At 39.3% G+C, this 576,716-nt stretch overlaps 3 protein-coding genes across 9 annotated transcripts; 2 read left to right on the top strand and 1 right to left on the bottom strand.

The window, feature by feature from the left end:
* The first annotated feature begins 167,450 nt into the window (after nt 1–167,450).
* Nucleotides 167,451–266,258, top strand: ACVR2A (activin A receptor type 2A). Its single transcript, XM_067549494.1, has 11 exons — nt 167,451–169,235; nt 215,715–215,922; nt 219,016–219,125; nt 222,634–222,788; nt 234,895–235,038; nt 238,662–238,805; nt 241,147–241,292; nt 250,134–250,248; nt 257,175–257,313; nt 260,297–260,427; nt 262,321–266,258. Exons 1-11 carry the CDS (start codon nt 169,181–169,183, stop codon nt 262,513–262,515), a joined length of 1,542 nt encoding a protein of 513 aa, XP_067405595.1. The 5' UTR covers nt 167,451–169,180; the 3' UTR covers nt 262,516–266,258.
* A 3,492-nt stretch (nt 266,259–269,750) lies between these two features.
* ORC4 (origin recognition complex subunit 4) lies at nt 269,751–315,824 on the bottom strand. Of its 3 annotated transcripts, none has more exons than XM_067549492.1 (14): nt 315,659–315,818; nt 307,465–307,536; nt 301,749–301,825; nt 299,806–299,896; nt 293,706–293,781; nt 293,245–293,330; nt 288,978–289,026; nt 288,002–288,153; nt 285,385–285,558; nt 280,383–280,469; nt 279,031–279,100; nt 272,545–272,640; nt 272,395–272,462; nt 269,751–270,162 (listed from the first exon to the last, which is right to left on the bottom strand). In XM_067549492.1, the coding sequence occupies exons 2-14, from the start codon at nt 307,534–307,536 to the stop codon at nt 269,974–269,976; spliced, it is 1,287 nt and encodes a 428-aa protein (XP_067405593.1). In that variant the 5' UTR covers nt 315,659–315,818; the 3' UTR covers nt 269,751–269,973. The 3 variants fall into 3 exon arrangements, with proteins under 3 accessions (XP_067405593.1, XP_067405592.1, XP_067405594.1); XM_067549491.1 differs by lacking the exon at nt 279,031–279,100 and adding an exon at nt 275,563–275,671; XM_067549493.1 differs by lacking the exons at nt 269,751–270,162; nt 279,031–279,100 and adding exons at nt 271,179–271,499; nt 275,563–275,671 and having other exon boundaries at nt 315,659–315,824.
* A 274-nt stretch (nt 315,825–316,098) lies between these two features.
* MBD5 (methyl-CpG binding domain protein 5) lies at nt 316,099–534,232 on the top strand. Of its 5 annotated transcripts, XM_067549486.1 has the most exons (16): nt 316,099–316,560; nt 382,608–382,704; nt 430,679–430,815; nt 434,737–434,929; nt 448,225–448,277; nt 469,769–470,025; nt 470,319–470,453; nt 474,883–474,985; nt 477,232–477,412; nt 481,841–483,976; nt 494,595–495,620; nt 497,334–497,545; nt 499,627–500,835; nt 508,244–508,317; nt 528,002–528,077; nt 530,522–534,232. In XM_067549486.1, the coding sequence occupies exons 7-16, from the start codon at nt 470,341–470,343 to the stop codon at nt 530,591–530,593; spliced, it is 5,202 nt and encodes a 1,733-aa protein (XP_067405587.1). In that variant the 5' UTR covers nt 316,099–316,560; nt 382,608–382,704; nt 430,679–430,815; nt 434,737–434,929; nt 448,225–448,277; nt 469,769–470,025; nt 470,319–470,340; the 3' UTR covers nt 530,594–534,232. The 5 variants fall into 5 exon arrangements, with proteins under 5 accessions (XP_067405587.1, XP_067405590.1, XP_067405588.1 ...); XM_067549489.1 differs by having other exon boundaries at nt 469,769–470,453; nt 494,595–494,921; XM_067549487.1 differs by lacking the exon at nt 434,737–434,929 and having other exon boundaries at nt 469,769–470,453.
* The last annotated feature ends 42,484 nt before the right edge of the window (nt 534,233–576,716 follow it).

Here is a 576,716-nt window from a genome sequence, read left to right as displayed (position 1 = left end):
TATGTATATCTGGTACTTTGATAGGGTCGATTTTCCATAGTTTAAAGCAATTGTTGGCATAACTAATTGGGAACATAAATTGAAAGGGGGAAATTTTGACAGAACTGGGAATTGTTCAAGGATATCCTACTGGATATCCAAAAGCCACAGACGTGAAAATAGTTACACTAAGCAAGAAGCCATTCTGGTTAAAAAGAGATGTGGAAACAAGGCTAAAACATAAAAGGGGATGTAAATGGCAAGAATATAAATTACAAGTTAAACAATATAGATGACTGATAAGGGAAGCTAATGGAATCAATAAAATATAAATGGCTGATAGAGTTAAAGGACATAAGAAGGCATTTAAAAACATATTAGGAACAAAGAAGCCATAAGACAAGTATAGGTCTGTTGCTGGATGCAGATGGTAAAACTGTCAATAGTGATGTAGAAAAGGCAGAAATATTCAACACATATTTGGAATGGAGCAGGAAAATATAACCATCCCATATGAAGGTGTGGAGGAAAAGAAATGTGACCATTTGTAACAATGGAGGAGATGAGGCAGCATCTTCTAAAATTTAAACATTTCAAATCAATAGGCCCAGATAACTTATATCCAAGAGTCCCAAAGGAACTAGCTGAGGAGCTCTCTGAACAACTGATGTTAATTTTAAATAAATCTTGGAATACAGGAGAAATGCCAATGATTGCAGCACCACCAATGTAGTTCCAATATTTAAAAGAAGTAAAATGGATGACTCAGGGAACTACAGACCCGTTAGTCTTATGTCAATCGTGGGTAAAGTAATGCAACAGTTAATTACAGACTATCAACAAAGAATTAGAGGCAAAAAATATAATTAATGCTAGTCAGAATGATTTTATAGAAAGCTGATGTTGTCTTTTTTGACGGAATTAGGGTCTAGTTGATAAGGCTGCTGTATTGGTATAGTGTACTTGGATTTCTCCAAGGCATTTTGACTTAGTACCTAATGACATTTTAAAAACTTGCATTATGTGGAATTAACAAGGCACACATTGAATGGATTAAAAACTGACTCACCGAAGGCCCCAAAATGTAATTGTTAATGGGGAGATATCAATGAGCGGGTCCGTTTCTAGTAACGTCCTGCGGGGATCAACTATTGGTCCGATGTTATTTAATTTTTTTCCCTAACCATTCAAATGATGATATAAAATCTTTGCTGGTAAAGTTTATAGATGACACAGACTGGGAGGGTTGTAAATAACGAGGGGGACAGATTACTGTTTCAAAGTGTTCTGAATCCCCTGGGTTAAATGGTCACAAACTAACAAAACATAAAACAGCCAAATGCAAGGTAATATATCTGGGAACAAGGAATGCAAGTTATACCTATAGGATGGCAGACTCTCTTACAATGCAGTGGCTCTGTGAAGGATTTAGGGGTTCTCAACATGAGTCCTCAGTGCAATGCTTTGGCAAAAAGGGCTAATGTGATCCTGAGATGTATACAAAGGGTAATACCAAGTAGAAGTGAGGAAGTGATTTTGCCTCTTTACACAGCATTACATAGGTATAACAAGATCTAATAGGTGGAAGTTGGACAAATTCAACTTTGAAATAAGTAGCAGTCAGGGTAATTAAATATTGAACCAGCTCACCGGGGGAGGTGGTGGACCCACCATCACTTGGGAGTCTTTAAAACGAGATTAGATACCTTTTAATCCAGCTTCGGGGAGAAGTTCTGTGGCCAGGGGTGGGGACTGAGCAGGATGGTCATAAGTGGTCCCTTCTGCCTTTGGAATCTGTGAACCAGAGTGTGCCTGTTATCCCCTTTCTTTATAGGGGAGAAAAGGATTGCCTGAATTGCCCTCAATGTGTTATAATATTCGCAGCTCTGCATTAAAACTATGACTATAATCAAATCTCATGCTCAGGGGCTTCAGCCAGTTGCCTGCAGGGGTCAGGAAGGAATTTTTTTTTTTCTCCACTACACAATTGACCAGATGTATTCTGATTCCCCCTCCCCCTTTTTTTTAAAAGAATCAGGGATAGGCCACATGGCTGGAGAATGGACACCAGATGGCGTGGACCAGAGCTCTGAGTGATACGGCCAATACTCTTTCTCAGACGCCTGGCTGGTTCTGGTTTATGTGCTCAGGGTCAAACAGATTGCCAGATTTGGGATCATGAAAGAATTTTCCCCCAGGTCAGACTGTCAGGGACCGTGGGTTTTTTACCTTCCTCTGCAGCATGGGGTGTGGGTTGCTTGCTAGGATCATCTGGTCATATCTCACCTAATCAGTTTCATGCCGTTGCAGGGGCCTTGATCACTGGTGCACCTCAGTCTCTTCTGTTCTCAGCATGTAGCATACAACATTTTAATCTCCTAACGACTGAATTGCTTTAGTCTAACTAAAGTAATTTGGCTCAATAGAAAGGTATCTGGGTGAAATATAATGGCTTGTGTTATACAAGAGGGTCAGATTATAAAATCCAATGGTCCCTTCTGGCCTTAAACTCCATGAAATCTATGAGTTACAGGATTACAGGATGGGCTTTATTTACACTTGTGTCCAGCTCTCAAAAACAATGGGGGCAAACATCATAGTTAGCTATAATTGTCATTCTTGTTGCTTTAAACAAACCACCAGTATGTGCAGTGGTGTCAGGGATTAGCTAGATAAACATTTTCATGTTTCTAAACCTGTATCAGGTGCATGGATATTAAGAAGTGGAGTTTTCTCACTAGTCACACTTTCAAAATCAGCCAAAGCTCTGATAACCAGGCCACAGTTTGTAGAGTTCTTTGTGAAACAAGATTTTACTTGTAGGACTATATCCTTCCTTGTGCTGCACTGATGGTTTTGGAGACAGAAGATGCAGTGAGCCCCTCCTCACTCTCATGCGGGCACTCTCTCTAGAAATCATGCAGTCTGAAAGGGGAGACCAGCTCCTATGTTGAATCATACATCAAACCTAGAATGAGACAGTCTTCCAGCTAGTGACACTGCTGCAGCCAGCTTGGGAACATTCTGATCCATTTTAGAGAAACAGCAAAGAGCACCTCACTGTCTGATGCCATGGCTTGCTTTAAGCCAGCCTGCCTGTAACCAGACATCTCGCTGGCACCATTCCAGGATCTCTAGGACTGAGACATTCTCTGCACTGCAACTCAGCCCCTGGGGACCTCTGGCACATCTCTCTTTCTGCATCCTGTCTGCTGTAAAACAAGACTCAAGAACCTCTGGCACCAAGACATAACTCTGCCCCCTTCACTACATTGCAGGTCTCAAAAATCTTTGGTACCAAGGCACAACTGTAACTTCCATCACAAGCACTTCTGCCCACACAGCTACTTTAGTTAAAAGGCATGAGCTTACCCATGTTATTTAAAGGAATGAAAACACTGAAATGTACTGCCTGCAGACAGGTTATCTGTAGGCATTCATGAGGATAGTGGTTCCCTCCTGCACTGACCTGAGGAGACCTCCAAATGTGGTAGGTTATTACTGAGTCTCTGTGCTAAATCTGCTGAGCAGAGTCTGCCAGCTATGCCTAACTGAAGTGAATAAAGTTCTCTGATATGAATTTTCTGCCATTTTTCTGTTTGCAAATGGCTTTGCTTCTGAATTGCCAAATTGAAAGAAACAAAAAAAATGATCTTAAGATGTCACAATTAAGAGACCCGCAGGACTCAGTCTAAACCTCCTTCAAATCCCTCCTCAAGACCCACTGCTGCTGTGACGCCCACAAAAAAAATCAGCCAACGAATGACGGTTAGGTCAGAGGCAAAAACAGAGACAGCCCTTTAAACTATTTAGAGCCATCAGGTTGTGCACGTTAGCCTACGTAGCTGCGATCAGATTAGCATTGCCTTCACCTTCTACTTCACTTCCCTCTTATTGTTTGTTATACTCACTCTTTGCAGCTTTTTTTAAGATTGGAATGTAATCTTTTAAGGGCAAGGGCTGTGTCTTCCTATGTCTTTGTCTAGCACCCAGCATAATCCCTGATACCAACTGGTGTATCTGGGCACCACTGAAATGCAAATAAAAAATAAAGCATTGGAGTTTGGAACCAGACTCTATAACACAATTTTGCTCTGCAATACACCCAACCTGGACATCACTCTGATGTAGCACAAGAGAGATTTAAATAACGGTAGACTATACATCACCACACATTTTGTAAGATCATTGTTTCCAAAGGCAGAGCCAAGGCCAAGGCCAGTCTTGTAGTTAGTGGATTTGGGACAAAACAACGAATCCACCCAACTCTACCAGCTCTTATAGAATTTCTGGAAACAAATTAGCTAAGCAATACTTCCTGCAAAATCACAGTGACACGCCTTCAACAGTAGTGATTGGTTTCCATTTTCCAAACTATTTTTTCAAAGAAAGGGCTAGAATCTTACTATTTAACTATTGGATGAAATTATCTTTTACATTTACAGATCCTGCCAAAATAAGAATTTTTGAGGCGTGGGCTTCACAGGCCCTGTATATTTAAGATTGAAAAAAGTTCTAGAGACACAGCACAGTACTTTATAAGTGCAAAGGGCCATAGACTTGGCAATTACTCAAGCAAAATTCCCATTGAAATAAAAACTGAGAAAGGGCTTCAGGATTTGGCCCAGTATTTTATTTTCATCATATTAAAATGAGCTGCCTTTTAGAAATATAGTACCTTCAGAGAGTCAAAAGAAAAAGACCTTTTTATACTTGTAACTAAATGCCTATGGTAAGATTAAACACTGTAATCACTTTTCATGCATTTTTAAAATGTTAATTTTTGTTTGAAATATTTAAATGATTTTCTTATATCTATTAATAAATAATCTCATACCTGTGTATATACTGTACAGTTGGCATACATAGCAAAAATGATTGCTATGAATTTTAATTCTTTGCTATGCCATCTAGGAGGTCACAGCTATCCATTAGGTGGAAGATTACGGGTAGAGATGGACTGGATCTCATTTCTAAGATATTAAACTGTTTCTGAAACAGGATCCCATCTAGATGACGGATGGCTGATGCCATCACATGTGTTTTATAGGCTGCTTTTAAGTGAAATTTTGTTTCTCGAGGGGGTTCTGGTTTAGGCTTATAAGAAAGTTACTGTCAGTTTTCACTTCTGAGACATTTGGAATGACTATAAAAAGCTTCTTAGTGCACAGCAGTCATTGTGAACCACAATAAAAGTAATATTTTGGGCAGTACAAAGATAGATAGGAAGTACATGACCGTGTTGCTCCATCAAAAGTTGTAGAGAAGACACAAGCCCTATGTATATTAATTCTATGCATTAAAGATTAGAGGTCTTGCAATTTCATTGAACTTATTCTGAAGGCTGCTGAAACCATCTTTGTAGAGCAGATTTAATTTTATATGATCTGTTCTAGAGGCCATCTGATGTTAGGGTTAACAACAGCCTCAATATGTGAGATGTTTTACTGTGATTTTCCAGCCAGGACTATAAAATCCATTGTTAAGTAAAGTCTTAATGGAAAATGTTACATTAAAATGATAGCATGTGTGTGTAATTTTTTTAATTAAACATAAAACGAGTGGCCCTGCAGTCTGTAGTGCATGTGCGTGTTAGATAAACTTACACACATTGTTTGAGAGACAGAGAAATTTCAGAAATGACCATTTCACTCACTAGTTCTTTAGATGCTGGCAAGGCATCCCTTTGCTGACATTTACTGACATATTATTTCAGCTGGGAAAGCAACTATATGATTTATTTTTCTTTGGCTATTCCTTGATACAAGGATGATGACTGCACAAAGGGTTCATTGGTGGATTTTTAGGTGGCTTAAGAGCCCAATTCATACCCTGCAGATTTTGCCATGGAGGTGACAGGTGTAACTTTGGAGGAGACTGTTACTGGCTAGAATGTTGTGTCCTTTCTTTCCTTCTGTGTCACTTCTCTGTCTCATGAGCACTTCTGTTCTTCTCCAAATGGACTGTAGATTGGTATATGGTATGGCACCCCTATGTTTTGTTCCGTGCCAAGTTTTCCCAGTTTGTTGGATTGATACCATCCTTTTTAAGGTGTACTTTCCGTATGACTTTGAATCGCTTCCACTGCCCTCTGCAGCCCTTCTTCCCTGATTATAATGAGAGAAGAGGACTTGCTTTGGGAGATAAATGTCAGGTATACGTATACAATGGCCAGCCCAGTGGAGTTGGTGTTTCATGACCTGCATTTCTACATTGCTGATGTTGGCTGCAGAGGAAATTCTGATGTTATTGTGTCAGTCTTCCCAACTGATCCTGAGGATCCTCCTAAGGCAGCACTGCTAGAACCACTCCAGCCACTTGAGATGTCATGTATAGGTCACCCAGGACTCATCCTGATAAAGGAGGGTGAGGATAACAACTGCCTTATAGACCAAGATCTTGGTGCCAGTATGCAGATCTCTGTCATTCAAGACTCATTTAAATAGTCTTCCAAAGGATGTGCTGGCACAGTGGATCCTGTGTTCAATTTCTGTGTCAATGCTGGATGTTTGGGAGAGGTGGCTGCCAAGGTATGGAAAATGGCCCACATTTTCCAGGTGTTCCGTGACAATGGTGATTTGTGTAGTTTGTGCAGGTGAGGGCTGGTAGAGTACCTTCATTTTTCCAATGTTGAGAGAGATACCCCGGCTGTGATAGGCATCTGCAAAAAAAGATTTAGGTTTCTTTGCAGGTCAGCTTCTGCTGTGCAGGGATGACGCAATCAACTGCATATTGAAGGTCAGTGATGCCAATTCTTGTGATCTTAGATTTTGTTTGGAGATGTCGGAGATTAAAGAGTTGGCCATCCATATAATACTCAATCCCGATTCCATCAGAAAGGTGGTCATGGATGAGAATCAGGATCACAGCAAGGTAAATGGATAAGAGTGTTGGAACAATGATACAGCCCTTCTTGACACCAGTGCAAATGATGAATGGTTTAGTTTCTGAGCAGTTGCACAGAATGGTGGCAGTCATCCCATCATAGAGTAGTCTAATGATGGAAATGAATTTTTGTGGGCAGCCAAGTCTACACAGCACCTTCCATAGGGCATAACAATTGATAAGAATCAAAGGCCTTGGTTAGGTTGCTGAATGTCATGAATAATTCCTGGTGTTGCTCTCTGCACTTCTCTTGAATCTGTCGTGCCATGTTCATTGTATCTGGAGATGGTCTGAAGCCAAACTGTGATTCAGGGAGACATTCCTTGGCAAGTGGGAGGAGGCGGTTTAGTAGGATCCAGGCAAGGATCTTCCCTGCGATGGAGAGGAGGGCAATACCTCTGTAGTTCCCGCACAAAGATTTTTCCCCTTTCTTGAATATTGTAACAATGTTGGCATTCTTAAGGTCATGTGGAATTTCTTCACGGATCCAGATTTTGTCAAGGAGTTGGTGGAGTTTGTGCTGGAGCATTGTTCCCCCAGCTTTAAAAACCTCAGCTGGTATGCTGTCTGGGCAGATGCCTTGTGATTTTTTGTCTGAGTGATGGCACGTCAGACTTCCTCAGAAGATCAGCATGGTGTTCCACTACTTAACCTTGTGGAATAAACTCGATGGTGTCTTCAGAGACCATGGTTTTGCAGTTTAGTAGGCTCTCAGAATGCTCCTTCCAGCATTGTTTAATGGTTGCATTGTTCTTAAGGAGGCTGGAGCCATCCTGGGAATGTAAGGAAGTTCAGTCTTTGGAAGTTGGCCCTTATATAGCTTTTGTTGCTTGAAAGAAGCTTCTCATGTCATCCTGGTCTATGAAACCCTGGATTTCAGAGGCCTTCTCTTGCTACCACTTGTTTTTGATGTTGCATAACCTCCTTTGCACTTCAGCTTTGAGCAGCTGGTAGGCCTCATGTTTTCATTGGTTAGAGGAGTCATTTTGCCAGAAAGCATTTATTTTCTATTGAAGTAATGCTAGGATTTTCTCATTGTATTCATTAAGCCAGTCTTGGTGCCAATTAGTTGAGTATCCTATGGTTTCAGCATATGACCCATGAATGGCATTTTAAAATTGATCTCAATGCTCTTGAATGTCAGTGATGTTATCAGGCAAGTTAAAGAGTTTCTCAGAAAGACATTGCCGGAAAGTCTTGCAACTGGCTTGGTCCTGAAGTGCTTTGACGTTGTACTGCTTTTGCTTAGTCTTTGGGTATTTGTGGTGCGGTGGAGCGAGCTGCAGGTACATGATTGGTCTTACTAATCAATACTCTGTCCAATAGTGATCTGTACCTCTCATGGCTTGTGTTATATGGACGTCAGTATGATCTCCGGCTCTGACTATTACATAGTCAAGGAGGTGCCAATGTTTGGACTGAGGATATTTCCAGGTACTCTTAAATTTGTTGCTCTGCCTGAAGATGGTATTTGTGATGACCATATCATGCTCCGCACATTTGCTGAGGAGCAGAATACCATTGGGGTTTACATTTACCACCCTTTCTTTGCCTATTATACCACTCCAGAGTTGGGAATCTCATGCAACTCTGGCACTGAAATCTCCCAGGAGGATGAGTTTATCTTCCTTGGGTGTGGCTGTGAGGACTGCATTGAGAGTGCTGTAAAATTGCTCCTTGTTGTCTTCCTCATTATTGAGTGTTGGGGCATATGCAATGATGACCGTAGCATATTGGCTGTTGCTGAGCTTGAGCCGAAGAATCATGAGAAGCTCACTGATCCCCACAGGAAACTAGAAAAGCTGACTGGAGATCTTATTTTTGATGGCAAAACTAATCCCATGGATGCGTCTCTCTTTAGGTGGTTTTCCTTTCCAAAAGAAGGTTTAGCCACCTCCATCCTCTTTTAATTGGCCCTCATTGGCCCAGCGGCTCTCACTAAGGGCTACAAAGTCAATGTTAAGTCTTGCCAGTGCTCTGGCAATTATGGCAGTTCTTCTTTTTGGGCAGTCACTGTTCTGAGAGTCCATAAGGGTGCGGACAATCCAGGTGGTGAAATTCATTGACTTTTAACTCTTATTTTGGCCGCAGAGTTGAGTGATCCCACTGGATGCAGCCATTGAGTCAGAGGAGTATGAGACAGCCTATGTTTGAGGCACCATTTCTAGCCTGCTCCCCATTTGGGGTGAGCAGATGGGATCCTAAAAAGACCTGCTCAGTTTGAAATGCACTTCTGTCTCATCCAAGCACAAGACAGCCATCACACAGTCATTTTTGACTGAAGAATCCCAGAGATCACTGTTCCTATCTTCACTGCCACTCATCTGTTGCTGCAGGACTTTATGTGGGTGACAGCCCTTTGTCAGAGGCCAGTGCATGAAATAACCACATGAAGATTGAGAGTAGGAAAACCCAGACCCAGTGGCAAGGAGATCCAAGACAACCAGGGGCCTCCCTCCTGCTGCAGCCCTCATTCACCTTCACAGTCGCAGAGTTCTAAAAGGTCCTGTGATGCATCCGATCCATCGTGGGAGTTTTGTGGGGTTTGGACCACATTTAGTCAGGAGCCTCACCTCAGATCTGCTTGCAAAGGGTGACCCTACCAGGAGCATGAAAGCTCCGGACAGTATAGCTCTGAGGGTCTTTAGCCCACGCAAGCCTCTCCACCATGACAGGGTTGTGGTCCATTCAGAGAGGACATGATTTATAGTGACGCTGGGTCTGATCCAAATCACACTGAAATGAATGGGGATCTTTCTATGTAGTTTAATGGGAGTTGGATCGAGCTCTTTGAGAATTGGAAATAAGCATAAAGCATACATCATTAAACTTTTTTAGCAGGAGTTCATGATTTTACACTGAGGTCCAGCATTTCCTTTCATATGGCTTTAAGCCTGTAATGGTATAATCCACTTTAAGGACAAATATCAGCTTCCCACCACCAAGAATATAAAGTACTATTTTCAGCCCAGGAAGTCAAGCCACTGGGGATTCCCACAAATAAAGAGTGTGTCACACTAATAACCCCCTCCCATCCAAAAAAAGCATTTTGATGGCCAAACTTCCCTCTTCTGTTCTTGTATTAATGCCACTGTAACCAAAAGATTGGCCTCCAAGTTCTCAAATTTCCTTCCCGTTTTTCTCTCCCATCTCTAATTCACAGTATTTCATGCTTATTTAATTTGTGGATCTGTAAATCTTGTTAAAGTTCTCTTCAGCACTGTTTATCAAAAATAGCAGAGTGCATCAGCAGTTAAGGAATAAGCCCATCCCTTCCAAACTCTCAACACTACCATGGGAACTCATTTATTTTACAGCGTGTGCAAATCCAGTGGCACATGGGAAAATGGGTGCCTAAGCAGAAGGTAAGCACAGAGTTAAGAAGTGAAATTTAGACATGCCCAAAGCACAAGTGTGTGAAAGTTGGGCACAAGTGATTGGGATAGGTCTCAAGTATGGCCAAAAACACAAGGACATACAACTGACTTAGACACACAGCACGTTATTTTTATATATGTACAGTGAAGGTAGGCTAAGTAGAGTTTGTTAGTGTGAGCTTCCTATATGCTGCCTGGTGAGCCACTGACATACATAGGTGGCAGCATCTGAGATGAGATGCATATGCTGTTTGAATTTGGTGGAAACCGAGAGTAGACAGAGATAGGGAATGGACAGAAGAGCTGGAGAGTATAGGACAAGAAGGTGAAGAACCTGAAGAGAAGGAGCAGAAAGTTAGCAGTGATTGCTACAAGCCAAAATGCTAACATTTATTTGTACTGATTCAGACGTGGGAAGGAAAAATGAGATGCTTGTACCCTGGGAACAAGGTTAACAGACCATGCTTCAGATACATGAACATATTAAAGAAGCTGGTATTCCGGAGGTACAGCCTGGATACTTACACATGATTCATCACTTCTGTGAGGAGCTAGCAGGGAACCAGTATAGACAGACCCAGATAAGGGGTTCTGCCTATAGTAGTCAAGGTCACCCCAGAAAAGGGGTTCCTGCCCACATGAGAATTCCAGGGACACATGAAGACATTGTTACAGTCAGCCATCTCCACATGTATAAACTAACTCCTAGGTGCACTGCTCAGGAGAAATAATTGCTATATTAGCTTTGCTAGCATGGGACATCATCAAGACTATTTATTTGTCAATCTATTCATCACAGAAATGTGGCTGCTTCTTATGATTTCCCTTACCTCCAGCCATACCACTCTCTCCTTCTTACTACTATAGGTCCAACAGCAGAAGTCACTTTGTCACTTTGCCAGTGTGGTCGGACTGCTGCAGCTTGACTTCCTCCTATACACATTGGATATATATTACCTAGTTATTAATAAGGCTGTGAATCTGTCACGGAGGTCATGGAAGTCACAGATTCCATGCCTTTCTGCAACCTCAGTGACTTCTGCAGCTGCACTGGCTGCTGGGGGAGCGGCCCACGGGCTACCCACACTGGCCACTGCTGGAGCGGCTGGAGCAGCCCTGTGGCCAGCTGCACTGGCCGGTGAGGCTGGCCCCAGGGACCATCCAAGAAGTGGTCCCAGGGGCTGCCCTGGGACTGCCAGGGCAGCAGTGGTCCCTGGGTCAGCCTGAACAAACACTGGAGCAGTGGCCCAAGGACATCCCCGGAGGCTGTCGGAGAGAGGTCCCTGGGGGCCTTGGAACAGCAGGTGGTTGGGGGCAGTCAGCCCCTGCTGCCAGAGTAGGGGCCAGCCATTGGGCCCCAGGGCCCCCCAGAGCAGCTGCACCCCCGGGCAGCTAAGATTTATAGTAAAAGTCATGGACAGGTCATGAGCCATGAATTTTTGTTTATTGCCCATGACCTGTCCATGACTTTTACTAAAAATACCCATGACTAAATCTTAGCCTTAGTTATTACCTTTTGATGATGAGTTATTATATGCTAACACACTGGACTACAAACCATCTTTTACCCTGTATTTGTACAGCACCTAGCACAAAGGAATCCAGATCCTGTGTGAGGCCTCTCACATTATTGTAACAAAAAATAAAAATAATAATAATGGAATTGCCACAAGCACCTGTGAACCTAAGATGATAGGCACTCAGGTGTGGAAAGTACCCATTAGACCTACTACAAGGCATGAACTTACCTATGTGTCCCCCTAACTGCCACACATGAGTTATAGCCAAGGGGATGTTTAGGTGCCTGCAAGCTGATTAATGCCTACATTGTACTAGGTGTCTGCAGAGTTTATGCTGTAAAACTGGGATGCAGCCAATGTTACAGCACAAGCCTTGCAAGCATCTAGTACAATGAATGCATCTAGCAATCAAGTGGAGCTAAGTCCTATGTTTACACACCCAAATGTAACACAAGACCTGCAAGCACCCAGCATAACATGACTGAGTATCAGGAATCAAGGCCTGCAGTAGGGCTAGTCTCCTGGCAGATGCATCAGTACAGCTGGTCTGCAGCAGGCTGCGTGACCAGCCACACCACCTGATTGCTAGAGGTGCCACCAGACCATCTCTTAAACCAGCAGCTTGCTGGCAGCTTAATACTTATGCCTACCAGTATGATTGCTCTAGTGTTACTGTGTTCCTGCCTTGCCCTCCTATCTTGAACCCCTCCTTGCCTGCTATCCAGCTCACTTCAGTTCCTGACCTCTGGCTTGGCCTATGGCTTTGGCTGCTGACAAATAACTCTGGCTTGATCCTTGGCTCTGGTATCCAGTTCCTGCCCTCTGGTCTGACCCTTTGCTCTGTCTTCCAACTACTGATTCCAGCTCTGACCCTAGTCCTTGCTTCCTGAGGCCTGCTCTGATCTCTAGGTTAAACTGCCCTCATCCCAGCTGGCTAACAGTGTGTAGCAATATGCAGACACCTTCTACTCTCCTGCATCTAAGTCCTGTGAAAAAATGCATATGTGCGTTTTTTAAAAGTATTTTCAGATTTTTACACATGAGGTCTTTGACATTAGTTTTCTCTTTGAGTGAACACATTAGTGTGCACTGAAGTATCCCAATGTGAACACACAACTGTTTCTTTGGGAATCTAGCCCACAATCAACATATTTATATAGTGAGCGATATATTGTTAACTCTACTGGGATCCTATATCTAAAGACCAATGCATGAGGTGAAATAAAATTATTACCAGTGGCCTAACTAGTGAGTACATCTGTTTTGACTGAAGAAATAATAGGCCACTGGGAATAAAATCCTAGTTCAAATAGAAGACTACTCAGCACTCTCAGCTATGTTTGGCTAAGAATGAGATCAATCCAGTGCACAGAAGGATTTTTCCTGAGTTGTCCAAACAGGGTTAACACCCCATTCCATGATGATTTCTGGTGAGGTCTGAGATCCACAGTCAGAATTCCTTACTTGGTCACATCTCCCTACTACTGACCTATTAAACAAAAACTTCCAGTGCCTTCCGCAATTCCACATAGCTTAAGTTTACAACTACTTACAGTATGTCTGCTACAAGTACACCATCTGGCTAGTATAACACCGAACACTCAGTATCCATTGCGTCAGGGCTGACCACAAAACCACCTCTGAAACTCATAAAGTTAGCAATTTCTCCACCTATTTCCCTTCTGATCCAATGTACAGCCTTATGAGTCATGCTTGCTACAACTCTGCTTCAGGCCCCCAAAAGATATTCAGCAATACACTGAAATTTGGATAACTTGCTAGCTTTGTTTACAATCTAACTTACACACTCTTAAAACCCTTCAAGTTCATCTAAAACACAAGTGTTTAAAGAAAGAAATCACTGCATGGTACACTGAACAGATATTTTTAGACACTACTCAGCCAGTTACAGACCAAACTAACAATCTTATGAAAGATTCTTTACGTGTGCATATGTTTTTCTTGATTCACATTACGTCTATCATTTTAGCCCCTGCCAAACTGTTTTCTCCATCCCAAGTGAACCAAAAGTGCATCCAACTCTGGCAAACACTTTCACACATACAGCCTAGTTGATACAAAGTGACATTACCTCATCATTTTCCATTCCCCCAGACAATATAGCTTGGCAGAAACTCCCAGTCGAACACCAGAATGGCAATTCATCAATCTAGAGAGTGTTCACATACCTATAATCTGCTCATGAACACAAAAAAGTATTAATGGCATACACACTTAGTATTTCTCCAGTGGCCTGTAAAACTCTAACTTCCTGGCTAAATTTGAATCTTCTAAACAATCACTTGACAATCTTCCTAAAGATTTTTTCCCCCCTCCAAACAAGTCCTGCTGAAGTACACACCAACATTATACAACAGAATGCACAGTATTCAACTTGATAAAGCCCTGTCTAGAGGTGTGTGAAATATTCAGAATGAAATTTAAAATACTTGAGCTTTAAAGAATTTGAACATTTCCTTGTGAATCCATGAATGGTGACATTTCCATGAAATATTTTTGCTAAAACAAGCCCAATTGTGAGTGAAATTGATTTCACTGAGTTGTTTTTAAGTGCAATTTGCATTTTTTCCACAGCCAAATTCTCTTTTTCTTGAAATATTATGGAGCAAAAACAGGCCAAGCAAAACTGCAGAAAACTTAAGAAGGTATTTCACCAAGGCCAATATTTTCAAGAATGGATATCTGAAATTATGCTCCTAAATTCATACTGAAGCATCAATTTTAAGCGTGTTTTCAGTGAAGTTAATATGAACTGTTCATGACTTTTGAAATCAAACCATTTACTCAAAAGCCTAGCTTTAGCCACCCATGTCTAAAAATTTTTCCCTAACGGGCTCTGTAGTTTCACACAACCTATTTCTACAGCTCATGTCTTCCAGGCCTTCTCCAAACTGGGAGCTAGACAAAGGCATATCATATATAAAATCATATACATATGATTCCCTTGTCTATTCATGAATTTGGGAGTGTGCATATATATCATTTTTGTCAAGCACTATCATATTGGTAGACAGACTAGATGTTGATCTAATAGAACTAGGCAACCTTTCAGGGATTTCAGTAAGGCATTTGATACAGTTCCACATGGGAAATTATTAGTTAGATTGTAGAACAGGCGGATTAATATGAGAATTGAAAGGTAGATAAGGAACTGGTTAAAGAGAAGACTACAACAAGTCATACTGAAAAGTGAACTGTCAGGCTGGAGGGAGTCTACTAGTGGAGTTCCTCAGGGATCGGTCTTGGGACCAATCTTATTTAACCATTTTATTAATGACGTTGACACAAAAAGTGAGAGTGTAATAAAAAAGTTTGTGGATGACACAAAGTTGGGAGGTATTGCCAATAGAGAGAAGGATTGAGATATCATACAAGAAGATCTGGATGACCTTTAAAACAGGAATAAAAGATATGGGATGAAATTTATTAGTGCAAAGTGAAAAGTCAATCATTTAGCGACTAACAACAAGAATATTTGCTATAAACGGGATTGGAAGAGACAGAGGAGGAGAAAGAACCGGGTGTATAGATTGATCACAGGATGACTATGAGCCACCAATGTGATACAACCGTGGAAAAGCTAACTACAGTCCTAGGGTGTAGCAGGGAAGGTTTGAGTAGAGTAGAGTAGTCCATCCAGTAGAGTTAGGGAAGTGTTAGTACTATTATACAAGGCAATGGTGATACCTCATCTGGAATACAATGTGAAATTCTGGTCTGCCATATTTCAGAAAGATGAATTCAAATTGCAACCGGTGCAGAGAAGGGCTACAAGGATGGTCAGAAGAATGGAAAGCCTGCCTTATGAGAAGAGACTCAAAGGGCTTGGCTTGTTTAGCCTAACAAAAAGAAGAGGGGAAATATGCTTGCTCTCTATAAATACATCAGAGGGATAAATACCAGGGTGAGGGAGAAGTTATGTAAATTAAGCACATGTGGACACAAGAACAAATGGATATAAACTGGTCATCAACAAGTTTAGGCTTGAAATTAGATGAAGGTTTCTAACCATCAGAGGAGTGAAGTTCTGGACCAGCCTTATAAGCACAAAAAACCTAACTGATTTCAATACTGAGCTTGATATGTTTATGGAGGGGAAGATGTGATGAGACTGCCTACAATGCCATGTAGCCAGGCTGTGACTGCTAGCAGCAAATATCTCCAACAGCCAGTGATGGGGAGGGATCTTAGTTACTACAGAGAAGTCTTTCCCAAGTGTCTGGCTGGTGGTCTTGCCCACATGCTCAGGGTCTAGCTGATCACCATATTTTGGGTCAGGAAGGAATTTCCCCCCGGGTCATATTGGCAGAAACCCTGAGGGTTTTTCACCTTCCTCTGCAGCATGGGTCATGGATCACTTGCAGGTTTAAACAAGTGTAAATGGTGGATTCTCTGTAACTTGAAGTCTTGGAATCATGATTTGAAGACTTCAGCAACTCAGCCAGCAGCTATGGGTCTATTACAGGGGTGGGTGGGTGAGGTTCTGTGGTCTGCAATATGCAGGATGTCAGACTAGATGATCATGATGATCCCTTCTGGCCTTAAAGCCTATGAGTCTAATCAGTCTTTTCCATTTATGTTAGTGTAAGCAATTACAACAGACTTAAAACTAGGCCCTTGACTTTGCAATGAACTCTGCATGAGTGTAAGGGGTCTGTCCATACAGTGTTCATTACAGGCTTGGGACTATGTGTGCTTCTCAGCGTAAGTTAACCCAAGACAAATATTTTATGTTCATTTTAGATTGACCAGTGCGTTCCTCACAACAACCCAGTGATATGACATCTTGAAATATCATACCTGCATGTTAACTAGTGCACTGATCAAGAGGTCAAAAAAAATTTAATTAATCGAAATACTGCCCACAAAGAGGAAAGACTAAATGCTACCTTTACAACATGAATTGATTAAAGGGACACCATCAATTTAAAAAATCCATGTCTGTCTTTTTTTAACCTATTATAATTATAAACAACAACTGTGATTACTATAATTGAAAGAGATTAGAGATATTCTTCTTTGTTTTTTCAATTTGGTAACTTTGTGCATTTGACAGCACTTTTTGCAGAGAATGATTGTACCATTTTCCTTGCAAAGTCAGTCACGGTCCAATTGTGCCATCTTCACTCTCACTGTGCAGTTCCTTACTCCTCAAGTAGTTCAGGTCACTTCAACGGCATTGCTTGAGGAGTTAAGATGCTACTCAAAGAGAGTAATGTAATGCTTCAGAGTTCAACACAGACCAGTAAAGGGGTTGTTCACTGCCTGCCCTGCCTTAAATGCTATGCTGCTGTAGCTCACAGCCCTGACATCAGCATACAAGCAAGCAAGTCACACCCAGGCTTCCAATGCCCAGTTACTTTTTGCAGGGTGACCCCGATACAACCCCCCCCCCCAAATTTCACTAGACCATCTCCCTCCAATGTCAAGCTGCTTCACTGAAAACTTACGGAAATTACATTAATTGCTCCTTTAAACTGCAGCTCACTAATTTAACGGGGATTTGACAAACACTTATTTCAGTCACAACACAGTATTCATTTATAGTGAGAATAAAACAAATTTATTTAACAAAAGGACAAAGGATATAGTGATACCAAGTATAAGGAATAAAGACAGAAGAGAAAGTTAGTCACCTTATGCAGTAACTGAGGTTCTTCAAGATGTGTGTCCCTGTGAGTGCTCCACTTTAGGTGTTTGTGCGCCTCTGCGTTTGTAATCAGAGATTTGTAGTAGCAGTGCACTGGTTGGGTCGCACATGTGCGGTCCTCATCTTGTGCCGCTTTAGGCAGTTATCTGGCACTGTGCAACCAACCTCCCCTCAGTTCCTTCTCTACTGCAAAGCTATTAGTGTGAAAACTCCAAAGTAGAGGGGAGGAGGGAGGGTAGTGGAGCACCCACAAGGACATACATCTCAAAGAACCTCAGTAATTGCACAAGATGAGTAACCTTCTCTACTTCTTCTTTGTGATATCCCTGTGGGTGTTGCACTTTAGGTGACTTCAGAGCAGTGCCTCCAGTGGACAGAGGGGGCTTCAGAGTTGAAGTTGTGGCAGATGATAATAGGGTAAGTCCAAATAGTGCATCAGAACTTGCATGTTGTTCTAGAGTGCATAGTGTTGTGCGAATGTATGGACTGAGGCCCAAGTTGCAGCTTTACAGATGTCCTCAGTGGGGATGCTGTTGAGAAATGCTATTGAGGTTGCTTCTGCCCTGGTGGAATGTGTACAAATCCTTTTAGGGGGTTGTAGGTCGTATTGATGATAGCACAATTTGATACAATCAGAAATCCATTTGGAAAGCCTCTGCTTAGACACAGCATCTCCTTTTGGGCATTCAGTGATTGATGTGAATAGTTTTGTAGATTGCGGAATGGTTTTGTTCAGTCTATATAAAATGCCAGAGCCCTGCAGAGGTCTAAGATATGAAGTTTCGATTCTCATCTGTTGTCATGGGGTTTAGAGTAGATGGATGGATTGGTTGTTGTGAAAGGAGGAGGCAATCTAAGTTGAAAATTTTCTTTAAAGAAGATTGTGTAGGGTGGGTCTGCCATGAGGGCTCCCATTTCTCCAAACCATCTGGCTGATATGATTGCAATGAGAAAGGCTACTTTTATTGAAAGGTGGAGGAGAGAGCAAGTCGAGAAAGGGTCAAACAGGGGTACAGTGATACCCTGAAGAACTAAGTTGAGGTCCCATGATGGAGTGGGTGTTCTTACCTCTGGATAAGTGTTGTTGAGGCCTGTAAGAAACCTTTTGGTAATTGGGTGTGCAAAACTGATAGGTTGTCCACATTGTGGTGAAATGCTGTAATCGCTGAAAGGTGTACCCTGATTGAGCTCATGGAGAAGCCTGAATTCTTAAGTTATAGAAAGTAGTCTAGTATCAGGGATAGGGAAGCAGAAGCTGGTGTGATCTGTTTGTTTTGGCACCAGTTATCAAATCGTCTCCATTTGTATAGCTATGTGTGTTGGGTAGTTGCTCTATGACTATTTAATAAGATGTTCTATACTTCCACTGAGCAGGCTATTTCAGGTCCTCATAACCATGGAGCAATCATGCCTTGAGATGAAGAGTTTTTAGGTTTGCATGAAGAATTTAACCTGCATCCTGGGAAAGGAGATTAGGGAGAAAAGGAAGGCTATATGGTCAGCACACTGACATTTTGAGAAGGTAAGAGAACACATTTGTCCAGGCCACGTGGGAGCGATCAGAATTACTGTGGCTTGTTCTAATCTGATTTTGTGAAACACTCGCACAAGGAGGGGAACGGGAGGGGAGCATTCCATTTGATAAGGAAGGCATCGCTCAGGGAATGATGGCCCAGTCCCACTCTGGAGCAAAATTGGGGACATTTGACATTGTGTGTAGTCACAAATAAGTCTATGGTTGGGAATCCCCATTGCTTGAATATTTTGTGTAGCACTTGTGTGTCCAATTCCCACTCTTGGTCTTGAGAAAAGTTCCTGCTTAGTGCATCCGCTGTGATGTTTTGACTTCCAGGTAGGTATGATGCTGTGATGTAGATGTTGTGTGCAATGCACCAGTTCCATAGTCATATTGATTTTGTGCACAGCTACTGTGAACATACACTTCCTTGCCAATTTATGTAGAACATGCATGCTTCATTGTCTGTGAGGATTTGTGTAGTCTTGTTCTTGATTATGGGGAGGAAGTGGGAGCACGCACTGTGAACAGCTCATAATTCTAGTAGATTTATGTGAAATAGGGATTCTGTTGGTGACCAGTGACCCTGAGTTCAGTATGTGTGCACGTGCTCCCCCAACATAGGAGACACGCATCTGTTGTGATGGTCATCGCTGGGGAGTCCCATATAAATGGCACCCCAAGGCAGACATTGTCTGGTTGTATCCACCAGAACAGTGAGTGTTTTATCTTGTCTGGCACTGTAAGGTGTTTGTTCATACTGTGCTTTTGTGGGCAGTAGGTCATGCTGAGCCAAGCTTGTAGGCTCCTCATATATAACCTTATGTATTTGACAATGAAGGTTGTTGTATCCATGTGGCCCAATAGTTGGAGACAAATCCAGGCAGTTATCTAAGGACTGTTTAGTGTTGTGGACATGAGGTTGTTCAGAGTGAGGAATCAATGTTGTGGTAGAGATGCCATGGCCTCAGGTGAGTTGAGATATATGCCGATGAATTCCAATTCTTGTACTGGTGTTTGTATCGATTTTTGTGCATTTATTTGAAGGCCTAATCATGCAAAGAGAGCTACTATTTCTTCGGTTGCGTTTAACGCTTCCTGTCAAGTTGATGTTTTCAGTAAGCAATCGCCCAAGTATGGGAATATCATAATTCCTTCACTGTGTAGGTTGGCAGTCACTATGGCTAGAACCTTCCAGAATACATGAGGGGCAGTGGATCAGCTGAACGGTAGGACCTTATATTGGAAATTATCTGAGCCTAGAGTAAACCTAAGGAACCTGCAATGTGACAGATTAATTGTTATATGAAAGTATGTGTCCTGTAGATCAAGGGCCGAGAACCAGTCCCCCCTTTCTAGTACTGAAATGATAGTGACTAGTGAGATCATCTTGAAGTACTGAGTTTTCACAAACTTGTTGACTCATCATAAATGTTTTTTTCTGTGTGAGGAAATAAGGTGAATAAAAACTCTTCTTTCTGTATTTTGCTGGTACTAGCTCTACTGCTCCTAAGTGTATGAGGTGGTTTACCTCTTGATGCAGTAGATGTTTGTGAGAGGGGTCCCGGAAGAGGGACGGGGAAGTAGGATATGTAAGGGGGGTGTAGAAGTAAAAGGGATGGAATATCCATTCTCGATTATCGCTAATATCCATCTGTCTGTTGTGATGGTTTGCCAGATTGGGTAAAAGGGAATCAGGCGATCTCCAAATGGTCAGGAGATGGTAGATGGTTCAGCATTAGAAGCTGTGGGATTCTTGGCCCCTCAACCAGTGTTTCAAATTTGCAGTCTGAATGTTGATTGTTGAGATATGGCGGTTAGAGGAGGAGATTGTCATCTCCTCGCAGGCCTCTGTTTGCGGTCTTGATGTTTGTATTGTTTATGCTGTGTGTAAGGAGTGCTGTGGAATATTTGTGGAATAATATTTTCCTGTCGTCTCTTGGTTCCAGGTGTATAGATTCTCAAGAATCTCAACGTTGCCCTACAGTCCTTCAGTGTGTGACGGGACTCATCTCTTGGTGGCAAAGAGCTTTGGACCTTCGAATTGAAGATCTTCCACCATTGATTGGACTTCTCTGAGAAATCCAGAAAGATAGAGCCAGGATGCTCTTCTCATGACTACTGCAATGGCTATGGATCTTGCAGCTATCTCTGCTGAGTCCAGGGTAGCCTGTAATGCAGTTCTGGATATAAGGTGCCTGTTTGAAATAAGGGACCTAAACTGTTCTTTTTTCTGTTTGGGAATAAATTACATAAACTCGGAGAGTTTTGTGTAGTTTATTGTGGTCATATTTCACCAGCAATACTTCCTAGTTGGTGATTCTGAGGTGTAAAGTTGACAAGGAATAGGCTTTATGACCAAAGAGGTTGAGCCTCTTCCAATCCTTGTCATGCAGCATATTTTTGGGGTGTTGTCTGCCCCATTCATGGACTGCACCCACCACCAAGGAATTTGATGCAGAATGCAATAATAGAAATTCCATTCTTTTCGCCAGCACATAGTATTTTTTGTCAGACCTCTTGCAAGTTGGTGGAATTGTGGCTGGGTCTGCCAAATTGTCTTGACATGCTCCATAATGGTGTTATTCATGGGCAAGTTGATCTTGGATGAAGTGGCTGTCTGTAAGATGTTCAGTAGTTCATGTTGTGTTTCCTGGACCTCTTTCAGGGATATATTCAGACAACTGGCAATTCCCCGATATAAGTCCTGAAATTGTTTAAAATCATCACCCATATTGGAAGGGGGTGGTATAATGGTGTCATGAGGGGAAGATGAGGAAAAAATGAACTGTTTAATCCATCTCCTGGTCAGAAGTCTGTTCTTCCTCTTCAGCCATGTCCTCAGTGGGTTCCAATGGTCCTGGTACCAAATGTGAGGGCGAGTGTTGTGTGCTCATCCTGGGTGGGCCTGGGGGTTGTAGTGTTGCAGTGGGTAATGTGTCCATGGATTCCAATAAGCCCATTGTTGTAGAAAGGGCATTGGTAGCATCTATGGCTACCCATACCAGTGTGCTTCTTCGGGTCCGGTATAATAAACCCTGGGTGATGGTGGATCAGGTCTGGTGGGTACGTGAATTAGAGAAGACTGGTGAGAGGAATATATTTCCTCCTCAGGCTCATCCTCATCATTGATCGAAAATGGTGGAGCACTCGGTACCATCTCCACCAGGATGACCTTGGTACCAAGGATGAGAGACTCGGGTGTCGAGGTGACTATTAAATCTTTATTGTGCAGGAATTCCTGAGGTGCCACTAAAGTTGGTACCATGGAATGGCTAGAGGTCAGTACGAAGGATGATGCAGCAGTTGTCAGTGCGTGCGCCATGGTAGAAGGCGGCAGCATGGTCTGTGGTGTTGCAGAGCTGCTGAGTGCTGAGTGTCTGGTCGACTCCATCGGTACAGAAGTATGGGATTTTTGTATTCCTTTAGTGCTGGTACTGGAGTTAGCCCGCTTGGGGTCTCTTGGTCTCGCGGTACTCACTGTAGCAATTTTGTCTGTAAAAGGAGCTGGAGTGGTCAGTACCGCTATGGTTTGCTGGTTTGGGGAACACCATTTCTTGGCAGAGTCCCGTACCAGTGGAGTTGTAGCCCACTTTTTTGAAGCTTTCTTGGCAGGTTGCTTCTTAGTCTAAGCTTAAGATGGACCTCTGTCAGAGGCTGTGGATGGAGATCCCTGTCCAGGAGAGGTTCTTGCCTTTGGCTCAGATACTAGTTTGAGAGATTTCTCCATGAGGAGGAGTTTACGTTGCAGGTCTCTCACTTTTCTAGCCCAGGGTTTTAGATTGTGGCAGTGCGAGCACTTCTGTGGTATGTTTGTCTTACCTAGGAAGCGGACACATTCTGAATGCCAATTTGAGACCAGTATTGAGAGTCTGCAGGTGAGGCAGTGTTTAAAACCCAGGGAACAGGGCATGCCCATAAGGTGAGTGTTTCCTTCCCCCCTCCCTTTGAAGGGGAAATAAAACTCTATTCTAACAGCTCCAAAAGAAACCTAAACTTCTATTGTTGAGGGAAAAAAAATTTTTTTCTTAACAAAAATTAATAGAGTTAAATGGAACTAATTATACCTACTACTAACTAAGTCTAACTAATGAAAACTACACTAATTATATCAGGCAAAGACATGCTGCTGGGGCTCCTACTCGAGCCAAAGGCAGTAGAGAGAAAGAACTGAGGGGAGGTTGGTTGCACAGTGCCAGATAACCATCTAAAGCGGCGTTAGATGGAGACCGCATATGCGCAATCCAACCAGTGCACTGCTACTACAAATTTCTGATTACGAGCACAGGGGTGCATGAACACCTAAAGTGGAGCACCCACAGGGACATCACATGAAGAAGAAAATAGACTCCTAAGACTAAAACTTAATTTTAGCCATCTTTGCTGAGCAGCTTTCTTACCTACACTCAGTTCCCAGAGACTTCAAACCCCTTTAGTTGAAGGATCCAATGTTCTGTGATTTCAGGAGCTCTGGCCCCTTTAATAACTGAAGGGATGGATATCAAAATGGGTTTCTATTTCTGCTTATATCTCTCAAAGTTCATTGACCCTGTTACAGGAGGCAGAAAGACCTCCTGTTGTTCTTCCCTTCCTGTTGACCTCTAAGCATAATGCTTAGTTTACATTGGAGACAGATAGCTAACCTCTTTCTCTCTCTGTTTGATCACAAAATTTAAACCATATTATCAGTGAGTATCCATAATTCCTCATACAGTGTTAATGCATACATTTCACAATGATATTAATGACTAGTGTGTCACAGGCTTTCATAAAAGACTTTACTCAATACACTTTTATAACACAGTATTTTATACAGTCAGTTGATTCAATTGCTTATCATTTGAGGTTCAGATCCCCGGCTTTTCTAGCCCAGTAAAACTCTGAAATTGACTATAGGAAAAGTAAGCCCAGATCAAGCTTCTCTCTCTTGCTGGGGTGTAAATGCTATACTGTCTTCCCAAAGTTCATTGAGTCTGCTTCAAAAGGCAGAAAGGCTCCCTGAGTATGCAGTCTTCATCCTCTGTTGGGATTAAGTATTCATCCTTCCCCACTTGCTCTCCAAATGGCTTTGTTTACCTTGCATGTAAATCTGCTTCTTTCTGCCTAACTTACATCAGAGACACATTCAAGCAGGTGGAACCACATTCCTTTGTCTAGGGTATGGTACCTTATGTCCTACCTGGCACACACTTTAATAATATAGTTCTAGCACATATATATCAATCTTTATATACAACTTGTACATACAACACATGATGATTTTTGGGACCAGCATGTTACCAATTTGTATATGATATCTTACATGACACCTTTTAGATACAGATTATGACACCAGTGCATTAGATGTAGTGAATATGTCAGGCCTGACAAAAGTTGCTAACATAGAGTAGTGAACCATCAATTGGCCTCTGTGTCACTAAAGTCTATCCCTCATTTAGCCAGTTCTGCCTAATTGTGTGTGTGTTCATCATTCAGCAATATGAGAGAAAAACAATTTTTAAAAAACAGGAAGTGTCACAATAAAACTACAAAAATTACTTTTAATCCCCTTAAGTTTCAAAACACACTGCAAGGTAGATCACTGTTATCTTCATTTTACAAATAGGTAAACTGAGACACCGAGAAGTTAAATAGCTTGCCCAAGTTCACACAGAGAGTCTTATTTCACATTCTATGCATGGACCACTACACTAGATTGTCTTCACATCCCTTTCCTTCATGTACTTGGGAAATGTACCTTTTGTTCTACATATTATAGAAGTATTATGAATGTTCACATGCAATATTATGTAAATATCTACTTCATCGGAATAGAGAAGAAATCACAAGTTGTATGTAAGTGGTGGGCTAATTTCTCAAAGGTAACTGCCCCTATTATTTAGCCTATTATCCCCGAATTGTAATGATACTATGATTTAGTTATTAAGAAAAAATGAAATTTGATAAACTCAGAATGCACTAACATTCATACTGCATTTTTAAATAATTGGTTACTAAATTTCCTCCAGCAACTAAGCAATAAATTTACATTGTGAAAATGTACACAGTACAGTAGCTCAAAGGAAACATTACCTTGGTTTAGGAGCTATGGAGGGTATCTCGAGGGAAAATAAATCAGACAAATCAGTGTCTTAAAACAAGAAAGAACTTATTCCACAACTAGATTGGAATGGAGGGGCTTTAAGTCCTTCATCTAAGTCCTTTCAAAACCACTAGAAAAGGCCAGGAGAGATGAAAAATACACATAATCTAATTGCTCACAAACAAGAGACTTTGGAAGAGGAATGAAGGTCCAAGTTACCACACCAACATGAGGCTCAAGAGACATTTCTATGACATGCATGTAGTACCAATGCTCAGCAGAATGAAATAATGCCCCTTAAAATTCTAGAGGAAAAAAGAAAGTGAATGAAAACAAAAAGGGTTTAAAATTACCACTGTTTCCTACCTTCCATAAAGAGTCCTTCCAGCAAATCCACAATGTGAGACATAGTATTTAAATAATTGAATTCCGGACCCCTGAGCAGAGCTCCAATGACAATGAAATATTCTCACTGAAGAAGACGCTGCTCAACATTGAAAGAGAAGAACTTGAGTAAAACTACTACATCTGGATAGAAAAGTAATCCTTTTTATGTGACATAATGGGTTTGAGTCTCTTCTCACTTACACTGAGGTAAACCAGGATTAACTACATTGAATTCAATGAAGTTAAATTTGCATAAATCACAGAAAAACCTGGCCCCGTGTCTTTTAAAAGCAGAGTAATTTCACTTTCGTGTATGGTGATCAAACATTCTGGCCTGTGTGGGGAAATGGTAGAATTAAAGACAATTTTTAGCAATTTTTTTAAAAAAGATATGCAGTGATACTGTTCTGATTCACTGTGCAGAGTTATATCCTGAAGAGGACAGAATATCCAAGCACAGATGGTCTTCCCTAACAGAACAAGGAATCTGAAAAATGGCCACCTTCTGCTATCCAGAATTGACTACTCACAAGGGGCCTTTTCCTTACCAGAAAAATCTGTTCTCCTTAATACAGTACCTCAGAGCTGTCAAAAGTGGAGCATATATCCATACGCCCTACAATGACTAACCCTGAATTCACAGGGTAAAGAAAAATCTCTGTTAGGTTTGAAAAGATAGAACATGTTGCCATGTCTTTATCAGATTGCAGAGAAAACCTGAACACAAAACTCATGCTTTAGCAATTTCCGTGAAAGTACTGCTCAAAACCTCCTAGCATTGAGAATAAACTCCAAGACAGCAAGGACAGCTGTGAGAATGATGCCATGTGGTAAAATACTTGAAACCTTCACAATTGACCAGGGTGCTGGAACAATTTGTATAGTGGGGGTGCTGAGAGCCACTGAACTAAACTGTAAACTCTGTATATGATGGGAACCAACTCTAGTTCCAGCACTTATGCAACTGACAACAGGAGTAGTCATCCAACAGAGCATCCTTTTACTTAAATACAGCATAGTTGAAAACAAGAATGTGGAGAGGGAAGGCCCTAATTTTGGGTCGGGGGGACAAAAAGTAAATAGGGTTTACCTATAAGGATATTTTGCAGGCAGCACTTTGGAAAAATAAAGAAGAAAGAGGAAATGACTAAAGTCCACACTCTGCTTACTCATTTCGCCCATATGTAGATATCTAGCTCACCACTGCAACATGGAAAACTATACAAAAACAAGAAAGTGACAAAGTGGTTTGAAAGAGTGTATAAATAAATGCAAGCTAGTCTTTCCCCTCTCCCCTGCTGAACCATATTGCACTCTGCTATTTTTCACAAGATTCAGTAAAAATGTTTGCATTATAATATACAGAACGGCCTCATTATGAATCCACCTAAGAACATATGCGAGATACTGAACTGTAACTGTCTGTTTTCTCTGCACCACCAGCAAAACTGAAAAGTATAGGTTTTAGCCTTGTTTTGAGAAGACTAAAAACAAATCACATTTTATCATTTGGTTTTGCATGTTCTTCTTTAGTGTAAGTGACTAAGAGTTTTCACCCATGAATACTGCTTCTTGCTGTCCAAAAATAGAAAATGCGCTTACATTTAGCAGATATTATGGAAAATTGTCATTGACACAACACTATTCAAATAGAAGTTGCTTCTGCAGGTGCTCATTCTTGGAATCACCATGATAGTCCCGGGAAATATAGCTGTGGAAGCTGTTTTTCTCTGCAGAAGAGAAGTTGTCCCTTGCTAACACTGTGAAACATCAGACCTGGCTTTTGCTGTCATCCAATGCTCCTTTCACAGGTCCTCACAGCCTGATTGTCATACATACAGCAGTCAAGCTAAAGGGTATGTCGGAGGACTCACTGAACATATTTTGTGCTTCAACTCAAGAGTAGATTCTTTTCTGGCTGAATAGCACTGTCCACTGGAGAAGAATTCCAAAGTCCCCACACACCCTAAAAAAGCAATCCAAGGACTCCTTCATGATGGAGGAAACTGTCTCTCCCCCAGGTGATATTCTAGACCTCTGCTCTGGGAACCAAACATCCTTTGAACTGTATTGCCTAAGCAAAGAGGGGAGAGAGAAGGGATTAGAATAGAGAGCTATGGAGAATGAGAGGCAAGGAGATCATTTCTTCCATTTGCTGTGGAGCCAATATCTGTGGTCTTTGTGGACTTAAAGGACCAATCTGAAGGCTAATTTGCAAAATGAAGATACCCCCCCATCCACCCTGATAGAACAGCACAATATTTTGTGACTGTCTCCATTTAACTGTCATAATGTGAACTGTGTTTGCACTGTCTCCTCTGAAATATTTTATTTCCTTTGCTCTCTTTTAGTTCACGCCATGAAACGGAAGAATGGTGGGTGAAGAAATGGTTGAAATGTGTTTGCTGTAGCACAATTTTCTTTTCTGTAGACACTTCCCGTTGGCTGTCAGAGTGCACTAAAATATCAGCTTCTTTTAAAGTACAGTACCTTATGGACTAATCCCCCATGAAACTCAGTTGAAAATATGGGCACAGCTTTTCTATGGACAGAAGGAGCATCCCCTTAGTATGGACTATGTAGATAAGAGTAACATTCTGAATTAATTTTTTCCCATTCACTTAAATGTTCTTATCATAATAGGGATCAAGCATGTAGCTCCATCACCAGGCACATAATTCATAGAATGAATTAAAATTATGGCCTGTTTCTCCATTCTATTGTCTTCACACAGTTCCTGCAGTATAAAGGGACCATGAAGCTGATGGAACTGGATCCCAAAGAATCACTTCAACATAAGGTAATTCCCCAGCTGGCACAGCACTGATGAAGTCATTCTGCAACACCTCCCCCATAGCTTCTGTTACAGAGAGCATGGTCAGAGGCGAGGATCTGGCCATAGTTCTGTTGCGTTCCAGCTATTCTCAGCTGCAGGAATAGGCCCCTGGGGTCACTGTAGCCAAGTGTAAACTAGAGCAGCACTGTGACCTCCCAAAATTCACTTGCATATTGGCTTGTATGTCTCTGAATCGGGTGTAACAATTGGAAGGGACACTGTTTGTACCATCCAAATGCTTTCTGTAAAATAAAAGGTTTTTAAAAAAAACCTGGATTTCTGTCATTCAAATATTAGTATAAAATATGATTTATAAAATTTCCTAGTTTGTAACGGTTAGCAAAATATTTCTACAGCATTAATAAAAGAAAGTAAACCTTAAAATCTACTGTAGTATCCCACCAGCTGCTCTCAGCTGTTTGATTTCATCAGTAAACCAGCTTCTTGCTGAAGGCTTTACAGTTGCTTCATATGACATTTTTTCCACTCTCACATGACATCTGAACTTCAATATTGCTTTACAAGCCTATACTTCACATTTTCTATATATTTTCCCAAAGTTCACTTAGAGGTATGTATCTTTGACTATCTTGAAGCAACTGCAGCTGAATTAATCAAAAAAGAAATACAGTTTCCTTTATACAATAATCCTGATACAAAAACCCACAGTATCTATGGAGTCCCTGAATTGATTCCCAAGTTTTAAATAAATATATATATATAACTATGCTACCATTAAAATTTCAAGAGAAATATCTAGAAAAATATTACTAAGTTGCTTCATAACTAGTACTGTCATACACAATACTAAAGTAAATGTATTTCTTCAAATTTCTAAAATTCCACAGGGGTCCATCCAGTTCTCTGGGCACCTATCTCATAAGTTAAAAATCACAAAGCAAACAAAGGGGTGGCCATAGATACACCCACCAAGCCAACTCTTTTCTCAGCAGCCTTTGAGAAAGGAGCTGTTTGCAGTGGTCCTATTGGGTATATAGCTAGAAGTAATGGGATGAAGCTGGGCAAAGAAAACATTTCCTAACAGTACACTGATGTGTGGAAGAATCTGAAGGGAACTGGTAGAAAGTCCCATTGTTTGTGTCATTTAAAATTAGATTGAACAATATGCTAGGGAATTATACCATATTGCAGGGAACAATTCTGCATTGGTAGGAGGATGGCCAAGATAATTTAATAGGTGTTTCCCAGGTTTATTTTCCATGATTCTATGAGGGGTTTATAGTAGTTACCTCTGGTGTTTATGCTTTTGAAATATTTGTAAGTAGGAGGCAGAGCTGTATTAAATGTAAAGAGAAAATCAGCCACTGAAAAGTGCTAAATAATGACATTATTTGAGCCACAACAGCAACACAAAACACTTTCTTTTTCACAAGTACATTTTTGAATGTAATAAAATAGAGTGTTAGTTAAACAAAGTCATTTGCACCAAAGAGGCTTTAAAATATTCAAAGTTAGTGTTGATAAAGGCTAAAAGATGGAGTGCACTTGATAGTAAGTTTTGTTTTATCTTAAATTGCAGATTCTTTAAACTACTAGATAATAAGGTGTAGGGTGGGTGTAGTTACCAGAACAGTGGACACACATGGGTGGATCCTGCAAGTATTATGTATGCAGAACTCCTATTGACTTCAATGAGTTCCACATGAATAGCACTTACATGATCAGGCCCATAACTTGTATGTATGTCTGCATTTGCTGCTGTACAATGTAATGCTGTAATTAAGGCTTTGTTACAAACTTTAAAAGCCAAAATTAAATATCCCACCTCTTCAAATCATATCAGGATATCACTTAGTATGTAAATTATCAGTCCAAATGTTTCCCCCCTCCTCCCCATATTGTTTGAATTCATTAAAACATGAGTCAAAGCAGTGACCATATCATTTTCACTTTGTAACTTCAGGCACATTTTATCAATCTTGGGACCAAAATACAGATGAGCATTTTCCAGATTCATTTTGTAGAATTAATTAATTCTTAATGTGGAGACACTTTTGTGCTTTGAAAAGAGGATTTTTTAAAATGGCCTGAGTTTCTGCTTGTGAAATAAACAGCATGCCTTATATTTACTCTTCACAAGTCTTTCTGATATAACAAATTACGTATCAATAAGAATATCCAGCACCTTAGAAAAGGTTCACATAAAGTAGGGCCTAGGTCTCAGAGCCTAGCAGGAGACAGAGTGGCTGTCGACTAGGGAAGCTCTGATTTCTAAGCAACAAACTCTCCTTTACACAATAATTTAAAGGTACTCAAACAATGACTATTTGACATTTTGACTTTGTGCTATGTCCAGGAAAGCACAATAATCTTCACTGTGCCTAAGAATAGACAAAAACGATTATATCTCTGTACCTAAGTAGTCTGCAGCCCTTTCTGAAGATATTGACAAGAAGAAGGAAGAAAGTGAGCCAACTATTGGAAGCATCCTGAAAGAAATCCTCTAGACAATGTAAACTACAAGCCTCTAAATCAGTGGTTTTCAACTTGCAGCCCATGGGCTGCTTGTGGCTCAATCAGCACACAGCTGCAGCCCATCTGACATCCTTGGGGCCATACAGGTAGTATTGGATGCAGCCCACAATGGTAAATAGGTTGAGAACCACTGCTTTAACACTCCTTGAGGACGAGTTGAGAGTATGATTGTTAGAATGAATAACGTCAAAAGAGAAAACTGAATGGAGGTAGAACAAACAGCAAACTAGACTGAAGTGAAGGCATGGAAAAACTCCAATGCACAGCGTTTACAGTGCAGGAGAGGATACAAACAGCTTGGCAAATGTCACGACTCATGGCAAGTTCACAACAAGCCTAGAACAACTCCATGTAGCTGATAGTCTACTTTAAGATTTTTAACGGGACTATTTCGATGTAAACTAATATAGACCCTGTTGTGACACTATTATGGAAGGATCAAATGATAACACTGACTTATTGTTTAATTTTTAGCCCAATCAGGCACCTAGTTGGAGGCAAGTGCCCCAGTCAGGGGCACCACTAACTCATGTAATGAGAGTCTCATTCTTTTGGTTGAGGGGGGCAGGGTGAAGAAGAGTCATTTTTGTTGTCCCCTATAACCCATTTGAAGTTTGAGAGCTGCAGTTCATCATAGTAGAAAACTACAAATGCGTAAGGTCATTCAGTGGGGTAGTGTCCGCACACCTAAAGATTTTCCATTCTCAAAGCATTATGCAAACTGAAGTTCAATATGAATAAATCTCCTATGAAACTATTAGAGATTAATGTACTATGAGAAGTGTGCTGCACCTCAGGTAATGTTTTCTTTGGAAAGTGTTAAGAAATATTTCCCCCCTAAATGATAATGCTGTAAAAGCTATTCATTAAAACCTCTAGGATAAATTAATTACAATGTGGAATTAAGATGGGACAACAATTTAAATGCAAATCTATAGAGATTCCCAGGAAAATGTAAATATCAGTCTGTTTCAACATGTGGTTAACTTTTGTTTTTACAAAATGGCACACAAATGCTATGTTCAAATAATATTAATGATTTGTTAGAAAGTGAAAAAAAACGTAGAAAATTCTGAGGTAACTGTCACAGTATTTTTAAACTTGCCTTTTAATCGTTAGGCTTTCCAGAATATAATAGGCTGGATCTCTGGCTCCAGGAAAGCTGTGCTTAGCACAGGATCCAACGGGGAGTAGCAAAAGTGGCTTATAGCCCCCTTTCTATGTGTCCCTTTACCTCCCCGTCCCCTTGCCAATCCAGGGGAGAGCTGGGGACCAATTCAGACCCAGAGTTGTTCTAACTCAGAATTTAGGGCTGCTTTAACTTATGCCAGCATTAATGAGCTCTTGTGGGTCATTCCACGGCCCCAGGATCACCAGAGAACTAGGTGCTCTGATCTTGCCCCCAATTTTCTCCCTCCTACTCCCCATACCCACTCTACAATGGTGATGAGTGAGTTATGTCAACTGACAAGGAGAATCCTCGGCTGCCCAATTAGGATAGCTTTCCATCTTCTTTGCCCCATGGAAGGAGCTAAGCAATTGGGCCTGGAAGTCAATTACACAGATAAAAAGGAGCAACCCCAGTGGCCAGATTCCACTCTCAGTTAACTCAGAGTAAATTCACAATAACCCTACTGAGTTCAGTGGAGTTACTCTGGATTTACATCAGGTTTAGGCTCATTCTCTTTAATGGAAACACACCAACATAAAAGACATGTCCTAATGTACACACAATTATCTGCTTTTCTGAAACATGGCGAAAGATGATCACATGCTATATGTGGTAGAACAATGCTTAATTCTAGATTCTATGACAGCTGTCCAATCAGAATTTCTTTGGGGGCTGAAGTCAGAAATGTAACTTGCAATTTTTAGACAGCTTTTGTATTAAGTTATGCCTTCATTTACACAACTGTCACCCCACTAGCTTCAAAAGGGTTGCATGAGTGTAAAGGAAGGCAGGAATTTATCTTTTTTTGATGTCAACATAAGTGACATACTTGAGGATGTCATTATTTTTATGCCATTTGTAAATCAACTTACTTTCAAGTTATTTTTACTATGTCTGCAGGTAGAAGAAAAGACTGTATTAGAATTTGTGGGTAATCCACAACTAGGTATAATAAGTTAATATACTACACTACAGAAAAGTTTGGATTTTATAAATATTCGACAAGATATATATTGATACAGATTAGTGAACCTATGAGCATAATCCCACTCATATGCAGAATGAAAAACAGGAAATATAAATGAGTCTTTCTGTTTTGCTACGTAAAATAATTCAAACTATTTTTTTGCCTGACTTCTAAATCAGTTAAATGTTCCAGTGTCCTTATGACCAATGGCTTCAGACTACATTAAGAAATAACTACAAGCTAAAACTTAATCTAAGTCAAATCACAGTAACTTTTGCTAGAGAGGCTTTTACAGCTCTTTGCTTTTTGACCAATTGCTTGTGGACAGCAAACTGTATGCCTGCAAAAGATTCCTGCTGCTGTGTCTGCATGCAACTTGATAAAAATATTTGAACAGCCTACACCTTTAAACAGCAAAGGCTCCAACTGTAGCTATGGGGGATTCATAATTTCTAGCAAATAGAATGCAGAACACTACATGCATGAAGTTCATAGATTTCATTTCTGCAAGGTAGAGTAAATAACTGTTAGGCATAGGGGCTCATAACTACTGGTTTCCTTCCCCTTATCTTTGAAAAATAACTTTAGGAGGAAGAGAAGATCTGTGCAGTGGATGTGAGTGTGTGTGTACATTGCCTGTTGTGCAATCAGATTTTTGCTACTCTAGAAACATAGCCAAAATGATGGATCTTAATTTTTCAGTGCTGGCAGCTATGATAGTAAGCACTGTTGGCAATGTACATTAACTGGGAAAATCTAACCATACCGACCTGCATCCAGTCCAGCTGTTGACAATCATTGCATTTATAGACCAAAAGGAACATTTTCCCAGGCCCATATTTGACACTGACATTCAATTATTTTCTTTCATGCCATGTCCAGTAAAGTGTTGAAATTTTCCTTTTAGTTTTAAACACAATACAAAATCCAGCTCTTACATGAACAGTATCTGTAGCACTTATCCACATATTTGTTTTATGAAACAAGCCCCAAATGGAAAAGTTACAATGTCACTTAACGTTTAGATGCCTGGGGACAATTTTGATAGTATACAGAAACATAATTGTGGGCTAGAGAGAAGTGAAAGATAAGCATTAGGAACAGCTATAACAAAACAAAAAATCTCTGTAAGAATCTGTCAGCAACAGCAGTAAAATATATAATGTAAAAGGACATGAACTTTATTTCTGTTTATCTATAATGAACTATATAACTATATAACAATACTAGAATCTACATTCCATTCACAAGCAAAACTCTTACATAACATTCAGTGAATATGTGGATTTCACCAACCATTCTCACTGGAGACTGAGACCACAATAAACAATTCCACCAATAATTCATAAGAGCAGACTTAAGTGATGCAGCGGACCAGGTACAGGCCCTCTTCACTCAAGGAGATTATCATACAAGGAAGGGGAAAGAAGATCGGAGAGGTAAGAAGATCACAAACCGGTTACCATCTCCCATGTCACCAGCTCAAATATAAATTATTTAGTTGCTTTCGTTAGTTCCTAAAAACCAGTTCAAACAGGGCTGGATTTCCAATTAGGCACTGTAGTCACATGACCAGGGGCGCCTAAACAGTGGTGGATTACTGCATGGGCCAACAGGGCCCATGCCCAGGGGTCCCAGCCAATTTGGGGGCTCCACACGAGCGCTGGAGCTTTAGCCCTGCCCCCTGCTCCTCCTCCTCTCTCCTAGGTCCCTGATGCCCTGCTCCTCTTTTTCCCCCTCAGGCCCCACCCCCTGGCCAGGCTGGAAGCCAGAACCCAGGGGTTAGCATATTCCCCCCACCCGGAGCTGGCCAAGCCGGTCACCCCAGCCCCTTCCCACCCCCCAAGCCCACACAGAGTTAACCAGGCCAGCCCCTCTCTCTCCTGTTGCCCCCCGTTCCCAGGTGGAAATCACAAAGGTCAGTTGTAGGCAGAGGGGGCACTGATGATCCTGTGCCTAGGAGCGTGTAAGGTGTAAATCCGGCTCTGAGCCCAAATCCCACCCCCTCTTGAGGATCTCTGACACAGAGGAACTAAAGAGGTTATGCTGCACAGCAGGGAAAGACACAAGGATGCCATGCAGCAGATACACAATGTTACATGCACGGGAGCACAATCCTACAGGGATTCGTAGTGTGGACTACTGCACAGGTCAGCTGGTTTTCTCAGTCACAGACAGTATGTGGGTGCTATGGCCTTGAAGCTTAGTGCAGACCTTGAAAATTACATTTGTTGTTATGAGCCAGTATTCAGCTGGCTCCTGTAAATATGCAAAATAACTAAATCATTTTATACTAAGCTAGTTCAATAAATGGATCAATGAATACAAAACTAGAGGAACATTATTGAAGCATACAGAGATGTAATTTGCTATAGCAAGAAACATTACAGTCTTCTGTAGCAACAAAAATATAATAGTCATAAATGAGCATTTATGTATATTTAACACATTTGTGCTATTGCTTTTTTGAAAGGCAGAGGACTATTGGAGCTAGTCAGGCATGGCATAACTTCCAACATGAAACTTGGCCCAAATATATAGAAACAATGTACACTGTAAAGCAAAAATATGCACATGCAAATCCAAACATACACAGACATGCACATATCCACACAAAGCATCATAGATCCATCATACAATACAATAATCCATCATACAACAATCCATCATACAATAGTCCATCACACAATAATTTCCACTGTAAACTGAACTGTATAAGCTTTATTTTAAAGCTTTTTGTTTGTGACACTATTGAAAATCCAACTTCCTGACAGTTTAACATGCAGCCCTTAATGGAGGGCCTGATAATTTTTGGCACTGATGAATCCTTGCAGCACCATTTGCGCTAATGAATCCTGCAATGCTCAGAACCAACAAGGCTAAGATGAATGGAATGCAAAAGACAAGTTTTTACATTTGATTTTAATAGAGGGAGAATAAGGATATTAATAAACTGTTCAGAAGTTCATCGTATGATGATTACTTATTCTAGACCTTCACTTTCACATGGGGACTTAGACTTCTGAAGACCAAAACAGAACTCTGTATGCTTTACACTGTAGGTAATTAAATTTCATCCATAGCTAGGTGCAACTGTGACAAACTAGTCATTTAAGGGTGCAGCTTTCCATGTAATTCTCTTTACATTGACTTTTAAAAGGGCTAAAGACTCTTTATACACCAAGACTTGGTGGCACTATATCCAAACAAAAGCTGACTCCTTTATTCTTGCATACTTTAATATGTCATGCCACACAGCTATGAGACTAATACAGACTAGGTTTTAAACCCCTGTATTTCAACATAGATCATTTAACAAATAATTTACCTTTTTGTATATTTACCTAATGTAAGGATGAGAGGGGTAATTAAAAGAGAAAAATGGGTAGCTTTGTGACTATTATTGCAAAACTCATATGAAGTAATCATATTTAATTCAGAGAGGACTGTGGTACCAACTTGCTACTAAAATACTAAGGGGTCTTTTCTTCCATAAATGCTATTAACATTAATTAGAGCTATGAGCATGCATTGAAAGCGGAATAGACACCTAAATGCAGTTTATTTATCATATGAGGATAAATTAATTCTATAAAGTATTAAAAATTAAGAATGACAATGAGGCTATGTCTATACTACCTCTTATGTCAGTATAATTTATGTCACCCAGCGGTGTAAATAAGCCACCCCACTGAGTGACATAAGTTACACCAACCTAAGTATCGGTGTGGACAGCTTCTCCTGCTAACATAGCTACTGCCAATCTTTGGGGGTGGATTAATTAAATCAACGGGAGAGCTCACTCTCAAGCTTACAGCTGTGCAGCTGCATCAGTTGCACCGCTGTAAGCTCTCTAGTGTAGCCATACTCTAAGTATATGTAATTCATATGCTGTCAGAAATTGCTTATTGTGGACTTTTATTTATGAAAATTGGGTGAGGGAGAATGAAAGTTATTTATTTTAAGAAATATATTTGCAAAGAAAAAACTAGATCTATATAGCAAATTGGAACAGCATACTCTATCCTGCAGTAATCCCTTTTCTGTTGAATGACATACCAAATACAGCTGTGAAACAGTAACCTCCATTCTGCTGCAGAATGACTAGTATGAACAGATATTCACCTATATTTTTTTAAAAGGACATTCAGTACAAAACTATTGTGATGATGGGCAAATGTATGGAAGGGCTAAGAAGTTATTACAGCATTGACCACTTTCTGATTTATTTGAAACACATATATTTTAAACTATGATAGGAAATCAAAGATAAGCAACCTAGTCAAAGTGGTTTATAACCGAGATTAGAAATCTTCCAATAGATGCCAAGATAATAACTAATTTTAGAAAAACTGCAAAAGAAATTGGATCAAGAATCACAGCAAAGAAAGAAAGAAAGAAAGAAAACATCTAAATGAGGGAAGTGGATTGCCTATACTGTTAAAATAGGAAGTGAAATTATTTTCTTGAAATACTTCAGGGTGACTCACAGCCAAGTATTCAGAATAAAACTCAGCATAAAATATTAATCTTTTAAATACCATGGTTTTTTTTTTAAATCTGCTTTTAACATTAAAGCATTGCACAGCTCTTTGTAAGATAAAACCACCTAATTCATGACCTGACATTGTCCACAGATTTCCTTCAATTTTGGAACTCTGATTGGAAAGGTTCATGTTTGCGTTTTTAAAGAAAGCTATAGTGTTGGCTAATTTTAAATAGGTATGAACAGTGTGAAAAAGAGATGAAATAGAACAGAAAAGGCATTTGTAGAGTAGTCCATTTAGATAGGTCTAGTCTAAACTCTGACTCTAATAGAGGTCCACTCTTGCATTCTTACATAAAAAGAAAAGTAGACTATTTGTGCTAGAATGTGGGAGAAAGCATTCCCTTCTGTGTGGCTTTGCTAATATTAGGACATATTCATCCTGATTCTAATGGAATTTTCATCAAGGACAGATTCTATCTATTGCATATACAATTAACACTATCAGCCAATATTGGTATAGATCGATGTGACAAAAGGCTAATCATGTGAAGAAATGAGGTAGTGACAGCATCAAAGGAAGCAGAAAGTGATTCTGTCAAAAAGACAAATTTATGTTCCATGTATATAACAGATAGACAATCGTAATGCGGATGACAGCATAGTTTTGAACAAACTACAGACGAAGAAGTAGTCATGGAAATTCTTTTGAGAATAACTTTCAATGGCAAATCAATTCAACAAAATTGTAAATAGCTCATGAATAATTCATAAGCAGAAAAGAAAGCTAAATTTGTCAAATAAAGGACTCACTATGAATTATTCCCTCATCTCTAATTTAATCTATAATTTAAAAGGACCATAAATATAAGAGTTGAATGAAAAGTAGAGCATCCTAAAAATCACAGGTTACCATATAATTAGATTTTAAGTTCTAGGGGAAGGGACTATATTTTCACATGTATTTGGCACCCAGCGCAAAGGAGATCTGATTTTAACTGGGAGCTCTGGGAACTACCACAATGCAAAAGGAAACATGATAATGATGAGTCCCCATAAAATCCTCATTGGCTGCAGGAAGATTGGTATGATGTGGTGCCATGAGAGAAGGGGTTGGGACTCTGGAAGGAAATCGTCACAGAACCATCTGTCCTATTTGAATGTAAAAAGGCATAATCTTGATTACAAACTAGCTGTCTACGTATTCTAAAAAGAGTGCTAAACCAAAGCTGTTTAAAGGATGCTTAATGGTTTCTAATTTCAGTAACTATTTTTTATTTTGAGATTCCTGTAGTAGAGACATTGGAGAAAACAGATTTGCTTCTATATTTCTTGCAAGTAAAACCTGATCCCAAGCTGAGACCTTGTAAGGTATGTTTCAAACCCAGAGCAGATTTTATAGCAGAGTTAAATTATAACCCCCTGACGGTTTATAAAGGAAATGCTGACAGACCCTAAAATATAGCGACTCTAGCGGGCACTGCTATAATAAAGTGGCATTAAGCCTTTTTTGCTAGGCTTTGATTTCTGAAAAGGTCACATTTGAATAAAACTCCACACTCTACATCAGTAAACGTCATTGAAGTATTATCTTTGCCAGAAAGGCGTTTTTTCCCCCTGTCTGCACTTCTGTTAAAGAACATGTGATTGTCTAAATCAAATCTTTTCTCATGTGTCAATATAGCCATTCTTGGAAAAGGCCTCTAAAGGTAAAAACAGAATGAACAACTTCACACCCAGTAAATCTGAGCGCCCTGCTGACAGAACAGCAGGCTGTGGCAAACAGCAGCTAGGGAAACACTCATGGCTGTTTCCCAAGATTCTTTTCTCTTTGGCTATCCCCACTGGGGATACAAATACAAATACAAAAACTTAAATACTATACAGAACTTTAAAGCAAAAGAAAGGAATCTTAAAGGTTCAACAACAAAAATCAGTATTAGGTTTTCAGAAAAAGAAACTATGCCCCAGGTCAAAGGTGCCTTTTATCATGTTTTAATTCAATTTATTTTTGATAGAACAGGCAAATCACAGCTGCAGCAAAAGTGCACCAAGAAACAACTTCTTAGATCTTACTTAACAAAAACTGAAATAGGAAAAGAAAACACAGCGATGTATATTTAGAAATATTTACTGATTAGAATATCATCCAAGGCTTAGGGAATTCTTGTGGCAATAATTTCACTTACTTTGCAGATTTATTTGCTTAAAATAATTTTGTGGGAAGGTTGTTGTTTGTTTCTAATTATAGGTGGATCTGGAGTAGTTAATTTGCCTAACACTTTGCATTATAAAATTCTGGGTAAAATTTTCACAGGTGACTAAGTGACTTAGGAGCCTAAGTTCCATTTTTCAAAAGTGACTTGAGAACTTAGGAGCCTAAACCTAATGGACCCTACTGACTCATTTTTTAAAATGGCACGTAGGCATCTCAGTCACTTAGGAGCTTTTAAAAATTTAACCCCGTTTTCAGTTACTTATAACTTTTTGTCAAACTTTAACTGTTCTGGCTGAAATTTCCCATGACAAGTGTCTGCCTGAGGTTGAAAAATATTTTAAATTTTCATATAATTTCTAAGAATTTCAGCCATTTCTAAGAACGTTAGTGGAAAATATGTTGTTTTGCCCATTTTAAAGAATTCTTATAAAAATTTTGATGAGAAGCTCTAACGGCTCCATGCTTTGGAGCAGGGATTTGAAATTTGAACACAGAAAGTGCTGTAAAAATGCTCTGAAAAATCAAGCCCTATTTGTCTCAAGATGGGCACTCCAAATCTCTGGACATGACAATCTTTGCCTTACACTCTCTATCCCACATCTGTGCAATGAGGATAATAATACCACCTAATCTCACAGGGGTGTTATGAAGCACTCAGATACAATGGTGAGACCACCACAGAAAAGCCTATGAGGAAATTAATATTTTTTCATTCAGTATAGGGTATGGATGGCAGGCAGTGAGTGACGCCAGCTGCCCCACAATGAATGATATGACTAAAACAAAATACTAAACACATGCCTCTCCAGTAAGCACCATCTCTCCTGCAGACTAATTGAGGCAAATGTTCTATGGAAAAAATAACATGTGACCATGTAATTAAATCCTTTATCATATAGCATACAGACAAGGGGGTCAAATTAATGTTATATGAACATAAAGGGGGGTTGTATATAATGTCCTCTGTTTTTAAAAAAGTAAACTGAGAAATCAGATATTCCATCAGATTGAAACATATTGACCTCCCACCCCCCACGTGCATTATCAGCAAGGTTGGGAACATCAAATCCTTGTCCCTGTTCTGAAGAGTTTACAATCTAATATCAATCAGGTGAAAATTTGGCAGTATATGTGCTCTCCTTTTGGCTGATGATGAACCATATGACCTCACATTAAAAAATGGATCAGAGAACAGTGAGGAAAACACATATTTTAATTTTACATTCCTATCTCCTCTGTATGAAGACAGAATTTTATCGGAAAACTATCACATACTATTTATTCAGTCAATCTGTGATACAGTTGTCTAATGCTATTTGAGGCTAAGGGTTACCTGTGCATTTACAGCGAGGGAGTGTACAAAAAACAGGTTTTCTTCCATGGCTTCTGCATGAATTATTTACCTAATATATTCAAACAATGTATTCTGATCAAAAGTGGCAACTTCACAATTGTGTAACAAAGGAATTCACAACTCTACAATTAGGGGAGTGGGGAATCAGGCGTGAAAGAAATGGCCTGTGCATGTGTGCAGCCTAATGATGCATCACATATATAGTAATTAAAAACTTGGGGAACCTGTCTAGTGGTAGCACAATTTGCTATCATAGAAGTTATATGAATCAGACTTGAACTTGGTCCTTTTCAACCAGGCTCATAATGCTGCAGAGGCAGGCTACGCAGACCTTGAAAAAAGAGAGTGCCTTTATGTCATTCTGCAGCCACTCTTCTGGGTAATTTAGGAGCTACAGATGGAGGGCACCTTTAGCCCTGTTAAGCAAGGCATGTTGCAAGCTGTGAGCACATGGGATAAAAGAGAAAAATGGAAAGAAACTTCAAGGCTTTAAGTCTGGATTGGAGGTCAGAAAGTTACAGAACGTTTTAAAAAAGAAATACACACAAGTTATTTTGCCCCAAGGCAGCAAGCATAGGCCCTGACAAGTTAGCAGATTTCATACACAATAGCTCTTTATTATATTCAATAAAAACAATAGCTATAGTCTGCAGGGCTACAGCAATGGCATAATACCTACCATAAAACTTTCTCTCTTATCTTTGACCCACTTCCATTTGCAAAACTGAGCGTCCCAACAAACTTCCTGCATGCCAGGAAAATTGTTTTGACCACATCAAGTTTATTTAATCAACATGACAGATCACCTGAGTTATGCAATGCAGAGTCCTTCCTCTTTTTTCTCATTCAGTGGCCATGAATAGTCAGGGTTGTGTGGACTCTGCTGGATCCAGTTTGTGTGGGTTACATGAAGAGGACAGGGTTCAGTTTATAAGAGATGTCCATAAAGCAAATACCTGCAGACTCGCATAGAGGCTCAGATTTGTGCAGAAAAATAACCAGTTATCTCTATCTCCATACACCACCTCCTTACTAAGAGATGTTATCAGCAGGCATTGGACCTGCCCGCTGTATGTACTGGTGTGGGTGTCTTCCTTCTGCCTAAGCACATTCAAGGGACACTGAATCACCACTTCCTTATATGTACTATAAACATTTATGGGGACCCTAGGAAAGGTCACTGTCTTCCCTTGTCCTGAAAAGGTCTTCTGGGACATCCACCCCTGCACAGGAGAGCAATCAGATATTAGGGAACATGAGGATTCTCTCTAACACAAAGTTGTTAAGGAACCCTCTCTTGGAATGGAACAGCTGAGATTTACTAGACTAGACATGGGGCAAAGACCTGGGTTCTGTTCCCAACACTGACTTGTTGTGTGACCTTAAGAAAATCACTTAAGCTATCTGTGTCTCCCCATCCCTAGTTGTAAAATAGGGATTATTATTATTACATAATTTTGAGATCTCTGGCTGTGAAGCACTACAAAAGCAAAACATTATTATAATTTTAGCACTTTTGTGAAAACTTGCTAGCATTCCTGAGCTCTGGTTATTTCCCTCTCAGCTGCATGTTTAGCAAGGAGGGTGGGGGAGCTAGATATTTTATTTTTTAATTTTATTTCTTAGTTTTTATTATACACCAGCTAAGCTTTTCATGTCAAACCAGTATTTATATCATTCTTGCAACAGAAAGAGAAATGGCCTACATCAACACACCTACATATAACTTAACTATAAATTCTTCAGATAAATAAGTTGCATTACTTGAACCATAAAGCCAAACTCAATAAAGAAGAGCACCTGAGTGCTATTAGCAATATATAACTTTGCTCCATTTAGAACAAGATTGACTGAAAACTTCAGGTTGGTGACAAATCAGTAGGGTTGTCTTGGGCTGTTTTGATTTTTTTTTTTTTAAATCATCCAAAATAAGAAAAGTTCTGTTATAATGAAAGCCATAGTGATCTAGAATAGTGTGGATTAGGGCAGACAATGAAGCAAACTTCTGATGATCTCTAATTTGGGGGTAGAAGAGGGCAGAGGAGTTAATTTTCAAATTATATTTCCTTTTGTTGAAACAAAGAGATGGTTTGATTTTTTTTTTAAGTCATAGGATTTTAAACTGCTGCCCATCACTGTAGCATCCAAGTGCAAGGAGAATTTAAAGAAGTTTGCTTATTGCTTTCTTTTCATTCAAAAAACTGAGAGTTTTACAGGTCCTCAGATTCTGAAGGCTTGATTTCAAAACTGCTAAGCACCTCCACATGGTTATATCTGAGCTTGCAGATAAAGCTTTACATAGAATAGAATAGACTATTATATATAGGATCTTATACCATCCTCATCACCGTAGGGTGTAAGTGCCTTCCAGTAGTACATTAAATGACATGTCAAGTGCAGTTTGTTCTCTTTGTCTCTTATCCAGGCTATGGACAGCCTTAAACTTGCATCAATATTCTGTGGGAAGACAATGTAAAGAGTGGAGCACAGGTCTGCTGTGCTTCCCTGTGCTGCTGAGATGTGTCGCACTGTTCTGTACTAACTGGAGTTTTCCAAAGGCTGACAGTTGCATGAATTCAGGCCTAGTCCCTTGAAAGAGATGAGAATTATTGCAACAGTACTCCTGAATTTTCATTTGGCTCTTGGTTTCCTTAATGATAGTACAAAAGTATGCACTGTGGGGCTGATCCAAAGTCCATACTAGTCAATGAGAAGAAAGAGTCAGAGTGGCTTAAACAGATTTTGGATCAGATCTTATCTGAGGCTAATCTATAAAGGTACCAAGCACATCTTATAAAGTGCTGTGTATCCTCAGTTCCAGCTGATTTGATTGAAAATTAAGATGCCCAGCACCTTGCTGGATACAATCATCATCTTCCAGGATGAGGCTCTCCATAGAGGGGTCCATCCTTTACATGCTAATTAAGTACATGGGGATTTAATGTCCCTAAAACATAAACAGATCATGACTCTGCTTGTCCTGTAGAACATCAAAATATCTAACATTTTTACACCAGACTTGTTTTTCTAAGTATTCTTTTCGGTGAGCTACAAGCAGACTGCCTTCCCTCATATTATTTTCAGCAGAAAGTACTCCACATTAGGGACTTCCACAGTATACCCTTCTGTAGTAGGGCATCACTGTGCACACCCTACTTCCACTTCTGCTGTACTCACAAAATCACTCAGAGACCCTGGAGTTCGGCAATCACTGGTGCAGTTTTATTTACAGGTTGTGCTCCCACCACCTTTTTACCATACACAGCTTGCATTTTAGCATCTGTACCCAGGAGAGAAGCACTATCAGCCTACATCTGTTTCTACTCCTTAGCTCCCTTTTCCCTTGGCTGCCTTCCTCTCAGCCCTTTACACAGCCCCAGGCTAATTAGGTGGGCAGCTGTCTTTCATTCTCTAATTGGGTGCAGGTTTTACCTCCCTAAATTAGGGTTTACCTCCCTAAATTAGAGCTAGGGTGACAAAAGAGCTGATTTAGCAGTTCTTGCCCAGTACTATTCCACCTTCTCACTCCAGTACATGGATTATGAGACTCTGCTAATGAACTTTGTAGTTTTGTGGTAGTGAGACTCCTTCAGTTTTGTTTTCTAGTGAGAAAAAGAGTCTAGCTAGGGTGCAGTCCTATTAGACACTGGAGAACCCACATACAGAATTTTCCTCCACTGTAGATGTGACTTAAGAGGGAGTTACTGAGACACAAGATGGTACCATCTAGTCAGCAGCAGGCCAAGGTTTGAAAAAATACTGTTTGTCAGTTTTATTTTTTGATTTAGGCATCCATGTTTATGTTTGACTGTTCCTAGCTCTGTCCCTTATCTGTATGGTATCTTGTAAGGAGTTTAAAAACAAACAACAAAAGCAACAGTGCTCCCAGAGCATATCTCCTCTGCTTCATGCCTAAAACATTCCCTTTGTATATCTTCCCTTTTTTATTGCTCATTAAAGAGCTTCTATTTTGCAGCCACATCCCTTGTTTGTGCCAAACCTTCTCGCTCCCTTTTTAAAATCAGCTTCATCTCTTAGCTAGCAAGCACTTCTTTACAAAGGCAGTGCAACTTCATTACGTTAATCAACTCTAGTTACAACCTTTCTTTCTCTTTCATGTCACTGCTCACTCTGATTAAACAGCGAACTCATTTTGGGATTATTATTTGCAGAAAGTCCCTGTCAAAACAACTTCTTGATTGTGATGTAGGATGGTTAAGAACTATTACATAAAGCTGCTCCCTTTTTTCTTTTGGTGTGATTGTACTTTGGACTGCACTTTCCATTTTTTGAGACAGTTCTTGGGCTTTCATAGATCAAGCTAATTGTACAGGAGAAGAAGGAAGAAGAGCATGGGAAAGAGGAGTGCCTCTTTTCCCTATCTGTTTACACTCCCTTCCCATAACACTACCAACCTTCTGCCCATAAAACCACTGACTTCCCCAAAGACAGAGAGTGGTGGGAATTGGGAGATGATGGAATGTAAAGTTTCATTCATCATGCGATCGCTGTCATATAAAGATAGGGCAGTCAAAATCTAGCCTGATGATACACAGGGCCAGATTTTCAAAGACACCTAAGGATGCAAATAGACACTTAATGGGGTTTTCAAAAGTGCCTAAGTGTCCTCATTGGGATTCTTAGGTGCCTAATGTGTTTAGCTACTTTTGAAAACTGCATTAGGTGCCTACCTGCTTCTTTAGGTGCATCAATGCCTTTGAAAATCTGGCCCACAGTGTCTCTGCTGCTTCTGAGGAAGCTTTCTATTTAAGCTATTTAATTTTTTATGAACAAGCACTACCACTAATAAGTTCAAAGTGGGAGGTAGGAGACAATTCACAACACTGGATTAGTTAGTAGTTTAAAATAGATTTTACATGTAATAGAATTTGCTTAATGTGAACTCAGCAAAAGTGAAATTCCTTTTACAGTGAAGTGAATCCTGAATCGTTTCAGTATAACCTACTTCTCTTCCAGAGAAACATCACTTGACTTATAGTAAAGTTTCATTCCATTATTATTGGTTTCACTGTGCTACTCTCATGGAATGCAATAGATACCAGCTACAGCCGTAGTTGCCAGACTGTGGTCTGTGGACTAATGATAGTCTGGGGAAAGCTAGCAGTTCAGTGCTCCACAGGGACTCCAAGTGCAGTAGTATGGAAGGGGATTTGGGGAGCAGAAGAGGTGGAGAAGTGTGTGTTGGATTTGTTGCAAAGAAAGAAAGTCTAGTTTTTCTCATGTGCTAGAGAAATGAGGTTGCGTGAGGGAGCCAATTACATACAGCTCCCTTATTCTCATTGTCATCTCAAACCCCCATTCTGATGCATTTTACAGCAGCTGCCACGCAGCTCTGAATTGTATGGAAAATGTAAGGGCCATTAAGACCGCTCCATTTCTTCTTAGCATATGTGCAAAGTGCCTCAGATGGCACTTGACCAGGATTCCCTGACACACCACTTCCCTCAGTGAACATGTCTCCTAAGCTGGGAGAGGATGGAGCCCCTGATAGTGAAGGGACGAGCTGTTACACAGATACGCCAGCAGGAAGTTCCTCTCTGACAGATTAGAGTCCCTTTAAACAAACAGGGGTCCCTAACTTTGTGTAGTAAATCTGGCCCACTGTCTGCATTATTATTTAGTGTATTGCAGTGACCTCATTGTGCTAGACACAGTACAAACACCTAACAAAAAACAATCTCTGCCACAAAGAGTTTACAACCTAGTATCTTCAACAGCTGATTCTCTTGAGGCTTCATTAAGTTTTGAAATACTGAAGAACAACTTCAGGCAATCAGTAGATGAAATTAAATAATTTCCATGATTTTCATTATTAGTGAAGTTCAACAATCCCATTAACAAGTATGCATCCTTGTAAACATTTGGGGTTTGCGATTGCAAGGGAGCTTTTCATGAAGCTATGTTTCAACTGCTGCGAATACTAATGAAAATAATCAATGCAGCACTTAACAATTTAATCACAAGACAGTTATTTTTAGCCTATTACCCTTAGCCATGTTGGGAAAAAAAGGTCTGTCATATTCTGTGCATCTCTCATGAATCTCTGGGAGGATAGATAGGGTTCCAGAAAGATGCAAATAAACAATTTACATTTTTTCCCCCTTGATTATTCCCCCTTGATTAATGACTACTATGATAGCTAGAACTTAAAAAAAAAATCACAAATAATGATAGTTTTGCTGCTGTCCTAGTGATTATTTAATATGGCAGGCAGCAGGCCAAGATATGTGTTTCTGCAATTCTAAAAACATCTGAAACATTATTTGGATCCTTCAACAGTGAGCTACCTGGAATGGGATTTTTAGGAAATATTCCACTAAAACTACTCCACGCATACACAGCTCCAGATATAGGTGATGTTTTACATTTATTATTTTCCTTACCTTTGTTATCATGTTTTACAGACTTTCTATGGAAGCAGCTTCATGCTGATCAGGATAAAGACACATAAGACCAAGAATACCATTATTTCCTAGAGACAAGCTGGGTGAGATAATAGCTTTTATTGGACCAACTTCTGTTGATGAAAGAGACAAACTTTTGAGCTCCGCAGAACTCTTCTTCAGGTTATTTCCCAAGGTTTTCTTGTTTATTTTTTTAAAGAGTTTCTTTAATTTGGGAGAGTTTAGTGTTCAGGTAAATGAATACTGAAGCTCCCTCTCATGGCTTCTGCAAATCCTATACTCCAGCATGTAAGTGTTAAACACAAAAGATGGCCCAGATCTAACAAAACACCTAAATGAATACATGCTTACCTGTAAACGTGCGTAATCCCATTGACATCAATGGAACTATGCACATTCTTATGTGCTGTGCAAGAACCCCACCAGAGTCCTCAGAATGTTGCCGTATCAAGTCCTAAAAGACCAGTGGCAGAATTTCAATTTTTAATCTTTATTGCAAATTCCATATTTTTTAATGTACCAGTGTAATTTCTAAAAAGCCATTACATTCTAAAAGACTTCTTTCCCCTTTCTATAACAGTTCTCATCTGTTTAAGCAGGGCTTGCTAGTTCAGCAGGTAATGCTCTTGGGGTTCTATGTGCAGGCCTTGGCTCAGGAGACAGAAAGTGAGCATGTTCCCCTTAGAGACACTTTGTGCAAATTCCCTTCTCTCACAAAAGCCAATCGGGCACAGCAGCAAGGAATAACCTCACCCCAAAGCTCCTTAAAGAAAAGGGAGAGTGTTGCGTGTTGTTCCCTGTTTTCCTCATGGCCCTTTAATAACAGTCCCTCCACAGAACATGGGATCTCTGAGTCTCCAGTTCTGCTGACAATGCTACAGAAAGGTTCCCAAGCACTTCCTCCCCACTCCATTGAATCCCTGCTATAACTGCTGGAGATATGCTTCTTTGTTATGCCAGCCATTCCCCTTTGGGCCTAGAGAGGAGGAGAGGAACCCCATCGCCTCCGTGACTCACTTTCCCTCTACTGGTATACAGCACAGAAGGAGAAGTTGGGTTCTGTGGCACACGGCCGGTGACACATCTCCTCTCACTCCTTCTCTAGAGTCTAGAGAGGAAGAGGCACTAGTGACATGCTGCAATCTGCACTGTGATTTTTGAGACAATGAAGGGGTGGTTTTGTGTTTCATATGCAAGGGGAAAGGACCAGTGCAGTATTTTTCTGCCTCATTGTTCCACTCCCTGCTGTGTTTTGAAATGCTGCTTGGAGGCAGGGCAAGGAGAGAAGAAAGTCAGCCCCACCCCCCCACCCCACCCCCAATCCACTATTGCCATCATCCTCACTCCCTCCCTATCCACCTATTCACATTTGTCTAGAAACAGGACATGTTTACTTTGCTTTCATAACTCCTCCCTGCCTTTGCTATAGACTATGGTGATTTCATGTGTACGTTAGTGTGAAATAAAAAACTAGATTAATTTTATAAAGATTTTGCAGTTTTTCATCTTTCTTTTCTCAAAATTGGCCCTATTTTTGAGGCAGGGAAAACCCTAAACATTTTTGAAATTTAAAAACTTTTTGTTGATTAAGATCAGTTTTTGTAGGAGTAGGTAGATGGAAATCAGCAGCTGTTGTCTAGTGTGCATAGCACTGCCCTATGAGTCAGGAAACCTGGAGTCTAATCTCGACTAACTTGCTGGGTGGCGCTGAGCAAGTCACTTGGCATCTCTGTGCTTTAGTTACTCCATGTATGAAATGGATATAATTATACTTACAACACTTTGTAAAGCAGTTTTGAAATTTATGGATGAAAAGCATTAAATTCTAAGTACAGCTGACTGAAAAGCCATTTTTCCAAATAAAAATTTTTGAATAAACATTTTCATTTTAAATTTTTCATGGGAAATTTTCAAAACAAAATAAAATTATTGTTTCAATTTGAATCAAAATATTTGTTTTGATTTTGGTTATTTTTCTCTTTCCATTTTTCCTTTTTTCTTTATTGTTACTGAATCCAATAGAATGAATGATGTCTAGTTTTATTTTTGTTTTCCCATTTTTCCACTCTGTAACTTTTCAAAGTTTCATTTTTCCTTTTGCCATTCTTTAATTTTTCCAAAATTTAGACATTTTGACCAGTTACCAAGTGCAAAAAGGAAGAAAGCAACTCTAGACATTGCTCATTCTATTACATTCAGTTGCAAAAAAGAAGAAGAAAAACACAAATCCCAAATTTTGTAATTTAAAAAAAAATTGATTCTCTAAAATCAGAATAAAAATTTCAGTTGAAAATTAAATAAAAAAATTGTTTTGAAAATTCCCCTTGAAATAAATTTTTAAAAGAAAAAGAAAATTTCCACACAAAAATGTTTTTGATAAACCCACATTTTCCCATGGGAACATTTTTCAGTCAGAAAATTTGAATCAGCTCTATTGCTAATTATTTTTATTTTCTGTCTCAAAACATGAAATGTTGGAATTTTTTTCAATGCTGTAGTATAAATGCCATTACTTCATGAAAACTTTAAAAAATTGTGACCTTGAATGATGACACTGAATTTTTTTTTTAATAATTTATATAATTTTGCAAACATTTGGAGTATTGTGTCCAGTTTTGGGACCCCCACTACAGGAAGGATGTGGACAAATTGGAGATAGTCCAGCAGAGGGCAACAAAAATGATTAGGGGGATGGAGCACATGACTTATGAGGAGAGGTTGAGGGAAGTAGGCTTGTTTAATCTGCGGAAGAGAAGAGTGTGGGAGGATTTGACAGTGGCTTTCAACTACATGAAGGGGTATTCTGGGGAGAATGGATCTAGGCTGTTCTCAGTGGTGGCAGATGACAGAACAAGGAGCAATCGTCTCAAGTTGCAGTAGGGGAGGTCTAGGTTGGATATTAAGAAAAACTTTTTCACTAGGAGGGTGGTGAAGCACTGGAATGGGTTATCTAGGAAGGTGGTGGAATCTCCATCTTTAGAGGTTTTTAAGGCCCAGTTTGACAAAGCCCTGGCTAAGATGGTTTAGTTGGGGTTGCTCCTGCTTCGAGTAGGGGGTTGGACTAGATGACGTCCTGAGGTCCCTTCCAGCCCTATGATTCTATGATACCTTTTTTGCCCAGATATTCTCAGAGAATTTCTCTCTCATTTTCTTTCTGCTCATGTAGAACCCGCCTGGTCTCTGTTCCTTCCCACAATTTTGCTGTTGCTTGTATAAGACTCTTATGCTTTGAAATCTATCAAGCTGCACCCACTTTCACAAGATCTTGAATATGGCCCAAAGTATGTTGAATCTTTTTGTTATGCACTAATACTATGCCCTTTAGAAGAGACTGTGTGCAATGGTTTAAACTCTTTGTCAAGAGATTCCTTTTATAGTGTAGGGAACTTTGTATGGAACTTAACATTTCTAGGCTAGATTATGTGGTCCTTAAGATCATGTTCCATATGTGGTGCAAAATGAAGTGGCATTAAAGAAGCCAGAGACAGCCAGTGAAGAATTCCTCCTGCACAGGGGAACTCTACTGGTGGAAAGTTGACAGTAGGCAACATCACCACCTCCTTTGCCAGCTGCCCCTTACCACCATCAGCATAAATGAAAAGATGAGGCATTTCAGGGTTCCTGAAGGTGGGGCTGAACTCCACTGCACTCGGTCCTCCACTATCATAAATTAGGGCTACTCCCGTGCAGCCCTAACATCCACCAGGGCCAGGCAGCCCTCAGTGAGGGAGTGACAATCAGTATTCTGCAGGTCCCTTTCCCAGAGCTCGGACAGATTGAAGAATCAAGGCCTCTATTTTTTCTGCAATTTATAACATATATTGTCTTCCACAAACTGTTTGGGGGCACAGTTTGTATGGAAAATACAGTAAACCTGTACTGTATTGATCACTAGACCTCAGCTTAATGCAGAGAAAAAAGCAAACACTACTGAAGTGTAATTCTTCAACCAACCAAGCTGTCCAATTTTTTAAGTGGGCATAATTATATCTACCTTATAAATCAGAGGACTAACAATCACCTGAGGAACTGGAAGTAGGAAAGTCACTAACATAACTATTTCCAGCTCTCTTTGCACTAGCTGACCTTGATGTGCTTTGCCCAATATTGTCCTCTGCTTGGGAAGAGATTCTTCTCTGTTCAAGCCTGGTACCTGTCACTGACTGATCTGTACTAACCCATAATGCTAATCTCATGCTAATAGTTAAGTATAGCAACAGTCTTATCAAAAATAAAATGCAAATAAACTTTTCAGCATTTGTATCTCAGTGCTTCGGAAAATAATGTTGATTACAAAGGTATTTTCCTTCATAATATATAGAATTTATGTACAATTGCATTTGATCTTTGATCAATTTTCAAATTCACTCCAAATTTAGGAATGCAGTTGTAGAAGGCAAACATCCCGAACAGTGCAAATTTATAAGCATGAGCTTTCTGCCATTCACCCGTTAAGTTTACTTTTTAATAGTTAAGCTGAATTCAAAAAGAAGACCTAGTCTAACTAATGAAATACAAAATTACAAAAATTGAGCGATAGACATTCAAATCAATCTGCTAAAGAGACCTGTTAGAGCTGCTGAACTATTCAGAATGGATTTATGCTTACCTGACCTATTCCAACAGTGGTGTGGGCCAGAATAAATGGAGCTCTCCTGCTCTTGTGCTAGAAGCTGCAAGGGCAAGAGGCACCACAGGACTATTACAGTGGCTCTATACCACTCTGCCCTGGGGATATACCTGGCCAGGGAGATATGGCTGCTTTTCAGTTCCTTCCTACCACAGGAGTGACAATAAGGGGCTAGCATGCAGGCCAGAACCAGAACCTGAATCCAGATATCCTTCTGAAAAGTGAGCTTGCCAATTAGACAGATGTTTCCAGACTTCACTCTAGACTTCTTATAATGATAGAGTTAATGTTACTATGCACCGATTGATAACCAAGACTTAACTATTGATGAGTCATACTATAAGGGAAGGAGGCCTAGGAATAGAAAACCTTCTAATTTATTATACTGATAGTGTTAAGGAATGTATTTAAGCACTGCTTTAAATTGTTTTCACTGTACCAGAAGACCCTATGGTTCTAGGTAACAGAAATCTTTCCAAACTCTCCAAACACACATACAAACACTCAGCCTCACTGTCTTGTGGCGTCAGGAGTCTGACTCTCAGCCTTTAAGTACATTGAAGTCAGTGGTCTAACTCACTAGTATGTTTAGCCACCACCTCAGATATTTTAATGCATCTATTGAAATTCCTTTTTATTAACCTTAGCTAAAACACACAGTAATAACACTGTATCAAATAAAACATCTTGTTCCATTCCTAGATTAATATATATTAATTATAATATATATAATCAAATGAAAGAATATATTTGCTTATTTTCTGTGCATTATGATTATCTAACCAAAAATAAAAACCCAGACACTTTAAGATCATGACATTCATACTAATTCTCATACTCTGCATTACAGGATGAAATTTACCACCAGGCAATTGCAGTCCATATTTTGCACCAGTTGGAGCATGATTAGTTCTAAAGTGTTCATCTTACTAACCTGCAAACTCTGTTCTGTACAATGAGTGATAGAAATTAATACTGATACTGGCTTCTCTTACAAAGTATCAGTATGTCTCATTCCACATGTACTGAAAATTCACACTGTTTGAGGGATGAATGGAATGTAGGATCCAGCCCATATTTTAAATACAGTATTAGACGTGGCAAAAAATCATGTTGGGAAATATTGGGTCAGCTAGCATGATTCCTTTTTTACTGCAGCTGTTTATATGTTGATTATTATAATAATTCTTCTAGTCTACAAGCACAAAGCAAACCTACATTACCTTACTATAAAATAATTAACTGGTGCACATTTTCTATGTGTTTAGTTACTGTAAAGCTCTCATAGGCCTAAAGCTTATCTAACTTTTACTCCCCAATGACTCTGAGAAAGACAAACTGTAATACAGCATGGTTACTAGCACAAGCCAGTTACTGAGCAGCAGAAACTATTTGTGCAGTTTCTCTCTGTTGAATTCGATTTTTTTTTTAACTGTTCCCTAGCCTCCATATAATGATAACCTCCAGGACCTTCTGGAAGGTTTTTACACATAGAAGTCACCATAATGTCCTAATTTCAAATAGATTAAGGTTTAAAAGCACAACTCATACTGTGGAAGGTCTACACTGCAATCTTTCCCAGTAGCATGTCTGGCTGAGTCAGCCATGTGGCCCTACCCATACCTCCACTTTTGGGGAGCATAATGCTGCTTATGGCTTAAGCCATTTGTGGTGCCCTCACTCTTGCAGCTATGTTGTGGTAGGCCTCCTATACAGAAGAGCAAAAAAGCGAGGAAAGGCTCTTTGTGCCCTTTCTTCCTCACGTGCACATGCATTAGGCTGGCTGTTGGATATTGGCTAAATGGATATTTTTCTCCATTTTTACTCTTCAGTGAAGGTGTCACCCAATCACATTTGATTTTTATGCTTGTGATGGTTGGCTAAAGCAAAATGTAGTTCACTGCTTGGAGACTGTCCAATACCTTACGAAAAAGTACATAGATTATGCAAAATTCATCCTCTCAAATTATTATGATTATCCATTGGGCAAGAAATTTACCTTGTATAAAGGTGAAAAATCACCCTCCCCATAAACCTCCTTTCAGAAATAAGTTTGGGGGGGGAGGGGAGAGAGAAGAAAGAAAAGGAAAACAAAAAGAGGATACTTTTTTTAGAGAGAGAGCATTGGAGTGCAATTTTCCTTCTGTAAATATGTGGCCATGTCTTGAAGTGTTGCCATTTTTATTTGACACTATTTAGCAGAGTAAAGATATGGCCTTTGTCACATCTGGATTTTTATTCTTATTCTTCTTTCTATTGCAATTGTTGCTGATGACAGAACATCCTTGAAAATTCAGTACATACTGTGCATAGCTTTATTTTTTTTAAAAAAAATCTGTTACTTGAACCAAACTGTGGTTTGTTATACCCTGAGGTAAGTTAGATTTCTACTCCACCCACTTCCTTTGTCAAGAGGCAATGTTCCATTTTCTGTAAACTGTCCCAGTGATTTCAGTATGAATTTCATAACATATTTCCAAACCATGACATGCATTGCTAGTGATATTTGGTAATATTTTACTTCTTAAAATTAAAATAACTTTAGCAAGCATTATAAATATTCTTCTCATTACTGACTTGTAAACTAAGACTGCACAACACAGGCACATGCAACAAATAAATCATGTTCTTACCACTAAATGGTATAAGAAAATAATCTTTCTGCTTGCTATGGACCAGACTGCAAACCCTTTATTGAGAAGGTTGACCAGTTCCAAGTAAAGTCAATGTTACCACTCCTAATTGAAGAACTGCTTGCCAATTACCCTATATTCTCTTCCTCCATAGAACTCAAAGTGCTTCACAAAGGAGGTAAATAGCTTTGTCATATTTTATAGGTGAGGAAACTGAGGGACAGAAAGGTGAAGCGACTTGCCCAATGTCATCCAGCAAGCCAGTGGCAGGGCTGGGTACAGAACCCACATCTCCTATACACTAGATCCCACTGCATCCCCTGCACACTCACACTCTCTCTCCCTCTCTCTGTATACATTAGGCAGAGAGAGAGGAACTTGCTAGGATTTCTTCTCTCCAGAGAAAGAGAATTTTATTCTCCACTTCAGGCACATATCTTTCATCTACTAAATCTGAAATTACTCATATGTGTTATTGTTTCTGAAAGTGGAGGGTTAGGGCTCTCTGTGTGGGCGGAGCTAAGGGCAATTAAAATGAGCTGTACCAGTTCAGAGTGAATTTAATTATCTTTTATGCAAATTCCATAGTTATGCCTTACTACAGCACCCAAAAACTCATCAGACCCCTCACTCTCTTGAAGAGAAAGGGAAAGGTTATTTAGCACTTTATCCTCTCCCCATGGGGACTCCATGGCTACTGGCATCAGACATTTTTCTGTTCCCTTTCTTGCAGAGGGAAGACTCATAGACTTTAAGGTCTGAAAGTATCATCATGATCATCTAGTCTGACCTTCTGCACATTGCAGGCCACTCCTACAATAGGCCCATACCCTCTGGTTGAGTTACTGACGTCCTCAAATCTTGATTTAAAAACTTGAGAGAACCCACCATTTACAACCAGCAAGTGACCTGTGCCCTATGCTGCAGAGGAAGGTGAAAAACCGGCAGGGTCTCTGCAAATCTGACCTGGGGGAAAAATCCTTCCCAATCCCAAAAATGGCAAACAGTTGGATCCCGAGTATGCAGGCAAGGGTTACCAGCCGGACACCTGGGAAAGAATTTTCTGTAGTAACTCAGAGTCCTTCCCATTTATTGTCCCATCTTCGGCCGCTGGAGATAATAGTTAATAGCAGTCATGGATGGGCCATATGCCACTGTACGCAATCTCATCATACCATCACCTCCATAAACTTATCAAGCTAAGTCTTAAAACAAGTTAGGTTATTTGCCCCCACTATATTCCCCGTGGAAGGCTGTTCCAGAACTTCACTCCTCAGATGGTTAGAAACTTTCATCTAATTTCAAGACTAATCCTATTGATGGCCAAGTTACATCCATTTGATCTTGTGCCAACAATGGCCCTTAATTTAAATAAACACCAGGGAAGGAGTGGCGTTATCCCTCTGATGTCTTTATAGACAGCAATCATATCTCCCCTCAGCCTTGGTTTTGTTACGCTAAAGAAGCCAAGCTCCTTGAGTTTCCTCTCATAATGTAGGTTCCCTGTTTCTCTGATCATCCTAGTAGACCTTCTCTGCAGTTTGAATTAATCTTTCTTCAACATGGGAGACAAGAAATGCACACAATATTCCAGATAAGGTCTCACCAGTGCCTTGTATAATGTTACTAACACTTCCCTATCTCTACTGGCAATACCTCGCCTGATTCATCCTAGGATTGCTTTAGCCTTTTTCATGGCCACATTGCATTGGCAGCTCATAGTCATCCTGTTCTCGACCAATAAACCCAAGTCTTTCTCATAATCTGTTGCTTTTAACTGATATATTCCCAGTTTATAGCAAAAAATCTTGTTAGTCCCAAAGTACATGACATTGCACTTTGCACTATTAAATTTCATCCTATTTCTATTACTCCAATTTTCAAGGTTGTCCAAAACTTCTTGTATGACATTCTGGTCCTCCTCCATATAAGCAGTATCTTCCAACTTTGTGTCAGCTGTAAATTTTAGTAGTGCACACCCACTTCTTGTGACATGGTCATTAAAGAAAAAGTTAAATAAGATTAGTCCCTACACCAATCCTTGAGGAATTCCACTAGTAACTTCCCTCCAGCCTAACAGTTCACCTTTCATTATGACCCATTGTACTCTCCCCTTTAACCAGTTCTTTATCTACCTTTCAATTCTCGTATTAATCCTCACCTTCTCCAATTTAACTAATAACTTCCCATGTGGAACTATATCAAATGCTTAATTGAAATCCAGATAGATTAGATCTATTGGATTTCCTTTGGCTAGAAAATTAGTTATCTTCTCAAAGAAAGAATCAGGTTGGTCTGGCATGATCAATCTTTAAACCATGTTGTATTTTTATTCCTATAACTATTTACCTCTATGTCCTTAACTACTCTCTCTTTCAAAATTTGTCTTAAGACCTTGCATACAACTGATGTCAAACACACAGGCCTGTAGTTTCTGGATCACTTTTTTTCCTTTCTTAAATGTAGGCACTATATTTGCAATTCTATACTCATATGGAATGACCCCCAAGTTTACAGATTAATTAAAAATCCTTGCTATTAGGCTTGCAATTTCATGTGCCAGTTCCTTTAATATTATTGAATGGAGATTATCCACGCCCCTGATTTGGTCCCATTGAGCTATTTGAGTTTAGCTTCCACCTCGGATGTTGTAATTTCTTCTTCCGTTTTCTTGTTCCCATTAGCCACCCTGCCACTGTCCCTAAGCTCCTTCTTTTAAAAAACTGAGGCAAAGTATTGGTTTAGATGGTTTAAGATGTTGGGCAATACCTAGATTATCTTTAATCGCCATCTTGACTACTTAGTGGACCCACTTTTTCTTTCCTTGCTCAGTTTTATTTATTTTTTGTAATGAGATAACCATTCCAAGTCCCTATTCAGACCCAATCTGATTGTGTCAAGTTTGCATATGAGTTCCAACTCTGCAGTTTCTCACTGAAGTCTGTTTTTGAAGTTTTTTTGTTGAAGTATGGCAACTTTCAAGTCAGCTACAGAGTGTCCTGTGAGATTGAAGTGCTCTCCTACTGGCTTATGGATGTTACCATTTTTTATGTCTGATTTGTGTCCATTTATTCTTGGACTTGGAATGGTTATTTCATTACAAGAAGTAATTGTCACTGTTCACACATTCTCCCTTCTAATCAACGGTTGTGAATAGGCCTCATCTACCCTAACTGAATTGACTTTGTTAGCACTTGCCCTCCCCATTGTTATGTTTCTTACCCTTACCTCCTATCTGTGATTTCCATTTCATGCATCTGACGAAGTGGGTTGCAGCCCACGAAAGCTTATGCCCACAGAAATTTGTTAGTCTTTAAGGTACTACAGGACTCTCGTTGTTTTTGCTGAATACAGACTAACACGGCTACCCCTTTTGAATATAAATACAACACACTTTAGAACAGGATGATGAAATGTACAAAAGTTTGTAAAATATTACCTAAGAAGAGTTTTAATCAGGTCTACACAGGGATTCAATATTCAGTAATCTACCACAAAAGCAATGCCTCTTCTCAACCAGTGAAAGAAAAACTGCTCCCAACAGTGCCTATTTAATCAGACAATAGATCATTGATAGGACAGTTTTTAAGAAGAATAGAATGGGGAGGAATCCCTTTAAACTCAGTACCTACAAGAGATACATGTTTTCTCTGCTGGACCAACCAAGACAGGGACCCAGTTTGTTTCCTTACATCTTCCTTTATGGGCCCTCTGCTAAGATCACTCCAACATAGTTTTAGATGAAAGATCAGAGAGATCCGACAAAACCTGCAACCAGAGTAATATTTAGCCCTGGGACAAAAGGGTTCCCATTCCCTAAATATCCAGTGCTGTTGAGAAAATATTAGGTGCAATCCCTGGTCTGCAGAAGTCAGTGGAAAAACTCCCATTCTTCAGTGGGAACAGGATTTCACCTATCGTACCTATGAAGCTAGATCCTTTAACAGCACGTGTCACACGCAGTCTTTATTTGCTGATGTGGCGGTTGTGTTTTGTTTAAATTATTCAAAATGTGTAGTTCAAATATGGCAGGAAAATAGAGTTTTCCTCAAAATATGTTTATAAAATACTGTTGAGAATGAAGAAACATCCAAATCACACTTTACTATGCAATATGGAACCTACAATGAGATCTAAGACATCTTAACAGTGATAGGGTGCCTACAATCTTTATTGAATGTTGCTAAGTCTAATGAGTCCAGTCATGATTTAAAACATGGGGGAGGAAGGAATCACAAACTATCATTTTCTGCTAAAATCTCTGGGGCAACCACTACAGTTTAATGACCAAGGCTGATTATGTATACAGATACTATGCTCATGGTCAAGATACTTAGCCTCTCTGTACCTCAGTTGCTGATCTGTAAAATGGGGATAACAAGTACTTTCCTAGCTCACAGAGTGCTGTGAGGATAAGTACAATAAAGATTATGAGGTGCTAAGATGCAATGGTAATGGGAGGCATATAAGCGCGAGACAGAGAGAGATAGAGAGAATAAACTTTATTCAATGGGAAACAAAATTCATGACCTTCTTGGAAAGAGATTTTAAAAAATATTTATAGTTTGTTTTTTTTAAAGAACTTATGAGTTCTGAGTTGATCTTTCACTAATTCTGTCATTTCTAGACAAATTCTGCCATCTGACTCAGTCCCTGATCCGGCACTGGGACATGCTGGCAGGGGTCTCTGGACTCATGAGCTGTGCCACTGAAGTGGGACTCTTCATAGGCACAAGGAGATGCACTGGAGAGTCTCAGTGCAGGACCGTGCTTTATTCATAATTTTGGGTGGTTATTTTTAAACAAAAAACTTTCTGACATCTTGAAATATCTGAACCAAAAGCAATGGTGATAAAGAGAAGCTATTTGTTTAATATCTCAATAAATTCGAAACAACTTCTATTCTTCAGTACTCTGATTTCCTCATCTTCTATAATAAACTGAGCTCTCTACACTGCCCCTCCTTTGCTGATAATTATCTCTTCATTTGCCAATCTAAATTAAGACATAGTTAGCCTCCTTTGTTACCCACTAGTTCAGATGTTCTCATTTTTCTGCACACACAGATAACATGCAGTTCTCCTCTAGCTCTTTGTTGTATTGCCACTCCCTATGCCCAATGCAAAGTGCCATCTTTGTTATAAAAGGCGGGAAATTGCTCAAAGCTTGCATTTCATTTAAGACACCACAGTTGCCCTTCTCAATTTATTACACACCATATTTGAAGTATCAGTCTCTTCTCTTTGTTAACATGGATTGATTTAATCTTCCAAAGGACAGTCACAGTTCTATCATAACAATCTGCTTGCTTTTCTCTCACCAGCAACCTATAAACTTAAGTTTTCATCCTTTGATATAGGAATATACACGCATTATCAGAGAATTCACATTATTAGAAACAGGAGTTTTTCAGACAATTCCCCCAACTCTCCCTGATGAAAAATTGCCCTATTTGTCTTTTTTCCAATTATAGTAGAAGATTTTACCTGCGTTGGAAAACAAAACTTTTTTGCATTACATTTCTCATCAGGGACTTTTCTTGCCTGGTTTTGCAAACCTAATGTATAAAGATTTTCTGTGGATTTCTTCCCTTTGCCTTCAGTTACTGGGCATGAAAGTTCTCCACCAGAACCTTTCAAATATCTTCACCAAAAAATAGAGTTTACAAAAAATGTCAAAGGATAGTTTATGACAAAAAATTGTGAAAGAACCATTTCAGGTTGGCTATGATTACTTTTGCAGTTCAAGTAAAACTTTTCATATGGGGTTAGTAGGAGCGACAACCAATGTGGCTTTTCACATACACACAGATATGCAACATTCTCTTCTAGTATCCACAGTGATACATTAGCATGTTGTACCAGACTGAATTCAAAAGACAGGGCCTGAATCTACTCTACATGGATGTATACTCATTGACTTCAGAAGATTTACTCATAATACACAATGGTGCAAAGCAGAGAATTATGGCCATCATGTTCAAAACAGGAGCACATAGAAGCTATATGCCAAATGATACTTCTCTATATTCATCACATAAGTTTTATATTACCTTTTCAGAACAGTTTGAAAGTGTTACACTGAACTTCTTTGAAGTGTTTCTTTAATTTGTATTTGACCCACAGGTTCTCCTGTAATAGATAACTAGCAATACCTGCCTCTCAGACATGTGAAAGCTCTATAACTGTAGCAATACTGTGTATCCCAATGTCTGACTAAATGGAACTCATTACTATCAGCAAACTGTGCTGTATTTGCTCGTTTTACAGTGTACACACATATGGTGCAAGACAGATGGACCTTTCCCCCCCAGCTTTCAGGAAACAGTTTCTCATCAGGGAAGGGATTAAAAAGATCCTAAAATCTTTAAACAAGGTTTCACAGTACTTGCAGTAGACACATCAGCCATCTATAAATGTTAGGATTATCAGACACAAAGAAATGTGTTTTGGGGAACTGTGGAAGACTTGCTGAATAGATATTTTAGCCGTATTTGGATGGCAGGACAAAAAAGGAAGTTCATGATAGCTTTCACCATCACCAACAGCCATGTGATTTTTGGTCTTCATATAAATGAAACACAATTTGTGCCTTATCTGTGTTCTTAACAAAAGTGAGATTTATCACTTCAAATGAAGTAGGCAGCACAAGTCCAACTTCCCAGGCTACCATGTAAAAGTGTGCACAACAGTAAAATGAATTGCAGATGAACTACATCTAAAAAGAATTAAATGTCTCAGATAACGCCAGAGGTTTGTGGATAAAATTAAGTTCACACCAGGGTATCTACAGATTGATCAGAGCATAAACTTTCCATTCTTATCCTTTGTAAGAAGAATTAATATTTCAATATTTGTAGAACAAAAATCAGTATCACTGTAGTCAACAGTCCCTTCCAGAATGCTTAATCCAGGCCAGGATTTAGGGAGACATCACACAGCACAGGATGCATTTAATAAGGTTAGTCAGGGAGCAGGAGAGACAGACACAACTACAGGGCCCTCTCTGTGCTCACAGATTTCAATAAACAATTATTTTATATTCATATTTGTTCTCTATCTTGATGGACAGTTTTATTTCAAGACGTTGCAGAAGATCCTGAGAACTCCACCAATGGTTTTCCTTGTCTCTTCCCACTCTCAAGATCTTTTGCTGTTCTGACCATCTTTAGCTAAGGAAAGCTGGACATGACCCCTAAAAACTCCATCACCAACGTAGTAAAGCTAACACAAGTCATAGCAAAGCAACACAGAGGTACTGTCTCTCTTTCCAGACAGTAACTTAGATTGCAAGATCTTTAGAACAGGGACTGTCTTTCTGTTCTGTGTTTATATCACACCTAGCACAATGTGATCCTGGTTCATGACTAAGGCACCTAGGTCCAAAGACAATTAATTATATTATTCTTAATAATAAATAACAATTAATGGGTAAGACAGCATTCCCAAGCCCTGTAGGTCAAGGAATGAGGGCCTGGCCAGTAGCTTCAGAATCTGATCCTCTGCATTTTTGGGTTTTTTTGCTATCAGTAGACTACTGAGCTTGCCCCCATAGAATTATACTGAGTAGTACCTAAAGGCTCCAATCATCATACTAGATGCTGCACAAACTCATATCTGTATATATGGACCCTGCCCCAAAGAGATTACAATGTTAAAAGGCAAAAAACAGATGAAGGATGGGGGGAGAGGGGCACAACATACAGGCAAAGCAATCAGGGAGATAATGGCATGTCACTTGTGTGTTCCATGTCTTATAAAATGATTAATTGGTTTGTATTTATGTTTATGCTAGATGTTGTGTTGTGCAAGATGGCAAGAATGGATGAGTAAACAGGTGCAAGAAAGTGAAAGGGAGGAAGAGAGAAAGGTGGGAAAGAAAAAGAAGCATGGAAGGCAATATATTAAACGTTTTTGCTACAATTAGTCAAAACTGACTATACTATAAATTGAGATGTTTCTCAAATTACTATATATGCGGCTTATGCGTTTCAATGAAAGCTATATGATGCTACAAAAGCCGATCATTTAGAGAAGAGGTTTTATAGCTTCCCCTTGTTTGTTTATTTCTTATAGCCTATAACCTTGTACACAAGAGTAATTATATCAAATGATCACGATGGTTGCATCGTGATGCCCATTTGTGCATAAAAGACTTTAGCTTTGTATTGAAGTTTTCTCATTGTCAAGGCTGATAATCCAGTGGTGTAAAATTGTTTCCCCCGCTCCTGCACATACAACCTTCTTTACTCTTTGTAATTTATACTGTCAGTCTGATTTGTAACATTGATATTTTAATTCACAACACTTGCTGCCAGCAAAATCTTCATGGAATCAAGTCTCAGTTTTCAACACAATAACTCATAGAACAGCGTGCCCTATGTAAAAGCTAAGCGATAAGCACTAACTAGCATCCTCATATGTTATGGATGAACACATACTCTAATGCTACTTAAAAGATTTAACGTCTGATATTCTCCTAATGCGATTAAGTGGACAAGGAATTAAAAACACGGGATGTTTACAATTAATAGCACTTGAAAGGAATGATGTAACACAGAAGAAGTTTTCCACCATAGATAAGCTTTCTTGTTTGGTAAACATATTTATCTGCTGTTTGCATCTTAGATAGCTCAAGTGCTGACAGAGTGAAGCAAGTGAGAATGGAAGTGAATAAAGACCACAAATGTACCTTCCACAATAAATGTAATGGCACATTAATGGCAATTAAAGATACCATACATTTAAGTTATAGAAAATAAAATAAATGTGTGGGCAGAGACAAACATAGACCATACTGTACATGTCATAGAGCAGGTGATATATTTTTCTTTGCTTTTGATACTGTTTAAACATATCCTCCTTGGTGTTAAATTTGACCTGAATTAATAACAAGATACTCCTTGGAAATTTGAAGTCAATAGCAAAATTCAGTAGGGCAGGGCTTCACCCTGTGTTTTCACTGTTAAAATGCTGTAGAACTCTGCCCCTTCTTACATCATTTTCCTTGTCTCCTTCTCCTTCCTCTCTCAAAAACTTAGGCTCTGCTAATTTTTCTTGTCCTACTGCTACCTTTGGGTCTGATCCAGAGCACATTGATTTCAATGGGCTTTGGGTCAGGTCCTTTGTATCCACTTCACACTAATGCCTGTGCCTTTCTGTCACGCCTGGAACAATCCTGCTATTTCAGTGTGGCCTGCATCCTCACCTTTCCTCTTTCAAATACCCCCTCAAAACACACTCCTGGTCTGCAGTCCTGCACCATCAATACCTGCTTGTTTGCCTGACCCTATTCTCCCAAAATTGAAAGGGATGAATGGGGTTGCGGAATAGAAAAAATTAAAGTGGGGGAGGGAGGATTAAAAATTCAGAACTAAGCAGGCAGATGTGCAACACACACACAATAATAAATGTTACCTTAACCTTTACCCTTTACCCTTATTTCTGCTCCCAGTTATTATCACTGACTGAGTTGTATTTTACTTAAGGCATATACTGCAAATACATATGTGAATAACTTTACTCACATTCATAGGCCCATTGACTTCACATGAGTAAACTGACTCATATATGCATTTGTAGGATTGGGCTCTTAGATTGTAAGCTCTTTGAGCAAACATCCTGTCTTTTTAGTTTTGTGAAGTGCTATGCACAACTGTAAATACATAACAGTAATTTTACGCTATTAACCTTCAATTGCTTGAAATGATTGTTGCAGATATGACTAGAACTCGAAATAATGATCCAGCTGGCTAGATCTCTCAAAATTAAACAAGCAACTTTGCTTCTATTAGGGCTGAAGGAAGGAATTTTAAAGCTTCTAATTAACTGACAGGATAATGCATTTTAGTTTAAAAAAAGCTATTTCTGAGCCTTGATCATGTAGTTCTTACTCTTGCAAAACTACAGTTGATATTAATCTTTTGAAACTATTAGCAAACCCGGGTAAGAAACTACCCAAAAGACATAACTCAAGTTGCTTGAAATACAGTCAGACACTGAGAAATGTCCATACATTATACCAATCAGCTTCTAAAAGAGGATATGTAATATAAAACATCCAAAAAAGAAATGCGGTTTGTCTTAAGGTATATTTTCCTTAAGATTATCTGTGCCATTTAGAAGCAGAATTAGTGAATATTATGCACTGGAATCAGTCATTTTTTAAAGGTTAGGAAGTCTCTTTCTATATCTTTCTTAATCTCTGATTTTTTACAGGTTTTGTGTTGGAGTAAATGCCAAAACTGCGATTTTTAGACACAAGTTCCCAGGTCAGATTACTAATGATACCCTGGGGAAAATCAGGTATTTCCAAACCTAGTCATTTCAAAAAATATAAAACAACATTTAACTAGAGATGTAAGAGACAGTTGACAATTACAAAAAAATAAAAAATAAAAGCACATTTCTCCAGTATAGTAATATCACAAAAACTAGACTCTTCTTTCTGAGGATAAAAGAATTTCTGTCTGTTTTTAACAAAGGAATCCTTGTATCTGACTTTTTAAGTGTTGTATGTTTTTCTAATCTTCAGTAAACTAATTATATAGAAATGAAACAGCTCACACACTGGCATTAGTCACCTTAGGTTCCTACATCTCTTCTTGCAATTAAAAAAAAAATTTTTAAAGAGAAACTTCTCAAGTGCAAATTTAAAATGTTAAAAAAGTAAAGTACATTTTTAATCTATGGGCCAAATTATCTGCTGGTATAAATTGGTCATGTTGCTAATTTACATCAACTGAGAATTTGGCCTTTTATACATAGCAGTAGCTATTATTCTGCAACAAAACACTGATTGCTATCTACAAAAAGTTGAAGTTAAGGTGTTTTTTATATTTAATCTTTTTCTTAATAGCAATCAACATTGGTAGAAGCAGGTAATGTTTGCCATTGTGCACATCTCTGGGCACAAGAGGAAAATAACAGCAATTTTCAGGGAGTAGGAATTGTTTGTTTTTGAACCAATTATGTATTGCTTTAACTAAAGTCACAGTTAAGCAACTTTAAATATATGTTCTACAACGTTCAGATGGAATTTCACTCTATCATTTATCTTGATCTTTCCATAACCCAGTGCCTTGAGTACTTCCCACTATGTTAATGTCTTCACCAGATAATTATTATAGGTGAAATCCCTTGTAAATAATGTATTTCCTCTCTCTTTCTTGGTACTGTGTGAACAGCATAGACTCTAAAAATGTCATTTGTAGGGGGCAAATGCTAATTCAAAAGAAGAGATAGAAATACATAGGCATCAGATCAGTTGTGTCCTTATAATAATTTATCTCTGAGATGTAATATGAAATGCCTGAGGTGTCTCTTAATGTGATATACACCTCTACCATACATATTCAAAAATTACTGATCTTTGAATTTTCTCTTGTGTGCGCACTATTTTTTCTGCTAAAGCTTTTACATATTTTGCCTCTTTTAAATGGTGACATCAATAAATGTTTCCCTTTTTCCTCCTCTTTCTATGATATTCAGCCTATCAGATTCAACATATTTAACTGTAATTTTTTTACTTCAGTGCCAGTCCATCAATCCAAGGGACTCAGAGGAGATGGGGTTGGGGCTTGTTTTTTCATTCCATATCTCAATTTCTGAGGCCCTGATTCAGGATCACATGCCTAACTTTAAGCACATGATCTTAAGTCAATAGGACTATCACAAATTTTCTAAATCAAAGCCTAATTTCCCAACAATTTCTTGCTATATATCTTTGCATCTTGTGGAAAAAAATATTGATCTACACGCTTACTGTACTTACTTTTTTTTTTCTCACAAAAAGCCAATGATGTTTTAATTAAGATGAGGCTCAAGCTGCCCAAAGCCGCTGAAGAAAAATACAGAAGTGTGGGGCTATATTCATTGAAATTGGGATCAATGCTTATTCTTCACTATCACTAATAAAGACAGAAGTTAGAAACTACCTTAGCAAATGTTTTACATGTGCTCATATCTCAAGGAAAAAGTAAAGGGGGAAAAATGCAAGTGTTACCCATTAACAAGCATTGGTGAACCCAAAACACTCAGATATTTAGATTACTCAAACTACACAGTTTCGCCACTTTTTCATTTCCAGCTCCTAAATCTGTGCAGGTCTGCTGGTTCCTCTCCTCTTCTGAAGATGTCATGACAACATTCATTCTGAGGCTGCTTCACATTGAAATCCAGTGGGTCTACTGGGAACATTCAATGCAATATAGAGATTCAGGAAGCAAATTCTGAAGGGGCCTTCAGCTGAAAAGTCTGCCCACTAGAGACAGAGAGACAGATCTTCTAATATGGATATAAACATACCTATACCCATTTACACCAACTGAGGATCTGGCCTAGAGTGTTCAAATAGTTTTAGCAAACATCACTTTCACTTGAAATAAACTGGTTATGAAAATGTATTGACTTTCAAAACTCAGAGCAATGTTTCATTCCAAACTGTTTATACCGTAACATATGTGCACTGGTTTTAAATAAAAGTCCATTTATTTCTATTCATTTCAATATAATTGCAATTTTAAGAAAAAAAGTGATGGCTGGAAGAAAAGAGTTGTTAAAGTTCATCTGATCTGCCTAACCTCAGGCCTTAAGAGTGAGACTTGGGCTCTTGTGGGATTTCGTGGGCCTGCGTCTAAAATCTCAAAACGTTTAGTTTTGCAGCTGTGCAAATAACATTGGCTAGAAGAGAGTAGCAAAAGAGAGCTGTAGCCTGTTTAGGCAGGATGCAAAGAAGACAGTTCTTGAGCTCTTGTAACCCACAGTTATGTAGAATCATTTAAAGTAAGAGAATACAGGGAGTAACCAAAATGAAAATCTCAAGTTTTTCAGCTGTCCTGCTATAAGCAGGTAAGGGTCTGATCTTACGCTCCTTATTCAGGCAAAACCGCATTGACGTCAAAGGGCAATATTAGGGCAATAGTGTCCATTAGTGAAAAGAGGCCCTACCCTACTTTTTATGGGCTCTATTCTGCTCCCATTGATGTTAATAGTTTTGCCCTGGACTTCCATAGAAGCTGGACTGAGTGCTACATGCATGATTTTCCTTGCAGTTTCTGCAAGGAGATGGTTCTAAAAGCCCACACGGATCATAGGTCTTGAAAGCCAAGGATTAGCAGGAACTATTCTCTCCAACCGTATCCCGAGTGCATATTACCCAAAAGGGACAAAGAGAGGCAGGATCATGCAAAGCAGGACAGGAATACCTGGGGAAGCAGACTTCACAATCTCAAGAGACAGCAAAGCTTTTCACTTCCTTTGTGCACTAGGTAGTTGAGAGAAGGATAGTGCTTCTGAGGCATACTCAACCCAACTGCTCTCGCTGGAGCTGTGCAATTTCATCCTGACCCTTACTTAAGGTTGTAGCCTAAATTATACCATCTGCCCATGTTACAGAAATGAATTGAGTAAACATCTCTGCATAAGAAATATATTGTCACTCCTTTTGACTCATGCAGTTAGCCCAAAATTCAGCATCTTGCAGATTGTTTCCATTGGAGGGGGGGGACTGATGATGGAGTTAGGTATTTCTATGATGCAATCTTGTTTATTTATAAAGAATGTACAAAGTCCTGTTTCCTTGAACATAGTAGGAATCAAATAGCGGCAGACAATTCCTTTGTTCCCAGTTCCAACCAGCACACACAGAGACACACACAGAGCACCAACAAACAATATTCACCATAACCCCTCTTCCTACATAGCTCAGTTTCTGACCAGCCCTGCACAGCCTGAGTTTTGGGCAGTAGCTATTATTGTTTCATCTTTTTATTCCAAAAAGGGGCTTAGTTATTTCTTACATTTATCATGAATGAAGGGTGGCTGTTACATCCATGAGCTTCAATGATGTTTAACCCAACCATCATCATAACAGAAATGTTTGCGGGAAATCAAAATGGCATCTAGGCATATATGTATATATTGGATTAAGGAAAATATTTTAATTTTCATAGAAGTATATTGGCTTTGGTTCCAGAACACAATATATATGTTGTCTCCATCAGAAATGTAATGGCTTCATTGAATACACTTCTGGTTTCTCTGAATAATGTATTGTTTTCAGGGAAAAAGTAATGGCACAGAAATTTAAATAGGCATTAGTGAGGAAGCCCTGAGGTCCTTAGTTTAAGATGCTGCCATACTTTCTGGAACAAGAATGATATTACAGATTATGGCCCTCAAGGGGTGACAATTGTCCATCTTACTTTTCAATGAATAAATGTTACTTTAAGTATATTAGTCTTTCACATTTTAATGGGTGATTTTTAATTTGCATTCTTTATATGATTAACTTTAAAGGTAATATCTGTTAAATCAAGGACCTCAGCTACTAAATTTCTCTTACACACTCATTTTCACCATAAATGTTTATATATTTTAATAAAGACTAATTCCTGATCCAATTGTAGTCAATGAGAATTTTGCCAATTAATTCAACAGAACTAGGGTTTGGTCCTAAATATAAGAGAGCTACACTAAATTTCTTGATATTAATATTTACTTATATTTCATGGAACATTTAATGCAATACTTTATAAATTAAAGGAGTTTTCCCCTTAAATTTCTCATATAATGTTGACCCTTACCCCACAAAGTCAATGAGAACTTTGCCACTTACTTCAATGGGTACCAGACTAAGCCCACACAGAGTGCAGACCACCTCAGAGTAAGGATTTGCTTTTTAAAAGCTACAAGAAAAATTCCAAAAAAGTAGCAATATATGCTGCATACCTAAGAAGAGGAAAGGATCGCACAGTACAGCATCTCTCCTCCTTCTCCCAAACACATGTAAACTAGAAATGAATTTATTATTAAAATACATCAAAATAAATGCATATTTAATCAAGATCAATAAACATTTGCCATGATCAGTATCCAACCCATTCTGGATTGAATCACTGTTTCTGACAGCCTATTACATTGACCAACTTTCTAGATGAATAGTGCTCACATTCTGTTCTATATAACACAGATGGATCCTGCTTATAGTAAGCTATGTTATAACAAAATGTTATGTAGTGTTAGGCAGAAAGTCCCACCATCTCTCTGCATTGCAGCATGCAACCTACAATTGCAGCAACAAAGTAGCTGCTTTGTGAAGAATGAATGACTTCACTAGAAGGGAATTTTGCTGAATAGACAATACAATCTGTTCTTTTAGATGCTATGTTACACTGTATTTAAGGTGGCTTATAATCATTTAAAAAACTATAACAAAGAGACAAGAATGCCACACCACTATTTTTGTATGCAGTGTGGTTGTAGCCATGTCAGTCTGAAGAACAGCTCTGTGTGGCTCAAAAGCTTGTCTCTCTTGAAGTTGGTCCAATAAAAGATATTCCTTACCCACCACTATTTTGTAAGGTAAGTCACTTGAGTAGCAACATTTCCAACAGCAATGCTCAGAGTGGGAGGCAGATCTGTCTAGGAGCAGTGGCACATGCCCAGAGAACAGTTCCTTACATGTCTGATATTTAATGTTTCATCTAATTATAAGAGACACGCATCTGAGTACAGCATCTCACAAGGATTACTACTGAATTCTATACCAACTCCATATTATAAATACATTTAATTTCAGTGCAAATCAATAGCATTTTTTATTGAACCCAATAGTTTTTCGATCTTATGTATTTTCCATTTAACAAAAACATGATAGGCCTGATGATGCAAAACAGACTCCATTATCATGTGTGCAATCTTGCCAGGAATTTAGGTATAGGCCAATAAGTGCTGGAATTTGCAGATACAATTAACTGTGGTGTAAAACTGTGCTTAGACAATTGGTGTCATGGCTGGACATTCTAGAAGTTTACCCCTATGTTTGAGCTTGAACTAATACTTCATTACAAATGTTATTTATATTGTACTGTAGCCATTCTGAAACAAAAGTGAACTGTGACAAACAAGTATGAAAGAATAACTAAAGCAACAAAGGTTCAGGTCACTCTACTGGGATCCTGACACTGTTCAAGTTAAAATATTTTGCAGACTTTCATATTTCCATGTTAGCTTACAATAGTCAGTTAACGTTTCTCTAGGGGAGCCATGCTGCCAAGGACCTCACAGAAAGGGCTTCTTTAGAAGTTTAGTATAACACTTGGGTAAAATTTTCAAAAGTGCCTAAGTACTATTTTATAAAGGGACTACAGGCATTTAAGAGCCCAAGTCCCGTTGACTTCCAAGGAGATTTACATGCCTAAGTCGTTAAAGGTATGTCTACTCTGCAATTAAAAATATGTGGTTGGCCTGTGCCAGCTGAATCGGGCTATGGGGCTGTTTAACTGCAGTGTAGACATTCAGCCATGATCTGGAGCCTGGGCTCTAGGACCCTGCAAGGTGGTAGAGTCCCAGAGCTTGGACAGCAGCTCTAGCTGGAATGTCTATATCACAATTAAATAGATCCTTAGCCCGAGCCTCTGAGCCCAGGCCAGCTGCAGATGTCTAATAGCAGTATGGACATACCCTAAGGGCCAGATTTTTAAAGGTATATAGGCATCTCATTTCCACTGACTTCAGTGGGAAGTGTCTGAAAGTCAGAACAATATTTTAACATGAACAAATTTCATTTTTGTTGCTCCAATTCTAGGTTTACTAGAACAAACTAAGAACCAAGCCAAAACACAGATTATAGCACGCTGGACTTTGCAATGTTTGAAATTTGGTTCTGCTTCTGAATTTTATGGCTTGATCCCAAATTTGGATCCAACAGAAACTTCAGGAAACCAGTATATGTGTGCTTTACTAAAGCAATATATTTAAATGCCTGAATATGAATGGTTACACATTCCCCAATCAAATCAGAAACCAAGATACTGACATGCACTTTAAAAATCAATTAAATTTTGTGCCAAGGACTTCTTTCCTTTTAACCAGCAAGTGTTTAGGCTTCAGACCTACAAGTGATCACCTCTACTGAAAGATATTTCAGCAGAATGGTCTGCAACAGCTCAATAGAGGTTTGGATTTAGACACACATAAACACACACCAAAAGACATAAACATCCCACACTGTTGATGGGGATCTCCTCAGTAATCTGCCTGAAAGCACTACTGAATGATTGGAAAGACTGTGTGCTTGATATTTCTTTTTAACAGCACATACCAATTTGACAGCTTGAGCTCAAAGGTATTGGTTGGTTTCAGAAATAGCAATAGCCTTTACAGCAACATACTTTCCACATTCAGATTGGGCTTCTCAAAACATAATTTGTAGTAAAACTGAAGACCCAGTTAAGCTGAGAGTGCTCCTGGCTATCTCTCTTCTTGAAATATAGTATGACTCAATAAATTGTAACAGTTTGTGGGAAAGGAGAGGTTAACACTAGGTGAATGGCCTGAGATTCACTATGATATTTTTTAGATTTGGGGACTCAATAGATACAATTTTGGAGCATGAGTCTCATGTACAAGTTATACAGTGAATTCCAAAATGTCACTCTGAAAGTGAACCCTGTAATTTGTTTTTATTTTGGGTCACTGGGGAGGCTGAGGTCCGAAAAAATAATCCAGAGCTACTCAACTCAAAAAACCAAAAAGTCCCTACCCATCATAAAAAAAGACTTTATTATTCCATCAGGTATATGTGTGTTTCCTACTTGGGTCATCCATTCTGCAAGCCAGAACCATTAGTCATATAATTAAACGCTGCCCAATATCTTTCAAATATTTTTCCTATTAATATAAAATATTACCCCACTGAACATTAGCCACACACCTAAAATTGCCAATAACAAACTACTTGTTAATATGGAACATTTACTTTAAAAAGGTGTTAATTTTGTTTCCTGTTCCTACTTCACTTTAACATTTTACTACTTTTTTGGAACAAGCAATCTCATGCTTCAGTTACTAATAGAGAATTAATGTGTAATTCTAAACATTTTGCTATTTTAAATATACTTTTAAAACTCATATTATGCATCCTTCAGAAAATACCATTAAAATAACATCGCTGAACTTTTTAGACAGATATTATATATTGCAAACATTAAAGATGTATCCTGGATTTCATCTAATACATTGATTTTCATCCTATGGTCCGTGGACTCCTGAAGGTCTGCGGACTATGTCTAAAAGGTCCGTGAAATCTTGTCATTACCATAGAACAATGGTTTCCAACCTGTGTTCCACAGACCCCTGGGGATCCACAAACTATGTCTAATATTTCCAAAGGGGTCCCCTGGAGGGAAATTCAACATTTTCCCCTCCATTCAAAATTTTTTAGGGGTCCGCAAATGGAAAAAGGTTGAAAACCACTGACCTAAGGGAAATTACAAGTTCCTCTTTACCCTGACTATTTTCCATCATATGAAGGCAATAATCTATATTACAATAAATTGATTTAAGTGTGCCTTTAATGATGTACCAGAGTAAACAAAGAATTTCTCAACAGACTCCACTTTAGATTCTAAATTAGAAAAGAAGTACTGTGTTCCCATTGTCCCTGATCCAACATACTTGTTGGAGACAGCCAACAAAAATATAGAAGCTGAAGTTTTGACCCTGTTCACATTTGAAGCAGAGCTTGCTAACTACAACCTTGCTCTCAAATACTTTCCATACATGATTTTGACACAGTTTCTTCAGACAAACATGTTAGCAGAAATGTTACTATAATCATTATAGCAAAGTTTTAGAACTAGAGCTGTGTGAAAGCTGCCAGTTGTTTTTCACGCTCTCTCAGTTCAGCCAGGTGTATGACCCCTAAATTTTGCCTGGAGTCTCACAGTGACATGAATCCAAAAACTCCATGTGAGCCTTACCAGTTGCAAAGTAATGATATGTTTCATTATTCCTTCTCCTTTCAACTTCCTAACAGACACCATGGCTATTCCTCACCCAATATACACATTACCCTCAATAATGTGGCTCAGGAACCTCTGGTCATCTGTGGTGACCTCTTTTCCTCCAAGGGGTACCACTGGGACTCTGGGGCACCCATTAAGACATTTTTGGGAAGATGGGATAGGAAGGGCCAGTGGCCTATACTCCTCTCACTCCCATTCCTACCCATCAGTGTGAACTGAGACTAATCAGCTGGCCAGCTCTCACACCCTTTGTACCTGAACTCTCTAGAGAACCGTCAAGCACATTTGGTGCCCCAACTATCAATAGAAAAGATCTTCAGAGGAGTGGGCTGTGTCCACCCACCCTCTTTCACAAGGAGTAAAATTGAGAACCGCATGTTCAGTCTACCTGTGATTGTTATAAATATAATGTTATCTCCTTAGAGGGCTATGGGCACCCTAAAATAATTCCTATGACAATAGCACCTCTCAGCTATGAGGGTGCCTGGAGAAGGAGGACAGAGGCAGGGACTGAAAATTTTGTATTTGGGCAAATGCTGCCTTTCTTCTACCTATACCACCTCTCTTTCCAGTTTTTTAGGAAAATGAATCTTGGAGATAGACACAATCTGAAATTTAAAATAACATTTACAAAAATTAAAAGATCTTTACTTTATATTTATCCTCACTATTGTGAAAAATGAGGTCAGTGATGCCTGCTACACTTTAAGTTTCAGAAACTTTTTTGATTTTTCTCTTGATCCAAACTTTTTGTCATTGTTATTTTTCCAGCTTCTCTGTCTTGTTGTGAAGTTATTTTCTTTTACTATACTTATTCACTATGAAATTTCACCATTCATACATTGCCTATGTAGTCGTTTCTTATTACACTAGATCTCACCATTAGAAACTCAAGAGCTGGTACATATTCACTCATCAAATGGCTTTGGGGATGTTTAATATAATTCTACATGAATTTGGTATTCATAAAAGTTGCCATAATAGTGACCCTGGAGTCTGAAGTCCAGAGCAGGTTCAGAACTGGAACAGCTGTGAAAGCTCCCCTATACTGCTCCATCAAAGTGCTCGAACCATGACAGAGGACTCTATCTACTGGTGAGGGGTAGTTTAATCTTCATTTATGTTCAGTCCAGGGCCTCTCTGCTGAGACTCCCAATTGTGATGGTGGTTGTTTTGTGTATACACTTTGAAATGGATTAAGGCCATGAACAGTCATCAGACAGTAATGACTTTCAGACACTACCAGTGTGTGATGCATTTGAATGGGTGATCTATAGATGAAAGGCTCCGTATCCTATTACCAATCCCCTAGGCTATCCAGTCACCCAACAATAGGCTTTATTTTAAACAGCTCTGCATATGTAGTAGGAGATGTTATCTCTATCCAAGCCCTCAGTACGACCCAGTCAATGTGTGACATTGTCACAGGATTACAGATTTCTAGACACAAGATCACAAACCCTTCAGCCTGCAATTACAAGGGAACTATAGTTTTTGGAGGCTTGCAATGAGGGTTCGGAACACAACATGATAAAGGATGTTGTAGGACCATCAGAGGAAGAAATATCAGTATCTGAAAATTCGGCTACCCTTCTTCTGCAGCAAGAAATCATGCTCTGCATGGGGATTCAGAATCTAAGAAAGTAAACCACTGAACTGTATATTGCTTAAAAATAAATAACAACTGGAAACATTGTACCATGCATGAACCACAAGGGACATGTGCTTATATAAGCAACACAAACAGCAATCTGAAAACAATTAATTCAACTAACCAAGTATTGTGAGCTGCAGGGTAAATGGTGTACATATATATACACAGGATATAAATTGTACAGATCATCAGTTCCGTAACTTGTCACAAGAACAAACATCTACGGCAATTGATCACAAGCCTACCAGGGATTCAGAAAGTGAATTCCATTATACTGATTACATATCCAGAGTTTGGATTCGATGGCCACAACTTCAGTGTGGGCATTCTAAGTAAGTGAGTATCTGTAACAACAAATTCAATTCAACAAATTCATACTTATTAGTGGAAATAAATATTATCATCTAACTTAAATCTGATAACAGACACAAAGAAGAACTAACAAAAATCAACATGGAGAAAGGGGGCTGAATCTTGGCTATATTCACTCACAAGATGCTAATGTCAGAAGTCAAATAACGCTGTCAACCCTGAGAGATGAAGATAAAGTTTCAGTACAAGAAACTCAGAGGAAACTAGTTACCACTATATTTAGAGCATTTTTAAAAATATACACAAAATCTATGTTTATGTGGTATAGTTAGGGTGACCAGATAGCAAGTGTGAAAAACTGGGACAGGGTGGGAGTAATAGGCAACTATATAAGACAAAGCCCCGAATATCGGGACTGTCCCTATAAAAGCAGGACATCTGGTCACACTAGGTATACTCAATTACAGTGGTCACTGCACTGGGATATGTAAGAGAAGTGGAGTTAACTAATGATAGTGAGTAGTAATGACTTCTGCTTAATCAGTATAGAATTAGTATAAATTCCACTTTATGGGGATACATTTTACCAGGTCAATGGGTTATGTGGTACTTAGCCAGGTGTAAGATACTTAGCTCTGGACTTTTAATGCAGAAGTTACCAGTTAAAATTAAAAGAAGAACATCTCTTTAGTTTTCAAAGTCAGAACTATAAAAGCTGAAACAAAACTTCTTTATTATGGCTTTTGTCATGTAACCCATAAAAATCAAACATTTTTTGAATCTGGATCTACTGAAAACATGGTGTAAATCAGCTCTATTGACTTCTGTGTAGCTATGCTGATTTACATCAGATGAGGACATGGTCCTTTGCACCTCATAAAAATTAGATTGTTTTTTTTAAAATGCTTCAGAAAGGTGTAGGGGCACAAGAAGTCTATGCAGACCACTGAAGTCAAGAGGGCTCTGTGCAAATATAGGGGTCGGCTAATATGATTCTAATTGCAGAAGTGATTTTTCTCTTGTGGATATGAAGATTTGAGACTTTGTGTTCATTACAAAAGCACACACCTTTTTTACATCAAGATAGTTACTCCACTGCAAAATCCTAGTAGAGTTACATATAGCTTTTATCTCTACGTAACTAGTCAAGGTAAACCGCATACTTTTACACACCTGGGATTTACCCTAACTAGCTACTTGGAGATAAAAAACTACCAGTGCCTTATCTCCTCTAGGATTTTACATCAGGATAGGGTTTTTTGTATTTTTTTTCAATTAAAACATAACCTGAAGCTATAAGAAAATGTTTTGGATTTTGAAATTCTGAATTAGTAAGCATATATTTTACTGATTGTGAAAATATTCTATTCGCTGTAGTGGGCATTGGTTTGCTGCAATAAACTGAAGTTGTAATGGCTTGAGCTACCTTTTCTAACATTTCATTTCACATGTGTATTTGTCTCTTTGTAATGAGGATATAGAATTTTATGGTATTGAGGCCTGCTTCAACTCAATGGCAAAACTGAGTTCAATTGAAGCAGAACAGTGGCATGTACAGGAATTTAAATTTGATTGCTTTTGGAGGGGAACAGAGTAACTCTGGCCCCAGGGCCATAGCAGGGAGACAGAGACAGCTCCTCTAGCCCTGGGGTTGGAGGAGCTGTCAGCTCCCGCTGTAGCCTTGGGTCCAGAGCTCGCTCTCCCTGCTACGCCCCCAAAGCCGGAAGACTTCTGTGCCCCCACTGATTATTGGGGGGGGCTGTGCCCCAGCTTGATCCCCTTTGTGCATGCCCCTGAAAAAATCACTCTACTGGTGAGAGAGATCATCAGGTCCTTCATAATACCATTTTTTTTTTCTATATTTATTTTGGAAAAGTTATAAAAAAGGATGAGACATTGTTTTCTCCTTTCATCATTTCTATTCAATATTTCATTTTAAAAGACTATTGCAACTAGGAATTTTTGGAAAGAACTTTTTTCTTACTTGGGACAGCCACTAAACTGGGATGATAGGCCGCCCAATATGGTATCCCAGGGCCCCCAGCTATACTAGGAGAAAACTGTGTTTGCTTTTCGATCACAGTTTTATGTGATTTAGGCCAACACCTTTGGTAAAACTTTTATTCTTGGTCTGGTCTAGTCCAGACAAACTCTTTGGTTGGGTCCTAAGAGGATTTTGCTTTAATAGCTTTACCCAGAAGGAATCAGGCTCTTTAGTACAGAAAAAGCCTCCTACTGGAGTCTGCAGATACAAGTATTTAGAATTATATAAGCATGACAGAGGCTACTTTACAGTCTCTTACATTAGGGCTCCTATACTGCATATGCCAACAATGTTACTTTCCAATGGCTACTGCTAACAAAACTGCTAAAGTTAAACACTTGAATGTAATGTTTTATTCACAATGAGTAATGCTTCTCACCAAATGAAGTGATAGACTGCTGCACAAAATAGGTACTGTTTCCTTTTAAACATCCTAGTTTTCACACTAAACACTATTTCCTAATGTTTATATTTCAAGAGAAAGACTTAGTGATTGAGCACTTGGTCACATAAAAGGTGTCTTCTGTACTCCAGGTTCACAAAATCATCCATTTTATTTAATAGCATAACTATTTCATAATTGCTCATATTCAGTTCCTCACAGGCTTGAATGATCTCAGCTTTTAATGTGCCTCATCTCATTTTTAGCCACATCAATCCACTAGCACCTTGAAATACTAATGCTTGTCACATACTTTAATATCTTCTAAAAGGTCATGTTCCTTATGTTCTTAAATCTCTTAATAGTTTTCATTTTTTCTCTTTAGATTTTTATTTTCATGCCAACTGACTCAAGAAAGGATGAAGCTTAATTTTCTCTTTAGTCAAGTTTAAAAAGAATAACAAACTAAAAGCCTGGCATTACCATATTAATAAAAAGACAAAATTGCTTTCTTATAAGCAATGATTTTGCTCCAAACCATGTAAAAAGAGAAGTGAGTCTATTCAACTTCAGGTTACTAACTCTGTCTGGAGAAATATGATGTCTTAATAAATTCTGAAAAGTTTGTTGTTTTAAGAGCACATGCAAAAACTAAGGTGCAGAACTGTCTGTGAGTAGGCAGCTGGCATAGCACTGAGAACAGCTATTCCTCTCAGGAAAAGGAACCACCAAACGGGGTATTAGTTCATAACAAACCCTCCCACACAGAAAAAGAAACAAATAAATGACTTTATTTTTAAAATAGACATAGTTCCTTCCAGTCTTCAAGGGACGCAGGCAGGGCCAGTTTAGACAAAGCTGACAAATCTGCAGCTGCATAGGGAGGATCATTCTATGGTGCACAGGCAGATACTGTAGCTCAATCTATGCTCATATTCCAGCCTTGCATCATGTGGCCTATGAGCGAGTGACTGTGTGCTGCTACAGCTCTATAGGAACAACAACATGCACACTCTTTGGGAACCAGGATGTCTCCCCCATTTATTGCAAACACCCTCCTGCCTACTGTTCAACAGAAAGCTTCCATCTGCTATTGCCGGTCTTCTTTTCACACACTCCAGTTCTGGATGCATTTGCTAATCTCCTACCCCACTCAACCACTAGCTGTGGGAGTAAACTTCTTAGCTGGCATTGTAGAGTGGTTTAGAGCAGCCGCTGAGGTAGCTGAGTACCATCTGTCTTAGAGCTGTTCCGTGCACACACAGAGTGCGCAATTTGCTCCTACATTGCCCTGTTCCACATGCCTGCACAGGAGGGCATGACCATGACCCTACTTCACCCTAGTCCTTCTTCACAAGTTGTTCCTTAGAGAATAACATCCATAGTAAATGATTTCAAGGGCATCTGGCAGTATGGGCCAGGGTTTTAATCCCATCCCTTTCAATCACCCCCTCATGACACTTAAAACAAAAATCAATTGGGGTCACTTAGGTGACTATAGATTATTCATGTGAATATAGGGCTGTAGAATTGGGCACCACACCCTATGCAAAGGAGCAATACCCTTTGACATAGCATTTTAAGATTAAAATAATGCCATCTTGACACTGACACAGGTCTTAAAATGAGGCATCTTTAAAGGTCTGCTGCTTTGCTTTATAAATTTTCTTTATAGTCCCGTGACTCAAGATGGTTGAGGCAGTAAACAAGAGCAAAAATTCCTCTTCTATACTGATTGCTTGCTTCAGACCATCTGAAGTCTCAGCATGAGGTTTGGGATATTTATTCCCACACCCCATTTCAAATCTCAGCACCATTCATTCAGTCCTTCAGCCATCCAACGTGCAGAAATCAAGTACCATGCTGCTTACCATGTGGGAGTCTTCAGGGGGATAATTAAACAACAAATTCCTGTCCATTCTATGGGAATGTTAAAGATCCCATGGCACTTTCTGTAAGTATGTGCTCTGGTGTCCTTGGCCTTCCTCCACTCATCATTATACAGCACATTTTGTGCCAGTTACTACTAGAGTTGAACTCAGAGGTGCCTGCGTTTCAGTACTTCAGTACATACATAGTTTGAGAGTCATTTTGGCACCTTTGGGATGAACAGCTGTTGTATAAATGTGAAATATTATTATAAAATAGAATTGTTATTTCTAAATTTAGTTTTCACTATTTTCAAGAGAACAACAGTTTACAAGTCATGATTCTGACGTGTTCTTATATCTTAATTCTTAACCAATGGTATTTTTACAACTAACAGTACTAGAGATGAAGCAAAGTCAAAATACTCATTCTTTTCACATACTATCAAAATGCCCGCTGAAAGTGAGTAACTTAACCTATCTGATACATGAAAATGTGTATATGGAACCTGTCTGTTCAGTACTCAAACTCAGTACCCACAAGTATGTTCAATTAATATTGGACTTCATTCAACTTGCATTCAATGTGACCATTCAGTTTAGTGGGAATGGTACCAAGGCAGACACAAATATACATTGCGATCCGCTGAATACTGTCAAGCCTCTAAATGCTGTTAGCTTTCATATATAGTGTACAAGCCAATACTACCCTTATGTCTCTTCACACAGGGTGCTGGTTAATGAGCAGCACTAATTTTACTTTTTTAAAGTACAAAAGAAAACAGACTAATCACTAAGTTTACTACATATAAAATGTGTCATTGTAACAGTCCAGGAAGTCCTCTATTTATCCAATAAACAGGATACTACAACAGTTCTCTGCCAATGTGGCTCATCCCTGCTCAGAAGGGAGCACTTCTGGAGATGATCGACTACTTCAGTCTATGTGCCTATTTACTCTTCATCCTTTTTGCTGAAATTGCCAAAGAAATGCCAATTATGATGGTTGTTTTTCTGATGTGGAAACTTACCCTCTAGGATCTAGACCAAGACCACCAACTAATATTATTTAGGAGAACAAACAACTGTCTGAGGTTAATGACTGGACTGGACTGGATTTCAGTTGGTGACTGAGTGAAAACCTCAGTATCCTAGTTGCAAAACCAGAGGCATCCAGTTCTGAGGTAACAACGGTCTCTGTTTTCTCTCACTGTAATTTTCCCTTTTTCATCCTTTCTTGAAAGAGTTCGTTTTTCCCTCTCACCTTTCCCCTTCAAATAATATTTTTTCTTGATTCCCTTTCAGATTTTTATCTTCAATTTTTTCCTTCCTCTCACTGCCTATCTCTCATCCTCCCTTTCTCCATACTCTTTTTATCCACCCCCCAGGTCCTTTCTTGCCTCCATTTCCTCCTGCATTCCTTCCCATTAATAATTTCTTTAGCCAGAGCTATTTCCCGCTTCTTTTTCCTCCATCAGCTCCCTTCCCCCCCAATCTCTTTTGCACCTTCATAATGCTCCCTCATCTCTCCTCTCCCACTGGTCATGTCTCTGCCCTCTTTCCTCTTGCAGAACAGGTTGGTCACTGCTGAGGTCATGAGGCAGGCAAGGGAGAACCAACTCTGGTCTCTTCCATCTACCATCACTTTTTACTTTCCCTGTGGTGTAGGAGCGAGACGTGTAGGAGCAGAGGAAGGGTCAGAGAAGAGAGAGCTCCAGCTGCATACACAGCAGCCATCACTGTGTATCCTAGCGTCCAAGGGAGGGACTACAGAGGAAATCTTATTCATTCACTCTTTACTAGACGTGGGAGATGTCAGCAGAGCTGTGAGGGAGTAAAATACTGGGAACCAAATGAGCATCAAGTGAAAAGTATGACACTTGGCAGGATTGCCTGCCAGGATTTGAAACTGTGGTTCCAGAGAGTCTAGATATTAGTCTAGGAAATCTAACCTGATGCTTAGATTACTAATCCATCCCCAATTTAAAACTTGCACCCTTATTCCTGTGGAACGTCCTTTCAGATAAATGGGATATCCAGTCACACAGGATAAGCACATTAGCTGAATGCTTCTACTAAAATCAGTAGTCAAATTATTCTGTTGATGTTTAAATTGCCATAATTTGGCTGAAGAGATAACACCCCGTTGAGATGAACAGGGTCGGCTCATATGTCTTGGTTCTATTATTTCAGCTTGTATGCCAAAGCAGTAAGAGACTGCAATGAATCAGTTCATATTCAGGTTATCTTCATAAGCAGAGAGCATAATTTTTTAATGACGGTATATATAAAAAAATTAAAATTGAGTGGGAGGGACGTGCTGTCTCGTGCACTTATGGACATAACAACCATGAACACGGTGCCAGGTGATTTGGTTAATCTAGTTCATCCAAACTGAACACACCTGCAGTGGCTGGCTGATCAGGGAACAAAAACAACCTCAAGACATTAAATTAATTTTTAGCACCATAGTATGCATTATGAAATGTGTAATAAAAAGTATCATTATTTACTATGAAGATCTGTGCTGCACACTGCATTAATTTACCCAAATATCAATGCCTCTCATTTAATCACTACTGGTAAATATCTGGAGTAATAATAATAATGTATAGTCAAGTAATAATAAATAATCATATTTAATCCCTGACCTTGTCACTTATTTTTTAATCTAAACAGTTTAGGATAAATCTAAACTGCACTGGTAAAACGTACCCTAAATTTTCCAAGTAGAATAAATGTAACATTCCAGAGGTAATCATTATCCTTAATAACACCTGAAATGATTGAGGCTTTTAACAAAAGGGCTGCTGCTTGAAACTTTTTACTGCCGCTCATAATTTGACTGCTAAGAAAAGTTATTGTCAATTGAAGAATAAATGCATATTATTAATAAAGATAGATATGTGATGGGGTATGCAAACTCCACACCCAACAAGGAAAACTAAGGGTTAAAATCCTTCACTGGGAGAAGACAAAAGATCCTGTACAAACATCTGTGCTGCCAAGGCTAGAGGCATTGCATCATACATCAAGAATATATACACTTGTTCTGAGGTCCAGAAGAAGAGAGAAGCAGACCAGTTAAAGCCTCTGGCTGAAGATAAAGGGGGAAAAACACAGGGGTGATGTCACAGTGGTCTCTAAATCACTTATGACACACAGGCCCATTTGTGGTTCACTACTCTGTCAGCAACTCCTCTCAGGCCAGACAAGTTCACTACACCTTGCACATTGCTCTCAAAGTATTTATCTATAAAGAGTATCATGTGAGGTATCAAAAGGAAGCTTATATCATACTAGTAATCATAAGCACCGTGAGATGTATGTACAGGTGTTATTTCAGAAGCTGTATATATATATTGAAAACATGTTTAGAATCAGCGTCCCAGACAGAATTGACAAGCCGCTTTGCCAGACAAAGGGGTGTGGAATCACGTAACCACCCTATCTCTAATGTAAATTAAGCATTGTGAAACCAACACAAAGGAAGCCCCATTTGCATATTAAGTCAACAGGAAAAAGCTGGTTGATGGGGGGGATGTGAAATCAGCACGGGAATACACCAGACTCAAACCACAGGGAGCTGTCTTGTCTCTAGGATCAAAACAATGAGTTTTGGGAAAATATAAGGACAACCAAAATGATATTTTGTTATTTATTTCACTGAGGGACACTCTTGGAGGATAGGAGTGATTCATGACTGTTATGGATCCTGGTTTTGACTGAAAACCAGCAAACTCAGCAAAAAGTTTTTGAGTGTGAGAAACCATGGTAGACAAGGGTTGTATCCTGCTAACGTTACGTTTATTCTCTTAGAAATGTGGTATGCTTTTGGTTTTTTTGTAACCAATTTTGTTCTCATTACCCTTACTCAGTATCCCTTATATCTCTGTTCCTTATTAATAAACTTATTCTTGGTTTTATTATAAATTCATCTCCGTGCCATGTTATTAAATAATATGTGACTCCTCAACTGAACCAAACATGCTGATGTGTACACTGTCTCTTTGGAGACAGCAAACTTGGTAATTTCTGTGAGTGCCCAGTGAGTGGGGCTGGACACTACAGGGGAATGCTTTTCAAGGGGGCTTAAGGATTGGGATCCACCTAAAGTTAACCTGCAAGGCAAAGTAGAGTCTTGCAGGGCTTCTGAGGAGATTATTTGAGTGGCTAAGAGACTGGAGTGATAGGGAGCTGACACCCAGTTTAGCACCAACAAATCTCTCTCTCGCTAAGGCAGGGAGGTAACAAGGTTACTCACAGTCCTGAATGCCCCAAGAAAACATCACACCATCAGATAAGGAGGACAACATGGCTGAGTCATTTCTAGAACAAATAACAGAAATATTCAAAATGACCTGTGTGATACTGGCTGGATTAGTGGAACCATTTATGATATTATTTAACATCAATATGTCAAAATTACAATAATTCATATGAGATATGGCATGTCAGGTACCGTTCGAAAGGTTATAATTTGTTAAGTATTATGATATTGTTTGTGTGTATGTGTCATATTTGTATTGGAAGTTATGGATATGTTTGATGTATCTGCAGTACAACTTGTGCTGTTTCTGAGCGATACCCCAGACAGGATGGCAGCAGCAATAAACTGCTTAATGGCCCATTAAGGAAACTCAGAGGTACATTGGGCCCAGGGATAGAAGCCGGGACTACACCTGACGAGTCACCAGGACTTACTCATATGACCCTGGACTTCATCTTATTTCTGTAAATTTCCAGAAGCAACATGGCAAGGGCAAAGAAGGGGCATAAAAGGCAGCTGCACCACATCCATATTGTCTTTAGTCGTCAGCCTTAACCTACTTCTGGGTCTAGTCATTTACAACTGAAGCTGTGAAACAAAGGACTGAGACCCGTCCAAGTTCTTGATGTACACCAGAGGACTATACAAGCCTGCAAACTCCACAATTCTAAAGGGAATCTGATATAGATGGACTTTTGAATCATTTGTATGTATCCGATTGCTTTAATCATTTAACATCTCTCTTATAGTTTTCTTCTTTTGTTTTATAATAAACCTTTAGTTTTAGTTACTAAAGGATTGGCTGGCAGCATGGTATTTTCGGTAAGATCCAAACTTATGTTGATCTGGTACTGTAGCTGACCCTTTGGGGTCAGGAGAACCTTTTTGGTAAACAGCATAGAGTTTTAAATAACTTATCTCTTTACTGGACCTAGTAGCTGATTGGGAGCCAGAGACTGAAACGTAGCAATGGAGGCTGTGTATATTTTGTTGTAGCTTCTTGATAACCAGCGTGGGGAATCAGAAGCACTGTTTGTGGCTGGTTGGGAAGTCTAACTTCAGTATTACCCACCTGGATTGGGAGAATCTGCTCTTCTTTTGCAGCCTGCCCTGACCTTGGCATTTTCATGTGATCTATCCTAGGCACGGAGGGGGTCACAACCTATTTGTAATGAGAGACTTTAACTATCCAGATATCTGTTGGAAAAGTAATACAGCAAAACACAAAATGTCCAGTAAGTTCTTGGAATATTTTGGGGCAACTTCTTACTTCCTTCACCTTTAGAAAGAGTGGGACAGCCATTTTAGACTTGATGCTGATTAACAGGGAGGAACTGATTGCATATCTGAAGGTTGAAGGCAATTTGGGTGAAAGTGATCATGAAACAATAGTGTAATGCTGGCAGACCAGGTGCCAGCTCATGCTAAGGCCCTGGGCATCACTGAACACTGACAAAAGCACAGCTGGAAACCAGTCTGGTTCACTTAGATGTTAGCATTGTTAAAATAGATGTAAGTTAATATGAATGTGTTTAGTGTTTAGACCTTATGGACCTTGTAGCATGCTGCATGTATTAGTCTCATTATTCGTACCCCATGTTACAAAGTGATAGCAAATGTTTGCATTGTAAACCTCTGTAATTGTGTAACTCACCAAACAAGAAAGAAGCATTAATTAGTGTAAAGTGCTGGGCCTGCAGACAAGAAGATCCATTAAAACCAAATAAGCCATTGTGTGACAGCAAAGGACAAAAACTTTGTTGATTGCCCTCCCATTTCCCATGAAGAGAAGACAGGCACAGATAGTTGTTGTAACAGTTTGAACTCTGGGGGAAGGGTATAAAAATCCTGACAAGGAGAAACGTGGTTCTTTTTGCTACTTGGACTCTAAGAGTATGTCTGCACAGCAAAGAAAAATCCATGACTGGCCCCTGCCAGCCAATTTGGGCTCATGGGGCTTGGATTCTGGTGCTATTTCATTACTGTGTAGACTTCTGGGCTTGGGCTGCAGTCTGAGCTCTCGGACCCTCTCACCTAGTCCTAGAGCCTGGGTTCCAGCCCAAGCCCAGAAGTCTACACAGCAATGAAATAGCGCTGTAGCCCAAGCCCCACGTGCCTGAATTGGCTGGCATGGGCTAGCCACAGGTGTCTAGTTGCTGTGTAGACATACCCCTAAAGGGGCAAGAATTATTAAGCCAGAGACCCCCTGCAGTTTTGCCTGGGTTAGGCCTAAAGTACACAAGGAGTTTGCTTATTATAGAAGTTTTTATTATCTTTGGAATCCAAAACTATCTCATTTGTGTGTTTATGCAACCTCCTTTAACCTTATAAATAACTCATTTCTTTTTCCTAGCTGATAAATCTTTAGTCAGTTTATTACAAAATTGGCTACAGGCATTGTCTTTGGCTTGCGATCTGAGTACAATTGCCCTGCGGTAAGCGACTGGTCCTTTGGGAATGGGAGTAACCTGAATATTATTGTGACTTTTGGTATAAAGTGACCATCTATCATAAAATCAAGCTTGCCTTGGTGGCAAGATAGACTGGAATGCCCAAAGGAATTGTCTGTGACTCCATAAAAAGACTGTTATAATGCATTAGGAGTGCATTACACTTGTTACTAGATTGGTGATATCTATTTACAGAACATACAGCCAGGTTAGGGTTTTTGCCCTGCTTCTTGACATTCTGCCCTGAGGTTGCACTCATGGTCTTGAGCCACTCCAGGCAGCCTGACAGAGAGATTTCATGATTCTAAGGAAAGGAAGGAGTGAGAGAAGCAGAACAAGGACACTGGATTTCAGAAAAGCTGATTTTAACAAATTCAGAGAACTGGTAGGTAAGGTCCCATGAGAAGAAAATCTAAAGGAAAAGGGAGTTCAGGAAAGATGACAGTTTTTCAAAAAGACAATATTAAAGGCACAAGAGCAAACCATCCCAATATGACGGAAAAATAGGAAGAATATTAAGATGTCATTATGATTCCTTCAGGACCTCTTTAATAACCTGAAAATCAAAAAGGAATCATACAAAAAGTGGAAATGAATTGCTAAGGATAAGTAAAAAAGAATATCACAAACGTGGGAACAAAATCCGAAAAAAGGCACAAAATGAGTTACACCTAGGCAGGGACATAAAAGGCAATAAGAAGAGGTTCTATAAATACATTAGGAGCAAAAGAAAGACTAAGGAAAGTATAGGTCTACTACTTAGTGGGGAACAAGAGCTAACAGAGGACAAGAAGGCTGGGAGTTTAGTGCCTATTTTGCTTCAGTCTTCACTAAAAATGTTAATTGTGATCAGAGCTTAACACAATATTAACAACATGGAGGAAGGAACACAAGCCAGAATAGTGGGGAAAAATGTTAAAGGATATTTAGATAAGTTAGGTGTATTTAAGTCAGCAGGGCCTCAGGAAGTTCATCCTAGGATATCTAAGGAAGTAGCTGAAGCAATCTCAGAACCATTAGCAATTATCTGAGAACTCATGGAGGATAGGTGAGGTCCCACTGGAGAAGGGCAAACACAGTACCTATGTGACAGAATAAACTGTCACATAGGGAGCAAGAAAAAAAACAAGCAACTGCCTCTCATTAAGTAGTCCTATCAGAGGTTGCTTGGGAGTAAGAGGGGTTTGGGCCTATAAAAGCCAGACCCAGTTCATTTCAATGAGGAGGGAGGTAAAGGATAAAAAATATAGGTAGGATAAGAAGTAATCAGCAGCAAGGGAGATTTAGGTTAGATATTAGGGAAAACTGTCTAACTGCAAGGATAGTTAAGCACTAGAATAGGCTTCCAAGGTAAGCTGTGGAATCCCTATCACGGGAGGTTTTTAAGAACAGATTAGACAAACACCAGCCAGGGATGGTCTAGGTATACTTGCTCCGTCCTCAGCATAGAGTGTAGGACGAGATGACCTCACAAGTTCTCTTCCAGCCCGACATTTCTATGATTTTATAATACTATAAGAACTTCCAGCTGTGCTATACAAAGAAGCAGCTCTGAAGGAAGGAGTGGAAATAGACTAGATGGGTTTGCAGATGAGAAAAGGCAAAAGAGTCTTCTTGATCACTTATGGTTGCTATTTTAAAGGTAATTATCAGCATAGTGTCTAAGCAGAGATTGTATTTATAATAATTATTTTCACACTCACCTGCAGAACTCTTCATTTGTTGAGCTCTGAAGCAATTAGCAGAATATTTCCTGAACCAAACCATACAGGTAAACATTTTATTTTTGAACCTAGCCAAAACAGGCAAAAGCTCTTGCTTATCCATCTGTGAAAAAGCTGATTGTCATATACTCCCTGAAGCAATGGGAGTATAAACAACTTTATTTTCACTTATCTGAAGAAAGAGGAATGGGTTTATTACCTGGAAGCTGGGAGAGGGACAGAAATGACCCCTTAGGTTTTATTTTGGAGAAGACAAGGCTGTGGGTTTGTGCCCTGAGAAATAAAGTACAGTTTTTTGTGAACCTTCCCCAAGGGACTCTGAATAGTAGAATCTGCTTGTTCTCCTGTTTATTAATAGATGGAGCTGACTAAAATCAGGTGCTGCCTGCTGACCTACCCATAACAGTTCAGATTCAAAATATCCATTCACCTCCAAATCACCTCCAGAAGGTAGTTCTTCTAGGAACATTAGTACTGTAAACATTTGGTTGGTGCCATGACATTTTTCTCAAATGTACAATTTCAGAAGGTGGCAAACAACATGGTAGAATTGATACATGCAGATTATAGTCTGGATAACATAATACCTCATTGCCTTGAGACCTGTCTTGGAATAAATACCTACATTTAATTAATACATTTGGCCTTGTTTTAATTAGAATTATATCATGCAAAAATAGATGATTATGGTGCTCTCCATGATCCACTCCTCATTTGGCAGGGTTTTGCTTTTGGGGTTTCTGGGATTTTTGTTTCAGGTTTTTTTGGAATCACACAGATAAGTGTTCAGTGATTTATTAAAAAACAGGATGGGTTAGTTAAAAGTTTTGAATAGGATTACAGATCATTTGAAAACAATGTATTAGTTGAACTAAGACACTTTTACTTGAAAGTTTTAAACAAATATAGAAAGCTGGCAAAATCAATCTTGGCAGAAGACGGAAAATCTAGTGAATGGAAAATCTTAAATTGACTCTCTTGCAAAATTTTCAAGAGAAATTTTAATTACTCATACTAGAATGTGTCTTGACCATGCAAAACACAGCAACTGCTCCATCTGACTGCCCCCAGTGGAGCAAACCACTGCAAAGGGGCAAAATAAGTAAAATACAAGCTGCTGTTTGCTAGGAATGGCATGGAGATACACTAACTAAGCTGGATTTATAAGGGATCAGCCCTTAGGTGCACAGGTGGAATGTACATAGTGAATTATCCCTTATTACAATGTAGTGCTTTTCTTCCCCCCTTCTTGCAATGCTCTTGACCAAATCTGCTCACAGGAGAGGATGATGAGGACATGGCCCTGCCTACTCTCTGCCTATCCTTCCCATTTTTCTATCTGCATACCGACCCCCATGAAAGAGATAAGATTTACACCCATTACCATGGTATCCCAGTGCCTTACAAATAGAGCAGGTCAATTGTTCCAGAAAAAAATGCAGATCCAGCAACACTAAAATGTTTCATAAATTTGTGTCGGTGTCACCCAACTGTTTCAGTTGAAACCTCCTCTCCAAAATTGACATTTTCAGAATGAAATGTTTTAATTTTTCAGTTCAAAAACATTTTGCATGTCAAAATGTCCATTAATTTTATTTTTTTTTTAAATCAAAAACATTTAAACATGCTCAAAATCAAACCACATTGTTTCATTTTGGGTAGAAACATTTTGCTCAACCCAAAATGATTTTTTTTAACTTTTTGATTTGCCAAAAATTTTGGTTTTGGTTTAATGCTAAAAGAATTTTGTTTCTGATTTTTTTTTGATTGCCATCAAACCAAAAATATCCATTATTCACAAAGCTTTACTCACAAACATTAATACATTTATCCTCAACACCCTTAAAAAGTACCATAGGAAAAAAATTATCTTAATTTTACAGACAGGGAACTGAGGCACAAACAGAATTGCCCTAGGTCAAACGAGACAGGTGTGGCAAATTGGGGAGTGAACCTAAGACTCCTGAATCCATGGTAGCTGAACAGATGATTCAAAATTAGCCATAATGAATTCACCTTCTTCTATAGTTTGAAGGAGGGACATGGAAAAAGAAACAGACGTTGCTTGGCATACAAGATGTGTGAGACAATTCCAAACACATGGTCACAAAAGGACTGAGGTTAAGAATGTGAGAACAAACAAGAGAGAGGATTTAAAACTAAAGACGGCTGAAAAGAGCAAGAGAAAATGAGAGCAGGGCAGAGTTGTGCAAGACTATGAAGGGGAGAATTACGAATTTAAATCTGATATGGAAAAAGAGAAGAAACCCCTGAACAGAAGAAGCCCATTGGTGACAATGGGTATGGCAGCAGGATGGAAAGGGGACTTTGACACAGTACTATTAAATTTGCTTCCAATACACGTTTCTATCTGATGTCACCTCTTAGCATCATGTAGCAAAATATAGTAAAGAAAAATTCCAGTTCTGATATTGATATCAACAGGAAATAGTATCTATTGTGCTAGACACTTTGAATAACAGGGCAGTAAAAGTCCTTGTATTATTTCTCTGATTCTTCTCCTTTCATCTTTCTTAGGCTCCAGCCCAATTGATGTGACAATGCAACATAGTGAGAAGTTTTCAGTTAGGGCACTTTTGCAGCCGGATATGCCAGCAGTCAGCATGCTTTTACAAACCTAAGAACTCCTGCAGAATTCAAGATAGATTTCACCTTTGACACAGAAAGTAGAGAAGCAGATTAGCTAGGCAACTTTTTTAAGCTGTTGGCAGGAGATAACTATTAGTTCAATTGCAGTACTGGTCTAAAAAGGAAGTTGCTGTACTTATTACTGGAAAGAGTCTGATTCATTAGATTGTTCTATATGTCCCACTATGACTTTATAGGGCACAGGAAAGGAGCATTTGAAGTTTCATAGTTTCAGAAATGTTTGTGATGATGTATTGAAGTAATGTGTATCATATTCTGTTTTCTAAATATTGCTTTGGCATTTACAGTTGATTCTTTTCAAAAAGGATAAGTTTAAAGTTCCTTAAACTTGTTTGTCTCCTCAAGGGTCTCACTCTCTCTCTTCTACTAAAAATTTCATCAAAAATACACACCAACACAAAACACTGTCTGATGCACATAGAAGGTGAGATTTTCAGTTTCTCACTGCTAGACAGGTTGGCAAACTGTTTAATTTTAACTTCGCAGATTGCAAGGTGTGCGAATGCAACAGCTATATCCAGAATAAAATAAAGCTGAACAGAAAGATGCACTGAACTACTAATCAGTCTGATATTGGTAAGGTCATAGAGGGCATACCAGGTCACTGCCTTAAGTCCTAAGTGCTTGTAATAACAGCTTTTCCTATAAGTGTCACTTTGCATTTGTCTAGAGAAATCGTGAAAGGAGTTAAATACATTGTAAAGCAAGTGACAGTCAAAGTATATAAATTTTAATTGGTAAATTGGTTTACAATAGCAAATTTTGAGTTAAAACTACTTTCAATATTAAAGCAAGGCATAATACATTTACTTTCTCCACTGGGTGATTCTATTCATGAGAAGCTTATCTAACCTAAGGTGAGTTCCTTCTGTACTCAGATATATAACACTTTAGGCCTGATCTCTAACAGATGTAAATAAGGCCTGAAAATAAGAAGTAATTGCATCAAAGTCAATAGAATTAAACTAATGTAAGAAAGATCATAATCAGACTCTATATACTTAAACTTGCTAATGTGCAACCTGGGTTTGCAAGGTACATGGTAATAGGTACTTGCATACCTCAGGTCAGAATATTGCCATATATGTAGTAAAAATCTATTCTGGGATTTTCAAAAGTAGCCTAAGGCAATCAGGCACCTAACTCCCATGGATTTTCAACAGAATTTGGGCTTCTAAGTACCCTAGGCGCCTCTGAAAACTCTGTCGTAAGTGATACTAACAGACTTTTGAGTGATTCTGAAACGTATCTAAATAAGGTCCAATAATTGCCCAATTTAAAAAAAAAACAAAAATAAAAAAACCCAAGCTCATCAACATTTTGCAATATAGCAAAAATGTTGGAATTTCCAGCATGTCTTTTAAAATATTTTTTAATGGAAATATGCGTAAGAAGTGAAAGAATCTGAGCATAACATAACTCCTTATTCTGTCTCCAACTTTTGTGGCCAGTTGTACAATCTAAAGTTTTGGAAATGGGTGTTTTGACTATAACCAGATGCCTGAAGGTTGCCAAACCATCCACATCTTCAGCATGAGTAATATTTTAGCAACTCTAGTTTTTATCAGATGCTTTAACGGGGATACAAATAGATCAAATTTTGTAATGTCAAATATACTTCTGATTTATATCATCTCATTTTCCACAGCTATATCAATTCCACAGCTATGAATTCATTGTTAAAATATTATTTTAATTCCCCCTTACCTTTGCTGGTACAGCTAAGTTTTCACCACTTTGCAGCAGGCAGCCTTGTTATTAATACACTTCTATAGATCAGACCGGTTTTAAAAAAAATTTGGCTACACTAAATAAAGACTAGACTATAATCACATTCCAGATGAATTTCCATTTAAAGAAACTGATCAGAGGGTATGTAAGTTCAAAGGGCAAAGTACTGAAAAATAATAGATGAGAATGCTGTTCATTCATGGGGAAGGGGACTATGACTTTTGGTTTCAATGGTTTTTTTAAAGAAAATAATAGTCCAGATAAAATAAAGAAGATTTTAATGTAAGCAATGGACGTAAGAAGACAATCAAAATTTGGCCAACAGAGATAATTGGGGTTCGATTGTGATGAAATTCGGAAATAAGTAAAACATTCTTTAGAAAGTATTTTGAAAGGTATTCAGCTCATTAAAGCAAAATGAACTGGTTGCCACTAATACTATTTTTTCAATTGATTATTTATTTATTCTGTTTGTCCATGAAATTTTTAGATGCTTTCATCCTTTAAGGATAAACTTTTGAAGTCAATAGGACCGAAGCTGTGCAAGGCATGCAGAATTGGATGCTAACTGTTATCAGTGCTATAGTCACATTCAGATAATTTCCACTTTGGAGATCCTAGTATAAATATTATGGAGACACTTTTTCTCCATGGTTTGGTATTTTAGATAAAGCTAATTTAATTGCCTTACTAGTCAATCATATTCCACTTTGGACTATCATTCTACTGCCATTTTAAAAAAGGTGTTCATATTTTCTGTTTGTGCAAGCTTCATAAATTAGTCTAACTCATTGCAGCACATTTCAAGTGTCCTACTATTCCAGAGAAGTTTTCCTTTGGTAAGGTGCACAGGACTGGACCCCAAAAGCCCCAATTCTGCAAGCTTATTTGTGTGGACCAGTGTCTCTGCCTGTGTGGAGTCCTGGTGAAGTCAGTGGAGATCTCTGGAAGCAGGAAGATCCACCCACCCACAGGAGCTTGTAGTATCAGGTCTTAAAGGGATGGAACTGCTCACATGACTAAAGTTATGTATAAGCTTAAATGTTTGCATGGTCAGATAATATTGAGCAGTGACAGTTATAATTCTCTTTACCCTGGATAACATTTTATCTGGAAATATTAGCTATAATAATTTCTGTACAAGGGTTCTGTTTATCAAAGATCCACAAATTCCCAGGCTGCAAAGGCAAGCACAAGTCACAGAAAGCTGTATATCTGGCTTCTTCATCCCATTTAGCTGTTCCAGAGCTAGCTCAGCTGGACTGAATCATTTTCCTGATTGCCTAGGTGACTCCCGCAGAGTCATACTGGGTGGAGGGCTGATTAGTATTCTAGTTAATAAAGCCCAGAGCTATTAATAATAAATCCATGAGAACTCTTAATTAAACCCCTAAAACTATTGTCATACAAAATTCAGCCAATATAATGCAATTAATCTATAATATATGTAATAATTTTCCTGTGTGGGATTTAAAAATCACTACCTTTTTGAAGAAGTATTTTTAAAAATATGATGGGCTGCTCCAAATGAGCTAATTATCAAAAAAAAAAAAAGAAAAAAAAACATCCCCCTGCCTGCTACTCTTTGATTATTTGTAAATCCATTGTTCCACACTCCAGTCAAAATGTGATCCTGCTGGGAATACAGCCTGCAGGTTCTGAACGTGATCTATTTTTTTTTAAATTTTGCCAATCCTCTTCTCATAGATTATGAAAGAGAAAGCCCATTTTTAACAGACCATTGCTATAGTCACATCTGGAATACAATGCACAGTTTTGGGTGGTTCAATACAAAATAGATATCAGCAAAGTATTCAAAGATGGGTGGATTAACTTGTGGTACAAAAAAAAAGTTAGAATAATGCCAAAATTCTCAAACTTGTATTTGGCACTTACATCCATATATAGGCATCAAAAAAACTGACCAGATTTTCAGACATGCTGAGCCCAGACTTAAATGGGATGTGAGCATTCAGCATTTCTGACAACCAGACCACCTTTCTGTAGGTGCCTAATACTGAACATTTGAATAATATTGGCCTAAAAATACAAAGTTTGATTAAAAGGGTGGGGTGATTTGATAACCATCTACAAATATTTGAAAAGGTCTCACCAGGAGCAGGGGTGGGGGAGGACAATGTTCATGTAGTTAGACAGGAATAACAACATGTAATGTTAAGTTATTTAGCAAAGGGAAATTTAAGGTGGGCATTAGGAAAACACTTAGCAATCATGTTATTGAAATTGTATTATATGGAATAAATCATTGAAACCCACTGGAGTTAGTCAAAATGAGATTGGAGAAGGTATTCTTGAATGTACTATAGGGAAAACGACTGGACAGAGCACTCATGAATGTCTATAGGGACCATTCACTAGTGGACTGGAAATTCTAAATGGTATTTTCCATCTCAAAGGTTTTCAACAATACACTGGCACTGAGGAATTTCTGCAGGAAATTAAATGAAAAAGATAAGAGAGATGGAAATGGATTTATACAATTTTCAGGACGCCTGAAAAGTGTAGATATAATTTAAGATCTTAAAGGGCAGGTCCAACATACATATTTGGCTCTGAACCAAGGATTTATCTTAGCAAGACTTGTGTGTACTTTGGTTTCTCAAGGGGGATATCTTAATCACATTCCACCTATACTACACCTGCCAAAACTCCTACTGAAAAACAAGCATACTTAGTGACATAGTGGTCTGGGGTTGTCCTGCTAAAGATTTTATAGGAGACAGCATCTTTCTGAAAAGATCACTCAGATATAGGAGAGATTGGCCAGCTTATCAAATTTCAGCACTCACCATGAAAGGCGGACTAATATAAGGCAGAAAAAGGCAGACCCAAAACATGTGGCCATGGCAGACATAGAAGGAATATTGGGACTCAGAAACCATCCTCAAACCATTCACCACACAAAGGACTACTTGCTCCATTACATAACCAACTTCCTCCATAAACTCTGCAACCTTAACAACCTCCCTCAGAACACTATTCTTGCCACTCTGGATGTCACCTCCCTATACCCCAACGTCCCTCACAAAGACAACATACATGCCTGCCTCAAATACTTACAAGACAATGGACAACCTCAGATATGCACCCCAAATACATCACCAAACTCATCCAATTCATTCTCACCCATAACAATTTTACATTCAACAACAAACACTTTGTCCAAACCCTGGGAACAGCCCTGGGTACTAGGATGACTCCCCAATGTGCCAACCTCTTCATGGGCCATCTTGAAGAAGAATTTCTAGACAAATGCATCACGAAACCAATGATATACCTGAGAAACATCAATGATATTTTCATCCTCTGAACAGACAACAAACTCCCTCAAAGATTTCCACCACAACTTCAACAATCATCCTCCATCCATTATACTCTCTCTGGAACACCCCCACACTAGCATCAACTTCCTGGACACCACAATCAGCTTCACCAATGGAACCCTACAGACAACTACGTGCAAGATCCCCATGGATTCCCACACTTTCCTTCATAGATCCAGTAACTACCCCAAGAAATCTGTTATCTACAGCCAGGCACTCAGATACCACAGAATATGCTCCGAGGAGAAAGCCCAGGATATACACCTTAACACACTCAAAACTGCCTTCACCAAACAAGGACAATCCACCAGAGCAATAGATTGCGTTATGGAATGGGCCACCCAAATATCCCAAGAGAACTTGTTTCAATACAGAAATAAACCTCCTGTGACACACTGAACCCCATGTACATCCTTATCGTGTGAGTGTGTATCATTCATGTTCACCCTTATAGTGCAGCTGTGTATTGTTTAATGCAAAGTATGTAATGTAAGGTGTTTTTAGAAACCTCATGACATTCTGAATATTATCGTTGTAGTAGTATGTTTCTTGCAATGACATATGTATGGTTATGAAGTTCTGTTATGTAATATTCCCAAATATGTGTCTCACATGTCTTGAGGCAAATCCAGGCAAACACTAAAGGCAAAGAGGTAGTTCATGCCTCACTACGGCATGCATAAAACAACCCAGCTCTTCCTGGAACAGTGAACTAGCCTAAGCATCTGATATGGTGATGCTCATCGAATCAGGACATGGAGAAGACCATACAGGAATACTGTTGGTCACCTGAGCCTGGAGAGGGGGGGTGAATGTTGAAAAGGGGGGACATTTTGGTGCTAGCTCTCTTTCTCTCTCCCTTGCAACCCAGCTATGAACAACATTAGGCAAGTGAAGCATTGACCACAGGGGAGAGCTGGTTGGAGGTTGACCAGCCAACCTGTGGTGAGAACCATCTAAGACTGTAAGACTACTGCACGTGTTAAGCTTAGTTTAGAATGCAATTTGCCTTTTTGTTTACTTTTGATTAAATCTGACTTGCCTTCCTGTGGCTTATAATCACTTAAAATCTTTCTGTACTTAATAAACTTATTTGTTTGTTTTATCTAAAGCAATGCATTTGGTTTGGGTGTATGTAGAGACTTCATTTAGAGTGACAGAGCTGGTGCACATCAATTTATTTGCTAAACTGCAAACTAATATAAGCTTCCAAACTTCAATGGGCAGCACTGAACATTGCAAGATGGAAGTTCCTAGGGTTGCATCTGGAACTGGGGATGTTTGCTGGGTTCATTTTATTGCATAATCCCATGAGTGGCTGGCCAGAAGCACTCACTCACTAAGTTAAGGTCCACTTGCTTGAAGCAGGCTGTGTGTTGGCTGACCCAGGAGTGGGGGTTCACTCAACGGGGCAAGTGCAAGACAGGCCCCAGTAGTGAGGGATTGGGGTGACACAGCAATACACTAGTCTAGATTGCAGAGGGGAATGTCACATCTTCCTCTGACCGCAGACTCCTAGTTGTCACCTAGCACTCCACACTGGAACCCATGCAGTGCATCATCAAACAACTATCACCCTACTCAATGGGGGTCCCATCCTGAAAGAAAACTTTCATGATTCCCCTCTTTTGGCCTTCAAACAACCCCCCAATCACTTCAAGCTCTTCGTCAGAAGCAAGCTCCCCACAGACCAGGACACACCAACTCAAAGTGGCACCAGACCCTGCCAGAACAACACATGCAAAAGCTATAGACATAGCTTCCCTGCTACAATAATCAACACCCCCCACAACATACCTTTCAAGATCCATGGGTCCTACACATGCCTATCATGCACTAAATGCCCCAAAAACAATTATGTGGGTGAAATCAGATAATCACTATGTTCTCAAATGAACTCACAGAGGGAAATGATATGAGACAAAAATACCCTATCACCTGTGGGTGAACACTTTTCACAAAGTGATCACCTCATCTTCAAAGGATGTCCTCCTTTGTCCCCATCTTCAAAGGAAACCTGCACAACATTTTCAAAAATTAAGCCTGGGAGCTTAAATTCATAACTTTGCTAGACACTAAAAATCATGGTTGTAAGCCATAAACCCAGTGTCTTTATTATTATCACAATTTGTAACCCACTTACCCCCACTTTTTGTTTTATGACTACAGGGGTGTTAATGGGCCACTTTACCTTGAATGGTCCCTTAGAATATGTGCTAACTGCTTACATTAAACTATCTGTTCCACCTTGTATTTAGCGGTGACATTGTGAGTACCTTTCCCAGACCTAAGGAAGAGCTCTGTGTAGTTCAAAAGCTTGTTTTTCTCACCAACAGAAGTTGGTCCAATAAAAGATATTAACTAACCCACCTTGTCTTTAAAGTGTAAGCCAGTAATGTACTGCACCGTAATGAACAATTTCCCTGTTTCTTTGTTGCTAACTTCTTTCAAATAATATTATCATTAACTGAGTCCTAACAATGTGCCCAGGGCTATGCAGGACACAAAATGAAAGAGAACTTACAGTCTATCTAAAAAGATAAAAGAAAACAGTAAATATCAGATAACACAGAGAAGGAAGTAACTGTAAGTTTGTGGTTTTTCTATTTAAAATGTTAGTAGCTCATTTCTTGTAGGCATGTAAACCAGGAGTTCTCAAACTGGGGGTTGTGACTCCTCAGGGGGTTCACAAGATTATTATGGGAGAGCTGCAAGCTGTCATCCCCCACACATGCCGGTAAGGGTGACATGGCATGGGGAGGTCATCACTTTTGGGGGTGGTGAGTCGTTACAGTCTGAAATATTTTCAAAGGAGGTCCCAGCAAAAAATGTTTGAGAACCCCTGGTTAAACAGTGAGTCTTTAGTAGAGACCTGAATGAAGATATAGAGAGACGATTTAACAAATTGGAATGCAGAGGAGTTTCTGTGCCTGGAGGCAGCTAGGAAAAAGACACAAAGACAGAAATGGAAGAACCAGACAAATGAGGCATCAAAGTAGATATCACTGTCAGCGTGGAAAGGAATACAATAAGAGAGGTGATACAATATGTTGGATAGTTAATCATTTATTAATCTTTTAGCCAAGCTAGACATATTTAGGGGCAAACAGTTGGAAATTCTAGAATTTCCTGAAAATCCTCCTGTCAAAGAAGTGAGGTGATGTATCCAGAGGAGGCAGGGGTGAGATCTGTCCAAGACACAGATGGCCATACTTTTTCAATCCTTGCACCCTAGATCTAGCAGATTTTTTCTTTCTTTGTCTGCAAAGGTGTTGAGTCCTTAGATTTTTTAACTTTGCTACTACAACTGGTCAGCTCATCCAAACTTCTATTTATATTTGTTATCCTCTTTGAATACCTTCCAGTTTGGTAAAAATTGTCTTTGCTTTGGTACGGACCATAAGTAAAACTGATACACAGCTCTTTGATGAACTGGACCTTGCCAAATCCTTTTATTGAAAGCATTTGTCTCCAAGTGGTGAGTAGCCTTGGAATCCTACTTGGGTCATCTCTAAAAATGCCCATTAAAATATCACCCATGGCAAGAATTTCAATTTTCCATCTAGGAAGAGGCACAGGAACACATCTTCAGATGGAACAAGTTGGAGAGAACATATCACCCTAGTGCTCTGTGCTCCATTGAATCCCCATCCAGTACCAGATCTTTTACTAACACACACAGCCCTTTAATACCCATAAGTATTAGAAATACCTAGATAGAATGAAAACTAGTTGAAGATTGCAAATGAAGAGTATGTGCAAATAAGGGAAATGAATGGCAATGTGCTGAATTGCTGTTATGTCTAGTGGGGTTCCACCAGGACTCATGGTACGTCTGGGTTCATTTCATTCATTAATGTTCCAGAAGAGGAGGTGATCAGCCCATAAATTAAAGTCATAAGTCATGAAAAAAAAAAGGGGTGGGATGTTGCAAACATGAATGAGGAAAACAAAATATAAAAAGGGAATTAGAGAGAGAGGGAGAAAATTTATATAAAAGAAGAACAAGGTTCAACTTGGAAAAAAAGCAAAATAATACAACTAAGGAAAAATATTTGAAAACTCAGAAACACAGATTTGCAATGGGAGGAAGAAACTTCAAAACAGAAAGGCAAACACCAATATGGAGCTTACAGTGGACTGTAAATTTGTTATGTTTGTGATCCAAGATGGCAATAAAAAAAGAAACAAAAAAGCATTCAATGTGATACAAGGCCTGGATATGCAGAAACTCTGTCTCATCTTTTTTAATTAATGGGAAGATTTAGATTAACTATAGAAAGTTTTGCGGCGGAAATATAAAAATAACTAAAGGACTGGAGGGACTGACAAATGAAGAAGACCTGTTAAAGAATTAAATATATATACACAGCAATAGACTTCTATAAAATCTAGGGTGACCAGATAGCAAGGGTGAAAAATCGGGACAAGGCGTGGGGGGTAATAGGAGCCTATATAAAACAAAGCCCTGAATATCGGGACTGCCCTATAAAATTGGAACATCTGGTCACCCTAATAAGATCTTAGTGTTTAGCTACATGACTGAACTGGGGATATAAAGACTGTCTACAAATATTTGAATTGTGTAAAAATTAAGGGTGAAATCCTGGCCCCACTGAAGTCAATGGAGTTTTGCTATTAACTTCAATTGGGCAGGATTTCATCCTAAGGGAAAAGAGAAATTATTTATCATGGCATAAGGAGGGCATAGGAAGTAATGGGATAAAATTTAGAAAAGCAACTTTGGCAGGATATCAGGAAAGCTTGCTAAAAATAGGATATATTGAACTAGAACAGACGCTCAAAAGAAGTGGGGGAAGCTCCACTACCTAGGCCATTTAAAATTAGACTGAAAAAAGTAATAGCAAATAATCAGTAGGAACAATCCTATGATGGTAGCTGAATAGACCAGATTAATTGTCTACCATATCTAATTTCCATGGTTTAATGATTATTTCTTCACTAATATTGAACAATAATTAAAGAGGTCAACAGTTAGTTTGTCTAAAGAGAGAGAGAGAGTTGTTCATGTCTTCCAGCACTAATTCTAATAATAATCCTAGTCCTTAATAGGCTCTCGCTTGAGTCAGTCTCTACTGAATATTCCCTGACTCTGAGTCACCATCAGATTCTGTTTCTATATCCTCCCATTTAACTCGGATGTAGATTGTTTGAGCTGGCATTAGACAGCAACAAATGGTACAACCTGGTGGAAATTCTTGAACGCTTATTAGTCTGGAGCAGACTTCTACGAGATCTTAGGGTTTTAGTGATATTTTTCAGTGGATGAGCACAATGGGAATTTGGGCCTATTAATATAAGATGTTTAGTATCGTTTTTCCCCCCCCCCTCAAACTAGCATCCAGGATAACCAATATACAGCAAAATGGATGGTGCTTGTGAATAAATAACACAGATTTTCCCCCACCCAAAAATGTGTGACCAGTGTATGTGAGAGTATTGGAGGAAAAAGTCATCTACAGAACTGGGTCTATCAGCTTTAGGAAGGTGCCAGCTAACACTTATAGAAATGGGGAATATACACATAGATGTACCTGGAGCAAAAATGTTAATATGACATATTCATCTACTTATACAGAGCTCAGTTCTCAAGTAGGTAACGGCTACCTTGTCCTTTTATTATTTTGACATCTAAATAATTGTAGTTTTGTATTGTGAACACAGTAATATTTTGTTTTCTTTCCTGAAGTTTTACATCACCACTATCATTGAAAAAGGTTTGGACATTAGGAGATTAAATTAAAAATAGATAGGTACTTGGGCTTGATGGAGGATTTTTATGCTTAAAGTAGAATTACATGTACTTACATCACCCCTTCACCTGACCCAAGCTCATATTTACTATTATAGTGTGAAAGACACCCCACCATCTGTGATTTTTATTGAAAGAAGATACTAGGCCATAAGAAGCAGCTAATACTAACTGGAGCAGCTGTGCACTGTCTCCAAAGAGAATTATGGGGCATGCACTGAATGCATGGCATTGCTTTGTAAAGATCTGATTAGATACAATTTGGTAACAAAAAATGGTATGTATTAACCACACACTCTGCTGTTTTAAAAGTTGAGTTTCATATGTGCAACCTAACATTTTTTCTTCTCTAGATTTCAAATGTAGGGTAATTGCACAGCCTATTTCACTTGCTATGATACAAGTAATTAATTCTATCTACATAATAGGGATGAAACTAATTAAATTATTATAGGTAAAAATAAATAATTCTTCTACATATTGAAACTCATGACTCACAAGAAAACTTTCCACTGCTTAAAACAATGGTTTATGTTCAGCACTGTTTGGTATATATCTACCCTTGTAATAGTATAATCCCAAAAACTGAACTGCAAAAATAGCACCTAAAATTATTATCCTATTTGTTTTGAAGGATATACACATATTAAAAAGAAATACACTACATACACTCAATGTCTTATCCTCAAGTTTCTAGGCTACCTCTGGGAGGTACTGAATTCTCTCAACAACCATTGACTTCATGTGTTGACTTCATATAATGGATGTAAACAGAGGATTTATCATGATTTAAAAAAAAAATACACTGTTCCTATGCATAAAATTGTGTTAGAAAATATAGGCCACTTATAGTTTTTGCAATGCGTCAGCACTTTTATCTGTGTTTAATTTTTAAAAAAATATCAGAACAGAAAATAAGTGATTTGTTCTGTTTGAAGCAAATTCAAATCTAAAATATGTGGCATGCATCCACTGTTAGCAAAAATAACTGCATATGCATAAATTGGGAAGATTGCGGTTACTCATTTATAATGTATTTGACAATGTGATCCCTGATATTTAAAAGTTGTTAGTCACATGATCTGTGCAATCTAATTTTCCATAATCTATAGAAAATACTTCATTGACATATTTTTGATCAGCCAGTTCAACACACTGGAAATGTATATGAATCATTTCAGATTCATTCAAAGTAGCTACAGTTTTATTTTCTAAACAATCCTGTTATATTAATGGTCTGATTCAGCTTCTATGGACAACAAAAAGTACAGATCACAGCTTTTAAATATCAGGGACTCTGCTTTTAATTCAATTACAGGAGGACAGAATACTAAGGCCTTGTCTACATTACACAGTTTTGTCGACAAAAGTCAGCTTTCATCGACAAAACAGTGGAGGTGTACACACAACAATGTTCCTCCTGCTGATTTAACTTCTCCGCTACACCAACAAAATAAAACCACCTCAACGAGCAGCATAGATTTTTTTGTGACGTGATTAGAGCAACACAGTGTCAGTATAGACAGTGTGCTTCCTTATGTCAACCTAATTGGCCTCCTGGAGGTGTCCCACAATGACCATCATAACCACTCTGGTCAGCAGTTTGAACTTCCCTGCCCTGCAGGTACATAGGCATGCACCCTTCCCCCATTTAAAGGTCCAGGAATTTTGAAATTCCTTCTCCTCTTTGCTCGCCGTTGACTATTCACACAGCATCTTCCCAGCTGACCATGTCGGCTTTCTGCAACAGATGCACTTCTACATGGAGTGCACCGGAGCTGCTGGATCTGCAGGGTTTGCTGAGAGAGGAGGTTATGCAGTCACAGCTTCACTCAAGCCGTAGGAACTTTGATATCTATGGGCAGATTGCTCGTGGCATGCAGGAGAAGGGACACAAAAGGGACATGCAGCAGTGCTGTGCTAAGATCAAGGAACTGAGGCAGATGTACCAGAATGCAAGGGAGGGCAACTGTCACTCTGGTGCATCACCACAGACATGCTGCTTCTACAAGGAGCTGTACACCATCCTCAGTGGTGACCCCACTGCTACCACCAAGAGCCCCGTGGATACTTTGGGGGGACTGGAGGTAGCAGCTAGCAGAGTAAACCCCAAGGAAGAAGTGGTGGATGAGGAAGTGGAGTTGGAGGAGGATGTGGGACATGCAAAAAGGTCATCCAGTGGCGTGGTGAGCCAGGGCCTAATTTTGACTCCGGAGGGGTCTAGCCAATCCCAGCTCTCTAGCTTCGGTGCTCATGAAGCAGGAAAAGCAAGCTTTGGTAAGCACACATTTTGCTTTGATACTGCACAGTGATAGGAGATTGAGGTCTCATTTACTTTGTTATATGGTAGAGGAGGGATGAGGGATAGAAATTAACAAGAGCCTATGCAGCTATGCAGTGGGGGCCCAGTGGAAAAGTTTGTTAATGTACACCAGGATGTCTCGGTAATCCTCCACAAAGATCTCTAGGAAACTTTCATGTAGGTACTCTGCAATCCTCTCCCGAAGGTTCTTTGGCAGAGCTACCTGGTTTCTCTCCCCGCTGTAGGAAATTTTGCTATGCCAACCAGCAATTATTTCTGCAGGGACTAAAGTGACACACTGGTGAGCAGCATACAGATCCAATCTGAAGCCGCATGCATGTGGGAGATGCACCCTTACATCCTGGGTTACCCTCAGGAGTGAGATATTAAGTTCTATTACCCCAGCCTGTGGAAAAGGGTGCCAATGTTCAGACTATTCTCCCTAGACGCGTGCAGTGACCCTCTTCACAAACCACCTAGGCCTTTTGTTCCTTCTTGCCCATTTTCCCTTCTCAACCTCCCCCCTGCCGAACTCATCATATTTGGCACTCTCACTGACCTGTGTGCTAGCAAAGGGACAGTGAGAAATAGGTGTATCTCACTTTTGTGATTCACAGACTTGAGCGCACTCACAATACTCTCTCTGTTAATTGTTTCTTTGGCTTCTGCAGATGTGCCCTTGAGAACCAACTCCTAAACTCCGGTGGATCACCTCCATCAGATAAGGAAGTGAATCAGGAGGAGTAAGGAAGATATGTTTAGAGAAGTGCTGCAGTCAACAGATGCAGCACATAGCGAAACAAGAGCATGGAGGGAGACAATTAATAAAAAACTCAGGTTGAATAGTCTGGAAAGGAGACATAGGCAGGAGCAGATGAAAGATGGACAGGAGCGGATGATAAAGCTTACTGGAGGGCCAGAGAGAGATACTCAAGTCCCTCATAGCACTTCAGTCTGAGCACATCCATGCACGACTCCCCCTGCAGCCAATACAGAATGCTGTTCCATACCCTCCCCAAACTCCCCCAGTACATTCCCCGCATGTTCCCATTCCACTGCAGTACCTCTTGCAATCCACTCCTAGAGACCTGTTTCATGATGAAAGCTGGACTTACAAACAGCTGTGAGAGCCTACATGGAGAGAATGCTCCTGATTGCCATGTCCCCTGTTTGCACAAAAAAAAAAAAAGCACTTTATCCTTTAATTAAAGTGTAGTCTTTGAAACAAAATCAGTCTTTACTTGTGTCATACACACACTAGTTGTTGCTAAAATTCAGACACAGTGGCTATAGGCAGGAACACTTGCTCACTACAATTCAAGCACAAGAAGCAAGCATTGCAGGGATCATTTAAGGTAGCAAGTAAACTTTGTCTGACCGAATGCATCACATAAAGACACATTACTGGTGCTCGTTGTCAAAATGCTCCTTCAGAGCCTCACTGATTCTAATAGCCGCCGCCGCCGCGCCCCCCCAGGCCCACCCAGATTCCTTCTCTAATGGCCCTGGTATCTGGCTACTCAAAATCAGCAGCCAGATGATCCACCTCAGCACTCCATCCCTGGGGAAACCTTTCCCCTTTCGCTTCACAAATATTATGCAGAACACTGCAGGCTCCTATGACCATTGGAATATTTTCCTCATTGAGGTCTAAGCTGCCAAAAAGGCAGCACCAGTGACCTGTTAATCTGAGCCTGTTGTTGAAGCTCTCCTTGTTGCTGTCTAGGTTCCTGGTGTAAGGCTTCATGAGCCATGGGAGCGAGGGGTAGGCAGGGTCTCACAGGAGCACTGTGGGCGTCTGCACATCTCCAACTAGAATCTTCTGGTCTGGAAAGAAAGTCTCAGTATGCAATTTTCTATACAGTCTAGTGTTCCTAAAGATGCGTGGATCATGAACTTTCCCTGACCAACCGGCATTTATGTCAGTGAAATGGCCCCAGTGATCCACCAGCATCTGCAACACCATGGAGAAGTAGCCCTTTCGGTTGATGTACTCTGTCACAAGATGGCCTGGGGCCAAAATTGGGATGTGTGTGCCATCTGTCATTCCGCTGCAGGTAGGGAATCCCATTGCTACAAAGCCATCAATTATTTCCTGCACATTACCAGAGTCACAGTTCTTCATAGCAGGAGGAGGTTAATGGCCCTGAACGCTTGCATCACCACAACCCACACGGTGGACTTTCAACTCCAACCTGATGCACGCCTGACCAGTAGCAGTCTTGATTTGCCAGTTTCCACACAGTGATTGCCCTTCACTTTTCCACTGTGAGGGCAGCTTTTATTCTAGTATCCTTGCACTGCAGGGCAGAGGCGAGCTCAGGACACAGTTCCAGGAAAGTGGCTTTGTGCATCTGAAAGTTCTACAGCCACTGCTCTTCATCCCATACTTGCATCACGCTGCAATCCCACTACACTGCTTGTTTCTCAAGCCCAATACCGACGGACTACCATGTGCAACTGCTCTGTGAATGTCAGCAGCAATCTTGAACTGTTTCTTTACATTGCACACAGCAGGGCAGGCACCAGAGATTCACTTTCTGTCTCCCAGCTCATGAAATACTGTAGGACCAGCTATGTTGTGTTCATAATGTTCATCACCAGACTGGTCAGCAGTTCAGGATGCCTGCTTTCAGGCAGAGATGGCAGACACACTGTTTACAGGTGCTGTTAAAAAACGGGACAAAACGAAGTCAGAAGCCCATGGAATGATGGGATGGAAAGAATTCCATCATGGGACAGTGAACATGCCCCCATGATGCACTGAATTCTGTTCCCAGGTCTCCCAGAGCGGCAAATTGCACAGTGGGATAGCTACCCATGATGCAACACTCTCTCTGCAAGAGCACTGATTGTGGACATGCGCTCCCAACACAAGAAGCATTGTGTGGATGTGCACAACTGATGTAATTAAAGCGACATATGATCATCAATATAACTTAAGTCGTCTTAATTCTGTAGAGTAGACAAGGTCTCACATTCATAATTCACACATGTGCAGCCACAATTTTTTTTGATAAATGGGGATTTGTGCTGCACATCTTAGATTAGAATCTGACTCAAACAGTAAAAATATTTTTTCTTTCAGTTCTGACACTTTTCTAAAAATTAAGAACAGATAAATGGGCTGCCATATTGCAGTAAACAAATGACCAGTGTTTTCTAACAAAGACTTTATTCATCTGTACCCTGAAATAATATAAAGACTATTTCCAACCACATAAAAATAACTCACAGTGCAATAATTTTCTTGTTCCTATAGGTGCCTGGATATAAAAATAGCTGTCCAATGGAAAATTTGGCATAGAAACAGTAAGTTATATATTTTTAAATAGAATTTTGACAGAACCTCTGCCATCCAGATCAGCTGTATGAAACATCTGCAGCTCAAGAAAATGAAAATTCAAGAGATGCTCTCTCTCTCTCCTGTAAATGTAATACAATACACCTCCTCTCCAAGGAAGTTCTTGGTATGCATATTATTACAGTATGGGATGTAACTAATATATATATTCCAAGTTTATTAATGAAGTTGGAAACTAAAGACCCAATCCTTGAAATATATACTACTAAGCATACATAGTGCATTAACTTAAATAGGAAGTTTATTAACATCACTGGGACTACTCAGGGTAGTAAGTACTACCCTCTGTATTAGTGTTTGCAGAATTGGGCTCAATCCTTTTAACAGCTTTCATTTAAAGGTTTTTGTTAGGCAGACAGACTTGTAGTGACAGATCCAAGTAAATACTGGACACTTCAAAATACTCCAATATTTCTGTTACAGAAACAACATTTATTTTCTAGGAAAATAGGTTAAGTTTTATGACTTGAATAGCACAGTGGAGCACCTTTGCAGATCCAAAGTAAAATGAGTGACTCAACCACAGCATCTTAGAAGAAAGCAGATACCACAGTAAGGAAAATTGGACATTTTACTTTTCAACAGAACTGTTAGGACATAATAATTATGCCACTATATTGAAAATAGCCTAGTAGTTAATGATCAAATCTCATTTTAAATTATAATATAGTTTAGTTGGACTGCTTCCTGCCAGTGTCATTTTCATGGGATCCTGATTATGCTTATGAAATAAATAACATACCCCCTGTGGAAACCTCCAATAAAACTGTACAACTAAAAATGTCCCATTAGATTATCAAAAGGACTCAAACTAAGACACAGTAAAACACAGTAAACAGCTGTTCACATGTTTACACACAGTAAGATAGCAGGTCATTCTATAAGGACAGTATGAGCTTAAAAAAGATCAAGACAGAAATAAGAAACTGAACCAATAACCAAAATACTACTATGATCTCATGGTCCATTTTGAGAGATACTGTAGTAGCAGTAAAGAGACTATTAGAACTATTTTGGCTACAACTATGCATGGATGATTAGCTAGCTGTCTACAAAGAAATACAGTTCCTTTACAAATGACCATACTGCTTTTGAAGTGAAACTATATCATGGTAAGCAAATAACTGTACTCATTCAGGACCAAGTTTCAGATATTTGACATTACCATGCACATAATATTATCCAGAACATTAACACACAATACAAAATAAAAAAGCAGCAAATCTGATAATTTCTTACCAAACTAATTGTGATTGAAAAAATCAATAACATTTTCACTGAATTAGCACATTCACGGTCAAATTTTAAAATCTTTTATTAACATACCTCATTGGTTAATGGTCTGTGAACTATATCTTGGGCTGGGTTTTGTTTAGCTCAAGGGGATGAGGAGCAGATAAAGTTGGTTTTACACCTCCATTACTATGTCCTTCTTAATCCTGGTGCCGTACCAGGACCAGGTCAGTCCCCAGCATAAGTAAGGGGAACTTCAGGGCTGCTGTAATTTATGCCTAGTTTACACCAACTACCATTTCTGTAGGTAGGGATCATGGGGACCTAACCATGCCACTTTTATCTTAATGTAGGGGCTGGGGATGGCATAGAAGCCACTATAGTGGCTCTCTGGCCACCACCCTGGGATTCCCTTCCCCACTTGTGAAATTCTCTACTTGCAAAAGTTTTACTGCATCTGGGAAGGTTAGCACTAGTAGCAGCACAACCTTGGCACAATCTTTGCTTCAGTGTCACCTGTTCCCTGAGTGCCCACCTGCACACGCCTGGACACAATTAGAATTAAATAGATATAAAAAATAAACTGAGGTAGTCATTATGTCAAATAAAGTTATGGGAAAACTCTTCTATACACGAGAGACGTGAGAAGTCCCTAAATAATACTGTTTGATGTAGTTAACTTTCTCTCTCCCATCTTCCTTTCCATTTAGGTTCCTACAGAACACTCAATACTGTGGTAGGAGAGCACTTGCATTTTATCAAGTCACTCCCTCCCTCCCCCTCTGGTTCTCTGTATTCTGACAATGATGCCAGCCTTTGCTTCGCAATCACCTATTTCTTACACAAGCATCTTCTGGCTTTCTTCCATCCCATCCCAGTTACATATGGAATGCCCTATCTGAAACAGATAATAAAGCCATCCCCTTCTCCTTTAAATCCTGCCACAGAACCTACTTTTATCCATGATGACTAAAAGATACTGCCAACTGATAATCCTAGACAGAGAGCCAGTCAGGTATGTTGATTTATATTTATACTGGTAGCTGAAAGTCCATGCTGTCACATGGGTGTGGTAAAATGGTCATATTCTGAACAAAAAAATCTCTCCGCCATGTTTGTAGCTGCTTCCATCACTTCACACTGACTCAGCAAACATTCTAGGCTTCAGAATGACACACAGACAGGTGACAATCCTGGAATATTATTATGTAGATATATATTTAAAGAATTTAGCCTTGTAATCAACAGGTTGTACACTTATCTTATCATTTCTTCTTACCACTATTATCCACGAACTTTCACTCCCATTCTCCTCTATTTTTTATTACACCTAGTTTTAAATTAAATTGTAAACTTTTCAGGCCTGGGACCATGTCATGCTATGTGTTTGTTCATCCTCACCACAAAGGAGCCCCAGGCCTGATTGTTTCAGTAGAGTCTACAGCCACAAATAGTAAATAGTATAAAAGTTTGGAAATATGTGCAATGTTCGAAGTTATTATCATGAAGTTTAATATTCTAATGCTCTGCTGCCACAACAAGAAAGTTAAGTTTGATTTTTGCATATGAAATGTAACTAGTTACATATATGTAAATGAATAGGGGTTAGTAGATATTTAATGTTTAGTTCTTACTGTGAAGGTTTGTGAAGGATCATTAAATGAAAATAATTTATTTTCAGGATAGATCAGGGACATGACCATGTAGCAGACTCTGGATGCACACTATCTGTAAGAGAGAGCAAAGAACAGCTGTAGTTTGTAGTTTTGTGGGGAAGCTCTTACTTAAAAGTAAAAATTAAAGGTATGAGATTTATCTAATAAAGCCCAATCTTGAAAAGACACTCAGCCTCAGCACCTTTAAGTATCTGACCTGAAGCCATAGTTGATAGGAATAAAAAGTCATGCAGTAACCCCTATCCTCCCACACAGAAAAAATAAATGTGGTCTTTATTTGTATAACAATATAAGGCCAGATGTAAGACCCATACTCGTTTCATATAGTAACTTATACCATTAGTCGTCCCATTTAAGTAAATAGGACTATCTGTAGAGTAAGTTACCACGCAAAGAGAGTTAGGGTACCACATGTGGCCCTATAATGAGACAATATGTAAGTGTAAAACAGACCACACAACATAGCTTGTAGGATCCTGTTCCTGGTCGCATAAGATTGACTGTCCCTCCTGCCCTATACACATACATCAAATCACAAAATTAAGCCCTGATTCTGTAATAGGATCTGTATGCCCAGATCCTTGCTCTATTTTTTTATTTAATTAAAAAAAAATATGAGGGTTTGTATATCCAAGGGCATAATCCTGCAAGCTATTTGACTACAATGGGAACTCCACATTTTGAGCAACCGCACGAGTTCAGGGCCCAGATCTGCAACACCTCACACAAAGAGGCCCCAGTCTCAATGGGGGCCTCAAGACACTATATTTAATTTCACATTTTGTGGCTTCGTCCCAGCACTGATGAACCTCTGCATATTGCTCAAAGTTGCACATTACTACAGTAGCATCACAGAATACAAAAGATTAACGAATAATATAAGAAAGGTTAGAACGTTGTTGTGGAATGTTAACAGCATCAAAACAAAATCTCATCAAACAGAGAAAAGTTTTTCCTATGAGGCCACAGAGGTATCAGGTATAACATAACTAGAGGAAGCAAATTTAGCTGTCAAACTGGCAAGGATTAATTATAGTTGTCAAGTAGAGAGTTCCTCATATTTACGACCAGAGCAGAGGAGAAAGTTAGAACTTCAGAATTAAAAAGTTCCACAAAACATTCTTGACTTCATGTTAAATTCTCAAGGCCCTCTTTAACATCACAAATAGAATTTTGGTCTTCAAGATTTACTATTATCGATATGCTAATTATGAGCATTCAAAAAAATTAAAAGACATTTAATTATTTTTACCATACACATTCCTAGGTTATATCTAGTGGGAAGTGATATTAATTGTGTTCTAAATTCCTCATAAGATAAAATTTAGACTTCGGAAAGATCTACCTCAATCTTGCAAAATAATCTAATAGACATTCTTTCGTTTTGAGTTTATACATTGGACTAGAACGTTCCACATAGCCAAAAGAGTATTCTCTTTCTCTAGTTCACAGAATTTAGACTAAAATCTTAATTGGAAACTTGTCTGATTGTCTATTCTCCAGTTATTACATTATTACATTATATACATTACATTATTAGTAATAATATAGTAGTGCCTAGAGGCCCACACCAGAATCAGGCCCCACTGTATATACGTAATCCATTGATGAATGTTTGTTACACATACACATAAAACAGTCCCCGCCCCAAGGAGCTTGCAAGTATATAGAAAAGACAGTCAAAGCATAAGAATAGAGGCATGGAGACGTCAAATGACTTGTTCAAGGTCACCCAGGGGGTCAGTGGCAGAACTAGGACTAAAACTCAGGTTTCCCATCTCCCAGTGCCATTTCCTATCAATTAAACCAGTGGTTCTCAATCTTTTTGATTGAAAGCCCCACTAGTTAACACTAGATAAAACACACGCCTCCCCCCAACCTGGCCTGTCCCCCTCACTGGTCATAAACAAACAATATAATGATAATAATAATACCACCACCAAATTACATAAATAATAATAATAAATGACTTATCTGAGTATGAAGTTAAGCCTTCCCTGGCAAATCCGCCCCTGTATGCCCTGTATGGCCCTGCCTCTTTCCATCCCTCACAGACTGAGAGTAATGGTGGACTGGCTGGAGCTGCTTCAGGACCCCACCGGCACAGGGCTGCTCTGCTCTGGCTGGACACCTGGCCAGCTTGGGTTTGAGGGCCTAAATGACCTCAATATTACTGAAGCCTCATGGACCCCTGTAATCTTTGGTGCCCTACCCAAGGGGGCCGCGCACAGGTTGGGAACCATTTAATAAAACCACACTAACTAGCTAAACTAGTTAGTCAAGGAATTATCAATGGGGGATAGGGCCACTATACAAAAGGTCTGTTTGGAATAGTGTTTTCGGACCTGATCTTGTAATCAAATCTACATGGGTGAACCCTTATTTCCATGTACAGTGTCACCGACTTCATTTGGGTACTGCACAGGCACAGGGGCCCATCCACACTTATCTAATTGCAGAACTGGGATCCTGAATAATATTTTCAAAGAATAAAATGTCCTTCTTTCAGAAATGAAGAAAGGACATTTGTACTTTTGACTAATTATTTCATACAACCTCATCAAAAATTATTCAATCATTCACATTTAGCAGAAAATGAAAGCATTGAGAAAGCTATTTTGTACCACTACAGATGCATCAAAAACTCAAGTCAAAAGCAACTAAACTTTTTGTTTATGATTCATAGTGTCTCCTGGAACACAAAGGAGTTTCAGAAAAAAAAATTTTTAATCAAACAAAAATTTTAGGTGCCTTGTGAAAACTAAATATGTATGGCTGACTAAATGGACCTTATAATAACAGATGTCTGTCCAAACCAGGAGTTTAATCAACCACAAACTCTAGACCACTATGGCCATTCAGTGGCACAGACAGACAAGATGTGAAATGATAGCTGCAGAGTATATTACAGCATGCAAAGGAGCTTTCTAAAATACTTTCCACCACTGTCATTAATTTAAACAGGATTTAGGCTGAGATGTCAAACTCATCAATAGAAAGGTTTGTGAAACACTGACAGAAATGTTGACACCTATAAATTTCACAACAAAAATAAATGGAGCGAATGTTTGATGCTTATGCTTAATAAAATGTATACAACACTCCATAGCCTTGAACTTCAGACTACCAGCATAACAGATCTCATAAGCTAAGTAATGCAAGGGCTGGTCCACAGTGTGTAGATGGGAAAACTCTGGCACTGCAGAAAGTAGTGTTAATATTTCAGTAGGTAAAACTTCTACTGAGGCTATGCCTCTACAGTGTGACTGTTTTTCTATTCAGAAAAATGTATCCCTATAATTTCACTTAAAGGACAGTATTCTTTACTTTCTGTGACAAACTGTTGTGGACTGTTGCTATACACTGTTAAACAGCTGTTGCGCCTCATGCCAGAACTGGTTGCATTTCAGTGATATGTAAAGTAAGTCTTATAGATAGTTTGTATAATGTGAAGAGCTCCTGGGATGAAAAGTAATACATGTCATTCATAGTATCACTTGCTTTCTGAAACTGAAATTGGCTACATGAACGAAAACATTCCTGCTTACCAAAAAGACAAAGCACAACTGTCAAATGTTTGGCTATACATCCTAGATCTACAGACACCTGTTGGTTTTGTTATTTTTGGCAACAGGGACATAAGAGTTCAGTTTAAAGTGTGCATTTCACTAAATCTACAGCAAACCATTCACCCTGCTGGCAAATTCAATCAAACAGGCTCTTCTAACCTTGAAACCATTGAAACCACTGTGAAGTGTGAGACTGAAGAAAATATGAAAATTGGACCTCTCCCAGGATACAGTAATAGCTGCTGAACTGAAACAATGGGACAGATCCTGGGGTGCAGCTAAACTACACAGAATGCAGATTAGGGTATATGTACAAAAATGGCTTAAACTTCGCTTTTATACTCTTCTGATCCTGCTGATGCTCTGGGGTCAGTCCCCCTGTGCTAAGATAAAGCAGCCTAAGAGTTGCTTTCCCTTACACTAGCTGCAACATCCAGAGGAGGATGAAAATGCAGCCATGGATTGGCACAGTGCAAAGGGCAGCATCGCCACGTCTCTTTCCTATGGCTATATCCTTTACCATCACCCCCATCAACACCAACAGCACAGCGAGTGGCAGAAGGGTGCCCCTGTATTGCCTCCATACTAGTAGAAGATTAGCCTTACACTGCGGAGATCCTCCCAGGACCAGAATTCACCAAAGGTGCCATGCAAAGTAGCCATACTGGATGGCAGGATATGTCTCAGTATGTTCAGAATAAAACCATCTCACTTCAAAACTGATTTTTGCATAATGGTGGGAAGGAAAGTGAGCTTGAGACATGAGCAATAAGTATTTTGGAGAGTGTGAAATAGGAGATGATGGGCAAGTATGAACTATAAAACACCAGACATTTGTCAAAAGATAATTAAGAGAACAGGAAGAATTGCATCAAATACGCCCCAAAATCATTCTGTTTTTTCCAACACATCTAACAGAAGATACAGAGCTAGGAGCTTGAGATCCAGAAAGAAAAATTGGAAAAAGAGCTCTTGTAACTGCTTACGGTAGCCCATTAAAAATATATTTATCAGACACAAATAAGGACTGAAATCTATTGGCCAAATTCACATGACAAGTGTCACACTGTGGTAAGTACAGGTATGCCAGGAATGAATATGGCCTTAAATGCTAACATATAGTTGCTATCCAGCATAAGCCACTGTTTGATGAATATAAATAGTCATACTTAAAAATGACCTTTCATTTGTATGTATAGGGAAAAAAGCAACTAACTAGCAGCAGGTGTCATTAGTATATTGTTTATACTCTGGTATATTAGGCCAATGGTATCTGACTTGTGCCCCTCAAGGTGGAGAATTGTAGCACTCAAGGGCAACTGTTGTAAGAAAAAAAATTGTATTTATTAAGAATAGAAAATATGTTCCCTGAACCACAGCCTGTGATTTTTAAAGTGAAGTATTTGTACTTCAAGAGGAAAACCAAGGACAGGGTAGGCCCATTACTCAATGAAGGGGGAAAAACAGTAACATAGCATGTTGAAATGGCAAAAATACTAAATGACTTTTTGTTTCAGTTTTCACCGAACAGGTTAGTAACGATTCGACAAATTCTTCAGTAGTGAATGCCAGTGAAAATGAGGTAGGATCTGAGGCTAAAATAGGGAAAGAACAAGTTAAACATTATTTAGATAAGTTAGATGTCTTCAAGTTAGCAGCGACTTTTGAAATACATCCTAGAATACTCAAGGAACTACTGAGGAGATCTCTGAGCCATTAGCGATTATCTTAAAAAACTCATGGAAGACAGGAGAGAATCCAGAGGACTTGAAGAGGACAAATATAATGCCAATCTATAAAAAAGGGAATAAGGACAACCAGGGGAAATACAGCTTAGCTTCAGTACCCAGAAAGATAATTTGCAAACACCTAGAAGATAATAAGGGGATAAAAGTAACAGCCAACATGGATTTGTCAAGAACAAATCATGTCAAACCAACCTGACAGCTTTCTTTGACAGAGTGACAGGCCTTGTGGATAGGAAGGAAATGTAGATGTGGTATATGTTGACTTTAGTAAGACTTTTGCAACTGTTTCACATGACCTTTTCTTAAACAAACTAGGGAAATACAGCCTATGGTGCTACTATAAGGTAGCTGCATAACTGGCTGAAAGACTGTTCCCAGAGAGTAGTTATTAGTTGTAAGGACTGGAAGGGCATATCAAGTGGGGTCTTGCAAAGATCGGTCCTGTGTCCAGTTCTGTTCAATATCTTCATCAATGATTTAGATAATGGCATAGAGAGTACACTTCTACAGTTTGTGGATGATACCAAGCTGGGAGGAGTTGCAAGTGCATTAGGGGATAGGATTAAAATTCAGAATGATCTGGATCAACTAGAGAAATGGTCTGAAGTAAAGAGGATAAAATTTAATAAGGACAAATGCAAACTATGCCACTTAGGAAGGAACAATTAACTGCACACTTACAAAATGGCAAATGACTGCCAAGGAAGGAGTCCTGCAGAAAAGGATCTGCGGGTCATAATGGTTTACAAGCTAACTATGAGTCAATAGCGTAACACCAGTGCAAAAAAAAAAAAAGCAAACATCATTCTGGGCTGGATTAGCAGGAGTGAGGTAAGCAAGACACAAGAAGTAATCTGTGCTGATAAGGCCTCAGCTGGAGTATTGTGTTCAGTTCTGGGCACCACATTTCAGGAAGATGTGGATGAATTTGAGAAAGTCCAGAGAAGAGCAACAAAAATTATTAGAGGTCTAGAAAACAAGAGCTATGAGGAAAGATTGAAAAAATTGGGTTTGTTTGATCTAGAGAAGGGAAGAGTGCACAGGACTGGACTAGATGACCTCTGGAGGTCCTTTCCAGTGCTACACTTCTATCAATCCTGTCCTGTTGCTATGAGGGGGTGAAGTGACCTGGAGGATGTCTGAAGTGTATCCAGAACATTGTGATCAGCAGCTATTGATTCTCAGCAGCTTGCATGCTGGCTACCTGCTATGTCTGTTGTTCTGCCTGCTCCCCTACCAGGCTGCGGGAGCCCACTGTAGAGCAGGATAAAATCTCAGCTGGCTCAAGAGGAGCACCTGGAAGAGAGAATGGCTTCTTTCCGACACGCTGCTATCCAGGGCAACCCACGCAAAGGAAAAAAGAGGGAAGTTGAGAACTAGCGACCAGTTATAGTTCTTCAATTCTCCAGCCTAACTCCAGTGCAGATTAAAGTGGCATGGGGCTGCTCCAGCTGGGGAGAACCAGAGTGTCTCATGCTCCAGACACTTTCCCTTCTCACTCCTGAAAAGCCACCCAGAGTGAATGGCTGAGCGAGGGAGACAAAGGAGCCTCTACCTCAGATCTACAGACACTGGGCTGGGGGAATCCCCAACATGCATGGGCGTGCACAAGGAGGGGCAAGCAGGGGCTCGGGCTTCCCCAATAATCCTCCGGGGCATGAAACTCCTCCAGTCCCAGGGCCACACTGGCAGAGGGAGGGTTGGCTCTTCCTGGCCCCGGGTCCATGGGGGGCGGGGGCGTGTGAGCTCCTGCTGGGGCTAGGCCAGGGGAGGAGAGGGAAGAGTGAGCTTCCCCCAAACAGGGTCAAAGTTAAATTTCTGTATATGCCCCTGCCAACATGGGATTTGCAAGTAATTTTTGCTCCCTTATTGCCACACGAATAATGTAAAGAGAGCAGAGAGGGGCAGAGAATTGACTGTGGCGCAGTTACCTTTCTGAAATACATTCAGCTGAAGAGGTTGGACATCATTGCACACAGCCAATCTATAACAGTATATTTGTCAGCTGTTCAGCTTTACATTCACATTCAGCAATGTGCTTAACATGTCCCTGGCTCAATGGGATTACTCACATGCTTCACATTAGGCAAGTGCCAGTTCGGGGTTTGCACCATCAGGTATATAATAGTACCAAGTGTTTAATATATAATGGCTTGTTTTCTTACCTGTGCACATGGAATTTCCTCAATCATTCATTCAGCCACATGTCAGAAGGGAATAAGTCCACATGCAATAGATTTAAATCAGTGTGTTGTTCATGCATATAATCCTATTAATTAACATGAAACATTTGATGTACACACTTATGCAGATACAAACCATTTGCAGTGCATACAGTTCCGATAGAGCAGTCTATAAAGTAGTTAAACTTAGCTGGGGAATGATGTATGCTTAGTTTTGTTGTTCAGTCCGGTTTAAAAGAACAGTTTGGGAAACCAAATTCTTTTTTATTAGAAAAAAATCAAGAAAGCAGGCAATTCAATAATCTACCTGCATGCTTAAGTAGTATAATCCTCTATTTTAGAGCTAGGAGACAGAATCACTCAGGCGGAATCACTTTCCAGTAGAATGCTTCACTGAGTATGACCAGTTCTCTGGAAATTCAGGGTGGATCTTTGAAAGAAGCAGAACTGGGACATTAAGAATATAGGGCCAATCATGCAAACTCTTACTTACAGGAGTTGTCTCACTGAAGTGAAGAAAAACAAATTCTAAGTCAGTCTGTGTTTATTTTGTCTATTTGATTTTTTTCCCCTGTGCATCATGCTTATTCACATAGATATTTTGAAAAACAGACATCTGACTAGGTTTGGGCAAAACCTTCTGAACTCTTGAGATGTCTTTCCTATAGAACGTCCATAAAATCGTGGAGATAGCTTGCCATGCCAGAAGAATAAAATATATTTTCTTTCTATACGAAAGAATAAAGAGTAAAGTAGCCAATTATTTTTAGCTTTTAAAAACATATAACAAAAACATTCAGAACATGGAATGAGAGACAGAAATAAAGATTCCCAAACCAGAGAGACGGACAGTTGCTTACAATAAAAATAGCCAAGATACAAAGGCGTACATATTGAGCCACTGGGATTTAACTGTGTAATTTTCAGGGTTAAAGAGATGTCCCTGTCTCTGTCCCTGTGTTTCATAATGAAAATGCATACTACACAAGATCCAAACTCAGTTCTTTATGAAATTAAAACTTCCATTGGATCAGATATTTCTTTGGGTGCAAAGTTTCTCTGGATCATTACTACAAAATTCCCTCAAAGAAAATATTATGACACTATTTTTGGCTGTGGTGTGCTTTCCTTTGCTTCAGCAAGATCCTTCCTGACTACTGATTTAAAAAAAAATTATATAGGAACCTGTATGGTAACCTAATAACTAGAGCTGAAATGCCAAATTTGTCAAAAATGAAACTTTTCACAGAAACCTATTGGTTTCACCAAAACTTTCATCTGGAAGATTTCTCGGATTGAGGAAGAAATTCCTTGTCAAAGAGAGGAGAGACCCCAAAATAGTCAAAAGCCTAATGGATAATGAGATCCCACGATATGGGTCTCCCATATCCCATTTGAGTGCCATAACCATCAGCTTACAAAGTCATCTGGCCTAATGAATATTATGTATACAAATTAGAACAGATCTGACAGGAGAGTGAGACTCCGCATTTAGCTATTGGCTATTCTGGGATGCTTCTGTGTGTGTGTGCGTGCGTGCATGCGTGTGCGCACGTGTGAGATAAATCTTTTATTTAATTCACTTTTTTTGGCAAACTGGAATGCTTATATTCCATTTAGCCCTACTAATAGCTACTTCTCATGCCAACAACTTTCCTGATATAGATTTTTCTGCCTTGGAGCAGTTTTACCTTCAAGAAACTAAGTTGCTACTTTTTCCATTAATCCACATGTAGATGGTACATTGATGTCTAATAAAACAATATTATTCATAGAGTCATAGAATTTAAGGCCAGAAGGAACTGTTAGATCATTTCATCTGACCTCCTGGATACCACAGGCCATTACATTTCACTCAGTTATTAGCTTTTTAGCATGGCCTAGTGTTTATAAACTTTAATTTGCTTTATTTTAAATTGGATTTTGATTAACAGGATGTTAAAAGCAGCTCTGTCCATAAGTATGATCACAGTAAAAGCAATCTTTTACTTAGTTAAGCCACAAACTGTCTGTTCCTTAATTTTTTTTGCAGTGGTAACACCTCTTAAAGGGTATTTTAAGAAGTTCTGAGCAAATGAGAGGTGTGCATGGGCTACAAATAATTATAGTTTTCATAGGCCATAAATCATATCCATGGAAGCAGTGAGGACAGGAAGCCAGCTGCACCCCTTAATCATTAACCCAGCAGAAGGATTTGAAGCATCTTCTGTGGAATCATCTCCTATTGATCCCATGCTTTTATATTTTTGAAACTAAGTTCACGCTTGAGTTCTAGGACAGTTATAGTAAAAGAACTGCAAGATGGAAGCGGAACCTCCAAAAGAGATAAAAAATTAAGACTGATCTCACATGACTAGGATTAGACCATGTTGTTGGGATGCAAGACCTGTGATCCCCTGATCCATTGGGAAGATCACTTGGGAAGTAGCATAGGGCACAATCAGATCAAATTGCAACCTTAAAGGTCAAGATAAATGCAGAAGACATGTTCTCTGTGAGGCCACCACAACAGCACTAAGGATGGCTGACACCCTTACCTTTTCCTGAGCCAGTCCTAAGGAAAGCAGAGGCCCAGGCCATGTCTCCCTGCCCAGCCAATTGCCCTGATGAAGCCTGTTGTACAGTGTAAGGTACCGGCCAGAAGACATCACCTGGTCTCCAAATTGCATTTCCTAACTCCAACATTCCTACAACCAAGCAAGCTGAAGAGCAGATCCTTTTCCTTTTTAAGTAATTTTCTTTTTTGTTTTCTTACTTTAATATAGTTTCAGGGACACTCTCAAATAATACGGATTTTTCTAATCTTCTCAAAGTGTTAATGTGAATGTGTTGTTTGTGTGTGTAAGTAATACCATATGCATGTAAATCTATAGCAGAAAGGCACCATTAATCATTTACCAACACAAATTATAAGCAGGTAGGACCCCAGATCACAGGGTGTCACCTAGATTCTTAAAAGCGTTAGCATTATATTACTCTGCCAGCAAGGGAAATCTCAAATTGTTGGCCACTGCTGCACTGAAATAGGGAAGTTAGCTGGGAGGGGAAAATTACTTAATCAATTAATAGAGCTTTGAAGGGGTGTAGTTCTATTTCAAGGGCTACCAAAAGAAACTGCTTCCTTGAGTGTCTGGGGCTAGTATATGTAAGGTTCATCAGGTATTACACTGACCTTGTGATTTGATTATTGATTGTGCTGATTTGATCAACTGTTGATCCCATTTCCCGTTATTGTTAATTTACTGATTTATCAATTTAACCCCAAATGTAGCCTTGATTAGATCATGCTACTATTCCATCTCAGTTCATTTAGGAACATTATATTAATCTAGCCAGTTGCTTGGTTTATATTTGCTTGTTCATTCTCTTCAAAAAATCCATAAAAGTTATACCATGCTGGTGTTTCTCTCAAAACAGCAACTAGGCTAAACAACCTAAAGGGCAAAGGTGTCCCTGAATTAATATTTTATTACACTTACACAGTTACCCCTGTATTGAGCCCAATAATTTGTCTGATTAAAGTATGACTGCTGCCCAGTGAGTCATTCTGGATTTACAAATGGAGTAACAGAATTTTGCCCAATATCTGTTGATCAACAGTGATATTAAGGATTTTATATTTGTCCTAAGTAATAAGAGGGTATCTTGTGTCAAGTACTGAAATTGGTTATAAAAAGTAAAAATTTTACTTACTGATGATTAAAACTAAGCTATGGTCAATATCTAGACCTTCCCTATTCCAGTTTTTGAAATGCAATGTGTTTTAGTGCATCTAGGTAACTGGGACTACCAGATCTAGACAAAGAGAGACTATGCTGAACAAGTTTTCCCCACACAGCTCTACCAAAGCATCTCAATCCTAACCTGAAACACTCCCACAATTCTAGAACTGGGTAGAGTCCAAGCCAATAAAGACAGATGACTTTGAGCAGTATATATTTCAGTATGGCAATTTCACCATCAAAATTCAAGCAATCCATTTTTAAATAGAAGGAAAAAAGTGAAAAAACCACTCATTTATAATGTACAATCCTATATGCCTTAACGTAGAAATCTCCTCTTATTTCACTTGGTGCACCCCTCCTGTCATCTCATGTCACCTCTATGGTGAGCCTTAATATAATCTTACTTTGACCTACCTTCTATTACATCTTATTATGGTTTAAATATAACAAATAGCGATTATTTCTAGGTCACATGTCCCTCATTATCTTTTCAGGTGCTATATACTGTAACTCTTTCCCTTAGCCTGCAAACTTCCAGGTCTTAGCTAAATCATCTACAAGTAGCTATTTTGTGCAATATAAAGAAATACACTTAAACAATTTAAACTTAGAAAAAATAAATGAATGAAACTGGACTGATAATACTCCCTCTGTTTTTCTATATGGTTAGGAGCTAATGATGTAACATATATTCAGCATGTCAGTCATCTGATAAGTAAAAAGCTCCAAAGCTTACACAGAAACCAAACTGAGGGCCATCTGCTATAACAAAATTCAGAACTTCATACAACTCTAATGTGAATGCATTAAATTTTCATTCGTAGAATCCCTAAGTGGTAACAAATCTCATCTTCACACTGCTGTTCTTGAATAAAATTAACTTCTTTAATCTATCCAGGAAACTCCCTTATTTCTGCAAATTACTATCAGTTGCCTATATAAACACATCTGTGATATTTAAACATCTGCTTGATTGTTGATTGTAAGTGACCTCATTTCCTTGAGCTATCTTTTAGTGAAAAACCACCAGATTCTTTCTGATATCCTTACCTCATGTTGAGTCATACTTTACCATAAGTCCCACTGAAGTCAATGAAAACAACTGTGGAGTAGAACAAGCAGAAAAACTCTGAATCTCAAAACTAACTAACTAAATAAATAAATAAAGTGGGACCAAAAGGATGATAATTTTTTCTGAAAAGGTTTCCCCATTTTTCAACCAGTTCTTTTGGGGAGTAAGGTGATACTCACTGCAGACCAATCTATCAGAATCTGGCCCATAATGGATAATTAAATCTTCTAATGCATAATTGAATCATCTAATGCAAACATACACATTAGACATTTATAATTTTTCACTGTACATTTGTAACAGACAGCCTGATCAGTGCCCAGCTACCTATACTTCATCCAGGTGCTGATTTTAGATAGCCATTGAGACAGCTGAGAGATTTTACATGAAGGAAATGTAGAGTCTTTGATTGTTATCAAAAGAATCAAAATGTACATTGAAATCTGACTGACAAAAATAATTATTAACGGGAACTGCCATAAGAGAAGAAGTCATAAGGATAGTTTGTTTAAAAACAGAAGCTTTTTCAGCAAGCCAAACAACCCCTTATACTGCTATAGATTGAGAGGAACATGGAGGAGGCTGGTGTGTCATTACATCATTGCTGCTGAAAGTCTTTACATTATCTTTGGGACCTTAGGCATCTGGGGAGGTATAAAGGAGAGTTTGGTATTATAGGATGAGCACATTAGCTAGATGCTACTGCTAATGGTCAAGGTGTGTTCTGTTAATCCTTGGGTCACAAATGGGAGGAGAGGGAACGCAGCTCTTCCCTGAACAGCAGCGCACAGTTGCCATCCTTGTGTTCCCAGGAGAACAAGAAATCCAAAAGGGTGGCAAGGGGTAGAAGAGGTAGAGCTGAGGTTCCACACACACTAGTCAGCAGTCCTGCCTGGCTGCACAGGAGGGAGTATACTATATTCCCAGAAGGTGAATGATGTAATCACGCACCAGCCTCCTCCAGGCTTGTCTCAATCTATAGCAGTTTATGGGGTTTCCCCTGCATGCTATAAGGCTGTTTCATTTTGGGACTGTTAGCTGACAACATCTTCTACATCTATGGCATCATCACATTTATCCCACTATTCCTCCATCTCATTTCTTAGGACAGGGATTATCTTTTACCTCTTCTGAGTCAATGACAATTGCTCATTCCTAAATAACACCCTAAAGATCAGTGAAGCTAAGAGAAGTAACAATTATAAGAGTGTCCAACATGAAATTAGTGACATTAGTACAAAATAAAAAGTAAGCAAACTGTGGGATTTTGTGGCAGGGGATTAAGGATTTATTTCACTATCTATAGGCAGCACCATGTTTGGGAGCATGGAGAGGGTAGATATCTTTAAAATAAAAAGTAAGTGTGAACATGAGGCTTCTCCCGCCTACTCTATTATACTCTCTAGAAGAAAAGAGTAGGAAGACAGCAATGAAGGTCTCAGTTCTGCCTGAGATTCTAGTGCCAAAAAATCATCAGCAGAATCAGATGAGGATAACAACGTGATATCGATAGAGAAACCAGAAGCTCAGCATAAACCAAATTTTAAAATAAACCTTATCAGTGAGAGAAAGAAAGAGCATGGAGAAAAGACTGCCTTTGGTAAGAAGAAGATGGATGTGCCTTCCTTTGTGTACCATTACCAAACAGAATGAAAAGACAAATCAGCTGTTGTGTGGGTTGCTTTTCTTTAGATAAAAAGGGTGTCATCAACGTAACATGCTGTTTTTGTAGAAAAGCAGTATGTTAGAGAATAAAGTCTATGCATAGCAACATCTGTTACAAGAAGTCACTTGGAAAATAACTGTGCAATAACATAGGAAAAGCATTTATGCAACATACTACACAGCAGTATATAATAGAAGACAATGGCTGCAGAATTCAATCTCAGGAGTAAAATTAAAAACAGGACCAACACTTGTCTGTCATAATATAATTATTCCTTTCCTACTCATATCTCAAATTTTATTCGTATTTTTGTGTATTTTTTGTTGAAAAATTCTGAAAATTCCATTTTTGACCATTTATACGAATAGCTCATTGGTCATTGTTGAGGTGGGGGGGAAGTATACACTTTACAATAATCAATGACTATTAGAATAGCTGGTCCAAAAAATTAAAATTTCAGAATTTTTCCACAAAAAAAAAAAGAGGCAAATTTTTTTACAAAAAATGTTTCCATTTTTCAATCGCTTCTACCTATTGAAATTTACTCCCTTCCAGCTCTAAATTCCATAGTTTTATGGTTATTATACTCCAAAAATATTAGGGATAAATAAATGCAGCCACTCTTATCAACCCTGCTTCAGGCCCAATTGTTTCTCTAGGATAAGTTGAACATTTTAGAACATGGTCTTTTTAAGACTGGCTACAATTGAAACAGAAAGGGCAGATTCAAGGAATTTCATTGCTTCATATAGATTAGTAAATCAAACTCCATTTTAGAAAAATAAGTCCATCATAACCAGAAAAATAAAGTCCATCATAACCATAACTTTCACAACACTAACATCATCATCTACATGCACCCCCCACTATATAAACATGCATATGCGCACACACATGCACATACACACACACACACACATGCAAAGGAACCCTGTTCCAGAGTTTCTATAACCCAAAAAGGGAGCAGAGCCAGAGACTCCATTAGGTACACTAGGGGCTTTGCTATTATTGTCAATGTAATTTATGTGGAAGGTGCTCAGAAACTACACTGATGAGTGGCAGTATAAAACAGAAAGATAAAAAGATAAGATAGATAAATGCTTTCAGGTTAAAAAGAGCAAAGTAGATTATAGAACTGTGTATTTCAACAAAAGGAAGTCTTAAGAAGTATAACAGTCAATTCTTCTGATTTTCCAAAGACCGAAAATATACACAATTTCTCTCGTTTCCCTATCCCTCCCACTGGCAGAGTCAGATTTAGGCCTGGTCTACACTGCGAAGGTAGGTTGACAGAATGTGGCTTCCGTCGACCACACAATGTATGTGTCTTCACTGGCTGGTCAGCTCCGTCGACTTGAATCGCAGGAAGATTCAACTTAATAAAACCACCTCCGCAAGTGGCATAGCGCTGATATCAAATTGTTTGGTCGAATGAGCGGCAGTGTAGGCGGAGTGCAGCGTAATTCAATGTTATTGGCCTCCGTGCATTATCCCACAATACTCTGCTGTGACCACTCTGCACGTTCACACTCTGCTGCACTGCGGCCACGTACACAGGAAAGAGACCCTCTCATCAAGCCACAGGAAATTTTGACTTCCCATTTCCTGCTTTGTCAGTGTAGAGAGAGCTTGCTAGCAGAACTGATCATGGTGACTGCACGCCCCAAACACACTCCAGCCTGGAGTCAACCTGAGGTCTTGGATCTCATCAGTTTGTGGGATGAAGAGTCTGTTCTGGCTCAGCTCCAAGGCAGCAAAAGGAATTTAGATATTTACAAAAAGATATAATGTGGCATGCTGGAAAAGTGGCACAGGAGGGACGCGCAGCAGTGCCACGTTAAAATCGAAGAGCTGAGGCAGGCGTATCAGAAAACTCGGAAGGCAAACAGTTGTTTTGGCTCATCACCAAAGACATGCTGCTTTTATGAGGAGCTGCATGAGATACTCAGTGGTGACCCCATGTAAGCCGGTGGCACGGTCCGGCCGGGGCGTCGCGACTCTTCCTCGGGCCCAGGCTCCAAGGAAGGCCACAGCGCCTTCCTTTAGGGAAACAAACAATGCCCGTTTACAAGTCTTTGGCCCCGGCCCTCAGGCAGGGCGTGGCAGGCAAAGCAGTCTATTGACCCCGGCCTTCCCACAAGCAGAGCTAGCACAGCAGTCTGGTGCGCCCAGCCCTCAGGCAGGGCGGGGCAGACAAGCAGTCTATAGCCCCCGGACTCACAGGCAGGCGGGACCAGTAAAGCTCAGTATCCTCTGCTAGCCAACACAGAGGATGTCAAGCACTCCCGGTGTGGTTAGGGAAGAGTGGAGGGGGACGCAGGCCCACCCTACTCCACTGCATCCCAGCCCAGGGCCTATCAGCGGCAAAGCCGTTTGCCACTGAGTCAGCAGGGCTCCAGCCGCAACACACTGACGGGGTTTAGCCCCTGACTCAGCCACTTACTAGTTGGCTGCCCCTGGGCTACTTCCTCCCCCTCTGCCCCCGGGTACCTTCAGGCCTTAGTCTCCCTCTGGGTCGCTGGGGTACACTGCAAGCAGCAGGCCCATAAGTCCCTCCCCATCGACCGGCGGCAGGTCCGGGAACTCCTCTGTGGAGGGCAGCCCCTCCAGGTCACAGGTTCCCAGGGATTCCTCCAGTCCACAGGGTTCCATCAGCTCCCGGGAGTCCCCAGCGTCAGGCAGCTCCTCTAGGTCAAGGCCAGCCTCAGGGGGTATTTCCCATCCAGGAGTCTTGGGTGGCTCATTTCAGCTCCTAGGGCTCAGCGGCCCTGTCCAATCACTAGGGCCCGATGGCCCTGTCCAATCACTAGGGCCGGCAATCTGGGCAAGTTTTGGAGGCTCCACTCGGTGGGGCGGTTGCTCCAAATAGCTGCTGGGTCTGGGTCAGGCCTAGGCCACAGCCTCTGGGAAGACACGTCTGCCTCCGGCGGCAGTTTCCTCCCTACTGACCTGCTAGGCCAGCCTTTTATAGTTCCACTTCCTGCCTTGGCTCCACCCCCTGTTGCCAGGAAGTTTGGCCTGTAGGGCCCTGCTCTGCCCAGCAGGGGCGTCACGACCCTTCCTCGGGCCCAGGCTCCGAGGAAAGCCACAGCACCTTCCCTACACCCCACCACTGTACCGCCACACAACTTAGATATCTCAGAGGAATCCAGGATGAATGAGGACTCTATATATGATGAGGAAGAGGAGAACAGGGGCCAGGCGACTGGGAATCCAGAACAGCCCAGCCAGACGCAGGACAGCGTGAGTGACCGAGAGGCCGGGGAAGGCACATCTGGTGAGTATGTACTACAAATCTCATTTCTATGGTTATCTCCACAGTCCAGTTTCTTGGCATAGTGGGAAAAAAAACTGAGTGTTGTGGTGTGGTTGGGTTTCTTTGTTGTTAGTTCACCTAAGCAACAGGATCCCCCCGTAAAAGAACATTTATGTGCTCAGGGATGCTTTGAGAATCCTGCATGGATATCTTCAGGAAACTTTCAGTTAGGTACTCTGTGATCCTTTGCAGAAGGTTTCTGGGGAGAGCAGCCTTATTTCTTCCACTGTGAAAGGACACTTTCCCCCACCACTCTCTTAATAATTGTGCAGGCATCATCGCAGAACACAGCATGGCAGCATAAAGGCGAGGCATGTACCCAGATGCTTATAATAAATCCTCCCTTTCTGCCTCTATTACCCTCAGGAGACTGATATCACTCATGGTCACCTAGGGAAGATGGTGCAAATTTGCAGTACCTGCTCCCTACAATCGTTTTTTTTCCCCTCTGCCATGGGAGGTTTTTTGGGATACATAAACCGCAAGTTACAAGGCAGCACGTGACTGTGATGGGTGTTAGGGGTCGTGAGATGGGTGCCCACATATGGTTTCACCCTGGAGAAATTTCACCACCACCACCCTGACACCCTCTGATGGCCTTTTCAAAATCCAATTTTTGGGAGGATCAGGAGAGTGCAACAATCCTGCTGGTTGGGGAACTATAGACTTATGCAGCATGCACTACAGGGATTTCCATGAAATGGATGCATCAGCCCCTTACTTACCATGGCTGGAATGGTACTACGACCCCTGCAATAGATAGAGATTGGTATGTGAGTCTGCTGTTCCCTTGGGAATATAAAGGGGAGTTATTTTTACATTGTAACATTGCTTTTCATCCATGGGGCCGCTAACAATGGATACCTTGTGCTTTGCTTGCCTTTCAGTGGACAGCGTGGCCTTCAGCTCAGCATCTACTACTGCCACTGCCACTTGTTGCAGATTAGAAGGCGAAAAAAAAAAAACTCGGGATGACATGTTCACCGAGATAATGAACGCCTCTGTGGCTGCTGACACAGAGCTAAGAGCTTGGAAGATTTCATTATCGGAGAAAATGAAAATGGACATGGAGAACAAGAAGGTGGCCCAAGAACATGAGCTTGCAATGCTATATGAGATACTGAGCATAATGAGGGTTCAGTTGGACATGTTGAGGCATTTGGTTGAGCTTCAAGAAGAGCAGTGGCAGGATAGACTCCCTCTGCAGCTCCTGCAAAACTCTCAACTCACACACTCTTTCCTAGCCCCCATCTCCAAATGATCTAGAAGGAGGTTGAGCAGCGTGCAGTACATGCTCCACTCCACAACGGATGAGGAAAGCAGAAAGAGGTGCCGGCCTCTTAAAGAAATGGGAATGTGTTGTTTGTTATTTGCACAGTGAAACTTTGCTGTGTCCTCTCACAGCCCCATTAGAATACATGCAAAGTGTTGAAATAATTTCCTTTCCCTCCACAATAAAAATTTACTGCTTTAAAGATCATTACTCTTTCTTTTGAGTCCGTGGGGATTACCAGCGGAGAGGGGGGAGGGGGTTTAGCACAGTGCTGCAGTGCTGGGGAATGGGAAGGGGATGGGATGGGAAGGGAAGATAGAACACAAACTTTTCAGAAACATTAGGTCCCACTGCAAAACCGATTTTTCAAAGCTTCCCTGAGGTGCAGTGCTCTGCCGTTGACTCTCAGTGTTGCACTGTTGTCTGGCTGCTCATAATTAGCAGCCAGCCTATCTGCCTCCATGACCCAACCCAACGGGAACTTCTCCCCCTTTGTCTCACAGACATTATGGAGCACATAGCATGCAGAGATAACTGCTGGGATATTTTTTTCACTGAGGTCTACTCCAGTGAGTAAACTGTACCAGCGCACCTTTAAACATCCAAATGCACATTCCACAACCATTCTGCACTTGCTGAGCCTATTATTGAACCTATCCTTCTTGCTGTCCCAGTGCCTGGTGTGTGGCTTCATGAGTCAGGGAGCAATGGGTACACAGGGTTTCCAAGGGTCACTACTGGCATTTCAACATCGCCAATATTTATTTTTTGGTCAGGGAAGAAAGTCCCTGCTTGCATCTTTTTTAACAGACCTGAGTTCCTAAAGATGCATGTGTCATACACTTTTCCAGACCACCCCACATTGATGTCAGTGAAGCGTCCCTTGTGATCCACAAGGGCCTGAAACACGGTTGAGAAGTATCCGTTTCAATTAATGTACTCTGTGGATAGGTGATCCGGTGCTAAGATAGGAATATGTGTACTGTCTATCGCCCCTCCCCCCCGCCCCCAGTTTGGGACCCCCATTGCAGAAAACCCATCCACGCACGTCCTGACATTTCCCAAAGTCACTACCTTTCTTAGCAGAAGTCTGTTAATGGCCTGGCAAACTTGTATTACAGCAGCTCCCACGGTGGATTTACCGACTCCAAATTCATTCCCAACTGACTGGTAGCAGTCTGGCATTGCTAGCTTCCACAGAGCGATGGCCACCCATTTCTCCACTGTCAGAGTCGGTCTCAAGTGAGTGTTCATGCATTTCAGGGTTGGGGACAGCTCTGCACAGAGTTCCAAGAAAGTGGCCTTTCACATACGAAAGTTCTGCAGCCACTGCTCATCAACCCACACCATCATAACAATGCGATGCCACAACTCAGTGCTTGTTTCCTGGGACCAGAAGCGGCGCTCCACCGACTGCAAATGGTGCATGACAGCCAGCAGAAAACAAGAATTGTTTCGTTCTATGGCTTGTAGAAGGGCATCACAATTTTCAGCTATGTGGCCCCTGTCTCACCCTTGAAAATACTGCAGGATAAGATGTGAAGTGTATGTGATGCTCACAATGATAGTGCAGAGCTGAGCGGGTTCCATGCCTCTCTGACAATGGCATACACGTGGTAGTGACCGAAATGTTTAGAAAATGGCATGAAAAAGCGTTAGTCTGTTTGGGACAATGAGCGTGGTGTGATCACACTCCTGTGACTTCTAAAATTTGGCAGGTGATAGTCAATGTAAAATAAATGGACTTCACTCTGCAGTGTAGACATACCCTCAGTAGTATGCTCATGAATTTAGTAGAGTGCTGTGCCTTCCCTCCAGCCACTCTGCCTCCTGATTGCTCACTAAACATTACAGGTCAGATTCAACCATCTTTACCCACAGTTGGAAATAAAATTTCTCAAGTAGTCCCACTGAAATCAATAGCAAGACCAAAAATGTAAGACAATAGCTTCCATAAAACGACTCAAGTTTCTTTTGTAACTAATTACAATACAACCATCATTGTTAAATAGATATTTGTGTTAATATACAATTTCTCATCTCTGCCTCACATTTAACCTTTCCTTTGACACTAGCAACAATGATTCCAAGTGAAATTTGAAAACCTCCAAAAGAAAATACGTCTTTAATTCCCTCCCCTAAAGAAGTAGTAAAGTTCTGTGCCTAACACACTGGGATCTGGAAAGTCACTGTTAATAACAAGTAGCTATGGCTATAATTCTCCACTCAGCCTGGAACATGTTAAACATAGAATTATTTTCCCTATAGTGCTCAAATGTACAAATTAAACTCTAAAGCAGTGTTTCTTAACCTGGGGTTTTAGAGGGGTCGCAAGTGCAGAGCTGGTATTGGGGGTGGCAAGAAAGGCAATTGCCTGGAGCCACAGGGGCGCCATGAAACTAAGTTACATGCCTCAGCCCCGTGGGGGTGGGACTCAGGCTTCAGGGGTACAGTAGTTTGGAAAGGTTAAGAACCACTGCTATAAAGCAATAAATAAGTAAATAAATAAAAAAACAAATTTTTAAATCTTAATTTGTGTGTTTACTTCTAATTTGTTTGCTTGTATGTAATCTAAAATAGTCTCAAAACAGAATCAAACCTCAAGAAGTGAAAGGAATAATAAAAAAAAGTATTTATAGCTTTTGGCTTTCCTGTGTTATTTAAACTCTGAAGTAGACATTTACATATTTATTTAGGTGTAATGATGTAGCTTAATTCCAGAAAAAAATACCAAACCAATTTAGTTTTAGGAGACTTAAATTCCAGAGCACTGAGATTAACAATATCTATTCACGTAAGAATATAAAAACAGTTGTCACCACCAGATAATATTGAAATAGTAGTATTTATATTACTATAGCACCTAGGAACCATTGTCATGGCCCAGGATCCCATTGGGCTAGGTGTTGTACAGACACAGAACAGAAAGACGGTCCCTGCTCCAAAGAGTTCACAATTTAAGTATAAAGAAAGATGTTCTCAAGTGTTCTCAAATGTGCCACAGATTTGTTTGTTAGCACAAGCAAATCACCTAACCTTTTTGGACCCCAGGAATACTACTTATTTGTCACATTTATAAAACATTTCGAGATTTTAGAATGAAAAGTGCTCTATAAATGCAAAGCATTATTATTATAGGTGGAATTTTCAGAAGAGCCTGAGTGAATTAGGCACCCATCTCCTAGTGAAATTCTATGGGAGTTGGAGGTCAAATCCTTTAGGCTCCTTTGAAAATCATAGTCTATTACAATAAGTCCAAATTTACCAGTGGTATAAGCACGTGCATCTCCATTGGCTTCAGAGCAGTTGGCACATGTTTATGCCAGTGGTAAATTTGACCCACACTTCATATCCAATTATCTGAGAGTATGTGAATTGCATTTTCCCATGTAATTAATTTCAATCGGAATTGTTAAATTGAATCCATGAAGCTATTATTCAACTAGCTAGCAATACAGTGAGCCACAAAATGGCAATGTTTTCCAAAAGTTTTAAATGACACCAGTCATTTGAGTGGCTTTTGGAAACAATCCTTCTTAAAAATGTTTAGAGAAAGTTTTTAAAATATCACATATACAACATAATTTGTTTTGAAGGAGTTATACTTTTATGCCTCTTTAAGCTCTTTACAACTCCCTCATCTCATTTGCACTGCTGGAGATCTTTAAATCCACTCTCTTCAGAGTTAAAAACAGCATAACAAGATTAGGCAAAGAGCCAGCAAATCAACTGTATGTCACTGAAGTTTGTGACTACAATGTCAGTTTTATAAGGCCTCCATTTTTCAAGTACACAGGCAATGTTATTTCTCTTACCATATAGGCAAAATAATTAACTATTTTAAAAGTATATTGCAAGATACAAACAGTAAAAACTTAGTAATGATTGGATAGGCTGTAGAAAGTTATTAACAGACAATTCTTTCAGAATACTATACATTTATTTAAACAAATTCAAAAATATATATGCTAAAAAAAGATAGACTTTCATGCTAAATGACCGAGAGGAATTTGATAAACAAGAGAGCATATATATTGTAATCTAGTGAGAAATGCTTCTAGTTAATTAAAGATTTACTGTTGCATTTGTTGGCACATCACCATTGGCTTTACCATCTTCATCATAATCTGTTCTTCAAGGAAAACATGTTTTTTGATCATGTCTACCATAGCTTTGTAAAACAAATATTTTTTCCAGGCTCTGATTTGCAATAGCGGCAAGTATGTTAATCTACTTCTCTTTATGGGCTCGTTGGTAGGAACCAGATTATCTAGTTTATGTGCTTTTACCTGCACACATGCTAAGGTTCAAAGCAGTTCTACATGCAGAATGAACATAGATAATGTTTCCTTTCTGACTTTATCCCAGTAAAAAAGATATCAAATATCATGTTGTTGAAAGGTACAATCACACACACACCATCAGCGTGTGGGCTGCAAGTGGAATGAAGATTTTATGTTAAGTGCATGCTGTAAATATAAGTAAGTTAACATTAACCTATCTACCTTCTGAAACATTCCCTAAAGGAAAACAATTTAGTTAACTGTTGATTAAACATGTTTTGTGCTTTAAGCAAGTTCCTCACTTGTTAAATTGAGCACACAACCTGTATTATCGTTAAGGTTTAGATTCTCTCTCAGGTATTTTTAGTAAAAGTCAGAGATGGGCCAAGGGCAACAAACAAAAATTAATGGAAGCTGCGAACTGTCCTTGGCCATTACTAAAAATACCCTACAGAAGGAGAGTAAACAGAGCTGCTGGGGCTTGCAGTTGCTCCAGCCCTGCTACTCCAGTGGGCTGGTGTGTCAATCAGCTGCTCTGTGGCTCTGGGGCTGGCTGGCCATCAACTTCTCTGCAGTCTGGGGCTGGCTAGCCAATCAGCTGCTCCCTGGCCCCCAGATTAGCCCGCCAATCAGCTGCTTTGTGGCACCCAGGCTGGCCAGCCAATCAGCTGCTCCGCAGCCCCAGGGCTGGCCAGCCAATCCCCCAATTGCCCCACCAATCAATTTTTAGGAGGCAGCCCTGAGGCTGGCCAGCCAATCAGCTGTTCAGTGGCAGCCTCCTCCATGACCAAATCATAGCCTTAATTATCGTATTTATGCTTGTATATGTCATATTATTTATATTGCTAATGTCACTTTCTGTCAGAGCATCTCACAGGTGACTTTTGTGCTGTGTTCTGTTGTGTTATTCCATGGCCAATTCAGGTCTCAAATGCCTACTCTACTATGACCTTTCTCTGCATCCTACTCAAGAAATGTTTCTTCAAATTTCCCCACCTACAGTACTATGTGGGATAATAATTTAGCAGTATAGTGGTTGGTTATCAAATAGGTTGGGGGAAAAACTTAGCACAGAATAGGTCAGTATGCCATTTAGCCACATTCCATGGCATTCCATATTATTATGCATTCCATACTTCCTTAATACTAAGGTTTGCCAGGGAATGGAGAGTTTTGTTAGGGGCTGATTTTTGTTGGGGAATAGTAGCTATTAGACAACAGTTGGTTAATGATCTTTCTAAAATATGTCTAAGGAACCTAGAGTTTTACATAGGGGAACTTTTTAAAATAAATCACAGTAAATTTTAAAAAATAAAATTGTGTTTATAGATTTTTAATTGAACACTATAAGTCACAAAGTATAAATAAATCAATGACAATATTGCCAAGAAATCAGTGGATATTGTTAGTAGTGTCTATTAGTCTATTAGTTACATGACTATTTGCTGATAAGCAACATGTCTTCTGCTAGGTTGAAGGAACTATTAAAAATACAGTTACAATAATAATTTGCTTAATTGTATATGGCAAAATGCACATATATCCATATTTTAAACAAAAAGCGATCTGAATATACCTCTTATAAGTTGTACATGTTTTTTCCACTCAATTAAGATGTATAAAAAAATGAAGAAAGCAAAATTATGTCTTTTTTTAAAAATGATTACACAATACCTGGGCACAATCTGGCACATCTTTAATTATGCATGCAGTCAACTGAAATCCACAGGACTATTTCCATAAGTATCTACATATTTGGGGCCTGCATGGTAAACCCAGACTTGTCATACATATATGATTTGTGGTAGTTTCTTATTTTATTGCAGCAAAATGTATAACAATAAAAAAATCAATATGTATTATCATGAACTTCATAATATGAAATACTACAGTGAAAACAAGAATGGCCTGCTGAGTTTTCACCATGTATGTTCCATAGTTAAACAAGTTATGTGTGAAGACACGAGATCTAAATAAAGCATCAAGTTATCAGACTTTCTGGAGGTTCCACAGTCTGAGTGCAGAACTGCGGAAGTCCTGAACACCAAGACCAACATTTTCAAAAGTGATTATTGACTTTGGGTGCCTCAAACTTTGGATGCTCAATGTGAGACACTGTACAAGGGGACTTATTTTCAGAAGGTGATGGTCAGTACTGTCTGCAAATAAGGTCTATTTAAGGTGTCTCAAGTTGAGCATCCAAAATCGTTTGTAATTTTGGAAAATTTAAGCGTGGGTCTTCTCCAGTAGAAGAACTTAAAAGTTTTCTAGTGTTCTAGCAAAGATATTCATATTGAAAATTCAAACAAAATACTTTTTTGCATATTTTTGAATTTTGTGATGTTAAAATCATATTTAATATTATCATGATCTAATATCTTAAAATCATTTATCGGATGCATTCAAAATGCAAGATGTATTCCCAAAGATCAATGCTGAGCCATTAATTAAACAAATGAGGTAGTCAGTGATTTTTTTTATCTAGTACTTTAGTAGTATTTATTTCTTCTTTTTCAGATACAATTACTTTGTAGTACAAACATAGAACAGCAGATCTAGCCAGATATAGGAGCAGAAGCAGCAGGAGCAAAAGAATGTCACATGATTGCTTTACAAACAGAATTATAGTTAGAGCATTGCTTTGCTAACTATAATAAGCTATCTCCGTTTCCTTGCTTCAAAACTTACAAAGAAATAATTACCAAATTATCTTGAAGACCAGTTGTTTAGCTTTAATCATTAGTAAATAGTTTATGACAGTTGAAAGCTATCTTTTAAGAAATGCTAATTTGTATTCTTGGCAAATTTGTATGGAAGATAAATGTGAATGCATCTACCTGTATGGAAATCATTCTCTGGCATTGATCCTCAAATGTTTCTATCAAGAAATATTAAGGGAAGAAATCTTCCTTAGAGCAATGCATTGTCAGTCATGGTCCTTGGAATGGTTCAAAGTAGTCTTAGTATTTTTAGATGGGCCTCTGAAATAATTTCCCCTACACAGGGCTAGAGACTGCTCCTGCCCTGCCTTGCCTGAGGACTGGGACCTTGAACTATTTGCTCACCCTACACAGGGTGAGAGACTGCTCCTGCCCTCGCCTTGACTGAAGGCCAGGGCCTTGCCTTGTCTGTTCATCCTCCACAGGGCTAGAGGTTGCTCCTGCCCTGCCCTACCTGAGGTTCAGGACTGGAAACTACCCGCTTGCCCAACACAGGACAAAACTGCTAATTTCCCCATTAGCAAAAGCTTCCCCACAGGACATAGCGGCTGGGAGATATGGTCTCCCTCAGAGACTGACTGTGTGGAAGGGCCACTACCCCCCGCCCACACCAGGGAACGCTTACACGAAGGAAAGGAGAGATAGATAAAGGACAGGAACATCGATGGCAGAGGAAGCAAGACAGGCAGCAGAGGGACTGCAAGAGAGAAGGGCAGGAAGATGGGGCAAATGGTCAGACAGCAGAGACTAAAAGTGAAGGGAGTCCAGATTGCTTATTAGATCTTTTAGTCCCTTTCACTGAACTGGTAAATGGAATGTAGATCTAGTCGGTTAAGGCTGTATCACGTACAACATTAACACAAAGGATTTTTAAGCTATTTTGAGAAACTTACAGTCTTATTTTATCTTTTACAAGTCACTAGGGTTGTATTTCATCAAAGGACTTTAACCTCTAGGTTTTTTAAAATGCCCTCAAAGATAACTGCTTGAATATAGTTTTCAATAGATTTCATTAAAAAGTATGTTATTTCTGCATCTAATTTTACACTGATCTTAGGTTCCTTAATGCATTCAGAAGTAACTAAACTTCCTTACACAAGAAAATATGATTGATTGTTACAGTGACAGTAATTGCATTTTAGCAAAAGTAACCATTATAATAATTTTCTTCAGGGAAGAGACATCTAACTAACTTATGTAGCTTGTTACTTTGTAACACATTAACTTTGGCAAATGTAATATTAAAAATTGCAAGGGGTTTACAAACACAACAATATGCAGTAACTACACGTGCAAAATGTTTTTTATGCTATGTATTCTGTGGTACTTTGGAATATACATATTAATAAAACCAAACCATATAAAACAGAGCATTGATTAAATCATGGACAGAACTGCAATATATCTATTGCCAAGTGTCCCACATAAAAATTCTGTCTTTCTAGTATCAGGTTTCAGCACATTCTGAGACATTAATTTCTGTACATCCACCAAGACAGGATATCAGCATGGAGACAGCAATGATAGAATGATAGAATATTCTGATAAAGCAAAGTAGAACAACAGTGACTCACGTCCTACCACTGAAAGATTGAAGATAGTGAATTACAGATTAAAAAAAAAAGTATACATATGCCAATATATATATATATATATATATATATACACACACACACACACACACACACATATAGCATAGCTATAACAATATGATACATAGGACAGCCATTCCTATGATAGACTACATGCTAAATTACAATACTATTCATAGGATATTAATGAAAAAGCATTAGCATTTATTTTCATGCATTTCTTCTAGGTACCACCTGAATACTAATTAGAAATTAACCCACTAAAGAGAATGTGGTGCTGCATGTATTGAGAAAATCTTTGCTCACTGCATTCTGGAAATCTTGATGGCACAGTTTGCTGAGAATTTGTATGAAGGCAATATCTTTTCTGACAATTTGCATTTTACCAATGATTAAGTTTGAATATTTTAAATGTATATCAGATTTGTTTTAAAAAGCCTATCCCAAATATTTAATAATAATTCAACATGACACTATTCTGATTAAAGTAAAGAGTTAAGAAAATTAACTCAAACATGAAATAATGCTTCTAAAACAAAGCATTACACTACATGGTACCCCATATGCTATCATTTTGGTCTGCATTACAGAGTATGGTAGCTGTGCTTGTATTATATATGATTTACTCCATAAGTATACATTATAATTCAGGTTCCACCAATTTATATGAGAGTACTGCTGTTCAAAATGAAGGACCAACTTCCATGGGAAATCTATGGGTTTGAATCTCCTCTCACTTAGGGCATGTCTACACTACAAACTTTTGTTGTTGCAAGTTATGTTGACATAAAGCTAGCACAGTTAGTATATCATTGGTGCACATGCATATTTTGGCTCCTTGCTTTGACACTACACGTACTGATCGGGAGTGCTTGTTTCAATGCACAGTGTGGTGCACCATGGGTAGGTATCCCAATGTGCAACTTACCACTGTCCAAGCACGCGGTCTTTTGGAAAGTTTTGGCAATTCATGGTGCAGCAGAAACCAGTCATACAGGGATGATTGGGACTGTGGGGTCAAATTCCCATCATGCAACTCTCTCCACCCCATAATGCCATCTCTATCCAATAATTTTTGTACCTTTTTTGAAAATCCCACAAACCTGCATGGGACTTGTTGCTGTTTGCCATGTTTGACGGACACATGGAGCTTGCACAGCTCTGCACTATTGCCATGAATGATGCAAGCACAGGACACATGATCCTCCAGTATTTGCAGAGCCACAGGGGACAAGATGCTTTCCTGGAAGTCAGAATGCTGTGTGACATAGTGAGAACCAATTCAAGATTGTTGGAGGCATTCACAGACCAGCTGCAAATGGGGGAGCACTGCTTCTGGTCGGGAGAAATAAGCACTAACTGGTGGGATGACATCATAATGCAGACTTGGGATGACCATCAGTCGCTGCAGAACTTTTCAATGAGCAAGGCTACATTCCTGGGTCTATGTGCCAATCTCACTGCAGTGCAAGGACACCAGAATAAGAGCAGCACTGACAGTGGAGAAGCGAATGGTGATTGCACTGGGGAAACTTGCAACAGTTTGCTACCAATGAGTGGGAAATCATTTTGGAGTTGGAAAATTCACTGTGGGTGGCCATTGTCATGCAAGTGTGCAGGGCCATTAACTGTCTCCTGCTATGCAGGACTGACTCTTGACAATGTGCAGGACATAATGGATGGATTTGCAGCAATGTAGTTCCTGAACTTCAGTGGAACTCATGGTGACACTGTGGGAATGTCAGCCATCCCAATCTCTCCAGACTCAGTTCCTAGTCCATGGATACCTATGTTGCCCCCGCCCTTCAGAGCTGCCTTTCCTCCAGGTGGGCAACTGGCCTGGTTCATCCAGGTTGTCGTGACAAAACTTTTTTACTAGGTCAGGGGCATGGACATGGGCAGCTGGTTCGCAGGAGCATTCTTCAGGACTGTAGCCCTCCCAATAAATTAGGTAGTACTGTCTCCCCCTCTGGAATTTAGAGTTGAGGATAGCATGGACTATATATTCCTTATGCCCTTGGACTTGGACTGACAGGGGCAGCTGTTGGGACCAATCGGGAAAGGAGTTCTCTGCTAAGTCTTCAGGAGGGATACATGGAAAACAGGATGCATCTTAAGAAAGCAAGAGAGCTGCAATTTGAAGGTGAGGGGTTGATTTGCTGACAAATCCTGAAGGGTCCAAGGAACTGCTAGTCTAGCTTCCTGATGTCAAAAGTCTGCATACTGCTTACAATCCCTTTACATGTCTTCAAGGCGGTCTTTGAGCTCCTCCTGGATGTGGTGAATTCACTGGATCCAGTCAGTGGATGCTGGGTTTAGGGAGGCTGCTGGCAAGGCCAGGTAGAAGAGAGGGTGGAACCAGTAATTTGCAAAAAGGGGACTCTGCCCTATAGAGGTATGGACAGCATTGTGGATGAGAACTTGGTACAAGGAAGGAGGGAAAACCAGTTATCTTGATGGTAGTTGGCCAAGCATCTTAGGTATGGCTCTAATATTTGGTTCACCCTCTCCGTCTGCCCATCGGGTGGTACAAGGAGGCATTAAAAGTGCAAATGTCCATAAACTGGAGTGATTTATGCCAAAAGCATGAGACAAACTGAGGGCCTCAGTCAAAAAACCCATGAAGGTGGATCAGAAGCACTACTAGGAGTTGAGCCATTGTTTCAACAGAGGGCAGGTTATTACAGGGGACGAAGTGCATCATTTTGGTCTACAACAGTCAAGATCACTGTGTGGCTGTCAGAGTCAGGAAGTTCCACTATGAAATGCAGGCTGACCGAGGCCCAGGGTCCAGGTGGGTCTCTGGAGCTCTTAGGGTGCTTAGGGACATAGTACTGATTGTCTTGGTGTGTGCACATATGTCACAATAGTCAATGGAGTCCTGGACTTTGGCTCGCAAAGAGAGCCATCAGAAGAAACAGAAGCACTGGGGAAAGTCTTAAGACAGCCAAAATGGCCTGCCAACAGTGTCATGGCTGAGATGAAGCACTTCTAGCTGACAGCATCTAGATAGAACATCGGCTATACCAGGCTCTGCAGACCCAAGTTCTAGACCACACAACCTTACACTCACAAAGATTAATTCATTTTCCATACAGTAGAATTCTACTGAGTAACTAAAACACTTCATAACTAATTCTGTGTAAGTTAAAAGCAAACATATTGAAACCTGAATAATTTTACGGAACAGAGCTTAAAGAAAGGGAAAGAACATTTATGCCCATTTTAGCTACACATTCATTTTCTGTGGCTCTTACAGGTCAGTGTATGTGAAGCTGTGGTTGTCTTTAATGTGGAGAGGTAGGGGTAGGGATGCAGCCTCTGATGCCACATAGAACGTTGAGGAGAGGTATAGGAAGTTGTTATAGTGGAGATCTCTATGGACTGCAAAGGGAAGTGAGCCCAGGATTATTGAATCTGTAGATCCACAACAGTCTGCAACGTCTTTGTGTTTGCTGACGAAGAAGCCCCATTATGTCTTGGTGCATCTCCCTCTTCAACTCCTGAGCCTTTCTCTGTCTGCTCAGTCCTTCTCCATACAGTCTGCAATATTCGTCTTCCAGGCCCTCTGTTCACAGTCTGAGCCAGCACTCACTTGCAGGATCTTGCTGGAATGTCATCTGGATGCCTCCTCTTGATCCTCCTTATCTGGCTCAGAGGCTCCACAGGAGTGGAGGAGGAGTCCCTCAAGGCCATAACGGCAGCAGATACAGATAAAACACAAGAGATGTCATTGTCACTATAATTACAACAGAACACAAAAGTTAAGATTCAGAACTTGCTTCCCTTGCTCCCCTAACATTTTAAACAAGACATGCTTAATGACACTTCTGTTTTGGTGTGCTTGTTCATGGTGCCTCTCGAAGCTCCAGTCATGGTATGTATGGGCTGCCAGGCATAAGGAAATGAGGTGAGAATTTCTTGTTTGCATGAAATTACGAGTATAAAGCAATACTTTAATACTGGCACCATTTTCCACAGGCGGTAGTGATTTCAGCTAATATTTCACTTCTGAGGATAACAAAGCCTCCTGGGCCTGTATGCTGCTAGGCTGTCTACTGCAATAGTGCCTGCCAAAGTTACCACTGATTAGTGTGGCAAAGTGTCCTACCATGAAGAAAGAAATAAGGCACCCTTCCCTAGAAATCTTCAGGAGAGGATTGCAGAGTACCTTCATGAAAGTTTCATCAAGATCTCTCAGGAGGATTCAAGGGATATCTCTGTGTTCATAAACAAACTGCTCTATATAGCCCCCTCCACCTAACTCTACAGGGCAATGAAAAGCAGATAATAATGCTATCTCTGTTTGTTGTACTATTACCTCTTCTAGTGCCAGTAATAAAAAGTTGATAGCTGTGTCCTACTAAGTTGGGGCGCCATCATGGTAATGGGAAGTAAATTTACGCACTTACCCAAGGTTCCTTCCCCTGTATCAGGCTCGCTCATGTTTGATTGCGGGGACCAAATGGACTGCAGTGGAGTCTCAAACAGATCCTAGCTTGCAACATAGCTGGACCCTTATGGTTGCATGTCCCCATCCTCCCATGCTTCCTTCTCCATCTCCTTCTCCTTCTCGTTGTTCACACCACAGCCTGTGGCTCAGGCTCCTCAGAGGTATCCACAGTGGTGTGCAGGGTGTAGTGGTGGGGTCTCCACTGAATAAGGCATGCAGCTCTTTGTAAAAGTCGAAGGTCTATGGCTTGGCACCAGACCAACTGTTGGCATCCCTTATGCTTGCTGCAGTTCCTTTGTTTTTACATAGCACTGTTGCTGATCCCCTGCCTTATCCCTTCTTCTGAATCCATTGTGCAATCTGCTTGTAACATCCATGTTTCTGCGGCTGGTCCATAGCTGTGCTTGCACAGCCTCTTCTCCCCAGGAGATCCAGTATAGCCATGGTTAGTTGGGCAGTTGCACACGACAAGGGAGAGCTGCTAGGTGTGCTTGCCAAGATGAACAATCAGGAAAAGTCATTTAAAAAATGCAGGGTTTTAAAACAAAGGTGACTTCCATTCTCCATGACCCCTGAACAGTGGAGTTCACAATTGTGACCAGCGCAGTCAGTGTCAGGCATTGTGGGACAGCTCCTGGAGGACTGTTAGGATTGCCATAGGTAATTCAGTGTCTACATTTGTGCTGCCTCAACCTCCATACATCAACCACAGCTCTACACCACTCGGGTAGGCTGTGTTACATATTGGTGCAATGGAGAGCTTACACTGATGGGAGACAAATTTAAGCGTAGACACATGCACAACTAGGTCGATGCAAGATAGCTTACATCAATCTAACTCTGTAGGATAGACAAGGTCTCACATTACTTCTATACCAGTTAAAATCAACTAGAGTTATTCTTTCTTTAAAGAGGCATGAGTCAGAGAAAAATCAGTCCGAGTTCTTAGAAGGAGTCTACACTGGTTTAACTTACATCTTTTGCCTCACTCGTGTAAATTACATTAGCTTGTGGGTATGTCTACACTACAGAGACTATACTGGCATATTTATGTCTAGAGAAACCATACCAGCATAGTTGTGTCAGCACAGCTATGTCAGCATATCCCTGTAGCGTAAGTGCAGCCTACACTGACAAAAGGATCACCACCTCCCTGAACAAAATTAGATATCTCCATGGAAGCCCTCTTCCACTCACACGGCTGCATCTACATTAGGCAGTTTGTATAGCTATGTCAGTCAGGGGCATGGTGTTTTCACACAGTAGCTATGTCAACCTAAATTGTAAGTCTAGACCGGTCCTCTGGGCTTGGCCCACTGAATCTGTGTGTAGCCTAACTGATTAAATTGGACGTCAAGGACCCATAACAGAAGGTATAATATGAAAATCTACTAACAGGAAGATATGGCCTTTCTGCACATTATTCTGGCTCTTCAGTGAGTAAATTAAATCAGACACCATTCCACCTGGTTATACTCACCCACTTAAACATAATCTACACCACTTCAAACATTGGCTCTACTTGTCAAGATCCCCATTCTGACTGACAGTTCAGGTTTTTGAATAATATGCACCAACTTCCACTTGCACTATTTTGATCTCATCACTGAAAAGCAACACACCAATGTCCTTTAATGCGTAACAGGTGAAGGGAAAATATTAGTGATGTCGAGGAGTCTTTAAAGAGAAACTATAATGGTTTTGGTTGTTTCTCATCTCACATTAACTCCTGGTTCCTCTATCATACACTGGGAACCTATTCAAGGATCTTAATACTTTTAAGTTTAAGAAAAATTAAAGGGTCTGATGTAGAGAAGGATAGAAATTACAGAGAAAAGGGCTGAGGAGAAAAAAGTGAAAATGTTAATCTATACCCTCTCAAAAGTTTACCAATCTGTTTTTTCTGGAGCAGTGTGTCTAATGAAATGCTAAACTGTATTATGCGTTCAGCCATTAGATGGTGCTGTTTGTAACACACCTTTATTTAAGCTAACCTCCACCATAACACAGAGCATTAATGGATCTTATACTGAACTCATCAGGTGTGTAGCTCTATAGCCAGTCCATATCTAGTACAGAAACATGACATGGTGTCAAAAGTAAACAAGTGCCAGAAGAAAACAGAAACTGAAGGAACAGCAACAAAAGTTGCAAACAGAAGGAAAAAAAGCAACAAAGGTTGCAGGATCTCATCAGCATACCACTCTTCAGTGTCCCAGTGAACTTCAGCTTTGACACACCTTCACAAAGGACAGACTGAAAGCAATATTTTGTCTGATTTTGAATTGCTACAAAGCGCCACAGGAAATTGGAGATATTCAAGTATCTTATTTAATTTATGCTGTGAAGAAGCAGACAGAGCATATCCTTAAATTCTTTGACTTTACTGAAGATAGTCACAAAAATGACTATGAAAAGGTTCTGGCTATGTTTGATGCATACTTTATATCTCAAAGAAATGTGGTTTGTGAAAGAGCATATTTTCACCAGAGAATTCAAGAACCAAGAGAAAATGTTGAATGGTTTTTAAGAGCTTTGCATGCATTGGCTGAACACTGTGATTTTGGAATGGCTAAACATGAAAATATCAGAGACAGGTGGGTTATTGGGTTAACAGATGAAAAATCTTTCACAGCAGCTACTATTAAAACAGGTTTAACGCTACACACAACTATACAGATACCAAAGGAGTCTGACGTAATCAAGACAGCAGAACAAAAGGCAGGAATAATATGAAAAACCTGAAACTAGCTCAGAAGCTGTAAAACAGCATGAATGCTATAAGTAATTATTATAAGACTGCTGAGGCTAAGAGGACAAATTCCAGGCAAAAATGAAAGCCTTATATGCACAACGTGTGGAAGAAGTCATAGCCCAAAAGATGTACGTATTGCCAAAGGCACAAGATGAAATAAATGCACAAAATATGGACATTTTGCAGCTGTTGACCACACTAATGCAGTCAGGGAGTTGTCTAATATTACTGACAAGCAAGAGCCTGTGTTTTGGGGATCAGAACATACCTGGACAGTGAAACTTAATATTCATGGCAAGTCTATTGACTTTAAAATTGATTCCAGAGCTGACATCACAGTAATCTCAGAAAGGACTTACAATAATCTTCATCTTCTCCAGAGCTGAAAACACCTGACAGCTCTGACTAGCTCTGGAGGTGCTCTGAAGTGTATGGAGCAGTTCACCACAGAAACAACTTACAAAGACAAAAGCTTTGCATTCAGAGTGTGTGATCAAAAGATCATAGACCAGCAACCTTCTTATCACAGTGTGGCAGCCATGATAGGCCCCATGAGAAAGTTGGAAGAATTCAGTAGAATATATGGTGATATTGGACTTTTGAAAGGAGATCCTGTACAAATAACCTTACAAGGCAATGCTGAACCATATGACATACCTACACCTTTCAGTATTTCTATCTAATTATTTCAAAAAGTGGAAACTGAGTTAAAGAGGATGGAACAGATGATTGGTATAATTGAGAAAATATTTGAACCACCAGCATAGTGTGCCCCAGTAGTACCAGTTATAAAGGAAAATATGAATCTGTGTAGATGTTAAAAGACTAAATAAAACAGTTCTGAGAGAAAAATATATCCTCCCAACACTGGATGACTCCTATCCAAAAAAGAAAGGAACTACAGTATTCTCTAAGCTAGATGCCTGTGATGAATTCAGGCAAATTTCTTTAGCTAAAGAAAGTGTTAAACTGACTACATTTAGCATATGCTTTGGGAGGTTTTGCTTTTGAAAATTACCTTTTTGGGGATTACCAGCGCACCTGAAATTTTCTAAAGAAAGATGGCAGAAATGTTAATGAACACAAATGGAATTCTAGTTTTCTCAGATAACATTTTAATATATGGATCTTCAACAGAAGAACATAACAAAACTGTCAACAAAAGTCCTAAATCTAATCAGTCAGTCTGGACTGAAACTAAATAAGGAAAAGTGTATTTTCTGTCTATCCAAATCAAGTTTTTGAGACAGATAATAAACAAAGATGGAATCGGTCCTAGCCCTGAGAAAGCATTTTGAGAATTGAATTAATCCATGAATGTACCAGAACTGAGATGCATACTGCGTATGGTAGATTACCATAATTGATACCTATAAGACCTTGCTACAGTGACAAAACCACTGTATGAACTATTAAATTCCAACACGTTGGCTATGGGGCCCAAATCAAGAAATTTCCATTAAAAAGGTAAAAGAAATTATCTTATCAACTCAGTTCTCAAGTTCAATGATGTGAACAAACTCGCAATGGTTGGTGCAGATGTAAGTATCTATGGCCTAGGTGGGGTACTGTTGCAACAACATGGATCTGAATGGAAGCCGGTTGCATTTTGCTTTCACATGCTCACAGAAGCAGACAAATGATATGCATAGATTGAAAAAGAGTGCCTGGTACGAGTATGGACATGTGAGAACTTTTACAGATATCTGTGTAGACTAGATTTGTTTATATTGATAACAGACCATAAACCACTTGTAACCCTCATCAACTGGATCAAGCACCGCTGAGATGCCAATGTGTATGTATAAGGTTAATACGATTTAACCCAATTGCTAAATATTTCCTTATTTAAGTTAAGAGCCATGGGGCAGAGCATTAAATAATCTTATACTGAACACACTTTGTGTATCTCACTGAGGACACTCTGTAGCCAGTCCATATCTGGTACAGAAAAATGACATTGTGCAGCTTTCTAGCCACTTTCAGTTCACTTTCTCTTATAAAAATATAATTGGGAACTATTCAATAGCCCCAATTTAGTTTTTATAATTGAAAGAGATTTGAAAGTAGATATTGGGTCATGAATTGCTGTTTAAAGATCAGCCAGGTTTCTGGGGCATTGGGAAGGGGAAAGAATTCAGACAGTTCAGGGATGCTTTTTTTTTTTTTTTTTTTTTTTAAATAAAGAAAGAGAGTTTATAAATAGAAAATACAATTTGTTCAAAGCTGTAAAGGAAAGGCTCAGAATCTTTCCCCTAAAATTCTCTTAGCCTTCTACTACAAACTACTTTTCATACTGAAAAGATGTTCCAAACAAGCCCTCATAAAATTGTTTAAAAGGTTGTGTCGATTTGTTTAAAATGAAATTTAAAAACAGTAAGCCATACTCTACTGGCAATAAGTCATCTGAGACACGCACCAAAGCTTATTAATGCATATTCTCTCGTGGAGTATTATGAGGATGTACAGAATTCTGTATTTCATAATGTAATACCCAGGTTACTGTTGGGGGAGAACCTAAAGCCTTAACATTAGGGGGATCAGATAATTAGGGCCTTCCATTCTCCAGAGCTTCTAACAGCTTGTCCTATATGGTGGGGTAATGTGCTGTACTGGGGATGTGATTTCTAAAGTGCCCTGATATGTTGAGCATTAATTGGTCCGTGTAGATCCTGCTGCTGTGCACTGAAAGTTCCACACTGTGCTGTTTCAAACAGCACTACATTAAAGTCCATCAGCAGGGTCTACAAGAACCAATAAATGAAGCTAGGCTCTTGCAGAGTTTAGGAGCTGCAAAAGACATTAACATCAGCCTTGTTGAATGTAATGATTCTGTAGAACTGAAGTCCACATAAGTGGTGCTTTACTCAGTGCAATCTTCAGTTGACCAGGAATTTTGATTAACTTGGATTAGGAAAAATCAGGATGTGCACTGTAATCATTCCCCTTTTAGAATCAAATGTTGTGTATGTGGCAGGCAGTTTCCTATTTCATGGTCTTTTCTTTTAAAATGGTTTTGTTCAGGGAAACTTTTTAAAAGTTTTGGGTATTTTAAATGTTTTGCAACGTGATAAAGTTAGTCAGTCCATCCATGAATATGAAAACACAGCTGGATCTTGGTGCTTAATGAAGACGCTACCTACACCGATGGGGGAGCTTAGAATCAAAGAAGATTAAGGTTGGAAGGAACTTCAGGAGGTCATATAGTCCAACCCCCTGCTCAAAGCAGGACCAACCCCCACTAAATCATCCCAGTCAGGGCTTTGTCAAGCTGCACCTTAAAAATCTCTAAGGATGGAGATTCCACAACCTCCCTAAGGTAACCCATTCCAGACAAAACTTTTCCCTTTGGCATAGGTACTCCATCTTCCCCAGAGATGGTAGCTATGTTGATGGGTGAAACCCTCCTGTCTACTTAGTACTCTCTAAATTGGGGGCTAGATCGGTCAACTAAGTCAAGAAAGGGTGTGTATTTTCCACACCCGAGTGATGTAGCTCTACCGACGTAAGTTGGTAGTGTAGCCCAAGCCTATGTGAGACCTTCAGGAAGTTAACATATAGCCTGTGAAGTAGTGTCTAAAGAAAAGGATTATTAATACAAGTGATCTGGGGCCTGATTCTGATCTCAATAATGCTGGTGTAAAGGCAGAGTAACTCCATTAACTTGAGAGTTACTCTTGCTTTCCCTTGGCATAATAAAATGAGATCTGAATCTGTTTCCTGGTATACCATTTGGGATGAGTGATTGGTGCTTAATATTAGTGGTATTAATGTCTTTAAAAGATAAATCCTTCATGAGATTTAAATCTCTAATGTTGAAAGTATGAGTTCTGTCTACTGGACTAATATCATTTTTGAGTAAAGGGATCTGCTAGTTAAGGTAAACTGTCAATCTGTGGTGCTGACAGGCTCCTAAATAGTATTGTTGCCAACAGATTACTATCTAATGTAGAATTAGGTATATAATCGGGAAAGTATACAGAAGTATGATCAGAAAAACAAAACAAAAAAGTATTTTAGTGAGCAGGAAACTAGGGGTGGGGGAGAATAGCGTTCTGGGTAGTTTGAATCTGGGTAGAAAGAATTTGAGCCTCAGTAAAGATCGTTTTCTTTAAAAAGGATTGGTTGGAAAAGGACTGGTGAAGTAAAGTGAGACAGAAGTAACTATGTCCAGATCCTGAATGGTAACCAAGGATGCATGGCGTAGGTCAGGAGTTTGAGATGCAAAGCTCCTGGAACGGTGTACATACATTGATCTTTCTTTTCACTTTCATCTACATCTTTCATTGTATCTTAAGTCACCATTGTGGATGCCCTATAGCAGTGGTTCTCAAACTTTCCAGACTACCGTACCCCATTTGGGAGTGCATATGCCAAGTTTCATCTCACTTAAAAAACTACTGGCTTACAAAATCAGACAGAAAAATACAAAAGTGTCACAATATTACTGAAAAATTGCTTACTTTCTCATTTTTACCATATAAATCAATTGAAATACAAATATTGTACTTACATTTCAGTGTATAGTATATAAAGCAGTATAAACAAGTCATTGTCTGCATGAAATATTAGTTTGCACTGCCTTCACTAGTGCTTTTTATGTAGCCTGTTGTAAAACTAGGCAAATATCTGGATGAGTTGATGTAGCCCCAAAAGACCTGTGTACCCTCAAGGGTACACGTTCCCCTGGTTAAGAACCACTGCCCTATAGGGCCCTCTCTGGATCACCAGGAAGGAATGTTTATACCTGGTGCAGTGAGTCTTTCTAATATTTGGCTAGGTCAGTATTAGACCAGCTCCTTAGTACAGTTTAAAGCAGCCACTGCTCTAAACTGCACTGGCTACCAGTGACTTGTGGATTCCATTCCAGAATCCAGGGATTGTTGGAGCATAGGGATGAGCTGCCCACCCACCTTGCACATGGGGTACCATAGCAACAACTACAGCAGCTCTGCACCACCCAAGGATTGCGCTTTAGCAATCCTCAAGTGCCTGGGTAATCCAGCTTTAGGGCAACTTTACGCTTCTGCAGCATGGCTATGGATCTGGCCCTAAGATTCCTGAATCAGAACAGACTGCAGCACCATTGTCAATTATGTGATTAATCTAATCACCTGACACCAAAAAGGATGAGCCTTTAGAAGAGAAGATGAAGCCACACTTGCCACACTGCCACCTTGCCATACTGTCCCAGCCACCCTCCAGCACTCCACCCCTCATTTATCTTGCCACCATCTGATCCCCACCAAATCTGCCTGTGATGTGGGAACTCTCCTCTATCAAAAATCCTTCCATTCCTGAGCCTGCAGGTCACATGATAAGCCAAACATACACATATCAGTAGCATGGGGAACAAATAATCAAACAGAGTAATGTGGAGTGGAGAATCAGACAGAGGTAACACAGAAGTGGACCCTGTAGTGTTGAAACAGCATGAGCAGGACTCTCACATCATGGGTAAAATCAACGTAGTAACAGCACTGCACTTTTCCCATGCCTTCATCATTGTCATACTGGCACCAGCCACACAGAATCTATATGCTTCTATGCTGATTTATTATACTGCCCCACTTGAAGCTGTAATGGGCATCCAAGTTGCTTAGAAGACATATGAAAATGTTTAACTCCAATTGTGAATCATTGCATTAGAATATTCTAGAGTTCCTGTTCTACACATTGAAATAAAAGCCTTTTCATTTCTATCTCTACAATGGATTTCCATCAATAAATAATGGGGGAGGCGGGGAGTTAATCCTAGCACTTCTTTGAAAGATCACTTCATGCCCACGGAGTCAGTCTGTCTTTTTAAATAATCTATGAGTTTTTTAAAAACCACAAGTCTGACAGAGAAATTGCAATGATATTTCAGCTAAATATTGTATAATTTATTCTCACAGCGAAGTGTGTGCCTTTCTCTCTGGTGTAAACCCAAAATGAAATATAACAAATAACTTTTAAGAGGACTTATCTCATACGCATCTTCTGTTACAACTGAATTTTTTCTTAATTGGGGATTAATTAACAATACTTAAAGGGGAAGAGCAGTATGTATTCTTTTTTTTTTCTTTTTTTTTTTTAATAGTCACTCTTTCATACTTTAAAGGTTGACTGCTTAGAGATGAGTCCAGTCAGTACTTTCATTTCAAACTGTAATTTTTGTATGTGTATGAAAATTATACTGCTTAAAATAATGATAGAGCAGTTACTAGAAGATGGTAGTGTGATGGAGGTGAAAGAGATTTGGAAGTAGGGTACCAATTTGCAGGATTAATAAATATACCTAGATTATTTCTATTGTGCAACTGGCAACAGTGCATAGTAAATGACAACTAAGTGCCATGTCATAAAAGTAAACTATGTTAGTGGGTGAAAATGTGTTTAATAGTTTATCCATATTATTGCACCTTTAGACATTTTAGTTGTATTAAATCCATATTCACTTAATAGTTGGGTTAATTAAATATTTGGTTATTTTACAATCTAAAAAGCATGTGTGTGTTTTATTTCTTACCTACTAATTTGCTTCTTCTAAACTCTGCTACATCAGGCAAGAGGATTCTGTGCAATTCCTACAAGCTATCAAGTAGAGAAGGGAACATACAACTTAAGAGATATCCTCCTCTCCATTCTAACATAATCATAAAAAAAACTTTTAAACCAAAACAGGTAGGGACATCTACACTGGTATAGAAAAGCAGAGAGCAAACAATCAGAAAATAAATGTACCTCTGTCACAGATCCACAGGATTGGTGCTATGCCCTCAGCTTTGGAACAATTGTTTGGAGGAACCCTTTCAATGTGTCAGACCTCCAGTGGTGTCACTCTTTCTTCAGGGTAAACCACGTGGCGTCACCAACTCCTGAGACCGAACTTCCTGTGAGCTTTGTTCAGCAAGTCCAACTGAGGCAGACTTGCAGTAGAGACTTGTACACTCTTCACACTTTAATCAACTCACCAAGTATTTACAGTGACACACCGCGTTTTCAAAACAACGTTTTATTAATGAACTGGAACACCACATGGGAAGTCCTTAGGTTATCACAGAGAAATAAAGGTTAAAGCTCAGTTCATTCTGGTCAGCCCAGAACCCTAGCCAAGCTGTAATGAAATTCCATTTCAGACTCTGTCTCTCTCTTAGGCCAGGTCTACATTACAGACCTATATTGGTATAACTATGACACTCAGGAGTGTGAAATATCCACAACCCTGAGCAATGTAGTTATATTGACCTAACTCCCCTATGAAGACAGCACTATGCTGATGGGAGAGCTTCTTACGTCGACATAACTGCTGCCTCTTGGGGAGGTGTATTAACTTTGCCAATGGGAGAAGCTCTCCTGTCGACATACTAACGTCTTCACTAAAGCACTACAGCAGTGCAGCTGCAGCGCTGTACAAGAATACAAGCCCTTAGTCTGACCTCCTTAGTCAGTTGCCAGGTAAGAGAGCTCCAGGCTTCCTCCAGAAGCCAACACTTAATCCTCCACCTCACAACTCTGTCTTTTGCTCTCGAGCTGGGGTCTTTGCTCAATCGCCCTGCTGAGAAGTGGGGAAACTGCATGAGTCATTAGAACTTGCATTGTCTCTCTAGCCCCATTGTCGATCTGGGTCAGTTTCAACCAGTTCCTTAACGACTCTTCATTCCATCCAGACAGGGAAGTGACACCCACCTGTGTATCTTAGTCTGCCCTGGGAGCAAACTTAATCCCTTTTTCATTGAGTAGCAATATAATGTGGGAAACTAAGGCACACAGGCTTCATAAAAAATACTACAAAACTTTCCACTTCATCACAACCTCTCTCCTTTCACTGGCCTACATCAGATGCCTGGGAACTTTTTAAGCAGTATCCATGAAATTGGGTGAGCATCGACATCTGATATTTCTGGAAAATGAAGCATTCAGCAGGGTCGGCATGTCTTGCCAAAAGAATTTGTCAAATGGGCAAAGCACAACCCAGGTGGTCACCATACAAGTTTTCAGTAGAGAAGCCCTGATCTTTCAACCCAAATTGCAGTCGAGCAACTGCTCTGGTGGACTGAGCCCTTAAAACCATGGGAATCTCCTTCCTGAGAGCTACTTAAGCTTCCATAATGCTCTTTAATCCACCTTGATATTGAAATGCTAGACACACTGGCACCCAGCTTCTGACTTCCAAATAAGAAAAATAGCTGTTTCAAATGTCTGAGTGCCTGTGTTCTCTTGATGTAAATTGTTACAGGCTGCAGGACATGACTGAGTGAAGTTTTTTATATTTATATTGGGGAGTTCAAGGAACATCTTTTGGGGGTGGGAAAAAAAGGAGATTGGGTCACCAGAAATCCTTGTTCACATGAAACAGCTTGAGCTCTTTCATGCAAAAAAAAAAAATAAATAAAATAAATAAGGCAGTGTAATCTAGAGGACTAAGCACTCCCAAGTTCTTGTCCTAGTTCTGCCAATAGTTCACTATGCAACCACAAAGAAAAAAGGATGGTTGGTCTTGTGACTAAGGGAGGGATTGTCTTCCTGTACATGTGCAAAGCTTAGCACAAAAGTGCCCTGATCTCATTTGGGTCTCTAGAAATGATTGTACCACCAATAACAACAAGCAAAAACAATAACCCAGTCACTAGCACCCAAATTGTCAAAAGTGACCAGTAGTTTTGATTGCCTCAGTTTTTGGATGCTCAAATGGAGATGTCTTACTGTTTGCACTGGGCACCAATACACTGAGTGACCCTCATAAAAGGACACTTTTGAAAACTCTAGCCTTAATCTTTCCATGTGCCAGCTTTCCCATCCCTCCATATAAAACAGGGATATTTACTTCGTCACAGGGGTGAGGGCTAATTAGTAGATGTTCATAAAGCACATATATGTGCTAAGTATCATTAAAGGACAGCATCTGAAGTTTGCTGTCATCACCTTTGTGAAGGTGGAGTAGACATGTCAATGCAAAAGAGGAACCTGTATACTAATAAAGATGACTTTTGAATACATGACTTTCCAGTCAAATGCAGAGGAGTTATTATAGTCACAGTAGGGTAGCCATCCTGAAAATGCCTGAAATGAAAAAACATAAATGTACTGACTAAATGCTCAAACTAGAATCAAGAAACTCAAGAGAATATTAGTTCAATTTAAGTGTTTGCATGCTAATTTAAAAAGAAGTTGGTTAATTCTTATTTTATTCAGAACATTCCCTGCACCTCAGCCCCTATCTCCCCAATCTAACTATTACCAAGAAACTGTCAATACAAAACTTATAGAAGAAAAACTAAAAAAAAATCAAGTACTCCATTTGGGGTGATTTTAGACCCTCAAGGGCTGTCTGATTATCATATTACAGCATATTAACCCAATTAGCTTTTTACCATCTACTTCTAGCTAGAGGTTGCAGCCTTTCCTTTCAGAAGTGGAACTTGCCACTGTTATCCATGCTTCTCTCACTCCAAGATAGACTCCTGCAATATATGCTGTGTGTGGGACTACACCTTAAAACTATCCAGAGACTGTAGCTGCTGCAGAACAAAACTGCTCACTTACTGAGTGGGGCAACTCACTGAGAACACGTTACCAGTGCTCCAGTATCTGCACAGGCTGGCCATTGGTCTCCTGGTGGAGTTTAAGGTATTGATATTATCTATAAAGTCTTAAATGGCCTGGAACCAGCTTACCTGATAAACTCTCTCTCCCTGTGTCATACTGTCACAACTGTTTGATAGGACTGTGTGAGAGGGCTGGAGGTATGCTTTTTATAATGGTGAATAGGTGGAAAGAAGTTTCTGTAGGTGGTCAAATGATTGAGTTCCTATTGAAATGATTACTTGAATACTGCTGGGATTTTATTGTATTAATGGTTTTGAGGGGAGGGGTCTGCTAAAGCCTTTGACAGGTATGTTTTTAATTATTCTACATGTAAATAAATAAGCTTTCTGAAGTCCAATATCTCCTATATTAATACATAGGTGAGGAATGCCCTGGGATGTTCACAAGTTAGTCAACAGAATAAAAGGAATCAATCTAGTTTTCTTCTGATCAATAAAGTTGGTGTCCTTTACTCTCATGTCACTCTCTCTCTTCTCCCCACGCCACTACCAGGCCTCTCCCTGACCTTTAAAGGGTGCAAAGCTTCTGGGAGAAGGAAATAAAAATCCTCCCATTGTGAAGTAGAAGGATTTGTTAACTTCTCTGATTCTGAAAAATGAGATATCAATCAATGACAGATCTCTCCCACAGGGTGACATATATTCCAGAGCATGTCTGTACTTACTAGTACTGAAGATTTCCTAACAGGTGATTTCAAAATGAAGCATGATGGTTTGTTCCAAATAGTTCATAAAGTGTGGTCTCAATTTTTCCAACAGCTGAGACAAGAGGATAACTTCAAATGTCAGAACCCAAGACAGACACATTAAGAGAAAAAAAAATCAAATTTAAAAAGGGACACCATCAACTTGGAAATCACATCTATATGGTATGCCTTATCAGTAATATAGACACATGGCATGGTTTTCTATCTCCACAGGAGTTAAGCAAGGCTGTGTTCTGTTACCATCGTTGTTCAATATCAGCACTGACTGATTGATGCATAAGCTTGAGAAGGCAGCTGCTGGTGGCATTGAGCTGAACACCATTCTGCTTTGAGATCTTGAATACATAGAGGACATTGTCTTATTGGCTCAGTTTGGAGTATCGTGGAAGATGATGGATGATCTGGTCAGGGAAGAAGCAGTGTGCGCTGGTCTGATTATTAATCCAGATAAAACTAAATCCCTGGCCATTACTGATCAACAGTCTCCAGTTCCATTTTACAACAAACTCAGTGTTAAACTGTCTGGACAAAACATCAAGCAGGTGGCAGTTGTCAAAATATTTGGGCAGCAACATAGACAGTGCTGGAGGATGGTAGAAAGAGGTGGAAGCTCGTATAACAGCAGCTGCCACCATGTTTTGGACCATTCAGTGGCCTCTGTGGAACACTGTGACTTCAAGTTTGCCACAAAGCTGCAGATCTATAGAACCAGTTTTACCAACTCTGTAGTACAGAAATGAAACATGGGCTCTGAGGAAGGCTGAAAAACACCAGATTGATATTTTCAATTCTTACCATCTCCATCAGCTGCTCCATATCAAGTGGCAGGACAAGAGCAGAGACAAGAGTTTTAGAAGTTGAACTCAGCAACCGCCTCCATCAACACTGATTCAACTTTGGTGGCTTTCTTGGTGTGGACATTTTATAAAAATGGAAGACCAAAGAATTCTAAAGTGTGTATACCAAGGAATGCCACAGCAAGCCATTATGTGGGCATCACACGCTTTAGTGGCATGACAAGATTGCTAGGGATGGACATAAACTGAATATACAATCAGACCACTTTAAGCACCTTGCCAAAGTTCCATCTGGATGGGATTTGCAAGTAGGCCATGTCCCTTTAGGATTTGCCATGATGATGATGAGTAATGCCTCAAATTACAGGAACCGAAATTTAGCACAAACACAAAAAATCCATTTTCTGTGCCCTTGAAAGCACTCTGTGTAGTCAATTTCACTGTTTCTCCTGACTAGTCAAAGTGAAGTTTGGCCCTCCTTAAGTCAGGGAGAATTCTGTCATTGACTTCAATGGGGCCCTCAATTTCTTCATTGTTAGAACCCTTAAAATCTTCAATCTACAATCAAATATTGTCATTAGTCACATCTTAGATCTTTCTTGGTGTATACGGCAGATCATCATCATGATATACTTTGCTTCACTAATTTGTGTGAGTCATTTGTCTGCCCATGAAATTGATCCAGTTTTCTTGGTCTATTCATTTACACTTGTAATTCCCACTTCTTTTTCATTAAATTTAGTCCCCCTCCTTAAATAACATTAACATCCAGAGGTGAGAAGGTAAGTAAAAAAGGATCAAATACTAACAAAATGGCAACACTTTACCTTAAAATGTATTCATTTGTCTAATGTGGTGTACTACCATTTTTTCCACCAAAGCAAATCAGGTCTGATTCTTCCTTCATTTAATCCAGTGGGAACTTTACCTTTGGTTGCAATAGAAGTAGGATCAGGCCCATTATGTTTATCATCAATAACATTTAAATAATTTTCAAAAATGAGAAGACTAAAAACAAACCAAAAAATTGTCAGATGGCCTCTGGAAATTAAATCTGAGGTTACTGGAGGTTGTGAAGACATGTCAATCTTGCCATTTCAATTATATCTCAAACTGTTCAGATATATGGCTCTGGCTTTTAAAAGTTAATTTCAATGCTGCTCAGTCAGTTTTGTCATATGCACCTGTTTCACTGGTCTTGAATGTTTTTTTAAATACTTGGAATGTCAAAGTCCTGATTTTTCCCCCAGTTTTTTTCTGTGGAGTGTCTTCCAAAATGTTATGATCTCACATCATTCCCAGACAGAGTGTTGGTTCTGGAAATTTTCCTCAGCTTTGTTTCAGACATTGACGTTGATGATGGAAGAAAGACAAGTGGTTGTAATAAATTTTCTCTAACACCTTTCCTTAAACTTGTTTCCGTGAGTTACTAAACACCTACAACATGTAATTATCATGTAGAAATCATGTGACATACTGCCATGATTGTGGTTGTGATGTTGATAGACCAGGTGCCAGCTCATGCTGAACCCCCAAGTCAATTCACTTGTGTATTAGTATAGATCAAAGTAATTGTTAAATGTATAAGAGTGTATTTGGTGTTTAAACTTCATGAAAACTAATCGGATGTTATGCATTGTTTTTATTTCTCTGTATCCTGTTAAAATGTAACAAGAAATATTTACATTGTAAATACCCCTGAGCTAAATAACCCATTAAACGCAGAAGAAGCCTTGTGGAATGCAAATGAAGAACTTTAACAGAAAAGTACGAAAGCTAGTGGTCATTGCGTGTGATGATCGGAGGTCAAAGACTCTAAATGCATTCCTCACTCTCTGCCATCAGAGGAAAAACCCATGTGGGTAGTGACACTGTAAGCTTGTTTTCTCTGAGAAGAAGCTATAAGAATGGATTCAAAGAAAAGATCCTTCATCTCTGGACTGTTTGGATTCTTACAGGGAAGTGTGCCAGACGCAAAGTACAGATCCCCAGAGATATATTGAAAATACTTTTGGGAAATTGGCAGTTTATTATATCACTACTACTCAGTTTGGAATTACAAACTGTGGCTCACTTGTTCATATATTTTACCTGCTTTAACCGCTCAATAACTCTCATTTCCTTTTCTTAGCTAATAAACCTATAAGCATATGTGCGCATGCACACACGCGCACACTTTATTGTAAGCTGGGCAGTCCACCCAAGTCCTGGGTAAAATGCCTGGGCGATGGTTCTGCATGCAGAACTCACATTACAAATAACAGGAGCTTTGTGTAAAGAAAAAAAAGGACACTCAGACACAGGGCAGACTACAACCCTGTTTTAGTAAACCTCACAGAACTCCAGTTGCAGCCCAAAAGGTGGGCAAAGGAGAACAGACGTAACCTATGGTATTACTTCTTAAAGAAGTTAGCTCGTTAGGGACTAGGCTGCTACAGAAACCTAGACGCCCTGTGAGAACATTTGTCGGGAAAGACATTATGTTTGTTTTGCTCTCTCTAATAGTGAGCACTCCGTTTCTCATTCTGCTTGTAGAACATGTAAAGCAAGGAAGTTAATTTCTATATCCTGTCTGTGTTTTATCCAATAGAAATTCTCCCTTAGCATGGGTATGGTTTTTGCAATTCCAAAGCGTCCAACATTTTTAAAATCATGAGAACTGTCTTTTTCAGTGTATTTGGTATAAGATGCTTGGCTAGGCTTGGCAAGCTGGTCAATTGACTGGTATTACAGCAAAAATAAGTATCTTTCACAAAGCAAAGCCTTTCACAGCCCATAAAGTTCTTTCTGTTTTGTTTCTATTGATGTTGTTCTACTAAATTAGGGCTTTAAAATATTTTACCTTTTTTACATTATTTGGGAATATTTGACCAATATTTGACTGGTCAGTTAACCAATTATTTTTTGATAGGTCAAATGCCAAGTCCTACAGATGACACCTTTACCCATCTCCTCCACAGTATTTTGTCTTTAAACTCCCACTTTGACCAGAAAGCTTTTACTGTGGTATTCTGAGAGGATTCTACCTTCTAAGGTGGCTGCTTTTACCAAATGATTTTCCAATCACACATTATTATCAGTATAATGTGCGCTTGGGAAGCTTCTAGTTGCTCTGGAGTCCATTCCTGCAACCACACAGCCAGTTTCCCTGAATGAACCAGGAACTACTGAACTTCTGTAAATTATGGGACGAAAGGAGACGGCCATCTTCCTGAACAAACTATTCCCTTGACCAACCAATTCCTTGCTCTCCTGCTTAGGGCAGTGGTTGCAGTTAGCCTGCTAACAAGGTATTCTGGTCAAGGCATCAGCATTACCATGATTGTGCCCAGGCTTTTGTGTAATTGTGAAATCATAACACTGCAGTTTTTTCAATCACGTGGCAAGCTGTCCCTTCAAAAGAGCCATTGCTGGGGAACATAGTCTGTCCCGACAACAAACTTTCTCCCATACAAATAGTGGTGAAAATGTTCTATGCCAGGATTTCCTTCTGGGTAGTGCAATAATTTCCACCTAGAGAACTTAGACTTTTGTTGTAATAAGCAATCATGCTCTCAGGTCCTTCATGCTCTTTTGTCAATACTTCCCCCAACTGATAGGCGCTAGCATCTGTGTCCAATATGAAAGTGGTTTCAAAACACAGATAGACCGAGACAGGGTCACAAGAGCCCTTTCCAACTAGGAAAATGCTAAATCACACTTTGTTGACCACTGTAATGTTTTCCCTTTCTCAATCGACCTATGCAATTGTTTTGCAATATTGGCAAACTCGTAAATAAACTTTCTGTAGTAAGAACAGAGCACTAAAATACTCTGCACATCTAGGAGTGTCCAGGGAGTTCACCCGTTCTGCACAGCCTCAGTTTTCTTTTTGTCAGTGGAAATTTCCAACTCACTGATTGTGTGCCCAAGTAAATTACCTCTTTTTGAAACAACTCACATTTCTTTGGATTCAGTTTCAGATTGGCAGCTTTAAGGTTATAACAGACCATTTGTATCAGTTCTTGTTCAAAGGTTTTAGCATGCACCAGCATATGATCTCGGTATAGAAAAAAGCTGAGAGAGGCATGCCACACAATACTCTCTCCTGTAGCCTCTCAAAAGTGGCTGATGCATTGCACAAGCCAAAAGCCAACACTACAAATTGCCATAGGCCTTATCCTGCTGTAAAAGCAGTCTTTTCCCTGTCCTTTGGATTTATTTCCACTGACCAATACTCCTTTTTAAGATGCAGCACTGAAAATCAGATTGAACCAGCTACAGCGTCTAGGTTATCATCTGCTCATGGTAATGGATAGGAATCCTTTAAAGTGACTTAATTTAGTTTTCTATTGTTCACACAGAATATAGTGCTCCCATCTTTTTCCTTAACCAGCACTATGGGTGAGACCCAACAACTGGTTGAAGGCTCATTTATGCATTCCTGATACATTTCTTCAATGCCGTATAATGCCTTTTCCCCTCTTTGTTACCAGTAAATGGTGATGCAGCTATTTAATGGGTTGGTTTACCTCAATATCAATCTTGGGCTGGACCAATGCAATACACTTTGTTGGATGAAAACAACTCCTGATTCCTAACCAGAAAGTCTTAGATTGTTCTGCTGCCCCTCATTTAAATGTACAGCTCTGCACTGGTATAAATCCAATAGAAACTCTGAGAGCTCACCTCCATCTCCTTCCCTTTTGTAGTTTTCTTCTATAACAGCATTTACTGATCCACTGGTTCACATTTTATAATTATGGTTCCCCTTTACACTATTTGCTGAATGTCAGAAACACTTAGCAAATGAACAGAAATCTGTTCCTGATTCAGATCCACAAGGACAGCTAGGACTCCCCTGGGACACTGGGTCTCAAAAGCAGGTTCAAGCACTTCCATCTTTCCTTAGCTGCTTTTATGGTTTGTGCCCTTGGAGGCAGGACAACTTATTCAATGCAAACCAATTGCCTACAAATCATTTTTTTCACCTGAGCCACATCTTTAAAGGGAATTTCCACATTGTAAGACACCTTTCTTGGCACTGATTACATAACTATTAGCCATAATTAAACAATGTTATGTTATGATAAGGAAGTTAGACAAAGAATTGATAGAAAAGTGTATTAATCATGTTAATGTACAGTTAGAAATGTAAATAGTTTTACATTTTAGATTGCCAGATTGGGCTGGTAATTAGAAATAGATCAGAAATATGAGGAGAGGAATATGTAGGGATATTTGAGTGGGGAAGGATTGTTAAGCATGTACTATGTTAAATAATGTATCCATTAAAAATAAAAAATTAAAGCTAGAACCTTTGGTTCTGGTAACATGAAGAAAACACTTGCAATTTATTCTTGTACATATATTTATGATATCACTGGAAATGAAGATACAACCTTTTTATGTACTTTTGGGCGTGGGGAAGAGCAGGACAGTCCCTGCGTCAGGGACCAGGATTGCTGAACTCTGGTCCCCAGGGCTCTTTGAACTTAGTAAGTTCCAACCTGCTTCCCATGACTTGCTGACTATTGTCAGAAGAGAAACTGAACTCTGACAGACGACACCACTACTGGGAGCTGATTGGCAGAACGCTGGTCATCCTGATTGCTTCACAACTCCTATTTAAACCCAGAAGAGGAGCAGACAGGTGTCTATGTAACTGGATTCATGCTGCTTTGGACTGTTTCCCTTGCAGTACCTGCTCCTACTGCCTGCTGCTGTTCTCCTGGTAACCTGACCCTGCCAGACACCTGACTCCTGGTTTACTCTCTGGCCTGTGTCAGTCTCTGATTTCCAGGTAAAGAACAAAGTAATTATATTACTGCTTCTGGTTTGGACTTTATTCTGTTTGCACATAACAAATGCAATGAAGTCATGATCTCTTGTACCTAAACTGCCACTAATTTTTAGTTCTGTGATCAATTCCTCTTTATCTATCAAGAAAAGGTCTAATATATAATTCCTCTGTGCTAGATGCAACACTTCTTGAATTAGGAAACTGTGATCTGTAACATCTGGAAATTCCGAGGATCTTTTCATACTGGTTACATGAGACTTTGACTATGTGTCAGGAAGATTGAAGCCCTTTATAATCATGCAGCTTTTTTGCCTATATATTATAGATAGATGATTTGGGAGCTGGTCATCCTGTTCCCTATGATTCGGTAAAATATAGCAGACACTAACTAGTACCCTAACTATTATTTTATCTGACAGATAATTGTTTGTTTTGAAGCTAATCTTTCACATTACTGATTTGCTACTGTTTAAATATTCAGACAAAATATTGATACAATATGATGTTAGATGCTTGTTTTTTAAGAAAGAGACAAGAAATCAAATTCAGTACAGTGTAACTCCAGTAAACTTAGTAATATCACAGTATGGATGGATTTGACACATGGAAATTTGGCTTTAAAATTAAAACTTTTCCCTTAATTTACCCAATCATCTCCAAGAGTTGCATCGATTTCTAGAGATGGTTTAATACAAAGTAATATAGACCAAATTCTATTCACCTGAAATTAATGGGATTACTCACATGAGTAAAACAAGTAGGATTTAGCCAAAACACATGGTCACAATCTGGGGCTAGAGTTTCAATCTATTTTTGTTTTTATTTTATCTCTGTGGGTTTGAGCAGGACACAACATTACTGCGCCTTATAGCTGCACATGACATTTATACATTTGATTTTAGAAGTAATAGGGGACAAAACTGTCATGGACAAAGAAACCAAGACAGTCTTTCTTAGGGAAACATAGTGGTTCATCTTTTAAATTATAACAAAACATAACACTGTACTTTTCCTTCTTTCTCTAAAGCTCTGTTATTTATATGATAGTTCCAAAACTCTTGTGATCTTTTACAGAATGTAATATATTTACATATTTGGTAAACAGTATAATTTTATTTACCTAGTAGTGCACACCTGTGGTGGTCTACAATGAAAATCTGTATTCAGACATTTTTTAAGAGATATATTTGACAAAGAACAATATTTTTCACACAAATCATTTATAGTTCATGAATCTCAGGTCAAATTAGCAACATTATATATTACTTTTTTAAAAGCAATATAATAGTGAGAAAAATATAAACTAGGCACACCAGGCCCCTTGTATTTATACTTCAGCATCACTACAGGCTAAATAGTCTGGTGCTTGGCTGGTGTGATGGGAATGACTTGGAAGTGGGATTAATTCCTGCTGTTTAGACCATTTATCTTTTTTCAGCAAAGGTCAGTGACTGAAATTTGGTTCTCATTCCCTACAGAATCTAACTTTCAGAATTTCACATTGAGAAGGAAGAGTAATCCAATAATTCAGAGGATTATATCAGATGATAATAAATCTTGGGTTGAAATTCAGTACAAAATCACAGGAACCCCATGTTTCCCACACCACATCTTAGAAATACCTCTGTGGAGACTGTGGATGAATCTTGCAGCACAGGACTCTGCTCCTGAGTACATACACAATGCTTGTCCAGTGGTAATTGCAGAAGCTGCACAGGCAGAGATGAAATCCTCTGCTGCTACTATGAATGCTCTATTGAGGAAAAAGGAGACACTGTTAGTTTTTCATTGTTCTCCTTATTTCCCCAGAAGGAATGGAAAGCTCATGCTGCCTCCAGGAAGTGATCCCCAGCAGGAACAGAAAAATGAAACTAACTAGGATCACATCCATTTCATGCTGCTGCTTGTCCTGCATAACAGGATAGACTCTCTGTGTAGCAGCACAAGTCCCAGGTACTATATCTTGCATGTTCATATATCATAGGGAAAGATCCATTAAAAATACTTATCCGATTGATTGATCCTGGAAGAGGGGAAAGAACCAGAAGTGTACAGGAAATGGAGAATGGAAGAGAGAAGCCAGGAAAGAGAAAAAAAAAAGAGAGAGAAGGGGTAACAACAACAACATTAAAGGGCCATGGGAAGAGATGCAAACAGAGAAGGGGAGGACCGCGACATTGCATTGATGTTCTTCACATCTGTTTGGGATGGAATTCAGCACTTCGCAAACTCACTGTAATGGCTACAGCCCTGCAGAGACAGCACTCAACCCTGAAGCACTTTGCAAACACTTTTCAAAAGTCACCAGTGACCTCTTCTGAAGGCTGCTTTATGTTCAGTTTTTGTACTGATGTAACTAATTTGGTAGGAAAAACAACTTACTTAAATCAGTGCAACGTTCTAGTGCAGATGCAGATATATTGATATACAATGTTATCAGTATAACTGCATCCATACTGGGAGATGCACTGATTTAGCTAAATTGGTTTTATATAAAAGTGTTATAAAAGTGTTTATTATATTGATATAGTTTGTTTTGGAAAATTTACAAAACAAGCTATACTGATATAAATGCCTTCACGCTGGTATAACTGCATCCACGCTAGGGGTTGCTCCCATTTAAATAAACCATTTTTTTCTACTGATTTAGTTAAATTGGTGCAAAACTGGAGTGTAAAGCAGCTCTTACTGACGAAGGGAATAGTGTTGTCAAGATTCAGCAGAAACCATGTCTAATCCTTGGGATCCTGTTTTATTAACATATATATCAGTGCTCTTCCAAGAGTAATATCCCCTTCCTATTGTTTACTCTTGTCTCTCCCCTTATGTATCCCTGTTGGCCACTTATATTTATATATTGTGTTAACAAACTCATTTAGATTCCACACAGGGATTCCACAAAGGGATGCAAGGATCCTTTGCAAAATTGGGACCTTAGGATCAAATTCATCCCTGGACTGGCTCCCATGATGGAACACTATCAGAGGGGAGGCAGTTTGCGTACACCTTATTCTGGTTATGTTAAGGGGCTAATTTGGCCCCAGTCACTGATATTCATTCTAATCTGTGCCAGTAGCCAGGGCCCCTATGTACCTTGCACAACTGGGAAATAAAAAGGGCATAGGGAGGCTCCAACCATGCTTGCGCCTGCCCTGATAAGCCCCATGACTGCCCAAGATGCCCTGACCGAGAAGCTCATGTTTTAGTAGTATTTACTGGGTGGGACCTCATACCAGTGCAAATAAGCCTTAGACCCATGATGAATCAGACTTTAGGACTGTAAGCCCCATAAGGCAGGAAAACAGTTGTCTTTTAAGTCTGTAATGTGACATACACACAAATGGCACTGTGTAAATTATAATAATGTTTAATCAGCATTTATTAATCTTTTTTATCTGAAATTGTTGGCAAAAATGTTGGTCTAAACAGAAATCTCTGAATACTGTCAGTAAAAATTTGTTGAAGCTCTCTAAAATCTGAGATCTTCTGATTTTAGGGTAATAAAATAACCTCACTGAAGCAAAAATTTCAATTACATTTTTACACAGTATATACAGAAGATATCTAGTTATTATTTCTGCAGTGCTAATGCCTGTTTGAAGATCCAAGTGATCTCCCACACTTATTGGGAGCATATCCTTAGAGAAGGCCATGTTTCCATATATTTCAAGTAAAATGATTTAAAAACAACACTAGTAAAAAAAACCCTATTTTTATTCTAAAAATGAGCAATAATTTGCCTAAAAATAAACAGAAAAAAATATTTAAAATAAGATGATGTTGATAACTCTGTGCTATTATTTTTCAGCTCACGTGGCAACATGATGAATATTTTGAAGAAGCTGAGCCAGGTGGAAATATAAAACCTGCAGAACAAGTTGTTTGAATATTCTGTTATAGGAGACTATAAAACTACAGATTAAGTAGGGCTGTTGCAAGACTTCATTAATTAATGTTTGCAAACCATTCCAAAGTCCTTGAATAAAAAGCAACATATAAGGTGTTGCCACATGTCCTGATATTTCCAAAGTTGCATGATCTCACGTTCAATTTTACTTTTGAGGGCCTCCAAACAAAATGTCATCCTATGAGCTCTTGGGGCAGGGAATGTCTCTTTAATAAGTGTTTATACAGTGTTGAGCACAGTGGGATCCCAGTCCTTGATTGGCATCCCTAGGAGATACCACAGGACAAATAAATAATGATTTATTTTTAAAATGTGTGTGTTTGTACTCTTGTTAATTTAAGTGATGGTTTGATAGCTCTGGCGATTGAAATCTTGTATTGGTATTTTAACCAAGTAAGCTAACCCAAGTTAAGAACATACCCCCTTTTTCTTCAGTGAAGACATATCCTAGTAGAGTTGGGGCAAGGGACCCTGCCAGTGGAATGGGAGACAGCAGCTGCTGAAGGTGCTGCAGCCACTTGGGCATATGCCCTATCCTGAGAAGCAGGACACTTCATGCTGGTGGAGGATTTGGTGTTACTAACTCTCACAATTTTATTCCAAGTCTTGATATATTTGCTGTTTTCCTTAAAGCTCTTGGAGTCATATGATTATTGGAACATGAGCATTACTTTTGAAAATAGAAAGTTTCTAGCCCTGTGATTGCAGAGAAAAGCTTGAAAATATGGACCCTAAAAGGCTCAAACCCCAGAAGAATAAAAATAACTATTATTATTTTCTAAAAATCCATGATTTTTAGTCAACATCAGGATTTTGATTCTGTGGCTCTAGCAGCTTTCTAGGGTTTTTGGGGAGGTGAGGCATTGTGGGGACACAAGATGGGTGACTGGGGACAGATTATCATTCCTCATAACTGCTGGGGTGTAAGGTCTCCAAGGAAAGGGTTGGAGTCTGCTATGGCCTTTTTTGATGAGAGGAAAAAGTAAAATGAATAAAAAAGAATGAAACAAAAAAACCTAAAAGGGGGGGAAGGAACAAATCAAGCTGCTCACCTCCCCTTTCTGCGGCTCCCCTCCCCGTTTCTGCGGTTCCTTCCAGCCCAACTTCCAAACCAAAAATGGTAATGGTAAAAAAGCTAAGCTTAGGAGTATTTGATTTTTACTGGTAAATGTCAATAAATGTCAATTTCACCATACACATGCAAATTCACAAAAAGGTATATCCAAGAATAACAACAGAAATCTTCAGAGGGGCAAAATAAGAAGAACAGCTGCTTGAGAACTTATTAGAGTTTGATTTCAGGATATTTACTTTGAATTTTTGCCGAGACATTGACAATTTGTGTTTTAACAGCGAAGTGTTCACTTTTGGTATCTCGACATGTGCTGCCATTAAAAACCCACCCCACAATCAGCAACTGCAAACATTTCAATGGATAAAAAAGCTTAAACAGACACATTGCTATTACCTGCCAAAACTATTACAAATATAAAATGCAAAAGTGGGGTAGCCTCAGGATCCCTGGGACATCGCACCGAGGCGGAAGAGTCTGAGCAGAGATCTGCCAGCACACACAAGAGTGATATGGGGTAACTGGGGGGGGATGGGGGAGCTCCTGTCTTCTGGCTGCACTTGAAACAGCAAACGAGTCGTGTGTGTGAAGAGGACTTAAACTAAGCGGGGGAGGGGAGCAAGTAAAGGCTGGGCGGGGCGGAGGACGTACAGGGTGGCGCGCCTGCAGCCCCCAACAGGACATCCCGCACAGCTCAAGCGCATGAAGGAGCCGGGTTGGGAGGTGACTGGAGGCGGTTACGAGCAGACGCCCACTCACTCAGCCAGGGCGCGCGCAGGTGCGAGGCGCGAGAGAGCGCCTCGCGCATAGGGGTGGTCAGAGCGCCGGCCCAGCCGGGAAGGCGAGGCCCTGCGCTCCGCCCTGAGTGGTTCCGCGAGCTGTCAATTGCGGACGACTCGCGCACGCACTGAGTCGCGCGACAGGCTGCTGTGATTGGGAGAAGGGGGGGAGGGGAGCGAGGAGAGGAAACAAAAACAATCGCCCGGGCGCCGCCATCTTGGGTTCGTTCTGCACACACCACACGGTGAATGGGTAGATATGAAATTACCACAGGCGAGCAGCAACAGCAGCACGGTACGGAGGGCCGTTCGGAGCTGCCAGCCGGACGCGGGGGACGATAAAGCCGGCTCCTTCCTCCGCCGCCGCCGCGAGAAAAGCCCCGGGCTTGGCCTTTCTTCATCGCCGACCCCTAAACTCCACTCCTGGGGGGACAAAGTTGGTGTCCGTCACGCTGCCTCCGCCGCCCAGGAAACGAGAGGGTTGGACCCAGCAGCAGTTTCCTCAGAGCCGGGAGTGAGCCGGGGACAGAGCTAGGGGAGGGGGAGAAGAGGGGATTCCCCTCCCCCCTTTCCAATCTTCTGTCCAGGGCTTGCCTGGTACGTGTTTGGGGGAAGCACAAGGAGAAAGCAGCAAGAGTTCACCAGGCTTTTAACCTCCCTCCTGGTGGGGAATTTTTCTTCCTAAGAAAGCAAAAGTTGGACTGAGTGGGAAATTGTCCAGGTTTCTCTTTTCTAACCACGGTGGGGATAAAGAGGAAAAATGTGTATGTGAGCAGCTGGGAGAAGGGTGTGCATCAAACAGAACAGCCACAAGCAGCACATAGCAGAAAGAAAGCTGTCACCAGCCCGGCAAACAAGGAGATACTGGCCACATCCAATCACGTGTATATAATATTGATACCCTTTCCACCTCCACAGAAGCGGAATTTTCTTAGAAGCACACCAGTCAAGGAAGAAGAGACTTGCCACGAGCCCCATAGATCACTCTCCTCCCCAACGTCTGGCGACTTCATATTTTTTTCAGTTACTCTTCAGTGTTTAAACACCAAATATAGTGTCGTGGAAGGAAAATCTTAAAGGAGTTGGAAATTCTGTGTGGAGGCAAGAATGCCTGAAATGTACAGCCTGTGTTGAACTCACAAGGAAAGGATCGCGAAAGTAGGAGGAGGTTGGGGAACAGAAGGGGAAGCGTGAGGCTTTCGTTGATTGGAGAAGGGAAGTCCAGAGATTTACCTTTGTGGAAGTGTGAAGGCTTGTTTGTTATAAAGCTGTTGTTTCTCCCTCTTCCTCATGGTCACTCACATCTCCCAGCATTATTAAACTAAATGTCAATATTGCCCACGTGTGGCTGGTAACTTACTTTTTAGACAATTTTATAAAGAAACTGACAAGTTTACTATAGTCGTCTGTCAGTGGCTTGTGTGTTTTTGACGTTTGAAACTGAGATGGAACTACTACTTGCTCCAACACTACATGTATAAGGGGACCGAGGCCGAAAAAGCATTTTTGTTAATTTCAGAACAACTTGCTCAGTTCTAACATGAGGAGGGATACTTTATAGAGTTTGAAGTGGGAAAAAAGCTGAACTGTGCTTTTAGACTTGGTTATTTTCCTAAAAGATCCACTGTTTCTGCCGTTGACTTTTAATGGATTCTTAGCCTGTTTTTTTCTGAATTGCATTTTCCCCCCATTTGTACAGAAGCTGAATGATACGTGTATTTTGAAATGCGTTTCCAAATATATACACCCCTGTACCGGGGATTTCACTAGAAAGAGTTGGAGGGGTCGTCAGTATCTAAATCTGATTTTATTGTTTTATGAACACTCAACTCCAAATATGTTGCTTTAGATTGAGTTATAACAGTTGAATTTAAAGGGGGATTTCTCTATTTGGAAGATCCAGGAAACTTGATAGTAGGAACACCACCTATATGTTCTAAGTGTATTTGGAAAATGGGAGCTGCTACCAAGTTGGCGTTCGCTGTTTTTCTTATCTCTTGTTCTTCAGGTAAGTACATTTTTGCCAGTTTAAATGTATCATGGGGCCAAAGCTTTTGGGGTTAGCCAACACTAGCAAACTTCCATTAGCTTTCCCTTTTTGAGTATATTTGGTTTGGTATATAGTTTTTTGTTGACAGTGTTTAATAGTTTGAGGTGGTAAGGTAGTAATAGATGACAATTACTGGTGATAGCAGCTATTATTGTGTTCATCTTAATACCACAGTTAAGCACTTCTAATGTATGCAGTCTGTAAACTTAAAATTAGTTTGAAACTACTGTGCTGCAGAGTGGATTATTTAGACTGTTAATACTGTAATTTAATTACAAGTCTCATATGTAAAATGGTCAGAGAAATGCAGGATAACCAAGACACATCTCTAACCTCATTTAGATCTTACTTTAGAGTACTCAGTGGTGAGCTTCAGTGTCCCTTAGTGTGCTTTAAAATACTTACTATTCTAAAAGCACTACCTAGTCCTACGTGGAGCCTGCGTTTGTGTATATGCTTAGTACTAAGAGAATGAGGTAAGCTTCAAATCACTATCTAATACTTTGCAAAAACCTACCGAATACATAGTGCTATTTTATAACTTTTACATTCAAAAGTCCATGTTTAAGTGGCTATTTTTATTAATATGAAAGTGTGGTTCACGAATTGTTTAGTTTTATAGAAGCAGTTTTCATGGTACCTAACCAGTGTTAGGGGAAATTGTTTATACAATTGTATTTATTTGAAACTCCTCCATCCTTCTCTCAGAAAGCTACTATGATCCACTGATCCTGGGTATTCTATACAATGTGTTCTATACTGTGTTTTTTTTTTTTTTTTTTTTTTTTTTTTTTTACTACTTTCTCTTTGACTGTCTATCCTGTTGTGTGTAAAAAAGTAAAATTGATTAGTTGTCCTATGATTTGACGATTAGTTTTATCTGGTCACATTTTCATTTTATTTTCCATAGCTGGGTGGCTAGTTTTCTAACGTATTTTTTTTTTAAAATGAGAAACTCGTAATATATCATTTTTTGCTGAATGACACACTTCCTTGTGGTTATTAAATGGATGCAGTCTAGTCTTGTGTCTGTAATGTTATTGATCAGTTCTGTGTGGGCTGAATGTGCTGTGAAATGCCAATCACTGCCAAAAGAACCACATCTGTTTAAACAGAAGAACAGCAGAACATGTTTAAGACAGCATGACACTTTCTAATTTCAGAAAAATGATTGATTTTTAACAATCATGATTTGTGTTGAAGTAGTTAGCTCTTCTTGCCTCTCTATGAAAGTTTGACTTTTAATTTTAATAAAGCTATCTCTCGGTTTTTTTTTTTGGTTTTTTTTTGTTTTTTTTGTTTTTTTTGGAGCGAGTTGCTCTTGAGTTCAGGAATGTTTTCTGCAGAGGACTCTTGGATTGTGTTGCATTTTAAAGGGCCTGTTACTTCCATCAGGTCTCTACTTTTTTTTTTTTCTTTCCCAATCTCCACTTTACCACTGTTAAACTAACTAGAGGACAGTATAGTGCAGCACAGTACTCTCCTAGGAATCCCCCTACCTATTCTATTTGCTAGTAGTAATCATTCTTGAACCACACTGGGCAAACCTCCCTAGAGTACTTCTAGCCCCTAATGTTCTTGGCAACAGCAGACCTGAAACTGAATGAATGTTAATTTTGTCTATGACCATGGAAATAACTTGTACTAGGCCAACAGGACACTGGTTAAAATACTATGGAATGCATTTCATAGTAATTGTAAGATATTAGCGTGTTTCAGTTATTCTGAATGTTAAAACAAATATTTCTGTGCAAGTGTTTAGAATTTCAGAGTTCATAAAGTATTCTTGAAAAAGGTGTTTAAATGGATAAAAATACATCCAGTTAAAAAAGACTATTTTTACAGTTCAGAGTTTTTAAGATTACTTAGGCTTCTTAATATTAAGTAACATGAATATGAACACTGAAGCAGGCGTAGTATTTCTGCTGTTAATGTTGATTTTATGTAGTGTGAAATCTAGCATGACAGAATTGTTTTTAACTCTGAAGTTAGAATACAATACTTTTTTTCCACTAATCTGGGTTGAAGATTTTTCCTGCCTCAGCCTTTTTGAAGAACGTTGGCCAGTGTGAAGAGAGATTTTACAGCTTAATTCTAAGTTTATTTGATATTTCTTCCTTGTGGTTGCAAGTCTCTAGCTCCTCTGAATGTATTCACGCAACACCTTGGTCTACAATCAATCGCTAAAGTTATGGGCATGCAGTCCATCAGTATTATCTTTCCTTTTTCAAGTGAAAAGTAATCTTTCTTCTTGCTAGAGTTGGGGTCTGTAATTTTGGAACATTTTGCCTTATTTAAATATAAATTGCCTTTTGGAATACTGATTTTAGATTTAGTTGGTTCCCTCGCCTCTTCTAAATCATTCAAAATCCAGACCTTTTTACTGAAGACACAGAAATACCTTTCACTTTAATGTGAGTATGGAAAAGGATTAACAGTGTTTTCTCATTGTGTTCTCTTCCCCCTTAGTACTCATTAAATCACTAAATCAGTGACTATCCCAAGAGATAATCAGATGTGGGAATATATCCGTCAGTACAAACCCCAGTAAGATGGAAGCTAAGTAGGAAACAGTAGAATACCTCAGTCAAAGTTGACAGTAGTCATTCATGCTTTATATAAATATATGCATACTTTGATTCAGCAAGCATTTTTAATTACAAAAGGAAAACAAGAAGTAAAATAGGGCCTTATGGTGTTTAGATACACTTGCTATGCATCTCAGTATTAATGGTACAAGAAATAAAAAGCTGTACTCCTAGTAATAAGAAACTTCTTTTTTTAACTTAGAGGTGAGTTACTTACAATTTCTTCAGAAAAGAGGATGTTCCCTTCCCCCATCTCTCCCCCTCCTGCTAGATTACCAAGTGTGGTCTTCCTTGGTTTTCTGGTATGTCTTGAAGCATGTTTATTATGGTGCCTCCGTCTTTTTAACTGAAGGGGAGTAGTTAAAACTTTTGGAAGCTTTCTTGACAATATGCAGTCATTGACTGTGTTAACAAAAAGGTTTTTTTTGTAGTGTCGTCGTCGTGTCGTGTCCGTCCCCCCCCACCCCACACACACACACACACACACACACACTTTGACTAAAAAAAAATCCTTCCACACCTGTGGCGTAACTTTCACATTTTTGATGTTTAATGGTGATGTCATTTCAATAATTCTCCCACTTTCAATCTTTTATAAAAGATAGGATATCAATTGCTAATGGTTTTTTTTTTTTTTAAAAAGACCGTATGTGTACCAAAGAAGCAGGCAAACAAAAGGGTGCAGCCCAATTTTTCACTTATTTGCAGATCACTTTCAATGTACTCAACTTTTGGAGAGGCTCTCGTGTTCCAAAGGAAATGGTAGGTCCAAAATTCTCTAGTAGAAGATATTTTTATGTTCTCCTATGGAGAGTACTCTTCTTTTTCCTCCCCATGTTAAAATTTCAAACAATATTTTTGGACATCAGAATATAAGTACAAAGAGCCTAATACTCTTAAAGCTGTCCAGACACAATGTTAACTATTCTGGATAAGCAGAAGAAAATGAGATGAGTTCTTTGTTTTACTAGTGAGTAGAATTTTTCAGACCACCCCTTCCTCCTCCTCCTCCTTCCCCCCCCCCCCCCCAAAGTAACCTTGGCAGTGTTTAAAAATCCTGACAGCAGTTCAGGAGCAGCATTTATGAACTTGATTCCAATGGTGTATTCCCAGTAATCCATCTGTGCTTAGTGGTTGAACCCCCTAACCACTTTATCTGTAAAATAAAGTAATTCAACACTTTAAAGATGAACTGTATACTCTTTTTTAAAAGTAGCACCAAGTTCCTATTTATACATAAAAGAAGAGTAGCCCCACAATTTTTTGACTTTTCAGTTCACCATTAGTGGCAGATGCTCTTAACACAATCTCTGCAGTTCTGTTGACAATAGGGTTTGTAATCGTATTTGATAGCTTTCAAACATGGCTACAACCTATAAGTTATATGCCTACAGGTGTGCATATAAGTTAGTTTATAACCCTATTGTTGTGGCCTTATATTAATGTTATAGCTATGCTTAGAAACATTACATACACCACCTCAGAAAAGTGTATATAATAAAAAATACTATCAATATGGGATCTGGAAACAGTGCTACAGTTGTGCTAGCAGCTGTGTTTGAAGACTTAAGTATCATTCTAGGAGAACTCTGCTTGGCAACTCTTTAATGAAAATGGTTTTAGCTTTGAGTGCTGTTGCTGTATATCTGCTATAGACACTTGTTTTAGTAAGAAGCGTATGAGAATCATGGTTACATATGCCCAGTGCTGTGGAAACTTCTCTGCTTTGAGGCTAGGGTATTGCCATACTATCTTGCTGCTGCGAAAGGATGACTACCACAATCCTAGAATATAGGTTTTAAGAACTTTCAGCTGTTTTTAATAACTTACTTCAACATCTAAGTGGCATTCCTTCTCTTTATGCCAAAAAATTCCAAAAATTCCTCAGGACTTCATCTCAACTTGCATACAAATAACAGAAAAACAACTTGCTTAACTTTTCCTAACATATCTGACTTTGCTGCCAACCTCAAAAGTTAAAAATTAGTATGGGAGCTTTCTAACGTGACTGCTTTCCCTACATTCCATTTGAAAAGGCCCTCAGTCCTGTTTTAAAATTTTCTGTCATATAAACGACATCATCCTGTGCCATCCCACAGAAAATTGAGGTTTGCCACTATATTGCTCAAATCCCAAAGGGCTGTAGGTAGAAATGGAGAACATGTGTTAATTAAGCCAAATACTTTAATTCCTGACAATGTTCCATTGCAACAGCTAGTGCAGGTATGTGCCAAGATACAACTCCTAAGTAGTTTAACAATACAATAGAATACCACTTGGCCACAAAGGGGAAAACTGTTCCGTGAATTGCTTATTTAGAGCAATAGCTAACTCTGTCATCAAATGTGTAACATAATCAAACTTAAAAATGGGTATGGAAATATCTTTCAGTTGTAGTAATTTTGGGTGTTAATGGTAACACTAAGTACTTTCCTCTGATATTATTTAAGTTGATGATTACCATTTTAAATGGCTGACGGGCTTTATTTGCGTGGTGTCATAGGTCACAGTTGCAAAGCAGGAGCCTATTCACTGTTTCACAGAATTACAGAACTTTAAAGATAATTGACAAATCTGAAATGGAGCAGAATTATCTGCTATATATTTTAGCCAATAGCATATTTTCTGCTTTTTCCTGTGAAGATACTTTAAACTGACATTAGTGCAGGACAGATTGTCAATTCAAATTTTCATTAAAGATTTGATTCTTGAATTTTCATCTTGGCAGGGAGACAAATTCTACTTAGATTAACTAAAAATATTTGTATTATATTTAAATTTTGATTCAAGAGCCTGCTTGCAAGGTTTATACCACAAATTGTTTTTTTTTTTTTTTGTTTTTTTTTTAAAGTCTGCTTATGCATTTACTTAATGGACACATTGGTTTCATATACTGATTAATACACATTTTATTTAATTCATGGGTTGTGGTATACACTAAGAAAAGTAAGTTAATATTCATAATCCATCCTTAATTTGTGGTGTTCTGTATAAACGTTAGTAAAATATCAGTTAACGCATTGAATCGTGTGCATGAAGAACAAGATTTGGGACAATGGAATAACTTGCTTGCAATTCCATTAAAAAGCCAAGGAATATTTTGATTCTCTTAATTTCTTGCCGAACAAATGTTAACAGTATTTCTCAAATTTGCAAACTGTATCACTTAGAACATTAGGACACTTGATGTGCCATATTTTTTTCTCCAAAAATCTTAATGCCACTCAGTTAATATTCATTGATTGGGATTTTCAAATGAGCCAGAAGGAGTTATGTGCCCAGTGTCCAAAATCCTGCTAAAAGTAAAATGGTGACTTACTCCTTTAAGTCCCTTTTGAAAATTTCAGTCATGATCTAACACAGTATTCTAATTGTATAAGAATATTCTATTAGTGGTAAATGAAACAACTTATTTCACTTTGGTGCTGTTTGCTATATAACTAGAACTGCTGTACTCAGAAACAGGGCCTAAATTCTGCAGCGGGGCACTCATTTGTGTGGCATAGATACTTGACTGTGGTGTACATTTTTTTCCCCCTGCACAAGATTCAAATTTAAAGTTTTTGTTGACTTAACTAGAAGTGCAAAGAATGCAGTCAGTACACTACTCAAAACACATTGTGGAATGCCTTTCATTTTATGTTGAGAAATGTTAAATTTTTCAACATCAGAATTGTATATTGACAATGTAGCTGTATTACAGACTTTGTAAGTGTTGGTAGCTGGTAGTGGGTTTGCTGGGACTTAGAGTACCCAGATGGTATGGGCAAGCACCTAAAAACTTGAGAGTGGAGGCTTCTGGCACTGGAGAAAGGGGATGCCTTCCTCTTCTGTATGTTGGCAGAAGTTAGTTATCTGCCCCACCAACCCATGAAAGACCCCAGCTGCATGCCTCTGGAGTCTGAGATCACTGAACCAGTATGCCCACTGGAGGCATTTCAAGATGAAGTCTGTAAAAGGTTGACCCAGCCTTGCATTCCAGAGGATTTTTTTGATCCTGAGTTGTCTCAAAGAAACCTGCCTAACCATTCCTGGAGTGGCCTACCATTCACTCTTGATTCCCTTATCCAATACTATGCTTTTCCATTTAGATGCTCAACAGTACGTGAAGAGTATTTACAAAAGTGACAGATGTGGGTGGTGGTAGAACTGCAAAGATGGGTGAAAAAAGTAAACAAGTTTCCATTCTTCATCTGAAACAGTCCATGATTACTGATTAAGGACTATGATATAATTTTTATTTTGAAAGAGTGCGACTTGCTGGGGTAACTGTTCTTGGGGTGGCAGTTGTAAGTGGGGGAAATCCCAGTCTATTGGGCAGCTTTTAAGGGTGTAGAAAGCTTAAACTTTCCTGAAGGCTTGCTACTGCTTTTGTTTTGATAGTTAAAAATAAACATATTATGCAGTCACCTAAAGTAGTAGAAGGGTGTCTCATGAATGTTATAAATCAGTGATTCTCAACTTTTTTCCATACCAAAACAGATAGGGAACCCCTTTCATTTAGTATGACACATTTGCTCATGACCTCCACATGAGAGCCTGTCACATTGTTGCATCTGAAAAGCTTTCAGAGCAACAAGCCAATGCTGATCACTGATTGATTAAAGGCACAACCACCTTTAACCAAGGAAAAATCTTTCATGCTGTCTTATTTCAAAGTATGGGCTCAAAATTTTGCCATATGAAAACCAACCAACTTTGGTGTGTAAGAGGAGGTGCTGATGTCAAATGCCCATTACTTCATGTAAAATAGTGAAGAGGTATGCATTGGTGGGCTTCTCTGTTCACAACTTTTACAAACTCATTAAGTGCATCTTTCAGTTCTGTTAGCATCCTTTTTTTCCACCAAAGCTTCTCTGTACTGCTGGTCAGGAAAAAAGGGAAATAATTCTTACAAAAAGTTGGGGGGTTTTTTTTCCCTCCAAAAATTGCAAAATTAGAAACTTTTCAACCAGCTCTACTTGTTGGTGAATTAAATGTGTCCCAATGGCTTCGGTGAAAGATTGGTTTCTAGTCACAAGGTTGCTGTTTTCCAGTTGCAGCTTAGGCATCATCCATACAGTGATGCCAGTTCAACATGCCTGCAAGAACTGACTATTGGAAAACTTTGTTTTCTTGTATAGCACACCTATCACCGGGCAGCACAACAGGCAGTCCTGTATAAGGGATAAGATTTGTACTCATTTAAGTTTAAATAGGAAACATCTGTAGTTTTGTCAGTTGTATGGGCTCATTTGAATGCTTCTGAACAGTTCTTCTTGAATATCTGCAATTATATCATAAACTTATTTATGCTCAGAGGACTTTTGTGTTTATAATATTGCCATGACTATAACAGTCTTCTAAATTCGTAAATATAAACTTTCTTGAATTCAGTGGTTTTCTTTTGTGGAGATAGATGGATGCGTGTTCTCCAGTTGGCCCCTTTTTAGTGGGAATATGTATGCCCCAGAATCCTTTCACAGTTACCGTGAAAACTTTTTTGAAGTGCTGTGGTAGCTTGTGCATTCTGGTGTGTTCTGGTCCTGAGTCCACCAGAGAGGACAGTCGGACAGAAACCAGTAGATGCATTTTTGGGGGGGGGGCGGGATAGGAGGAGGGGGAGAGTTACGGACTGTCCTGCTACCTGGCTTGGAGGAATGGTGTAGGGAGCATTCACTGCAATCCAATTGGCAGGGGCACAAGAGACAGCTGCAGACAGATTGCAGTGGGGCAGGGCGTGGAAACAAAACAAAAGATTGGGCACTTGGCTGTGGTAAAATGGCAAATAATGGTCCTATGGTGGCATGGAAAAATGTCAAATTCCACAGCAGCAGAATGGCAGAAGCACAAAGCATTTATTTGAGCTGAATGGGGCAGTTAGGACTTTTTTTAGAGCAATTTTAAGCTGTTTTAAAATTTAGTTGGGTCTGTGTTGGTTTATGCTTGGCTCGTGTTCTCAAAGTTATTTTCAACTGTAAAGATAAGACTGTTTATTTTAATGAAAAATGTGCCTGCAGCCACTGTGAAACCTGTTTACAGGCCTTTGAATATGAGAAGCTAAAAAGGCACTGTGGAATATGAGTGTGTGTACTGCTACTTAAATCCCTGCATATTTATACTGGTATAGTTGTAGTAAATGTTCCCGGTAGACAAGCCCTCAGTGAGTGGCTCATCAGCTGGCACCTGGAGGTCAATCTATACCCACACTGATCTAGGAAATGGAACACGTGGGGAAGCTCTCTTCTTTGATTCCTGTTTGTTAGCTCAGCAGCAATGAGGCCAAACAAAATCTCTCCACCACTTTGTCTTGTACCAGCTTCCTGGCTTCATCTTCAGACATTTACGTTGTCATTCTTCACAGTGTATCCAACCCATCCTCAGTTTTCCTCGGTTTCTGATTTCTTGCATTCTATGTATAATCATACGTGGTATCCTTTCAGGTCCATACATGACATGTCCAAACCACTGCAGTACTCTTTCTTGTATCTTCTGTAACAGTGTTACTGCTTGCCCTAGTTTTTTTCTTCTCCATTTTTTATTTAGAATAAAAAACAAAGTGGGGATGCTTTGTCACAGTAAATAAACAGAGCTTCTCCTTATCCATATTGATTCACAAAGATTAAAGGAAAGATTAAATTCCTCAGAAGCTTTCTAAGAAAAGTGCTAGCTTTTCACAGCCTCACAGTAGATCTCTGGATCTTAGTATGTGCCTGATTTCTCTCATTTCTCCTTGGGCATGGAGTACAGCTTTAAAAAATCTTCCAGTTCCAATATTCATCTCCCCACCTGGCTTACAAACTCTAAAGAGTGAATGATCTTCTCATAAAGGTAGAAGCCTACAAAAGAGCAAGGAGAGAGAGGGCAGGTCTACACTTAAGATGCTGCAGTGGCATAGTTGCAGTGCTTCAGTGAAGATGCTACTACACCAACAGGAGAGCTGCTCCTGTTGGCATTGATAATCCACTTCCTGTGAGAGGTGGTAGCTATATTGACAGAAGAAGCCCTCCCATCGACATAGTGCTATCTACACCAGGTAGCAGTTGGTAGAACTGCATTGCTTAGGGGGGTGTATTTTTCTCATTCCTAAGCAACGTAGTTATACTGATGTAAGTTTAATTCTCAGTTCTTAGTTCCTTAGTTTCTTAGAACCTTAGTTCTCAACAGGGACAGGCTTCTTCTACCTACCAAGTTTCATTCTCAGGCTGGTGTGTAAATCCTACCTCAAGACTGAAGTTCTGCTGTATTAGTACAAAAGAATGCTTATCAATAATGATCACGTTGGTCCAAAAGATCAGGTACTATGGGGTAGGCACTTTAGGCCTGGCCTACAAGAGACAGTTTTTCTGTTAGGAGTGTGAGGGGGAAATCACGCCCCATAACCAACATATTGTGCTGTCAAAAGCCCTACTGTCAATGCAACTGTATCAGCAAAAGTCGTTTTGGTAATATAACTTACTCCTTTCGGGAAAGTAGCTTAGACTATACTGGCAAGAGTTTCTTTGCTAATATAAGCTGCATCTATATAGGCTGGGGGGAGGGGAGCTGCCAGTATATATCTATATTGGCAAAATCTTTTAATTATAGACACAGCCTCAGAAATGGCTTGGAGGGAGAACAGTTCCATGTAAGATCTGATGTTGGCAGTATATACTTAAAAAAGCTCCAGATTTTTGTTACCCTATAGATGAACAACAATTGATGACTCAACCAGAAATGACTAGTAGCTGAGCAGTAGTCTCGGGTGTGCGTGTGCGCGCGCTGTTGCATTAGGTAAGATTCCATTGGAGTGTCATGAAGTTAAGTAACTTTTTTACACTATGTATATCTTATCTACATTATATACATGAGTATTTTTAAACCAAGATAGACTTTAATTACACGCAGGCAACTCAAGGAAAACAGCTGTCACAACAAGCAGCTACCAGGAGCATCTGCCTTCATCACGTCTGTCTTCAACTGTCCTGCCAGCTACCACAGAACCTCCTTTTTATGGCTGCCGTGTTACACTTTAGTCTTGAGCCAGAAGTGAAGTAGAAGTTTATTACTATAGTAATCACACTGCCTTCTGCTGATGTATTGCTCAGCCAATTAGTATACTGTGTGAATTGTGGAATAAACTTTTGCACTGCAGAATATGTGGGCAGTAGTATTTTTCTGGGGATATGTCTAAACTACAAAGTAAGTCAACTTAAGTTGTTGACTTTCATCCAATGCTGTAATCAAACCACTATTGCATGTCCACACAATGCTCCTTATGATGGTGGAGCATGTCCACAGTAGGTGCTCTTGCATTGACAGAGTAGTGCACTGTGAATATCTATCCCACTTGCAAATCGCCACCATCTGCTGCTGGGTGTTCTGGGAAGGGTTCGCAGTGTCTCATGGGGGCAGGCTCGGGGGCCTGGGATGCTGTTTTCTCTATCCCATCATTCTATGGGCTATGTACTATGTTTTGTGTAGCTCTTCAATACCCCCTGTAAACTGCACGCCCACCATTTGTCTGAAAGTAAGGATCCTGCACTTCTTTCCATTATTGTGATGTGTTATGAACACAACACGGTTGATCCTGCAGTATTTCATGAGCTGCCAATATGATTGACATCATGGTGTCTGCCTTGCTTTGTGCCACAGACAGAAACCATTCAAGATTGCTCTTGGCATTCACGGAGCAGCTGCACATGGTGGATGGTCTGTTCTGGATGTGACAAACAAGCACTGAGTAGTGGGATGGCATTTTGCATGTATGGGATGATGAGCAGTGCCTGCAGAACTTCCACATGTGTAAAGCCACTTTTCTGGAATTTTGTGCAGAGCTCGCCCCTTCCCTCCAGTGCAAGGACAACAAAATTAAAAGCTGTCCTTCTAGTGGAGAACCGAGTGACGATAGCTGTGTGGAAGCTGGCAGTGCCAGACTGCTACCAATCAGTTTGGAGTGGGGAAGTCATCCATTGGGGTTGCAGTGATGCAAGTGTTCAGGGCCATTAATGGCCTCCTGCTACGAAGGACTGTGACTCCAGGCAGTGTGTGTGAAATAGTGGATGGTTTTGCAGCAATGGGATTCCCTAACTGCAGTGGGGCAATAGATGGCACGCACATCCCCATTTTGGCCCCAGACCACCTTGCAACTGAGTACATCAACAGAAAGTGCTACTTTTTTATGGTATTGCAAGCACTGGTGGGTCACTGGGGTCATTTCACCAACATCAACGTGGGGTGGTCAGGGAAGGAATACTAGCCTGTACAGGAAACTATAAGCAGGGACTTCCTTTCCAGACCAGAAGATAGATATTAGGATATGGAAATGCCAGTAGTGATTCTTGGAGACCCTGCCTACTCCTTGCTCCCGCGCTCATGAAGCATTACACTGGCAACCCTGACTGCAGCAAGGAATGCTTCAACAACAGGCTCAGCAGGAGCAGAATGACTGTTGAATGTGGCTTTGGATGCTTAAGGGGTCACTGGTGCTGCTGTTTTGGCAGGTTAGACCTCAATGAGGAAAACATCATAGCAGCCTGCTGTGCTCTGCATAACATTTATGAAGCTAAGTGGAAAGAAATTTCCACAGGGCTGGAGTGTTGAGGGGGATCGGCTGACTGCTGCTTTTGAGCAACCAGATAGTAGAGCTGTTAAATAGGCTCGGTGGGGAACTCTTCGAATCAGGGAAGCTTTAAAGTAGCATTTTGACAATGAGCCACAATAATGTGGGTTTCTGTAATGCATTAAGCCCCATGTTTTCTTGCACCGTGGTATGAATCTTGGGGGGTGTGTGGTAATTACATGGTGCAAATGCACCTATTTGCACTGCCTATGAATTTTAACAGCCACCACTATATGTAGGAGACAAGTACAGCAAGATGACAAATCTTTAAGTGCATTTTTCTTAAACACCTATGCAAACATTTCTGTTTTGCAAGGAACAGGAAAATCAAAAGCACATTTGCCAGTGAGGCTTTCACAGCTGGGTGTATGTCCAGTGTCATCGTGAAACCTCTCTTGGGGTGAAGTGCATGGCGTATTGCTATGACTCAGGAACATGAAGAATGTGGAAAGAGCATGGAAGACAGTTTTGTATGGGCTGCAGCGGGAGCTGAGCATGGATGTGTTCTGCTTGAACTTCAGGCGGGAACCTCAACATGTCTGTTTGGTCTTTGAGCATATTCATCTGCTCCTTCCCCTGTTTCCTATTCTGACTCTCCATTCACAGTTTTTTTTGATAGCCTTTCTCCATGCTCTCTACTTCCAATCCGGATGGCAGCACCTCCCGGAACATGTCTTCCTTACTCCTTTTATTTCATCTCACTACCAGACGGAGCTGCTCAGCAGGAGGATATCCTGAAGGGCGCATCTGCAGATGCTAAAGAAACACAAAAGACAGAATGCACTCATAGCCTTGATCCAGACAAGTTAGAAACACAACTTTCTCACTTTCCCTCGGCAGGCACACAGCATGGGGGGACCCCCCAGCCATGGTGAGTTTGGCCTGGGGTAGGGAAGGGGCAAGATGGGACAAAAGGTGGGGAGGCTTCAGAGGGGTATCTACAAGCACCTATTAGCGGGCAGATGCTAGGTGAGCTGTCCACTCCGAACAAATAGGAAGAGCAGTTTTAAAAATTCCTGGGTTGGGGTGCATGCCTGTGTACCTGGCTGCTGGGCAGCAGAGTGGAAAACGGTGACCATAGCAATCACGATGGGCATGGTGGGACATCTCCTGGAAACCACTTAGGGTGACATAAGCAATGCTACACTGACCCTGCATCGCTCTGCCTACGTTGCCCTAAATGCTACATCTCTAGTCAAGGTGGTTTTATTATGTTGGTGTAGGAAAGTTAAATTGGCAGGTGGAGTATTGCAGTGTGTACGCCTCCCATAGTTAGCTAGACATAAGCTGCCTTATGTCAATTTGGGGCTTGTTTACACTACAAAGTTAAGACTCAGTGCTTTTAGTACCCAGAGTATTTCTTAGTTGGTTATATATGGAGAGAGATATTTAAATCCCATCAGTTAAACTGCAGAATGAAGAGTGACCAGCTGGCAATTGTTTGTTTTCAGTATGATCCCCAAAGAGGTTTTGGGCATGGTTATGGGAAGAATTATTCATATTTTCTTAACATGAGGCTTGTTCTTGGTGTGTGGTGGTTTTTTTTTTTTTAAATCTCTGTAGTTTTAGCCTCCAACCAGACATTAAGGTCAAATTTTAAGACCATTTTTAACAAGTGTGTATTGAGGTTACAACTCTTTGGAGTACCAGCTAGAAGGGTGACCAAAGGACTTACAGTTGGTTGTTTGCTGCTGCCTGATAAGCTGAATTACAAACTCATGACTATCCATTCTGAATTAGAGTACTGAAATATTTATAAATACATTTGCCAAATGAAACCTTAAACTGTTATAATTGGAAATGAACTGGCATTGCATTAATATATTAAGATGGCTTTAATGTGGTATTGTTTTGTAATACCCTTCTAGAAGGATGAAAATACTTCTTCCTCCTTCCCTCCCCCAATCTTTTTATGAATATTTTTTTTTTTTTTTGTGACTTGGTTGCTCTAACGTATACTTCTGTCCATTAGCATCGTCATTGAAGTTGTACATTTTGGGGAAAAATAGACATTGTTGAAAATAAATGAACTCCCACCGCTTCTTTTGAAGATCTTGTTTTGTATTAAAGTAGCAAGCCAAAAACCCCTAGAGTTTATTAATTGGTAGCACTGAATTAGACCTGAATTAAGGTTGACTAAGCTTCCTATCCCTTATGGAGGCATTAATGTCATATGGCTTAGACCACTGTGTTCATTTTTACAAGTATTTTCAGTGCATACCCACAAATGTTTGTGTGTATTTCCTCTTTAAATAGTATTTAAATAGCAAAGTATTTCCTCTTTAAATAGAAAAATAAGAAATGGTGCCCCTTCATATACATTTCTCCGGTGCTCTAATAATTCAAACAGTTATACTCCATGCACCACGAGATTGCTGAAGGTAAATCCCACAAATTTAAATAAACGTGTCATGTACCTAGAAAGGCAGTCTGCCTGGGGGAATTAGCAGTCTAGAGGCTCCGACCCTCAGGCGGGGCAGAGCTAGCAAGCTGTCTAGGGCAGTGGTTTGACCAAAAGTGGCCCGTGCGGGCTTTCAAAGTGGCCTGCGGCTCCCTTCCTGTTGGCTGCATTAGGGAGCCACTGCCTAAGGACCTGGATGGAGCATGTTTCTGCAGGGCTAAAAGACCGGTGCAGGCTCCTTGCTGCAGCCCAGGGGATGGGAGATCAGCGTTGCCCTCCCCCTTTCTGTAGCAGGGAACATGGCAAAGCGCTCCGCCTTGGTCCATAGATGCTGGGGTCCCTGCTGAGGCCAGAGGGAGGGGAGCACCGATCTTCCATCCCCCTGGCTGCAGAAGGGAGCCATTGCCTTGGGACTTAGGTGGAGTGCACAGGGCCACAAGATGTGTGTGGTTTCGCTGCTGCAGCCAGAGAGATGGGAAATCAGTGAGGAGGCTCTTGAGCCAAAAAGGGTGGGAACCACTGGTCTAGGAGCTCTGACCCTCAGGCAGGGCAGAGCTGTATGCAGACCTCTTGGCCTAAGGTGGGGAAGCTGCCAGCCCAACGGGTGGGGTTGGTAGCAGGGGGTAGGGAGACCCAGGTGCACCCTACTCCACCAAGTCCCAGCCCAGGGTAGACCTTTACAGTGGCGGACAGTTCCGCCACAGGGTCCAGCCAAAACACACTGACCTGGTTTCAGGCAACAACTGTACTATTGTCTGGTTTCCCTGGGCTACTTCCTACACTCCCCTCAGTGTGTACCTGTGTTGTGCAGTCCTTCTCCATTTCCCCAGGGTACACAGCTAGCGGCAGTCCCAGCAGCTCCTTGGCATCATGATTGACTGGCAGCAGTGGTGATCCCAGTGAGTCCTTTGCATCGTTGGGGTCATCATCAGGATCTGGCTCCAGTAATGGGCGGGAGGTGTCAGTTTCCTTCGGTGGCTCCAGCCCAACTGAGCTGGAGGGCCCATCTTTTATACTTCCTGTCCCACCCTTCTGCTTCCAGGGTGGCAGGTGTGACTGTTCTGGCTCTGCTTGCGAGAGGGCAGACAGTGCTTCCTTCCTGTCAGTCTAAGGGAGGCCATGCCCCCTCACTACACATGAAATGTGCAAACTGTTTTTTCACTAACTTCTTTCCTTCACTCACAACAAACATTTTGGTAAAGAATATATTAACATTTCCCACTCTGTATCTGTAATGAAAGTGCAATTTTTAACACCAACTAAAAACATGGAAAAATAGGATTCTGAAGAAGGGTAAATACTGGAATGGATTGGAACGTTTTAGGACAAATACTTTGTCTCAAATCTGGTTGGTAAGTTAACTTTGCTGTATATTACTAATTTTTATTTGAGAAACTCCCTGAAATTGTTCATATTAATATTACATAAGACTTTAAAACTGTTAATGTTCAGACTTCTCTGTGCTTTGAGAGCCAGGAGGAAAACATAAGACACAAATTTCAGTTTTGAGCAACCTGGTCTTCATGTTAATGACTTTAGTCAAATTTGATCAGATGGCTAATGTCTCTTCCTATTGGACTTGCTGCTCTCTGTTCAATGGGACTTTCAACGTAATGCAAAGTCTTATTGAGAATCTGATTTATTTACAAAACTTTTAAATTAAGCAGATGTGAAGCCTAGAGCTCATTCTTCTGTTGTGGTGGTAATAGAATTTACTTGTCTAAAAAAAATAGTTACTTTATGAAAATGACTATAGAAAAATGTTGAGATCTGACAGCAGAAAAAATAGAGCACTTCACTGCTGTTTCTGTAATTTCTCTTCATCTTTAAATAGGAATGTATTTTCACCTGTCTATGCTTGAAATGGAAGTTATGTTTCTCCTGTAGTAATGGATGACCTTGCAGATACTTAAACCAATACATAAAGATATGTTTGCGTTCAGTGTCATCGACTATGGAAGGAAAAAAACAGAGCCCTGAATTCTACCTCTATCAAGCAAGATAGTGAAGGAAAAAACATTGTTTTTAAAACTGCTTTGATTTAAGTAAAGGTAGTCAGTGCTTTTACAGACATTAAACTTTTTACCACCTTTTGAGAAGCCTGTGATAGTACCCCCATTTTACAGTGTATGAACTGCTCAAAGTCATATAGCAAATCAGTAGCTGCCATTGTCCTGCTCTACATTCACCATTTCTTTTGGTAGTTGTGGCAAGGTTCGATATGTAGTATCCAGGAAGACATTTCCCAGCTGATATAACAGTTTTACAGGCTAAATCCTGGATTTAACATGCCTTAATGTTCAATTTTTAGTTAGTATAGAAAAATACACAGTTTTAATGTAACTGTTATAATAAATGTTGATATTGTGTTTTGTTTGCTTTAAAAGAATGTTTGTTCAGGGTCCTTTACTATCAGTCTCTTACAAAAGCAGTACCACAAGGCTTTCCTTTTATACCTGCACACATCTCTTCCAGGAAACATTTTTTTTCCTCCTTTCCTCTGTCTTCCCTAACTTAAATTAAGTTTACTTCTTAAGAAGTAACTGTCAGATTTCTGCTTATGATGTGTCCATAATGAAACTTTGCGAACCTTGGTTCCACAGGTAAAGTTTTACTAAACTCTTTGGGAAGATTTTTATCTCCTCATTTTGTTCTGACAAAAGGGATATGTTTGTTTTCTCCCTCCTCCCTTTTCCTTCTCAACAGATGAATATGGGAACAATTAAAGACCTTGAGGGTATTGCATCTATAAAAGAGATTGCTGACTATTTCTGATCTCCAGCTGTTAGACTTCCTCTTAAACAAAATCTTGTCTTTACTTTTATGTTTGGATGTCCAAAATATTAACTATTTAGTCAAAGAGTAGCTTTGTTACTATGAAAGATGAACCGTTAGTGTGTGGCAAGCTGGCTTGTGTGAAGCTACAATGGGTTAACATGCTGCACTCTGTTAATGTGGAACCTGCTACTGTGCATTAAAAGCTTCATAGTCTGCAATGACCTACTCCCCTTTCCAAGAGGAGTGTACTTGTACTGTTCTTCTTTTTAATTAATAACTTGGAAGAATTGACAGGCTGGAGGCTTGCACCACCAAGTGGAGTAAGGAACCACAAGCACATGCAACCATCTGGTTATGGCCTATACTACTCAGCAAGCCCTCAGACAAACTTGGTCACTGACGTTTTTGCTTGTCCTTTGTGTTGTGGCCCTGCTGTATTCACCAGTGCTGTATTTGCCCGTGAGTTCTTAAGGTAGCCCAAAAATGGGGATTTTGAGTCAAAAACAAGTCCTTTTTCAGTGGGAAAGGACTTGTCCATATAGAAATTAATATATCATTCTAATTATTAATGGCCATACTTAAGTCAGTGTGATTTATTTACTTCCAGAGTAACGTTACTTCTAGAAGTGCTCTGTATATGATGAAAATCAGATCACACTAATGACTTCAGGAGTAAATACATCTGTTAGTTAATTCACTATTTCCAGGAAAGCAAGATTAAGGTTGCTGTAATTGGACTTCATGCTTTGCTCAAAAAAAGTAGTTTATGATTGTGATGTTCGTCTGTGTGTAGCTATTTCAGAGTAGACCACCCTTTCTGCCCAAAAGGAGGCTGTGATCTGTGCTCATCATTATCAAAGGCTGGCATCTGACAGTAGGGAAAGAGATCAAATAGCTTTTAGCAACATCCTCTAAAAGCTGGATCTAGCAACCACTTTTCTTTCCGGTACTGCATGTTAGGGCATTTGCCAAGGGTATAACATCCCTTTAACCACAGAGCTCTGCCTTTTATAAAGTGGCCAAACCCTTCCTCCAAGACCTGTTGTGTTTTCTGTCCATTTCTCTTATTTTGCAAAGACAAAAGTAGTGAAGGTTCTAACATTCTTCTCAGAGAATGTACTGGTGGGGCAACCATTCTACTCTAGGGGCTGAAAAATGTAGGTTATGGGGAACTAGAATATATTGACCTAAGGGAATGACTGCTTTTTCCCCCAGAACTCTCAAATTTTTGCTCCAAGAGATATGACTACAGGTCATGCTCCCTTGGGTTACCGCCTTGGATATTTTCTGTAATGCCATGTATAATTCAGCCTCTTATCGATCATTTTCAGATTTTGTTCAGAAATGGGTCAGCTAATTTAAGGGGTTACTGGCTCCTAGATGTTAATCTCAGTTTATATTAAAAGGTGGCAGTGAAAGAGACTTTATCACCCTTTCTGATAATCTAACAGGATAAAGGAAATATTAATTGTATATAATTTGTGTCAGTCTGAAACTTGCTGCTACACAGGTATTATTGAGTTTAGTAAGTTTCAAAATGGGTTAGATACTGTTAAGGAAACAATACCCCTACAGCTGCAATAAAATTATAAGAGCTATCATTTTGTCAGGGCATAAAGTGATCACTAACTACTTAAAAGAAACTTATGCAATATATGATGAAGAATTAGGAGCATTATGGTGAGTTATAAATCTTCTGTGAAGCCTTTGACAGTGGTCACTCAGAGGATACAGGATTAGATAAGAGAATTGTCTCATAGGAACAGATTTTGTATTAAAGAGTTGTGATCTTGATGTAGTTTCCAAAGTATAATCCTTGAATATGAAGTAGATCCTACAATGTGAATTTTGGGAACAGTCAAACAGGTTGATAAACTTGGTCTATTACTTCTATGTGACTTACAGGATATATCCTTTATCTTCCCAACTTTACAAAAGTATCTGAGGTGTCACATTTTCCATTAACAGTAGCAATCCAAGCTATTTATTTTGGCTGTGGTAACTCCAGAAAGATAGAAGTACTACCAGGGTAGAAGCTTTACGCTTTGGAACTAGTTCATTCCTCTTCTTTTATTAACACACAAGTCACTGGATATGGTATTTTCCTATCAACTCTTGAGTGTTGGAAAGAAAACTAATTATTTTGTCTTTCTCTGCTATGTTCCCTTTCTTACAGCAGAAGGCTCTCTGGTGTGCTCATGATTTGCTGCCTCGCTCTCCTTTTTTAGCTACTTTGGTCTGTTAAATAAGTCTTTTTGCAACTGTTAAGACAGTTCTTCTTACCTTCTTACTTCTCTTTGGGGTCCTTCAAATGTGTGCCAACAGCCTCCAAGAACAACAATCCAGTCACATTAAATTCTTATTCCCTCTGGCACAAACAGTTCCTACTTCTTTGAGTGTGCATGTATTTGTCCTCCATCTTGCTTGCTTAAGCAAGCCTATAACCACCCTGTTCCTTCAGCAGCAGGACCTGCTTTCCAGCTTGCCAGGGAAACATGATCCTGAGGCTCTGATAACGTGGGATGACTATCTTGACAGTGTCTGAGCAGTAACTTTCCTGAAAGGAAATTCTTAACTGAACCAGCTTATATTTACCAATCCTGCTTTCCTCAGAATCTAACATGGATACTTTTGGAAGAGTAATGGAGGACAGTAGCATGTCCGCCTTTTCCCAGAACAGTGCATCTTGGGGATGGAAACCAGAGTTGTCTTGTCCCACTAGTATCCTGTATTCTGTCTGTACTTGTAACATACAAGATCTCTAAAACCAATGCTTCTCTCTGGTTCTATGGCCACTTGCACTGATGTGATCTGCAGAAAGCAGTGTTCCCTCAGATGGATTTTTGAGATCTCAGTAGTGACTTTTAAAATTTCTGCTCTGTCTTCTTCGTATGGCCGATGTAAATGTAGAGTAACAACTACAATTTTTTACATTCATATGGTTAAGCCAGCTAATTGCATCTGGAGTAGCAGAGTATATTGCTGTGATGCGTCCTTTGTATTTGCATCCTTTGTATTGGGCATTGAGTTGGATGACTACAGTTGCACACTGGAGAGTCTTTAATTTTCCATTTATTCAACAGATATCCACATCTGCCATGGTTTGTGTGGATGCGGCTTAGCCTGGGAGCTTTGAGGGAGACGGAAGCCAGGGATCTTCTGCATCGGGTATTTTTATGAGGGGTTTATTTGTAACTTCTTGTGAACTCCATTCGGCTTTCCAAGCTTCATCAGGGTTGAAGTTGCGTTGTTGAAGGTTAAATGCAAGGGTCCAAAAGGACTTATGCGACTTAAAGCTGTGGTGAGAGACATTAAGGTCCTGGTGAATGGGAAGAAGTTTGTTTTCCACAATCTTCTGGAATTCTCAAAGGGTTGTGGGAAGTGGATGCAGGAGCAATGTGTGACAGCGCTGGCAATCAGCATGTTGGAGTTGTCTCGAGGGTTCCAGTGATGCACTGCATTGCAGTTTTCAGTTGGACATAAGTCGAGTATGGCTACTTCTGGTCCATACCGGTGCACAGTACTCTGCTAGGGAGTACACGAGGGCCATCATTGATGTCTGCAATGCTGATGCACTCCAGCTTGTGCTGGCCAGTTTCTGGACTAGGCTGATCCTTTCCTTGGTCTTGGCAGCTACCTTCTTTAGATGGTCATGGAAAGTTAGCATGCTATCCAGCATCACTCTGAGATAGGTCGGAATGGTATCATGTCACATAGTGTTGCTGCAGAAGGGTCGCTTTCAGGGCGTGCTTAGCCTTCTTGTTATCAAGATGGAATGCCATGACTCTTTTGTTTTTGTGAGGATTTGGCTTAAGCGTCTGTTTCCAGAAATATTTCTCCATGGTGTTTAGGTCCCTGTTCAAGGTGGAATTGATGTCTCTGAAGATGGCTGCTTGTGTTACCAGGTCAAGATCACCCATATATGCAAATTTGCTTGACTTGGTTGGAGGCATGTTGCTCATGTAAATATTGAAGAGCATTGGTGTGAGTACTGAGCCTTGTGGCAGTCCATTGTTGAAGAACCGGGGTGAACTGATTTTATTGCCTAAGTGGACATGGACACGGACACATGCACGTAGCTGCCTCAGTGCATTCATTATAGGGCTATGCATCTCTTTTAGACCTAACCCTTCCCTGGGATTCTAAGTGATATTCCGCCACCCCCAAATACTTCATATTATAGCCCTACTTTGCCTGTGGCATAGGGGCATGCTAAGGTCAGGGCTAAAGTTCCAGGTTCTTCTTGGCTACAGATTAATCGCAAGTGGCAGTGAGGAGGCTGGAACTGCTCTAACTTCTCCTGGGCCCACCAGAGCAGCCAAGAATCTGGGAGGCACAGAGGTGGTTTAAAGCCTCCTTGTTGTCCATTTTATCCTCCTCCCACCCCCCATCTTGGATTGTGTCTTCTGTGCTATTGAGAAGCTCACTGCAGAATCTAGCCCTATACTTGCAGAACTATTTGAGGTAGGGACTGTCTTTATTCATAGGTGTACCAGTCCTATCATAATGGGTCCCTATTCCTGAATAGTGCATCTGGGCCCTACTGTAATATAAACATTGGTATGCTCATGCCTGATACTAATTTAAACCTAAGAGCTTAAATTGATATTTTTGTTAGACACTAGAAATCATGGTCTTAATAAAGACACTTAATTTTGTTTCATTAGAACAATCTATAACTCATTAACCCGCCTCTGTCCTAAGACTCCAGAGGTGTTAAATGCCCTCTTCACTTTGAATTGTCTCTTATAACATGCTAACTCCTCATGGTAAACAATCTGTTCCACCTCGTATTTAGCTGTGAAACTAGGGCCTTATCTACACTAGAAAGGTTTGTTGATGCAAGTTACATCGGTAATCAAAAAGCACTAATTACAATGCTTGCACCTGTCCACACAGCACTCGTGTTGCCAAAGCATGTCCATCACTTGGTGCTCTAGCATTGACAGTGAGAGCAGTGCACTGGGGATAGCTGTCCCACTGCAACTCACCATCTTCTGCTGCTAGGAGTTGAGAAGGTGGCGAGGATCGCAATGCACCATGACTGCGGGCTCAACATCCAATGATGCATGGATATCTGTCCCGTCATTCCTTGTGTTCCCAATTGCGTTTCGTGGCCTATATCAGCGGCCCCGTTTCCTGAGCACCTGCCAACTCTTTCTGAAAGGATGGATCCTGCACTGCTAGTTGTTGTTGTCTGTGTTCTGAACACATCGCAGCTGGTCATGAGTATATCATGAGCTCTAAATTGGAACAGGAATCCAAGGCACCTGACCTACTGTGTGCCATGCAAACACACAGCACTGGATTACCGTTTACATTCATGGAGCCGCTACTTTTGAGCGCATGAAACAAACACCAAATGGTGGGATTACAACGTTATGCAGGTCTGGGATGCCGAGCAGTGACTGCATAACTTCCGAATGCGCAAAGCCACCTTCATGGAATTCTTTGCGGAGCTCGTCCCTGCCCTGTGGTGCAAGGACACATGAATGAGAGCTGCCCTCTTGGTGGAGATGCACGTGGTGATTGCCATGTGGAAGGTGACAACTCCTGACTGCCACCAGTCAGTCGCTAATCAGTCGGGAAGTCCACTGTTGAACTTTGGTTGTTGCAAGTGTGCAGGGCCATTAACTGCATTCTGCTATGAAGGACTGTGACTCTGGGAAATGTTTGTGAAATAGTGGATGGCTTTGTCGCGATGGGATTCCCTAACTGGCAAGGATGGCATGCATATCTGAATTTTGGTCCCGGACCATCTTGCAATGGAATAAATGAATAGAAAGGGGGTACTTCTCTATAATACTGCAAGTGCTTGTGGATCTCTGTGGGCATTTCACTGACATGAATATGGGTTGGTCAGGGAAGGTGCATGATGCACACATCTTCAGGAACACTGGCTTGTACAGGAAGCTACAAGTAGGGACTTTCTTTCCGGACCAAAAGATTCCAATGGGCGATGTTGAGATGCCCATAGTGATCTTGGGAGACCCAGCCTACTCATTAATACCATGGTTCATGCAGCTTGAGCTGTGTATTAGTGACAGATGAAAGTACAGTGTGCAACACACAAATTGAGTGCTTATTGTTCTCACAGTTGGTCTTTGTTAAACAAAAACAGCTTACAAAGCAAACAAAAGACCAGGCTGGAGAACAGACAACAGTGAGGGGCAGTATGAGCTATGATAGTTGAGGGTAAGTCCAGCTTTTGCTGTTGTAGCTGTCCGAAGGGTTGAAGTGAAAAAGATAATGAGATGGGCAGGGAGTTTGATAGGAATGTGTGGGGGGAGTTTGGGGAGTGCAAGGAAAGCAGTTCTTTAGTGACTGCAAGGGGAGGTGAGCACGAAAGAACTTTGTCTGCAGCAGCTCTTTCTGATCCTCCATGGCCTTGATCATGCGCTCATGACCTGCTAACACTCAGTCAGGGTTTTCCCTCCTAGACTGTCTGTCAATTTTCTGACTTTCAGATACAGATTGTCTCCATTTCTTTTTTTGCTGCCTCAGAGGACCGGAGGAATTCTTGGAACATCTCCTCTTTGCTTCTCCGAGGTTGCTTCCTTATTAGCTGGAAGCGCTCTGCTGATGTGAGGGGTTTTGCTGTGAAAGCTGCATCTGTAGAACCATGAACAGAAGCATTGTTGTGGATGCCTTAACACTATAGATGCATTAGTGTTGAACAAATCTTTCTCAGTGTCCCCTGGGAAGAAGCACAGCTCTGTGATGAGCCTGGGCACAGTGTATTTTGCGGGAGGGAGGGGCCATCATACTGGGAAGAGGTTCTTGGTGGGTGGTTGCTTGGGGCATAAATGCAGGTACATAGTGACAAAATTTCAAATTGTGCCATTATTTTCTACAGGTAGGGGCCATAGAAGCCAATATCTCACTCATGAAAGTAAACAGGGATGTTAGGGCGCATCTCCTCCATGTGAGCAGCTTCAAACGGGGTCCTTATGCTACTTGCCAGTACGCTGCTTTGGTTCCTGCACAAGTGATTGCTGATTGGTGTGGGAAAGTGTCCTTCAACAGGGAAAGAAACAAAGCCACTCTGCTGACGAATCTCTGGCAGAGGATTGTCGAGTACCTCCAGGAAAATTTCCTACAGATCTCACCAGAGGATACCCGTGAAATGTCGGTGCCGTGCTATATCAAAGGATCCCCATAACTCCTATAAACAAGCAGCATCAGCTCTGAAAAACACTTACCAGAGCTCCTCTGTCCTGTATCCTGCATGGCAGAGCTGCAGGGCTGGGACTGGTTGGAATCCTCCAGAATCACAAAGAAATCCTGACTCCCCATGTCACCAAATGACCTGGTCCCTGGCTCTTGTTCCTCATCCAACTGCACCTCCTCGTCAATTACTTCATTGTTGTGGTCGAGTCTGGTGTCCGCTGCCCCTGGGCACATAGAGGTATCCATGGGTGTCTTGAGGGTGAAAGTAGGGTCACTGCTGAGAGAGGCTTCCAGCTTCTTATAGAAGTAGCAGCTATTTGGCTGTGCACCAGAGCAATTGTTTGCCTCCCTGTCCTTTTAGTAACCCTGCTGCAGCTCCTTGGTTTTTGCTTGATACTACAGTGTGTCCCATTCATAGCCCTTTTCTGCCATGGCATGAGAAATCTGGCTGTAGGTATTAAAATTGCCTCGGCTGGAGTGGAGCTGGGGCTGCATGGCCGACTCTCCCCAAATGCTAATGAAGTCCAGAAACTCTGGTGTGCTCCAAGCAGGAGAGCATTTGGTGCATGCAACCGCCATGGTCAGCTGGGAAGAAGACATTTGAGCTCTCCATGGCAACCAAGCAGGAAGTGGAATTTCAAAAATTCCTGGGACTTTAAAAGGGGATTGGTGGGTGGCTGCAGAGCACCAGAGTTCAAACTGATGGCCAGAGCGGTCAAGATGAACGTCGTGGGACACTTCGGAGGCAGTTTTACTGTGACATAACCAACTGTTGTGTCTACACTGATGCTTTGTCAATTTAAGTTATGCAAAAAAAAAAAAAAAAAAAAACCCTCTGTCAGGGTAGTTTTATTTTGTTGAAAAATGGCAGTTTTTTTCAGCCGGGGTGGGTGGGTGATTGCATTGTGTACACTAGCACTGTTTTGTCGAAAAATACTGACTTTGGTCGACAAAACAGTGTAGACTAGGCCTAAGTAACTTTCTCTTCAAGGTCTGGTCTATTCTACAGAGTTAGGTTGACGCAAGGCAGCTTACATCGACCTAACTGGAAGTGTTGACACTTAAATTTGGCTCCCCACGACTTAACTGCCCTGGTACATGGACTTAATAACGCCACCTCCACGAGTGATATAGAGAAAAAGTCAATAGTTAGGTTGATGCAGTGTCAGTGCAGTACTGCATTGGTTATATTGGCTGTTACTGGCTTTTAAGAGCCGTTTCACAGTGCTCCGCTCTGACCGTACAATCGATGGAAGTGCTTCTGATGAGGGTGGACACCGCTGACACAAGGACCAAAGCGTAGAAGCACACAAGCGATGTAATTACTGTGGCAGCTGTATGCCGACAAGTTAGGTTTGACTTAATTTTGTAGTGTAGACATGGCCTAAGAGCTCCATGTAAACTTGAAATTTTTTTTACCAATAGAAGTTGGTCCATTAAAAGATATTACCTCACCATCTTATCTCTCTAATTTTTATGGTAGATATTAAGTATTCGGTAACTATCTGTCTTTTACTATGGGGAATCCTGGCTGCTGGAGCTATAGGAAATATATAATAGTTAGCAATTGCATATAGTAAAATACTTGTGCTTTCATTAGCACTTTCTATTGAAGAACTTTAGAGAACTTTACATGCATTAATATGAGAAGCTTCTCAACGTCAATGGGAGATAAAATTAATCTAGACTCTGTGTATGTCATGGAAAGAAAATAGAGGATTGACTTAACAAGGAATATAAGAACAATCATTCTGGATCGGATCAGTGGTCCAACTAATCATCCTGTTACTAATAGTGGACAGCACCAGATGCTTTGGAGAAGGTTCAGGAAACCCTGAAGAAGTCCTGTTCATAAGAAATGTTTTCTCTAGACCCCAAATAGATCTTGGCTTCTGCCCTAATCCTAAAGTTAATACATAGAAGTTTTGACAGATACACATGAGGCTTTCCGGTTACATTTAGGGAAAAAAGCTATTGTCAGGTGTGTTGAATCCCTTTTTGTTCTCTTAAAAGGCTTTTCTTTAACCTTTAGGCTTCTATAGTTGTGATAGCAAGATGGATTCCTTCTTGTCTGTTAGACATGAAAACTTGATTATCTGCACTGTCCAATCCTAGTTATTCTTTTCAAGTTACTGCAGCCTTCTGAGCTAATAAAGATGAGGTTACTGTAGGGAAATTTTGTACAGCTGTTGGACTACCTTGTATACCTTCAGACTCACAGAACTGAATCCTGTATCTGCAGAATAATTCTGTACAACAATATATTTCACTTTTTCCAAGCTTGTAGTCTCTATCTTGGTTAATTGGTTTGAGGCCCCAGTGGTTTTTTAACCTAGTTATTACAGCTTAATATATGGGTTTGGGGAATGTCTTTTTCTATGTTGTCTGTGAAGCTCTACCATTTTTTTCCGTCCCTTCACAAAGTCTGAATGGGGAATGGTATGCAGATCCCATCTGTCTGGTGGAACTGGGAGTCAGAAAAGAGAATTTTTTTAAGATTAACTTATTTGACTCACATTCCACAGGTGTGGATTCCACCTTTATTGGCTACTGAAAAAGCTCCATGGAAATGTGGGGTGGTTCATATACTGGCTGATAGTCAAATATCAGTGTTTTTGTTTTTTCCCATCTCTGCTGCTGAGAGTACTTGGACAGAAATGGTAAGGGGGAGAGGGTAGAACTTAAGCTAATTGAAGGTGCCAAAAAGAAAATTTCTCATTGGCTGTTTCCTGTGTAAGCTGCATATGAGGAAAAGCCAATTTAGCCTGTGACAGTTGAATCTGGAACCTAGAAAACTTATCTGTAAAGAAATTCTCTTTTGAGCTTGCAGTTGCAGGAATACATTATCCAACTCTGTATTACAGTCAACAAAAGCATGTATCAGGTGAGAATGTTCATCTGACACAACCACTGGACCTTTCCATGTGGTTGATGGTTACTCTGGAAGCCAGTCTGGGTTGTGAGTGCATGTGAACCACAAAGCAAATAAAAAATTATAAATGATCAGAGGGGCCTCTTAACTGGCTAGAAACCTGGGAAGTTGGCCTCTAATGGTCTGCTTTGCAGAGTTATGGATAAATGTGTTCTCTGTTCAGATTGACGGTACCATAACTTAAAAATCTGATTAGTATGGAAGATAAAGAACTGTTGGCAGAGCCATCTTGATTGAAACAATTCATGTTGCAGGGTAGCTAAACAACTGGTCATGCTATGGATCTTAATTTAGGATTCATAAGAGCATTACCTCTTTTTTTGAAGTGTTTGGTGAGGTGTTTGTCACAGTCAACCCTTAAGACTGGATGTAATTTGTAGCCAAGAGCAGAAGGGAAAATTCAGGTGTTCTGTAGACTCTCCTCTTAGATTTATCAACTGTGAGTTTATGCCTACAGCAGTCTTGTTGTAACTAAACAAATTAACTTTGTAAACTGGGTAACCTTGGCTTTAAACATTTTTCATCTCTTAGTTTGAGGTATTTACAAAAGATGGGGGAGTGAAAAACTCTATTAAGAAGGTTCAAGGGAAATGGCCTTTTGAGTCTCCATCCTTCTGCCGTATCAAACTACTGGGGAAAGGTGAGGTGCTGGGACTCTTACCTCTGTGCTTGTACCCAGCTTGGAGTCCTACCTTTCATATCAGCCTTTGGCTATAGTTGTCTGATACTTTGAAACTTTTTCTCCTCCGCTGCCCTCTTCTTCTGTGAATAAGGCAGGTCTGTTATATTATCTTTAGCTGTGGCTTTCAACCCTTATACACCTCCCTCCCTCCCCCCATCATTTGTGGACCTCTAAAAAGTTTTGAATGGAAGTTCATACCCCTTTGGAAATCTTAGATATAGTCTGTGGGTGCGCAGATCTCAGGTTGAAAACCACTGCTCTATATGTATATGCCTCACCTATCACTAGCATTTGAAGGCTTTCCAGCAGTACATTAAGCCAGAAGTTCTCAAACTGGGGGGGGGGGTGCAGAGTGTATTCTGAGGGGGGCATGAGAAGCTTTAGGAAAAAAAAACTTACTGTACACATTTTACCCACCGCCATGAATAACTAGCCAAGCTGATCCCTCCAGACAGATTAGGTCCTCAGCTGGCACTGTTCATTGGACTCTAGATGGCGCTGTGCATTTGGACGGATTTCTGTTAAGCTTGCATAGTGTTATAGAAAGTTGTTGCCATCTGTACTTTAACCCGTTTGCTACAATGCGGTGTGCACATTTAATTGCAAGCATCGATCACCTTTTGCTCTTATTACAATGGATTGTGGCTTCTGTTTCAATCAATACCTTGCTGCTTTTCATATTTAGTGAGAGTTGCATGATGGTTTTTCTTTTAGTATATGTAATTGTGTGGTGGGGGAGAGGGCATAAACTACTCCAGACACACAGAAGGGGGGTGCAATCAGATAAGTTTGAGAAGCACTGCATTAAGCAGTGTGACTAATGTATGTCATGTGTCTGTTCTCTCATCATCTCCCCAGGGGAGGAAGTATGTGCAGTGGAATGTTGTCTTGGAATTTGTTATAACAATGTGTATGTGTTTTAGAGAAGGTAAGGTGAGGCTTGTGATGGTCCTTGGTTCTTTTGGGAATTCATTCTGCATTGCATATCCTTAGATCACAATCCAGAGTCTGGAAAGGGTTATCTAGTTACAAAACTTGTGTTGTCATATACATTGAATTACTATGCTAAAATTAGTTGGTTCATCTTTTAATCACCAATCCCTATTCCATAATGTTTAAAGGCTTCAGCGTGACTAACAGTATGTTGATTGGTTAACATTTATTGTTCCTGCAGTTGCTAGACAGGTTTAGTGTTGGTTAAATTGTATCACTATTTCAGATATTTTTCTGAGTCAATTTGGAATCTAAATGTTTATTAATTTCCCAGTTTCTTCTTGTACAGAGTGAAAACTTCGCTGTGCAGATTGCAACATCCTGTGCATATCCATAACACTTGTGCATGTCAGTCCTGAGTGGAAAATGTTTATCACCTAATCATGAACAGTTATAAATCCATTTGATGTTCTCCTCTGAACTTGTATTAAGGCTTAAATTTGTCATCTTTGTTTAGGTTATTATCCCAAAATCTAACTCTAGGTTACCATTTAAGCAGACCAATATTAACATACAATATTTGTGGAAAAAGATGAGATGAAAAATTTTTAATTGGGTTTCAGTTTTCATGAACATTGGCAGACTGAAAGTAGCTTCCACTGCACAAAACTTTTTATGCACTTTTCCCTCAAGTTTTTGTTTCTTAAATATAAAAACTGATTAAAATGAGAATTGACACCTTTTAATTTTCTTCTCTCACTATTTCTAAATTCCATCCTGTGCCTTATATAAGACACTATTAGTATTGCAATGCTTATATTAACAAGTAGCCTAAACACAGTTGTTTTAACCTAAAGTGTGTTGCACCGATTTGTGAGGCAGACTTTTTGAAACTAGCTCCTATTTTTTAATTAGTTAAAGTGTATCTCACCATTGCACAACTAATTTGGAGGCAGTTTACTGGCTTGGAGCACCTTCAGTTCTGACTGCACCTTTCAGGAGCCACACCATGGTCTCTAGTGGACAGTGAACAGACTTGAAGCCATCTGTAGTTGGAACCCTCTTGTCTAGCCTGCTTTCAGGGGCTGGATGAGAGAGGAGACCACTGGCGATGTTCCCAGCCCTTTCCTAGCAAATGATCTCTCCAGAGTGGTAAGTACTAGAACCAAGACAAACACAGAGAGAAGTGCAGACTAGGGTGGCTGGCTACCTCCTCAGTTTCTTCTGTCCCTCATATTCCTCCTTAACACTACATTTGTGGAGTCTGGAAGAAAATCTCCAAAACCATGGGGCTTTGGGACTAGACCAGTGGTTCCCAACCTTTTTGGCTCAAGGGCCACAAATATAATTTTTACGACCCTGAAGGGCCGCCGGTTTCTGTCAGCAGCACTCCTCCTCCCCATCCCTCCACTGCAGTCAGAGGGAAGGAGTTCAGCAATGAGGATCTCCCGTCCCCCTGACTGCAGCAGGGAAACCATGCGCTCCACCTGGGTCCTTAAGCAGTGGCTCACTTCTGCAGCCAGGGGGATGGAAGATCAGTTCTCCCCTCTCTTTGGCTCCAGCAGGGACCCCAGAGCCTAGGGACCCAGGCTTGCACCATACCTATAAATTCACATACAAGACCATTTTGTAGAGCAAAATGGTGTCTTCCATTCAGCATGACCTCACGCACATGTTCCATGTGTGTGAGGTCATGCTGTGCGAAGAAAGCCTTCTCCGAGGACCCCAAACAGCAACGGCTATGCTATTTTGATTAACATAATGGCAATTAGCCAGAGAAGGGGGTTGGTTGCCTAAACTGCTACCTAGTGCCATCCCTCCTTGGGTGAACTACATTACATTGTGCCTCCTGAAGTAGGAATAAGATATTGGGGCTGTGTGCCGGGTCTGGAGTGGGAGTGGAGTCTGTTCTGACCCTTTCTTCTCCCCCTACTGCTGCTGCTACAAGTGCTTTCTCTGATGGCTTCCAGAAGCTTCCTGCTACTTCTGCTTTGGCTGTGGTGTGGTCCTTTACTTTTTTAAGTTTCATGTGCAGTTGAGTTTAGCATAGTGCCAAAATTATAAGGAACTGAAGTGAGAAGGAAAATGGTGACATCAGCATTTCAGAACTCTGCTATTCCAGAATGGAATTTTATAGGATTAAAAAAAAGTGCACAGAAGTTATTGGGCTGTCATGTTTGAAAGGCAATGTGGTCTTGTGGATGGAGCACTAGAATGGGACTTGGGAGACCTGGGTTCTATTCCTGGCTCTACCTCCTTGATGATGTTGGGCAAGTCACTTCACTGCTCTGTCTTTCCCTTTTTCCCCATCTGTAACGTGGAGATAATACAGATATCTTTTTTGTAAAGTGTTTTGAGACCTTCTGGTAAAAAGCACTATGTAAAAAGCTAGATATGTGTATTTTATAGTAACATTTCAAATACTTCATGTGCTTGCTTCAACCAATGAGGTGTTAGAGCTTCTGGAAAAAAGTAATAAGAATCTTTTTAAAGGAAATTGTTAAATAGCCTAAATATATGGGAAGATGGTATCTGCCCCTATAATATTGGCATCTAGTTGTTCTTGCCTACACGTTGCTGTTAAAATGCTATTATGGGTGTGTACTTCCTTCCTGCACAAAAAAATGAGGATTTTTCATGCTTACCTGAAAAATTCCTTTATTAGGAAAGTCCACATCTATCCCCCCTGCTCCTCCAATTTTAAGAAGTGGGACAACAATTGGTAGCATGTGTTCTCCAACAGAGGCTATCTTGTTGGTTGTGCTTTAGAAGAATGAGACTAAATCCTTTTTAAAAAAAAGAATAAAGTCCTGTTGTCTAGATTAAAACATATTTGGCATTGATAAATAATATAGGTTAGGGCTGTCAATTGCAGTAAAATTAATCTCGATTATCACAGTTTTAATCGCACTGTTAAACAATAATAGAATATTAATTTAAATTATAAATATTTTTGGTTGTTTTTCTACATTTTCAAATATATTGATTTCAGTTACAAAACAGAATACAAAGTGTACTGTGCTCACTTTACATTATTTTTTATGATAAATATTTGCACTGTAAAAAAATCTTTAAAGAAATAGTATTTTTCAATTCATGTCATACAAGTACTGTAGTGCAGTCCCTTTATCGTGAAAGTGCAATTTACAAATACGTAGATATTTTTGTTACATAATTGCACTCAAAAACAAAACAATGTAAGTCTTTAGAGCTTTTAAGTCCATTTTTCTTCAGCCAATCGCTAAGACAAATAAGTTTGTTTACATTTATGGGAGATAATGCTGCCTGCTTCTTATTTACAGTGTCACCTGAAAGTGAGAATAGCTGTTCACATGACTCTGTAGCCAGCATTGCAAGGTATTTGTGCCAGATATGCTAAACGTTCCTATGCCCCTTCATGCTTTGGCCACTGTTCTGGAGGACATTCTTTCATGCTGATGACGCTCGTTTAAAAAAACAATGCATTTATTAAATTTGTGACTGAACTCTTTTGGGGGAAAATTGTATGTTTCCTGGTCTGTGTTTTACCTGCATTCTACCATATATTTCGAGTTATGGCAGACTCGTATGATGACCCAGCACATGCTGTTGGAGTCAAGAACACTTTCACTGCAGATTTGACAAAACACGGAAGTAACAAAGGGAGATTTCTAAAGATAGCTACAACACTCAACCCAAGGTTTAAGAATCTGAAATGCCTTACAGAGTCTGAAAGGGACGAGGTGTGGAACATGATGTCAGAGGTCTTAAAAGAGCAACACTCTGATGCAGAAACTACAGAACCCAAACCACCATAAAAAGAAAATTAACCTTTTGTTGGTGGCATCTGAGTCATTATAATGGAAATGAACATGTGCCAGTCCACACTGCTTTGGATTGTTCTAGAGCAGAACTTGTCACATGCATGGACACGTCCTCTGGAATGGTGGTCGAAGCACGAAGGGGCATACAAACGTTTAGCATATCTGGCACGTAAATACCTTGCAATGCCAGCTACAACAGTGCCATGTGAACGCCTGTTTTCACTTTCAGGTGACATTGCTGTCCACTTCTTGTTAATACTGTCTCCCGTCAGTATAAACAAACTTTTTTGTTTTTGCAATTGGCTGAACAAGAAGTAGGACTGAGTGGACTTGTAGGCGCTACAATTTTACATTTTTATTTTGAGTGCAGTTTTTTATGTAATTCTACATTTGTAAGTTTGACTTTCATGGTAAAAAGATTGCACTACAGTACTTGTATGAGGTGAATTGAAATGCTGTTTTTTACAGTGCAAAAATTTTTAATAAAAAAGACAGTGAGCACTGTACATTTTATATTGTGTTGTAATTAAAATCAATATTTTGAAAATGTAGAAAACATCCAAAATGTTTAAATAAATTGTGTTCTATTGTTTAACAACGTAATTAATTACACAATCAATCGTGATTAATTTTTTTAATTGACAGCCCTAATATAGATGTTACTTTTTGTATTGGTTTTTCTGTTAGACTTCATTCTGATGGATAAAGATAAATTGATGACTGTCTAGCTGCAAACAATAATCTGATTTCACCTGCTATGTGCAAACAGAATATATTCTATCAACAGTATACATAGATGCATGCTTTAAAAGGCCATTTTTTCTAAAGCTGAAAACAAGTAATCATAAAATAGATAATTTTCATCTAAAGGGGGTATTTGCAGTGAGGTCCCATAGAAATCTGTTCTTGGCCCAGTGCTTTTTAACTTCCTTATCAGTGATAGGGAAGAAAATATAAAATGATACAAATTGGTGGAGTAGTAAATAATGATGTGGAGAAGCCAACTACACAAACCAACATGGATCACTTCGTATAGTGGCTCATTTAAACATGAATTTTAATACAGCCAAATGCAAGGTTTAATATTTATATAATATGAACAAAGAATGTTGGGCGCAGTTATAAAAGGGGGTAGTGGTGGCATCCTGAAAAAACTAACTCTGAAAAAGACTTGGAGGTCACAGTAAATAATCACTTGAACATGATCTCCCACTGTGGTGTTGTATCAAAGAAGGTGAACGTGGCTTAGGTTCTTTGGCTTATGTTGTATGAAAGTCAGACTGGGTTATTATCTTAATGGTTCCTGTCCTTACACTAAGAGTCTATACCTGTTGTAGCAGCTATGGAATTAATCAATCTGATGGGTTCTGCAGAGACTAGGTTACTCCCACCCTGCTGATAGTGGCAGATGTGATTGTCCCTCTGTGCTACAAACAAGCAGAAGGTACATGGCTAATTTTGTGGGCCTTTCTGATGAATAAAAGGAAATTTTCAGACAAGCATTGGTAAGTTGCTATATTTATATTTCTAGCCCTGTTGGCTTCAAGTTTTGGCCCTCGCATCTGTTACAGGTACAGAACTGTTGTATGTATTTTTGGCTTGAGGCAGGTGTAATTTTTTGGGGGAAAATCCACTGTTTGAAGGGAACCAATTGGAAGAGGAAGATAGGCTCACTGTTTCAATCTATGAATAAAAATGAGGTATGAGAGGACGAGATCTACTCATGCTTAAATCTTAGGACATTGTTTTTTGGTCAGTCAGTTCAATTTACTAACTACAGATAATACTTCCTTGGTTTAATAAACTAGTTGACTTTAAATTCAAAATATTTTGATTTCTTATGTATCCTGCACCCTTAAGGTAGTTTTATGTAAGTAATTTTTTAAAATGCTGTCTTTGTGCATTTTGGATAAATTTCCAATTTCCTTCCAAATAGAGTTTGACACAAATCACAAGGTTTAAAAACAAAATTTAATCTGATAAATAAGAAATACATCAGTCACCATTTTCTAACATAAAGTGAAGTACTTGAATAAATGTAAATTCTGCTACATAATTGCTAAATAAACCTAGCCCTCGTAGTTTGCAAAAAGAAGCATCATCTTTAATGTAAAGGCTACATTTAGTTGCAAAGCTAAGTTTTAATGGTTACCAATGAATGAGAATCAATATTTCTTTAGGAAAATAACTAAAAAGTACAAATGGAAAATTAAAATCAATGATTTAAATTAAGATTCCCTGTTTACTTACTGATTTTAAATCATGATTTAAAATATTTTCTTTAAATCAATCCATCCTTTCTAAGCTATTTGGATCTGAGGTCTCTCTAATAGAGACATTGCCTAGAATCAGGAGCATTGTATCCATATATTTTTCCATGCTGTTGCTGTGTATTATGCTGTGATATGAATGCGATATGCGCACTAGAGTAAAATTGTTTAGTACAAGAAATGTTTAAACATAAAAAAACCAATCAGTGCAAAAATAGTTTTGTAGTAGCTTTCCGTGGCTCTCTTGCTCCACCCCCTTAGCCTCCAAAGGGAACTAATTTTTCCACATTTAAGTTTTCTGTTAAGCATATTTGAAATCTAACTTTTTTTAGCCTTTTTTGAGTCAGTATAGATCATTATCTGTCATTGACTACAGTAACTTAAGCATATCTTATTTTAAAAATTGGCTTGTCATATGTACATACAATGTTTTAAGTAAAAGTTGTTTCTCTTGGTTTAGGAGGAGATCAGATTGTGGACTAAATGTGATTAATGTTCTTTGCAGATGTTGTTTTATATGCTTCAGAGGCTTTCTGAAGTAGACAGTCTAGACTGTCTGTCTGCATTCTGTTACAGCTTTGATCCGTAATGAAAACTGTTGTATTACATTTATCATGTTCTGTTTTTAACCTCAGAAAATTCTTAACTCTGATTTTATATATATTACATTATATTTATATATGAGGGTAATTATCCTAGTTCAAACTGCTGGTTAGGAGAGCTTTTATGTTTCACATGTTCAGCATGTAGCAAAAAATAGTTTTCTGACTCCCAAAGCCGTTCAACATTCGGCTCCCTTTAGATACAGTCAAAGTTACTCTTAAAGTAATAAGCATTCGCTTAAATTCACCAAAAAAAATTAGCTCAAAATCTTGTCATAAAGCAACTTTTAACTTTTTGTGTCTGCTGTGCTGGTGATATGCCTAAAAGCATTTGACTTCTGGTTCAGTCTCTGATGCTTTGATTTCTTCCCCTCATTTTGGTCATCTATCCTTTTTGTTTTTTGTCAGAGCTTTGATACCAGTGACCAACTTGCCTGTTCTTCCAGCACCACCAAGACTGTATTTTCTAGCCACTATCCTTGTAGCTAAGGATGACTGAACAAGATTGCCTTCAAGTTTTAACAGGGTAAAAGGGTTAAACTGCAGCAATGCACATGGTGTAAGAACCTAAATAAAATTAAACTGTTAACATCAGACTACCTTTCTGAATTGGGGCTTGGTGTGCTACTTCTGTAGAATTTATATTCCATCTACATTTTGGAAAGCAAGACATCTGAACTGAGAATGGAGTCCATGTCCCTCAACTAGCTGAGCAAAACAGTTTTATTTTATTCTATGTCCCTATATAAAATATCACTCTTGATGTTTCATTAATACACTATTGTTGAAAATGAGTCTGTCAGGTTATGAAAAATTTGATTTTTTTTTTCTTCTGTGTAGTTTATTTCTAAATAAGTAGCTAACTTTCAAATCAGTAGCATACAAAGTCTCAATGTTAAGAAGGAACATTCAGTACCCAAAATTATTTTAACTTCAATGTAGCCATGTAAAATATTAAAATTTCACATGTGTAATTGTCAAATACTGTTACTACAAGACCATTATAAAAGTGATAAAAATATATAGAGATGCAAAATGTATAAAGTTGAAGATAAATTGTAGTATTTGTTGAATTGTTATGGACTACTGTTTATAGTGCAGTAGCACCTAAACAGCTCCACCATTGATCAAGGTCTCATTGTGATAGGTGCTATACAAACACAATCAAAAAGACCATTCTTGCCCCAAAGCGCTTACAATCTATATGTATGGCAAGATACAACAGGTGGCTAAGACAAATAAATCACTGTTTAATTTAGATAAGGCTGCATTCAAACAAGGGAGGAGAGCTAAAATGGAATATTCATGCTGAACTTTGGTGCTGCCTGCCTTGAGTGTTGAATCATGTGACAGTAATGCTGAATTAACCGTTAATTTGCATTAATTACATATAACTTGGAATTCTGTAACAATTACTGTTTTACAGGGTGGATTGATTTAAGTCAAGTTTCCCACTGATACTACTTCACATTTTTTAAACAATGGTGAAAATCTGATCACTGAAACATGTCAATTTACAACTCAATACAGCATTTTACAACATCTAGGAGGGTATACTTTGTGTAATTTTTTTAGATAACTTGATTTTTATTAATTTAGGAAGTACATAATACTCATTATCTGTGTCAGGCTGCAGATGCAGCAGAATTACATTAGGAATGGTAAGAACTAAACCACACTCACAATAGCACTTGCATTTTATTAAACTAAATCTTAAATGTTTCACATTTGCAATTGCAGCAGTCTCCTGAGTTGCCGGCTGTCAAACTTTTTTTTAATTTTCAAATTTTATTAACTCTAACAGTTAAGTCATCACAACACTAAATGTACACTGTCCTTAAACTTCTACAGCTAGCTCTCATCTTCCCCACTCCCACCGTCATTTTTATTCATAGACTGAAACAGAAATACAAGTTTTTCCTGCCTTTTCAACTTGCAGTCGATGTATTATTTACTCTAAGCTAAGAAAAACGATGAAAATATTCTCTCTGTGCCTGTAGAGGAAGCTACTGCTGTGAAAAGTTGGCTTAGCAACTGAAAGAAGTCTGTTTTAAAGATTTCTGGCTGATGATTTCCATCAATCAGGGGAGTGACTTTGTTCAAAACATCATCAGTAAACATGTACTATTTAAATGGTTTGCTACAGCCCTGAAATTTATTATGACTGGCATAACTGAGGAGTGATTTTGAGATGCCCATGCCATGGCAGCAGCATCTTCTTCTGAAGTTAGCCATCTACCTTTATATCTGGGGTTGAGTGCTCTCAAGAAAATGAGGTGGAGTTAGTATTTGACCCATTTGCTTCTTTATTGTGTGCAGTTTAACTTTCTGGTGAGGTATTTCTTTCTTCAGTGTCTCTTGTAATATCTTCCAAATTTCGATAGCATCAGCAATGCAGCAACAATTTCTTTGAAATTTGTTTAAGGCTATGAATATAGGCGTGAGTATACTGAGCATATCCTCTACATTCCTCTTTAATCCAGTGTTAGGTACTTTGAATGAGATATTTCCATCTATGTTATCACGGTTTTCTTCACAAAGTTTTATAATAGGCCAGTTCTTGGTTGATTGTTCTGAATAATCAACCACAGAATTCCATCAAACTTCTTGAGGGAGAATTAGTTTGGATCCTCCTGCTCTCGTCAGTGAAGCTGAAGCAAAATGGTTGTTACAGAAGTATTTTGCGACTTCAACAACATTTTCTTTTATTCCTGGAGAAGACGTACTTAAGTCTTTGGCTAAAAGATGCATTAAATGGGCACTGCAGCCATATGTTAAGGAGCTTCCTTCCATTTCTTCTTCTAACTATCTTCTCATCTTTGCCACGTTTGCAGTGTTGAGCTAACATTACCAAACGATGAAAATATTCTCTGTGTCTTAAGACAGTGTCTTAATTAACTTCTCTGCCTTGCTTGGCCCAGCTCCACCGTCACATAAGCATAGAACAACAATAATCCTATCCAGCCTGTGTCTTTCTTTGTACATGTGACTTTAGTCTGCTGGGAAACAGAAACTGAAAGCCCAGAACTTTCAAGAAGCAAGAGCTGGTAGTTAGGCTGGAAAGACTATAGCCTTTAATTTGTTTTTATGAGACTGTATGTGTAGGTTTAGCATGTTTGTGAAGAGATTTAATTGTAACTGTTTTTTAAATTAGAGAGATTTAGTATTTTATTGATTTTAAAAAAAGCTGATTTAAATTAAATTTTTTTTTAAAATCATTAATTTTTATCCACCCTGCTATTTTGGCATTCAAAAAAAAAAAAAGATGACCCAGTATGTGGAGAACCACATACCAAAAGGGCAAAGTATGAGCCTGCATCTTAACTTTCCACCTCTTAACTTGTATATTTAACTATTTTAGAAAAACATATTCACGGTCTATTTGTATTTCAGCAATGAAAATAATTGTAATGAAATGCTGGCATTAGGTTTTCTATTGTTAATCTAATTGGAATAAATGGGGTTGACACTGTCCCCTCCAGATTTAGGAAGGGGGCACCATATCTTTTTATACAGTGGAACAATGTAAAAACTTGAATTTAAACTTTTTTCCAGTCTCTCTGGAAAGTCTATGGTCACCAAAGAAGTGCCAAAACATGCTATGTTGGCTTACTTTGATTCTTAGTTTGGATGGAAGAGTTAATTTAGGAGCACTTTCTTCAAGGTTCTTGGACTGAAATGGGGGGAAGCTTGTCCTCTGTATTGTTGGGGTTCCGTGATGCATCTGTGCTGCCACTTTGCACCCTGTCACTGGGATGTGAGTGGACCTCCTAACACATACATAGGGCAAGTATAGAAAATTAGGTTTTGGCCTAGTTGGATTGCCACACCTGAATTATGATATAAGCAGTTCTTACTTGTTTTGTTCATAGTGCAGCCCCTCTATATAAACCATAAAGCAACAAAAAAAGTTTGTTTGTACGATGATATTTCTTGTGAAAAGGAATGTCTCGTCAGTGGAGAGAGGTCTTTGAATAGTGGGATATCAGGCTGCAAGCAGCTGTCTTGGGGTTTGGTTGTGCACAGGGAAATGGAAACTTGTATGGAACTGGTAATATGATAGCTTTATGCTCTTTCTCAATAAGCAGGAAGCTGGCATTTCTCTGTTCTTTGCGTGCTTATTCATGTCCATTCCATGTTAGGTATGTGCATGCCACATGCACAGTTGCTGGAGATTTTTACCTCAGTGGTATCTCTAGGGCCGGCTCTAGCATCTTTAGGGTCGTGTGCACATGCACCAGTCTAAGCGGTGCCGCTGCCCCGCCCCCCCCCTCCCATTCTGTCAGTTCCTTCTTACCACCCTCTGACAGTTGCTGAAATAACCCTCTGGCTCTCTCAAGGCTTTCCCAGTGGTTTGGATTTCATCTTGTAAATAGTTTAAGATTTAGTTAGTGTAAATAGTGTGTCTATCAAGGAACGTCATCCGAGGGACAGGGCATTAGGTTTTCTATTGTTCCTTCCTGTAGTAAGCCCATGCCAGTGAGTGTAGTAAGCTTCCTGTAGTAAGCCCATGCCAGTGAGTGACCTGTATTCGAGCTGCTTAAAGTACCTTGCAGAAGCTCACATTAAGGAGAAGTGCAAGATCTGCAAGGGCTTCAAACCACGCACCCAAAAAGACAGTGACATCATCTGAAGATTCTGCTCATGGACGCAGCACTGACTGTCCTTGGAGCTGTCTCGCTCTGAATCGGAACTGAGCACTTTGGCATCGGTGCAGAATGCTCACCAGCACCATTCTCTTTCCAGCAGTGTTTGCCATCCCCAGTGCTGAGGAAGAAGCACAAGAAACAGTGCATCGAAAAAGGGCACTCCCTGGTGCTGAAGAGGGACAAGTGGGGAGTGGCCAATGAGGTGAGACCCATGCTGCGTCACTCATCCTCCTCAGATTCATGGTCGGCTCTGGTGACTCCACCTTGGGCATTGAGCTTGTTCTGGGACCCACCTCCAATTCCAGGGATTGGTCATGGCACCCTGCATCTGTGAACACCTTCAATGCCCGATCCAGGCTTCAAAGGATTTGATGTCCCTTCCGATACTGCCCCACACACCAGGACCTCTTACCAGCCAGGGCTGCTGGGGATAGAAGGGTACAAGGGCCGGCAGCCTCTACCACAGCATCGTTGGTCGCATGACTTCCCAAAGGAAAGCCCTCCATGGCCTAGCTACAGTCCCCTATCTGGTGCTGGTCTCTGGTTCCTTGCACTATTTGCAGATGGAAGTGGGAACGGCTCTGCCATGGTCTCTGAGAGTCACCTTCAGAGTCAGAGTGGGAATCCTTTGCCTTACGGAGAAGACACCAGTATCTGGCTTATGCACCAGACTTTGGCACTGGCCCTGCATCTGATGCTTAGCCATGGGGGTCTTAGCCAATACAATGGCAGTATTGGAACACGTGTGGGTTTCCTCTGGTACTGGGGCCTACCTAACAGCAGTCATACTTGGTGGTGTCTGAGAGATGAGCTACTACGTCATCCTGACTGGCACCGGACCCCGAATCCGGCTTCAACCTTGGTACTGAGGTTCCAGCAGTGGCCCTGATGGAGATGCTTCATGTGGAGGAGGAAGAACCATCCCCCTCCTGTTGTGCTACCTCTTCTTCATCATCCTCGGATGAGATGGTCATGGGTCCTGCCAACAGGCTTCTACTAGACAACTTCAGGGCCCATCAAGAGCTCCTGAAAAGGTTGCTACAAACTTGGGGTTGGAGGCTGAGGAGTCAATGGACAGCCTGATTGGTCCCAACACAGCCTCATGGACTGATAGGGCCACTTTGGAGGGGGCCACTGCACCAATCAGGGTGCTTTGGCAGACCCTGTGTTCTCTGCCCCGACTCAAAGGGCAGAGAAGAAATATTACATAATGGTCAAGGGGTTCAGATACCTGTACTCTTTTACCCCTGGGGTCCCTGATGGTGTTAGCCACAAACAAGTTGGACAGATGGGGGCAGTTGAGTGCCACCCCAAAAGAGGCCAGGAAACTTGATTTGTGTGGGCGAAAGGTTTATTCCACAGGTAACCTATAGCTCCATGTCTCCAACCAGCAGGCATTGCTGGGGAGGTATGATTTTTAACATCTGGGATTCAATGGTCAAGGTTAAGGACTCCCCAGCCTGCAGGAAGGACCAGTGTCTCTGACCCTCCAGGGCTTTACCACCACCTCTACAGCCCTGAGAAGGAGTCATAGAAAGGTATCTCTCTGGGCCCTGGGGCATATACACGGACTGGGACTACCTGCCCCTTCCCCACAGGGTTGAAGGACTACCCCCAGGCCTGAAGTAAGGCCTGCACCAAACGTTCTGAGAGAGGAGGTGCCAAGGGGAAGAGCCAAAGGACTTGTCCAGGTTGGGGCAGAATTACCACAGGCCCTGCTGCCAAAGGAGACTGTTGCCAATAGGCGAGACTAACGGGGGTTGTTATACCACAGTATATATGCATATTTATTTGTTTTTCCTAAAGTTAATTAAGTATTTTAGGAAAAAGTGTGAGAGTGGCCACCAGGAAGAGTTGGTGACCGCACTCTGAGGCCACCAAATATTTGTCCTGAGAACCCCTGCCTTAAACTACATTGGAGGCTGACTGGAAATCAGTGGAGGTTAATATTACAATCACTGTTCAACTGATGCTACTGAAACTCCTCACTTCCACCATCCTGAAGGGATACTGCTTGTGTGTTATACTCAGGGGGCGGGGGGGTTACCCTCCAGTGACTATTGTTCTTAGAGATGTTATCAGGTTGGATCCCTCAACTCAATTTTCATCTTGCTTTTTGGAGTTCTCATCTCGTATGGAATTTGGCTTGAGGGAACTGAGGGAGGGTTGTAGCCACGCAAGCCTTCACACGTAAGTATTAGGAGGCACAGGAAACCTGCTGATAGACATGGCTATTTATTTAAAAAAAAAAAAAAAATTATCAGATGTCACACATGAGGCATCGGTGCGATCCATTCCAACTCTGTCAACAGTTATTGCTCAGTCAGTGTAGATGTGAACTGAAGGCCAATTGTATTAATTGGCAGAGGTACTAGATAGTGTGTGGTTTTTTTTTTTTAAAGCTGAAATCTAATAAATTTTCCCATTTGATAAGTATAATAGACCAACATTGGAGAGGAATGTAATTAAGATAATCCCTTTTTGAGTCCAGGGAGCCCTGATTTATTGAATTTAACTCTTACATTCTTTTCAGGTTTGTTTCTACCTTGGACAGTATTTCTCAGATCTCAATCAATCAATAGCTGAATTAATTTGCCCAGAACCATATAATCTATGAATTGTTGATTATATACTTGTGTAGCTACTACAAATGCTCCAGGCATGTACCGAACACAAAACATGCATATAGTCTTGTAAATGATGAGCATAGACCAGTATTGAAGCTCAGCAGCTATATGAAGGAACAAAATCAAATGAGAATACTTTTATTTAATTACTTACCATCAGTTATCTGTTCTTTATTTCAAATGCATTTATCACCCTTCAAATAATTCTCTCGAGATGCAAAGATGCACTTGTCCTAGGGCACTATTATGAGTGTAATTTCTGCTATTGTTTGGTTTGATAGGGACTAGTTTAAAACAGTGGTTCTCAACCTTTCTAGACTACTGTACCCCTTTCAGGAGCCTTGATTTGTCTTGTGTACCCCTGGTTTCACCTCACTTAAAATCAACTTACTTATAAAATCAGACATAAAAATATAAAAATGTCACAGCACGCTATTACTGAAAAATTGCTAACTTTCTAATTTTTACCATATAATTATAAAATAAATCAATTGGAATATAAATACTGTACTTAAATTTCAGTGTGATACTTGAGCCTCTTTTTCACTTTTGACTTGTGTGAAGCCTGAGTCCCACTGCCCATGGCTGAAGCACGTAAGGCCTTCTCTACACTAGAAAGTTTTGTCGACACAAGTTTTGCTAGCATACAGCCACTGTTGTAATTAAATCGTTGTTGCGTGTCTTCCCTGTCTCCTTCTGTCAGTGGAGAGCACTCACCCTGTTGGCTCTTTTGTCGACACGGGGAGTAGTGCACTGTGGGTAGCTATTCCACTGTGCAGCTGCACGCAGGATGCTTTGAGAAAGGTTTGCAATGCCTCACGGGACAGGCATAGCGTCACATCAGGAGTTACACCCTACCCTGTAGTTTAGGGCAGGCAAGGCAGAACTGCATTTGCTGCTGCTGTGGAGTGAACTCTCCTTCATGAGTTAACTTAAAAACTTCCTGGGGCTTTGAATGGGGAGAGGCCAAAGCTGAGCTTAAACCGCTTACCAGAGCGGCACTGAGTGGGCATTGTGGGATAATTGGGAAGCTATTTATAATGATATAACCTAAGGGCAGTGTCTACATTCATGCTTTTTCGCTAAAACTTTGCTGAAAAAGGCTCTACACGTCTTGTCTAGGTGGCTTTATTTTGTTGGCAAAACAGAACAGATTTGTCGACAAAAGGGTCATTGCAGTGTGTGCGCCAGGACTATTTTGTCAATAAAAGCTGACAACTTTCTAATGTAGACCAGTTTTAACTTAGCTTTGCAGGGCCCCTGTGGCGTAGGTCCACTGGTAATTGCCCTGCTTGCCACCCTCTAACATTGGCCCTATATTTGCAACCCACACAACTCCCAGGTTGAGAAATGCTGATCTAGATGAGTTGAGTGCCCCCAGGAATATCTCTGCGTACCCCCGAGGTATCCATGGTTGAGAACCCCTGGTGTAAAAACATCAAAAGCAATTGCTTAAAGAAATTTGAAGATCTTTTAGGCTACTATACTTGAACCAAAAAGGAGAAAAATGGATTGCCTAGTTAAAATCCAAAATATGGTTACTTGAGATCTTGCTGGACTGTGTGAGGATTGAAAGAGTAATTTTCCGTTACTTGCATTAAAAAACAGATACAATTTCTTAAATCTTGCCACTTCACAATCCTGGTAATCCTAGAATGGGGTGAATCTATCTGCACAGCTGGTCCAAGTGTCTGGTAACACTTCTGTTTTTGCAGCTTTGATGGGTTTAGCAACTCCAGTGTCCGCAACTTGGACCATGTTTAATATCAGGGTTTCAGGGTTTGCTCATGGGGACTGTTCTCATTTCTAGTGAACCCTTGTTAAGTGGCTCTTGACTTTTAGCTCTGTTTCTCTGCTGCTTCCCTCAACGTATAACAGATTTCTTGCACTTTGCTCTTAGATGGAGGATTCTTTTTTCATTTCAAAGACTATTTTTCTGCATTACCCAGACTATTAATTGGAATTTCCCATATTCTAAGCAATTTCTTTTATTATTATAGAATTTATACCTCTGGTTAGATGCTTGTATCTTTAAATAGTCTTTCCTCCTTGTGTTATGTAATCCACATATCTAGAGTGGGACAATCATTTGGAAAGGAAACCAAACAAATCCTATATAGTTCCTATAAAGACCTAGTCCATACATTCATTGATTTTTTTTTTAATATAAATAATCATTTCTCCTCCTTTTAAGGCTTACAATAGAACAAGAGACATTATTTTGTAGGAACAAAACAGGAGAATGGTGCCTTTTGATTCAGATGGGACATGTACAGCTTCACATTTGAGGTGTAAACTGTTGATCGGGATTTTTTTTGAAGTATCGGGAAGCTTGACCTCTGGAAACTTGAGGTTTTTGTCTTGGTCACACTGCAAACGATTTTTTTAGAGCTTATTTGACTTTGCCCCTAAGCTACCACCTGCCTTCTACTCTCCCCCGCCCTAATTTCTAGTATTTAATTCCTTGACAGAGCAGAATGATGGAAAGGGTGCTCATTGTGAAGTGTCTATTAGCATTCAGTGGTCAATGTCAAATTGAATATTTCAGAGAGAGAGAGAGAGAGAGAGAGTGTGTGCGTGACTGAATACACCATTTGGTTTTATCTTGTTCAGATTTAAAGATTTAAGATTAAATGAATTTCTCTCTTGCTGTTTCTATGGGACAGAACACAACATAAGATAAGTGAGGCAGCTTTTGAAAACTGGATAAATTCTGCTAACTAATGCTGCTTTGGAATTTTTAAGGCCACCATTATTTTACCAAGGCCATGTCTACAGGTACAGCCTTGCAGCGGTGACGCTGTACCAGTGCTACTCTGCTACCGTAGCACATCTGGTGTAGATGTATGCTCTGTTCTCTCCTATCAGCATAATAAAACTACCTCTGCAAACAGCAGAAGCTATATTGGTGGGAGAAGCTCTCCTGTTGACATAGTGTTGTGCACACGAGTGCTTATGTTGGTGTAACTTAGTTGCTCAGCGGGGTGGTTTATTCACCCCCTGAGTGATGTAAATTATGCTGACGTAAGATGTAGAGTAGACATAGCCTAATACTGATCAAGCTCTGTCCTTTTATCTAGTAAAATCTTTGGTTACAGCCATGTAATGAGAAGCTTTGCTAAAATTTCCCTTATTTGGTAAGAAATATTTTCCAGACTTTATCCAAATCTTGACAAGCTATGTGTTCTGTTAAATGTAATTATATAGGCTGAACACCTTTGTTTCAACTATTGTTTTGTTTCAGCACCTATTTAAAATGTAACTTGTTTTTATCTTTAAAGTTATCAATGAGAAGAGAACTTAAGTATTAATAAAGGCATTAATATGAGGAGCTTATATGCAGCCTGGTTTTTAGTGTTCAGATGTGGTTCAGCCTTCAGAATCCAGTGGTTTAACATGAAATTATTTTTAATCCCAAATAGGTGCCATACTAGGCAGATCAGAAACACAGGAATGCATCTATTATAATGCCAATTGGGAAAAAGATAAAACAAATCACAGTGGCATTGAACCTTGTTATGGTGATAAAGATAAAAGACGACACTGCTTTGCTACATGGAAGAATATTTCTGGGTCAATTGACATTGTGAAACAAGGTTGTTGGCTGGATGATATCAACTGTTACGACAGGTAAGCAAATTCAACTATCCTGTGAATAATAATGAATTAAACAAAGTTTACAAAAAAGTAAATTGACAAAAGACAAATTACAAGATACCAAACAATATACTGTTTACTATTACTAATATTATAAATCAGAATTTTTTAAATTTAGGTACCCATTGTTCCCATTTAAATTCATGTTCAAGTATCTAAATAGTTGGTCTTGTTTTCAGAGAGGCTGAATTGCCTCGTCCATTGACTCAAAGAAATAGATTACAAATTTCAAGGATTCATATTTTAAAAATTTCCTTTCTAGTACTTTAAAGTTTATTTTAAAAGTACTACTTATTATTGAATCAGTTAAGTGAAGTATTCAAACAGGTGCCTAAAGTTATACACCTAGGGGTAGAATTTTAAAAGCATTTCGTTAGAAGTCCAGCTCTCATTGGACCCTAAACCGTTATTCAGACATTTCAATATATGGCTTTATTATCAAAATTTCTGAGCGCCACGAAGCTCCCACTGAGGATAGTGGCAGCTTCGGGTGCTCATAACTGCTGAAAATCGTGGCCTTTTTTGTATAACTGATGGTTAGTCACAGATGTGTAAGCAGTAAGACACACAGCAGTGTTGTATTGGGTTATCACTAGGCATTGGTTGGGTCCTAGGCTGAAAGCCAAAGAATGGTCTTTATACCAATGTTGGGAGAGGAAGGCGAAGGAAGAAAAGAAAGCATTAAATTTATGGTGTCTTCATATTACTAAAACATTTCCAAAAAAAACTTGCATAAAACTTAAAGAAAACAAAAACAAACAAAAAAACCCCTTAAACTTACAAATCTTCATATCTTTAAAAACTTTAAACTTTCTTTGTATCAGTGGAAGAAAGTGATATTCATTATAGTAATCTTCACCTTATAAAGATGTTTTGTAGCTTCAAATTTGTCAGTAAAATGCAGTTCAAGGAAAAGTTGTAATTCTGATTTGTCTGTCCTTCAGAAGTAGCAAATCATCTGTGGCTATGTACACACTGATGGTGGCAAATTCATCACTGTCTGATTTTTTTTTTTTTCTGATTTTGATTGAGGGGCAGTGAAGACACGCAGAAGTCGATCTAATAAAGCTACCTCCAAAAAAAAAGCTGCATCGACAGGAATGCATTTCCCGTCAGCACAGTGCAGTGTAAATCTTGTCGACTGCCGCCAAATTTTGCTGGAAGTGTAGACCTGCCCTATAGAGTGGTTTCCCCGCTCTGACTGAAGTATTGCTCTGCTGACAGTAAAAAGGCAGTTTTAATGAAATCTTGTCAACTGCAATATGTGGAACTATATTTCCGGCATCGTGGGGAGGTAGTTCAACTATATTCCCTTTTTTGGGTGGGGGGAGTTAGTATATTAAAGGTTGTATATTTACCACTTCTGATTTAATGTTTTGCTGTCAAGTTTTAAAACTTTAAAACGGAATTTTCAATAGTGCTTACCGTTGGCCTAATTCTTGCTGAAAATCATTGAGAATTGTGGCACTGATTGCAAATTAGAGCAGTTAGGTAGTTCCAAGCACTTTTTGAAAATTCCTCACTCAAACCTTCCCATGAAAGATGAGAAGATTTGGAAGAAGTCAAAAAGGGTGGGAGCAGTGAAAAGTTGAAAAGGAGGAGGAATAAGACTTTCTGTGTACACAAAGTTGCACTAAGCTGGTTAAAGTGGTATAACCCCCTCTTTAGATGATCTTAATTCACTGTAGAAGTGGCTTTTTCTTTTTTACTTTTAAGACGGGTTTAAATTACTCCATGTGAATACTCATGGTTTTTCCACCAGTTTTAGATTTGTTTAAAAAAGCTTGTATCTTAAGGGCTTGTCTACACATGAAGTTATTCAGGAATAGTTTATTGCACTTCAAATTCATACTCTACCTTGATCCAAATTAACTTTCAGGTGTAAACAATCTCTAAATTAATTGGTGCAATTCTATGTGTATTGGTAAGCCGTACGTTTTCCAGAGAAATAAAGGAAACTAAAGAAGTGTTTTTATAATAAACGCAGAAAAATGGGGAAAAAGCAGGGGAGAATGCGAATCTTCTTTTCTTCGTAGCATGCTATATGCAGCGTATAATGAACAAAAAATTAAGATATTAAAAATGTCATTAGAAAAGTGTACTCTAGTTGTTGATTAACCGTTATTTTTGGTAATACATTGATATTTAGTGCATTTCAGTAAACACTTTTTTCTTGTGTCTTTGTGCCAGGACATCATCGTTATGTTTCTAACTGGAAATGTTAGAATGTCTGTTATGTATAACTTAGTTGACGAAGGACTATGGCAATTCACTAAATTTTAAGCTTATGGCACACCAAACTCCAAATAGTGCCAGATAAAGAATATCAAGGAATGAATGAATTAAGGACATAACAGTAAATTGCAATTATAATAACAAGTCTTCAATTTGTATATACATTTCTCCAACTGCTTCAAATTCTCTTGCATAGAGACAACTTTGGTTGTCTTACCTTCCCTTTTATTTGTGATTCTTCTCCCCACCGCCACCACCACACACACCAATTTATGGAACTTCTTTTGATGTGTTATTTTAGATAGTTACTGAAATAAGCTCTGGCTTTGTGCATAGTTAGTGTTTGTCTGCACAGCAATTTACTATACACTTCCTTTTAAAGGGTGTTTCCCCCATCAGTCTCTCACCCATGATTTAATGGATGAACTCCACTCATTCAAAGTACTCATTCTGTTTATTATACCACATTTTAAATTGGGTTCCTGGATTGTTAACCAAAAAATTAAAAAAATAGGATTTTTTTAAAACTTGGCCTGCTGGTGGCTTTCTTGGGTTGCTACATGTTTGCAACTTTCAAGGTTATGAAGACTATATTATCAAGGTTCATCAATGGTATATTTCTGCAAAAGGAAGCAGACCTATATTAAAATATATTTTTCTCCTCAGTTTAGCGTGATATTCTAATAAAGCCATCTTGGACTGGTGGATCAGAATTCTCAAAAGTTTACTTCCAAGGTTAAATTTGAATCCAATATATACAATAATTTGCTCTTGTACAAAGGAAATCAGTTTTAAATTAACAAAAATGACTTTTCTGGTGATCTCTTACAGGACTGATTGTATAGAAAAGAAAGACAGTCCTGACGTGTTCTTCTGTTGCTGTGAAGGCAACATGTGTAATGAGCGTTTTTTCTATTTTCCGGAGATGGAAGTAACACAGCGTAAGTTGGTTTAACATTCTAAAGAAATGGTTCTGCAGTGTGGGTCAGAATACAGTTTCTTGTATGTTTAGGAGAGAAGATTTTTTCCAAAATATTCTGGGTAGCTACTGTTGGCTTCCCTTTTTCCAAAAATAAATGTGGAAGAGGTTTTGGGGTGGTGTGTTTTTTTTTTTTTTTTTTTTCCCCCCCCCCCCTTTTCCTTTCTTTTTTTTGTATTAGTTTAAATAATTTGATCTGGGTAATAAACTATTCATTTTTTTTTCCAGCTAAAGGTGAAAGGTCCATGTTTTGCAACAAAGCCATTTAAATTAATACAGCTATTCTAAGTTAGTATGGGGCGTCTGTCCTTGCCAACCTGTTCAGAAAAACCTGATCAGGAAGGCTAAATAGAATTAATTCACTTTCTTTTGAAAATCTAATCATGAATCCATTATTCTGTATCTCCTCTTTATTTTAGGTATAAGTAAATGCAATTGCGTGTGTTTGAATTGGCCATAATGCTGTAGCACACCCAATCTATGCATGTACTTACTACCTTACAAATTCACCCCTTAGAGTAGGTATTTACCTTCTTGTAAAATGATCTGTTTAATTTAGTAACTTATTAAATGCACCCATTGTCACTGCTGGGCACACTTTCAATTTTTTAAAACTTTTTTTTTCTTTTTAAATTGAAAGTCTGCTGAAAACACACAATCTTTCCTAAGACTGTCAGAAAAACTGTCTGGAAAAAAAATTCAATGCATGATATTTTTAAACAATAATTTAAAAATTTTCCGGGCCATTCTTGCAGGTCATCTTCCAGCAAAGGCACCTAACCTGTTAAACACTACTGGGTCTCTCTAATGATATATATCAATTTGAAAAATGTGGTCAAATGGATTTTTTTATTTATACAAACCTCCCCTCCCATCTCCACATCCTGCAAAAGCATCTATTAAAAGGGGAGAGATGATCTGCTTTCATCTACTTGAACCCTAGTGCTGCTTTATGGGTTATCCATAGAGTGGCTGGGTGGATAAAAGATGATTTAAAAACAAATTATTTACAATAATTTGTTCTCTTAAATATTTCAAATTGTTTGAAATTATGATGATGTTAAAGACTAAACTTAATATCTATTAATTTAAATTACTCCTCTCTCAACTGCTGGTTGTGATGTATGTTTTTGGAGGATGGGGCAGGCAGAATAGTTCCATTCCTGGTCCTAAAGCAGTATTACCTCCTGACAACAATATGGCAGGATATACAGTCAAAATATTAATTGAGCTAGCACTTTGGTACTGACACTAGGGACTCACTGCTATCCACTCCCCCGACCCCAAAGTACAAAACATAGTAGAGACGCTCTACAAGCTCCTAGACCCATGTCATTCATGTATGCCCTTTTGATTTCAAAAGACTTTTGTCTTGAAGTTTCTGGTAAATCCTGAGATAAAGAGCTAGGGCATCCTTTGAAGACTTTATAATGGCCCAATGCATTACACAACACACAATATGCTTCTGTAGATTTACGCTTACGTTTAATTAAAGAAAAAATTGGACACTGCAAAGACTACCTAAGATTAAAATGTTCCTTTGGATACATTATTGTAAAGATAGTGGTGCACTTCTGTGCAGGCTGTTGGAATGTCCCCTTTCTCTGGAAATAGGTTGACATTAGAATTAAAATTTATTTTGGGATTTAGCAACCAAATGTAGTTTGAAAACTACGTATTAGAATATTTTACCTCAAATTTTGGTCTCATTGGCACAGCATTCAGAGTTCCTGAGAGAAGCCATGATCACAAAGCAAATGATTTTACAGAGGTGGAAAAGTAAATAAATGTGCTTTGTAGGACAATCTTATTCGGATCTCCAGCCAAAGAAACTGTCACTTTCTGCCACAGGGATCAGTGATGTGAATTTGAGGAAATATTTGCTTTATTTCTAGAAATATTTGACTAGAGAACATCTTAAGGTGCAACAGCCAGTCCAGGCCTCCTTCCCCTGACCTTGTTGCTCCTGCTTCCATGACCCTATCTAGTTAGTCTGCATTGTTCTTCCCCATTAGCTTGAAAATATTGATTTATTTGGTTTTAAGGTTGATTAAAATGGATTTTTGCAAATGTATGTTAACACTATTCTGCATGTTACCGAAGGTAAATTATAAGTTTATAACATTCACTTTTTGTTTCTGTATTGTGATGTTTGTATGGAAAAGCAAAATCAATAAATACTTTTTATAAAAAAAAAAAAAAAAATGCAAATTAAATAATAAATATTAAACTACATGTTTTGCTAAGGAAGTTTCAAAGAAAATCAAACCACTGAACTTGTGGAAGTCACTGGCTAAGCCCATGGAACCAGAGTTGGTTGAAGTGTTAAACCAGCTTCTGACAGCAGTAGCCTCTTTGGCAAGTGAAGGAGAATATTTTCTAAATTTCAGTTTGTTTAGCTAATTCAGTTCAGTAACTAGTTGGTTCAGAGTTAAGAAACCAATCGGGAGTTGAAAAAGCAGGAAAGCTTTTTGGTCTCTCCCAATTTATGAGTAAAACTTAGATATAAGAATGAAATCTACAAATTCTTACATAAGGAAGGGCTTGGTGGCCAGAAACAATCAATTCACTTACTACAGATGATGATTGATTTGTTTAATAAAATAGTTGGCTTTTAAATGCAAAATGTGTTAAACTTTTTTCTTGCATATCCAGCACATTTAAGGTGGTTTTATTTAAGTACTTCTAAAAAATGCTGGGTTTTGTGCATTTTTAATTGATTTCCAATTTCCATCCTAATGGAGCTTGAAACAAATCACAAGTAAATGAATTATTTGGTAAATAAAAAATACACCAGTCACTATTTTCTAATGTAAGAATGTAAAAACTAAGAATCTGAACATGTGTATCTTAAACTATTTAATTGCGTAAATAAATGGATATAGATATGTGTCCTCCTGGTTAGCAAAGAGCAGCATCACACTGTAAAGGCTTTTTCATTGCAAATCAATGTTTTAATGTTACTAACCAATGAGAATCCACTTCTCTTTAGGAAAATAACTAAAGTACAAATGAAAAAGATTAAAATTTATTTAAATTGATTTATAAAATTATTTAAAATTGGTGATTTAAATCAACCCTGTAAAATGGTGCCTTGTGATACAGTTCCCAAAGTTTGAGCATCCCTGTGTGAATTCATTTTTCTTGGAATGATAGTTTCAAGGATTTTTTTAGGAATTGCATGAATGTTAAACAGTTTATGGTGGACAAGAAGAAGATTGTCAGAAGCACCCAACAGATTTAGGAGCACAAGTCCTTTCAGTTGAACTTTAATTTATATGCTTTCAAAATTTCTCATAAATCTTTAAAATCTATATCTGGCTATGAACCCTGTTTGAATCAGGTTCTGCCACTGTGTCTACTTAATGAATGTTTGTTTCTTTTAGAATTTGATTATTAATTTTAGGCATTGGATGAGCTTGTTAAAATCCTGTAATCACAGAAGATTAATTGTAACTTTTGTTCTTCAGCCACTTCCAATCCTGTTACACCTAAACCACCCTTGTTCAATACCCTGCTTTACTCGTTGGTGCCTATAATGGGAATTGCGGTGATCGTATTGTTTGCATTTTGGATGTACAGACATCATAAGCTAGCATATCCTCCAGTACTTGTACCAACCCAAGTAAGTTGCTGTATTGTAATCTTAATGTTTTAAAATCGCTGTTTTTAAAACCATGTGGTAAAGAGAAAGGGAGTTTGTTTTTAAGTGAAGTGACTGAAGTCTGTTTGACTTCTTTGCATACTAAAGCAGGTTCTTTAATTTTCCTTAAGGAAATATATTGAAATCAAGTACTGGTAGGTTAGACTCTAAACCAGAACCTAGTCATAATTCCATTTAAAAAAAACTACTATATGCTTTAAAAAAGAAAAAAAAAGTTCATATATCTGTTTTAAACAGCAGAGACTTAATATTATGGGGAAATTGTGGGAAGTCCTGTTCATTGTTTCCTTGATGTGAAGCGCTCATGATCTATTCTGGGGTGGGAGATGTCAGGTTTAAAAAATAAAAAAGGATAAAAATTGGTAACTAGCAGAAGCAGAGGTCGTGTTTAAAAAAAAAAAAAAAAAAATGGAGATAAGTGTAAATAGCAATTTTTAAAACTATATAATTGAAGTGCAGTCATTGGAATGTGCACTAGTTAACTTGGCTACTGCATGACTTTGTAGACCTTCCTCCCATTTTTCTCTCCTTTTGTTAAACAAGTATTTTGTGTCTTGTCTTAAATTAGGTTCATATCCTGCAAACATTTATGTATGTGTTTAAATGGGACGTGCTAGAGGAATGTGATCTTGGACTGTAAGTTATTGAAGGAAGGAGGCTAGCTTTTTAAAAATCTTTGTATAGCCCCTAGCATGATGGTGCCCATATACATGATTGGCCTTCTAAGTGCTATTTTAATATTAATACTAGCTTATTTTATTTGTGTACATGTGCACATGTGTGCATATACACACAGACAGACACACACATTCTGATCTGACTAGAGTTGCCACCTGAGATTAGCACCTGATTGAGTATTGTAAAAACAATAAGACCATCCCTGCCCTGAGAGCTTAAATCTCAAAATACAAGACAAAGAGTGGCAGGGGAAATGGACAGAAGTGAAGTGACTTTCCCAGGATCAAACACTGGATGACGAAATAGTTGAATCTCCATACTCATTCTTCTGAGACCACTGTCAAGGATGCCAAATAATACTAATTGTGGTTGTGGTGCTACCAGTGTCTTATCTAACATATGAACGTAATCTATTTTACAGCTGAATAAAATGTAAAAATTAAACATTCTGCAATAATGTAAAATAAGTTTCTTCATTAATTTATACTAATCTGGACATTTAACTATGGCAATTTTCTACCTTTATAATAGATCCAAAAGTAAACATTGGAATTTGTTTTGTTGTGCCCAGAATAAGAACCTCCTGCCTTAGAGCATAGGGTTTATTACATCAAGATCAATACCTCTTCAGAGGACACCATCTTAAAATCTAGTCAGTTTAAGAATTAAAAGAGGTCAAGGCTCTTGCACCCATATGCAGTAATAAGAAGTCAGAGCGGTAGAGAGGGATGTCTGACCCTAGCAGTGGTCCCCAAACTGGGGGGTGTGCTCCCCAGGTGGGCACGATGAATGTTGGGGGGGGGGGGGGAGTCTGGGCCAGCCCACATGGGTGCATGGGGAGTGAATGCTGCCCGGCCCACTCCCAACTACGGCTCCCAGCCGAGGCCCAGTTCTGCCCCCATTCTCTCCTGCCAGCTCCACCTCTAGCCGCAGCTCCTCCCCCATCCCCAGTTCTGCCTTCAGCCCAAGCTCCTCTGCTGAGCCAACTGTGCAGTAATGGGGGGAGAGGGTGTGGACAGATTCCATTATTGGTGAAAGTGGGTGACAGGAAAAGTTTGGGCACTACTGGGACTACAGGAAGGAAGTACTAATACTAAAAGAGATGAATTCCCCTGTAAGCTTAAGAGTTTGTATCTTAAGAGCATCCCTAATTTTAAAAGTATGTATATTTATAACTATTTTTGTATTTTTATTGAACTTAGTCTGAATTATTAGGCAAGAGACCTTAGGGCTTGTTTACATGCACATTTAGTTCATGTTAATCTGAGAATATGAATCTAGCCTGCCACAGACTGTCCATGTGGACTCTGCTGACATCCATTAACTCTTTGTTGGTTAATGCTCTTTGATTTAGTCCTCTTTGGAAAGGGAGTAGATCAAGGCACTAAATAGATATAATGGGCATGAGCAGGGTCCACACACACAGTTAATTTGTGGCATTCTAGTGTGGGGTAGATTAGCACTCAAGTTTGCCACAAACTAATTGTTCATGTAGAAAAGCTCTAGGAGTTTTGTAGTTTAATGCGAGTTTATTAGAGAGGCTCTAACGTTTATACAAATTCCTGTATCATGTCACTTTCGAAGAAGCTTTTGCATAATTCCTGAAGTGTTTTTTGTAAATACAAACACAAAATAGGAGTAACTGGCTAGGCGTAGTACTGCAGAAAAGAATCTGGAGGTTATAATGGATCACAAATTGAATATGAACCAACAGTACAATACAGTTGTGTGAAAGGCTAATATTCTGGGGTGTCTTAACAGGAGTCTTGTATGTGAGACATGAGAGGTAATTGTACTGTTCTGCTCTGCTTGACACTGGTAAGGCCTGAGCTGGACTACTGTGTCCACTTCTGCCAGTTTGTCCACATCTTTCTTGAAGTGTGGCATCCAGGAGTCCAGAGGAGAGCATCAATAATGATAAATGGTGTAGAAATCTAATCTGAGAAGTTTTTTGGTAAAAACTGGGCAAGTTAGTCTTGAGAAAAGACTGAGTAGGGGGCCTTGGTAAGTTTTCAGCTATGTAAAAGAACAGTGATCAGTTATCCATGTCCACTGAAGCTAGAACAAGAAGTAATGGGTCTATTCTGTAGTGAGAGAGATTTTATGTTAGGATATTTGGAAAAATTTTCTAACTGTAAGGATAAAGTTCTGAAATAGACTTCCAAGCGAGGTTGTGGAATCCCTGTTATTGGATGTTTATAAAGAACAGGCTATAAAAAAAACACCTGTCATAGATGGGTCAGTGAAGGGGGCAGACCTAGATGACCTTTCCAAGTCCTTTCCAGCTACATTTCTGGGATTCTGTGTCAGGCACTACCAGGCTCTGCTTCAAGACTTTGGGGGACAGAAAGGAGATCACCCATTGTTCCTGTTTTTTTCTTAGCAAAGGAATCATGGGGGAGATCAGTTGAAACCTAGTCATCCTTTCAGTAACAATAAGCCCTACTGCAGTATTCCTGAATCTGACTCCAGCTAATCTAGCCTTCAAGAAATACTTCATCTATCTTATTCTTATTTAGATACTGCTCAGCATGTGCTAGGCAGTTTACAAGCACAGTGGAAGATATTGTCCTCCGCCCTGCAGTGTGTGTAATTTAAGAAGATATAGACAAACAAAAGGTAGTGATAAGGATAGTTAGCATTAAGAATCTGAGTATCTTAATGTTGTGCTATAGAATTCACTTATCTGATAACATGATTGATGTTGCTGATATCCATATAAAATAACTCATTATGGAGCAAGTAGCTCAGGGCAAATTTCTTTCAAAAAGCCATGCAAGTTAACAAAGTCTCATAATCCGTGCTTGATGAGTATAGTAGTAAACTGCTAGTGATGTGCCATTTGGATCAGGGAGAGGGGGAGTTAACCTGGCAAAACAATCAACTTTAATTTGAATAGTTTTCTAAATTCCAGATTTCTAAATTCTAAATTTCTAAGTTGAGTTCTGTGTTCTTCCTTTTTTACAAAGCTTTTTTACAAAGTCCATAAATAACTATGTGGACTTACTGAAAGAAGCCTTAAGTATTTTCAGATGTCTTAAATCTGTCAAATATTGCATTTCTGGGCTCATTTAATTGTACCCCCAGAAGCAAATGTCCAAATCTATTAAATTAGTAGTACAGCTCTACCATATGATGTTATTAAACAAAGGTTATTTCATTTCATACGGTTGTCTTTTTAATTACAATATAGCTTCTTAGAAAATGCAACACTGCCATCTGGTGTACTTTTGTGAGCACAATAGAAAATAAGTTTTAGCAGGCATGTGAATATTTTTCTAGTAGAATAAATCTTTCAAATTGAAAAGTGGCAAATAGACTAATAAATTTATAAATAATGTGTAAATATGTGGAATAATGAGTGGTTGAACAGATGAGTAACAAAATTGTAAAATGAGACCAGCATATGAAACATGGGACATACAGCCCACCTTCCACTTTTATGTTCAGTAAGCCTTTTGTTTTATTACTGTTTAAAAATATTTTTAGAAAAAATATTTTTGTCAGATTGATTCTTAGGTACTTTAAAAAGGCAGTTCTGTGTTTAAGCCATAAAATCAATTCTACTAATATCCTGTACTACAACTATTCTTCTACCTATTTCCTCTACTAACATGACACTCAGTGACCAGTTTATTATTCTAAATAAGTTAATTATCAAAGTAAGAATTGATGTCCCCTTAGATATTCTTTGTAAGTAGTTTGTATAATTTATCTTGTCACTTTTCTAACAAGACACTTTTCACCTTGTTCTTGATATAATTAGTAACTTCCTTTGCCTATGTCTTTTTCTTTACAAGCATGCCTTTCATATAATGATTGAGGTAAGCTGCATTGATGTTTTTTCGTATTTGTGGAACTTTGTAGTCATGTAAGACCCCTCTATTTCTTGTTGCTTTTATATGTATTCAGTTCTTTGCAATATTTTGTAACAGCGCTCAGTAAGCCTGCTGGGTCAGAATATAAACTTATTGTCCTAAAAATTATTGGAATTTCTTGTGCTATGGAGTTGAATGACTATGGAGATTGATAATGGAATATACCACCTTTCACTTTTTAGGTCACTGGTTTGAATTGGGCATTTGAGACTTGAGGGGAGACTTCAAGAAATGGATCACTTTTAAAATGTCTTCACATAATACTTCATTGACAATTCGATAGTTCCTTGTTGACAGTCTTCAGATAGCCAAGTTCTAAATTGTCCTGCATACTGAATTTCACTTCACTAATTCATAGTTCAAGCCCATTGGAAACTTGGTTTAGAGAAAATGGCACATTACTTTTCACTATTTAAAATAGTTTTCCAACAAATTTTAAATTTGTGAAAAGTTGATAGATATTTCCTTCTACTTATACCATTGTTCAGCTTCAAATTAAACTCTTAAGTTTCAGAAGAAATTAATATAGGAAACTTCTTACTATCTACTATGTATATATTTTTTTCAGCATTTACAGATATTTACTAATCTTTACTGCACCTTTGCAAGTTACATAGATAAGCTTATCAGATCAGTGACTCTGAAACTAAGGTTAAGGAAATTGAGCTATGTCACAGGGAGGATTAATGTAGAGGTACTAGAACTCAGGAGTTCTGAATTCTTTTCTCATATTTGGACGACATCTCCACAGTTCATCTGGCTTTAAAAACAAAACAGAACAAAGGGAAAAGCCAAAATTAACCACATTCATCCCCATATGCCCTATTACAAAGAAACTTGACAAACAGTATCAAAATAAGCCACTAGTAAACATCCATTATTAAAGGACTTTTGTTTTACAAGAACACACAGAGTGAATAAATCTCTTGGAGCTCTGTCCAGCAAAGGAAAGCTTCCACAGATACTGGCTCAAAGAAGCTATGTGATCTTGTCTGTAGTTTGCAGTCAAAAGATTTTCCATGAATAATCACAATTAACCCTTCTGTGTAGCACCTCCTTAAACATTCCTGGTTACCTTTTTTCCTGAAAGTTTTTTTACACCACACAGTTAGCGTGCCATATGAAAATGATGACTAGAGACTGACCTAAGTATGCTGTAAGAATCTCTGAAATCTTATAAATCAGAGGCAGGCTTTTTTAGCAGATAATCAGTCTTTTAGAAGTTTATAAATAGGCCCACAAGCTGAGACTCAAGAGTCTCTTTGATATTGAGGGTCAGCTAGGAAAAACCATTTATGCAAGTTTTCTCTCTGGATCTCTGCAAAATTGGCTCTCAATTCCTTGAGCCATGGCTTGTGCATGTTGGCTGACCTCTGAAATGATACACTCATACAGAAAAGCAGTAACCAAAACTTGAAATTAGAAAAACCAAGACACCACTCACAAGCATAAAATGACCATGCTCTGAATTAGCCATAGAACCAGAGGGTTGGAAGGGACTTCAGTGGTCATCTAGAAGAGTTCCAGAGGGATAGCTGTGTTAGTTTGTATACAGCAAAAACAATGAGAGTTCTGTAGCACTTTAAAGACTAACAAATGTAATTTCAGACAGTCTGGTCCATAACAGTTTTTTTTTTTTCTTTTAATCTAAATCTTCTATGTGGGCTTCAAGAGAGAACCCACTTCCTCAGATGCAGTTGGTGGTCATCTAGTCAACCTCCCAAGATGCAGAATTCGTTGTGACTAAGATGGATGGTTATCCTGCTTACTTTCTAAAAACTTGTGAAGGAGTGTCCACGATCTCCCTAGGCCTAGACAGTCTGGTCCATTGTCTTACTGTTCTTACAGTTAGTTTTTTTTTCCTGAGATTTAATCTAAATCTTCTATGCTGTAGTTTGAACCCACTGCCTCTTGTCCTGCTCTTTGTGGCAAGAGAGAACTGTTCTCCATCTTCTTTATGGCAGCCTTTCAAGTAGTTTGAAGACTATCGTATCCCTCTTTTCCAAACTGAACATATCCAGTTCCTTCAACCTTGTTCATATGGCTTGCATTTCATCTCCTAATCTTGGAACTCTGTTTTTGGAGCCATTGATCACTACTCGTTGAGCCCTATGTTTTCCATTTTATAGTCCTTTCATCCACCCATACAGATTTATTTCTCTAATCAGCATTGTTTAAGTGTTTTGTGTAACTTTTAGTTTTGTTTTAAGCATCCCTCACTCCCATGTTTGTTTTAAGGTTCAGATTCTTACATGAAGGGTAACATTTACCTGTCTTAAGTGCTTTTGAAAATGGGACTTAGGTGTGTTTTGAAAATTTTACCCTTAGTCTTTATATTAAATTCATTCCTTGAAAGTATCATTTTCTTTAGTTAATCCTCTGATATTATTTACTGGGGATGAAATAGGTGATTAGAGAGTTCTATTCTTTTAGCATGTTTAAACTAGTACCTCGTGAAGTATTGAAGTGGCATTATGTGAACAACTTCTTCAGGTAACTGCAATCTGTTCATCTGTAGTTTTTCTTCTGTGAAGGGTAGATTTGGTGATTATTCTTAAACTCTGCTAAAAACTAATTTAAAATAGGAGCAAAAACGTAAATATTGTCTCACAATAGTGAAGCAGTTTAAAGACTCATTACATTTTCTGAAAAATTGTAGTTCTAACATCTAAGGGTGTTCTATACCACCCTTCATTGTAGTGTCCAAACATTCAGATGAAGTAGACAATTTGGTTTTTTTTTTAAATAGCAAATCAATTACCTATTCTTTTTTTTCCTCCATAAACAGTGCAGTAATATCCATTAGGAAGTCAGTGTGTGCATTACAAATAGATTTTAAAATAGACTAAAATTCCTTCTCTACATCACTCTGAATTATCTGTATGATCAGGAGAGGGGGACTGGAATTAATCATCTGTAGTACCAAACACAAACTTTACCAGTAGATGGCATATGTGTACAGTCAAGAATAACTCTCAACATTAGATTTCAGAAAACTGGCCTCTGCCTGAAGAGTTAATTTTCTCTTTTAGATCAGTGAGTGGAACATTCTGATATGTTTGTGCAGACACTTACAAGTAGGCCTGACATTTCATTCAGAATAGGATAATGGCTTATATAAACACAGGCTCCTCTAAAACAGTATATTGGGAAGAAAAATAAAAAACCCCAAAACACCAAAAAGCAGCACTTGCTGTTACCAAAAATGTTGAAAATGTGCTATTTCAATTGAGAGAGGAGCACACAGACTGAATACATACATGTGTTTAATAAAATAGGTAAGGGCTTTCATTATTTACAATAACTGTAATAATGTTTCCTGGGAAGGGAAGTTGTCTAGATACTAGTGGGAGTCCTGAGTAACCTGCTGGTTGCATAGACACCCATAGATACTTTTTACCTTGGCCTTGTCTACACTGGAAAATTTTGTTGATGCAAGTTATGGTGATGATCAAACAGCGCTGTAATCACAACGCTTGTGCCTATCCACACAGCACTCGTGTCACCGAAGCATGACTATTACTTGGTGCTCTAGCATTGATATTGAGAGCAGTGCACTGTGGGCAGCTAACCCACTGTGCAACTCACTACCCTGTGCCACTAAGAGTTGTGGGAAAATGGAGAGGATTGCAGTGCATCATGGGTGCAGGCTCAACATTCCATGATTCAGTGATGACCATCCTATCATTCCATGGATTTCCAACTACATTTGATGGCATTTTTCAACGGTCCTGGTTTCCTGAGCACCTGCCATCTGTATCTGAAAGGATGGCTCCTGCACTGCTCTCCATTGTTGTCAGTGTTCTGAACACATCACGGCTGGTCATGCAGTATATCATGAGCTCCCAATTGGAACTGGAATCCGAGGCACCTGACCTACTGTGTGCCATGCAAACAAACATTGGATTATTGTTTGCATTTGTGGAACATTTGCAGCGATTGGATTCCTTAACTGTGGTGGGACATTTTTGGCCCCAGACCATCTTGTGACAGAGTACATTAATAGAAAGGGGTACTTCTGTATGGTACTGCAGGCACTTGTGGATAGCCACGGGCATTTCATTGACATCAATGTGGTTTGGTCAGGGAAAGTGAATGATGCACGCATCTTCAGGAACACTCAGCTGAACAGAAAGCTGCAAGCAGGGACTGTCTTTCCAGACCAAAAGATTCCAATTGGGGTTGTTGAAATGCTCATAGTGATCCTGGGAGCCCCAACCTACCCTATAATGCCCTGGCTCGTGAAGCCTTATATGGATAACCTGGATAGCAACAAGAAGCGCTTCAATTACAGGTTGAGCAGGTGCCAAATGACCATTGAATGTATGTTTGCAGATTAAAAGCTCACTGGCGATGCCTTTGACAGGTTAGACCTAAATGAGGAAAATATTCCCATGGTTATAGCCACCTGCTGTGTGCTCTATAATATATGTGAAGCTACAGGTGAAAAGTTTCACCCTAGGTGGAGTGCAGAGGCAGATCACCTTGTGGCTGAATATGAACAACCAGATGTCAGGGCTATGAGAAGGGTATAATGGAGGGCCATTTGAATCAGGGAGTCCTTGAGGAACTGTTTTGACAAAGAGCACCAATAAGGTGTCTCTAAACAGCACAGTGCCATGCTATGTCTGCTATCCAGCTTGCACTCTGTATCAATGTGAGGTGCAACCACCATGTGCAAGAGACAAAGATTGCTTATTCTTCACAGAAATTGTTTTTATTAAATAATTATTCACAACACACACACAAAGCTGGGCTGGAGGTGAGAAAGCAATGAGGTGCAGTGTGAGCTATGACAGTTGGGTGTAAGTCCAGCTATTGTTCTGGAAGCTGTCTGAAGCAGTGGAATGAACAGGGTACTGAGATGGGGTGGGAGTTTGGTAGCAATGTGTGGGTGGAGTTTGGGGAGAGCATGGAAAGCAGTTCTGCATTGGCTGCGGTGGGTGAGAGGGGGCGAGCATGCGCGAATTCAGTGCTGAAGTGTTATGAGTGATTTTAGTATCTCCATTTGCTCCTCCGTGGCTTTTATCATGTGCTCGTGACCCGCTATCACTCGCTCCTGGTTTTCCCTCCTCTCCTGCCTATCAGTTTTGTGATTTTTGGACATAGTGTCTCCATGCCTTTTTTTCTGGAGGAGTTCTTGGATCGTCTGTTTCTTCATGGTAGTTTTCTTAACAGCCACAAGCACTCAGCAGGTCTGTGTGGGGGTTTCCTCTCAAGGGCACAACTGTAGAAGCTCAATGAACAGAAGCATTATTGTGAGTGCAATGACAGCATTGATGCATTACTGTAAAATACCTCTTCATCACTGTCCCCTGGCAAGTGCACACTTGACGATCAACCAGGGCATGGTGAGTTGTGCCTTGGGAGATGGAGCACTCAAGCAGGGGAAAAAGTTCTGGGCGGTTGTTTGGGGTATTTATGCAGGTAGATAGGGACAAGATGTCAAGTTGTGCCACCATTTTCCCCAGGCAGAAGCCATAGAAGCAGATACCTCATTCCTGAGAGTAAGCAGGGATGCTAGGGTGCATCTCCTTCATGTGAGCAGCTTCAAACCGAGTCCCTATGCTGCTCACCTGTGTGCCTCTTTGGTCCCCTCACAAGTGATTTGTCGATGGTCACAGTGGGGCAACAGGAGAAGAAACAAAACAGCTTTGTCAAGGAATCTCTGGCAGAGGATTGGAGAATACCTTCAGGAAAGTTCCTAGAGATCTCTGAAGGATTCCTGGGAAATCTGTGTGCATCAACACACTTTTCCACTGCACTGCCTAGTTGAACAGGAGAATGGAAAGCGCCTGCAAACACAGCTACTCTTGTGCATTTCTGTCTCTTCAACCAGCTGTATCATGCAACCAAGCAAAAGACAGCTGTACTGCAAATAGCATCAGCTCAGAAAAATCACTTACCCGAACTGCTCTCTCCTGCATCATGCACACCAGAGCTGTAGGGCTGGGACTGACTCGAACTTTCTGGGGTTGAGAAGAGGTCCTGGGTCCCCATGTCAGCAAATGACTCAGTCCCCTGATCCACATTGTCCTCCAAATTGGCCTCTGGTCCATGACTTCTTTGTGGGGGTTGAGTCCAGTGTCTGCTGCCTCCTGGGCCCACAGAAGTATCCATCCTTGGCGGTGGAGGTGGGGTCACTGTTGAGGATGGCTTCCAGCTCCTTATAGAAGTGGCAGATGTTTGGCTCTGCACCAAGGTGATGGTTTGACTCCCTAGCCTTTTGATACCCCTGCTGAAGCTCCTTGATTTTTCGCATGGCACTGCAACATATCCTATTTACAGCCCTTCTCTGCCATTAAATCAGAAATTTATCATAGGTGTCATAGTTCATTCAGCTGGAGTGGAGCTGGGACTGCACAACCTCCTCTTCAAATGCTGTTTAGATCCAGAAGCTCTAGTGTGCTCCAAGTGGAAGAGCATTTGCTATGTGGAGCCACCATGGTCAGCTAGGAAGATGAGATGTGAACTCTCTATGCCAGCCAAGCAGGAAGTGAAATTTCAAAAATTCCTGGGACTTCAAATGGGGAGGGGCAGATGGCTGCAGGGCAGTGGAGTTCAAACTGGTGGTCAGAGCGGTCAGGATGGGCTTTGTGGGACACTTCCTAAAGGCCATTTACTGCAGCGTAACCAAGTGTGGAGTCCTCACTGACGCTTTGTCGCGAGAAGTTTGGTGCAAAAAGCTCTACGCCTCTCGTTGAGGTGATTTCATTTTATCGCAAAATCAGGGGAGTTGAGTCGGCAGAGGGAAGGGGGATTGCAGTGTGTACACCACCGCTGTTTTGGTGCAAAAAGCTGACTTTGGTTGACAAAAGTGTCTAGGTAGACCAGGCCTTTGCTTTCCTGTAGTTCTGCCTCTCAACTTCTATTGTGTTTGAAGAGGACTGGTTTGGATGCCTTTTGGAGCTCACCAGTAATGTACCTTCATTTGGAGAAGATACTGTTTTGTGTGACATGTAACACTTCCTCTTCTCTAAGCATTAAACATTCTGCAACACTGCCACTTTTTGCTAACATAGTGAGAGAAAGAAATGGAATGGTAGTTAAACGTAGGTCTGCTTTACGTCTATGTAGAGTACAACAAAGTGATCAGGCAAGTTGAATCTTCAGTCATCCTCTAGTCTAGTTAGTGATACAAATGCATTTGGTCTAGTTTCCATAACCAAAAACAAAAAAACCCCTGAGAATGTTGTGTTGAACTTGTTCACATCATTCCTATTGTACAAATACTTGAAACTCTATCATAATTAAAACTTGATTTTCATTCTCTTCCATTATTGCTTTGCCTTCATATCTCACAAGAATAAATTATTAATAGAAATACGTTAGGTTTCTGCTTGTGTATTAATTCTCAGTATGTCTGACTGTCTTCTGTTCCCTTCCTGTTCTTGGCAGGATTTGATACCAGATGTTTTTCATTTAATTGTCTTTATGTTCCTATTACTGTAGTCATAAATCTCTTGAAGAATAGCTAGATTTCAAAATTATGCTTTTCAATCTGTTTTCAGGACCCTGGCCCACCACCACCTTCGCCCTTGATGGGTCTGAAGCCTCTGCAATTGTTAGAGGTTAAAGCCAGGGGAAGATTTGGTTGTGTATGGAAAGCTCAGTTGCTAAATGAATATGTTGCTGTCAAAATATTCCCAATCCAGGTATGTAAAAGTTCTTATTGTCCTATGGTAATTTTAAAATATCAATATATAAAGCAAACTTTTGTACAGTAGAAAGTGGTCATCTTCCCAAGTTTCAGCAAATATAAAAGTTATCAAATACAGGAAATGTTTGCAGCTAAAAAGTGAACAAGCAGATGGTATAACTTTTAATTGAGCTAAAAATAAGTTAAAATTAAATTCAAAATATGTGCTATAATTCAACATTGAGGCAATGGAGTTAAAAGTAAAGCAATTCAAAAGACAGAAGTTCTGGTTCTTCAAATTTAGGCATATGAGTAATTTTAAGCATTCTACTAATCCCATTGTACCTGCTGTCCGTCCTCCCACTGGTTTAAGTAGTACAAGGCTGTTCAGTATTGAAAAAATGTATCCCTACTAAGAAGAATTGATGTTAATGCTGTCTAAATTAAGTGGTGGGCATAATGAATGGAAATCGTTAGAGTAAATTGGTATCCTGAAAGAGATCCTAGTAAAGAGACTGTTCCAATTAGGCATGTTTCCATTAAGTGAAGTATACTGCAGTACTAGAAATGATGAGCCATCAGCTGTATTTAGCCCTGCAGCTCTGGAGGTCCTGTTGTGCAGTTGTTAAAAGTGCAAGCTCACTAGAAGGATCTTAAAGTGATAGCACATTGAATTACATTAATCTGAGTGTTGTAGTACTTAAAAATACACCTTAGCACTTAAGGAGGGGTGAGTTGTACTTACATTTTCTAATAGATAGATCCATATTGACTTACTTATAAAACACATCTGTAGAGATCATCTTTGTATAGTAGGAATTTCTCACCCCAAAATAACGTCCTTCATACCTCAAACTTTGCTTAACTCAATTTAATGAAGAAAAACCTGTTCCTACTCGTCCTAAAATTCTATAATCTTCTTAAAACTTACATTGAACATAATTTTTGAACAATGATCTTCATGTCAGTGTGGTTAATATTATTACAATGATTGGCTGTTGCCAGTGCCATCTGGTGGGCAATATGCAAACCATTCACTCAGCTGACAGTGCACATGACCTGACCTTTAGCTTCTCTGCTGTTTCAGTGCTGAGTATCTGTGGAGATTCAAGTTGGTGCCAAACTGTATAGTACTATTGTGATAGACAAATTTCCACTGGAGACTACCAAATATAGTTTTCCAGTAACTTAAATTAGGCACATAAATATTTTTCCTATAATTATAGGATCCTAGAATCATAGGGCTGGAAGGGACCTCGAAAAGTCATCTAGTCCAGTCCCCTGCACTCAGGCAGGATTAAGTAATATCTAGACTATCCCTGACAGGTGTTTTGTCTAACCTGCTCTTAAAAATCTCCAATGATGGAGATTCCATAACCTCCTTAGGTAATTTATTCCAGTGATTAACCACCCTGACAGTTAGGAAGTTTTTTCCTAATGTCCAACCTAAACCTCCCTTGCTGCAGTTTAAGCCCATTGCTTCTTGTCCTGTTCTCAGAAGTTCAGAACAATTTTTCTCCCTCCTCCTTATAACAATCTTTTATGTACTTAAAAGCTATCATCATGTCCCCTCTGTCTTCTCTTCCCCAGGCTAAACAAACCCAGTTCTTTCAGCCTTGCCTCATAGGTCATGTTTTCTAGATCTTTAATCAATTTTGTTGCTCATATCTGGACTTTCTCCAGTTTGTCCACATCTTTCTGGAAATGTGGTGCCCAAAACTGGACACAATACTCCAATTGAGGCCTAATCAGCGTGGAGTAGAGCGGAAGAATTACTACTTGTGTCTTACTTACAACACTCCTGCTAATACCTCCCAGAATCCTGTTTACTTTTTTTGCAACAGCATTACACTGTTGACTCATATTTAGCTTGTGGTCCACTATAACCCCCAGATCCCTTTCCGCAGTACTCCTTCTTAGGCAGTCATTTCCCATTTTGTATGTGTGCAACTGATTGTTCCTTCCTAAGTGGAGTACTTTGCATTTTTCCTTATTGAATTTCATCCTGTTTACCTCAGACCAATTCTCCAGTTTGTCCAGATCATTCTGAATTATCATCCTATCCTCCAAAGCCCTTGCAACCCCTCCCAGTTTCGTATTGTCCACAAACTTAATAAGTGTACTTTCTATGCCGTTATCTAAATCATTGATGAAAATATTTAACGGAACCAGATCCAGAACTGATCCCTGTAAAACCCCACTCGTTATGCCCCTCCAGCATGACCATGAACCATTGATAACTACTCTCTGGGAATGGTTTTCCAACCAGTTTTGCACCCACCTTATAGTAGCTCCATCTAGGTTGTATTTCCCTAGTTTGTTTAAGAGAAGGTCATGCGGGACAGTATCAAAAGCCTTACTAAAATCAAGGTATACCACATCTACTGCTTTCCCCCATCCACAAGGCTTGTTGCCCTGTCAAGGAAAGCTATCAGGTTGGTTTGACATGATTTGTTCTTGACAAATCCATGCTGACTGTTATACATTACCTTATTATCTTCTATAGTTTGCAAATTGATTGCTTAATTATTTGCTCCATTATCTTTCCGGCTACCGAAGTTAAGCTGATGGGTCTGTAATTCCCCAGATTGTCCTTATTTCCCTTTTTGTAGATGGGCACTATATTTGCCCTTTTCCAGTCTTCTGGAATCTCTCCTGTCTTCCAAAGCTTTTCAAAGATAATCGCTAATGGCTCAGATCTCCTCAGTCAGCTGCTTGAATATTCAGCAGCTCCTCATTCAAGCTCCTCAGTCAGCTGCTTGAATATTCTAGGATGCATTTCATCAGGCCCTGGTGACTTGAAGACCTCTAATTTGTCTAAGTAATTTTTAACTTGTTCTTTCCCTATTTTAGCTTCTGATCCTGCCTCATTTTCACTGGCATTCACTGTTAGAATTCCAATTGCCACCAACCTTCTTGGTGAAAACCGAAACAAAGAAGTCATTTAGCATCCCTGCCATTTCTGCATTTTTATTACTGTTTTTCCCTCTTCATGGAGTAACGGGCCTACCCTGTCCTTGGTCGTTTTCTTGCTTCTAATATATTTGTAGAATGTTTTCTTGTTACCCTTTTTGTCTCTAGCTAGTTTAATCTCATTTTGTGCCTTGGCCTTTCTAATTTTGTCCCTGCATTCTTGTGTTTGTTTATATTCATTCTTTGTAATTTGATCTATTTTCCACTTTTTGTAGGACTCTTTTTTTTAACTTTTAGATCACTTAAGATCGCCTGGTTAAGCCAGGGTGGTCTCTTGCCATACTTCCTATATTTCTTACGCAATGGGATATTTTGCTCTTGTGCCCTTAATGTCTCTTTGAAAAACTGCCAGCTGTCAACTATATACACTTCTTTCTTGTTTCACTAGAAACATACAGTGCAGATTTTAAATTATGTATCTAAATCTTAGACAAACACTTGTAATTAAAATAATCTATCCAGTCTGTCAATATTAACGTTTTGGAATTTGCCTTTCTTTCCATTGACTGAATTTATAACATGTCAAAATAGTTAGATTTTAGTGTGTTAGAAGGTCATTTAAGTTTGCACAATGAATTCCAGCAACAAACTTGTGACCTCTAGAGAAGAATATTTTTGGTCAGAATATAGTAAGTGTACTAACTTAATATTTGTGTTTTGATTAAGGACAAACAGTCATGGCAAAATGAGTATGAAATATACAGCTTGCCTGGAATGAAGCATGAAAATATCTTACAGTTTATTGGTGCAGAGAAACGAGGCACCAACATTGATGTAGATCTGTGGTTAATTACAGCGTTTCATGAAAAGGTATGGTCAGTTTTGACAATGAATAATATATTATCTATTTAATTTCATTGTAATTTTATTAACATCCTGTAGCCTAAGAACAAACTTAAAGAAAGGAAGGCTGTGTCAGTTGGAATTTCAGACAATTTAAAAAAAGAACTGAAAGTTTCACTTACCCACCAAGCCCTCCTTCCGTTTTTGTAGCCTCAGAGATCATTATCTTCCTCTCACTTCCTCCTCACTCCCCAAAAAAGTTTCTCTCCTAGTAGAGAAGCTATAAAAAAGTCACTGGCATTGATCCTTGCCAGAGGAGGATGCTGTTTCCTAAAACAGCACAAAAATATAATTTTATAAGGAAGTGGATCTTCAAAAGTTTTTCTTTTAATCAAGGTCCATCAGTTATATTGAGTTTCAAATAGGACATTTTTATCACAAATTGAAATGGTTTTCAGTGGTGGAAAGCTCGCTACAATAAAAAATAAGTGTATGTACAACAAAATAAGACCATTGTTGTTACTACTACCCCATCTAGCCTTTGTGATATAACTTAAATTTCTTGTGTCTTAAAATATTTTTTATTCTATTAGTTTTAAATATTAGGACTTGTAAAATTAAAGCAGTGGTGTAATAGCATAAACAGTTAATGGGAAATCAAGGGCTTTGGTATGAGCTATGTGAAGTCAGGAAGTTTATTTCCTGTGTCAGTCTTGTAAAAAATAATTATTTAATATATAAAGGTTCTACATAATGTAAATATGAAATTGACTTACGCTGTCATATTCAGTATTTATAGTTTGAAAAATACCATGCCTCAGTCCTAAAAAATACATCCATCAGGTTAAATGTAGCTTTTGATTCTAGCTGTTGCTTTGTTCACTGTAAAGTCTAAAACAAGACAGCTACCTCACATTTTTATATCTGTATATTACATTTCTTTACATATGTCAAACTAAACCAACAGATAAATATTTCCTTTTCTAAAATGATATGGTCTACTTAATTGGTTCTGTCTGAAATTTTTTAAATCACTGCCGTTACCTCTTAACAACCAAGCTTACTATCATTGAAGGACGGGAGACAGATACTAACCTTTTTCCCGGTTTTTGTACGCTTGTCAGTATTTAGTTTATTGCCAATTCAGTTTCCCTTGTACAGTCAATCCATTTCCTCTTTTGTGTGGGCTTTACTCACAGCAACAAGTGAGAGACAGACACTTCTCTGTTTTTAAAAAAAGGGATATGTAAAACCAAAAAAGTTGGCATGCGGGATTCAGGAGGATAGGCGTGCGCATGGGGTGTGCCGGGTGTGCCCAGGCACACCCTAATGCAGGGGAATCATACATACCTTTTTTATCCGGGCCGCAAATCTTTTTGACGTGGCCCTTGGCGCCTCCTTGCTGTGTTTAAAGTTGCCACCGAAAGAGTGAAGGACATGCGATCTTTTGGCGTACGGAGCGGCAAGATTTTGTGATGGATGGGAACAAGCTGCGATCTGCTGCCAAAATTGTTGGCTATGACGCGGCGAGAATTCCACTGGTGGGTAATTCAAATGTTGGCTGCCAGTGGAATTGAATTTGACTCCCCGATAAAGATTCCCTGGAAATGTGCTGCGCACACTTATGTTCAGGAGTTGCATAGTATCTGAAATATTTTTAACTCATTTTTTATAATTGACTAGATTTATAGTCCATAATATGAGAAAAGGTAAAGAAACAATCTTTCTCGCTCATAATTTCTCTCACTCTAATAATAATAAAAAAAAAAAAAAAAAAGGCTCTGAATATCATTCAGATGGCTTAGAGAAAGTACGTACGCATTTCAGCACGGTGGTTGGGGGTGGATCCACAAAACTTTTTTGACTTTGTGCCCAGAAAATCGGATCACCCTGTTGAAAGCCAAGAAATTCCAGCATTTATCTCCAACAGTGTTTAATTTTTAATATTTAATTTTCTCTTTGACTGTTCTTTTACAGAATGGTTTCTTAATATCTACCATAAATTGCCTTCCTTCATCTCTAGTCTTTTTTTAGTTTTAAAATTTGCACATTTGACTCCCAGTTATTTAATCTTCTAATAAATGAGGATACTGGCAAGTAACCAGTGATCATATCTCTTTAATTCTATTACATTGTTTGGTTATTGTGTGAACTATAGATCTGTCCTGTAAGTATTTGTATTAAGAGATGACCAATTGGATTGGAAATGAATACCTTTTTTCTAAATACCTATAGATTGTATATGTAATCATGCATGCTATGTATATGGGTTTCTGAAGAAACAGCCATGATTCTTCATATTTGTGTTCCAGGTACACTATCATTTTTTTAAAAAAAATCTCTAATTGTTTTTCCTTCTGTTGTACAGGGTTCATTAACTGACTTTCTCAAGGCAAACGTGGTTTCTTGGAATGAGCTGTGTCATATTGCCGAAACGATGGCTAGGGGTTTGGCTTACCTTCATGAGGATATACCAGGTCTGAAAGATGGACATAAACCTGCCATATCCCATAGGTATACTATATTTCAGATATTGCCTATTACCTCATTATGAATTAAGCGTGATCTTAATCATGTATAAAGATATAAAAACAGTATGGCTATGAAATACTTTATAGTAGCTAAAATAAACATTTAAAATCCCGTTAAGTAAAACAGCACTACAACTTTATATTTTCAAGAAAAATCTGTTCTAGGTAACTTTTATTTTTATAACTTTGAAACGCAACTGTTTAAACTATAAGTTAATATGCCTGATGATTTAAAGCAGTCTGTTTGTATAAAATGTAAGTGAATTACTACTGAAAATGACTACTGCTCTCAATGTGAGATACCCAGTAAGCTACTTATAAAGAAGATCTCCACATATCTCATCTATCCCTTCAAGTCCAGATGACTGTATCTACAGGCTGATTAGATAGATACTGAAAGCAAGTATTTTAGTACACCATCAGGTCTACTTTGCATATATTACAGTACCTACTCAGATCCCAGTGCTTGAGGTTATGCATATATTCAGAAGTAATAAGTCCTTATTCTGTACCACTGAGGTCCAATGTGAGTTTTATCATCGACTTATGAAAGGATCAGAGCCTTCAACCCCACCTGAGTTCTGTATGGGTGGAGCCCTGAACTTCCATGGAGTCAAACTTGACTTCAGTGGGTCTGCTCACTTACTTAGTTAGGCACATGCTTATGCGCTTAGCTGGGTTGGGAAGAAATTTGGAAACTCCTTGTAACTTTTAGAGAGATGCTGATTCCACTCTCTCCATTCCTAGTTAATCCAACTTCTGACAGTTCTGAAATCAAATACAAGTATTAATTAGCATTTTCTGTAGGTTCATTTTATAATTATACCCAAACAAAAAAAAATTAATGTGAAGTTGAGTACAAAGCAGTAACTTAAAGGTGTGTTTTTTTTTTTAAAAAAAAAAATAGAATTAAGATATAACCCAAACATAAACATTTGAAAGTACAGAATTTCACAAAGTACCCAAAGCCTTAACTATACCTCCTTTAGTGATATCAAGTAATCTTTCCTCCTTATTCCTTTATTGCCTGCTTTGTAAGATATATTTTGGGATCAAGACCTTTTTTCTAACTTGAGTGCACAGTTCATGTCTTTAATTTTGAACAGCTATTATCCTTGTTCATTTTGCAGGTGGACTACTGAAAAAGTGCACCACCATTGGTTTAATATCTTTGTGTAAATGCTAGCTCAGAGTCTGACTTGTAGATTGATGTTTATAGAACTGATCCAATTGAAACCCCTTATAGAAAGTGAGCATCTCAAAGGATCAGGTCCATATTTAGCAGTTGGAATGATTGCCCATATTATCCTATTTGTCAAATCAGGAATTTGGAAAGTAGGCTTTTTGTGGAGTGTGACAGTGACACAACTGATGTCCTAATGCATGACTAGGGCTCTTAGGCACTACAGTAATACAGATGATAAGGCTAAAGTTGATACAAACACTGAGTAGTCACACTGATGTAAATAAAACTAAGTGCATAAAGTTGTGTTAATGTAAGGCCCAGCTCACATCCCCAGGCCAGGCGGTGTGGCTGTCCTGTCTGAGCAAGTAAGTGCAGGGAAGGAGGGTGGCAGAGCCAAGCCTGCATTTGCGTTCTCCTCTCCACCACAGATACAGACCCCCCTCTCCCTGGGGCAGCTGTGAGGTGGCGCTGGGCCCCCTCCTGTCCTGCACAGGGGTGGAGTGTGAGGCCTGGGGGGTGGGGGCAAATTTAGGTTTGGCCCCTGGGCACTGGGGAGATTAAGTACGTCACTGGGCTAGGGAGATGGTGTGAGTTGGATGTGGGGAAGTGGGAAGTTGGTCTGGAAACTTTCTCACTTTTTAAAAAATAGTGTGAACATCTGACTGGTGTGAGGTGGGGGCTTATAGGAATATGATTAAGACAAATGTATTATGCATACATGGAATGAAACTCAAGTGGTTTCTTGCACCGTTTGTATAATTATACACTCCCAGTGACTTACTACCTACATATTTACATGAGTAATGGCTTAAACCACTGTTCTCAAAACTCTTGCAAGTGACATCCAGCTTCAGGAAATAAAACCAATCCTATGGTATGAAAGGACTATACACTTTAATTCATACATTTACTGCTCTGCCGTACTCTTTAGGAGATATTAGTAGAGGTCTTCATAATGCATTTCGTCTTCTTTCTCACATGCTTTCAGCAGTGAAATAAGCCAGGTGTTGCTATTTAAAATACTAACAGGAGTATCTGAATTAGAACCCACTTAAATGGGCAGTGCACACCACAGGAGTTTTTATTTCAGACAGTCTTGCAGATAAGGTTACAGCTCTGTTACAGTTGCAGAGAAAACCTTCTAAATGTGAAGACTGAATTTAAAAAGTAAAATAAATAAATAAAATAAAACACACTGGGGAGCAAATGTGATGAGTGTTCAACTTGTCTTTTCCTAGTTGGTATGCTCCACACTTTGGGGAAACACTCTCTTAAGAATAGTTTCTTTTGGGTAAATAAGTATTTTCAAAATGGGCACATGTATCAAAATATAAAGATGCTGTTTATTATCTAAACTCTTTATTTTGATATATTTTAACTTAATAAAAGTACTGAATCAGTTCAGTATATAAGCAGGCACACATTTGTGCTGTTTTTATGGACCCATTAAAACATATCTAACATATGCATTCTATCTGTATCTATCTATTTCCATTTGTATCCTTTAATGATCCTATAAGATTGTAGAATATGGTGTTCTTCTTGAGTATGTCAACTTCATTATTTAGCTAAATTAAAAAAAAATGAAAAATAAAACCAATATGTAAACTCCTGTATTTTCAAAACGTGGGAATTTGATGACAATTACAAATAACCTTTTCCTTTTAGTGTCTCTCTCCCTTTCATAAGATTATATTTCCCGTTACCTTCAGTGGATTTGCTGCTTTGAAGTTGTGATTTTTCTATTAAGTTTAGCCTTTTTAAGACACCAAAAGCAGTCTAGTTGCCTGCAAGGACATGCTGAAACAATAGCCTGTAGTGTTCTGTAGTGGGTTACAGAAGTCTTTTCAGAAGCAGGGGATATTTTTTGCCTTAAGCGAGTATCCTAACAATTATTACCTTCAACAGCCTGAGTGCTTTTTACTTTTCAAAAAAGAATTGCTGTCCAAACAGCCCCCATTTGAAGAAACAAAAAATTAAATCACAGGGCTGTCATGGAAAACAAAGGAAAATGTGTAGGGGAAAAAAAAGATGGGTAAAGAAAAGGTAGCTGAATTTTTGAGGAGGAGAGAGATCTGGGTTGTAAGTTCCTGCAAATCAAATATTCATAGGAGAGCAGTAGAAAGACTTGAAGAGGGCAAAGGGGCAGGCTTTACTACCTCCTTGCACAAAGTTTGTTTATATTCAGTGTGCACAAACAAAATGTTATGCTAATAGTGTTATAATTGACATTTTAATTGCAGAAAAAAATCCCCTTCTGCTCCCACATTCACAAAGAAAGCACCACTTCTACACTGAGTGCAAGCATGCGAACTTTCAGCTTCACAGTTCTTTTTTTGCTCCTAGTTTTCAGAAAAATTACCAGCCTGGAAAAGATCTGATGATAGAATTATCTCTGCCTAACCCAGGAGTTCTCAAACTTTTTTTTTCCTGGGACCCCTCTGAAAATATTTCAGGCTGTGACAACCCCCCCCAAAAAAAGTGACAACCCCCACTTCATACCTTGCTACACCTCCCATGCCATGCCACCTTTGCTACTGCGCTGCTGCTGGGAGCAGCGCTGCCTTCAGAGCACCCGCCAGCAGCCACTGTTCTCCAGCCACCCAGCTTTGAAGGGTTCTGGCTGTCAGCCATGCACGGGACTGACAGCTGCACTCCCAGCATGCATGGGGTTGATAGCTCGGGGCCTCCTCCCGCATAATAACCTCACAACCCCTTCCAGGATCCTGACCTCCAGTTTGAGAATCCCTGGCCTAATCAGATAACAGGCTGATTTACAGAATGTGTTCTGATAATCATGGGTGGTGGTGGTGGTGGTGGTGTATTTTTTATTTTGTTAATTAAATATGCAAAAAGACCCTATTCAGCTAACCAGCATGGTGTAATCAGTATCTGTAATTATTTTAAAAACGTTTTACAATATAACCTAAGTGCATGTTTACACAAGCCCAAAGGTACTTTTACCCTTCAAACAAAATAAGCAGTACTTCTCAAAAAAGTTAGATTTATTTTAATGGGCACCGCCATAAACCGAAGTGTAAATATATACTCAAGTAAATTTGACCCTTGGAGTTCCTCCAGGTCCTGTGCCACCATTGTTCTCCTATCAAATTGGAAAGAGTTCTTTCTTTAGAACTAGTTGATACAAGGGGTTACAGTTCAGCAATGAAAGGTATTCTCTTCTGTTGCAGAACTCTGAGAGCTACTTCAGCAGTGCTCCTAGCTGCAGTTGACCCAGGTAGTGAAAGTCCTTAACTAAAAATTGAATAAGGATTCAAAATACCATGCTTGTCTTTCTAAAGTAATCTGTCCTTAGTTAGAAAAATAGTATCACCCTATCCAACACATCTGCTCTGAGAATCTTCAAATCATGCTGATTTACTTATCTTTCAAAGTTTTACTGCTGATAACACTACAGAATTGATTGATGGATGAGTAAGCTGATATCCATTCTGTCTGGATCATCATCAAATGTTTCAGCTATAATAAATCTGATTGTATAACATGAAACTTGTTTGGGAGTGGGATAATGAGGGAAGAGGTGGCTACCATTGAGCTCAGTTTTAGGAAGGAGGAGCCCATTGGGGCTAAAGGAGAGCAGTATCTGAAAGGTATGGATCACCTGTCTGGGGAGTAGTGCTGGGAGTTGCTCCCAGCTCCAGGGGAGTCTGTGCTACTGAGCGAATAAGCAGCAGCTTCCTCTATATGGGAATATTGCTTTGTAATCTCAGAGTTGATGGAGTGAACCACTCTGAAGGTGGTCATATCATCTAAATTGGGCTGAAGCCTGACTGATGTGGAGTCGTTCCTCCCTCTTAGGAGTTTGTGAAACTTAAATAGAACGTTTAAGGTGAGAGTTGATTTGGTGTCGATTGATTTTAAAAAGGTGCTCACCCTTTCCCCTCTGTAGGGAGTTGCAGTATCACTGTGGTGATTGCTTAGTGACAAATGAGCTGGCATGTACTGGGATGGAGCTCTTTCTGCTGCTCTTTTGGCACAAGCAGAATGGCCCTGATTTGAGGACTGAGAGCTCTATTCCACCTTTACCCCAAATGTGGGAGATCCTGAAGCATGTAGGCATTTCCCTTGGAGATGGTTTGCTCCCCCCAGATTGTCCGATGTATCTTTATCTATTGCAGTCTAAATTAACCGACTTCTTCTCTGAGGAGCAAACTCCCTGATTCTCCACCAGAGGTTTGGCTTACACTAGTTCTGATTCTCTTGCTACTTTGAATTCTGAGGGAAGGAAACCTCTGGAAGTATCTTACCAACTAAGGATCTTATAGATAAGGATCTTACCAATTTAGAACTTGTGAATAGCAGGAGCAATATCTACGAAACTGTATCATCAGACTCAGTGAATTACAACCCTCTTTCTTTTAATTATTCTCAGTTGCCACTGGTTTTCTCTATTAAACCTTCTTATGGAGGCATTAGCAAGTATTAAGAACTCTTTAAATTTAAAATTCTGTTGGGTGGATTATGAGAGGATTTGTTTAATAGGCAAGCTAGATGCCCCTCGCAGCTAAATCAGATCTGGAGCAGGAAGAACTTAGTTATAGATAATTTGACTCAAATTGACAATAGGAATATGCAGAGCTTTATTGATGTGTTAAGGCAAATTTAAGAGAAATTGACTTTTTTTCCCCTCTTGGCTTACCATACACAGGATATCTGAGGTTTCAGAAATCCTGTTTCTTGCTTTAAGTACTGCCAAGAATAATTCCCCATCCCTTAGAAATCCTCTAAATATCTCAGTATCAGAAAATGCAAAAAATTTGGCCCTCTGAAACTCAACGTAAATAGGCCCTGGATTGATTTGCAGTTTTTCAAGGAGATAATATTCAGGGAGACAGCCCCTTACAGATATTGATCTAAATCAGGTATTGGTTGATAAAGGTTCATTTTTATTTATCGTCTAACTCTGTTAAGTTTATAAGGCACCTTTTATATTTGAAACATTCATGAGGTGGGAGGTGGAATTTTTTTATTGGCATATAGCTTCTAGATTTTGGAATTTGAGGAAATAACTAAAGCTAAAGCTACAGTAGAAAACACTCTCGAGAGATCCTTACTCTAGGATATTCTCAAAAATAATATAAGATGCAATTCTTCAGATCTACAAGAAAAGTCTGCTTCTTATTTATCTTACAAGACTATATCTCAGGATCTTAATTCAACTCTTCCTCAGCCAGTTTCTAGAACTTTTCATACTATTGATTTAACTGGGACTCCTAAATTTGACCCTCCAATCTTTTCTAGGCCCCCACCAGCTTTACCATTCCTCTTCCCTGAAATGGTGCTATTTTTTTTTATGGGAGCCTTGGAGTAAATTTCCTTTACTTTCAAAATCTCCCACATAGATTACTCTTCAGAATAAAGTGGTATTTGGAGATTAATCAAATTCGTAGAGTCAGGCTGTTGGCTCAATTTCTTTGTCTGACTGGATTGTCCGATGTCTTTTCCTCCACCCAGAGAGCTTTTGCTAGAACGATATACATATTTTACCCACATAAATTCCAGGATATAAAAATAAGATGAATTATGGTTTTTTTTTCATTTTTGGAAACTTCTGATTTGACTTTTTTTAACAAGAAACATGGTTAGTGAGTCTGAAATGGTAATATTGCCTGGTTTTGAATCCTTTCTCAAAGGAGGAAATTGATTGTCAATTAAGAGGTCTAGTCTGAGCATTTGCACATCACAGGCCACAGAACCTCACCCATGTACCCCCGTACTAGATCCGTAACCTCAGGCTAAGTTACTGAAGTCCTCAAATCATGATTTAAAGAGTTAGTTACAGAGAATCCACCATTTACTCTAGTTCAAACCTGTGTCCCATGCTGCAGAGGAAGGCAAAAAAACCCACTCAGGGTCTCTGTCAATCTGATGGTCAGGGGAAAATTCCTTCCCAACCCCAAATAAGCCCTGAGTGTGTGGGCAAGACCTATCAGCCAGACATCTGGGAGAGAATTTACTGTAGTAACTCAGAGCCCTCCCTGTCTTGTCCTGGTTTCTGGCCACTGGAGATATTTGCTATTAGTAGTTGCACATGGGCCACATGCCATTGTAGGCAAGCTCTTCATACTGTTTCCCTCCATAAACTTAGCATTCTGGCCTTCAGTAAAGCATAATGAAATTTGAGCAATTTATTTTAGCCCAATGACAGTCTTTCCGTGGACCTTTTTCTTTCTCCCTGCTGAAGTTTTTCAGGAGAATCTTGATTGATAATCTCCAGTCTTGGCTAAATTATTTACTGTCCGTAATCATCTTGGATGGATTCCATCTGGCTGGAAGTCTAGTTATCACATTTCCTATTTTTAAAAAAGAGGACAAAGAATCCTGTTCCATAAATAATCCTGCTTAATTCACCTTATTAGTCTGTTAGATGTGGTAAGGAAAATTTACTTCAGATCTTTACTATATAAAGTTGAAATATGGGCTCTAGAGGCTAATTTACAAGAGCAGTCCAGCTTTAGGGCTGGTAGAGCCACCGTTGATAATTATTTTATCTTGTGTGATTTATAAATACACTGCGTTGAGTACTAAATTATATCCTGCTTTCATAGATTTAAAGATAGCATTTGAGTCTATTAACTGAGATAAATTTTGGGTGAAATTAAGAGGGATGGGTACTAATCTAAGATTGTTGTATATTTCGGAAGTTCTATACCAGAGCAGTATGGCTGGGAGAGGAACTAAAGCCAAGGGAGAATGTAATAACATTTTCCCTTATTGTAAGGGAAGACTCCAGGGATACCTACTAGCGCCTCTTCTTTTAAATGTTATGAATTAATGACATGATGAATGTTTTTAAAGAGAGAGCATTTCTCTCCACTGCACGTTACAGGTAGATCTATCCTAGTGTTATGTGCCTGGTGGTTCTTCTTTGGTTGGAGTCCCTGCAGGTGCTCAACTTTGCATGTCCCTGCGCCTCCAGTCGGAGAATTTTTTACAGTAGTACCTGGTTGGGCTGCACATGTGCTCTCCCCGTCTTGTGCCTGTGGTAGCTGTTAATTAGCACTGTGTGGGCCCCCCCCTTCAATTCCTTCTCAGCTGCCCTTGATCTGAGTTGGAGCTCCAGCAATGCCTTCCCTTGATTTACCTCAAAGAAGTGATTATCAGCTTTTTGTATATAATTAGTATAGCTAGATTACTTGACTTTTTCCCCCATTTAAAAAAAAAAAAAAAAACTTCATAATTTCATCCTGTCTGGGATATTCCTTTTGAAATGCCAGGCTCTCCTAGATTTAAATGTTGCCTCTCCTGTCATGAGGCAATTCCTATTTCTGACACACATTCACAATGCATCAGGTGCCTGGGTACTCCAAAAGTATAGCCATTACCTGAGTTAAGGAATGTGCTATACTCAGTTTTTTAATTTATACTGTTTTTAAAAGATTTAAACAATGTTAAGTGTAGCTGTCCATCCTTAAATTCATGCTGTCTCCTAGCTTTTGTTATCTCTTTGATGTTTAAATATACTCTTATACCATAAATGTTATGTTTTTCAAATTATTATGCATATGCAAGATCCTTTGTTTTGTTATATTAATACTTTTATTCTTAGATTTTTTGATGTTGAAATATTTGGGTAATTTTTTTCTTTTCCCTCTCCCCTCCCCCCTTAATTTGAAGGGACATCAAAAGCAAGAATGTGCTGTTGAAAAACAATCTTACAGCTTGTATTGCTGATTTTGGCCTTGCTTTAAAGTTTGAGGCTGGAAAGTCTGCAGGTGACACACATGGACAGGTAAATTGATTTACACAAAATGAAGTATTTACTAACAATGCTTATATTTAAGTTTGTATCTTAGAAGGTGTTTGTTTACAAGGTGGTCCAACACTTGGTTGCTACTGTAGGCTGAGCTTATTGCACAGACCAAGAGCTCCTAGCATCCCTCCAAACCCTCCCACTTTCTCTGTGCTATCCATCTATCCCCCCTCTAAATCAGGGACACTCTGCAACTCCCCCAAACTGTCCCCTCCAGAGTGTGTCCTCCATTCTCTCTGCTATGCTAGAAGTTTTATTTGTCCTCCATTCTTTCTCCCAGTGTCAAGATTCCTAATTCTCTTCCCTGTGCCAAGGAGGCTGAGCACTTGCTACTGGAAGGCAGTAATGGGCACTATGAATCATAGACAATTAGAGGTGTCAGCAAAGCCACAGCTTCAAAACAGATGACAGAGGCTTCATATGTGACCCCTTTTGGTTTTCTACTTTCTACTAAAATTAGTAGGGTTCTTCTTTGAGTGCTTGCTCATATCCATTCTGATGTAGGTGTGTTTGCGCACCATATGCACCAGTGCTGAAAGTTTTTTCCCCTAGTGGTACCCGTAGAGCCAGCTCTAGCGCCCTTTGCAGCAGCACGTGTATGCGTTCACATATATGGCGCTGCCAGCCCCCACCCTCTCAGTTCCTTATTACTGCCCATGATGGTGCTGAAACAACTCTCTTGCTCTCACAAGTCTCTGTGTCCCTAGTGGTTTCTGTTCTATCTTGTGCCAGTGTATATAGTTTCAAAGTTCTAGAAAGTTGTTTGGTTAGTATTAGCTAGGTTTGCAGCTAGTAAGCTCCTAGGGTCAGGGTATGCCCTGGTCCCTGGGATTTAAGCCCTGTGCATCTTGTAAGAAGCCTATGCCACTGAGCGACCCGCATCAGAAGCTGTCTGAGGTGCTTGGGAAGCCCATCTCTTTGCGAAGTGCAAGATTTGTAAGAGCTTGCGCCCGAGAACCAAGAAGGACCTATGTAAGACTCAAGGCCCTTCTGATGGAAGCGGCGCTCAAGCCGGCGTCGGAGCCAAGATCAGACTTGGGACCGAGTAGCGCAGCCTCATTGAAAAGTACTCCCCCAGCACCATTTGTCATCGCCGGTGCCAAAGAAGCGCCAAAAGAAGGCACACTTGGAGAAGGAGCACTCGCTGGCACTGAAGCCAGCTAAGAAAACCTCGGAGAAGCTGGAATCTGCCCGGAAGGGGTCTCTGCCTGAATGGGAGTCAAGTCCGACTCCAGGGAGCAGCAGAGGCCCACGCCACTTGTTGGTCCCTTCTACGCCTGAGGTGTTCCAGGTGATGAAGGACCTGTTGGCCTTGCCGGTGCGGCCTACTCCGCGAGAGGGTAGGTCAGTGCACTGAGGAACAGACACCCCAACCGAGGGTTCACTGAGGGGGACGCCGACATCAGCACAATGGCCCTGGCCCTTGTCCGCTCATTGCCCTTCAGTGCCCTCCAGGCACTGGTCGCAAGAGCCACGCCGGGACAGATCGAGATCGAGTCAACAGTCAACAAGTGATAGGCACCAGTCCCGGGGCATTGGCACTGATCCTCCAAGTGTCAGCACTCTTTGGGGTCCCGAAGTTCTCCGAGCGCTGGGCATCATGTAACATCAGCACACAGCAGGGCACCAGAGCCGCTCCCCCAGCACCAGATCTCTCCGATAGTGAGGTGCAGAGAAGCAGATGAGGTCGGTGCCCCAGAGGTCACTGGAGCGTTCTTCCCCAAGCTTGGGAGATGAAGTTGTACATGCCTGCCCGCCTCCCCTCCCCCCCCCCCCGAGGGGACAAGCTGCGAGTGTCCCCATGCCGCCACAAATGGGGGGGGGGGGGGATTTTTGGCTGCAAGGGTATTAGTCTGAACCCTGGCAGTACTCTAACCCCTGGAGTTTCGATGCTGCACTCCTCAGAGGACATCACTACAGCACTGGCCTTAGACATTGACTCAGACCGTGAGGAGTCGGTGGCCATATTGTTGCAGGAAGAGGTGCCCACACCCCCTCAGATACCGGCCTTCTCCTCATCCTCCCCAGACGAGGCAGTAGCAGGCCCTGCTGGATGATTATAGGTCACATCAGGACCTCCTAAGAAGGGTAGCAGCTAACCTGGTCCTTAAGATGGAGGAGCTCGAAGAACTGGTGGATGAACTCTTCGGCATCCTGGTATCCACAGCCCTTTCTAAAGTGGCCCTACCTGTGCACGAGGGAGTGGTCAAACTGGCAAAGGCCTTGTGGCAAACCCCAGCGTCTCTGTCCCCTACATCCAAACGAGCAGAGAAGAAACATTACGTGCCCGCTAAGGGGTTTGAATATCTATATACACACTCGGCTGTGGGCTTGCTGGTGGTGGCAGTGGCAAATGTGCTCTACTCCAAAGAACAAAGAGGCAAAAAAGATGGGCTTATTTGGATGTAAAATTTATTCAACAGCAAGCCTGAAGCTAAAGGTAGCTAACCAGCAGGTGTTGCTGAGGCAATACCACTTTAACATATGGCAGTTGCTTGAGAAATTTACCGATTCTCTCCCCCAGTCTTTAGAGCAGGAGTTCGAGGCCATCCTGGAGAAGGGTAAGACTGTGGCCAGGGCCTCCCTACAGGCCGCTTCAGACACAGCAGACTGCGCAGCATGGGCAATGGCCTCTGCAGTGTCTGAGGAGGGCCTCGTAGCTCCAGTCATCTGGTCTCAACAGAGGTACAGCAGTACAGGACTTCACGTTCGATGGCGCCACTCTGTTCGCAGACCAAACTGACTCTAGGCTGCACGGTCTAAAGGACTCTAGGGCCACGTTGCCATCTTTGGGCCTTTATATCCTGTCCTCATCAAGAAGGCACTTCAGGCCTTTGCTGCAGCAGTGATTCAGAGGACAGTCCAGGGGAGAGCCCTATAGGAGAAGAAACAGAAGTTACAAATGCTGCTGGTGCAATTCACTGGCACCTTCCTTGAAGCCAAGCCTGAGCCGCCATTCCTCAGGTGGAAAGAGAGGCTTTTGAAGGTGCACCCGAGGTTGACCAACCAGTTTGTGCTCAAGATCCGGTCTCCCACCTGTTTGCCTCCCACCTTGCCCTCTTCCCTCTGGCCTGGAGGGCAATTACGTCGGACTGCTGGGTTTTGAACATGGTGGCTACTGGCTACATCCTTCAGTTCACTTCAGTCCCTCCTTCCCATCCTCCTTCCCTGTTTGTCTTCAGGGACCCCTCTCACGAGCAACTCCTCATCCAGGAGGCTCAAGCCCTTGTGCAGTTAGGGGCAGTGGAGGAGGTTCCTCACACCTGAGGGGGAAAGGGTTCTATTCAAGGTACTTCCTGATCCCCAAGGCGAAAGGGGGCCTCAGACCCATATTAGACTTGAGGGCTCTAAACAAGTTTCTCAAAAAGAAAGTTTCGTGTGGTCTCCTTATGGTCCATCATTCCCTCTCTGGATCCGGGCGACTGGTTCACCGCACTTGATTTAAAGGACATTGACTTCCACATTGCTATCTTCCTGGGCCAAAGAAGGTTCCTGCTGTTTATAGTAGGTGCACAGCATTTCCAATTTGCGGTCCTACCATTTGTCCTTTCCACTGCTCCCTGCGTTTTTACCAAGTGTATGGCAGTGGGTAGTGGTCCATCTCAGGTGCAAGGGGGTGCAGGTCTTCCCCTACCTAGACGATTGGCTTATCAGAAGCCGCTTGAGGGAGCAGGTCCATCGAGACCTGCAGATTTTGAGAGACATGTGCCAGTCGCTGGGCCTGTTAATAAACAAACAGAAGTCGTTACTCATGCTGGTTCAGAGAATGGTTTGTGAGGGCAGTCTTAGACTTTATACAAGCCGGCGCTGCTGCCTGACACCAGATTCCAGGAAATGACAAAGCTTATAACCAGCCTATGGGGCCACCCGGTTACCATGGTGAGGGTATGCCTCAGCCTGCTAGGATATATGGCAGCTTGTACCTATGTGGTCCGTCATGTGAGGCTACGCTCGCAGTTGCTCCAGTTGTGGCTGGCTATGGTATATTCCTCGTCAAGACACTCCCTGGACAGGGTGGTCACAATCACTTCCCACATACTTACCTCTTTAGAGGGGTACACGAACCCCTGTCAAGCGCTGGCAAGAATTCCCTTTGTGGCCCCAAGACCAGCGCAGTCCCTGATCTCAGATGCCTCAGATGGACAACACAGCGGCAATGTACTATATCAACGGGGAGCCAGGTCCCCAGCCCTGTGCCAGGAAGCCATACATCTCTGGGACTTTTGTGTGGAGCACAACATTATCCTCAAAGTGGTCCATCTGCCAGGGCTAAAGAATACCCTAGCAGATTGTTTGAGCAGGTCCTTTTGCTTTCACCACGAGTGGTCACCCCACCAGGAGGTAGCAGATTGCATCTTCCAAAGGTGGGGAGTTCCCTGTGTGGAGCTGTTTGCCACCAGAGAGAACAGGAAATGTGCCTGCTTCTGCTCTGTGCTGAGATCGGAGGACGGCTCCCTGATGGATGTGTTTCTACTTTCGTAGTTGGGGGAGGGGGGGCAGCGGTCTCATGAATGCATTTCCCCTGATACCGCTGGTGCACAGGGTCCTGGTGAAAGTCAAGAGACAAAGCTTGAGTCATTCTGGTAGCTCCGGAATGGCCTCGCCAGCACTGGTTTAGGATGCTGAGAGACCTCTCTGTGGCTTGGCTGTGGTCTCTACCACTGCGCCCGGACCTCATCTTCCGGGACAGCAGCTGGCTGCTTCACCTGGACCTAGCCTCTTTACATCTGACGGCTTGGCTGCTGCATGGCTGAGCGGGGAAGAGCACCACCGTTCAGCCCAGGTCCAGAGAGTACTGCTGGAAAGCAGAAAATCTTCTACTGCGGCATCTTACATAGCGAAGTGCAGGCGCTTCACCTGCTGGGCGGCTGATCACATGGTGTTGCTGACAGTCTTCTATACAGGTGATCCTGGACTACCTGTTTCATTTGAAACAAGGAATGTGCACCTAGCGACAATATGTGTTCCCGCCAATTCAGGGCAGATTGGTCTTCTCTCATGAAATGACTTCTAGATTCCTCAAGGGGCTGGAAAGACTCTTCCATTCAGATTAGAGAGCCAGTCCCCCAGTGGGACCTGAACCTTGTCTTGTCTCGGCTTACTGCTCCGCCCTTTGAACTGTTGGCCTCCTGCTCACTCATGCATTGTCGTAGAAGGTGGCGTTCTTGGTAGCAATCACTTCTGCACACAGGGTTTCGGAGATTAAGGCCCTGACTTCAGAGCCGCCTTACATGGTGTTTTTCAATGATAAAATCCAGCTCCGCCCACATCCAGCATTCCTCCCCAAGGTCATCTCCTTTCATGTTAATCAGGACATCTTTCTGCCAGTATTGTGCCCTAAACATCACAGCTTCAGTGAAGAGAGGCATCTGCACTCACTCGATGTAAGGAGGGCTCTAGCTTTCTACATCGATAGGACCAGATTGTTCCACTGCTCCACGCAAATCTTTGTGGCAATTGCAGACAGGCTGAAGGGCAAACCAGTTTCCTCACAGCAAATATTGTCCTGGATCACAGCCTGCATTCGCGCCTGATTATGAGCATGTGGGGCTCATGCCTCCAGCATTCCTGTCGGCTCATTCCACTAGAGCTCAGGTGTCTTTGGCAGCCTATCTGGCACATACACCTATTCAGGATATTTGTCGGGTCGCTACTTGGTCATCCATACATACCGTCACATCTCATTATGCCATCACGCAACAAGCTCAGGATGATGCGGGATTTGACAGAGCAGTTCTGCAATCTTCATGAACTCCGCCCACTCCAGAGGTACAGCTGGTGAGTCACCTACATCAGAATGGACATGAGCAAGTACTTGAAAGAACGGTTACTTACCTACTTACCTCATAACTGTTGTTTTTCAAGATGAGTTGCTCATGTCCCTTCCATGACTCACCCTCCATCCCCTCTGTTAGAGTTCTGGCAAGAAAGAACTGAGAGGGAGGAGGCCAGCAGCGCCATATATGCAAGCGCATATGCGTGCTGCTGCAGAGGGTGCTAGAGCCAGCCCTACGAGTACCACTAGAGGAAAAACTTCAGCGCACACTCCTACATCAGGATGGACATGAGCAACACATCTCGAAGAAGAACAGTTACGAGATAAGTAACCGTTCTTTCTAACCACTGATGCATAGAAAGTTACCTGAAAATTTGAAATTGATCAGATACGCTGTTCAAAAGTTACATTATAGACACAAATGCCATGATGTTGTGTGTAAGACCTTTTTGCAATCTCAGCCAATTAAAACCCACAAGCATTGTGGACAGGGCTTAAGCATAACCCATAAGCATTGTGGAAAGTGCTTAAGTTGTGAATGGTGCCTTGTCTGTGCCCTTTGTACTAATATGAATTTTATCCAGAAGACTTGTCTTTCTTTCTGGTCTATTTCAGTGAATCAGTTGATGTGTTTCAATTTCATAATTGATCATGGCCAACTAATATAATTCTATCCGAAGATTTTCCTTTCTTCAGTGTCATCTGCTTTCCCACAACTGCCTGGGAGGATTTACTTACAGGAATCTGAGACTCCTTTGATATTCATAGCAGAGGGAATGGTGGTCTTCCAGTATTCAGGAAGAAAATAAGATATAGGGAAAGACCAGGTCTGCTGACTGAAAATTACTGTAGAAATAAACTATTTTTAAACATATGCAGACTTTTATGCATTCTGGAAATCACTTAAGGGGCCCAATCTGTCAACGTGTGAGGATCCTTAACCTCTCAACTCCAAAGAAGTTGAGGGCATGCAGTACCTTGCTGGATTGAGTCCAAAGTGAAGGCAGTGATTACAACTGTGTTTAATTTCTTTGGGGAACAAATTGTACAGCTAGGTCAATATGTCTTTTTGCTTATCTTGAAATAAACAATTTAGTGCATAACACTTATGCTTCAATATCTTTACAAGGTTGGTACAAGAAGGTATATGGCTCCAGAGGTATTAGAAGGTGCTATAAACTTCCAAAGGGATGCATTTCTGAGAATAGATATGTATGCCATGGGATTAGTTCTGTGGGAACTGGCATCCCGATGTACTGCATCAGATGGTAAGCAAAATGTTTAATTTATAAAAATACATAGTTGATACTGTAGAACTTAAAGCATTAAATCAGCAGGATTTTTGGGGGGGAGGAGAGGGGGAGTGTATGTATGTCTTTCATTGTTCTTCTCTTTTCAGCTCTAAATTTCCCAGGCTTAAAACAGTTGCAATTGTAGGATAATTGCAACATCCCTGTAATACATATTACCCTAAATTTCTGATATGTATTTCAATCTTAATAAATCCATTTAAACATATCTTTTGTCTGAATTTCCTTGTTTCTTTTTTAAAGGATATAAGAACCCTAAACAAGAAATTTAGAGAATCTCCCGTGTGATATTTCTAATGATATGGTGATAGTATCAATCTTAAATCATATTACTGTCTGACTGCTTTATGTCCCTTTGCAATAGCACACAGCAGCCAGATCATACTGGCCAGTTAAACTGGTTTACATCTGCTTTGTATTGCCAGACTAGCACAAAGCAGCTGATGAACACCCCAGTTTTCCCCTCTCTCCTGTTCCCTACCTTCCCCGTGTGCAAAAATTCCTCCTCCCTCTTCTCTTCCACACTCCATTTCTCACATGTTCTACTTTTTCCTCCCTCCTGCACCCTTCTGTTCCTTTGCGCACACTTGTGTGCTGGCTCTTGCCCCTTCACCGTTTTGTCCTCTGAGTAGATCTGGGGCAACAAGTAATTTTCAAAAATACATTTAATCCTAAATATTTTTAACCTTTTCTTGTTACTTTTCATAATTGAAAGCTTATCCCTCAGTGTACACTGGTGCATAAAATTTTCTTCAGAGAAACTTATGAAGACTTGCCCTCTCAAAATGGCTACTGCCTCTGTTTTGTTCACAATAGCAGTGAAGCCAAGCTTCTTTCAGGGAAGATGGTAGCCCTTGATGCTATCAGGAGTCATATGGAACACTGAGGAGCAGATGAATGGAGGCAGCGGCCATCTTTTTGTTAAGGGAATCTCTTGACTTCTGCCCCATTGACAGCAGTTAGAGATGGCAGCTATTTTTCAAGAGAGCAATTCACCATGTGACTCCTTGAAAATTATCCTTCAGCTTAACCTTGAAGCAGGAACTTTCAGTTATGAAGAATAATAGCAAAAAGTGTCCATTAACCTAAAAAAATTCTTCAAATGTAGCTTATCCCCAAGCTTTTAGCAAGTTTTAATTATATGGGAAGTTTGAAGAGTTAATGTTGTTCCATTAAGATATTAGGAACAAAATAAAGGTCTGACATAGTGTGCCAGATTTCTTAACCCATTTTAAAAATTAATTTGAACGCATGAACTGACCGATTTTCTTGTGAATGCTCACAGAATTCATTGTTTACTCAGAGTAAGTGATGTAACTTTGGAGATGATATGGTGTAATTTTCATATGTAACAGAGAATTCCCTGTCTTAAGTGCAGTATTTCTCAACATTTACGACAGATCCATAACTGGTGCCTCCTTAATTTTCATTAGATGAGTAGACAAAGGTTAGAAGGAATTCTGTTTGTCCATTCTTTATAAACTATAAGAACTTTGAGCCAGAGACACTTCTTTCTTGTTTGTTTGGAAAGCACCCAGCACATGCTTATTTGTGGTACCACCCAGTTAATAAATAATCTTTTCTGAAAAGTCATCAGAAGTGACACCAAATACATACAAGGAATAAATCATGTACCCTAGGATGGAGCATGCTTAGTCCTCAAATTTAACCAGAGACAGACACTTGGCATGGACAATTTCTGCCTGAATGATTTAAGTTTGGCAAAGTTATAAGTAGAGTTGTTCAGGGAATTTTTTTGATAAACTGCTTTGTTGAAGAACGCAGATTTTTCCAAACCAAAACTTTTCAGAGGAAAAGGTGGGTTTCAACAAAATTTTCACTTTGAAGAAATTTTGAAAAAATGTTTCAAAATTCTTTATTTCATTTTGATATTTTCTAAAGAATTGAAGTTTTTGGAGTTCAAAATAACTTTATTTCAAAATTTAAGCTAATTTTTTAAAAAACAAAGTTAACCAAAATGAAACATTTACAAAATTATAAAACCAAAACTTTTTGATTGAGTCAGAAGAGGGTGTTTGTGTGTTTTGGTTTGTTTAGGCTTTTTGTTTGTGTAAATTTGTGATTATTATTTTGTCACTATTTGGAACAGGACATTTTTTCAACATATTGAAAATTGTCATAGGACAAGAAAACCATTTCCTTCCTAGCTCTGGTTATAAGTAAATGGAAACAGGGTCTTAAAATGGGAAGTGTCCGTCAATCTTACCTAAATGCATTGCTACCTGTATTGGATGTAATGCCAAGTTCAGAACTTCTACTGACGTAACTGTCAGGTGTGTGAAAAGTATGATCCCTGATCAACATAGTTGTGCTATCAAAAGCCCTTAGGGTAGACATTGTTACACGGGCTAGAGTGCCGTTGTTTCATTCTCGGAGGGAGGAGGGTAGACTGGAATAAGCTTTGTATAAATAAGCTGCGTCCACACTAGAAGCACTTTGCCGGTATAGTGTACCTGTACTTGCAAAATGCTCATAATGTAGACATGGCCCTAGGCTCTGAATTTTGGTGGTGGGCCAACAGATGTTTCATTACAATCCTGTTTTTGCACCTTTCTTTATTCTGAGTTTTCATTGTCTCTGTTCTTTTTTTCCTGGATATGTTTTTTACAATCTAGTTGCCCTTTGCCTGCAGCTTGAAGGGGATAAATTACTATTATTGTAATTTCATGAGTTGAATGGTAGAGGTTTTCTGAAGAACACGGCCACCCTTTTGATATGTGGCCTAGTATCCATTGCTTCTGAGGCGTCTCACATGGCAGCATGTAGTGTGGCCACTTTAGTATCAGATGAGTTTTTTTTTCATGGCAATAGTGAGTAAATGTCTGTACAGTATTTTGAGATACTTATTAAATTTGTGGTATGCCAATTGTCTGAAAAGCAAAATTTATTTAGCAAACGTTTATTTTACTCTTAAATATAGGACCAGTGGATGAGTACATGTTGCCATTTGAAGAGGAAATTGGCCAGCATCCATCCCTTGAAGACATGCAGGAAGTTGTAGTGCACAAAAAGAAGAGGCCTGTTTTAAGAGAGTGTTGGCAGAAACATGCTGTAAGTAGTAAAATAACCAAGTTCTGAAAGTATCATTGTGCTTTGAATTTAAAACTTGAATGAAATTAAATTTAATTCTTATCTGTGGACACTTTTCTCTCACAATTTTTATATAATAATTAGCTCTTTTGAAACTTTATTAAACTGTATACTAATATGCTTTATGGTACTTTGTTTTTAATGCAGCTCTCATACCAAAGGATTCCAAAGTCCTTTATGAAAGTTTTAAACTTCTTTGGTGGTGAAGTGACTCTTCAGTTTTAGTCTTAAGCAATTGTTTTTTTTGGTTTTTTTTTTTTGGTTTTTTTTGTTTTGGTTTTTTTTCCCATATAATTTAAAAAGGTGTATTTATTCCCTTCACCCATTACTGAAACGATGCCACATCTCCGGGTGTAATTTGATAGCTGCCTTTATTACCACACAACAACAATCAGAAAGATAGAGTACCTGAAACTTTCAGGATAATTTAGGTAGGCAGAACGAAATGCCTAAATTTGGGTTTGGGCTAGATGTTGAGTGACACTGTTACTTTTGAAAAAAGGGGCATGTCCTCTTTTGTCACTGTAGTCAATCAGAATTTTTGTGGTTTTTTTCTCCTCTAGAAATCAGCATCTCTCATAGCACACTGCTCCCTTATAGCAGGCTGGGCTATTAATTCGAAGGTGACTTGGAAGAAAGCATGCATCCACTACCTGACTTACTAATACCCTGACTTGTACCATTATTTTTCTTGGAATTCTTTCATTCAAATTTTGAATAGAACCAGTACTTCTTAGATCTCATATTTTAAAGAGGCAAAGTTGCTATAAATATTGAGAATGATTAATTCTGTACACAGCGTAGGGTTTAAATGGTTTGATGTGACTAAAGCTTGGACAAACCTCAGTTCTGGCATTTCCTAATTTCTGAGTTCTTGACTTTGCAACCTTAACATTCTTTTAATATTGTTTTTGATGTAACTTCCTAAATTTTTAAAAAAGCATTCTGAAAAAAAAGTGATCATGCAGAACCATATAGACCTCCGCATGGTTCATCAGCAGGGTTGGGACCTTTAGATCCACAGCACAGATTGCCTACCACCTTTAGCTGAGAGTAATTGGTGGCTATACAAGGCTGTTACCCTCTATGTTCCAGCCACTACAGGGAGATGAGAGAAACATTTTTGTCAGCTTTCACAGCTATTAGCTAGACAGCATGGCAATGTTGAAAGTGAGGAATCCTGGGCTCTGTTTCAGATTTTGAAGAAGAGTTTACTTTAGTGATTGATTACAAGACTTTTCCACCCAGTCAAATTTCTACACTTGTCCCCTCCTGCTGGTCAGTGTCCTAGTCTTGTCACCGCTCTGCATTCCATTCAGGTTGGTTACTTCTCCATGCTGCCTGGGCTACAGCAGGAGCATTGAGAGCACGAGAGAAATAGTCTCCTTGCTCTGTTTTGGTGCCACAGCAGTCCCCAGCTGCAGGAGTTGGAGGAAAAGTCCTGCTTAGTCACTCCATGAGGATGGCTCATGTTCAGTTCATTTGACATATAGGAGTTGTGAGGGGATGGAGCATGCTTAGTGCAGACAAAATCTTTGGAGAATTTAACTGCCAGCATCTAACACATTTCTAGTGATTATGTGAGACACCCCCATTGCCAAATGTAAGTACCTGCTTCAGAACACAGAGGTGCTAGAGCCTCTCGGTGAAACAGATGTAAGAATGTATTTAACATGAACAAATCAATGTATTTTGCCTAATTTCATTCTGAATCAGTTGAACTGGCATAGAAAACTTCAGCCTGAGCAATTTAAGATTGGTAAAATTATAACCAACTGAAAACAGGGTCTTATAAGGCACCATTAACTATATACCTCAGTACTAGCTGTACTTACATATGACTTTTTCTTTTAGGGAATGGCAATGCTCTGTGAAACAATAGAAGAATGTTGGGATCATGATGCTGAAGCCAGGTTATCAGCTGGTTGTGTAGAAGAACGTATTATTCAGATGCAAAGACTGACTAACATTATAACAACAGAGGACATTGTGACAGTGGTCACAATGGTGACAAATGTTGACTTTCCTCCCAAAGAATCCAGTCTATGATAGTTGTACTGGTTATGCATTCTGACCAACAGGACTCTGAATTGGAGCTGCTAAATCTAATGAGACTGCTTACAGTTATTAATTTCTGTGCGAAATGAGGAATGGTAAGTCTTTTGGGAATGTCAATAAGAAGATTTTTTTTTTCCAAACATGGATACATGAGACTTTGCTGCATTCCCTATCCGAAGGACATGTGACCCGAGAAGTGGCAAAATGTAATTAAGGAACTTAAATAAATGAAGAATATGGACCTATCCGGGCTAATCAAGTGTTTTAAAAACTGACATCAGATTTCTTAATATCTGTCAGAGACTATTTCCTTAAATGAACTACTGCTATTTTTTTTAAATCAAACATTTCATTTCAGATTTAAAAAAGGGTAACTTGTTTTTATTGCATTTGCTGTTGTGTTTATATAAATGACTATTGTAATGCCAATATGACACAGCTTGTGAATGTTTAGTGTGCTGCTGTTATATGTACATAAACAAAAGTAATCAAGTGGGATATAGCAAAGAGGCTTCCTTCCAAGCATTACTTTAACCTCCCTCAACAAGGTATACCTCAGTTCCACGTCTGCTAAATTATGAGATTGACAACACTAACAATTTGAATAAAAAATTGATCCATGTTTTGTAAATGATGTATTACAAATTCACTGTTATTTAAAAAAGGGTAAGCTATGCTTCATGCCAAGAGTAAATGGCCATTCCTAAAGCAGTGTTTTTAGCCTTTTCTTGTGCTCTAGCTTGTGTATAAAAAGTGCTGGTTTTGAAACAAAACTTTCTTCCTGTTTAGTTTAAAACGTTTATCTTACCTCCAGTTCCCAAAATATTGCATACATTTTATTTTTACTAAATACTATTTAGGTTTGCTGTGTCTGAGGAATATTTGAAAATTTAAGCATGACATTTTTTTAATTTTATGTGAGCTATGACACTGGAAAGCTCTTAATTCTTGTTCTCTTTAAAGAAGGCTTTTTCCTATTTATGTATGTAAAAAGTTCTGCATAGTGTATTTTGTTTCACTAAACAGTATGCAGTGTGTTCTGTATCACTGTTTCAGGATCACCTCAGGAAGCTTAATTACCCTGAACTCCTCACTCTCTGCTTTGAGATTTGCAACTTCTCTACACTTAAGCTTGGTGCCATCTTGTCAGAGTGATATTTGATGTCTGTGATACATAGGCTTATTCTAGAATCATGTTAAAAATGATAGCCACAGACTTCCAATGTAACTGCTTAAAAATATTCAGGGATAACGTAGTTATTATGCTATAACTTCAAATATGCAATGACTATTTAGAGGTAACGAATACCAACATAGGTAGCACAGTCTAGCAAAAAATAATAGTAAAATTGCTTTCACAGCTGACTCCAACATTATTTTAGGGTTTAGGAGATCATGCCTTATCTAATATGTAACGTAAAGAGCCTGAATTGACGGTAGGTGCCAAAGTGCTTTTCAAAATTAGTATTACACTAATTATTTGATCCTTTACATTTATACAGGTTGAAGTAAAAAAAATTAACTTTCTAAAATACTAAAGAACTGAACCAACAATAGCCAGTATTATGCTATGTATTTTGTCAGGTCATTTTTTTAAATCTTGCATTAGATTTTTAAAGGAAGTTTTTAATGTCACAATCAGGAGCTCACTGTGAATGTTATCTTTAAACAGTTATTTGTAAAACCAAGCATACACTCAATTTTACATAAAATATGCACTTAAACTCTGGGAACAATAAAATTATTTATAAACAAGACCTAGGTCACCATACTCTAAGCAGGGAGGGGGAAGAAGGGTAATAGCAATTTTGTTCATGTGTAACATACCACTCAATACTGTTCTGTTTGTCACTCTTATTCCTAGGGTTTCATGGTAGCCATAAGAATCCCTGCTTTAATGGGTTACTGGTACTGGTAGGTGCAACTGGCTCATTTTGTTCATAAAACAAGCTACTCGTGCACCCATTTTCTTGACCTGGATTTTCATTTTGCTTCCACCCTCAAGGCAGGGATACAATATCTTAAACATACATCAAGTGATCATGGCTAAAGAGATCTGAACAAACAACTGTCGAGTCAGATTTTACTGAAAAATTTCTCTTGCTCTTTGAATTCAGTTTTATACCCCAACACTGGCAAAAGTGGAAGGAACAGCATGGATGATACAAGGATCAGTTATTCAGGATTCAGTGGTGAAGTCATACCTAGCTAAGGACATATGTGAGCATGAGCCTTGCATCCTCCAGGCATGATTCTTGAACTTCTGCTGCTATGGGCTCTGGTGGCTAAGCTGTCTGGGGGCTCCTTTTGGTGTTGCTAGTGCACTTTGTGTTTGCAAGTGATGTAGGGGAATCACAGACTGACAATTTAGTGGGATGATATGTATTTTATTAGAAATCCCCACAAGTGTGAATACTGTACTAACTGTGTTTTCTGATTTTTAACAGCATAGTACAATATCACATTGAAAAGGATGTTCATGGTAAAAGTGTTTTTATAATTAGTGACATAACTAAACTTTGGTGAGCTGTTCTTAAGACTTTAGTTTTGCAGGGCATTTTAACTTATATGTGTATTCCACTTACAGTACAGTAAATACAGATGATGTACAACAAGTTAAAATGCTTGAGCCAGACTCTTGAATGAGGATAAGAATAAATAAGAATTAAGCTAGTGAAAATATTCTGGCATTACTTATTTGCAGAAGTAGTGACCATTGTCCCTCTTTGTACTTACAGCATGTATGGTGGTGTATATGTACATGTATATTCCAGTGGTTCACCCTGTATTTTGACTTGTGGAGAAAAAAGCCAGTCGCTGGCGCTCACTTCCAATTTGTTGACTTTGCCTGTCTATGTAAATGATTGCTGTATAACTGCCACAGGACCGATGGATTAGCCAGTTTTTGGCTTTACTAGAAGTCCAAGCCCTGCATTTTTTAGTTTGTATTAGATACTAGGAAGTTTTTATATCACATGATGCATGACTACTCTTTGTACACCTACTTACTACATGTACCTTAGCATTTCAGAAGAGACGGTGTCTCAAGTTTTGGAGTTCCTGAACTAGCGCTGTTATTCATGGTAGCGTTCTGAAACTATAAATCAGGATTACAATGCACCACTTTGTACCTTCTATTTGAAATAGCAAAATTAATGTAGAATAGCTTTTAAAGTGTCTTGGAATGCCAGCTAAAATGTAAGCAGAAACAGGAGTGACTATTTCTTGTTCATACTAGATTTCAACAGAATAAATTCTGATTATATTTAACAAGTGAGGTTTATCAGATTGACCAATCTTTTTCCAATTTCTCTTTTTAACCTTTTTAATGCATTTATTTTTATTAGGAACACTTGGTACAAAGTGCAGAAAGCTATATGCAGGTTTATGGGCAAAAGTGATACAAGTAGCATCCTTGATGGAACATCATTTACCTCAGATATTCAACCAGCAGTACTTTTTTTTTTTTTTTTTTAAATGCAGTCTCAGTTCATATATTATTCGTTACCTCTCAAGATATTGGTAAGCAATTATTTTAGCTTTACTCTCTATTTGTCTGTTTTGGGCATAGGTTGTTGTACTACTGTCAGGTTATACTTGCTATTTTTCGGCAAGTATCAAAAACAAACCCCCCAGCCCAGGATAAAAGTGATTGTTAAATATTGTATAAATAAAAATGTATGCTCTTTCTGCCCCTATCCCAAAAGTTAAATAAAAATTAAGTGACTACTGTATGACTTGCATATGCCTTTTTTCAGTTTTTCATACTTTTTCTAGGAGAAAATAGATTTAGGTAGCATTTTATGTTGTGATACTTCACCTTCACACCTTGTGGCTTGAAAAGATTAAGGAAGGAACACCTCTTCTCCTCCTCCTCTCCCTCCCTTATTATGCATCATTTAAAGCATTACAATGGAGAAGTGGAGCAGATACAGACCCTTCTCTTCACCATTTTTCATTCCTCACAAATAACTTAATCATTATCCTGCATTAGTTACCATCCTCTTCTGACAGGAAGGATTGGGAGAGAACTGTGAAGTATATGCTATCAGATTATTTTTTAATCAGACTGCTGCAGAAGACTGCTAGGCATTCCCCCCGATAAGAGCTGGGTTTGGGAACTGAACACAAGTACCTTATGTAAGTGAAGAACATGAGTCCTAGGATGCTAAGTCAGCTTAAAATAGGGAATGCATTTTATTAGTTGCTTTTGATGCATTACCTTTCTATCTTCAAATCTGGGTTTATTGCCCCCTTCTTCCCCAGGTAAGTGGTAGGCAGCAACAATAACAAAACAGCATCAAAGAACTCTGTTTTCTTGATCCCTGTGGATTTGTTTGGAGACACAACTTCTGGTACTGCACTCCTGAATCAGCCTCAACCATGGAAAAACTGCTAGAGAAGGTAAGTGTCTTGTGTACCAGTTGACTATTGTTTATGGCAACTTTGATGTGGAGGCTAGGGTCCACTAGCTCTTCTATTTTTGTCATCTTATTCCCACTCCTGCTTGGTAGAACTTTGCACAGCTGCCTTACAGCCACTGGTGGGTCGGTCCTGTGATTAATGATACTGGAAAAAGTTGCATCTTTTCTGCAAGTACCATCACCTGTAGCTTCCATAGTTATTCCTTAGAAAGGAGAGCAGACTACAGAGAAATCGAAGCTCTTGGTAAGAAAGGATTCGTTATTCCCTTATAATGAAGGAATAACTGTTGGTCACACTGAAAATTTCTAACTGAAGTTAAATGATGATTCTGGTGGCTACTGGAGTCTTCTTGCCATCCATGAACCAAGTAAACCACTTGCAAGTTTCCTGCCTTCTAATATTAGGTTTAAAGGGTATGGCTGTTTAGTAACTGGAGTTGGGGTATGAGTCACTATGGTCTCGTTACATAAATTCTTCGCATACAAAAACGTGTGGTTGGATCTAACTACAAGCATTGTAAATGTCAGCTTTTGTCTCAACATGCCAAACTTGCATGCACCTACAATTCCAGTGCTACCATCAAATCAGGCCCTAAATCTTACATATTTTGCCCATGTCTTAAATGTAGAACTGAAAGGTTTTTGTTTATTTTTTGCATGCTGGGGGCTTTTTGAGGTGGATGCCAGTGTTATTCCAGCAATAGACCAGTGGAAACTGTTTATCTCCAAAAGGATAAGAGATCAAATGAAGGTAAAGAATCTTTAAGACCTTTCCTTTGTAAGGTGCAGGTTACAGTCATCCAGGACTTCTGATTCCTCCTGATTCCCAGTTAAAAATGCCCAAAGCTGAACATTTTGAAATGATGTAACTGAATGGATTTTATGGTCATCTCTGCAAGGTTCAAGCCCTTCCACTGTAGTAGTAGTGCAATTTTTCTTGTGACACACTATTGTAGTCACCTAGGTTTTCTTTAAAACCAAAACCCAAACACTAACATTCCCTTGCTATTCTTGTGTCAGTGGGCATATCTATATTTATAGCTACTGTCTATACACCTGGCAAGTGATATATATATTGCATACAATATGTACCATAGACACATCTTCTAGAACATTCTTTTGATTGATCCCAGAAAGACCCTGACAAACAAACAGAATTTAAGGGGGTGACTGAGGCCATGTCTACACTTGCTATGCTGCTGTAACCCTATAGTGAAGGAGTGAAGTTTTAATTTGACACAACAGTAGTAGCAATTGTCAGCTGTCAATCTTCAGGCTTACCTCATGATGGAAGTAGGCTTTATTGGGTGTCTTTGTTCCAGTAGCTTCAGTTTTACTGCTTAAAAACTGTTACATTACTGAGCAGAGGGCAAGAATTTGCAGTTTACTACTTTATTTTGCAGGAGCCATGCTAATCCATTTCTCATTAGTCTTCCATATAAAATAAGATCAACCCTCAGTTACCTGAATTTCTCATGAAATATCTCTTCTACACCTTGTGCTGTAATAGGGATACAGACTACAGCCATGGAAAAGGTTGTTCTATTGCTGTAGGAATTCTCTCTCTCTCTCAGTAAGAATAAGGTAGGTCAATGGATGCATTCTTCTGTTGACCTAGTTCAGTGTAGATACAGCACTGTGGTGTGGATTTTTCACATATCTGTGTGCTGTAGCTATGCTGACCTAAGTTTTAAATGTAGACAAAACCGGAGTCTAGAGAGCTGTTTGGAGGGAGGGGGGTAGAGGATTGAATTTGGATGATTTGTACATGTTTAGCCACAAGTATCATTTTTACAACTCTGAAGGGCCAACAGTCTAACTCAAATGTATTGATGTATGCACCATGACAGATTACAAATCACTACCTATTTAAACATTGATGCTACTGTATTCATTTTTACATTCACTATTTTACACCTACAAATCACTCACTGTCACGTGCACACAAAGCAGTAGTGTAGATGAGTGCACTGAAGCACATGGCCTGGCAGTTAAGTCACAGTGAATGGCCTGCTCAGCAGGCCAGACCTGCAGGCACTGATTCCTGCCCCTCCTCAAGCAGGGTGGGTCCTGGCTGCTCTGCCAGCAGCCTCCACCTCCCCCTACTGCAGCAGGATGGAAGGAGTTCCTTGCTGATCTCCCATCCACTTGCCTGTAGCAAGGAGCCTGCACTGGTCTTGTAGCTCTGCAGCAACACCCTCTGCCTGGCTCCTTAGGAAGCAGCTCCCTTCTGCAGGCAGCAGGAGGGGACAGGTGGGCCTCTTTGAAAGACTCCTGGGCCAATTAACACAACTGCCTGAGCTCCAGCAGCTTGCTTCTGAGGAAGGAAGACAGCAGCCTCTTACTGCTTTTAGCCATCAGTTCCATTTTCACTAATTTCTGTTTTTCTAGAAGTTCTAGATCCAAGAGTCACCCTATTTTTCTACTTGAAGTGAAAGGAAGAAAATAAAAATCCAGTTCTCACTAGCCTCCTATCCCCTCAGAAAAATCCTTTAAATGTTGTTTGTGGGAAATTCTATCAAATTATCCCTCTTGAGCACAGGTATAGTAATAATAGGATGTAGAGTTAATTACATTGTTGAGCTGATGTTACTCAAGAGCAGGATTTAAAAGATTTTGGTGAATGTCAACTCAAAGTTAAGATCAACATGTAAGTCAAAATTGGTGGGTTTCTTTCCTGTAGTTTAGGTTTAGCTAGTGATGAGGATTTTTATCTATCTGAGCAACAGATTCCTGAAGAGAATTCAAATCCAAGTGAACTTTGGCAATTAGCAGATGTGTTTAATTGAAGGTTGGGAAGAAAGTCTTCTAACCTGCAAGACTGATGTTTAGACTCAAACTAATTAGCAAGGCATTTGTAAACAGCTCAAATTTATTTTCAATGATAGAACACATCAGAAAAGTATACCATATTTTAAAAAACATGCTGTATAACTTTAAGTGCATAATTTCAGTGGATACTTCTCATTCAGGGTATAACCAACTTATTGTATTTCACCCTGAGATTTAGTAAGCTTCAGAAAGTTCACAACCAACTCAGTGATGATGTTGCCCACTGTTTAACATCTGTCGGGCAGTTTGGGTACAGCTGCAAAGCATCCATGATTTGATTATTGTCCAAAAGCAGTTTCATTAGTAGGAATTCTCTCTGGGCACGCAGAGATGGTCCGTCTATTGGTTTTATTAACTCTAGTTGTAGCAAGTGTTCAAAAGCCTATAAAGAAAAAAAGTCTGGGTTAAGAGTTAATCAACATTTTCCAGATTACAATAAACATTCTGAATAACCAACAGATGCCATATATATCAGAAGTAATAGCAACTATTATAGACTGAAATACAGCTGTTTAGACTCATTTCAGTTACTAAGTTTTTCTAAGAGCAGGGCATTTAAGTTTTCTGGGCTTGATATGCTAACTGGGATTTTTCAACATCAGAGCTGGACATACAGTGATTGAAGGTATTGAACTTTCTAGTATGTTCCCATCAAATGTTGTGCACATAACTACTCACTGGCTGAATGGGTTTTGGTCAAACTTGACTTTTTCTAGATCTCCAAAGGATCAATACAAGCTTGAAAGTGATTTACTAGTTTTGAGCATGTTGTTTTTGCATTAACTCACCACAGTAAGTACAGAATATACCCTTCAATCAATGTTTGAAGAATCATTTTGTAACGTGTAGAGTTATGAACTCAGTTGACTTATTTCAGTTTAACCAAGAGTAAGTTAGTTTAAAATTGAATACTGAGCTGGCAGTTGCTGGGGTTCATCTAGAAGTGGAGAATTGAAAAGGTTGGTCCATTTTGAGCTCTGCCTAGGAATTAAATTATGAAAACAATGGACTGGTCCTTCAAATGTGGTTGTGTACATCAGACTTAAACCAACTCAAGCCAGACTGATGTAACATACTATTTTAAAAAGACTGAGCCACACATACAATGAGTTATGAAGCTAGCACTCTAGAAGTTAAGAAATTTGTATTAAGTGTAGTGATACCTGAGTTTAAAGGCATACAATGTAAGGGAGGAGATTCTACATTTACAAACAACCTCTGCATTTCTTGACTTGTTTGATTTCTCAAACTTTATCATATGATCAATAAACTAGCTCTTGCAGCTTAAGTATATGGGGGGGAGGGGGAGAAGAGATGCCTTTTAGTTTGGGGTGCTTATTTCCCCAAGAAGAGTAGCAAAGGCATGAATGAGTTGTGAAGATTATCCTAAATAAGTCATTCTTGTTTACCACAATTTACAAGAATCAAATTGTGGTTAAAACTACTCAAACATCTAAAGCCCAGCCCCCTTAACATGAGACTAGCAGTACAGTCTTTGCTGTAAAAGAAACTTTATTCATCTGCCAGAGGGGAAAACTTGCTATAGGGAGTCAAACAAGGTTTCTCTCAACAGTTCAGTCAAGTGCTGAACCCAGCTGGAACAGGAAAGCTTCTATACTTTGTGAACTTCCTCTCTCTAAGGCATGTGGTCCACAGATCGATTATGATGGCTCTTCAGGCTACTTGCACTTTTCCAGGCACAGCGATATCTGTCCATCACTAGCACAAAAGGATATGGTCACACTCAAAGGCCCAGCCAGTTTGAAAATGGGTCAAATGGAATCCATGTTTATCCACCAAGCTGCATTTTGTGAAGGTGAGCAGGGTTGAAGTGAGCAGCAGTTTTTGGTTTTGCTCGGGTGGCAGGGAGATCTGATTCTGTCAGAACAGACCAACTGAAGGGGTCTTCAGACCTGCATCACACCCTTTTCTGTAAGTGACTGATAGGTCTGGTTTTATGTCAAAAGGATGCAGGTAGGATGACTCATTGATAGACTGGTACACCATAAGTCAAGACAGAAAAGGAAGATTCAGCTCTTTAATGGTATTAAGCTACTTTGAGCCCTGTTGGTTTGAGACACATTGGAGCTTAAACGTGGTACTGATTCAGGACTAAGTAGTACCTGTCCTGTACCTTGTATCAGAGTAATTTGGGGGCAGCAAAAATCCCTATCCACCACAAAAGGCAACTCTTCAGAAGTCAGACAACATTTAACTATTGCCACTCCCTAAAAAGAATGACTAAATTCAGACAATACCCAAATTATTCCTTGATAAATGGCAACCAGAGCTTGTGTTCAGCTATTGAACTCCTTAAAATAAAGTCTAATTTTGGTAAGTATGTAATGCCTGTTTCAATAAGTGAAAGATATTAGCCTAAACCATTTTGCCTTTGTATTTAACCATATAAAGATACAACACACACACAGCAGAGGGCAGTACACGTACCATACAATTTTTTTCATTAGCTACTCTCCAATCACTTTGTTCCATCGTTAAAGCTGAGAGATTTTGCTATGTAGTCTAAGCAAATACTTTAAAAAATGTTTCCTATAACCCCAGTACAGATCAATATTTAGTTATTCAAGGAGACATACTACAACTGAAGGTTTACCTTCATAACAACAGGTTTCTCAAAGTTGTAGATGGAATGTGCTTTCCGTTGTATGAACTTCTGAAATTCTGTACCAAGGAAAGTGATATTATTTGAGTAACAGTGAAATGATATTTAGAGATTTTAAAGTTGATGATGCTTTCATCTCACCATTATAGACCATTTGAAAATTAAAGGGCTCTCCTTCATATACATCATTTAAGTGTTTCATAGCTATAATCAGGCAGATTTCCAGCACAGACAAGCCTATATGGAAAAAGAAAATATTCACATATGTATGTTTCTAGATCCATTAAAAACATGCACATTTACAATTAGTATTACTTTGATTAATAGAAGCACATCAACAATTCAAAATTACTCTTGTATATAAACTTAAGGGTTGAACAACACTACACTATACTCAAGTTGATCAGATTAAACTTCCTGCTTTTTTGTTAAATACAAATAGGATAGGTAATTGAAATCAAAGCCACTCACCTTGTACTATTATTTCAAGTCTTGTGAAAGTGAGTAGCTTTAATTTTGTTTTTAATCTCATTACTGGATATAGGTGGTCAGCTTTATACAGTTTCAACAGGGGGGAGGGAAAGATAGGGAAGAAACATCTCTCTCCTCACTTTGCCTCAGTGAAAAACTATATGCTATCAAATATTGTAAAATGAAGTAGAGCTATAAAAGTTAAATTCCACTCCTTCTGAAAGGGAAACAAATCAGCTGGCCATGATTGGTGATGTCCTGCTTTAAAAGCTCAGGAAGTTTGGTATTTTAAGACTTTTTCCTAAAGTCAAGTCCTTCAATCTTAAAACCCAAGGGAACCTAAATGCCACTTTAATATAAATTATGTGCCCAATGTACAAGTTAATCATTCTTTTGATAAGTACATCAACTCCACCTTACATTCACACCTGTACTCACTGAATCACTAGACAGGTATTGCATGTGACGTTTACATTGGTGGATGCAGTGTAGTTGTGGCCATAATCAGTCACAGGACATTAGAGAGACAAGATGCATAAGTTAATGTCTTTTATTGGACAAGTGTCTGTGGGAGAGAGAGACGAACTTTCAAGCCATGCAGAGTTGAAGGAGAGCACTGTGCAACTCAAAAGCTTGTCTCACTCCCCACCCAACATTGGTCCAGAGACATGACCTCACCCATGTTGTCTAGCTACACTTACCTTGGTTAACAGTTTTACCCTGTGGACATTCTATTTCTCATCTTTCCATTTGTACATTTTGTGGGCTCCTAGGGTTCAGCCCATCGCCACAGAAACAAACTAACTTCTGATGGGTATTTGATATTCTCAGTCCACCTTCTTATAAACAGGTATCTGTATTAAGAACCATTCTCACTAGTAGCATCCCTCATGGAAGCCTCAGAAGGGCTTAATTTTAGGTTTATATAAACATGTATCTTTCCTTGTCATATTACTATTAAACCTACAAGCATATTTAAAAGGAACAAACTTCTTCCACCATAAACCCAATAGAAATTTGAGCCTTACAGAGTGCTCTTTAAGTTTAAAAACAAGAGCACAAACTTAGGTTGGTTGCTAATAGGGCCAAGTGAATTCTACAGCTGAGTCCTGTTTCAGAGATGTAGCCAAGATATTCTGAAATCAAGGAATGTTTAATGTTCCTCTACTTGGGTAAAGCATAGAGCAAGTCAGTCTTTTTGATATCCAGGACGTAAACTTATGCTTTTTAGAGCAATATCAAGGCCTTGAATTGTACCAAAACCAAGGCAGTGCAGTACCAGAAGAACAGCTGTAATATGCACTATTGATGCAGCTCAGAGAAATATAGGGGAAGCTGCATTCTGCTACAGCTGAAATGTGGGTAGTCAGATATATCTTCAAGAAGAGTTCACTGCAATAAGCCAATGGAGGTGTCTAAGGTATAGATTGTTATGTCTATACCAGAGAAGCATTTTGAGACACTCTTACAACATACTGAAACAGTTGAGGATCTAAAACTACTTAGGTCACCAACTTTGGTAGCAAAACGTCCGCACAAGCCCTGTCCTCCTACCCCAGGAATCAACTCTCAGTTCAAGTTGAATACTTAGTGCAGCACTAGCAGCAGTTTTCTCTAAATGAAGCCTCAACCAGTTCATTCATTTAAACCCTTCTTGGTGAGTCACTGCAAAGGTATCTACTAGATTGAAGACAGACACAGAACTCCATCTCATCAAAATAAGTGATACTGCACCCCCAAGCTCTCCTCACCTCTTGCCTACTGGTCTCAAACAATACAAATGATAGAAGTATGACGTATATCACCTAAAACTAACTGGTTCTTTTTTACAGAGAAAATTAGCTTCTCCTCCAGGCATAAGGGAAGGTAGAGGATAAAAGCAAGGAATCTCATACTTCTGTTACCCATACTATTCTTTCCCTGTAGAAAGGCAACTTCTGTCTACCATGACCTCATTATGGCACCTGTGACAAGCACTAATTTCTCATTAAAAAAAAAAAACTTTACAAAAGTTCACTCATATCTAGAGACCAGGAATCAAAGATCTGGTATGAAGGTTGATATAACAAGTACTCCACACTAACATCTAGTGGTTCCCAACCTTTTCTCTGCTGCAGCTCACTTCAAGCTCCAGGGAACTCCTCTCTTCAGCCCCAGCCAGCAGCTGCAGGAGGGGAGTGGAGGGGCAGAGGAACCAACCCATTGGTCACACAGGAGGGGAGAGGGGGAGACTGAACTCTGATTGGTTGCTCCGCCCCTCAAGGAGGTGCAGCAGTGATGCAGATAGCTAATCAGAAGGCTGCTCTCCCCTTCCCCCCCTCCATTCTCACATGTACTTTTTCATAAAATTCCACAGCACACCTGTTTGGGCCTGACAGCATACCAGTGAGCCATGGCACACCCCTTGGGAAATGCTGCTAGACCTGAGGACCAGACACACTTCATTGCTTCAGAAATAAGGAACAGGTGGGAAAGTAGCAGGGGTAGGGGTGGAAAGCCTATTACCCAAGGGCAGAGATGTTTCTTCTAGTTCAGCAACCTGGTAGGGGAGCGGGAACCTTGTGAGGAAGAAAACACTGTTTGCTGCACTGTATTTGTCCTGTGGCAAGAGGAGATCTTAAGTGCTATCATGTGAGCACCTTCATGGGGCCTATAATTACTAAAATTAAACAAAATTCTGGAATTTACCATGTACAATGTTTGCTTTTGAGTCCATTCTGCATAATTTGCTTGCTTCAAGAAGATCTGATGCAGTCAGAAGGGGGTGTGATATTGTTATGCTACTTAGAGCAAGCATCTGAAAGTAAAGCAAGATAAATTTCTCCTATTTAACTCTTGATTACTGGATACATTCCATACTCCTGACATTCATATGTCAAAGTGGACATGGCTTCCCAAAGTAACCAATTGGAAACATTTATAAATAAAGCTGACATGTGCATACTTTACATTGGAAGTTACAACAATAAAGACAGCTAATAATCTGGCAGCTACTGCTAACAGTTCATTACAACTCTGACTCAGTTTGAGTTATCTGTTCTGCTGATAAGACTGGAGAAAGAAAAACCTTAGATCTGGGAAACAGTGCAGTCTAACCACATTTAGATTCCAAATGCAACATGACTAAGACCGTAATGGCTCACAAATTGATGCAATGAATGCTGAATAGCTGCATCACAAATTTCAGTGATTGGCCATCAGAGTTACTCCTAATGAATTAGCTTTAGTTTGACCTTCAAGTGATTATCCTGCTAAGAGAAAGCTATTATGAACATCATTTCAAGGTATTGCATTTGTATACAGAGAGAAGCAACTTGCCCAATACTTATATAAAATTAAAGTTAGTTGACCATGCAGACCACAGAGACAAGGTTCCACAATAGAGTTTATATCTATCCTGCAAGATATGAAGTTATTAATTACAGTTTATATTTAATGCTTTTAGTGGGTAGAACCCACTTAACAGTTTAGAGGACATGCCAGAATTTTTAGAAAGTAATACAGAACAAGCTGCATTAATTTTAGAAAATTCAGAATACAGTAGACTGATACTCTCTAATTACCAGCCACAGAAAAACATTAAAATGATATTTGAGCCAGTAACAATACAATGCAAATAGAAATTAATTTGTTTCAGACCAGACTGGTATCCCATGCCATCACTTTACATTTGCTTTCATTTCAAATTGACAGTTGATGGACTGTGTCTAACAGTAACTACATGGCAGCAGTCAGATTTACCTCCATTTCTATTTTATAGAAACACACAACGCAAATATTTAAGAAAGCAGCGGATAATAATTTACTTAACACAGCCAAGCAATATTCTTCAATGGAACAGAAACAGATACATAATTTTAATTCTCTAAATCTTCTGCAGTGGAAGGGTGGAGTAGGGGGACAACAGGCAGATTAAGAGGAAATAGTAACACTCTCTGCCATGGCAGAGAATTTTTTTTTTAAATTGTAATAAACATTTGCAGTTTTCTGTCTTGTTGCTGAGCTATGGATTTTATTGCTGTGTCCCACTCCTGTGGGTCCATCTGAAGAAATGTCTGGTTTCTACCCCATTCAGTTAAGTGATAATCAAGACTGTTCTACTGAACATTGTCCAATCCCATGTCTTTAGGGTTTTGTCCCAATGTAAGAATAGAACATAGTGCTTTAAGCAAAGATAACTTACTGACAACTGTCTGTCTAGGTCCTTTGCTTCTATCCTATCTGGTAGCCACTATACTCAGTGGCAGGAAGAAGGAACAATAACGGTCAACCATTCCAGATATACAGGCACCAGTTTGCCTCTTACCCGTTGAATGACTGAGTTACAGAAAAGTCAGAATGAGAACAGCTAAGATTTTACAAATGACAGCCCTAAAGAGAAATGGGGGACATGTAGAATAGAAAGAGGACTACAGGTAACAAAATTACCAAAAGTATTTTGTTGTGAGCCCCTCTTCACTTATCCTACTTTTACACTAGCGGACTTAGTGACCAGTAAATCTACAGAGAAAGGCTTACCCACAGCGGCGTTTGGAGCATTGAATGACTGCACTTCAATTCTGCCATATATAAATTCAGTAGATAATCACAGATGAAAACATACAGACACAGCCAGATAACTGTCTTGCAGATGGAAGATACCTCAGTCCTCCACACTGCTGAGGTGGCCATGAGGAAATGAGAATTGACTAACTGCAGGTCAGGTTTTATTAATGGGATTATAGGCACCTAGGCTACATTCCTAACTTGTCATTTACTGTAGCCTTACAAACAGCTTTGCTGTTGCTGAAGTACTCAACTTTCCTGAATTACTGGTTCTGAGCAAGATAAAACTTCAGGGCCAATTTCACATTGAGAGCATATGATTCCATTGAAGAGAAATGAAAGGTTCTTGATATAATTGAGGTAAAATTATTTCTGAATTAACTTACCCCTGCAGTTTGCTACTTAAGTAAAAATGTGCTGATACAGGGAAAAAAATTAAGGCAGAAAGATAACTAGCAAGATCAGCTCTGATTCTTTCCACTGAAGTCACAGCAATTAAAAACTGTCAACCTGAGAAAAAGCAGCCTTAAGGAGACTTCTCCCACTGGTTCAAATGGCAAACAATTACATAGAAAATTAAGGGAAAGTCCCATTAAGAGAAACTTGTCTGCGCTTGGGGTGCTGTAATGAGACAGGATACAGATTTTAGCAGTTACAAACTTCCTATTGCCAAAGAATAAACTCAGGGCTCACCTTCAGCTCCATTTCCAAGCCATACAAAAATTCAGGACATGCGAGAGAGAACAATTCTGTACCTCAGCCTTTTTATTCCAACTAACTGGTAAAGAAATTCCAGACGCAGGTAAAATTATGACATGTGGATAGCTTCTGGCTCTGACAGGCATTTAGCTATTTTTTCTAGAGAAGCCTTGCGCCTTAGACCAGAAACCTCTAAGCCACCAGGCAACAGGAGCTAGATGTTCCAAGCTGTAGGTGATGGTTTGGGCTCAGGATAACAGGTCAAGTTTCCATATCTGAGATAAGTATCAATAGATGACTGTGGTCAGTGCTCATGATACTAGAGAATCAGAAGAACTAGATCGAGAGAAATTCTCAGCGTGGTCCTGTCTGATTTTTCTTAACCTAGGTAACAGGGAGGCAGTAGCTCAATTCTCTTTTCCTGTCCCCTGAGAAAGCATCTTTTCCCAAGGCAGTTGGGAAAAGCTCCTCTAGTGAAATCTGAGCTGTCTACCCTAACCTGCTGACACATGATACCATGACCATGTTGGCACAGCAAACTAGAACTTAACTGTCATTCAAAACGGGTTCCAAGCTCAATACAGCTAAGCAAAGAGCCTAGGATTCCAGCACTTTCAGATTTGGAAATCGAAGAGGGCAAGTTTCTTGGGCTGACAACTAAGTGAACTCTTCAGCCTGACAAGATGGTGGCAAGTTTAATTGCAGAGAAACTCAGCTTCCAAAGTGGAAGAATAACACAGAAAAGATTCCTGCTTGGGGTGGGCACCATCTCTGACCAAGTTCTGGAGGGGACATAAGCAGAATCTGACCCAATGTGCCAAATCTGCACAGAACACAGTGGTTGATCAGCTGAAACAAGTGTGCCTGGCACAGGTAAGGAAAGATTCTAATGTCTACCCTCAGATGTCATACCTTGATGTTTGATTACCAAGGCTGGAAGCAGACGGGGAGAATTCTCCCATGCAGAAGAGGGGTCCGTGGTCTGTAAGAGAGGGAGAGAGACTGTTCACAGACTGGAGGGAGACTGAGGCTTGAATCACATTCGAGTAGAGAGAAACTGAATAATTTTCCTGGTTCAAGCTGGTTATGAAGGTTAAGAGTTATACAGAAAACCCACAAGTCAGAAGCAAGACCAAAAGAGAGGGACAGAAGTGGAAATGCTGTTTACACAACTAGGCAGCCAGATGTGACAGCCCACTAAGGAAGCCCACATATCTGGCAGAAATCCCAGGACTGCTGACGGCCATATCACAGAAGTATGAGGCCACCTGAATGGAGTCAGATAACACCCAGTGTTTTCTGTTTGGGCTTGAGGGAGACTAGGATACCAAACACCTTTTTTAAAGTCTACTTATGTGAGATCAAAACAGGCTTGTACTGGAAAGAAAAAGGAATCTGGTGAGAGTAAGAGATTGAGAAGAGTGAGAGTAGAGGTGAGGGCAGGGGCAAAGGTTAGAAGACATAGGGAGATGGTCCCTTGGGAGGTTGTGGAAGGAGAGCAGACATGAAGTCTCAAGTATCCATGACAAGAAAAAAGGAGGAAATCATATTGAGAGGTAAGGAGGAAAATGTAGGGGGCAAAAAAGTGGAACGGGGAGACTATCAGAACTTACTGATCTTCTCTGAAGAAATAACTAGGATCCTGTCTGGAAAGGGAGGAAGGAACAGAATAGGGGATGAATTTGAGGTAGGAGTCAAAGATGGGGAAAAGGCAACTAGAGCTGCAGACTTACAAGTAAGATTGTGGCAGCAGTAGTACAGCTGTTTGGTTAAGATGGCAAAATTGAAGGAAGTAAAGAGTCTCTGAAGTATAAGTAGTTGGGATTCAGCAATTAGAGTAAGAAAAGAAATCTTATTCAGGGCAAAGTATTATGATCTAACTGGAAATAGTCTGTTAAGAGTGAAGTGTTTTGAACATACTCATTCTAAGATGTACGCAATAAAGAGCTCGGCAATACATTTTATAGTATAGCAAGACTAAGTATGAAGTCAAACAATGAAGACTCATGAACCATAAGTGTATCCTTAAATGGAAGCACTTTGCCATAAATGAGCACGATTATTCATATACTTAAGGAATAAAATACATACTAGCACATGAAGGAATGTACAAATATGCACTGCTAATCAAATTTGAAAAAACCTATCCAATAGGATGTTTCAAGTAAAGCTTAAATAACTTGTATGAAAAATAACTGCAGCTGACAGGCTACTGAATGAGCAATTTCATGAGATCTAACAATATTTTAGAAATATATCCATACCAATAGCATGTGAAGTGATCGCAGGTCTTTGCTACAGTAGAAATGATTTCGCAGCACATCTTGCACAGTTTTGTCTTCTGAAAGAGACTAAAAATGGATTTTTTAAGAAATACACTGGTAAAATTAGTGCACTGGTTCTTGCCTATCTGGAAAATTCTTGGTCAGCTAACCAGACCTACTTTTATTATCCAGTATTAATATTTATCATGGAATCAGAACAAAATTCTGAAAAAAACCTCACTGACCTAAATCTCTCCCTTTTTTAAAAGGGAAAGAGGCCGAGCTCTTGTAGAGTACATTTCCACAAGTAATACTCAAAGACATTTCAGTTCATTTTGTACTGGACTAGAGGCAGTAAAATAGTAACATGCCACCATTATGAGTCCCTTTCCAGCTCTGAAATATACATATTATGGTGCACTCTCAATGTGTTTTGTCTAAGCATATGACCCATTGTAGAACTTGAGACTTGCTGTCTAGATTCTATAAACCTATTGAAAAAAGTTACTGAAAGATAAATTCATGTATTTTCTCATTTGTATCCATATTTTTATGGTACATATGATACAATGATACATATGATACAATGAGTTTATGGTTTCTTTGAATAAGAATAACTCCATTGTATTTCCGCAGTGTTGAGACTCTTCAGATGGATCATTCAAACTCTAATATCCCCGTCCCCCTTTAGAGTTCACTAAGGCCTGGTCTACATTACATGTAAGCTGCTTTGCGTCAACCTAGCTGCGGAGGAGTCTTCACTTAAATTTGGCTCCCATCGATGTAAGTGCCTCTCTATATCAATTTTGTAACACCACTTCCCAGTGGTGTGAAATCACAGTTAATGTAATTAGGTTGTTGCTTATGTTGATTGTACTTTTTTTCAGGAGCCATCCCACAATGCCCCACTTAGATAATACAATTGATACAAGGCCGCACAATGCCAACACAAGGAGTCATGGGGGTGCACACAAGCAATTTAATAACCACGGTGGCTGTATATCAATATAAGTTAGGTCAACAATTTTGTGATATATACCTCACCTAAGCGGTAGTTATATTTTAGTTCTCCTTTCATTAAGTATAAACCTCCAACTAACAACACATTCTCCCTCATCAGCCAACTTTTGTACCTCTCATCCAAAAATAAAGTACATCTAATCTGATAAATTGGCCTGACTACTTCTGATGCCACCTTGGAATGTTTTGACCAGCTTTTCAAGCTGAAGCCTCTCTAAAAAAATTGCAAGACAATAATTTAAAGTATGCAGTGTTGTTGTAGCAGTGTCGGTACCAGGATAAGAGACACAAGGTGGGTGAGCTAATTTTTTTTATTGGACCAACTTCTGTTGGGGAGACAAAATTTCAAGCCTTACACAGAGCTCTTCTTTAAGTCTGGAAAACATACTCAGGCTTATTTACACTACAGTTTTGTTGATGCAAGTTATGCTGACAATCAAAAAGCGCTCTAATTACATCACTTATGCATGTTTGCACAATGCTCCTTCTGTCAGCAGAGTATCCACAATTGCTGCTCTAGCATTGATAATGAGAGCAGTGCACTGTGGGTAGGTATTCCACTGTGCAACTTGCCATCTTCTTCTAGGAGTTGTGGGAAGATGGAGCGGATCGCAGTGCATCATGGGTGTGGGCTCAATGTCCCATGATGCAGTTTTTTCCATCCAATCATTCCATGGGTTTCCAACTGTGTTTTGTGGCATTTTTCAATGACCCTGTTTACGGTACGCCCACCATCTCTGTCTGAAAGGATGAATCGTGCACTGCTCTCCATTGTTGTGGTCACTGTTATGAACACATCACGGATAGTCTTGTAGTATATCATGAACCCCCAATATAAACAGGAATCAGAGGTACATGACCTATTGTGTACCATGGAAAAAACCACCACCAGATTACTTTTGGCATTCACGGAGCAGCTGCACATAGTGGACCTTTGCTTTTGAGCTTGGGAAACATGCACTGAGTGGTGGGATCGCATTGCTATGCTGATCGGGGATGAAAAGCACTAGCTGCAGAATTTTCAGATGCAGAAAGCCACCTTCCTGGAACTGTGTGTGGAACTTGCCCTGACACTGTAGAGTAAGCTCTCGCAAATGAGAGCTGCCCTCTCGGTGGAAAAGCACATGGCTATTGCTGTGTGGAAGTTAGCAACTCCACACTGCTGCCAGTCAGTCGCTAATCAGTTTGCAGTCACGAAGTCCACTTTTGGGGTTGCATTAACGCAACTGTCCAGCACCATTAATTGCATTCTATGATGGACTGTGACTCTTGGAAACATGAGTGAAATAGTAGATGGCTTTGCAGAAATGAGATTCCCTAACTGTGGTGGCAACAGCACACATATCCCAATAAGGGCCCCTGACCATCTTGTGATGGAGTACATCAATAGAAAGGGGTACTTCTCTATGGTATTGCTGGCATTGTGGATCACCATGGGTGTTTCACAGACATCAATGCAGGGTGGTCCAGGAAGGTGCATGACACATGCATCTTAAGGAACACCGACCTGTACTAAAGTTGCAAGCAGGGACTCTTTCCACACCAGAAGATTTGAATAGGAGATGCTGAAATGTCCAGTGATCGTGGGAGACCCAGCATACCTCTTACTCCCATGACACATGAAGCCTTAGACAGGAAACCTTAAAAGTGTCTGTTCCACCCCAAAGATGGCTGCATTTCAGTAGTGGATAAAATTATTCCAGCATTAAAAAAAAAAAAAAAAAAAAAAAAAAAAATTCAGTGTTTATTAAACACTTTTATGGATTCTTTGGGGATGAATGGTGCTTTAAATTGTTAGAGACAAGGTGGATGAGGTAAATTTTTTGCCCAGAAGGGTCGGCTCGCTATGCCGTTACAGAGATGGTAAGCCAGGGGCACTTTACTGTGCTATAGAGAGGATCAATGATCTTTATAAAGCTCATTTCAAATGCCCTGTATTAGAGGGGTGCCTGGGCAACATAGGTTTAATGGTTTAATGTGGATCACTGTTTTGTCACAAGGCGGCCACAGGGTATCTGAGGACAGCGTTGGGGGGGGGGGGGGGGGGGGGGGAGGAAGGTTAATAGTCTCTTCTAAAACCAAATCAAAATAATTAAAGTGACTTGGTAGGACACTACAATGGGGAATACAGAGGTACAGGGTATCTGCTGTACAGCTCCGGTATTTTAAACATGCGCTTTCTTCCCTAGGTGACCATGAGCGATAACAGTCTCCTGAGGGTAACGCACGAGGAAAGGGAAGATTTGCTGCACGCAGCGGGGTACCGGCCTGGCCCTTATGCCACTATGCTGTGTTCCGCCATGAGGCCAGCTCCCTTGATTGCAGCGTGGCGCAGCAAAGTATCCTACCGGGGAGGAAGGAACAAGGCTGCCCTCCCCCGAAACCTTGTGCAAAGGATAACAGATTACCTACATGAAAGTTTCCTTAAGAGATCAACTGATGATTCTTGGAGCATATCTCTACACATAAATAATCTGTTCTAGGGGTAACCCCCCAGTAAAGTCCGCTGAACGCCTGAAATCCCCTTCCTGCCCCACCCCGACCAATGTAAAAGGACAGAACTGCTCAGAAGAAAACAAAACAAAAACAAAACAAAAAAAAAACCCTCACCAGATGTGCCTTCCCTGGGATCATTATTGCTGTCCTGGGTGCTGCTGGACTGCTCTGGGGTCAGGAATACAACCTGACTGTCTAGGAGAATGGACACCCCGCTCTCCTGCACCCTGCTCTCTTCAGCTGCCTCCTCCTCATCCACGGACTGTGATCTAGCGGAGGTATCGATGCTGTGGGGAGGCACCGTGGTGAGGTCACCGCCGAGAATTGCATGCAGCTCCTCGTAGAAATGGCACGTTTTTGGCGAGGAGCCAAAACGGCTGTTAGCTTCCCTGGCTTTCTGATATGACTGCCAAAGCTCCTTGATCTTCACACGGCACTGCTGCACATCCCTGTTCTATCCCTTCTCCTGCATGCCCTAGGATATCTTCCCGTAAATGTCCAAATTCCTTTTGCTGGCTCTGAGCTGAGCCATAACAGAATCCTCGCCCCACAGACCGATGAGATCTAAGACCTCTGGTCAACTCCAGGCTGGAGCGCGTTTGGGCCTTGCAGTAGCCATGAAGAGTCCAGCGACAAAGCTCTCTCCACGCTGGCTGCAGAGGAAATGAAAATTCTAATTTTCCCAGGGCATGAGAGGAGGGGCCATTTCCGGGTAGCGTGACAACATAATGGGGCATTGTGGGATACCTGCCGGAGGCCATTAACGTCGAATTACATTACGCTCTGTTTACACTGATGCAAAATCGACCCAATAAAATAGAATTAGGTGCTACGCCACTTGCAGAGGTGGTTTTATTACGTCGACTTTTGCTGCAGTTTAAGTAGACGGAACTGCCGTGCCAGCATAGACGCAGGCTTTCGGAGATCGACATAAGTGACATTACGTCGACCTCCGTCGCCAGTGTAGACCAGGCCAAGGTCTCTAAGACATCTAGTCAGTGTGAACTTCATTTCCCCTTAAGAGAACTTAAATCCAAGCATAATTTGTTCAGCAGTATTTCAAATAGCACGTGATTCACCATTCATGTGATTCATCATATCATCCTTTACTCAGATTAATAAATTACTTGAAATGGCTAAGACACTAGTGGTCTGACCAATATTATCTTATTGTTTTTCTTGTACTTTAGTTCTGTTTGTACAAGGCCTAGCACAATGAGTGCTATGATTATACAAATGTTAAATTCTCACTAGCTTTCTGAAAACTAAGAGTGTTAGCATATGTTTGCACTTTTTGCTTCAAGGTAATTTCACATTTTATTCCTTTCTTAAATAGTTAACACCAAAAACAGAGAGAGGAAGGTAAAAGACAAAAAACACTATTTTAAGCCACAGTAATTTAGCAAATTTATGAATTTTAACTTTTTCAAATATTTCAATGAGACAAGTAAATTACCTCATTATTACTGCCTTTGTTTCAAGTTACCTGAACATTCTTATTCCATGTCTGTGTGAAAGGTTTGTCAAGAAATTCTGCAGGTAGATATAACTGTTCTTTAAATATTCTAAGATATTGTTTAAAATCAAATGAATTCATCAAATATATCTGCCGGTGGGAGAACCTTGACTTCACTCTCTTTTCCAGGAGTTCCAGAATATCCTTGTAAAAACAAAAATGAAGATATTTAATGAAACAGTCTTCTAAGATGAGAGTACAAACAGCATAAACTGAAAAAATTGGCTTAATTATTTCAGTTTTAATAATTTAACGCATTAGTAACAAAAATTTGCTAATTTAGAATATAAATCATCTTTTTAAAATGCCTAACTACAAGCCATTTACTTTAAGTCGTGTACTACAATACATCATATACAATTAGTTGCTGGGATAATCTATGGAAAAATTACTGTGTAAGTAAATATTTAAATTACTTTGGGTTGTATTGAAGACATTCAGCCACTGTACCAGGGCTGTACACATGTATAGGTTGGTGGCTGTTTCACACTTCTTTTGGCAGGCTGAACCTGACCTTACTAAAAAGATTTCAAGAGCCAACATTTCTCTTTTTAAAAGAATAATTCTCTTGTACCTCACAAATGCTATTAGGTTGCTTTTGAGCTGGAAGAATAACCTGCTTTTCTCTAGAGAGGAAACAAAGGTTATCAGCAGGAAATAAGAGGACACTGGTGTTTGTCTACTGAGACACAAAGTAAGTACTGCTTCCCTATTAAACTGACATTTGGGTCACAGAAAAATTACTTTGTTTCCAGTCTCTCTTTCTTGTTCTGAAATCAGGAAGATTTGGGCTTTGTTAAAATCCATAGTAAGTACAGTTGTAATAAGACAAAACACTGAATCTTGTGTTCCCAATCTGATGACCCACCGTATATCAAACCTCCAATTCCCAAACCAAAAACCAGAAGCACCCCAAACTTCTGTTCTAATGGAGGCCCATTGTTTCTTGGGACAGTTTCCTCTTCCTTTTCTTGTGACCTGGTCATCTTTTCAACTGTTGCTTTAAAATCATTTTAAGAAGTTACAATAATCTTTAATAATGCTTTTTCTAGATTGTTAATGTTAGAATCACAAAAGTGTTTGATTGAATATTGGTTGTTTCACCAGCTTTTAAAAACACACACAGTTTGTATTCCACAAAGACATACCGCAATGTAGTGATGCTTTATCATTGAAACACTAAATCTGTGCAAGACTTCTTATATTCACTTCGTAAAAAATGAGGCAAAGTCTGATACCCTTTCCAAAATTTGTCTAAATCAGAAGTCTTTTCGTTTGTAAGTGTGACAGCATTACAGCAGCAATTATTAGTGAAAAAAGTTGATTTTAAAAAAGCATGTGTCATCTTTCACGTATGGTAGAAAAACAGTGTAGATCCCAGTTTCTACTCTTGCTCAATAGTGAATGAGGGAACTTTTGTGAATTTTGTAACTGAAAGTTGATCCTGTTATTTCATATGGAAAACTAATGAGAAATGGATTAGCATGGCTCCTGCAAAGTAAAGTAGAAGAACTGCAAGTTTTTGCTCTCTTCTCAGGAATGTAACAATTTTTAAAGCAGTAAAGCTGAAGCTAACAGGGAACTAAACAAGCAGAGACCCTAAAAGCCTACTTATATAATGAGGCAAGCCTGAAGATTGACAGCTCACAAGCTATGACTCCTGTTGTTTGTGGCCACCTACTATATATAATCCCTGAAACAGTTAGTTGGTTTTACTTTTTAGTAGTTCTTTATATTAATTATAAAATAAATTTCCTATCAAAACAAACATAGCACTGAGCAATGCTTGTTGTCCTGTGTACCCCCATGTCTTGAGACTAGAAGTTTACATAGTTTTATTTTTTTAATTATCTGAAATGAAAGGGCATTGTTCTTTGATGGGTTCAGTGTGGTTTGGGATCATGTACAGTGCTTATTCTAGTTTGGGTTTTTTTTTGTGAGGGATACCAGTGCTAAGTTTGTTACTGTATCCTGAAGGTGACCCTGTCCTCAATTCCATCTTTAGGTCCAGACATAGGCAATGCACCCACTAAGTGGGGTGACCACTACTTTTTCTCTTCTTTCCTATGTTAAGACATAGGAAAAATTGACATAGCATTGCCATTGTTTCTATGGCATTAGCTTTAATAGCTTCTTGTGATGTCATTTTTTTCTTAAGTTTTGGTACATGTTTTGGTGAGATACTTGATCTTTAAGACATATATTGGAGGATGTAGTTCTTGATGCAGGAAAAATATGCTCTCTTTTAAATCTGAAAGAGCACTTCATTTTCTTAAGAAACATTACTGACACACACGCCTGTTTTCCTACTTCTGTTCCTATTTGCTCTGAACATGTCGTGTTTTATGTCACTTATTTTGTATCAGTACTGAAATCAATTTTTAAAGTAAGCCAATATGATGACATTAGCTAAGGGGGAGAAATTTCTAAAGCAAGCGCAATTGCCTCCAAATCAATCAGCCCTTTGGGAAAATATTGCTGTAATTCAGTCACACGAGTCTTAAAAATAAAAATGTGAGAAGCATGTGAAACATTACAGATGTCAGCAACATAAGTTATGAAACAGCAGAAAAGAAAAACTTCTTACCTGTCTACACGTAAGTCCAATAACTGTTACGGGAGTCTGTGCTGATTGAGATATATCAAAAAGGTTATACAGTAATGTCTGGTTCTTGTGGTGAACAAAGAGGTCAAATTCATCCAGTATAAATAGCACAGGACAACTGTTATCTCGGTCACCTAAGAAAGGAATTAAAACAGTCAGCAGATTATCCAACTAGTAAAATACATGGATTATTAGACTTCTTACCTTTGCAGCACTTTTGTTCTAGTCTGCCCTCAAGTTTTAACCTTTTTGTAGAATCTTTGCTATTTCATAAGGTCCCCATCTCACATGTACTTGCTACATGCCAAGGTAAATTACTATTATTTAGCTTAAAGAACTGCTGAGGTTTCACTACCTTGTCAAGATGTTTTTGGTTGCAAATAAAAACAAGTGAAAGACAGTTAAGACATCTATTTATCATATTAATATTTTAAAAGCTACATCAATTCTCATCATTGGCAACAGATTGGTAACAGCATTGCAAAAATCTACATACACATCCACCATTGCATTCTAGGCCTGAATGCATAGCAAATATCTGCTTTTGGCAGGATGAACAGTAAAACGTGCAAAATCTGACTTCATTTTGCAAGGGAGTGAGGGAACAAAAAGCATACCCACACAGTAACTGTTAAAAAGCAACAGAAAATGTTCAATACTATTTCCAGATTTTTTTTTTTTTTTTAAATCTGCCAACATTAGCCATTCAATAAACAGCAGGGAGAAGTCTTTAGTGCTGCTCCTGTCAATTAAGCGCATTTGATTCAAATATCTCAATGCTTGATATGGCCACAATACTGTTCTCTCCATTGATTTTGCAACCAAGGTTCATTCTCATGCAGAATTGCCTTGTTCTATTGCCTAGAGTGTCAGATAATCCTTGATTTCTCTACAGCATTTTGGTGAAAGTTTGTTAAAACTCACCCAGAGTTTAAGAAGTCTTATATAAAATATTTACCTTTCTTTAAAGCTTCAAGAAGAAATGCAAGGTTTTCAGCAAAACTGCCCTAAAGAAAAGAAAGTTTCATAAAACCATAAGCAGGAAGGGACCTCCTCAAAAGGTCATCTAGTCCATCCACCTGTGCTGAGACAGAACTAAGTATACCTAGACCATCCCTGACAGGTGTTTGTCCAACCTGTTTTAAAAACTATCCAATGGGGGGCAAAACGAGGTGGGGAGGGAAGAGGAGAAGGGAGATTCCACTATCTCCTTTGGTAATCTATTCCAGAATATAAACTATCTTTACAGTAAGAAAGATAAATCTCCCTTGCTGCAGATTAAGCCCATTATGTCTTGTCTTACCTTCCATGGACCTGGAGAACAAATCCACTAGTGTCATCTTTCTAACAACATTTTACACAGTTGAAGAATGTCATCAGGCCCCACCACCTCAGTCTTCTTTTCTCAAGACTAAACTTGTCAATATTTTTTTTTTTTTTTTTAAAACCTTTCCTCATAGGTCATGTTTTCTAAACCTTTTATCATTTTTGTTGCTCCAGCTGAGGTCTCACCAGTGCCAAGTAGAGCAGAACTACCTCCTGTTTCTTACATCTGACACTTCTGTTAATACACCCCAGAATAGCCTTCTTTCAACTGAATCACATTGACTCATGTTGAACGTGTGACCCAATATACCCTTCAGACTCTCTTTTTTTCCTGCGGTACTACTGCCTAGCCAGTTATTCCCCATTTTGTATTTGTGCATTTGATTTTTCCTTCTTAAGTGTAGTACTTTGCACTTGTCACAACTGAATTTCATCTGTCTGATTTCACAATTCTCTAATTTATCAAGGTCATTCTAAATTCTAATCCAGCCTGGAAAGCTAATCGAGAGATTTCTGTTAAAAACCGAAAATGTTGTAAGTTCAGACTCATAAGAAAGTTCACCCTTTAAAAGCCTTTTTGAAATAAAGCTACCTTTTGGTTAAGCCCTATACGTTATAAGAAAAAATTGCTTACAACATTATGTTGTGTAACCATGTTCTACTTAGCAGGTGGCAAAGAAAACTACTGTTAGTTCTCCATAAGGACTAGTTCTATCCACCTTCTTCTGCATGAAAACTGAAAAGATTTACCACCACAGTAACACATGCATGAAGTGAAACAGGGTTGAAAGAAAACTAAAATAAATCAAGTTACTAAGTAGTTTTCCTTTGTCTCTTCCTCCTCATACTGCACATATAAAAACATAAAACTGGTAAATTCCTTGACTTGAGTAGTTTTTACTTAATTAGCAATTTGTGCACGTGTTCGGCATGCAATTTTCAAATCAGCAGTACCACCATACTTTTGCTGGAAAAAAAGTGCTATCCCACTGCCACCCCTTCTCTCTTGCAGGGTACAAAATTGTGAAAGGGGTGGGAAAGAGTGGTCATGGCAATAACATTCTAGTGCAATACCCAGTGAAAAGAGAAGAGTACGGGTGAGGAATGAAACTAACTTGGAACAGGGGCAAGACCATAACAAGTAAAGAAGGGATCTTCCATTTATGTACAGGTTAAATCAGCAGGGTCTAAATTAATCCAAGTCAAAGGAGAATGTGTGTAGAAGGAGGGTGGGAGCAATCCTGGAAGGCAATAATTTGCCATTTCTAAGGCGAGGGGTTAGATGGCTTTTTAGCCCTGGGCTGGTGTATTAATGGTCTTCTCCCTCCAGTGTGAGTGAAGAATGGGATTGTATTTGCCTCTCTTCTCCCTTTGTCCAGTCCCTTTACATTAATTATTTTAAATATGTATGCAGGGAACAAAAATATGAACTCGAAGTACACTGGAGAAGGTAAAGCTGTAGTGTCTCTGCTGAGGAAGCAAAAAATAAATAAATAAATAAACAAACAAACCACCAACAAGGAAGGAGGCTTGAACAAGTCCTTATGTCAGGCTAATGACTGAGATCTTTTTACCTCCTGCTTCCTGGTAGGTGGAATTGTAGAAATAAAACACTATTATATCAAGTTCTAGTATGTTGAAAAAAAAAATGTGCTCTTCCCACTATATTTTACTCCAGTAGGGAAAACTGTCCCATGTCTTTTGTGGAGAAAAAAATTCTTCCTTTTCTGAGCTTAAGTCACTTAGTTTAAGATACTCAGAGGAAGGACACGAGATCTGAAGGCTTCAGAACATGAAACAAAAAAAGTAAATTAAGGCGGCAATATAGTCCAATAAAAATCTCACACATTTGTAAGGAGTTCTCTAACAAACAAAAGTTCCTAACTAGTTTACATGCTGCCTCTCTCCCCATCCCTAATCACCCAAGAGGAGAAACTAATGGCTTTAAAACTGATTAAGGGGGAGAAAATCCTCAAGGCTGAGGCCCTTGATGGATTCCCAGACTCTTACCTTGCTTCCCCCATCATATAAATCTGTTTCCCATGGCTGGGAATTATAATATCACATGATCAAGTATGCAGCTTTGCCAATCCGAAGTGTCCCATGAGAAGGGAGAGGGTGAAATGATCCTCTGACTCATCTTCCATTATATACAAGAAGACAGACCTTGGAGCACACCCATTGAACCACCACCAACCAATGCAGCTCAGAAAGCAAGAGCATCACTCACTCAAGCAAAAACGAGATATGTCATACTCTACAATAGCTGCTGCTGCAAGTTTGAAGCATTATTTCTATTATTCTAATGTCTCAAGGAAAATAGCTCTCCTATGTAAGCAAAAAGCATTCAGCTGAAGCGTTATGCAAGATAAAAGCACCTGGGGTATCTCTACACACAGCAACTGAGAGAATGCTTCCCAGTACAGGCAGACAAAACACATACTAGCTCTGCTCAAGCTAGTGCACTAAAAATAGAGTGGTTGTTACTGCACAGATGGCAGCTTGGGTTTGCCACCCAAGTACATGCTCACTCAAGCTCTTGGGTCTGCACACATAGATAGCCCAAGCCCCCATCTGTGTTGCAACATCCATATTGCTGTTTGTAGCATGCTAGCTTGCACAGAGCTTGTGTTTGTCTGTGTGGGGATCATACCCCTAACTGCAGTGTAGAAATATCCTTAAGGGCCAATACTTCCATAGGAACTGATCTAATAGATCATACAAGGCTATCAGGAGGGAACAGAGGAACTTCTGCAAATGACAAAGAAACTGAAGTTGTAGTAACTGGGGTTAAGCAATGTGTGATGCTGTAAAGCAAATATGCCAATGGACATTGCGGAAACCAACCTTTAAGAATGATTGTGACCAGCAAAGGACAGAGACTCACTAGAACTTTGTCACTTGTCCTCCCTGGAACCTAATCAAGTGGACTCATGGGAAGAGAAGTTGAGGCAGCAGGAAAGGACTGTGATCAAGCTACTAGACATTTTAAAGTTGTTGCCCACCTAGCTAAGTTTTAACAGTATTCGGACCCACCAATCAAATCATGTCTCCCTTAAGGTCAGAAGTTAAGGGGCTTTTTTCTCGTCTGTAAGGCAACTTACAGACCTTATACCCATGGTCATCATCATCAAATTCAGATTTTAAAGCCAAGTTTATTAGAAAGTAATAATAAACTGTAGTTAAACATGCTTCAGACTAATACTGCTAAAATATTGCTAGATGGGCAACAAATTTAAAATACCTAGTAAGTTATTGATCAATACTTTATTTATGAAGAAATAAATATTGTAGCTGATGTTATCCAGATGCTCCAGTCTATTGGTTCCAAATATATTGCCACTATCAGTTTTGAACTCCACTAGAACTCTTTACTTCATCTATACAATTACATATTTCAAGCCAGTTTTAAGAGGTTCTTTTTATTATTTTGTGGTAGAAACTGTTGATTTTTCTTAAAAAAAATCTTTTAACAAGAAAAACTAAGTTAATAGTAACATTTGACATTATGTGCAATATTGAGTGTATGTTCATAAATGCTGTCTGGTATTTTCCACTGTCAAGCAAGACAGAGGCTGAGGAAATACTTTCAGAGGGCCTGAACAGGTTAACATTGATCTCCTAATTCCATAAATCTCATATGAGTAGTATTCAAGACAATTTATAAATTTTGAAAAGACAATTATGAGAAGAGTCAGCCAGTCCATCAGAGTTTTGCACTAATGGCTCAAATCCATTCATTTTAGTCTGGTCAATGGCTGGAAAAGCTACTTATTTGGGTTGTGGCTCTTTTTTGAGGGAAGATTATTTGTTTTGATTATATTGATTATAATTTGATTATAATGCTCACTTTTTGTTTTAAGTGGTGCTTAAAAGAGCAACAAGAAGTTCATACTCACAAAAACTTTGTCTCCAACAACGTTTTCCATTTGTAGTTGTCTCGTGATCTCCTTGAGAGCTATTTTATCATTTGTCTGTAAGAGCCCTAAAAGAAAGTGGTGATTATATAACAAACACTACATTTTCTCTTCTGCTCTCGCTACACTTAAGTAGTCACATCATTATGCAAAGCCAGTGGGGAGACTTATTCCAGCAATGTTTTCCCAAGTGGGACTTTCTATTATTTTCTCAGTAAAACTACCTGTACCTCTTGAAAAGTTGCTTCAAACAATCTGTCTTACACAACTGAACAATGGATACAATTGAACAATTACATAATTGAACAAAGATTTTTATGAGAGCAGATATTTTGAAACAAGTCTTTAAAGAAAATATTGGTTGAGATTTATAATAAGTGAAAACCCATTACAACAAGCCAATAGATAGTATTTTTAATTTAAAAGAATGACATATTACTTGCCATTTAGATGAACTTGCAAGAGGTTCTCTCTCACTTGCTTAACTTCCATGAGCTCTTTTAAGACATGATTTAATAACTAGGGGGGAAAAAAAAAATCGCATAGTTCACATTAAAATTTCCCCAGTATATTTTTAACATTAAAAACAGTAAAAAGAAACGGCAAATAAAACAAGAGGATCAAACACCTACTAAAATTGAAGATACTGCTTTTAACTGATCAAGTCAAACTTTACTACTTTACGGTTGAGGACACTCAAAAGAACCTGAGTATTTCCTGTGCTACCTACTCTCTTCACATCTAACAGTTGCATCATTAGGGGAAAAACACTTTCCAAGAAATTCTTGTTCAAGTTTTTTTTTTTTTTTTTAAATCTCATCTTTCAAATCACATCAATGATCTCCTTCCACCTGGGCTCATCATTCCTTTCATCTTTAAAAACCAAAATGTGAAAAATGCAAAGATCCAGAACTTCGTGGCATGAATGAAACATCTTGAGGAAAGGCTGGCAGGAAGGATGACAAATACTGTGATATTTGACTAAATTCTATATTCTAAAACTTCTGTTGTTACTTCCATATTTCATGAAGTAAGTGTATTATTAGTAGCATCATAGTTCTTTGTGGGAGAACACAGCATAAAACTATTGCCAATAATTTTCAAGTTACAAAATGCAGACTATTTTGTAGCTGCATCAAAAAATCCAAAAATGGAAAAATAGCTTTTTAAAAGATTCTAAAATGATGGCTCTAGTATTTTCATTTAGTAGATTACAGTAGCACCCAAAGGCCCCAATCAGGCTTGGGTCCCCTTATGCTAGATGCTGTACAAGAGACACAAATGTAGTTAAGGTCCCAACCTCGAAGAGTGAAAAATGTTAAAGACATCAGGCACACTTGCTGCATCTTACACTCTAAAACGGAAAGGGTGTACAAAGTTATTGGCAGCATGCAATGACAAACCAACAACGTGCACAACTTGATGGTTCCAAGTAAGAATTAAAAAACCCCAAAATCCACCATTTTAAATATTACTTATGCTCTCAATCATTTTCCACCCAGTGTTTGGAAAGAACTGACCTTAAATAAATATTTTTATATTATAGTATGCATTTAATATTTATTCATTACTCTCCTTCCCATTTATAGAAAGGCCACTCCCATTGCCTCCTCTACCTATCATTTGTTCCTTTTAAACATAGATCCAACTCCCTCTCACTTCTTCCCTTTCTCCTATAAGAAGCTAACTAAACATACTTTTCATAAAACAAATGAAATGGTTAACTGCTCACTTACTGGCAAAAATGGGTTATTGAGGACCAGAAGAATACCAAAGCTGTAAACTGTTATGGTGAAGGACAGAATTGAATGTGTTTAATTCTAGAAAGCCGAAGACACATAATTTAGATATTTGTCCATTATCACCCTGATCTCTCTGCTTACATGTTGTATCCCTTTCCTTGGTCTCAGTCTGTCCTTTACACTGTCTGCTTTGTCGGTTAGGATCTCTATTTTAGGGCCCTCCAGACAAAGAGTTTTTACGCTGATATACCATGGTGTACTGAGGGGAGGGCTGGGAGGGGGCCAGGCCCCCGGGCGCCAGTCTGCAGGGGGCGCCGGGCTGGCCCTTCACAATGTGCAGGAGGCTCTGAGGGACATTCCTCAGTGCCTCCCTTCCTGCACGTCGTAAAGGGCCAGCCCAGCCCCTCTCCCCAGGCCAGTGAGTGAGAGTGAGTGACCGCTCCCATCCCTGTGGGGCTGCAGCGGGAAAGGGAGGCGCCAGGTAAGTGTGGGGGACAGAGGAGCCAAGCCTGCATTTACGCTCCAAACATGCATCACAGCCTGCCCCACAGATATAGACCCCCCCCATCCCGGGGCAGCTGGGGGGGCTGCCAGGACCTCTCCTGTCCTACACGGGGGGGGGGGGGGGGAGGAGGAGGGGGCGCAGGCAAATGTAGGCTTGGCCCATGGGCGCCAGAGACCCTCTGTATGCCACTGCCAATATGTCAGTTAGAAATTGATGTAGTTAAGTCAGCACAACAACTGCATTCATGCTAATGGAACAGTATAGCTAAGCTACACAGATAACTGCTATGCAAGCGACTTTGCACTTGCGCACATGTAACTAAACCACTATAAGTTCCTCTTTACCAATAACTGCATCCGTGCTAAAGGTTGTGCCGACTTAGCTATATTGGTTCCTAATTGATAGGTAGAGTAGTTAAAAAAAAAAAAAAAAGATACTTTAGTAATTATACCAATTTTTAAATTTTATTATGAAAATTCTCCAGTTATTTTATATTACAAAAATATGTTTTTTAGCTAAAAGGTTACAGACTGTTTATAACAAATACATAATATATGGCCTTTTAACTTTTGTTATTCAATTTGGTAAAGCCATAAATGTGTGCACATAGCAAACAGTTAAGGATTTTTAGTATGTGGTATTACTCCTCATACTCTGACTGAAGGTTCCCTGTGAACATGGTGAGCAGACATACAGTGTAGGAGACCTTCATATGTACTTTAATCAAATCCTATAACCAGTCACTATAGTCTATTCTAGGTCAGTAGTTTATAAATAGAAGTTTCTTACAAACATAAATTGGGATCAGGATCTGTTATGAGCCTAACAGAGACACCATAATTAGTGCATTATATGTGAAGGATGATGACTCAATAGTTACTTATGCTACCTACAGTAACTGTGGTTCTTTGAGATGTTGTAGTCAGTTTAGGTCCCACTGTAGGTGTGCATGCTCTTAACATGCATGACACTGGAGTTTTTTGCATAGCATAATCTGTCTAGGACATGCATGAACCTTGTGCCTTTTTACGCTCTTGTACAAGGGCATAAAGGATGGAATGGATACATCTCTCCCTCAGATCTCTCATAATTCAAAGCATGTGTTAGCTAAGGACTCAAAGCAGAGATGGAGAGAAGGTCATGGGATCCACAATGACTACAACATCTCAAAGAGCCATACAGTTCTGTAGGAGTTGAGAGTAATAGGGTAACCCTTTCCCATAAAGGAAGCTGTAATAGTCCTTGATCATTCATAATGTGGAACTGCAAGGAAGACAAAGCATATGTCTTTGTGCCAAAAAGGTCAAGTTTCCTCAGATCCTTGTCCTTGGGGCAACTTTGTTTTCTTTTGAGACAAGCACTCTAGTGTTGGGTACATATACAACTCCTCAACTCATGGTATTTGCACCTCTTCTCTGCATGAGGTTGAGGGAGGGAGCACGGCCAGTGCATTCCAAAGGCTCAATCGTAGATTCCATCAAGCCCTTAGTGATGGGTAGGGCTATTCTTGTGGCACTACAAAACTAAAGATGTCAAAAAGAGTTCACAAATATTCTCTTGAATTATGGTTTCAATATCCAAGGTACCCAGAGTTCCAGGAACACCCGAAAATCATCTCTGGGTAGTCAGAGCGAATGCCTCATTGGGGGATAAGAAGGATTCTTGGGGTTGGGAGAGAAGCTGGAGTGTCCTAGGCTTGTTCTGCCACCTTGCCCAGCTGCTCTTTTTGGTTCTGGCAAAGTGGCCCTCACTATCGACACCAAGAACTGGTATCACTTCCTCCTTGTGGAAATATGTGATGGGGCACAACTCTGGGATCAGTGGGATAGCAATCCCCATCCAGGCCAACAGAGCCTTGGTGGCATATTGTACTGGTTTTGGCCAGCCCATTCAGTGCTCACCTTAGGATATCTGCTAAGGTGGTGTTCCACCTCTCCTGTCTCTGGCCTTATTGGGTGCTAGTGCTCCATTACCTTCTCTGAAACTAGATGGCCTTGATGAGTCCTTGGACTGAGTCCTCTTTCTGAGGTGGACATTATGTCTGTGCAGAGCTAATTTGCAGCAGTACTCCATACTGGATGTGGAGTGTTTTGGGTCACTGTCTAAAAGCCAGCAATGAAGACGTTTAATGTCTTTGGTACCGAGAATGTATCCAATGGTGCTGTGATTCCTTGTGCTGACTCAAGTGCTGTATTTGATCTCTTCTCCCTGCTGATATTGGAGGTGTACCTGGTTGCTGGGCACTATCGGAGGAAAGCCTCCTAGGTTCCAGACAGGTGAGGCTTCTTCCTCTAGGTTTGAGGCTACTTTCAGTGGATTGTTCCAAGAGATGCAGTTTGAGTCTTGCATCCCTTGATTTCTGAATGCATAAGGAAAGGGAGCATTCATCAGGGATATGAGCTTCCTCAGGGCAGAAGAAACACAAACTATGCTCATCAGAGGCATCAGACAGTAACGCAAAGGGCAGGATTTAAACTTTGAAGGCTTAGCGTTTGCCATTTTTGCAACTTGGCTCTGCTGTACAGGAGTGCACAGGCAGGTGTTCCAAGGGTCTACCCCATCAGCTTTTTTTTTTTCCTGGAACGTCCAACTAAAATGAAGAACTCTAGAAAGAACTCTAGAAAGTAAAACAAGTGAAGAGTGTTTCTTTAGATAGACTTTTGTCTAAGTTCCAGATTTAAGTGGGTGAGAAACAATCCAGGTTCTGTATTGCTGCCACAGGTAGTAAGAGGAAACAGAGGGAGAACCAGGACCACTCTGCCCTGGCATTGGAGCACAAGGTGCACATGCAGCCCTCATGGACACAGGTAAGCAAAAAATTCCAGCCTCACAAACGTGGTGCATGTGTGTTTACAGTGGGATCCACACTGACTACTGTAAGTAGAACCGCGATCACTTCAATGGACTCAGGTCTGAGTTACAGATTTTATACAGATATCAGGGAGCTTCACAGATATTTCTGTGAAGAAAGCACAAGAGTGAAAAATAGTTAAAGCAAACCGATTTCATAAAGCAATGAGCAAGACCTGCTCCCAATGACAAAACTTCACTCTTTTGGTAAGAAAAAAATACAAAAGGGAAAAAAGTCTGTTGAGTAGCAGGTCAAATATCAATGCAGCCACTCAAAGCCAGATCAGAGAAACACCACTGATGCAGGAGAGAGGAACAAAGGATAATTTGTAGTATGATGAATTAAGAATCTACAGTTTGATGTAACAGAAGCCTATAATGCTAATGCAAGGGCTGGTATATTCTACTGGTGGGGCAGTGAGCTTAAGTCCTTTGAATGCTACACAAGTTTCTGCCAGTCATACTAAGAATGTTATACTTTGTCAGAGTGGCTGCACCTTTAAAGAGAAATGGGTCTCAGCCCCACCTGTGACCCAAACTCACTTCCCCACATGGGGATAATGAAGATAGGTCATGTAGTTCAATCAGGTCTCTGGGATAAGTCTGAAAGACACCCTGGGTAGACAGACATACTTCAACAAAGGGAGCATAGAGAAGGCTGAAGAGTAGCAAGGCTCCTGCTGGAGACCAAGATACCAAGAGAGAGCAGCAAAGAGAATTTGCCCGAGGATCTCTCTGAGCCAGTGAGAAGACAGCTCAGGCAGAGTTTTGGATCCCTCCTGGAAAAGGAGTGGGAGTGGCTGCTTGAAGAACAGGGAAAGAACTCCTGCTAGAAAGAGCTGGGAATGGCTGCTGGATAAAGGACAGACTGGAATAAAGATGCCAGCGTGAGTATGAGCTTTTATGTTACAGTAATGACTTTACCTTGGGGCATTGAGTGTTCTGTACTGCTTGTTATTAAACCAGCCTTAAGCAAGGATATCATTAGCCACAAGAAAGCCTTTGTGGATTATTTCCAAGACCTCTTAGGGAAACTGAGGCAAGGGTGCTTGCACAGCCACCCCATACAACAAGGGGACAGGCCAGAGGCAGTGAACCTGTTATGTGCATTTCACAATAAAGCATGTAAGTCAGACTGAAGTATGGAATTCTTGTCTTTGAACTATAGACATATGAATATTATAATTTCCAAAAGATTGACAGAAAAATTTAAATAAGGTTTTTCTTTTGAACAGCCTCATGAATACATCTCTTCAAATGCTCATAAAAATATGCATTAGCAAAACAAGATATTATCTTTAAAAATAAAACCTCCCAAAGACAGGAAGTGACCAACAGCCAAACTCAGCGGTGGTATAACTCCAGGGACACCAATGGAGTTCTACCCATTTACACCAGGGTCCAATTTGACCCTGCATCAACTTGCAGAGTAGTAGGAGTGTTTACCATAGTCTTGCCTGATCCCCTGGGTCCAATAATGAGTGCAGAGTTACTTTCTCCATGGATAGTAGTTCGTTTCAGCAGCTCCAGTAGATGTCTATAATGACAATGACTGTAGGTTAACACTTCAAGAACAGGAGCATCCACTGTAACTGTAGGAAAATTCAGAGAAGAAACACCACAACACAAGAAAAAGGCTAACACAGGACGGGTAATTAACCGCAACCACAATAGCATGCACGAGGTGCAAAATGTAATACAATCAAAATAAGAAAGAGGTTGGACTTAATTTCATAAACATTAAAATATGTATCTTGTAAAAGTATCACTAGTTCTTTAGAAGTCTTCTAAAAACCATGTTAGGCAGCAAATATACCATATATGGAAGGCAAATTTTAGAGAAAAACGATTACATTCAGTCGTTAGCTCTTTCCTTCAAATAGGAAAGGAACCAACCTCAATTATTAAGACTTTAAACTGCAACAATAAAAGTTGATTGAAACAAATGGAGTTACAACAACAAAAGGGAGAAGGAGAAAAATTGCTTCACATGTGTCAGCTAAAAGACTGTTAGGAGAGATGTGGAATCACCAACTGAATAATTTTAACCAACTGATTACCCATACTAAGCTTCTGATGCATTTACTGAAATGTAGGTTGTTTATGATAAAACATAGGTGAACTTTGTCAGAACTTACATTTACAATGAAATTACAGAAAATAAAAAGGTGGCTACAATGGTGTTCAAAGTTTAAGAAAATTAATTTAGCATAGAATGTTAGAATTTAAGTAGAAACAATAAGACATCAAAGTGTTAAAGTTATGCTATATTATTCAGATGAGATTTTGGTACAAATATCAAACTATGGATTCTTCACACAGATTATTAATTTGCCACTCAAACTCCAAGTAACAGTCCAATAACTTTAGATTGGTATGGAGTTCAGCAATCCAAAAATACTTCTCAAATTAGAAATTTGAACAAATTACTGAACTACTGAGGTGTCAGTTCTACATGCACTTCTCTAAGGAAAAACTATTTTCCTTTTGGATATCTTTACTGTATGTAAAGATAATTTAAGTGATTAAGTGCCGTGTTACTGTAAAACACAAACAGCTGTAGAGAGATTCTAGTAACTACATCAAGGACTTTTTCAGTTCTCTGCTGTAACTGAAGAATGAAAACCGTCCTGCTGATTTCCAGTTTGTCATCATGTTGCCTCTCCACAGTGTGACAGTGTCAATGCCACCTTCGCTGCCTCGGAGGTCATCCCCTGCAATTGCAAAATTTTTCCAAGACCCAAAAAGCATATGGAAGGGGTTCAGAAGATTGTTTGTAACAATGCAGCTTAGGCTTTATATCCTACATTCATTTCCCCATAAAACAATTAATTCAGTGAAGAATGTGTGCATAAGTTGTTTTATTCCTTTTTTAAAGTCTGTTACAATATATATTAATTTATAGCAGGAACACTAATTTTCTTACATTGACAATGAGGAAGAAAGGGAGTTAACATTAACAACTGAAACAATCTGCCATTTAGAAGGAAGAGTGCACTGGGAAAAAAGGTGAAAAAAGGAACTTTTACAACATCTTGGATATCTTTCAGCAATGAGTGATCAATATTCAAAATAAATTATTTATCAAAGAGGAAGACAACAAATGTTATTTTTTTGGAGTCCTACCTTACACTAGCAAATGTTTCATTATAGTTCCTGTAACAGAGTGACTCATCCCTCAAAGGCTGGAGCTAGTCATCCCCGATTACAGAATAAGCCACATGGAGATCAAGGTGATTGCCTGACAAAGAGCAGCAGGAGGCTGCAATGAAGTGGAGAATATTCCAAAATTATAGACTACTAGGAGTGTACAGGTTCTAGCAGGTTCTGTTAGGCGGAGGTCAAAATAGTAAAGAGCTGGCCACAAAGTTATAAAGTTGCTTACTTACTTGTACTGAAGTTCTACCCCAAACAGTTTTCCATTAGGATACTGGTGACAAAATCTTTCACGTAAAATTCTTTGTACCTATTGAGAATGAGATGAAGTAAGACTGGCACAAAATACTTAATGCTTATAAAATGGAGACATATATACTAACACCCTTAGTAAATGTAATTGGATTAGTGGAGGATTCATTAGTTTCTGTACTATAGCAAATGTGCATCATGCAACAAAACAGATTCAAGCTCCAAATGCACACTTTAGCTATCAATAAGGACTCAGTGGAAACCAATCATAGCAGACAGTCTTTAGTGACACAGTCAGAGACCAGGGGCAAAGACGACAAAAAGATAATCTATCCAAGAGAAAAGCAGTAATATTTCTGCAGGGTGTCTGGTCCCCTGATATTCTGTTCCTGCTTCTCACCGCAAAAATAAATACTGTAGCACTTCTTGCCACACTGGATTAGACAATTAGACCAGCGGTCCCTCTAATCTTGTATCCTGTCTCTGACGGTGCCCTGTACTCCAGGAACGTGCCAGAAAACCCATTGTACACATTTAAAAAGTAATGTGCTTAAAGCTGAAGTTTCTTCCAAAGTCCCCATTAGTCAATGAGCATCTTATGCCATGAGGAGTGAGGGTTTTTATTACATTATGTAATATATAACACACTCTTCTTGGTATGTAATGCATGTTAAAAGAATGTTATTCAGGCTGAAAGCTGAAGCATGCTAAGCTCAAAAGTGACAAATTTACTGTAGCCCTTGCAACTTAATTCTGCCCCCCTTATTCATTCATTTTGTACAGAGGTACTATGGAAAAAAATAGCATGCGATCATGTCATTACAAACTGTATCATGATGTATACACACCAGGAGACAGAATTAAGGTTGCCTGGACAACCTCAAATCTAATATTTCTTAACTTTTGAGTGCTTCATTTCACAACCTAAACTATATTAAAAGCTTCATTTTGGATGTAATTTCCTAGATTTTTGGGAAAAGACAACCTCACACATCATTTATCATTGGTTTTGAAGCCTTGATCGTCAGTACTGCAACTGAGCCTTCTACTACAGGACAATTAACTACCACAAGAAGGCTATTTTTCCATTAGAGAGATGGGATACTGGGATATGGATGTGGTAGAGGGACTTCATCCCAGTTCTTCTCTCCCCTTTATCCTGCCACTACAGCTGCTCTGGCAGCTACCAGGCATCCCCACAGCAATGCATGAACGCTGCTGCTGCTTTGGCAGCAGCATGGACCTGGTCTTAGACAGCCCATGTTTGGCATCATGCTAAACTTTTCCTGAAAAACTCAAGCAAGAGAGGGAAAATGGCATTCTTCTTTCAGCAGAACCTGAGCAGAATTTCACAGAATGAAGAAGAGGTGCTTCTCTAGCTGGAGGGCTTACTCCCCTCTGAATTTGAAAGGCCTGCTGCAAAGATCGGAAACATTAAAGCTTCTCAAAAAACCCTAAGAATCTTTTATAATGGAAAGTGTTAAAACGCAAATAAGTGCAACCACCAACTCTCCCCATAATATGATATATACTATTCTAGTGTACCTGAGAGCTTTCATCCATAATGGGACACAAGTCACTTGCATGTTCAAACCAGAGTACATGGGGAATTTTCTCTGTAATTTGAAGTCTTTAAATCATGATTTGAGGACTTCAGTAACTCAGCCAGAAGTTAGGGGTCTATTATAGGAGTGAGTGTGTGAGGTTCTGTGGCCTGCAATGTAAAGATCGGACCTGATGATCACAATAGTTCCTTCTCACCTTCAAGTCTGAGTCTATAATCTAATTCTTTTTAAAAAAATCCTATTAAGCTCTTAGTCATAATTTTATTTTGTAGCAATGAGTTCCACAGACTAATTACACACTATCAACAAGTATTCCCTTTTAGCAGCAGTAAGTGTGTTGCCTTACAATTTAAGTTTAATTGAATGCCCCTTTGAGACTGTATTCTGAGGAAGGGCCAAAGCAGCATCTGATAATGGTTTAAAAAAGGTAAATCATTAAGTAGTGTCTCTCATGTCCCTTTATCCTTCTCTCTAAACTGAACATCTCAAGTCTTTTCACTTTCCCTTCACATGAAAACAGTTTGTCTTCTTTTGTCCCGCTTCTCTTACGGAATCCTCCTCTACTTCTATTTAGTTTTTTGAGACTGTGTCCAGAACGGAATGCCTTACTCCTAGCCAGGGAGTACTGGAGATATTTAAAAAAAAAAAAAAAAAAAAAACACCCACAAAACATCCACACACTCCTCATGTAGTTCATCTTCAATTTTACTTCCTGACAGTCTGAGATATACTCACCAATTCTTAAAAACAAATTAATCTTGTTTTTAGCTTTTTGTTCTTAGCATTTGCAACTTCCATGCCATTTATTGGTTTTGCTTGGGTGAATTCCCACACCCCAAGAAGAGTATGAGTGTGGCTTGAAAATATCTTGCAATTTAACCAATTTGCCTTCCTAGGTCTTCATTTTAGCAGTATGCATAACTTCCGTGACTCAATGTATGCTCAAATATAAATGCATAATTGCTTCAAATTGTGGTCTGAGATAGAGTTCTCAATAATGACTGATAAAGACTATCAAAAAAAGCATTTGCACACATCTATCAGAATGCAAGAAGTTGCTTTGGAGAAGTTGGCCATCCAAGTATGGCACTATGAAGATGGCTCCTTAGGGTTGCTATGATGATGCTAACTTTAAGGAACCGTCTGTCTAGCAGTAGCCATGCCTATCTATAGACAGGGACACCTACTGAAAAAGGAATGTCCTACTGCAAAGAGTAAATTTTCATGTGCAAATGGGCAACAGGGAGGTACAGCTGCGTATCTATAAATGTTAAGTAATCCGAAAGATTGAGGGCTCCCAAGCTGACCTGAGGGTCTTCATTTTGACAGTGTGACAGAAGAATTTGGAAGAAGGACTGATAGTTGAAGAAACATTCCTTGGTTTGGGACAGGCTTGAGCTACAGTGGAGAATATCTTAAGTGATGCTTAACCAAGAATAGTAAAACTTATAAAGCCATCCCTCCAACATGTGTTTGAGGGAAGCGGGGGAAACAGCATCACAATTTTCCTTGACCTTTGCTGGGCAAGATTTTGGAGGTTTGGCCAGACTTCTGAAAAAAATTCTTTTGGAATTGGTTTTTGAGCTACCTATGGTTAACAGAAGATCTACAAAGAGAAGCGTAACAAGAAAGGAATCCAATATTCTTTGTGGGGGATTTCTTGAAATAAGACAAGGGTCAACAAAACCACCAACCAGAGGACATTCTCAGAGTTTTCTTGATTGTCTGTGTCAAATTCATCCCCCAAAAGCCTAGAGAAATCCATGGTGAGTGGAGCAGATCATCTTTAATACCTGCTCTATCAGCAATAGGGAAGCCTTTGCAGTACCTCCAAAATACTAACTCACTTTCAGAGGACTACATTAATCATATATTAAGCCTTTTTCAAGAGTCGTTAAAATGGTTTTAACTTTATTCTTCTAATTTGAGAGACTTAGGAAATAGTCTTATTTGTAAAAAATGTATTTTAACCTTTTCTTTCTCCTAGGCATTTACATTTACCATTTGCAAGACCGACAGCTGAAAACAGGCAACTTTAATGTTTTCACCTTACAGAGTCCTGCATGAATTCCCGTTCCCATTTCCCCTGCAAGATTACTCTCCTCATACCATCTTTTCTTTCGGAGCTGGGGACTGAAAAGAAAGACTTCCCTGCCTGGTCTTGCTTCTCTTCTAGCTCTTGGTTTTTCCAAGTCCTACTGAGCTACTTACCAATCAGGGAGCAGAAGATAAAGGAGAAGTAGAGCAGAGCCAAAGAGACCCTAGCCAAGGAACAGGCTCAAGAAGCTGAGGGGGATGAGAAAACTGAAGAACAGAGCCAGCAGGGCATGAAGTAGTTCACTGGTGTGGGAGAGAAGGTGCTGAGTCTCCTTGCACTGCCCCCAATACACTAACCCCTGCAACTCTTGTCCCTATTTTTCCCACTTCTCCCCCCACACAGATAGAAGGGTTACTGACTATAGGAGCTGTCCCCAGGATTCTCCAGTATTTTGTTTATGAGATAGTACGTCTAGTAGTTGCTGTAGATCAGACTTCCCTTTGAAAGGAGAAGTTTTCTGGTAGTCTCTGAAGGTAAGACACTTTTAACTCACAGCTGATTGGATTGGTCTGCCAGTAATAGCAAGGAGAGAGGCATTTTGATTTGGCAATGCAGCAGAGCAGCCTGGGATAGGTACTTTTAGGTTTGAATATCCCACAACACCACAGACACGCAGGAGGTAAATCCCTGATGAATAAGTTCAGTTGCAAGATCTCGTTATACTTTACATAATGTACTAGAAGTCTGAATATTTATAAAGTGTAAGCATGGCAAATAGATGTACAGAGGACATGGTGATGCATTATCAGTTTTGCTTGCTTACTTGCAAATGTTCTTCCTGTCCTTAGTACAAATTAGAAAGATTTTACACTTTTTCCCACCCCTCATTTCATGTCTGTTAATGTGAAAATTTGTTATGAACATAAACCTCAAAATAATTTTAACCTCAGAAAACCACCATTTCTTTACAAGTTCCTCATGGGATCTTTTTAAGTGTCTAACAGGTTTCTCTTCTATTAAACAAAAACTGATTATTTTCCTGTTTTGAATTAACATTGCTATTTATGCAAGTCAAGAGTTGTGAGACAGTGCTTTAAGCCAAAATCTGAGTGTCACAGCAAGGTCTGCAGAGTGCTGAGAACTTAGTATTAACTCATGCAGCAGCATAAGCATGTAAGTACAGTGGCCTTTTTGGTAATGAAATGTGAGAGCTGGAATACAGTGACCTAATTTTATTTTAAAATAGGTCAACAGCAGGATTGCAAGTACAAATCAATGGCAAAACTCAGTTTTAATTGTAATCTCACTAACTTCCGGAACCATATTCATAGTAAAAAAAATATGTCACCCATCCTTCATGGAAGACAGTGTACCTATAACTGCAAGGAAACTGAGGCAGCAATATCACGAGCAATGTGAGAAATCTATTACAACCACTGAATGGTTAATATACTACAGATGTTTGATAATATCTAGACAGCCAGTTTGAGGAGCTGAAAGGGCACAAGTATGCAGTTGCAGACTCTTCAGAGACCTGCTGTCCTACCTCATTAACCCCTGCAGTGAAGGAGGAATTCACCTGGGAAATTTACACTGGGTTGGGATTTACACTGCACATAGGAAGATGATAGGATCAGTCAATAACCCCAAACAAGTGAATTTGAAGAAAGGCTAGGATTTGCTATTTACTTACCCTGATGCTTAGTTTTATGAAAGGTGACAGACTTGTCAGTGAGCTAATTATAGTCTGTCTCCAAAATGTGACTGACAAAGTACAGGATTGTCCCTAAACATTTTTATTATAGGAGATTAAAAATAAATAGCAAATGGTTTGAATATCTATGTCTAACAGAGTAAGTCATCGAGTGGCAATCTGATGCAGGTACTTGACTGATGATACATGGATATGTACATCAAAAGGGATCAAACCTAGGCCCTCCAGGACAAGACAACACTTGACAAGGACTCCCTTAGCTGTTCTACAGAAGAAGGATGGAAATTCACTGTAGACAGGCACTTGAAAAGATCAGTGTCACTTACCCTAGGCCAATTAATTAGAATCACAAAGGAAGAAGACAGAAAAATGTTACCCACCTGGGAGATGCATTCTCCATTTGTAGAGCTGGTCTCCTTTGATTTACGTTTACTCATTGCAGTAATTCGCATCTATAATTAAAAAATTGAAGATTATGTACAATATAACCTCCAATTGCACTAAGTTTTGCCTTTTGATCAATTATGTACTTGTCAAAAAACAACAATTTGATATATTCGCACACTGCAGTTAATGTAGTATCAATCAATATTAATGGCAACATCTCTACATGTTTATAAACAATTGAATTTATTGAGCAGTGGAGTTTTTCGTACCTGATAAACAGGCAGTCTAACCATGTTTTTGGTTAGATCATACTACCAGTACAAACAAATAATATTGAAAGGAACACTTGGACCATTCCAGCTAAGATGAAGGCCTTGTCTACAGACAAGTTATACTGCTATAACTGTGTTAACATATTTATACCAGTACAACCCCCACTTACAGACAGTTATGTCAGCATAAAGGTGTTTTATATTGGTAATAGCTTATTCCCCTTTATATACAGAAATAAACTATACCACTATAAAAAGCTCCTTTATGCTGGTATAACCATCCATTCCAGTGCACTGTACAAGCATAACCACATCTGCTTAAGAACAAGTCATACCACTGACAGTTCTACAGGTACAAAATTGGTGTGTAGACCAGGCCAAAGCTTCCTACCAGGATCCCAGCAAGTAGTTCCATAACAAGGAAAGGCATTTATTTGGAATGAAATATTGAGCTCAGCACAAAGCAAAATGAGCAGCTACAGTCCAGAGAAGTGACTCTCAATGAGACAGGCTTCAGTAGTCTGACAGTGACAAGAAGTATGCAAAAAACCTCAGAAGAGCTAACAGTTAAGTTTATGTTTGAGTGACCATTTTTTTAAACCAAAGAAATCACTTGAATATATCACTCTTGTAGAGCATAAGATCAGTTTCTAGCTTGATAGGCAGTTACACAACATCCACAAGCAGGGATTATATTTTAGCCACAGAAGTTAGAACAGCTTCATCAAAACCCGTCAGCAGAGGTATGCCACATAATGGATAAAAGTTGTGTGGAAGAATAAAAACAAAACTGTAAGGGTAATTTGCAGATAGATAATTCACTTCCCTGAGAGGCAGTAGCTATGTCAAAGGAGTATTCTCTCATCGAACTAGTACTATCTAGTGGGGTCAAGATGGGGGAAGGAAGGGGAGGTTGGGTGGGTTAGATCAGGCTGCTAACCTATGTCCTGATCAATTGCACAGTGTAATCAAAGAAAGGCAAGTAGCTGCAACTCTCAATGTCAGCATGATCAAAGGGATTACTAAAACCAGGAAATTCCCTCACAACAGAAATCCTGAGTCTAAGGATAAATATTATATATAAGTATACATTAGGTTGTACCAGGATATCATTTCCAGTCAAAACATTAACATGTTTATCATGGAAAAAAAAAAAAAAAAAAAGCTAAATTTCAACTATCCACAAAAATTCATCCAATCTACAAAAATCAAGTGTTATTCTTTCAAGTGCAGTAGTTTCTGAAAGACATTGGATTCTTGAAAATTTTAAGCACAGGGTCTTTCTTAAAACAGTTACAGCAGATTTCAAATCATGTTAAACCATGTTTAACTATCAAGTGTTAATATTCAAAAAAGTTGGAAAAGTATGCTGGGTTTTGGGGTTTTTGTTTTTTGTTTTTTAAGTGAGTTTGAGTATTAAATAAATGGTAACCAGATACCTATGTATCTATTTGTCCTCTCTCGATTTTGCTGGGTATGTAACCAGTGCATTAATTTTTAAAATAAAAACCTCCCTCACTTTTTCTTTTAAAAGCATCGTTGTAATTATTAAGAGTTCAATTCCGCAGAGATTCCACAATGGTAATGTCACTGAAGTCAGTGGAATTCTACATATGAAGCAGTTTCAAATAACCCTTTCAATAGCACAGTATTTATTATAACAACGTTAAAAAGGAATTTTCAGTTTTTTTCAGAAATATCTGCCACTGTCGGAGTTGCCATTCAGTGAATGGGATGGTCATTTCAGAGTTGGGTCAGGACCTTTTTAATGGTACAGGATGGTGAGAATCAGCAAAGATTAACTATGCTAATAGAAATAACAATATTAAATAGAAATAGTCATGGCCTTGTTCAGAGAAGCATACTTGCTAAGCTGCTTGAAAAATGCAATAATCCACCCAGTTCTTCGGAAGCGCTCTCTGGGCTTTGATAACATCTTCAGCGATTGTTGTGTTTCTAACCTTCCATTCCGGAGCAAAATAACCAAGAAAGCTCCCACATGCAACATCAACCAGTGTCCTGGATGCATTACAATCAGCCTTCAGACAAGGGCACAGCACTGAGGAAACTCTAGTGGCACTTTTGACCACCGACACAGACAAAATCTTAATGCTCATACTGATGGACCTCTCTGAAGAGCTGAGCTTAATGTGCTATTAATGAGCCTTTATGACATGTTAAGAGTAAACAGTACAGAACCTCAGTGGTTCCAATCATTCCTTTCCAACAGAACTAAGAATGGTGAGAAGTAATTACACCTCTTCTCCAAAAGCCCTCACATTCAGGGTCCCACAAGGATCCATACTATTTCCCTCACTTCTCTTCCATATTTTTGTGTAGCCACTGGGAGAGACAGTGAGACATCATGGACACAGGGTATGTCTACAGTTAAAATGATGCAGTGGCATAGCTGCGCCGCTGCAACACTTCAGTGTAGGCACTACCTTCACCAACAGGCAGGCTTCTCCCATCAGCGTAAGTGATCCACTTTGCAGAGATGCAGTAGCTAAATCGACGGGAGAGACATAGTGATACCACAATAAATGTCTAGTGTAGACCAGTGCCTCAGCTGTCAACAATCTGGAGACAACACTCAACCACCCCACTCCCCAGAGCACAGGAAAGAAAGCTCCCTGCTGATGCTGCTGCAAGAAACTGAAGGTTGCAGCCAAAGGCTGGCCTGGAGTATGAGTCAGCTGGGGTCTGGAGGAGTTTTAAAGGGCCACAGCCTGTGCACCGATGCAGCCCAAGTTTTGCCCGTGGCTGCACTCCTGGATCCTGCCAGCACCTCTGGATGTGCAAGGGGCGCTGCCAACCCCCTGCCACATACTGCCTCTGGAGCATGGCAAGCAATGCACTGAGCAGGATGAGCCCTGGGGAGAGCTGGCTGGGGCTTAGTACCAACAGTGAGGGGCAGGCCCCCCCATTTCAGCCCAAAGGCAAAAATTAGGAATAGGGCAGGGAGCTGCTTGCAAAACAGGTAGAGCTGCCAGTTGCCACCTCTGCAGAGATCTCTCCCAGCCTCAACTAGAAGACACTGACTACAGGGTACTGTACCATAATGTTTTGTTCAGTTATTAACATTTCAGAGTTATGAACAACCTCCATTCCTGAGATGTTCTTATCTTTGAGGTTCTACTGTATCAGTTTCATCCTATTGTCAAAGTCACTTTTTCTATTATATTTTACCTTTCAGGAAGAATCTAGATTTCTAGTTACTTTTTAGTAAGGCACAACACGTCTGAGGACAACTGTCAATACAGGTCTACTTCTAGACATACATACCAAAGCAGCAATTTATTTCCAAAATACATGGGGGTCATTTTTAAAGGCACAATGATTTAAACTAATTATATGGAGAAAGGAGTTTCCTGTTCCAATCACAACCTGCACTTTCAGAACAAAAATTGAAATATTGCCAGTTTTCTGTTAAAAGACTGAATTCTTTCCTCCTTCTTTCCTACACTTTCAATTAAAATCAGAAGCAGCAACAGACCAGTATAGCAAGTACTCCGAAAAGTTAAGACTCTCAGTGAACTCTACTAGTAGAGATAGAATTTTTTACTTTAAAACAAAGCAAAGAATGCAGCCTTCTTCAAGACTGGTGTGTGTTCGGATTTTCTTTAGTTACAAAACTTCTTTGTGAGAGATATTAATGAAATTAAGATCTTAGACTTGATTTGGCCCTCAGACTGTCTACTTGAGTATGTCTGAATTGATTATATATTTCAAATTTATTAAGTTAAATAAATAATTAAAATTAAAGACTGGAATCTGGCACCCTCTCTTACACTTAGTAGTTCTATTTAACTTATTGAGAATAAGAACCACAGAATTAGGCCCTAGCTGTATAAATGGTAACTGGTATGTATTGTGACGGGGCCAGCCCTGATGGCTATAGGAGGGTGCTACTATTTGAGTCCAGGGTGGGTAGGCGCCCACCCACCACTAAAGGCCCCTCCCCCACCCTAAGGGGAGGAGCCACCAGATCCAGGACTCAACTGAATACGGGGGACAACAAATGAGAAAACAGGAAGGGGTGTGATGGTCAAAGGGTCAAATGGAGGGAACCAGAAGGGGACACCGAGCAGAGAGCCCTGGTCAGCGCTCACTGCTCCCAAAAGGTATAGGAGGATGCTCCTATTTGCAAACTAGGGAGGGTGGGCGGGCGTCAGCCCGCCCACCGCTCAAAGCCCCTCCCCCAGCCTAAGGGGAGGAGCCACCGGACCGAGATGCAACTAATTCCGGGGGACAACAAATGCAAAAACAGGAAGGGGCGTGAGGGTCAAAGGTATAAAAGAAGGGAGGCAGAAGGGGACACCAAGCAGAGAGCCCCGGACAGCGCCCACCGCTCCCAAAAGGTATAGGAGGATGCTGGAAGGCATATATATCAGCCCCAGGCTTACCTAATCCCTGTTCCCTGGGTAACACAGCCAGGGTTACTCCAGGTTAATCAGGTCACCTGAAGCCAATTAAAGGAGCTTGCCACAGCAGGTAAAAGCCTCTGTTTCAGGCAGGCAGAGGCAGCTGAGAGGGAGCAGAGCAGAGCTGCACTGCTACAAGGCATGGAGCTAGTGGAGGAGTGGAGCTGCTACAAGGCTTTGAGCTAGTGTGGGTGTTGTGACAGCACCCAGCCACGGGAGTTAAGGAGAAGCCCATCCAGGCAAGGCCAGGGGACACCAGCCCCAAAAGCCTGAAAGAGGACCACAAGCAGGCGACCCAGGGAAGGCAGCAGCCCATAAACTAAGCTGTTTGAGGCTACTCCTCGCAGGGTCCCTGGGTATGGGCCCAGGGTAGAGGGCAGGACTGGCACCCCTGCACTCCCACCTAGCCACACCACCAGCGTAGCCGAAGGGAGCACAGACCCACGGCGCCAAAAAGGCCCACCTCACCACAGTACTTTCTTAGTGAAGTTAATGCTTGATTTATACTATACATATTATGAGCTTGATACAGAAATTACTGGGTGAAATTCAATGTCTTGTGCTAAACAGGACACGGCAGATGATCATAATGGTCCTTTCATAAGATTACCTAGAAGCTGTACTCAGAACGTTTCAAATTATCTCCACTGAACTTAAGGCAATGCTCACCCTAAGAGAGCTTTACCAGTATAGAAATAATGGTATACTATACCATCAAAGTGTTCCTACTGTGGATGCAGCCAAAATGAAAGAGCAACACTGTACCAGTAAAAGCAGAGTTTTGCCAGTGCAGCGGAATCTACACTACAACAGAAGTATGCCGGCAGAGTCTGTAGGGATCATACCTTTTTGAGCCCTGATGGCTATAGATGTGCCAGCATAAGTCTGTAGTGTAGACAAGGCCTAACTCACCTGAATGAGTTACTTCACATTGTATTGAATTGAGTTGATCCCCAGGGCTCAGAAGCAGCTGGCACATGCTCATATGCCTTATTGGCACTTCTCTTAAGCTACTAGCATGTTCTACAGAATTTCAGGTTTGACTTAAAAAAAAGTCTTCAACTGTTATGATTGCATAGAAAGCCTCAAATGTTGAGCCAAGAAACCAACACATCTGTTGGTACATCTTCAGTGGACAGTTAGCCCCACCACCACTACCATCCACCCAGAAAACCATGTAACCTGGGTCTGGAGGTGCTTTAAGCCTGGGCACTCACACCCACTCTGCAGTGAGAAAGCAAATTTTTTTTTTTTAAAGTCACTCTGCTGACAGTCCTCCCACACGCATCCCACAGTTCTTCATGAGGGACAGGCAAGTCTACATAGGCCAGAATAGCAGCCAAAAACATCTCAGTACAAAGAAACATGGGATATAATCCCAGATACACACTGACAAGTGTAGAAACAATGAGCATATTACAGGTAATGATTTGTTGTGGGGATACTCACAAATGGACTAGATCAAAGGCTTTCCAGACTACTGTACCCCTTTCACGATGTCTGATTTTTCTTGAGTACTCCCCAAATTTCACCTCACTTAAAATCTACTTGCTTACAAATTCAGACACAAAAATACAAGTGTGACAGCACACTATTACTGAAAAATTGCTTACTTTCTCATTTTTACCATATAATTATAAAATAAATCAATCAATTGGAATATAAATATTGCACTTACATTTCAGTAAATAGTATACAGAACAGTATAAACAAGTCATTATGTGAAATCTACTTTGTACTGACTACGCTAGTGCTTTTTATCTAGCCCATTGTAAATGTAGATAAATACCTAGATGAGCTGATGCACCCTGATAGACTTCTGCATAACCCTGGTTAAGAACCACTGGAGAAGACTAACCCACATGCCAATCACACCGGTTAACAGTGCTGTGAAGACCTGTCCTGTGTGACTCAAACAACAGTAGCTCTGAAGTAGGTGACCTGACCTGCCCTACCCCCTTCATTTCATTAAGATTTTAATTTATGATAGGTTGAAGACTACAGTAATTTGTTAATAATTTCATTCCTCCTAAGACATGAGAGGGAGTTTCACATACTGGTAGTGACTGATTTTGATTCCATTAAGTGGTTGGCATTTGAGAGAGCATTATCACATACCTTTTTAATCCAATCAAAGAACTAAATCCAAACAAAGTAAGTTTAGTTGAGTCCACGGGCATAGCTGAAGCCCCACCAAAGGGGAGCATAGCTCAAAAAGTTCAATGAAGTTCTCACAGAATGCACAATCTACAGTGGCTTCTACCTCTGGTGATTCACATGGGTGAAATTTGGAAAAGTACCCCCACCATTTTTTACACCCAAAATCTGCCCCTTGCTCATCACATTAATGCATATACAAAAATACATAACCCAACTTTTAAGGGGTGTTATGTGACCATGTTCAAGATAAGGCAATTATAACCACCTTTTGTAAATAAAATGAGCTACATCCATTTTTTACAAAATTTAACTTGAAGTACTGTAAACTTGAAGAACTTTCATTGTAAAAGTACACGTGCTTTAATCTTTAATGCCTAAGAAACAAAACTAACTGCATTGTTGAAGAACTGAATGCAACAGAGCTTCTGCTATATTTCCACATACTGGAAAGGAGCTAAGTCCCAAAAAAATAAGCAGCAATGATATTCCTCACAAAAATAAAAGGGCCTTTGACTGGCACAAGTGAATGCCCAGAATCAGAGTTAAGTTTTGTGAAGTCCATGTTACAGTTGGATATTTCTTCTAGAGAATTAATTTCCCAATGCATCCCTTTGCAACATAGAAGGCATCAGCATCCCTAAGCAGCGAACAGGACACTTTCAATGGAAAGCGCTCTAGAAGGGGACACACACGTCGTATTTGCTGTATACAGACTAACACGGCTACCTCTCTGGAACGACACACACACCAGAGACACCCACACGGCTCACTCTATCGGGAGATCACTCGGGACGAACTCAAAGTTTTCCCAACGTGCCAGAGCAGCAGTTAACCCGGAGTTGCTTCCAACACCAGCATGGCCACCCGCATCAGCGCTGGACTCACTGGGCGCTTGCGGTCAACGCTCTGGCGGAGACTCCGCGTGTCCCTTTCAGTGGTTGCTGCAGGAGCCGCCTCAGTAGCGCGCGACTTGGCCCTCCTCACCTACGACTCGAGTCCGCGAGCACCACCACTCGCCTCGCGCTGCCGAAGGCTCCCCTCCACCCAGCTCCCCGCTGGGCACCTGGAGGCGGCCCTTTCGCCGCCTAACCTCTAGCCCCAGAGAACCCAGCCCCAGAGACACGGAAGAAGCCTCGGGGCCCGGGAACACAACGCGATGACGGGAGCCCGCCCCAAGGGACCCCATCCGCCTGTACCCGGGCAAGACCATCCTCTGCCGCCGCAGCGGGCTCAGGCAGCAACGGTCGCCCGCCCATTCGCTCTCCCCTGCCGCGTAGCTTCACGTCACCTCCCTCCACCGCCTTCCCGCCCCCATCCCGCAGAGCTCTCACCCGAGCCGGCTCCGCTCGCTGCTGCCGCCCTCCCGCCTCCGCGCATGATTCGGACTCCAGCCGAGCAGCCGCCTCCCTGCTCCCCGCTCTCGCCGCCGCCGCTCGTGTGTGCCCCAGAAACCTCCCGGCAGCCCCCGCGCACAACGCTCCTTGTCACGTGACGTCACGATGACGGCACTGCCCCTCCCTTCCCCCGCCCGCTCTCGATTCGCCTCAACTCTGCCCCTTTCACGCCCCCTCACTCACTTCCGCTCCACCCCCTTCTCCCCCACCCCCTCCTCAACTTCCTTCCCCTGGACAGCATCTCCTTCCGGGTTCGTCAGCCGCGCGCTGCATTGTGGAGAGCAACCTCTTTCCCTCCCCCTCCTTCAACCCACCGAGCCCCCTTGGGGCGCATGCGCAGTGGCAGCCTCCCATCTTTCTCCCAGGCAGAGCCAGAGCCAGAGCCTTAGCACAGCAGCAGTAGCAGTAGCAGCTGATGATGAAGAGAGAGGGGGAGACTGGGGGACCTTTTATTTATATTGTTAAAGGGACAGAGCACTAATTCCATCTTGAATTGGTGTGTGTGGGGAGGGGTGGTTGGTGTGAGGAGCCTGAGTTTCTCCCCCTAGCCCAGCCCAGCCAGGGGATCCCAGGGAGACACAGGGAGAGAAGGAGAGTTTCTTCCCCCCCTTTGGCCGTCAGAGGAGAGAGAAAAAGACCAAAAGCCTCTTAGCAACACAGCCCCCTTCTCTCTCTGCTGCTGCTTGGCCCTGGCTGGAGACACCTCACCACACAGGAGCAGCAGCCAGTTCACCAGCTCCCCCACCCCCTGCTCTCCCCTCCTCCCCCTTTATTACCCTTTGTGTGTGTCTCTTTCTCCACTGCTCCAGGGAAGGGAATAAAAGTGGGGTGCAGCCAAGGTAAGTGTGTTTGTGTGTGGGGAATCAATGCCTCCTCCCAGCTCTGCCTCTCACTTTAGGGCAGGCAGATTTGGGGGCTGGGTTGGGAAGGTGTTTGTTTTCTGGGTCCATCTTTTAGCTTTGATGATAGATAGTTGATTGTTTACTGGTTTGGCAAAGTGGCTTATTTTTCCAGCTCCAAATGAAACACTTCAGTTTTGTGTTTTACTCTAACCCTCCTGTCCCTCCTTGGAAAGAGGATATTATAGTGTTCTTATCTGTCACTTTTTACTCACTCTTTGAGGAAGTGGAAACCTTTCTCCATGTCCTGCCTCAGTTTTATTTATTTTTCAGTGTATAAGGAAATGTCATGGTGTAGACGTTGATCAAGTGTTGCTAGTGGTACTCTCAAATGTGTCCTAACATTCCCCCCCACCTTTTATTTAGAGGTGCTTCTGATTTGGGGATTTACTCTTTCTGGGAGCAGTGTTTTGTCTTTTTTCATTGGTAGTTATCTTTTAAATAAATAGTTTTCTGTGTAGAGAGGTAGGTGCAGTACTAAAAGGTGTTAGGGCCAAGGTTTCTCTTATTTATGACTTCTTTCAAAAGTGCTTTATTTCCCATATCAAAATAAGAAATTCAGAAGACAAAAAGAATAATCTGGAGCTGGAAACCCTTTGGAATGTTTTTATCTGTCTTTGTTTTGTGTAGTTACATGTTGCTATTGTTAACAATCTGAATAACTAAACTTAGTTACATAAATATTAAGGCCCTAATCTTACAAAGATTTATGCACCTGCTTAATTTTAAGCATTTGAGTAGTCCTAAAATGGGACTACTCTAATATGTAAATATTTGCAAGATCAGGGCCTATGGAATAAATCATCTCAATATTTAGTTAAAATAAAGAGTTAGCTCTTCTTAAAATTTTGGTGTTGATTTTTTTTCATGGTTTTCTGATAGGAAGGCCGACCTTTCCAGCAGTATTTGTGCTGCACTAAATAGTTGTCTGGGTTAGGTACCACTTTCAGTTTTAACCAACCAGTTTCTTTATTAATGTAAGATTCACATGTCAGAAAATTTGTATGACTCTAGGTTGACCTTTAAACTTCTGAATATATTTTCAGGAAAACGTCAGAAAAGTCTGTTTAGAGCCATAAGAATCCAGAAGTAAGAGTTTAGGTGTTAATGATAAATTGGTTTTATATTTTAGTGTCATCTCTTATACAAGAAGGACACTTGTTTTTTAAAAAAAACACTGTTGTCTGTGTATAATTTGTGTGTTTAACTGTGTTTTTCATGTAATTGTCTTTTAAAAAGAGACTGTGTACTATTAATTTAGTAAATAATGCAAGGTATTTCCGAACTGTGAGGTAGGCCAGGGATTGTGCATTTCAATGGGACATCTCAGCAAAATGGGATTCAGCTTGATACATGCATCTTCTTTATTCCGTATTTGAAGAGGAATACACAAAAAAGCCTTCACTTGTAAATGCTTTAGTCTCTGATCCCATAATTTGTGTCAGCAAAAAATATTTTGTGTAAAGCAGCAATTTCATGATCAAACTGGCAATATGAAAACAGCAATTTGATCAGGTTGGAAAGGATTGGAGAAAAATAAATTTAGAAGAATACTTGACATAAATATTGTGAGAAGAGATTGGAGTAGGTATTGTAACTATAGGTCTATAGAATTGTCTTGCTTTTAGTTTTCTATTTGGCTTGTGAAGACAAAACAACTTGCTGTATTCAGAATTATTAAAAAAATCAAATTTGTAAAGTAATATTTATTTTAATGGTCAGCAAATATGTATAGAAGCCCATTCTTGAAAACTGTGGTTGTCTATTTTACTACAAGCAACACTGGAAACATACAGCTAAAAGCTTATCCAGGAATAACATTTTTTCCTGTTTCATACCAACCTGCTATAATATGAATAGTTCTTTTCTTACTCTGAGGTACCATTGAAGTGTTTCATCTGCACATAGAAACCTATACAATGTTCAAGATTATGCCCCCAATATCAGTATTATTTCAGTCCATCTGCAATTTAATGTGCAAATACAGATTACAGATGTAGAAATTTGTTATTTGTTACATAGGGCAACACTTTCTTTACTGGTTTAATATTAAAAAATATGTAAATTACAATGTTTAAACTGGTTGCTCAGGAAAAAATTGAGTAAAATTTCTAAAATTCCAGTTTTGAAGGTTTTGATTTTATTAACCCAATATCTTTACAGATTCTTCTCCATAGAGAGGATCTGTGTTTGAAACCTTAGCTTTCTTAGGCCCTGATCCTACAGGGAGGTCTGTGCTGGCAGACTATCATTGATTTAACTGAGGCTTAGTTTAGGGAATATAGATCTGTTTTCTTGGAACAATTTGCAGGATCAGGGCCCTAAATTATAATCCCTTCAGGAAAGGGACAGTCTATTTCTGGGATGTATAGTGCACTATCCTGCAAGAAGGCCTTCATTCTAATAAGGATCCTCAGGATGCTGTCATAATATAAAATATTTAATAATTTCCTAAGAAGTGCATCTATCAACTGGAATTATGGGAAACTGTTAGTAACCAACAATTATTACTAAGTAGCAATTTTTTTGTTCTGTTTTTAAGTCTTTAGGCTAATATCATAGGAAAGTATACGAGATTCTTGATTGCTTTTTAGGCCTTGAGAACAGTTATTTATTTTTTTCCCTATTGGTTAACTTCATCATTTGTATAGCTAACATTAGTAATTATTTTTTATATCTCTTGTTCATTTTCTTGACCAAAACCATGTGTCTGGAGAGTTACTTTTGAATTTACAAGGAATCTACAATAACTACATAAGGCTATACTAGAGTAACAACAAGAAAAACATTTAAAGGTCCTATTCAGCCCAGACCTGTGCCTCGGTATTTTTAAATTCAAAATTATCAGTTTTTTCTTGCTTATCCAGTACTAACTTGGTGATCAGTGTATTGGTTTGCTAGTTATTTTGAGTAAGCATGCTGATCTTTATTTTAATCAGGTATAAATGTTTTTGTAAAGCAGTGTTATTGTTTCCTTTAAACAAAACTTGTTACCTTTCTGTGGTCAAGACCCTTGCTGTCGTCTTTGGGAGTTTAGTGTTCTCTGCATCTTTTAGGAAAAACTTATCTGTTGTGGGATCATGAACAATTTTACAAACATGTTTTGTTTTTTGCTCAAGCGTGTTGTTTCCTCAGCTGTCAATAGACTTTTTCACTATATTCTTCACAGTGATTTTATGTAAGGGAAATTGGTGTTCAGGAACCTAGTTACTTGAATACAGCCAGTAATTACAATGTTAGCTTGTGAATCAGCATTCAGTCCTTGACACAGACCTCACTCCTGCAAGCTACTCTTTCGTGATAGTCTTGTGCCCACGTGGAGTTCCATTGACTTCAGTGGGGCTTCATGCAGTGTAAGAGCCACAAGTGCAGAGCAGATCTCAGAAGAGGAGCCTGAGTTATATATAGCCTGGGATAAAATTTTCAAAAATGCCTATATCTCATTTTCAAAGTGATTTAGACACTTAAAAGCCAAAGTCTCATTGACTTTCAATGAGACTTGGGAGAGAAGAGTTTAAGTCGCTTTGAAATTGAGATGTGGGCCCTTAGTCACATAGGTGCTCTTGGAAATATTATCCCTGATTTTGGTCCCATTGAAATCTATGAGAGTTTTGCCATTCACTTCAATAGAGCAAGTTAGGGCTCATAATAGAGAGCCTTCTTTACTTTTCATTTGTTTGTGTCCGTAAATATTTTTTTCAGATTGTTACCTGGAATATCGTTACTCATACAGCTGCCAGTAAAGTTCATTTAGCCAGTACAAGAACCAAAACACACATCAGTTTTTAAAAGGAACATAGAATGAAAGGTTGGACACTCAGATCTAGTTTCCTATAATACATAAGGGATTTCAGTGTTTAAGAACAGTTAACACAAAGAAGTTGTGATAATATTTTAAGTAACTTTGGCAGTTTTGACCCCAAATCATTAATTGATTGTTAATTACATTTATATAATATCAATATTTAGATTAACCACCTAAAAGTGAGAGGGAGGTTCAGGTGTTAGATTTGTGAATTTCTTGGCATGTTTGCTAAGGCTGCCTAAACAGAGTGAGGTAAGGTAATTATGAAGTGTGTGTGTGTGTGCGCGCATGTGTAAACACTTCTTAAATTATTCTTAATCTGATATTATCTGGTTATGCTGTCTGAAGTTCAAAACAAATAAGGGAACTGTATGGCTCAGGGAGTTGGTAATGCACTACAGAGTCTTTTTCATCTAGATTGTTGACTTGAATCCAGCCACAGGAACCAAAGTCACTACGATTTGATGGCTAGTCATTGACCTTTCTGAAATGTGTTGCCCATCTTAATTCAGCTCCTAGATGACAGGTGTCCACATCACAAAAATCTCCATTACTTCTTGTCTTTCTCAGTTGAGTGACTAAGGAACAAATTGGGAGAAATGGCCTTAACGCCTCTCTCATCACTAGAGGTGGTTCATCTGGAATAGGATTGAGGCACATTTTCATGGCAGTGTAGAGAAGCTCTTGAATTGCTGGCACTACCTCAGTTTTGTGGAGAGAAAGAGGATTCAGCCCTTGTCAAGTTGACACTCTTTTCATGACACTAATATCTTTAAAAACTGAATAGGTGAGATTTTTGAAAATTCTTTTAAAAGTTTATATTAATTTTCATTAGAACAGAAAATAAACAAAGGATTTCATTCATTTCTCTGGGATTAAGCTGTGGAATGCACTGTGATCATTTTACTATAGTTTAGTTAATTTTCCTGTACAGAGAACATTACAATAAGTTTAAAAACTATTATTAGTTACTGCAATTGCTGATAACAAAACCCTATGGAACTGATTATTAATATTGTTTGTTTCATTCCAGAGTGAGAGGAAAGTCAGGTCCAGTATTTTTAAAGATTAAAATTCTCAAGTTTTCAGACTAGTATAGACTTTCATCAACATAAACATTTAAATCAGGAGTTGCTTTGGTGACTTATCAAAGAGCTTTACATTATTTGGAATGAAAATTGCAACTTCAGTTTTAGGGTCTTTCAGTCATAGCCTCACTAGCCTGACTGCTCTAAGATTGAAGAGAAATTTCCAAGTGGGGGAACCAAAACAGTTGTCAACTGTTTGCATAACAAATCCTTCTGGATCAAATGATGATATTCTCAACATTTGGATAAAGAGAAGCTTGCAATAATGTTGCCCCACACGTTGCTGCCAAAGTAAACAAATGTAAGGGTAGCTAGGAGAAAAATAGAACTTGATCAGTATAATTGCATTTAAACATAAATCTATATAATAAATGTGATTAGTTTTATCATCTCCATTTATAATAATTACATTTTTCATAAGTTTAAATGAAATTTTAATTTGCCAATGTTTTACTTATTTTTAAGTTATTTTAAGCTCTTGTGGAGTATTAATAATTTTTGTATTTTTACAAAACAACAAGAGTCCTGCGGCACCTTAAAGACTAACAAATTTATTTGGTCATAAGCTTTCATGGGCAGAAACCCACTTCGTCACATGCAGATGTACTTTTGTATTATTATTTTCCTTTAAACCAAGTGTGCATGAATGTGTACAGTTCTTGATCCTGCAAAGACTTACACATATACCTGATTTTACACATGAGAAGTAGTCCCACTGAACTGAATGGCACGTGTCTATGTCTTTGTGGGATTGGGGCCATACTAAGTACCAGCTACATCAAACAACTGATGGGGTTCAGCCCTTTGCTTCCATATTTTGGTATATTCTACTAAGAATATGGTTGAGACTGACATACGTTTATCAGTATAAACATGATTTAAGGTTCTAATCCTGCAGAGACTTATGGATGCGCACAATGTTATTGACTTCAGTGAGATTTCTTATCTGTCTGAAATTAAACCTGTGAGTATATCTTTGAAGGATCAAGACCTAAATTCTCTAACTACTTTCTTAACAGAAGGGAAGAATTTTTATGTATCCAGTGCTTTTACTAAGATAATATCGTGTTGTAAAAAGTAAATGAGCAGCGTCTTCCATGATGCAGGTTATAAAGTTGTGAGATGTTTGTGACAAACTCTGATTTTGTCTGTGTAGAAATTCCTTTTATCTTTCCTGTTTGGTTTTTTCTGAGTTTCATTATGGGGTGGGAAGGTTGTTTCATGGGATAAAACAAGAGTTTTGTTTAATGGTGAAGATTTAAAGGAATAGAAATGTGATTTAAATTGGTAATGACATATAATTTAATTATGTTGTACTTGACTCAGGACTATTTGAAATAAGAAATTATTTCAAAACTAGGCTACGTTAATATTCCAAAGTTTAATAAAGCATTCCATTCTGAAGTACAGAACAAAGAATTTGAAAAATATTGCTCTATTTTGCAATGCTTTTTAAAAAAGTTTCCTTTACATTTTAAAGGATTAGATCATGTTTCTCCAGGAGAGCCCTTATTTGAAAACTTAAAAAATCATTTTCCTCAGAAAATAAAGTAGCATCTGACTGGTTCAGATCTGTCTTAGCAAAGGTTAGAATTTAAGAAAAATCCCACTATTTCAAAATATTGCCTTCTTTTAACATTTTGTCACATAGAAGTTCTTGCTGATGGGTTTCTTGGCCATTTTAGAAGCTGTAATCTACTTAAAAGGTTTGTTTATGCTTCCCATCTCTGGTCTGCTGATGGTATTAGAGTGCAGGCCAGAGCCAGACATCTAACTGTTTATAACATTCAAACTTCAATTAAAGCTGCAGTGTTCAGTTTACTAAATATCAGTATGTTCATGCTAGCTTCAAATAATTCCCAGAAATTATGGAAGTAGTATGATAGCCTATAGTTTCTCTCATCTCCTTCCCCCAATACACTACTCCTAAACTCTATTTTTTTTAATTTCTATTTCATACATAGAAGGTCTACATACATTTATTGGGATTCAAAAATTTTGTTTTAAACTTTGTGTGGGTAGTTGGTGGTACTGAAAAAAGAATAATTGTTGTTATGGGTCAAGTCCTTTCTGAGGACAAATTTCCACTGACTTGAGTAGAAGTTTTGCCTAAGTAAGGACTGCAGAGTATTTGTCTTTTTAGCAGATGTCAAAATACTTTTAACTTAGTCAGCACATAGCCTATGGTCCAAATATCAAATGGCTTTGACTGTTCTCTGATAAGATGATTTAAATCTTCAGAACTATGAAGTCCTGCCTTCTCAATTCAACATGAGCATATGCTGTAGTTCTATTTTAAGAGAAGAGAATTTAACTATTTACAATTAGATGTTTGTTACAATCTGGTTTTTTAAGTTTATGAATTAATAATGTAAATTTATTTTAATTTAATACATTGTATTCCAAGCTGATAGTTCTGGTAGTGGGTTTTTAATGTTTTATGTTTTAATTTAATGTTTTTAAATGTTAAATTGTTGGAATGTTTTTGAAACTAGTAAAATATTTTGCAAAGTGGTTCATTCTTAAACTTGCCTATACTTCTGTGAGGGATGTAATGGCTATTTTGCAGAAGCACTGTTCATTGTGTTTACATCTGTCAGTTGATATACTTATCGCATCTCTGTTATAGCATTTGCAGGGTTTGTTTGTTTTGGGGTTGGGTTCTTTTTGGTTTTTTGGGTTTTTTTTTTTTTTTTTTGACAGAAACATGGTTTGTTCATTATAGTTAAGAATTTATAATGTCTTGGATATGTAGAATTGCTATTAGTGATTTCTGTAGAATACACTTTTATACTGTTGCTTTTATTTATATAGCATCTTCATTTGTACATTGTAGTTGATATTTTGTATTAAATTATGTGCATGTGAAATAGCTAATACTAAGGAGAAACATAAAAGGCCTGATCTGTGGTCATAGAAGGTGGTGGTAAAATATTTATTAGCTTTAATGGAAGATGGATCAGGCCCTCAATCTGAATTTTGCATGATTTCTGACTTTGAGAAGATATTGTAAAATAAACATTTCTAACCATGAAAAGATCCAAAGAATATGTAGTCATTCCATTTATATAGTATAGCAACTACTTAATCAATGTATAATCCATTTAGGAAAATATTCACACTTGGAGTATTTAGCTTTGTATCTATACTTAAAATAACATCTCTGTTGCTCTTACTGTCATACTCTTTTTTTTTTTTTTTTTTTTTTAAACTGCACTGTTCTGTAGCTAAGAATGAAAAGTTATTAATCAGTCTTTACTATTTGTTGTCATAACAAATCTGTATTTGAATTAAATATTCTATTAGGAAACGGTACATACAAGTTAATATAATTAATCAACATACTCTTAGCAGTAAAGAATATAAAGGAAATTAAAGCAAAAAAACATTGTAAACCTGGAGTTCAAAAAGTAATTTGTAAGCATTTTTATCACAGTAAAGTTATCATAGAGCATAGAAACTACCTATTTTTTCATAAATAACTTTTAATTATCAGGATGAATAATAAATATTCTACACCAAGAAAATAAATCTGTAATCAACCAATTAATTTATTGTTTACATCTGTTTCACTTAAAGTTTGTAAATTCATGATTATTGATATTTTAAGTTATTTCCTACTGGATCAGCATTGGCAAAATGTATTTTTGTTTGTTTTTTCTAACCTTGGAACAAAGGTTCAAGTTAATCAGAATGATCCTGAAATATATTTGTTCTTTAGAGGATTTTTAATTAATATATGACATATCTATTTTTTTAATTTTCTGTTGGAACTAGTAAAACATAATTAAGAACTTGAGTGTTAATTTACAGCTTTTGCTGTTTACAGGAAACCAATATGTTTTTTTCCCCTTATTTATAGTATCTATATTTTCTGAGTGATTTTTGGGTTTCTATTAGAAGAACAGAAATTGAAAAATATTTTAGAAACTTCTTAACAATCACTGTTTTGGTTAAAATAATCAAAGTTTAGATGTAAAGTACATGAATGCAAACTCATTAAAATCTCACTAATGACAATCTTTTAAGATGATGAATCCTTTTGATGAGTCTCAACCTTAAACTGCAAATGTCTTAAGGAAGGGCACTTGGAGTTGTCATTAGTTTGGAAGACCTAGAGGAGGGAGGAGGGAGTGAATGGGGTCTCACACAGCCTCTGTCATGGGCTGGAGAATGAGACCCAATGATATGGGGAGAGGGACATGAGGGCCACAGATCTTATGGCATGATGAAGGGGGTGGGCATGGGAGGCTGCCACACAAGGAGTTTGTGGGGGTGGGTAATAAGGAATGCAAGGGAGACCCTAATAGGTGCAGTTTGCTTGACCCACAATAGCTGCGAAGAGTGACCCACTAGCATGTTTATCCTGACAACACCCCTGTGACGTAGGAAAGTTTGATTTATTCCCATATTACGATGGAGTCACTAAGTGAATTAAACATGGATCTCCAAGGTCCCAGACTAGTGCTGTCATTACCGGGCCACTTTTTCCTATGGCCTCATCTTGGCCTCAGTGCTTCTTATGGCAATGAACTACACATGCTACTTTTGTAAAAAAGTTTTAGATTTGCTGCCTTTTAGTTTAATTAAATGTCCCCTTTTTCTTGTATTATTATTCTGTTCTGAGAAGGGGTGAATAGATATACCTGGTGTACCTTCTCTGTACTATCCATCATTTTGTATACCTTTCCCATGTTGCTTCTTATTTCTCTTCCCTAAAGTAAACAGTCCCAATCTCTATTCATATGGAAGCTATTCTATGCCTATAAATTATTCTTGTTACTTGTCTCTGACCCCCTTCTATTTCTGCTGTATCCATTTTGAGATCAGGTGATCAGAAATGAATGCAGTTTTCCAGGTGAAGGGATACAACTATTTAATATACCACTGATATATTGACACTATAACAATCCACTATCATGCAAGGTTAGTCAATAAATAGCATGAATACCTAATAGTTCAGAAATGTACAAGGGTACCAAAAATGTTAGTATTTATTAGCTCACACTTCAGCAAAAGGATTCTGGTAGAGAATTAAACCACTCAGACACTTGTGATTTTTTTTTTTTTTTTTTTATTACATGTAATAAAATTTAAAGACCAGAAATTCTAATAGATAATAGAATTACAGAAATATGTTTTCAAATATAATGCTAAGATGGAAAGTTAGATTTCAGACATTTTTTTAGTTTATCAATTGTATGTATCACCGTTAATATTTCTAGGTTCACACGTTACAGGGATGCACAGAGGGAATGTGATCGTGTGAATACGGAGTGAAGTATTTGCTAACTGATTAATTTCCGAACAGAATAATTTCCAAAAAAATTCCATATTGGAAATTTTAAATATGGCTAAATGAATTTTGAAATATATAGCTAATAATAAAAAAGTAACTTATTTTCTTCTAAGAAAAGCACTTGTGAAAACCTGGTTGTGTCATTGAATCTAAGTTTGCTTTCCTTATTATAAAGGAATAGTTTGTAATACCTTTTATTTTATAAATATGTGAAATATTTCTGAAGTTTGATTCTTCATATTGTCTTGATCCTATTAAAGGATCTGCAAAGACAGAAGCCTGGTGTACACTAGGAAATTAGGTTGGTATAACCACATAGCTCAGGAGTGTGAAAAACCCACACCCCTGGGAGACCAGTTAAATCAACCGAAAACCTGCTGTAGACAGCAGTAGGTTAGCAGGGGAATTCTTGGCGTAGTGGATTATGTGAACAGGAGAGGCTCATCGGCATAGGTATTGTCTTCACTGAAGTTCTACAGCAGAGGAGCTGTGCCACTGTACCGTTTTAAGTGTAGACAAACCTGGACCCTTATTCCCACAGAGTGTTCAAATAAAGTCAGTGTGACTGCAGCTGGGATTAAGGGATCTATAGTGGACCTGTGTGCAGGATTGGCTCATGTATTAGTAACATATACCCTACAGTTGTTTTTTCATATCTAAAATTATCTTTAGATATCTGGATGGGCATACCATCTGAACAGACCTTATGTGTTTGTTTAACAAACATGAATTATAACTGTTTTTCTTTCTCAAATATTAGAAGGTATGTCCTATAAAATTAAAATATATGTACAAAGCTTGGTAAGATGGAGAAAAGCTGGGTAAAGATATGGATAAAATAATCATAACCACAGTTACATAATGGGCAGGAGCTGATTGGGATGTGGTAATGTAGAGGAGGACTTATAACTTTCTGTGGGTTTTTTTGAACAATAATCTCGCAGTTTGACATGGTGGCCAAAAACATGCCCTATACTATGAGGCAAAATACATCAGTGATGGAATAAGTCCCTTTGAAATAACATAGGTTTTGGTTATATTTGAAATATTGAAATGAAAACAAAAATTGTAGAGGAACCAAAGAAATTCAATGGAAATATAAAGCTTGGATGTACTGACATATGGGGGAAAACTAAAGGAACTAATACGTGTAATTTGATTAACTGACAAACAGTTTGCATGGTAACTGTTTTCTGCATGAAATTGATGGGTGTTTGTACAGTGCTCAGCATAATGGGGGTTCAGTGCTGACTGGAACCTTGGTATTATCTTAACACAAAGTAATAAGTTATTTTTTTTCCCATTGGCATGTATGGGAGTGGGCCTAATGGAGTGGGATGATTTTTAATGTGGTTCAGAAAAGAATAATTAGAGATAATTGAATAAAATTGAATGATAATTTAGAATGAACATCATGAAAAAGTTTTTAACAATAATTTAAATTTGATTTATAGAACATTGCTGGAGCTATTCAATCTTATGCTCTGAGAGAATTTTTGGGAATGTTTTTACTCAAGAATGATTTTGCATTGTTAAAGAAGTAGGCTTGATATTAGAATAGCTCTTCTGCATCTCTATATTCTATATTTAAGATTTTTTAAAAGAAGTTTTATAAAACTCTTCAATGTCTGTTTCGTGTCTAAGTTCCAAGAGCATCATTCAGACTAGTAAACTAACAATCTGGTTCAGTTTTGTTAGAATTATGCAAAACTGAATATGGGATAAATTTGTTCAATCCATTTAAATAATGTTATTTTAAAAGTAGCAATGAATTCATTTATGTCAAAAAATAGTTATACCTTTGTGTTTTCCCCATGGTCTGCCTGGAAAGAACATTATGTTCATAGATACTTTTTTATCTAATACAGTATTAATGGAGCAAACAAAGTATTAAAGGTCAAATTTGCATTTTACTCTCTCTCGCATTTTCTGTAGCATCATGTGAATGGGGACTTTCATGACTGCAGATTCATGTATAAAATATAAAATACACCAAAAGGGAAAATGCCTCTCTTGGCCTGAAGTATCAATGATATGGTTAGCACCTGTAACATATGGGAATTCTTATGTCATTGAATAATTTTTTCTTCTCTTCATATGCTGCGGTCAAAACGGTCGTACACAAGGGAAATTGTAGATGATCCAATTTAATTTTTTGTTAAAATTTGTGTTTAAATATAAGTGAAAAACATACTGATTTTCTGTACCTTAATTCTTAAACAAAAGTGTTCAAGTTTTGCACGGCTTGGGTGTGCTTATTTACGAAAGTGTTCTACGCTGCATTCTCATTTGCAATAAGGTTCCTTTATATTGTTTTTAGTGTGAAAGAGTATTAGGCCGTCTATGTAGCAGTTTTATATACCCTTATCTGTCATGTTCAGTAGTGGTGAACATTATAATACATACTTATTTTGTGATTTTTGGGTTGCCATTTTAAGTACTGGAGATAGATATAGATATGGACATACCTATCTCTTTTACTGAACATTAGAAAATTCAGTGGGTAGAATCTGTATGCATATTGGTACACAAGATACTGCACCCCCATAACTTCAATAACTTGTGTGTATTCATGCTATTGAATAATAATGAATAATAAGTTATAATAATAATGGATTAAGTATCTTAGCTATTTCGGAATTGTGTCCTCCTTAGATGAGTGCTGAAGTGCATTGTGTCTTCCTATGCAGAACAAAAGGGGGTTTGTGAATTCGGGCTTGTCTACACAAAAACTGCTATAGCAGCACTACTGCAGCTGTGCCGCTGTAGTGTTTCAGGAAAGACATTTATCTATGCCAACAGGAGGGGTTGTCCCATCAGCATAGGTAACCCACTTCCATGAGAGAAGACAACCCATCTCCTGTTGACCAAGTGCTCTACATTGGGGGTTAGGTCAGTTTAACTGCATTGCTCAGGGGTGTGGATTTTTCACACCCCTGAGTGATCATTATATCAACCTAACTTCTAAGTGTAGGCCAGGCCTTAGACAAAACACATTCTACACTTTTCTGTGTAAGCTGTAAAGATACAAAAAATAGCTGTCAGAAGTAGCTTTATAGTTCTTCTGCGTTGAACTGACACTATATTTAATTTTATTTCAATGGATTTTGATAGAAGGAAAAGGAAGAAAACCATAGACTTACAAATAGCGCAAACAACAAAGTTCCAGGTTATTAAATATTTTCAAGGAGAAAAGGAAGTCATTCAGTGTGTTTACTGAGGTTCCTATATCAGCATTTGAGAGTCCTGGAACAGATTATCTTGAGCCAAGTAGTAAACTACAGAAAAGACATGAATGGAACGCTGCTTGTCCTGTTGGCAAAGAAAAAAAATTAAGATATTAGACCATTATGAAACTGCATTTGCTTGAGATATGTTCTTGGTTCTTCAGTTCTTGAGCTACAGTGTGATATAAGTTTAAGGGAGGCAGATTAATGCCTGGAAATAGATATTTGATTAAAATATACTGATTTTAAGGATGAATTTGTGATGATGGAGGAGAGAGAGCAACTCCATAGGTAAGGTCATACAGAGCTTTCTGTTTAACACGCACTTTTTGCAAAGTGCACTAAAATTCATGTGCGTACTCAGATTTTTGTGAAAATTGCTATGCCTCACCAGAGCCCAGCACAGGGTTAATAGTACATATGTAGTGTCTTTTGGTCAGGGGGTTCCTGAGATAAAATGGCAGGAAACAAAGCTCCAGTCATTAAACTTCTATTTATATGTTTTGATCATGCATATGGCTCAAACTGTGGCACTGATCTGCACCAAACTGAGACTACCCAATTGGATATGATCTTGGCTAGTGTCCAGCACCCTGTTCCATGTCAGGGAAGCAATATTTAATAAGTTATTAGATGGTCTGTTGAGCTCTGTAAATTGGCATGCTTCTGTAATGTGCACTAGAGAAAGTGACTTGTGCATGCTCTGAGACTGGGGCACCTTGAGCCTAGTGTGTTGTTCTGTGGCTATGAAATATGTGAGTTCTGTTTATGTCACAGTCATTTGCAGCTTGTCTCTAGTACAGGTGTCTCAAATGTGGCCACCAGGGGGTTTTCCTGCAGCCGTGATAGCCTCCTGGGCAGAGATGGGGGAAGGGACAAAGCAGTGGCTCTTCCCTGCAACACCCAGGGGCTCCGTGGGAGGGCTTCAGTCCCATCATCCCCGTCTTCAGCCACAGGACGCCAGAGTCAGGCTTCAGTCCCCCTCCCTGGTTCAGCTGGAGGATCGGGGTGGGCTTCAGCCTCCCTTCCCTGGTTCACCTAGAGGCTCCGGCGACGGACATCACACACACACCCCATCCCGCTTCAGCTGTGGGGCTCCGAGGGTAGGCTTAACTCTCTTTCCCCCTTCAGCCTTGGGGCTCTGGTGGCAGACTCTGTACTTCAGCCCTCCCGCCGCCACTCCCCAGCAGGGGGAGCCCATGGGGAGGTGGGAGGCTGGGCAGGCAGTGAGGGATCTGGGGGGCAGCTGGGAGAGGCAGCAGGGGCGAGAGGTGATTGTGATGAATGGGAGGCCAGGGGAGGCAGCGGGGGCACCAAAATACAACTGTATTTTATTTTTATTATTGATTCTGCAAAAAACCTCTGCATAAATAAATTACAATGATTTGGACATGTATATGTGCATATTTATTTATTTTTCCTAAAGTTAAGTATTTTAGGAAAATTTGTCAGAGCGACCACCAGCAAGAGTGGGTGGCTGCACTCTGAGGCCACCAAAAATTTTGTTGTGAGAACCCCTGCTTTTGTATCTATTGCAGTATTGACTCAAGTGTTGCCCCTAACCTTAGTACTGTCCACACACAAACATCTCTAGCTCAAATTAAATTATGCTTTGAATTCAAGTTAGCTGGCCTGTCAAGGGGTATGGGTTAAAGCACGAGTGCTGCTGATGCCCTGTCTAATAACATGTAGGGATACAGCAACAGGCTATATCTTAAATTAGTACAATTTGTCTGCCATTAATCCAGTCACTCTGCTAATCCAATCACTAAAAGTAGCTTGAGTCAGTTGTTTGGCAGTGTGACTACTCTCACTCCAACTAGGCTAAGTTGAGTGTAGTAACTACGTGTATATCTACACTTCGAGCTGGAGGTGCAATTCCCAGCTGTAGGAGACATAGCCGGGCTAGCAGTGCAGGCAGTGGAAGGGGATAGCCCCCTAGAGTATCATCCCATCAGAGATTCTGGTATGTATTTGAGCTGCTAATCCCCCTCCCCACACACACGCACACACACACAGTTCATGCTGTGGTGGCTATGCTGTTATTTTTTGCACACTAGCGCAATCAGAGCTAATGCGGCAATGTCTGCTTGACCTGGGAATTACAGTTACAGCTCAAACTATAGATGTACCCGAGAGTGTAAGTAATTTGAGCTAACTGTTGCAATGAAGACTAGCCCTAGGGTCATATTCCCATAAGCCACCAAGGACAATCAGTTCAAGTCGTGCCCTCAGCAGATTTCTGACAATGTCTGGTGTGCACATTTGCCACTTTGACTTACTTGTTTCTGGGGCTTCAAAGAGGCTCCTTCTCCTTTAGGAATTTTTGCCCCAAGTTCACACAGTATTATCGAGGAGTAGTAATAATTTCTGGAGTTAAGGATGACTTTCTACATAAGAGCTCTAAAATCCACATGTATTGTAGTTTGTCTCTAATATTAGTGTACCACAGCAGGGATTCGGGTGTACTTTGTGATGCAGATTTGGGGTCATTTGGTCAAGGAACAGCCCCTTTCCCCACATCTACCCAAAATGAGGTGCTGCTAAAGTTTTTAGGCTCTTACAGCTATTTTTGCACAATCTCAAGGAGAAACTATGGCTTTGACCTTCAATATGTATATCATTAGTCTGCCCCTAGCATCATCTACTGAATGATACCAAGACTTAGTTTAGAAATATTTCAAAAGTTATATTGCACTATGAAAGCTTGAGCACCTCTGCTTACAGTCAGTTCACACCTCTGCAAGCTCTTTTTTCCTCAGCACCTCCTTTGTGAGTGACACACACTGAATAATGTACTCACTTGATGGCTTAAAGCAGAAGTTCCCAAACTTTATTTTGCTGTCTCCCCCTTCTCCATGGCAGACATGTAACACTGCCCCTCTGTCCTCAACTTCCACCTATCTAGGGCAGAAAGTGACTCTTCTGAGGGGAACAGGCGGCTCACACCCCGGATGGTGGCATGATCCAGCTGGCTGTATCTCCAGAGAGAGGCCCTAGTGCCATGGAGCAGAGCAAACTGGGGTTCCTCACCTCCCCAATCCTCTGCCAAGAGCATCTCACTTCTGCAGGCCCCTGTGGGTTTAAAATACATAGGGCTATGGCTGGCTGAGTGATTAGGCAGGGCCAGTGCAGCAGTAGGGATTGCATGCCAGAATTCAAGAGGGGGAGAGCAGCAGACTTGGGCTGGGCAAGACGGGGCTGCTCTCTCCCCACCACTGACCATTGAAGACTCCCTGAATGCTCTTTCTGCTGCTGGCCTGGCCTGCCGCCATCCTGCACTTCACCTCACGCCCTGCTGATAACCTCATCAACTTCACCACCCCACACCTCCCCCCGAAGGACACTGCCCACAGTTTGAAAACCAATGGCTTGTGGGAACAGGAACTGCCCCTGGAACCCAAGGACCATGAATTTGAATTCTTTTATTGGGAGATTGCATACTGTGCACGTTTCTGTCTTTAACTTAATGTATGGAACCACAGTGCGACCCTTTCTGGAAGTGTGAGTGGTGTGTGCAATTATGAGGCAGTTCATCACCCCTGCTAATGTACCTACAATGCTATCTGCCTAAGTCCCATCTGGGACAGTTTAGAACCTTGAGAATTCATCAAGTCCATCCCTTGTGTTGAGGCTGGATGAGGTAAATCCATTCTAAACCATCCCTGACAGGTGTTTGTCCAACTTGTTTTTAAACACAGCCAGTGATGGAAATTCCACCTCCTGTGGGAGCCTTTTCCAGAGTTTAGCTACCGTTATAGTTTAAAGTTTTTCCTAATACCTAATCTAAATCTTCTTTGCTTCAGATTAAGCCCATTACTTCTAGTCCTACTTTCAGTGCACAGAGAACAATTGATCACTATCCTCTTTATAACAGCCCTTAACATATATGAAGACTGTTGTTATGCCTCTTGCTCAGTCTTAAGACTAAATATGCCCAGTTTTTTTAACCTTCCCTCAGGCTGGGTTTTTTCATTTTTTAAATTATGTTTGTTGCTTTCATCTGGATTCCCTCTTAATTTATGTACATCTTTCCAAAAGTGTGGTGCTCAGAATTGAACACAGTTCTCCAGTTGAGGACTCACCAGTGTTAAGTAGAGAGCAACAATTCCTATCAGTGTCTTACACATCCCAGAACATTAGCCTTTTTTTCAACTGCATCATATTGTTGACTCTCATTCAATCTATGATCTACTACAACCCTCGTATCCTTTTTAGCAATACTACCACCTAGACAGTTATTCCTCATTTTGTAACTCTGCATTTGATTTTTCCTTTCTAAGTGAAGTATTTTGCACTTTTTTTTTAATTTCATCCTATTGATATCAGATAAATTCTCCAGTATGTCAAGATCATTTTTAATTCTAATCCTGTCCTCCAAAGTGCTTGCAACACCTCCCAGTTTAGTATCATCCACAAATTATATAAGCATACTCTCCATTCCATTATCACTAATGAAAATATTGAATAGTGCCAGACGTAGGACCGATCCCTGTGGGACTCCACTAGATGCACCCTCCGAGTTTGACTGAGAATGATTGACAACTACTCTGGTGCATCCGCCTTATAGCAATTTCATCTAGACCACGTTTCCCTAGTTAGCTTATGAGAATGTTGTGTGGAACTGTGTCAAAAGCCATACTAAAATCAAAATATTTCATGTCTGCTGCTTCCCTTCTATCCATTAGGCCAGTATCCTGTCAAAGGAGGAAATTAGTTTGGTTTGGCATGATTTGTTTTTGGCAAATCCATTATGGTTATTCCTTATAACCCTATTATCCTCTAGGTGCTTACAAACTGACTGTTTAATAATTTGTTTCAGTATCTTTCCAGGTATCAAAGTTAGACTAGCTGTTCTATAGTTCCCTGGGTCCTCTTTGTTCCCCTTTTTAAAGATAGGTTCTATGTTTGCCCTTATCCATCTTCTGGGACGTCACATCATCCTCCATGAATTCTTGAAGATAACTTCAGCTGATTTTTAAAGTGTACTCCTAAGATGAATTTCATCAGGCCCTGCCTACTTGAATACTTATAACTCATCTAAATATTCTTTAACCTGTTCTTTCCCTATTTTGGTTTGCATTCCTTCCTTGTTGTTGTTATTAATTATGTTAAATATCTGGTTACAATTAACCTTTTTAGTGAAGGGTGAAGCAAAATAAGCATTCAGCACTTTATCCTTCTTGATGTCATCAGTTATTAGCTTTCCCTTTCCACTAAGTAGAGGACATACACTTTCCTTCATTTTTCTCTTGCTCCTGATGTATTTAAAGAACCTCCTCTTATTTCCTTTTATGTCCCTTGCTAGATGTAACTGATTTCATACTGTAGCTTTTCTGATTTTTGTCCCTACATGCTTGTGCTATTCTTTTGCACTCCTTAACAATTCATCCATGGTTCCACTTTATGTGGGATTCCTTTTTGATTTTCAGGTAATTAAAGAACCCCTGGTGGAATCATATTGGCCTCATGTTATTCCCCTTATCTTTCTTTCGCCTCAGGATAGTTGGAATTTGTGTCTTTTAATATTGTTGTCTTGAAAAACTGCTAGCTCTCCTGAAAGCCTTTATCCCTTTAGATTTTCTTCCCATGGGAATTTACCTACCATTTCTTTGAGTTTATTGTAGTTTGATTTTTTTTTAAAGTCCAATGTTTCTTCTGCTGCTCTCATTCCTTCATTTCCTTAGAATCTTGAAATCTATAATTTCATAATCATTTTCACCCATGTTGCCTACCACCTTCAGATTCACAACCAATTCCTTTCTGTTGGTCATAATCAAGTTTAAAATGGCTGTCCCCTGGTTGCTTCTTCCACTTTCTGAAACAAAAAGTTGTTCCTAATATATTCCAAGAACTTATTGGAAACTTTGTGTTCTGTTGTATTCCTTTTCCAATAGATGTCTTGATCGTAAAGTCTCCCATCACTGTCAGGTCTTGTGTTTTGGATATTTCGGTTATATATTTTTGATATACCCTGTCAGTTACTTATTCAGCACTGTACAAGAAAAAAAATGAGTACTTCTGCAAGCAAGGGCTTACAATCTGAGATAGAAAGGTGGAAGGCAGGATATATATTGGGAAATATATAGAAAGGAGTGAATTTTGAGGGGATTTTCATACTGGTGTCTCACTGTTGAGGATGTTGAGATTGATTTGGTTAGCTGGAATGTCTACTATTTAGTCTTATTCACACTCCTCTTTAATGGACAGAAAAGGATTTTTTTTATTTCACTCTTCCACCTGCCAGGGTCCAGCAACCTGACCACCATTTATCTGAGGTGCAAACAGATTACATTGAGAGAATGACTGCTGAAAACAGACTTTTTGTAACTACATAGGTGAGGTTGTGTGTACCCAAACTGGATTTCTCTCACTTCTGGAGGGAAGTACACTTTGAGGTGTGGGTTTTTTTTTGTAGATGAAAATCCACAAAATCCTGCACTGAAAAAAAGCCTCCTCCCTGCCCTGCTCTGCCCCTCTGCTTCTATTGAATTTCTTTCTATCCTGGTTAGTATTCACTCTGTAAAACAACATCTTAAAAACGGTCCTCTAATGGATCATTTATCCTTCCAGAACCCCAATTTTTGGTTCTCAAAATGTTTGGTTTTGTGAATCATTGAGTTCCACGAAACATTGATGGTGCAATGAACTAAAGTTTGAGAACTACTTCTTCTGTCCATAGTTCCTCCCATTTCACTGGAAAGTATGGGATTTTTTGGGGAGGGCAGAGGGGAGTAGGAGCAGGTTGTGTATTTTAAATCAAGTGATTTGCTATTGGTCTATACTACCAGTATGCAAGCCTTGAGAAAATATCAACTCTCCCTCAGTCTCCCTTGATCCTAGATTTATTATCTCAAAACCCCACTCCTTCATTAGATTCCAATCTTCTTTGACTGTCACTCTAGCTTGTGAGCAAGGAGTCATAAATAAAAGAGGGATATAAGGCAGAATTCTTTCCACACTTCTATTTTCTTGCAAGAAGAGAAGGGATTTAGCTTACTATAATGCAGGAAATATACTTTTCTTCCATCATAATATAGAGCAGGGTTAATCAATAGGCGGACCACCAGATGCTTTTGAACAGACCACAAAATCTTTTTATTTACTACTACTTATTATTAGGGCTGTCAATTAATCACAATTAACTCAAGTGATTAATTTGTTTTGAGTTAACTCGATTAAAAAAATTAATCATGATTAATCACAGTTTTAATTGCACTGTTGAACAATATAATACCAATTTAAATTATAAATATTTTTGCATGTTTTTCTACATTTTAAAATACATTGATTTCAATTACGCAGTACAAAGTGTATAGTGCTCACTTTATATAATTATTTTTATTACAAATATTTGCACTGTAAAAAAGATAAACAAAAGAAATAGTATTTTTCAATTCATCTCATACAAGTACTATAGTGCAATCTGTTTATCATGAAAGTGCAACTTACAAATTTAGACTCTTTTGTTACATAACTGTACTCAAAAACAAAACAATGTAAATCTTTAGAGCCTACAAGTCCACTCAGTCTTACTTCTTGTTCAGCCAGTAGCTAAGACAAACATGTTTGTTTACGTTTACAGGAGATAATGCTGCCTGCTTATTATTTACAATGTCATCTGAAAGTGAGAACAGGTGTTCGCATGGCACTGTTGTAGCTGGCGTTACAAGGTATTTATGTGCTAGATACGCTAAACATTCATATGTCCCTTCATGTTTCAGCCATCATTCTACCATTCTTTTTTCTTTTTTACAGTGCAAATATTTGTAATAAAATATAAATATAAAGTGAGCATTGTACACTTTGTATTGTGTTGTAATTGAAGTCAATATATTTGAAAAAGTAAAAAAAAAAATCCAAAAATATTTAAATAAATGATATTCTATTATTCAATCACATGATTAATTGCAATTAATTTGTTTAATTAAAAAGCCCTAATGATCATTATTGTTATTGTGGTGTGAAAAATGTTTCATTGGCATCGGGACCTTGACTATACTGTACCAAGAAATTTGTACCATGACAAAAAACGATTGACTATCCCTGGTATAGAGAAAAGAGCTTTGTCCCAAATATCGTGGCATTTCTCCAAGAACAGTGAGGCAAACGTTTTGTCAGTAGCACCTACTTGGTTCAGGTTTCTAAGATTAGTGTATTACAGGAGAGGTCTCATGTATATGAACCCTTTGGTTGTAAATTCTGTAAGGCTTTCTTGCACTGAAATAGATCAAGTCAGTTTCCCATGGACAAGTGATCAGATTTTTTTTTCTCCCTCAATCTACTTTTCTCCCCTCATTGCTTGAACCCCCTGGCACTGTGCTGGGGCAATGTGTGTGCTCCCCAGGAGCAGATAGGAAGGGAAGAGTTCTGGCAGGGGCTTTTAAGGAGACATTGGATACTTTTGGCCCAGCAGAAGAGTAGCTTTTGTGGCAGACTGGCAGTAGTTTGAGGACTTACAGCTTTCCTCACCTTTCCCTCACTGCCACAACTTTCCCTAATCTTTTTAGGGATCTGAGCTTTCTCTAGCACCAGCAGCCAGGTTACTGTAAAAAAAAAAAAAAAAAAAAAAAAAAAAAAAAAAACCTAAATGTTATTGGCTGCTGCTGTTGCATTTCTTTTTCCCCTTTGAAATGGAATGAAATATGTCTGAAACCACCAAAAATGTTTGTGGTTGGGGAGGAATTTGTTGCTTTGTCTGACGACATTAAAAATCGGAGTGGTTCTTCATATTTTGTACTCTTACAAAAAACCAAGTGTTCCCAGCCTATGACTCTTGCCCCTGGAGCCAAACAGTTGAATTTCTGGAAACCTCTGCCCAGACCATTCCCCTCTCTTGCCCACTTCCTTCCCCAGCGCGTACCCAGTTAATTAAAAAAAAAAATTCACCCTTTCATTCCCTGATTCAAATCCATTCCTATCCCTTAAAATTCTCAAAGAATAGGGTTAAAAAAAAGGAAATAATAGGTAAAAGTAATAGCCTTCACACACTAATCCTTCCCATTTGGGGTATTCACTGAATAAATACAAAGTATGTTCATTTTAAATGTTACGTTTATGCTAAAGTTGCTGTTCTCTCCTTTATGGAGGCAAAATCTAAATATATTAGGATTCCTGTAGCCATACTGTAATTTTTTTTAAAAAGCAATATGTTTAGTGGAACTTAATCTTTTTAATAGCTCTGAATTCTTAAAATACGTATATCTATATCTCTAGCTAGCATAGATTTTACATGTCATATTTTACAGGGTCTCCTAATCTAAAATATGATTTTGAAGAGGAACATCTAATGTTGTTTTAAGTTTTATATGGTAGAGTTTGGTGGTCTTCTGACAAAATACAACTTTTCTGTAATTTGAACTATTATCATCAAAGCAGTAAACATATACCATTAAGCTTGTTTTATTTGTGATGCTATCCATAGCTCATTAAGTAGGGATGGAGACTTTACGTATACAACTGATCTATATTTTTAGAGATAAAGAGAGATTGATATGAAAATTTTTAACATACTGTACAAGAAACAAGTCACGTAGTTTAGACATTGGAATAAAATAACTTCCAAGGTGTTACATTTCCTAGAGAAAACTATGCAAGTAAAATACTGCAGCAAACATGAGAAATACAGCATAAAAACAATCTTACTTGCAGGATTACTGGATCAAACTTTGTTCTTTCACACTGAATAAAATTTAGATTAATAATTTTAATAGTCATCAAATCCTAAATGTGATAAATTATCAGCACAAAAATATATATTTTCTTCTTAAATTGTAATTTCATACCACAGGAATAGGTACTTTGCAAACAGGAATTGAAAAATCTACTTGCCTACTTCCTATCTGAGAGTAGGAAAATTTCCCTGGTGATCATAAGACCGTACGCCATAAAGTAGAATGCAACTGTTAACTTAAAAAGGTCCATATCTAGCCCTCATAGTTGCTTAAAAACCCATAAGGATAGAGATTCCAACACTTCCCTAAGTAACCTCAGCAAGTTTGAAGATGACACTAAGCTAGGGGGAGTAGTAGATACCCTGGAAGGTAGCGATAGGATACAGAGTGACTTAGACAAATTGAAGGATTGGGACAAAAGAAATCTGATGAGGTTCAACAAGGACAAGTGCAGAGTCCTGCACTTAGGACGGAAGAATCCTATGCACAGCTACAGACTGGGGACCGACGGGCTAGGCAGCAATTCTGCAGAAAAGGACCTAGAGGTTACAGTGGATAAGAAGCTGGTTATGAGTCAGCAGTGTGCCCTGATTGCAAAGAAGGCTAATAGCATATTGGGCTACATTAGTAGGAGCATTGCCAGCAGATCGAGGGAAGTGATTATTCCCGTCTATTTGGCATTGGTGAGGCCGCATTTGGAGTATTGTGGACAAGTTGGAGAGAGTCCAGCGGAAGGCAACAAAAATGTTTAGGCGGCTGGAGCACAAGGCTTATGAGGAGAGATTGAGGGAACTAGGCTTGTTTAGTCTGCAAAAGAGAAGAATGAGGAGGGATTCCAGGGAAGATGGAGCTCGGCTGTTCTCAGTGGTAGTAGATTGTGGACCCAAAACGGCCGGTAAGGCTTTTACTCTAGGGTCGCGGGGTTCTGAGAGCAGAGGAGTTGCCTCGATCGAGGGACGGGGATGACCAAACAAGAATGCGAATAAGGTTTCAAACGAAGAAATATTGCTCATTTATTCATTCATTAGTAAAGAACAAAGTACATAGACATAACTAATACAAACACAAAATCAGAAAAAGATACAAAGGCCTAATACTCTACCGTGCATGTATTCATTTCTTATGGTGCACAATTCTGTTACTTATTTCCTTATGTTTACAGACAGATGGTCGCTTGTAAACTCCTTGTTACCTTATACTGGCAGATGGCCATTTGTACAATTTCACTACTTATTGCCTCATGTTTACAGACAGACGGTCATTTGTAAACTGTGTTTACAGACAGATGGTCGCTTGCAAACTCTCTTATAGTACACAGTTCTATTACTTACTACCTCATGCTTACAGACAGATGATCGTTTGTAAAATCCTAGTTTCTCTTCACAGACAGACAAACAGACAGATGTTCATTTGTTATCTTAAAGCAAGTGTACTTTCATACATTACCAGAAACGCTTCTCTCCTTAAGCCCCCTGGGCTGAGTCGACTCTAATAGGTGTTAGCCATCCCTTGGATGCTGCTGGTTCATAGAAGGGCTCAGTCCAGCTACCGAGGATCCCAGCGGGCTGCAGTCCAAAGTGCAACTGACTTTCTGGGTTTAAGTACCCACAGGCTGATCACCAAACTGATCAGCTTGATCAGTATGTAACCAATCAGTGAATAGTGTCACTTTTACTGTCAGTATGTAATCAACCAGTGAACATTTCTGCTGAGTCATCCTGACTTGTAGGCACTTTCAAGTGCTACTTAGCCAGGTGTAGTCAGCTCTGGTCAGCTTTTGTTTTTATGTTTGCCCTCTTATTTGTGCTGTGCTAGTGCCCGGATAGCCCTTATCAGGTCCTTCTAGCCCTTTTTCCAAGCTATATACTTTACTATTCTATCTTAAAGCACAAAACCCATTAACTCTTCTTTCTATATTCTATGTAGATGACAGAACTAGAAGCACTGGTATCAAGTTGCAGTGGGAGAGGTCTAGGTTGGATATTAGGAAAAAGTTTTTCACTGGGAGAGTGGTAAAGCACTGGAATGGGTTACCTAGGAAGGTGGTGGAATCGCCATCTTTAGAGGTTTTTAAGCTGCAGCTTGACAAAGCCCTGACTGGGATGATTTAGCTGATTTAGTCCTGCTTTGAGCAGGGGATTAGACTAGATGACCTCCTGGCGTTCCTTCCAACTCTAATAATCTATGATTCTAACCCATTCCAGTGCTTTAGCACCCTCTTAGTGAAAAAGTTGTTTCTAATATCCAATCTAGACCTCCTGCACTACAACTTGTTCTGTTATATGCCACCACTGAGAACATCTTAGTTCCATCCTCCCTGGAACCTCCCTTCAGGTAGCCCTCTCACTCTTATCTTCTGCAGACTAAACAAATCCAGTTCCCTCAATCTCTCCTCATAAATCATAAGTCTTTGCCCTAATCCTGGCTTTAGTTAAGAAGCAAAGTAGCAGCAGAATAAAATGAACAAGACTGGCCTTCAGAACTCTTTAGGCAGCACTGAAATTGTTAAGAAAGAATCATGTCAATTTCATGCTGTTTGGAAAAGTTTTATGAGCAAGAGTAGAAACCTCTCTTCCTCCCTCAACTAACTCACATGATTAATACTAGTGTATTTTAAAAAGATAGATACGATATTGGCTGTTAGCACAGTAGCTGATCTTAATAGATTTTAACACCTTGTTCGTTAGCAGCTCAGATGCTTAATTCTTGAGTTTGAGAGCTCTTGGATGCATATTTGGTTGCAATTTAAATTTTCTGAACATCTCTCTCTTCATATGAACAGCTCTGATGATGTCTCATCTTTATTACCTAAAAAGATTAGGTTTGAAACCATCTCCTCAACATTCATTGTGAGAGCAGGAATTCATATAAGTTGCATTGTTTTCTCTGGACAGTGCTTTATACTCTTTGACTGTTTGCTCATAGTTTAACTGTTTCACTGTTTCGTTGCAAGTTCTCTGTTTCTGATATTCTTAATGAATTTTTTTTTACTGTGGTTATTTGGTTTTCAGATTGCGCCTTAGATCTCCTACTTTCCGCTTTCCATTTTAACTGCCATAGATTTTTTCCTGTTTGCTCAGTTTGCTTTTGATTTCAAAGATGCATACATTCGTGTTTTTGCAAAACCCTGTGAGATAAGCAAAAATTGACATATGGGAAACTGAGTTAGAAAGGTTATGTGAATTTAGGCAAGTCAGGGTCAGAGATGGGATGTTTGTGACTCTAGGCCAATGTAGTTTGTAAATATTGGGTGAATACATTATTCTTCCTATTACAAATTATTAGTTGCCAAAGGTAAGAGCTTTTAGATTCATTGCCAAAATGCATTTATCCATTGTCTATTGTCCAAATCTATTTTTGTTATCTACATCTCTTTACTCTTTGAGGCGCACAGATTACCACTATTACCTTGCAACTACATAACTCTCCTTCATTTTCCAGATATTAAGCTCTTTTAGGTGTAAATATGAACCCACATAAATATTTCTAAAGCTACTGGTGTGACCTCTCCATGCCTAAGGTAGCCCACATGAAAATGCCAAGGGCAGGGCAGGCTGCAGAAGGAGAGCAGATTCTCCCAAACTGGTGGCTAACACTGCAGTTAGATTCACCAACCAGTCACAAGCAATGTTAATCCCCCACACTGTTTATCAAGAAGCTAAAAACAAGAAGTTACACAGCCCCCTTTATTGCATTTCAGTCTCTGGACCCCAATTAGCAACTAAGTCCAATAAAGAGATAAGTTATTAAAACTCTACTCCTTTTACCGGAAATGTTCTCCTGATCCCCAAAGGGTCAACCACATTACCAGACCAATATAAGTTTGGATCTTAGCCAAAATACCACACTCCCAGCCAATCCTTTAGTAACTAAACTGAAGGTTTATTATAGAGGAAAGAAACAAATAAAAAGAGAGAAGTTAAATGATTAAAACAATTGTTGTTACTGGACACTTTATGATAAGTGTGGATACCAGTGAGACACGGTGTGCCCGATTTGCAGATTAATAAGGTTTAATGTGCAAGATTTTTTATAAAAATACTAGTTAAATATAAAGCCTAAAATTAACTACAATATATTATACTTACTAAACCTGGAGAATTAAGCAGAAGGCTGTATACAGGAACATCTTTTTTTAGAGGCCCCGCCAGGGAGTTAGTGGATTTTTTTTGGTTTAACCGGCAGCACCGTTTGTGGAATTAGGTGTTGATGGAGTGCGCCCCTTTGTTTAAGTGGTGACTTTTTATACCCTTTTATAAACGGCCTTTATCTAATTATTTTTTTTTCTTATTATATATGCTAATTACCTGCATTGGGTTTTTACTCTTAACTATATTTTATTTTTACTATGATGATTGGGGTTGTTAAAACAACGTTTGGTGATAAGAGGGCCAAAGTAAAAGTATGCCCCTTGGCAATGAAACAGTACCCCCAGACGTTTAAGGATAACTTGTTTTTATTACCATTATTTATGTGCAGCTGCAAGCATACAGTATTTGTATTTTGTTTTGATATGTGCCATGGTATGCAGAAACTGAGTCATTTACAAGGTTACTTAGTAGTTTTATTGATTTTTGCCAACTGGAAGATTGTTATGCTATAGGGGTAAGAATAGCCAAGCAAGCAACTGAAGCTATGCTAGGCCTGTAGGACAGTAGTCAGGCAACTCAGATTGTACTAGGCCTCCAACATTACCCTCCTTGGTGGCTGCCATAACTTAATAGGCCACCACGACGACTTTTTGATATACACCTTTGATTATGGTTTAAGGCACCCCAGCCAGGGTTTGAACAATTAGTGTTTTTTGGTTGGCAGGGTATATTTTAGAGTGCCACCTTGCTTGTATAAGGTTTATTTTTAGTTTTTTGAGTTGCTTTAGGGATTTTTGTAGTCTACCAAAAAAAATCCCACTGCCACCATTATAGAAACTATTTGCAACACACACATGAGCACAATGGGATGCAATGCTAGATTTAAAATTCAGTGCAAGTGGGGGACCACCCCAGTAGGTTTTTTTTACCAACTGTGCTTTGTGGCAACTTTTGCAGCATTTAGGACTTTGATTACTTTAGTTTTATTAGGTTTGACTATTAAATTTACAGTTTTTAATTGTTTTTGAATGTGTGTAAGCAGGGTTATGATGTCTGAATGTGTTAGCATGCATTGTTCCAAATTAGTATTGACTTTAATATTACAGGTTGAACATACACTACAACATTAATATACATACATACATACAAATGACTTTAAAGTCAATATATATCAGATTCTCAGCAGAATTGTGGAGTTTGTGGGCTTGTAGTGTTCCTCTGGTGTACATCCAGTATCTGGATGAATCTCAGTCCTTTGTTTCACAGCTTCAGTTATAGATTAGTTGATCCAGAGTTAGGAAGAAGGAATGAAGACAAAATAGAGATGGTGCAGCTACATTTTATAGTTTCTGCCATGAGGCTTGTTCTTCCTTTGTCCCAAACTCAGACACACAGCACATGGCACGGAGAAGCCTCAGAGTCCCCTATCCATAGGCATGTTCCTGTATGTCCTGGTGCCTCATAAGGTGCGTCCCCTGGTTTCATGAATCTTTCACTGAATTCATTGTATATTTGAGTTCCCTAGAGGGGCCATTAAGCAGGCTCGGTGCTGCTGCTGTCCGGTCTGGGAGCGTCAGCCAGAAACACGGCAGAAGTTTGAAATACAAATATAACATACATACTTAGAACTCATAATACAAAACTGATACGTACGTATAAACAATATTATACTTAGCAAATTATAACCTTTCCAATGGTACCTGACACAGCATATTTTGTAATTTTGCAATATTGATATCAGTAATATTATAAATGATCACTTATATTCCAGACAGCTTCACAACTGGTATAAAAATTTACTTAAATAATTGATGGATAAACATTTGCACTTTGGGATGAATAAATTATGTGACTGAGTGATTGAATGTTTGTGTACATATAAAAGAGAGAAAAGTTTTAGTAGAGAATGTGGCTGTATCTGAAATGAATTTTTGCTTAAAATCTCCAGCCTCTACTAGTGGATCAGATTAAGTGGTGCTGACAAATGGGTGAGAGCAGTAGTGCAGGTTGGCTGTCATTCTTTTTACCACTGTCGTCTAACACTACTTAGGTTAGATACACACTACAAATTTACATCGGTATAACTGCGTCACTCAGGGGTATGAAAATACCACACTCCTGAGTGATGTAGTTATACTGACCTAACCTCTGGTGTAGACAGCACTGTGTTGATAGGAGGGCTTCTCCCATCGACACAGCTACTGCCTCTCGCAGAGGTGGATTAATTACACCAACAGGAGACATTCTCCCATCTGCATAGTAGCGACTTCACACTGCACCATTGCAGCATATTAAATATAGACCTGACCTTAGAGCAGAACTAGAAGGCACAATGCCAAAAACATGAGGAAGAGGTCTATGTTAGCATTCGCACCATACTTAGCACTGGTGAATCTGCACTATTGCTGCAGCAACAGTCGGAGATTTCAAGGAAACTCTTAATGTAGAGAAGGTTTGCATGTATTGAAGTTGCATGCATAAACACACAACTAGAACCAACATGGTTCCACCCCAGACCAATAGGGCAGGAAGCTTTAATAGAAGCAAGGCAGATGGAATTAACTTGCTCCTATTGAAGTCAATGGGATTTTTGTAATGGACTTCAGTGGGAGTAAGGTCATACCTACAGTGTGTTGGAGGCAATATGAGAGTCCATTTGTAGAAGAAACAGAAATGAATCTTGCACTACGAAAGTGACTTTATCTGGGCTAACAGGACAGTATTGAGCTAGCAGATGTGCTAGCAATGGCTTCTAATATGTTGAGGTGGAGGGAGACTATTCTTTCTTTGGTTTTGTTCTTTAATTTGAGTCACAAAATCATTATTTTTTAAATTTTGGAGGGAGGTAAGTAAGTCTCAACTATGCACATCATTGCATTTGTAAAGGAAAATATATACAGAAAAAGTATAGAAAAATTAATAAGGCCAACTTCTGCTCTTAATTTTTTTGCACTGAAAATAGAACCTAGTAAGGCTTAAGAATTGCAGGAGTGGGTTCTAGTTCTAAAGAAGAGATTTGTAAAATAAATATAACTTTGTATCATGATTGTCTATCATAGTCATAGAGTTTAAGGCCATAAGGGGCCACCAGATCATCCAATGTGACCCACACATCACAGGCCAATAAACCACACACTGTTATCCTTGCATTGAACCTAATAACCTGGATTACACTAAAATATTACAGCCCTCTGAAGACTATCATGGGCCACAGGCAGAGAATACGATGGACTGACACACATTGAGGCCCCCGCGGTGACAGGGAATAGACTTGGTAAGATATACCCAGATCAAACTAGTAAGCAACGCATGCTTTGTGCTGCAGAGGAAAGCAAAAAACTCCCAAGCTTCCTACTTATCTGACCTGGGTGAAGATGTCTTCCCAGTCCTTAATTGGTAGTCAGTGAGTATGTGAGCAACACCCACCAGTTACACAGAATTCTCCTTTCCGGTGTTTATCACTTTAGAGCACCAGCAACCCCATATGGCATCCTATTTCTAGCAGGGTTGGCAATTTCCTGGGAAAAACTAGTTTAGGGCAGGGCACTGATAAATACCGGCTTAAACCCAGTTTAAACTGGGAAAAATAATTGCATCCGTGTCCAACAAGTTCAGCAAGCATAGATATATCCATTCAAAACAGAGCAAGCCTATTCTCAATGGTCTTCTCCTACAGAATGCTGCATGACCAAGTGAACCTGGAGTGGTAGTCTGCAACTCTGCATGCTTCTGATTGCTTAATGCCTCATGCCTACAACTCAGCATTATTGTTGTTTTCGTATCAAATATTGACTTTTATTTATATAATATTGAAAACTGAAATGCATTATGTTATGTAAACTTCCTTGAGAAAATACTGAACCAAAATGTATACAGACATTCCTATGTTCAGTATTATAATTACATATATTAGTGTTATGGCCAGTGTGGTTTTACTTTTTATTTGCATGGCCCTAAATTAATCTATGAATCTACTGCCTTATGTAACTACAATTTGAATATGTAACTATAACTAAGGGCTTGTCTTCACATACAGAGCTGCAGCAGCGCAGCTGCAGAGCTTTAGTGAAGATACTACTATGCTGACGGGAGAGCTTCTCCCATCAGCATAGTTAATCCACCTCCCTAGGAGGTGGTAGCTATGTCAATAGGAGAAGCTTTCTCATCAATATAGCGTTATCTGCATGGGGGTTAGGTTGGTATAACTACGTCGCGTAGGGGTGTGGATTTTTTCATACCCCTAAGCAACATAGAAACACTGATATAGGTCTGTAGTGTAGGCCTGGCCTAAGTGTAATGTGGTGTGCATTAATGAAACAATTGTTAAAATAGAAAATGCCTTAAACCTGGACTATTTTTTCCCAAGGTAGTAGAAACCACCTCTGGTAAAAAGCATGCCATCTCTGATCTCTAGCCATGGCTATCTCTGATGCTTCAGAGAAAAAAGAAAACACAGTATCAGAATACATTTGGGGCAGGGAGAGATTTAAAAAAAAAAAATCCCATCCTGATGCCTGTAGGAGACTGGCAGAAGACCTGATGCATGAATTTAGGAACTTAAGACATAGGACCAGAAGGAACTTGAGCCCCTGAGCCCAGCTCATCCACCATAGCAGGCAAACACATCATACAATCCCACTTTTCAAGGTCTATTTTAAAAATAACTAGGTTGTTTGTCCACATGACTTCTTTTGGGAGGCTGCTCCAGAATCTTACATCTCTGATGGTTAGAAATTATCTTCTAATTTCCAGTCTAAAATTTATTCATGGCCAGTTTATACCCATTTGTTCTTGTGCCAAGATTTTCCTTTAACTTAAATAGCTCTTTTCCTTCCCTGGTGTTTACACCCCGATGTATCTATAGAGAGCAATCCTATCCCCTTCTAGCATTCTTTTTGTTAAGTTAAACAAGCCAAACTCATATAGTTTTCTTGCATAAGATAGGTGTGATGCTGGCAAACTGGTGCCAGTTCTTGCTAAGGCTTTAGGTCTCAGCTGAGCACTGACAAATTTATTGTTGGAAACAAGACTGTTTCATCTGTGTGTTTAGTATGGTTAAGATTGTTATAATTTCAATACCCATGTGTTTACTGTTTAGACTTTATGAAATGCTTGTAAGTTGCTGCATGCATTAATCTCATTTATAATATCTTTATCATATATTGTAAGGTAATATTTAAAGTTTTGTTTTGTAACTGTAAAAATTGTTTGCTCTGAAACTGTGAATCTGCCAGGAGGGATAGTCTCCTGGTCATCAATAAGGCTATCAAAATTAAATGGGCCATTGTGGAACATCACAATACAAAGACTTTGTTGTTTGCCCCTTCACTCCTGTAAAAGGGCTTGCGCCATCAACTTGAATTCTGGAAGAAGGAAATAAAAATAACTGACAAGAACATTTTTCATCTTTTGCTGTTTGGATTCTCACAGGACAAGAGCTATGAAACGGAAGCAGAGAACCCCAGGGTCAACCTAGGTTAGCCCTAAAAGACATTCAGAGCAGACAGATTACTACAGCTCTGTTACCTTTTGGAAACCATAGACTGCAACTATATGTATATGTGTTTGCCTGCTTTAACCTTGTAATAATTCTCTCATTTCTTTTATTAGTTAATAAATCCTTAGTTAAGTTACTATAGGATTGGCTACAAGCATTGTCTTTGGAGTGAGATCTAAGGTACTCTTTGACATGGGATAGGTGTGATCTCTTGGGTCTGGAAGCAATCCGAATCTTTTGTGATCAAGATAGACAGTCCTTTTGGGCATTCCAGTCTGTGACTCCCTGGCAAGATTGTTATAGTGCTTTAGGAGTTCACACTTGTTACTGGGTTGGTGAAATTTAATTATAGAATACACAACTAGTTTGGCATGTCTGCCATGCGTTTTGACAATCTGCTCTGAGGTGGGCACTCCTGGTCGTGAACTGCTCCAGACAATGTGATAATAGGTTCTTCATTTCGCTGATTATCCTAGTAGCCCATCTGCACCTGTACCAGTTTGAATGCATCATTCTTGAACATGGGTGACCATGGGTGAAATGAGATCTTAGCAGTGCCTTGTACAGTGGCATTAACGCTGCCGTACCTTTGCAGGAAATACCTTGCCTGATACATCCTAGAATTTCATTTGCCTTCTTCACAGCCAGACCACACTGGTAGCTCACAATCATCTTGCGATGAACTAATAAACCAGTCTCTCTCCTCTTCTTTTCAACTGATAAGCACCTGGCCTATAGCAGAAATTTTTATTAGTCCCTAAGTGCATAACCTTGTACTTTGTACTATTACATTTTATCCCATTTCTACTACACCAGTCCTCTAAGTCATCCAGTTTTTCTCTGTATAATATTCCAATCCTCTGAATTGGCAATGTCTCCCAATTTGGTATCATTAGCAAACTTCATTAGCACACTCCTACTTTTTGTGCCATAATCATTAATGAAAATCTTAAATAATATTGGTTGCAAGACCGATCCTTCAGAAACTCCACTAGTAATATCCCTTCAGCCTAATAGTTCTCCTTTCATCACAACCCATTGTCTTCTCTTCTTTAGCCATTTCCTTACCTATGTTACAATTCTTGTACTGTGTTGTCTAAGCGCACCAAAGTACTAGTGATCTTAATATATTTATAAAATGAGTTTCTACAAGAGATTAAGATTCAGAAAGATGACTTCTCTGTCAATCATTCTATTAATAATTAATTACCGATTAATTTTTATTCTTGGTCTTGGGTGTACAGGTATTTAGTATCCAAAATCTTTTCTACATCATTGAAACCGCAAAACTATATTGTATGTATATAAATATATTCTAAGTCTTAGTTTAGATGGATAAATTACTTGCACCAGTAAAAGTAGGGTCCCCACAGAGTAGTTCTTCAGGTTTTTTCCCCATTTACTTTGAGTGGCAACAGTTTTTACCTTATGCTATGTAAATCTTCTTTCTTAGAAAACCTGAACTCTAATATTTCTTGTGTTTGAACATTAGGAATAAAATTTTTCTTCACAGAGGTCCTGTTGTGATTTGGATTTTGCCTTTTTTGTAGGTAAGTGCTATGCACACTTAAGATGGTATAAGAATAACTAATGATAATATCGTCATCTAAATGTATGTTGTCTGTATCTCACTAGAAGGCAAGATTTCTAGGGACACTAAATTCTTTTGTAGTTTTATTGTAGGAAAACAAAACTGCTTCTCTTTGAGCCTTCTTATTACAATATCTATGGCTCTCAGAATGCCCTGGAGGTTTTGAAGAGCTTTTTTGTAGTCCTTGATGTGCCAGGAGATTTGAGTGGGAGTCGCATAAAGTTACTGGTTAGGATGTGTGAGGACTGCTAGTAGCAAGAATTGTGGTATGCTTGACTCCTTTGCTGTCTGCTTGCTCCAGGAAGGTGCACAGATCTGGCTGGACTTTCTAAGAGGGAAGAAAATTCTTTGTCTGAGCCTCAAAAGAAGCAGGTGCTCTAGACTATGCTGCTTTCTATCGGGGTTCACAAACAAGCATCAGGCGATCGTGATGACCTTTCCTTTTCTAAATGGCTAAAGGGAGAGCACGGTCCAGATGTTAGAAGCTCTGAGTGACAAGAGATCACTTCAGAGAGCAGGTACCCCTTCCACCATGCGATATGGTGTCCCTCGCGGGCTAGTTAAAACTATAGACACAGGTATCTTCCAAAACAGATAACAAATTTATTGGGGGAGGTAAACAGGGTCACAATAAGAGGTTGGGTTGTACCCAAGGTCCCAGATGTATGTTCCCAGGCCACCCAAGTGTCTCTGTTCTTAAACAGTCTCACGCTCTTTTCTTCACCAAGTGGTGTTGTCGTCTACGGTCGGTCTCGTCTGCTTCTCCTCCTGGTCCGCAGCCCGTCTGCTTCTCGTCCTGGTCCGCAGCTCGTCTGCTTCTCGTCCTCGTTCTAACCCTACCAGATCTTTTCTCACCCTCTCTCTCTCGCGTTCGCACTGCAGAGCGGCAGCAACCAACTGCCGTCAGACACGATGTTATGTAGGCTGCTTGGAACCCCAGAGGACCAATCCGATTACAGGGATTTCCCGCTCTAGCTGTGGGTCTGCACACGGCACCAAAGGCCTTTGCGCACGACCCTTGGGTTCTGCACACGGCACACAGCCTTTGCGCACGTCCCTTAAGAGACATGTGCCCTTCTCTTATTGGTTACTTAACTCTATCTATGTAAATAACTGAATCTACCACTATGAACTATTGACCCCTTCAAGGTGACTGACAGGGGCTTGCCCAGTCAGGGGAGTCTCTACTGTCTACTATTAAACAAGGGGACTTAACTATGTACAAGGGGAGAGGGGCAGTATAAGGGCTATGACACACGGGTTACACAGATGGGAGAAGGTAATGGAGCATCCTGGTTAGACAGGAGAAGTGTCTAGTATGTAAGGAGCTCTGAATCACTGATCTAGACAGTCTATGCTCTTATTCTGAGAGCGAGAAGATAGTAAATGGTTAAGGCACAGTAAATGGTTAAGAGCTGAGTTGTTTCTCATTCAGCTAGCTCTTCCACAAATTGGGAAAGCACACTTGCCTGAGGTCTCTGTCTATAAAACTGACAGTAATACTTCCTTGCTTCACAATGGTGATATGAGGATATAAGTAGTGCACACTCTTACTTTAATAAGGTACAAGGAAAAACTGGAAATAAAATTAAAAATCCTCACTAGTTTAACTCCAAGGATTTCACTGGAGTTATTCCTAATTTACAACTGCGTGAGGTCAGAATCAGTAGCATTAAGGTCAATTTTAAAATAAAATGGAATAAAAACATCTGATCAAGCTGCATGCACCCAAGTGATAAGTAGATGATTAGTGGGCTCATATCATTCTTTGAGCTTGTATGACTCAAATACAGTTGTGTGGTTTTTTGTTTGTTTTAAATTGGTCATCTCATGGTCTCATTACTTTGCCATTTAGGAAGAGAAAAATTGGTAAAACTGGCATTTAGTTAGAAGAAATAATATGCCATGTATGAGTATAAACTATTTTTATAAATTTTCATACAGTAAATATCTTTATCAGTGTGTGCATAGTGATTATGTTCCAGCCAAAGTCCATTATCATAAATGAATACATAAAATTTCAGGGTAAGAATACATTATTTGATCTAATTAAAAATAAATTATTTAACTGAAAAATACATTGAGATACTAAATTCGTCAGCCACTTAAAGGAACATAATAAAGGTTAACAAATTCTAAAATATTACTTATTTAAAAATAACAGCTTATTTTTTAATCCGAGTTGTTCATGGGACCGAAACTAACAAAGGAGTTACCCCCTGAAACTCTGGAACAGAGAGAGTATTATCCATTTCAATCTACTCTAGTTGCATGAAAATAGACCATCATGGCAGACAGAGTAATGATGTGAGGTATTGAAGTACCCTAAAAGTAACAACACGCCAGGAAATCTGGGCTTGTTGTAAGTTACCTGATGTATAAGTGAGATTTAAACACTGTTAGAGTCCTTATTATGGAGGTTGGTTAGAGACAAACTTTCTCAAGGTGTTTTGAAACATAATATTTTAAACTATGAAATCTTGAACATGTCATCCTTATAGAATTAATGAATCCCCTCATCCCTCTCACAAGAAGTAGATTTTCTTTTTATCATGACAACTGATTATTGGTGCTGATCCTGTAAATACTATCAATCAGTTATGGTGGTTACTGCCATCAGTAATGCCATATAAAAGTAATTAAATTAGGGTGTGGTTCAGACTACCATGGTATTAGATGTATTCAGGGTTGAGCGCTTCCTTGGGTTGCTAACTTTTCAGTGTAGAGCTTTTGTGTTGATATTGTTTGTAGTATATGTTACACATTTTAGAAATTACTTTTTATGTAATTTAAACAGTGTTTTTAAACTACTACCTGTGTTGGAGTTCTTGTTGATTCTTTTGTGTCTTCAGAGGGTTTAGCTGCCAACCATTGGAAGGGACGGGAAAAGCACAACTGCTGAGGAAGTTATTAACTAGTGCAACTAGTGGAGTGACCAAATACTATATTAGCTTGGTAGGGGGCTGTAGGCTGACTGCCTTGACTCCGCAGGGTCAAGAGGTAGCACCACAAGGCTGAAAAACGATCACTCCTGTGTGGAATATGCAGCGGAAACTCTGTGCTGTTACACTCATGGAATTTTCTGGGTCCTGATTTCCCACCACTTGCAGGTTCTTCACCAGAATGGTATGATATGGGACTTTGTCTGTAACACTGTATTTTTGTAATACAAAATATTTTTATTTATTATTTTGAAAATCATTATTATTCAAACCCTACTAATTGTAATCTTTTTTTTTCCAAGGTAAATTCCACTCTCAAATTTCAGTATTTGAGGATGCCTTACTAAGCACTTCCTTCAGATGATAGATTTTGCCTATGGTGTAGTATTGGATGGTCTCCTTAAATTTGAAACTTTTTTAGCTGTCTTAATTTGTTTTTGTGGCAGCTTTTTAACATTGGTTATTTGAGTCATAGAAAAAGTAGATGTTATTTGTGTGATGAGGTCTCGCAATTATTTTCATTAGCATGATAGTTTCCTATCTCTTTTTTTCTTTTTCCTAGTCACCTGGATTCTGCAACCAATGAAAAGGCTAGCATAATGGTAGTCTCTCTACTTTTCCTGAGGAAGTTGTTATGCAAAAACATTGGACATCAATTTTAGTATTTCCTGGTCTGTAGCTTCTTTTGGATATACAGAGATCAATTACTTTCTATTTTTAAGAAGGTTGTGACCAACTTGATTTAGTGCTGCTGAAATTGGTTGCTAAGTCAGAGGAATAACAGAATTTAAGTGTGAACTAAAATGTGTTTTTAAAACACTGTTCAAGATCCAAAATCCATTACAGAGTATTTACTTAGGCTTGAATGCCAAATTAGTATGAGTGGGAGAGCCCTCTGTTGTGGTAAACCCAAAGGAGGGTGAAGGAAATACTGCATCTACAATGTTTGCATTGTGATGTTTCCCGAAGACCTCTTCAGTCATGGAGGAAGGGTTCAGTTATCGTGTGTGATAACCTCAGAGATCCACTGCAAAGAGGTCCTTTGCTTTTCACTAGCTATAGGTCTTCCTGCCCGCCTTCTGTGGCTCCTTCGTAGCACTGGGGCCATTGAACTCATTGCTGCCACTACAAACCAGCCCCCCCCCCTTTGAGGTAGAGCTCCATACAAAAGAAATGTAGCTTGAGACTGCAATAAAGTTCCCATGAGTTCCCCACAGTAGTAGTGAATATCATTATTCCACTGTCAATATGCTGCCCCATGCAGGTTTCTTTCTGGTATCCAAGGAAGCTGCAACAGAGGCAGTTAACCTCCTGCAAACAGCTCTGGAGTCCAAATTGTTAAAGAGAGTGCTTGAAATTAGTTCTTCCTTTATATACTTTTAAAATGATGGCATTAAAAACAACTAAATCTGTGTGTTAAGATGCAAATCTGTGCAAATTTTGGGTTGGTTGCATCAAGCTTACCCTGTGTACATTTCTTATGCATCTATTGTTTCAACTACATAATTTGAAAAAATAAATATATATATATTATTTTGCATCCTGAGTGTATCACTCATCAGTTCAGTTAGAGATTTGCACAGAGATTCAAGTTAGAATATGGTCCTTAAATAGTAACTGAACTTCAGTTAGTAAATTTACTCTTGCATTTATTGTAGGGAAATATGATGCCAACCAACTTTTAGGGACACTTGTTATGGCCATTTGTTTGGTTAATTACCCACCTTGCACACACAGTGGGCGGGGACACGGAGTGGGAGAGTCCGGATCAGGTGATCAGGCTGGTAGTTCGGGAAGGCTCTCAATCAGGGGCTTGGATAAGACCCCTTTTATGGGCTTTGTGCCAGCACCAGATTGGCCGGGGGATACTTGCAATAGGTTTCGTTTCCTGGTTGATGTTAAGTTTCGTTTCCCACATAATGGTCAGTTAAGTTTCGTTTCCCATATAAGATGTGGGAGCCGCACAGCCGATCGCATAGGCATACCCTAATACGGTCAGGTCTTGGGTTGACTGTTAGCACCGAATGGGTGGGGGGGGGAGCGAGGGGTAGTCATGGCAGAATTGGTGCAGCGACAGATTCTCAGCTTTTTACTGGAATGGAACTTGCAGCTTTTTCCAAACTGAATAGATCCAGATTTCTTTCTTGCCTTTTCACTTCTTATTTTTTTATTTTTGTAAAGCAAGAAAACTAATAATAATCTGACATTAAGGTTGAACTATCAGGCACTTAAAAGTCTGGAAGTTCCAATTGCTCCTGCAGTATTAATTCAGCTATGTTACTTGTACTGCATTTTTATGGTATACCTTTAACAGTGGAAACAAATGTACTTTAAATCAAGAAACACTGAAGATATTGTGTCTATATATGTAACTTAGCAGAGTTAATGCTGTAGGAGCAATGTTTGTGTATGTGTATGCACAAACAATCATATTGTACTATTTAGGAGGGAAGTGTTCTGATACTACATTGATGGAGAACATTATAACATCCCCTAAGATAGATCTTCTTTTTCTCTTGGTTTAATGTACACTTTTTTTCTACTGTTAATGCACACCATAAAAAGTTAAGCATGAAGAACATGGCAGAGTTAACTTTGCAGGAGCAATTTTAACTTTTGTAATTTCCTAGCTTTTGGGTGCTTGATGTTTCAGTCTTAATGCTAATTATTGCTTCATTTTTGTCCTTGTTAAAGGAAATAGAAATTAAAGCAAACATTGTCTATCACAGCAAAGTTAGCATTACGAGTGCCACTTTTACTGGGAATCTCAACTTTTTTTATCCATTGTGGACCGTACACATTTACATGTGCCCACATTGAGCCAGAGACACATGGTACCTCAAACATAAGTCCTCCAACCCAATTTTTCCCTGGGGAGAGAATTAGACACTTTCGTGGAGTTATCTTATAGTAATGTCCAATAACAAGGGCCAAGTCCATCAGTAATTGTACCAATACTTGGCTTGCCCCAATCACTTATTAATTCAATGTCAGATTTTAGGATGCTGGGCTAACATTTTTATCTTCATAAGATTAGGGACCCTGCTAACAAAATTATGATGAATAAAATAAACCATACACCAACCATCCAGCAAAATCAGGGATAAAACACTTATTATTAGCAGCCTATCAGTTCTCCAACTAGCATATCCAAGCTGAATGATACCAATACTGGTTCTTAGAGGAAAGGGAGTGGATGAATGTGGGAACAAGATCTGAGTAGTTTTCATTGAGGAGGAGAAAATTCCTTCTGAATCTCAAATGTAGCATTCAGTGATATATCATGTGCATCTGAGCAAGGATTAAATTGACTAAACCTTAGCATGCAACGAGCCTTAGAACCAGTCTCCCATCGGGTGTACTAAGACCAATAACGTACCAGCAGAAACCCGTATAAAAGGATGTGCAGGAAGAATTGGGGGAAGGAAAGAGAGATTTTACAGCTTACATCAAGGGAGATTAGGTATGCTTTACACTTACTTATCTTACCCCACTCTGTCCCTTGGAGTACTTGGCCATTCAGTCCTATGACAGATGGGTGGTCTCTGAATCCACTAATCGCAGGCTGGCATAGTATATGCAAAATATTTCCTTTCTTATGCATTCTTATGTGCAAACTCTGTTTAGTGCCATCCTTCCAGAGGCCACATTAATTCATGCATTCTGCAGAGGCAAGAATCTACATTTGTCATTTCATTAAGCTGCATAATATCACAACAGCATACAGCCTCATATAGAAATTTTATTTACTTCTCTTGCATATGATTGGACTTTAAGGTCTATAGATAGAATCCAATTTCCCTTAAAATCTGTGGAAAGAATCCCATTGACCAGTGGGAGTTGGACAGGTCCTATAAAAGTTAAGTGGCCTAGACATATTTTTGTTAGAGTATTGAGGCAAATTTACACACTACTTAAAATAATATTTAGCACTTACATGTGGAGACTGAATTGCATAGTGGCGTCTGCAGCACCACATGCACTGCCCCCCCCCCCCCCCCCACGTGGATAAAGAGGCAGCCTAAGGAGGGTTGACTCAGCAGCACGAGCTGCATGTACCTGTCTCCTTATAAGGAAATGAAGTAATCCCACCTGCTGGTGCATGGTCAGCAACTGCCCAGGATAATTGTAATCACCTGGTTGGCTGGTTCATACCTGCCCGGGAAATCAGGAGCACCTGGTTGGCTACCACACTACTTAAAATAATATTTAGCACTTACGTAGCACTTCACATTTTTAAAACCCTCTACAGATATTAATTAATCCTTGCAAAACTTGTATGAAGCAGGTTAGAAAATATCACCTTTTGTATCTGGTGGGGAACTGAAACTCATTAGTTGTGATTTGCCTAAAGCTGCGTAGGAACTGCTTGTCACAGCTGGGATTTAAAGTTTAGGAGTTCCTGGCTCTCAATCCTATGTTTTGAACACTATACCCAGGACCTTATAGTCTCATAAACTTTAAGATCAGAAGGGACCATCTGTCGACTAATCATCTTTCAGAAGATGTCGTGTTTTACTATATTCTGCTTATGAGTAATGCTGAGTAGATCTACACATATACCTGAATGTGTCTTTTCCCTGAGTTTGTATTTAATCTAGTAAATACATGAAAGGAAGCATTTGGGGGAGGGCAATTGGACTAAAAGGATATATTATGATGCAAATGGTATATGATAAGATATATTAGTCAGGGAGATGATAAAAATGTTCAAGTAAAGCATTTTGGGGGTTTTTGAGAGCTGCTGTTCAGTTTGAGCAATCAGTAATCTCCATTCATCCTTTTAAAATTCAGAATACCATCATTTTCTTATATTTGTAGAACTTTTAGTTTTCTGTAACAGTTTTGATTACTCAAATGTGATGAGTATAGACTTATTATAGGAAGGGCTGACCAAAGGCTGACTAAAGGCTGACCAGCTGGCATCTACCCCAGTCCTCAGAGGTTCTGGGACCCATATTATTTATTGAATGAAATGATCACTGTGTTAGTCAGTTTTCTTTCAAAAGCTAACCGTGTGCGTGTTTGGGCACCAGTTATGGAAGGGCTATGAACTACCACTAGGTGCTCATGGAGTTGCCTCTTATTTACCTTAAGTCTCCTCAGAACCATGATATCTGAGGATGAAACATCTGAACCATGCTCTTCTCCAATTTTATATGTTTTATTAACTAAACTAACTTAAATAAAAACATAAAATAAATACAAATCAGATAAAAACAAAACAAATTAAAAGCAAGTGGATTAATATAAAATCAATGAATTAGGTTAATTTTCTATTTGATTAAACCATATCAAATAAACAAGAGAGCTTATAAGCGCTCTGTAATTTGGGAGGGCAATAGTTTCGTTTAACTATCAACCACAAAAGTAACAGGGCACTATCAGTCTGAATACCCGTTGATTATATTTATGTTCCAGTCAAATAGCTGATAAAGGGTCAGTCAGCTCACTTCCAGGTTGAAAGCTAATGTTGACTCGCACTGATGCCAGTTAAGATATCATACCCAAATCTCCTTCCCACAGCATGGGGATAACATGTAATATTCCAATGCTATTCAAGATGACACGGCTTACTACACTTAAAATTCAAATGACAAATTTAGGTGAAAATAACATGGATTCTCAGGATTAAACATAAAACTCCTAAATCATGAACTACATGCCTCTGTGATCTTTTAGGAAGCAAGGGTATTTAACCTAAGGCTGTTATAGGTAATTGAGGAACAATTCTATAAGAGCCTTTCTCAAATTCTGTGGGTTCTGTCCATGCACAATTCTACATATGCATGCACAAATGCTCACTAGCAACCATTTGATGGAGCTTTTAAAAAAAAGTGTGTGACTGCTAAGGTAGAGGTCCTTCTAATAAAAACTGGAAAAACGCAAAACCAAAAAAGTTGATGCTTAGTGTGGTGCTTATGACTTAGTTTGTTTTGTTTCGTTGAGCTTCCGGAAGAATAGTCAGTGATTTTTATCAACTCAGATGTTTTAACGTTGACAGATTTGCTGGCTGACTAGAGGTTACTTGCTGGTAGATGTCAAATATTAGACTTGCATGTTGCTGGACTCCTACACCTCTGTAGCTATAAGGGAGGGTGAAGAAAGTAACAGCCTCCTTGTCAACAACGGTAGCATTGCATGGACAGTTGGTGGTAGCAGCATCACGTAGGAAAGCAAGGAGTGGCTTCTCTTTCATCAGTTTTTCAAAACGATTGCCTCACTGGTTCCTCCCCTTTACAATTCCCTGAGTGAATCAGAATGGGGGTAATTCACTTGGCAAATCCAAATGGGGCACTCCTTCTGATATTATTGGCATAGCCCCGTAGGGGTTTGATTAGATCACCTTTATGCAAAGGAGGAACCTCCTGTCTCCAATAATTTCAGGCTTAGAAAATTATTGGATCCAAAAATATATCCAGTCAGTTAGTAGATACATAGGTATGTTGAGACATTTTAAGTCATTGATTAGTCAAGAGATATTATTTTAACCATCCTACAAAACTCTTAACTCAGAAATAATTAAAACTTTGAAAGCTAGCAAAAACTTGTAACTGAAATTGTTGGAAAATACTGGTCATACGTTCACTCAGTCATGCACATAGAGAGGAACTGTTCCTTATTCTTTAACTATTCATGTTCTACACACAGATGCCTATGACTTCACTTTTTGCATTGTGGTATTCAGTGGTTCAGTTTTGAACAGCATTTTTGACACACACAAAATTTGAGTGAAAGGTTAAATTTTCACAGTGGCAAAGCAAATATTTTTTTCCTAATATCAAAATTTGGGGGTTCAATTTGTATGTGCAGGCCTATCTGCGTCATACAAATGAATACTTTTAGTTTAACTTAAGAAAATAGTGCTACAGTAATAACACCAATTACTATTAGATCATACTTTCTTATTTAACTCTTTTCCATTGCTAATTAAAAATTTCAAAAAATATTGATAATGCCTAGATTCACTAGGTGCCTCAATTTTTCATGCTTAATATCATTCCAGAAGTTATTTTGTTTTATGACACTCTAGTAACATTTTGGAGTTATCTAAAAATTATTATATAGTCTTTTTCACCTAAGAATTTTTTTGTTCCTTTTTTTTTCATTCAGCAACTGAAAGCACTTTGATTTTTAAATGTATGTTTTTAAATTTTGATGTGTATAGAGACACGTTTAGGATTTAACTCAAACTCTCAGAAGTCAATTGGAGTTTTTACCATAGCTTCAAGGGAAAAGAGCTCAACAGGTTATGGTGTTTTATATTTAAATATTTGGAGATATATTTTCTAAATCGTTTTTGAAGGCAAGGTCTTGTACAAAACACATTGAGTAGCTAACTTTAAATAACCAATTCTTATTCAGTTTCTTGCTGCTTAAATTGCAGACTCAAGATTTTATATATTTATACATTTTATTAATCAAAATAGAAAAGGATTAAAAAGGAAAATATACTAAGTAAAAAAATTATTGGTTATATGATGATGTTTACAAAGTTTATGGTAATTGGTTTTATTATGTTTACAAAATTCAAATGAACAAATTTAACATAGGAATGTTCCCTTATGAGGAATTACTCCATTAAATCACAGTAAATCAGTCATTTTAATCATGGTAAAAGTATGAAAAATTAATGCTGTTACAGAGATGATTTTTGTATTAATATGGAACATTGAATCATTAATACAGGTCTTCAACAATTTGTCAGTCAATAGCTGTACCAGTTACAGAAATGGGACTGTCAGTGACAGTTCTACCAACAGTGATTACAGAGTTAGAAATTTTAGAAATTTAAACAGGGATTCAACTATTGAAATGTCAGTTTAAAATTAAAGTTCCTTCTCAGACAATAATAATACATAGCCATTAATTTTCCTTTCCAGCATGTAGGCACATGTACAATATTAGTAACCCAAGCACACCGTAGTACTTCAAAGCTACTTTTCATTTTGTCTGTTGTACTGTTAAAATAGTACTATGCTGAATTACTGTGGTGAAGCTTCCAATCCACTTTCAACCCAGGTAAAAGTATGCTTCTCTATTGTTCATATAAATTCTGTACTCGTATTGACAGATAGCAAATGCTGGTCTATCAAAATGGCCAGAAACTTCAGTTCAGGGTGATATTACAGTGGTAGTCTTTTTTTCTGATGTCACCATGGTCTTCCCTTAGAGTGGCCTTCAGAAACAGTTAGCAAGGAGCTTATATGTGATACATCTTAGTTACCAGTAGGAGGAGTGCTTGTGTCTAGCCAAAGGGTCTAGTTATTGATCTCTCATTCTATTTTGATGTCTTCAGTTTGTGTGAAGTGATTTATTGCAGACTTTTCTTCTTTTGATTTAGTTTTGATGGGCAGTCCACTGATTGATTATTTTTTTCAAAAATGGTGATGATCCAATCACAAAACAAATTGTGATTCATGTCATAACTTCAGTCCAATTAAAAGGTAAATATCTCTTCTTGTGATTTTATATTTGTAACTGCATGCCATTATGCGGGATTCATTCCCAGAATTCAAGGTCTGAAATTTTCTTCTTGAAACCTCCTTAGGACATCCCAGATCTACTTTTGGAATTTCAGCAACTTTTAAACAGCTGATGAGCAATTGCTCTGTGCTTTTTCCTGGTGTTTTCTGTCCTGCTATAATCAGTTCTACAGCCTTTGCAAAGCTTCTGCATTCCTTCTAATACTGTTGTTTCTCCTCTTTCGGAAATCTGCTTTGAAAGTTTCTAGTGTTTATGTAAAGTCTCTCCACATTCTTTATCGTGTTATAAACTTATTTAATGAGTCCATTATACAGCTATACAGACACTTGAATCATCTGTGCTCCAGTAGTCTTAGTTTGGTTCAGTACGATTAGGATGAAACTTGTATGAATCTTTAACCTTTATCAGCACCTGTTCATTCATTTTCATTTATTCTTATTTGATTTAAATGCTAAAATCATTTTTGTGCTATCAAGTATTTAAGCAGCCTAAATGGTCATTCACTTCTTTATAAAACATTTTGATGGGGTTTATCTGAAGATTTTTACTTTACATTGGTTTTGCAACATATCAGTTAAATGTTTTACTTTATCTTTGCTATAACCTTGATAACTTTGTTCATTATGTTTTAGTTATGGTCTTTATTCAGCTTGCTTATTTGAAATAAAAATACATATTTATAAAGACGCTTTGTGGTTACAATTTCAAAAGTTGCATTTAAAGAGTCTATGTATAATTAGGGAGTGAAGGAAGGAATAGAACACGAGGAGGGGGACATAGGAGTGGGGAGGGGATTAGAAGTGGGCAGGAGGGTGCTGTCCACCTCACATTTTCTCCTGTGTGTGTGCTGGGATTGGGGGTGTGGGGAGATATTCTGAGCCCTTCTTCCTGACCCCCATATGAACTGGGATCTGGAGAGATTCTGCCCTTCGGGCTGGGTCAGAACCCCTCTTCCTCCTGTCCTCCCTTATGTTGTGATCTGACATCTGGGGAAGCCCTGCCCTTCTGGGCGGGGAGTTGAGAACAGGCATACTCAGAGTATGCGCCAAGCATGCAGTGCTGACACTAGGGTGAGACACTGAGAACAGGCATGCTGGCTGCATAGCACAGACTCACACACACAGTGACATGGGAGAAGAGGGATGAAAATACTAACTGAGATGAAAAGAGCAGTTCATATGTCTCAGAGCTATTGGTTTCAGGCTGCATTTGTCTCCATGGGATGTTCTCATTCTGCTGAGTACATGTAATAGTGAAAAGGAAGGGAGTCAGAATGGTGCAGTGAGGGATTTTAGGGACACTTCAGCTCTGTTGCCCCAAAAATCCCACATCAGTCAATCAGTAATGACTGATACTTACATTGCCACTGTCACTGTAGTATCTAAGTGCCTCACAGTCTTTAATATATTTATCCTCACAACACCCCTGTGAGATAGGGGAGTACTATTACCCCCATTTTATGGATGTGGAACTGAGACACAGTGATTTAAGGATACGTCTACACTGCAGCTGCAAGTGTAATTTCCATTTTGGGTAGAATTACATGTACTAGCTTTGATCAACCCAGTGCGCTAAAAATAGCGTAGTGGGACGACACAGGCAGTGGCTCAGGCTAGCCATTTGAGTACTATCCTGTCTGAGATGTTAGATACATATGTGGGTAGCTAACCTGAGCTGCCACCCATGCTGCACTGCTATTATTAGCATGCTGTCTCAATCAAAGCTAGCGCAAATCTCCAAGATGGAGATTACACCTCCAAGCTGCTTGTGTACTCTACTGACTTGCCTAAGGTCTGTCACAGGCATGGTGCTCTGGAACTGCTCATAATGAAGCCAGTATAGTATGTCTCCTCTCAGAATTACACTATTACCAGTGCAGCCGCTTCCCGGGTCTACCTTCGGAGCGGTCAGCAGCCATGTTCCACTGTGAGGTCCCCACAGTGAGTCCCCCTGGATGGGACGCCTGGGGGAGCCATACATGCCCCCAAAGGGGCCATGCATCCTGCCTCACAGTCGGAAGTGATTCTCAGCCAGTCTGGAAACAGTAGGGTTTATTAGTTGACAGGAACACGGCGTAGTACAGAACTTGTTAGCATAGAAATCAAGAAGTTACAGCAAAGTCCATCTTGTGGGGCTAGAGCTCAGTTCGGCTGTGTTGGGACCTGAGCCCTGGTCAGTGCATTACTGATGGATTCCATGCTGACCCAATGGTGGAACACTCCCCCACTGTTAGGGCCCTGGGTTGGGATGTGGTAGAGTCAGGTGGATCCTCATCCACCCTGGGGTGGCAGCTGCCCCACTGGAGACCTGAGCCCTTAGACTGCTTTGGTGCTTAGCCCTCTACCTAAGTCCATAGACCGCTGAGTCCCTAGACCTGACGAAGGGCCTGGGCTCAGTGGCCTGACTCTGCCTTAGGGCCTGGGCTGATTGCCCCTGCCCAACCCTGCTTGGGGCCTGGGCTATAGACTGCTACTTGACTCTGCTCCTGCTGAAAGGCCCATAGACAGTGTGCTTGCCCTGCCTCACCTGAGGGCCGGGGCTCTGTGCACCTGCTCTGCCCTGCCTGAAAGCCAGAACTCCCCTAAACTGCCAATCAGCTAATTCCCACTGTCAATAGACTGTGAGATAGTGAGGCGGTGTGGCTTCCCTCTGAGCCAGAGGGATCTGACTACAGACATGAACCCAAATTTCTCCAGTCTGAACTAGACCATCCTTCCTGTCATGTCTCCTACCCCATGCCTATCCCCATTCAAAAAATGTCCCCACTGACTCCAGGCTAGTCTCTGCACTAGTCCTACATCCTGTTCTCAGCTCCTCAGTCTGCAGGTCCCATGTTGATGTCTTCCTTTCTATAGGGAGGATATTTGCGGGGAGAAAGACGTGCATACTCTCGCCTTGACTTACGAAGAAAAATTTGAAGGGCTAACTACGGATAGATTGGCTAAGAAACTGCAATGGGAAGACATAACTTACACAAAAAATTGTAAACACTGAAGGTAACAAGGAAATATTTGGGGTGTTACAGGGTTATAGATAGAAATAAAAGGATGAAATTACATAAAAGAAGATTTAGGCTGAATGTCCAGAAAAACACTACTAACAGGATATGTTTTAGACTGAAAGAACTTTTCACAGGAAGCAGTGGGAACTCCATCTTGGGACTTCTAAACTAAGCAAGATACAGTAGTGGAAAATATATATAATTTATACAGGTCTATATTTTCCAACTTGGGTGCCTACAATTAATAAAGTAAATTCATATTTAGGTATGTAAATAAGTGACCTGATATTTTAGGTGCCTGGTTATGGATTCATGTGCTTAACTCTAGGCACCTACATTGGAAAATGTGACCATACTGCCTAAATTCTGCTAAGCTATACAGAGCAAACAGAAGTCACAATCCTTGTCCTAAAGAGGATGGCTCTGATCCTGCAATCTGATCTGTGTTGTTAGACACCTGTGCCTATGTTGGATCCCATTGACTTCAGTGATTCTTCATGGGCATGAGGGTCTACCTGTTGGATCAGCTCAATTTTAGACATGATACAGTGAGTAAGAGCAATAAATAGTTAGGTTGAAGGTGGGGAGAAGAAAGGGAGGACAAGGATGAAGGTGATTAACAGATTTCACGGTTTTCTTGTTCTTCTTATAGCATGTCTTGACCATGCTAATGTTTAATTTACAGTAGAGAACAAACCTTCACCAGCCGGAAGATGACCTGGATGATCTGAAAGGTCTTTTCTATTTGTATCTTTTATGATTCTATTATGGTTAGGATAATTTTAGAAGGAAAAGATTTATGGCAATAAACCCAGGCTGTGCTTGTGCCCTTTTGAAGAAACACTTGTCCGCAAATAGTAGGGCAGTAATATAATACACCAGCAGGTCAATTAGCACTTTCAATTAAAGGTAATACATTTTTTTAGAACTGAACAGGCTATTTTTTTTTTTTTTTCAACAAAATAAAATTTTTGAAATGTAGATGCTTTTAGGTCTGCAACTTTCATTGTCTGCATCTGATTTTTTTCTTTAAAAAATGGTGAGGTATAGCTCAGTGCTGATATCTCCACCAGTATAAGATTATTTCAGAACAAATTTGCTATGGTGCTATGAGCGAGAGTTACAAATGTTTGCCAAGATATTGTTCCTTTGTAAAACTTCTTTCAGCACTATGTCTTGGTCTATTGATCATCTTCGTAGTATTTTAGAAACACTGGTCAATAAATCTAAAAAGATCCAAAATAGATAGACATATTTCAGGTGTTAAAGATAAAGACATACACTTGCATCTAAATTTAGTATTTTAGTTGACAAAATGCAGTCAATGGTGTTATAACTGACACAATTAAATAAGGTTCTCAGCTGGGATAAAATGTTATTAAATTCTTCGTTCATTACAAACAGATAAAGAAGCAGTGTATACTTGCAGATCATAGAATGGAATACTATGAGAACCATGCCAAAGCTAGAAGCATTTGGATCTTTTGAGTCCCTGTAACAGGTCCTGAGCTGGCAGATTTTGTTGAAAATAAAATTCCTTCTTGAGAGGTCTTAAATACAAAAGAGGATCAATGTCCATTGAATGCTGTTATCAAATTCCAAAGAGAGAAGATGGACAGCTTTGAGTAGGACCATAGTGATCACAATATTATCTGAAAGAATCTTAGTGGCTGCTAGCAAAAAAGAGAGAGATGATAGTGGGTATGATATTTGGTGCTTCTATCATGAATTACAAAGAGCTGTATAAACATAAACTAATTAGTGGATGGATATCAATGCTGTTTATTACTTACCTCAGCCCAGTGGTTCTTCAGAATATACTTTTAATGATCACATAGTTTAAACAAACCATTTTTTCCATCCCCCTCTTCCCCCCCCCCCCCCAAATCTTACCTTTGGATAGAGATGACAGAAATCATATTTAATTGTAATATATATTATATTTAATATAGTTAATAATATATTATCTGTAATATGTTACAAATAGCATTTCAGAATTACAGTTTTCTTAAATTAAAATTGGAATGTATTCTTTACGCTATTTGTTTGTCATTTGCATTTCTCTGAAGTTGGTCAGTATGCCAATCAGTTTAACTTTTAATTTATAGTTATTGTTTAGTTAATTTTACTTCTAGGTTCTCTAGTACTAGTAGCTGGGTAGAATTGTGCAGACTGGCCATTCTCCACACCAGCATATGCTTAAATGTTTATTCAGTATTCAAAGAGTAAGTGATGTAAATTTTGGTGACAAACACTGTGTTTTTCTTACATAGAAAAGGTTAAATCTGTGCTTTAAGTACAAAACTCAATTTAACCTTAACTACGGAACTCCAGCTAAAGCCTCTGTAACAGTGGTTCCCAACCTTTTTTGGCTCGAGGGCCACAGATATCATTTTTACAACCCAGTCTCCACCAGCAGCCCCCCACTCCCCAACTGCAGCCAGACGGAAGCCGTTCAGCGAGGAGGCTGCCTTCCTCCTGGCTGATCTCCCCTCCTCCTGGCTGCAGCAGGGAAATTGCACCGGTCCTGTAGCCCCTTGATCTCCACCTAGATCTCTAGACAGTGATTCCCTTCCGCAGCCACTGCCAGGGGGACAGGATATCAGTGCTCCCTACAGCAACGTTCACCACGTGGGTCCTTAGGCAGCAGCTCCCTATGCAGCCAGTGGGAGGAGAGCAGCAGGCCACTTTGAAAGCGGGCCACAGGTTGGGAACCACTGCTCTATAACATCTTGAGGTGGTCTACTGTAATATAGACATTCAGTCCCTCTCCTCCCTAGAGATTAGATAAATATATAAAAAATGGTGCAGATACGTTCCTTTCACTATGTGATCATTACATCACATATCTGTACATTTTTGAACATTCTGGAACTTTGTGCTTATCTCCTGAAAATGTTTATCATTTGACTTCAAAATTTTGATTTCTTTCTCACCCAACTCCATGCCATTTTTTAACTTTTCAGAAAGGCAACGTGAAGAATAGTTATGGATTTATATTTATTTATTTTTATCTGGTTAAAAGCACTCTTTTTCAATTTCTGATACAGTAGTTACCACTTAAATGCTGACATTTACTGTTTGAAAGTAATTAGTATCAGTAGGCTTTCAAACAGTAAATATCAGCATTTAAATGGCAATCTCCATGTCTCAAAATCAACCAAAAAATTAAAACTCCTGCCCAAATGGTAACTTTTAAAAAAGTTTAAATGCCTAAAAAATGGAGAATTAAGTTGAAAATAGCCACTCAGCAACTAAAGTATTTATTACCACAACTCTATTAAACAGTTTCTTCAGAGTCTTTAATTTTATGTTCAGGCAAGGGGGAGTGAGGAGGGAATACTACTAAAAGAACTGATGTCAGAGTTGTTATAAACAGAGGCTGCCTTGAAGCTATAAAATGCCATTAGGATGATATCAACTAACACAAATTGGAGGTGAATGTACTTGAAACAGTGAAGAAGAGCATAATATGTATCTAGAAAGAGAGACACATTATATTGCAGAGCACATGACACTTGCATAATTTGAAAGTAATCTTCCTGTTTCTTGCTTGTTCCTACAAGTACAAATTAGCTAATTTCCCTCACCCTTCCAATTATTTCTCTGTTTATCTGTGTGTGCCCATTTTCACAGAAGCATCAGAGGGTTTGGACTAGAGGGTTTGTGGCTGAGTCATAAAGTTGGGAGACAGAAGTTCTAGGTTTTTTCCCCACATCTGTCACTTGCTCACTCTTTGAGTTTGAGTAAGTTATTTAACCACTCTGCCTCAGTTTTCCAGTTAAAATAAGTATAATACCAATCTCACATGGTTATTGTGAAAATTAAATACCTAATGTATTTCAGATTACTCAGAGATTTTTGGGTAAAAGGTCAGATAGAATGCCAAGTTTTTTTTTATTTTATTGATGGAAATTCTACAAGAGGAAGTAACATATCTTTTCAGCAGGAGTTTAGAGTGTTGGTGTATCCTCTTCAGTAAATGATGTCAGTGCTACAACCATAGATTTTTATTGGGGTTTTCTGGTGTTTTTTTTAATATCACCCACCACTGAAAAATAACTAAAAATATGCAAAAGGCTCATTGTTTTATCATGCAGTCATCTCCTTAAAGTCGGCATATTACTCTTGTAATAAATCCTCTTAACTTTCTATGATTCCCACAACAATGGAAAATTTGATCAAACTGGATTTCTGTCAGAATGTTTCTAGAGTAGGAATGTCAGATTCGTAACTCTGAAGTTTCTTGTGTATCTTGGTTCTAAGGATTCAATAGTGCAGGACCTTATACAATCTCATTTACTTCATTAGATAGTACATAGGGGCTTGGAGGTTGTCCAAGTTGATCCTTATGCAGGATCCGGACATAAGTCTCTACCAAAAAAATTACTGAAGGATGAGGTCTATTCTCGGAAAGATTTTTTTTTATTGTAAACTTATTTTGTGTGTGTTTTAAGTCTGAATACTGCTTTAAATATTTCAAAGTGAATATCTAAAATTGTTTTAACTTTTTTTACCTTTGTTAAAAATGACACTTTAGAAACTTTAAACTTTCTTCAAGTCACATTAACCTTTCTACATTTTGTAACCCTTGTTTTCTCTAGAAAATGTGAAAATGGAGGCAGAGTTGTTGATGTCTTAGTACCCTGTTGGTCATGTTCCAACACTGCACTAGCACAGTGATGTCATGTTACTAGGGTGACCAGATGGCAAGTGTGAAAAATTGGGACGAGAAGTGGGGGATAATATAAGACAAAGTCCTGAATATTGGGACTGTCCATATAAAATCAGGACGACTGATCACCCTACATCTTATTCACATGCTGTCCTTGAAAACTAATCTGACTCTTTTCCTCTCACTCCTTAAATGTAATACACGTTGATACAGTTTAACAATCTGTCTTGTGAGAACTATAGGTTATAAAGTGAGATGTTCAGGCTTTTAGACTGACTGGCTAGTAGCATCTCCGTCTGGATTCATGTTGTTTAGTGAAAGAAATATATCTCAGTATTAGTTTCTATTTTACATTTTTATCGAAACTCAGGTTAACTAAAACAAAATCAAGAAAATGTATCACCAGAATTAATTTGTTACTAATAATGTTAAGTAAACTAAAAATAAAACTCTGTCAAACAGGTTCAAATCAAACAAATCCATCTAAGTGCTGGATTGAAGTTAAATTAAATTAAAATCATCAAATAAATTTTAAGGAGGTGGCTGTCTGGTTATAAATCTCAACTGAAAAGTTTTACAAAGGCAATCAACTCTGTAATCTGAATCTGGATAAATGGCAGTGAATAATAAAACCAAATCATTATCTAATATCTAAACTACGATCTCATAGCTAATTATAAAGATTTCTTCTTAGACTTCAATTCTTACATGGTGACTAACCCGCTCTTCCTAATAGCAGATATTATAATACAAACTTTAATAGAACACTCTTGATAAGTGAAGGTTAACAGCACTTCTTTATCAGAATTTATAGGTGAAAATCTGAAGTCTCCTTCAAAACTTTTAAATGCAGAAAACACTTTAATTAGTGTTTGAGACAATATTTAGGGATGTTTAGACCTTGTTAACTTTTCCTTTTGGCATCTTCTCCATGTTGTCCTCAATGAGTACTTGTATGCACACAGTCATACTATCATTTTCACATCCGAAAATAAAAAGGTTGGGACATCTTCCATCTCATAAAAATGAAGACAAAAGATAGAAAAAGTAAAAATAAGATTTGTAAAGAGCTGGGAAGTTCACGTATTCTTTCACACAATCAGTCTTCCAGACTCTTGTAGAGTAGGTGCTGGAATCTCAGATGAGCCAGGTAGTGGTGTTTTGGACTTTGGCTTTATCTCTACCCCAGCTTATTCCAAGTTTTCTTGAACAAGCTATGAGTCCCTCCAGTGCTCTCAAGCTTCCTGATTTGTAGACTACCCTCAGCAAGACAAGATTCTTCCTTTCTCTCCCCCTTAACAACTCTTCATCCCTAGCTGTCTCTTGCTTCCATTTTGCTTACACATACCTTGATCTTCCTAAGATTTTCTTCAAGACTCTCAAAATTATCTTTGCTCTCCCTCTTCCCCCCCCTCAGAATCCCATACCATTTGGTTTTCCTGTATCTCCAACATTCTGTACCTTCCCATTCCACCTTAAGCTCAAATAGTCATTGGACCATCTGGTACAGAAAATGTCTGAGGAGAAAAGTAGTCTGGTACCAAAGCTCATTGGCATGATTTCATGGATTGAGTAATAGCTTCTGTGATCCATCTTATTGCAGAATATTAATATCAGCCACAATGAACCTGTTGTTTTTCTATCTGGACAAGTCCAGGAGTAGCTAATAGATAGTCATATACCATAGAGCCGAGTGCAGTATAAAAGTTTAGATATATTGATTACATAGAATCACATCTCACTGCATGTTTTTGGGCTAAAATATATTGTGTGTAAAATGCATACTGATGTGTATGTTCATTTCAACTTTTTGGGTGCTCTGGACTCAGTGGTTTTTGTGAGGGCAGGGATGTTAATGGTTGCAATTTTTTTAAGCTCATTTCTGACCTTGTAGATGGCATGATTATGTGTTTTGGGTTTGATTTCTAAATTTTGGGGCCTAAGTACTGTGTCACTCTAAGAACCACTTCGATGTTAGACAACGTGATGTGCTTAGATTGGCAGCCCAAAGTGCTAAGCTTTGTGCTTTGAATGGACGAGGTAGACTTGTTGGGACAGAATTGGGGAAAGGCAGGTTTTCTCAAAGATGATGACTGATAGCTTCTTCTAAAATTAAAAAATGTTCACCTTTGAAAACATTTTTAGATTGAAAACAATGGTAGTTAAGAGAGTTTTGTTAAAGTTGACCTGCAAAAAAGAGATTTTTGTCTTTTAAGGGGTGAGGGGGATTAAGGGGAGTTGTTTATGATGCAGCTTTATATTGTCTGCTTTGCGATCTTATTTTCTATAAAAATGTTGTTTTGTTTTTTTACTCAGTTAACAAGGATACTAAGGTTCCATCTACATTTAAGAAAATTCAAACCAATATGACAGCATAGAGGTACAAACTCCCAGTGTAGAAATATTGCACCAGTGCACAGTCGCTTTACATCAGTGAAGCTTAATCAGATAACCTACTGAAGTAAGATGCACCATTGTAAACCCTGCTTTGTGCAGCAAGATGCAGGTGTGAATTGCTTTAATGTATACTGGTCCCAAGTATTGCTTGTTCTTACTGGAGGTTTCTTTAGGAAAAAATGCAGTGGGAGCTTTCTAAGCTCTCAAATGAAAAAGCTCATGGTTTTTAAATCTTTAATAAACGGCTGTGTATTTCCCAAATGTTCATCAGAAGATTGAATTAAATAGATGTTAATAAAGAGAATTTTTAGAAGAGTTTAAAATAGGAAGGGATTTTTAATTAGAATTCTCTTGATTGTTAAAGTTTCATTGCCTTGTCTATTAGGATGTCATAATCTCACTAGTTCTTCAGTCTCACATTGTGTTCACTATCAAAAACAAATTAAACAAAAACTGATAATTTTAAACAAGTGGATGTAAAGTAACTATTTAAAAAAACAAATCATGCTGCTGCCTTTATGCATATAATGAAACCAAAAAAGGCACAACATTTCCTGCTATATTATTTAGGAATTCGATGGCATATGTCTTGTTAACACTAATCAGAATAACTGAAATTGAATGGCGTGAGAATTCTAAAATCTAAAATAACATGAGAATTTAACAGTATTGTAAGTATCAGTAGATTTTTAATTAATGCTTTCAATTTTTTGTTTTAATGTACATTACCAACTATAATCATCAGGATGGGTTTTTAGAGAGAGAGAGAGGAAGCTGGGTAACATCTACAGACTGTATCTTTTATAATGAATATCTTGCTTAAAATATCATTTGGACCAGATATATGTGAAAGATTTTGAAAAGATCTAATATTTTGCCAAAATTTCATCTTCCTTCTTTTATAACCCTGTACAGGTTTTCTAACAGCTCTTTATAATAAAATTTCAATGCCATAAAATGGCTTCAGAGATCAGAACATTTTCCTTTTGTACAGTTATTTTATCATGAAGCAATTCTTCATCTAATTAATTTGTTTACTTTCTTTTCATGCAAGTAAAAGAAATGTGTCTTTCAGTGGCAATTCATTGTAGGGTACTAAAATCTATTGTGTTGGTTCTCAGATGTCGTCTTTCCCAAATATTCTGTTAATCAGAGAAAGTGATTGGAATTCTGTACTTGTTGATCCTGGTCCAAACCCCTATGAAGTCAATGTGAATCTTTTCAATTCGTTAGTGGGCTATGAACCAAGCTTATTTACAACAGTGTCAATCTAGAGTAACACAATTAACTTGATTAGAGATACTCTGGATTTATATATAAGTGCAGAATTTGGCCCTCTCTTTCAAGAATAAAAAGCTGAAGCAACTGTGAATTTTTAGCAGCTAAGTTCATAGACTTCTTAAAGGAATTCCTTTAATGACATAGACACACACCAGTTTTTTGTGGGTGTGCATGAAGAGACCCCTACCCTCGTTAGGAGTCTTATTAAACTAAAAGGGTTCCACACAGACACAAGGGCCTACCTGGACAGATCCAATTGCAGGATTTGGGTCCTAGATTGTAACGTTTTCAGGTATGGGACTGTTTCCTCTTATATTTGGACAACATATTTGACATTACCGAGTAATGACCAAAAACTATAAGCTAAGCCAGGTAATATAAAAAGAAAACAGCACCTCAGGAAAATAGAGAGAACTACTTAGTAAAGACATTTCAGTTTGAAAAACACATCAAATCTTCATTTCCATTCATCCTTCTCATCAAACATTTGTGCAGTTTTAAGAAACTCACTTTTTGGTGTCAGGCAGTGCCCAGGAGTCTGGGGCCAGCCTCAAGCCTATAGTGGTCTTTGCATCAACGTGCAAACATAATGTTTCATGTTTACCCAATTGGCAATTAAGCATTTTGCCTTGAATTAGGTTTTGTGATGTATCCAGAGCAGTGTTCATTCTGTCCATGCCGTCTATTAATAAACTACATAAAATGTTCTTTCAGTCATACCAATTCTGACCTGTCTGTGGGTGGTGAAGTTTAGAACCTTAGCCAGCAGAGATTTATATAAGAGATTTGTTCCAGAAATGTTTAAATGTCAAAGAAAATAGCCAGCAATGTATTGTATTCAGATTTTTTTAGATCTGATGTTTTCAGCTGAACAACTGCTTTCTGATGTGCAAAATTTAAATGCACCACCTCTTATACTGGAAACCAATGCAGCAAATGATTCTTCTGCCTCAGTCAAAAAGGATTTTCCACTGAAAATACAAAGGGAAAAATAGTAAACTTTAAATATTTATTAGCTGGTGGAAATAATTTCAATAATATGCACTCTGGTTTCACAAGTACTGTATGCAGTTAATATATCTTGCACTTTTAAGCAAACACAAAAATATCTAGAGGTCCCTACTATTTTGTACACCTTTTATGTGATCTTCTTAAATCTAGATCAATATTTCTCACGCTGGTGTTCCTGACCCAAAAGGGGGTCACAAGACTATTGTGGGGCTCGTCCTGAGCAGCTCTGAAGGCATCACCGCCACCAGTAACAGTGCAGAAATAAAGGTGGCATAGTGGGGGAAGGGTGTCATTTTTTGGAGAGGGTCTTCATAGCCTGAAATATTTTCAAAGGAGGTGCCATTAAAAAAAGTTTGAGAGCCCCTGATCTAGGTGATAGATACATATTCATGCATATTTAAATTATTTTTTCATATTTGAAAGCTAATTGGATTTAGAGACTAATAAATTAAGTATGAGATGTTAATGTATGACCAGTCTGCCCATGAATCTAACTTAAATGTTGTTTATTGTATTACTGTAGCATCTAGGAGCCCTAATCATTGACCCCATTCTGCTAAGTGTATACTAACACACAACAAAAAGATGGTCCCTGCCCCAAGGAGCTCACAATCTAAGCATAAAACAAGACAACTGGTAAATATAGACAGATGGGAGTACAAGTAAAAAATGAGATATTATTAGTGAGCATGATAGGCAGCGGTCGGTGCACATGAATAGCCTAACCTCTGTCAAGTGTTTTGTAGGCATCATGGCAAAGGAGAGTTTTGAGGTGAGATTTGAAGGTGGATAATAAGGTAGCTTTGTTGATGTTTATAGGGAGCAAATTCTAAGATTGATGAATAGCATGGGAGAAAACATGAAAGCGTGCCTGTTACGAAAATTTTAACAAGTGGAGAGTGGAGGATGACATAATGGGCCAAGTGAAGGCAAATATTGACATGTTCAGCTATTTGTTAAATCTTTAGATTTTTAAAAAAATTTAGTTTAGAACATGTATCTTGTTTTTATTTTAATTAAAAATGGCTACTACTTTATAAGAGCAATGGAAAAATCTATGGATAGATCCATCATTGGCTATTAGCCCAGATGATCAGGGACTCAATCCCATGCTCTGGGTGTCCCTAAACCTCTGATTGCCAGAAGCTGGGTCTGGACAATAGGGGATGGATCACTCGATAATTGCTCTCATCTGTCCATTCCCTCTGAAGCATCTGACACTGGCCTCTGTTGGAAGACAGGATACAGGGCTAGATGGACCATTGGTCTGACCTACCATAGGCATTCCTATGTTCTTATCTGCCCACATACCTGCAGAATGTAGCTTTTTTTTTTCTTTTTTTTAAGACTAGTAAAATATCACTAATTGGGCTTGTTTTTCTTATAGGAAGAGTGAATAAATATTTTTTTCTGACTGTAAATTTTATGGTTTCATAAGGCTTACAATAGAGATGTATACTGTATAGTAGATTTCAAGAACAATAGTAACCCCAGAATCTTTTTGATTAATTTGTATTGATTTTCATAAGGAAACAGGCAGTTAAAAGTATAAAAGAGTAAATATGTTTCCAAATACTGTACGCTGCAGGGGATCTCAATAGAATTATGCAATTATGCAGTTTTAAAACATGTCAAAGCTGCAAGACCAGACAAAACCAAACCACACAATCCTACGTAGACATCACATGTTAGTGTGGGGGTAATAGTAATAAAATATCAAAAGATCTACATGAATAGGGAGAGGAGGGAAGGAGGGGGTTGCCAGGGTTGGGGGAATTAAAAAGAGAAATGGTTAGGAGTGCCATTCTTTGAGCCATCTCAACATTTTTATTTAAATGTATCTAGAAACATAGTCCAAATTTCTTCAGATTCATATAACTCCTCTCTGTGGTGATATGCACAGCTTCAGCAGCCAAACCTCAGCTGAAAATTATGTCATAGGTTATTTACTTGCTAATATGAGTTTAACTCCGTCATGAAGACTTTGGTTCTTGAGAGTTCCAATGGCCATTTCACAAAAATGGAAGGGTAGGTTTCTGCCCAGAATAGACAAGTGGTACTCAGACCGGTCGGAATAACCAAGAAGATTTTTAAGAAATTAAATCTGTTTAATCAGAAACCATCAGTTCTCAAATTGTGATCTCTGGAAGCTAAGCAAGGAGTTAACAAAATTCTCAGTTTCTCTTTATTATACTAAAGGTGGGAATACTAAGCCAATGTGGAAACTCGAGCCCTGTACAATGATGAATCACAAAGCAATTGGCTGACCTGTTACAAATTTGAGATGTTTGTAGCTATCAATAAATTAGCAGAAATTAGACAATTTCAACTTTTTACTATAACGACTACTATATTTTACAAAAACATGCTTATTTTAAAAGAAAATGGTAAAAGACCATTTAATGTTAAGGCTATTACAAAAGAAGGAAAAATTGGTAAACCATCATCCTCATAACATCTGCTGTTAGGGGTTACAGTCTCCAGCAGTTTTAAATTTTATTTTGAAAACAAGTTATTTTCCACAACTTTTGTATGTATCTAACTTTCCAGTGATGAAAGCCTACCCATTAACATTTTTTATCAGCTTTTGCTATACTTATTCTTGTTGAAGAGTATGTTTAACTCCATGACTATCTCTGAGACTAGATACTCGATCCTTCAAGATGCTGAGCATTCTGGACCTAATCCAGCATAGATGCACTTCAAGGGGTACATCATTTTTAGCACAGGCATAATCCTGTAAATACTTAGGTGCTTTGCAGGATTGGAGCCAGAGTGCTCAGCAACTTACAGGATCAAGTCAATTGTCCCATTAATATCAGGGGGAATACTTGCAACATAAAGTGCTAATCATTAAGTGAGGATGTTGGAATCTGACATTTGTTAGAAGTGGGAAAAATTTGGTGGGTTGGATTCTGTCATCTGCTACCCTCTGCAACCTGCTCCCTGTAGCTATGTCTGAGCACTGCTCACACATAGTAGATAAGTACTTGTAAACAGGAGGACCTGTGTTGCCAAAAAGAGAACATAAGATGATAGGTTTCCCATGTTGTCCTCAAATGCAATAAATTGACAAAAGAATGTACTCCTTTTGGCAGTTGAGAAAAGGTCCAAGATGATGGTTTGATTTCTGATCCATTTAGGTTCATAAGGCTTTTGGGGTCATGTGTCTGGAATGGAAAATAAAATGACTACACATCTCTTATATTTTGCTGTGCATTTTTTTTCCGTGGATGATTCGTGATGGTAGAGACTGGTCTTTGTATAAGCAGAAAAGTTTGTGTTTAACCTTTTAATAATGTTTTGTAAACTAGAACTTTTTTCCATTTGAAGTGCTTTTCAACCTTTAGTTTGATTCTGTCATTTTCCATAAAACCAAATGGACATCTTAACATACATTTCTGTTGTAATGAAACTTACAAATAAACATCTTCATATATTTCTGTTCATTGGGTCTAGGATGTGAGGAGTATGACATCAAAAGAAAGCTTGTTTAAAAAAAAAATTCCTGATGAGGAATCAGAATCCAGTACATCAAATGTTCTTTTGTGTCCATCGGCAATGCTTCCCAGAGTCTTTATCTTATGTTAAGAGATCTCTTGAAGCAATGAGTATCTTTAATCATTTTGCATATTTGGTTTTTCTCCCATATTTGCCCTAATTGCTATGCTTGTAGAAGTATTTCTGTAGCAAATAAAATAATATTTAAGACAAAGAAATAGGCTGGCTGACAAAATATTTTACTTAGTTGAAATTTTTAAACTTCTATCTGCATCTGTCTAGATAGGACAGGTTACATCTTTTTCCCCTCCTCTCTTACCTAGCCACACAACAGAACTCATCCTTTCCTAGCCTTAAACAATAAAATAAATGAGATGCATGAAACTTGGACATCTCTAAAAGAGAGAGTTGGATTTCAGTCTAATAGAAATGGTCGGTTGGATAGCTATGGTAGAGGAGTTGAATGATAACTAGCATATTGTTGAGTCTAAAACTGCTGCTTGTAAAGATGATCAGGAAAATATGTCCTTCATGGATTCTGTCTAATTTCCACAATATTGACAAAAGGCTAGAATCTGTTGAAAACAAAGAATGCGCTAAAAATATTTATTTTCTGGTCTTTTGGGGCACAGGTCCATAGGGTTTGTAAGTAAGGTCTTCTCTAAACTTTGGGATGTTAACACAGAAAAACAAACAATATTATGGAAAGTATGGGCTTTGAGAATTCTCCTTAAACTATCAGTTGGCGAGAATAAAATGGAGGGCACTGTTATAATTGTTATGGGCCTATATGTCGGGGAAGGATAGACTGCTAAAGTTACTAATCAGAAATGACATTATCTATAATTTACTTGTCTTGATTTTAGCCATGGAACTGAAAGCCAAAAAAAAAAAAAAGAATGATAGTCTGTTAATCAAAAAACTATTGAAGGCAGAAACATGTAACAGGCAAAATAGAGAGTGTTTTTCCATGGTAGTTGAAGTATTGTAGGATGATGGTTTATAAGACTCAACTTCTTGAGAAGATGAAGGCTGAGTTTCAGTTTAAAGAGCTCTGACAGGGAAGCCCCAAACAGTTGATTGTTTGTTTGCAAAATAGCTTTCAGGAAGAAGTAAAAAACAAACAAACAAACAAAGATCCTTATAAAGTGCAGTTGAAATCTGAAAAGTGACTGTAAAAAATGGAAGGGCAGAGTAACTATTCTTTTTGTCCTTCAGTTATGTAATATGAAATTGGTTCTGTTTCTTTGTTTTTTTCCATCTGCCACCACTGCAAACTCATCCTGGGATGTAAATGTCAAGAAGTGTCTTTCTGGTTCTCGCACAATCATTAGTTGTTGTGACTGGGGAAAAAAAATCAGAACTTGGGTTTACAAGTCTGTTGATGATACCAGAGCCAGAATAGAATGCATAGCTTTATTCTGTATACTAACAGAGGTAAAAGGTAGCAAAAGTTTATTAGCATCAACAAAAGTAAGTAGATACAGAGACCAAAGGAAACAAATCTGTTAATTAAATAGTTGCCATTTTTATGCTTCTGCTTTTCTGTTCATAATTACACTTTAAACACTCACTACTTTTATCATTATGTAATATTCAGCAACACTTTGGATCAGGGAGATCACTCATTCTGAGCTTCTACCACCAGTATTCTATGTCCTTTACTGACTACCTTGCCGTATGCCTCACTGTGAAGTTCAAGGTGTTGGTGTTGACCTTAAATGACTTGAGACACTTACTTTGAGTATCTTCTTCCATTGATTCCATCACAGTAGTTACAGTCTGCTGGGACAATGCCACTTTCAGTTCCTGGACTGGAACTTTCACTCTATCCTCTGGAATTTTCACCCATTGACAGCTCATCAGCATCTGAGTGTGTCAAGCCTCAAGGCACCGTGCAAGGCTAACTTGTTTGTTGACATTTTGATTGAAAAAAATAGGTTACCATAATCACAGTAAGATATGGATATTTAACACATTGAGTCTTTGTTTTGAAGATGCTAGTATGGCATTTAGTAATTTTGTACATGGATTTTTATTTATGTGAAGTCCAGGGTAGTGGGCACCTTGTATAAACTATTTAAAATATTGGATATCATACAACACAGTTAAAAATGTGAGGACCTTACATCTGGTAATTATAAAAAATGAGTTTTCTAACGTAATGTTCACTTCAGTGTTTCAGAAGTTGCAGGGGTAATTTACTCTACTTAGCTGTAAGTGAAATACTTGGTGATATATTTTTCTTGGTTTAAATTTAGGATTTGAATTTTTGTTCTTGAGGTGAAAAGTAAGTTTACTGCAACTCACTAATGATTTTCATGTTTCTCTCTCATTCTAAAAGTTGCCCAGTGCCAAAGTCTGAGGCGTAGTGTTCACTGGTGTTTGTGGTGTGAAAGTGCTCCATTCTGCTTACATCTTGTTGAATTTTTCTACTGTAATACTATTAGGAGTAAAGTAGTGATTAGAAGCCCCCACTGAAATTGGGGCCCTAGTGTTCTAGGTAGTGTACAAACAGAGTGAGAAAGTCCTTGCCTAAAAGAGTTTTCTGACCAAATATATAAACCAGACAAAGGGTGGGAGGGGAAACAGGTACAGAAAGGTGAGGTGACTTGCCAACAGGTCACATAGCAAGTCAGTTTCAGAATCAGGAATAGAATCGAGGTTTCCCAACTCTCAATCCAATGCCTTTATCTGTCCATGACTAGACTGTCATACCTCCTCACTCACTGTGGTGATCAGAGAATTCGAAGTTAATTTATTTCTCTATTTCAGACATTTCTTTTGGTGCCATATAGGAGTCAAGTTGCAGAATTACTATTCCTGAAAATATATTTTTGCCTATGGTTTCAATAGTCTTTCAGGTTTATCTGCCAATATGGGTTTTTATACCTCTGTCAAATGACCTGTTGTATATCCATATGCCATTGATAAACTTGTCTGTTTTGTTTATTTGTGGGGCTGTCTAATGATAAAAAGTATATGTAATGTATTATGGTGAAGCAGAGATTTTGTTTTTAAGCTATAACTATAACAAATCTCATTCTTACTATTTTTGTTGTATTTTTCATGTAGGCAAGAAAGAATTGTCACTAAATGTACTTTTTTTAAAAAAAGCTAAACGCAGTGCTTTTTTTCCTACAAGCAGTAGAAATATAGATTTAGAGTAATTGGAATATATATATATATATATATATATATATAATAAACAGTTCTCCTTTGATACTTTGTGGGCAGAGAGTCTATTTGAAAACTTCATCTTCAGAAACTGATGGAACCAGTTCCATTTTGGAACCCTTTAAAAGAAAGTTATTTAGCACCTAATCTTGCACCACTGAAGTTACTAGGAACCTTACCATCAGCTTCACTGAGTACAGCATAAAACCCTCATTTATTGACTTTTTATTGAAGATGGGGAAAAAAGCTGGCAGTACAGACAAAACAATACAGCAAAATTGAGTAGTATAGCATATCAGTTATAGGAGGCATGCTATAAAGATTTTGAATTTTTGTCCTAGTTGCCTTAATCACTGCGGCTCTGATCCTGCAATGGGTGTCCTGTGGGTAGTTTATGGGGGGCTCCTGTTAACATAATGAATGGAGCCTCGCACAGATGCAGCTGTCCATCCACAAGCTACACATTGCAATAATATGCTCCAATCCTGCAAGAACAAATACTATCTATAGAAATATGGTTGACCACATTAAAAGAATTAAAGATAAATGAAACTATTTACTGCCTGTGTTAGACTGACAACTGAACTATTGACCTGATCATGCTCCCTTGAAGTCAGTTGAGTGTCTTTCCACTGGCATTTTAACATATAAATTAAATTCTAGGTGAATCAACATTTCATGCACCACCATAGTTTGAAAATTTTAATTCACTTTCTGACATGTAAATATATGTGGGTACGGAAAATTCTATCCATTATCATAAATTAAGCCACATTTTATTTATTTTTGAGAGAGAACAAATACTAGCAAGTGGCATTTTATGATTAGATTTGCTTTTTAACTAAGTTATCTCTTAAAACTGCAACTTGTAATTTCAGGGATTCTCTTCACAAAGTTATCTTTAAATACTTTTAATTCTCCAAAGTTGTACGGGATATAGTATAATTTTCTTTCTGTATTCATTTATGACATCCAATCTGTATATTCAGTATTGCTTTATGTAATCTTTAACATATTAGGTTGTTATTTTAATGACGATGTTGCTTTGGGAGCCATAACTATAGATTTCCTGGACTTGGTGCATTTAAAATCTTAACCATAATATTTTATTAATATAGTTAAAGGATTAAAATAAAAGCATATGTATTATAAGTTAACAGCATTATTCGTTTTTGTGCTTGTTTTTTTTAAAAGAGCCCAATTATGCTAAAATCAATCTGATTTATGTACTGTTTGTTTTTAGATTGTGCCTAAGAATGTTGGTTATTGGATGTATAAGTGTTGAAGAACTTAGTGTTTACAGACAAAATCTTTGAAATCTGGTTTTTTAGACATCAAAGGTAGGTAAACGTTTGTCTATATTTAAATACATGTATACAAACTAAAATGTTACATTTGTTTTTATCTGAAATCTGTCCTAAAAGGAACAGTATCAAAAGTTAGGAAACCCAATTCAACTCTTCAGAAGTCTGAATGTCTATTATAAGGATAATCATCATAGTGTTAATAAGAAAGCACAACTTTCTTTTTACTTAGGTTATAAAAATAGGAACCTTTATTCAACTAGCTTTCTCTCTCTCTCGTTTTCTATAGCCCCCATCACCACACTACACTATGCGTAGTACTGTTCATACCCAGAAAATGTCATGTTTTGGAATATAAATAGCAAGCAGAGATGCTTTTGGAGGATTAGAGTTTATGTCGAAAAGAAGTGGTAAACAACATATAAGATTTTTAAAAGTGTTACCTTTTATTAGATTATTTTTAAATAGAATTTTAAATGTGTGACTCATTTTAATGGATTTTAATTGGAGTTATGCCTCTAAAACCCAGCATGTGCTTTGTTTTTAATATATGTCTTTATTTTGAAGTGCATAGACTCTGGCCACCAAAACAAATGTCAGACATTCAGGAGACTTATGTTTGGGATTTTCTATCCATTATACTTATTGGTAAATTGAATAAGTAATGAAAACTTGAGATACTGTTGTAACATGAAAAATTAATCTATTTATAGTTAACTTAATAAAACGAGATCTGACATTTTATTGTCCCCCTACCCCACCTCCCTTGCCTTTTTGGTTAAATTAAATCTGAGACAAAATATGGAATTCATTGATGACTGTATTGGAAACGTTTGATTATCAGTACAACTGATCAATAAGCAAAGTAATCAAGAAATAATTTTGTAATATAATAAACTCCTGGCAAGCCAGTTTAATTCGATTGCAACTGAATTTATGTATTGTTCTGTCTGTTAGATGGCTCCAAAAATGATGTGCAGCTTGTTGTTAACTTATTTAATTGATATATTTAGGTTCAGGTTTTTCAGAAATGGGCATGTAAATTTATGCTCCTAAATCCTTATTTAATTCCTAAATAAATTACCTAATTTTTATAAGTGCTTACCATGCAATAGCTCTCAGTGGAATGAGTTTTTATTAAAAAATAAAATACGTTTTCCAAAACTCTTTCCAGTGATGGTCAGGAGTAGAGCATCTCCCAAAATCTCTCATTGGAAAACAAATGAAGGAAACATACTTCCTATTATTCCAAATCACAGAGGGCAGGTGGACACTTACCTTGAAATTTGGTGGTAGTCAACAGAAGTTACACAATCTATGCAGAGTAGCTTGTGTAACTCCCGTCAACTTCATAACTCCTCTTCTATGTGGCGTCTTCATTGCGCTATGCTGACGGGAAGTGCGTTCCCATCGATGCAGCGTTATGCCACTTGAGGGGATGATTTTAATGCATTGACTTCCAGATTGATTGAGCGGGTCTTCACTGACCGCTCATTCGATCTGGATAGATCAATCTGATGGCAGCAAATTTGCCGCTGTCAGTGAAGACATATCCAGAGTGTATATTTGAAGAGTGAGGGGACAGAAGAATGAAAGGATACAAAAGTATTTTTATTTACAAGTATTAAAGACCTAGTTCAGTGCTTTCCATGAAAATGAAGTTCTTATTTGAAAATGAAACTTGTAAAAGTAATACCTTCTTATTTAGCAGATTTTTCTCCTTGTGACATTTTACTCAGTCATATATGTTTGCTTCAGTGACAAAAATACCTTAATATTGTTGGCCCTGCAGCACCACCCCAGCTTTGGAACAGTGAATTGGATTCTTTTCTGGATCATGTATCAACCCAATTGTTAACTAAGTTCCAATTTCAGGCCTGCTTATGCAACCTCTTTATCTTCAAATTATACACTTCCTTTCATTTGTGCTAAATGTAATGTAATGGCAACAGGTATAACTGAGGGCATAATATGAAGATAGTAGAGCCCTAGAATCTGAAAGAGAATTTGGCCTTTAGAATCTTCAATGGTGAGGATATGTAAATGAGAAAGAACACAACTCAACTTTCAGAATACAGGCTGACTCAGCACTGCACTGAGACAGAAGAAACCTCTATTATTGCTTGTAAACTGAGAAAATTGATATGGAAGTCATTGAGACTATATAATTTTCTTTAGAAAGTCAATTTTCAGAGTAGAGCTGCATGTTAGGGAGTGAGGGTTAGTTGCCTATAGTTCAAAAATATGATTTGCCCAGGAGATCTTCCAATGTCAATGAAATGTTCCTGTACATGTCCCAAAATATTTTCAGGTATGGGACTGACCTACACCCATTTTTCCTCCCATTTATTCTCCCTATTTTCCTCAGAAGTCCTATATCTCTCTTCATCAGAACGGTTGCAATGTGAAGCAGTCCCTGCCTACTACAGGAGCTTAGCTGGCTGTCTCTCCATTGCTTCCAACCTCTGCTTGCCCACAGAAGTAGGGACCAAGTGAACAGCCATTGTTTTTATAGTTAGTATATTATTGTGCTAGCAGAAGATTCCTTAGCTAGACCCTCTATGTGGTCCATGTGAATGTTACAGTTGCAAGTTTTAGGACTTTTTGTTTTTATTTTTATTTTTTGAAATTTTTTAAAAAATATATCTGTTTTGGGTCTTTCCCATCCATACTCTGTGCATATGTAGGATGGAGGATGTTTTTGGTTTTGTTTTAAAGTGCACATTATTAGGCTGTGCAAGATGTATTACAATACCAAAATCCTAAAAAATGAACTTGACAGTGTGTAGCTTAGTTCTTGGACTCTTTTTCTTGATGGCGGAATAAAAGTAACAAAAGTAACTGGTCTATTGCGTAGTTTTTTCTTTCAGGTAGTACATTTCAGACTACAAATAAGTGTATGGTAACGACCAAAACTTATTTCCTGTTTTGCATCTTCTGTGGTAGCTCTCCATTCCTTGTAAATATGTCTTTCCTATACTGTAATTTCTGTTCTTGTTCATTTATTTTATTTGAAAAACTTTTACTTAAAAAAAAGAAAAAAGAAAAAAAAAAGTACCTTAAAAGAATAAAACCAGTTTAAGTGGCATTTCTGGTTAACTTATACATACTTTATAGATCATATTTTTTAAAGTCTTCTATAGATGGTAATTAGGATTTAATTTATAGAATGTTTTTTGTTTAATTGAATGTATAATGAAACCTTGAAACTACACGTTTGTTACTTCAATTCCTCTTACCAGTCTTCAGGTATCTGTCTGACATTTAATACGTTTTCCATCATTTCAGTAAGTATTTGTATAGATTGTTAAAGCCTGTTAATAGTTTCTGTTATCAGGGCGGTCCTGTATGGTATTCTAAACGAGATTACATTGCAGGAATCGTCTCTACTTCTGAAAGGATTGTGCATTTGGGTAAATGCTTCAGATTTCTATCTGATAACCATGTATTTCGGGATCAGAAATTGTACCATCCTGTAAAATAAATAGGACTAAATTGTTTCCATTTTTGAAACTTTTAGAATTTGTATATTGTTTTCCTATTTTCTAAGTAAAGCAGTTTACACACAAACATTTCAAGAGGCATTTTGTGTTTGTTGAATATTTTATTATCAGTACATAGCAAATGTGCTGAATGATTTCCTTGCCTTCCATAATAATGAGGCTATATAGTGCTTTCCATGTTGAAACACTGGGTCACATTTATGTTTGGTATAACTCCACTTAAATCCAGTCCCTCCCTAAAACATACCTCTATAGTGATATTTACAAATCACTACTCTCTGGCATTGGTTAGGCAAGTGGCAAGCTGAAACTTCTGTTTCTATGCAATACTGGTTTTTGTTTGATACGTCATCCTCCAAGCTTCACATTTATCTCATCTACCTGTTGTGTCCTGTCTGATGCCTAGATTGCAAGTGCTCTGGGCCAGGATTTTCATCTTAGTTGCTTGTTTGTACAATATTTAGCACAATGGGGCCCTGATCATTGCCTGAGATTTATAGACACTACTGTAGTAGAAATAATAATACTTCTGTGTGTTGCCATGTGAATTTAGCTTATTAACTAATTCATGCCCCCCTCTGTATAAGAGAGACTTTTACTATCCTCATTTTACAGAACAGTTTATCAAAGAGTTCGTAGCTTTTCTAAGGCCATTTAGTATGTCTGTTTCAGAACAAAGATTTTGCCTTAGAAGTTCCTGCCATATAGTCGTGTGCTCAAATAAAAACCTCTCCTTTCTTATGGTAGATAAGCTGACCATAATTTATTTTATACCAATTTGCATTTGTTTTAAATATGAATACACAAATGCTCTTGTACCTATTATTTATTGAGTTGTAAGCAAACATTATTTTTAGCTTGCATTTCTGCAGTATTTTATATTTTAGGCAATAATTGAATAATACTTTTAGTGCTGTAGTCTTTTCTTTGTTTTCTAGAACTTGTTTTGTACTAAGATGTTTCTAATTCTGATGTGATCTTTTCAGTGGCAATGCAAGACCAGTCAATGCAACCCACTGAAAACTGATCTATGTAGTAAAAAGCTTGTCCAGCCAGTAGAACTAATTTTCTTCTTTTTACACATTCGGGCAGCAGTGATCTGACTGCTGAGAGGAGATCTCATTCTTCAGATCTTTGTTTGATTCATCAAGCAACGTAAAATTGTGAATTTTGGATCTTAGTAGTGAGCCTAGACCCAGGCTGATAAAGCATCAGGGCTGGGACTCAAATAGGCCCATAGCACAGTGGCCCAAATCTGGATTACTATAAAATTAGTACTATTGGAAGGGTATGCAGTGTGTTTGTGTCTTAAATATCTGTCCTAGTTAAGTAACATTTTTCTTATAAGTTTTTCAGCTTCTTGGTTCTTTGCCCAAGTTTAACTGTAAAGGTGCTCAATGCCACCTAATATCATTCACCTCTGTTGCCATATGTAAAAGGGTATAATATACATCTGAGCCAAATAAACCCCTTAATTTGTTAAATCCTGGATCCACGTGGGCAGCCTCAGCTCAATCCTTCAAACCTTCAACTCTGCTAGATTAAAGCAGACAAGAAATGGTTAAAGGGTTTGGAACGCACACTGAACTTCATGACTTATCAAGCCCAGCTGCCAAATGTAAAAGAAGGAAATATACACTGGCAATCTGGTTGGACAGAGACCAAGCTAAGGAAGGAGAGAAGGTAGCACTTCCATTTGAACCCCACTTTGGAGAGCGTTTTATTTAAAAGATGTTGGATAAACCCTTCAGTGGGAGGATATTTGTATGAGCTGTTCCTGCACCCCAGCAAAAGACAGGAAATTTTTTTGGCCTGTTTATTTTGGCAAGGGAATCCTTAGAATGTGTTTTGCTTGCTTGGGTATAGACTGCTCATATCTTTGGGGAGTGAGATCTAACCTTGTGATATATTTTTCATTTGGATCGAGAAAAAACCTCTGATCTGAAAGTCTGGGAGAGGAAAGACACTTCCTTTTATAGTGTGAACGTTTTGCCGGTTATTTATTTCCTTTAAATTTTAATATACAAATGGCCAAGCATCACTAAATGTTTCAGCCTAAAGCTGGATAGAATTTTGCTTTTATTTTCCTCTTCTGTACATTACTTTTGTGAATCTGGTATCTTCAAATACTGAAGCGATGAGCGTCTTTTAAAATGTATAATGAACAGTAATGATAATAACATGATGATTTAAGCACGGAGTGTTCAGCATTGTGTGTCCATTTAGACACAAACACTGTCCTGCTCCAGGGAGCTAAGTAATTTAATTTAGATCTGTACAATGTAGTGCACCTGTAATGCTTTGGATGATAGTACAGTGGTGGTATCTAGGAGGTGGCATTTCTGAAAGGCTTCCTAACTAATAGAGAGTTTGCTTGTGAAGGTTGAGAGAGAAACCACTTCTCCCTTCTGTTTTGGATATCTATAGGTTACTAAATCTTGTTTTTATAAAATCAGTCCTCTAATGCTCCATATTTTTATCACATACTGGCATAAGCACAAACTTCAGCACCAGGGAAGTTTTCCTCCAGCTCTGTTAACTATCCTGTTCAACAAGCGTATGAAATAGAAGGCTCTTTCTCCATAATGTAGGTGGATTCTTTCAGTGTTGTCTGTTTTTGTTGTAACCCAGAAAAGCCTCTGAGTTTTTTAAGAGAGTCTGTGGACACATTATAAGATGTTAGACTCACAATGAGCAGATTATTTGCTTTTGAATAAGCATAGCCTTTAAAATATGCTCTAGTTTACCTGCCTTGCTTCATGTAGTTGAATTGCTTGTTGCTTATGTTGTGTTAAAAATCAACAAACATAAATGCAGTTTATTACATAAAATCAAATAAAATAAAACTTTTGAGGAAAATCATTCTCCAGATTTTTTTAACCTTTTCTACAGTGATGCACAAAAAAATTCCTGAAAAATGTGTATTAGGGAGAAAGAGTGTGGGTTTGTTTTGTTTTTCGGTGTGCATGCAGCACTCTTAATGTGAGCATTCTGGGTTGTTAGTTGTGTACATTGAGATGACACACTTTCTTTTCTTATGTTCTCTGTTTGTTAGATCTGGTTTACTTAAGGTGTTCAGAGCCTTAATTAACATCATGACTGCTTTAACAGAAATGACTGCTTTTTAGAAATCACATAGAAGAGGAGAAAAACTTGTAGAAATTAAGGTTGCTTTGTGCAAAGTAGAGTACTGTGTGACACTCCATGTCTAATTTGTGTTTTTTTTCTGGTAATTTTCTTAACCTCCAGTTTTCTTATTTCTTTAGCAATCAGTGTTACTTCTATTTCTTTATTGACCAGTGAGGGTCACCCATGAAGTCTTCAGATACTAGTTTGCTAAGCAAATACAAATCAATTAATCAGAGCTAACTGTCTGTGTATAGTCCATCTGATCCATATATCAACTGATATTCTGACACTTTATTTTTACTGCTGTTTATAAATGCATGATTCACACACAGACTGGATTCAAGAGACCATGATTAAGGGCCGTGCAAAATGGAAATACTAGTGTCCCGGGCATTCTGATTCTTTAATAGGTCTGTTCTCTCCTTTATCAATGTGTGGTGGCTTTTTTGCTTTGTTTTGTTTTAATAACTTTCTGTAGTGGATAGTATATAATCCTAAATAAGAACTCAATCATGCACCCTTTCGGTGAATAGTCCATTTGATTTTAATGAAATTATTAACACAAATAAGTGTGCCGTGATCAGGCTCTGTGTATGTAAATACAGGATTGACGTACAGCTTATACTGTATATTGAATTTTAACTTTCTAAAATTGTACATAGAAGATTAGAATAGTTGGTGCATTTTTATATTATATATAGTAAAATGAGAACAAAGCATAGATCAAGAGAAGCAGGTTGCTCTAACCAATCTGTATCCTGAGGGAAGAACACAACTTTTACTTTTCTCTCTCAAATTTCCAGAGTAGGTGCATGTCCTGTGATTCCTATAAAGGGCTGAAAGAGATCCATTGAAGGGAGAACTGCAAGAAGGAAGGTGGCTCCTTGGCAGGGTCTGGGTGATAAGAAAGGAGAAAGATCTCTTTAACCCTTCAGTCTGCTTTGATCAAGGGGATAGCTCTATTTTGGTGTTACTTTGTAAGTTTTTGGTTGGAGAATAAACTGTGCCCTGAAGGAAGGACTTGAACAGTCTCTGGTCAGGCATTTAATCCTGCCTGGACTGGAGAAACAGGCCTATAGTCACATTGAATACAAACTTTTAAAACAGGTCATATTTAACAAAACAAAACTCATTCAGAACGGTTCATTTCTATGTCCAAGATAGGGGCTGACTGTCTTTTTATGGAGCAATTGCTCAAGAGTTTCTACAACAATTATGCTATATTTTAAGAGCTAGTCTAGAAATGGAAGAAAAGAAAAGGAGTAGCAATACAAGAAAAACATGGGTAGTCAGGTTTATGGTTATAGAAATTGCTGCGAACTGAAACTTCCTAGGTACCTATTGTTTTTATCCCATGACAAGCACAACATAACTGCAACTTCTCTTCCCTATGATGAAAAGTGAAAGTGTTGAAATGACAGTCGTTAACAGTTGACAAATGCAATTTAACATTGCATTCTCAGTTATTTTTATCATTTATATTTTTATCATTTCCCTTGAGCTGGGCCCATAATCCCTAACTCAAGGAGACATTCTCACACTAGCTTTCATCAAGCTAACACACTAAAAATAGAATGCAGTTGTGGCAGTATGAGTGGCAGGATGGTCTAGTTGCCCCGAGACACGGTTAGAGTCTTGGACAGGTACATAGTTGGGGTGGCTAGCCCCTCACGCTGCCATGTCTACATTCTATTTTTACTATGCTAGCACAGTGAATGCAAATGCAGGTATGTATCCTGGAGGTGGGAATCCCACCCCAGCTCGAAGTGTAGACATACTCCCAAGTGCCATCTTTTGAAGTATTGACAATTGAACCATCTATGAATTTAATAATTTCTTTAAAATGAGACGCACTCAATTCTCAAAGTTGAATTATGATAAATGCTGTAAAAATGTTGATGAAAGCATTATAATTCACTTGGATTTTACCAATTGCAATTGCCTCTATTTATAAAATCGTCACTATATTTCCAGGAATGTGGTAGTACATTATCCAGCAAAGAAAGCAGAATGCTGCACCTTTTGAAGAACCATACTTAACACAGGATGACAATTAGGAAATATCAAACTAATTCTTCAGTCTGAATAGTCACCTTCAGAAATATGTATATGGGATTGAATTTAAAAGCATCATCAGTGTCAATTTCAAAAATGGTTTGCTGGGTTGAGTTCTTTTCAGGCTAAGAAATGTAAAGATATTTATGAGAACTATTGGGCCAGATCAGTTGGTCTAAATGGTGTATTTCAATCTCCAGATCTTCTGGGCTTGATCACTGTGGTATTTTATGCCGTTATATCCCTAAGATAAAGAATAATGACAGTGAATGCAGAAAGGATATCAAACAGATACTAGAATCAAGCTGTAGTAGTCAAGGTCTTGGGTTTTGGCTTCCACAGATATGAAGAAAAGTGATGTTCTCTACCATAAAAGACATTCCTACTATACACATCTATGATAAGCAAAGAAAATTCAAAATACATTTATTTTTTGTGGTGGTTGACCTTGTGATGTCAAGTGCTGACCATTGATTTAAAGAGCTATCACAGATCAAGAGGTTTGGCTCCAGTTTCTGAATTTTATGTATATGTCAGATGATACAAGTGAAGAACATGAGTGAAATCCTGGCCCTGTTGAAGTCGATGGCTGAAAGATACGGTGCATTTGATATTAACTCAGATAATAAAGGTGAATAAATTCACTTATGTGGAAGACTGATCAATATGTCATTTTGTTCAAATCTCTCCACTCTTATCTGTTGCAAGTCACTAAAAGTATAAGGATATTAGTGCATGGTGTGACTGCCTTGGCACTAGTTGTCATCAGCTGTAATATATGCATGTGAGTTCACAGGTTTAATATTTATTAAAAGCTGGCTGTGATCCATGGTGAAAGTAAAGTGTGATGTTCCTACAAGTTTGCATATTTATACTCAGATCATTCAAATGGGAAAACCTGAAATAGTACATCTTACTGTGTAGTGACTTATAGCAAATCACCAATTATAGAAGGAAAATATTCTAGTAATCTGTTATATTTTTTTAAATGCCATATTACTAATGTTTGATGTGAAAGTACAGTATGTTGCACAATTTCACTAATGTAGGATTGTTTCTGATATAATATCTGTAGGACCTGTAATGCCAGCAAGTCAATTATTTTTACAGTGTTTGTTTGTTTGGGGGTTTTTTATTTGTTTTTTGTTCAGTAGTTGAAGGAATCAAGAAAAATAAAATTATTCTGAGCCTCGTCAGGCACCTTCTTCAGTATGATAGTGTAAAATTCAATTCCCCTTTACCGAATGGCTTTCTGTAATTTAATCGTCTTTATATTTAAAAAGTTTCTTTCTGTTTTCTTTTCCTTTTCCATTAAGAACAAGTAGAACATGCCTGAAAACATGCCTGAAGTTGACATTTATAAATACTATTTTTAAATTATTTTGTTCTAAAATGTTTAAAATATGCTTTTTTTTAATCTCTAAAAATGCATACATCACTTACAGAGACCCTATGGCTTGATTGGCTTTAACCTCCCCGTTTTAAAATGCTGTGGTTATCACGTTTAACCAACCCAGTTTTTGTTTGTTTCCATTTTAGAAAAGAAAGCAGCACCATGTTCAAGATGTGAGGAGAATATTGATATTTCTTCTTGACTGTACAAAAGACTTTTTTGTAAAATGGTTTCTCTTTGTCCTATAGGGAGGACATAAGAAAGGGTTTTAAAGCTTCTAGCTACTTATCAGAATGGGTTATTGCTTTTAGGTAGTGTTTTTGGAAAGTGCAGTTTGAATACATTTTACAGATTTGTCATTTCCACTTTGACAAAAGAAAAATAACCATCTAGCATGACTGAGTGGGTCAATGTGTCTTTGAGCTATACTGTATGATATCTAGAAAGTAACTTTGTGTTCTAGAACAAGTTATTGTTCAATTTTTATGGTCTATCTTTTGGTCTATCTTTATGGTCTATCTATGGTCTATCTTTATGGTCAATTTTTATGGTCTATCTTTTGAGAGACTAAGAGATGCCTTGTAATTAAAAGCATACTCCTGATGTTTCTGGAATCAGGACCTGGAGCAGAGCCAGTCTCCAGGCAACTTATGAGCACAGCTGGTCTGTAGTAGGCTGCCTGATTGGTTACAGTTCCTGATTAATGGAAAGAGTCAGCAGCCCAGCTCTTAAGTCCAGCAGCAGTTCAACAGCTGCTTAAAGCATTTGCCCACAGCTGCAATAGCTTCTGCACCTGCTTGTTCCCTGTCTTGCTCCTTCCTTGTTCTAGTCCTGCTCCTACCTTGGCCCCAGCCTTACCTTACTTCAGGTAGCCTGGTCCTCACCCTCTGCTAAAATTCCTGACTTCAGCTCTGACCCTTGGCTCTGGCCTCCTGATTCTGGTTCCAGTCCTGGGCTTCTATTCCTGACTTCTGACTTTGGCGCTGATCTTGGCTCCAAATCCTGACTACGACTCCTGCTCCAACCACTAGGCCTGACTGCTCGCTCTCTGGTCACTGACATGATGCACCGCATTATATTTCAGGGATTTAAGAAAGAAATAAAATCAAAAAAGCAAGCAAACACACACACAGATACGTGCACACAAATACAACTAAATAATTGTTCTCAAATTAGGAACGTTTTCTCGCTATAAATATAAAGTATATTTTGGTGATAAATAGCAATAGCCCCTTCTTACTCAGCATATCTTCTTTGATTTTGCCTTCAAATTAGATCTATTTATTCACCTGACCAAAACAAGTTTTTACCGCAATTGACAATGCCTAGCCCATGCAACTATGAAAGAGCAAGGTGGATACAATTCTGTCTTCCAGATGTGCAAAATTAAATCTGCTCCCGTGCATATATTTTAAAATATACAACCTGTAATGGCATTGTTGCATATTATTTCTCTTATAGTACAATATACATTTGTTATCTGTCATTTATGCACATGAGAGACAAGGTAGGTGAGGTAAAATCTTTTTATTGGACCAACTTCTGTTGGTAAGAGACAAGTGTTCGAGCCCTTGCATCTTGTAGTACTGTTTACAACTGGTTTGCTTATATGCCAGTTGGTAGAATTCATGAAAGTCACTTATTTGTAAAGTACACAGTAAACAGTATTTATTAAACGTAATACATTACATAGTCAGTGTACAACAGAGTAAAGTGTAGTAGCTTATATAGGCCACCCAGGTTTGCTGCTATATTACGTTCATACTTAACTACCTTATCCCCTAACTTGCAGCTAAGAATGAATGTGCTACTTGGTAACTAGGAAACAGAGTATATAGATTCTGAAAAAATTATTAAATACATTCCTCAAAAGAACAAAGAACATATAAACATTCAATAGAGGTACTGAATGAATATGACAATAACATTGGTTTTTGTATAAAGGAATGGAAAAAAAGTTACAAAATGCTAAGCATGTATCAAGAAAGAATTTTGTTTATGTTGTAGTACTGAAGTAGTCTTTTTTTACATACTCACATACTATCACAAATCAAACTCGCAAAGTGGCAAAGGTGAGATTGTATGTAATCTTAACTTTGTCATTTACTGACTTGAGCTCTGAATCATACAAACTTAATTTTTTTTAACATAAGTCTTGTCAACATTCAAAAGTTACACCTCTGTAGTGTATGTCAGTGACGTAAACTATATTAACTATAGGTAAGATCCTGGCCCTATTGAAATCAATGGCAAAATTCCAAGTGCTGAATCCACTGAAGCAAGTTGCCCTGTGGGCAGGCATCATAGGGTGCTGTGAACAGGTGTCCCAGGATACCTACCACTGCTGCTAGGCTTGATGCATTCTGGGTAATTTTTGCAGTGCATTGTGGGATACCAACTGGAGGCTGAAGAAACCATGGGAGCCTGAGTCAAACTCCCTTGATCCTTTCCACAGTATCCTAGGATTATGTTGCTCTCTTGCCTGTGCTGTTTTGAAAACTACTCACTTCCAGCATGAAGGAATCCTAAGTCAGTGCTGCAGTCCAGTCTGTTGATATTAATAGGATGATCCTGTTGCTCTGAGAAGTTTAAAGTGAGGCATCAGTGGAGCACATTGCAGATTATCATAGCCAGTTTATTTTGTGCATTTGCTGGAGGAAGCAGAGAAAAATTCCATACTCTTCTGTATGATCTACAGCATGATCATCTTTGGTCAATGGAGCAACTGGGCCAAAGCCTGGCCAATTGGAACGATATGTTGGAATAGGATAGTGGGGCAGACTTACAATGACCAAAAGTGGCTTCAGAACTTCAGGGCATAGAAGGACAACTTGTCTGGAAGTCTATGCTGAACTCACTTCAACTCTCCAGTGCCAAACCAACCCTATGAGATTCCCCCACAGCTTAGAATAGTGCATGATGATTGCCATTTGGAAGTTAGCCACCCCAGATTCCTGCCAATAATGAGTTTACTGCTGTTAGATCAGCGGTTGAGGTTGTTGTGGAAGTGTGCATGACTGTTTAGTGAGTGATGTTGCTTTGGATGACCTAATTAGGCAATGTGCAGATACGTATTAATGACTTTGAATGCTTAACATTCACAGATTATATGGATGTTGTTGGCACATGGGTTCTGTTTACTACCTGCTCTCATTAAACTGTTCAGAGTTTAACAACTGGAAGAACTATTCCTCCATGGTTCTGCAAGGTTTAGTGGCTCACTGAGGCAGATTCACCAGTAAATCATGATCTCAGATCTTTAGAAATTAACCAATTTGCAGCACTGAAGAATGAATTTTTTTCTACCAACTTTATCATGGATATTAATGGGCTGCAAGTGCCAAGCAGAATTCTGATGACTCAGGATATGTCTACACTGCAATAAAAAAACACAGCACTGAGTCTCGGAGCCTTCCAGGTGGGGCTAAAAATGGCAGTTTAGACATTCAGGGCCAGATTTAAGCCTGGATTCTGAGACCCTCCCCCTTCATGGGGTTTTAGAACCCAGACTCCAACCCGATCCCAAACATCTACACTGCAATTTTAGTCCTGTGAGCCCAAGTCAGCTGACCTGGGTCAGCTGCAGCTATGCCGTGAGTCTTTTATTGCAATGTAAGTGCACCCTCAGCTTATTCTCTGCTTCTTTGGCTCCTGAATTTATACTAGAAATCATTGGAGAAAGGAACTATAATATTTAACTTTACTATGAGAACCTTTAGGATGTCTGTGTGGTGTGCATTTGGAATATTGAAAGGCCCATGGAGATGTCTCATGAGAGGACTTCAGAATTGTTAGTGATGTCTTCCACATATTATCAGTGCAGGCTGTGTGTTGCACAACATTCGTGAGACAAAAGGCGAGGCGATTGCCTATGTCTAGGTACAGGACATAGAGACTTTCTGCTCATTTACATAAGCTGAAGAAAGACCGTAAGCCAATATTTTCAGCCTTGGGGGTGCCAAGTGAGAGAGGCCCTGTGAACACATGGCAACTACAGGACTCAGGGGAATTGAATGTATTGTGTGGTTGCTTATAAAATGTAATATGTCACTATTAAATGAAATAGGTTGTAGTCACTGACATAACTCACTTGTGCTTTCCATTTGTGGAACATTTGTGCTTTAGCATGCTGCTGTTGAAATATAATGAAATATTCTAGAAAGCTAACAGATAACTATGTAATAAACCTTTTAAACACCAAGAACATCACATTTTTTCCTTAAACAACCAGAAAAACTTTTATTCAACACTACTATTCAAACCAAAACAGCAGAAAAATAAAACACTCCCTGTTTCTTCCTTCCTTTTCCCTCCATACCCCAACCCCTCTAAACTGTGCACAAATAGGTTAAGTTTGATGATGCAACCTGGGAGGTTCCTTATTGAGTCCAAAGACGAATTATAATTTAGCTTAATAAAGAGAAGGTTAAGGGGTGACTTGATTACAGTCTAAGTATCTTACATGTGGAACAAATACTTAATAATGGGTTTTTCAGTCTAGCAGAGAAAGATATAACACAATCCAATGACTAGAAGACGAAGCTAGCCAAATTCAGATGGGAAAGAAGGCATAAGTCTTTAGCATTTAAAGTAATTAAACCATGGAACAAGGATTCTCCATCAGTGGCAATTTTTAAGTTAAGATTGGATGTTTTTATGAAAGTTACGCTCCAAGAATTGTTTTGGGGAAAGTTCTATGGCCTCTTTTATGCAAGAAGTCTACTTAGAAGACTAAATAATCATAGTGGTCCCTTCGGTCTTGGAATCCATTCAAGAAGATTATCAAGTAACTGCTTAGTAAACTTTTTAAAACAAAAAAATCTCACTTTAATAACCAGAAAACTTTTACCTAAAATCATAAGGGGTTTGCTGGCATGCTCATCCGCAAAAGATCCCCACAAAGAGCAAGCCCCACCTCCAGGCATTGTACAAATATCCAGTGTGCAGATGATGAAGTCTTGCACTTTCCTTTGGATTTCCAAGTCACATCATAAAAATGTTTAGTATGGCTCCTAAATATTCTCTTTGAGGTGTGAAATGGTGGGAGAGTGACCTGTCCCATGTGGCTGTGGGAGTGAAAAGGAGCTTTCCAGCACACTGTATTTCTAGTTGAGTGCACCTCTTGGTTCTGCTGAGGAGGTGGGTTCTGGGTGATCTGAGCAGCAATGTTCACAGGGAAGGCAACTTGCCTTTGTATCATGTCCAGTATCTTCTGATGCATTTCCCTATCATTCCCTTCTGCTCTCAGGATAGCATCTCTTTCTGTTCCCTGTCTTTCTTTTTCTTCTGCATGTCATCTTTCATGAACAGTGTTCTCAGTTCAGCTGTTCTTTTTGAAGGCTGTTGGGTCTCAGACATCAGTTTGTTGAACACATCACCTTTGCTTCTCCCCTCCCCGCACATTGGTGAGGTGACGTGCGATTGAAATCACCCCTCTGTGCAGTATCCAGTTTAAGACAAATGATATGAAATGGAGAAATAATATTAGTTATGTTAAATGTGGATGCAAGAGCAACCCAGAAAACGTTTTATTTTTTGAAATTTTCCTATTCCTTTCCCAAAGTCGTTAACAATTTGTGGTATAGTAAACAGCTTTTAAATGAACTCCAAGAAAAGAGATGTCCCTGCTCTTCCTCCAGATTTCCTCTGATTTTTTTTTTCCTGGGGGAAGGAAATAATGGGGGTAATGGATGGAAAGAGGTACATTAATAACTCTGTTTGCACCTTACTCTGAAGATTATAGTCTAAAGACAGAAAGAAGCCCTGTTCAGAAGAGCTAGGGGTCAAATAGATATCCAGTGCTATTGTTTATCTTGATGGTCTTGCCAAAGACATTTGAATAAAGGAGAAATACCAATTAAATGGACTGTCCCAGAAAATCAGCTTTGTCTTGTAATGTGTGCACAAAACTAGATTATCTATGCCAACACTTTCTGTAATAATGCCAACTGATTTGAGAAGATTACACCTTAAAAGTAATAGGCTTTTAAGCCTGTTATACATATGTTTAAGTACTTTTAGTTTATAAATCACTGAATTACTTTTCTTTGAGGTACTATTGTGTACTGCAGTGCCTTTACAATCAAGGGAAATACATGAAATCCTGAATAACTTGTTATTCTCACAATCTGGTAGCTGTGATGTGATGTACTGTCATTCATCTTAACCAAAGATTTTGTTTCAGTAATGTGAAATGATTTAATCCCAAAATGCTATGGCTACTCAGAATTCAAACAAAGTGATTAAGTGCTGTGGCAATGAGGAGAAAAACTTGAAAAAAAAAATTGGCTTACTGAAGATTGTTAATGAACAGCACCTCCTCTTTAATCCCCACTCAAGAAAGGTAGATAGAAAGCTCCCAGCCATTGTGTAGGCCAGATCCAAGCCAAGATCGTTGAGCAGGCCACAGTGGAACCAACTCCCAGCTGGCATGTGGGCAAGATCTAAGCTGAGACAATTGAGCAGGCCACTTGAAGCTCCCTTCACTTAGACCAGGCCAGAGTTAGTGCATGGAACTGGGGGTAAGTTTTTCACCTTGCATCTCTCATAGACATGGGACTCCTATTCTCACTGCTTTCAGAAGAAGCAGAAAAGATTGACTGGAACCTCCTGAATCTTGGGAGAAGGCAAGGTACTGCTGTAGCAAATGGGAGGAAGGAATTCTTCTTCTTGCCAGCACATAGTCAAGGTCTGTGCTGAGATGATTGAGAAATCCACAGAGTCCTTCCCACATGCAGTTTTACCTATAAGGCCTTAGCTTCCATGAGAGGTGCCAGTTCTAGCCACCTTTCTTATCTCTGAGTTATTTGTCTCCTGTTGCCCTAGCTCATTCCTCATTCTCTGTGGTCAGTGCTTGCTCAGCCCAAACCAGCAGTAGGGATCCTGGGATGAAGTGATTCAGATCCCCTTCCCTGGTTGATGCACCTAGTGTCTGTCCCCTTCCAGTCTTTAGTGGGAGGTCATAAAGTGGCTACCATTTTTCTCAGGGAGACATGCAGGATGCATGCCTGGAGACTGTCCATTCAATCTCCCTAGTAATATGGTCTCTCCATCACTGGGCTCCTCCGCCTTCTCTCAGGAGTTTGACCCAGGAACAGGAAAAGGATATTGCTTATAAACAACTCATAAAGGAGCAGCATGAAATTTTAAAATCTCTCATAAATTTTGTATCTCTAGATCTTCTAAAGAGCAGGAGAAATCTGTAAAGTTCAGACTTTAAGCAAGACTTTAAACTAGGCTTTCCCTAACAATGTTTTTAGTACTGCTTCACAGGAGTGATCTGCTGTACATTCAGAACTTTCAAAGACATGTTCCAGGGATAACTAACACTTGAAGAAATTGGAATTGCAGGTTGATATTCCAAACTTTTTGTTGTCAAGCTCTTTGGGGAATATACATGCAATGCAGTCACTGAGGCATGAGACAAGGAAATAAATCCTCCCTCCTTTCAGGAAGAGAATCTTCAAACTATCTTATCTCAGCAGGTATTCTCTGATGAATTTCCAGATTTCTGTGCAGATATTACACATTAGCAGGCCATTGTTGTCTTAAGAGTTGAAAGACCAAGACTGGGATTGTCTGGAAGACCATCCAACTCCTCAAGCTTCTCTTGATTTTCGGTTCCGAAGTCTGGGCATATCTCTCTCTTTCATGCTATAAGGGGCAATCATTTGGCACTGAACCACTGCAGAAAATGGGTGCCTGAGATAATCGGGGAAGAATAGAAGTCACTCATTGTTCCAAGTTTATCTTTACCCCCAAAGTAAATTAAAATACACCAGCACTTTCAGCAAGACCCTTCATAGCATCAAAAGATGAATGGTGCAGTAGTCCATCTACACGTTGGAATGACAGAATCAGGTCTGTGCGGGGAGAGAGAGAGATTTGGGAATGGGCACAAGGTACTTTGTCATATTAAGAATAATAATGGCATGTAGCCCATTTTAAACCTCAGGTCTCTCAGCAATTCCATATGTGGATCAATATTCCAGGTGTAAATAATGAAATCCATCAGTACAGCATTGTTTTCCCAAAACTTCGGAATATGAAAATAAATTTCATGGAGAGTGATTGACAATATGGTTGTGGAGAGTCACTCGGAAATACTTTAGCTACTGCTACAGAAAAAAGCATTTCCAATTCAGAGTATTCCCCTTTTGGACTCTGACATCTACATGCCTTCAAAAAACAAAGTTTTGAGCAAGCAAGTGGAAAGGCCAATTACAGCCCCCAGAAAACTCCAGTATCTAAGTTACTGTCCACAGCCATCTTTATTTCAGAAGAGAGACCGGAATAAGATTTGTAAAATGTGAGTGTACCACTCCTAATATTAATAACTGACACATCTCCTGGGCTAGTGGGTCTCCTGTGGATATCCAGCATAATTCTTGCTTTGCTTCCAGCCAGCAATTGCAGCAAATTATATAAAAGATCTTGGTTCAGATCAAATACTAGCATCTCTTAATTAACTAATTCTTAATATTATTTAACAGCTATCTGATGTCAGATCCAGAGAAGCTGGTCATCAGTACAGATACCAGGCCCCATCTAGGAGGAACACATCTGGACTCCTCTGTAACTTGGGATGAGGGCGTGGCCTAAGGATAAGACATGGAGTGTAACCTGTCTGATACAATGAATCATCACATTCACTCTTCTATTTTCAGCAGATGATTCTTTAGAAACATGGTGTTTATATAACTTTTAGCTCTGCTTAGAAAGGAGGCCTTATTTCAGGTCCTGGGCAGAACCTCTCACTGTGTTTCTTAGGGTCTCCATCAAAAAGGAAAGTCAGAGTCAGCTGGCTGAGTAATACACACTTAGAGTCGAAGAGAGTCAGTATAATCTAGCCATTCAGCCCACTCTCAATGAAATCACATTTACATGTTCTATCAAACATGGTAGTTCTGTGAACTAACTAGGCCCCCATCCCCAAGCTCATCAGTCTTCCTAATATAATTGTCCTTCTTGTTGAATCCAAACACCTATCTGTATTAGAAATGCTTAAGTTAGATGTGAACAGAGACAACAGTGGAATGAAATTTTATGTAGCAGAGACATTCAAAGCCACAAGTACAACTCTTCTTTGTACCACACATTCCAGGGAAAGGAGCAGAAATTTTGGAATGGACAGATCACATATAGTACAAGGAAGTCTGTAAGGTCTTCCATTTTCTCAGACACTAGACATCTTCACCCCTGCTGATACATCATTTGATAGAAAGGTGCCCCAGTAATCCTTAAATTCCTTTTCAATCCTACATGGGTAGATTATTTTTATATTCCTTCCTCCTGAGGGATGATTTACTGCTCTCTACATTGCACTGTGAAGACTGTCTGCAGGACATGAAGGGCACTGAGAATGGTAAAATTCTGTCTTTTCTGTGAATTTTTATTCTAGAATCCTCCATGTCCAACAGTCTGACCCTCCCTCAGAGAATTGCTTTGTGACCAGGGTTTTCTTCTTATTTCTCATTTTTATGTGCAGGCTTTATTGCAAATGGTCTGAATTGAATACCACGTCTAAACTTTTGTATAGCTGGTATTTTTCAGCTTTGGAAGCTGTAATTCTGGAGAGGTCTTCCTGAGGGACAGTCCTAAATGCAGGCTCAGTACAAGTATTTGGTCTGTCTCCAGTTGCCATGGAGATGGAGAATGCCCCCCTTGAAGGCTAATGTAGTGGGTCCTAAAATGAAAATTCACAGTTAAGACAGAATTTTCCCTTTTCCCACATGTAAACATGTTTTTTTATTTTATTCAGTTGCTGTTTTTACCTTTTTTTTTTATGATCCCCCTCCTCCCATTTGGGCATAATTTTGTGATTTACCACCCAATTGGGGGTGGTAGGAGAGTGAGAAGGAAGGGAAAGGGGAAAATCAAGGATGTCTGAAGCCTAACTGGTGCGAGGGAGGGAAAGGCAGGTTTGGGTGTGATGGGTAATGGATCCAGAGGGTCGGAGGGGAAAGGAAATGGAGATTCAGAGGAACTGTAAGTTGCTACCTGGGGGCAGACACTTCAGTGTTTTCCTGTGGCTAAATCCACCTGAATGTAAATGATCATGGCAACAAAGTCAGATGTGGCAGAAAGTTCCCAAAATCCCACAAAAGGGTCAGAATGATGAAATATTATACTAAAAAAATTACTGGTTGAGGTCCTCTCATGCTTTTTCTGTGACCACACAGGTTTCTAGATAATTTCGCATCTCAAAGAGATCCTGGCTGTCTTCTGGGGACATTTCTGGGCTCTCCCAAGGCTTGTCTACACTTGACACACTAGCGTTTCAAGTGTAGACACTACCTATGCCAACAGGAGGGGTTCTCCTATTGGTGTAGATAATCCACCTCACCCAAAAAGGCAATAACTAGGTGAATGGGTGAATTTTTCCATCAGGCTAGAACTGTGTATGCTGGAAGTTAGGTCAGCTTAACTATGTCGCTCAGAGGTGTGGACTTTTCACACTCCTGAGCGACGTCACTGGATCGACCTAACTTTTTTGTATAGACCAGGCCCTATTCTGGTTTTCAGAGATGGGGGTTGAGATTGGAAGGGTTGATCCACCTTCACTTCGTCCTGGACATTGCCCTTCGTCATACTATCCACCATAGTAAGCAGACTAGTAGTGGCCTCTGACAAATATTTTGTCCATTTCATTATCATAACGGCATGTAGTGCACAAGGTGCCAGAGATAGTGTTTACTGCCTCTGGTGTTTACATAGCTCTCCAGCAGCTCCTTAGCTTTGATCCTGCGTTGGAATTCATCTGCGCTATAATCAAGCTTTTTCGTTTGTTCTGACAGCCACCAGTAAGTCTTACCGTCATTCTGATGGCTTTTGGAGAGGTGAGACTGCACATGCTCCTTTTCCAAGGTGGCAAGGATGTCCAGAACTTTGATACAGGATCATACTGATATTTGAAGCATACTGACTTGGATCATTTTGGGTTCTGTTTGCTTGTAAAGAAATTGATGTATGTATAAGGACTTTGGATATCTGCCAGCTATATTTGAACAGAGAATGGACATCCAGTCCAGAAGCAGTGAAGTTCAGAAAGGTAAAGAGCCATATCACTTCTGAAGTGTGACATTGAAAGAACAATTGCACTGGTGGTGCTAAATCAGAAAGGGGAAGTCACCATGTTGCCAGTAAATTGATTTAACTCTAATTGCAATAGTTGGTCACATTGGTTTAATTATTTCTATTTTAAATAGAGAGAAGAATATCAACATAAGATGGTTTGATAGTATAAGAAGTGTTAAGCTGGTGCATCTCCTGTGTGTAGACAAGACTGTCATTTCTTTCAAACGTTTCAAACTAGATATTCAGCTGATGTAAATTGCCATTGCTCATTGATTTTAATGGAATCATATCAGTTTACATCGGGTGATAAGACAGCCCCTTAAGTGTGATTTTTGAATTTGGTTGTTCTTCATCAAAAGATATATTTGTGATTTAAAAAATACAACATCAAAAAAGTCTGTCTCATTTCTTCTGTTGCTACCTTTGGGCTTTTTGCAAGATGATTAAAAAAGTGATTAATTCAGAAATCTCATTCAGCTATGGTATTACTTACTTGAACCTACAAAGGTAACTTTAAAATAATGTTTGTGTTAGGTAACACCCATGTTTTCATCTCACATGTTCATTAGGCATTATAGATTGTATGTTACATCTTGTTTATGTGCTAATTTTAATAGGTATTATGTTAGGTAAATTGAACAGTAAAGTATTCAGTTCTGTCTTCTGAATTTCTTCTCTCATTTCTGTGTGGTATGCACTATACAGTGTTATTGTGTGTGACTGAGCTGTAAAACATAGACAAGATGGGTGAGGTAATACCTTTTATTGGCCCACCATAGCTACAACAACACTGCGTACTGTGTAACAGATTGTTACAGGAAAGATGTATGAGAGTATACTTGTCAGGAAAACAATTTGCTCAAAAAGTGCAGATACTGTAATTACGAAAGATTTGGGTATTCTTGGTTGATAATTGATATGCCCAAAAAAGTTGATATTGACAATGAATAACTGTTTTGTAGAAATTGTCAGGAGAATCTAATCTCATGCATATCATGGATTGTAGTGTATCAGAAAGAGAAAAGCAACTCAGCAGCATCTCAGATTCAATTTTTATCTAGACTTAAAAAAAAATAAGACCCATAGGTCTAGATAGAAGTAGATAGAAGTAAAATTATCTATGTCAAGACATAATTTATATTTTTCCCCTTATCTAATATTTAGGGCCTTACTAAATTCACGGTCCATTTTTGTCAAATTCACGGTCATAGGATTTTAAAAATAGTCAATTTCACGGTTTCAGATGTTTACATCTGAAATTTGATGGTGGGGTAACTGGGGGGGTCCTGACCCAAAAAGGTGTTGGAGTGTGGGGGGTTGCAAGACTATTGTAGGGGGGTTGTGGGATTGTCACCATTACTTCTGTGCTGCTGCTGACAATGGCGCTGCCTTCAGAGCAGGGCGTCCAGAGAGCAGCAGCAGCTGCTGGCCGGGTGCCAAGCTTTAAAGCCAATGCCACCAACCTGCACAGAAGTGAAGATCACAGGATATCCAGGAATGGGTTACCATACGTCTGGGTTTTCCCGACAGTCTCCTGCTCAGGTCAGGGGCTGAAAGCTGGAGCCGCAGCCTCCTGCCCAGCTTGGGGGCTGACAATCGCTCTCACTTCTGTGCTGCCTTCAAAACTGGGCTCCCAGCCAGCACCATGGAGCTTCCTGCAGCCAGGGGAAGTTCCAGGAGGTGGGTCTGATCTGACTCTGGGAGCAATCCCTGCAGCGGAACAGAAAGTCCCATCTCTCCCCAGTCTAGGCTGGGACTAGCAGCTGGAGCCCGGTGCATGACAGCAGCCCCTAGCTGGGGCAGCCCCTAGCTGGGGCACCCCCTAGCTGGGGCACCCCCAGCCCTACCACTTTCCTACAACAACCAGATTTCACAGGAGAGATCAGATTTCACTGTCTGTGATGCATTTTTCATGGCCATGAATTTGGTAGGGCCCTACTGATACTTAAAGTGCTATCTTTCATATGAAGTCATCAGCTTGATTATAAGAATATGCTTATTGTAAAGCTTTTGTTCTAGAAGACAATGGGCCAAATGCAGCCCTGTTAAAAGTTAATGCAGTGACATTTTCTTCAAGTTTTTATAAGTTATTAGTCTGTGCCTAATGATGTTTTTGCTTTCTCAAAAAGAAAATGCTAATTACTCTTTTTATTTGAAATAAAATGGATAGTTGAGTTTTGTTCCAATGATTCAAAACACTGATAAAAATGAATTAGTACAATTATCAGTACAATTATAAAAAGAGCTTTTTGAAATCTAAAGGTAAAAAGGTGTGCCTCACTACATATCTTTTAAATTTGTTCACCACAAATATCTGTACATTTAGTAACTGATATTCCGAAGTACTCAAGCACATTAATTGGCAAAGCTGAGCCCTAAAGTAGTCAGTTTTTTAATTTGATACCTCAGTGGTTTGTTTCAGAAAGCTAAATTCATAATGGTGGTCTTTTTACTGACTTTTAATAAGGAAACTTTCAGAAACCAAATACCAAGCAAAAAGGGATCATACGAGTTTTACATGTGTTGGCACATCATGTGTGTCTAAGTATAGTTAGTTAAGTACCTGACCTTTTTTCCACTGCTAGCTAATGAAAATATTTACCTCTCTACTTTTACAGAGAAGTTGTAGAAGTTAATTAAGTTATATTTGTGAATAGCGCTTTTTATGTCCATCATTTTCAGTCCTAAATAGTATTAAATTAATAGATATTTTAATAGATGTACAAATTTAGGCCCCAATCTTGCAAACACACATGCGTAATTTTAAGCATGAGTAGTCCAATTGAATTAAATGGGCTGTTCACCTACTTAAAGTTAAGCATCTGCCAAGGCTTTGCAGGATTGGGACTTTAGCAGTGAGAATTCACAAATATTGAAATGTAAGGGGACATTCCCACCCCTGCCAGTGGCCACACATTTCATGAAGGAAGGAAGGAGAGTCCTGCATGTAATATCCTTTTGCCTAAGGGAAATTGCACCATAGTTCTGGTTTTCTATTGACTAGCATTAATATATCTGTGCAGTTCACAGCTAAATTCCTGACCAAGGCCCTGTATTCCTATTTTAAGGGTCAAGCAATTCCACCCATTTTACAAATAGGATAACTGAGAGACTACACCAGGCCACTTCAGGCAGAACTGGGAATAGAACCAAGTTCTCTAATTATCACAGAACCAAGCATCATCTGCTTTGACATTTTTTCTTTGAGGAAATGTGTTAAACCTGACTGCTCAGTTATGCTTTCTGTAATGACTACTCTAATCACTGGACAGCTTTCTCATGCCAGAGCCAAGTCAAGAACTGAGGAATTTTAATACCCAATGTTGCACAACTTTTTCACAATTATTTTTATATTTCACTGGCAGAGTTTTGTCACCTATCTAGGTGATAGCAGCCTACTTCTTCTAGTAATATTCCTTCATCTCAAAGTCTGTGTTTTGCATGTAAAATTTCTGGGCTCAAACCCTGCTGTCTGTCATCCAATGCAGTAAAAAACAATATATGAGCATGTGATTAAAGACTTCATAATTCACCGGGGGACAAAATTAAAACTGCACAACTCACCTTAATTTTGATATTTCCTGGTCTTTTGAGCGCTGGGTGTTGCCAACTTTTGACATTTTTCTTAACATTTTTTTTGTGTGTGTGATTTTTATGTAGATATAGATATCTCCTCTTACCCACCAAGTTAGCACTTGTTAGGGGAACTGAATGCTTTGGGGCATTGATAATTAATTCCAGAGCCTTTTACCTGTGAGTAACTACTTTGAACCCAGCCCAGCTCAGTAGGGATTTAAAAGTTGTTCCTATTTAATGGATGATTGGTGGCCCTATGTGAGGTGAGCTGGCACCTATCTCTGTGCTCTTGCACTGGTTGGCAGACTCAGCTGAGAACATAAGTGTGTGAACCATGGAGACTTATCTACCCCTACTACATCTCTCAACCCCAGATCAGTGTTGAGGCATGCTTGCAGTGCAATCTGAATGAGAAGCATTGCCTGTAGATAAACAAAGGACTTCGGGTTGCCAATCTGATGCATGTCACCAGCACTATAGCCACACAATTTTTAATACTATATAGTTATATCTATGTGTATATCATTATTTATTTATTCATCGTAACCTTTCAGTTGCAAAAAAAAAAAAATGGATTTTTTTATCTTTTATTTTGTCTCTGGTTGATAAGTGAAGGCAGCTTCCAAGGATTGTATTGTTTTGTTTGTTAGTTAAATCTTGATGGTTATATATTAGAAATTGTTTTGGTTATTTTTGGGTGATGGACAGAAAGTTTGCATAGATTCTCAAAATCAAAACCAAACCTAGACCCAACTTACTCAACTGTCTTTGTTGCTGGAAATTAGTGTTCTGGAAGCAATTTTCTTTGGAATCTGCATTGATGTGAACAGAAGTTCAGGACACTATAGCCAAAGTGGATCGAAGTGGTAAAATGCATTTCTTTGACTTACAATATGTGTTACATTAAATTCACATCTGTCTTGATCTCTCTAGGAGCTGATTTAGCAGTACAGTATTGCATTGTATTACTTTGTGAACAATTCTTCACAAGCAGAAAAACTTGACATTTTGTGTTTTAAATTTATATTGCAAGTTCTTGGGAATATAGCAAACTCTGCAGAAAGATGCTAAATCTGTGATTTTAGTCAATTTCTTTTCCTTCAGCTTATCTGTCATTAACTCTTGCACATTTGTATATTGTCCTTCAGAAATATCTGGTTTTATCATATGACTTCTATTATTGTGATGTTACTACTAACTAAGTTGACAGTCTTAAATGCTTGCTTTCATCGACTCATCTTTTTGTTCTCTAATAATGCTCATAGAGTGGATGTGGGTAGAAAAATCACATGCAGGTTTTCCAATAGAAGGATTTTTTTCTTTGCCAAGTCATCTTTCTTTAGCTTTTAATTTATTCCCTTCCCACAGTAATTATTCAGTTTATTTCAGGCCCATTCAGTTCAGTGAATTTTCTTTTCATTGGACCACATGATCAGGCTTTCTAAAGTGTAAATGGCATATTTTTGGGTAATAGAAATTTTTCTTTTTGCTTTCACCTACAGTTGGAATTGCTGACACTTCTTGGTTATATTAGCTCCTTTAATGACTGACTTGAAATCCAGTGCTTTTCTTTTTTGCGTAGATTTGCTGATACTATTTATCCTTGATTGGTGTGTTACTTGAAGAATGAAAACTACAAACATGGATCTTTATTTGATGAGAAATTATCATTACTCTTTTACATAATATGTGCAAATCAGATGCGTCAGTTTGTGATAGTCTCCCCTCCCCCTCTCATTTCTTATTGCTTATGCAGCATAGAAATAAAATTACAAAATATTGTATTAAAACAGGAATTAGAGACGATCGTGTCTTTTTTTTTAATCTTACAAATTCAGACAGTCACATAGAAATTCAGTTACATTTAGAATAGCTGGGCTGACAAGTTTTTGCACATGCAACTCTTGCTACAGTTTTGCTTGTAAAAAGGAGTTCTCAATGAGATTTGCCAGAAGAATGATTAATTAGAAATATTTTATATAACATTTATATTTGACAGCTAACTGCTTAGTACAGCAACTTAAAGCATTGTTGCTGAAAGTGTAATAAAACAAACCTAGGAATAGGTAAATTACAGGAGGGCCGGGGAGAGTCTGAAGCTAATTGAATAATACCTTATGAATACTCAGATTTGTTCCACCCAACTATAGGTATCTGTTTCTTCAGTACTTCAGTGACCCCTGGAGGTATCCTATAGAAGTACCTAGAGGATGGAGAAGGGGACTATATTAAATACATGGGTATGTGGAGCATGACAATATGAATGCAGGAATAGGAACAGTGCCTGGAAGCCTTCAGGAAGAGGTGGAAGGGGAGACTAGTCTGACTGATCAGGCACAAGTCCAATCAGAGTAAAAGCAAGAAGCCAGTTATGTAAGTAGCTTACCCCAACTGCTGAGTTTTGCATTGAAACAGAGGGTAGCCTTCATGTGGTAACCCTGGTGCTATTGTTTTTCTAGGTCCTGACAACTCTGTTGCAAATTTTCCCTTGACCTCTCCATCAATATCATCATGCTCAGGAACTGGAGATCAAGAGTTGTCATTTAAAAATAAGGAAAATCCCACTATTCATGTCAATACATAGACAGGGTGAGATGACTTTGTGGTTATTGATATGCTCCATGACAGTGTGCTTTGAACAGATTTCATAGTCTGAAAACAGATGGTGATATGTTTGATAGAACACAGCACTGATATAAGAGATATTCATACTATCACACACAAGATGCTGCATACCTATAACCCTGTATCAGATGATAGAAGACGAAGTGTAAAATATGTTTAAAAAGGAAAAATTCAAACTTCTCTGAGTCCATGGATCTCTTTAGTTATTCTAATTTCAGATGAAAACCCAGGGGCAGCAGACCTAGAATCAGTTAAGTGGCACCAGAGTTGTGTTCATGTAGTGCAGCTACTGCAATACAAATTAGTCACACATGTACTGCACAGAGCTGAAAATATATATATAACCCATGCAGAACAAAACCATATCTCAGGTTCTGCAACAGCTAAAAGCATCTGCTCATAGGCTCCCATCAGCAGCAGAGTGGGAAACAAAAGCCAGTTTTAAACTGTATCAGCACTCTTGGCACTAGCTGTTTCGTACAATGGAGTCTCATGAAGTATCATAGGTAGACAGTCATTGAGCAGGGAGAAGAGCATCTCTGTGATTCCCATCTAATTCAAGGTAGAGCTGCTAAAAGAGTGTCACCCAGATCCTAGTTGAGGCCATTTAAGAATTTCCCAAACAGTAGATTGTTTGTTTGTTTCACTTCCAGATTTTAGTGGCCTGAGGTAGCTAATGATATTTCTAATTGGATTCTCGAGTGCCAGTTTTATGCTAGAAAGAAACCTTCACCTTTGTCAAAACCCGGCACTGTTAAGACGTGACCCAGCAAAAGGACCTATTTACATATGGTCAATGGATGTACTTGGGACCCTGCCCATTGCCACTCAAGCAAACTGCTGCCCTCTTGGTATGTGTCTGTCACTAAACAAGTTAGAGTCATAGATGTACTAACTCAAGAAAAGAAACTAACTTAAGCTTTGATTCAAGAATTAGTTGTAAGGTATTGAGTCTTTGACATTTAGTTGATAGATCAGGGTGCCGATTTTGAATCAGTGCTGATGAAACAGGGTATACATTGGGTATGTGTTACTCCATAGTACCCACGTTGTGATTGAGAAGCTGAAAGAATTATCAATAGCATTGGGAAAGGGGGAAGTAATGAAGATAGAGGTGGAAATCTGTATTTTGACCAAGTGATGATAAATTTGTTCAAACATGCAAATTTTAACCAGAATGACCACTGATAGCAGCCTGTCTTGGCAATACCAAGTGGGGAAGATGGGCAAACTCTGACCCAAACTTTCATCCATCCTCCCTCCTCAGAATCCTTCCTACTATTCCATGGGCTTAACAAACCCACTTAATACCAAGACCCTCTCAGATCTTGGTGTACTTCAGGACCTCTCAAGACTCACTGGCTCTACTACTCTCCAGGGAGAAATACTAACCATCTTGTAAGAACTCAGGTAGCCCTACTGATCCAACCTCATCTTTCATTTGAAGGTGCCTTTATGCCTGATACCCAGGGAAAATGCTTGATTTCACTCAAACTCTCAACTTTTGCAGGGTCTAGAGACCCAAGCATCCAGTCACTCTAGTTTGGATTCTGTGAAACAAAACATAAGTAAGTAAAGACAGAGACCCAAAGCAGTTCAGTGAACATACAATACCCACACAACCCAACTATGAGTTAGAAAAAAGTGGTAAGTTTTGGTGACATGCAAAATTGACACAGAGTCCAAACATACTTGTGCACTTGATTCTAAATCAGCATTTCCTCTCTTTGCAAATCCTCCAAGAATATAGTCAAGACGATCCCACAAATTGATAATGAAAAAAATAAACCTGCTTAAAAAACCTGCTACCAGTAACTAAAATTAGGAGAGACATAGTTGGATTTTGAGGCTATTCAAGATGGAACAGGAAGACTCCCACTTCCACACAATGCTGCCTGTGGATGATTTTTTTATTGATAGATTAATTTTAATAGATTTTCATAAGGGAACTGACACAAAAAGATAAATGACTTAACAGCTTGTGTATGTTTCCAAAAACTGCACACTTCCCAAGATCTCCCATAGAATTATTCAGTTATGCACTTTTTACAACTTGTCAAAGTACAAGACCAGACAATACTATATAGACATAACATATTAAAGTGCGGGTAACTAATATAAAATGGGAAAAGACATACATGAATGGTGGGAAGAGAGGGGAAAAGAGGATGGATTAGGTGGAATAGAAGTCTGGCATTCTTTGAGCCATGTCAACATTTTGTCATGATGGCAAGATTGAAATTAGTACCTCTTAGCTAGGACAGCCCAGACCTTTCAGGCAATCAACACTATAGGCACCTTATTTTTCTCTGTTGGTCAAAAAGAGGAACTGAGGTTACTGAGGAGACCAGCAAGTGCTATTGGATGTATTAATGCATATTCAGTTTCCACCCTTGTGGGTATAAGGGTTTTAACATGCTGGAACCAATTTGACATCTGTCACCTGATAAAAACATAATAGTAATTTTGTAGGTCTGGGAGCCCAGTGCTCCCCCACCGCCCTTGCCCATAAGGAGTTGGAATTTATTAAATGATAGTCATGAACGTTGACCAGGGCCCTGCAGGAAGGCAGTAATAATACTATTAAATTTTCTGAAAACAGAGGGACATATGCAGGTAGGCTGCTTAGAATATAGAGGAGCCTAGGCAGAATATTCATTCTTATTGTGTAAACACTTCCCCACAGGCTCAAGAAGAGAGGATGCCCCTTATTTGTATAATTTAACTATTTGAGAGCATATAGGATCTAAATTTGTCTTCATAAGTTTAATATTTTAGGGTACTTTTATACCTAGGTACTTAGTTGCATCCATTTACTTATGGAAATTCCATTGAGAGAGAGAGCCCCACTACATGACAACTGGGAGATGTCCAATAATTCCAGTTTTTCCAATTTATTTTGTTACCAGATGTTTATCCAAATTTTTGAATTAGTGATAAAAGGACTAGATTTGTGCTTTCTGGCCTGAATATATACAAAACAGAATTGTCTACATAGAACATCAATTTATATGCCATGAAACCAAGTTGTGTGCTTCAGATATTTGGATGAGCCTGTATAGCTATTGCCAGAGGCTCAGGAGCTAAATCAAAAGTAGTGGAGACAGTGGGCATCCTTGCCTGGTATCTCTGAAGAGGCTGAAGGTATATGAGGTAATGACATTCGTTGTAATTCAAGAGAAATATAACTATTGAATCCAAGAACAAACAACAAATTTTTAGAGCATATAAAATATATATATCTCCAGCTCACCCTATCAAAAGCCTTTTCTGCATCCAAGGCGAAAATGGCTTTTGGTTCAGGATCATCCTATTTCACTGCTTATAATATCAATAGGTTGTCAAAGATTACCAGAGCCATGATGCTCTCTGACAAACCCAACTTGATTTGGGTGTATGATAAATCCAAAAATTTCTGCCTGAACTTTTGCCAACATGTTGGCATCAGTAAGTGAAATTGGCCTATAATCGTCATATAGCCTAGCATCTCTTCCTAATTTGGGAATAACTGATATTAGGGATTCCCTCAACATTGGAGGAAGGGCATCCTCTAGAAGTGACTCATTAAACATTTGAAGCATCTTGTCAGACAGGAGATAAAGGAAGTGTCTGTAGAATTCAGTGGGGAAGCTATATGGTGTGTGGGCTTTCCCCACTTTCATGTTATTAATTGCGTCAATTAACTCATCCTCTGTTGGGAAGCATCAAAGTTTTCACAGTGGACTGCAGTAGTTTGCAACAATGTAATATTTTTGAAAAATTGGTCCAAAGCATCTCTGCAGGGGTTTGTGTCCAATTTATACATATCTATATAGAAATTACATCATCTAAACATCTTAATAAAGAGTTATTTATCACAGATGCCCATGCAGAGGCCTTTTGTCTTTGGCCGTATGCAATAACTTACCAGCTTTTTCATCCAATTTCCAGAAACTCTGCTTGATTTGAAATAGTGTGAATTCAGCCTAGGTCGAGTGCAGTTGATGAGGGGTTGCAACAAATCTGGTGATGGAGCTATAGGATATGACAAATCAAGCTTTTTTCCATGAAAAGCCGTCATATTTCTCCACCTTCCCTTTTTGGTAGACACAAATCTAATAATTCTACCTCACAAATAGGCCTTGAGTGTCTCCGAAAATAGCCTGTTAGAAGAAGTTTTGTTTGTATCCAAGAACAGGCCAGTTTCTTTCTTAATAAATTTTTTGAAATGGGTATCTAATAAAAAGCTATAAATACATGATCAGAGACAGTGTTTGTGTCAGTGGAGGAGTCAATTACAGAATTAACTAAGTACACGGAAATAAAAAAGAATAGGACCCATATAACAGGGAAAAGTATGAATAATCCTTACTTGTTGGGTGCATGAGTCACCAGATATCACATAGTCCAAGATTTTTAATGTGCAGTTCCAGGGCTGTTTGTTAGGAGCACAGCTGGCTCCTTGCCTGGTTGCTAGAAAACCCATCAAGCTCAGCTGGGCCCAATGAGCCCCCTCTAAACATTTGTACTTTCTGATTAGGCAAGGTCTGCTACTTGAGCCTTGCAGCTGAAGCAGCCCAGTAGCTGCTCATTGCATACTACACCTTTAGCTGTCTTTGACCAAGCTGTAGATCAAATGCCAAACTTTGTAGTGTAGTTTTGCAATCATTGTTTAGCTAGTGGCATTCAGGACTCCTTCCAGTAGGAGGTTCTCCATTAACTTTAACAGACTTTGAATTGGCCCATTGCTGAGCATGTGTTTAATATATTATGTCCCAAGTGTTTCAACCTCTGTCCAAACGCTTTACTCACTAAGAAGTCCACTCCGAGTATTATCATGATCAAGGTTATAAGACACTTTAATCTGTGAATTGCAAATTTATTCTTTTAAAGATTGAGCTGGGTCACTGAGGGGCTCAAGCTTTTAATAAAGCAGTTGCTGCTTCATACCATTCCGCTTGGGTCCACTTCACCATTATCACAGGCTCTGACTCTGCCCCCACATCACCACACTTCAGTTATTGCCTCTCCATTGGCTAGTAATTTGGGAACTGAGTGCCAATCAAGTTCTGGTCACCTCCCTCCCCCAGCAGTGGGCAAGTGCAGGACACATCTCTGCCAATGGGAAGGAAGTAACCAGAGCTGTGTGGTATGGAATGTAACCAGAACCTGTGTCTATGGGGAGCCATATCCAAACTCTGAAAAGTTGGAAGGTGGGGAGGGGCGGGGGGGGAGGGGAGAGAAATAGAGGATGAAAAGAATCAGATTTTTTAAAAGTTAAGTTTTGTTTTTTTTTAAATAATCTAACCATTTATTTGTAAAGAATAAAATAACTAAACTAAGTAAACCCCATCTCAGAGCTGGAGAGAAGTGTTGTGATACTTGGGCCTACACACTTACAATTAGGATAAGTTCACTCACTTTTTTTTACAGTTGAAATTTCCTAAATTGCCACAATGACCTGTTACATAAAATTGTTATAAAAATGTAAAAGAGACAAAGACTGAATTAAACTAAATTAAAAGAGTTTTACTGATAACCTTAACACAGTCTTTGACAGGTATCGGAATCAGAAGGGACTGCAAGGGCCATCTGGTCTAACCCCTGATTAACAGCCAACCATTTGGACAGGAGCTTAAACCCTGACCCCCCATATTAAAAGCTTGATGTTCTGCTGACTGAGCTAGCCAGGCTGGCTAAAAAAAAGCAGTAGAGGAGTAGAAATCAATTAACCAAAATTTGTGTTGGAGATTAGGTCTATTGATGGACAAATAATGAGAGAATGGACTATTCCAGCCCACCCCTCAATTTGAGGTTCTTAAAAGGAAAGACTTCTGGGAAAATGTATTAGAAGATATAGCTATCTGCCAACAGCTGCTGGAGCAAGCTTCACCAACATGGCTGCCATCTCTACTGTCTCCTGGGACCCTAGGCCAGTGGCTCTCAATCTTTCTAGACTACAGTACCCCTTCAGGAGTCTGATTTGTCTTGAGTACCCCCAAGTTTCACCTCACTTGAAAATTACTTGCTTACAAAATCTGACATAAAAATAGAAATGTCACAGCACACTATTACTGAAAAATTGCTTACTTTATCATTTTTACCATATAATTATAATTCAGTTGGAATATAATTCAGTTGGAATATAAATATTGTATTTCAGTCTGTATGAAATTTTTGTTTGTACTGACTTCACTAGTGCTTTTTATGTAGCCTGTAGTAAAATTAGGCAAATATCTAGATGAGTTGATGCACCCCCTGGAAGACTCTGCATACACTCAAGATATATGTACCCCTGGTTGAGAACCAGTGCCTTAGCCTTTCATCGTGATCCTACGAGATGTCTTGACCAGGCCACAGAGAAGGACCCAGATGACATTGCCAACTCTGGATAAATCTCAAACACCATCTGAGATATGAAACTTCATCTTCTCCCTGCTCTTCCTTTTTTACCTTCTTTACCTTCCCCAACTTATTTCTTTTCATGTGTGATTTAGAGAGTGAGTGCTCAGCCTCAGCAGTCTTCCTTGGAAGGCTTTTGTAATTTTGTAATTGACTCTTGCCTTCCAGACACAGATGGGGAGGCGTCACTTCGATTTTCCCAATAGAAAATTGAAAATATTCAGCAAGATTGAAATTTTACTGTGGGAAATTTTGGTTTTTGCAAAAATGTCATTTTCTGTTAGAAAATATTCTGAGAAAAAACTCCTGATCGTGACATATTATTATACATTGAGAAAGTACAGTGAAGCAAAACAATAAACTGTAAATGTGCTTTTTTTGGTTGATTTACCTCAGAGTCTTTGGATAAAGATTCACTGTAGAATCCAGTTTGCTGTCTGCTCTACTACTTACATAAATACTGCTATACAACATTATTTATTTGTTTATTTCTATTAGAATAGATTTTAGGAACCCCAATCAAGGATCAGCACCCAGGTGTGCAAGGCACAATTCAGACATAATGAAGAAAGCAGTTGCTGACTATGACAGTGCAGGGAGTTAATAGGTGAGCCTCCACTCTGATGTCTCTGATACCAATTAATTCCCCTGGAAAAAGCGGATTGGCATAATTAAAGGTAATTAGCTAATCAGGCTGGTAGGCTGGGTGAGCCAATTAGCCAACTAGCTCAAGGCTGATAAAGAGGTATAGGAAGGAAGTGCTGAGGAGAGAGGAACTGCTGAGCCCAGTCTCACAGACGCCTCAGGAAATGGAACGTCTGCTCCTTTCAGCTCCCAAGGAAAGGGGCTAAAGCAGTGATACTCAATAGGCAGCCCATAGGCCAAATGTGGCCCACCAAATATTCCCGTGTGGCCTGACAGCTCACCTTAAAAAAATGTTTATAATTAAATTCATGAACAGTGATGCACTGCCTATTATTTGCTTATGACTTTCTTAGTAAGTAACTTACTAGATCTTAAGTTCTCGCGATAGCATCAGCTACAACTGAGCTAGGACGCTGCCCATTTTTTCATTAGTGCTGGAAATGGAGCCAAAAATAAATGCAGGTGGAAGTAAACCTTGCAAAGTCGACAGCAAAACAGCTTTTATCTCAAATTGGACAGGGGATTTTCTTTTTGTTATGCAGCCTTTATGTTTAATATGCCAAACCACTGTATCTGTCTGTAAGGTCATCAACGTGATGCTGTGCTTTGAATCAAATCACAGTAACTTCAAAGCAACCTATCGTCCTGGCAGTGTTGCAGGATATGACAAATTTGAAAAGCTTATGTCTTTGTGTCACACTTCAGATTTCATTCCCACAACATCAGCTACTGTATAGGAAAAAGCAACAGCTGCTTCTCTTTGGATAATGTTGTACTTGCTAAAAAAGAAAAAGCACTCCTTCACAAGCTCGGCATCCAGGAAAGGTATGTTGGAAATGCTGGAGGAGCTTTTTGCCAGAGATAAAAACAAAGATAATATTGTGAGCTGTGTGAAGAAAGTTCCCCTGTTTGATTCCACGATTCCACGGTACTGTGAAGTTTGGAGGTAATTACAAGAATTGTTTGTCAGCACCGCTTTCCAATTTAAAAAATGCCAAATACATGTCTCTTGCAGTGGATGAATTCAGCGATTTTTAAGTAAAACTGCCCAGCTATTGTTGTTTGTAAGATTTTATGATAGTGACATTTTCAAGGAAGAATTTTTTTGCTTATTACCATTAGAAAACCTCACTAAAGGAGAGATTATTTTTGAAAATGTAAAAGGCTTTTTTTTTTTTTTTTAAATGTTTTAGATATGCAGAAAGTAAACTTGCTTGGTACAGACAGAGGTCCCTCCATGACAGGGAAAGAGAAGGGCTTTGCTTCTTGTTATGGTAGTATTACACACTTCATTAAATATACTTCACTGCATCGTTCACCAAACTGTTCTGTGCGGTAAGTTGTCTGAGAACTTGGGGGGTGGGGGTGGGCAGGGTATTGTGATGAGATTAGTGAACTACATATGCTCAACTCTTAGCTTGCAAAATGGTCTTCAAGCCGCAAGACCAGCAAGACTTGTGAGTTCCCTGGAATTTATGAATGACATATCCACTATGTCACACGTAGCTTTTCTCTGTGATATTACTGGTCACTTGAATTCCCACAACTTACAGCTCCATGGCCATACAAGTAGTGACAGGGTTCTGTTTGAAAAAGCGTGAGCCGTTCAGAGGAATCTTGAAATCTCTCAGATTTAACCAGAAATGTTACATTTTATCACATTGTGTGTTGTCGCTACAGATGAAACTTTGATGAAAGAATTCCTGAACAATCTGATAAAAAATTTTAAAATGCAATTTGAGAATTTTAAAATTTCAAAGGATTTGCTTTTATTAATTTGTGATCCATTTGTTGTCTGTGTTGATGGACCTTGCTTTGCAGCAAATAATATTCTTGATTCAGTTGTTGAAGATACTTTCTGATTAGAAATTGTAAGGCTCCTTAGCTCAGATGTCTTGAAGGCAAAATTCCGAGAAGCAGGACTTTATGATTTCTGGAGTCAATATGCCAACCAGTTTCAGAATAGCCAGTAACTAGTCATCTGTCTTTTAATGATGTTCAGATCAACCTACTTCTGTAAATCTGAGTTTTCTATCATGAACATTATAAAAAACCAACACCACAATCACCTGACGGAGGAGCATCTTCACCAGTACATGTACCTTGCCCTGACCTTCTAAAAACCACACTTGGCAAAGCTTGCCAGAGATCATTGATGTCATCTCTCCCACTAGAGATTGCCACAAACACAGGTAATAATGTTGATTTATAAACTCGTCTTTGTTTATTGGCATCTGAAGTTTTTTTTTCTTCGGCGCAAATGGTCCACCCCTTGTCAGAAAATGGTCATATCAGCCCATGGTAGATCTAAATGAGTATCACTTGCCTAAAGAGTAAGTAATATTGTAGCTAGTACTGTTTGCACAAGACTGTAAGGGTGTCAGTAGAGGAAACTCCAATAAATAGCATGGTGGGTACACTACGTAGAGTTCCAGCCAGTTTCTGTAGTGCAAAGAGGCAGGAGCATACATGTCCCATAGGGTTTAATCCAGAAAAAAATCCAACGAGTGGACAAAAGGACGATGGGGTTAGGGTTGTGAGGATGAGATTATAAAATGAAAAAGCCAGAAGCCTCAGATCACCACTTGCCTAACTGAATCCAGACACTGGTGACTTGTAGGCATCATGGCTGAGGTGAATTTTCAGAGAGAATTTGTCTTCAAAGGAGTTAATCAAGTATGAATTTGGTTCAGTGTTTGAATATGGAAAGAACTGCATCCTCATTATTATTTTAGGCAAGGAATTCATTCTGTATTTTTGAAGAGTATTATAAGCTATTTAAGAAACATGAAATGCCTCTTGAAATGTCTATTCAACGACAAAAATATTGAATCTCTTTCAGAGTTGGAATCAAAATATTAACACTGCTCATGTTTTCTCAGACGTGAAATTTATTCTACAGTGTGCTGCAATTTCTGCTCCTGAAAACTATGGTTGTCATATGGAAATAGATATTTTTGGCATATATGTAATCCGGTGTAGAATACAATGAAGGATGAAGTAGCCAGTGCAAGGTTTTGGGTGACATAATTCTAATGGGAGAGCTTCTGCCTTGGTCTAGCTGTGAAAAGAAAATTTTTACCCACAATCTGAAGACACATCTGAGAACCATGGGTTGAACAGAGAAGCTAGGAAGGAAGTAAAACAATTTTGATGAAACTACACTCAATATACTATTTAAGTATGCTGTATCCCATTCATGCTAAGTAGTTCAAGAATCATATATGGTTTTCTTTACAAAATATATAAAGCCCCGTTGAGATGATTTTTGCAAACTCAAACTGTCAAATCCAGGAGAAAAAACAGGCCATAATCCAGGATTGCTGACCCTGTTGCAAAATTCCCTTTAATTTTATTAGCGTCTAAGTGATAAGCAATGACAGAAGTGAAAGCTACAATTTAAGGGTAGTACAATTCATTTAATAGTACATGTGGGCAGGGTAGATTGATTTCAATCACCAAGTGCAAAGCCACAATTTAAGTACTCAGTTTTAATACATTTTTCCATTTGTACTTTAGTCAGTTTCTGAAAAAGATATGTTCTCATTGGTTGATATACCTATTAAAACATATCAGTTTACAACTAAGTAGAGCTTTTACACTAGATTTGGTACATTTTTGCTACCTAGTAGGGTACATTTTAACTAAATAGGATTATTTAAGCAATTATGTAGCTAAATATTTTCAGATTCTTATTAATTTACATTTTAGTATGTTAAAAATGGTGAATGATATCTTGCTATTTATTAGATTAACTTTTTGCTCATAATTTGTGTCAAGCTGCATTAGAATGGTAACTAGATTTTAATTAAACACACAAAACAGGTTATAACATTTATTTTTATTAAACCAAAACAACCTTCAATATTTTGAGTACATAAACTTAGCAAAACATGTTTCACATTTACAACTAAATGATTTATTTTAAAAAGGGATTAATTGTAGTCAGTGAATTAAACTGATTATTTCAGGTCAGCCTGGGAAAAAAGTGACTGGAGCTTAAGTTCTCCTCACCTAAGGCTAGTCTACACTTAAAATTTACAGTGACACAGCTGTATCGGTACAGCTGTGCTGCTGTGAGACCGCTTGTGTAGCTGTTTTATGTCAATGGGAGAGAGCTCCCATCAACTTAATAAAACCACCTAAACAAGCAGTGGTAGCTGTAGCTATGTCAGTGGGAGAGCATTTCCTGCCAACACAGCACTTTCCACACTATCGCTTGTACAGCAAAATTTATGTCGCTAGGGTGGGGGGGAGGAGAGGAGTTTGCACACCCCTGATCAACAAAAGTTGTGCTTGCATAAATTATCTAGTGTAGACAAGGCCTAAGTCTCTTGAATATCAGACACTCTCCTAAGGGCTGATCCAAGCTACAAAGCTAGGTTGGCTTAATTACTTCACTCAGGGCTCTGAAAATGTTCATGTGCTATGATGTAGTATCAGTGTAGACACCAATAGTCTGCCAAAAGAATTGTTTTCTTGGTCTACCTCTACCCCCTCTTGCAGAAGTGGATTTACTAGAGTAACGGAAGCCCCCCCCTTCCATTGCTGTAGTATGCATCTAAGCTACAGCGGTCCAGGTCAATTGTGCCACTATAACGTTTCTAGTGTAAACATACCCTTTGTTAGGCTAATCTATTGTACCATATTTATAAGGCTTAGCCTCAAAAGTTATATGTTTTTCCCCTGAATCTTTCTTTGTAACGAAAAACCATGTTTAACTCTAACTCAGAGTTTTCGATAGAGGCTCATGGATTCAGCATATTTATTTTTTATTTAAACATATTAAGAGATTATAGTAAGTTTAGGTCTTAACATATTTTGTATTAAATTCAGATTTCATTTTAAACATGTTTATTTTTTAAAAGAATAATTCATATAATTTAAACAACAAAACAAAAAAATTCATTTTTAAATTAAAAAATCCAATTTTTATCCATTTTGCCTGTGGGAAAGAATAGGGGATGCAATTCCTCCCTGATATTAAAAAAAATCAACATTCAGGGCAAAGAAAATGCTCCCTTTGCCTAAGATATTAAGACAAATATCTTTGAATACCTGGAAGCTGTGTCTGGAATGGTTCTGTCAATTGTTGATATCTAAGCTGTAATGTGGCCTCATGTGATCTTTTGATTGGGGAAGTGGATTGAACTATTTGTTCTTCCTTTGAGGTATTAATCATACCAGGCATTGGATTAACATCATTCTGTGCTCATTAGAATAATTCCTGTTTCCATTGATGATTAGCTATGATACCTTTTTAAAACATCAATATAATTTTAAAAGGAAAAACATGGAAACAAATCAGGATAGTCAGTTGTATTTGCTTACAGTAGTAATTGCTAAACACAAAATCTATTAAGGTTAACTATAGTTATGGTACTCCTCATATATAATTAACCATTCTGAAATATAAGACAACTCAATATAATGAGAAACTAAGATTCTTTGTTTATCATGCCAGATCTCATCAATCCTGGAGTTATCTTCATATTAAATTAAAGCTCAGTGAAGTAGAAAAGTAGATTTATTTTCCATTGTTTTTATTTTGGCCTAGGAAATGGAGAGATATACCATCACAGATATGCAAAGCAGCTGGTAGAAGTACATCACAGGTTTCAAATATGCTTTGCTTCAAAATTTTTATTAGTGAGTAGAGACTTTTTTTCAAATAGTTATAAGACCTTTCCACAAAATTGAAATAAATTGAAATTTATTTTATGGTTACTTCAGAAAGCTTATAATTTTCATAACATAAGAGTCCAAATTTGGTCATTAACGTCTTCAAAATATAAAGAACAAGGTCCCCAGGCACAGAGTTAAGAGGCTGTCCTGTTAATATATTGTATGTAAGCAGATGCTATGACAGCTAACATTTAGAGATGAGTGCTACAGTATATGGAGTTTCATAGTACTTTTCTCTTTACTGCTGTAGGTTGCACATGTGTATGATTTTCTGCCTTATAGTTTGGAGCTGACTTATTTGTCAATATCAGGTTTTCATTCTGTTTTTCAACTGTTGGGTAAGAGGTGTATGTATGTCATTACTGATCTATAACATGTACCTTTCTTGTCAAAACCAAGATTTTTTTAGAAAATGAGTCTATTCAGTCATAAAACATATTATTTGAGCTTGTCATTTCCTTTATGAAAGGGCCAGATTGGTATTTTAGTAGTACTAAGTTTATTGACTAAGTTGATGTCTCTTACTCTATTTGTGAATCTATAATCCTTTCCTTTCTATTTTTATAATTATGTATTGAAGCAGATGCAAGGAAAAATACTTTGTTGCTGTCTCTTTGTCCCAGAAGTTGTCACCTACATAAATGACATCTTTGCCAAATTTGATAGGAATGTGTGTGTTACCATTATATTACTATAACTAGTTTTAAATTCTTCATTATGTTTTGATTTTGATTTTCAACTCCTTTTGATTTTTAACTTGTTTTGTTGCTTCATATGGTATTCATAGGTCCACCAAACACATAGCAACAGTTATCAGAAAAGATGTAATCCTCAAACTGGAATGGGAGACAAGAACGATAGTGAACTTAAAGACCATAAATCCACTTCAAGGTGGTGTTTGTTTTAGATGCATCTTTGTTTATGCTTTTTCAAGTCCTGTGGTGTTGCGGCTCATTGTCTGAGGATGATATCTTCTCTAGGTGAATTCTTGTTAATGTATGTCTATTGCAAAGATTCAAGGCAGTAAAAGAGTGTATTCCCAATAGCCTGATTATAATGTTAGGCAGTTACTCAGAGCTGATTTTAAGAAGTGCACTGATACCCCGGATGTTATAATAGCTAAAATTAGAAATGGGACTGCAAGTTTTCAATAGGCAAATAGCTGAATATTCTTTCTATTAGGAAATGGAACAGTATGCTAGAGTCTTTTTATTTATTTATTTATTTATTTATTTTAAAAGATTAAGATGGCTTTTATATCGTAAAACTTAATTGTGCAAACTGAGTGACTTGCAGTCCAAGTACTGCCAAGTTCTATGAAATGCAAGAGTTTAGGGATGTGTTTTAATTATCTAAGCTTCTAGTTAGAAATATATGTATTGACATATATCTTTATTATAAAGTCTTAATCTGTTCACCATTGTTTTAATCTTGATCTTCCCTGGTACTGATGATAAACATATATCTCTAATTATTTGGTTCGGCAGTGTCACGGAGAGCCCTCCCTGTCGAGTGGGGCAGCCCCTGTTGGCCTAGTGCAGGATTGGAACACCCCAGCGCACTATCATCGAGACTCCCTGTTGGATCAGGCAATTTCAGTTAGGGGATCTCAGGGCCCAGCAAACACTCGGTCTATGCTTTCTGAACCTCCTGGCTGAGGCAAACAACCATATTTGGGACTTTGACCCTCTGGGCAGAATAAAGCCAACAAATAGTCTACAGCCCCTGAACAGAGCAAAGCAAATGCTCAGTCTCTAGTCTCCTAAATCTCTTAGCAGGCGTAGACAATAGCAATTAGGGGGCTCTGACCCTCTGGGCAGGGCAGAGGAAACAATCAGTCGGTAGAGCAAAGCAAACCGTGTAGGGCCCCTAGCCTCCTGGCTGGGGCAGCAATAGCAGTTTGGTGGAGGAGAGAGGTAGGAGAACCCAGGCCCACCTTACTCCACTGGGTTCTGACCCAGGGCCCTATGAAGCCAGGATATTCCCAGTTAAGGGATCAAGCATCAGCTTCTACTACTTTCCCTGGGTCACTTCCTACCGCAAGACTCATCTCGGGCATCTACTTGGCTGGCAGTGATTCAGCATCCCAGTCAGTCTCCACCGTCACCTGGTCGTCTGCAGCATAGTCTGGGTCCACAGTTCCCACCATTTAGAGAGTCACAGGCGCCTCTGCAGGCCTCTACAGCACACATCCTTCCTTTTCCGCAGCCAGCCCAGACTGGGCTAGGTTGCCTCCTTTTTGATCTGTCACTTCCACCTGGAGCATGTGCAACAGGGACGAGGGAGTGTGGTCTCCTGGGCCCATAGTGATCGGTAAGGCCCCATTGCCCCAGTGCGGGGTTGGTACACCCCAACACAGGCAGGATCTACATTCTTCAAGATTGGCACAACTACTGATTTTAGCTAATCATCTGGTACCCCTCTTGCTTTCATGCCTGCTTTTATAATGTTTTGATATCATTTGTCCCATCAGCTTTTAGCAGCTCAGTTGTTATATTGTCAATTCCTGCAGCTTTCAATTTTTTAACTATTTCACTGCTATTTCTGTTTCTTCTTCTCATGGTGGTTCATTGCTGATATCCATTCTGCATTGCAAGCTGCCCATTCATCTAGCAGGCAAGTAGTAGTAGTAGGCAAAGAGTGCAGCTTCTGACCAGTCTGAAGTTGCATTCATCATGTATTCACGCACCAACTGTTGATGGAGAACGGGGATTAAAGATGATTGTTGTTTTCATTGACTTTTTACAAAAGCATTTGATTCTGTTTGGAGGGAAGTGTAATGGAAAGTAGTAGTCATATGGAGTTCCAGATAAGATAAGTGTAATTATAAAATATATAAAAAGATAAGTGCAATTATAAAAGCTATATATTTGCGGTGCCTTAGGATTAGTGGAAAAATAATCAACTAGTTCAAGTCAAAATTTGGTGTAGGACAGGGTGGCATGGAATCACCATTTTTCATCATGTTCTTAAAATGGACATTAAGAATATTAGGCAAATTGGAGGGCGTGACATTGAATGATCTAGAATTAAACTCCTTAGTTTGTGCATCATACAACTGGCAGACACATTTGAATTAGATATGATTATCTTCTCTACCTTGGACAACTGGTGTAGTTGACTTGGACTTAGAGTAAATGCCAAGAAGTCAAAGTGGTTGCATCTTGGAAAAGGGACAATAGATAAAGCATTGTTATGCAACAGCCATAAAGTTTTAGAACAAGTCGAATCTTATGTATACCTGAGAAGCTTGATCAGTGCTGAGAGTTCCATTAAGGATGAAGTTAAAAGAAGATGTGCCTGAGCCATGGATGCTGCACAGAAATTGACAAAATTATGGACTGATAAAAATATTACCTTTGGTCCTAAAATGACAATTTATCAAACCAGTGCACTAACAATATTACTGTGTGGTCTGGAAGCAGCTGCCTAAATGAAATAGACATCGGAAGGCTGGAGGCGATAGCAATGAGAGTTCTTTGAAATATGGTATGTGTAAAGTGAAATGATTTTAAGCTAAATTAAGTTAGAAGGAGAGGAGGATGTGTAATCAGGATACAGGATTAGCTGTAGTAAAAAAGATTACAATAGTGGGGACACTGCAGAAGACAGATGATAGGATGCCAAAGAAGATATGCAAACACAACTAAGGTTGGTCCATTCTAGAGGTCAACCACTGACTCAGTGACTGACTGTAATATTCAGGGAGGCACAAGCCATGGATAGGAATGAATGGCGAACCTGTACTGCTCCCTGTGTCTCCAAAGATGCTTTGGGATGAAAGAAGAGAAGAGATAATAAAGTGTCCAAAACTGTCATCCTTATTCATGCCAAATATTTTACTATTCGAGTAGTCTCATTGATTCCAATTAGAATATTCACACAGTAAGGTGATACTGAACATAAGTAAAGGTACTGGAGTAGGGCCCACAATAATACCTAACATTTATGTAGCTTTTAAACATTAAGGGCCAAATTCTGATATCTTTATTAATGTTGACTTGTACCTTTCTTTTCAAATAGTCCCATTGAAATTCTTGTAGAGTAGGGCACTACTCAGTGTGAGTAAGGGTATCACAATCTGGTCCTCACTAATTAGCCTCATGACAGTTTGTAATACGGGGAAATTCCAGTTACAGAGAGATGTATTTGCTCGTCTGAGACCCACATGGTAAGCCATTGACTAAGTGATGAATAGGAGCCTTAGCTCCCATTCCTATGCTCAAACTTCAGAACTAGCTGTGCCTCTTCCATGAAAGGAAATTAGCCAAACTACTTTTGTTTTTTACTTAACCAAAATATTTGTGTAGTTTAAATGTAATGCATTTGCAAGTAGAATTACATCCAAGAATAGAATTTTGGTTTACAGATTTAAAAGCCTATATTTCTCCTTTTTTGTAGTGTACCTTCTTTTCATTTTGGTCTCTGCTTTCTAATTCTGTTCTCTTTTGTCATTATCCTTTTGCCACTGCCTCCAGAATCCTTAAAAGAACTATGTATGTCCAGTCTCATCACTCCTTATTCCATATAAAACACTTCTCAAAAAATTACTTTTTCATTCCATGCCTTTGAATAACTGTGTGATTGGAAGTTAAATCCACTTCATGAAAAAGTCTGTCACCTCTGACTAATGGCGATTTTGTGTCCATATATTCTATAAACCTGGAAAGCATTTGTATACAGGGTTTATTATAACCACTTGAAAAACAAATGCTTCCAGCATAATAATGTATAGAAAGGTCTGTCATATAACAATCTATGAAATCTTTCATGTAATAAATTAGAGTACAGTAGCCTGAATAGCTTCCTTATATCCTGTTTTTTCGCCATTGTCTACTCAAACGTAAGAAACCTATTTATTCGGGTTTTCATCGGCTGACAATTACTATAAACCTCACTAAACTGAATCAGTGAGTTCTAGTAAATCAGTTATTTTTCTGAAATACAACACGCACATACATTTGTGGTGACAGGTTGCATTACTCACACCCAAAACCTTGAAACCATGGAAATAAGTTAAAAAGGGAAAGCTCCTGCATTTTTTATGGGCAGCCTCAGCAATGTTAAGGCATAGTAATTTCCCAAATAGATGGAACATGTGATAGTCAGATCTGCCAATCTGTGGTTTGAAGCAAGAGCATATGAGGGCACTTGTTAAGGTTTTGCACTGGAATGCAGGCTTGATGAAGCAGGTTACGTATTTTTTTTTCCGCTCCTGTTGGAAATAGAAGTGAAAGCCTTTTGAGATATGTTGTTGGCAGCATTGTCAGTGATATGAAGGAGGCAAAGAACACAAGAAACTTTTCCCTTAACTTCTTATTTAATCCTTTTAATGTTTTGGGTGGGTGAGGTGTTTCCTAATGCAAACTTGTCATTAAAAGTTATTGTTTGTGTTAATTTCCTAGTTTTCTTATACTGGATTAGGGTACATCAGTGGGTAATTCCACAGGGTCACGGAGAGGAGAGCAGGGAGATTCATCTGGCTTGGAATCAGAGGAGTAAACTGCAACACCAAATCCATTCCTGTCCGTGGTGTTCCTCCTAAAACATGTGAAAAGATGTGGTATGTCTCAGGGAGATCTTTGTCTCTATAACATTTTGACGTTATTTAAAAATTACTCAATGTAAATATGCTGAGAGAAACCACCCGCATATATTAGTGATGACATAACCTGTCATCTGGGGGGAGCCTCCGTGAAATAGTCTGTATCATCACTCACTTCCCAAAACATGCTGTATAACCTCTGCTTTTAGAAATCCACGGCAAGGAGCAGCTTGTAGCCACAAGGTACATGCTTACACCTGTGCAAACCCTCATTCTGGGTCCCCTATCTCTCCCACTGTGAAGCATACCTCTCAACTTTCAAACCTTCTGATCTGTGACACCTGCAAACAAAACCTTTGACAAATAATTGAAATGTGAAAAACCTGTATTTTGCTGTGTCACACCGTAATTTACAGATTATATTGACTTTTAAATTAAAAAAACAACTGTTTTAAGGGATGTTTTCTCACTATGTGAATTAAATAAACTAGTTTTTCAAAAGTAAATTATATCACAGGCATTCATAATATCCTATGATCTTGGTTGGCAGCAGGATTTGAACCCTGACTTTGTAAGTCCTCCGTTCAAACCGCTGCCACTTGAGCAACAGGAGTAATTACTAGATTCTGATTGCACCGGTCACCAGAGAAGGAGTTGACATACACATTTCTAGTACATTATATGACTGTTTGCTAGACAACATTAGAAAATATGGAAATCAGTAACACTGTCTCTGGGACTGCTGCGTGGTATACTAGTTAGAGCTAGGGTAATAAAAGGATATATATTGTTGAATAATTAGTCTGAAAGGCATTGTTGCTCAGTGAGTAAAATTCGGGCTGCCATAGTAGAAACTTGGGTTCTGTTCCTAATTGTGACTTCATGTAACCTCTTTGTTGATTTATCTGTAAAGAGATATGTGGCGGTGGCTCAGACTTGATTGACATCTAGGATTGTAGTTATGGCCTCTGTTGGTAAAGAGAATGGACATGTAAACCCCCATTATTAACCATAAGATTTGAACTGTATATATCTCTGTGCCGTGTAGCTGCAGTTGGAAACATTGTGTGGTCTGAAGTCCTGTGCAGACAACACTTTGTCATATCAATTGTTATGGGGAAGATATTGTTGTCAGAATTTAATACTTTAGCTTCATATTAATATATTTTTAAAATATTTGTAAAATGTAAGAAAAAACACAAAATAGGAGGGGCTTTTACTTCTTATTGGTATTATTCTACTTAGCATATATATAATAACATGTGAGATGAAAATTAGATCCCAGGAGCTTAAACATTTTTGTCAAAAGGGATTCAAAGAAAGTTGAGACCCTTCACTCAAAATCATAAGCGGTCATTTTGGAACTTGGTTGATACACATGAAAGAAGACAATCTGCACTAAACCAACATGAAAAAATCAAATAGTTCGACTTCTAATTTGTACTTTTGTCGCTACAATTCTGTGAAATAAAGGTTCATTCACTTCTGAAAAAATGGAAATTTTGCTGCATCTATGATATCATTTACCGCTCAACATAATGTAGCTTTTGTCTCATATTTATTTATTTTTATTTCAACCTTTTAGGAATTTCAGAGGTTATTGTTAAATAAATATGCAATATTTGCATAAGTAAATATGCAGCAAGGAAGAAACATAAATACCCCTTTATCAATAAGTTTGTACATTATTTTAGCCATTATTATTTTCAAAAGTGCATAAGTGACTCTGAACTTGATTCCCATTTTCAATCAATGGGACTTAGGTTCCTAAGTCACTGTGGCACTTCTGAAAATGTCACCTTACATATATAATTAATGTATAATGTACACAGCAAAGACAACAGGTATCCAAGAAAGACAACTGCAGTAGTTTAGACATGTCAGGGATGGACCTGGAAAGAATACCATATTTGGTAATATACACTTGTATGCAAGGAACTAGAAATAGAGGAAAATCAAGAATGCATTGGATATACATGATGAAGAATGGCAGAACAAAAGGTTTAGAGATTGACAAAGCCGTGAAGCTGGTACAAGACAGACAAGAGTGGGAAGACTGTATTCAGCCCCATTGTTGCTGCTGAGCTGATGGATGGGAATCACAAAGTACAAAACAAACAGTACTTTGTATACATTTTTAACTCTTGTAAGCTTTACTGGTAGTTTCTCTAAACAACATTAGAAAAAGCAATTGTTCTTCTTGCCTTACAAATAAATTACCTCCATTTTTTTATGGGTCTCATTCTATATATTGACGTTATAGAGCCATCACTCTTATGCTCTGGAGCAGTTTGTCAGAGACTCATCACAAATATTATATAAAGTACAACTATTTGATAATTGAAGCAGTTTGTGCTCTGTAAAGATGACTTTAATATAATGGATGTTTTGTTATAGGAAGAAGAGGAGTCATCTCAGTAAAACAGACAAGGAAATATAGAGGCCTCTTGGAGCATTATAACACTAATTCTCTGCAAGGGTTCAGTGAACTTCAGCAAGTTGGTGGATTTTGTCACCAGTTAATCTAATCTTAGGTAAGTAAATTCCCTTTCTCACCTTTATCTTCTCCCTCCTTCCCCTCCTACAGATAATCACTGGAAAGTATATCCAGCCTACCGCCATAAGAAAAGCCCGTTTGGGTTACAGTATTGTGTAAGAGTTTGTGTTGTAATATTTTTATTTTGTAATTGATTTACTTTAATAACTATTTATTTAATAAAATAATAATATTAAGTGTTTCAAAAAATAAATGAGAACAGGACTTAGGTTACCTTTGTAAATAGAGGCCGTAGAATTCCACCATGTGTTTTCTGCGTCAGGCCCAACATTTTGGGTTGAACTGGAGCATATCTTTTAGAAGGACATGCAAATTGCAGCACAATGCATGCTGGGTATTGAATTTACAACAGTTGTTTTTAAAAATTAAATTGTAAGATAATTTGCTGAATGACACTGTTACCTGGTTAGTTTGATGCTACTTGTAGATCACTTTTTGGCCTTCTTTGATTTATGTTTGTTTTCTGAAAATTGTGCTGAGTATGTGAAAAGATAAACAAAAGAAATAGTATTTTTCAGTTCACCTCATACAAGTACTGTATCTTTATTGTGAAAGTGCAATTTGCAAATATAGAACTATTATTTATTTATTTTTACATAGCTGCATTTAAAATAAAGCAACGTAAAACTTTAGAGTCTACAAGTCCACTCCGTCCTACTTCTTGTTCAGCCATTCGCTAAGACAAACAGGTTTGTTTACATTTGTGGGAGATAATGCTGCCCGCTTCTTATTTACAATGTCACCTGAAAGTGAGAACAGGTGTTTGCATGGAACTTTTGTAGCCAGCACTGCAAAATATTTATGTGCCAGATATGCTAAACATTCGTATGCCCCGTCATGCAGAGGACATGCTTCCATGCTGATGAAAAATACTATTTAAAGATATTTTTACAGTGCAAATATTTGTCACCAGAAATAATGTAAAGTGAGCATTGTACACTTTGTATTCTGTATTTTAATTGAAATCAATATATTTGAAAATGTAGAAAAACATCCAAAAATATTTATAATAAATTTAAATTGGTATTCTATTATTCTTTAACCGTGCGATTAAAACTGTGATTAATCCTGATTATTTTTTTAATCAAGTTAATTTGTTTTGAGTTAATTGCTTGAGTTAACTGCAGTTAGTTGACAGCCCTAGTGTTTATACACAATGCAATGATTTATTTAAATACAAAATTTCTTTACGAAATTTCAATTATTTCAGAGTGTCTTACAATAAAATGCCATTGTAAGGTTACATTTTCATTCTTTGAGTGAAAAAGTATGCAGCATAAACACAAAGGATGACTTTGCCTCCTTGTTGCAGATTTCAGACATTTTCTGTAGTTGAAAAAATCCTTATGTAATAAAGTGTAGTGTCTATTTAAGATTTGGAAATTCTGAATTACTGAAAATTCTACAGTATTCATTTTCCTGAATAGCGACAAACTAGCAGTTAAAGTCGACAACTGAAAGCCCAATCCTCTAAACCAATATTCACACAAGCTTTCATTGGAAAAGCTGGCCTGGGTTAGGAATTGCAAATCCTTAATGGGGAGACAGCTACATATGTATGAATTTCCTGGAGTTTTTTCTGGATGAGTATCTGGGTTCAGAGGTCACCCACCTTTTAGCTGGGTCACACCTTAGCTCTGTAGCAACCTGTTGTGGTAGCTTCCAAGGCTGTTTCAACTCTATTTCCTCAACATCTCTCTCCATTTCTCCCACGTTTAAAAACTGCATTTGTCTTTTCTTTGTCTGAGGTATTCTCTGTTTAAATCTCTGTAATTCCTTTGTATGATTCCCCCTGCTTTTTTTAAATGATGACAAATTGTTTTGATTTTAGTGTTCTGTTTGATTTATGTAATGTTTCTTCTTACTTTATCTGTTTTATGTCTCTGTTTTTACTGATCACCCCCTCCAGCTAAGGGAAGGGGACTTTGTTATTCTCTGTTATTTATTTAAAGTTTCCTGGTTTGCTCCCTAATAGACAAGTGTCTGCATGACAAAAGACACTACCATATTTGATTGGTATCATCATCTGCAATCTCAGTAGAGGCTGAAGGCTTATAGGCTATGAAGAATGAACTGTTTTTAGCCTTACAGGTGGTCTTTTCTATAGGTCACATTTCAGGCATATTGGAGGACCATTACCTTGTCCATACCTGCTTTGCACATATATAGAAGCATCCATTGTGTACAGACTGTAGCCTATCACCTTTCATGAAGATTAAATGTATATAAGACAGTGTCCCATGTTTTAAGAAAACCAAAATGCTAAAGCCCTACAGTAATATATATTTATAGCATACTGTTTAGTTGAACACATTAAACTTACAATCTTTTATAGGCTGAGTATTTAAATATAACAGTTCCATAAGAGATTCAGTTGACCTAATAAAGAATGTGTTTATTTTTTTAATGTCTTGATACCTATTTTCCAATAAACCCTGGCTCAGTTTTACTCTTACATTTAGAAAGTACTATTTTCAATTAATAAAATCTCATGAATATCAATTTACCAGCATTAATTACGTCAATAAAAGATAAAGATGAAATATTCTCCAAGAAAATGAAAGGGTTTTGTTCATATGCTTAACTAAGACATTCAGTAATAATATTTAGTATAATAGATTGTTTTTAATTTAATATATTCAAGATTTGGTACCACCCTGTATCTTGTGATAATTTTCACATTTCAGTGAAAATCTGGTACACCTGGTGTGTGTGGTGTTTTTTTTTTTTTTAATGGGAATGGGATTAGGTGTGGGAGGGTTTGTTTGTTTTTGTAAAACCCAATTGGACCAGATCCCTACTAAGATGTAGGACAAGATTTTAAAAATCATAATTATGTAGTGTATAAACTATAACTGATTCAACAGGCATTCTCTAGGATCCAGATAATATGTATTAATGTTGCACTTCTTTTAATAAAGAACTTTTAATCAATTTTGATATAATTCTGAATGATCTTTTGATTTTTCAGTAGAGTATTTGGGTCCCTAATATGCTAGTGTTAAACTAGCAAACTTTCAAAGTATTGTCTTTTAGAAGATGACATTAGCTCTCCTTTCAATCTGCCTTCAACCTGATCAGACCCAATGTGCCTCAACTTTAAAAGAAACCAGCTAATTGAATTAAAGGACCATGCAATGACTACTAGTTCGTCTCAGTGGCCAAGAAACTGCCACTGCCACATTGAAAGTCTGCCCTCGTGAAACTTATGGACTGCAGTACACTGATATTGCAGCTGAGGTAAATACCTCAATGACAATGCAGTACTGTCTGTTTGAAGAGACAGCAGTATTGAGCGCCATCCATATAGTGCTTCTGCAATGGGATGTGCCAGCATTCATGTACCTGCACAAAATCCCAGTGAATGGCTCACATCCTGTATTGGTGGATCACATTGCAGAATTGAGCCCATTCAGGTTAGCAACAGAGAGGGAAATAAATACTACTGTATGTTATGTATTTTTTACATCTTTTATCTTGTAATATTAATTACAGTATTGTCTTTAAAAGTTTAGGATTATTTGCTATGATACTTAAAACCTAGAGTGTTTTGCGCATATCAGCGAATGGTAATATAACTAAATTTGTTTGAGAAAGTGTTTCTTTGAATTTATACCTTTTTATATAATTACTATCATTACACAAACCTTAATTACCCATTTTTAAGCCAGTGTTTCTGATTCTTAGCTATACATTGTGATAGCCTCCATGATTTTGCAAAATATATCTTTATTTCTTTCTCCACCCCTTACTCCTTTTTTTTCTTTTAATAAATAAATGATGGTACATAGTGTAAAGTAGTTTGAGAATGTTTTACAGAGTGGCCAAGAAAAATGAAAAAGTGAAGTCAAAAGATTTGATTTGTGGTTTAATGTAAACAATATTACTGATTCAACAGATGTAACTTGGGGTGCAAAGAGTTCCACAGATGAGGGGTATAATAAGAAAAGGACCTAGCCCCAAAGAACTTAGTCCATAGCCAAACTACAGACAGGAGAGTCCCTGAAGCAAAACTGAATGTGCACCCAGAATTTTAAGAAATCAAAAGTTCTCTAAGGTAACTAGAAGCAAGGCCATGAAGAGCATTATAAGTAAGTATTTTTTTTTTAAATCAATACAATTTTATATTGAGGCACACTTTATTTTATTTTGATTTTAGTATGCTATAGTGAGAAAGATTATTACTGAATATATTCCAGGCAATAAAATCCTGCAAAAGATTGAGTTAATGTTAGCAAACTAATCAGGAGAGCATTATACAGCAGATAATTTCAGTATTTAACCAGGATGAATTGAAAGTGTAAACAATTTAGCAATTCATACTTTTTGTTTAAGACAGGCAGGGCACGCTTACATGTTTTTGCTGCTAATTAAGTGGGGGGGAAAATACATTCTTGACCTGGATTTAATTGATTTCATTCAGACAGTATATGAAGTTGGAATATTTTAATGTAATAGAATTTAACATCTTTTGTTACAATGTGATTCATATAAGACATTAGTCATAAATGGTTATAATATACGTTGACATAATTAAACAGTGGAATGCTACTTATTTACATCAGAAAAGATTCAGCAGTATCTCTGACCTAGATTATATTTTTGATGCCAGAGTAGCTGACTTGCACTAAAAATAAAGCCAAAACTCTAGTGTAATTTTTTTAAAAAGCTTTTTTGGTACATTTTTATAATCAAAATATAAGGATATACCATATTGACAGTTAGCAGATAAAAAAATCAACAAGCTAGGAAGCTCAAAGAAAGCTAGACTATAAATACCAGGCTAATTCTTTAGCTTCAAGATTTTTCCAAAGCTTTCTTAGAGCATTCCTTAATCTTTTCTGGTTATCGGTAGGTGTTTGTTTGTTTGTTTTGTTTTTTTTAAGGCTTGTCTCAGTCCACAATAGATTATTTAGGGTTACTGCCTTGAGATATTGTCCCCTGCAACACATCTCCTGTGTTAAGTCATTTTTCTATACTGCTTCATTCCAGATTTTTCCTTGCTCATTTGTAATTTCTTCCTTTGGTAGTTTCAAGCAAACAATCCATGAAGTGAAGGGGAGGAGCAAATATAGAATGCTTTGAATATAGTACATCACTATATTGTACATATTGAATATAGTACATCACTATATTGTATTTAATCAACCATGTCCACTTGTTTGAAATACTCCACCAGGATATTCAGATTCCTGTGTTCCTCAACACAGTTTGAATCTGAGATTCAGTGGTCAAGCTCTTCCTCCTTTATAGGTTAAGATAGCCGTCAACCTTTTGGCTGAGTTTCATGAAGACTTGGGTGGCCCATAAAGTCATGATGTTTTCTGTCACTATTCTGGCAAAGCTGAATGGTTTTCAGGTTTCCAAACTCTGATGCCAGTCAGTCCATGCAGTGTGAACCGTGCTAAGTAGTGTATTACTCCACTGCTGTAGCAGGCTTTAGCCAGTTCACAGAATTACTACAATAGTTAATAGGCCCTGAGACAGGATGTCACTAAGAAGCCCTGAATTCAAAGCTAATTTCGTTTTTGTGTGTGTATCTAAGAAAGAAGATATTTTTATGGGCCTGATATTTGACTGAAGAAAAAAGCATGAAATTGTAAAGAGAAGAATCTCTTAGGGCTCCCCATTGAAATTAGCAAAAAGCAATAGTTAGTGGAGAGTGATCAGACAGAATCCAGACTAATTAAAACGTAAGAACTCTCTAATCTCATGAAATGCCTTTTCTGATTCCTGCGCCTCTGTTCTGTTTGCGGAATACTTTTAAGAAATCATACTCTTGCCAGGAACCCTAAACCGTGCGCGCACGCGTGTGTGTGTGTGTGTTCGTGTTCTTTGGTGTTTACCTAACTCTGGAGGAAACTGAACAGAGTATACAAAAAATCTAGATCATAGGCCTTCCAATCCTAGCGTATTCTAATTTTGTATAAGCAGGCAAATTGTGGGGAGTGTTTTATCCTCACTTTGTGTTTTCCTGAATGTTATTGCTATTGCTAATACATATGAAAAAAGTTTTCAATGTATGTTATAGGTATTTAAAGATGGAAATTTTTAATATATAAAAGTGAACTTAAATATGTTTTTTTCAAAAGTAAATAAACATTCAACACTGCATCTGAAACAGGGTGAAATTCTAGCTTTGTTGAAGTTCCTGGAAGCTTTGCCATTGACATCAGGGGAGCCAGGATGCTTGGGTAGCTATAACATTGGAAATGCATACATTTTAAAAATAGCACTGATAGGTGTTTTACCTGACAAAGGCCTGAGTTCCCAGATCTTTGTTTTTCCTGCGAGGGTTGATGACCTCACAAACACCTAAAATGAAACAGGAAACTGCATTTATTTACCTTTATTTGTATCACACAATATATTTCTGTTACTCCATTAATATCTTTATGGTGCTTTAAATGTGTTAAAACACTTTTAAATTCTAGATAATACAAATATTCATCATTAGTATTTATTAAAAGGACACATTTACCATTAGCTGTGAGGGCACACAAAGTGTTACATAGTCTCAGATATCAAAGACAACATAAAAGAAAAAACAAAACACATGTACACATCTTCGTAGCTCTCTGTTCTGGCAAGCTTGCTGAGAGTGTGGACCACGGCTTTTCTCAGCTTCATTCACAAGGAAGACTCAGATAGGCTCAGATGAGTTTTAACATTGTCTCTGGCAAGAAATATAGTTCTTGGATTGTGACAAAGCAGCCAGATTTCCAGGTTTTCCATCATTTTGGGGAGGATCTGACAACGTCCTCGCACTATTGCCTCCCAAGACAGAGCGTGTGCACTTCTTCCATCCCTCTTCACGTCCATATGCTCCTTACCCTCCTTCTTATCTTCACTCCCAGTCCCTTAATGACCCAAGGTAGACGGCTGCTTTCCAGCCAAGAACCCTTTGTTGTCTGACTTAGTGTAGAGGATGTACACCCGATCACACACATGCTGAAAATAGGCCTCATGAGTCATAAAGCAAAAGCTGTAACTCTTTCGGCAAGACAGAATGTTGGCCATACAGTGTGCCAGCCCAGCACTGTGTTGCACCTTAAAGGAGTACGGTTGCAGAAACAGGTTAAGACTGTATAACTTGTCTTTTCACATCATGTAACCATTTCAGGCACAGCTAGTCCATGATTAAATGTGAAATGGTTCCCCCAGAGGTAATATTGGAGGGCTTCAGTAGTCCTTTTGACACTTACATACTCCATCACTGCATAGGTTTTAGCTTAAGAAACTAGTTTTCTACTAACATAGACCATGTGGGTACTTCTCTCCATTTTTTTCTTGACATGGTTGTTCTCCAAGCCTAACTTCAGACTACAATGTAAATGATTTAGGAAAATTGTATGACACTGGCTGGCTACACAGTTTGTATTTGAGATTTCAGGTGGCTATCTCACAAGGATTCCTTAGTAAAATAATTAATAGACTTTTGAGGTTATGTGGTCCATAACCTAAAAAAGAGAAGAAAATATGGTTTTTTTGGCTTTCGCTCCTAATTTTATTAGAAAATCATGCCTCTGAAACCTCAGCCTGAGTACATTTTTCCCTCTGTGCATTGACATTTGGATGTAAAAATATTCTAGCCTTCTCCTCTTGAGCTTCCCTAGTAGAAAACCCTTGTTGTACATAGCTGCAGTAGCAACGCATCTGTTCTGTTCGTGATACTTTGGTAAATGTCTGTAATACCACATTTGCAAACTTACTTTTTGTCCTTCTTATACTCAGACAAGTAGATACCTTAATGAAAAATGTTAAGTGATTTCTCAAATTCAGTTCTTTACTGGTGAAATTCATCCCTGTAGATAAAGCCAGCACAAAGCCATTGCACCAATTAATTTCCCCTTATGCCCTCAAAATAAGGCTTAAGTAGGATTTAAATACTTGATAGGTACTGTGCTGATTCTCTGCACAGGGGTAAATTACAATCCATAAGAATAAGAACATAAGGATGGCCATACTGAGTCGGACCAATGGTCCGTCTAGCCCAGACTGCTTCAGACAGTGGCCAATGCCAAATGCTTCAGAAGGAATGAACAGAACGGGGCAATTTTTTAGTAATCTGCCACCCACCCAGCATCTAGGAGTCAGAGGTTTAGGGACACACAGAGCATGGGGTTGCATTCCTGAGCATCTTGGCTAATAGCCATTGATAGACCCATCCTCCATGAATTTATCTAATTGTTTTTTAACCCAATTATACTTTTGTCCTTCACACCATCCTCTGGTAATGAGTTTCACAGGTTGACTGTGTGTTGTGTGAAGAAGTACTTCCTTTTTTTGTTTTAAACCTGCTGCCTAATAATGTCATCCGGTGACCTCTTGTGCTTGTGTTATGTGAAGGGGTAAATAACATTTCCTTATTCACTTTCTCCAAACCATTCATGATTTTATATTATTAAGTCCCGCCCCTTATTATGTCTTGTTTCTCTTCCAAGATGAATAGTCCCAATATTTTTAATCTCTCCTCTCATGGAAACTGTTCCATACATCATTTTTGTTGCCTTTCTCTGTACCTTTTCCATTTCTAATACATCTTTATTGTGGTAGGGCGACCAGTACTGCACACAGTATAAAAGTTGTGGGCATACCATGGATTTATCCAGTGGCATTATGATATTTACTGTTTTATTATCTATCCATTTCCTAATGGTTCCTAACATTCTATTAGCTTTTTTGATTGTCACTGATAATTGAGCAAATGTTGTTAGATAACTATCCACAGTGACTCCAAGTCTTCCTTGAGTGGTAGCAGCTAATTTAGACCCCATCATTTTGTATGTATAGTTGGAATTACGTTTTCCAGTGAGCATTACTTTGCATTTATCAACATTGAATTTCATCTGCTGTTTTGTTGCCAAGTCCCCCGGTTTTGTGAGATCCCTTAGTAACTCACACGGCAGCTATGGACTTAACTATTTTGAGTAATTTAGTATCATCTGCAAACTTTGCCACCTCTCTGTTTATCTCTTTTTCCAGATCATTTGTAAATATGTTGAACAGTACTGGTCCCAGTACAGATCCTTGGGAACCCCGCTCTCCATTCTGAAAACTGACTATTTTATTCCTATCCTTCCTTTCCTGTCTTTCAACCAGTTACTGATCCATCAGAGGACCTTCCCTTTTATCCTATGACTGCTTGCTTTACTTTAAGGCTTTTTGAGAGGGACCAAGGTACCTTGTCAAAGGCTTTCTAAAAGTCCAAGTATACTATAATGACTGAATCACCTTGTCCACATGTTTGTTGACCCCTCAAAGAATTCTAATAGATTAGTGAGACGTGATTTTCCCTTTACAGAAGCCATGTTGACTTTTCCCCCAACATATTATGTTCATGTGTATGCTATAATTCTGTTCTTTACTATAGTTTCAACCAATTTGCCTGGTACAGAAGTTAGGCTTACTAGCCTGTGATTGCCAATATCGTTTCTGGAGCCTTTTTTAAAAATTGATGTCACATTAGCTATACACTAGTCATCTGGTACAGAGGCTGATTTAAGTGATAGATTACATACCACAGCTAGTAGTATTGCAATTTCATATTTGAATTCCTTCAGAACTCTTGGATGAATACCATCTGGTCCTGGTGACTTATTGCTGTTGAATTTATCAATTAGTTCCAAAACCACCTCTGTTGACGCCGCAATCTGGGACAGTTGCTCAGATTTGTCACCTAAAAAGAATGGCTCAAGTGTGGCAATCTCCCTCACATCCTCTGCAGTGAAGACTGATGCAAAGAATTTATTTATCTTATCCACAATGGCTGTGTCTTCCTTGAGTACTCCTTTAGCATCTCCATCGTCCAGTGGCCTCACTGTTTGTTTGTCAGACTTCCTGCTTCTAATGTACTTTAAAAAAATTTGCTGTCAGTTTTTGTGTCTTTTGCTAGTGCTCTTCAAATTCTTTTTAGAGGCCAATTTTAAAATTCTTGATTCGCCAGTTATCTGATTGTTGATTGGATAAAAGACCTCACAAATGTAGAGTAATCTTTATTTAAAATTCCTTTTATTTAATGGAGATAGGCTGTGGAAGTGATGCAGATAAATTCATGGGATTAACAGTAAGAGTCAATTACAGCACTCTGACCTAGGGTCCAACTTCTGAGTTCCTATTTGTTTAAAAATTATTTGATTAAATATTAATAAGCATGACAAAGACTTCTGTAGCTGCCTTTTATTTGGCAGCTGAGGACTTGATGGGGTAAACGCCTGAAATATAGTAGAACCTCAGAAATGTTCGTAACTCTGAACAAAACATTATGGTTCTTTCAAAAATTTACAACTGAACATTGACTTAATACAGCTTTTGCACTACTTTGCAGAAAAAATATGCTGCTTTTCCTTTATTTTTTTAGTAGTTTACATTGAACACAGAACTGTTTTGTATTGTTTTTTTTTTTTTTCTTTTTTTGTCTCTTCTGCTGCCTGTTTGTGTACTTCTGGTTCCAAATGAGGTGTATGGTTGACTAGTCAGTTCCTAACTTTGGTGTTCATAACTCTGAGATTCTACTGTAATTATTATTTAGGGCCAAATTTTGGCCTGGCTTGCATGCAGCACACAAGAGTAAGGAAATGCAAAGTATCTCTTTACTGTCCTGCTTTGAGTATCCCTTCTCAGGTAGTCTCTTGAGTGGGTAAGCAGAGACTGTAGAGTTGCTGCATCCCTCCCTCGTGCAGATGACCAGAAGGGGGCACAATGGGGTAATGACTAAGTGGAGCCTCCACTGGCAATACACTAGGCAGCAGAGAATAGGAATAGACCTGGCACAATGTTAATTCATTGCTGGAGCAGCAGGAACAGGAGGGAGATTGTGATTCAGGGAGCATAATAATACACTGCCCCTTACTCTAAACTGAAGGCAAAGCCACAATTGAATACTTTATTAATTTTATTACTAAAATAAAAATAATCTTGATTAGGACAGACCTTTTTAATAAAATCAAGTTGCACACTTGCATTCTGATAAGCATTAGTTCTTCTTCGGGTGCTTGCTCATGTCCATTCCACTATAGGTGAGTGCATGCCTCCATGCACAGTTACCCGGAACTTTTTTCCCCTTAGCAGATCCTGTAGGGCCGGCTCCGGCGCCCCCTGGAGTCCCACGCACATGCCATGGTACATGAAGCACTGCCGGCCTATGCCCCCTCAGTTCCTTCTTTCCACCCGGGACAGTTGCTGGAACTAGCCTTGCTCGCAGCGAGTACTATTCCCCTTTGGACTTGTTTGATATTCTGAGTTAGTTTTAGTTAGTTAAGTAGTTGATAAGTGTAGTTAGAGATAAGGCAAGTCCCTGCGGGGTCTTCGAGTGGTTGGGCCATGCTCCGGTCACCAGGATTCAAGCCGTGTGCCTCTTGCGGGAAGGCCTTCCCGCTCAGCGACCCCCATGACCGCTGCCTTAAGTACTTGGGGGAAGCCCACAAGAAAGAGAAATGTAAGATTTGCAGGGCTTTGAAACCAAGGACTCAGAAGGACCGAGAGATCTGGTTGAAAGCCCTGTTGATGTAGGTAGCGCTCCGCCAGGCATCTGAGCGTGACCTCGGTGCAGAGCGCACTGCCGGCACCGGCCTCGACTCAGCTCCGTGCAACATCGCCAGCACCGAAGAGGAAGAAGCAGCGTGCTGAGCGCATGCACTCCCCTGCACCATCAATATGGGCAGGGTCGAGTACAGAGATGCACTGGACCCGGCCCATCAAGTCTTCTCTGGTGCCTGCATCTCCTGTCAGGTAGATACCTCCAATTCCTGTGAGTGGGAGAGTGCCCCTGTCAATGCCGTTGACACTGGAGGCTTTTCAGGCAGCAAGAGCCTTTTTTGCCTTGCCTACACCACCTCCGCTCCCACCTCCACTGAAGGAGAAGAGGCCGATGTCACGGGGGAAACCCCTGAATGGCGGTGGAGATCCCCGGTGCGGGGAGGAAGATCTCCCGCTGGACGGTCTCTGAGGGTAAAGCAGAGCCGCTCCCCCAGCAGTTGCTCCAGGTCGAGGGCGTTGAGCCGATCTGCTCCGGCACAGGACATGGAGTCTCCCTCTTGACACCGAAGTCGATCCCCGGCACTGGAGGCAGCGCATGCCAAAAGGCGGCACCGGTCGAAGTCTGCTAGTCGGCGCTCAGACAGCTCCCGTTCCAGATCCCCAGTACCAAGGAGTTCCCCCATACCTAGACAGCGCAGAACCTGGTCGCTGCCGGAGGACCCGGCACCATGCAGTCCACAACGCGGAACACAGTCGCCGGAGTCCAGCTCGGCACTGAGGAGTTCAGAGCGGCGCCGACCTCCGTCACCAAAGGTGTCTGCAGGGCTGCAAGCAAGCAGCAGCGGAAATCATCGGTACCGAGATGACGCTCTGGTACCTCTAGCTCTTCAGACCGCACATCTGTTCGTTGGCACCACTTGCGGCAATGGAGGCAGTCCTCATCGTCCTCCAGGTTGGAGGCGTTGAGAGGGCAGTCCCCGGCATGGAAGGGCCTCCGGGACCAAGAATGTACATGGCACCGCCGGGACAGTCATCGGGAGAGCCGATGCCCCCACAAAGCATCACGTGGTGCAGTCAGCCCCGGGTTGGCCCCAGGGTCAATGGCCACAACAATGGCCTTATTGGCCCCATGAGGTATCCAGATGGGGCCGGGGCCCCAATCCATTATGTCATCGGGGGTGCAGTCCGTGCCTCCGGCACAGGGGTAGACCCATAAACACCACTCCTTGGACAAGGAATCGGACCCCATGGAGGGACCATCAACGGGTGCACCCCTTCGCCAGGAGAGGGCGTACCTGCAGGACGCACCTCGGCAGTCCTCTTCCTCCTCACCGGACGAGGCAGTCTCCCGGGATCACTCCGTGCCATTGGAGGATTTCAGGACGCACCAGGAGCTGCTCAAGAGGATGGTCTGCAACTTGGGGCTGGAAGTGAAGGAGTCAGAAGAGGCCGAAGATAGCCTCTTTGATGTGCTGGCAGTGGCTGCCCCAGCGAGAATGGCCCTCTCAGTCCACAAAAGGGTCCTTAAGATTGTAAAGGCCCTGTGGCAAACCCCTTCCGTGGTCGCCCCTATGTCAAAGGTGGCCGAGAAAAAATATTATGTCCTGACTGAAGGGTTTGAGTATTTGTTCACTCACCCCGCCCTGGGAGTCCTGGTGGTAGCTGCAGCTAACCAGCGAGACACAGGCAAGGTCAGCCAGGGTCCACTCCCAAGAACAAAGACAATAAGAAGCTGGACTTGTTTGGGAGAAAGATTTATTCGACGGCAAGCCTGCAGTTCAGAATTGCCAACCATCAGGGCCTCCTGGGTAGATATAATTTCAACCTGTGGGACTATCTCAGGTGGTTCGCTGAAGCCCTGCCCCAGGATCAGGCTGCAGACTTTAGCACCATCATGGAGGAAGGAACCACGGTAACTAGGGCAGTGCTACAGACATCCTGTGACGCTGCTGACTCGGCGGGCAGGGCCATAGCCTCCGTCATCTGTATGAGAAGGTGCTCGTGGCTGCAATCCTCGGTCCTGTCCCAGGAGGTGCAGCAGTCGATTCAGGACCTCCCCTTTCATGGGTCGGCCTTATTCTCCGACCAGACCAAAGCGAAGTTGCACAGTCTGAAGGACTCCAGGGCCAGACTTCACTTCCTGGGCCTGTACATGCCTCAGCTTTCTAGGTGTCAGTCACGGCCCCAGGCTCAGCAGCAGCCAAGGCCTCCACCCAGGCCTTTTCAACCCTATAGGAATAGGGATAGAAATAGGGGGTTTAGAAGGAGAAATCAGCCCCCAAGCTCGTCCTCAGGTCCCCAACAGGGGCCCCCGAGGAGGTCGGGCAACCAGAGGAGACAATTTTGATGGTGCACCCAAGGATGGTGCCCCGACTGCTCTCCTGGATCCACCCGCCCCTTCCTAAACAGGTTAAGGCCCTTCTATCCCGAATGGGCAAAGATCATTTCAGACTGTTGGGTCCTTGGAATAGTCTCAGGGGGCTATGCCCTACAATTTACATCTACCCCCCCAAACAACCCTCCCCCTCCATCCCTCTTCAGGGACCCTTCTCACAAGCAACTTCTCTTGCAGGAGGTGGACACCCTCCTCAACATAGAAGCGGTGGAAATGGTCCCTCAAGACAGAAGGGGAAAGGGATTCTATTTGAGGTACTTCCTCACTCCCAAGGTGAAGGGGGGTCTGAGACCTATATTAGACCTGTGTCGTCTAAACAAATATGTCAAATGTCACAGGTTTCGCATGGTTTCCCTAGCCTCCATAATCCCTTCCTTGGATCCAGGAGACTGGTATGCTGCCCTCGATCTCAAGGACACATACTTCCATGTGTCTGTCCTCACCAGCCACAGGCGTTTTCTCTGTTTCACAGTGGATGGCTCCCACTGCCAGTTTATAGCCCTACCCTTTGGCCTATCTTCAGCTCCAAGTGTGTTCACCAAGTGCATGGTGGTAGTGGATGCCCACCTGAGACGAAAGGGTGTGCAAATTTTTCCTTACCTAGACCATTGGCTGATCAGGGGGCAGGTCCAGGTTCCAAGTGCAGGAGAGCATGACCCTCACTTGCTCCATGTGCAGCAGGCTGGGACTACTCATAAACGAACAGAAGTCCACATTAACTCCAGTGCAATGAATAGAGTTCATTGGGGCTACCCTGGATGCTTCCCAGGCCAGAGCCTTCCTGCCTCAGCCACGTTTCGAAGTGATAGTCTCTATCATCTCCCAGCTGCACCGATGCCCCACTACAACAGCCAGGCACTGCCTACAGTTGTTAGGCCACATGGCGGCTTGCATGTACATAGTGAGACTAGCTTGCCTGAGGCTCAGACTGCTTCAGGCATGGTTGGCCTCGGTATATGTGCTGAGCAGACACCCATTGGACCAGGTGGTCACAGTTCCCCCGCCCGTCTTAGCCTTCCTAAACTGGTGGCAGACTCCCAGGGCAGTAATGAAGGGCGTTCCATTCAGGGAATTGATTCCATCAGCCCTATTTACGACGCATCAGACATAGGATGGGGACCCCACATCAGCGCCAACCTAGGCACTCAGGGGCTCTGGTCGGGGGAGGAGAGGCTCCTGCACATCAAGATTCGCCTAGCATGCAAGGTGTTCCTCCAATTCCTGACAGGAAGAGTGATGCAGGTGCTGATGGACAACACCGCAGCCATGTTTTACATAAACAGGCAGGGGGGAGTGCGCTCCTTGGCTCTCTGCAAGGAAGCTATCCATCTGTGGGACTTTGCTGTAAGGCACGATTTCCACTTGACTGCCTCTCACCTCCCAGGAGTGAGGAACGATGAGGCGGATCGCCTGAGCAGGTCGTTTCTACCCCACCACAACTGGTCGTTGCACCCAGAGGTGGTGGCTATGATCTTCCAGAAGTGGGGTGTTCCCCAACTGGACATGTTCGCGTCTGTCTGGAACACGAAGTGTCCGAGGTTCTGCTTGCTCTGGAGTTGCGAGACTGGGTAGATTTCCGACGCGTTCCTCATGGACTGGACTGGGGCCCTCCTGTATGCGTTCCCACCCATTCCACACATACCCAAGATTTCACTGAAAATAAAGAGGGACAGGGCGAACGTTATACTCATCGCTCCGGCCTGGCCGAGACAGCACTGGTTCAGCATGCTGCTGGACCTTTCGATCGCCCCGCCCCTGGAGCTCCCGAGGCGGCATGACCTTTATCCCAGGACCACAGTTGCCTGTTGCACCCAGACCTGGACTCCCTGCACCTCACAGCCTGGAGGCTCTGTGCCTGACAGAGGGGGAGAGAGCCTGCTCGGTGCAGGTCCAGGAAGTCCTGGTGGGCAGCAGGAAACCTTCCACACAGGTCGTGTATTGGGCTAAGTGGAGGTGGTTTACCTGTTGAGCGGAGTCCCGGGGTATTTCGCCCAGTCTCTCACCTATACAGGAGATCCTTGAGTAACTGCTCCAGCTAAAGCTCCAGGGTCTGACGCTGGCTTCATTGAAGGTTCACCTGGCAGCCATTTTGGCCTTCCATCAGCCGCTAGAGGGGAGATCCCTGTTCTCCCATCCCATGACGGTCAGGTTCCTCAAGGGGGTGGAGAGGCTTTATCCTCAGGTCCGTGACCCGGTGCCTCCCTGGGATCTCAACCTGGTCCTCTCAAGACTCATGTGGCCCCCCTTCGAACCCATGGCTTCATGTCCTCTGCTCCTGCTTTCATGAAAGGTAGCCTTCCTGGTTGGTTGCCATTACCTCAGCCAGGAGGATCTCCGAGATTAGGGCCTTGACCTCGGAGCCCTCTTATACAGTATTCTATAAGGACAAGGTCCAGCTGAGACCTCATCCGGCCTTCCTACCCAAGGTGGTTTCCCAATTTCATTGTAACCAAGATATTTTTCTCCCCGTGTTCTTTCCCAAATTTCACGGTTTGGAAGAGGAAAGGAGATGGCATTCGCTGGATGTGAGACGAGCCCTGGCCTCCTACATCGAGCGTACAAAGCCGTTCCAGAAATCGACGCAGCTCTTCATCACAGTGGCCCACCAGATGAAAGGCTCACCTGTCTCCACCCAGTGCATCTCTTCATGAATTACATTATGCATCAAGTTCTGCTACGAGCTGGTGACGGTGCCGCTTCCAGAAACCATCACAGCGCACTCAACCAGAGCTCAAACCTCATCCACAGCCTTCCTGGAGAGAGTGCCCCTGCAGGATATCTGCAAGGCCGCCACCTGGTCGTTGGTGCATACCTTCATGTCCCACTACGCCAACGTCCAGCAGGCGAGAGAGGACACGGGATTTGGCAGAGCGGTGCTGAGAGCCACTCACCGGTAACTCTGACCCACCTCCAAAGGTATTGCTTGGTAGTCACCTATAGTGGAATGGACGTGAGCAAGCACTCGAAGAAGAAAACAAGGTTACTTACCAGTAACTGATGTTCTTTGAGGTGTGTTCTCATGTCCATTCCACAACCCACCTCCTGTCCCCGCTGCCAGAGTTGGCAGAAAGAAGGGACTGAGGGGGTGTAGGGCGGGTAGAGCCTCATATACCGTGGCATGTGCGTGTGGCTCCAGGGGGTGCCGGAGTCGGCCCTATGGGATCTGTTAAGGGGAAAAAAGTTCCAGGAACTGTGCACGGAGGCATGCACACACCTCTAGTGGAATGGACATGAGCAGCACATCTCGAAGAACATCAGTTACTGGTAAGTAACCTTGTTATTTGTTTGCCATGCTTGTGGTGTTTTAAACAACAATAATAATGTGCCTATATTTTGATAAACAGGCAGTTGCACCAATGTCATTTGTTAGCAGAAACAAAAGACTGAGAAATTTGTCTACCAAACTGAGTTTATAAAAATTTAGGACAAACTGAGAATTATGAAAGGTTAAATTTTATTGTAATTATATTTGTGTGTATTCTGTATCAACTAGTCCTTTGTTTTTCATCTTAGAATGAACAGGATGAACATACCCAGCTTAAGTCTAATCCTTAGCAAGGAAGAAGGTCAGTTTTTGCTTCCTGATATAATTAAATACTGTACCTTACTTTGTGAATTGAAAAACAATAAGTACTTTTTAGTTGGACCACTTCTTATCACATAACTTGTATAATAAATGAAAATAATGCATGTTGGGATGGGGAGAGAGAGAATTTTCTAACTGAGAAGTGTATTCCCTAAACAACACATGCAGGTGGGATAATGTAGGTGGAAGAGCTGGTTGAGAATTTTCTTTCTGAATGATTTTCCAATAAAAATGCCCTTAACAAAAAATCAAAATTTTCCACATGAAAATTTGAATTTTATTGAAAAGTTTGTTTTCCATGAGAAAAATCAAAATGATGTTTTCCCAGCTGCTCCCGCCCCTCCCCCAACAAGGCTCTTGTTCATGCAGAAAGGAAATTGAGAAGAGTTTTTCCGGCAGACTGCCTGAGGCTGAGTGCCCTAATTCTCTGCGCCTCTGGCTCTCAGTCAACACAACCGCTCTGCACTCAGTCTGGCTGCAAGCGGGACAGACAGCTGGGTGCACTTAGCCTTTCTCTTGGAAGGAGGTAAAGAGGCTGAGCATCCCAGCTCTCTGCATCTCCAGCATCTAGGCTCTTATGAATTTCTCTTTCTGTCTGCTGTGAGAAAGTGAAATTGACAAGAGCCTTCCAGTTGGGAAATGGAAAAATTCTTTGTTGGTTCTTCCAAAACTGAATTTTTCTAGGAATCCTTTCCTGGAAAAAATGTTACATTTTTGGCTTTTTTGTCCCAATTTGGAATTGTTCCCTCCCCCCTGCATGCAAATTTTTTTGCTGGAAGGAGTTTCCATTTTCTGTAGATGGAGAAGATAATGATGTAAGAAAAGGTCATTTATACAAGGATGGTTTTATTTATTAAATTAATAACCTTATAGTTAATGGGGCTCATGGGCCAAAAGAAATGTTTTTGTGGTAATTGTTCATGGAGTGAAGGCAAATAAAAGGGCTAAAGTCACCTACTCTTTTTTGTTGTTGTTATAGAAATGCTTATGCTTTTGGACCCCTTTTCAGGACACCATCTGTCAGGTGTAAAGAGAACTGATTAAGAATGGGAAAACATAATATAGAATGCCTTATAAATGGTGCAGTAAGATCATATCCTGCTAATCTTTATGCACATAAGTAGTTCTTTCATACATTTATTAATGGGAGACCATTAACTGCAATGGGGACTACTCATGTGAGAGGGAGTTTGCAGAAGTTACAGTTGTTTTCTTTCTTGTTTGCTTGTGTATTGATAATTACTTTATATCTATATTTTCCTACACAATTTAAGGGCCAAACTTCGGTCCCAATAGAATTTTTTGTCATTGACTTCAGTGGGACGAGGACTCAGTCCAAAAAGTATGAGCCACATTTTAGTCCCAGATGAGTGACAAGTGTTGCCACGCATTTTAAAACCTTAACTGTCATATTAACTGAGTAAGCGGAAGGTCATTTCACGCTAATACATGTGTCCCTGCTGCACATCTTAAATGCTGTCCCTTAAAATATTGATAATCCGATAGTACTGTAATTGTACACCCCCCCCAAAAAAAAAAAAAAAAGGGGCCAAAACCACACACTTCCTAGAAGAAGTTATATGGCATACATCTTAATAAAGAAAGTGTGGTGGGAAGAAGTGGAAGAGGATGGCATGAATGGCTTTAAGCCGTTCTTGCACTGTCCTAATCCTGGGACCATATATGCACCTGTCAAGTCCCTGGCATAAAACGAGAACAATATAAAGGCTGTTTAAATTTGCACTGTCCGTCATTGCCCCAGTGGGCTGTTCCAGAAGTCATTGATCAGCCAGGCATGTTCAATTTTGCACAGGACAACCCTTCCAATGGCAGCTGAGGAAGGTGGGTGGCAATATTGGAGTCCCTACAGTTGCTCGGTGCACCCAAGGATTTCCCTGCACTGGGGGGAATCCTCCATATGTATGGCTAAGCAGACTGTAAGCACAAGTAGTGTGAAGTTACACCAGCAATTTTCTATAATTTAGCATCCGCATCTTTTTTTGTTTTGTTTATATCTACATTTCATGTTAATGTAATCTTAGTAACAGTCACGTGATTTTACATGTTGGCTCTTTACTACAGAGTGCAAAAATAAACTGAAACTGGTGTATGATATGTGTCTTGCCCCTAATATTTCAACATTGACTTAGATTAAGCAGTTATTTGTTTGTTGTTAATTGACCTTTTAGGACCAATCCTGCGCACATTTAATAATATGAATACCCTTTGATAGAACAAGTAACTGTTGAAAACAGTAAGAATATTTATGCAAGTAAGTGTGTGCAGGATCATGTCCAAAAAATGCAAACATCTCTTCAGGGCTCAGAATCATTCAAATTCAGAATATAAGAACTGATCTTAATGTCTTTATCTATGTATATTAGAATCCTAAAGAGACATTTATTTGTTTTTACTGCATGGTAATTGCAAGTTGGCACAAAACACCATTATGTTACCCTAATTTCTTTAAAAAAGAATGCCAAACCCCTCTTTACTGGTAGCAACTAGTTTTAATTTTCATAACATGCTATAAGTGGCTCATGAACCATGTTAGGAAAATAAAATTGTCTGCCCTAGGTTTTTTCTTAAAAGAAAAATAAGTCAAGGAAACTTTTCCCTGGGAGAGAAAAAGCATTAGGGTAATACTCTTATCTCTCTGTCAGAATAAAGAGCATTGATTTAAGAATCATTTATCTTCACAAATAAATTGAAAAGGCATTTTGGATGTAGTCTTCCTTCCATCTGCACACACAAGTCCCATTAATGCTTACCAAAGCAATACATGCACAGAAGGAAGAAAAAAAGCCCTTGGGAATAACAACTTAGTTGTCTTTTTGACAATGTGTGTGTGTGTTGAAAAAGTATTTATTTAAACTTGTTAAATGCTCATATTGCACAAAAGTATATAATTAGGTCAACGGGAACTTTTTAGTGTCCTGTTTAAAATAACTAGTAGACCTTTGTGGGTGGGTGGGTGGGTGGTTTGAATATATACCCAAATATTGATTTACTTCCTTCTTTCTTTTTCCTGTTGCTTGTTCATAGTGAGCACCACATTATCTAAATACTTGAATTTAATTTATAAAATTTCTCATGTATAAATTAATATCAGACAGCAAGAATAATTCGAAGCATTCATGACCAATATAGCTGATCCAAAAATATTAGCATCTCAACTTCTGCTGTTGTACTTGAACATATATTACTGAGTTGCTTCAGTATTCACACCAAAAAATTCAAATAAAGTTATCAAGGGGGTTTTATCTTTTATCTTCTTACAATAAAAGAAGGTTTGGTCTTCAGTTTCAGTTTTCTTCAGAATCACTTTTTTGGGGAAAAAAATTCCACTAGAATTAATTGTCAGGTTTTGCAAAACAATGAAAGATGTAGTCTTATTGCAATAGAAACATTCATAAATCATTCTGTACAGGTCTGCAGCATACTACATTTCAGACAGCCAGCATGAGCTCACCAAACACTGTTTTATTAGACCAAGTAAAGATACAGAGCTTGCATTAAGGTGCCTGAATATTTAATTTTATGTTAAGTTAATTTGTTATTCTAAGAGTATTCTTCTCATGAAAGACTAGGGAAATTGTTGATTATTTGTTGAATGTTTCAGTAAACAATTTTAAGAACTGCACTTGGGGAAAAAACCATTTCATGTCTCTAAAAATAGCGTAGTCACATGACTTAGTACTTTAGCACAAAAGCATAATTTACAGGTTTAATTTGCAATCCCACTATATTTTTGACATTCTCTTGCACAGAAGCTCAGTCTGAATGACTCAAATGACTTAATATTTCTCTGCATTGAGTGCTAGAGTACCTAGTACAAAGCAAGATGATTTAATGTAATTTATACAATTTAGGTCTCTGCATTCTTTTTGCACAAGTGTGTTTTGTTTTTTTTTAAACTCTTGAATGCTTTGTTTTTGACATCACACATTGCACAATTATTGAACTTTTGGGGTCATCTTAAGCAAGGGATGAGTGTCGTACCAGCAGATCATATCCACTGACCATATTTCCAACGGGCTGATTTTTAAAAAAGCATGTAAGTAAAAACTAATGGAGTCTTTCAGTTCCATTTTTACATCAGTTTTTTAATTATTATTCTGTATTTTATTACGGCTTAATGGCCTGTAACCAAAATGATTTACTGAAAAACTGTCAGAGAAAAGCAAATATTTATAAATAATTAAATTAATATTTATTGGGGCTATATTTTCTGAATTTACTTAAGTGCCACTAGAATATACAGTAAAAAAGTACTTTTGTAATCCTTTGGCCATATATTCTACAGTCTAAAAATACCGATGAAAACTGAGTTCACCTTAAAGGCTTTGGCCTTTAGGAACCAAGGGCCTGGAGTTTGGGTGATTAAATTTGATCTTTCTGCGTTACATCCTTGGATCAACTTTTGAACTCATAGTTCCTGTATTTGCAACATTGTTCTGGTGCTTAAAAAATATTTGCAGCTGAATTAGGTGTGATGTCATAATCAGAATGTGACCTTCAAAGATTTTCTTAATTTTGTTTTCATTTTCTTTTTTCTCTATCTAACAAAATTAAAAAACTACATTGATAATTTTCTGGTGAACAGATTTATTAACTTAGGTCAGCAAGAGAAGCATTTAATCCTGTAATATGTTGAGTATATTTTTATTTAAATCTTAAAGGCCCTTTCTTGTTATGGCTGCTGGTCTTTGGAAGTTCAAATTCCCTCTCCTTTGGCTACAGAATGCTGTATTAGGCTTTCTGCAGCCTCCTTGTTTGTTGGTTTGGAATCTGTCTTTCTTACTAGTATATAATATCATCAGTGATGGAGTCTTCCAGTGCTAACTGAATGTCAGTGAGCTGTGGGAAAGTTTTGCTGATGTCGTAACCAGAAATGTGATCTTATGAGCTGATGATCTATTTCAAAGATCAGCCACAGAGAATTAAGCTAAAAGCCATGCAACCAGAAAATCAACCATTCATTCTTGCCCCCAAACAATTAAGATCTAGATAGAAATTGATCCTGCTGAAGTCAAAATGTAGTAAGGGTCAGGGAATTCTCCCATAGAAAAGTAAATGTTGAGGGGGAGACACAAAATCCTTTCCAACAGAACAAAGGGGAAGCGGGAGAATGCCAACCAACCGTTTGGAGACCTACCCCAGTAACTGTCTTCTTTACCCCGGGTTTTTGGCCCCCCCCCCCCCCCCCCCCAAAAAAAAAATAGTCCTTATGGAAGAGTGTGAAAAATATACCTTTTGTTCTTTATGTGCTAGAATGTCTTTTTTAAAATATATCAAAACATCTAAATTAACATTATAAAAAAGAACATTTTGAAATGCATGAATGGAATCTTTATTGTGTAGACTGGTTCTTGCTACATAGTACTTTGGTTTTTACTTCTTTAAAATTAGAAAACAACATATTTCCATTTTAATTAAGAAGTGGGTTCATTAGAGTTTCATGTTTGTGGATTGAAAAGAGGTCAGTGATTGAAAATAATGGGAATAGCTTTCAGCCATTTTTAAATGGAGACAAACCATTGTGGACCTGTCCAGGTCACCTTTGGTAGATCTGTATGGTACTCAAGCCAGAGGCACTTGACAATATATGTTGAGTCCATCCTGAATGTAACAAAAGTGGATTGTACTGATAATAATGATTTAAAATTCCATTCCGTAGAGGAACTTCACTCTTTTAAATTGCTTCAAGTTCATACTTGGAATGTAAATTGTTAGACTGAATATAAATTTTATTTTTAAAAAGAAAAGCAAACCTAAACTGATTAAACTGTTCTGTAACTCTAATGTATGCATTAGAAATGTATATAAGAATTAATTTTTGGGTACTTATTTCTTGATATGGAGTGATACTTTGCTGATTATACAATAAATATATATATATATATATATATATATATATTTTTTTTAAAGAAAGAAAGAAATGCTTTTAGCTTCTTATCTGTTCACAATCTGGGCATATCTCTCTCTCCAGTCTTGAGTTCCTTTTCCCCTCTAAAGACCAGAAATTCTAAATTGTGGGGTGTTTCAAAAGGTATCTTAAGTCCACTTTGATTCTTGTAAGGAGCCTACAAAAGAATGTAATTATAAGAATACTGGTCACTTCATGGAGTAGAATTTAGTCCTTTCTAAGAAAACATCTTGTGGTTTTGGGTCTTCATTTTCCATTGATTTTTGTCTGGTTACTGAAACTCAGGTGAAAGCCTTTTTTATCAGAAGTATGTGAGTGATGGTAGCAGCAGCCAACAGTTGTCACCAGATCTCCAGAGGAATTACATGAAGCTTTCTCCATTCTTTTTTTATATATTGTTGTCTAGACATTGCGGGCCAGTTACTGCCCTCACTAAGTCTGCTTTTCATTACTCTGGGCAGCTGAGGATTCATAAATTTTAAGGGCAAAAGGAACCGTTGTGATCATCTAGTCTGATCTCTTATATAACACAGGCTATAGAAGTTCCCCTAAAATAATTCCTAGAGCATATCTTTTAGGAAAACATCTAATCTTGATTTTAAAATGGCCGATAATGGAAAATCCACATGAGCCTTGGTAAAGTGTTCCATTGGTTAATTATCCTCACTGTTAAAACTGTGTGCCTTATTTCCAGTCTGAATTTGTCTTGCTTCAACTTCCAACCCTTGGCTTTTGTTATGCCTTTGTCTGCTAGATTGAAGAGCCAATTATCAAATATTTGTTTCCCTTGTAGGTATTTATAGATTCTAATCAAGACACCCCTTAATCTTCTCTTTGTTAAACTAAATAGATGGAGCGCTTTATATCACTATAAAGCATGCTTTCTAAACTTTTAATAATTCTTACGGCTATTCTCTGACCCCTCTCCAGTTTATCAACATCCATCTTGAATTGTGGACACAAGAACTGGACACTGCATTCCAGCACTAGTTGCACCAGTGCCAAATATGCCTACTTAGGTATCCAAGGATCATATTAGCCTTTTTGTCCATAGCATCATGTTCATGTTCAGCATTATATGCCATGATTTCCAAATCCTTTTCAGAGTCACTGTTTCCCAGAGTAGATTGCCCCATCCTGTACATATATCTACATTCTTTGTTCCTATAAGTATAATTTACATTTAGCCGTATTAAACCACATATTGTTTGCTTGTGTCCAGCTTATCAAGCAATTCACATTGATCTGTATCAGTGACCTGTCCTCTTCATTATTTACCACTCCCTTGGTTTTTGTGTCATCTGCAAACTTTATTGGTGATGATTTTAGTTTTCTTCTGGTCATTGATAAAAATGTTAAGTAGTGCAAAGCCAAGAACTGATCCCTGAGGGATCCCACTAAAAACACACTCAGTTGATTATGATTCACCATTTACAGTTACATTTGAAATCTGTAAATTAGCTAGCTTTTAATCCATTTAATGTGCGCTATGTTAATTTTTTATCGTTCTAGTTTTTTAATCAAAATGTTAAGTGGTACCAAGTCTTCTGTTATAAAGAGAGTCTGCATAGCTGGTCCTATGCTAAATCCCACCTCAGCAGTCACTAACAAGTGAATGAGACATGAGCAGAATATTGCTCCCCTCTGGCATTTGCTAGCTGGTACAACAACCCTGTGGGTCAGAGAATCTGAGACAAGAAGTGTGAAACTGGCACACATCCATCCCACTTTGCCTATCAATTCAGATCCTGCATGAACTGAAATAAACCAGGCCCTGCTTAGTTAATTCTTCACAAACTAATAATACACCAGCTCTACTACCCTTATTTAGTTTATCAGTGTACATCTGTTGCATGTTGTGAACATATTTCTTTTCTAATGGTTCTGAAATAGTACTGGTAAAGGAGAATATTTTACAGACACAGTCATTCTACATTTACAGTGAATTTTATAGCAGTTCAATCTTTGTCATGGATTGTTTAGATACATGCTCTTGCTTCATTATGTTTTTAACTCAGTTTGGCAATTAGCAGTGATACCATAATTTACTCTTTCTTTAAAATTGTTAATTGTTGTTCACCAGTTGTAGTGTTAGGTCACGAGTTAATAAACTGCACTGAATAAAGGGCATCAAAGAGTCACAATCTCCCTCACTGCTTCACAGGGGGAAACTCTCTAGGGTGATCTATACCTGGCACAGTGTACACTGGCCAGTGCACCATAATGGCTATTGCATGATTTGAGGGACTTGACTGCTTTCCCCCCCAACACTGTGAGCATTAGCAGAAAGAGTTGGTGCCAGGCTTACACCGTTATCTTCTTTGTACTTTCAATTAAAGATTCATATAATCAACTCTTCCTCCCCACTCAAAACAGGAAGTATTATTAATATTATTAGTTTTATCATTTTAGTTTTGCATCTGACAAAGTGGGTTGCAGCCCACGAAAGCTTATGCCTGCAGAAATTAAATTTCTTAGTCTTTAAAGTGCTACAGTACTCTCATTGTTTTTATCATTTTAGTATCTATAGTACCATATGTTTAGTATCTGTAGGTGTATTCAAAGAAATTGATAGGTAATTTACCCTTCACATTATCGATGACATTTTTTTTAAAAAAAAATTCTTTTTTCCCCTAGTTACCTTTGAAATAACATAAAAACTTTACAATGTCTTAGATTAATGGATTTTAAGGCCAGAAGGGACTTTTGTGGTCATCTAGTCTGACCACCTGCATAACGCAGTATGACAGCAGACTATCCTCATGCAAAAGAAAGATAGGAGGAAAAGTAAAAGGCCAGAATGGCTGCATCAGGAGCTCTTTAATGACCTGAAAATAAAAAGGAATCCTACAAAAAGTGAAAAATGGAAAAATTGTTAAGGATGAGTATAAAAGAATAGCACAACTATGTAGGGACAGAATGAGAAAAAGGCTAATGCACAAAAGAGTTGCACTTAACAAGAGACATAAAAGACAATCAGAAGAGGTTCCTAAATACATTTGGGGCAAAAGAAATATGAAGGAAAATATAGGTCCACCACTTAACAGGAAAGGAGTGCCAATAACAGATGACACCAAAAAGGATGATGTGTTTAATGCTTATTTTGCTTCAGTCTTCACTGAAAGTTAATTGTGACCAGATGCTTAACATAATTATTATTAGCAACAAGGGGGAAAGAACACAAGCCAGAAAAGGAAAGAAACAGTTTAAAGATTATTTAGATAAGTTAAATGTAATCAAGTCAATGGGGCTTGACAAAATTCATCCCAGGGTATGTAGGAAATTAACTGAAGCAATCTCTGAGCAGTTAGCAATGGTCTTAGAGAACTCCTGGAGGACAGATGATGTCCTAGAGGACTGGAGAAGGGCAGACATAGTACCTGTTTTTAAAAAGGGAAATAAAGAAGACCCAGGAAATTATAGACCAGTCAGCCTAAATTCAATACCTGGAAAGATATTGGAACAAATTGTTAAACAACCAATTATCAAACAGTCAGTACCTAGAGGATTGGCCAAAATGTATTTGTCAAGAACGATTCATGCCAAACCAGCCTTGTTTCTTTCTTTGACAGGGATTCTGGTTGCTGGCATAGTCGATGTAATTTAGCCTTTGACACAATCTAACATGACATTCTCATAAACAAATTTGAGAAATATGGTCTAGATTAAATTACGATAACGTAGTTGAACAATTGGTTGAAAAACCATACTCAAAGAGTATTATCAGTGGCTGGCTGTTAAGTTGGGAGGATGTATCTAGGGATCTGTCCTATGTCTAGAACTATTCAATATTTTCATTAATGACTTTCACAATGGGTGGAGATTATGCTTATAATATTTGCAGATGATACCAAGCTGTGAGGGTTTGCGAGCACTTTGAAATTCAAAATGACCTTGATATATGGAGAATTGGTCTGATATCAGCAATATGAAATTCAGTAAAGACAAGTGCAAAGTAATACTATGACAGGATGTTGTCCAACTCCTGTCCCTTTTCTAGCCACAAACGGCTCAAAGACATTCTTCTGGTCAATACTTTGTGCAATTTATTTACATGGTTCACCGCACCATTCTTACAGACTTGTACATTTTTGTATTTACAATAGCACATACCCCTTAACATACTCAGCCTAGGAGAGAGGAGACAGAAGGTATCTTCCCCTTCAGAGATCTTTCCTGGGTCTGACTCTCAAAAGCCTGCCATTCTCTCTTTGCGCTCCCCCTCTGCCCTGCAGCACTTCCTTCCTGTGCCTTTCTATTGTCTCAGCTAATCATAGAATATTAGAGTTGGAAGGGACCTCAGGAGGTCATCTAGTCCAACCCCCTGCTCAAAGCAGGACCAACCCCAACTAAACCATCCCAGCCAAGGCTTTGTCAATCCACACTTTAAAAACCTCTAAGGACGGAGATTCCTCCACTTCCCTATGTAACTCATTCCAGTGCTTCACCACCCTCCTAGTGAAAACGTTTTTCCTAATATCCAACCTAGACCACCCCACTGCAACTTGAGACCTTTGCTCCTAGTTCTGTCATCTACTAACACTGAGAACAGCCTAGCTCCATCCTCCCTGGAACCCCCTTTCAGGTAGTTAAAGGCTGCTATCAAATCCCCCCTCATTCTTCTCTTCTGCAGACTAAACAAGCCTAGTTCCCTCAGCCTTTCCTCATAAGTCATGTGCTCCCTAATCTCCCTAATCATTTTTGTTGCCCTCCGCTGGACTCTTTCCAATTTGTCCACATCCTTTCTGTAGTGGGGGGCCCAAAACTGGATACCGTACTCCAAATGAGGCCTCACGAATAAAGGGGAATAATTACTTCCCTCGATCTGCTGGCAATGCTCCCACTAATGCAGGCCAATATGCTGTTAGCCTTCTTGGCAACAAGGCCACACTGTTGACTCATATCCAACTGCTTGTCCACTGTAACTCACAGGTCCTTTTCTGATGAACTGCTGCTTAGCCAGTCGGTCCCCACTCTGCATGGGATTCTTCCATCCCAAGTGCAGGACTCTGCACTTGTCCTTGTTGAACCTATCAGATTTGTTTTGGCCTAATCCTCTAATTTGTCTAAGTCACTCTATATCCTATTCCTACCCCCCAGGGTATCTACTACTCCTCCCAGCTTAATGTCATCTGCAAACTTGCTGAAGGTGCAATCCACCCCATCCTCCAGCCAGATCATTAATGAAGATGTTGAATAAAACCGACCTCTAGGGCACTCCGCTTGTTACCAGCTGCCAAGTAGACATCGAACCGTTGATCATTACCCATTGAGCCTGATGATCTAGCCAGCTTTCTGTCCATCTTATCGTCCATTCATCCAACCCATACTTCTTTAACTTGCTGATAAGAATATTGTGGGAGACCATATCAGAAGCTTTGTTAAAGTCAGGGTATATCACGTCCACCCTTTTCCCCACATCCACAGAGCCAGACATCTCATCATAGAAGGCAGTCAGGTTGGTCAGGCATGACTTGCCCTTGGTGAATCCATGCTGACTGTTCCTGATCACCTTCCTCTCTTCCAAGTGCCTCAAAATGGATTCCTTCAGGACCTGCTCCATGATTTTTCTTGGAACTGAGGTGAGGTTGACCAGTCTGTAGTTCCCTGGATCTTCCTCCTTCCCTTTCTTGAAAATGGGCACTATATTTGCCTTTTTCGAATTATCTGGGACCTCCCTCAGTTGCCACGAGTTTTCAAAGATAATGGCCAATGGCTCTGCAGTCACATCAGCTAACTCCCTAGGCACCGTCGGATACATTGCATTCAGCCTCATGGACTTGTGCATGTCCAGTCTTTCTAAATAGTCCTGAACCTGTTATTTCCGCACGGAGAGCTGCTCACCTCCTTCCCACTCTATGCTGCCCAGTACAGTAGTCTTGGAGCTGACCTTGTCTGTGAAGACAGAGGCCAAAAAATCATTGAGTACTTCAGCTTTTTCCACATTATCTGTCACTAGGTTGCCTCCCCCATTATGTAAGGGGCCCACACTTTCCCTGACTACCACCTTGTTACTAACAAACCTGTAGAAACCCTTCTTGTTACCCTTCACATCCCTTGCTAGCTGCAACTCCAGTTGTGATTTGGCCTTCCTGATTTCACTTCTGCGTACTTGAGCAGTATTTTTATACTCCTATCTAGTCATCTGACCAAGCTTCCACTACTTGTAAGCTTCCTTTTTGTGTTTAAGCTCACCGAAGACTTCTTTGTTAAGCCAAGCTAGTTGCCTGCCATATTTGCTATTCTTTTTGCACTTTGGGATGGTTAATAGGTTAATTAGCCTTGGTGCTCTTTCCAAACCATCCCTAATGTGTCGATTAGGCACAACATTGCTCCTCAGGTTTACTCTGGGGTGATCTAATTTGTGACACATTGACTAAAGTGCTGGTACTACTGCTGTTGCACAGCACTCTCTCACAAATACACTTAAGGAAAAATCAAATGCACAAATACAAAATGTGGAATAAGTAGGTAGAAAGTAGTACTGACAAAAACCATCTGGGGGTTTTATTATAGTGCACTGGTTCTCAACCAGGGCTACACATACTCCTGGGGGTACACAGAGGTCTTCCAGGGGGTACTCAACTCATCTAGATAAGTATTTCTCAAGCAGGGGGTTGCAACCTCCAGGCTGGTCACAGGACAGGTTTAGGGGGGGTCGCAAGTGCGAGGCCAGTATTAATGGTGGCAAGCAGGATCCCATAAAGCTAAGTTACATGCTTCAGCTCCAGGCTAAAGGGCTCGGGCTACAGACAAGGCTCATAAGTGAAAAACAGGTTCAAGTATCTTGCTGAAATATAAGTACAATATTTATATTCCAATCCATTTATTTTATAATTATATGGTAAAAATGAGAAAGTAAGCATTTTTTCAGTTGTAGCGTGCTGTGACACTTGTATTTTTATGTCTGATTTTGTAAGCAAGTAGTTTTAAGTGAGGTGAAACTTGGGGTATGAAAGATAAATCAGACTCCGAAAAGGGGTACAGTAGTCTGGAAAGATTGAGAACCACTGAGGATCATAACTGAATGAGTCAACAATGTGGTGCAGTTATGAAAAGGCTAATATAAATCTGGGGTGTATTAATGGGAGTGTCATACGTAAGATGTGAGATAATTGTCCCCCTCTGCATTTCAACTGGAGTACTATGTCTAGTTTTGGTGCCACACTTCAAGAAAGATGTGGACAAATTGGAGAGACCAGAGAGCAACATGAGGAAAGGTTTAAAAAAAAATTGGGCATCTTTATTCTTGAGAAAAGAAGATTGGGAACGGGGGAGACCTGATATGTTAAAGGCTGTTAAGACAACGGTGATCAATTGTTCTCTAGGTCCACGGAAAGTAGGACAAGAAGTAATCTGCTTAATCTGCAGCAAGGGAGATTTAGGGTGGGTTTTAAGAAAAGCTTTCTAATTATAAGACTAGGTAAGTACTGGGAGGTTGTGGAATACCCATCATTGGAGGTTTTTCAGAACAAGTCAGACAAACATCTGTCAGGGATGGTCTAGGCATACTTGGTCCTTCCACAGCACAGGGGATTGGACTACATGACCTTTTGAGGTCCTTTCCAGCTCTAAATTTCCATGGTTCTGTGAACACAGACTACAGAATTTCACCACTAATTCCTGCATCAAGTCCATAACTTCTGGTTAACGACATGACATTTTTTGGAAGACAGCCAGTCTTGATTTAAAAACATTATGAATACCATGTATATTGGAAAAAATATACTGTATTATAATTTGCACTTCTGTAGTACTTTTCATTCAAGCATCTTGGAATTCTTTATAAACATGAGTGAATTAAACCTAAGACCCTTCTGAAGCAGGATGCTATTGTCTCGTTTTACAGAATGGTTAAATCAAGGTCTGTCTGCACTAAGGAAAGTCATACCTGTGCAAATAGGCCAATGGAGCTACACCATTGCAAACCTTCCCCCTCCCCCTCATTCCACAGTGTGGAAACATTGCACCAGCGCAAAGCAGAGCTCACACACTGGTACAGTTGAGGCCAGTATCTTAACAAAACAAGCTGTGCAAGTTTAAACCTCACCTCACACTGGTGCAGTTTAAAAAGGTATCATTTCAACTCAACAATTCAATATAGCTCAATGTTAAGATAGACTGTGACAATCCTTTGTTTTCGCCATTTATGAGAAGGTTTGCAGAGGTCTCTGTCAAAATAGAGAAAATGTGATATGTCATGTTCAGCAATACTTTAGTCCTAGAATTTAATGCAATAAGATAAGATGAGAGAGAGAAGAAATATTTGTCCTCACATTTGTTGTGATTGTTTGTTAATTGCTTAAGTGAAAATAGCACTTCACAAAATGTTCAATATTAATCTCATTAGTCAACAGAATGCTAGGTTTATTAAAAAAAAAAAAAAAAAAAAAAAACCTCCATAAATTAAAGCAACAGGCATTGTTGTCTAGTTAGATGACAGTTGAGAATCCTAAGTAATTGCTTTGAAATACTTAAACAGAGATTAATAATTAGCAAGTAATAGCCAAATGAGGTTTCATTTTAACTTTGCATCGCCTGAATGTCAAGTTCTTTACTTTGAGAAGCTAAAAATTGCTGTTATGCTGTTATGAGAGCTATTTTATAATGGCATTTCCTTTTTTGTTAGTGTGTAGTTCGTCTGTTTGTATATTGTTCTGAGTTCTTATAGGGCACTCATCACTGTGGTATCTAAAATTATTCCAATGTTAAAAATAAATAAATTGACTGTCAATCAAATAAAGTTTTTCTTTCAACTCCTCCCCACAGGAAGGAAAGTTGCATGTTGTGTTTCTTTGTTTGTTTTTAATTATAAAGAAGGCTGATAAGTAATTCTATAAAGGAAAGCAAAGTTTGTTTGTTTTTTAAAGTGAGGTTTATCATTGGATCACAGAGAGTTTTGTGGATGCTCTTAGTTCTTGCAAATGTTAAGTCTAGAATCTGGGGTTCTCGTACAAGAAAACCCTATTTCCTTCACATTCGCGCACACACACAGGCGCACACACAAACAAGTCAGCAAACATCCTTTCTCTGACTGCACAGTCGATACTTTGGACATCAATGGAGTTATTAGCTTTTTGAAATTCTATAGGTTAGTTTCGATATATTAGGTTGCCAATATTTAATTAGCTGAATTTAGATCTTACTAGTTGAACTCAGTGAAATAAATGTTATGTTTCTAGTTTTGTGATAATGCACAAGTTTAGACTGTTATTTTTAATTCTAAACTTTTTATTTTGCACTAAGTTTTCTCATTTTACCACAGCCGTAAAAAGAACTGATGATGTTTTACTTGGAACCACTGACTACATAGCATGGCAAGGGGTAGATTTTGTGCATCCTTAAATGCAGAATTACAAAAAGGTAAAGAGTGTGGAATATTAAAAACAAAAACTCATAAAGCAATAATTGGAGAAAACTTTTTTTAAAAGTGATAACACAGATGACAATACAGTATTTTTATATTGTGTCCCCATGAAATATCATTTAACATATTTCCCTGAGTTAAGTTCAAAACAAAGCTAAAAAAGAATGGTTTAAAGCACAGTATTAAGGGAGGCACTGACTTAGTGTGGGGAGAGTGGAAAGAGTATTCCAGATAGATAGGACAGCATAAACAGAAGAGCAACTCCCCAACTCTTGAATTGCTAAGAAGTTACAGAGAGAATACACATATTAGAATGGGCAGGTGAATGGGTGGCCTTGATGTCTGAGAATCATTACTTAGGATGGGACAAGTAAATGGAGAATTCTCATTCTCTCTATGTGTGTGTATATATATATATATTAGCTAGTCAGGAGGAACAGTCATTTTTGTGATGTTGACTTAATAGAACACTCTGAGTTAGTGAGAAAAGCGGGGATCTCAGAAGCTAGGTCAAGGCCATGTATGCTGAGGGCGACACTTTCACCTGGGAAGAGATCATTCTCTCTGATCACATCATTCACTTGTTGATCCTTACTGGCATTGAAATGTACGCTGAACTATCAAACTGTTCACTAACTTAATGATGCGACGATGCCATGCCACTGCCTTGTTAAGAACTTACTGCTTTTGTCTAGCTCTACAATACTAACTATCCACCTAGACTCCATTGCCCTAGGCTTTCATATAAAAATTATAAAAACAATACCATGAAAAGTAATTCTTCCACTCTATTCAGCATTGATAAGGCCTCCACTGGAGTATTGTGTCTATTTTTGGGCACCACACTTCAGGAAAGATGTGGACAAATTGGAGGAAGTCTAGATGAGAACAACAAAAATGACTGAAGATCCAGAAAACATGATCTGCAAGGAAAGATGGAAAAAATTGGATTTTTTTAGTTTGGAGAAGAGAGGACTGAGGGGGACATAACTGTCTTTAAGTACATAAAAGGTTGTTATAAAGAGGAGGGTGATAAATTTGTTCTCCTTAACCACTGAGGACAGGACAAGAAGTAATGGGCTTAGATTGCAGCAAGGGAGATTTAGGTTAGGCATTAGGAAAGACTTCCTAACTTCAATGGTAGTTAAACAGTGGAACAAATTACATAGGGAGGTTGTGGAGTCTCCATCATTGGAGGATTTTTAAGAACAGGTTAGACAAATACCTGTCAGGGATGGTCTAGATAAAACTTGGTCCTGCCTCAGTGCAGGTGACTAGACAAGATGACCATCGATGTCCCTTCCAATCTTACATTTCTATGATTCTATAATTGTTTGTTTTAAAAAAAAGACCTCAAGGACCAAAAAAATGTAACATAATTAAACAATTTAATTGCATCTCTTCCCCCTTTCCTTTGTCCATCATCAGACTCTATTATCATTTGTCCATGCCTGCCTGAAGGCTTGATACTAGAGAAGTGCTGAGTGCTTCTTTGGCGGTGATCAGCACTTTATAAAATCAGATGTTTAAAATGTAAGTTCCTAGTATTATGCATATCTTATATGGTGCTACATAATTAAATAAAATAATTAAAGATAACCAGCACACAAGTGCGGCTAATGAAAGATTTGTACAAGAATGTTCATGTCAGTTGCTTAGGTTTATTAACGGTACATTGATAGTAATGTGCAATGACTACAATAAATAATTTTTGATGATTTAGCATTGCACATAATATAGTGGAAATTAATGTGATTAATTATGTTGTCATATATTACCCTAAGCTCACTTTTCCCTAGCATTCCCCAACACATGCATGCACAGACATATGTATGTGACTAATGAAAGACTGAATTATATTATGTGCTCCTGTGTATGAGAACTTCTAGGGAGTCAGGGCCCTCTTCCTGCAGTTCACTGGCTTCAGTTGTGCTCCACATGGGTGCAGTAAATTGCAGGGTCAGGAATCCATGTTTGCCAAGCTGAATTGAACAATTCAGTGTTTTCTGTTTAGGGCCTAAACTGCAGTATGTTGTATGCAATACATATACCTGAAAAAAAGTGACATGTTAATGCCATTTAGCCTATGTGTTAAAATCATACATATGCTCTTATTTTTACGTTACTAAAATACTGCTGTTGCTGTTTGCAATCCTTCAGCCTTGAACACTACTCATGGTCAAAAGGCTTGAGAGAAAGTAGCCTTGGTCTAAAAAGATATTCTTGGCTGAAGCAAGCATTTTGTGCCTTCTTACTGTACTAGCTAGAAATGTTTTAAAAATTTCTATACAGGCAGTTATGCAAATTAGTCTTGCTGTTTACCATTTTTTTCAAGCTATATATAATAGGAAATGGCTGATCTGATCAACACTTGATGTTGTTAAATATCGTGTTATTGATAGTTCAGTGTTAGCTGATATAATGCATTGCAAAACCAATATAAATAGGGTTACTTAAAAGTGACTTGCAGTATGTCTGCAAAATATATTGATGGCTATAATTTCCTAATAATGGATCCAATATGGTTGCATTAAATAGCAACCTGAGCATGCAAAGTAGTCCTATTAGCAAGATGAAAGAAGTATTTATCCCATGTGCTTCCATGTGGCTCAGTATTTTAAATGTTGAAGATTTTTTTACATTATTTTGCGAAGTTAATGCTAACTGAAAATAATGGCATATTTATTTACTTTTTTCACTAATCAGAATCTATAACAAAAGTACAGTGTACAGTAATAATATACAGAGTTAAAAATTAACTCGCTCTTGCTCTTCATAAAAACTGACTTGGCCTAAGATATCCAACTAATCAGCACAAAGCAAACAAAAACAAAATAGAAAAGATTAAATAAAATAATGTTCCGCTAAATCTTGTCTGCAAAAAAAAGTCTTGCAGTGTGACCTGTACTTTGCCAAACTCTACCCAATCTATTATATCCATGTATTTCTAATGTGCCTATCACCATGGTTTCTGATTGCCGGATACAGCGATTAAAAGATATATTGTTGTTATCTGTTACTAGGCAAGTTGTTTGACTATATTCCCTGCTGCTCCCTGCATATAAAATTGCATAGTGAATGAGATCTAGGGAAGAAAGAAGTGTTTTCATGCTCTTTTGTAGCATCCAGTATTGATGGGATGGGAAGGAAAGGTCTGTAAAAAGAAGGGAGAAGATATTGAGCTCTGAAAGTGACATGATATGAGTTCAATCTGATCTGTGGTAGAAGAGAATTTTATAGTTCCAGGCTCTTATTCTGACTTCCATAGAGCTCATCTTAGGCTCCATCAGCTGCAATATATTTGTCCATCATTGCAGTGTCTGTAGGTTATACATGTAGCCTCCCAAGTTATTTCCCATTGAGTGACTTGTAAGGGAAGACCAGGATCTTGAAAATGATCTAGTATTGGGTGGCAAATTGGTGAAGAGCAATGGTTCTCAACCTTTTTGGTTCGAGGGCCACAGATATCGTTTTTACAACCCTGAAGGGCCACCAGTCTCCACCAGCAGCCAACCCCCTTCACTCCCCCACTGCAGCCAGACGGAAGAAGTCCTCGCTGATCTCCCCTCCCCCTGGCTACAGCAGGGAAACCACATGTATCCTGTAGCCCCATGCACTCCACCTGGATTCCTAGGCAGTGGCTCTCTTCTGCAGCCAGGGGAATGGGAGGTCAATGCTCCCCTTGCTCTGGCTCCAGCAGGGACCCCAGCGCCTAGTGACCCAGGCAGAGTGCTTTGCCCTGCTTCCTGCTACAGCCAGGGGGAGGCGAGCATTGATTTCCAGTGCCCTTGGCTGCAGCAAGGAGCTTGCACTGGTCTTGTAGCCCCGCAGCAATGCACTCCACCTGGGTCCTTAGGCAGCGGCTCCCTTCTACGGCCAGTGGCAGGGGAGCGGCAGGCCATTCTGAAAGACCCCGTGGGCCACAGATTGGGAACCACTGGTGTAGAGCATGTAATGACATGTAATATGCTCTTGTTGACATGTAATTCTGAAAGAGACATAATGCTGCATGTTGTGTCAAATGAAGCCTCTGTATGACCTTCATGATGAGACCTAGGTTAATTTCATTGTAGTCATCCACCCTGCACGGTCATATGGACAGTGGCAGGTACAAAGTTCCAAAGGCAGAGTCATTCTTCTGAGAGTGCACTGATGATGATACCGGACACCTAAGTTCTAGGCTGCTTCTTCCAATTTGAGTCTCTGATGAATTAGTATACATTTTTCCAAGTTGTCTCACGTATTAAATTTATTTCCTATGTATGTATCAAATCTCTCTGTTCCTTTGTATCTTTTCTCTGTGTTCACTGGTGCTCATAAGACCTCCCAATTTAGTAATAAAATAAGCTATGTCTTCTTAAAAATTGTAAGGCATGCATGCACAGTACAAAATGTAAAATCAAGAGGTTCATACTTCAGGCAAGATGGCCTGCATATGCTGGGCAGCTCCTGAGTTGTAAAGAAGCAGTTGACTTTTGTCTTTTAACCAGGACATTCTCTGCCCAATCCGTAAGCCCCTTATTCTCCATCAAAATTGTATTTACCTAAAATACTCAATGTTTACATCCCTGTAAGGGACCTCCAGAGTGGGGGAAATGTTAAATGTATTCCTTCAGAGGAAGACCACAGGCTGTTTCTTGGACCTACTTCATGGCTGAGGAACAAGTCCCAAAACCAGTGTCTGTCTCGCTTATCCCGACTTAAGGTTTACTCCCAAGCCTCTGCAACCTTAATCAAGACAGAGTGTACAGCTTGCATCCCATGCTATTCTAGTAAATATCGCACAGGGTCTTAAGAAAAAGAGAGAGAAAGAAAGCGTAAACTTCTTGAAGTTCATATGTAAAAATAGCACAGTTCAAAGAATTGTGTTTGTTCCTTATAGCACATGTATGCTCAAGGTTGTGTTTGTGGAAGGAAGATTGTTCTGTTTTCCTGTTAAATCCATAGCTTAATATATAACTACTTTGCTTTTTAAGCATATACCACAAAATATTTGCAATATGGACAATCCAGTGTTGGTGCAGGAAATTTAATTTTTGCACTTCCTGACTCTCTCTCTCTCTAACTCTTCAACCTTAATGTTGCACAGCATAGGATGTTTATATGCAGTATATTTGAACTATTTCTCTCTTGAAGCACAATCCCTGTTGCAATCAGCTGATTCAATATGTAAAGTACTGAATTTGAAAATATTAGTTAGCATTAGGAAAGACAGAGCAGCAATAGTATTAAACTAATTCAAAATAAAAGCTCTAACAGCATCATTACTGTTGTAGAGATTCATCAGTTCTTTTGATTTCTAGAGCTATTGTTTTTAATGCTTTTACAGTATATTTAGCATTTGAACTGAATCTTTCCTATTCAGGTTCACCTTAATAAAACTTGCTTTCTCTAGAGTTAATTCTCTCTTGAAATACTTACAAGTCTTCATTTCAGGGAGATAACAGGAGTTCATGTCATTGTGAACATATTTAATAGGCTTACTCATACAATATAATGTTATGAGACAAGTTTATTACTTTTCCTATGCCAATCAGGCAGTCAGTAGGTGCTCTGATGAGATCATGCAGAAGAACCTACAAACTAGGATATCAAATCTGCACTGAGACATCAAGGGATGCTGTGTTTCTTTTGGGGGGGGGGGGGGGGGGTGTGTGTGTGTGTGTGTGTGTGTGTGTGTGTGTGTGTGTGTGTGGCCTGTTCTACAGAAATTTTTCAGTTAAAAACATTTAACTAAATTGCATTTCAGAAATAAGTTTTTAAAAGTCATTAATTGGGTCAAATGGTTCAGTTGTAATTTGCAGTAGAATCTTTCTGTAATACTATTTAGATGAAAATGAGCTATTTCATTGATCTAAATTACACATTACCCTTTAGTGACTAAAATCGCACATCCTTAGATTTAATATGTGACTATTTCCTTGCCATTCATATGTAAACAACATATATTTGCAAGTTTACACTCCCTCAGGTTTACTTTGAGAATTTCTTTAAGGGTTAAAGGTTTGTTTCTGAGCTCCTTAAATGGATGTAGCTATATAAATGAGTCAGAGTTACAAAATCAGGCCCTAAATGATAAGATTAAGAAAGTGGTTTATGGTATTTGAATTTTTAGATCATTGTATTGCAAAATTGCATAGCTGCATGTGTTTTACACAGCTGTGTGTTTTTTCAGGTTGTTTTATTGGAGTTGTGAAATCATGAAAGAATCACAGGAAGATACCTGCAGCACGTTGGATAATGAGTGGAAGATAAAGAGAAAGCAAAAAGAATGTGGCATATAAAGGGTGTAATACCTGGAGGTATTAACTCTGACTCATATCTGTAAAAATGATACCAGCTCTCTCAGAATACAAGTTATCTTAGACAGTCATCAAGCTTGGAGTCATGCTGTCAAACTAGTAATTCACCTCCCCACCCCCCTTCTGACAGGTAATAGAGCATTGGTGAATTATGATTTTCTTAAATTGGAAGCACTCATTTTTACCCATGTAGTTCATCCTTATGAATACATAATAAACATTGCATATTTAATGTGGATTATAATGGGAAACTGACTCATTAGCAAAAAAAATGGCAGATTTGAAGGACTTGGTTCCAAATTGAGCTGGAGTCTCCCAATGCACTTTGTACAATCTGAGGAAAGCTGTACTGAATGGCCTTCTTTGAAAGACCATGATGACATGTAATATAAGGATATCATCTTACTGTTGATATCTTTGAAGAGTCATAAGCAGAAACAGAAAAATGAATGGCGGAAAGGAATGTGACGGAGGGGACAAAGATGGAGGGCCGCCAGCAGTACAAGTTCCAGTTGGTTGGCAGCGTCAGGTGGATCAAAACGGAGTGCTCTATATCAGGTGAGGGTTATGTCAATTGAGTGCTCTTTATTATTATTATTATTATTTTATTTATTTATTTTAGTCATAACTGAAAACACATGATAGATTAAGGCAATGACTGATGATGTACAGTAATTTTATGTATTTTTCCTTCTGCAAATATTAGACCAAATGTTCTGCTGCTGCTAATTGATGCTACTCCATTTAAATCAGCTGAGCTGTGTCAGTTGTACCAGCAGAGAATTTGGCCTATCATTCTTGGTTGTGGCTTTGTTTTATAAATTCAAGTATTCAGTTTTAATTACAATACTTTTTAAAGGCCTGATATAACGTAGCATGAATAATTCTCTGTTGCTTCTTATTTTTGTGTGGTTTTGAATTGCTCACATAATTTTATAGCTGATAACTGTCAGATATAACACCACTTACGTTTTTTTATTCAAACCACTTAATATAAACTCAAAATATTTTATCTTTACCTCTTTTGCCTTAGTCTTCCTTAGAGTTACGTTCCAAATGTCCATTATTTTTACATCTTTTCTAAACTTTCTTGTGCAAGGAACTTAAGAGGATAATTCCTGTAATAGCTTTAAAAAAACCATTAATCTTGGAAAGGTTTGCAGATGTTTTCTATTGGTTACCACTGTTCTTCTTTATCAAGAACTGCTTCTGCAGATCTCCAGCTCCTAGCCACAATAGAACCAACTTTATGTATGCCATGTAGATCCAGATTTTTGCAGATCCAGATGTTAGGTGAGTTAATAATTAGAGTACAAGAGGGCACAGAGTTTCTTTCCTTCAGCTATAAACAGGAGACGTCCAAATTTTTGCTGCTGCTTGCGTGCTTCTCCATATATAGGCCACTCTTGGGGCGCATACACGCCAGGCACTTGAGATCAGAGATTTTGGTCAGCAGTGTGCATTAGGGCCACTCATGCAACCTGACTGTCCTCATGCCCCCATACCAAGGTCAGAAATGGTGGCATGGGCCCAACCATTGTTCAGTTCCTTCTTACCTCCCATGACTATGAGATGGAGCTTCTCAGCATCTGCATCTGGGTGCAACATTTTTTACAGTCTCTTGTAGATGATGCTATATATTACAGATAGCTATAGTTAGTTAAGATAGTTACCTGTTGACAGATTTTTGATCATTTTTTTAAGTTTTGAAAGTTTTACCTTCCTTCTTTTCTTTTTACTTTATCAGGGACTTCTTCCCAGTTCTGGAGTTTAGAGATGTCCCTTCCTAAGTTGCCCAACTCTCAGTATTGTGCTCTTTTTGTGCTGTGGCAATTCCATTTAACAAGGGGAACACGAGTTACCATTTTTGTCTTGGAGAGCCTATATCCTTGACAAAGGCTTGGTGTGTAAGTCCTTTTCTAAAAAGATTTTAAAAGGCAAGAGGGCACACCTAAACTTTTGCTCCGTGAGTGTAGGCTCTGATCTGGGGTAGGGCAGGCACCTCTCAATAAGTTCCACCTCTGTCAAGAAGTGCCACTGTGAGTTCTGAACCCAGTAGCTCCCAAGCTTCATCTTCAAAGACCAGCTTTGGATTTAGGTAGGACTGTTAAAGCTAAGTCTTCAGAGAAAAAACAGCTTCACCCCTCTGGGAAAAGCAGGTACAAATCCCCACTTGAAATTGCCGGTAAAAACAAAGTTCAGGTCACCTCACTGATCCCAATCCAAGGAGACTCTGTACCCTGACCTGGGTATCGTGAGAATAGAGTACTAGGACTCCTTCACTGCTTTAGGATTGAAAGTTAACTGCATCTAGTACTGAGGCCAGAGCATCAGGGGCTATCTCAGCACTGAGCAGTTCAGTGCTGGCTATTATGGTACCAACCCCATTGACACTGGTCTCTTTGGTGCTGAGTGTGTGGAACTAGATGCATCAGCACCGTCAACCCCAATGCTGTCTGCTCCCACCCCAGGGTTTACAGGACCACACCTCTCAGTACTGAGGAAGTATGCAGTACTGAGGGATCATCAGGTTTAGGATGATCTGGGATCTCCACTTCACTCAACAGATCTAAACGTTGCCATTATAATGATGATGTCCTCTACTCATCAGCACTGAGCTCCTCACTGAGGGATGTTACCTCTCAACTTACTATGATGCAACCAACTACCCCAACTTTGGCAGTCGTCCCCCTCCCCCGATTTCCCCTCCAATCTAGAATGCTTTTCTCATCTTCAGAGTCTCAACACATCAGGGAGGGATCCCCTACATATTCTTCAAGGGACCTCTTTTTAGAAGCTTATGAATCTGAGTGTGTGTCAAGGGCTTCATACATTTTCAGATTTCAGAGGAGGTATAGGAGCAGGCATATACCCTAGTATCCTTCTCCCTGGCCCCCAGAACCTTTTGCTTGTAGTGTTCCAACATTGTCTTGTCTTCATCACTCAAGATGTCACCTTTCTGCATGACTTCCATGAGTGAGAACCTCCTCCCTTACACCATCTCAGGAAAACTTGGATGTCTCAGTTTGCAGTCCATGTATCTGAGCTTCCTGAGGAACTGAGGAGTAGCACCCTCGGGCTGAATATCAAATGATGCCAACTATTATCTTCCCATCTGCATCTTCTCACCCAGATGACGACAAGAGCTTTCAAGATCTGCTCAGGACATGTAGCCTGTTTCCTTGAGATACCAGTGGAGAAGGTCTCACATAAGCTCTTGGACATTTTCCTTGCCTCTATCCCTGGAGCTAACTTATACCCACAGTTGTGTCAACTCATCTGGGTTTATAGCACCACTAAACTCAGGTGAGAGGGTTTTGTATATGGACAGGAGTGAGAGTTGGGACAATACATGAATAAGAGCCTAAGTTAATTCAGCAGGTTGATGTAACCTGAGTGACAGTTTGTTTCCTGGAACAGGTTGTAACAGTTCAGTTTAGCACTACGTTACTAGCTAGTTCTAGAATTCTAGAGACAATATTGAACATTAGGGATAATATTTGTTGAGTGAAGAAGTAATAATGAGAGAATCTTACTTTAACCATCTTACAATAAAACTATGTCTGAATCTTTTCAGAGGAGTAAGTTGTTATATCAAGTGTTTCAATTCAGAGGAGGATACATTTTTCTTTTTAACCTAACACTTTTTTGCCTTATACCTTTGCATGCGTTTTAAACTACTGTTTTGTTTTATTTCTATTCTCAGGAAACTTTTAATCTAAAAGTTTAACATCTCATGCACCTCAAGTCTTATATGATTGTTATATACAAAAACTTTAAGTATTGTTAATTTAATTATTTCATAAATGAATTAGAAGCTCCAGTGAGCTTCAGTAAGAATATTAATTATTTAAATATTTGTCTTATATATAAATGTCATATGCAGTTGTCCACCTTGTGTGTAGCTTAATATTTTTATTATGTAAAATTAGTTGTTCATGCATCTGTTTTAAATATGAAGTATTTTAGTGTTTTGAATTCTGGCTGTCTCCTAAATCCAAATATCAATGTAGTAGAGTGGATTGGTTGGTTTGTTCAAAATAGGGGGTTTATTTACAATTGGCTCTTTTATTAACTGAGAACTCAGCCATCCCATTTAAGTTATGTTAATCTTTTCTTAATAAAAAGCTTAGACAACCAAATAACAGAGGGCAGCCTGGGAGCATGAGACCTCAGTCATATGGTCTTTCCTCCTCTCATGGATCTCTGGTCTGGATGGAACAAGATTTCTTGTTTCCTCTTCTTTGACTATGGAAACAAGGATCTTCTTTAGAGAGTTACAGAGCCCCAAGTATGTAGTAGTTGTCTAGTATATCAGAAACAAATGTTTGGGCCACTGTTTTTAAGAAGAAGCAAACCTATAATAAGCACAAAAAGTATATATAATGACTGTCCTCTTGGAGTAACATATCCTGCTTGTAAATTTAGTTTAATCAAAATCAAGATGTACATATAACTGGACTATGTATCCTCTTGTGACATCCTTTCTTAAATTAGGGTCTGATCATGAAAAGTATAATGTGCAGGTGGACTGCTGCAACTTCTTGGAGCTCTACTGACTTCATAGCAGGGAATATATGTGGTTGCTACAGTCTGCCCATGGATCCTATATTGTAATAAGGCCATAAGTGTGTTTGCACAATGGGGCCTTAATTCTGCTTGAGGTCTTAGAGTACTACTGCAATATGAATAAATAATGATGACCTTGAGTACCTTGTTTTTTTCTGTATGGCCACCTTTTTGTTTTTGCATTAAAATCAGTGGCTTTCTCAGAAATAGTTTTGTGTCTGGCACAAAAAACTTTGCATCTGCATTTTTTTTTTCTGTTAGTGTGATCTTGACCAATAATATTCTTTCCTGATAAACGAACTATCAAACATAATAAAAATGTAAACCATTCACTATCTTAATTTTTTAATTTTTCACATATATGTATATGGAAACCATTATCTAAACATATTGATTCATTTATATTATTCTTTTACAGTCCCAGTGGGTCTTTATTATCCTGCTTGGAGCAGGTTAGGACATACCTGTTGACTGATGGAACCTGCAAATGTGGCTTGGAATGTCCTCTCATTCTTTCAAAGGTAAAAAGTAGCTTTAAATATGTATGCTACAGTGTCTATCAAATAATTATTATGTCATTATTTCTGCCATGCCATAACTTCATTCTTATTCAAATAGTATGCTTAAGAGGTCATATTATAGAGTTTAGATTCAAAATATAGAATATTTTTGTTTGAAAAGAGGTTTGTTTGGTTTATTTGTTTGTTGGATGAAAGGAGGGAAGTGATGGCAGGGGAAATTATAAAACCTAACATGAATACAAGAATTTTTCATGATTTTATTTTTATTTAAATTTTCAGTTTGTTTAAACATTTTCCTGTAGTGTTGGAAACATAATGCAACAGCATTGTGCTAGTGCATGAGAACCAGAAAAATGAAGCTGACTAATATAGTAGTTTCAAGGCTAGCTGATGACACTCAGCACCTTCCCTAGGGTTCCCAACATCTTTGGGATCAGGCCCATAATTTGTTTGTTTTCTGCCTATAAAATATACATTATTAGTATACATCGAGTGCCACCACTCTAACATAGCTCTTTATTATATGTAAATATATATATTATTTACATATATTAAAGAGCTATATAAGAGTAGCTTTCATATAGTATCCAGAAATTGGATCAAATAATGGTAAAGGCCTGAAATTCATAAAGTTAATGTTTGTGTACAAACATAAATTATTGTCCTTGATCCCAAATTGATCCCAACCACATAGGGGATCTTGTTTGTTTTTTTTAAACTGGATTTACAGTGCACTAATGCTGTTTTCTTCAAAGTTCTTTAAAATAAAATAAAGGGCAGGTTGCATACTTTTATTTGCATTTTATTTTTATCATAATTAACATTGGTTTACAGGGTTGCCTTGCTATTACTAACAATACTCAATGCTGCAGTGTGGTTGGGACACAGGTTCTTTCTCCTTTTTGAGCCCTATCCACCCAAACACATGCCTCAAAATAGAAATGGGTTGGATTATTTTCTACCATCCTTCCTTATCACAGAGCCTCATTATTACTGCAAGCAGCTTCAGGCATCCACTCTGGGTCATACTCCAACTGTGATGCTTTTTCCCATGGTTCCTCTCTTGATTAGTGGCTGGCTGGTTGAACTGCTTCAGGAATTCATTTTCTCAATCAGTTCTTAGTTGGGTGGACATAGAAAGGAGGACATGTGAGTGGAGGGTGGAAGTGGGAGAGAACTGTGGAATCAAAGAATTAATCATAAAATTGATTAATAGAATGCCTGGTCTGAAACTGGTCATAGAAGGCCTGGCCTGAAGTTGTAGCCTAAAACTGAAATAGAAGCCCCAGGCTAAACCATTAACAGAATGCCTCAACTGAAATTAGGATAAAGATGTTAAAATCCCACAGAGGTCTCTGAACCACACCCGAGAGGCAAGTTCTCTGTTATGAGCCTTAAGCCTTATTGAAGTCTGTGAACAGACTTCACCTGTTTCAATAAGTACCAGTACCTGCCCCTTTTGTCTTACCGGCCCCATAGAAACTCACTACATACAATTAGCTTTTGAACAAGTATTGTGTCACCACCCATCTTCGGGTGTTAGCCAGGGACCCTGAAAACTACATTGTATACTCAAGTGACTCCTCAGGTGTTCCTGTGAGGGCGTCTGGTGTGCCCTGCTGTACATTGTGATTGTCTTTCCTGTTAAGTATAAACTGTTAATCAAATTCCACTATACGATCAACATGTAAATGAACCTAAGCAACCCCTATATAAGTCTTTTGTGTCTGGTAGCCAGGGGAAGTACATTTGCCCAGCATCCAGACATGCTGCTTGACTTCCCTATAGCCACCAGGGTTTTCCCTATGGCTATAGTATTCCCCATAGCTATGGTTATGTGATTTTGTGTGTCACAATTAAAGCTGCACCCCATCCAACTCTAAAATGTAGCAGTGTGATTCTTTTCCACGTCAGAACCGACCCTTCATGTTGGAAGCAATAAGAACAAGCAAGATATACCATCTACCACTGTCTAAATTCAGTAGGCTCTTTCTGCAGCGGGAATGGTGGGCTTGTCAGCAGTATCCAATAGAGGAGATTGTAGGACAGGCTGGGGTGAGGCAAGAGATCTTCCACAACATGCTGTAAAGGCTGATGTACCATGAAATTCAATATATGTGAGGGGGATTATTTAAGGAATTAAGGCAAATTTAGTTTTAACCTGATTGCATTTCCATTTCAGGTATATTTTTGGAATTTGCTACCTTTTTATGAATGTTGCTAATATTAGGATTATTTTTTTTCAGGTATTCAATTTTGATCCTGGAGCTGCTGTAAAACAGAGAACTGCTGAAGATGTTAAAGCAGATGAAGATGTCACTAAGCTATGCATCCATAAACGGAAAATTATTGCTGTGGCTACACTTCATAAAAGCATGGAAGCTCCTCATCCTTCACTGGTTCTTACTAGTCCTGGGGGTGGAACAAGTGAGTGATGATATTCATGGAAAAAAAAGATTAATTTGACTACATGATTTTTAAAAGTTAAAAACTACTTCTCTAAAAGAGTAAACTAATTTCAACCCCGTATGCTGATGTAACCTTAGGGAGGGGAATTTTAAAGTAGAAAAGTAACAAAAATTCTAAATTTAAGATACATACAATGTTAACTTAGACACAACTGTAGATGGTACATATGTACTTTAATATTTTTGGATTACTATTTATGATCTTAAAGGTTTACCTTAATACATATGTGCAATGTAACTAATGCTATTAGGAGCCTTAACTTTGGAGTTTTGTGACTGCTGTGCATTTCTATTTTTAGCTTTATCATTGCAGAAATGTACTGTAGCTTTCTTCATGTAATTTCTATATTAAAAACAAGAAAAAGGAAAGAAAGAAAATGATAAAATGTTAAATATATCCCCAACCAACCAATCCCAACTGCCCAATTTTCCCTAATTTCCTTCCTGACATCACTATTATCCATCTCCCAGTTGAAGAAACCTTTCCAATACACAATTCCTCCCAGAACTATGTGCCCCTGCAAAGATTGCCTCTTCAGATATGCACATTTCCATAAATTTTAATATGTGCCTATATCCCACATTCCGTGATATGCACTTGCATAGATTTGCTTTTGTAATTTAGTCACAGAGTCAAATGTTGCATGCATTTGAATGAGCCATCTGATTGCGTGTTGAAACATACACATTTATGTCTATTTTGTGGAGGATGGGTCAGTTTTTCTACAGCTGATAAAGAAAGAGTATGTCATAATGGGAGAGACTGGCAACTAGGATGATGGTCCAGCCTATCAGTGCAGTGTGTGTGGTGGCGGCCTTGTCACTAGGGAGGTGGGAATTGAGCACTTGTCAGTCGGGGAATTTATATGCACCTTTGCATGCATGTGAATGCGCAGTCTCTTATCGAAATTAAATATTGCATGTTCTGAGACTGCGTGCCAAGAACACAATGAGTGCTCTGTAAGGGGAAATGATTGCAGTCTGAGGGTGCAAGTACCTAGAGTAAGCAAACTTGGAAGAAAGGACACCATACTTGATTTCTGCTGCTTATGATGCCATCCCTAAGGTAAAAAGAGAAAATAGAGGATTTAGAAAAAATATATATTGGTATGCAGAAAAGGAAATGGAACTTTATCTATGTATGAGAAGTAGTACCGAGGCTGGAATCAGGACTACCTAATTTATTATACTCTCACAATAAATCTGTAACGCAAAAATACAGAGTTTGCATATGTATGAGAAAACGGAGTCCCTTTCTCACCCCCTCTGAAACTCAAAACCTAACATAATAATCCTGTAAATCCTTAAATAAAGAAATAAATTACTACTATTACTACAACAACTACAACATCATTCGCAATTCAGCAAAGCATTAAAATACAAGTTTAAATACATCTCTATTTAGCGGAGGACTTAAGCTTTCCTGGACAGAAATGGACTGCTAAATCGGGGCCAAAATGACTCTTCTTCACTGAGCCAACTGCCATATCGGAAATTTTAAACATTAGAAATGTTTGAGTCATTTGAGTGCAAAAAGAAAAAAAAAGCAAAATAAATTATTTTATATTCACATAGAATCATAGAATCATAGAATATTAGAGTTGGAAGGGACCTCAGGAGGTCATCTAGTCCAACCCCTGCTCAAAGCAGGACTAACCTCTGCTATATCATCCCAACCAGGGCTTTGTCAAGCCGCAGCTTAAAAACCTCTAAGGATGGAGATTCCACCACCTCCCTAGGTACCCATTCCCATGCGTCACCACCCACCAAGTAAAAAAATTTTTGCTAATGTCCAACCTAGACCTCCCTCCCTGCAACTTGAGACCGTTGCTCCTTGTTCTGTCATCTGCCACCACCGAGAACAGCCTAGCCCCATCCTCCCTAGAACCCCTTTCAGGTAGTTAAAGGCCGCTATCAAATCCCCCCTCACTCTTCTCTTTTGCAGACTAAACAAGCCCAGTTCCCTCAGCCTCTCCTCATAAGTCCTGTGCTCCAGCCCCCTAATCATTTTTGTTGCCCTCCGCTGGACTCTCTCCAACTTGTCCACATCCTTTTTGTATTGGGGGGCCCAAAACTGGACACAATATTCTAAATGCGGCCTTTAGAGGGGAATAATCACTTCCCGTGACCTGCTAGCAATGCCCCTCCTAATGCAGCCCAATATGCCATTGGCCTTCTTGATTGAAAGGGTTTTGTTTAAACTTTTCAAAATTAAATTTGCCTTTTTCATAGTAATATATCCATTCCTTCTAAATAATTTGGTCAGCTTTTTTCTTTTTGTGTTTTTGATTCAAGAATGTCATATATTCAAAGTCTTGAGTCCTACCATTTTGTACTTTCAGTATATTATTTTTTAAAAGCTCATATTAGTATACATGATTGCCCAGAATTAAAACATAAATAACTAAAAACCCATTTGGTTTCTCAATTCCACTTAGAGACAGAAAAGGTGACTTCAAATTTTAATGAAAAAAAAATGTATTGAAACTTATTGTTTTAACTTTTAATTTAATAATCAGGGTTGAAGCATTAACGGCCAAATCATATGACCCAGATAAAGGCATTGGAAAACCCTGTGGTGTTCGCTACATGGACATGTGTGTGCTGCAGTTGGAAGTGTGCCTCCCAGCCTGAGCAGACACTCACCTTAGCACTGCTTGAGCTAGTGTGTTTAAAATAGCAGTGTGGATGTTGTGGCACAGGCAGCAGCTTAGGCTAGCCACCAAGCTTGGACCCATGTGGCTGAGTCCATGTGGCATGAACTCAGGAGGCAAGCCCAAGCCGCCACTCATTCCATATCATCCACATTGCTATTTTAATTGCACTAGCTCAACAAGTGCTAACATGAGTTTGTTTACCTGGGGGTGGCACGCTTCCAGCTTCAGTCTGGACATGCTTCATGAGTATGAAAGAGGGCTTTCAGGTGATTGGCCATAGTCCCTTATAGACAGAGATGCAGCACTTCCATGGGTTAGAAAGAGAGTCTAGAGCGGCCTGGATGGGGGCACTGGGAAGATTCCATATCCAGCCTAGAGACTTCCCAGCAAAAGGCCCACTTTTTTCAAGCTGCATGTTGGGGAGAGAATTTATCCATTGTCTTGGATAGATATTTTTTTTTGTGGTTTGTTGTTTTATTATAGGGAGAGTAGGAAGCAACTCTAATGATTAGTTAAGCGTTTTTCATTATAAAAGTTTCTTGGTTTTTTGTTTTTTGTTTTTGTTTTTTTTTGAGAAGCTCAAACATCTCCATTGTTTGCAACAGGCCTTTGAAATTTCATAGGACGACGTAAAGGCACTACTCAAGTTAAACAGCTTTCTCCGTACCAAATTTCAATCAGATTTAACTGACTTATAGACTGTTTAAAAATCACCATTTCCCTTCAGTTGTTTGCATTCTCCAAGAAAACTCTGGCATCATGGCAAAATAATAACTGAACACAAACATTCTGAAGAGCTCAGCCCAAACTGCCGCTTAAGCAGCAGCAGCAACACAACAATAAACTGAACTGGGAATGCGTGGGAGCTGGCAGAGCAGCTATAGTGGCAGCAATTGTAGAAGATCTGGACTGGGAGCCCCCACTTCCAATACATCCCCCAGAGCTGGTACATGGCTCAGTGTCCCATTTTTTCCCCTCATGAGCCATGAGTTCCCCTTACTTTTAGGGGAAGAGAGAACGAGACATATTCAGGGCTCACCCTGTAAGCCCCTCAGGCCCAATATATTGCCCCAGCAGCCCATCCTCTCCTCCAATACATAGCAGGAGCCCCTCCTCTCCTAGGGAGCGGGGGTGGGAGGGGTAGGGGAGCAGGGCTGGGCATGGCATATACCCATTTCACCCTGCACACAGTACCGGATGCCCATTTTTCCTTTGGAATAACCACCTTCTGCTGCTGCCAGCTAACATAGTTAGTCTGGTGGCTGAAGTGATAGCAGTTTGCTAAGATGCTGAAAGTTTGGGCATTAAACTCTGATGATGATGCATAATAGGGGGGTTGTTACAGTTGCACAAAAGATTGTTTTAATCTGTCTCCTAGGGGAAAAAAAGTTATGAAATGACAGTTTTTTCCATGCTAAAAGAAAGTTATTTAAATAGCAAAGTCAAACAATTGAAAGTTAGGAAATGACACATGTCCGGTTGCCCACACAACCTGATTTTTGCTTCTTTTGTGCAGATGCATTATGACAATCTTTAATTATATGATCACATGCTATTTTTGAACAGGCAACCATAAATATGGGATTTCTGAACTTTTGAATTTTAACTTTGGAACTTACAAAAATACAGAAAAAGTTATTTATGTAATAGATATAAATGGGTATGCATATGTGTAAAACTTAATTTTTAAAGAGATTTCAAAACAGTAATTACTGTTTCTTTAATATCAGGTGCAACTCCAGTAGTACCTTCTCGAGCAGCAACTCCAAGATCAATGAGGAATAAATCACATGAAGGAATTACAAATTCTGTGATGCCAGAATGTAAAACTCCTTTCAAGTTAATGATAGGGGCATCTAACGCCATGGGTAGGCTTTACGTACAAGAAGTGACTGGAAGCCAGCAACAAGAACTTCATTCTGTCTATCCTAGGCAGAGATTGGGCAGTAATGATCATGGACAGAAGTCTCCATATCGTGGCAGTCACGGTGGAATGCCTAGTCCAGCTTCGTCAGGATCACAGATATATGGGGATGGTTCAATCTCTCCTAGGACTGACCCACTTGGAAGCCCTGATGTTTTCACAAGGAACAATTCCAGTTTTCATGGCGCACCCAACTCTAGTCCTGTTCACATGAACAGGACTCCTTTATCTCCACCTTCAGTAATGCTACATGGTTCTCCAGTTCAGTCATCCTGTGCAATGGCTGGAAGGACTAATATACCTCTTTCCCCAACCTTGACCACAAAAACTCCAGTAATGAAAAAACCCATGTGTAATTTTTCAGCTAATATGGATCTACCACGAACAATGTTTCACCATAAACCACCCCAAGGCCCGCCTCCACCTCCTCCACCTTCTTGTGCTCTTCAGAAAAAGCCATTAACATCAGAGAAGGATCCACTTGGCATTCTTGACCCTATTCCTAGCAAGCCAGTTAATCAGAATCCTGTTATCATTAACCCAACTACTTTCCATTCTAATGTCCATTCTCAGGTACCTGTGATGAATGTAAGCATGCCTCCTGCTGTTGTCCCTTTGCCAAGCAATCTCCCTTTGCCAACTGTAAAACCTGGTCACATGAACCATGGCAGTCATGTACAAAGAGTTCAGCATTCAGCTTCAACCTCCCTCTCTCCTTCACCAGTGACTTCTCCAGTTCACATGATGGCATCTGGGATTGGAAGGATTGAGGCTTCTCCCCAAAGATCACGGTCATCTTCCACATCATCAGATCATGGAAATTTCATGCTGCCTCCAGTAGGACCACAGTCATCTTGTAGTGGTATTAAAGTTCCTCCCAGGTCACCAAGATCAACAATAGGGTCTCCAAGACCATCTATGCCATCAAGCCCTTCCACCAAGCCTGATGGACTTCATCAGTACAAGGACATCCCTAACCCATTAATTGCTGGAATAAGTAATGTACTAAATCCTCCAAGCAATGCAGTTTTTTCTACTGCATCTGCTGGAAGTGGTCCCCTGAAGAGTCAGCCTGGTTTGCTGGGAATGCCTTTAAATCAGATCTTGAACCAGCACAATGCTGCCTCTTTTCCAGCAAGTAGTTTACTTTCAGCAGCAGCCAAAGCACAGCTAGCAAATCAAAATAAACTTGCTGGTAACAACAATAGCAGCAGTAGCAATTCTGGAGCTGTTGCCAGTGGTGGCAACAATGAAGGACATAGCACTTTAAACACCATGTTTCCTCCTGCTGCAAACATGCTTCTACCAACAAGTGAAGGGCAAAGTGGTCGAGCAGCACTCCGAGATAAACTGATGTCTCAGCAAAAAGACCCTTTGAGGAAAAGAAAACAACCAACTACCACAGTATTGAGTTTGCTTAGACAGTCTCATTTGGATAGTTCTGGAGTACCTAAACCTGGATCTGATTTGATAAGAAAGCAAAGTCAAAGTTCATTTCCCATCAGTTCTATGTCTCAGTTACTTCAATCCATGAGTTGTCAAAGTTCTCATATGAGCAGCAATAGTACCACTGGTTGTGTAAGCTCAAATACTGTTTTGCCTTGTTCTACTAACCAGATGCATTTTACAGACACCAATATGAACTCTGGCACTCTTCAGAATTCATTGACACAGAGCTTACCTTTAAGAGGGGAAGGTATGCACTGCCAGAATGCAAACACTAACTTTGTCCATGGTACTAGCCCAGGCCCAAACAACCATCTTGCTGGTTTAATAAATCAGATGCAGGCTAGTGGGAACTGTGGGGTGCTCAGTCAGTCAGGAATGACTTTAGGAAATTCATTACATCCGAACCCACCTCAGTCAAGAATCCACGCATCCTCCACTCCAATGATACCAAACAGCATTGTTAGCAGCTGTAATCAAACAAGTCCTGAAGCAGGTATGTTTCCTTTTAAAAGGGTTACCCATATGTTTGACAGTTTTGAACTGTGTTATGAATTGTTTCTAAACATATATTTTATTTTTAGTTATCTACTTTCATTTAATCATATAGGCATAAGAAGTATTACTGTCTCAGGCTGATTACCAGATAAAAACACAGTCCAAATAAGACAAAAACAACAGTAGAATAAAATCAACCTTTTTTTACACCAAAGCATCATGTTCACAAAACCTGGAGTGCCTCTCCTCCCCATTAACTCCTACAAAACTCTAATCCTCCCAATAGATAAAATCTGTAGACCTGTCCAGGCTGATAAAAACTTCAACTGTCCTCAGACACGTGCCCAAATAGATCGGTTTTGTAGCATTTCTTAAATGTCAACAGATTTGGGCTATTTAAGACCAAGGGGAGTGAATTTCAGAGTTGAGGGACTATAGTAGTATGGAACAGAGGGAGAGAGAATTCTCAAGTGATCAGGTCTCAACATGTTTAGAGTTTTATATGTCCCAAACAACACTTTTAAACTCTACCCAGAAATCCACAAGCAGCCAAGGCAGATTCTGGAGCATTGTTCATGGTCATGGCAAGATACATGACTTAATAAGCAGACCACTGCCTTCTACAGCAGCTTCAGTTGCTCAGATGATTTAAGATGATGCCCCATGTAGAACACATTTCAATAGTCTAATTGACAAACACTTGGATAAAGGTGACAACATCCACATCCAACAGTGCAGGTTGTACCTCCTGACAGACAGATTTTTTTTCCAGATGGGAAAAAAATACCATCATAGTTATGAACATCTAACAGTTGGATGGGTAAAAATATCCCTGAATTGCCAAGTTAATGACAAGTGGCAAGCAAACAGCCCCAGAAACAGAAACCAATATAATCATTTTCACATTCTATGATTGCTTCTCCCAGCCTACCATCATCTCAGTCTTCTTTGGATTGAGCCTCTGCCAATTCATTCAGATCCATGCCCCATTGCAAAAGAAGCTCAGCCACATCCTCTGTGTCAGATAAAATGGAGATAGCTTTATATCAGCAAACTGAAAACACTTCCATCCTTCCTTTTCACTAACCCTCCCAATGGCCCTATGTATGTATTGAGCATGTGGGATGATGATAACTTTGTGGAACCCCACATGCAAGACTCCTCCAGGCAGAAAAGCAATTGCCCGAAGTTACTATAACTATTCTAGTAGTGTCTATGCTTATGCAGGGAGCATAATGTATTAATTATTTACTATTTATATCAAACATAAAATAGGTGTATATGCTTCTGGAGATTGGGACAAATGTCCAAGGGTATGAAAGTTAGCAAATGTAGCCCTGTTTCATCTTTTTTTTTTTTTTTTTTGGTCAACTTTATAGTTGTGTTGATCTTGATAATTTTATTAGGCTTATAATTAGACTTTTGAAAAAATTAGATAGTCAATTGCAAAAATGTAGCGAGCTTTCTGTACTTTGATCTGTAATGTATTTATCCTGTTATGAAAATTCCTAGAACCAGCAGGTATGCAATGTCAGTTCTCTTCTTTACTATTTGTGTTATTTACTGTCAAAAGGGAGACATGTCAGAAAACTTCATTCCCTCTTATTAACATTGACTAAAAGAGTGCTAAAATATGTTTTGATATCTCTGCAAATTTGTGAAAACACATCAGATATTAACTAAATAGAAAAACTGCATCTGTTTGATATTTATTATAGGCTTTGGATTTAAAAAAAAAAAATTTCTTAAAATTTCCTATATTTATACAGTGACAGATAAATATCCTGTATCAAACAAAAGTGATTGTAAGCTGGTGGGCTCTCTCACCAGCCAGACAAAGAATTAGTGCCACTCTCAAGTCAGATCCAGGCTCTTTCCTAAGAGCACGTTGTATTATTCAAAACACAAAACTCCTAACACAAAAGCAAAGCGATTGCTCTGACCAGTTCAGGCAGTGGTTCCCAGATGCTTTTTTCTTTGTCCACCCCAAACTCACAGAAAAGCCCCTCAGTCATGTGGCAGGCAGGGAACCCTTAACACTTTCCTGGCAGTTTTACCCATTCACTGTCAGAGGCTGCTCAAGACAATCTGCTGCTCTAGGGAAAACTTCATTCTGTTGCTCCCATTCCTATTCCTATTCCTTAGAACAAAGATTCTCAACCAAGAAGATGCACCTGGGGATCAGGGGGTTCGTTGGAATTTCTGATGTGTGTGGCAAGCCTTCTGGTGGATTATTGTTATAGTAGAAATGCAGGGGCCAAGCACCAGGTCACAATGCCACTCACTCAAATTTGGCCCAGTTGCCCCTCTGTCAAGATGGGGGTGTAGCTGTGCCAAAATTTGTGTGAGTGGTGTTGTGACTTGGTGGACAGAGTCACGGTGCCACTCAGGTTTGGCCCTGCCACCCCAGGCATAATCTACTGCCCTAGACAGATGCTTGGTTTGCCTATAGCTAGAGTGGCCCCTGGTCTGAACAACAGAAGAATGGATAAGCTCTAATAACTCTAATATCCCATATTCTGATCTGCACAGACCAAAAGGGGAGTCTTGCCTAAGAAGCAGACTTTTCTTTTGCTACTACAAATCTTACAGAAGATCCTCTACAGGAACTCCACAGTTTTCCAGCTCTGCAATGTTGAATGGGGCACAATGGTGCAGGCACTATGGCCAGCTGGGCTCAGGATTCTCACCACTTCCCCAGCACCGTGGGGGGAAAGCAGTGCAAGTTAGTACAGCAATAAACTATATTAACTTGTCCTTTATTCTGACCTACACTGTGGACCTCATCCTTGGTGGGGGTTTCTGCAAACAGCCATGCAAGGTAGAACCACTGGAAGCTAGACTCCTGGAGGAGCTGTGCTTTCTAATCTCCATCACCCTTGCTTCCTACAGATCAGAAATCAGCAGAGAATGGCAACCATTCCCTCCAACAGAAGAATTAGTATGGAACTCCAGGGGTTGATTTTGCTCACAAACTATTCATACAGGTGTGAAGAGATTAAGAAAGACTTCACATTATACAGGAAGTAATAATAAACTGCTATTTTCAGTTCATTAGTCCAGGCTTGGATTTAGATGCAGGATCCTAGACACACTCCCACACGGGGTCTCCTTGTTTCTGCTCCAACAACATGGCCCCATCTATGTGCCCCTACGTGGCATGGTAGTGGAAGTGCCATTCACATAAAAGCTTGCCATTACATTACTCTTCTTTGAGCAGATTTGAGTCTCCCCCTCTCCTCCCCTTCTGCACCATCATTACCATTATTGCTTTCGGGCAGGCTGGATTGCTTCCCAAAGGAGGGAGCACCTCTCATGCCTGAGCAAAAGAGACTGTGTATGTGAGAAGCAATGCCAACGCTATTTTGCAAACCATAATGGAGTTGTAGCAGCAAAGGCATACACATTCACAATCACAACCCTCTGCTAGGGTAGTGTTGGCCCCCAAGGAAATGCATTTCAGAAGTAACAATTAAGACCTAGTCTGCACAGGAAAGTTTTATCAGTGATACAGTATGGTTATAGAGTATAGTTATACCTACATAACACCCTATATGGACCCTTTTTCTGGTACAATTGGCTTTTTTCAGTTTTGCATTACCCCCTTCCCAAGCAACATAAAGTACACCCTAAAAAAGGCCCTCTTATGCTATAACAGTGTCCACATGAGTTATACCAGTATGTTTATATTGGTTTAAACTCACACCTTAGCTTGTACCAAAAAATCTGATGTGTTATGGATGATTAGATTTGGTCAATCCTTAGACAACTGATTTTGAAACTGTTGTGTCACTGATGGCATTAAGTCCTTTGTCTAAGTATTGTTCGAATCCAATGCTCCATAACACGTTGTTTTGCTAGTGATGGGACGATTATTGGTCTTTTGATTTTGAGTTAAGTTCATGTCTTCTGAATTATTTAGTAGACAGGCCTTGGATTTATATGCATCTGAATTTCCTAAACATATTCTATAACTAGTAAACTGGTACTGAAAGTTAGCAATCTATCTGCACTTGTGTTATTTATAGGAATCACCCATTACCATACCATGCCACTACTGTATTTTTGTCAAAGTTACAGCAGGATGATAGCTATTGTATAATGTTAGGAAGTGTCAGACATATACAAGAGTGATTTAGTCAAAGGAGTGTCCTGTGGATTTTGGATGTGCTACTACTGTTTTTATTTGAGTTTAGTTTTGCGTTCTTTTTTTTTTTTTTTTTTTTTTTTTACATATTATAGTTGCTAATTCACTATGAAACAGTTACTCCTTAATAGGTTTTACATGTCAGTTTGAATTATAAGTAGTCCTAATGTTTACTGATCAGAAATTAGTTACTGGGGTAAACCATTGGAAGAATCACCAAGAACTAGATAGCCGGCTCTTTGCCTATGCTTTTAATAATGCTTAAGATCACAGAGGGTCAGATTTTGCCACCCTAACTCAGGTTTACTTATTCCACAAATAGCACCTTTTATATCACGGTACTCTTAAGCATAAGGATGACAAAATTTGGCTCTAAAAGCTAAATAAATCTAAAAAAATTTTTTTTTTTTTTTTTTTTTTTTTTTTTTAACCATTCATGCTGTTTACTGTTTGCATTTCTCTCAGTTTGAGCAATGAAAATCAGTTAAGTCAATTTCACTTTTCTGGTTCTCAGTACTGTAATATTTTGACTGCAAACACTGTTCAAAAACAACTGAAGTATAGGGGGAGCTGTCAAAGACTCCTACATCAATTATCTAACACTTTCCATTATAAAAGATCCTAATTTTTCCATTCCTTGTAGTAAGCCTTTGAAACTAGGTCATGGAATTTCCTTTGTGGTGGGTCCAGGCCTTTTCAGTTCATTCTGTGATATCCTGTTTAAATTTGGCTGTTACAATGTGTTGAAAATTGTCATTTCCCATCTCTGATTTGTGGTGTTCAGCATCATTTAGCAGTATAACAAAATCTCTGTATAATCTAAGGCTGGGTCACTACTGCCACTGCCCTGGAAACCCTGGGAGCAGAGACTGCCCAGCTGTGGCTGAAACAGTGGAGGGACGGGAAAGGAGGAAAATGAGCTGTGCTTGCTGAGCCAAATCCAGCACATGCCCCCTTTTCTAGGTTACCATTTGGAGGAGGAACCCCCCCACCATTTGAAAGAACCCATGGAGCACAAACAAATACAATATATGGCAAGAGGAGAACATAGTTCTAGATGCACTTCTTCTGATAACTGTCTATCCATCCGTTTTCTCTTATGCTTAGATTGTAAGTTCTATGGGACAGGAACTGTCTTTTTGTCCTGTGTTTGTACAGAATCAAGCACAGTGGGTCCTGGTCCATGATTGGGGCTCCTCAGTGCTATGATAACACAAATAAATAATAATAAGGCAGCTGAGCTGAGGAAAGCTGTAATATCAGTAGAACTGGAGGTAAGGAATGCAAGGATATGTTGTATGCAGATATTACAGTTATGTTATGCAGATTTATATTTTTAAATCAGTAACAGAAACAAATAAAAGTGTGCACAGACCCTTTTAAGGTTTGCAACAGGAACTGTCCTGGATCTCTACTACTTAGTTGCAGGTTTTCTTGGAACAATACCTGTGGGAGCAGGACATGATCACTAGTGGGAAGAGAAATGGGTCTCAGGCAAGGTTTGTTTTTAAAACATTTAAATTAAAACAAAAGACAGGAAAAAAAGCCCTTGCTACTGACTCATGTTACAGGATCTGAGACTATAGTTCCGTGACCAACACAGGCTAAGATTGCCCTCAGTAGTGAGTGACAAAGCAGCTCAGGGCAGTTCCCAGCTGGCCTCTTTCTCAGATGTAGGAGCACAGGTTTACTGGGAAACACAGACCCTTCTGGGGAAGTGGTGGCCATATAATTCTTGCCTCGAGCAAGGCTCTCTTGGAAGTCAAGGGAAGTATATAAACCCTATCCTTTGGCCTATTGGAGAATGATCAGGAAAGAAGCATGCCGTACTGTTGGATCTCTCCTGAAAGCTATGGGCAAGAAAAAAACATTTTCCATGGTTTCTTTGCTTAATCCTTTGAATTTATAATGGGGTTTTGAGGCAGATGCCTCTAACAGGTGTCTGAATTAAATTCATATAGGCTGTAGATACCTTTTACTGCCTTTTCATTAGTGAATTGCATAAAGCTCCAGACAGGGAACATAAGAATAGCCATACTGGGTCAGACCATCTAGCCCAATGTCCTGTCTTCCAACAGTGGCAAGTGCCAGATGATTCAAAGGGAATGAACAGAACATGGCAATTTTGAGTGATTATCCCATCATCCAGTCCCAATCTCCAACAGTCAGAGGTTTAAGGACACTCAGGGGGATGGGGTTCCTTCCCTTCCCATATTAGCTAATAGCCGTTGATGGACCATTATTTTATCTAATTCTTTTTTTGAACCCAGTTATATACTTTTGACCTTCACTGCATCCTCTAGCAATGAGTTCCATGGGTTGATTGTGCATTGTGTGAAGAAATACTTCCTTTTGTTTGTTTTAAACCTGTTGCCTATTCATTTAATTGGATGATCCCTGGTTCTTGTGTTATGTGAAGGGGTAAATAACACTTCCTTATTTGTTCTGTGCATCCCATCCATGGCTTTTTAGACCTCTGCCATATTCCCCCTTAGTTGTCTCTTTTCAAAGGTAAATAGTCCCACTTTATCTTTCCTCATATGGAAGCTGTTCCATTCCCCTAATCATTTGTGGTGTTCTTCTCTGTACCTTTTCCAATTCTAATATATCTTTTTCTGAGATGAGGCGACCAGAACTGCACGCAGTAATCAAAGTGTGGGAGTACCATGAATTTATATAATGACATGATATTTTCGGTCTTTTTAGCTATCCCTTTCCTAATGGTTCCTAATGTTGTTAGCCTTGTTTGACTGCCGCTGCACATTGAGTAGATGTTTTTAGAGAACTATCCACAATGACTCCAAGATCTCTTCTTGCGTGTAACAGCTAATTTAGACCCCCATCATTTTTAATTTGATTTAAATGAAACAAAAATAAAGGTAAAAAAGAAATTATCTCAATGTTACTTTGGCAGCTACTTCAGCTTATTATAAGTGTGATGAAGATAGACCTGTCTGTGTGCTCCCTTGTTTCTCAAGGTTCATGTCAGGCTTAATGCCTTTGAAACCCATATTTCAAGAACCCACTGTGTTATGGATTATTAATGAGGTCCATACTAAGCTGATGAAATCTTCTGTTTATCTACTCTATATCTGTGATCTTACATTTCTTGTATGGAAGTTCATTTTCTTGGTGGCAGTGAGATCAGTTTGCAGAGTGAATGTGCTTCAAGTTCCGTTAACTGATCTAGAGTCCTGCAGCGGGACTGCGATCCCATGGATCCTGCAGAACCTGCTGCCATAATAGCAGGTGCGGGTAAAATGTTCTTTGGACTTCAGTAAATTTGTGGGAAAACACTAAAACTCTCGTCAGTTTGTCATAAAAAGAATTTCAGCAACGTAAAGCAAGTTTTTCTTTTTTTCTTAAATAAAGGTTTTAATATTTAAATTTGAGCAAGGAATAGAAAGAGATTTGATGCCTATTGTAACAGGAGTTAAAGTATTTTTTTTTACATGGTACAAGAGATTTGTTTTATTCTTTTAGTAGTAAAAATTGTGTCTGAATTCTGTTTATATAAACTGATGTGTTTTTTGGGTTTTTTAGTAGTATGGGGGAATCTCTCTGGCTGGATCTAAGGTTTTTGTGGGTGGGAGCAAGATAAAAATGCAAGAAACAATGTGGGTGGGGTATTGCGGGACAGGAGCAGGATTTAAAAAATAGTCCTGTGCAGGGCTTTGGACTGATCCACCTTTTACCAAATTGTACAAAGAAGAGATGATGCGAGGTAAAGCTGTTCAGCTGACAATCCTTCCAAGCATAGTAACACTTTTATTTCAATGAGCTAATTGCCAACATTTTTAACATATTTGTACTGTATTCCCATCCAAGTGAGTTCCTTTTTCACAAGTCTGATTTGAGAAGGTCCCTTTTTTTTATATGGAGTGGACAAAAGCCCTTAGAAAGTCCACCCAGTTTTTTGTTTCATTTGGCACTGGTATAATAGGTTCTGTTGCTAGACATTCTCACGTGGTTTTCTTTTTTCTCATAATATTTTTCAGCCTGGATTTTTGTACTCCTAATATTCAAACCCTCTGAGCAGCATTAAATAGTTGCCGTTAAAAAATAAATAAATAAATAAACTTCCTTCTTTTTTGAAAATATATAATTTCTCTCTCAACATCACACCACTGATAGGTACCAACATTTACCTGACCCATCAGAGCTAGAAAAGGGAGTTTTATACTATTTTTAAAAAGGAAGTTTTCCTACTTTCCAGTGAAATGCAGATAACATGCTTCTAGCTCTGGAAAGTCCTTAAAATATGCTGCGTTATGTTTGAAAATGTTACTTAATAATGTTTTCAGAGTTTTATAAAATATATTAGTTACCTGTACAATCAAACTCATGGTACTAAGGATGCATAGCTTCCAGATGTAAGAGATGAAAAATAGTATCAATAAAACATGCTATAATTATTTGTAGAATAATTTTTCAAAAAATGTGACATGTACCGAAAATATGATGATGTAGTGTGGTATGCCACTCGTTTGAGATGAATTACACATATCATGCATGTCATTGCCTTTTGGCACCAATGTGACCGTCCCAAATTCATATTAAAAACAAAAAACCCAAAACCTCTTATGTACCACTCCATCATGTTGGTGTGGTCATGTTCCATGCAATCGTGTGTGTGTGTGTGTGAGTGTGAGAGAGAGAGAGAGTTTTTTACTCTGATATTTTGTTTTAGAAACTTTCTCAGAGACTTTTAGACTTCAGAAATGGGTATCCAATAGGAGAGTTATCTTGAAAGAAAACAAATTTACTTAGCATACTTGTAATTCTCATTCTCTTATATGTCATTGGATTGCCACTCACCACCCTCAATTTCTTATGAACTTATTTTATTTTCAGTTTTTTATTGGATATTTTGGGGAAGCTGCTGATCACTTTGGATATATATTTCCAAACCACATTTTTTTCCTGCATACTCATCTGTGTGGGGAGGGACTCATTTGTACCAACCTCTAACATGCGAGCCCTGGGAGCTTGTGAAATCCTGTTCTTATGATTACCAGCTTGATTTCCATCAACTTGAGCTCCAACATTATTTTTATTTGTCTTATCATAATGATGTAGTTGATTCCCAGAAAAGAAGGCATGATTCTTGGCCCAAGGAACTCAACTGTTGACATCTCATATAATATATATAACTCTATATGTAGTGTTTAGCTGTCAATACTTTACATTGCTTGAAAGATGGTATTTTGAGTTGTCAGATAAAAAATTGGATTCTGTCTTCAACTATCTTCAGAGAATTGTTAAACTCCCACTGTCCAATAATATTTTTCTGTAGATTTGCTAAATTATTATTTGATGCTTTCTGATCCTTATTTGATCAACAGACTACACAATGGAATTTGTGCAGTTTTTCAATAAAAGATAAAATAAATTGGTTTGCTGCTATCAACTTAATCTGCATTTTTAGTATTTATGTTTTCTGAGACTTAGGGCATCTTTTTGGTCACCGTAAAAAGTTGAAAAATATGGTTCAAAGGTGGCTACATTATGTTTTATTTCTCCTCCTCCCCTGACACTCATCTTTTGCATGCAGCTACTGTCAGTTCAAATAATAAATCTCCTTCAGGTAGGGGAAAACAGATAATTTATTTGTGGAGTCCAACATTGGTCAAGGCTGGTAGACAAATATGCAGAAACAGAAAAAGAATAACCAGTCTTGAATAAATAATAGACTTTATGCTAAATCTACTCTCTACCACTCCAAGCAAAGGATCCACGCAGGTCACCCAAATGACTTCACCTTTTCCTTCAAGAAAATTTCAGTTGTTTTCCTTGGCAAGTTGTATTAGACCTTAACGTTTTCTGGAACTTGCCAATTAAATTTCACAATAATACCAATTATGCTTTCCTCCAAGGATGCCCGAAATGATGCTTTACAAACAATAATTCTCAAAACACACTGTGAGATGGGAAGTGTTCTGATCATTTTACAGATGGAAAAAGCAATAAAGTGACAGAGCTGGGAATAGAATCCATGAGTTCTGGCTCCCAGTTTCCTGGTATAATCTTGGGACCATACTCTTTACCATTATGTTTTAAGGCTGTCACTGATCGTTCATTTTCCACATTTGGATGTGGTATGAGTCCAAGACTGTACGTAGCAAATGGTGGGTACTTTTCAGTCCTAGACTAATTCAAAATATATTTAATAAAACAATGAAATCCTCTTACACAATTCTCTGCTGAAGGAGTTTGAAAAGAAACGTAAGGTTTTGATTTAAGCCGGACTCCAGTTGTGATGTGGAGATGGCATTTCTGTGTAGTATCTGAAATAATTAGTTGCAAATTGTCTTTCTTATTTAAAAAAAAGTTGAAATCATGTTGTTGTTTGAATTTTCTTCGTCTGAATGTTGAATATAGCTGTACTAGGATGAGTCTATCATTGCAATGAGGATAGTATTTGTCCTTCAATACACATCATTAATATATGTATTGTTTTGTGTTACAGGCGGGTCAGGACCATCATCTTCCATAGCCATAGCTGGAACCAGCCAACCTGCCATCACTAAGACAACATCTGTTCTTCAAGATGGTGTTATAGTCACTACTGCAGCTGGAAACCCACTTCAGAGCCAGCTGCCCATTGGGAGTGATTTCCCTTTTGTTGGCCATGAACACACACTTCACTTTCCACAGAACTGCTCTTCAAACAACAATCTTCCGCATTCTTTGAATCCAAACCTCCTCAATTCTCTACCTATTTCTTTGCCAGTGAATCAACAACATCTCCTAAACCAGAATCTATTAAATATGCTACAGCCTTCAGCAGGAGAAGGCAAGTCTGAGGTCATCCTCAACCCTTTAGGTTTTCTCAGCCCAAGTGTAAATGCTGCGCTAGCTTTTCTCTCCAGTGACATGGATGGGCAGGTATTACAACCTGCTCATTTTCAGCTTCTAGCAGCCCTACTTCAGAATCAAGCCCAAGCAGCTGCCATGCTTCCCCTACCATCTTTCAATTTGACCATCTCAGATTTGTTACAACAGCAAAATAACCCTTTACCCTCAGTAACACAGATGACAGCCCCACCAGACCATTTGCCAAGCAATCAGTCAGACAGCAACAGAGCAGAGACCCTTTTAACCAACCCCCTGGGGAACCCTATACCAGGCTTTACAGGCACTGACACTACTTCTAACCCCTTGCTCCTCCCAGCTGTCACTGGGGCCTCGGGATTAATGGCCTTGAATCCCCAGCTGTTGGGAGGTGTCCTGAACTCCGCATCGGGCAACACTGCTAATCATCCAGAGATATCCATAGCAACCTCCTCCCAGGCAACCACTACCACAACCACTACATCATCAGCAGTGACAGCACTGTCTGTCTCAACACTTGGTGGGACAGCAGTGGTGTCAATGGCAGAAACATTGCTGAACATATCTAATAATGCTGGGAATACATCTGGTCCAGCTAAACTCAACAGTAACTCTGTGGTGCCACAGCTACTTAACCCTCTACTGGGGACAGGTCTGCTTGGTAAGTTAATTTTTTTCACAGATTTAAAAAAAAAAAAAAAGGTTGGGGGGAGAGTTTCTGATTCTATTTTCTATTTTTAAAGACTCCATTTCATTGCACTATTTCTAAAAGGGTTTTGTATGTCACAGCTCGTTGAATACTTCTATTGAAAAACATAATCTTTACTGTCGGAAATTTCAAATAGCAATTTTTTAAAATTCAGCAATATTTAATACTGTTTTTGGATATAATTTTATTTTCCATTCCCTCATTTTGATGCCACCTAAACCTACTACGCACATTTAAATTCAGTCTGGCAATTTGGACGCCTTTTATTTTTCATGTAATAAAAGCACAGGTGCATCTTTGGGATGCAGTGTTCTATTTCAAATGTATGTGGCATCACAGGGTTAGTATGAGTAGCTGTGCAGTAGATGAAAAATGGCCAAGTGCATTTTTTCCATTTAAATAAAAAATATGCCAAAACCATAGCACACGTCCTATATAGTAGTACATAAAGCACTCCAAATAAAGCCTTGCACAACTTCCGTGAAGTAGGTTGCCCTTTCTAGCCCTTGATTGTACATTTCTCTTCTCATATTTCTTTGTTTTTCGTTTCTTCATTGTAGTTTAGAAACTGAGGGTATCACACCTGACAAGCCCTAACATAACTAAATTAAATCTTAAACCTAAACTGTGCTCCTAAATCTCTAGTCCCTTGATGAATTTACCCAGAACATGTGATATATTTTGTGTTCTGTGCTGTTTGGACTCAATAAACCAATAAATATACCAGTAGGATGACTAAAATATTGTGTCACAGAGCTGGAAAGCATTGCAACTTTATTTCTTATGTCAAGCTAGAAGATTGTTCCTGTGAATTCAGCCCTACTTATACGATACAATTTAATTTAGCATTAGAATTGTTATTGAATTAGGATTAATTTTTTATCTGAAATGTCTATTGATTTTTCATCAGCTAATTCCACAAGTATAAACTTTAGAAAAAAAACATTAGTTTTGTGTTAACTCAAATAAGAAATAGTAAAATCCACTTTCAGGCTTCTTTTATTTCATAATTTCATAGGGTCATGGTCCTCAAGGGTTTGTTTTCCTATTCTTTGTGATATTGTTATTTTACATTTTAATTTACATAGGAGATTCTTCTTCTGATACAAAATGCAGATTTTTTAAAAATATAGCTTGTTTTTCTTATGAGATTTTTTCATCTCCTGTATCTAGAAAAGAGTGGACTAATAGAGATAACTAGTGTATTTTTGTTTTCAACAGGCCTTGGATCATTGTGTAGTCAGGTCAAACAGCAGTGTCATAGTTACCAAAAGGTTGGGCAGGGGGAATGGATGTTGTTAAGGTATGATGCAGTCATTCTTTGGAAGCTAAGAATGGATTTGCAAGAAAATGAATACCACTGATGATCACTCTACTGTATCTGGCTTTATGCCATTCCAGAAGGAATGACAGTAATGTCAGAATCTTTTAGAAAGAGTCTACATAGAGATGTAACCTGAAAGAAGGAATGCTGAAGAAATGAAGGAATAAATAGTAGGAGACATGTTCTGTGAGATCGTTGCACAGAAGATTTAATGGAAAAAGTTTTGTTGTACAGAGTATGTCAGTATTTGTTTACCATTCAGTTAAAATATGACTCAAGGAAATTCTCACTGACCCTTGAAAACTATGCTGACTTACTTTTCCATATGTTTGGAATTGCAGGTGACATGTCATCGATAAACACTACTCTGAATAACCATCAACTGACTCATCTCCAGTCATTGTTAAACAACAATCAGATGTTTCCTTCAAATCAGCAGCAACAGCAGCTTCTCCAGGGGTACCAGAATCTCCAGGGATTTCAAGGGCAACCCTCAATTCCTGGACCAGCTAACAACCCAAACCCCATGGCTTGTCTGTTTCAAAATTTTCAGGTAAAAAGCACACTGAAATCAATATTGAGTTAATTTAAAAATTCCTAATAGTAGAATTGGTATCTATATTCTGCTTGTTCATTGAATGTTCAAAACAATCTATTTTATTGCAGTTGGTTGCCGTTTTTTGGTGTGGGTTTTGTATTTGCAAATGAGAAGCACATCTTACTGAAATTATATATCTTTTACTTATAAGTTTTGTAGCTTTTTTTTTAATTCGAACTACTTATGATGTGCATGTATTGACAGCTGTTATTAACTTTTTGAAGTTGTTAATTTGCTGTTAAAGTGTAATCATAAACACCTGGTTGAGAACAAATTGTAGAGACTGAATGGTAAAAAGTTAACACAATTGTCAGTTAATACGAATTAGGAGGTGATTGTGAGTAATTGACTTTTTGTAATAGTGCCCATTGAAGTAAATGGAAGGACTACCATTGATTTAGGGGATGTTGGATCAGGCCCATAGTGATTAGGGTGGACATAAAATAAAAGTTTTGAAAAAATGATATCTCCCTTTCACATTTCCATCCAAACAGACAATTCTGTAGATAATGTGCATTCAAATGTTAGAGTAATAAAATGACAGTGAAAGTATCAGCTGAGATAGGTAACAAAAATAGTTACAGTGTGTACTTAACAATATTATAGTGCTGCAGAACTGAGAGCATGAAGGCAACAGAAATGCAGGTGATAGTGCCAGAAAAACTTTCCTTCTTTAAGAAGGAAAAAGACAACGTATCATTGTGTCAGTTAAACAGTTAGAAATTTCCCTGCATTTGCAAAATCACAATTATCTAACTACCTTATTAATCCCATTTTTTAATTATGTGAGTTATGTAAGCTATATCTTTGCATTTTTCTGTTTGTGTCCTGAATTATAGAAGTATTTAGTAATAGTAAGTATTTAAAGCAGTAATTGCAAATATTTTGTCTTCACTAGTTGGTGTATTTTCTATTCAGACTTTCACTAATATTAATATTGCTTATTATCTTTGTCATTGTCTCTGTACATGACAATTACAAACATAATATACAAGGTTCCTTAAAGCCTAACTTAGTTTACAATAGACAATGAAATAGGCATGAAATAATAGCTACAGGACAAAGACTTGGAGACATGGTTGATGAGGAATCAAAGTAGGAAGACTTCCCAAAAGAAGTGTATAAGAAAAAGGGAAAGGTAGATCACTTGAATATGGCAAATAGGAGGTAATTTCAAGCGTCTGGGCTGCATCAAAGAAAATACAAAGCAGAGAGTGGGTAGAGATCAAAAGAAAAAAAAAACACTTTAGAGCAAAACTAGGGAGGAGAATAAAGACTGAGGGAGGAATAGAAGGAAATAGATTTGGGTACTGAGATATAAGCATGGATTAAGTTGTTTAGGACTTTGAAGGTAAGAATGAGATATTGGACATCATTCAGAAAAAGAGAGGGACTCAAAAAGGTGGGTGGAAATGTGGATACAGTGGGAGAGATTTGAAAGTTTTGTCATCTAAAATGCCCCCTGTTATTGCAAAGCTCTGTCATTTGAGCAAAGAAATAGTATGAAAGCTAACATTATTGGTTCATACGCATATTGTTTTATGTTTTGAGTTAACTTTATTTTCTGATTTTCTTCATTGAGTGAGAGTCTTTGCCACTTAGGTTTAGGGCCCCACCAAATTCACGACCTTGAAAAAAGTGTCACGTACTGTGTAATCTGGCTATTGTAGGGGGGGCTGTGATATTGCCACCCTTACTTCTTCGCTGCCTTCGGAGCTGAGCAGCCAGAGAGCGACAGCTGCTGGCCAAGCACCCAGATTGAAAGGAGCACCACCACCATCAGCAGTTGAAGGGAAGGTGGCATGGAACATACTGTCTGAACACATCTGCGAAATGTGCTGTCTATGCTGGGCCCAACCCATGAAAAATGTATGATTTCTCCATGATTTAAGTAGGCCCCTACTTATCTATAACCATGACAGAATGTGTCACTACTGTGTAACCATCACAGTTCCTGAATAAAATGAATGGGTCATCTGAAATATAGCATCCAACAAAAACATAAATTTCTATCATTTTTCCTTCCTATTTTTAAGGTGAGAATGCAGGAAGATGCTGCCCTTCTAAACAAAAGAATGATCACTCAAATGGGGATAACATCAGTTCCTGAGAATTCCAACACTACCCTTCCTCCTTTTCAAGATACATCTTGTGATTTGCAGCAAAGGACTGAACCAACTCTAGGACAACAGGCAAAGGATAGCCTCAGTGTAGCTGCTCAGGGTGATTCTTCAGTTGATGCTATCTACAAAGCAGTCGTAGATGCTGCAAGCAAAGGAATGCAAGTAGTAATCACCACTGCAGTTAGCAGTACAACACAAATGAGTCCCATTCCAGCTCTGAGTGCCATGAGTGCCTTCACAGCCTCAATTGGTGACCCATTAAATCTTTCTAGTGCTGTCAGTGCAGTTATCCATGGAAGAAACATTGGTGTTTCTGATCACGAAGGTAGGATAAGAAACACTAGAGGGACACGAATACTGAAGAATTCAGAACAAAGTAAAAATTCAAGTGAAGGGGATGGATTTGAATATTACAAATCAGCAGGTTGCAACACACCCAGAAAACAGTGGGAAGAGGCGCAAAGCCCTGGAGGTGAGATAAATAGATGGAAGTGTGAGGATTTTTTAGACCATTCAGCCCACATCCACAGCAGTCCTTGTCATGAAAGGCCCAATAACATCTCCACACTGCCATTGTTACAGGGTGAACCGCGTCAGATACTGTTACCACAGAGAAACTGTCAAAGTGATAAAATGTTGGAGGAGAATTTCAGGTATAACAATTACAAAAGAACTATGATGAGTTTTAAGGAGAGACTGGAGAACACTGTGGAACGATGTGCACACATAAATGGAAATAGGCCTCAACAAAGCAGAGGGTTTGGAGACTTGCTGAACACTTCTAAACAAGACCTAGTCATGGAGGAGCAATCACCAAGTTCCTCAAATAGTTTGGAAAGTTCTCTAGTTAAAGACTATATCCATTATAATGGAGACTTTAATGCCAAAAGCATTAATGGGTGTGTGCCTAGCCCTTCAGATGCTAAAAGCATCAGCAGTGAAGATGACCTAAGGAATCCAGATTCCCCTTCTTCAAATGAGTTGATGCATTTCAGGCCGAGGACGTTTAATGTTGGCGACTTGGTCTGGGGCCAAATAAAAGGACTGACTTCATGGCCTGGCAAATTAGTAAGAGAAGAAGAAGTTCACAATTCATGTCAACAAAACACTGAGGAGGGGAAGGTATATATAACACACACACATTTTTGGGTTCTGTTCTTATTTTAATGGTATGAATTGCAGTACTAATGGGCTTTTCATCTCTGGTTCATGAAGATAGCTTACAAAACTACTTTATTTCACTAGAAATATTGTTGTAGTTGCACAATGAGAGATTTATACAAATCCCATGTGGAAACATATTAGGCTGTATTCTGGCCTGAATTATGTCCTGCTAAGTCACTTGTTCACATAAGACTTGTTATACAAAAATATTTTGCTTTCATGCACTATTGTTTAACTTATGATTTATAGCCACCTAAGCTTCAAGCGGTGCATATGGTTATGGATATGGTATGCAAGGCATGAGTGTAGGTATCTAGAAATAGCAGAAATTACAAAAGGTAAAGCTGATCTAACCAAAATAAGGAATTTGAAATAAGTTAAAACAGTTTCACCCTATCTCTGTCTTGCCCAACTGGCACGTCTAGTATGTAGCAGAAAACCTATACAAATTTTGGCCTGGACAGCAGAACACAAAAGATCCTTTTCTAGTGATAATGGTTTTAGTTTGCTCCTTTGTGCTGGAATTTAATGTCTCCTAGCACAAGCTGTATTGTTGGCAGGCAATTCACCGAAAACATCATTACTAGTGACCTATCAGTGTATTCTCTTTTATTAAGGAAACTATTTTAATCCTTATTTTCTACTGTTTGCAAAACTTTTTGGTTTTTTGAAGTCCTCATTAATACAAAAGTATTTCATACTGTATGCCTCCGTCCCTGTCCTGAACCACCGCAGAAACTGCTTAGACTCCCTTCTTTTAGTGTCCACTCTGTATAATTTATTCAAGTCCACTCCACCAACACTTTGTACAGGCAGTACAGCATTTCTGATACTTATGTCTCTTATTGCCTTCATCCCCTGTTCAACAGGATCCTGGGAGGGAAAGGGATCTCCCTTCCTTGGGATCTCCTTCAGTTTGGGCACAGCTAACCTTGTCCTCCCTCCTCTGACCCTTCCTGCCAGCTAGTCTACTGATGGGCCAGTTACTTCCTTAACTCATTCACTGTCGCCCCACCTCTCCCCCATTGAGAAAATAAGGAGAAACTATCCAATCAGCCATCACCAGGGAAACTAAATGAGGCCATAGTGATCAGAGCACTAACCCATCTATTAGACCTTGGTGCGCGCGCACGCTCTCGCTCTCTCTCTCTCTCTCTCTCTCTCTCTCTCACACACATATTATAAAATAAAAATATTTTACTAAACATTCTGTCAGGAAATAATAATAGCGCTATTATCTTTAAATTAACAAATCAAAATCTAGTTAAAGAATTTTTAACTTCTGATCTGAAGAAATTAAATCATCCAATAACGGTTATCTATGTTTGACCCTGTCTAAACTTACCTCCGAGATTCGGCGGCAATTGACGGGAGTTACGCAAGCTACGCAAAAAACTTGCGTAACTCCCATCGACTTCTCTGCTTCTGTGCTGCGCGCCGTCTTCACTGTACTGCACCGACAGGAACCATGTTCCCGTCGACGCAGCGTTACGCTACTTGTGAAGGTGGTCTTAGTACATCAATTTCTGGATCGACTGAGCGGGTCTTCACTGACCGCTCAGTCGATCCAGAGAAATCGATCTGACAGCGGCAACTTTGCCACCGTCAGTGTAGCCATAGTCTTCATGGCCCCATCTAATTTACTTCAGTTGAAACCATGGTAGAAACAACCATATTTAAGCACAGCTGATCCTACTGCTAGTAGGATTTCTCTAACCAGATTGTATATGGATTTTTTCCCCCTCAAACTGCAATCGCCATGTTACGAAACTTTTATAAATTGCCTGGGATGATTTGGCTAGCATGGTTTCAACTAAAGCTTCTCATTCTTCAGGTGGCTTATTCATCGTTCTCTGCTTCCCACATAGGTTTTGAAGAGATGCATACTGATCTTCAGAAGAAGAGTATATACGTCAAATAAATGAACTTGTTTTAACAATTGTAATTGCATAAATAAGAACTTATTCAGCTACAAAATTAGATCCCAAAATCTCTAGCCCCTTTTGAAAATGTAAGCCTAATTTTTTTTAGGTATTGTTGACCACATACTTCAAAAGAAAAGGAAAAGTAAGTGTGAAATGAGAAAGAAGAGGGTATGGTACTCCCCAACAGAGTTATGTTCTGGTGCCACTCAGTACCTTTGTGAACTATATAGTACTGGAGAATACATTTTTCAAAATGCATCCATTTCAAATATTTATTTATTTGATAACTTCACATCAGTAATTATGTGTCCCTCTTTGTAAGATTGTTTCAATAAGTTTTTAAGAAACTGCTCTTGTGCCCTTTCTAAACAACAAAGAAGGTCTGTATCATCATTTGCATTCCTTAAAAGTACTGCACTAATTAGCTTAACAACATCACAAGTTAATTTCTTATCTGCTAAAAGTGTATTTGTTTTTATGCAGGCCTTAGTACTTTCATTTTGTTTTTCTTAGGTAACTTTTTTAAAATTTTATTGCAGAATATGATATTAATTGACTTGAAATTTATTGTATGCAGGAGCCCAAACAAAATTAATCAAAGCTGCATATGTTGCTGGATACCTTCTAAAGTGTTTATATGTAATTCAAAATTTTTCTGCTCCAAGAAAGTTGTCAAGGCAGCTCATGTCTCTGATAAAAGATGTCATGATGTTCATCAACAAGCACTGTGGCTGAGTACAGGACCTTTGGATCTGAAGGCCCTCCACCTTTCAGAAGGATGCTATGTATTTGGCCTCTTGAATCAGAAAGATGGTATGACTGACAGTTACAAGAATAGGGCTTGAGATTGAATACTGGAGAGTGGAGGAATATGAAAGAAGGAGAGGACTTAAATAGAAAAATAATATACACATTCCCGTTTCTGGTTGAAAATTGAGAAGAACTCTGATGTTCATAATTGCAACTCTCATGCGTTTGTGCATTTGGCCAAACATTCCTATAATTGTTGCACAGCCACAAATTTTGAATGTTTTGGCAGTTTAGTTGAAGCCAACAAAGTCAACTAATTTTTAAGTGCAAAAGATCTTCAGGAATGATGTGTATCAAGAAATCCTGGAATGGTGGAACTCTTAATGTGGTTCTCCATTAGTAGTTTTGAAAATTTAGTGTATGAAGAACTTTAATTTGTCTTGATAAGCATTTGTACCTATGAAATGTTAAGTTTTTCACACTGTGGGAATAGTTTTGCTATGTTGCAAAGAGTTCTGTTGTATATTACCCAGCAAATACCTGTTTGATTTAACTTATATTTATAACAGCATTTTACTACTTTAAGGGGGTACCATGGTGAGTGGCCTTCTATTCAAATAGCAAGTGGAAGCTTTTCAATGGTGTTTCTCTATCAGCAGAGGAGGAGTGTTAACCAAGCTTTTCTGTTGCTTGGTTTTGGGCAATTGAAAAATTAAGGAGGAAACTGAAGAAAGTGCAGTGGTAGAAGCAAAACCTTCTTGATGGAGGAAACAGTGAACAGTCATGTAGATTAAGGTTACTAGCGTATACGAAAAACAAGAGAAGTGGAAAGCAAAAGAAGATGTCAACAGAATAAGGATTAAAGTGAGAAAAGAGAAAATTTTGCTGAGAAAGCCACCTGAAAAGATAATGCTGCTGGCTATCTCATGTTGCACTGATAGTGTATATAGGCCTGAATATACCATTTAAAACTTTCTTTATGCCTGATGAATAACATCGTATCACTAAGGCAGTATGGGATTCCTGACACAATTGCCGGAATAGGTAATTCTCATACACAGGAAATCCATTGTTCTGGAAAGAACTATTGTGGTGGCCAGGCCCACACAGATTCACACACCATTATTCTATCATATGATGATTTGAATGGTGGAAGGATCCTTATGGGGATGGGAGTGGGTTGCTGAATTTGGTCTTTTTAAAAAAGAATTACAATACCATCCCAGTGATCTGCTGCTAATATTGTTCCTGCACTGTTGCACAGCAGAGTTTGATTCTCAATTCTGACTTTTTCAGTAAGTCCAGGAGCATGGTGAAAGCTGCATGTACTGCCAGTGGCAGGAGGGAGTGGTTTTCACTAAGTAGTTAAAGGGCAGTGATGAAGAATGTCAAAGTGAGTCCTTCTAGACCTAAGTAGGAAGGATGATTTGCAGAGCAGAATGGAAAAAGTAAAACAGCTGGTGAATGTAGAAAAGCAAAACACCTTTATGAATGTAGAAAATTACCCACTTTCCACCTAGGAGCCCAGGGTGTAAACAATAGCTAGCTCTATGGTAGTGATTTGAAGAAATCCAGAATGGAACTTCAGATATTGCAGTTCCTACAGGATTAAGATTGTTTACTGTGTTAGGACTCTCCGCTACTTAGACTCTAGACAAGCTCGAAAGCTTGTCTCTATCACCAACAGAAGTTGGTCCAATAAAGGACATTATCTCCTCCACCTTGTCTCTCTTGGCTCTAGATTAGTGTTTCTGACCTGAGTTTGACCATGGCAAGATGTAATCAACAAAATGGTAAATTGGATTGGGCCAGACCTAACGTCATGTGGCATAAAAAAATAGAATCCAACAAAGTGTTTCAAAATTTGAATTACTGTCAAATAGTACATGCCAAGATACCATGATGATAATCAATCTGTCTTGTCTTGTTGCTTAAAAACTACTGTAACTCATTCTCTTTCAGATTACTTTCAAGTTCTTAGCCAATAAGTATCTGATAGTGAAATGTTTGCAGTCTAAAAGAGCAGAGGTTTTTAAATGGTATTTATTGGACCTTTTTTGGAAATTTATTTTATTGAACATCTTAAAACCTTTATACAAAAATGTTTGACCTGCTATTATTCCTTCATAAATATTTTCCCACAGATACATGCATAATGCTTTTTAGAGGGGCTGAGCATTCCCGGCTCCAAATGAAGTCAATTGGAGATGTGATTTCTCAGTATTTCTGAAAAGTTTATATGTATTGTTTACAAATGTGTTGTAAATGGTTATTTCAAGGTAAAGGTGTATGACACTAATAATTTTCCTTCCTCACTAAATATAACTTTACCTTTAATACCATATTAAGTTAACCGCTTGTTGATATTAATTGTTTTTCCCAAAAGTAATTGCTAATAGATTTTTCATTATAATATTATTATAATATAATAATATATAGAAAAACTCCCTAACTAGGGAGTTAATTCCTATTAATTATTTAGAAGAAGGTCTATTACTTTTCAATACATGTTCAGGTAAATCACTAAACTTAATAATAAAATAGTTCACCATTAAAATAATCTACATTTATAATGGGTGGCACAAGGCATACAGTTCTCAGAAGGTTGTGTATACCTAACTGTTCCATACATCTTGAGTACAGAGACTATTTCCATCAGCATACATTCTTTCCTCTATAATTTAGTAAAGTTTTAGGAGATGAAGGCTCAGACAAAATACAGTATTACCCTCTAATTCTATTAAATTTGAAAAATGCCAGATTTTCTTTTAGATAGCAATTCTTCAAATATCTCATAAAAATTAAGATTGAAATAGTTAATTTTATATCCATTTAACTTCATATTTAGTAACACAGCTTCCATTAGCATTATTAAACATGTTAAGCATTTTAAATATAATACTTATATATTAACCCCTTTGGTGGTGTTAGAGCTGTTTTTTCACCTGTGTTTTATGCCTTTTGTAGAAATCCTTAGAAATCTTTTTGTTCACAGCTCCAAGGAGTTAGTTCTTTGATGTATCAGGCTAAAATAAAGTAATTTGTTTGTAATAGTACAAATTTCTATATAAAGTCAGATTATGAAAAGAATTATCTTGAGCCATTTGCTGATGGAATATTATTCTTTTAGTAAAATTAAAAATAACTTGAAAGTATTTTTTGTTTAATTATTTATTTGGAAATGTCCAAAGTCTTTAGCCTAGTGTACAATTTAGTCTGCTTCATGGAAATGAGATCCCTATGTGCATACCTTACCAGTAATGTTTCTGATCTTATCAAGTTCTGGATCTGCTATATTCCATGATTTCATTTTCAGATATGTAAGCTAAAAAAATTTTATACTTGGACTAAAATGTATCACATTTGGCCTTATTTTTACAGGTAACAGCGCCCATTAACTTCAGCTTAGCACTCCTGAAAATCAGCTTCTTTGTGCATTTGAATTATTTTAGTGCTGCAGTAAAGTTGTTTTGAGAGGGAAATTTTGAAATTTCATAACAAATTTATTCAAGATCATTCACAATAGTACTTAACACATTTTTGTTTAATGATTTAATATGCTTTAAGCATTCATAAAATAAATCCAGTTATATTTATCATTAATGCAACGAACTTTACAAAAAGCTCTTGTTAAGCAAGGCACAGATAAAAATTAAGTAAAGAATATAAAACATAAAACTATTAAAGATAAGAGAATGAATGTTCTGCTTTTAAAAAATGTTTTAAATGTGCTTTTGTAAATTTAGCAAAATAGCTTTGCACTCATCAAAATAATGTGAGAAGTTTAAATGGTGAATGTTTTGATATCAATGTGCAGCTCTAAAAAATATTATCATCATCTTATACCAATAATTGTTAGTACCTATGCAGTGGTACCAATTTTTATATGCAGTGGGCCTAAATTCAGTAGTGAGCTATGAATACATAATTTCAGTTGATTTTAATGGGGGTTGTATGTGCACTACCAAAGGTACGGTGTGGCCCAGTAGGTGTTTCTTAAAGCAGTAGTGCGGATTATCGGTTTTTTAAAATTCTTTTAAGACCTGATTCAGCAAAGCACTTAAGTTCCAGTGACTTCAAATGGACTTAAGTACATGCTTAAAGTTAAGAACATGTTTAAGTGATTTGTTAAATAGGGATAGACTTAAATTTGTGCGTAACTACTTTTCTGAATTAGGGACCTTAAGAAATTAAGTTTAAAAATATTAGTCAGAAATGTGAGGTAAATATAAAATTTTAAAGGTTGTTGGCACATATTAAAAATATATTACATTGTTATAACAGAGTACATAAAAGATGATTATGAAGCCCAACTAACTTCAATAAGAGTAAAATGTGTGTGCAGATAGGATTAGGATCTGTGAGAAATTGATAACAGTGTTCATATTGCATATGGTATGGGGGAAAAAAAGGATTAAATTTTTAAAGTAACATAATTTTAGTCCTTAATTATAATTTTTTTATGAGTGGTTTTACTTTTTGCATTTTTTTATTGCTATTGGTATAAACCTACAGAGGAATTGCACAAATACTACTTTTCTTCATTTGATAGAGAACAGAAATGTTCTGTGGATGCAGTGAAAATTAGGCTCCATAGCCTAAACAATTGCATGTCCAGCAGTAAAAATAAAAGTAGTGTTTAATCATTGCAAATCTGGGTAATGTGGCTTGGTGTTCATGCCTTTACTCAGGTGGAGCCCGAGAAGTTGAAGACACTAACAGAAGGTCTGGAAGCCTACAACCGAGCCAGAAAGAGGAACAGAAAGTAAGCAAATGCTTATTCATTTATAAATTAATTAAAATCATGAGGTCCTCTTGCTTCCCAAGAGATTCTCATTTCATTCCCAGCAATATCCTTGACATTAGTAGGACTCTTGCCTGTGTCAGGATTTCAGGATGTAGTTGTTAGTTATTAACCTGCAGCATATATGCAATATATATTTTTCTGAACTACAACAGGAGGCTTCTGAAATCCCCTTAATCTGTGATGTGTTAGCACCTATGATAATTTAGGCTCAGTTTTCTAATAAGAGGAAGAGTGGACAGTGATAGCATAAAAATCACAGTGGCAGCTTCTAACTTCTCTGTGTTTATATCCAGGTAATTTGCCTGTTCATTTTACTGCATGTCTGTCTGTGTATGTATTCTGGGGGAAAGAGGAAGAGAGAAAGAATTGATATATACTGCAATACTATTTTTTCTAAAACCTGCTGAACCAAAACTCTGGAATACATTGATGCACCATTCCTGTAGAGCGCCTCAGCTCTGCAGGGCTGAAGCTAGACTACTGCAGAAGTCCACACAAGAAGGAGCTGATTTACAATTACTGGGAGGAGCAAAGGATCTTAGCTTCGTTCCTGAGGAGCTTAAGAGCTCTTCAGAAATGGAGCACCTAGTTTCTGAATTCCTGATTTTATGCAGGTTATGGATTTTGTAATTTTGTAACCTTGTAATTTGGAGGGTTGTATGTAGGCATTTTCTGATACTTAAAGCAATCTTTGAAAGTGCCAACACACCCATATGAATTTTCAAGTGTAGATTTGAAATTCACACTTAAAATCATTCATTGCATATTAGTAAACCAAAAGTATTCTCCACAAATATTGTGTGACTTTATGACAAGGAATTTTTTTCACACGGCACCAAGTTGGTATGGAAAGTGTTACTTCAGATAAGTTCAGTATAATTTGTCATTGCTGGCAGGCTTTTCAGAATTTCTGAGTTCCGGCTACATTTAGTGCAATGAGACTGGCTGCCGTATGCAAAGCTTTTATTATACAATATAACAAATGATGCATATTTGAACTAGTTGGTTTTATTTCGTTTTTGGGACTTTCTCTTATAGTTTAATATAATCTTAAATAGACATTTTGAGAGATGTAAAATATGAGAAGAGGAAACGAAAGCATGGAAGAGAAGAGGTAAAGTAAATTGACTTTAGGGAAATAAAACCTAGACAGCTATAAAAGAATAGAAAAATAGAAACTGCACAAAAATTGGCAAATTTGGTAGTGTGCTATTGTTTACTTGCTGTTGCAATGAAAATCTATTAGCTTGTATCTGAACATGAATTTAAAGTACTGAAGGCTTTCAATTCTTGTCTTCAAAAGAAAAATACAGGCTTAAAGGAATCAAATAATTGCAGTAGAACTCCATTTATCTGAACTAATTGGGACTGGGGACAGATCGCATAATCAAAAATTTAGATGATCAGGAGAATGGACGAAGAGCTTTCTATCCATTGTTTTAAGATGCAGAGTTGCTTTTAAATGAGCTCACCCCTCCCCGAAAAGCATGAAATCATAGCCCCCTTCTGTATTTACAGCATACTCAAATCCTTACTAGTAAACAATACCAGTTTTTAAAAATACAGACATGATCATTTTAAGTTACAACAACAGCAATGTAAATGGTAACTAATAATAATAACAATGCATAATATCCATAAAGTATCAAATTAAAATACAGTACTGTATACAGCACAGTGGTAGGTTCAGCAGCACTCACATTTATAATGGCTGGAAAAAATCTGACAGTTTGCAATATTCTGCTTTTTCCAATGTTATAATTTTGGGCTTTTTTTGACAGTGACTCTCCTTTTTTATTGTATTAATAATCTCTATTTTAGCATCCAATGACGGTACTACACGTTTTTGCTTAGTAGTCGTCATTTTACAAGCCTGAAAAGACACAAGGGTTACAGTAGTGTTGCTGTGGAGGTGACATCAATTTTCCATATACCTGTGTGTGCTCTTATGGTTTGGTTAATACGGAGAGCCAGATAATGGCGCTTCAGATAAATGAGGTTCTGCTGTACTTGTCATTAACGCCTTTTGAGATGCAAGCTTTTCCTGTTCTCTATTCACTTGGCATGTGATATTTCAGAGCAATATTGCTGATGCCAATGAGACAAAACTATCTTCTCAGCACCATCCTGAAGCATGTCGGTGGGTTTTTTATTTGAGTGCATGCTCCAAACATAAAAATGCCTTTGACAACATTGCAGTTATTTGCCATTATTTGTCCCTGAAGCAAAATTTGTAGAACTAGGAAAATCATTCAATGAACAGCTTTAAAGATTTTATACAAAAGTCAGTTAAAAGTAGAAGCCTTGCTGAATCTGGCTCAATATTTGTACATATGAAAGATTAGATTGTATAATACAAAAATGTACATTGGTGAAATGCTGTGGTTACACAAATGTCAGGAAATTCAAAGTTACAGTTCCCATAACAACCATGACTCAGCCTACCACCTTTCATATATGTAGCAGTTTGTATTACTATATATAGTGTAAACATTCATACTTATATATATGGAATGCCCAAAAAATCCATGTTAAGTTAACATTATAAAGATTGCGAAGTCAAGCACTCAAAAGTTAGGAAATGTCAGAATTAAGGTTGCCTGTGCATTCTTAATTAGGTTCCCTTGTGCATATGCATTATGATACAGTCTATATATTACATGATCACATATTATTTTTTCCATAGGGCTTCCTCTTTCAGTGCACTATTAATGAATGGTTCTTCAATATTTTGTTTTCTCTCATTGTTCAATAAGTGGCCCGTGCCTTATTTACTACACACTATTCAAAGCTTAGTCTGAAGACAGAATTATTAATTTCTTTTCTATGATGCTATCACTTCAATATCTGAATGCTTCATAAACATTAATTTATTTTTACGACATTGCTATGAGATGGAGTATTATTATCATCCCCCTTTTACAGATGGAAAGCTGAGGCACAGAGAGATTAAGGGCAAAAGTGTGCACTTACTTTGGGTACCCATTGTGAGATGCCTAGAACCTGGTTTTTCAAAGTCCTTGAAATTGTATAACACTTTATAAGTTCAAAACACAGCTCTTATTGACTTCAGTTGCAGCTGTGAGTGCTCAGCACTTCTGCAAATCAGATTCCACAGTCTCAAGTCAGGCACCCAGAAGATGAGTAACATGCAAGCATGGGCAGCATGTGACTCCTGCCTTTGGGGAGGCTGGGCAGGTGGGCACCGGCGCTTAAACCATAGCCTGCACTCGGCTCCCTACCCCCAAGGCTTCATTCCCACTTCGCCCCAGGCTTCCTGCTTAGCCCCCTCTCTAAAGGTCCCCCACTGCTCATGCCTCTTTGCCCCCTCCTGCCCACCGCTCGTGCCCCTTGGGGGAGGGCGAAGAAGCGCAAGCGGTGGGTGGGCTTCAGGGGAGGGAGATATGCAGGAGTGGGGCTTGGGACGGAGCATGGGTGGGGCAGAACAGGAGCTTCCACTGGCAGCTGTTTGGGGAGGCTTAGCCTCCTCCAACCTATTATACCCATCGCCCATGCATACAAGTTTGGTTTTAGTGACTAGCCCAGCATCACATAGGAACTCTGTGTTACAAATAGGGATAGAATCCATTTCCCCCAGGCAGCATTCAGCTGCCTTAATCATGAGATCATCCTTTCTCTTCCTGCAATCCACTATCTCATTCAATACATGCATTCCAGCTTTTGCAACAAATGAGGCAGGGGACCTACCGATAACATTCTCCTTCACTACACAGCCCCAGTTCATACCGAGAGCAGGTCCATTCTCTGCACTAAATGAAGTAGGGGTCCTGTGGAGAAAATAAGAAGTGATCATGTAATTAAAGACTATCATAATTCATATACAGAGGGATGCCAAATTAAGGTTGCACAAGCAACCTTAATTAGGCATTTGTTGATTTTGAGTGCTTGACTTTACAACCTTAAGATTCTTTTAATCGAGTTATTATGTGTAATTTCCTTGGCTTTTAAAAAAAAAATTGAAAAAACAGAAATTCCATCCTATAGCATCATATTGACACCCACGTGGTACATCAGCAGCGTTGGAACCTTTACATCCACTGCACAGATCTCTGTCAGCCAGCACGAGGTGGGGCTGAGACACTTTGTCCATGGGTTTCACAAATATTTTCTGACAGCAGTGAAAGGATGAGACTCAGGAATCTTGTGTTCCATTGCAGGACCTGGAGGGGAGTGTGATCACAACTCCTTCTGTCCACTCCACTTCCAAGCTTGACCCTTTCTGCCCAGTCCCCCCAGCCTGTCATCTTCTCATCTCTGGCTTCTTACTCCAATCCTAGGCTCGTCACTGAGTCAGTCCTAGTCTTCCCTTCCGGATTCCCAATCCCAATCTCCTTGCTCAGCAAGCCCCAGTTTGCCTTTAGTGTCCCAGTTTCCCTCTTCCCTTCCACTGCCAGCCTCCAGTCCCAGTGTTCCACCCCCTCTAGGCTCCTTGTCCCAGTCTTCTACTTCTGCCCTCAAATGTCTCTCTTGTCCCCTCCATATTTGAATCAGGCAGCTTCATCCTCCGCACAGCCTGAGCCTACTGGGGAGACATTTAGAGCAGAGGAAAGACAGTCTCCCTGGTTCCAGTTCTGTTGCTGGGGCCTGAACCTAGTATGTCCCAGAGCAGCAATTGCAGGGAAAGTCCTGCATGGCCCCAGGCTGAAGCATGCCCAGTGTGAATGAATTCTTCTGAGATTGTTGCTATTAAACTAGCATGTGTACACTGCAGTTTTTTAAAGGCTTATAACTTGGCCATCTTTGAGTGGATTTTCACAAGGATAGCAAAAGGCACCTCTGACACAAAGACCACCCAGTCAAATTTCTAGTTCCTGCTTCGAAGTATGGGGGCACTAGAGGTTTTCAAAGAAAAGGTAGCCAGAATTATTTCAACATGGGCAAAACAGTGTATTGTCCCTAGCCTCATTCTCGGAGACACTTGAAGCATTTTGGCTGTAAATTGGGAAGAGGAGAGGGGGGATTTCAGCCAAAAGTTGACACCCAGCACGGAAAATTTCAGCTGAAGCAGTTAGTTTGACAAAGTTATAAGTAACTGAAAACAGGGCCTTATAATGGGAAGTATCAGGCAATGTTAATAGATGGTGCTACCAGCCCTGCCAATAGTATGAGCTGTAAATTTAGCTAATATGGCCAGCTTACAATTGTACGGAAGTCTATAATTTTCAGTTTCTTGATGATTGTATAAATTAAAGCTGCAACTTCAATACTGAATTATCAGTAATGAAAATGCCATATTATGTATTAACAAATATACCAACCTATTCATTTTTATTCAGTTTTTCAACATTCTTTAATAGCTGTAAATTATGCTGTGATTTGCATTAGATGACTGTTGGTTCACTTCTTCAGTAGCGGAAAACAGAGGTTTGAAATACACTCAAGGCATTCTCTGGTAATCCAGTAACATACCCTGTGTTGTAATTTATTTGTAATATTATCTTTCAAGTTAAGGTAGACCACAGCTATTGTGGTCTATTACATAGCTTCTCAAATGTGGGCATGTGACGTTTCCCCCCTCCTGCAATCTGGACTGGTGTGTAACTGTGTCACCCCAATTCCTCATTCCTGGGCCCTGACTTACTCTGCTTTGCTGTGTGAGCCACCCACTCCTGGGTCGGCCCACGCCCAGTCTCCTGGGAGTAATCAGTCCCTGATCTAGTGAAGGAGCACTTCTGGCCAGCCACTCCCTGCAGCCATTCCCTCCCTCCCCACTGCCTGTGCTGTTGTCAGTCCTTGATGTTGCTTAGAAGATTGATTCCAGGGGAGAGCCCTGAGACAAAGATGCCTCTTTCTTTTAACAAGTTTCCTCAACCCCAAGGGGTCAGTTGATCAGCCATGTCTGGCAATGGACATGATTTCTTCCACTTGAGCCAAAGGTGCTTAGGCCAGTCCATTGTTCCTGTATGCATGCCTCTGTGGGGCGTGGAACCACAGCTTTGTGTTTGTTTGTATCTATTCAAGCCATGTAAGACACACATTTGGGGATATGACATATAAGAATTTCATATCTGTACATATGCATGACATTGCAGGAAACATCCTACCATAACAATAATGTTCAGTATGTCATAGCATTCCAGAAACACCTTACATGGCATACTTTGCATTAGACAATACACAGTTACACTACAAGGGTGAACATGAATGATACACACATCACACCATAAGGGTGTTCATGGGGTACAGCGTGTCACAGGGCACCTAAGTTTATATACCAAAATAACAGATTTCAGCACCCAAGCACTGACTGAGTCCCCTAAATAAACTATGATGATGATGATGGTGACATTCATAGGTTGATGATCAAATAGGGACTTAAGTGATCAAGCCAGTACTAAAGTGTCTAAAATGGGTATTTAGGTGCCAAATTTTCAGGAGTCTAATTTTAGGCTCCTAAATTGAGATTGCTCCCAGAGTGCCCAGGTACTGCACTGTTGGGCATTTTAGAAATAGATATCGATTAATGATACATTCAACATTTTCCTTGTCATCAACATTTTCATAGTACAATGAGGATAACAGATCTTTTAGAATTGTAATTCAAATAATTGTATTTTTCATCTTATCCATTTTCAACTAGCTAGACTGCCTTACAACAGTAATGATTTTGGTTTATTATGATTTAAGTTTTTAATCATTTGATTTAAAAAAAAATTAACAGTATATTTAAACAGCAATGGAAAATAGTGTCTTTTGAGGTTATTATGTAATTTATTTGTCTTGATCTCTTTAAATTGCTTGTATTGTTTCTCTTCATAAGAAGAACAACAGAAACAATTTGAAATGTTCGAAACAAATAGATTACATAACCATCTCAAATACATACTGTTTTCATAAAAAGATGAAGTCAGAAATCATTTACCAGTCTGGCTTTCTTTATAATATGTTCATGGGGGAAAAAATCATTTTATGGAAGAAAAGTTGCAGTTTTATTGTTCTGATAAAGTAACTCAGCAGAAGTGCTATTCCGTTTTAGAACAGCTGATATTTCAAAGAGTTAATTATTTCTGCAACTGTAGTCCTATCAAGGCAGTGTACACAGTTAATTTCATATATAAGCATAAATTCAAAATGAGTTATATTAAAATAAAAGTTCAAAATTATAACTTCAGTACATAATTTTGGAAGTTGTAAAAATATATTGTATGGCTAGGTTTGTTTGAGGGAGTATTAAAAACATGTGCATCTTGCCTTTATTTGCATGCCGTATACTGCAAGTCAAATTCATAAATAAATTCTATATACGGTCAAATTCATATGTGATCTAACTACATTAAAATCAAAGGAATTATAGTGGGGGATGAATTTGTCCCCTAATGTCTGTAATAAAACTGCAGTGAAACTTAACACTGGGATTTTAAAAATATAAATACTATCAACGTTATGAAGTGTTTAATGTTGGCTGTGCATCCACTATTTGACTTTAGCAACTTGAGGAAATGGGATTATGTAGATTAGTAGAGGGAATTTAGGAAGAAATATAAATGTGCTTATTGTCAACTACATCTATTTTATGATATATTGAGATGTAAGGAACTTGAATTCCAGTAAATACTGTATGTCTAAAATAAAAAACAAGCCCATAGTAATAGCATATGATCCTGCAAATCCTTATTCATATAACATCAGTGGGAGTAGTTATGTGAGTAAACCGTTTGTAGTATTACAGTCTTAGTTAGCTGTTACATTTTAAAATGGCATCTAAAATACAGTTTTTTAGTGTGTTAGTTTCAGATTATACTAACATTCATTATGAAACCATATTTGTAAGTTATATTCCCAAAGGCAAAACTGCATCACATTAAATTAATATTTGTACAACCGTAGTCAGTTTCTAAATTGAATTGTAAACATAAATACTTTGCTGTCTTCTGGCCCTACATCTTTCTTTACTCTTCCAATGAGTCATTGTTCCACCTCTCTACATAAGATTGCTTTTAGTTCTCCCTCTACATAAACATGACTGTTGATATATGTTTATCTGAATGTTAAAAAACAGAGAGAAAAATAGATTCCTTGAAGTTTAATAGTAGAACTTTCAAAAGCCTTCATTGGTGTAACTTTGTTCCCTTTGAAATCACTGGTAAAACTCAATTATGAGATTTTTTTTTTTAAATTCCACCCTAAGTGTCTGACACATACGTTGTAAATCTTTGTGTGATATTTTTCTAAATATTTTATTTTATGTAACTCTATTATCGTGATGTGTTGGCTAGAGTAATTGTAAAAGGCACACAACAGCATAATTAGAGAACTGATAATCGCATGCATGTATGTTAATATTTTACTATGAGTGATATACAGTGCTAATCAAGTAGGTTGATCTTTGTGTGGCATAAAACTTTAGATTAGTTTTTTATTTCATTTGTAACATGAAAGTTATATGTAGAACATTTCTCATAGTGAATATATTTTGGCATGTTCTCTATTATTTTCTAAAGTTCCCAGACTCTTGGCCACAACTGGCAAACACTGCCAGAGGAATTGCTGACAGCCTCACTGAACTTCTTGTGTTTACTTATACCCTTTGGCAAATGTAGCTCTTTTATTAAAGCATTAACTACCTTTAGGAATTCATGAGAAATAAAAGGTTACTTCTCATTTAGTCACCATCTTCAATTTTCCATGTAACTCTGCCCTTCCCTATTTATCTGAGTTTGCCGCATTTTGCATTACCGCTCACCCCTCCTATTCAGCCCATGTTCTCACCCGTTATCGCTCATTTGTCAGCTTCTCACATAAACATCTCTTTGCTTTCTTTCATGCTGTGCCATGATTATGACCTTCTTGAACTCATTTTCATCTGTCTTTCATTGCAAGCTCCTTGGGGAAGCAACCATTCCTTTTTATTTGTCTGAAAAGCACCCAGTGTTACCATAAAGAAATATTTAATAATAAAATAATAATAATAATAATAGTTCTGTAGCTTTAAGACATGGAATCAACTAAAATTGGTAGTGGTGATTTTTAGATGTTATTTATTCCAGGCCAGATAATGAACTCTTTTTCTTTGAGTGATGGTCCCTATCTGTATTCCACTGTGGGTAAGTTCACATGCACTGGACATTCTAAGATTTTTGCTAGCAGTATCGGCTGGTCTACACCTGCACCCTTCTTCTTCCTATGCCCTCTTCTAGGGCATATGGGGCTGGGCAGACCAACTGCATCTCCAGTTCCCTTCTACCACTCATGGTCTGAGATGGAACCCTTCAGTGTCACAGTGGGGGTTTTTTTCAACATTTTATCTGTAAATAGTCTTTACTAGTTCATTATAGTTGTAGGTATTTTCTTAGTTTCTTAGTTTTAGCTAATTTAGGATAAATTGCTTTCCCACCCCCCCTCAGAGTGAGTAGTATGGCTAAAAGCCCAAGAACAAAGGTATTAGCAACTAGGATTCCTGCCCCTGGGTTTCCTGTTGAGCAGTGACCACCTAAAATGCCTCTACTGCCTTGTGGAAGTTTCTGTTCCCTCGAAATGCAGCATTTGCCAATGCTTCCCCACCAAAACCCATCAAACCTATGAGTACAGACTTAGAAGATTCCTTATGGATCAAGCAATGAGGCCCCACTCTGACCCAGGCTAAGTAGGTTTCTACTGCGTACAGCGGCATCGAGAAGTGTGCCTCCAAGCATTATGATCTCTAGCTCTGGGACTGACAGGAGTAGAGCTAAAGACTCCTCCACTCATGGACATGAAGAGGGTAGGAAACACTCTCAGAAGAAGTGAGAGAAAACCCTCTCCAGGTCCATTTCAAAGAAGACCTCTTCCCCAACACCTTCTAAGTTGTCTGAGACTCCACGTCTCGGTACTGGAGGATCAGGAGCTTATAAGGGGCATGGTACCAGTTTCCTGGCTCCAAAGACTAAAAGTGCTCTGAGAACAGTACCTTCTGCAGGAGCAAGATCCTCCATAGCACTGTGGGGAAAAAAAGCACCAAGCACCTCCTACACTGATGGTAACGTTGCATTTCAATAAGGAATCATTGGCACCAAAAACACTGACCTGGACTGAGATTAGTTCAGATAATGGATCCAGAATCTCTTGGAAGTCTCTTGATCTTCTAAGAGAGTGTAAAAACCTCAAGACCTGTGGTATACTATGCCAGGGGGGGGTCTCCTCAACCACCATTGAATCCCTCTCATTGGCCTTATTAGGGACCATGATACCCATATTTGTGCCATCACAAATCAACACAATCCCATCAAAGATCACAACGTTCCTCCCTTCACAGAAAGGAATCTGAACCTCCTCAGAAACCAGTGGACAAGGAGGAGGACGAATTTGATCCAACAGGACTGTTATCATCATCCCCAACAAGATGGTTGCACTGGCCTTGCCTTCCCCACCTGATGATTACAGGCAATTCCAAGACTTGTTAAGCAGGGTTGCTGACACACTCCAAATCCCTTGGAGGAAGTACAAGAGACACCTCATAAGTTCCTGGACATCCTGTACTAGCAAGGTGGCACTTCCTATTAATGAAGTCATCTTAGTTCCAGCCAGCGTGGTCTGGCATACCCCAGCCACACATGCCCCCTCTCCAAAAAGACAGAAAATAAATTCTCTGTTCCACCCTAGCGAACAGAATTTGTATTCACATGTGCTGCCCCAATCTCTTTAGTAGTACAAGCAGTCACTGAAGATGCAAACAGCATCAACCAAGATCCATCCCTTCCTGATAAAGAAGCTAAATGTTTAGACATATTTGGGAGGAATGTTTTTACTTCAACCATTCTATGGTTCAGCATAGCAAACTGTCAGTTGTTACTGTCTAAATATGATTTTGTGAATTATGCCAAGTTTCTGGAATTCATTGATAAACTTCTGCCAGAGGACAAAGTGCAGTTCCAACCACTCATTGAGGAAGGTAAATTGATTGTCAGATCACCCCTCCAAGCCTCAGTCGATGCAGTGAACACAACCATCCAAACAATCATAACAGTTACCTTGCATCAAGCATTGTGGCTTCAATCATTTGGGTTCCCTAATGAAATCCAATCTACAAGGGAGGATTTGCCCTTTGAAGGAAACAGTCTCTGTAAGTGAGAGAACAGATGACTCATTACACTCATTGAAGGTCTACAGGCAACTTTCCATTTACTGGGGACCTATACTCCAGTGCCAAAGAAGAAATGCCACAGGCCACAACCTTACAAGCAGTGACCAGCGTCTCAACCCCTTTTTTAATCAGCGGGGTTATGAACTATCACAGAAGTGACAGAGGTTGCAGCAGAACAAGAACAATGTTCCCCCTTCTTCTTTCCATTCCCAACTTCCTGTTAAGAAATACCTTTGATGGGACTTTTGAGGGCTATGAATTCGTCCAGTGACTACATCAATCTACCCAAGATCCCAGTACCCAAGTTGGTGGCTGTCTAATTTATTTCTCCCAATTCTCTCAAGGCTGGCAGATAACAGAAAACAAATGGGTTCTCAACATCAATGCCAGCTACTCCATTGAATTCTTCACCCCTCACCCTCCAAAACCTCTTTCCTCATCCATCTTCAGGGACAACTCTCATAAGAGGATGCTCATTCAAGAGGTAAATTCCCTCCTTAATCAAGGAGCCATAGAGTCAGTACCTCCTCAACATCAGCGAAAGCATTTTTTCTCTAAATATTACCTCAGCCCCAAAAAGAAGAGAGGATGGAGATCCATCTTAGATCTCAGAGAGCTCCATGTATTTATCCACAAATTGAGGTTCAGAATGCTCATCCCAGCATCCCTCACTGAACAAAGGCAACTGGTTCACAGCTGTCAACATGAAAGTTGCCTACTTCCACATAGACAGTCACCTTTCACAAAGAAGATTCCTGACATTCCCCATAGGTCTGAACCACTATCAACAGAGAATGCTCCCTTTTGGCCTGACAACAGTGCCAAGGGTATTTACAAAGGTGTTATGTTGTGGGAGCTCACTTCTGTCACCAGGGATCATCAGTTTTCCCCTGCTTTGATGCCGGGTTATTGATGGAGAGATCTCAACAGGACGTACTGACAATAAATTCATCTCTGCTCAGTCATCTTCAATTGCTGGGACTCTGCATAAACACAGAAAAGTCTGTTTTAGTTCTGTTTAGACATTGGAGTTCATCGGGGCAACACTGGACTCTATCAGTGCCAAAGCATATTTTCCTCAGGGCAGATTCCAGTCTATAGAGGACCTTGTCAGTCAGTGCAGCTGAGCTCCCAGATGTCATTCTACTCATGTCTCATCCTTCTAGGTCACATGCTTCCTGTCCTATGAGACACCCTTTGTAACATTTAACCTGCATTGTCTACAGGCTTGGTTTCAGTCAGTGTACATACCAAGCAGACTCAGTATGGACAAACTAGTCTGGCTTCCCCACAGAATGTGAGCTTCTCTAGCCTGTGGGATAGGGGCATAGGGAATGGGGAGGGGAGGTTCCTTTCATTCTTCCCCACCTGAGGAGACATAGATCATGAATGCCTTTTTACTGAGATGCTTTGCTCATCTAGACAAACATATATAGTGCAGGGAACGTGGAGTCCTGAATGCACATAAACCTCATAGAACTGCAGGACATTCATGAGACCTGCAAGTCATTCATACCATTTCTATCTAATAGTTGACCAATACTATTGTCAGGATTCTTTTTGTTCCTAATATATTTTTTAAGTTCCTTCTTATTGTCCTTAACTCTGCTGGCTGATTTCTCTTTGTGCCCCTTTGCTTCCCTTGTCACTTCTCTACAATTCCTAACTTCTGATTTATAGTCATTTATTATCAACTTCCCCTTTTCTTCCATTTGTAATATAGCTGCCTTCATTTCTGCTCTAAACCAGGTCAGCTATTTACCCAACACAGCCTTCTTCCTCAGTTGTGGGAGTGTGGTTTTTTGGACATCTAGTAAAATATTCTTAATTTATTCCCAATTATCATTTACATTTTGTGATTAAATTAATTTTTCCCTCTCATCTGATTTGGCTCATAATTGTTTTCAGCTTTGTGAAATTGTCCCTATTAGAGCACCAAGTATGTATTACTGGTCTTTTATTCTGCTTGCATATTATAAATCAGGGGTGGGGAACGTATAAGGCCCGCAAAATCATTTGGTCTGGCCCTGGCGGCGGGGAATTCGGCGGTGGCGGGGAATTCGGCGGCTGTGCGGTTTCACGGCAGCGGCGGGGTTTCGTGGGGGGGCAGTGCCCGCCGCCGCCATCAAACCGCGCCACCGCCGAATTCCCCCCCACCGCCGAATTCTCCCCCGCCGCCAGGGCCACCATCAGGCCCTTGACAGAAAAAAGGTTCCCCACCCCTGTTATAAATAAACAAATCATGATCACTTCTGCATAAACTACTGTTAATTTTTAGTTCTGTGATCAGTTCCTCTTTATCTGGTTAGGACAAGGTCTAATAAAGAATTCCCCTATCTGGTCTGCAACACCTTTTGAGTTAGGAAATTGCCTTCTTATAACATTGAGAAATTGCAAGGACGTTTTAATATTGGTAGCATGAGACCTCCAGCGTATGTCACTCAAATTGAAGTCCCCAGTGATCATGCAGGATTTTTTCCCCTACATACTATAGATAGATGTCTAAGGAGGCAGTCATCCTATTTCCTATTATGATTTGGCAGTCTGTAGCAGACACCAATACCCCATCTTGTGCTTTATCTGTTAGGACATTATCCATAAGCATTCAAGATCATGTTCTTCTGAGTTATCAGTGACTCAGAAACAGTGCCACTCTCCCTCACTTTTTGCCCATTCACTGCTTCCTAAATACTTCCTCTAAAACATGTACAAATTTTAAAGTCACCATTATTAAACTATATCAAAAGTATCTCGATTCCCATCCCTAATTTTTTTCCAGAATCTCTACCCTCCCCATAGTCATACATTCTCTTCTTAACAAAATGCCTGAGTGAATAAATGAGCTCTCCCGTAGGCCTTGGAGAACAACAGATGTGAGCTCTAAACAAGACAGAGTGCAAAATTCCAAAATTAAAAACTTTCCATCAAGAAACCCGGCTTTCTTTTCCTGGATGTACAAATCTAGGAACTGGTAACAAAAGCGTGATCTGAGCTGCCATAGTAGTACAGATAGAAGTGGGGAGGAATCTCCCTTGTAGTAAGTACTCAAACTGGTACAAAGCTGTGTAGACACAAATCAACATCTTCAATTGCATCTGGAAGCAGATAGAAAGCCAGTTCTACTTATGGAGAACAGATGTTTTATATGCACACACATATTCACTACTGTTGTCACCTCTAAGTAAGCAGGCAGAGAAATGGTTGCTATTTGTTGAACTAAATGCAATTGAAAATATGCTAATGGCTACTGATGACACTTGATGATCCAAGAGTATCTCTGTATTATGAACTTCCTCAATGAAGGAAGGGGAGTACACTCTCTCTCTCTATCTCTCAATGATTCCTCCTGCTTTACTACCATCATCTCAATCTTGTGTATTAAGCCTCAACAAACTTGCTTTCATCAAATACACAGAAATCAAAGAGAACGTGTAGCTACAGCTAGAGAAAGAGAGAGCGCGCATCCAAGATGAAGGTAACAAATATAATTCACAGGTTGCTTGAATCACTTCCACCACATCAAAATCCTTGGTGAGTAAAATAGACTGAAACACCACTGATAATATAATGTATTTGTCTCCTTTCCGGATAGATCCACTACCAGAGGCAATAGCCAGTCCAGTCAGAATACAATTTATTTTATCCATGAACAAAATTGAAATATTTTAATAAGCCTTTGTTCTATTCCATAGTGTGTAACATTAGGGTTTTTTATAGGAGAAACTGATGGATTAAAAATTATTATTTGGAAGTCTAGAGTAATAATATTTTATGAGTAAATAATTTAGTCAAGCAATAATCATTATTTTTAAAATGTTCCCAGATTATGGCCTCATATCTTGCATGCTAGCCTGACAGCCATCATTCATGATCTCTTAAAGATGTCGATGTTAACACTAGTGCAGTGCTCTCTGCTGTGGACTGTGGACTACCTAAAAGGTTGATATATCACCTTCATATACAGCACAATATGACAGTTCAGTTGTCATAGTGGTGGGGAAGTAAGCCGAGGAGTGAGTCTGACTGCTATTGCATTCACTTCATGAGCTGCCTGTGTGGGCACATGTTGAATTTAAAGTTTTGATTTTAACTCTTAAAGCCCTTAACAGAGTGAGTCCCTGATCCTTTACTTAACTGAGGACTTTCTGTACTCCATTATATCCTCCGAGTTGTGAAGCGATCAGGAAATTTGTAGCCTGGCACGTGCAAGGGCAGAAAGTGTGAGAATCTGCAGGGCAAGAACTGCCCTGGTTGGTTGGTGAACATAAAAGAACATAAGAACGGCCATATTGGGTCAGACCATGGTCCATCTACCCCGGTGGAGGCTAGTGTCAAGTGCTTCAGAGTGAATGAATAGAACAGGCAATCATCAGGCGGATTCCTTAGCAACTGCCACAACTACGCTGCCACCCAACAGCATAGGCAGAGTCATGATTGACAGGCTGAGAGCATTGTGAGGCCAAACACCACTGGTTGTCCTGCCTACAGAGGCCCTCACTGGTGAAACTTACCATGTTCCCTGGTTGGCCCAGCCACACTATTTAAGACCTAAGGGAAATACTTGGAGGCAGTGTGTGCAACAAGACACTTCCCTGACCTGCTGCGGAGCCAGACCCTGCCTGGTTCCTGTGTCCTCGCCTGGTTCCTCACCTTGTTCCTGGTTCCTGTGTCCTCGCCTTGCTCCTGTCTTGGACCCAGTCTGCTTCTGCCTTCCCTAACTCTAGGCAACCTGGTTCTGACCCTCTGCTCCGACTCCTGGCTCAGACAATGGTTTGACCCTCAGCTCTGGCATCCAGCTTCCTATTCTGGTCCTGAGCCTCAGTTCTGTTTCTTACTCCTGCTCCAACTACTAGGCCTGAATCCTGCTCCTACCACTGGACCTGGTTGCCCATGCCCCAGTTCCTGACAGGAAGGGATTTTGTCCATATATTTTATCTCTATAGCCTCACAGTTATGGGAAGCCTTTTCTTTTGTTCTGAGAAGGAAGTGAACTAAAGTTTTGTCCCTATGTAAAGAAGAATGAAAAAAAATATATTTTAATAAAAAAGCTTTTGGCACAATAGATTGATTTTATTTATAATTTTGATCTGATTTTAATTATTTTATATTTTTAGTTTTTTAATCTGGATTTGATTTTCTTGTTTTTGTTTGTTTTTGGAAACACATAGGATAGTTTGTTGATAGGTGTTGCTACATAGTAAAGCAATTTATTTTTATTTTATTTTTTTAAAAATCCATCATCATTCTTTCACTCTAGTGAATAAACTAATTTTTTCTAGGGTTCTTTTAATCAGCCTCTGATACAGTAGTTAACTAAGACAATGACATCTCTTTCTCTAAGACAATATATATTAAAAGAAAATAAAAATGCTCGTTGTCCAAGTCATAAAATCATAGATATTAGCTGTTGAAAGTAAATCATTTAGTCCGCCCCAAGGTGGCAGTGCAAAATTGAATGTTACTTGTTTAACATTTCCCTAGACAATGTCCAGACTTTCAGGCAGAGGTAGACTGAAAGAAATACTATATATGCCTGTTAGTAGCCAGCAGACAAAGCTGCATAGTTACCTGTAAATCATCTTCCTATGCTAATCTGCCTTCTAGACAGAAAAGAAAACATGTTATTACCTCTCTAGGAAGTTCTATAATTAATTACTGGTATCCTGGATACAAACAGATGCATGTCTAGAGGTCAACCTATTGATGAGAGCCTGCCTTTTGGGGAGTTTTAAACACTTATTTATTTTTGAAGTACCTACATATGCTGAACTACCTTCGAGGCAGAGAAAACAGGTATCTGCTGCAGCTTTGGTCAGATACTCGCTTTCCAGGACAGCTTTAAAGAATACATTGTTTAGAATCCTGAGATCTACCATACAGATGAATTTTCTACTATGAATACAAGATTGTGTCAGTGAAAACGAATACTAGTGCTTGATACTTTTTTTAAATTATTGCTACATCTGTTTAATTAAATGCCCAATGGTTTAGCTGGCGTGCACTGTAAAACCATTAGTCCTATTAAGAAATTAATTTAAAAGCTCACGAGTTCTCTTTCCCATTTTGGCAGAAGGTGATTGAGAAAGGGGTCACAGAGCAGCCCCAGGGGCACTTGAATAATCAAAATGTTGCTATATCTAAAATGAGCAACATGGTCTTGTTTCTGTAACCCTCAGACTTCCTTTCCCCATTCTCTCCATGCTTGTTGATTGTAACTATTTATTGCATCATGTCTAAGGGCTTGTCTACACATAGAAGTTGCATCAATGTAAGTTAAACTTGTTTTTTAAAGCAATTTAGTTAACCAGTGTCACACCCTGACTTAGTCATCTTTAGTTCAATTTAAGTGGTTTGCTTCAGTTTAGCTTAAATCTGTTCCTAATCAATTTAAGATAAATCAATATTAGCAAGGTTTATATTAGATTAAGAGTGTCCACATAGCTTTTTGCACTAGTTTAACCAGGTTGTTTTTTAAATCAAATGTTTAGTTAACTGGTGCAACTTTGCATGTAGATGAGTCTTAATATTACATTTTAAGCTCTTTGAGGTGGGAGTCATGTCTTTCTGTCTGTTCTGTGAAGTGCCCACCATGCTATTGTGTGCTGTAAATAATAAAAATGGATGGAATGTGGGAATTTTTATGCGTTCCATACCAACCCTGGGTATAGCACAGAGATGTCAATACGTGTCATGGAATATTTTCTTTAGGCAATAGATGAGAGAGAGCTCTTCCCACTTTTTGTGTGTGATCTAGCAGCTGCTTTTGATAGTTACTGAGCTCAATATGTGAACTAGTTGGGATGGATGGAATTACTGTAGAATGGTTCTCTCTCTCTCTCTCTCTCTCTCTCTCTCTTTTGGTGCATGCTTCTGTCAGGACAGTATTCCTTCTGAATCCTGGTCTAATGTCTTTGGTTGGGTGCGAGGCTTCCAATCATGGCTCAGGTAGCATAATTATCTTTGTTAAATAAAAAAAAAAAAAAAAGAAAAGAAAAGAAAAGAAACTTTTAAAAATGATTAAATGTAAAAGGGGATTGTGGGCTTGATCTTGTGCTGCTAAGATGAAGAAGGTCATCCCAATGCTTTAGGGTTGGGGTCCCAGGACACCTGGGTTCAGCTCAGCCACAGACTCTGTGTGTGACCTGGAGCAACTCGGTGAGGTCTCTTTGCATCTTTAAAATGTGGAAACAATAGCACTTCCTTACCTCACAGAGCTGTTGTGAAGATAAATATATTCAAGACTGTAAGGTGCTCAGGTACTATGGTAATGGAGCCATGTAAGAATCATAGACAGGTATACATAAGATTAAGTGTCCAGTCTCTGTCAAGTGTTCAGGACTGTCAGCCTGCTACCTCTCAAATTCACTTTTTTTTTTTTCCCCCAGCAAGGGATGCAAAGTGCAGTGTCTAGATTTTAAATTTAATTTATTCCACTGGATAGAAAAATAAAGCCCAGTTGAACATATAATTGTTTTAAGCATAGGAGCTTAAAAAGTTGTCAACAAATTATGTTTGGTGCAATGCGGGAATGACTCTAATAATTTGTTTGAAATACTGTTTGATAATTTGAAGCTTCAGAGAGTGCTAGTCACGAAGCCACAAAAATATGACCCAGAATGCTGAGTGTGGTGTTTTAAAATGGAGAACTGCTTTTAATAAATTTAATGCACATAAACTGAGTCAGTGAATGTAATATTGAAAAGTAAACTAAGCTGCACAGTGATTTGGCTAAAAATATAGTGTGTGGCAGTTAGTGTGACTGCCATGATTCAGAAGAACAATGGGACTTCTCTCCTATGGCTATCCAGAGGTAGAGAGACATTCAAACTTGAACTCCAGATATTTGGGGAAAGATAAAAACCTTGCAGAATATAGTCATTCTTCAGGTGGATGTCAGCCTCTATTATTTTTCAACAGCCCTCTTGTGAAGCTCGAGCTACAGAGTAAATGCGGAGTGGGAGGCAGGTAAAGGCAGGTCAGCATTAAAGGTTAGTCAGATACCCTGTCATTCTTTGAAGTAGCCCAAAATAACTGAATCATTCTCTTAAGGAAATTACAGTTCTTTTGGTATGCATAAAGACTGCTCAGGGTCAAGTTCGTGAAACAGAGTCTGTTCTATAATATCTATCGTTCTCCTAACAAAAACAAAAAACAAACTTTAATTCTCACAGCTAATTTAAATAATACAAAATGCTACATTTAGCATTTAAACACAGAAAGTCCATTTACTGATGATATAATGTGCTCTTACATTCTGTTTATAGATATGTTCTCTCCGGGGGAGATTATAATTCCTGTTTAATTTATGAAGATGAAATAAATAAAAAAGCAAAGTGATAACACAAGCCTTTATTTTAAAGGAGAATATATGTATGGGCCATAACCTACTCTTGTTATTTGCACAAATGGTTCCTTGTCTGTCAATGGGAGGTCTGTGTGCTGAATTAAGTTAGTAGAATATGGCCTATTTATGCATGTATTTGATTATCTACAGCCTTGAAAATGGGGTATTTACATTGTAAACAATCACTGACAAATTTTTTAAAATCTTTTTCATCCTAGAAGCGGAAAGCTAAATAACCATTTAGAAGCTGCTATACATGAGGCCATGAGTGAACTGGACAAAATGTCTGGGAATGTAAGTATCTCTGCTTTTTAATTATGTAGCTTTTGTTGTGTGTGTGTGTTTTTTTTTTTTTTTTTTTTTTTTTTTTTTTTTTTTTTTGTGGTGAGGTGGCGGGGGGAAGTTTTCAAACTATCACAGTTTTTGTAATTAAGTTATTAAATCATAAAAGTTGGAAAGAGTTTATAATTTCAGATAGATTGTAAGTACTCTGCATTATTCCTCTCCACCCAAAGTAACTATTGGACATATCTTTCATGTGTGAGGCCTACCAATATTTTGAATAGAGCCTGAACTCCCACTAATATCTCTGGAGTTTTGCCTGAGTAAAGAGCGAAAGAATCAGGCCCATTTGTTTCCAAGTTTGCATATCAAGATGTTGAAACTACACTGAAAAAATCTTCTGACTGTAACACTCCATTGAATAATCTTAATCTAATAAGAGAGAAAAAAATCATAGGAAGTAAATTAAAATGAACAAATTTAACATCAGAACCTGACTATGCTTGCTTTATTTTTTGTTTCCACTTCTATTTTGTGGCACGCAGACAAAATAAATCTCCAATTTTAAAATATTGTTCATATAATGCAATACACTTTTAAAGTATGTTCGGAGATTTTTTGTGCTTTTATAACAAGTCATGCAATTTATTAAAATCTACTAGGATACATTAAAATACTCAAAGCTTCTAATGAATATTTCGGTAAGTATTAATGCTTTAGCTTTTGAATACATAAAATTGATTTTTTTCCTGCTATTATAAGCCTCAATCCTGAAAAGATTTATGCACATGCTTAACTTAACACAATCATAAGACTTAAATGGGACTATTTATGGTGCATAAAATTAAGCATGTGCAGAAATCTTTGCAGGATTGGGGCCTTAGACTTGGTTTTAATACCATCTGGAAATAATCTGAGCGATATTGTGTGTAACTCTTGCTGTCTGCTTTGAATTGTTGATAAAACTGAACCTTTTGATTGTTAGTTTTATTAATACAAAATTAATAGGTTTTCATTTTAATCAGTGACCGTGTTGCAACTGACTGCAGGGCAGGTAAGATTTGGTCATAGATCTCTCTATAAGCCCATCCTACAAATATAACCAAACCAGGTGATCTGGTTATGATACAGTTGCCCTCTAACCCTGTTGCATCACAGGTAACAATGTTTGCCTGGACAGTTTGCATTGGACCCATTTCATATATAACTTCCACCCAGTTATGCAACCCAATTGCAATAGATAAATGCTACAACAGTTAACTATAATGCAAGCTGAGTGAGAGAGAAACTGTGCTGTAATCAGGTTCCCTGACTGGTAATTTTTGTTATGTAGATGAGCCTGATGTAACAAATTTTATATCATAAAATAATCTCTCATGAGCTGTATGATGAGCTTTGTCATAAAATCCTTAATCGAGATGAGCTTTATTTTCATAAATATAATGATGGTTGGAAATATTAGGGTCAGAAAATCATAGGACACCAAATGTAGTTCTTAAATAAATTTTTTTAATTATCACTATTCAGACAGGATAGTACATTTTAAATGTAACACATGTGTAGTATAATTGATATAAAAGCATAACTGATGCTAGCAAGATCATCTGTTGAATACCTGATAAAAACTAGCTGTCTTGAAGAATTTGCGGGGGTGACATAAGGAAATTTTTTTTGTTATTATTCAAAGATTTGTAATTTTTGATTAACTGTTATTTGTAACCTACTGATTGCCTTTTTCCAGAATACACAGCCTCACTTCTACCAACAGATGGTAGTGGTATTCCATATAAAACATCAGTACATTCTTTTGCATTCCATCTCTTGCAGCTGTGTTATTCATGTTTTTATTAGTTTTATGTGATCATGATCTTTCCTCCCAGCTTTGAACTTGGAACAAATAATAGACATTAAATGGAAAATAATTGATGATTAAAAACATTTTCACATGTTAATTAATCTATTATTGATAGAAGTTGATTGAATATTATTGACTGAAATTGATGATGATGGATGAAAACAGTTTGCTAAAAGTAGTTTATCCCTTAAGTTCAGGACTCTGATAATCCTATAGGTCTCTCTCAATTTCAGCATTCTGTTTTACAAGTATATCTCTCTTTCTTTCTGCTGTTATCCCAGTTTTGTAAACCGCTTTCCCCATGGAGCTTAACATTATTACTGCTTTGTACTTCAGTTCCTAGCATGCTGTATAGTGATGTAATTGGTACCCTTCTCCTGAGACTTGAGGTATCCACACTGAGACACCTATGTTGAACCCCCTTCAGCCTGGAGCTTTATCTTCTTGAGTTTACTTCTAATTCTGATTTTAATGTGGGAATTAAAAGCTGTATAATTAGGGGAGCATGATAACTTTTCAAACAATACTGTAATTGATTGATCATTAACAGGTTACTTTATCTAATTTTCTATGCTAACCTTTTCATATACTTATTTTCTAGGTACACCAAATCCCACAGGGAGACAGACAGGTGAAGCCTCCAAAACCCAAGAGGAGGAAGATCTCTAGATAACATTGAATGTCTTTGTCATTGGTCCAGTACTTATCAAATTGAACATGCACATAAATCAGTATATAGGTATTGATATAGATATGATTATATCAATATTTATATCATGACAGATAGATACCATCAAAGGGTGCTAAGTGAAACAGTGGTACAATATTTTTGTTGATCATGTGAGATAGTTAATGCTGGATAAACCAATCAGATTCCTTGAAAGATTACAGTAATAATGTCAGATGATTACTGAATTTTTTCTATAATACTAAAATCATGATTATAAAAATAGTCCAAATGTTTCTGATAAATTTTCATTGTGTATATAGATAATACAGAATTTCATGGTGATATCTGAAATGTAAATATTGTACAATATTGTCATGTACAAGCGTACCTAATGCACACTTTATCTTTTATTGTACAAAAAAATAGTGTACAAAATTCTTTGGTTTCTATTGAGTACACATACAAGAGACTACCAGTGTAAAGTGATAAATAAAAATACAGCCTAAATGCTTTTATATGATAATGTAAAAGATGCTGTTTTTGTATTTAACAGCAGAGAAAAGGCATGATTATGTAATACCTTAATTATGACATACACTTCACACCACTGAGTGTTCATTTATATTGTCTGTTTGGAATGAACCTTGCCTGGAAGTACTGTACTCCATTTCAGGACTCTGTAGGAGAGTGCAACCTTGCAGATTCCTAAAGGGATGTGGGATCACAGGTCTAATTAAGAATTCAAAAGCTGCAACCACTGGTTGCATTTTATTTACTTAAGTTTTAAAGTAGAATACGGTAGATTTTATTTAAAAAACAAAAAAACAAAAAACACACAAAAAAAGCTTAGATGGAATATTTTAGTCAGCCATTTCTGTAGTTGAAGTTTCATAACCACCTTCTAAACTAAGCAATTTATACCACCATTGACTTTGAACCCCCTCCTCCTCACCCCAAAACCCTGTATATGTTAACCGAGGTTATCTAACCTGATTAAACATACTGTTTTCATATATGGGGGAATGGCCCTATTTTGAAAATATGATAAGTGTTAATGCTGATTACCATTTGATTTTGCAGTGGAATAAAAGGGCATGCTGCCCAGCATTCCTAAAAAAGTAATTCTAGTATCCCTCTTACAGTGTTACAAAACTTGAAGATGAAGGTGGCTTACAAAACTATTAGCAACAGTAATTTTTATCAGTATTATGTAACATATCAGATTTATTTTATTTAAAAAGAATTATTTATACCATTAACAGATTCTTATATATATTAATGTGGCTGAAATGTGCAGGTTAAATCTATTAACCAAATTATTTATGTTATATTAAGTGAAAATGTGAAACATATGTAGAAAGAAAGTAATACACTACAGATATACAAGCCTAAAGCTGTGAGCCATTGTAAAAATAACAAAAAGTTAATAAGAAATATAGCACAACACCATTTTTTCACATTGCGGTGGTGGTGGCACACCCTCCTTCCCAAAGTAAATTTTGTTTCGCCCTGCCTTGTTCCAAGATGGAGTCCTTAAGATGGACCTCTTTATCTGGGAGCCACTATGTATTTAACCTGGAAATCCTTTTTCCCCTGTAGTGGAAAATTTGCATCCTCCAGTTAAGACTGTTAGTAATCAGCATCCTATGAGGCTGATGACATTGCCACGCTACTGATAACCACCAGTTGGCATTTGTACAGTGAGTAACAAATCCTCTCCCCATTGACTTTCCCCAGAACCCAAACTCATTTATCTGTGTGACATGACTGAGATCTATTGGCCCAGAGGATAAAGAGACCTGAGAACATTTCTGAACTCAGCTCTCTTGTGCCACTTAGCACATAGCACTACCACTGGGCTAACCTACTTTTTCATGTCTCATACAGACAGCTCTTATTCCTTTTTCCCCCACCCCAACCTGAGGAAATGCAATTAGCTACACTAAGCTACAGTGGCCTGGAGGCAGGAACCCTTCCTTCTACTGGGTAGGTTCATTTGTCTTTTGTGTAATGGCAGGACAGTCTGCCATGGTCCTACATGCAAACTCATGTGAAGTGATCTTTTGTGTAGTTTAGTTAACACTTTTTTGTTACAAGTTGATGTGTTTGTTATGTTTAAAGAGTTAATGTTTGTCCATTTTTCGTATCAGCCTGCTTTTCTGCTGTTTTGTCTACACAGATGTTTTTATTCATAAATACACGTGTGTGTGTGTGTGTGTGTGTGTGTGTGTGCGCGCGTGTGCGTGTGTGTTTGTTTATATTTAGTTTGTTTTTTTACTTTTTGCTTTTCTGTCCTAACACTGAGTTTGTATTGACCAACCCTTCTTTTGGCATTTTAACTAATTAGGTTTGTACGTTTTCACCAATGTATACTTTACATTAGTAGACTATGTAAAGTATTTTTGTGCACTTGATTTCGTTGGTTAATAATGGCATTGATGTGGGTGCTAGGAGTAGTTTGTTTCGGTCCATACAGATTTTTTTCCCTTTTAGAGTTTTTATGATTTCATGTAAGCAGTTAATGTAAATATTGTGAGCATTACAGGTCATGCAGTGTTGTAACATTTTAAAAAATGTTGCACCTACTTTACAATTAAAAAACTGGTCACTCATACTTGAATTTTGCCCATAGAGCCATTTCTTTCTTTGCATTAAAGCATAATATACTTTTTTGATGGAGGCCCATGCCTTCTTTCTACATTATTATTTTTTGTTTAACAAATCTATATTTTTTCTAATAGAAGACTTAAAATGAAAAATTTTAAAAATACTTTTTGCCTAGTTTCTAATTTAAGAGAGTACTCCTATATTTAGAGGGTGACAAAATACCCCATTGCGGAAAGTGGAATAATATTTTAATTGTCATTAATCTGGCACAATCAAATGACTCTGTGAATCTTAAATGACTGATTAAAGTGGGCCCACAAGGGGAATTAGTTTTTAATTAGTTTAATTATTTAAAATTTTTATGGTGCTTTGAGGATGCAAAATGCTAAGTATCCTCTATTATTTATTTATTTACATATTTATTTATTATGCTTTATTTATTAACTGGGTTGTAGTATGTTGAGTCATTTCAAATGAGATGAAAAATCAAAGGAATTATTCCTCTTTCTATCATGGTGTATTTTGTAAACACCATTAAAGAAAAAATATTTCCATTCATTTCAATGGACTTCCTTCGTATTCCTGCTTCTGACAAAAAAGTAATTGCTGGAACCAGCTATGAAAATAGCTTTACCTAGTTAAACAAACAAAAAACACATTTTTGATGTTCCTGGTCTATTATACTCAGTCTAAGATTTAAAGTGTTGTTCTTTTTTAAAAAATTTCAAATGTTAAGTTATTTACTAAGTCAGTTTTGCAGACGGTTTAGAAGTAATACACTGCCATCTGGGTCCTGGAGTTTGATGAAATAGAAGAAATAGAGGGCTCGTGGTGGACTGAATTATCTTAGAAATACTACTTTTCTTAGTTACAGTTTGTATTTTGCTATGTAGGGTTGTAATGTGAGAATTCCAGCAGAGCACTAGCATAAAAATGCTTTTCTATTTAAAAAAAATCCATTCTAGTCTTACTAAGAATTAGAAAAAAATTTTAATATCAGTTTTGTAATTTTTGATAAAGTTGTCGATATGATTAAATCACCAAAAAAAGTTACTGTGATGTTCTCTTCGGGGCAGGGACCATGTCTTCCTTTATGTTTATAAAACTCCTAGCACAGTAGGACCCCCAATCTTGAATGGTGGCTACTGGCTGCTACAGTAGTATTAAATATTAGATAATAATGTTAAAGTTGAGTTAAATACACAAAACCAAGAGAATTCAGAAATGAGAGTGAAAACTGTACTCCTTATCCTTAGATTATCTGTTGTACCCAGCTATTACCACACACACGTAATATCATCCAAGTAAGTTTAGAAAATAGGTGATCTATTGATTCTTTACCCGGAAGAACCAGGATAGTCTAACTTTAGTCAAAACGTAACTGCTGCTTTAACAGAGTTTTTGGTTATTTCATTCTCTTTGCTGTGTTTTTAACAGTACTAACTGAAATTGTTAATTCACATTTCAAAATTCCCTCAGTAACTATCTTTAACCAACAGGCATTAGCATCTGATGTTATGCACTGGTAAAAATACAAAACATATATAATGGACTCATAGTGTCAAATTCAGTTCAAACACAGTTTGGCTCAATGGAGTTATTTACACTATGTGTCAGCAACAGACGAGCAGACCTTGTAGGAGGAGTGCTCCACAAGGATTTCATAGTGGAGTTTGTCGTTGATCATCCAGGATTTGCCTACGCATACCACACACAAGCTATGGGGCCCCTCTGCCAATCCTAGCAAATTCTTAGTTGTCTGTGGGAAGAAGCTTCCTCAGCTGCTAGGATGTAGGTACCCCGCCCCTCCCAATCCCTACCAGCATAGTTCCTATGGAACTGTACTACTAAGGTCTCCTGGTGGCCTTAGGGGTAGCGGTTGTCTGTGAAAAAGATAATAGAGCTCTGACTAAAAAATATATTTAATGACAGCCCTCAGCTACAGAGGCTAGCTCCTTTGTTACTTAAATATCCATCAGTCCTGTATTGTAAGGTTGGGTTTATTCAAAGGAAATTATGAGAAGTTTGACTGCCCCTAGAGGGCATTACTCTAATAAACTTTACCCAGTTAGAAGGGCAACAGAAGTTCTGCCTCTCTGGTTTAAAGGCAAAGATCCTGATTGTCAATGCTCTACACTTTGGGCAGTCATTAACACTAGTGTGCAAAGTAGTGTAAACTACCCAGTTAGAACGGTAGGATATTACACTTGCATCGCATTGGCGTAAATGAGTATACAAGGTGCAGGGCAGTGGAGAATCAGGCCCAGCCTCTTTGTTTCTCTTTCTTCACCAGGCTTTACTTTATTAGTTCATTTTGAGCAATGAGAACAAAAAAATTAGTGGAAATGTTTATTTCTCTTTTATTATTATCATTTTCCCTGAGAGCACAGCCCAGAGAGGTTTTTCTCTTTTCAGGTATAATTGCTGTGAGCTCAGGGTTTGCCTACACATTCAAGTTATTCTAGATAAGGTAGGATGTGTATTTAAAGTGGAATAGTTATTCTGGAATAACTCCAGGTATGGACATTTGTATTTGGAGAGAGGGCCTTTTTCCATGTTAGCTTAAAACACTCTGGAAAAGGAACTATTATTCCACACATGAAGTTATTAGAATATCTATTCCAGAATAACTCTGTGTGTAGACATATCTTAGAAAGACGGGTTAATGGCCATTCATCAGAATAGATCATCAGTCGACAAAGAAGAGCACATACAGACATTTGTATTAGCTGACACTTTACAACCTAATAGTAGAAATCTATACCAAAGGATATTGGAGTTGAATTCAGAGTCTGGGTCCAGATTTGAATAGAAATTATAAGACTTATAGTAGCAGATACAAAGGTCTCCATTTCAACCATTTGTATAGATCAAGGCCTATCAATGATACACATGGTTATTGGATGATGAAAAAATTTGCAGATAAATCCAAGTATCGATTATTTCAGTGGGGGGCTAAAATTATAATTATGTAAAACAGCGAGAGTCCTGTGGCACCTTAAAGACTAACAAATTTATTTGGGCATAAGCTTTCGTGGGCAGAAACCCACTTTGTTGGATGTATGAAGTGGAAACTTCAGTTTGGTAGGTATATATACACATGTATGGATGGGTGAGTTACATCACAGTGAGGAGGGCAAGTGTTAACAAGGTAAATTCAATCAGGGTGGATGAGGCCATTCACAACAGTTGATGAGAAGATGTGAATGTCAAAAGAGGGAGCATTATTTTTTTTAGTGGGTTAGCCACTCCCAGTCTCTATTCGGACCTAGTCTGATAGTGTCAAGTTTGTATACGAGTTCCAGCTCTGCAGTTTCGCCCTGGAGTTTAAGTATGGCAACTTTCAAGTCTGTTACTGAATGTCCAGGGAGATTGAAGTGCCCTCCTACTGGTTTTTGGATGTTACCATTCCTGATGTCTGATTTGTGTCCATTTATTCTTTTGCCTAGAGACAGTCCGGTTTGGCCAATGTACATGGCAGAGGGGCATTGTTGGCACATGATGGCATATATTACATTAGTAGATGTGTAGGTGAACAAGCTTGTGATGGTGTGGCTGATCCAGTTAGGACCTATGATGGTGTCACTTGAGTAGATATGTGGGAAAAGTTGGCTAAAACCTCTCCAACACATCATCAAGGATCTACAGCCCATCGTCTTCTAGGATAGGCTGTAGATCCTTGATGATGTGTTGGAAAGGTTTTAGCTGGGGGCTGTGGGTGATGGCCAGTGGCGTTCTGTTGTTTTGGGTCTGTCCTGTAATAGGTGGCTTCTGGATACCCATCTGGCTCTATCAGTCTGTTTCTTCACTTCCCTAGGTGAGTGTTGTAGTTTTAAGAACACTTGATAGAGATCCTGTAAGTGTTTGTATCTGCCTAAGGGATTGGAACAAATGCGGTTGTATCTTAGGGCTTGGCTGTAGACAATGGATTGTGTGGTGTGTCCTGGGTGGAAGCTGGAGGTATGTAGGTACGGATAGTGGTCAGTGGGTTTTCGGTATAAGGTGGTGTTTATGTGGCCATCACTTATTTGCACTGTAGTGTCCAGGAAGTCGATTTCTTGTGTGGACTGGTCCAGGCTAACGTGGGGTGAAAATTGTTGAAATCCCGGTGGAATTCTTCAAGGGACTCTTTTCCATGGGTCCATATGATGAAAATGTCATCAATGTAGCGTAGGTAGAGGAGGGGCACTTTAGGACAAGAGTTGAGGAAGCATTGTTCTAAGTCAGCCATGAAAATGTTGTCATACTGTGGGGCCATGCAGGTATCGATAGCCCTGCTGCTGACTTGGAGTTATAAGTCGTCTCCAAATCTAATTATTATGTATTATATATAAGTCGTCTCCAAATTTAATTATTATGTATTTATTTATAAACTGTTTATCTAGAACCAGTGGTGTCCAAACTGCTGTGCAGACAGGTAAGAATTCCATGTTCCTGCCCTGAGAAAAGTGTCTGGTCAACAAAATTGGAAATGGAAACAATTGGCAGCAGAACGTGGTGGACGGACAGTAGAGAGAACACAAACACAAAAACATGGGGAAAAGGAAAGCTACTTTTGGAAAAAGATAATGATGACAATCTATTATTCAACAGGTTTCTGTTTCATGTTTACCTGAGGATCTGGGAGGGTGATGTGATGGAAAGCTAGTCAAAAGAAAGATTTGTGATGACCTTGTGCAAGGAACTGGGTTTAGGGAGGGCATATTAGGCTACTACTACAGTTCTAGAAGTTTGTATGCATGTAGCGTCTATCAAGGTCTTAAACCAATCTCTATTTCTAAAGCAGAAGCATTACTTAATTCTTGTTGGTGTAAGGATGGTGCTTCTGTTCAAGGAAAATAATTTATGGTTCTTTTTCGAGTAGTATCCTTATGGGTGCTCCACTGTAGGAGTATCTGTGCCCCTGCACCTCTAATCAGACTTTAATTAATGGTGTCCATTCAGCCCATGCACGAGCCCTCCCTCCCTTGAGGTCTACCTTGAGGCTATTTAGTGCTGCATGGACGAACCAGCCTCAGTTCCTTCTCAACCGCCCTTGGCCTTGGAACATAACAAATAGCAGTTCAGTTTGCTTACCTCTTACATTTTTAGTGTTTAGTTTATAGTTTTCAGTTTTTAGTTTTTAGTTTTTCTTAGTGTTTCTGTTGCTTTTGTAGAGCGTCCAGGGGTCTTAAAATAAGAATGATTTCAACCCGTTTTTCCACCTTTTGTTGCGGGATCACCCCTGTAGGGGCATGTCCAGTTCCCCTGGCTTTCCTGCAAGGAAGCAATCCCTGTGACAGACGGATGCATGCTCTTCTTGTGTCCAGTTTTTCAGAGAGGCACGTATTCTGAAGAAGTGCACCTTCTGCCGACAGCTGAAGGCTAGCTTCCAAAAGAACTGGGAACAAAAATTGAAATCCTCCTCATGAAGGGTGCTCTTAAGCCAGTGTCTGACCCAGGTCCCGAATCCTCTCCAGGACCAAGATTGTTCCCAGAGCTTTCAACCAGAGAGGAAGAATTGTGGAGAAAGTCCTCCCCCCGCACCCCACCCCACCCAAGCCTCTAGAAGAAGGGCTAGAAGCCCTGAATCTGAGCTCTTGACCAACCAGAAGGGATCCCCAGTGCATTCGGTCACCTTGGCATCAGTGGCACCAGCGGCTCCAAAGCATGGTCCCCAGACCTCTGGGGTCATGCCTAAGGACCCCAGGGGCACCAGCTCAGGAGCAATGGCACTGCCTGTCAAAGATAAGAATAGAGACCCTACCGTCTCTACGAAATTGGTGCCAACAAAAAGATCCTTGACACTAAGTGCTTCAAAGCAGCCCCTGTCAGAACACACCTCCCATAAAATGCCAGCTATACCGACGAGTCAGCATTGACAATCCCTGACAGTCCCAATCACAACATCAATACCACAGGAGTTCTGCTTCCCGAGGGACCTTATGGTTGCAGAAGAACCAGAGTCCCCGGTATCGAGCATGTCTCATTCCTCGGAACCACCATCAGCACCAGGGCATTTGCCTCCAGCGTCCCTATCAGCCCCATCTTACTCTAGTGGGGACTCAAGACAGTAACCAGGATGACAACTTATCTTTGGTCTCACATCATGACCCTTCATTACAGCATGTGGGACCTACCCAGCTGCACCCATGCTCTGATCCCCAATCTTCCTGATGTGGTCACTTGTGGGTACTGCCACCCACTCCTTTCCCCCCCAGTGGCCTCACTGGGATCTGTGGTTAGCCTACAGGCCCCACACCTCTCGGGCATCTAGTATCTCCCGCAGAGAGTTTTCTAGATGATCCACTGCAGCCTCTGTATCCAGAGCCCCAGTAGGCCAGACTAGAGGTGAAAATTATTCCACCAATGCACATCTCTTCCTCCTCACCTGATAAGGCTGTAATGCCCCTCCTCCATCATTAGTTGATGATTTCAAGCTTTTCCAAGATCTTACTAAGAAGGTGCAGAGACTCTGCAAATATCCCTTGAGGAAGTAAAAGATTCACACCACAAATTTTTGGTGTGACTGGGTCAAACTAGATGGCTACCAGAGAGTGCTGGAAGGCCAATATATCAGCCCCAGGTTCAGCAAGTCCCTTTTCCAAAGTTAGCTGAGCAGGGGTTACTCCAGGTTAATTAACACACCTGGAGCCAATCAAGGCTGTGCCTGGGACTTGATAAAAGCCTCCCCTCCAGAGAAAGGGTGTGGCTAGAGTTGTGAGAGTGAGGCAAGCTACCAGAGTGTGTGAGCAGGAAAGACGCTGTCAAGAACCAGGAGGGTTTAGGAGAAGAAGCAGAATGCTGGCAGAATAGAACCCTGCAGGTACAAAGACTGGGGCAAAGGACCTTTCCCAGGCCTGGAGGCCTAAGGGAAGAGACCCTGCCAGAACGGAAAGATTGAACTGGACATTTGGTTTGGGCACTACCACGTCCAGTGGGGCTGTCAGGGGTCAAGAGCCTTCCCTGGCAAGGAGGCCAGGAAGGATCCCTGTCCAAGCAGGGTGCGGACTTTTAAGTCAAGAGGCACGGGGACGTAACCCAGGGAAGCTAGGAGCTTTCCTGAAGCCACAGCGCGAGGCTGCTACTTGCAGGGTCCCTGGGTTGGGGCCCAAAGTCAGTGTTGGGACTGGGGCCCCCCACCCACTACCAGCCATTCACTGGAGGGGCAAGAGCCCCGGCGAAGAGGCAAGGGCCTGTGAGAACCAGAGACAGGCCCGGGAGTCAGCAGGGAGTGGCCATCTTAGAGAGGCTTAATTACCTTAATTAATTGGGTTACCTAGGGAGGTGGTGGAATCTCCATCTTCGGAGGTTTTTAAACTGCATCTTGACAAAGCCCTGGCTGGGATTATATAGCTGAGATTAGTCCTGGTTAGTCCTGCTTTGAGCAGGGGGTTGGACTAGATGACTTCCTGAGGTTCCTTCCAACTCTATGATTCTACCCTCCACCACCACTAGAGGGTGGAAGAACACTGAAGAGTGAAGCAGTTCCCTGACCTACTGCTAGGAGAAAGTGCTGGAGCCATCGAGATAGAGGAAGAGCTTTGTCACAACTGATGTCAGGAGTTGGATATGTGTAACAGTGCAGCAGACTAAGCACCAAAAAAAAAGTGTGTGTGTGTGTGTGTGTGTGTGTGTGTGTGTTTTTTTCCTTCACCATAATGGATGACGTGGTGAGGGCACTAGTACAGGCCCCAGCGGCCCAACAAGAGGCCACCAGGGCCCAGATGACCGCCCAGCAGAAATCAATGCGGGTGCAACAAGACCAATCAATTGCTAATGAGTCAGGCGACCCAGGACCGAGCCCTCCTATGAGAGGTGATGGACCAATTAAAGACCCTGACCACCCTAGCCCACAGGTCTGACAGAATGCAAACCTGGAGAGCTACGTGCTACCTACCAAAGATGACTGCGGAAGATGATATGGAGGCATACCTTCTGACTTTTGAAAAGACTGCATTGCATGAGGCCTGGCCCCAGGACCAGTGGGCCATCATCCTTGCTCCTTTTCTGTGTGGGGAAGCCCAGAAGGCCTGCCATGACATGTCTGCTGAGGCCACAGCCGACTTCCCACAGCTGAAAGCAGAGATCCTGGCCCAATCAGGAGTAACAGCGGCTGTGCGAGCCCAGAGGTATAATGAGTGGAGGTCAATTGTTCAGCCTCGCCCACCTTGAACAGAAGTGGCTGCAACCTGAGGTCCATAGTCCAGAAGAGACCCAGGAAGTCTTGGTGATCGATCGATACATGAGGGGACTATCACCAGACCTCCGCGCATGGGTAGACCAGAACGACCCCTCCTCCTATGATGAGGTAGTCATGCTGGTAGAAGGATGGCTGGCAACCAGGGGGCTCTCCTGACCACCCAGGGAAGACTGACTCCAAGTCAAGCCACCGGCCTCGATCCCCGGAGTTTGAGCAGCTGGGGACCTGGGAAGGATTAGGGGAAAGAAGAAAGAAGCCGAAGACCAGCCAGAGGCTGCAAAGGGACGGGGTGGACTAGACAAAACGAACTATGGGGCAGACCTTCTAGCCCAAAGAATAGAGGGCTGCCTAGGGCTGCGTACCAGTGTTATGCGTGCGGGGAGTTGGGGCATATAGCAGCAGTGTCCTAACACTGAGGAGTCCATGCAATGTAATTTAGGGAGCTGGGCAGACCCCTGCATCCTTATCTACCTTGTGGGAGTTGCAATGACCTCATATATATACAAGGCCAGTGAGGCTGAATGGGGTGGAAACCACGGCACTTGTGTACTCAGGGAGTGCTATTACACTAGTCTCGGGGAAGTTAGTCAAGCGGAGTCAGTTGATGCAGGCCAAATGCATGGGAGTAACCTGTGTCTATGGGGCTGTTAGTTATTACCCCACCATTCCAATAGAAATAGGGATTCAGGAAATGTCACCAAGGTTACTGCAGGGGTAGTCCCTAAGCTCCTGTACCCTGTCATTATAGGAAGGGATTTCCTGGGATTTGGAAGCTACTCCCACTGGAGGGGTTGGAAGAAAAGGGGGATCCTGAAATACATGAATCCACCTCCGTGGAAAGCGCCCCCCTCCGCCCATGTTCTCTGAGATAGCTCAGGATCTGTTCCCCATTCCCAGGAAGGCCAGAAAGACCAATAAGAAAGGAGGGCCACTAAGGCTTTAGGTACCTGGATTCTGACCCAGGGCCAGAAGGTTGTCCTCATAGGCAGGCACATGCGGGCAGCACATAGGGGGACTACCCAGGGAGAAGAGGGACCTGAGGCTGGTCCCAGGGCCGACCCCACCAAATGAGAGGGAGGGGAAACTGAGACAGGCCCACTTGAGCTCTGACAGCTCAGTCCTGTGAGGGAGAGTTTTGGGTGAGACCAGGCAGAGGACCTGAGGTAAATTAACACCAGGAGGGAGGCTGTGGAAATAGATGGGGTGCCTGTGGAAGGGAAAGCCTGGGGATCAGGGCCCTAATTCATAATCAAGAGGTATCTGTTGTACCGGGTCACACAGGGACAGGAGGTGCAGCAGCTCCTGGTAACACAAAAGCATCAGAAGACAGTGTTGAGCCTAGCTCACAGTCACTTTTTTGGGGAACACCTAAGAGTGGAGAAAACCCTGGCATGGGTCCTACGGAGGTTCTTCTGGCTGGGAGTAAACGAGGAGGTCCAACACTATTGTGCCTCTTGGCCTGAGTGCAAGCTACACAGTCTCCATCCACACTTATGGGCTCCTCTGGTTACTCTGCCTATTATTGAGGTCCCATTTGAGCGGATAGCTATGGACCTGGTGGGGAACCTGGAGAAGATGGCCCAAGGCCACCAACCCATACTTTTTGTCCTGGACTATGCCACTCAATACCCGGAGGCCTTTCCCCTATGGAACACTGCCTTTAAGATGTTAGCAACAGAGCTAGTAAAGATCTTTGCCATAGTGGGGCTACCTGAGGAGATCCTGACAGATCAAGGGACCCCCTTCATTTCAAAGTTTATGAAGGCCCAGCAGACCTACTATAACTGCCAAGCGAAGGTTTGATAGTTCTAGCCTGGAGACCAAGTAATGGTACTGGTACCCACTGCTGGGAGCAAGCTCTTGGCCCAATGGCAGGGGCCTTACGAAGTAGTCAAACTCATTGGAGAGGTAAATTACAAGGTGCGACAGCCGGGTCGCTGGAAACAAGAGCAGGTCTATCACATCAACCTCCTGAAGCGTTGGCAGGCCCGAGAGGCATGTGTAGTCACCCTAGAGACTCTGCCTCCGGAAAACAACCCACACAAGCAGGTGAAGTTATCCCTCAACCTAACACCAAACCAAAAGGTCGAAGTGGTCAAGATGGTCAATCGGAATCGAGATTTGTTCTAAACAAAGCTGGGCCGAACAACAGAGGCCTATCACCACATCATCACGAACCCCAGGGCCAAGGTAATAATAAAGCCCTACAGAGTCCCAGAGGCAAAAATGGAGGAAATCAAGGCTGAGATAAAGAAAATGTTAGAACTGGGAGTCATTGAAGAATCCCACAGCCAGTGATCCAGTCTGATTGTGCTGGTGCCTAAACCCAATGGTACCACGAGATTTTGTAATAACTTTTGCTGACTGAATGAGATTTCCATATTTGATGCGTACCTTATACCACGCATAGATAAATTAGTTGATTGATTGGGCAAGGCCTGATTCCTGACCACCCTGGATTTGACGAAAGGGTATTGGCAGATTCCCCTGGCCAAAGAAGCAAAAGAAAAGACTGTCTTTTCCACACACATGGGTCTATTCCAGTACACTGTCCTCCCTTTCGGACTATATGGGGCTCTAGCCACCTTTCAGCGCCTTATGGACAAGTTGTTGTGTTCCTATGCCACCTATGCTGCTGCATACCTGGATGACGTGACTATCCATATGCCAGACTGGGAAACCCACCTGGGAAAGGTAGAAGCAGTACTGAATACCCTGAGGTGGGCGGGCCTTACAGCAAATCCAGCCAAGTGTGCCATAGGACTATCAGAAGCTAAATACCTCGGTTATATTGTGGGAAGAGGCATAGTGAAGCCCCAAGTAAATAAGCTGGCAGCCATCCCAAATTGGCCCAGACCAAACTGGAAGAAGCAGGTTCGAGCATTCCTCGGTGTAGTAGGGTATTACTGACGATTCATCCCCCACTTCGCCACCAGAGCAAGCCCATTGACGGACCTGATAAAGGCTCAGGGGCCTGAAATGGTGAAATGAACCAACAAGGCAGAGGAGGCCTTCGTGGACCTACAGACAGCTCTCTGCAGTAACCCGCACTTGTGGCCCAGGACTTTACAAGGGAATTTATACTACTGACAGATGCATCCGAGGTAGGGCTGGGGGCTGTCCTATCACAGATGGTGGGAGAAGATGAACACCCCATCCTCTATCTCAGCAGAAAGCTCCTTCCGCGGGAACAGAAATATGCAGTGGTGGAGGAGGAGTGCCTTGCTGTCAAGTGGGCCATGGAAACTCTCAGGTATTATCTGCTAGGCCGAAAATTTGCCCTCGTGACCGACCATGCCCCTCTCCAGTGGATGCAGCGGAACAAGAAGAAGAATGCAAGGGTGACCGGGTGGTTCCTGTCCCTCCAATCATTCCAATTTACCATCCAACACAGAGCCACCACAACAATGCAGATGGCCTGTTACAGGTGCACTGTCTAGTGATCCAAGTTGCCCAACACCATGGTGTTGAGCAGGAGGAAGGGATATGTGACAGGATCAGAGTAGATGGCTACCGGAGAGTGCTAGAAGGCCAATATATCAGCCCCAGGCTCAGCAAGTCCCTTTTCCCCTGGTAGCTGAGCAGGGGTTACTCCAGGTTAATTAACACACCTGGAGCCAATCAAGGCCCGCCTAGGACGTGTTAAAAGCCTCCCCTCCAGAGAAAGGGTGTGGCTGGAGTTGAGAGTGAGGTGAGCTACCATAGGGTGTGAGCAGGCAGGACACTATCAAGAGACAGGAGGGTTTAGGAGAAGGAGCAGAATGCTGGCAGAAGAGAACCTGCGGGTACAAAGACTGGGGGGAGGGAAAAACTCTGCCCAAAGAGGGCAAAGGACCTTTCTCAGGCCTTGGAGGCCTAAGGGAAGAGACCCTGCCAGAAGGGAAAGATTGAACTGGACATTTGGTTTGGGCACTACCACGCCCAATGGGGCTGTCAGGGGTCAAGAGCCTTCCCTGGCAAGGAGGCCAGGAAGGGCCCCTGTCTGAGCAGGGTGCGGACATTAAGTCAAGGGGTACAGGGAAGTAACCCAGGGAAGCTAGCAGCTTTCCTGAAGCCACAGGTGAGGCTCCTACTTGTAGGGTCCCTGGGTTGGGGACAAAAGTTGAGGGTTGGACTGGGCTCCCTCTAACCCCATACTGGCAATGAACTGGAGGGGCAAGAGCCCCGGCGAAGAAGCAAGGGCCTATGAGAACTAGAGGGAGGACTGGGAACCAGCAGGGAGCAGCCATCTTAGAGAGGCTGTATTACCCTCCCCTACCACTAAAGGGTGGAAGAATACTAAAGAGTGGAGCAGTTCCCAGATCTACCGCTAGAAGGAAGCACTGGACCCACTGAGGTAGAGGAAGAACTTTGTCACATTGGACATAGTACATACCTTTTCCTCTTCAAGAGTTGCCCTCCCAGTTAACGAGTCACTTTTAGACCCTTCCAAGGTCACCTGGCAGACACCAGTCTCTATTGCACCAATGTACAAAAGGACATAAAAAGTATTATGTGCCCCAGAAGGAGGCAGATATTCTTTTCACACACACTCAGCCCAACTCTATCTTTCATGCTGTTAACTCAGGAGGAAAGCAACATCACAACAAATCCACCTCCTATGATAGATACTGGAAGAGGTTCAACCTGTTTGGGAGAAAGGCATACTCATTATTCCTGGGGCAATTCTGTGCCAAAAATTTAAAATTCTGTGCTCAATATTTTTAAATTCTGCAAAATTCTGCATGTTTTATTTGTCAAAATAACACAATATAATCACACCAATTTTAATTATTTCAGTAATTTATTTAAAAATGCCTGTGAGGAAGTATGTCTAACAACACAGATGATAGTCAGGAAGTGTTTTTGACAGATTCTTTACTAGGCATATTAATACTGAACTTTGAGTAATAATTAATTTATGCTACAATATAGAAATGTATTTCCTGCACCCCTCAGAAGCAGTGCAAAGGGTTAGGGGAGTCAAGGGTAATGGAGGAGCTGAAAGAGAGGGAGGTAATTGCTGGGCAGGAGCCTGGGAGTGAACCTGCAGGATTGTTGGGTTTGGAGGGGAGAAATATGGAATAGGGTGTGTGTGGGGAGGGGTTGTTAGGAAGTTGGGGAGCCACCCCATGCAGACTCTAGCTTCTCCCATTCATTCAGGCACATTCGCCCCATCCCTGTCTTTTCCTGTATCCACCTTTGTCCCCATGTGTCCCTGCACCCCACTCCCATTCAGCCCCTGGCTCAATGCTGGCACCCCACTAGCTCCTATGCCCCCTCCCCAGTCTGTCTCCCCACTAGCCCTTCTGAACCCGTCTGTGACCCCCACCTCTCCCAGCAGTCTTGTATGCCCTGCTCTGTCCGTCACCCCCATACCATCCCCCCTCACCCGGCCCTGCAGGCATATTGCTGTAAGAAAACCAGCCTCTGAGCCAGTTGCCTTCTCTTCTGGTGTCACAGCAGCCCCCGGTGGGTGAAAAGTGTAATTGCATCACTTTTCCAGCAGAATGAATTATTCTCCAGAGGACAAAAAAATTCTATGGGGGACATGAATCGTGCTCAGTGGCACAGAATTCCCCTGGGGGTAACTCATCGGCAACTTTATAATTCAGGGTTTCAACTATCAAGCCCTAATGGCCAAATATGACTATATAAAGTATCCAAAACTCAGTGCTTTGACTGACCACTTGTCAGAAACATAAAAGGAACAATTTCAAGTCATCATCCAAGAGGACCAGTTGGTAGCGAGAACAGCACTACACACTGCACTGGACGTAGTGAACACAATGACCTGTTCAGTCTCGATGGCAGTGGTAATTAGTAGGGCATCCTGGTTACACCTCTCAGGTTTGCCAAAGGAAGTACAGATGATGGTTGAGGACCTCCCATTCAAAGGACCCAAACTGCTGACAAAATGGATGCATCACTCCACACCTGAAAGGACTTTAGAGCCACACTATGCTCTCTAGGAATCTATACATCAGAACAGAAAAGGAAATTGAGTTCACAACCATTTCACAGATCCTGGCCACCTCTGTTTCCCCCGTCCCAATGGTATTATGAGCCACACCCAGGGTGCAAAAGTGGAAGTCATCAGCTTCCCAATCCTCAGGTTCTCAACCCTCATTCTCAAAACACCATTTCTGATGTCTTGGTCGAGACTCCGAGTATTCACTCCTTGCAACAACAGCTGCTATATATGGACCTTCCACATACCTTTGGAAGTCACTTGATTCTCTTTTTTGGCAGTTGGGAGAGCATCACCTCCAACAAATGGGTCTTGGAAATTATTTCGAAGGGTTACTCTATCCAGTTCACATCCCTCCCCCCACCAACCCTCCCTCTCCATCCCTCTTCAGGGACCCTTCTCTTGAGAGACTATTACAGTAGGAAATATATCACCTGTTATGCCTAGGGACCATAGAACCAGTCCCTACTCACCTCAGAGGCAAAGATTTTTGTTCCACATATCTTCTGATCCCCAAGAGAAAGGGAGGTTGGAGACCCATATTAGATCTAAGGGCACTAAACAGATACGTGAAGGCACAAAAGTTCAAGATGGTCACATTAGCAGCCATTATTCCATCACTGGAACAAGGAGATTGAGATGTGGAAGTAGGCATTTTATAGGTCGAGGGCTAAAAAACAATCTGGCCATCTCACAGGAGATTCCTCCAATTTACCATCGGGCAGGGCAGTTATCAGTACAGAGTGCTCCCATTTGGCTCTCGATGGCACCCAAGGTATTCTCTAAGGTCCTCTCCATCGTAGCAGCATGCCTATGAACATTACATATTGTTATTTACCCATACCTGGTTGATGCCTTCTCAAGGCTCATTCCTTCGAAGACACCCTGTGAATCACCCAGAAGACTATGCACATATTTGCGCAGGTGAAGCTCTAGCTCAATATTCAAGAATCTACCTTGACCCCAGTACAATGCCTGGAATTTATTGGGGCCAAATTTGATGCTGTGCAAGCAAGAATGTTCCTCCCACTGCACAGATTCATCACCCTGATGAGTCTCATAAAGACATTCCAGGCCAGCCCATAAACACTGGCCAGAAATTGCCTCCAGCTTCTTGGGCAAATGGTGTCATGGACATTTGTGATTCCTCACCCCCAATTATACATGAGATGTTTACTAATATGGCTCAGATCAGTCTACTCTCCAAACAAAGATGGGCTAAACAAGCCGCTGTTGATGCCCTCCAGGGTCAAAAACCTGGACTGGTGCAAAGAACCATCCAATGTCTCTGCAGGCATTCTGGTCACGCAACCCCCACCAACACTGATTCTAACAACAGACAGCTCTCTGATAAGATAGGAAGCCCACCTAAACAAAGTTCAGGGCAAGCGGTCTCCCACGGAAGCGATTCTCCATATCAATCCATTGGAACTGAGAGCTGTCAGAAACGCCTATGTACACTTTCTGCCATTCATCTGGGATCATCACACAAAAGTCATGATAGACAACATAACATGTATGTTTTTCATAAATTGCCCAGGGGGTGCCAGATCATCTTCCCTTTGCATAGAAGCCCTGAAACTTTGGAATTGGTGGATCTACCACAATGTGCTCATTTCAGCTGCTTACCTGCGGGGGGTACAAAATGTGACAACCGACAATCTCAGTCACAATTTTCCACAAGATAATGGATGGGAAATGAACTCAGTAGTGCTTCACAGCATATGGGGAGCACTGATAATAGATCTGCTTGCTACTTACCGGAATGAGATATATATCCCCTACTGCTCCAGGGCTGGACTAGGGAAACAATCTCTAGGGGACGCTCTTATTTTTTCATAGGGCAGGGAGCTGCTATATGCCTTTCCTCCATTCCTTCTGATGTTGAGGATCCTATTAAAGATACAGCAAGAGAGAAAAAAAATCACACTGATTGCCCCCTTCTTGCCAAGGCAAGTGTGGTACCCATACCTTGCACAGCTGGCAGTATGTCTTCCAATTCCTCTTTGGCCCATTCCCCACCTGCTCTTCCAAAATGATGGATGGATCCTTCACTCCAGTTTACAAAGCCTTTGGCTCCAGGCTTGGCTCCTTCATGGTTCCAACATTTAGAAAGTGAATGCTGTGAGGAGGTGAAAGAAGTGTTACTTCACAGTAGGAAATCTGCAACTCACCTCACTTACCTGCAAAACTGGAAATGCTTCCAAAGTTGTTGCAATTCCAAACAAATGGCTCCCACATCTTCCTCCCTTTGATCCCAGATTATATTCTAGACCTCAAAAGGTCCAGTCTCTGTCTTAGCTCATTTAAAGTACATCTAGTGGCCATAATGGCCTTCCACCATCAGGTAAATGGATACTCTGTATTTGACCATCCAATGATAAGCATATTCCTCTAGGGCACAGGAAATCTCTTCCTGTACGTAAGACCACCCACTCTAATGTGGGACCAGAACCTTTGATTCTGAAAACCTTAACTAGACCATCCTTTGAACCCTTGCTACCTCCTACCCCTGTTAGGAAAACAGCATTTCTAGTGGCCATCTTACCTCAGCATGATAAATAGGGGAAATAGAAATGCTGATTGCGAATCTGTCATTCATGATCTTTTTTTTAAAGACAAAGTCACTCTGAGGCCACATCCCAAGTTCCTCCCCAAGGTAACCTCATTCTTCCAACTAATTCACCTTTCTACCTTTTTTCCAAAACCACGTCATGACAGAGGGAGGTGATACTTCATATGCTGGATTTTAGGAGAGCTCTAGCATTTTATTTGGACAGGACTAAAGACTTTAGAAAGTCTCCTAAACTCTTCCTTTCATTCTCAGAAAGATCCAAAGGCTCGACAATATCAGCTCAAATACTCTCCAAATGGGTGTCCAATTGGGTAACCACTGTTACCATGCATGTAACCTGCTGCCCATGAATCTCCATGAGATCTGTTTCTACCTTGGTTGCGTTTGTTAAAGATGTTCCCATCTCAGAAATCTGCATGGCAGCAACGTTGGTCTCTGCCCATACTTTCGTGGAACGTTACGCGATTACTTGAGACTCAGCCTCTGATGCTATCTTCAGATCCACAATACTATTGTCAATAACAGACTCCATTTTGAAGCCCCAGCTCTCCATAGGGGATACTGCTGTGACGCCAACTACAGTGGAGAACCCAGGGGGACACTACTTGAAGAAGAAGAGGAAGTTACTCACCTTGTGCAGTAATGATGGTTCTTCAAGACGTGTCACTATAGGTGCTCCACAACCCACCCTCCTCCGCTCTGCTTCAGAGTTCTTAATAAGGAGCTCTGCTGTAGAGAAGGAACCAAGGGGTGGTTCACCCACGCAGCACTAGACAGCCTTGAGGCAGACCACAAAGAGGAAGAGCATATGTGCAGGCCAAACAGACACCGCAACCTAAATTCTCTGATTAGCGGCTCAGGGGTGCAGATACACCTACAGTGGAGCACCCATAGGGGGACACATCTCGAAGAACCATTATTACTGCACAAGGTGAGTAACTTTCTCTTCTCATTTCCCTGCTTTTTCTCTAGTTAAATAAGTCATTGAAATCTAAGAAATAGACAAATAAATAGAAAACATTGAAAGGTTTGCCATTATTCACCATCAACTGAGGAAGGTGAGCCTATTTGTGAAGAAGACGATTAAACTCCTAAAAATCAAGGCAAGCTTTCATGCTGCTTTTATTTATTTATTTATTTATATTGTGTCCAAAAGTGTGCTAGACATGAGAAATGACACATCCATGCCTCAAAAACCTTAGTTCATAAAGCAATTTGTAAAGGTGTAGAGACAAAGGAATACAATACAAGATGCATTTATTTTGTATTTGACCTTACACCAAAGTCACAATTTTTCATTGTTTCTTGATCTCATGCCTGATTATCACTTTATACTGTGTTCTTTCCTTGCTCTATATTTGTTACTTTGATGCTAGCTTAGTTACTCACTTAAAAAAAACTTGCATCTATGATGTTATGCCTATCTGACATGTTTTCCTTACCTGCTTTCCGCTGAATCTATGCTCAACTACAAAAATCTTAACTGGTCTAATATCTAAACCCAAAACTAATTTAACAGTCAAATTAGGAAATAGTTATAAAGAATTTGGATATAAAGAATAGTCTTTTTTCCAGTAATAGTAAAAAGCCATAATATCCATTCAGTCTTCCCAGGGACGGAGAAATAAATTAAACAGAAGTGACCCAATAATGGATGTAGACAGGATAGACAATGGAAGTGTGTTAGATTCACCTAGATGTTACCATGATGTCACTCCTACAGCTACTTTTGAGATCTGTAGCCAATTGCATATTCGTTCCACCTGCAGAATTTTTTTTCCACAAAAGATAGTGGGAAATAATGTCTTAAAGACGATAAAAAATGGTTTGAAAACAGGATGGAGGCAGGAACTGATTTATAATCCTAGCTGACATGCGTAAAGGTTTTGTATGTGCCATTCAGGTAGGACCCTAGTTTCCCATATGAGAATAAGATGTGTAGGGAGAGGAAAATCTGTGGTGAGACTACTACGCACACACACACTGGCTCTTTGATGGGTCTATGGATATCCAGAGAAGAAGCAGGCAAAATAGGGTCTTGAACCTGGGTATCCCATCTCCAAGATGAGTGTACTAACCACTAGGCTATTCTGTGGGAGTGGGTCTCTCTTTCTGGCCCTCCCAATCCTGGACCTTTGATACCTTCCAACAAACATTTATCAAAACTGATAAGTTTCCTCAAAACAGTTTTGTTTCAACTGAAATGTTCCTTCAACATTTTTTCATCTAGCTCTAGTTGTGAGTATGAATTAGTGATTGTAAAGTGCTTTGAAGATAAAGGCTGGCATTTTCAAAGGCACCTAAGAGAGCTATGCTCAGTTCCTACTGAAATTCAGTGGGAGTTGACCTACCATCTCTTTGGAAAGGCCAGCCAAAATTGTTACGTGCACACTAAATATCATTATAAGCCTATCTTTAAGCCTTATTTTATTGTTTTATAATCCTCAGAAATAAATAAAATGGTAACGAACAGTATGGCCCAAGATTTTGTGAAATGGACCCCTGAAGTTAGGCTCCTAAAGTCATATGTAGACACTTGACTTCAGTTCAATGGGAGCTGCTGAATGTTTGGGACGTGTAACAATCTTCCTTTACTCAGGTGCCTAACTGTGGATTTAGAAACCTGACTGTAGGCACCCATGTTTAAAGCTGTTGGCCACAATTTGTTAGTTCTCAAACTATTCTAGAACTATACCTTGGAATAAAATTGGTAAAACTAATAAAAAGTTGAGGTTTGGGGAGCATATCATTTCTAAATACCCAACAATTAGTGTATCCTGAAGAACAGAAGTAAGTTAGGAAGAAAATTAACACTTACAAGCAAACTACCATGTTATAAATGTAGCAAAGAAAAAGGATACAATGGAATCAAAAAATGTTCCAAAATAACTTTATATTCCTTCTTCCTTTTAATCAGAACAAGAGAAAAAATATAGAACCATGTGAATAGAAACAGGAGCTATAGAAAAGCTCCTGGAATTTAAAAAAAATGTTTTGTTTTCCATACTTCTCAAATGTCATGGGCAATGACTCATCTTTGTTTAGAAATGAAGACCCTCGGATGCTGATCCACTCATCAAATTTAAAACACCTCATTTTGAAGTTCTCTGCCCTGAATAATATAGATTTTTTTTCACCTGATACATTGAGTGTAATGAGGTCAAGGAGCATTGCTTGATATGATATGAATATGGATATGAAAGAGAGATGTCTGTTCCTTCTTCAGAGCAAGACAGATTATTTCGAGTACTGGGTAGTTTGAAGGTCATAGCATTTTATACTGTGTCTCAGCTCTCAGCAATCTGACTCATTCAGCATGGAAGCACAATATTCAGAAGAATGGGAGTAATAAAATGATTGATGTTTGGATCAAGGAGCAGAGAGTAGTCTTGAGGAGCCAAAAAACAGGAAGATTTTTCCCCCTTTACTCCTAGGGCAAGGAAGATGTTTTCTCTAATTTCTGTGGGCTTCAGACACCCTCTGGAAAAACAGAGGCATTTTGAGACCAGAAACAGTCCTGCTTGGAAGATAGGAAAGACCTGGTACCTTCTCAAGAAAACTAGAAAAACCAAAAGACCTGAAAAAGTTCTGATGTGGGATTTTCAAAAACACTCAGCCCTGGAAATTCAGCAGCAGTCGACAGGAGTTACGCAAGCTACACAGAGTGCTGTCTTCACTGCACTGCACTGATGGGAATCGCGTTCCTGTCAATGCAGCGCTATGCCACTTGAGGTGGATTTATTGTGTCGACTTCCTGATCGATTGAGCAGGTCTACACTGACCACTCAATTGATCCAGAAAGATCGATCTGACGATGGCGACTTTGCCGCCGTCAGTATAAACATACCCTCAGTGTTGGCCTAACTGTTCCCATTGAAGTCAATAGGAGTTTTACCATTGACTTCAGTGGGAGCGCAGTGGGAGTAGGCAACGTGGAGCCATTATATGCTTCAAAAAATTGAGGATAGAGTCTGTCAGAGAGACTTTTCTTTGATAAGGAGAAGTGGACTGCTAATATTGAAGGAAAACTTCAAAAAATTGTAAATTATAAAAGATCTTTTAATAATCCACTTCGTTACACGTGACTAAAGACTGAGTTTGTAGTAGAGCTCTAAGTCTGAATTCATTATATGTCTCTCATTTTCTCAAGCCTATTATCCACCTTTTGAAGTCCAAAAGCATATTTCTACAGGAAATGAACTGAAAATTAAACTGGGGAATATGGATTCACGTTGCTATTAAATGTATTCTGGCATTTGGAATTGAAGATGTCTAGCACTCTAGACAATGTGTCTGCTGATAAGTCAAATGGTCAGACTGAAAGTCTTTCCATCTATTTGCTTCAGGTTTATGAAGAATTATCTCTTATGGGCAAGTTATTAAATAATTACCCAGTAAAGCATTTCTTACACATTCCTATAAAGCATCAGAAACTGGTCACAGTCACAGACCGAATAATAAACAAGACAGACCAGTGGTGTCGTCCTATATCGCAGTTTTTAAAAGTGTTCATATTCCTGTTTCCAGAAGACCAAACACCATGACTCTTAGGCATCAGGTAGATACACTTTGCCATGATAGCAAGAATCCTCAGATTTTTGTGGGGTTATGAATTTATCACACAAGAAATTAAACAGATTAATTTAGTCAGTGCAGCATAAATAAGAGCCCCTAAATCTTCAAAAGTCGTTACTTTTGAAAATACTTTATTAAGCCTAAATACCTCCAGGTCTGGTGGTTAGCTCATCAACTGAACTCTTCAAGGTCTAAGTCAGAAGGAAATTCTTCCTACATCTAGAGGAAGTGGTGACTAAAGATGAGTATTCATTTGAACGACCTATAGAAAAAAAAATTGAACTGCAAAACAGTCCCTCTGCTTGCTGCTACCCGTTCAATACCTCGGGCAAGCAGGGAGACTCCAGTCCTCTCTGAGTTTGTACAATCTAATAAGTCTGTTATGGTGTTTTATTAAATTGGAGAAAGGATAACATTCAAATTGATAAAGAATCTGGTATAAGCAGTAAGGCTTTAGGAATTAAAATTAGATCAAAATCTGTGCACATTTTTAAATCAGGAAATGTATAAAGTACTAGGCTGGTTTCAGCAACTTGTTTGTAGCACCAAAATCTTCAGCTGCTTTTCAAATTATTAAAGCAAATCTCTGTTTATTAAAATATTCCAACAAAAATCATTTAAAGAGGAAATCTTTAAGAAGTGGATCTAATCTGAAATGTTACTGCAAAATGCCATTCTAAGTTTACTGTTTCAATGAATTGTATATCAAATCTGCTCAGTTTACAAATAAATATTTTTCCAAACTACTGTAAATGCAAACTTAACCTGGTATCTCAGAGTGAAACTGGGTTCTTTCCTTCATAAGTATCACCAGAAACAAAAATTCTACTGGTTAAATTAAGCTCAGTTATACCCTATGCAACTCCATTATTTTCAAATGGTTTGCACAGGGGTCACTGATTGAAGTTTAGGGCCAGCTTATGAAGCCCTTTCTCACATTGATAAGGAGTTACATAAATAAATCCATTAAAATCAATGGAATTACTTGGGTGAGTAATTGGTCACTCTTGTGACTACAGAGTTCGTCATCTGGCCCTTGGTGAACTATTCGTTTATGATGGCCAACAGTGAATAGAATCTAGTTCACTCTCCTATATATGTTTTGGTTCTTCTGGGCTAACGGGAATAAAAAGCAGTGGGTTTTTTTTCTTTCACTAATGTAAGCATGTGCTTTTCACAGCAAAACTATACGCAGAAAGGGAGTCAAAGATGAGCACTTACATAGGTGATCCTTTAGCCACACGAGATTTTAGGAAGATCTAAACAGACTGGCTCATCAAATGAGAAGTAGTTCCTCAGGTTCAAATGGAAGGTAATTGTATACCAACAGAGGGAAACATTTGATTTGTCACTATCATCAGGTATAAGAACTTGCTTCTGTGTCCTGTAATGGCCATCTTGACATGTCTGGAAGACATATAGCTAACGTGCTTAGATGATATTCAAATTGTTGATCTTGATATAAGTCTGAAAGTCTGTTAGCTGAAGTCCTGATGATTTTCTGGGGAAAAAAATCTGTTTGAAGCCATAGCAAACATCAGTATTTTGTTTTTTAATTATTCCAAACACTCAGACTTCCAATTTTATTTTTTTTTTAAAAAGTTATTTCACAAAAATCCCAAGCAGTGCTACAGTCCAAAAGGGTCTCTCAGTGGGACATAGCTATTGTGATAGCTTCCTTGTTTAGTTGTCAGCATGTATAGCAGAAACTTGATATTTCAAAATCCCTTAATATTTACAATTGCCTCTGAGAAAAATGGATTCAAATTGGGAAAAGTCAGTTGTTCTGACTTTAAAAGCCAGTTTAGCACTGGATTGGTGGACTTAAAAATGTTATATTAATCCTACCTTTTACTTATCTCCCTCCTATGGTTTTTTAGACAGATGTCTTGAAAGGAAGCTAAGATGCCTCTCTTCAAGGCCATCTCCATCATGGCTTGAGACTTTTATTATCTAATGGTTTAGGAAGATGTATCTATTAACAAAAACACAGGAAAAAATCTTTCTAGAGAGGTGTTTTCTCTTCTGCTCATGTGTCTTTTACAAAATAATTGTTTAGAGGTCAGGACTTTAACAAGACCATTAAGTTATGTAAATCCTGAACAATTTCCACAAATTCTTCATACAAGAGAAGTTAGAGAGACTTTACCAAATGTGTCCAGAATTTAGTATTCAGGTCCTACTTCAAATGCTAAAGAGCATTATTAAGCTATTTGTCATTCAGATTTCAATCTGGTCTGGAGGCTTAATCTTCTGCCTTCAAACTTTGTTTTCCCTCAGGGGAAATCTGATCTGGAATATTCTGTTTTTCAAGGAAGCTGATAAATTGTTTTAAGTGAGATTTTGTAATGAATTAAAATGTTATATGCGGATGCCTGAATGGATAGGCAAGGTGTAGATGGAGGGTGAAATCCTACACTGATGTCAATGGCTAAACACGAATTGACTTCAGTGTGGCTAATATTTAAGTCAAAATTTTAAGGGGTAGGAGGGTTTTTAGGTTTCGAGCGTTGATCCAGTTAGTATGCTGTGTAGAGTTATTAATGTTTTGTACATATACACCCAGAGCTTTGGCTGAGATCATGTTTAAATCAAATAAATATATATATATATATATATATATATACTTATCTATACTTATATATAATTATAAAGGTATGGGAACAACAAAAGTGAATATCTAAGCCCTCAGGAAATAATCCACTTCATTCACTTACAGAAACAATCTTATTGGTAGGGTATATGAAAAGAGGAAGGGAAGGGAAGGCTTGGAAGAGGGACCATATATTTGTTTTGTGTTTGTACAACGCAGGCTGTAATGTGCTATTGTAATTCAAATAATAAATAATAATAGATGAAAAAACGAACAAGAATCTTCAAGAGGATGTGGTTCTATGCAAATAGCAATTGCAGTCCTGTAGAGTAGAGTAGTTATCTTAGAAGTGTTTTTTTGAAAGGTAAGATTTTGGCATTAAGCAAGTCCATCTGACCCTCGATCTTTTTACTTTCCATCTTTGTGTCAGTTAATAAGTGTGATTTTATTTTTCTACATCAGAAATTTGATAACTCAATTTTCACCAACCTCTCTTTCTTTGTGGTGATTTGATACTCAAGAATATAGGGATGATTTTTCTGGCAGTAGTTAGAGTGATCAACAACCACTCTAAGATAGGTGTAGTAACAATCCACATTGTCTGAGTTTATTAAACTGAAAAAATGAAATTTTATGTAAGGGATGCAGGTGTAATTTTAGTACTAAAGCTAGGCTTGCACATATTGAATCCCACAAAGGCAGATAGGTTTGAATTACTGCTGCTCTTCAGTTCAAAAAGTGCAGAACTGTTCATATTTTACTGAATACCTTCAAAGAAACTGATATTTCTTCATGTGTTATAAGTTAATTGTCTTTTAAATTGGCATCTGTGTTGTTATGCTGGCTAGCTTTCAGAGTTTTGTTCCATTAGAATTTCTTATATCTGGACTGAGAAAACTCAGTCTGGATATAAGTGTCTGTTAGATTCTAGTTACAAAACTCAAGTTAGTAATACTGCCATATTATCCTCTCTGAATGGAGATAAAGCAATTGAAATTGCCTTTGTTCCTGCCTGGAAAGCAGCAAGAATTTATTTATTTTTACTAAAGAAAGTTATCATCTCCATTACCAAAAAGCATGGCTCTATTAAGTTTAGTCTTCTTTATACTACAGCTTTTAAACAGTGTTAAGAAAAAGTAACACAGTTTAAATGTGATTAGCGTAGTCTACAACCAAACTGTAAAACACTTTACAACTATATTACTTCTTGGTTCTGATCTATATTGACTCTGCCCACACAAGGCAGTAGCAATACAAGCCAGTTTGGCAGATTTTCTTTCTTTCATATTAACAATGACTGTGTGCATTTAGAGGACTAAATTACATATTGGTTGTAATGTGTGTATCCAAATAGTTAAATTCAGACAAAGCCGGTTTTAATATGTTGCAAAGTCTGGGGACATCCAAGTGAGAACCCAACCAGAAAAGTTCTGATGTGTCCAATACTCTGCAAATATCTGAAGAGACCAAATGAGGAGGAACCTTATCTATTTTATGTAATCGGTCTAGGTATTTATCCATCACTCATCACTGTGTGTGTTTCAAGGATGAGAATTGAATAGGAATTTGTATAAAGCAACTTTGTCCAATTCTCTCCAATACGGTTCATTTTTAAATAATTAAATTTAGATTAATTATGGAGTCTGCTCAACAGGACATTATCAAGCATTTTACCCACCCAAACTGAGTTCCTCTGCTCTGTTTCACAAAAGGCTTATGGAAACCAAGTGCCATAAGATAAAAAGGGTATCATTAGAATGAGTCTTCTATAGGCTGCTTTGTACAGGCTGTGTGAGAGGCTGAGCACTCACTATTCTCATTTGCCTAACTGGGAGCTGAGGGAGCACATGGCCTTGCTGGATTGGATTTATAGGCCCCGTTCCTGTAAAGACTTAAGCACTTGCTTAACTTTAACTTTAGTAAATGAGTCTATTCTTAGTGCATAAAATTAAACGTGCATAAGTCATTGCAGGATCAGAGCCTAAGTGCTCATCTCTGTTTTAACTTTAGAAGTGAATGCTGAGAATACTGAGAGTCATGCATGAAGATTCAGTAAGCACAATTAGCACTTTCTGAACATCAAAGGATCTCTGAATATCTTTAATGTGATTTCTGGTGCTTCGTTAGCATGGGCCTTAAATTGAGCCGTAGCGCACTAATCCTGAAAGACATGAATCTTTCATGTCAAGAAATTAATTTTCAAGTGATGGTGCCATTAACTGTTTGCAGTGATCCTGGCAAAAACCGTCTGGTAAATCTAATTTAACTCCCTAGTAAAACAATGAGACAGACAGCAAGAGAAAATAATCTGTGTACCTGAAGGATAATGGAACCAGGAGTAAAAACCACAACATGTTTCTGTAAACAAAATCAAAACAAACGTACCTGACACACTTGATCATTATAAAATTCAAATCAGGGCAACCTATGAGCAGATTAAGAACATGCAGGAAGATGGGCTGTGTTTACATGAGTAACATTCTTATACATTTAAAAGGTTTGAATAGGAATATTACCACATTGGCTGAAAACTGGTTAAAGGAGCTATGGCCAGAGAGTTCTGATGAAGGGAAGGAAATCAAGCTTCAGCAAATGTGCTTCGTGGGATTGCCACAGAGGTAGGGTGAGTGACAATATGTCCTGTTTTAAGCCCAGTCCCTGACATCCTGACTTTTTTGGCAAATCTGGGCATTTGTCCTGTTTGCCAACAAAGTGGGACATGCCCCCTAGGGGGCCACAGAGGAACATTCAGCGGCCAAGCAGTGACATTTGGTGGGGGGAACAGGAGCCTGGTCGATATGTCTCCGCTATGCCCTGCCCCTCCAATCGGAGTGATGGGGTGTCACGTGCTCACTCTCAGCCCGATTGCAGAGCAGCACAGTCAGAGCCCCAATTCAAACTCTTCTCCAGCTGGGCCATGGAACTGTGACTCGTGAGCCTCGAGCCCTACTGGGCAAACAGGCTGGCAAGTGCCCAACCGAGCCTCACAACATTTGCTGTGCTGGGGCACCAAGCATGGCACAGTTCCCCGGCAACTCCCCAAGTGGTCCTCGGAACCCCCACCCAGACCTCATGTCCTCCATCCCCCACCATCTTTTGGGGCCAGTCCCCGGATCCCTCTCCAGCTTGCCCTTCTGCCGCAACCAGCTTCTTTCCCTCCCCAACCTGCCTCCAGTCGCCCACTTTTGCCACATCCTGGCAGGGGTGCCATTTAGGGAGGACTGTGGGGGACACCTGCCCCCTCCCCAAGTTTTGTACCACCGGCCAGGAGTGACCCCATCCCCTGTTGCTCACTCCTCTCCCCCATCCCTTCACTGACTGGGAGCATGTGTAATCGTCAGTGCCTGTTTGTGTATGTGAGCATGGTCCTGTCTACATAGCTAATTGGCCATAATCCTTGAGCTGAGAAACACTGCTGTGTATAGTGGCACCTTAAAGACTAACAAATTATTTGGGCATAAGCTTTTGTGGGCAGAATCCCACTCATTGGATTGGTTTCTGCCCACGAAAGCTTATGCCCAAGTAAATGTATTAGTCTTTAAGGAGCCACAGGACTCTCAGTGTTTTGTTAAAAACAGACTAACCTGGCTACCGCTCTGGAACTGCTATACATGTTAGCCAAACCAGCCACCTAACAGTCAGTAGGCTGCTAGATCACCATTCTCTATGTTAAGTAGGTGACATTGGTAGGGTGAGGGGGAGAGAGGTCTTCTGCCCTGCCTTCTCCTATAGTCAGTCTAGTGTGCCTGAGTAAGATGGGACTGAATTTTTAGCTTATATTACACAATTAAATGTCATAGCTAATCACAGTATTGAGTCCCTTTTAAAAATGATACACTCATCCATCAGGGCACATTCAGGCAATCTGAATGGGAGGTATCCCCACTTCTTTTTGTACTCCCATTAACAAAATTAATTCCCATGCTGTCACTGATTGTATGTAGAGGTGAATGCATTGGTGTTGAGAACTGAGACCTTAGACTCTTGGGGGTCTTTCTTTATTATGTCTGCATAGCTTTTTCTTGAATTGTTTTCTTAATGGATAGAACATTTAATGGGAAAGTCAGGGACTTGGGAGCCTTGCAAATCTGTGATCTCACACTAAAACAGCTCAAAAATTTCCACCAGCCTCATATTGACCAGAAACTAACATTCTAGTCCCTGTTTCCAACTCCAAAGAAGTAGTGAAAAGTTTCAAAATTCTGAATTTAAAAAAAAAAAAAAAAAGGCCAATTAGAAAACAACAGTTCTATTAAAGCCTTTGAAACTGATATAGTAAAACATTCCAAAACTCACTGATTCCAAGAGAATGAATGTGTGCAGCAGTGAATTGAAGATATGATTTTTAGCACTCATCATCCATAGGAATAGCTACTTTTTAGCTACAACTGCACGTCCTTTATTGTTTGTTTGAAGTTTTGGATGAGCCTTCATAAAACCCTGTGAATAATCTACATGTATTTACCTTTTCCTATTTGTAAAGATATCTTTCTTCTCATTGCCTTCCAGATATTTGATGCATAGAAATAGGTTAAACCAAAAAGCTATTTAAAGCCACTGTCTAATCGCCAGTGCAAACTGAGTAAAATTCACCCCTGTATAGAGGAGCAGCACAGGGGTCTTTGCAACACTTAAACCCTCCTGATACTTACAGGTCTGTACACCCACATTAGAGTTTAATGGACTTTAATGGCCCATGGGCCTTAGGCTGGCTCTGTGGAGGGGGGTGAATTCCACCCAGTGCGCCTTACTTGAAAATTTACTTCAGTGTTAAGTCTCAATGGCCTAATCTTCAGAATTGCTGAGTAGCTACATCTTTCACTGGAGTTAAGAGGAGCTGCAAGTGTTCTGCACCATTGAAAATGAGGCCATAAGTTATTATCTGCAGATCTTTTTTTCTTAGAGTCATTGCACTCTTAAATCCAGAGATATGTGCGCACACACAGAAACCCTCCAAATATCATGATGGTGATTTCCTTCCATATTTAATCTTTTGTTGCTAAAACAAATGACCTTTACAAAAAAAGAGGAAATTGGGTTCTCATGGAACGATATCTATATCCCTCGGATGAGAACATATCTGCTTATCATGACAGAATATTAGTGAGGGGTGAACTATCTTTGTAATATATGTATTATCGGATTTCAAAGAATTAAAATCATTGATGCAAAGATTTTACTGTCATTAGAACATACTGGGTTAAAATTTAACATTTCATGTTCATTCTGGATTTGCAACCAAGAGCTGTTCTGTAGTTGTGTGGGCACAAGTTTTTCACAAAAATTTAGGAAATTAAAATAATTACTTTGTCAGGGATTGGCTGGCCCATGGCACTCATGGCCCATTGGCTTGGCAGTCTTAGAAGAAGGGCAAAAGTCTGAGGACCAAATTCAGGAATATATCCCTATTCAATCAAGCACTTCAGCAAGGATTGACATCCAACTGAAGTCAATGAGACTTAAGCGTTGTCCTGAACAAGAAGAACATAAATATATGCCAAAGTGCTTGACTGAATTAGGGCCTGAATGAGAATGGAAAGAGAGCTGCCTTCTTCCCTATAGAAGGGGTTCCCTCCAGCTCAGGACTGAGGCAGTGTGGGAAGTAGCACTGTTGCTGCCCATGCTGGACCTGTTGTGTAGGTAAACAGAGGACATTGGTCTCCAGGGATATCAATCTAGAAACTTTCACCTGTTCAGCTGCACTCAAATAGCCCAAAAGATTTCATCTTTGCTAAATATTTCAAGTACAAAGTTTGGAAAGCACTTGATCTGGAAATTATGCGGATGAGATTTGTTTTGCTACGATGGTATTGTATCCCTTGCTCTTTAAACTGCTGTCATATTTGAAATTTTAAAAAGCTGCTTTCCCTCTTTTGGAATGAGTCCTAAAATCTTTCAGAACTGAGACTCCAGCTAGGTCTTAGCAGGCTGTAATGCACAATTTAACTCATTTTGTTGATGTTTCCTCCAAAATAATTTGACATTTTTATTTCTCATACTTAGATTGTCCAGTTCTTTGGCATAGGGACCTTCTTTTTGTTCTGTGTTTATCTAGCGCCCAGGACAATAGGGTCCTGGTTCATGCCCAGAGCTCCTACCCTCTACTGTGATATCAATAATAATTACTGATATTTCTCACAAAAAGTCACACTTCACCTGGGTGCTTTTACATAAAAGGTGCAGTCCTATTCAAATAAAACTAAAAGCCAAGGAAGAATGGGATGTCAAGACTGGGCAAGTGATTCACAGCATCAGAGATGCCTTTGTGTATAATGGCTCAAAAATTGCATTGGCCTTTTTTGCAGCCAAATCACATTGCAAATTCATGTCTAATTTGTTGTCCAGTACATTACCCTTTGGTTTCAGCATCACTACTTCCCAAGTTTGTACCTCCCATTGTGTTTAGGATAATTTTTCCCTGATGTTTCTTTTTGCATTTTTCCAATTTGAATCTCATTTTGTTGTTTTTCTGCCTAAGTTTCTAATGTCTTTAGGTTCTTTTGTATTATTTCTCTGTCCTGACTGGTTAAAATAATCAAAAAAAGAATTTTAAAAAATAATAAAACTTCCCTGATAACTATTTTGAAATCCCTATTAATCCAATTCTTGCATTTTAATTTACAGAATTTCTTCACCGGAGGTCCATTCTGCTCTGGCTGAGAAACATTGAGTGCAGGACCATTCACCATGGAGATAAGAGATGGTGACCACTACTTCCAACAGTGGTTCTGAAAATAATTTTAATATCTATGGTCTTTGTCTAGTAAATATTTCTGTAGCTGCCTAAAGTAGGATTAGGAAATCACTGTAGTTTCCCCATATAAACACAAGATTGATGCTAACAATCCAACAGTTTGCTACCAATTGCTAACAGATGCTAACAATCTGCCTCTTTGGAGCAGATGTCTGCAATTATAAATCGTTTCTTTAACATGTAGACCTTGGATGTGACCTGATATTCTATGGTGAGCCAGTGTGGTGAGCAGAGTATTGGGATTATGTGCTTTTTGCAGCCTGTGGTGATGAAGATGTGGGCTACTGCACTCTGGATTCACTGAATCTTTTGTTAATGCTGGAGTGCTCGTATCTCGGCATAGCAAGGTGCAGTAATCCAGCCTGGAGGAGAAAAAAGGCAACGATTAACATGGTCAATCTGCTGGCTAGTCACAGATGAAAAAGCTTTGTTGTGGCTGCTGCTATTAAAGGTGTCCAACAGTAGTAAGGAGTCCAAGAGGACCACTCGGTTGCAGATTGACTTGGCATTCTTGGGGCAGACCCCATCAATGGAAAGCTATACAACGGTGTATTTTGGGGCTTCTCCCTTTTTTAAATTTATTTTTAGGTCTGAGGAGAGGGTGATCCCTGCTGGTCTTCCCATGGAAGGGTTACTAGGCTCAATGGAAAGAAAAGATGTCTTAAGGTGAGTATGAGCCATTGAAATTATTGTACCATTGCAGCCAGCACTTTTAAATCCATATGATTGAAAGCACAATCATTGTGCACCATGAAAGAAGCAAACAAATATCATAGAATAAAATGTACCTTCTGGTCTTTCCTATCAGTGTAAATGTTGTCCTCCAAAATACAACATTGAAAGCATTGCCTAAACCATTCCTCTAATTACTGAAGATTTTGTACCTGGCTGGTAATGTGTAATGCCTTTTTAGCACATCCTAGGAGAACTGGAATCCAGTCAAAATGTCATTTTATAATAGGATTTGATCTACCAAAAACACCCAATAACAGCTCAAGAGTTCTGTTTTCTTCCACTGTTGCACTTACATTAGTAAGTGCATATTTCCAAAAATGACAAGTATGAGTTATGGCTCTCCAGTGCAACCTGAGGTACCTTTTACAGCCTTATATTCCAATGAGCCCATAATTCTACAGAAACAGGTAGCCATGAAAGAGCTAAACCAAACAACAAATCCTCAGTTCTTAAGAGTAAAAGATAATTGCACCATTTGTCATTTTTCCATCTTTTTACAAAAAGGTCAAATATTCCTAATTTGGTTTTACTTGCAATTTTGCAAAATTCTGCCACTCATACCTTAATATTTTTGCACCCCCCCCCCCCTAGGAACCACTTACTGATTCCTGCAAATTCAATTTGGCTGTTGCATCTATTTCTCCATGCCATCTGCAAAACAACGTAAGTAGGAGTTCCAAATACAATTACAGTCTTTGTCTTGAGGAGGCTAATTGTCATCATAGCCATGACAAGTTACCTTGCATTTTTATTTCAGACAAACCCATGCTCACCCACCATGTCTAAATCAATGATAGAGCGCATGTATTGGAAAGTGGCCTGTGTGTTGGCAGGTGATATTTGCTTTCATATTTCTGTGAAAACCCATGTAATCAGTCTCATTCAGTCAATGACTCAAATAGTTCAAAGATAGTATTCTTTCTAGATGGCTTTTTGTTTCTTGCTTAGTTGACTCCCCCTTGGAAAATCCAGCTCATTTTTCAAAAGTCATGCTTATATTATCTTAACTTCTCCTCTGACACAGACCTCTGCCTACTCATTGGTGAGTCACAGAGGAACATATTTAGTCCCAATTCAGCAAAGCACATGTTTGCTTCAAGCTGAGGAGGGCCCTTGAACCCCTTTTTTATCTGTCCCTGGGTTACTAGAGCCCAAGAGCTACTGCTCAGTCAAGTAGAGCTTTGCAGAGGGCCAGGTCTATCCCCACCCCAAAAAAGTTCAAGGGATTGCTCCCTCTATTGCCTGAGTGCGAAGGACACCCCAGCTATAGCCTGGGGCAGCTGACACCTTGAGGAATGTGGGTTCACCCACCTCCTCACTACTTAGAAGATGAATTGGAGGAGGCAGTGACAGAACCCGATCCCAAGTTCAAACCCAAAAGTTTTGGAGTGGCAAAAGTTCATGGTGGTGCATGAAAAATTCCCCGTGTGTATCCAGCTAGTGTGATCTAAAAGAGAATATGTAAATGATGGTTTTGAAACTGCTCTATAGTATTTTATGAAAACTGCATGCTATTTGGTGATGAAAATGTCTGCTGTAAGAAACACAACATCATAAGAGATGATAATAGATGGTCTGTCTAGGTGAAGGGGAGGATGAGGCATGGCAGAACTACCCTGGAATACTTGATGAGTTCTTCCACTCAGTTTTTCTTCTTGAAGGGGAGAGATGTGGAGAATTAGTGCATTACCTATGTTGTTATTTTTATGCACCTTGGTTACTTGTTTGATATTATTCTGCTTGACTGCGTGGAATGAAATCAAAGGAGATTGCTAGGTGGAAACAAATAGTAAATTATGACAAAGATAAGGTACCACCAGAAAGAATACCAAAGGGTCTTAAGGAAACAGTGTGGGAGCTATTAACCAGGAAATGTCCACCTGAGTGGCTCCAACCAGTCTACCAGATTAATTTTTCCTAGGCCCAAGACTAGGATCAAAGAGGGACTAAACAATTCAGGATCCCGGCCTAGAAAGGAAAGGGAAATGAGCAGGTAGCAGTGGCTCAGGGGGACAAATATTGTGAATGAGAGAGAGAGAAAATTGCAGTGGAACAATCTCTCTCTCCTCCAGCCCAGAGATGTAGGTAGCTGGGCTAAGTGGAAACTACAAAAACTTGCAAGGAAATTATTAAATATAGGCAATACCAGCTGCTACTGCTGTTTTAACCCTTCTCTCTCCTTGCTGTGTATCTTTGGGCAAATAATAGGTTTGTTTTGAAGAACCTGTTTCTTAGTCAGTTTAATCAAGTAGTCATAGGTTCCAGTGGGAAATTCCTTACAGGTGCTATATACAGTTCAGCTTGTCATGTCAACACAGTTGACAACAAGGAGGCTTCCACCTGGGATTTAGTCTGAGCAGTAGAACTGCTGGGTTACACCCGGTGAGAGGTGAAGATAGTGAAATCTGTCACCTGAGGAGGTACACTCAAGAGGCATTGTAAAGGGGGTTTAAGGTGCCACTCACCCTGTAACCATGACAGCACAATGGGAATAGAGGATGTTGTAGCCTGGTGATCTAATCTAAAGTGGATTGTACTGTGGAGTTCCACTCTGGGAAAAGTGCCGGTGGAGGCCTGTCACTTGGAAGGAGTGCACATGGAGACTGTGGAGGGAGAGATCATAGGTGTGATTCACTCCTTAACCATGACACCATGCTAACCACATTGGCACGTGTGCATTTGGCATTTTGCATATGTATCTTGGCCGCACACAGAACTGCACAGGCACTTTAGCTCACAAAAGTGTGCCTGTGCTTTTAAAAATGTAGGTCTAGACCTCGAGCAATACCGCCCTGAAGATAAATAAAAATGAGAGATGGGGGAGCCATGCCATTGGATACAACAGTGTGGATGTAATCATACATTTTTCATCCACGGTAAGATGATATACAACAGAATTGTTTGTAATCAAAAATATTGCTCTGGGCTGTGCTGTTGAAGTTCTGCATTTGAATTTGTTGCTTTGCCTCTTGCCTTCTGGGTCTGGTGAGAAGTGTATAATTATATTATTGTGTGTTTGTTTTATTATTGTTGTATTTATAAAATGCCCATGATTGTGGTCTCTGGGTGCACCTTACATGCTTGAGGACCTCAGTCCTGCAAGGTGCTGGCAGGATATCGCCCTGTGACAGATATTGCAACCCCATTTGATATCTTTGGAGATCATTGTATTATGTTTATGAATGGTTTAGGTATGACTGTGTTTGCTTCCAGGAGGGAAGGTTACCACAGCTCTTCCAGGAACTAAAAACATTGGAGGATTGTAATGGAATACAAGCACTACTGGGATGCCCCCTTATAGCTGCATCTGGAGCTTAGCTCTAGGTGGTCTGATGCCCCCTTCCTTCAGTCGCTCATGCCATGGCCTCTCTTGCTCTCTAGGAGTTTCAGTGCTTCCTCTTTGTGGCTTCCCCTCCAGCCAGGTCTCTATACAGTTTTCCCCTTTCTGGGTATCAAAGTCTCACTGGACCAGTTGTCCTGGTGCCATTCCATGCAGTCTTCTGATTTGAGACTGTGCTACTCTCCTCGTGGCTGGTTGGGGAACTTGGGCCCGCTCGCTACTTCGGGTCCCAGCCCAGGGACCCTACTATCAGTAGCCAAGGTCTGTACCACCTCACTCCTTCCTGTCATTTCCCTGGGCCTCCTCATACTCTATTCTTTCCAAGCTTTCTTCTCTACCACCCCTCTGGATAAACACTTACCCTCAGGCTCAGGAACCCAGGGCTCCTGCTTTCTCCCCTCCGTCCCCCCAGCTTCCTCCTTTTCTCCTTAGTAGGCCCAGAGAGTGACTACAGACTTCCACACCGCAGCCCTTTCTGCTCTCACTTCCTGGCTTTACACAAGCCCTTGCCTACTCCTGCCCAGATGGGCTCCATCTTCAATTAATGCTTGCCAGTCAAGCCTAATTCTCCTTCCAAGTGCAGACTATTAGGTTAATTAGCCCCTTCCAAACCACCTTAACCCCTTCAGGGTGGTGTGGGGTGATTAAGGTGAGTATCTGAGACTAAACGATTCCAGAGACGTTTCATCACCTGAGGTGATTTGCATATGTAAGCAAGGTCTGAGTGGCACTCCCCTGGCTCAGTCAGCTGAAAGGGGGGGCACTTTATTTGCATGCGCTTTGTATTTGCATGAGTGCAATTAAGTGCTTAGCATAATTTCACTATATATGGATAAGCATACCTAGGTGCTCAGCATGATGGGAAATGGTTAGTATGGCTGGCTGGTTTTGGGTTACAAATCACTTTTGTGCTAACTGCAGGGGTAATGAAATGTTGTCCTTCAATTGTATGAACAAATGGCAGCAGAACTGTGTTTAGCCTGTTCTGATGAAAAAATTCACTCTCATCTAAACAGAACTCAACAAGGGTGGTGGATGGATGCTCCAGCATTGTAAAGGCAGCCGGGAGGGGTTGAGGAGTCTCCTGCTGAGAGTGAACTAGCCCTGGCAAAGGGCTACTCTCAGGTATCGATTGTCTATCTTCTCCCACTGTTAAAAGGTAGAATTAATGATTCCTCTTGGAGTCTTTTGTTTTGTAAAAAGCAGGGACATTGCTCCTGTGTCAGCAGAACAGTTTCCCATAAGCTGAAATTCACTAAGAGCTGAAATCACTAAAGGAACTGGGAATCCTTGACTGACAACCAGCAGAGAGGAGCCAGTAGTGGTCGGCGCCCACAGACAGCAGGAGCCAAGTAGACGGTGGGAGCCATCAGTGATCAGTGCCTGCAAATGGCGGGAGCCAGCAGCGGGGACTCGCCAAGGCCCAGAGGTGGCAGGAGATAGCAGTGGAGGGGGCCTGGTCAAGCCTGCATCCAGCAGGAGCCTGCAGAAGGGGACTGACTGAGCCACAACCGAGAGGTGGACACTGTAACTATGATGGTCAGTACAGGGGAAAGCAAGAAGGGAAAGGCAAAGAATACGCCCATGTACTCTCGGGTGGATTCAACTCATTGAGTTCATGAATTCTGTTTGCACTCTTTCCCAAACCAGTTACAGTTCCTTCCTTCCTGTTATTAAAAGATTTGCTTGTCTACACTCAGACTCTGTCTTGCGAGAGGGGAAGTATAGCCCTTTGGGGCGCCCAGGGGATACTGTGTGATTTCCCAGGTGACTGGGTGGGGGCTCGAACTGGTTTGGTGTTGTATCATTGACAGGGACCCCTAGATATAGAACCCGGCCCTTGCTGCTGCTGACTCTCTCTGGCAAAAGGGTTATACATATACCAGTTTAATCTGGGTTTTCCAGACATTAGGAAATAAAGAAAGGACATTTGGTATAAAAGGATGAGCTTGAACTGACTTGTGGCTTTCTTTCTGCTGCAGCAAATATACAGCACCTTCTGTCCAGTGGGGCCCTAACCCTTACAGGAGCATTGGAAAGACTTTGACCTACTAGAGGAATACCAGCCAGCACAGGAAATAACTAGGGATTCGGAAACCCGCAGCCAGTGGAAAGCCTGCATAATTAGGTGCATTTTACATCATGCTCTAAAAGTGGCCAGGCTGGGATCAGACTTATTTCTGGCAGGAGCGAAATCCAGACATGATGACTTGCCATTGGGAAAATCCTGCCTCTGATTTCTATGAGTTTTGTTTCTCTGAACAGGTAGCTAGAGTATTCCTGCTGAACATAGGTCTCATGATGTTGAATTGGAGGAGTGGGGAGAGGAAGGTGGTGTCTGAAATAAGTAAGACCTGCACCACTTAGGGACTTATAGCTAGTAGAGGGAGTTGTGAATATTTTCTCTATTTTTCATCAACATCATCAGGTCAACTCTCATACTCAGTAACCTGTGCTTTGAATTTCTCCAGTGCAGTGCATGGAACACACACACTCTCAAAGGTCTGTCCTACTGCAAGTACTCCTGAGGTAACACACTCATCTCTGTGGGTGATGAGGCGTTCATCTGCCGTCACTCAGCCCTGGCTATGTCTACAGTATGAGCTCGGGTGTGCTTCCAAGCTTGCCTACACATACTGGTGCTGGCTCTCATGCAGCTAACGTGAGTATAAATAGTGTAGCTGTGGTAGCACACCCAACGGCGGCAGCAGCACAGCCTAGCCATGCTGAGTAGGTACCCCCTGGAAACTGGTGGCTATGTACTTGGCCCAGCTTGCCAGTATGTGTGGACAAGCTTGGAATCCCAGCCCTAGCTTGTAGTGTAAGCATAGCCAGTAAGTGAGCTGACCTCGCAGAGCTGAACTGGTACGACACTGAAGAGTTCTCTGCTGAGTCGTCTCTTCAGGAGGGAGGCGACAGAGTGTCTGTTCAGTGAGGGTGGATATCACCCATCACATAAGGGCCCTGGAAAACTCCCCAGGTACTGGAACAGCAGAGGGGAAAGAGAGCTGATGAGCAGGCACAAAGCACTCACTTCCCCTGCAAGCAGCAAATGTGGGCTCTAGGGGCGATGGGAATTGGACTGGGCTAAAGAAGGAGCAGGAGCATGATCATCTGTTGCTCTGTGATTACAGCAGTTCAGGGCCACAAGCCGCCACTCGGTGCAGGCTGTGCTGGGTTGTGGCCTCCTGTGCCAGGACAAGGACTAGGAGATTGGCCACCAGGGTGGGATTTACACCTTACATGACCTTAGGCCCAGCATCTTCAGTGCCCACCCCTGCCTATAGCTGACCTTCATGTTTTCCGCAAGGGTGGGTGGCAGCGACAGGGGAGAGAGGAGCTGGCTGTGGGGAGAGGGGCTGGGGTGACCAGCGGCGGGGGGAATAGGCTCGCTCCTGGGTTCCGGCTTCTGACCTGGCCAGGGGGTGGGGCCTAAGAGGGAAGAGGAGAAGCAGGGTGTCAAGGCCCTGGGAGAGAGGAGGAGGAGCAGGGGGTGGGGCCAAAGTTCCGGCATTTGTGCTGGGCCCCCAAATTGCCCATGTGGTAATCCACCACTGTTCAGGTGTCCGTAGAACGCTGGCATCCCTAGGCCTGGGCCTACTTGGAAATCTGGTCCTGGTGATCACAGAGAGACTGGAAAGCCTAGCCTAGAAAGGAAACTAAAAATGTAAATGATCACACAACTTTTCCAGGTCCCAAACAAGAGCAGGTTTTAGAAGCACTATAATGAGGGAGAAGATTTCACACTTAAAATATGAAAGTTGAATGTAGCATAAAAGTTACACGCAAACTGACTTAAAAAAAGCCATTGAATTCATCATATGTGATTAAATCTGTTTTGCTAGATCTAGCTGAGTGGTTCTCAACCAGGGGTGCATGTACCCCTGAGGGTATGCAGAGGTCTTCCATGGGGGTACATCAGCTCATCCAGATATTTGCCTAATTTTACAACAGGCTACATAAAAAGCACAACCGAAGTCAGTACAAACTAAAATTTCATACAGACAATGACTTGTTTATACTGATTTATATACAATACATGGAAATGTAAGTACAATATCTATATTCTAGTTGATTTATTTTATAATTATATGGTAAAAATGAGAAAATAAGCAATTTTTCAGTAATCGTGTGCGGTGACACTTTTGTGTTTTTATGTCTGATTTTGTAAGCAAGCAGTTTTTAGGTGAGGTGAAACTTGAGGGTGTGCAAGACAAATGAGACTCTTGAAAGGGATACTATAGTCTGGAAAGGTTGAGAGCCACTGATCTAGTTAAAAAGTAATTTTTGGAGTGTTTTGTAATTAACTAGCGACAGGCCACAACAGGGTGTATAGAGCCTCTAAAATGCCCCTTTGGCCCCCTGCCACTAACCACACCTAGGTGGTAGTGAAAGTTCCTAGTATCACCACATCCTGTGCTCTGTTATCACTGATGTAAAATGGCTTTTTCATGGGGGCTTTTTGAGGTTGTTTGTTTCTGAGTCCTAGAACAATACTGTGGGTTTCACAGATAAATAATCAGCAGATGGCTATTTACATGGATTTTAAAACTTCATCATTCTATCTAGCCACAGAGGAGGAGGAATGGGAGGTACAGCTGAGGCTTTGAAGAAAAAACAGTGATGTCAGATCATGTAAATGAATCAATTTGTGGAAAAAAAAAAGTTTCAGAGCTGAGCACCTGTGGCCTCTTGTTAAAGGAAGACAGAGGAAATTTTAATGATTTGTCCATTGAAAAAAGATTTTCTACCTAACAGATGAATTGTACATTTCAAAAGACAAACTGTAATTATTTTCAAACCATTTTGTTTGTTCAAGGTTTACAAAGAATGATAATGTGACTGTAGGAATATGATATTGGGGTTAAACACAGACTAGGAAGAAATATTCCAGTAAATTTAGACCTGTCCATTTTACCTATGTCAGATAAGAAATTGGCAGAAGCAAGGGTTGCAAGAAAGCAAGATCCTTACTTTTCCACATTTGTGAAATTTATCATTGCTGGTTGGCCAAAAGAGAAATGTTTGTATCAGACACAAATGATAGGGTTCTGGATGTATCATGAGGAACTAGCATTTAAGGATGATATGATGTTTAATGAGGAAAGACTTGTGGTTCCACAACCAGTGAAATTCCGATGATGATTCACTCTAGACACATGGGTTATCTGCAGGGCCGGAGATTTCCTATTTTGATCTGACATGAATACAGAAATGAAGAAGAGATTCTAAAGTGTCTAATTTGCCTTCAGCATAACAAGTTAAACTCTAAGGAGCCCAGGATCCCTCAAAACATGCCATTTCATCCCTGGGCAAAGGTGCCATCAGATCTTTTGATGCTAATAAAACTAGATGCTTGTACTGAACTATTGCAATTGATATTCTGAACTGGAGAGACTGGGAGAAACACAAATTTTCCAGTGATTGGTAAGTATAAAGGAATCTGTGCACAATATGGAATACTGGAGGAGTTATCAGACAAGGGTCCATGATAAATTTACAAAATTGCAACAGTTTGCAAATAGCTATGATTTTTGTCTCACAAAATCTAGCCCCTGCTACTCACTATTGAATGGGCAAATGGAAAAAAAGAACAGAAGAGACGGTGAAATAGCTGCTAATGAAAAGCAAGCAGCATACGTAGCTATGCTGGAGTACAGTAACTCACAGGTGATATGGAATCACCTGCACAATCAATAAGGAGTCATCATTTGAGTGTGTTTGCCTTCCATGGCTTGGCAGGGTTAAAGCCAAAACCCATCAGTCCAGCTACAGTACAAGAAAAACTTATGACTAAAGAGCTCTGTCAGTGCCACCAGTACCACAGGAATACCAAACCCTAACTTCTCTTCCAAGAAAAAGTGCATGTATGGAAACTCCTGAGGGGCAGTGGCAACCTGACTTTGACTTTAGTGGCTTTGTGACTGGCTGACAGCATTTGCCTGAAAATTCCAGTCTGTTAGCATGTAATGTTCCTGCTGGAAAATCTGTAACTTCATTCGCTGGTTTACGTCTGCAATTGGTCAGCAAGATATAAGGTGTGGCAGCCCACCCAGAGCACTGCAACTTGTGCAGTTAGCTCTGTGTCAGTCTTTTAATAGTTAACTAAACTTAACTCAAAATTTGGCTGTCTTTGCTTTTAAACTGGTAACCAAACACAAAAATTAACCACTTGGGTCACAGGGCTTAAACGAAAGCCATGACTCAGTCTAGGATCTGGATTAGCTCCTCTCCTGATTCAGCTTCACCCAGCACTCCCCCTGGGATGAAGCAGGTAAATCATCTTAATTTGCCAGCTGGTTCCTAATTGGTTAGTGTCTCTTCTTAGCCCTTCTAAGCTCTGGGAAGATTGTTTTGTTCATGCCCAGGCCTGAATGGGCAGGACCTTGATGCCTCATGCTGGGGACAGAAAAGGCCCAATACATCCTGCCACATAAGGGATGTGGAAGAGCTCTCTAGAAAGAAGACCTAGGACTGAGCTGAACAGTCCTTGGAGAGGAATTATAGGAAAAGCCAAGACCAGGGAGAAAGTTTAAATTGTATTTTCTGTTACTTCATTTCGAGCTCTGTTTCTGAATAAAACCAAGCCACAGGAGTGGATTAAATTTTTACCTGCTATAACTTGTCAGAACTCTGTATTCAGCTGTGTGGGGAAAGACATCTGCTCACAGGCTCACTCCAGACAGCACACACACAAGCATAGTCTTTTCTTCCTCCTGCACCAATGTCTTCTTTTACTGTCCACTTATCCCTACCTCCTTCTCTCTTCCTTTTCCCTTGCTCCACTCCCCAAATCTGACTTTCTTCAGTTGAATCTCTCTCTACTTACTGACTACACTGAAAGAACATTTTAACTAACATAACTGTTCTTTTTTTTAAATCTTGCTCCACTTTGTTAATGGTGTTCTGGAGAATGTAACTGTATAGCACCTATTCACTCAAACACTGTTGCAGGGTGAATTCTTATCAAATGTCATTCATCAGTACTTGCTGAAGAAAAATAAAGATAGAAAATAAAAAAAAATAATCATAACAGCTCTCCTAATAGCTATTCATCTGAGAAAGAGGTGTGTTGTGTATTCCAATAGTACATGGAATGTATTTGTGCTCATAATACTCTTGTCTGCATGCACCCAGCGCACAGGGCTGACATCCTGCTTTTGGTCAAACTCCATACTTTTGTTATCTTTTGAGCACAGGTGCAGAAGATATGCTTTCATGATCCAAGACGTTTTGTGAGGAAATGTGAAGAAATCCAGCAGATTCACGGCTTGGAGTACTCTTAAATGTGATTGATGTGTGAATAAGAGATCAAACCCGAGTCCTAAATACAGTTATGGGTCATACAGTAGCCCAGTGGAATGCAATAGTTTTTAGTGGAACAAGGCACATTTTGTTGGCAAGACAAGATACACATATGCTGTTGGGAACTGATTGGCAAGAATATCTATTTGAATAAATCAAGGTTTATCAATCCATGACCAACAGTCCTAGAAAGCCAAGTATCTGAAAGAAAGAGCAAGGATTAGGAAATATCTGCAGGCTTTAGAATCCTTCAAAAACAAAAACAAAATTATCCTTTTATTTTTTCCTGATAGCATTCTATATTCCAGCATAAAGATTTTATATTGGTCTCCTTGTGGATACTATTTACTTGCATGGATGTTTTTATTAGGGACATCTTCTATTTCAGATTTTGCTCTTATTTACATTTCTTTAAAATGATACTCTCAAACTGGTAAAAGAAACATGTAGGTGAAGACAAACTGAAGCCTCACTGAAGAATGAAGGCCTTTGTCAAAAATATACAGACCATAACAAAATTCTGAGCGTAGACATTGGAGTATTATTGGAGACTTCAAAGGTCACCCTTAGCAGGGGTGCTGTGCATGACAAATGTCACAAGTAGGTTACACCTATGGAAGAAGAGCTGTTAAATTTACAGGACCAATTTTTTCAGCTAGCCAGGGAAAATCATGGAACCCAAAGAGGGATGGATTTGATCTTAATTGATTAATTTCATGTTAATAGGATTTTATCTGTTTGGGGCAGGTAGAAATTTTGTAGCTCGGGATCTGGATTCCCTTTTGCTGAATTTATATTACAATGGAGTAAAACCACAGCTGTGTCCATCTTTACAGGAAAAAAAAAAAAAAACAGGAAAACACTCTGACTGCAGAGATAACCTCTTGAAAGAGATAAAGCCTGGTGGGCTACCTCATATTATAAGCTATGGGCCTGACTTGCAGAAAGTACTAAGCTCTCATCCTCTGAAAATCAAGCTCCCCTAAGATGTCAAGTTGGACACCCCAAAACACTACATGATGAGTCATTTTTTAAAAGTGTTGGTGTATGTTCCTACAGAAGGACCTTATTTGCTAGATGGTTGTGGCTGATTTTGCAGTTCTCTTTCTCTGGCACAGAATGAAAGGTAAAGTTGATGTGTATTATGTCTTTAAAACAAGAAAACAAGGGCTCTTTTATATCCAGAAGTATTTCTGACTGATTCTAACTCCAGAGCTAAGGGCTTGCCATCAAGACTGCCCTGACCCCATACTTCCTCAAGCTTCACCTTTGAGATATTTAATAGAAACATGTGTTTGTCATGGTGGGGCAGAGGAGTAAGGATAGTCTCACAGTAACCTGGGATCCAGGACAGCTAATTACTACTTCCCATAACTCCCACCCCTGCCAAAGGGATGGAGCAGCATTGGCCCATTCACACAGCCCATAGGGAACAGTTCAGAAACACAGGGCCTGCCGTAGCTCACCCTAGCACCATGTGCCCAGAGTGTGAATGAGGCCCAGCTGGAGA

This window comes from Emydura macquarii, unplaced genomic scaffold, assembly GCF_026122565.2.
Source record: "Emydura macquarii macquarii isolate MOO-44397 ecotype Brisbane River unplaced genomic scaffold, CSIRO-AGI_Emac_v2 contig_1253, whole genome shotgun sequence".
NCBI classification, from domain to species: Eukaryota; Metazoa; Chordata; order Testudines; family Chelidae; genus Emydura; species Emydura macquarii.
Note: the sequence above shows the minus strand (reverse complement) of the source record. Positions and strands in the feature narration are given on the sequence as shown.

Bases quoted from the DNA above. Each gene is read 5' to 3' on its own strand.
- ORC4 (XM_067549491.1), bottom strand. From the start codon at position 307,536: ATGCGAATTACTGCAATGAGTAAACGTAAATCAAAGGAGACCAGCTCT. The intron at 301,826-307,464 runs GTGGGTAACATT...CATTCTCAATAG, and splicing joins ATGGAGAATGCATCTCCCAG to GTACAAAGAATTTTACGTGA. The intron at 272,641-275,562 runs GTAAATTCCAGA...TTTTCCATATAG, and splicing joins AAAAGCAAACATTGTACATG to GCTTGTCTGTGCTGGAAATC.
- MBD5 (XM_067549487.1), top strand. From the start codon at position 470,341: ATGAATGGCGGAAAGGAATGTGACGGAGGGGACAAAGATGGAGGGCCG. The intron at 497,546-499,626 runs GTAAAAAGCACA...CCTATTTTTAAG, and splicing joins GTCTGTTTCAAAATTTTCAG to GTGAGAATGCAGGAAGATGC. The intron at 528,078-530,521 runs GTAAGTATCTCT...CTTATTTTCTAG, and splicing joins TGGACAAAATGTCTGGGAAT to GTACACCAAATCCCACAGGG.
- ACVR2A (XM_067549494.1), top strand. From the start codon at position 169,181: ATGGGAGCTGCTACCAAGTTGGCGTTCGCTGTTTTTCTTATCTCTTGT. The intron at 215,923-219,015 runs GTAAGCAAATTC...GATCTCTTACAG, and splicing joins GATATCAACTGTTACGACAG to GACTGATTGTATAGAAAAGA. The intron at 260,428-262,320 runs GTAAGTAGTAAA...TTTTTCTTTTAG, and splicing joins AGTGTTGGCAGAAACATGCT to GGAATGGCAATGCTCTGTGA.